At 38.5% G+C, this 465,851-nt stretch overlaps 8 protein-coding genes, 1 long non-coding RNA gene and 3 other non-coding genes across 24 annotated transcripts; 3 read left to right on the top strand and 9 right to left on the bottom strand.

The window, feature by feature from the left end:
- Nucleotides 1-517: 517 nt before the first annotated feature.
- drp2 (dystrophin related protein 2) lies at nucleotides 518-278,260 on the bottom strand. 2 transcript variants are annotated; one of them, XM_049484130.1, is made up of 23 exons: nucleotides 277,937-278,260; nucleotides 160,515-160,683; nucleotides 123,322-123,478; nucleotides 113,064-113,184; nucleotides 112,457-112,725; nucleotides 104,742-104,888; nucleotides 98,782-98,860; nucleotides 95,758-95,818; nucleotides 89,043-89,104; nucleotides 86,554-86,628; nucleotides 82,952-83,153; nucleotides 80,510-80,595; nucleotides 75,040-75,197; nucleotides 58,481-58,647; nucleotides 58,084-58,195; nucleotides 52,694-52,830; nucleotides 50,929-50,994; nucleotides 36,160-36,225; nucleotides 26,023-26,166; nucleotides 20,561-20,798; nucleotides 11,016-11,130; nucleotides 7,970-8,106; nucleotides 518-5,902 (listed from the first exon to the last, which is right to left on the bottom strand). In XM_049484130.1, the coding sequence occupies exons 2-22, from the start codon at nucleotides 160,559-160,561 to the stop codon at nucleotides 8,009-8,011; spliced, it is 2,607 nt and encodes an 868-aa protein (XP_049340087.1). In that variant the 5' UTR covers nucleotides 160,562-160,683; nucleotides 277,937-278,260; the 3' UTR covers nucleotides 518-5,902; nucleotides 7,970-8,008. The 2 variants fall into 2 exon arrangements, with proteins under 2 accessions (XP_049340087.1, XP_049340088.1); XM_049484131.1 differs by lacking the exons at nucleotides 518-5,902; nucleotides 7,970-8,106; nucleotides 11,016-11,130; nucleotides 20,561-20,798; nucleotides 26,023-26,166 and adding an exon at nucleotides 30,803-31,220.
- Nucleotides 278,261-280,404: 2,144 nt separating this feature from the next.
- Nucleotides 280,405-300,953, bottom strand: cenpi (centromere protein I). The gene is made up of 20 exons (XM_022683656.2): nucleotides 300,690-300,953; nucleotides 298,759-298,896; nucleotides 297,267-297,385; nucleotides 297,062-297,169; nucleotides 296,472-296,520; nucleotides 296,305-296,351; nucleotides 296,084-296,173; nucleotides 295,132-295,263; nucleotides 294,554-294,679; nucleotides 290,858-290,978; nucleotides 290,594-290,688; nucleotides 289,020-289,137; nucleotides 288,480-288,544; nucleotides 287,572-287,681; nucleotides 285,975-286,110; nucleotides 285,693-285,817; nucleotides 284,908-284,956; nucleotides 283,102-283,320; nucleotides 281,555-281,596; nucleotides 280,405-281,423 (listed from the first exon to the last, which is right to left on the bottom strand). The coding sequence occupies exons 1-20, from the start codon at nucleotides 300,844-300,846 to the stop codon at nucleotides 281,274-281,276; spliced, it is 2,196 nt and encodes a 731-aa protein (XP_022539377.1). The 5' UTR covers nucleotides 300,847-300,953; the 3' UTR covers nucleotides 280,405-281,273.
- A 1,292-nt stretch (nucleotides 300,954-302,245) lies between these two features.
- On the bottom strand, nucleotides 302,246-306,313 carry tmem35 (transmembrane protein 35). The gene is made up of 2 exons (XM_022683657.2): nucleotides 306,107-306,313; nucleotides 302,246-303,536 (listed from the first exon to the last, which is right to left on the bottom strand). The coding sequence occupies exons 1-2, from the start codon at nucleotides 306,224-306,226 to the stop codon at nucleotides 303,174-303,176; spliced, it is 483 nt and encodes a 160-aa protein (XP_022539378.1). The 5' UTR covers nucleotides 306,227-306,313; the 3' UTR covers nucleotides 302,246-303,173.
- Nucleotides 306,314-314,318: 8,005 nt separating this feature from the next.
- Nucleotides 314,319-331,354, bottom strand: arl13a (ADP-ribosylation factor-like 13A). 2 transcript variants are annotated; one of them, XR_007440909.1, is made up of 11 exons: nucleotides 331,248-331,354; nucleotides 328,684-328,797; nucleotides 327,547-327,617; nucleotides 327,038-327,287; nucleotides 321,245-321,350; nucleotides 320,033-320,238; nucleotides 318,719-318,821; nucleotides 318,328-318,610; nucleotides 317,528-317,644; nucleotides 315,802-317,373; nucleotides 314,319-315,103 (listed from the first exon to the last, which is right to left on the bottom strand). XR_007440909.1 is itself a non-coding variant. In XM_022683658.2 (10 exons), the coding sequence occupies exons 1-10, from the start codon at nucleotides 331,271-331,273 to the stop codon at nucleotides 317,306-317,308; spliced, it is 1,344 nt and encodes a 447-aa protein (XP_022539379.2). In that variant the 5' UTR covers nucleotides 331,274-331,354; the 3' UTR covers nucleotides 315,716-317,305. The 2 variants fall into 2 exon arrangements, 1 of the variants encoding a protein (XP_022539379.2); XM_022683658.2 differs by lacking the exon at nucleotides 314,319-315,103 and having other exon boundaries at nucleotides 315,716-317,373.
- Nucleotides 331,355-343,472: 12,118 nt separating this feature from the next.
- xkrx (XK related X-linked) lies at nucleotides 343,473-367,512 on the top strand. 3 transcript variants are annotated; one of them, XM_049484136.1, is made up of 4 exons: nucleotides 343,473-343,595; nucleotides 346,372-346,801; nucleotides 361,594-361,859; nucleotides 365,192-367,512. In XM_049484136.1, the coding sequence occupies exons 2-4, from the start codon at nucleotides 346,410-346,412 to the stop codon at nucleotides 366,010-366,012; spliced, it is 1,479 nt and encodes a 492-aa protein (XP_049340093.1). In that variant the 5' UTR covers nucleotides 343,473-343,595; nucleotides 346,372-346,409; the 3' UTR covers nucleotides 366,013-367,512. The 3 variants fall into 3 exon arrangements, with proteins under 3 accessions (XP_049340093.1, XP_022539381.2, XP_022539382.2); XM_022683660.2 differs by having other exon boundaries at nucleotides 343,495-343,595; nucleotides 346,375-346,801; XM_022683661.2 differs by lacking the exon at nucleotides 343,473-343,595 and adding an exon at nucleotides 343,620-343,746.
- Nucleotides 367,513-368,634: 1,122 nt separating this feature from the next.
- nox1 (NADPH oxidase 1) lies at nucleotides 368,635-389,605 on the top strand. Its single transcript, XM_007248761.4, has 13 exons — nucleotides 368,635-368,728; nucleotides 369,666-369,761; nucleotides 370,865-370,975; nucleotides 371,160-371,244; nucleotides 373,077-373,228; nucleotides 373,476-373,657; nucleotides 373,750-373,876; nucleotides 375,366-375,458; nucleotides 375,576-375,817; nucleotides 376,333-376,495; nucleotides 378,179-378,325; nucleotides 386,195-386,319; nucleotides 387,894-389,605. Exons 1-13 carry the CDS (start codon nucleotides 368,684-368,686, stop codon nucleotides 388,018-388,020), a joined length of 1,695 nt encoding a protein of 564 aa, XP_007248823.2. The 5' UTR covers nucleotides 368,635-368,683; the 3' UTR covers nucleotides 388,021-389,605.
- On the bottom strand, nucleotides 378,779-385,359 carry LOC111193244 (uncharacterized). 4 transcript variants are annotated; one of them, XR_007440904.1, is made up of 5 exons: nucleotides 384,998-385,359; nucleotides 384,348-384,381; nucleotides 383,781-383,845; nucleotides 382,479-382,831; nucleotides 378,779-379,982 (listed from the first exon to the last, which is right to left on the bottom strand). It is a non-coding gene; the product is annotated as an uncharacterized LOC111193244 (long non-coding RNA). The 4 variants fall into 4 exon arrangements; XR_007440906.1 differs by having other exon boundaries at nucleotides 382,479-382,828; XR_007440907.1 differs by lacking the exon at nucleotides 384,998-385,359 and adding an exon at nucleotides 384,467-384,537.
- cstf2 (cleavage stimulation factor, 3' pre-RNA, subunit 2) lies at nucleotides 389,530-408,964 on the bottom strand. 4 transcript variants are annotated; one of them, XM_049484119.1, is made up of 15 exons: nucleotides 408,841-408,964; nucleotides 404,324-404,402; nucleotides 402,972-403,141; nucleotides 401,615-401,751; nucleotides 401,052-401,171; nucleotides 400,587-400,712; nucleotides 399,378-399,606; nucleotides 399,220-399,282; nucleotides 397,144-397,203; nucleotides 394,180-394,324; nucleotides 392,524-392,681; nucleotides 391,511-391,650; nucleotides 391,363-391,401; nucleotides 391,055-391,193; nucleotides 389,530-389,754 (listed from the first exon to the last, which is right to left on the bottom strand). In XM_049484119.1, the coding sequence occupies exons 1-14, from the start codon at nucleotides 408,848-408,850 to the stop codon at nucleotides 391,071-391,073; spliced, it is 1,599 nt and encodes a 532-aa protein (XP_049340076.1). In that variant the 5' UTR covers nucleotides 408,851-408,964; the 3' UTR covers nucleotides 389,530-389,754; nucleotides 391,055-391,070. The 4 variants fall into 4 exon arrangements, with proteins under 4 accessions (XP_049340076.1, XP_022539383.1, XP_022539384.1 ...); XM_022683662.2 differs by lacking the exon at nucleotides 408,841-408,964 and adding an exon at nucleotides 406,469-406,650; XM_022683663.2 differs by lacking the exons at nucleotides 397,144-397,203; nucleotides 408,841-408,964 and adding an exon at nucleotides 406,469-406,650.
- On the bottom strand, nucleotides 408,189-408,261 carry trnav-uac (transfer RNA valine (anticodon UAC)). Its single transcript has one exon. It is a non-coding gene; the product is annotated as a tRNA-Val (tRNA).
- Nucleotides 408,965-409,265: 301 nt separating the features above from the next.
- trnav-uac (transfer RNA valine (anticodon UAC)) lies at nucleotides 409,266-409,338 on the bottom strand. Its single transcript has one exon. It is a non-coding gene; the product is annotated as a tRNA-Val (tRNA).
- Nucleotides 409,339-410,729: 1,391 nt separating this feature from the next.
- Nucleotides 410,730-410,802, bottom strand: trnav-uac (transfer RNA valine (anticodon UAC)). Its single transcript has one exon. It is a non-coding gene; the product is annotated as a tRNA-Val (tRNA).
- A 4,793-nt stretch (nucleotides 410,803-415,595) lies between these two features.
- Nucleotides 415,596-461,844, top strand: bcorl1 (BCL6 corepressor-like 1). 3 transcript variants are annotated; one of them, XM_049484117.1, is made up of 12 exons: nucleotides 415,596-415,791; nucleotides 442,347-442,435; nucleotides 442,539-445,259; nucleotides 446,111-446,462; nucleotides 447,132-447,605; nucleotides 449,070-449,278; nucleotides 449,876-450,139; nucleotides 451,779-451,945; nucleotides 454,360-454,505; nucleotides 455,671-455,748; nucleotides 458,425-458,599; nucleotides 459,598-461,844. In XM_049484117.1, the coding sequence occupies exons 2-12, from the start codon at nucleotides 442,430-442,432 to the stop codon at nucleotides 459,932-459,934; spliced, it is 4,929 nt and encodes a 1,642-aa protein (XP_049340074.1). In that variant the 5' UTR covers nucleotides 415,596-415,791; nucleotides 442,347-442,429; the 3' UTR covers nucleotides 459,935-461,844. The 3 variants fall into 3 exon arrangements, with proteins under 3 accessions (XP_049340074.1, XP_049340075.1, XP_049340073.1); XM_049484118.1 differs by lacking the exon at nucleotides 415,596-415,791 and adding an exon at nucleotides 430,735-430,951 and having other exon boundaries at nucleotides 446,114-446,462; XM_049484116.1 differs by lacking the exon at nucleotides 415,596-415,791 and adding an exon at nucleotides 430,736-430,951.
- The last annotated feature ends 4,007 nt before the right edge of the window (nucleotides 461,845-465,851 follow it).

Raw genomic sequence — 465,851 nt, 5'->3', positions numbered from 1 at the left:
TCATTTTAGGCTGTTTATAGTTTGCATCTCATAATACAGTATTATCACAATGCGTTGCCCAGAAAAACAGTTACCAACGCAGCCATGGCTATAGTTGTTAATCACTACGCATCTCACGATTTGGATATGATATTTAACGATTTTCTAGCCATGATAACAATGATTTCATGTGGGGAAAAACACCACAAAATTTTTTAATAAAGTTTTAAGAAACTTTTAAGGAGTTTCAGAAACCAATCGTTGCCACATGGAGAAAGAAATGAAGCAATAACTTTGGTAAGTCTAATATGGGACGGGTCTTAGGGAGTTCAGTGCACCTATGTTTCAATAACAATATCCATATTAGACGCCACATAAAGTAAAAAGATAAAGTACATTTTTCCAGAGGCACACTCCAAACAGAGGGCTGTGAGAATCACTGGCAAGATGGTGCGGCACGAGCGACCAAAGAAACTCACAAATTTGAATATGTTCTGTGTTTTATGACCATTTTTTCATAACAAGCATAAAAAAGTCGCTAGTATTCCATCCCAGTAGCTAGCTAGCTAACTAACTAACTTTATTATTCCGCCTTAAATGGTGCAACAGATTTAAGCATTTAAGGTGGAATAGAAAAATAAAAGCTTATAAAAGCTAATTTAAGCTTCCCATCACAGAGAAATAAAGAAATGGACAATGACAACAACAATTAATTGCTGCATCCTTTGCATTCCCTCTTTCTAAAGATATATGATGCAGCCAAAAAAGCTAAAGTTAACCAGTTAACCAGCAGCAGTTGGGTTGCTGAACTTTAGCGCTCCACTGCTTTAAAACAATACAGCTCTGGGGGAAAAAAAAATAAGAGAGCACTTAAAAATGATGAGTTTCCTTGATTTTACCAAATTAAAAACCTCTGGAATTTAATCAAGAGGAAGATGGATGATCACAAACCATCAAACCACCAAACTGAACTGCTTAAATTTTTGCACCAGGAGTAAAGGCATAAAGTTTAAATCCAAAAGCAGTGTGTAAGACTGGTGGAGGAGAACATGATGCCAAGATGCATGAAAAAAACTGTGCTAAAAAACAGGGTTATTCCACCAAATATTGATTTCTGAACTTGTTTTCTTTGCATTATTTGAGGTCTGAAAGCTTCTCTGCATCTTTTTTTCATTTTTTTGCAACTAAATGCTCTAAATGACTGTAATATTTGATTTGTAATTTGGGAGAAATGTTGTCTGTAGTTTATAGAATAAAACAACAATGTTCATTTTACTCAAACATAAACCTATAAATAGTAAAATCAGAGAAACTGATTCAGAAACTGAAGTGCTCTCTTTATTTTTTCCAGAGCTGTATCTGTATTGGGTGATTGAAGGTTTTCTCATATTATTATTATTTCAACTCTTTTTCTTGTAGTTAACTCTGTTCCAACGGGGAAAATAAGAGGTAGGGTACAAATTAGAAATGGGATCGGGCTCTGGATTCTCTCTCTTTCGCTGTTTCTGCTCTTTATTTCAGAAAATCCGACACCTACAGGGCTGCTACAGCCGAACCCTCCCGAGTGAATATTTACGCAGCCAATCTCTTACTCTGAACTGCCATCGCTCTTCCTCTCTCTCTCTCGCTCCCTCTCTCTCTTTTTTTTTCCTCTCTCTTTCAGGCGTTCCCATTTTTCTTCCCCCTTCCTTCCTCTCTCTCTCTCTCTGCTCTAGAGCTGCAGCCTCTTTTCATAGAAATCTGACAGCCCCCAATAAATCGCTCGACAAAAACTCTTTCCTCCTCTGTGTTTTCACAAAAGAGCGGGATCAGTCCGCTGTCCGCCTCCCGAACCATAATGTAAAATAATCCTGCATCACTCGCTCCTCAATTTCCTCCCTGACAACTGTGGAGCAGAGAAGACGGACGAGATGAAAGGGTGAAAGAGAGAGGGGGAGAGAGAGAGAGAGAGAGAGAGAGAGAGGTGATCTGAGGCTGTACTCACACCAGGCCTGGTTGATGGCTTTCCCCAGAGCATGCTTATGTCATCACGTTATGATGCTCAGTTCCTGCAGAGCGTCCAATAGCATCCTAGGGATTTTCAAGACTTTCTTCGTGAGATTGAATCAGAGACAGGACACAGCATCTTCTAGTCTTCTATCTCTTTAAGGTAAGTAAGGTAAGCTCTTGGGAAATGGCAGCAGCATGTGGACGAGCATTGTCCTGTTGGAATAGGCTGCAGGACCTTATTATTAACGTACTGTAAAGTTGAGCTGTAAGAACACCTATAATAAAGATCAAAGGTGATCCGGTATTGTACGAAATGTGAGGTATCACAGCACAGTGTCTCCACACACGGATTTGTTGGTCGTCTTCACTAAGACAAAGTCGGGACACGTTCCTGAAGATGATCTGCTGAAAGTCTGTCACGACTGCTCATCCCTCGTCATCCCAGTTTTATTTTTGTCGGTTGATTCCTTCTGGGTGCAGCTATTTTATTAACAGTAAGTGTATAAGTAAGTAATGTATTTTTCGCACTATAAGGCGCACTATGCAACACTAGTAAGGAAAACGGGTGTCGCCATGTTTTACTTCTAAATCACAGGGTGGTGAGACTTGTAAAGATAAGCTCTGATAAGTAAACCAAAATGTATTTCTTTTAAAATCAAACGAGCGATAAAAGCTATCTACACAGATTTCTCTCCTGAAAACTGTTTATTTGGGTGAGTAAAGCGCTTCCGTTTATTTACCGCAAGCTTAAATTTGCAGATTTCCACTAAGGCTAGCTTCAGTTAGTGGCTAATGCCGCCCAACAGTGCTACACTGAGGAAACTTGAGTGAGCCAGGGTGATATTAGCTAGCGGTTCATCCCATGTAACTTATTTTAACACGGAAAACGTGCAGATTACAGTCCAAAGTACTCACCTCTGAATGGCAAAGGAGCTAGCGCTTAGTGCGGTTAGCGGGTAATGCTAATGCTTCTCCAGAATGTGAATGTTGGTGTGTGCAAATCTTTGTCTGGTACTGAATATACAATGATTGATAGGAAGAAGAGTTTTATGGAGCGATGGTGAACATTGCTGAATGTTCGAGTTCTATCTTTGGGCATCCTTGGGTTAGTTTAGGTTAGATTTAGCTCTGCTTTATAAGTTTATAAGTGTCACTCTGTGTATCTTTGACAGGTAAAAAACGTAAAGAAAGCAAAGAACGCTGTGCTAAAGTGTCTAAAGTGCCTAAAGTGTGTCACCCCCAACTGTGGTTCAGAGGTTTGGTTTCTCAGGCAGTCCCGCAGACCCATTCCTCCACTGCTGCTGATGCTGCTGTAGCCCGGGGTTGCCCTCCTTCTGCGCGTGGCACAGCGGAGGCCTGTCATTTCTCCAGCAGAAGCTTTCACAACAAAGCTCGCGCTGCGCTGAGCTACAAATCTGCCTCGCCAGGAGACGCACACCAAGCACCCCCCCACCCCACCCACCCCCCGCCCCCCTGCGCCAGGAAAGCAGCGGCGCTGTAAACCGGGGCACTTATCTCATCGCAGAGTCTTTTGTACGTGAGCTGAACGTGATGCATCTGCGGGTGAGTGAGAGTAAGTGATTCGTAATAACAGAGGCATGAGGGGCAAATATATGACGAGAGAGGGAGCGAGAGGGAGCGAGAGAGAGAGAGAAAGATTGAGGCAGAGGGAGGACAGAGTTGCGACTGGGAGCCATCAAGAGCACAAATACAGCACTATGGCTGTATTGAATAAATGATGGCCTCTGCCGTTCATGTGTCACAACCCTACAGAGCAAATTTGCCTGTCCCGCTGGCTCCCAGCAATCTGTTCCTCTGCTTCTTCACAGAACAGAGGCCACGCGAGGCCTGGCCCGGCCTGCTGTATTCGCTATGAGTATGAGTGTGTGTGTGTGTGTGTGTTTGAGAGATGTGATGTACGCCAATGTTGCATAAGATGGCTGTAAACATTACAAAAAAAAAAAAAAAATCAACTGTTCCTAAACAGACTTTAAGTTGGCTTGGAAAATAAACCGCTTTAATTCAGTGCTACCTTAAATCCATTACTACCACCTTATATTCATTGCCACCTTAAATCTGTTAAGGCCTTTAAAGCACTGCAATGTTAGGCTGCAGCTAAGCAGTGTAAAAACTGCTGTTAAAGTTTAAATGTTGAACCCCAACAAAATGTTTTTTTTGTCTCATAGAGAAGTGCTGCTGGCTAATATGGTCGTGTCCAAAAAATAATTTTGTATGAAAGAGAACTGTCCAAACACTTTTGGCTAAATGGTGGATTGCCTGTACTTTAAGTTGATAGAGCATTATCCAAATATTTCTGGTTAAATGTTGGAAAGTGAATGCTGCTGACTAATATGGTCAAAAACGTTTGGTTAAATGATAAAGTCCAAATATTTTTGGCTAAATGGTGGAATGCCAATACGTTTGTCTGATATAGCAGTCTCCAAAAACGCTTGGATAAATGGTAGAATGCCAATACTCTGGCAGACAGAGGACTGTCCAAAACGTTTGGCTAAATTATGCAATGCCAGTACTTTTGTCTGATATAGCAGTGTCCAAAAACTTTTGGCTAAATGGTGGAATGACACTACTTTTGTCTGATAGAGAAGTGTCCAAAATTATTTGGTTAAATGTTGGAATGCGAAGGATGCTGACTAATATATTCAGATTCTTTTGGCTAAATGGTGGAATGCGACTGATGCAGGCAAATATAGTGGTGTCCAAAAAGTTTTGGACAATTGTGGACAGCCAATACTTCTGTCTGATAGAGAAGTGTCCAAAAACTTTTGTCTGAGAGAGAAGTGTCCAAAAACATTTGGCTAAATGGTGGAATGCCATTACATATGGCTACCAGTGTGCAAAAACTTGGGCCCACCATTCATGTCTATGGGGAGTAAATGTATGTTAATTGAAAAAAATAATAATAATCATAATTCGACCATTAAATGTTGGAATGCTTATACGTTTGTCTGACAGAGCTGGGTCGAAAAACGTTTGATTAAAAACTGGACATTTAAAAGCTGCTGGCTAATATGGCCATGTCCAAACACTTTTGTATAAATGATGTAATACCAATACTTTTGACAGCCAGTGTGCGAATACTTTGGCTGACCATTCATGTCTACGTGGAGTAAATATACGCTAATTTAACAAAAACCGTAAATTGTATCTGTTCGAGGAGCATATCTTCTAAAATGTTTCAAATTTATCGTCCAAGCAAATTGTGACCTGTAAAGCCTTTTGTCATTTTTGACAAAAGTTTATGGACAGTTTTGAATGGATTCCTATGGGGAAATGTCCAAGCCTAAAAAACATTGTATGTAAACTGCACGGGTATAGTAGTGATTAAATTCTTAACACAGAATAATAATAATAATAATAATAATAATAATGATAATAATAATGATAATAATAATAATAATAATAATAATAATAATAATAATAATAATAATAAAGAAGTAAGAAGAGTAAGTTAGATTTTTCCAAGCCAACTTAAATATGATTAAAAATAGAAAATGAACTGAACTGAAGCTGCTGGCACAGGATATACTGTCAGTACAGGTATTAAGTACAGGTATAAGTACAGGTACAGGTACAGGTAAGGGGCTTCTCTTCTCCTCTCTGTGCTGATTGGCTGAGAGGTGGTTGTGCTGTAGTGAAGAAGCCACACTCGCCTGCCGTTACTACAGGCAGCTGGTTAGCACAGTGGACGGACGGATCGAGCGCTGGCTGGCCTTTGGCACCAGGAGGACGTTGGTTAGTTATCAGTCAGGAACTCTTCACTGCAGTATAGCAGAATCAGTGAGGACAGGGAAGTGAACCCTCTGCCCTGCTGAGCCCATCTCTCTGTCTGTCTGCATTTCTGTCTGTCTGCATTTCTGTCCGTCTTGCATACTCCAGACTTGCAAAACCCATGATTAGATGAGCTTTATGGCACCTGAAAGAACAGAGAAAAATATTGCAATATATTATTACTCCCATAATTCACCTGCATCCACTATTATCAGCCCTCACTACAACTCCCATAATTCACCTGCACCCACTATTATCAGACCCTCACTACAACTCCCATAATTCACCCGCACCCACTATTATCAGCCCTCACTACAACTCCAATAATTCACCTGCACCCACTATTATCAGCCCTCACTACAACTCCCATAATTCACCTGCACCCACTATTATCAGCACTCACTACAACTCCCATAATTCACCTGCACTCACTATTATCAGCACTCACTACAACTCCCATAATTCACCTGCACCCACTATTATCACACCCTCACTACAACTCCCATAATTCACCTGCACCCACTATTATCACACCCTCACTACAACTCCCATAATTCACCTGCACCCAATATTATCAGACCCTCACTACAACTCCCATAATTCACCTGCACCCACTATTATCAGCCCTCACTACAACTCCAATAATTCACCTGCACCCACTATTATCAGCACTCACTACAACTCCAATAATTCACCTGCACCCACTATTATCAGCCCTCACTACAACTCCCATAATTCACCTGCACCCACTATTATCAGCACTCACTACAACTCCCATAATTCACCTGCACTCACTATTATCAGCACTCACTACAACTTCCATAATTCACCTGCACCCACTATTATCAGCCATCACTACAACTTCCATAATTCACCTGCACCCACTATTATCAGCCCTCACTACAACTCCCATAATTCACCTGCACCCACTATTATCAGCACTCACTACAACTCCCATAATTCACCTGCACCCACTATTATCAGCCCTCACAACAACTCCCATAATTCACCTGCACCCACTATTATCAGCACTCACTACAACTCCCATAATTCACCTGCACCCACTATTATCACACCCTCACTACAACTCCTATAATTCACCTGCACCCACTATTATCAGCCCTCACAACAACTCCCATAATTCACCTGCACCCACTATTATCAGCACTCACTACAACTCCCATAATTCACCTGCACCCACTATTATCAGCACTCACTACAACTCCAATAATTCACCTGCACCCACTATTATCAGCACTCACTACAACTCCCATAATTCACCTGCACCCACTATTATCAGCACTCACTACAACTCCCATAATTCACCTGCACCCACTATTATCACACCCTCACTACAACTCCTATAATTCACCTGCACCCACTATTATCAGCACTCACTACAACTCCCATAATTCACCTGCACCCACTATTATCAGCACTCACAACAACTCCCATAATTCACCTGCACCCACTATTATCAGCACTCACTACAACTCCCATAATTCACCTGCACCCACTATTATCACACCCTCACTACAACTCCTATAATTCACCTGCACCCACTATTATCAGCCCTCACAACAACTCCCATAATTCACCTGCACCCACTATTATCAGCACTCACTACAACTCCCATAATTCACCTGCACCCACTATTATCAGCACTCACTACAACTCCCATAATTCACCTGCACCCACTATTATCAGCCCTCACAACAACTCCCATAATTCACCTGCACCCACTATTATCAGCCCTCACTACAACTCCCATAATTCACCTGCACCCACTATTATCAGCCCTCACAACAACTCCCATAATTCACCTGCACCCACTATTATCAGCCCTCACAACAACTCCCATAATTCACCTGCACCCACTATTATCAGCCCCTCACTACAACTCCCATAATTCACCTGCACCCACTATTATTAGCCCTCACTACAACTCCAATAATTCACCTGTACCCACTATTATCAGCCCTCACTACAACTCCCATAATTCACCTGCACCCACTATTATCAGCCCTCACAACAACTCCCATAAATCACCTGCACTCTCTATTATCAGCCCTCACAACAACTCCCATAATTCACCTGCACCCACTATTATCAGCACTCACTACAACTCCCATAATTCATAAAACAAATATAAAAGTAGGTTTTTAAAGTTTAAAGTTTAATGGTGGATCATCCATGAGTTCTGTGCACCCACCTGTGAAACTACAGGCTCCTCTCTAGTGGTTGAGGGTCCTCACTGGACCGGTTCTGACGGGAAGACGTTCCTCAGCTGTTCAATCACCTCCTGCAGCTGCAGCACCGTGTCCTGCTCCACGTCCAGATCATCATCTCCTGTAAAGCAGTTACTTTCAGACCTCAGCTAAAAGGGCCATTCCAGCGAATGGGTGACATTTGCTTGTTGTAACTCTTCCAAATTAAACTTATATATTTATTTTTACCATTTTTTAAACTCTGAATCTAATAACACATATATTTAACTATTCAAAACATGTACTGGTCAATCTCAGGCAGTTTTACTTCATTTATTACAAGGTTTCTAATCTGAGGATGGTTACAAAATTCATGTGACATGTAAAAAGTGTGTTTAAAAGCAGGTTCTTTTTTTTTCTCTTAAGAAGGTCTTTATTTTAAAGAAATGTTTGACTGCATGTTCAAATAATTGATATTTATGACAAAAGAAATCACTCCTGTTATAGGAACTCACTCCTGTTACTTCTTATGTTTTGAGTAACAGGAATTAAAGTAACAGGACAGAGTTTTTAGCACAGAATTAGCAAAACCATGAAAAATAGCTAAATGACGGATATGCTAATAGCATGAGGACACTGAGCACATTCTAGTGATTTTCCTAAAATGTGTATTTTAAAAATAATTATTTTACAAATAAAAAAAGAGAATAATTTAGGTAACAGGACTAAGTGTTGAGACTGAGCTACCATAAGATCAAATATACAGAAAAAAAAATAATGAGGGAACTTTTAATTTTGTTCTCCCCATTATCTTCAGAACCAGAACCAGCTGATGTCACTTCCTGTTGTAGATGTGACTTCCTGTTGTAGAATGTTCCAGATGTTTCAGATGGGGTTACGGTTTTACAGTAACAGGACTGAGTGAAACCACAACACAGGGACACAACTAAAAGGTGTATTTTAACTTAAATATTATGTATTTATTATGGAAGAATATATGGGATTTGGAGTCACACAACAATGCAAATATATATATATATATATATATATTTCTAATAATCATATTTCATGGTATTAACTTGGTATCAAGTTTATAGTTAGAGAGTGGGGGGACAGGTAACAAATGCTGTTTTTTCAGTGTTCTAAGTAGTTTTTATTAAAGCTCACCTTCCGTCGTTTTTTCTTTCATTTTAAAATGTCTAGTTGTGGTCTCTAGTATGAATGAATGACATGTGAGCCGTTTTTGTAAAAAAAAAGTGCTCAGGTGTCTCTGTATAGCTCTTTTTTAATGGACTGTTTTAGGGGTGTGTCCAAAATGACCGGATTCCAGCTTTGCTCATGAATATTCATACATGCAAACAGCATGCAAATATCTCTCCTCTGATTGGCTAGGAGCACTGCGACGCCCCTCCACCGCTCTGCCGCTCACTGCCTCCCACCTCCTAACTGATGAGCGGTGATGTTGCGTCGCTTCAGCTCCGCCTCTGGGAGTTTCTCGAGCCAAGGTGGGCTGGTCTGTGAGTTTCTGCCTACGTAGGCAGAAAGATAATTCAAAATTCACCCGTTTTTCGGAGGGGGGGAGGGGGGATTTCTTTGCTTAGCTCCTGCAGACAATGGGGGCTGCAAAACAGTTTAATGTGCAGGTGTACACATTCAACTCGGAGAGACCTACTGTATTCCACAAAAAACAAGAAAAATCGGATTTTCGCGGAAGGTGACCTTTAATGTTTTTAATTACATATATATATATATTTTAAAGATATATGTGTTCACATTTATTTATACATGGCATCGATTCTGTGGAAGGCTCAAAAATGTTCTTACATTCTTACTCCTCCTTTATAAGTGTGATTATGCAGAGTCTTGCAGCTCAGCGTAATTATGTTCATGCCTAATTTACTCTGTTATGTGCAATAATCATTTGCACTTGGTAATTAAATGCTGAATACTGCATACTCTGTTTAAACTGCTAAGTAATTATTGTTTTAATGACACAAGAAACAATAATAAACACAATTGAAAGAATAAAAGAGATTTAAACTTTAGATCTGTCTATCTTCTGTCTCTTCTGTAAAATATAACACTAGTAATTATTTGACATCATAATTACATATTATAGAAAAGTTCAGCGACTTTTTTTTTTTGCTGTTTAATGTAATATTGTTGACGTGCTGCTTTATTTTGTGCTAAAACTAGAAATTGGCTGCTATTTAAATAAGTTCTACCTACAGTGTTAAAGTCTATCGTCTATCCATCATAATACTGTATACATGCTACAAGTTTCCTATTTAATGTATTTTCTTTCTTTATATGATTCAGTTTTATTTCACATTTTAAATGTAATACTGAAGACTATATTACAGCTACTATATATACAGGAACACATGCAAAATTATTTAGTAAAGAAAAAGTGTTAAACAAATACATAATATGTTTTATGTATTATTCATTTTACCACTTCTTATCACTTATTGTTTTATCATTCAATCATTTTTTTTTTTTACTTATTTTACTATATATATGTTTTTCTTTATTTTAAATTTGATCAATTCTTTTCTTTTTGTGTGTTAATTTTGTCATGGTCATTTTATTTGGATTTTTTTTATTTTTTATGGATAATATTTTATTCATCTATATTAAACATATTTATTTAAAGTGCGTATTTCTTTTTCTTTCTTTTTTTTATACTGTAAATGCTCGGCTGCATTGTAAACCAGTGTATTCCCGGGTTTATATTGATTTATATTTTAGATTCTTCTAAGTAACACTTTTATCTTTGAGGATAGATCTGCACACTCTTCATATTACCACAATAAAAGCTATTTTTAAAGGTAAGTAAATGTTTATACACATTTAAAGCAGGACTGCTATGTTTTATTACTTTAAAAGAACACAATTTACTAGTAAGGAAAAATATATGGTTTAGGGTTTAGTGGCTCTTTAAGTATTTAACCCTCCCATTTTTAGGCCTGCATGAATAAGAAAATGGTACAGAAACAGATGGACCAATAGTAAAATCAGCTGCCTGATTGATTACTGTGGAAGTCTAACCTGCAGCCTCCATGTCGGCGGTCTCTCTGCTGGATGGCCCCCTCAGGTGAATCACAGACACAGGTGAGGACAGAGAGGATGGCGCTGATCCGTTGGCCTCAGAATCATCTTTGGGCTTAAAGAAGGAACAGAATAAACGTAGAAAAAAATTAAAGTAGAAATGTTAACAAGGCAGTAATACAGAGACTAGGCAAAATGCATCGAAAAGGGGAAATATTATCATGTCCCATGACTATAGGATGCTCTTTTGACCTACAGCACTTCTGTGTGTGGGTGGGGTTTTGTTTGTTTGCATGGACAGTTCTAGCCAGATGTTGCCGGTCACCATCATAACCTGCTGCACTGTCCACTGTGGGTTGTAAGCACCATTCACAAGATAACACCTCATAACTTATGCAAGTTTGGTCGTTCCCAATAAAGCAACACTTCATGATATATATATATATATATATATATATATATATATATATATATATATATATATATATTTTAGATTATTAATTACTTACGAAACACTCCAGGTCACTTAGTCCTTGATTTGTTACTAATAAAGTTCAAGCTTAGCATCAGTTTACTAAAGACAGATATCACATTAATTAATAAGGAATAAATCTGAATACATGATTTATTATTTAACTGATTGATTAATTAATTAATTAAGACTAATCAAGTTATGAACAGTCCTTATAATAATAAAGTTAAGAAGTGTTTCCAACTACTGCCCTCACTGAAGACATTAAAATGTTGACTGTATAACCCACTCACAAGAAATATATATATATATATATATATATATATATATATATATATATATATATATATATATATATATATATATATAATTAATTAATGATGAATAAATCTGAATAATTAATTAATACTAATAGGTAGCTTTATGATAAATTGACATTGTACTGCTGTCCCCTGATATTAGGGCACATCAGTGAATAAAAAGAGGCTCTATTAATAATTCAGGCTTGTTAAAGTAGAACTATAATAAAGTATTTAACTGATGTTTTTGTTATTGCTTTGGAAAATTACCATTTTTATGATTTTATTTATCAGAAAGTTTGGCAGCAGTGAGCTGTGAGCGGTGAATACAGCCCGGGACTCTGGAGAGGCTCTGACTCTTGTTGTTGTTGCTTCTCTGTGATGAAAAAATAAAGAAACCGTTGCGCAAGTTTTTCAATTCTGCTGAAACTCAGAACTTTGCCATAGATTAACCAGGGATTTGGCACCAGTTCCATATCTCACAAAGGCGATGCATTTCCTTCAGAGATGAAACGGCGCGACAGCCACAGAGAAAAAAAAAGCCTCTACCCTCTTTCTGCCACATCACAGACAGAGGAAAAGAGTGAGCAGAATGGAAGCTGCTCTCTCTCTCTCTCTCTCTCTCTCTCTCTCTCTCTCTCTCTCTCTCAGAGAGAACTACATCTCAAACTTTTCCATCAACCTGCCAAAGCGTCCACTGAGGTAATTCCACACAATCCAAAAAGACGAGCAGGAACATGCTGCGCTCCATTTCAACTCGAAATGTCGAAATTCCAGAGTTTCAAGCAGGAAATTTCAACTGGAACGCCCAAAGAAGATCTTCTTCAAACTAAAGTAACCCAGGTCAATTCTAATTTTAAGGTTTAAATGCTTAAAAATGTCACTTAATTCTTTCTGAAAACAAGATCAATACCTTCAAATCAAACAAATTAAAATAAACCACAGTAAAGCGCAAAAAATGCTTTTGATGTTTCTATTTGAAGATTTCCTACTCGGAAACTCAAAAAAGCCTTTTAGAAAACCATCCTTTTCCTGTGTAACAGAAGGAACTCTTGTTCTTCCTTTCCTGGAGCGGTCCTGATGAGTGCCAGTTTCATCATTATGTTTTAGAAGGTCTTTGCAGTGACTGCATTTAAGGAAATTTCAACTGGACCGCCCAAAAAACTAAAGTAACCCAGGTCAATTCTAATTTTAAGGTTTTAATGCTTGAAAATGTTACTTAATTCTAAATAACATTCTGGAATGCTTTTAATGTTTCTATTTGAAGATTTCCTACTCGGAAATTAAAAAAAAGCCTTTTAGAAAACTGTACTTTTCCTGTGCAACAGAAGAACATCTTGGTCTTCGTTTCCTTAGGGCGGTCCTGATGAGTGCCAGTTTCATCATTATGTTTTGGATGGTCTTTGCGGTGACTGCACTTGAGGAAATTTCAACTGAAACGCCCAAAAAAATATCTCTTTCCAACTAAAGTAACCCAGGTCAATTCTAATTTTAAGGTTTTAATGCTTAAAACCAGATCAATACCTTCAGATCAAACAAATCAAAATAAAACACTGTAAAACAAAGCAAAAAACATTCTGTTATGCTTTTAATGTTTCTATTTGAAGATTTCCTACTCGGAAACTCAGAATAGCCTTTTAGAAAACTGTCCTTTTCCTGTGCAACAGAGGGACTTCTTGCTCTTTCTTTCCTGGGGCGGTCCTGATGAGTGCCAGTTTCATCATTATGTTTTGGATGGTCTTTGCAGTGACTGCATTTGAGGATACTTTTAAAGCTCTTGAAATTCTTCTTTTTTGGATAGACTGACCTTTCTTTTTTTTCTTTTTTTTCGCTGAAGTCATTTTATTATTTAATTAGTTGAGTTATTCTGGCCATAATTTGGATTACTCAAAAATTACTCAAATATTAAGAGGAAAGAAGATTTCCATACTTTTTTTCATGACTTTTCCATGCCTTAACGGCAAATTAACATGACCATACAATTGCAGACATGAACATTAAAACAAAAAATCAACTAATTGAATAATTGAAATTGATTATAGTAGGTCTAAAATTATTAATAAAATGTGAATCAGATTCTGAAAAGTCTGCTGTGTCTGGCTAAATTATTGAATTAACTCTGAGTTGATGTATTTGTAGCTCAAAATAGATTTTCTCCTTCTATAAACGAAAACACAAAGAGTTTTAGACCTAATTTCCATGACTTTTTATTTTTCCAAAATTTATCCAGGCCTGGAAATTGCTATTTTTAAACTCCATGGCTTTTCCAGGTTTTTCATGACCATACAAATCCTGAAACCTTTTCATTTAATGCTTGAATAGAAATCCTTAAGATTTAGATGTGTAATATCAGGCAGAAAATGAACAAAAATGCTGTCTTTACAGGTCAGCATTTTTGTGGTGGATCTATAGTGCCAATTATATAAAATCACCTTTTTTTTTTTTTTCCTAAATGTAATGCCGTCAAAACAAGTACGATTTCATTTTAGAACCACTTCTATATGGGTTTGAATTTCCCAGAACACCAGTGAATTTCACTGCAACCGATTTACATTTCCCACAACATCAATTAGCTCTCCTCGTCGAGTTCCTCGCCCTCTTCTTGTCTATCCCTCACTAATCCCTCCCCCTTCACCCGATACAGATACAGCTCCCGTTCCCCTCCTCTCACTCCGGCTCAATTTGCACGACCTGTCAATCATCCCACTTTAACCTGGAGCATCTGTCCTCTCTCCATATGTCCTCTGCTCTCTCGCTTCCTGGACTATCTCTCTGCCCCCCCTCGCCTCTTCCTCTTCTCCCAGCCGAACTGCAGGTTCTGTATCCTCTACTTTCACCTGCTCGCCTTCTCCTCGTTTCTTCCCCCGGGGCGACGGAATCCTCCGTTTATCCTCGGCTGCTCTTTCCATCTGCTCCTTTCTTTCACAGCCTCAGAAATCACGCACCTTCAATCCCTCCACAATCTGTCTTCACGCTGATGATTTCAATAAATTATCTCTCTCTCTTTCCTTCCTTCCATCGCTTCTCTCATATCCACCTTAATTTACCACTTTCTATACCTGCCTGCCCACCTTTAATTAGGTGCTCTGGACGTGTCTTGCAGAGTTCATTGCACAAACTCAAATACTGTTTGAAGCAAAATTCACAAGTTTGCAGTGCTAACGACAGAAGCACAGAAGAGCAGTGGAAGAATTCAGAAGGTAGAGTAGTCTGTAGCCTGGAAAGTGATGCTGTTGAGCAGCAATTCACAGTTTTGTCTTGTTTATGGTGGTTAGTGCTTGGTAGTAGACTGGTTTATTCAGTATACCGTGGGGTGAACTTGAACCGGTATGCTTTTCTCTCATACCACCACACCACTAGAGGGCGCTGCGGAGCGCCGTGTGGAACAGAATCGTCCATAGACTGTATATAGCTGGACAGAGCATCGTCTCTCAAAAGTGAAGCCACCACAGGTCGGGCGCCCCCTGCTGTTCGGTTTCAGAAAGCTGTGTAACTCCACCCACCCCCATAGGTTTCAATGGCAAAACAGAACAACTTTCAATCACGTTTTTTTCCCATATACTGTAATTCTACCTCCTTTATTTAAATGTATCAGCTAGTGTAACCTCTGCTTATATCGTCACATTTTTATATCCCCACAGAATTCGTTTTTAAGAAGGTTATTCAGCTCTATTCAAAAAAGGTGTGGTTATTGTAAAAGGGCTGGTTATGGGCGGGACCAATAACAGACCGTCAGCTCCGCTCCGCCCCACTCTGCAGTCTGTGACCGCGAGGCAGCTCTGAGGGGCGGGGTTATTTAAATGAGTAGGCTGTCTCTCCACAGTCTTTCTCTCTCCTCTGGTCTCTACTGCGCAGAATCGGGTTTCAGGATGGCCAACATGGCGGAAGATTTTGGCTTCATTTTCATTGAATGAATGGGAACGGAGACACGGCGTCCATCTTTTTTTACAGTCTCTGGAATCGTCAAAGAATAGAGTCAAACGCTGGTCTAGTTTCGCCCTGCAGAGAAATCAGAACAGCTCCTGCTGCTGTTTCTACTGTATGAGTGTTTTTATACCAGTAAAATACAGCAGTAACTACGGCCCTTTTAAATATATTAATACTGTAGCTTGAAGGATGATTTGAATATATTGGTTAACTGGAGAAATACTGTAATGCCTCTAATGGCTTCAGGAATAACATATAATAAATTGATATTACACTTGTATCCAACTTGTGCAATTGAACTTTTGAGAATTATCGTTTTAAATACTTAAACATTGAGTAATTTAGAGTTGTTTATAGTGTTTATGTAACTATTTATTAAAATATTTAAGTCTGTAAAGGGAGCCGTGTTAAATCTGTTAGCGTATCTATTTGTTAAGGTCTATTGTTCACATTCTTCAGCTATTTTTCTGATAATAAAGTCTGATTTCTTCATATATTGTGTATATATTTTGTGATACAAAGTAAACCCAATGCTAGTCAAAGCCTTAATTCAAAGCCTTAGTGTTTAACATTATATTATATTATAACAGAGTAATTCACAAACCTATATTATAGCCCAGTCATGAGAAAAAATAAATAAATAAATAAATAAAAATATATATATATATAAAATATATAGTGAGATTTTTGGCCATACCGCCCAGCACTAATGGTGGTCATGTTTTATATTCAGTTTCTGGCATCATATTAAAAGTGAAAAAGTCTGCAGTACCTACTGCTATAAGGTTAGCCATGCTAACCATAACTATGCTAACATTCCAACAGCTACTTACTCATTTATATCACAGCTTAATATCTCTCGGTAAAAAGTGACAAACTGTTTTACTTACAATTGAAATCCACAATCACCTTCCAATAGAGAGCACCTGCTTGGTTATGAAGCTCCGGTGAAGTGGAGGTGATGGATGCTGTGAGGCTGACAGGTGTGACGTTAGCCTAAGTGCTAACCTAAAAGCCTGAAAAACAGCAACACTCTCGCTTCACTGGAGCTTAATAAGCTTTTTCCAAGCCATTTCTCTGGGTTAGGATGCTCTGATGTTGGTTTCCCACCACAGAGAGGTAAAATGGAAGTTTTGGTGGATGTTTTATATTTAGCTCCTTCAACCACTTGAGTATATTATATTACTCAATCTGTACTTTTAACAGTTAACACTGTGGGTGTAGTTTAAACACTGTCATCGTCTTGTTGCAAGTATGCCTGAATCTAAGGTCTCCCATGGAGACCATTTTTGACCTTAACTGAGGCGAGTGGGACCTGCAGTTCTTTAAATGTTTGTTCTGGGTTCTTTTGTGTCCTCCTGGATGAGTTGTTCATGCCCCTTTGGAGTAAATTCATTAGGCTTGTCACTCCTGGGAAGGTTCACCAGTGTTCCAAGTTTTCTCTATTTGTAAATAATAGCTCTCACAGTGGTCTCCTTTAGAAATAACCTTTTCACATATGACCATATTGGACTGGAGTGTTTTTTCCATTAATAAATGAAACCATAATATGTCTGATATTAAGGTTTGTTTGATAATCTCAAAAAAAAAAAAAACATAACTTACACACATACAAAAAGGAGGGAATTCATTTTTGCGGCACTGTAAACTGAAACGACTGACGAGCTGTACAGGGATAGGATAGTACTGATAGCTGAGATCTATCTGAGGTCTATTTTTGTCTTTGAAAAGCAAGACAAACATACATATAGGGTAGGGCTGGGCGATTATGGCCTAATCTGATTTTCGATATTCAATATTTTTCCTCCCTACTAAAAATCAAACTACAGATACAAAATAATGGTTCAGAAATAGGTTTACCTGTATCTACACAACTGAGGAGAAACTCACACACAGATAGACACTGGATTATACTTCAGAATGTGGGTTTGTTACTGGAAATTGAGAAATAACAATATAAACGAGTCACAGAAGAAACTTTGAAAGAGAGATTATTACTTTTTTCCACAATGAATCACAGATCCTCATCGGAGAGCGACGATGCAGCAGTTTTTAGAAATGCTAGGATTCATTTCTAGATAAATATAGGTGTGGAGCAGTGCTGGAGCAGTCCTGGAACTTTTTTTTGGTACAAATGTTTAGCAAATATGGTCTATTTAGAAAATTGGTCTTTGGGAGGTGCAGGTAACCAAGGTAAGACGGATAAACACTTCAGAAATTAGTAGTGTTTTTGGATATTTTAGATTAAAAAGATTAAATGTCTGTATGTAAAGATGTAAAATCGTGATTACTTCATTTTGAAAATAGCATTTAAACTGTAATTCAAAGTAACAGAATTAATCATGAAAATCTCCCAGCACTAATATAAGGCGTCATTTATGAAAAAGTACAATAATGGCTAATATAATGAAAACCTGTGAAAAACCAAAACCATGTTCAGTTTTTGGTATTCAGCCTTCGCCCAGATGTTTTATTTTGTTCGGTTTCAGCCAAAAGTTTCCAGCCAAAACATGCCTTTGCAAATCACCTTGACTTGTGAGTCTGCCTTTTTTCTAGCCACTCTTTTAACCATCACCCGAGTTATTTCTTTCTTTCTCTCCATCTCTCCACCTCTACTAGACCCAAATCTGCCCACACATTACCCGAGACATTACCCTTCCATTCTGCTGCCCTGCGTGAGAAACATCAAGGCTGCCTCTAATGCCTCCCCTCCTTCCGCCATCCCTCCTCCATCCCCTCATCCTCCCACTCTCCGCCTGCAGCCTTAGAAACCCTCCCTCCCTCTTTTCCTCCCTCTCTCTGTCTTCAGAAAGGCTCTGTTTGTTCCCTAAGCTCCTTCATTTCCACGTACCTTCAGCCAGTCTGTCCTTCTCATCCTGCATTAGCATTTGCATATGCTCCCTATTCGCCCTGTTTAAGTTCTTTAATGTTTTAAATATTGCATTTATTCAAATGAGGGGGAAAATACACTCGCTGGCAAAAACATAGTGCACCAAAAATGAGCTGCTGGAATGGAATGAAGCTTCACATGTGTGTGATGTACGTAATATGAACGTGATTTCTTAATACAATACAATACAATAATACTATTACTCAGTATACTTTATTAAATATCCAAAGTTTTCCAGCTGAAAGAGACGAGCTAGCTGTACAGGGCTAGGATAGTAGGATAGTAACGATAGCTGAGCTAACTTAGCCTTAGCATCTGTTCAATAACTTTTAAAATTCTCTATTGTCTACTATTTCCTTTAAATAGCAAAACAAACACATTTAAGCTATAAAACTGATTAAATGGCACAAAAATTCCAAATACACTGAAAACTTGTGAAACCTGTAAAATATTTAGTATATGTGTGATGTAGAGTATGTAATAAATATGATATGTAAGTGATATCAATCATTTATAATTGGGGAAAAGTGTACTGTAATAGAAAAGAGGCTCTAGCTTAGACACTGCTGGTTCCTCTAGTCTGGATATGAGATGAGATTGAGAGAGCTGGGTATGGAGGTTCTACAGGTTCCTAGAGTTTGTACTGATAAAATCTGCTTTTAGCTACAGAACAGCAGTGAGCTAGAATTCACCCGAAATCGTTTTGTGAAGCGGAGTCAGATTCAGCAGGGAGTCGGATACGGCACAGCAGCGGCAGCGCGCGGCACCTCGTGGTCTGTGGCGTTTGTTCTCGTTTAAAGTGCTCACGCTAATCGCTAAATAACGACAGAAAACACTGCAGAACTATGTATGGGATTACAATATGAACGCGAGGAGATGAAAGAGAAACAGGAGATACAGTGTGTGAGAACCTTTACCTGTGAGTAGCTCATACACCAGAACACGCAAATCTCTCTCTCTCTCTCTCTCTCTTTCTCGCTCACGTTTCTTAGATTGATCTCTCTGATGAGATGTGTGAAAACTAATAAAAACTAGCAAGCCCACCCTAAAAACAAATTAAAACTTACTGTAGGAGAAAAAATAAAAACAAAATAAAATTATACTATAATAAAAATGAAAATCTTAAAAATCATTTTAATTAAATAATAGTTCTATGCTACAGTGTTAATTAACATAATTCTGATTATATTTCACTCATTCAAACAGCCCGAAAACAGCCAGTTTATGGCTCGGGCTGGGTCGGGTCGGATTTTTTGGGCCCGATCTAAGCTCTACTGTGAAACCCTAAAACTCTAAATCTCAGCTCACTGGTGTCACTAAATCATTTTAAACTTTTAATATTTAACCACCTTCAGACAGCCTGTAAGTGTTTTAGTTTAGCTTTTTCTTTTACTTTTTATTTATTTTAATTGTCTTGACTTTTATTTATCTAATTTTTATATATTTTTTTACCTTACCTTTTTTTTTTTTTTTTTACCTTTTAGCCCTTTTATTTATTTACTTATTTTTTTCATTTCACCCTTTTATTTGTTTTATTACTGGTTTTACTTTTGGCCTTTTAACTTTTTATTTTATTTAGTTGTTCCTTTTATTTTTTATACTTTTTAAACTTATTATTTTTTTAATTCCATCATTTATTTTTTTTTTATTTTAGTCCTTTACATCTTTGTGTTTATCTTTTATTATTCTACTAAATTATTTATTGATCTCTTTGTTTTATTGTTTTACATTGTAGCCTGTCTCATTATATTTTGAATTATTTAATTTCTTCTTAATTAAATCTTACATTCTTTGCTTGTTTTCATAATTTAAACTTATTTTTCAATCCCTTTAATTTTATATATGCTCGGCTGCATTGAAAATGAGGGTTACCCTCAATGTATTTATCGAGTGGAAATAAAGGTTGATTTATTGATTGATTGATTAAATATCGCAAACGAAAGCGATAAGCACCCACCTGCAGCAGCAGCTCCCGGAGCCGGCAGAGCTGCGACTCCAGCTGCTTGTTGTGGTCCTCCAGGATCTGCATGCGGGTCTCCAGGCGGGTCTTGTGCTGCCGCAGGACTCGAGCTTCGGCCAGGAGCTCCTCGTCCTGCTGACCCGCCGGCGATCCCGCGCCGCCCTCCACCAGCTGCGGAGCTGCCGCCGCCTCCTCGTGCTTCCACTTCAGCCGCCGGTACTCGCCCTGCAGCATCCTGCCAGACATAAAGACATCACCATCACTGTCTACAGCACCACCATCATCACCTCCACCCCCCATTACCATCACATCATCAATATCTGCACCGCACTTTATCCGTCATAAAGAAATTTACTGCCCTCTATAATCCTGCGACGGCAAAGTCAAAACTCTTAACCCCCTCAGACTCTAATTATACTCGAGTGAAGGAAGAAATATGAGAGCACTGCTTTCTAGGGATGTTCCGATTACATTTTTTTCACTTACAATACAGTTTCTTCAGTGCTGTTGAGTTAATAAAGTAATAGTCTCTTTTAATCTAAAAATATGTTTGTTAAATTAGGAAAAAAAAAAACCCACCTTTTTCTCTATTTAGGCTTAAAATATACATTGTATGATGTTAGATCTTTTAAAAGAGTACACGTCAAAGAGCATAAAAATTAACAAAAGTGAACATTCATCATTACAGCACATATACAGCTCTGAAATCTATTTATAGGTTTATGTTTGAGTAAAATAAACATTGTTTTATTCTATAAACTACAGACAACATTTCTCCCAAATTGCAAATAAAAATATTGTCATTTAGAGCATTTATTGGCAGAAAATAGGAAATGGCTGAAATAACAAAAAAGATGCAGAGCTTTCAGACCTCAAATAATGCAAAGAAAACAAGTTCATATTCATAAAGTTTTAAGAATTCAGAAATCAATATTTGGTGGAATAACCCTGGTTTTTAATCACAGTTTTTGTTCATGCATCTTGGCATCATGTTCTCCTCCACCAGTCTTACACACTGCTTTTGGATAACTTTATGCTGCTTTACTCCTGGCGCAAAAATTCAAGCAGTTCAGTTTGGTGGTTTGATGGTTTGTGATCATCCATCTTCCTCTTGATTATATTCCAGAGGTTTTCAATTTGGTAAAATCAAAGAAAGTCGTCTCTTATTGTATATATTGTATATACCAAAAATGCAAGGCAGTGTTGACAAAACAAAGCAGTCAAAACTTAAAATACACCTATTTTATGAAATATTTCTTTATTTTTTATTTTAGATTTAAAACCTTTTTTTTTTTTAATGTTTTATACAAATTCTTAACAATCAGTGATTTATACAGCACTTTTCTGTGTTCTGTCAGCACTCAATAAGTATATTTTGTACAATTTAATATAAAGTTGCAGAAAAACTCATCAGGGCTGTAAATCAATTCCCCCCCCCTCTCTCTCTCTCTCTCTCTCTCTCACTCTCTCTGTGGGTCTGATGTTCTGCGCTGCTGTGCCAGGGTTCTGCCCTCGCCAGTTTTAGCTGCTGTTTGTTTTTGAGCTCAAGTTTCCTCCTCAGTAAAGTGAATCGCATGCTTGATTGAGTTTTAATCCACAGATTGAGTTGGCCCGTCTAAGGTTTCCTCCTGACGGAGTGTGTGTTCTGTGTTTGTGTTGGCAGTGTGTGTGGGACATTGTCTTCCTGCGCCACAAAGCGTCAGATAATAAAAACGAGGGAATTTTCTGGTGAATCAGCAGGAGAGAGTTTTGAGATTTGGTAAAAACCATTTGGTAAAAAACTAATTCTTTCTTTATTTCTTTCTTTTTACAAAATATTCCAAATGATTAGGACTGTCTGTGATGTGGTGCTGCAGCATGATGGCTTAGGCTTCATTTATCTTCCAATGAGTTGAGCAAGGTGTACTTTTCCCGCCGTTACGATAGCAAAGACACGCCAACACACCCACATACATATGTTTTTTGTTAATGTACTTGTTTTTGGGGCAATTTCCAAGCCTAGTCTTGGATTACACAGCATTTAGAATGGGTTTAAATTCTGTTTGAGACACTGACTCGACTCTGAGGGCCCTATTCTAGTGATCTATAGGTGAGCCAACAACTGTGCACCATGCTGTTTGATTGTGGGTGTGTCAGTGTGTCTTTGCTATCGCAACAACGGGAAAAGTACAGCTTGCACAGCTAAAAATGCACAAAATGCATGTATCAATTCTCTTAATCAATCATAGGTGTGGTTCATTTTTGGTGGAATGTGAAATAAACCAATCAATCAGAGTGTCACTTGCTCATCATTCCCTTTAAGAGTCAGGTGAGCTCTGACTTTGGCGGATTGCTATTTTAATGGCGCAGCTATCTGGACATGTCCAACTCAAAAAAAAAGTTTAATTATTGTAAATTAAGAAGGTTTCTTTCACTTAAAAAAGTCAGTTAGTGTAACTTAAAATAACTTATTTAAACCTACATAATATAGAATGTTTAACTAAAAAAACTAAGACAACTAAAATTTAGTTACTTTGAATAAGTTTTAGTAATCAGTGTCACCTATTTTTGTTTAGTTAAATGAACTTATTGGGGTTTAGAGTGAACAGTTATTTGAATAACCTTCAGATGGCATTGGCTACTGTAAATAGGAGCAGCATTAAAACAAGCAGAATAGAGAAATGTGTCTAAGAATGTTCCAAATAAATGAGTTTATACCCAATACGGATTCTGGGCTTTTTTGAGGGAGGGGCTTATTATCACTGGTTTGTTTTCACACACAGAAACTCCATACGAATCATGGATTGATGTGCAATTTAATGCATAGCTTTTCTTTACAGAAATGTACACAACCCATACTGATTTTGCCTGGAAGTACTGATTAAATTAGCGCTTTCAAATAACTCATTTAGAATTAGTTTAAAGTTTTAAGAGCCATTTTAAGGGAAAACACTGCAATAAAATTTAATAATGTTAAAGAGAAAACAGTGTGATGTTCCATTTACAGAACAGGAAGTGTATCTGTACCCACAGCCCTGTACCCCCTCTTTACTCTTTATGATGAAAGTAACAGGGTTTAAATAGAGACGGCAATCACACACACAGGCCACCCACCACACACGGCAGCAGTAAATGTAGATTTATGAAGTGGGTTAAGGTTGCAGATGCCCCGAGGACATCGGTAATTAATCCTGCTTTATTAACCGATTATTTGCACGTAGCAAAGTGAGGCTGGAACCGACCCAGGGCTTAAAGATCAGAGTTTATAACAGGAAAACGAGGCGGGAAATGTAAATGAGTCTTATGGATGGCGATGGCCCGTGGTGAAGAATTAAGTGGTTGTGGAAAGGTTTCATTTTCCTGCTGTTCCAGGTTCAGATCTCTCTTTAAAGATTTAGAAAATTAGGCTTTTTATACAAGATGTTGAGAGAGCAGTGATACCAGCCGACCATTAAAAAAAACATTAGTCTTTTCTTAGATGTACATAACTGATAACAGATTGAAATTATATCCAGGAGTCTATCTAGGATTTTGTAGCTTCTTGAGTTATCTGATTTATATGCTCTTTTTTCATGGTCCTTTAGTAATATTTGTATCTTGAAATTTGTATGTTTTCTGTTTTAAATTATAAATAATAGTATGCTATTGTCTGCTTCCTCTTTCTCACCTCTTCACTAATGTTAAACATTTATAAAACAAATAAAAATATTTAATGTTTCTGTTGCTTAAAAGTTATAATAGATTCACTGGTGCAAAGTAAAACTTATATTTTAGAGATTAATTAAACAGAGAGAGAGTTTTTTTTAATTATATTTAAGTTGATGATGATTATGGCTTACAGCTAATAAAAAACCCAAAACTCAGTAACTCAGATAGTTTTACATATTTTAATATATATATTTTTTTTACTTTTTGATGGTATTTCAAATTTTTGGTAGATGCACCTCTCAACTCTCAGGGCCCTATTTTAGTGATCTATATGCAAGTTGTCAACCATGCACCGGGCAGCTTGATTTAGGGCATGTCAGTGTGTCTTTGCTATCATAATGACGGGAAAAGTTAAAGTCATGCCTAATTTTCTTAATTAATCATGGGTGTGTTTTGTGTGTTACATGACATAAACCAATTAGCTTGCCCTAGCTAACCCTTTAAGAGCCAGGTGATCTCTGACTTTGGCGGATTGCTATTTTAACGGTGCAGCTACCTGGATGTGTCCTGCTCGTTCATGCTGTTTATCGATTATGTAAAAGTTGGGTTTATGCACTGCTGCACATCTATGTGTGTGTAATGAGCGGGGGTCTATGTGCATTGGGTGTGCGCCAAGATAGCAATGAACGTCTGGCTGTTGACATCTGTCTAGGTTGTATTCAGTCAGTGGTGCACCTGTGTTTTCCGTTGCCAAGATAGTAATATGCCAGAAATTTAGCGGAACACACCTCATTTCCAGGCCACCATGCCAAACCTGCGTAGATATATTCACAAGCACTGTTGCTATTTAAATGACGCAAATGTTTATAATTGACAACAAATGGCACCCCGACATCACGATGAGACCACGAAGCGCCATCTGTTGGTTATATATGTAACTACACTACAAAGAAGCACACAACACTACACCTCAAACCCTGTGGAACCAAGAACCAGTAAATCGCCAGCCCCATCTTGTCAAAACGATTATTTACATGAAACCCTGCTACCATATACACCTTATACTCTCAATTCCACATTCAGGTAAATTTTTGGAGTATTGCTATCTTGGTAATGGAAAACACAGGTGCTAGCTCCTTTGGTCAGTTTCCTCTGCTGAAAAGCGTTGGACACGTCCAGGTAGCTGCAGCATTAAAATAGCAATCCGCCAAAGTCAAAGCACACCTGACTCTTAAAGGGAATTATAGGCAAGTGACACGCTGATTGGTTTATTGGTTTATTTGGATATGAGGTGTGTTCCGGTAAATTTTTGGCATATTGCTCTCTTGCTATCAGTAGAAAACACAGGTGCACCACTGCCTGAATACAACGTAGACATATGTTCATTGCTATCTTGGCGCACACCCAATGCACAAACCCCTGGTCATTATATACACACACAGACACTTCCCAGAGCTTTTACATCAACACTAAACAGAATGTATGAGAAGGTCAGTTTCTTCTGCTGAAAAGCGCCGTTGAAATAGCAATCCGTCACAGTGCAAAGTCAGAGCGCACCTGACTCTTCAAGGGAATTAAAGACAAGTGACACCCATGACAAATTAAGAGAATTAGTACCTGCCTTTTGTATGTTTTGAGATGTGCAAGGTGTACTTTTCCTGTCGTTATGACAGCAAAGACACACTGACGGCCTAAATCAAGCTGCACATTTTTTTGCATTACTTTAGTGAGTAGAAAAACATATTTCATTGTGCATACATTTCCAAAACATTAGGATGGAAAGGTGACTATTAAAGCCTAATAAACAAAATTAACATGATGTGCACCCTCACCTGTTCTCGTTCTCCAGCCGCGCCAGCGTTTGCTGCAGCTCCTCCTTGTTGTGGCAGTCGAGGTGGGCGAGGAGGTGTGGCCCGGGCGGAGAGTCCTGTTCCAGGGCGGGGCTGGAGTGACGCAGGAGGTACTGATCTTCATCCCTGAGTCCCGCCGCATAGGAGACAATGCACACTGAGCCGCCAGAGCCACAGCCACAGCGCATACACACCCCCGCTCCACAGGGCACGCCGCGCCCGCATGCGCCCGGTGCAGCCAGAGGGAAGCATGCGCCAGCCAACAGCAGCACAGCCACACGCGCTTCAGAGCGTAACCCATTATTCTGAACCTGAGGGACCCAGCTGTAGGAGCTGGGCTTCGGCCAACATGAAAGCGTTGGGTTTGGGATGAGTTGAGTACTGAACCCAAACCCAAGCTATAAACCCACTACAGTTCAAGTTCAGAACTGTGTTGGAGTTAAAGTTGGCTCTAATTGGACTCTATAGGCAGAATTCTACTTCTATCCAAAATCCCAGACCTCATTACAGTGCGTACAGGCATACATATGCATGTATGCCCAATAAAGCATATATACAGTGCTGCTAGAAAGTTTGTGAACACAAATTTCTATATACATTTAGGAATTAGGAACTATGCTTACAAAATACAGATAAGCAAATGAATCAAATACCACAAATATTTAGCTTTTTATATTTTGTACAGAGAAAAAATGATGCAATCTCAAATAATCAAATATCTCTGCCAGGAAAAATAGGTAAACTTTTACTTTTAATGAGAATGTGAGCCCCTTAGCATCAACAATATTTAACATTATCTTCTTTTCCGACAACTATAGTGCATAAATAATAGGATAAAAACTTTTACCATTCAATTACAGGTTCTTAAGAACACATATTACATTTTCTAAAGGTTTTCTAACAAATATTTTTAACAAATATATATCCATTTTTTTCCATCAACAAATACGTCTGTAAGTGCTAACCATAACCAAGAAAGCCATCTAAATGAACTAAAATTGACAAATAATGCAAAGAAAACAAGTTTATATTCATACAGTTTTAAGAGTTCAGAAATCAATATTTGGTGGAATAACCCTGTTTTTTAATCACAGTTTTCATGCATGTTCTCCTCCACCAGTCTTACACACTGCTTTTGGATAACTTTATGCTGCTTTACTCCTGGTGCAAAAAATCAAGCAGTTCAGTTTGGTGGTTTGATGGCTTTTGATCATCCATCTTCCTCTTGATTATTGAGGTTTTCAATTTGGTAAAATTGTCCAGAGCTGTATATACTACAGTATAGTCTGTATTTCCTCTAACAAAACATAGCCACATACATTTAAATAAACCTAGACAACACTTAAAGTAACATTGAGGAAGAATTAGTATCGCTTGCTCTTGGAGTGTAAAGGACACACATTTCTGGACAAGCTGAGAGATACAGACCCAGCACTAAAAGTGAGAGAAGCATGTGGACCGAGGTTGTGGCGTAATATTACAGGAATATACACCAATTGACACCAATATGGCTCAGATTTGTCCTCCCCTTAATGACTTAATGTTCACATACATATTCTTGACACTGTATATAAAAGTATATAATTAATGTTCACAAAACGTTCTGTTCCATCAGCACTGTACACAACCTTTACTCTGCACATACAAGAGTTACACACAAAGTCATGGACAGGTAGTACACACATACACAGTCTTGAGTAGGAAACACACAGACACACCCTCTTACAGCCAATCATACACAAGAACACACACACACACACAGAGCCCATAATAACATCCTAATTGCTGTTTTAACGTTGTATGAGCTTACATGATGAAGTATGCAAATTAGGGCTGAACAATATATCAAGTTTTTAAGACTTATCGATATATTTTCATACGATATATAAGATCACTTCAACAAATTGAGGAAAATACCAGCATTAAAATAAATTTAATCATGATTTTAATCATGAATAATCACAGAATATCAAGGTGATTAATAGTTATTTGTTTCACCACTAATTCATTAAACATTACCCTAAAATTACCCTGATGATTTAATGTTTTTGTAAAATAAATCTCGCCAATGATAACATCCTAATTGTTTCTTTAACGATGTGTGAGCTTACATTATCGAGTATGCTAATTAGGGCTGGACAATATACCAAGTTTTTAAAGACTTATGAGATATAAAATCCATCCAACAAATCCAGGGAAGGTGATTAATACAGTTATTGGTTTACTGACTCACACCACTAATATATATATATATATATATATATATATATATATATATATATATATATATATATATATTTATTTATTATATATATATATTATATATAATAATTATATAATTTTAATTTGCTGATTTAACACTGATTCTTTAATTTGCATTTAAATACGTACACACAGTACGTGCACTGTTTAATATGATTTTAATGTTTTTTGTGTAACGTAAATAAAAAAAAAATGCCTTTCAATTAATATGTTTGTTAAGCAAATAATAATTATATCCTTTAAGCAGGCTAGTACAATATAAGCATTTAATAGGGTAAAATATTGTTTATTAGCATTATCGTCAAAATTGCAGAAATTATAGTGATACACAAGAACACACACACAAACTTTACCTTCAATCAAACACAAGAACACACAAACCCCTAACACACACACACACACTTACACTCCATCATACACAAGAACACACACATACACAAAACTTTACATTCAATCAAACACAAGAACACACACATCACTAACACACACACAGAAATGCATGGAGTAGCATGAGCACAGGTTAGCATGAGCACAGGTTAGCATGAGCACAGGTTAGCATGAGCACAGGTTAGCATGAGCACACGTCAGCTCTGCATGCGCAGTGCTTTGATCCGGCTGAAACTCTGTGCTGCTGCTGCTGCTGATGAGGAAAATTACAGCTTAAAAATCTGCAGCTCTGTCTGAGCATCCTCCTGCCTCCACACCTCGTACCTCACGCAGCAGCGCAGCAGCGCAGCAGGGGGCATACCTGCAGCTTTGATGCTGTTTGACGCAAGCGCTTTAATGACAAAACTGTGAGCCAGATCAAAGCTATCGGCAGCATCTGGACCAGACCCAATGAGGAAATGCAAACAGACGTCTGGAGGCTTCACACTGAGCGGAGTGAGCCTCTGAATATCTGAATATAACACACAGGTACACGAGGGCTGCAGCGGCGTGAGATCCTCACAGTATAATAAACCACATCAGAAACACCACGGTTTCATTAAAGGACAATATTTCCCCTTTTAAAATTTACAGGATCACAATAATAATAGTAGTAACCTGAAAAGTGCATTCCCACCGGATGCTACGGTCATGGTACAATGCTCTAAGTGGTTGCAAGATGGTTGCTAAGGTGTTGCTAGGTGGTTGCCAAGGTCTTGCAACAGTATCCTTGGTGGTTGCTAGGTAGTTGCTGAGGTGTTGATAGGTGGTTGCTATGATGTTAGAAACTGTGTGTGTGTGGGGGGGGGTGCTATGTTGTTGATAAGGTCTTACTACAGTATCCTTGGTGGTTTCTCAGCGGTTGCTAGGTGGTTGCTAGGGTGTTGCTATATTATCCATGAGCGTTGCAAAAAGGTTGCTAAGGTCTTGCTACAGTATGCTTGGTGGCTGATCGTGGTTGCTCAAGTGTTGCTAGGTGGTTGCTATGATGTTAGAAACTATGAGTTTTAGGACCTTGCCAAATTTGGTCTTTGTATCCATGGGGGGGTTGCTACGTGGCTGCTAAGGTCTTACTACAGTATCCTTGATGGTCACTCAGTGGTTGCTAAGTGGTTGCTAGGGTGTTGCTATATTATCCATAAGGGGTTGCTAAGTGACTGCTAAGGTGTGGCAACAATATCCTTGGTGGTTGCTACGTAGTTGCTTAGGTGTTGCTATGATGTTAGAAACTGTAAAACTATGAGTTTTAGGACCTTGCCAAATTTGGTCTTTGTATCCATGGTAGGGTTGCTATGTGGTTGCTAAGGTCTTACTACAGTATCCTTGGTGGTTGCTCAGTGGTTGCTAGGGTGTTGCTATTTTATCTATAAGGGGTTGCTAAGTGGCTGCTAAGGTGTTGCAACAATGTCCTTGGGGTTGCTAGGTAGTTGCTCAGGTGCTGCTCTGCGGTTGCTATGATGTTAGAAACTGTGAAACTACGAGATTTAGAACCTTGCCAAATTTGGTCTTTGTATCCTTGGTGGGGTTGCTATGTGGTTGCTAAGGTCTTACTACAGTATCCTTGGTGGTTGCTCAGTGGTTGCTAGGTGGTTGCTAAGGTGTTGCTATATTATCCATAAGGGGTTGCTAAGTGGCTGCTAAGGTGTTGCAATAATATCCTTGGTGGTTGCTAGGTAGTTGCTCAGGTGCTGCTCTGTGGTTGCTTTGATGTAAGAAACTGTGAAACTGCGAGTTTTAGGACCTTGCCGAATTTGGTCTTGGTAGTTCGAACACTAAAAAAATAAAATAAATAATAATAATAATAATAATAAAGCATATATATATATGTATATATATATATATACATATATATATATAACTGTTTTTCTAAGCTGGATTACTCGCTAATACTTACTGACAGGCCAGGGGCACTGGAGTTTTCTATGGTACAGTGTATTATGTCTGTAGGTCATGCAGCTTTATTAAGCCTAAAATAGCAGGCTAGACACAATGCTAACAGACACAGGAGCTGGCCTTCGCAGTGTTGAAGCCTCAGCAGGCTTGGAGCTTGTCAGTTGCAATGCTAACTTTTAAAAAAAAGTTTTTCCAAAGCTGGATTACTCACTGATGGTTGGTGACAGGCTGAGGGCACTGTACTGGGTAGCACAGCAACTCTTGCTGTTAGCTATGCTATTGGTTACTCCACTGTGTGTGTTTAAGTGTGTTTCTCTACTGTGTGTTTAAATGTGGCGGTAATACCAAAAGTAATCAGCAAAAAATAACCGTGCATTTTCGTAACGTGGCATACCGTAAAACCAGTTATCGCTGCAACCCTAATACACACACACACACACACACACACACACACGCAGCTGCGTCGTATAGCCGCTACTGTAGTTCTGCGCTGAGAAAGCAGAGCTCAGGCACAGATCCACAGGTTTAACTGAGCAAAGCCGAGCTGAAGCTTGAATACAGAGCAGGGCGACGCATTCACACACCGCACAGACACTGAGCTGTAACAGCATGCTTGTGTAAACAGAGCAGGAGCACACACACAAACACACACACAGAAGCCAACTAAGCTAGTGAGAGACAAGGTCAGCACAGCATCACATTAACCCACAACGCGGGCAAGACTCCACTCGGAATTAAAGTCAACCAACACAGTTACCCTTTACAATTAAACAATGGACATATTGCACACTTATTTTCTGTGGATGTGCACTCAGTGTGAGGCTTTAAACATGTGACTAATTATGATACAGTATATGTAATCGATTCCAATATTAGAATCAGAGATGTATAGTAAGAAAGAAACTACTTCACTACTATACTTAAGTTCTAAAATGCTGTATCTATACTTTACTGGAGTATTATTTTTACTTAACTACTGTACTTAAGTACTTAAATACCGTATCTATATCTACTGGAGTATTATTTTTACTTCACTACTGTACTTAAGTACTTAAATACCGTATCTGTATCTACCAGAGTATTATTTTTTATATCACTACTGTACTTAAGTACTTAAATACCGTATCTGTATCTACTGGAGTATTATTTTTACTTCAATACTGTACTTAAGTACTAAAATAATGTATGTGTACTCTGCCGGAGTATTATTTTTAATACACTACTGTACTTAAGTACTAAAATGCTGTATCTGTATCTACTGGAGTATTATTTTTACTTCACTACTGTACTTAAGTACTAAAATGCTGTATCTGTATCTACTGGAGTACTATTTTTATTTCAGTACTGTACTTAAGTATTAAAATACTGTATATGTCTTTACTGGAGTATTATTTTTACTTCACTACTGTACTTAAGTATTAAAATGCTGTATCTGTATCTACTGGAGTATTATTTTTACTTCACTATTGTACTTAAGTATTAAAATACTGTATATGTCTTTACTGGAGTATTATTTTTACTTCACTACTGTACTTAGGTACTAAAATGCTGTATCTGTATCTACTGGAGTATTATTTTTACTTCACTACTGTACTTAAGTACTAAAATGCTGTATCGGTATCAACTGAAGTATTATTTTTACTTCTGTACTGTACTTAAGTACTAAAATGCTGTATCTGTATCTACTGGAGTATTATTTTTACTTCACTTCTGTACTTAAGTACTCAAATGCTGTATCTGTACTCTACTGGAATATTATTTATTTTTTCCTACTTCCACTTTTACTTCACTACATATTTTTGAACGAGTTTAATACTTTTACTCTGATATATTTATTGCATCGTTACTCGTTATAATCATAAAAATGTTAGAAATCATTTCAAACCCACATTATCACTAAAGTCAGAGCGGTAGATGTTCTGCACTGTCCCCTGGTTTGATGATGCTGCTCATTATTAAGGAGAATCAAGAGATAAAGCTGATCTTATAAGATGACGTCGCTGCTCCCGTTCTGCCTTTAGCACTGCTAACTTTCCTCTGCTTTCTGTAATAATTACACTAATAACACAGTACTGTACTTTTACTTTCTGTACTTTAGTACTACATTTTAAAATAAATTACTCGCAATACTAAACAACAAAAATGCTGAATAATTTAGTACTTCCACTTAAGTGCAAAGTGCTTAAAGAACATTTTAACTTCTACTCAAGTCACTTTTTTTGATAAAGTACTTTAAATAATTTTACTCAAATACATGTCTGATTAGAGTTAACGGATAGGTTAATATTGGGGAAAACTGCTAATTGGTACAGCTGAAAAGAGGCTCTTTGTAGTATGTACTGTACAGGATGGGATTGAGATGGTTGGGTTTAAAAGCATACAGGTTCCGTATGGCATCCTGCAGCACTTTACCAACAGATGCTGCAGCTAAATGCTCGACTGACGATAAATCTGGCAATTCGAAGGCCAAGGAAGTGCTGCAATCTGGTGAAGACATAACTGGGAAACCCTTGCAGTGTGTGGGCGAGCATTATCCTGCTGAAAAATGCCACCTGGAAGCTGCAGGACATTCTGCACATATCACTGAGCTGTTAGTGTCCCTCGTATTACTACTAGGAGTGACAGATTGTCGTTCGAGATGGTCCCCAGATTATTTATCTCACCAGCAGTTTGTTGGGGTAGTGTTCTGTTCTCACCAAAAGGTTTCCATACTCAAACCCAACAGTTGTAGATTCCCCAACAGAACTCAATAACTGTATTTTTTTGCTAAAGATGACAGTTCCAGTCTGTATTAGTTCAGGTTTCTTGTTTAAGACATCACTGCAAATAAAGGCGACAGTGGCTGACTGATTAATGGAGTAGATGGTGGGAAATTCACTGAAACAACCAGCCTTTTACTTTTAGTAAAATTTTATGCGCCCCCTCTTTAAGTCTGAGGCATCGTAGAGGCATGTCTTGCAGACAAGATCTCTCACCAGGAGGTACACTATCCAAAATAAAATCAGGGGTAGAAATGGGTTTGACAGTTCATCTGGAGTGTAGCAGTCCTTTCAGGAACCATAGCCATGTGGCAATTATTAAGGAAAATATCACTTTTACATTTTTGCAATTGAAATAACATCATAGGTTAAATATGCCAACATGCATTTGACCATTTAAAGATATTTTGATTTATTTACTCACTAAAACATGCCAGAAAGGGTTCATTTGGTAATAATAACAATAATAAAACAAGAATCGGGACATATTCCACATTGAGACAGTGGAAAATGGCATGACGTAACAGTCAGAGCCAGAGAAAGCGGATGAGTAGAAGGTGCCATTTAGGTCAAATGTGTAACGGACAATTATAAAATCGACTGGATGCAGCGCCAGGAGGAAATGGAAGCCCGCCGCTGAGAGAAGAGCAGGTTGGCCAAAAACGCTTACTGGGAACGACATGCACTAAGATGATCACTGCTGCATTAATAAAAGGGAAGTGGGCGGCTGTCCTGCTTTCGCTTTATCAAAAACTGGTGGAGTGCATTCTGCAACGCATTAATGCAGTTATTCAGGCCAAGCGTGGACCTGAAATTCTGCAATAAAAGCAGTTTTGCAGTGAAATCCTCATGTCCCAGAGCTTTAGCAGTGGTAGGAACATCAGAAAGATTAATGTGTACGTAACGTCAGAATTTCAGCAGCGAAACTTCAGTGGATAGGTTGTGTTTCCGCACAGAAGCTCTGTGCTCATGCTGCATTCTGTTTGAACTCAGAAAAGACGTCGGACTTTCGACGTTTCAAGTGGAAGTCGGATTTCCTGCTCTGAAAAGTTGGGAAAGTCTCACCAACAACAACAAGATCAGAATCTAGTAAGGCTGTCTTATATATTATAACTTCTGGCTGTGGAGTGGGCTTATTTCTATTGTTCCATTAGAATGTGGACAGAGTTATCATCTGGCATTGCTAACAATGCTAACCAGAGATAATGCTAAGAATGCTAACCAGAGATAATGCTAAGAATGCTAACCAGAGATAATACTAACAAATTCTAACCAGAGATAATGCTAACAATGCTAACTAGGCCTGCAACTATTGACAATTTTAGTATTTAGTCGACTAATCTGACGATTATTTGTTCGATTAGTTGATTAGTCACAATTATTTTTTGTCAGGCCCTTTATTTGTACTTCCTACTGGTGAGGAGAGCTAAACATTTAGGCCTCAAGGCATTATAATTTGCAGTAGATTTTGAAAGCTTGACGTACCTATATTAAACTAAAAATATTAAAAGTATATTACAGGAAACATTCTCACATGCTGGATGTTATTTTAAGGAGATTCTCAGATACATGTATGTATTTTGTACCTTTTTTCAAGGAGATACCTCCCTGAAATGACTGTCTAAGAATAAAGTCTGTTATAACTCTGTTATAACATATCACATTTAATTTAAGGAAGTGGACAGAGTACAGTACCTCTCTAACACTTAACTAATTGTTTAGCTTAAGGCTAGCTAATGTTAGTAATGTTAATGAAGGAGTGAAGCCTGTTTAAACTCCTCTCAGCTGCTCTCTGCAGTAATTTAACTCACCATGGGTAATATAGAACTGTAAGTGTCTAACTTTGAACCCCAGCTTATTTTGGTGTGTTTTTCCTCTGTTTTTTTTGTCAGTTTCTTTCCACTTGTTATAACAAAGTTATGCTAGGAGACAAGCTATTATTTTCTTTATACCAGAAGACATTGAGATGCTCAAAAATGTCATCATTTGAGATGTAAACACTTCCAGAACGTATAAATCTTTATGGAATTCATCATCTTTCATCAAAATTTATCCAGGGCCTGTTTTTTTTATTTATTTACGTCACACATATTTTTACATGTATAGACTTCAAATCAATTCATACAAGAGTTTTCTTTTCAGTAATAGTTAGATTAGAGTGTAGTTTTAGTTTAGTTTAAAATATAAGGATTTTGATGAAGTTTATTAAAGTATCAGCTGCCCCCCCCCCCCTCTCTCTCTCGGATAGAAAGGCTGACCTCTTTTATGGGCAATCCTTTATTTCCTAGCGAGGGCTCGACCTTATTTCACTTATGTATGCTCGCGAGGCAGCCACCTCACCCTCACCCTCACCCTCACCCTCACCCTCACCCTCACCCTTGCAGTTGGCCTGTAGCGGCACACATCCCCACAAACGCTGTGTTTCATGGCATTTCAATGCTGCCCCGGCTCACCCCCACCCTCCGCGAGTGTGCACGAGAGTGCGCGAGAGTCACGGGCACAGCCTGTTCTATTTATTCCCGGGATGACTCGCCTTAATCACAAAGACTTTATATGACGGAGGGAGGGGACTGCGGCGTGTTGCCACGGGTCATTTTCATTATCTTTCAGAATTTTTGTGGCAATGCCCGGTTGCCCCTTAAACAAACACACTGCTGTATACACACACGTGAGCTCAACACACTCACACACTCTCGCACACACACACTCTCGCACACACAGGACCCAGGCAGTCATGAAAGATCTCAGTGTGTGGGGGTGGCACAGGCTGCATACTCACAGACTTTCATCAGGAGAGAGGCTGTCAGTGAAGAAGGAGCAACTCTGGCTTTCCATTTCTGCCAGCCTGACAGAGCAGAGAGAAAGAAAGGGAGAGGGAGAGAGAGAGAGAGAGAGAGAGAGAGAGAGAGAGAGAGAGAGAGAAAAGAGACAGAATAAGAAGCAGAGACAATAGGAGAGAGGTGGAAATTATGGCAGCGTACACACATTTCTGTATATAGGTCAGTCACACAATAGTCAATACGGGGGTGTTAGACTACAGAATAAGACACAGCAGTAAACAGTAGGCCTCAGTGTGAAAAGTGAAGTGTGTGTGTGTGTGTGTGTGTGTGTGTGTTGGGGGGGTGGGTTATGCATTATATAATACACATGTAAAATACAGCATACAGAATATACACAATACCAACAACTGGCATCTCCATAGAGAAGTGTATCCAACCCAACTCTCAGTTTATCACCATTTATAACATCAACCAGCTACAGTGACACACACAGAGCTCAGAAATGTTCTGTACTGTAGATTAATACTAAAGTCTATACGCAAACTATATAGCAGAAAAACATATGAAATTATCTAGTATACAAAAAAAGTGTTAAACAGAATATGTTTTAGATTTTCTTGCTTAGATGACAGTTTAATGATTCAAGGATTTAGGGAGATTTTATTGTCATTTTAAATCACATGTGGTACATGAGGTGAAACAAACGATAGATATATGCACAAAAATATAGGAGTAGGGAAGTAACAGCAACTGAGTCCAAGTCCAAGTGCAAATTGCTATAGCAGCATGAATGATAATGATTGGAAATCAGTATTATTGTCCATAGTTGTTGTTTTACTGGCCAAAATGTCCTTAATTCTAAAAAGTTCATTCTGCAATAACTCACATGCGTGGGCGCATATTTTTTTTTATATAGTTTTGCACATCTTTGCTGGATTTTTTCCAGTCAGTTTTATGATGTAAACTCACCTGGAATTCAGGCTTTCAGTTAACAGCTGTGCTGAACTCATCAAGAGTTAATTACTTGAATTTCTTGTCTCCTAATAAAGTGTTTTAGAGCATCAGTTAAAGTAAAGTAGTGAAGAGGTAGAGTTACAGGTATACAGTGAATAGTGAATATTTAAATAATGTTCTAGTCCATATTACTAAGTAAAAAAAGAAGGACCATCAAAAACGTTATGATGAAACTGGCTCTCATCAGGTTAATGGTATAAAAAATTGCTATTTCTTTGCATGGTCAATGCTATGCCCCTATCATTAGTATTGTAAGCCTGTTGGGAGCATCAGCTAAAAGTGCTGTATTATAGAGCCGTATTTTATCTACAGAGGCAACAATGAATAACATGATTTTACCACATATTACTTATTACCAACCAAGCTTTGTTACCCCTCCACATCTGACAGACCACCATCACTGGTGCTGCCCTCACAGATGCTCTTCAGCAGTCAGAGAAGTGTGATTTCAGGAAATCAATAGATGGAGCTTCATGTCTCCAGCATGAGCAGATACACTAATGCACTCCTGATCCCACAGCCGGCACTGAAGGGTTAACCGGCAGGTCGTTCAGCACCGCGGAGAGCATCACCATTAGCAGAGCGAGAGCCTGAGAGTGTCGACAGGACACTCTGTGAACCGGCGGCAGAGCAGACTCCCACAGAGACGCTAATAAAACGTGCTAAGTGCTCTGCGTCGTTAGCCTATAGCAGCAGCAGAGAGCGCTGCAGGAGATCACTGTATATAATAGATAGAACTCGACACTAATATGGAATTACTGGGTTAATAATGATCAATTATAAATGTGATGATACCACGTTCACAGTATTAAACTCTATTTAAAAAATGCTGCATCCATCCACCAACATCTATCATAGTGGTAACACTACTAGGATCAATATTAAGTAACATAGAGCTGTCCCACTACTATATACAGCTCTGAAAAAAAACATGAAGATACCAATTCAGTTTCTGAATCAGTTTCTCTGATTTTGCTATTTATAGGTTTATGTTTGAGTAAAATGAACATTGTTGTTTTATTCTATAAACTGCAGACAACATTTCTCCCAAATTCTAAATAAAAATATTGTCATTAAGAGCATTTATTTGCAGAAAAAAGATGCAGAGCTTTCAGACCTCAAATAATGCAAAAAAAAAAAAAAAAAAACAAGTTCATATTCATAATGTTTTAAGAGTTCAGAAATCAATATTTGGTTGAATAACCCTGGTGTTTTTTAATCACAGTTTTCATGCATCTCGGCATCATGTTCTCCTCCACCAGTCTTACACACTGTTTTTGGATAACTTTATGCTGCTTTACTCCTGGTGCAAAACTTTAAGCAGTTCAGTTTGGTTTGATGGCTTGTGATCATCCATCTTCCTCTTGATTATGTTGCAGGGGATTTAAATTAGCTAAAATCAAAGAAACTAATTTTTAAGTGGTCACTTATTTTTTTCCAGAGCTGAATCACATTCTTTTGGAAATTTCAATTTCACTACTAACCACAACCAAGCCTGATTAATGCCAGACCTGCAGAACCAAGAAATAGTTTATATAGAACCTGTCTGATAACATGAAGCAGATAAAAGATCTCAAAATACAACACATTATCATTATCATTACTAAGCCTTTGGGACTCCAGCAAATCACAGTGAGAGCTATAAGTCACTAATGGAGAAAACATGGAACACTGGTAAACCTTCCCAGAAGTGGACAGTCGACCGGAATTATTCTAAAAAGGGCATGGACAACTCATCCAGGAGGTCACAAAAGAACCCAGAACAAACCAAAGACAAAAAAACCTGTTGAACAAAACGAATGATCCCCAGCATTTTGGGAAAATATTCTTTTGACTGACGAGACAAAAGTGGAACTTTGTAAAACATGTAATTTCATAAAAAGAACATCAAACTTGACGTAAAACATGGTGGTGGTGGTAGTGTGATGATATGCTGTTTGAAGTCCTGAAAAAAGAAAATACGGCCATCAGTTTGTGACCTTAAGCTCAGGCTTACTTGGGTTCTGTAGCAGGACAATGACCTGAAGCACACAAGTCCACCTCAGAATGGCTTTAAAAAAAAAAAAAAAAAAGGACTAAAAAAAAAAAACCTAAACCAAAGTTTTGGTGTGGCCTAGTTAAAGTCTGATTGAGATGCTGTGGATGATTTTAAACAGGCAGTTTATGCATGAAAATCCTCCAATGTGTCTGAATTAAAACAATTCTATAAAGAAGAGTGGAACAAAATTCCTCCACAGACTGAAAAGACTCAAAAAGTAAAAGACTCATTACCAGTTATCGGTAAAGCTTAGTTGCAGTTAATGACATCAGAAGTGGCAAAACCAAGTAGTTACATTTAGGTAGGTTTAAATACATTAATAAATGAAATCATCGGTTTAAAAACTGCTTTTTATATTTACTTTATATTTTTCTTTGTCTGATATTAAAATGTCTTTGATACTATGAAAAATGTAAGTATGATAATAGAAAATGCAAAAACAAAATAAATCTATAGGGGCCAAATGCTTTTTCACAGCGCTGTATCTATAAAGTGCGTTCTGTTCTCCATTCTTCTGCAGCTGTGGAGAGCTGTGGAGATGTGCTGGAATGGAAATGATGGAAAGCCTGTCAGAAAGTCAGTGTTGCATCATCCAGGTCCTCCTCTCAGGCAGACAGTGAGTGTGGTGCTGGCTGTCCTTTAACCTTTAATGCTGCAGCGACAGTGCTTAATTTCATCAGCTCTGGCATCTATCAGCCGCATCCAGTCACACCCCGGGGCTAAGTGACTGAGGGGACAGTCGAGTCAAGGAAACCCAAAACTGAGTTTACAAATCCCTGCGGCCGGAGACAAGAGATCAGAAACACTCAGTAAACAGACGTGTGTGTGAGAGTGAGAGAGAGAGAGAGAGAGAGAGAGTGAGGCAGAGGGAGAGAAGACTCCGAAGAGAAGGGAGGTGTACTTATAAGGTTTAATCCAAATTTCAAAATCCATCGTTCTAAAAGGTGCACAATCAATAAACGTCTATTTTTTGGTCTATTTTAATACATAAGTCGCACTGGATTATAAGGCACATTTTAAAATACACTATAAGGAACTTCTTATTCAGCAGGGTAGCTAAGCTACATAAACAAAACTGTAATGAAATCAAGACATTCTTTTAAAGTCAAACGAGTGGATGTTAATCTACACAGATTACTCTCCTAAAATCTGTTTATTTGGGTGAGCCGAATTTCTCCAGCACTAAGGCGGGGGAGCATTAGCATTAGCAGCTAACTGTTAGCGGTTAGTGGCTAATGTCAGTCAACAGCGCTACACTGAGGAACATTGAGTGTTCCGGTAAACCAGGACAATATTAGCTAGCGGTCGTCCCAAGTAGCTTGTTTTAACACAGTAAACACGCAGGCCGATATACTTAACTCTAACCAAAGAAAAGGCTAGCGCGGTTAGCAGCTAATGCTAATGCTGCTCCAGCAGTGATAGCCAAGGTTAGCAGCAGGCTACAGGCCAATAATACTCACCTCTAAACAGGGAAATAGCGGTTAATGCAGATAATGTTAATGCAACTCCAGACTCCAACCTACTTGGCTCTGATTGGCTAACAGCACTGCGATGCTTCCTGCACGACTCGCAAGCCGTGGTGGGCGTGGCCATGAATCCTAACTTATGTCAGTCTGGAGGCTTTTCCTAATTCGCTCATATTTCTGTAGATATATAGGGGTAGAAGCAAAGTTTTACACGCAGCATGCACATACACAACTCCTTTACCTGACTGTCCTACTGTATTTAAACCATAGATGTTTGTTCTAGGTCTTTTGTGACCTCCTGGATTAGTTGTCCATGCCCTTTTTGAGAAATTTTGGTAGTCCAAAATTAGTAGTCACTCCTGAGGAATGTTCCGCACTGTTTCATGCTTTCTCCATTTGTAAATATATAGCTCTACATGCTTTCTAGCTAAATCACACCACTAACTTAAATAAAATATTAAAGTTTAGAGAATAATCATGTGCGTTAAACATGACCGCATTAACATGTCTGCCCAAGTAACTCACACAATCTAAAAATCTAAAGTTCACTGTCATATCTGGGCCAAAGCTCTTTAAAAATGTAAAATTTGTTTAAAATTATGGCCCACAGAGAAGGTAGTGTTTCTGGATGATGTTGATGTATGGCTTCTTCTCTGCCTTTTCCAGCTTTAACCTGCATTAGAGTATTACAGCACAATAAACTGTGTCTATAGACAGCAACGATTCATGCAGTGATTTCCAGTACAGAATCATTAGAGCCTGTTTTTTAATGCAGTGCTGCCTGAGGGCCCGAAGATCACCAGCATAAGTTATAAATGACTTTATTTATATATTTTTTATGAAATAAATGGATTTAAGAAACTGAGACTGGGTTGTATCTCATACTAATCAACTGTTTGGAAACAGTTTCTCATTCAATATTTTTTTCCAACATAGTATATTGAATAGTGAAGTGATTCAGACTATGAAGGAACACACAAGGAATCATGTAGTAACTTAAAAACAGTGTTAAACAAACCAGAATACTCTTATCTGGGGAGCTGTTTGTTAACTTGTGGTTTCTGAAGCTGGGAACTCTGATGAACTCCTGTACAACAGAGGAAACTCTCACCCTTCATTTCCTGGGGTGATCCTAATGAGTGCCAGTTTCATCACAATCACAATATTTTTGATGATCTTTTGCGGTGACTGCATGTGAGGATACCTTCAAAGTTCTTGAAATGTTTTAAATAGACTGACCTTCACTTCTAAGGGTGCTTTCACACCCGCCTCGTTTGGTCCGGACTTTTCGGACTTTTCAGTTTGGTCTGAACTAAAGTAGCAGGAGTGAAAGGGGCTGCGAACCAAGGTCCGGACCAAAGGACCAGATTTTGGTCCAAACAAAAGAGGTGGTCTCGGTCCGGATCTTCTGAACCATGGTCCGGTTCTCCTGCAGTGTGAAAGCACTTTTCTGGATGGTTCGACTTTCGGACCAGTTACAGGAAGCTGAGCAGGCGTTCCTCAACAACGGCAGCAGAAGAAGAAAAATAATCGACTACTACTGGCTGCAGCCTGCGGGAAGGCGGAGTTGGACGTCCAGTGCGTCCAGTACCACCCACTTTGTCCATGCCACACCTTTTCAGTCTTGCAAGCTTGTAGTGTAACACAGTATTTAATCCAGGCGACGCGGCACATTATATTTAAAGTCCGCTACCTGCCCTGTACATTGTTTACTTCCATTCAGAGGCGGAGCTAAGATATGATGCTGACAAAGTGGGCGGGACTGGATGGCATGACGCTAACAAAGTGGGCGGAGCTGGACGCACTGGTTGTCCAACTCCGCCTTCCTGCAGGCTGCAAACAGTACCCTCTCAAAATAACCGGAAAAGCAGGAAAAATGAGCCGTGGATACAGCTGCTTCAGGACGAACACGTTCGTTTGGTGAATTTGAACTAACCTAGAGTACTGTACTGAAGTTCCTGCTGCTGGTATAAAAACCACTATGGCAGCACTACTATGGAGACGAAATGAATCTATTCATTAAGGCTTTCCACCGAATGAACCACCCGCTGAATTATCAACACGCCAACGTCAGACACATGTCCTTCTAAAACCAATCAGCGTCAGGTTAAGGAAAACGCATCGATACGTAAGTGATGATGAAAGGATGTAGGAGAATTACACAAAGGTATTTGGTGCGCTCCCTAAACTGCAGTGTGAAAACAAAAATAAGCAGACCAAATATACACAATGTAGCAGCACATGAACCTCGGTTCGGACCACGGTCCAGAGTTTCAGGTGTGAAAGCACCCAGTCATTTTTTTCTTTATCTAGTTAAGTAGTTATTGCCATAAAATACCTCTTCACTACTTTACTTTAACTGATGCTCTCAAACACATTAAGAGGCGAGAGATCCAAGTAATTAACTCTTGATGAGTTCAGCACAGCTGTTAACTGAAAGTCTGAACTCCAGGTGACTCTACCTCATAAAGCTGACTGAAAAAATCCAGTCAAGATGTTCAAAGCTTGAAAATCTTTGAACTAAGCAAATCTAAGCAAGAAAATATAAACCTATCTGGTTTGTTTAACAGTTATTTGCTTACTAAACAGTTACATATGTTTTTCCTTCATAGGTGTGACCAAACCTTTCACTGGTACTAAAATACGTAATTAAATAATTAAAGCAGCTAATGTATGGCCTTGTATTTGATGCATGCATTATAGGAGTGGGAGGGGTTTGGTTTATATCAGAATTTATGTGACGTACAAGATGCTCCAAAGAACTTTGGAGAATTTGGGCCTTATAAAACCCTTCCTCACTGAGATCTCTCTCTCTCTTTCTCTCTCCCTCCCTCCCTCTCTCTCTCTCTCTTTCTCTGATGTGCTTTTTTGATGATGAAAAAGCTTCCCTTTACACAGGCCCTTCACTCTCTATGACGCTCAGGCGAATGTTCTCCTTTAGTGTTGGCTCCAAGCGCCGCCCGCTAGCCCTTCCCCGCTGGGCCTCCTCCATTACTCCCCATTAACACGTACACCCAGCCGTTAGACTGTTACAGCGCTAAAATATCTCCTTCCATTGTTCTATCCCTCCTTCCCGCCCCCACGGAAAGATGCATTTCCCATACATTCGGAAATCAGAGCCATACTCTCTCGACTCTCGACCTTCTGATGTCGATTTAGTTTTTTATTCAAGCTCAAAGGAAATGGTGACAATGATAAAGAGAATAAATAAAGTAATGCAATATCTCGTTTAGCGTGCTTTTCTCCATAACGCCGTACGTGGGACGGGGAGTCGTGAGATAAAACTGAATTAAAAGGAGTTTTACATTTAGATGCTGAATGGAGACAGATCCTTCAGCTCCGCCGTTCTTCCCCCGGCCATAAAAGACCTGTCTTATTCTATTTAGCAGCACTCAGATCATACCGAAGTCTGCTGAAAGTATGCACAGGGAAAAAAAAAAAATCAAATAACAAATATCACTCTGCTAGAAGGATCTGAATTCACAGATGTGTAGAAAGTACAAATAACACGATACCACTGTTTTATGTACTGAAACCAATACTGTAACTTTAAGGTCTGCCTATAGTATCATAGTATCAATATCAATGAAATACCAGCTTTTCCCCTTTTTAAATTAAGGTGTTTATAATATTGTACATCTGCTTCTTGAAACCCTGTGTCCTCATATGTGGACATTACATATTTTCTTCACCTTGATACTTAATGAGTTAAAAAAAAAAAAAACATTGACCAGCACCTTTATCCTCATATGGAGACACTGACTGTACCATATGACAACATTACAGTCAACTAAAGAAGAGAGACAACAAGAAGGCGGGAATCCCAGTCGAATTTTCTACAGCCAGTCCAGTCAAAAACATGGGCAGGTAAAAATCATCATCCAATTTTATGTTTGTAACAAGTTTATTTATTTACTGTAGAAAGCTAAAATTTTGTTTTTGGACTAAGTGGATCCTTCTGATCTCAAATGGCAAAGATACTTATACTTTTTATATTAAATGTTAAAATAAACTACTGTCGCCATATGAGGACATTGTTTTTGTGCTAAAACGACTTCCTGTACAAAGACTAAGTTTAATTTTTATACTTAAGTTAAGTCCAGCTAATCCCAGAAATGAAAAAAAGAAAACATTTTTTTGTGAATTTACAAGACTACAGTGTTTATTATAAATCTGTTACGTGATTTTCTGGAAAGATTATGTGCAAATGGAAAACACAAATGATCTGTTTTATAACAGAGCTTCTAGATTGCAATAAAAAAAACTGCCTAAAATTATAAAGAAAACAAAAATGTATCTGTCTTTGTAATATTACTGCTGTATCGGTTATAAACTGTCATAAATCTAAATCTAAACGTCCATGTCTCGGGCTCAATCCCATTTCTAATTTGCACCCTGCTTTCACTTGTTTTCAAGTAACACTACTTTCCTTTGGAACAGAGGTACAAGATGAAGGAATAAAATTCTTAAGCTAAAAATTGGGAAACCCTTCAAGCTCCGGATACATATACAGCTGTAGGAGCGCTAAAATTCAGCAACCTAACTGCTGCTAATGAACTAGTTAACTTTAGCTTTATCATATATCTCAAGAAAGGGGGCAGGTGGTGCAGCAACTATTTATTATTGCACGTTTCTTAAATCCGTTGTGAGGGGGAGCTGAAATTAGCTTTATAGCTTTTTTTTTTTCAAACCAGCAATTTCCCGATCATCGTAGCTGTGCCTCAGTCAGCTACTACACTACTATTAAATTATGGTTATATAGTTACATAGTATAGTCATTTATAACAAGGAAAAAACTCCAATTTGTAGTTTTCTTTGGTCATTTGTGTCGCAATCTTGCCAATGATTCTTATAGCCCTCGAGTGTAGTTCTCTGTTTGAAGGGCCACGTAGCCCATCAACTTCCCTCTAACCCTCCAGCCTAACTAGAATTAGCACTTCCTACCCCTAGACGTGCACACACAACAACATAGGGGTAGGGCTAACTGGTAAAGCCAAGGGGTGAAACTGAATTGGGCCCAAGTCACTAGGGGTGCAGGAAAAAATCGATTCAAGCTCGAATCAAGTTTCTAACATTGAACGATTTAGAATTGATTCTCATTTTCAAAAATTTTTTTTTTTTTTGGCGGGTGCAGCTACTGTCGCATGGAGCTCATACAGTCTCGCAGAGCTCACCTACTCTCCTGCGGAGCTCTTTAACTGTCGCGAGGACGTCTTACAGTCTTGCGGAGCTCACCTACTGTCCTGCTGTTAAAGAGCTCCGCAGAACAGTAGTTAACCTCCGCGAGACAGTTAAAAAGCTCCTCGAGACAGTTAAAAAGCTCCTCGAGACAGTTAAAAAGCTCCGCGAGACAGTTAAAAAGCTCCGCGAGACAGTTAAAAAGCTCCGCGAGACAGAAGCTGAGTTCCGCGAGACAGTTAAAAAGCTCAGCGAGACAGAAGCTGAGTTCCGTGAGACAGTTAAAAAGCTCCAAGCGACAGTACCTAAGTTCCGCGGTACAGTTAAAAAGCTCGCGAGACAGTTAAAAAGCTCGGCGCGACAGTAGGTGAGCTCCATGGGACAGTAGGTGAGTGTCGCGAGACAGCAGCAACAGGAAAGGTAATGTTTTTGCTCTTACTGCCTCTCCCTCTTAGGTTACAGAGAGGCGTGTAGTGTGGTGTTACGGTGTTTGTTGTAAAGTATGGAGGATGAAGGAAAATAAATCCAAACTATTTGAAAGAACATGAAAAAAATCGAATCGTGACCCAAGAATCGATTCTGAATCCAAGTGTGAGATTCCCAAAGATTCACAGCCCTATAAGTCACCCAAGTCACCCACGCCATGCTTGTCTTTCATTTTAAGAGGCTGCAATCATTGCAGAAACGACCGTCATAAAGCAGCTTCAACACAAAATAACCCTCAGCACTTTTTTACACTCCGACACGTTGAGTTTAATTGTGCCGAAGCGGCCGGCACAGACAGACAGAGCTTCACATGGAGACACAATACTCAAATATTTCAATTAAACAACAGAGAGAGAGAGAAAGAAGACATATTTTGGGAAGAGATGAGTGTGGTACAGAGGGCCAGAGGAAAAGAAGAAAAAGAAGAAGAAGAAGAAGAAGAAGAAGAAGAAGAAGAAGAGGAAGAAGAGAGAGCAGAGCGATGGACAACAGCAGGAAAGTGAGAAAATGAATTGAACAGAGGGAAAGAGAAGAGGGTGATGGATATTGGTAGAGAAAAGGAGAAATGAAGTGAAAAATTGAGATGCAGGGGGAGGAATGGAGCATGTGACAGCCGGGAGAGACACAGACAGATGGAGAGAAAGAGAGAAAGAGATGGAGAGAAAGAAGGGGAGAAGGAAGGAATGAGGGAAAACAGATCAGATGGTGGAAACTGAATCTCAGTGTTTGCTGACATGGCTGGCAGAGGGCAACGGGGACGAAGCAGAAACAAACAAACGTGATTCTTTCAGTCAAACAGAAGGAAACCCTACTTTAATTATTTATATTCCTGAGTGTGTTTATGAGTCTACACTGTAAAAAAAAAACACCTGTAAAATACAGTCAGAATGTTTCTGATGGTTTTGAGACTGCACTTAAGGATACCTTCAAAAATCTTGAAATGTTTTTTCTTTACTTACTTGAGTAGTTATTACTGTAATATGGATTGCTTAAACTTGAGCTTCTGTTTGGAAATATTTTCCAGTTCTGGGTATTTAACATTTCTCCAGCCCCAGTGACGTGTGCGCACCGGGAATACACCTATTTAATACCTACTATTTAAAAACAGTTAAATATATTGCAGTGTATATAACGCAGTGTATATGCAGTGTGTGTGTATATATATATACACATATATATATATATATATATATATATATATATATATAGATACATAGAAAGATAGATAGATACTTTATTGATCCCCGAGGGGAAATTCTAGTTTTTTTTTTTTAGATAGATAGATAGATAGATAGATACTAATATATTATATAACGCAGTGTATTTACCGCAGTGTGTATAATGAGTGTCTATATATCGCAGTGTATATATAATGCAGTGTGTATATAACAGTGTCTATAACAGTGTATACATAACGCAGTATACATTTAATGCAGTATATAATGCAGTGTGTATATAACAGTGTGTACATAATGCAGTGTGTATGTAACAGTGTCTATAACACAGTGTATGCATAATGCAGTATATAAAACGCAGTGTATATAACGCAGTGTATGTAACGCAGTGTGTATATAGCAGTGTGTATATAGCAAGTGTGTATATATCGCAGTGTATATATAATGCAGTGTACATGACACAGTGCATATATAACAGTGTAAATATATATTGCAGTGTACATAACGCAGTGTGTATATAACAGTGTCTATAACATAGTGTATACATAACACAGTATATATGATGCAGTGTATAACACAGTGTGTATATAACAGTGTGTACATAATGCAGCATGTATATAACAGTGTCTAACACAGTGTATACATAATGCAGTATATATAATGCAGTATATAACGCAGTGTGTATATAACAGTGTGTACATAATGCAGTGTGTATATAACAGTGTCTATAACACAGTGTATACATAACGCAGTACATAAAACACAGTGTATTTAACAGTGTGTATATAATAGTGTCTATAACAGTGTATATAAAACGCAGTATATAAAACGCAGTGTATACAACGCAGTGTGTATATAACTGTGTATATAACAGTGTGTATATAACTCAGTGTGTATATAACAGTGTATACATAACACAGTATATAAAACACAGTTTGCATCTAACGCAGTGTGTATTTAACGCAGTGTGTATAACAGTGTCTATCACACAGTGTATACATAATGCAGTTAATAAAACGCAGTGTATATAACAGTGTGTATATAACAGTATGTATATAACGCAGTGTGTATATAAGTGTTTATAACACAGTGTATACATAACGCAGTATATACATAACACAGTATATAAAACACAGTGTGTATCTAAGGCAGTGTGTATTTAACGCAGTGTGTATAACAGTGTCTATCACACAGTGTATACATAACGCAGTTAATAAAACGCAGTGTATATAACAGTGTGTATATAACAGTGTGTATATAACGCAGTGTGTATATAAGTGTTTATAACACAGTGTATACATAACGCAGTATATAAAATGCAGTGTATATAACGCAGCGTGTATATAACAGTGTATATATAACGCAGTATATATAACGCGGTGTATATAAGGCAGTGTGTATATAACGCGGTGTATATAACAGGGAGCAGGAGTTTTATGGGAGTTAAGCTGTGCAGTGATGACAGCGCAGACACTAATCTGAGTTGGCGGCTCTGTAATGCCCTGAGACTCGCTGCACACTGCTCTCATTCTGGATACTGGAAAGCAGCTGACCTCGTCCACCCCGTCGCGCCTCTCTCTCACGCGCTCTCTTTTTCCTTTTCTCAATCTATCTCTCTAGCTTTCTCTCCCTCTTCCCCTCTTTCTCTTTCTCCCTCCTTCTCTTTCTTTTTCTCACTCGCTTTCTCTCTCTCCCGCTCCTATTCTCTGTCTTTCTTTCTCTCGCTTTCTCTTTCAGTCTCCCTGGCTTTCTCTCTCTCTTGAGTTTTCTGCCTCTATCTCTCTGGATTTCTGTCTTCTGCTCTCTCTCTTTCCCTTCCTCCCTCTCTCACTTTCTCTCTCTAACCCTCCTTCTCTTTCTCTTTTGCTGTCTTTCTCTCGCTTTCTCTTTTACACTCTTCATCGTTTTCCCGCTCTCTTTCTCTCGCACTCTCTCTCACTCTCCGCCTCTTTCTTTTTCTTTCTCTATTGTCGTCCCTCTCTTGCTTTTTTTTCCTCTTATTTTGTTTTTCACTCTCTCTCTGTTGCTATCTATCGCAATTTCTCTCTTTTGCTCTCATGCTCTCTCTTTCTCTAGCTTTCTCTCCCCCAGCTCTCTCTCTCCCTCCCTCTCGTGCTCTTTGCCACTTTCTCTCTTTTGCTCTCTCTCTAGCTTTCTTTCTAGCGCTCTCTGTCGCTCTCTCTCACTCTCTCTCTCTGTTGTTGTGTAGTGATTGTGTAGAGTAATTGGTTTTGCTGGTTTTAGTAGTGTGTCCATGCAGAGTGGATCAATAACCTAATCAGAGGGGGACGCAGAAGTGAGAGCGGGATGCGGGAGTGAGAGCGGGACGAGGGACGCGGGAGTAAAAGCGAGACGCAGGAGTGAGAGCGGGACGCTGAAGTGAGAGCGGGACGTGGGACGCAGGAGTGAGAGCGGGACGCAAGAGTGAGAGCGGGACGCAGGAGTAAAAGCGAGACGCAGGAGTAAAAGCGAGACGCAGGAGTGAGAGCGGGACGCTGAAGTGAGAGCGGGACGTGGGACGCAGGAGTGAGAGCGGGACGCAAGAGTGAGAGGGGGACGTGAGAGCGGTACGCATGGGTGAGAGGGGTACGTGAGAGCGGTACGCATGGGTGAGAGGGGGACGTGAGAGCGGGACGCAGGAGTGAGAGCGGGACGCAGGGGTGAGAGCGGGACGCAGGGGTGAGAGGGGGACATGAGAGCAGGACGCAGGAGTAAAAGGCGGGACGCAGGAGTGAGAGCGGGATGCAGGGGTGAGAGGGGGACGTGAGAGAGGACGCAGGAGTGAGAGCGTGACGCAGAAGTGAGAGCGGGACGCAAGGGTGAGAGGGGGACGCGAGAGCGGGACGCAGGAGTGAAAGGCGGGACGCAGGACTGAGAGCGGGATGCAGGGGTGAGAGGGGGACGTGAGAGAGGACGCAGGAGTGAGAGCGGGACGCAGGGGTGAGAGCGGGACGCAAGGGTGAGAGGGGGACGCGAGAGCGGGACGCAGGAGTGAAAGGCGGGACGCAGGAGTGAGAGCGGGATGCAGGGGTGAGAGGGGGACGTGAGAGAGGACGCAGGAGTGAGAGCAGGACGCAGAGGTGAGAGCGGGACGCAGGAGTGAGAGGGGGACGCAGGAGTGAGAGGGGGACGCAGGAGTGAGAGGGGGACATGAGAGCGGGATGCAGGAGTGAGAGCGGGACGCAGGGGTGAGAGCGAGACGTGAGAGCGGGATGCAGGGGTGAGAGCGGGATGCAGGGGTGAGAGCGGGACGCAGGAGTGAGAGCGGGACGTGAGAGCAGGACGCAGGAGTGAGAGCGGGACGCTGGAGTGAGAGCGGGACGTGAGAGCAGGACGCAGGAGTGAAAGCGGGACAAGTGCTGAGTGCAGTAGTGAGGCGTGGACGGCGTTTCCACGTGACATAATTCTTACCTGCTGGCAAAATGCTCAATCCGACTGTGTGTATCCGCATGCGGCAGCCTGGGAGAAGAACAAGGCCTGCAGAACACAAACACACATATATATAAATACATATATATATATACAATACACAACACACATTAATATTATTATATATGAACTTTCCTTTCCTGGGGGAATCCTGATGAGTGCCTTTTTCATCATAACTCATCATTACTTAGTTGAGTAGTTATAATCTGGATTAGAACATTACTCAAATATTCACTATTCACTGTATACCTGTAACTCTACCTCTTCACTACTTTACTTTAACTGATGCTCTCAAACACTTTATTAAGAGACAAGAAATTCAAGTAATTAACTCTTGATGAGTTTAGTACAGCTGTTAATTGAAACCCTGAATTTAGGGTGAATATGAATAATCCATTCCAAAAACTCACTGTTTTATTTTAAGTCATACTGCCGTGTTAAATTATACTGTAGTGTCAATTTATGCTTAAAAACGCTCTGCTGAAGTAAATATATGATTTGATATGATTAATATAGCACTGCTAAGGTAAATTCATGATTAAACTAGCTCTGCTGAGGTAAATTTGTCACTTTAATAGCTATGCTGAAGTAAATTTATGATTAAAATAGCTCTGCTGAGGTTCAAAATGTTCAGTGATCACAAAACAGGAATATGAATGAATGGTTATTCTGTATTTTGTCTCTCTCCAGGTGCTCATTAGATTTGTGCGAGTGTGAGTGTGTGTTCACAGTGAAACCACTACCCCCAGCACATTCAGACCAGTCTTCCCTCACTTTGCTTATGCTTAAATCCAAGGTAAATTTATGATTAAATTAGCTCTGCTGAGCTGATGTAAATATGTGACGTTACTAGCTATGCTGAAGTAACTTTATTATTAAATTAGCTCTGTTGAGGTAAATATATGTTACATTTGTGACTACTAGCTCTGCTCATTAACCAAGATAGCTATGCTAAAGTAAATTATAATTAAATTAGCACTGTTGAGGTAAATTTGTGTCTTTGTACTAGCTATGCTGAACTAAATTTGTATGATTAAATTGGCTTTGTTGAGGTAAATATGTGACTTTAATAGCTATGCTGAAGTAAATGTCTTAATAAATTAGCTCTGTTGAGGTAAATATATGTTACATTTGTGACTACTAGCTCTGCTCATTAACCAAGATAGCTATGCTAAAGTAAATTATGATTAAATTAGCACTGTTGAGGTAAATATGTGTCTTTACTAGCTATGCTGAAGTAATTTTTTATGATTAAATTGGCTCTGCTGAGGTAAATATGTGACTTTTATAGCTATGCTGAAGTAAATGTCTTAATAAATTAGCTCTGTTGAGGTAAATATATGTTAAATTTGTGACTGTTAGCTCTGCTCATTAACCAAGATAGCTATGCTAAAGTAAATTATGATTAAATTTGCACTGTTGAGGTAAATTTGTTTCTTTACTAGCTATGCTGAAGTACATTTTTATGATTAAATCGGCTCTGCTGAGGTAAATATGTGACTTTAATAGCTATGCTGAAGTAAATTTATGATTAAATTAGCTCTGCTAAAGTAAATGTATGTTAAATTTGTGATTTTATTAGCTCTGCTCATTAACCAAGAGCTTGTTTTTTATAAAACACACACTCGCTACTTACTCAGTCCACAATCACTCACTCATCATCAGGAGAGGTAAATGAGCAGCCCCTCGCTAACGGGGACACACTGCGTTTCACCAGTACCGGCGTAATAGTGCGACACACACTCACGTCTCGCCGCTCTCGGCTTCCAGGACCGTCTGCACCGGCAAGTAGCCTCTCTGAGGATGTTTGCTGAAGTACTGCTTTGATCGGAACTTGTTCTTAAGAGTCTTTGCAAAGTCCCGCATCTTCTCCCCCGAGGTGGTCTGCATGGTCATTACAGAGGCGATGAAAGGAGAGATGAGAGTGGAAGAGGACGAGAGAAAGAGAGATAAAGGGAAGATAGGGAGGGGGGTGAGGAGAAGGGTGAATTAGAGGAAAATGGAGCGAACAAATGAAAAGGAAGCAGAAAAACAAAAATCCATAGTTCATCTTCAGTAACCTTTAGATGCAGTATTCTCCTGCAGGCCTATCTCTCTCGTTCTCTCTCTCCATTTCTCTCTCTCTCTCTTTATCTACAGAATAATTGTGTGCCTCTAAGCTCATCAGTTCATCTCCAGCCGAGCAGCAGCTGCAGACCTAGGCAGTCCCTCTTACCGTGGGCTCACACTAGCAGGCGACAAGTCGTCTACGTTTTCCTGAGTTTGTCTCTTGAAGGAAAACGTATTTCAGATCAGTCAGAATTAGTGTTAATCTTGATTTAGTTTTAGTCTTAGAGCGCTTTAGTTTTAGCGATGCTCACTGCTATCTTACACCCTGTGAACAGTCTTTATTTTCACGTTTTCCACCTGCTTATTTTAAATAGCAGCAGTGCTTCTGAATATATCTACAATGATGGGCGTGGTGGTCTAAAAGTGAGGTGTTCAGGTACATTTCTGGTATATTGCTATCTCTATCTTGGCAATAGAAAACACAGGAGCTCCACTGACTGAATACAACAAAGACGGATGGCAACAGTCAGACGTTTATAACTATCTTGGCAGCTATGCAGGTTGGCTATTTTTACATCAACAATAAACAGAATACTGTTCCAGTAAACAAGCTGCTGGAGCTCCTTCACAGTGTGAACGAGCAGCTCAGTTTCCTCTGCTGAGAAGAGTTTGTTGGACACGTCCAGGTAGCTGCACCGTGTTAACCGGGCTAACCGCGTTCAGAGCCGATAGAAGCGTGGCTCTATCCGGGAAGACCCGCGGTGGAGGCGTGTGTGTTTACATCAACACGGAATGGTGTAACAACGCTGTGACTGTCGCCAAACACTGCTCTCCGTTGGTGGAGTTCCTGATAATCAAGTGCAGACCTTTTTATTTAGTACGGGAGTTCTCCGCCGTGCTAATAGCTGCTGTGTACATTCCACCCAGCACTAGCACTGGTGCTAATGCTAAAGAGGCTCTGTGTGAACTCTATCGGACTATCAGCGATCTGCAGAACAAACACCCAGACGGACTGTTTATTATCGCCGGAGATTTCAACCACGCAAATCTCAAGTCAGTGCTCCCTAAATTCCACCAACATGTGAACTTTGCAACGAGAGGAGCGAGCGCGTTGGATCTTGTTTACACAAACATCCCCAGCGCGTACCGGGCGGAGCCCCGCCCCCACCTCGCTTTCTCGGATCACATGTGTGTTTGGCTGACTCCAACATACACACCACTCATCAGACGCTCCAGACCAGTTCAGAAGCAGGTGAAAACCTGGCCGGCAGGCTCCATCTCTGCCCTTCAGGACTGTTTTGAGTGCACTGCATGGGACATGTTTAGGGAGGCTGCTACTGAAGGCGATTCTGTTGATTTGGAGGAGTATGCAGCATCAGTCACTGGCTACATCAGCAAGTGTATTGATGATGTCACTGTCTCCAAGACCATCACCACACGCCCAAACCAGAAGCCTTGGATGACTGCTGAGGTACGTGCGCTGCTGAGGACCCACGACTCCGCCTTCAGAGTGGGTGACAAGGTGGCCCTGAGGAAAGCGAGAGCCGACCTGTCAAGAGCTATCAGAGTGGCAAAGCGCGCACACGCCTAGAGAATCCACAGCCACTTCAAGGACACGGGTGACGCACGGCGCATGTGGCAGAGCATCCAGGCAATCACCAACTACAGGACAATGCCACCGTCCTGTGAACGTGATGCCTCCCTCCCTGATGCCCTAAACAACTTTTATGCACGGTTTGAGGCACAAAACAACACGACGGCGAGAAAGACCATGCCCAAGCCGGACGAGCAGGTGTTGTGCCTGACTGCAGTGGATGTGAGGAACACTCTGCGCAGAGTCAACCCACAAAAAGCTGCAGGACCAGACAACATCCCCGGCAGAGTGCTCAGGGAGTGCGCAGACCAGCTGACAGATGTTCTCACGGACATCTTCAACATCTCCCTGTGCAGCGCCACTGTCCCAACGTGCCTCAAGTCCACCACCATCGTCCCCGTGCCGAAGAAGTCCACAGTGTCCTGCCGCAATGACTACCGTCCCGTTGCACTTACACCCATCATCATGAAGTGCTTCGAGAGGCTAGTCATGAGGAACATCAAGACACAACTGCCCTCTTCACTGGACCCCCTGCAGTTTGCATATCGTCCCAATCGCTCCACGGACGATGCCATCACCACCACCCTTCATCTCTCCCTCACCCACCTGGAGAAGAAGGACACTTACGTCAGAATGCTGTTTATAGACTTCAGTTCAGCATTCAACACCATCATCCCACAGAACCACACCAGGAAGCTAAGCTCGCTCGGCCTCAACACCCCCCTCTGCAACTGGATCCTGGACTTTCTGACGGGGAGACCCCAGTCAGTCCGGTTCGGGGGCAGCACCTCCAGCACCATCACACTGAACACGGGGGCCCCCCAGGGCAGTGTCCTGAGTCCTCTGCTGTTCACCCTGCTGACTCACGACTGTGCTGCAAAACACAGTTCTAACAGCTTTATCAAGTTCGCCGATGATACAACCGTGCTGGGTCTCATCACCAAAGGCGACGAGTCAGCATACAGAGAGGAGGTGCAGCGGCTGACAGACTGGTGTACAGTCAACAACCTTCACCTGAATGTGGACAAGACAAAGGAAATGGTTGTTGACTTCAGGAGAGCACAACACACCCACTCTCCACTCAACATCGACGGGTCCTCTGTGGAGATTGTTAAGAGCACCAAGTTCCTTGGTGTCCACTTAGCAGATAACCTCACCTGGACCCTGAACACCAGCTCTACAGCCAAGAAAGCCCAGCAGCGTCTCTACTTCCTCCGGAAGCTGAGAAAGGCCCGTCTCCCTCCACCCATCCTCACACTCTTCTATAGAGGGACCATTGAGAGCATCCTGAGCAGCTGCATCACTGCCTGGTTTGGGACCTGCACCGTCTCTGACCGCAAGACCCTCCAGCGTATTGTGAGGACAGCTGAGAGGATCATCGGCGTCTCTCTCCCCTCCATCACGGACATTTACACCACCCGCAGCATCTGCAAAGCAACCAGCATTGTGAATGACCCCACTCATCCCTCACACGAACTGTTCTCCCTCCTGCCTTCGGGAAGAAGGTACCGCAGCATCCGGTCCAGCACGACCAGATTCTGCAACAGCTTCTACCCCCAAGCCATCAGACTCCTTAACTGCAGAGACTGAACTGATGGTTTTTCTGTACATGCACACACACTCTTACCCCACTTACCCCAGAAAATGGAAAGCACTAAAAACCCTACTACCTCACTGGACTCTATTGCACACTGTGTAATAGAGTAATTACTACCTCACCTGGTCTTTTTTGCACACTGCAAAATTTGCACATTGTCTTGTTATTTATTATTCTTTGTCTGTATTGTGTTGTATTGTCTGTCTGCACTTTTGTACTGTTGCACTATTGTTCTGTCTACACTGTGTTTATGTGCACCATGGTCCCTGGAGGAACGTTGTTTCGTTTCACTGTGTACTCTGTATATAGCTGAAATGACAAAAACCACTTTGACTTGACTTTGACTTTGACAATAGCAATCCGCCAAAGTCAAAGCTCACCTGGCTCTTAAAGGGAATGATGAGCAAGAGACACTCTGATTAGTTTATTTCACGTTACGCCCAAAACACATCCATTCTCTTACTTAAGATAATTGATAACATGTATTTTGCGTGTTTCAAAACACACAAGGTAGACTTTTCCTATTGTCACGATAGCAAAGGCACACTGACATGTCCTAAATGAAACTGCAAATTGCACAGCTGGCAGCATGCTTAAAGATTGGCACAATAGAGCCTCAGATTCGTTCCAAGACTATAAAACATGTACTAAGTTCTACTGAGAGAATTTCAATCACAAAATTAGAGTACCACAGTGATATCCTGTAAGATCATAAGTAAATTATTAAGCAAATGGATCCATTCTGCAATGTTTGTATGTTTGTGTCTACAGACTCATGTAGGGCTTATCACGATAAGACTTTTTTGTGGACAATATATCGTCCCAGAAATTATTGCGATAAGCAATATTATTGTCATTTTAAGAGCATTAAATTCCACTGATATAATGATAAAATAGAATAGCATAACGAAACAATAATACCTTTTTAAGGACAACAGATATGTTTCCTTTACCTACTGCAGTTCACACATTGGTCATTGGTGCACTGGTCATTTAGCATAACTGGGTAAAACACTGTTCAATGTTATATATGTGAACAAACATATAAATAAAGTAGTGGTGTCAATCGTTTAAAAGAATGTTATGCATTTAATCACACTTGTTCTACTTAAGACGTACGTTTTTATAGTGGATAGTTAAAGTTAAATAAAAGAATGAATGCAGAGAAATGTAAAATGCAATTCTATTTATATTAGTGGTGTTTATAAAATACTTGTATATTCTTGTATGTTTGAGGGGAGATGGAATAAAGAAGGAATGATAAATTGGATAAAGGAAACTAATTTGTTTTACTTTATTGTTATTTTATGTTACTTTAACATCTCAGCTTCGTTGTAAGGATTTCCGAATTAGAACTTAATTTGCTGAGAATAACATTTACAAATCTCAGGAATTGTTTCCTATTGTACACATGCTCACAATGGGGGAATGACCATTTAAATGGTCTGGGCGAAATGCAGTATGTAACGGTCAGTATTCAGTAATGTGTACACTGTCCCTTTAAGAGCACTTTAATGGAAACATCTGATACTATGAATTTTAGTTACTTAACTGGTAGATTTAATATGCTGCTGTGCTTTTAAACACAGTGTTTTTAATGTGACGTGCTGTGCAGATCACTGTGTAGTGAACAGAGTTGCGCAGCTACAAGCAGTAAATGCAGCACATACCGCACTTAGTGTGTAAACAGCATGGAGCAGCAGAGACAGTGTGTGTGTGTGTATTCATAGCAGTATATTATCTGGGTAATATATCAGATTAAACTGTTTATCAGCAGTTTAGCTCAATAGAAAAGAAGTATAAATATTTGTTGATTTATCCATTATTAAATAAAATTGAGGTAATGTTTATTTAATGCATGATAAGTTAAAGGCCTAGGTTAAGGATAATGACGTACCGGGGTGTAGTACTCCATTATGGGGTAGTGTAGCCTTTTGCCTTTGGTTGTTCGTCCGGTCAGGAAACACATCTGGCAGATGTCTACGTTAAACTGTTTCAGACTTCGGTACCTGCAGTACACCAACAGAACAGTGAGACAGTTAACACAGAGTGTGACTTTTCAAGCAGAACTGAAAATAACACAGAATTCTGTTATCGCTCTTATCTTTTCTGTTATCTACGATGAGCACATCATGCCCTGCAGTTGTTACAGCAGAGCACAGCAAGAGGAAGCAAGATGTGCCCCAGATAAGCCTGTGCCAAAAGGAAAACCTGGCAAGACTCTCACAAACGAGTGTGTAAAGTTTGTTGAGAATCACGTCGTGTGAAACAGGGCTTTGTGGAAGGATGCCCACCTGAAGCCCTTGATGGGGCATTGTTTACAGATGTAGCAGCGCGCCTGGTGCTTGGCAGATTCGGCCGCCGTCACGCGGTGCAGGACAGGCAACCACACCACCGACTGCGGCTCCAAACTCATCCACTCCAGAAAGTGAGAAACCTCGATAGCTGGCTTCCCCGGGGCCTGGCAGAGAAGAAAACAGAGAGAGGGGAAATGTCACATGCAATCAGATACAGCTCAAACAGCTGCAGGCCCACAAGCCCACGAGCTGGAAAATACATAACCTGAAAAATAACCATCAGAAAATCCATACACTCAAGTTACATGCATGTTTATTTATTTATTTGTTTTCCTGTATTTGTTGTATTTACTCTACTTGTGCATATCAAAAATATTAGAATATCATTGAAACGTTACTTACTTGTTTTAATAATTCAGTTCAAAATGTGAAACTCATATTATATATATTATTATATTACAAAGAGTGATCTATTTTAAGTTTTTATTTATTTTATTGTTGATGATTATGGCTAACAGCCAATAAAAACACAAAAATCAGTGTCTTAGAAAATTAAAATATTATATAAGACCTATTGGATATTTTTAGCAGTGTGGGCAGTGTGCCAAATCCTGCTGGAAAATGAAATCCACATCTCCATAAAAGTTGTCAGCAGAGGGAGGCATGAAGTGCTGTAAGATTTTGCGTGAAAACAAAACGGCACTGACTTTGGTATATGGCAGCAACCACCTGGCAACACCATAATAACCACTTAGCAATGCCACAGCAACTACTTAGCGACATCACAGCAACAACCTTGCAACACCACAGCAAAAACTTGAGATACGAAAGCAAAACAGAACTTAGCAGAACCACAGCAATCACCTGGCAACACATTAACAACCACTGAGCAACACCATTGAAAACACCTGGCAATACCATAGCAACCACTTGTAATATGGCAGCAACCACCTGGCAAATCCATTATAACCACTTAGCAACACCATACCAACCACTTTGCAACACCACAGCAACCACTTGAGATACCACAACAACCACCTAGCAACACCATAGCAAACACCTGGAATACGGCAGCAACACCCAATCAACACCATAAAAACCACTTAGCAGGACCATAGAAACCACCTGTCAATACCATAGAAACCACTTGAGATACCGCATCAACCACCTGGCAACACCATAACAACCACTTAGCAGAACCATAGCAACCACCTGGCAATACCATTGCAACCACTGGGGATATGGCAGCAAACACCTGGCAACAACATTAACACTTTGGATACGGAATCAACGCCCCAGAAAACTACAAAAACCACTTTGAAACACCATAGCATCCACTTGGGATACAATTGGGTCAGTGTCCTTTAAGCAGTGGTTGCATTCTTGATTTGCTCAAAACAGTATATTGTTGATACAATAGGGAAATGTGTCACATCACTTAATAAATACATATATATTTACAATAATTCTGTGTTTCTTTCAGTAAATACACTTTTCTCTTTTATAAAAGTGTGGATATCAGGAATCAAGAGGAAAATCAAGAATCCTGTCAAGAGAAAAAAAATGGACAAAATGTGCCCAAATTGGACACGTTCAAATTCCAGGAAGCCCAATCTTTCTGTGAATCTTCAACAGACAAGATAGAAAAGGGACACTTTAACTGCAGCCAGATCATTACAGCACAATCCCACATCTCAGCCCAGAACAGCAGGTGAATCTCTGAATCGTCCTTCCACCCAGACCCTGAAAGAGTGAGCTAAAAACAGACAGGACGCTCACTCCTCCAGCTAATGGTGTAAATCCTTATTTGACCGGATTGACGCTGCTTTTGAGGCAGGGGGACGCGAGCACAACAAAGCATTCGCAAACAAAGCGCGCACACGGCCCATTTTTTTTTGTTGGGTGAGCTTATTATAACATAAGAACTACAAAGCCCGGGGATTAGGAAGAAAGACACTGAGCACCAAGAATAAGCCATGACTAAAATAACACATTGTCAGAAAAAAAAAAAAACAGCGGAAGCGTTGCGTAAGGCGGTGCGAGTAAAACCTGACGCGTATTACAGGGTCACAGCGGGAGAGGATGACAGGAAGGAAGCTCAATAAAAGAGAGAGTCGTGAGGCGCCGAAAAAATCCGTAATGTGGTAAATTCTCATTAAATGCGCATCAAAGATGCATTAAAAGGTTTATTTCCCCAGGGCCCTCTTTGTAGCCCAGGCAAAGAGCCATAATTAACGTGAATGTATCCTGCATGGCCTGTAGCTGCCACTGAAGTGTGGCACCTTCTGAAAGTGTAAGTGTGTGTGTGTGTGTGTGTGTGTGTGTGTGTGTGCAAGCAATTACAGGTCTGACTCTACAGTGATGATTGGAATTACAGTTATATACATCCAATCAAAAACAGGAATGTCATACCAATGATTTGACAATTTCAAATTTAATACTAACTATTAATTATTTAAACTGTTTTTAAATAGGGGAAGAATGATGGTACAACTGTTGGACTTAATTAAAATTAAATAAGGTTAGAGAACATTTTCTTAAAGCCAAGGTCCAGAAAATCATAATGTCTGACTTCTAATGTCTGCATTAGGATTCAGTGCTGTACCTCAGTATTAAACCTGACTTTGACGGGCTCTATTTTAGTGATTTTAAGTGGATCGTTAACTGCACACTGCGTGCAGCTTGATTTAAGGCGTCAGGGTGTCTTTGCTATCGTAACGATGGGAAAAGTACACCCTGTGTGGCTCGAAACGAGCAAAAAAAGGAATAAACCAATCAGCGTGTAGCTTGCTCATCATTCCCTTTAAAAGCCAGGTAAGCTCTGGCTTTGGCAGATTGCTATTTTAACGGCGCAGCTACCTGGTCGTGTCCAATGCTTCTCTTAAAGCAGAGGACACTGACCTGCTCATTCACGCTCGTTCATTCTGTTTATTGTTGATGTAAAAGTTGGGTATGTGCACTGCTGCGTGTCCATTTGGGTAACAAGCGAGAGTGTACGCCAGTAATTTACCTGAACACACCTGAATCATTTCTATAGGTCACTCTCAGGAGGAGCTCAGTGAACTCCAGCACTGTGGTACCGTGATACTGTAGGATGCAGCACCTGTGCAACAAGTCCAGTCGTGAAATTTCCTCACTACTCACTTCTAAATATTCCACAGCCAACTGTCAGTGATATTATAACACAGCGGAAGAGCCTGGGAATGACAGCGACTCTGTGCAAGATACTTTTGGTATTATAGTGTATGTGTTAGTAAAATCTGATACATATCAGATTTATGGCAATGCAAAATGCTGCGAGAGAAAGTAAAAAGAATGACAGCAGCAAACAAACTCTGCGTTCACTCTAGAACATGATGAGTCGCTCATGTCGTGCCGCGTTGGTCGCTAGTGACAAGAAAAGAGGTATAAAAAATTTTATTGTTTTAACAGCCTTAAAAAATATTTATTAAATGTGTGTTTGTATTAAATATGTATTTATTAACTAAATTTAGATCACTAAAATGGTTAAATAAATAAAAATAAATTGATTTTAATAAGACATGGTGAACGGTGAACATGGAGAACACTCAAAAGTAACCAAACGTTCAGAGAGCAGAAGCTTGAGGACCTCGGTCCTTGTATACGATAGGTCCAAAGAAATTCTAGAAGCCAATCGGGTTAGAATGTCGCTTCTCCGCGTCATAATTCATTTGCATAAAGTTGAGAAAATTTCACTAGAAACACTATGTCGCTTGTTGCTCTGCCGCTTTGTCGCGTCACGGCGACAAGTCAAGCCCTGCTATAGGAAATGAATGGTCACCTGTTGCGTCGTCGCTTTCCAGTGTGAACGCAGGGTAAGGGTTTCAGTAATGCCCTCTCCATGGTGCTGAAACCTGCACATCCACCCATCTATCACACACATCCTTCTTCAACGTAGCCACCTTCATGCACCGTCATGCACAGTCACTTATCTGCTCAGTACCACAGTCAGAACCAGAGACTGCAAAAAAGATGGACGCCGTGTCGCCGTTCCGATTTATTTAATAAAAATGAAGCCAAAATCTTCCTCCATGTTGGCGATCCTGAAACCCGAGTCTGTAGAGCGCAGTAGAGACCAGAGGAGGGAGAAAGACTGTGCAGAGACCGCCCACTCATTTAAATAACCCCGCCCCTGAGGGCTGCCTCCACAGAGCTATACACAGTCTATGGTCCCACCCATTGAGTCATTGGTCCCACCCCGGCTATAGGTGTAACACCGCCCTTTTACACACCAATAACCACACCTTTTAGAATATAGAGCTGAATAACGTTTAAAAAAAACGAATTCTGTGGGGATATAAAAATTTAACAATATAAGCAGATGTTACACTAGCTGCTGCATTTAAATAATGGAGGTAGAATTACAGTATATTAGAAAAAAACGTGATTGAAAGTTGTTCTGTTTTGCCATTGAAACCTATGGGGATGGGTGGGGCTACACAGCTTTCTGAAACCGAACAGCAGGGGGCGCCCGACCTGTGGTGGATTCACTTTTAAAAGACGATGCTCTGTCCAGCTATACACAGTCTATGGTCAGTACAATATAGAAAACTACAGCACTGGGAAAGAGAAGGTGAGAAGAAGTGAGGTCACAGATAGCAAAGATACTTATTATTTAACAAAAAACACAATAAAAAAAAAAGGGAATAATAAAATATGATGCCTCTTGCTGCTCGGGACAAATCTGTCCCCGAACACATCACACAGCGTCTCCCTCCAGGCCTGACGTCTCTCTGTTCTCCTGATTTTCCATTCACTCTCTCTCTGCCCGACTCTGCCAACACACCGTATCCTCCGGAGGGCTTTCACTGCCAGCCTCCTGTTTTTGTGGGTCTCTGCGTTCTGTGCTCATTGTTGCAAATGTCACAACACGATTTAGATAATCAGGTCTTTCAACGATTCAGAACCTCAAATTATACCCATCACAATTGTATTATATCTATATTTTCTGGATAATATACAGTATCAGCCTGAGTTCGAACACACTTTCTCATTCTATGTTTTTATTAAGGTCATTCAGACTATGAAAAAGAACACATAATGCAGGGGTCGTAAAAAACTCCTAAAAACAGTGTGAATATTTAATTACTAACTCCATTACTAATTATTCTATCAATATTTAGTGCAAAGGTGTTCCTTATCTCTAAGAGGTAATGCTACAATTAGGATTATTCACAAATTTTTCATAAAAAAATACATGTTCATACATTTGTTAATGTTTCACTACTTTGTTTCTTTTGAAAGCCCAACATAAAAAAAAAAACATTAGTTCTACATAACATTGGAATTTAGTTTTAGTTTAAGCAAAGGCTGGTTGCAAATATGCGAGATGAACCACTTTCATATTACTTGTAGATTACACTAATTAAGGCAAGCAGAAGTTGTTTCATACTGATTTTTTTTTTTTTTAACTAGATCTTTCAACATTAAAACGGGTCAAAAAATTGTTAAAAAAAAAAAAACTGTTTTGGAAAGTGAAGTGTAATGGGATGGAGTGCTACAGACTAGAAGCTCTCCAGCCCAGAGGGTTGTTGAACCCAATTGCAGAACAGTTGATACCTAAACACACCGCTCGTCTAACGGGATCAAACCCGTGTCTTCAGGGTTGCGGTCCAATACACTACCGCTGCCCTGCCTTGTGTATTGAGACACGGCCAGGAAAAAAACGCCCTTATAAAGAGATAGGGAGCCCAAGAACGGGAGGAAAAAGAGAACGGGCAATAAATAAAGTCACGCCGAGCGTGATAGAGAGACAGGGGAGGGATGTAAACAAAAGCTCACCAGAGAAGCATTTTATTATTATTATTTTTTATTATCGCTCATTATAGGGGTCGGCAATAGGGGTCGCCTATTGCCGACCCCTGACATAAGGAATCATGTAGGTAACTCTTGCTCTTTCTTGTCTGGGGTAGTCCTGATGATTGCCAGTTTACTCATTATTAACATTTTTGATGTTTTTTCAAAGTTCTTTAAATATTTCAGATTGACTGACCATCATTTCTTAAACTATTGTTTTTCTTTATTTAGTTGATAATCTGGATTAGAACATTACTCAAATATTCACTATTCACTGTATACCTGTAACTCTACATCTTCACTACTTTACTTTAACTGATGCTCTCAAACACATTAAGAGAAACAAGAAATTCAAGCAGGGGTCATACACTTTTTAATTGATAAAATTTCAAGATTTTTTTTTTTTTTTTTTTACTTTTCCATGCCTTTAAGGCACATTTTCAAGACCATATGATATGAAAAAAAAAAATCTACTAAAACTATAATCAAAACTGATTACAGTAGGTCTGAAATAAATGTGATAAAAATGTTGACACACAATCTTCAATAATAAAATGTGTGTCAGATCCTGAGAGCTTTATGTGAAGTTAGGGCTATATTACTGAATTAACTCTGAGCTGACGTATTTGTTAGCGCAGAAAAGATTGTTTTCCATAAATAAACTGAAACAAAGATTTGTAGACCAAATTTCCTTGACTTTTCCAAAACTTTCTTTCTATTTTTATTTTACCAAAAATGTTCTAGTCCTGAAAATTGCAATTTTTAAATTCCAAGACTTTTCCATGTTTTTATGATCGTATGAACCCTGTTCAAGTAATTAACTCTTGACAGCAAGTTCAAGTTTAGCACAGCTGTTAACTGAAAGCCTGTATTCCATGAGGTGACTCCACCTCATAAAACTGACTAAGAAAATCCAGCCAAAATGTGGAAAACTGTTTAATCAAAGCAAGAGGTGCTACTTTGAAGAATCTAAAATATAAAACATTTGACTTTAGTATTAATCTTTAACACAGAAAATGTTTATTTTATGAAAAAACACTGAATCAAAACTTTTGACTGGTGCAACTCATTTGCATTAGTGAAACACAATAGGCAATACTGAGGTCAGCAAAATAAAACAATAGTATTATGAGGCCTCCTACTCAAATCTAACATAAATTTAGCCTTTACACACACACACACACACACTCACACTCTCTCACACACACACACACACACACACACACACACACACACACACACACATACACATACACACAAACACAAACACACACACACACAGTTAAGCACATAAAGACACTTGCAATTCCCTCTGCTGCTCTCAAGCTGAGCTCAGCTGCTCCCGTTATCAGCCCGGCTTTAATAATGCAGTAGGTGATAAACTGCCAATTTGGGAAGTTCTGATTGGCACTACAGCAATATTTCATCTGCTAATAAAAACCCTGAAATGGAACAAATGTGGAAAAGAATGGGATTTAATTACGAACGGCTGGTATCACCGCCGCGCTTCTGAATGGGGGAGGATTTCATTAAGGATCGACGAGAGAATCATGAATTATAAGTTTAAGGGCGCTCTCCAAACACCAGCGGACCCAGCACCCGGCCCATAATCACTTCACACATGCAGCTAAACGCATGATCAATCAGATTCCACAGAGCTGCAGAACTGCTGTGGTGGAGCGGGAATTATAGTGTTTTTTTAGGTAAAATCAGAGTATAAAGAGTGCAGAGGGGATTCGCAAAATTAAATTATAACCTATATCTGATTATAACTACAGTAAAAAGCACAAGTACTGTTGAAATCCTTTAGTGTATATGATTACTATTTGATTACGTCATTATCTCTTTGGTAAATCATGTCAGTCTGACGTGTCATATCAGTTTGAGCACAGGAAATGAGAGATTGGCAAAGATTTCAACATCAAAAAGACCAACATTTAAGGAGAAATCCAGTGTGAAATGGACTTGGATTCATTTGAGTAGAAGTATTCTTCATTCTTGAACGTATAGAAGTAAAATTTCATGGAAATGTATGAATATTATATGGATATTTAACTGACATTTACACAATAATTCCACATAATTAGTTTTGCAGTCTGTTTCCCTATCCTACCTATTCGTTTGTGCTCATCTGTCGACTTACTGTGATTTAATTTCAGGATGGCAGCACCTATAGAGCTAGCTGTGTGTATAAACAGTGTTTTTAGTAAAGTATCTGTGCACTTTTAAAGTTCTTAGAGCTTTGTTTTAAATGTCAGGGCCCTCAGAATTCTACAAATGAAGTGTGGTGATATTTTGAGCTTATTAATGCTATAAAAAGGTGATTTCTTTGCACAGGTATCACTATGTCCCCATCACTTGCATTGTAAGCCTGTTGGGAGCATCAGCTAAAAGCACTGTATTTCAGAATGCTGGGGTTAGACTGAAGTGGGCTATTCGCAAAAGGTTTGTACTCATTATCCTGTTTTACCTCAACAAAAAGTCCATTTTACACTGGAGTTCTCCTTTAAGGAAACATTATTTTTTGACATTGTTTTAATCTAAACAAATTTAGATTTCATATTGTTAGAAGTGTAAAGATCATAACACATAACAACAGGCAAATAAAAAAAAACACTTAATATTTGCTCGCAATTTATGTGCCCTAACTACTGCATAAATATATAACTATATATAACTAAAAATATAACTATTGAGTATCTTAAATCTGGACAGATACAGTCCTAGACTTTGCAAGGACTGTGAAAGGGAGAAAAAAACATCCATATTTAAAGAGCATTGTTTGTGTTTGAGAAAAAAAATGAATCTTGCATTCATTTATTCAGTTATATGCTGATTAGGCTGACATTTTCTCTCTCTCTCTCTCTCTCTCTCTCTCTCTCTCTCTCTCTCTCTCTTTCTCTCTCCTTTCTCACACTTGTCATGTGTTAATTTTTTGTTACTCTGCAAACAAAAAAGAGAAATATCTACCTAATTAGAGACAACACAGTTCATTTGATTTACTTAACAAGTGCATTGTTTGTACTCAGTCCAGTGTGTTATTTAGGCTCCAATGATTTTAGTTATTAAAAAAACTGTCTCTGGGGTTTTAATCCACATTATGGAGGAGGTAGGTCTTTAAAAACAGCTACGAGTTGAGAAAGCAGAAACACTCCAAAAGTGAACCGTATTTTTCAAACTATACTGTGCACCGTATTATAAGGCGCACTATCAATGAACGTCTATTTTCTGGCCTATTTTCATACACAAGGCGCGCTGGATTATAAGGCACATTTTAGGCGACAATAGTAAGGAACAGGGGTGTCACTATGTTTCCCTAGCAGGTCTCGCCACTGGGGGAAGCACCTAAATATATAAAATTGTAGTTTTATGTATATAAAAATGTAGTTTTAAAAAAACAACATTGTCTTAATTTGTAAAGTAGTAATTTGTACGATACCTTTTCAATAAACAAATAAAAAAAAAAGTAAGTCTACATTCTAAACTCCTGAACAGTAAGCGTTGCTGTGTTGTATAGCTAAATAAAACTGCATATAAAAATTAATAAATAAATAAATAATAACAAAAAGTCAAATGACCACTGGATGTTACTTTACACATTTTTTTCCCCTGAAAAATAAACGCTTAAGATTATTTACAGTTTTTTTAGCACAGTTAGTAGCAGCAGTGCTAGTCGAGGTTAACCGCACTTAGCGCTAGTAAAAACAATCCGATAGCGCTACACTGAGGAACCCTGAGTGTTCCAGTAAGCCAGGGGCTATTAGCTAGTGGTTCCTCCCACATAGCCTTTTGTAACACTGTAACCGTGCAGAATACAGTCCGATATACTCACCACCGCTAGTGCTAATGCTGCTCCAGCCTTAATGATGGAGAAACTTCACTGATAACTCACCCTTATAACTCTGTATTTCAGCAGAGTGGCTTTACTGCTCCTTAATACCTGACTGGTAGAATTCATACATAAGGAGCACTGGATTATAAGGCAATGTTTGGGAAAATTTAAGTATTTTAAGTGCGTTTATACTGAGAAAAAAAATAGTAATCTCCACACTGGAACTCGTTCACCTGTTCAGCTTACACTTATTAAAAACAGCACCATTTAAAAATCACATCGTACTCCACTACCTACATACCCCAGTTCTTTAAAAACAGATCAACAATCATTAAAAAACTGACTGTACAGAGAGTTTCTTTATGTCAGACAGATCCTGCACTGTTTTAGCTGAGCTGCTGCTGCTATTTTACAACCTACTGTTAAAAGCACACTAAATAGGGAAGAGGGAGTGATTTGAGTCAAGGCCTCACAGATTTTTTCAGAAGCGTAAAAAAGAAGTTAAAGTTCTTTCTCAAATTAAACTTTGGGAGATCTTTAGAACTGTTCTTTTAACAGATCGTGGAGACGCTGCTCCACAGTTGAGGAACACACACAGCGAGTTCCATTAAAAGCTCAGCAGTCACAGCTGGCTGTTACCATGCAAACACTGCAAACAGCAGAGAGAGATCTCTGATAGTAGGCGAGAGCATATGGTGCAGGAGAAAATAACGCAAAATTTCAAAAGCATGAGGTAAAATATATAGTATTTTTCCATATATTTAAAACAAAGAGTCCTATTTTATAGATCTACAGGTGAGACCTCAGCCGTGCACCGCGCAACTTGATTTAAAGTGCGTCAGTGTGTCTTTGCTATCGTAAAGACGGGAAAAGTACACCTTGAGAGACGACTCAAAACACGCAAAAGGTGTGCAGTACTAATAATCTTAATTAATCTTGGTCATAACGTAAAATAAAACCAATCAGCTTCTCACTTGCTCATCATTGCCTTTAAGAGTCAGGTGAGCTCTGACTTTGGCGGATTGCTATTTTAACCGTGCAGCTACCTAGACATGTCCAACACTCCTCAGCAGAGGAAATTGACGTAAACGTTGGGTTTGTGCACTGCTGTGTGTCCATGTGTGCGTAGCAAGCAACACTGCTAAGATTGTTGACGTTTTTCTGAGAGATTGAGATTTTCTCTGAAGAAATTACTATGTTTTAAGGTCTTGAAACATATCTGGGGCTCTATTTTATCAATCTATAAGCGAGACAAACGTGCAATGTGGTGCAGTGTGTCTTTGCTATCATAACGACAGGAAAAGTACACCTTGCGTGGCTTGAATTAGTCATGTCTTAATTATCTTAATTAATTATTGGTGTGGTCAATGTCGGACGTAATGTGAAATTAATCAATCAGAGTGTCTCTTGCTCATCATTCCCTTTAAGAGTCAGGTGAGCTCTGACTTTGGTGGATTGCTATTTTATTGGCGCAGCTACTTGGACATGTCCAACAAAGTCTTCTCAGCAGAAGATACTGACCTGCTGGTTCATTCTGTTTATTGTTGATGTAAAAGTTGGGTTTGTTCACTGCTATGTGCTGCTTTGATTCACCTGCATAGCTGCCAAGATAGCGATGAACGTCTGACTGTTGGCGTCTCTCTAGGTTGTATTCAGTCAGTTGAGCTCCTGTGTTTTTTTCTGTTACCAAGAAAAACAAGCAAAACTCCAGAAATGTACCTGAACACACCTCATTTCCAGAACACCACGCCCATCAGTGTAGATATATTCAGAAGCTCTGCTGCTGTTTAAACAATGCAGGAGGAAGACATGAAAATATGTGAAAAAATGTGACTGTTGGCAGAGTTAAAGTTAGCAATGAGCATCGCAATGCGCCTTGTGCAGAGTGTAAGATGGGTTCCTTAAACATTTTAGCTATAGTTTAAATGTTTTTTTTGTTGTATCCAGTTTCCAGAGCAAGGAACAGCACAATATGTACCAATACAGTACACACTTTCATCAAACACACAATGAGAAGCGCAGAGCTTTTAGGATATTTGGCACAGCATGTCTGCTACACTACTGCTCCAGAACTGAAGGTCAGTAACAGTTTTACGCTTTATACTATAAAATAGTGGATATACTGTAGTTACTGAACGCAGATCCGTCATATGGAGGCTTTAACAGTTTATCTCTGCACTTACTTATTTATGAGTAGTACACTTAAAGCAGCACTAGGTAGGATTTCCTTGATTTTTTTTATCTTTTTAAAGAAGTAAAATTACAGCTTGAAACTTACTGCAGCGCTGCATTGAGGTGTAATAGGAGGAATAGCGGTGCTCTCGTGTCTGTGCCGGAGCTCCTCTGAGCTCAAACCAGACTCTGTAAGTTTTCCGAGGCGGTCGCGACCAACGCTCGCAAGAACTGCGACCTGCTTTCCAACCTTTAGTTCTAACAGTTCTACAAGGACTACTGGTTCATTCTTTACAAACTAACATACAGACACTCTGGCAGAAGCTGGAAAGAGACCGAATATGTCTGTGAAAGCCAGAAAACAAGAAAGATAAACTAATCCGCCTGAAACATTTATTACACTCTACAACTGTAGGGGGAGCCCACAAGCACAACAGCTCAATCCTACCTAGTGGAGCTTTAAACATTTATTTTTTGGTAACACTTTATAACTTTTATTAATATATCATTAATTAATAATTAATAACTGTTATTTTTACATTTTAAGAAACAAAAAAGTTGCTATCACATTTGTAAATACTAACAAACGCATTGGCAAAGTGAACTGCAATTGATAAACATATGTGCGATTTAAAGTAAGTATTCATCGAACAGCATCCCATACATTATCAACCAGGGATTATAGGTCTGGATATTGCATACAGCAGTATATGGACAAGCATTGTCCTGTTGAAATAGCGGTTGTGTTTTCAGAAACGGTAGGGTCACTGGTTGCACAGCCTCAGGACCATTGCAGCTCCCTCATTCTGAGTTACATAAAGCAATGGAAGCACAAGTTGCATGTAATAAAAGCCAAGTTGTTGTGTTCCAATTAAAATGTTATGGCATTTTCTACTCAGGGGACAAACAGAGTACAAATCAGAGTGCTCTATCCAACACAATAACATAAGAACACATGAGAAGTTTGAAAAGAATTGGCCGGGCATTGGAAATCGCATTTGTGTCCTTATGCTGAATGTTTCAAACCTAATGCACTCTGTGTATCCAATATTGAAGTAAAATAAATTATATTGGGTAGATACAATCTGCCTCTGGTAGATACGACATGGAAAATGAGAGTATTGTAAATTGTCCTTTTTGTATCAAGCATCAAAAAACAAACAAAAAAAATAAATGAAATCATATAGAATTGCAAATTCTGCAATGTAACTACTTCGTACTGTATGCGCACCATGGTGCTGAAATGATATATTATGCAGCCCTATTCCAAAAGACCCAATCTGAACTAAACTCTATCTATATATTTTTTTTTTGTTTTAGTGGGAAAACTATTACTTTAAATCTCTAAATCAGTCCAGAACGAGAAGCGCAGAGCATTCCCACATTTTATTATTTTTATCTGCCCTCAGGGAAATCAAATCACAAAATAGCGGTAGCTGCCAGATTCCCTGCAATATCAAAAAGAAATTAATAGGAGAAAAAAGAGTGACCCTAAGTGCCCCGAAAGGAGGACTTTATTTAAAGCTTCAGAGCAGAAAAGGCTTTAAACTTGTAACCAAAAAACTTAAGGACAGAGAGACTTTTTTATTTTATTTTACTTTTTTTTTAAAACAACCTTTCATTTCTCTGCTTCTTTATTATTATTTTTTTTTTTTCATATTTTGACTTCTCCTCAACTTTCTCTCTCTGTCTGTCTCTCTTTCTTTCTTTTCCCAACTCCTACAGCTGAGCTTTCACTCATGAAAGCAGTGCCAGTCTAGTGAGATGAGACCCATGACAACAATCCAGCAGAGAGGACGAGCCAGAGGGAGAGTTCTGGAGGACGAGACTGAATTGAACTGAACACAGCAGAGAGAAAAGAGGAGGAGGAGGAGAGAGAGAGAGAGAGAGAGCAAGAGAGAGAGAGAGAGGGAAGAAAAAAGGAGGATGAATGAGAAATTCAGAGATTAAAAATAAAGACAGGGAAAGAGAGAGACAGGATTGGGATAGTGTAGTTTAGTTTAGAAAAGGGTAATACAGGGTAGCATAGGCTAGTATATGAAATATAATATACGGTAATATAATATAAAATATAAGGTACAATATAAATATAAATATAATAAGGTAATAAAGGGAGTACAGAGTAGAATAGGGTAGTATAGGGATATAGAGTGATATATGTTGTACAAAGTAGTATAGAGAATATGGAGCACATAGTGGTACAGGGGATACAGAATACAGGATAGTAGAAGGAGTACAGAGTGCAGGGTAGTATAGGGAGCATAGAGTAGAGATGGGACCGATCCGATACAATATCGGTATCGGGGCCGATATTGACGTAATTCGACATATCGGATATCGGGCGAGCGCGTCCGATCCACTTACCGATCCATATTCCAGTCCACAGCTTGAGCTGGACAGTAAACCCACCGTAACGTTAACACGAAACACATCACTGATCCGGATTCCAGTTCCACAGTTTACCCTGAACATCCAGCAGCTTCAGTCTGCAGCTGACTGAGTAAACATTAGCTATTTGTCTACAATAAAAATTCAATTATCTGGAGAGTTTTAACTTTGAAAACGCTGTACAGCAGAACGGTACACGTAAAGTCAGCGTCCAAATAAACAGATTAACACCAGCAGTCTGTTAGCCTAGCTAGCACTGAACTGACAGCAAATTATATTTATAATTCACATATCCTATAAAAACACAGGATCTACAAACACTAACCAGCACAAACACACCAGTTAGCCGTTAGCAAATGCATTCCGGCATTGTGAATGTAATAAATAACTATATTAAGTGAACTACAGCCATAATCCACATCTAATATCAAACCACAGATCCTACCAACCCTAACCAGCACTAAGAAATCAATCAGTTATTAAAAAACAGTGATTAATTCAGCTCGGAAATACAGTAAGCACCACCGGTTAGCCATTAGCTATTGCAGCTAATCCTCTATGCTACTTGTCAAAATAAAAGTCTCCTGCGCAACCGTAGCAAAACAATGCCCTGAATTTAATATTTAGCGTATTTAATATTTACCTTTTTTTTTATATTTAATAAAAATTAAATAATTTAACTTGAAAGGAAACTACTGTGTATTTGCATATAAAGTATGTCAAATAAATGACTTTGGAATGCATTTACATTAAATGCACTTGTGTATACTCTTCAAAGGGCTATGTGGTCTGTTTCAGCCTCATTATGAAACCTTAATCATAGTACTATTAATAAACTAAAAGTACCGGTATTTGTATCGGTATCTGCAATTTTATCAGTTTTGTATCGGTATCGGATCGGAGCTGAAAAAAGCGTATCGTCCCATCACTAGCATAGAGTATAGGGTAGTATGCGTAGTATAGAGTACAGAGTAGTATAGGCAGTATAGAGTACAGGGTAGTGCAGGGAATATAGAGTACAGGGGAGTATATGGTATTGGGTAGAGTACAGGGTATTGTAGGGAGTATAGAGTATAGGTAATATAAAGTACAGGGTAGTATAGGGAGTATATGGTATTGGGTGATATAGGGAATATAGAGTACAGGGTGGTACAGGGGATATAGAATACAGGATAGTATAAGGAGTACAGTGCAGGTTTGTATAGGGAGCATAGAGTATAGGGTAGTATAGGTAGTATAGAGTACAGGGTAGTATAGGGAATATGAAGTATAGGGTAGTATAGATAATATAGGGTACAGGATAGTAAAGAAAGTATAGAGTATAGGGTAGTACAGGGACTATAAAGTACAGGGTAGTATAGCTAGTATAGAGTACAGGGTAGTATAGGGAATATAGAGTATAGGTTAGTACAGTGAATATAAAGTACAGGGTAGTATAGGCAGTATAGAGTACAGGGTAGTTTAGAGAATATAGAGCACAGGATAGTATAGAAAGTATAGAGTATAGGGTAGTATAGGGAATATAGAGTATAGGGTAGTAGGGAATATAAAGTACAGGGTAGTATAGGTAGTATAGAGTACAGGGTAGTATAGGGAAGATAGAACAGAGGATATTATAGGGTATATAGAGTATGGGGTAGTACAGTGAATATAAAGTACAGGACAGTATAGGCAGTATAGAGTACAGGGTAGTATAGGGAACATAGAGTATAGGGTAGTACAGGGAACATAAAGTACAGGGTAGTATAGGTAGTATAGAGTACAGGGTAGTATAGGGAAGATAGAGCAGAGGATAGTATAGAAAGTATAGAGTATAGGGTGGTATAGGGAATATTAAGTATAGAGTAGTATAGGAAATATAGAATATAGGGTGGTATAGGGAGTATATGGTATTGGGTAGTATAGGGAATATAAAGTACAGAATAGTATAAGGAGTACAACGTAGTATAGGGCAGTATTAAAATTACAGGGTAGTTTAGGGTAGTATAGGCAGAACAGGTTATTATAAGGAGTATCTATAGTATAGAAAACTGTGACATAAATATAACAGTACATTTTGTATGGCCTGTATGTCAAGTAATAATATTTAAACTAATAAAAAAACAGGCATTCTATTACTGAAAGTTATTTTAAATTTTCCATTATTTTTTACAAATTTAGCTTCAGCCACATTGTCCTAGTGTGAATATTTTTCCATTCAGGTCTTTTCATGTGCATTTTCAAAACTCAGTGTGTAGTAACCCCACTACAGAAAAGAAAGAAAGAATGAAAGAACGTAAGAAAGAGTAATTCCTCTTTTTGGCAGAGTGAATCATCTTTTCTGAAGTCTGCTCTGCTGGAGGCTCACCATACGGAAGCAGCTCCGGACGCTGGGCTCCACGTTGCTCCCCCCGAAGGCTGCTACCTCACCCAGCTGGCGAGGGATCTGAATAACTTCATGGAGCAGCAGACTGAGGTGCTTCTGATCCGTCAGTCCGTTTGGACCACACACCTGTCTGAACAAATCTAAAACACACAAATATACAAACACATATATTTACTCTGTATACTGTGTGTGCATACATATACTTACACTGAGATACCAAACGTCATGAGACAGCAGTACGCAATTTGATACTATCATTAAGCATTACCTCAAGGAACAGCTTGGGAATGCATACACCTGTATATGTTGTGAGGTGTTATCTTGTGAGTGAGGCATGTACCAGTCAAACGTTTGGGCACATCTCCTTATTTAACTCATTTATTTTTCTTTATTTATTTATTAAATTTATTTTCTACAATTAAGGGACACATATGGAATTGCACAGTAAACAGTAAAAAAAGTATTATACTCCTCCACATTAATGCCCTGATCTAAACCTGATAAACTGAGATGGTGATTTAATTGGGATGAGCTGGAGCAGTAACTATTGTTCAGCACCTCCAGGAACTCATTCCCTTAAGATGCAGAAAACTATTCCAGGTGACTCTACCTCATGAAGACACTAAGATTAAAATAACAAGAGTCTGCAGATCTGTCCTCAAATCAGATCAGTGTGCTACTTAGAAGAATCTAAAGTATAAAACAGATTCTGGTTTCTTTAAAATAATTCTGCATGTGTTCTTGTATAGATTTAATATAGTCTTCAATATTAAGTATTAAATTTACAATGTAAAATATCATAAAATGAAGAAAAAACATGTTGAATAAAAAGAGGTGTGTCCAAACTTTTGACTGGTACTCTATAGAGCACGACTGTGCAAATGTTAAGTCATATTCCCTTATTGATACATCCTCCACTAACTCCACAGATCTTATGAAGGCTCACAGTGGGAGTTCAGGCTTAGACTGTTAGCCAATTCTTTTGATGTTACAGATGTAGGCGCTGGTATTTGCGCATGTACCTGCCGAGCGCACTGCTGTAACTTAATACCAGCTACTTCATTATATATATATACTTATCGTCAAAATTTGCTGCATCCGTGAGTGCTCTATTTCAAGAAGCCTTGCCTGAAAGATGACAGTCCTGTCATCTGCTGGTGTTGATCCACTGTGTTTTATTATCAAGTCTAAAGTAAGTGCAGTTTTGTTTTCCCACTAAATCTTACAGCACCTCATGCTTCCCTCTGTTGAACTTTTATGGAGATGGGGATTTCATTTTCCAGCAGGACTTGGCACACTGCCCACACTGCCAAAAGTACCAATTTGTCTTATATAATATTCTGAGATACTGATTTTTGGGTTTTAACTGGCTGAAAGCCTTAATCATCAACAATAAAAGAAATAAACGCTTAAAATAGATCAATCTGTGAAAACTACATCTATATAATCAATGAGTTTCGAATTTTGAACTTTTTCAATTCCAATTTTTTGAGGTATACTAAATATTAATGCACTAATATACTAAATTATGTATTTCCAGATCCATCTTTGTTTGAAAAGGTGTGGGATGCTATTGGACGCACAATCAACAATCTGAAACACCCCTACTGCACAATCTGCACGACTTGTGTGAGAATATTCAAGATGTATAGAATGGTTTGTCATTGAAATCCATTAGGAACCTCTATGCAGCGAGACATCCGATATCTCTGCCACGACTTCTGTATGTGCAAAGTTGTCAACAGTTTCTCCATTCACTACTGTAGGTAAAAGTATAGATACAAGGGTTTAAAATACTTCTGTAGAAGTTGAAGTATCAACTCAAGCTTTTTACTCTTTAAGTAAAATTGTTTAAAAAAGTACTGGTTTCAAAACAGCTTACATTATAAAAGTAAAAGTAATGTAAGGAGAAAAAATAAAGCCATTAAAACAAAAGCTTAGATGTGTGCAGGTGTGATGGATCACAGTATAAACCAATAGGGAGTCGGAATGGTATATGTTTATACTTCTCTACATCCAATCACAATCAGATTCACTCTATCTGGATGGAGAGATTTATCTGGATAGGGGTTTTATTGAATGACGAGAAGCCAGAATGAAAATGAGCTGAAATGATATAGGAGTATATAGGCTGTTTTTTTAAACATAAGGAGTAAAAGTTTTTTATTATTTAATAATAATAAATATATATATATATATATATATATATATATATATATATATATATATATATATATATATATATATATAATAATCTACAAATCTACAGCAATTATTTTAACAATTATTTCTTTAATTATCCTTGTAAATCCATAAATATCCAGATTTTCAATATTTTCTATTAACGTACAAGACATTCTCTAAACACTGCTCTTTAAAACTGCTCTATTTTGGCTCTATTCTCAGCTATTTCCAGGTGGATCTCCCGCCTGTACCGAGGGAAGTCTCCAGGGAGCCAGAGAGGCCGCTAATGCCAGTTTTGAATCCTTGCCACGGGGATTTTTGTACCCAGAGAGGCAGACTGCAGACTGTGTATATGGTGCACTTTGCAGATTGTAGTGGTTTACATCACTTCTGCTCCTCTGCAGTACCAGTGCGACTCCGGAAGCAGGGAGCACCCATCTTCTCCCCTGGCACTCAAGCAGACAAATCCCATTTAATACCCACATTTCACCTGGCACAGTACGCACGTCCCCAACGGGCACACACACACAAACACACACACACAAACACACACAGTGGAACAGACAGCAGGTCTGGTCGTACCTGCCCTTAACAAGATGCTACTGCCTGTAACATGCATGATCAATTACATGCACTGAATGCATGCCCAAGGACGTAAAGCTTCAGGAGGACTATTCTGCAATGAGAAAGGTATTGAATGTGGAATATGGAGCCGGTTGTCTGCTTGCAAGGACAATTCTAGCCAGACACCTTAAGTATAAATCTTGGTTATCTATACTTATCTATACTAGAGTTATTATTTTACATTTTCACACAATTTTCTGAACTTTCTACTCCTTACATTTTAAAAACAGCCTTGTTACTCCTATTTAATTTCATTCCGGCTTCTCATCGTTTAATAAAAACCCCTATCCAGATAAATCGCTCCATCCAGATAGAGTGAATCTGATTGTGATTGGATGTAGAGAAGTATAAACACATACCATTGTGACTCCCTATTGGTTTATACTGTGATCCATCAAACCTACACACGTCCGTGCAGAGACTCAAGAGAACTCCAGACAAACTCCAGTCCAACTAAGCTTCTTTAATATATTTACATTCTACTAAAATACATTCATTTACAATCAGCATATATGTAGCTGAAACAGGGAACAGCCTAGTGCATCTCAAATAATGTTATTAACATTTACATTTTAATATTTTAACATTTATAGCCATTATGGCTTTTAGAAAAATGTGTTTTGGAGAGGGGGGTAGTGCACTATAGTCGTGCATCCTAAGCTTTCTTTAGTGGCATTTTTTCCCTAACCAAGAAAACGTAAAATATATTTTTGGTTTACTAAACAATTGCATACGTTTTTCTTCATAGTTTGAATGATTTTAGTATTCATCTACAATACAGAATGTTTTTAAAGGATACTATATTTTTTATCACATATTACTCAACATGCTTCTTTAACTTTCAATTACGATTCTGTATCTCTCAGCCTGTCAAGAAATGCATGTGTAAAGCTTGTCCTATAGTGAAGGCTCAGGAAAAGGTACCGTCAATTATCATATACTGCTGATTTAAGCACGACAGCCTGATAGGGGTTTCAGTCCAAAAAGGGAAGAGTATCATGGCGTCTACAGCTTGAATGGACTGAAGTAGAAGAAGAGAAATCTCTGCCTACTCTTTCCCTCTCCTCAGCGGAATAAAACCCATCTGACCGGAGGAGCATCTGGGTTTAACGGCGGCTGACAGATGGTGTGCTAACAGTAAGTGGGCGTGCCTCCGACCCACCGGGCTAAATCCTGCTCCCGCAGTCCGACTCGCCCTTACAGCAGCCTCTCTCAACGTCAGGTGATTCTCATGCGTCGCCGTGTACACTTATTAACAAGGTCATATATGTAGAAGTTGCTGGACTGACCCCATTAAACTCCTGCAGCGCAGAGCTGCACATAAAATATAAGAGCCAAAACGTGAAAAGAGAAAAGGACAAAGGAGGAATCGAGGGAAAGAGTCGATGAGGCTCTGGCTTTGTGTTTTAGTGAAACAAACAGAAAAGCTTTCAGCATTATTGAAGTGTTGCCTCCATTAGCCTAAGTGGATGTGTGTGTGTGTGTGTGTGTGTGTGTGTGTGCGTGCGTTTGAACGTTTTACTCTTTATGTGGCAGAAAATGTTCACAGATAAAAAGAAGATACACACTAAAAATACTAAAACATATTAATTAGGCCCCTCATGATATTTATGTTATTACCTATTGTACATTATTTGGGTATAAAATCAAAAATGTTTCAATAATCAATACTGCACATATACTGCAAAACACCAGGAGGGTAAAGACGACTAGCACACACCTCCTCCGACACATGTGAAGTCAGACTCCGCCTCTTTTTGAACTGCTGCATTGCCGAGTAGCATCACAGTGCTAACACTCGGAGGAAAGCGACTCGGTTCTGATACATCAGCTCACAGACGCAGCCTTGTGCTGATCCACATCACCCTAGGAGTGATGAGGGGAAAGAGAGAGCACCATCTACTGTTCCTACCCAGAGAGAGCAAGACCAATTGTGCTCTCTCAAGGCTCCAGCAGCTGATGGCAAGCTGCATGAAAGGGATTCAAACCAGCGATTCCAATCATAGTGGCAGCATTTTAGACGACTGGACCGTGGAATATATGGAAACGCTAGGACCTCGCGTTTAATAAAATAGCTATTTGTCCACTGCTGCGCACCGTAATTACACTTTGGATGTACGTTTCTACGGAGATCCTTGTAAAACACAACAGCGAGTGGAAATGGAGGAGCTACTGAACGTGAGGGTCCTCCTGTTTTTTTCAGTTGCAGTCCGGATGCAGGAGTTTTATCACTGAGTAGAAGTGTGAAATATTTTTACACAGACGTCCCTCTAAGATACTTATCCCGTCCGGATAGAGCTTAAGAAACACCTTCAGATTTTTAAGTAGTTTTCAGTGTGTTTCAGTGTGTTTTTTGGTCTTATTTACTGTTAAGTTAACCATTGTAAACATTTTGGTATGTTTTAGGTTGTCTTTTTACCTTTCTTTTATCATTTCTCTTTATTTTTTCTTTTTTAGTTTTTACTATATGTGTTTTTTTTTTCCAAGGTGAAAACACTTTAATTAACATACTGCAGTCCCATGACTTTTGCTGTGTGTGTATGTGTAATTAATTGTGTGTGAGAGAATGAAAGACAGGCTTAGAATTTAAACACAGAATCTTCAGCTTTCTGAGCTGAACGCTTTATACTCGACTCCTACTCACATCTGTATTTCTCCTGCACATCTGCATTGCATAGGCTCACCACCCCCGTCTTGAAGGAGAGCACCCGCATCTTACCGTTCCGGCCGCTGTGAGGAACACAAAGCAACAGATGCATAAAGCTTTTAAACTGTGTAATCTTCCACACACAATAACACACTTTTAAGTTTCCACACTCCACAAACCGCAGGAAATGTAGTGTAACTGAGGCAGAAACTGAGACACTGGCACAAGAAAACAGAAAAGAGAAAATGAAAGAAAGAGGCAATGAATATAAGAAAAATAAAAGATCTGAATTCATTCTTTTTGTATGAAGCTGCAAAAAAAGCTGTAGCATGAAGTTTTTAATTTAATATGACTTTGAAGACTCTATGAAAAGACTTTTTTACAAGTGTAAATAGCCATGATGGCTCTTATAGTGCACATTTTAAATCAGAAAAGAGTTTATTTAGAATGTGTTATTTTATTGTGTTGTTTTTCTGTTTAAAAATATACTTACTAACGTTTACACACAGCTTCTTATTTAGTACTTTTATGTTTCTATTTTCTTCCGTGCATTATAAATACATAATGAAGTCATCCAGACCATGAAGGAAAACATAAGGAATCATAGTAGTAGTAAATAAACCAAAATACTCAGAGATAGCTCTCTCTCTTCCTTTCATGGAGCAGTCCTGATGAGTGCCAGTTTCATCATCATAACGTTTTGATGGTCTTTGAATTGACTGCACTTGAGGATACTTTCAAAGTTCTTAAAGTTCATCTTTTTGAATTGACTATTCTTCTTTTCTTCTCTTAATCTGGATTAGAAAATTACTCAAATATTCACTATTCACTGTATACCTGTAACTCTACCTCTTCACTACTTTACTTTAACTGATGCTATCAAACACTTTAAATTCAAGTAATTAACTCTTGATGAGTTCAGCACAGCTGTTAACTGAAAGCCTGAATTCAAGGTGACTCTACTTTTTTAAGCTTAGAAAATGCAAAAATGTAAGCGCTGTAATCTAAGCATATTCGGGTTTTAACAAACAATTCCATATGTTTTTCTTCATAATTTGGATGATTATTGTCTGGTACTGCTAAAGCTGAGCCACTGAGGGTGGCTCAGCTTTTCTTAGATACAGCAGATTAAAAAAAAAAAAACGTTAGGAACCACAGTACTGCTCTAGAGAAAGGACCTGGCTCCTGGACGAGGTCACTGTACCTTACTTTAAGGTGACTGAGCTCATGAGAGTGAGCAGACAGTGAGAGGACTATAGACTGAGGGGGTCATAACAGTCCAGTGCGTGAGCGACTGAGCCCTAGGCAATACCGAACCCTTTTATAGCCGAGACGCTGAATAGGTGCAGTGAGCCGTGAGCGCTGTGGGCGACGGAGCCCGGTGCAGAGCGAGCTGAATCCCCTTAACTGAATCACTCCAGTGATGGATCTGGTTTAAATAGTCCAAAATTACAGCATGTACCGAGGTGGCTTAGGGAAATGGGATATGTCTGAAACAGCTCATAGGGATGGGGGAGGGGGGGTGCAGTGGTGTGCTCTGGGGAAAGTTACCCCAACTACAATGAAATGAACACATTTAGAATTTCTGAGCAAGAGACAGAAACACTGAACTACTGAACTAATTCCCTCAAACTCTACAAAGTAGTCTTTTGCTCAATACAACAACAAAAAAAACAGTAAAAACCATCCCAGCAGGGCTGTTTTCCAAAAACGAACATTCCTCCAGCTTGTTCGAGTCTCTCGTCTGACTGAGAAACTGGTGATTATCGTTCCCTCGCACCCAGGCTCATTCTCATTCTCTCCCTGTGTTTATCGCCAAACAAAAAAAAGCAATTATTGCAATTTATGCGCGGGGTGAAAGCGGTAATTTTCAGCCATTAGCGGTAGATAGTTAAGAGCCGCTAAACAAATTTATGATGGATGGAAAAAATAAATAAATAAAATAATAAAACAAATACATTTTTAAAAAGCTGCAAGGTTGTTTCGCTTTTTTTTTTTTTTTCCTCGCTGGAACAAACCAAACTACACAACACTCTCAATCAAGAGCTTTTGGCAGGCAGATCAAGCAGGGGAGCTTTTAACTCTCTGTCCCACACGCTCTGATTGGCCGCCTGCCGGTCTCGATTTTCCTTCGTCTTTGTCATGATCTAATTCACTTCACAGGCGCGAGGAGAACACGCAGCCTTAATATGAAGGAGCGCCTTAAATCAAGCCACCAATCAGGAGCAGCGGGGGGAGGAGGGCAGGAGCCCTAACCTTGGCAGGAGGAGGCAAGGTGAAGCAGTGAAGTGGGCGTGATTGGATGATAAATGCGTGATTGGGTAAGTCAGCGGGAGCGGGAGGTCATGAGGTCAAAGCATGCCAAGCAGGAGCGAGGCGGTGAGGGTCCGGTAAGGGGGTGGGGGTCCGGTAGGGCGGTGGTGGGTAACGTGACGGCACCTGTCATAGACGTTGAGCAGCCAGTTGAGGCACATGTCCACACAGAGAGGGATGTTGATGAGTACAGATCTCTCCTCCTCCAGTCTTTCATACAGAGCGGTCAGGGCATGGATCACCTCCACCACGTCCATCACGTACTCGCCGTGCTGCAGCTCCTGCTCCCGGAACACGTCCGTCACACTGGTCAGCTTCAGCAGGTCCACTGTGTAAACACATTTATTTGCATGTCAACAGAAACCAATACTTTGGTACTATTGTTTTACAGTACTGTCAGAGACCAAAATTATCTCAACTGCCAATAGCAGTACTGAACCTTTTCGGTGGCTCTTCCACACGGACAAGGTTCAGCACAGAACATGGAAGAAAGGCTTAAAGAAGATTTAAAGACTGCCTATTAAAAGGGATCTGCCTATTGGCTAGATGGGCCATGCTAGCACAATAACGACATTGGATGAGCCCAGTTTCAGGCATTTGCGATTATGGACGATAGTTCGATAGTGTCAGGAGTAATGTGGGACTATACCAGAAGAAACATGCAAAGATGACAGTATTAACATGATACGATGCCGATAGTAATGTGGTGGGACAATATCAGTATAGCATGTTGAGACGATGCCAGTATGACGGGAAGGTGATGCCGGAAGCAACCAAAAATAACATGCAATGATGCCGGTAGACCTGTCACAATAACTACACTATCGACTTATCATTCAATAAATAGAAATAATAATCGTGATATCGACCTTTGTGTTCGCACTTACAAAATGCACTTATATATACATATATTGTGACTGTGAGCGTGGCTGCACCTTTATTCGAAAAAAAAAAGCTCTCTATCAACACCCAAAACAAACTTAAAGAAACATAGTAAAGGCCCAGTGCAGCTCTAGTCGCTTACTTAATATTAGTGTCTCTTAGGTTCATGTTGCCTAAGCTTTCCATTCATCATCAGCGTATCTGTCGAGTGAAGGCTGAGGCAGGGTCTGGTCTTTATGCCGGTTCAACACGTGCCAGCTGGGACAGACCGGGGCTGCACGTCATGGTGTGGGGCAGACACATGGTTCCCCTGCCTCTGCACTTTGCAATGTGTATGTATACAGTACACACTGAAGAACCTACTAAAACTTACTTTGATTCAAGCTGGAACTTTTTAGGTTCCAAAATTAGGTGCGTGAACAGGAGTGGAAAGTTTATTGTCTTTAAAAGGGTTAATTTATTTGTTACAATACTGTTTTAGTACTTTATTAGTGCCAAATTAATAGAATTAGCAGAGCGATGCCGGCAGTAACGTGGGACGATCCTCTGTTCCGTCCATTTTGGGGTTCTAATTTAGCACAGTATTACAATATAATGCGATATACTGAATCATGGACCCTGTATCGTGATACGTTTTGTATAAAGTTCATGTTAATTTAAAATCTCTGCAATGAGCAGGTGATCATGCAAAATTAACACAATTAAATGGATGGAACTGCCCTAAATGGAGGGTTCTGTGACCTTGTGTACTGTTTGTGATGCCAATAAAAAAGAAAAATGTTTGTCATTGTGTTTATTGTCCTATAAACAGTATACTCAGTAAGAATACTGCATCCTGTATTGTTTATTGTTTATTATACTGTATAAGCTATGTTAATAATGCATTATGAATACCAGTTTCATAGGAACGGTTAACGACACTGATTCTACCTATCACGTATCGTGAAATCTCTACACACACATAAAACTAGGCATTATTACGCTTACTTGCCTGTTACACCTTTTAAAAACTTCAGTGGGGTGTGGATTATGCGTGTGGAGTGCAATCTAATTGAATTTTCCTGCTCTAAAGTGATTTTCCCAGGCCATTCCGGACAGGCTATAGATTTAAAGCTGTCCACTGTCATGCCTAATTGGATAATAAGATAATGAGATGACATATAGAGGGATAGTGGCTGCGGTGCTTTCCGGGATGGTCTTGGAGACACTAAAAGGCCTTAGTGGATGCTCTCTCTACACGAGCTTCTTCAATCACGACCGGCCAGAACAGCACACTGCAGAGTTACTATACCAGCCCTGTAATTAATTCTCTTAATAACACAGAGCCAGCAGAGAGAGTGAGAGAGAGAGAGAGACAGAGAGAGAGAGAGAGAGAGAGAGACAGAGAGAGAGAGAGAGACAGAGAGAGAAAACACAGGAGAGTAAGGAAAAGAGAAAACAAAAGGAAAGAACAGACAGAAATAAAGAAGAGAGAAAATACAGGGAATAAAGAGAAAAAGATAAAGGTGAAAAAAGGAAGACAGTGAGAGAAAGGGAGTGTGCAAGAGAAAAAAACAACAGAAAAAGAGGAGAAAAACGAAAATAAGAGACAAAGGGAGAGTGAGGGAAAGAAAACGAGAGGAAAAACAGACAGAAAAAAGGAAAGAGAGAGGAAAAGCGAGAGGGATTAAAGGGATGAAAGAGAGAGAAAAGTGAAAGTGAGAACAAGAGGAGAAAGAGAATGAGGGGAATAAAAAGAGAAAAAGAGAGAAAAAGGGGAATAAAAAGAGAGAAAGGATAAAAAGAGAGCAAACAAGGTGACGAAAGTGACAAAGAGAGAGAAAGGGGAACAAAAAGAGAAAGGAGTAAAAGAGAGAGAAAAGAGAGAGAGCAAGAAAAAGAGGAGACAAAAGGAGAAAAAGAGAGAGATAGAAAAACTGAGAGCGAGAGAAATAAGAGCAGAGAAAGAGCAAAGAAAAGAGAACAAGGGAGAGTGAGAGAGAGAGAAAATGAGGGGAAAAACAGAGGAAAAGAGATGAGAGAAGAAGAGAGAGAATAAAGGCAAGAAAGAAAGAGCAAAGGAGAGAAAGAGAAAATTAGAAGTAGCACAAAAAGAGAAAAAAAGAATAAGGCGAAGAAGGAGAGAAAGAGAAAACAAGAGGAAAAAAGAGGAAGGACAAAGAGGGTGAACAAGGTAAAGAGAGAGAAAGAGAATGAGGGAAACAAAAAGAAAGAAAGAAGTAAAAGAAAGAGAGAAAGCAAGAGAAAAAAGAGGAAGAGAGAAAGAGAGAGAGAGGAAACAGATAATGGAAAACAGAGCCATCTCAGCAGTTGTGCAGAGTGTTAGCATGTAGCGTTAGCACTGTAGCATTAGCATTGTAACGTTTATTGAACTCCAGCAGGGAGTGGTGGACGGAGGGAGGAATGGAGGAGAGGAAGACAGGCGTGAAAGAGGCGACTGTGCCCGGCGCTGCGCAGGTGTGCGCTGCTGGATCGTGCCCATGTAGGGCAGACGGGTCGTGAGCAGTCAGACTGGCGCGTGCCCAGGAGAGCGGCTCCTGCCAGGGCAGCAGCAGATAAACCTCAGCCTGCCAGTCCAGACTCTGGAGGATCAGGAGTTCATCCAGTTCTTCATCCGGACTGTTTAATTACCCCCTATAAGAGGCGTAATCGCAGCAATTATTAGACTTAATTAGGCCGTACGGAAATCGCTGGGCCTTAATGAAACTGACGGAGCGGGCTATCGAAACTGTCTGCGGCTAATCGATGACTGATGCAGTGAGAGAGTGGTGGACGACGTTCGTCAGATGCAGGTGAGCGTGAGGGCACGGAGGAGTGAAGATCTATAAAACCAATCTCAGACGTACATCTCAGAGCTTTCTGCACTCGCCGCAGCTTCATCGCCGTCCGGTACGCAGAGAACTTGATATTGTTCAGGTCCGCTGTAAAAAACAAAAAAACAACAAAGAGAGAGAAAGAATTTAATACAGGATATCTACCAGATCAGGAGAATCTCTCGCTATCTTTAAGAAACTCCTGAAGACAGAGCTCTTCAAAGAGCACTTACTCTCCTAACACCTCTAACTAACTACCTTCCACTACCAGATCAGGAGAATCTCTCACTATCTTTAATAAACTCCTGAAGACAGAGCTCTTCAAAGAGCACTTACTCTCCTAACACCTCTAACACACTAACTACTTCTAACCTCATTTCCTTCTTCCCCTCCTTCACTCCTCTATCCTATTATTCCCCTTTGACCTCCTTTTATCCCTATCCAAAGATGTTTTTCCTTTAAACTTATTTTACATTGTACTTGACTATTGTAAGTCGCTTTGGACAAAAGCGTCTGCCAAATGTAATGTAATGTAATCTATTTCTAATTTTGTCCCTTTTAGGGTTTATACACTTTTTAACCAATACATTTTTTCATGATTTCTTCATGACTTTTCTGTGCCTTTAAGGCAATTTTTCATGACCATATGATTTTTAAAACATCAGCGCATACATGGACAATAAAACCAAAAATCAACTAAAACTATAATCGAAATTATTATTTTTTTATTATTTTTGATTATAATAGGCCTTAAATGAATAGTGTAAAGCTAATTTACGGATTACTGAGCTGACTTTTCCAAAACTTTGTGGGTATTTTTCTTTTTCCAAAGCTTAACTAGACCTAGAAATGGCTATTTTCACATTCCATGACTTTTCCAAGTTTTTCTTGACTGTACTGGAAGGCCAATTACCTCACCCACTCATCACTAATAACTCCCTCACCACAAGTAATACCCCACCCAGAGGTGTCTAGTAATGTAGTAGAAATACTTTGTACCCTTACTTTAGTATAAATGTAGGTTATCTATTCTTTACTGCAGTTATTATTTTTACATTTTCACACAATTATCTGAACTTTCTACTCCCTACATTTTTCCTTACAAATGGTCGTTACATTATAGTCATTATGGCTTTCAGAAAAATTAGTTTTGGGGAGGGGTAGGTGCACTATAGGACTCTATGGAGTGGTTTAAGCTTTTGTCCTTAATGGCTTTATTTTTCTCCTTACTTTTACTTTTATACTTTAAGTAGTTTTAAAACCAGTACTTTTACACTTTTACTTAAAGAGTAAAAAGCTTGAGTTCATACTTTTTCAACTTCTACTAAAGTATTTTAAACGCTAGTATCTACACTTCTACCTACAGAATAATGAATAGAGATACTTTTTACACCTTTGGCCCCAACACATGCCCCCATCACTTGCATTGTAAGTCTGTTGGGAGCATTGGTTAAAAGCGCTGAATTTCAGATTACTGGGGAGGAACGGAAGTGGACTACACCACAAATCCAATGGACACCGGATTTCTTCTTAAAGACTTTTAAAAATCACCCAGAGATAAAATGACTTGTGGTGGGTATGTAATCCCTGTTAGATTTGTTAAATTAAGAGATGGGCGTCTCTCAGAGCCAGAAATAACGTAAAAAAAAAAAAAATAACACCTAGTTCAGTCTTTCATTGCAACTGAACTAGCAACGATGCAGCGCTTACAAACCAAACAGCACAGCTACAAACAGAGCAGCAATGGAACTATTTTAACTGGCGGAGTGTTTATAACCAAACAGATCCTATTTTTTTCTCCTCTTTAACTCAAAATCTTTACACATACAGTGATAATGGAACTGTGGTATAATTGCAATGATACACTCGAGGTTCGTGCTATAATGTGTAATAATGGCACTGCTGTGCTGTGGTCGTAGGCATGAGGCCTAATTGACACTATTTAAGACATTGACATTAAATAATTTAAAAATATTAATTGGTGTTAATTGACGTACTCTTATTGTAAAGTGCAACAATAAGTCTGAAATGATTTAAGACATTTTAAAACAAATTACTTAAAGGACTTTTTTTTAGATAAATTCATTTTTTACAATCCATAGACACTATTGAAAAAGAGGTCTTTCAGAAGCATCTCCATCCATTTGACAAGACAATCCCCCCCCCTCCTCCTCCCCCCTCCTTCTGCACCCAAAGAAAGAGCCAGAAAGTGATGAGTCACTCGGGTGGGTTCATGCTTGTGGCACAGCGGCTCTGATGGCATCAGTGTTTGCGAGGGGGGGCGCCGTGTCAGTTCCAATTAACACACAAGAAAATGCCCTTTAATCACTTTTAATTAGAGCAGGCAAAGCAATCATATGGTCTGTAATGAGAGCAGAGTCTCGGTGGGGGGAGGGACTATAATGAGGGAAAAGGTGTTGAAGTGTGTGTATTATGTTAGTCTGTGTGCCATGTGTGCTTTGTGGGCAAAGGGTCTGGAGGAATGTAATGAAGATGGAAAACAGGAGGTTGAATTATCTTACCCAGAGCCTGGTACAATTCTGTCATCTTTGGATGATCCCAGCAGGTGGTCTGGGCCTGATGGCTGCAGAGAGTGATGATAGAGAGATGAGAAAAAAGCAATTAATGAAAATAATCTACACCAGAGTTCAAATCACTGTTTCAGAAACATATTACACATACAGGGGTTGGACAATAATACTGGAACACCTGTAATTTTAGTGTGGGATTTTAGGTTTCATGGCTAAATTGGAGCAGCCTGGTGATCAATCTTCATTAATTGCACATTGCACCAGTAAGAGCAGAGTGTGAAGGTTCAATTAGCAGAGTAAGAGCACAGTTCTGCTCTAAATATTGCAATGAACACAACATTATGGGAGACATACCAGAGTTCAAAAGAGGACAAATTGTTGGTGCACGTCTTGCTGGAGCATCTGTGACCAAGACAGCAAGTCTTTGTGATGCATCAAGAGCCACGGTATCCAGGGTAATGACAGCATACCACCAAGAAGGACCAACCACATCCAACAGGATTAACTGTGGACGCTGTAAGAGGAAGCTGTCTGAAAGGGATGTTCGGGTGCTAACCCGGATTGTATCCAAAAAACATAAAACCACGGCTGATCAAATCAAGCAGAATTCAATGTGCACCTCAACTCTCCTGTTTCCACCAGAACTGTCCGTCACCACAATCAATTATTGTGCTCTAAAACCAGGTGTTTCAGTTTCATTGTCCAACCCTTGTACATCACTGAGTGCACAACCATGCAGAGAAAACGCAATTTTTCCGGCTTGTTCTGGCTGCTGCGCCTGCGCAGATCTCCACATTAAGGTCCAATCCAGTTTCAACCCTTGGCCCTACCACTTGTTTTTAAGTGTACCCCTTCCTCTTGGAACAGAGTTAGAAGGGGAAGGGGTGAAATCATCTCCATAAAAATTGGGACACCTCTTCAAACACCTGATACTAACACTAACAAGTTCAGTTACCAAGCTGCTGCTGCTGCTGGTTAACTATAGGGGCAGATGGTGCAGAAATGAATTATTATTGTCCATTGTCCGTTAATTTCTCTGTAAAAGGGAGCTGAAATTAGCTTTTATTTTATTTTACTTTTACATTCTGCCTTAAATGCTGCAGCCCCTGTCATCTGTCGCACAATTTAAGGTGGAACGAGAAAAGTTAGCTAGCTAGCTACTCAGACAAACTACTAGCAATCTTGTTTATGCTTGTTATGAAGAATTTGGCCATAAAACATTGAAACTACACATTAAACTATGCTAATATAGCGTTGTCACATTGAACAAGGAAAATAGTTATATTTGTGGGTTTCTTACCAGTGGTTCTCATACCCCTCAATTCAGTGGTTGGTCTCGTCATTAATATCGTTTCTGGAGAATTGGCAGAGCATGCTGTACTGTGTGTAATAAAAATCTGGATCACTAACAGCATCACTAACACTACGTCCTTTAAATAGCAACATTGCTTGTGAATATGTCTATGCTAATGATCTGGAAATGAGGCAGCAGAAAACACAGGAGCTCCACTGACTGAATACAACCTGGATGGACATCAACAGTCAGACGTTTATTACCATCTTGGCAGTGAACTGTCAACACAGTCCACGTCCAGGTTGCTGCGCTGTTAACATAGCAATCCGCCAAAGTCACAGCTCACCTGGCTCTTAAAGGGAATGAAAAGCAAGTGACACTCTGATTGATTTATTTCACGTTACGCCCAAAACACAACCATGATTAAGAGAGATAGTACATGCCTTTTACACGCTTCGAGACGTGCAAGGAATGCTTTTCCCGTCGTTACGATAGCAAAAACACACTGGCACTCCTACAGATCTCTAAAATTGGACACAGAGTGCAATATGCCTAAACCACATGTGTCAAACACAAGGCCCGCGGGCCAAATGTGGCCCGCCACGTCTTTTTATGTGGCCCGCGAGAGCTTGTAAAATCTTAGTGTCTATAATAAATAGGTCAGAAGCGTTCTTTGACCAAAAAATACATTTCCCACAATGCTTGTCGATTGTATTACCCGCAAAGTTACGGCTTACTGCCACTACACGGCAGTGTAGTCATTGATGTGGAAACCCTGCCGGAGGGAAGGTGTAACTTCGCGGGTGGAATTGAGACATGTTTATCCCATAATATCCAGAAAAAGAAAAGTTGATGCAGACGGACGGCTGTGCTTCAAGGCGAAAGACCGGTATGCATTTTGTGTTACTGACCAAAATAAACGCTTTTTAGAAGAGATATAAATTATGTGTAAATATTTATAAGACAATAGCTGATAAAATCTGTTTTAATGAGGTTAATAAACATCACTGTGACAGCGCTAGTCGCAGTTTCACCTCAGCAAAGGACGAGGAGGTGAATCACTTATCTAACCAGCCTTTACTGATTTCTGCTCCAATAACCCTTTCAATAACCTCCAATAGCCTTTAATAGTCTCCAGTAGCCTTCAACAGTCTAACCTTGCAGCCGTGGTGTGTTCTAAACTCCGTAGTTATAAACATCCTGAGGTTAGCAGCGCGATAACTGACCTGTTTATAATGTAATCCGAGCAGTGACTCCGGGATGGCTGCTCTAAACTGCTGCTGTTAGCTGCTTGGGCTGAAATATGAACTGTAGAGAGCTGTATTATCCGGTTAGTGGGGTTATTTTATTTCATACACAGAAGAACTTAAAATTTTAAAAACGCTCCAGACTGAGTCCTGTAGCCCGTGGCTGGGCTGTAGCTCTGACTCAGTAAAGACTGTGGGCTTGTGCTGCTGCAGCTCCCACTAGTGGTTGGATGAGGAAATGCTAAATCTGTCACAGCTCACAATTTTTGATTTTATATTTATTAAGCCTCTTTTCAGTATCAAACGTTTTGATCAAAGTTAATATAACTTGTATTTTATGTCATTTCTATTCACTTGTATAGTTTGGTTCTTGATTGATGGAGTTTTTGGATTTCATAACAGGATTTATGTTAATAGAGCAACAAGCAAACATTTTTTCCATGCAACTGTAATATTTGATTGAATAAATAATATATTGAGAGTTATTTAACATTAAGGAGTAATTACATTCATTTACATATATTACATTTGGTTACATTTTCTTATATTTATAAGTTACATCTGGCCCTCGGAGGACAGCCAATATGCCAATGTGGCCCTCGGCCAAAATGAGTTTGACACCCCTGGCCTAAACAATTCGAAATTGTTAGGCATGGGAAAATGTCAGGGCTAGGTCTCTACAGGAAGGTGAGAGTAATGTAACTTTATCACAGGATGTGTGTAATGTTTTAAATATTTTAAACTGCTTATAAGTTATATAAACCGGAAAATGAGCCTGCTCAGTGAATAACATGGCAGATATGGACAGGGCTATTATCTGGTGAGCTACACTCAACACTAATACTGTCTAAACAGTCACACAAAATCAAAATATGTTTTAATGTGGATATGTGGACAGTTTTTTCCTGTCATGCAACACCAGTCTGCTATACGTTTGAATGAAGAAAGACCCAAATACTGTAAATCAACAGTCAAATGAACATTTCTGAAACATACTTTAACTCACTATTCAATATATAAAAGGAAAGATATCAAAATCAATATCAATAAGCCTGTATAAGTCTAGAAATATGCTAAATTATGAAGCTATATATACAATTTATTGCTCACTAATACTTCCTTATATATCATATTGTGTGGAAGTGTGGGGTTCTACGTAAATAACAGCAGCAAACGCTATAGTCCTCTTATAAAAATTCCATGTTATAAAATGATATGATTATATGGTTTACTATAAAATACTACAAATAATGTACAAAGCAAAAGTTAATTCACTGCCTGTGTGTACACACAGGCTTTCCTCAATACACTCTAGTCTAAATATTAATTGCAAGATTTTTGTAGATTTGTTGTCCAAAAAGCTAGAAAAGGAGGATTAAAAGGAGATGTATATCTATTGTTGGAGTAAAACTTTGCAATAATGCATTCCAGAAAATGTATTTACAAATGTGCAGTTCATTTTCGATTTTCAAAAAAATGGTGTGTATGTTTGAAGGTTACAAGTGTTAACTGTTTTTATTTTTTTCTCTTTTTTTATAATGTATGAATTCTGAAGGGTAGCTTAATTTGTTATATTTGACAGGAATAGTTATAAGCATTTTCCGCCTGTGCCTTTTCAGTCATTATTTTGCTGTTAATGTTTGTAGTGTTTTTATTATGTGTTGACAAACTGGCTAAATTAAGAATTATCATCATCATCATCATCATCATCATCACTGGTAGTTTTTCAAACTGTTCTGGCTTCTGCACTTGCGCAGATCTCCATATTAAAAGGGGGCTTCCCAATAGCATGCCGACCCTCCAACGCTCTTGGTACAACCAGCAAGTTGATTGGCCCTTTTTGTTAAGGCGGGATTTTATCTGTAAACAGTCACGGTGATTAGTGTTCAGTGTTTTTAATAACGTCTCTGAAGAAGTGATAGAGCATACCATATGTCACAAAAACTGCAAGCTATAAAAGAATTCTAGACCAGATAAATTGCCGACTTCTGCAACACTTTCCTGATTTGTAAGAGACCCTGATGTTTTAACAGCATCACTAACATTACGACTAGCCTGGCCAAACCTGCACTCTACTTTTATTGCTGCGTCCGCCAGCAGTAGCAATAAACCCATGCAAAAGACCCACGACAAGAGAGATATCAAATGAATTAATAACGAGAACAAATAAATAGCTGAGCCAGCCCAGAGCGGGCAGCTCGCCAGCAGCTGCAGGTCCATTCTCTCGCTCATAATTACCTGAGAAGAGCTTACATTGATCGTCCGGCGACAAACAATGTCCATCTGAAACTCTCTCCTGTGGGAGGTACAGATAAAAACCACCGCAGACATGAGGGCCATCGAAAACTGCAGCTAGAGGCAGTGCAGAGACACACCGCACTCACCAGAGAGAAGTATCCATACCTGGACATTCAGAAACCACATGAAATCTGATTTCGCTTAATCAGATCCACATAATAAATCAAGATTTGTGTCAGTCTGGATGATCTGGACTATGACAGTCACAAAATCCAATTGTTTACCACAGCAACCTATGCAAATACCACAGCAACATACGGAGACACCACAGCTACCAACACACACCACAGCTAACTACGCAGATACCAGAGCTAACTACACAGATAGCACAGCACCCCATGTAACATAACATTCTGTTTTTGCAAATGAACCACGCAGATACCACAGCAACCCATGCAGATACCACAGCTACCTACGCAGATACCACAGCAAGACACGCAGATACCACAGCTACCTACGCAGATACCACATCTACCTACACACACACCACAGCTACCTATGCAGATACCACAGCAACCTACACAGATACCAGAGCTAACTTCACAGATACCACAGCAACCTACGCAGATACCACAGCTACCTACGCAGATACCACAGCACCCCATGTAACAAAACGTTATCTGTTTTTGCAAATGAACCACGCAGATACCACAGCAACCCACGCAGAGAACACAGCTACCTTTGCAGTTACCATAGCAACTCAAGCACATACTACAGTAACCCATGCAGATACCACAGCAACCTATGCAGATACCACAGCAATCCCCTTGCATACTGTAGCAACACACGTAGATACCACAGAAACCTATGAAGATACCACAGCAACCCATTTAGATACTGTAGCAACCTACGCAGATACCACAGCAACCCACGTAACATAACTTTCTGTTTTCGCAAGGCATGGAGATACCACAGTGACCCATACAGATACCACAGAATACCATGGCGATCCCAAAGCAACCCATGTAGATACCACAGCAACCCACACAAATACCACATCAACCCATGTAACATAACTTTATCTGTTTTTGCAAATAAACCATGGAGACAGCACAGCAAGCCATGTAGATACCCCAATGACCCATACAGATACCACAGCAACCCATGCAGGCAGCACAGCGACCCAATGCAGATACCATCGCAACCCACGCAGACACCTCATCCACTAACACAGATACCACAGCAACCCATTCAGGTACCACAGCAACCCACGCAGATACCACAGCAAACCATGTACCATAATTTTATCTGTTTTTGCAAATGAACCATGGCGATATCCACCCACGCAGACACCATACTGCCCCACACAGATACCACAGCAACCCACCCCGTTAGTTTTGTGATATCCTGACAGGTATAATCGATCTGATCTCTTTCCAATAACAGTACAGACAGTCATCCCAACAGATCTGATTTAAGAAAAAACGTAATAAAACCCCCACAGACATGTAGGTGGATCAACGAAAGCCGCGGCTAGAGGCGGTGTAGACACACAGCGATAGATTCCAGTTCAGAAATCCAATACCACAGAAAAATATTGACGAGCCGAACAATGCAGAGAGACCGAGCCCGATTCCTCCCCTTAAAAGACAACAGTCTTTAATGTCCCTATTCATGGCCGGCTGGCCGATATCTATAGGAACAGAAACGGCTTGTGAAACACAGCCGAGCGCATGACAAAGGCTCGCCGCGGTCGCAATATTATTTGTATCACAGCGCAATAATCTTCTGCACCAGGGAACAGTAATTGTGTTTTCGGGAACCTTTCTGCTCTCTCTCTCGGCGAGATCCTCAGCCTGACATTCCTCACCGCTGCCGATGCACACAGACCGCACTCTGACTGCAGACGGCTCACAGCTGAACTTACTTGATGTAGTATGGCACTTTGTTGGGGGATATAGCACGCTCCCAAGGTATCTGCACGGAACCTAGATAGAGGAAAAGGAGAGAGAGAGAGAGATATCAGCCACAAACATGTCAGGCATGAAAAGCTATTTGCAATATCTCAAATGGCAGGGGTCAACTTCCTCCAGGCGCACTGCTGTCATGCAAAGAGACGACAAAACAGTGTTAAAAAGGTGAGGCGTTCAGGGTACCTGGACGCTACAGTTCTGCACTGGCAAGAACTTCACAATACTATACTAACACAATACTAACTTCACTATAAAGGAGTTAAGATTCTATACACAGGGTTCATACACTTTTTAAACAATACATTTTCATTATATTTTCATGACTTATCCATGCCTTCAAAGCACATTTTCATGGCCATATGATTTTTAAAAAAGTGCAGACATGGAAATCAAAACCAAAAATCAACTAAAACTATAATCGAAATTGATTATAGTAGACCTAAAATGAATCTGACAAAATTTTAATAATAAAACGTGTCAGATCATGTGTCAGATTACCATGACTTTTCCAAAACGTTTGGGGTATTTCTATTTTTCCAAAACTTATCAAGGCCTGGAAATTGCTATTTTCAAATTCCATGACTTTTCCAGGTTTTCCATGACCGTACGAACCCTGTATATATCACAATGTACAGTACCGTATTACACATAAGGAATCATGTAGTAAACATAAAACTGTTAAAGAAATCATTAAGGCGCTCTTAGCTGGGGTGCTGTTAACACGTTTAAGGCTCAACTTGGGGCAGTTATGATGAGTGCCAGTTTAATCATTATAATGTTTTTGATTTTCTTTGCAGTAACAGCACTTAAGGATACATTCAAACTTGTATTCTTTTTTACAGATTGACTGACTTTCATTTCTTCTTAAATATTTTTTTTCTTTACTTATTTGAGCAGTTCTTGCTTCTCATAATCTGGATTAGAACATTACTCAAATATTCACTATTCACTGTATACCTGTAACTCTACCTCTTCACTACTTTACTTTAACTGATGATCTCAAACTAACATTAATAGGCAAGAAATTTAAATAATAAACTCTTGATGAGTTCAGCACAGCTGTTAACTGAAAGTCTGAATTCCATGTGACTCTACTTTATAAAGCTGACTGAGAAAATTCAGCAAAACTGTCTAATCTAAGCAAGATATATTATTCTAATTTGTTTACATTACATTACATTACATTACATTTGGCAGACGCTTTTGTCCAAAGCGACTTACAATAGTCAAGTACAATGTAAAATAAGTTTAAAGGAAAAACATCTTTGGATAGGGATAAAAGGAGGATAAAGGGAAATAAAGGGATAGAGGAGTGAAGGAGAGGAAGAAGGAAATGAGGTTAGAAGTAGTTAGTGTGTTAGAGGTGTTAAGAGAGTAAGTGCTCTTTGAAGAGGAGTTTCTTAAAGATAGTGAGAGATTCTCCTGATCTGGTAGTAGAAGGTAGTTAGTTAGAGGTGTTAGGAGAGTAAGTGCTCTTTGAAGAGCTCTGTCTTCAGGAGTTTATTAAAGATAGTGAGAGATTCTCCTGATCTGGTAGTGGAGGGTAGTTTGTTCCACCATTGGGGAACTCTGTATGAGAACAGTCTGGATTGCTTTGTGTGAATGTTTGGCAAAGCGAGGCGACGTTCATTGGAGGAGCGCAGCGGCCGGGAGGTAGCGTAAGCCTTCAGGAGCGAGTGCAGGTAGGAAGGAGCCTGTTCTGACATCACCTTGTAGGCGATTGTAAGAGTTTTGAATTTGATGCGAGCATCAACTGGTAGCCAATGGAGCTCAATGAGCAGCGGGGTGACATGTGCCCGTTTTGGCTGGTTGAAGACCAGACGTGCTGCTGCGTTCTGGATCATCTGGAGTGGTTTTACTACACAGGCCGGGAGGCCAGTTAGCAGGGCATTGCAGTAGTCGAGGCGTGAGATGACGACTGCTTGCACCAGGAGTTGGGTGGCCTGTTGCGTCAGGAACGGTCTAATTTTTCGGATGTTATAGAGCGCAAAGCGTCAGGACCGAGCAACTGAGGCCACATGGTGCGTGAAGGAGAGCTGGTCATCAACCAGAACACCCAGGTTCCTAGCAACCTTTGTCGGTGAGAGAGAGAGAGAGTCGATGCTTATAGAGAATTTGTGTTGAAAAGATGGTTTTGCTGGTATAACCAGAAGTTCAGTCTTTGAGAGATTTAATTGAAGGTGATGCTCCCTCATCCATGAGGATATGTCAGAGAGACACTGCGATATCCGTGCAGAGATTGAGTGATCTTCAGGTGAGAACGACAGGTATAGCTGGGTGTCATCAGCAAAGCAATGGTAGGAAAATCCGTGTGAGCGGATAACCTGTTTAAAAGAATTTCATCTGTTTTTCTTCATATTTGTATGTGTTTCTCAAAAAAAAAAAACTTCAACGCAGAAACTGCAACATATTTGAAACACTAGGGGCCACTTTCATATACTTTTTTGTGAGATGAAGTAAAGGAGTGTAAAAACTTTAACACAAAGCTAAAACAGCTTGGAGCACCGAGCTCTGCTGTCAGTCCTGAATTATTGAGTTGTTTCACCCTATTTGAGCACTGATATCTGTGAAAAAAGCCATGCAAAGTCATGCACGTGTCATCTCCAGCTCCCAAAGAGTCACGGCTCATCAGCGGCAGCCGGCAGAGCCACCACAGCCACCCGGCAGGCTCGCGGAGTTTAGCGTGATCCGCTTTCTCAGCTAACCCTGCCTCCGCTGCCAGTGCAGAGGGGATCGCTTAGCATGCGCCATGGGATTCCCTCCGCACAGATCCGGAGCTGAGGAGTGACAGGGACCCGGGCGACGGCCCACACTGCTGACTGGCTCAAAAGCACTGCTTTATAATTCAGCAATTCCTACACAAACTCAGCAGCTCAGATCTTTATAACGGCCCAGGCTGACATCCCCGTCCCTGCACTGCCCCAACCCACGGCGCAGCGGGCGGCCCGGTGCAAGCCCGAGCGTGATAGCTCTCTTACTGGAGAGAAAGTGCTGTGATCCGGGGCCAAAATCTCTGTGGGCATCCTGCAGCTGCTTCAGGCGCTCTTCAATGGAACCCTGAGGAGGAGAGAAAAAGAGAGAGAAAGTGAGAGAGAGAAAGAGAGAGAGAGAGAGAGAGAGAGAGAGAGAAAGAGAGAGATCCTGGGGTGAATCACAAGAGACACTTCAACATTCTTGTCCTTAACCCCCCTCTGAGAGCAAACACACAAACACACACAGAATAAAACATGCTTATTTTGCTACTGTTGTGAGGACCATCCCATGCCATAATGTGCCACAATAACTGTAGCTAATTTTTAAAACTACAACTACACCTAGGGCTGGACGATACCGGAAAATTGATATCGCAAAATATTTCTTAATTTTGTTCAATGAGATATACAGGGGTTGGACAACGAAACTGAAAAACAATAATAGGAGAGTTGAGGTGCACATTGAATTCTGCCGTGATTTGATTTTCAGACAGCTTCCTCTTACAGCGTCCACAGTTAATCCTGTTGGATGTGGTTCTTCCTTCTTGGTGGTGTGCTGACATTACCCTGGATACTGTGGCTCTTGATGCATCACAAAGACTTGCTGTCTTGGTCACAGATGCTCCAGCAAGACGTGCACCAACAATTTGTCCTCTTTTGAACTCTGGTATGTCACCCATAATGTTGTATACATTGCAATATTTAGAGCAGAACTGTGCTCTTACCCTGCTAATTGAACCTTCACACTCTGCTCTTACTGGTGCAATGTGCAATTAATGAAGATTGGCCACCAGGCTGCTCCAATTTAGCCATGAACCTCCCACACTAAAATAACAGGTGTTTCAGTTTCATTGTCCAACCCCTGTAATTCTGAATGGATATGGACAGTATAAAAGTCACTGCCTGTGGTGTTTATCTTCACACACTGAAGTTTCTAGTCTATGGGAGAACATTTGATGTTCTGCCCTTTAAATGCAGTGAATTGAAGGCAATTAGCACTCTTTTGACTAGAGCTGGGTACCAAAATGTCTCGGTACTACAGAGTACCCCCCCCCCTCCTGAAATATTATAATACTCTAGTCTGCCTTACCTACCCTACATTTACCTAAACTACATTACTTCTTACTGCCCCCTTTTCAAAAATACAGGGAACTAGCAGCAATAAAGCTGAATCAATAATATAATTCATTTTTTACTCTTAAAACTTAAATGCATAAAGCAATATGTGTAGGAAAAATATTTATAGTTTAAGCACAACAGTGATTTTTGTTTTTAATAAAGCGGCACCAACAACATGCTCACTGTTTGTTCCAACAAAATCCAAAAAGATGTCTCTCATGGTAACACTACAAGAATGAGGATACTCATGCTGGAGTATCGAGGATACTCGATGTGTAAGAATAATGATCTTTTTTTTTTTTTTTGCATTTTTTGGTTACGGTTTACAGAAAAAGGTACTGAAAAAAGTATCGGTACCAAATTTAACGTATCTGTGCTCAAAATAGTCTTCACCCTCACTGTCTTGTGGTATCACCAGTGATAGAGGCAATATAGCTGAGTCACTACTGAGTAGGAGCTGAATGGGTGGGACAATTGGCCTAGCTAAATTCAGAGAAAATGGGAAAAAAAAATTGGAAATAAATGTAAAATATATAAAAACGTGCGTGCACAAATACACACACAGAGCAGCAGTCTCTCTCCTCTCCTGCAATTAGGTCGAGCTACAGACGCAGCGAGTCCCACTCTCGTCCCCTGGTCCCGTAACTCAGTCCTTTGAAAGAGGCAGGAATAAAAGGCTGAAGTGAAGACAATGGCTGTGCTGAAGTAAATGTTCCAGGACGGCTGAGCTACACTGGGGACCGAGCAGTAGCTGGAAGGGGAAAGCTCGACATGAGAGAGAGGGACAGCAATTTACTGCTCACAAAAGGTTTACCACAAATTATCCCTGGCTTTACTTTCTCTCCAGCTTCCACTCAACCCTCACCTGAGGAGATTCCTGAAGGTGTTTCTGCACCTGAACCTTTGGACCAAAATCTTAAAGCTGATGTCCGTAAGTTTTGGGATTTAAGGGACTGAGGGTCCTCTCTGGTGAGAATGGGTAATTGCACAAAGCATGTGGAAGAATCATTTTAAACTGGGCGGGTGTGATGCGGTCTCCTTTAGAGCGGATGAATCAGAGACCAGGTTATGTTCAGTCAGAGAGAGAGAGAGAGAGCTCAGTCAGGAACTTCACTCCTTTGGTTTTACTATTAGTGAATGAGCTACTGAGCTCTGAGTTTCCTCTTCTGAAGTCCCCGTTGCTCCACCAGCCACTCGCATTCAGTAAAACTGAGCCGGATCCTCTTTTAGAGGCTGTACGTATGGCGTAAGTACGTAAAGACGCGTGACATGGCCAGAAGAAGAACTTAGCTTAGGATTAGCAGGGATGGTCATTCCAGCACACCATTAAACACAATATTTAATCAATATTCTTCTCCACTCAGAAATGCTTCTGCTTTCAGCTTAGACGCAAAATAATACAGACTGCCATTTGAACTAATGTTATTGTGTTTGTTTTACACTGTATTCTGTACCGTATTTAGTCCGCTTAGTTTTGTTTAGTTTCATACTGCAGTTTAATGACTGAGCTGACTAAAGCACTTTACTACTACTTTACTACTATGTGCAACACATGTATGAGTCAGGGTTCATACACTTTTTAACCAATAAATTCCCATGATTTTTCCATGTCTTCAAGACACATTTTCATGACCATACAATTTTTAAAACATCAGTGCAGATGTCGACAATAAAAACAAATATCAACTAAAACTATAATTTAAATATATTATAGTAGGCTAAAATGAATCTGCTAAAAATGTTGACATACATTTTTTTATATAAATGTATGTCAGATTTGTAGAGCTAAATTACTGAATTAACTCTGAGGTGACGTATTTTTGTTAGCTCAAAATAGTTATTTTTCCATTGATAAACGAAAACACAAAGATTTGTAGACCAAATTCCCATGACTTTTCCAAAACTTTCTGGGTATTTTTATTTTTCCAAAACTTATCCAGGCCTGGAAATTGCTATTTTTAAGTTCCAGGACTTTTCCAGGTTTTTCATGACCGTTTGAACACTGATGAGTATAACAAATTCCCCTTGAATTCCTTATTTCTACAGTTACAGTAGATACAGAAAGACCAGCACCGTAATCTGTTGTACCCGTACTGCTCTGTAATTAATCTACAGTTACAGTAGATACAGAATCACCAGCACCGTAATCTGTTGTACCCATACTGCTCTGTAATTAATCTACAGTTACAGTAGATACAGAATCACCAGCACTGTAATCTGTTGTACCCATACTGCTCTGTAATTAATCTACAGTTACAGTAGATACAGAATCACCAGCATTGTAATCTGTTGTACCCGTACTGCTCTGTAATTAATCTACAGTTACAGTAGATACAGAATCACCAGCACTGTAATCTGTTGTACCCATACTGTTGCATGTTGTTTTTTGTTTAACGGTGATAATAGCCTAACTAACCTTCCTGTAAATGGTTGATCCTGTTGATTCTGTATCTATTGTAAATGTAGATAAAGCCTTATTAATAAACGAAAGCAAAATAAATAAGAAATCCGAGGGGACTCTATTACACTCGTACAGCTAAAATCCAGTAAATCCAGTCATGCAGGCGCAAAACTGTAGAGTACTTTCTTCTTTGTTTTTCACGCATTCAAGAACACTCAGCCCTGCTAGAACCTAATGGGAAGTTAATGTCACTCCACACACACTCTGCTTGCCCCTGCTGGTCAGTCTAAAACACCACTCGGCCTAATCTGTATGTTCATATTCAACCTGAACACACACTCCCGTTGTGCACTATGGGAATGGCTAATTAATGGAAATGTCTGCACCAGACTGAGGGCATTCGCCAACTAGAAGCACTGTGTGTGTGTGTAAGTGCCTGTTAGTCCTGCATGTGTGTGTGTGTGTGTGTGTGTATGTATGTGTGTTTGCATTCAGTGTAGCTGAGCTGAACTGATTGAGCAGACTCACCCGAAGCAGAGGTCATAAATTATTGAAGAGTAAAAATATTAGAGAATTAGAATTTAAAATGCGCTACATTTACGAGCCAGTCTCAAGCAGGAGGAGCAGATTGTTCTATTCAAATTAGTTAACATTTATCACAGTATTCACCCAGGAAAATGGCATGAGCACACACACACACACTCTTACATTTACACAAAACACTATGACACATGCTCACACACACTAACCTTCACCAGATACAGCAGATTTGTTCATTGTTCTCTGCGTTCTTTTCTCTCGTCATCATACAAAATATAATACAGTACATCTACATTCGCTCACACACATTCTCTCTCCATTACATTTTCCCTTTTATTCTGTTATCATGGTCTCACACCAATGGTTGTACAGTATATAAGCACAGACAGCACAGCAGAATCTCTTCTACAAGTGAAGCAACCACAGGTTTTATAGCGCTTCTGCTGGCTGGTTGCAGTATGATCAATGTATTTTTCTTTTAATAATAAACTTTCTAGTCTTTCAATTTCCAGTGTCTAATTCCAACAGCAGAAACCCGTTGAAGGCTGCAAAAGACTTGTGACTGGGAACAGGGTTCATAAACTTTATAATCAATAAATTTGTAATACTTTTTCATTAATTTTCCATGCCTTTGCAGCAAATTTTTATGACCATACGAACTTTTTTTATTTTAGCCTGCTTTTTTTCCCCAATTTAGCTAGGCCGATATCCCAACCACTCAGCTGTACTCCCCCTATCACTAGTAATGCCCCAACACCAGGGGAGTGCACTCGGAGGAAAGCGCAGCAACTCAGTTCCGATACATCAGCTCACAGACGCAGCCTTGTGCTGATCCACATCACCCTAGGAGTGATGAGGGGAAAGAGAGAGTGCCATCTGCTATACCCACCCAGAGAGAGCAAGGCCAATTGTGCTCTCTCTGGGTTCCAGCAGTTGACGGCAAGCTGCATGGCTGGGATTCGAACCAGCAAGCTCCTGATCATACAGCAACAGTATGGTTATGGGCTCTGGACCACTCAGAGCCCATGACCATACGGTCTTTGAAACATCAGTGAAGACATGCAGACATTGCATCTCTGCCTTCTATTTGTCTGAATGACATAAGAATAAAAATTAAATAAGAATTTCTGTCACTTAGCAAATTTGTAGTTATGGTTGAAGCTAAAACTCCAGTCAGAATAGGACCTCATGTAGCCAGCCAACCCTTTTTTTTTAAACCAATATAGCTTTCCTCAATCAATATAGCAAACACTAAAAATTGTAAAGCAAATTTCCATGACTTTTCCAGGTTTTTCATTACCATACAAACTTTGTGGGAAGAAGCTTCACCTTCCAGCAAGACGATGACCCTAAACATACAGCCAGAGCTACAGTGGAATTTTAGGTTTAGATCAGATAATATTCATGTGTTAGAATGATCCAGTCAAAATCCTAAAAGATTTAAATCCCATTGATCTTCTGTGGAAAAGCATGAACATTGCTGTTCACAGACGCTCTCCATCCAACCTGGCTGATCTTCAGCTGCTTTATAAAGAAGAATGGGCAAAAATCTCAGTCTCTAGATGATCAAACTGGTAGAGACAAACCCCAAAAGACTTATTTTCATTCCACTTCACATTTATGTGTGACTTTATGTTGGTCTATCACTTAAAATCTTAGTGATATACATTTTAAAGTTTGTGGTTCTAAGGCGACAAAATTAGAAAAGATTCAAGATGTATAAATACTTTTCAAGCCACTATATATACTGACATTGCTGTACACAAATCCATTCTCTGATCCAATAATAATGCCTTATAATAAGAACTCTTACTGCCTCGGGCGTAGTGCCCTGCATGCTTTATGACCTATTCTGAAATCCCCGTAAAGGTCAAAGCAAGGTTACGAGTGTGTGGGTGTGGTCTACCTGCAGCAGCTTCCATCTGCTGTTGAGATGCTCCAGGGCGCGGGCGTTCTCCATAGACAAGTGCACGTCGGAGATGGCTAGCTGGTGGGCGAGGTCATTGATGTGCTTCATGCCCTCCTTGACTTGAGACAACTCCTCCTTAAACAGCTGGATGGATAGAGGATATATAGAAAGAGGAAAGAGAAAGAGAGAGAAACAGACAGAAACACAGAGAAAAAGAAAAATCTGGTTACAGTCGAGTCCGAGTCTGTTCAGCCTCAGTGTGAACTCGGACAGCTGGAGGTCTGATGTGTCAGCGGGCTCACGCCGCTCTTGATGCCCATCCAGGCCAAATTAAGACCAACAACGCGCCCAGAGCCAGAGCAGCAAACCCTCACACTCAGTGCCTAATGGACTGCTGCCTCCTGACAGCAACATGAGGTCCACGACTGTGTTTAGACAGGGTCGCTGACACGGCCGCCCAGCCAAACCCATGAAACGCAGCCTCGTCTTTATGGCAGAGCAAATGTGGAGGCTGTTCCACTAAATTACCGCTTTCCAACATTACAGGAGCACCAACACAAAAGACGATGAATAGACAATGAGGGAAAAAAAAGTCAGGTCATGGTCACTCTGGAGGAGCTGCAGAGATCCACAGCACAGAATCTATAAGCAGAGAAATTATAAGTTGCGTACTCTAGATAAATCTGGTCTTTATGAAGGAGCGTAAAGAAGAAATCCATTGTTGAAAGAAAGACAGATGCTTCTTAATAATAACAGAACTTACCAGACTCACTCAAGTGATTGAAATACCCTTCAGGTACCAAAGGTTTTTGCTAAACTGAGAAAATCTGCTTTTAGCTACAATGCACCAGCGATGTATTTAATGTATTTTTTTTAAATATAATTTAGGTATGTTTTTTGGTTTATTTTAGCTGTCTTTTAGCCTTCTTTCCTTTATTTTTCTTTTATTTATTTCTCTTCTTTCTTATATTTCTGTTCTTCTTTAATTGTTTTTAGTTATTGCTTATACATGTTTTAATCACTTATTTATCTTTAGTTGCATTATCATTTTTCATTACCGTTGATATCTTACTTTAAAATATCGTTTATGTCTTATTTAAATGCTGGGTCTTTTTTATTTATTTAATCTTTTTCTTTCACAATCCCTTTTCTTGTGTTTTGGCTTGACTACATTCTAAACGAGGACCATCCTCAATGTACTCTGAGTTTAAATAAAGGTTAATTGGTTGATTGATCGTTTAATTGATTGAAAAAGTACCGTTTACCATTTGCCTTAAGCTATGTACAGGATACAGAGAACATGTGGTAGAAGATGCTCTGTGGTCAGATGAGAAAACACTAAACATTTTGGCCTCAATGCAAAGCACTACTACGTCTGGTGGAAAAGTAACACTGCACATCACCCTGAGCAAACCATTCCCACTGTGAAACATGGTGGTGGCAGCATCATACTGTTGGGATGCTTTTTTCTTCAGCAGGGACAGAGTTGGATGGAGATGGATGGAGCTAAATACTGGTCAATCCTGTAAGAAAACCTGTTGCGAGGATGCACAAGACTTGAGACTGGGAAGGAGATTCACCTTCCGACAAGACGATGACCCTAAACATATAGCCAGAACTACAGTAGAATGGATTAGATCAGAGAATATTAATGTGTTAGAATGGCCCAATCAAAGTCCTGATCTAAATTACATTGAGCAAAAAATCTGGTTACAGTCGGGTCCGAGTCTGTTCAGCCTCAGTGTGAACTCGGACAGCTGGAGGTCTGATGTGTCAGCGAGCTCACGCCGCTCTTGATGCCCATCCAGGCCAAATTAAGACCAACAACGCGCCCAGAGCCAGAGCAGCAAACCCTCACACTCAGTGCCTAATGGACTGCTGCCTCCTGACAGCAACATGAGGTCCACGACTGTGTTTAGACATGGTCGCTGACACGGCCGCCCAGCCAAACCCATGAAACGCAGCCTCGTCTTTATGGCAGAGCAAATGTGGAGGCTGTTCCACTAAATTACCGCTTTCCAACATTACAGGAGCACCAACACAAGAGACGATGAATAGACAATGAGGGGAAATAGCCTGGGCTCTAATGCAGTCACGTTTCAGGCACTGCCCATTTGCAACAAGGTCACAATCATCAGTTTTAATGAGACCAGGGAGCGTCCACTCATCTCTTTACCTAATATCTGTTTCTTTCTTTGTGCTCACCGACATCCTCAGTGTTAGATAGCTGTTGCCAACTCCCTCTTGCTAATATCTTATCTAATACTCCCTAAAAACACACCATGGTACTTGGTAATCCAGGCCTTGCATCTTTATTTTCCTCTTTTCAGGCAACTTTGTAGTAGGGCTCGGCAATCTATTGTAAATATTGTTAATTTACTTTACTATTCCTTAAGATTTTATTCAAGAAAAAGATATCATATTTATAGTATTACACCTAATACATATGTAATTAAAAAAATACATGTGCTTGGATCGTTTATGTGGAAATGGTTTGACAAAATTTGTGTGGACCAGCATTTTTCTGCTGAAAATAACACAGAATGACTGCAAACAAATAAATGTAGCTACCATAAGGGCTTGGCAATCTATTGCAAATATCAATATACCAGAGTTTCCCAACCTTTTACAACTCACGGTCCATTTAACCTACTGCAAACCTTTCCACAGCCCCCAGGAATATTTTATATGCCGTTTAAAACCTAGTACAGAACAACCATCAATTTCACAGAGTTTTGGTGCAAAAACCCAGGTTTAAACCATCTTTCCATGATGTGTAAAATGCCTACCACAGGACAACCGCTTCACTGGTACTCTCACTAATAATGTTATTAGCTTGTTAATTTACTAGCTTGCTCTATCTGTCGTGACTGTAGTATAAACCAAACAACAAGCTCGATCTAAACGTGTTCTGTTTTGCAAACTATCTATGTATTAAAGGAAGTTTTGCTTTGCAAAATTAAACAAAATCGAGGTCGACTGCACCCCACAGTTTGAAAACCACTGCAATATACTATAAACTACTTTACACAAGAAAAATATTTGTGATACTGAACTTGACACACACTTAGTTACCATATGGTACGCACTAAAAAAAAAAAAAAAAACTCCATATTGTGATATTTCACGCTATTCTTGAAAGCAAATTCAAATTTTGTGTTTGTTTTTATATACTGTATTTATTTTCAATTGTTTGTTTGCAGTTTACATGAGTATTCTTTGTTCTGATTTTTTGTTTGTTTAACTATTATCATTTTTTTTTCAAAATCTATAAGAAAAAACATTTAAAGATTTCTTTGTTTCTACTAAATGTATGAAACTCTTATGTTTATACTAAATAAAATGTCAAATTTTATTTTGTTAAAGTATTATATTCTTGTTCTATGTTTTGTCATATCGCCAAGAATATTGTTACGGCAAAAATACCCTGATATATTGTGATATTGTTTAAGGGGCATATCGTAAACAAAGCAACCAAAATACTCTGTGAAGCATTTAGATGCTCTTATCTAGGGTGCTGTTAACTCTGATGAACCTGGGGCAGTCCTGATGAGTGCCAGTTTCACCATTATAACGTTTTTTGATGGCCTTTGTGGAGACTGCATTTAAGGATACTTTCAGATTTTACAGATTTGTTTGTTTCTACTGAATGTATGGAAACATGTATCATGTTAATACTAAATAAAGTGTCATATTTTATTTTGTTACAGTATTTTATTATTGTTCTATGTTTGTCGTCATATCACCAATAATATTGTTATGGAAAAAATACCTAGAGATATCGTGGTATTGTTTTAGAGACATATTGACTACCTCTATCATACAGTTTATCGCCATTTCTCTTATTTTTATTTTTTGTTTTTATTTGTGATATCGCCCAGCCCTTCTTTATAACATCGCAGGTGAACGCACATTCTAACAGTACCCACAGTTCTGTGAATGTAAGCCAGCAGGCTCCCATTACTGACCAGCAACTGCTGGAGATCAATAGAGGAGAAGAACTGAGCCATCCATCCAGTCTGAGAGCACCAGGGCCAGATGTGGCTTGTTGCACTTACGGGCAAGGACGACTGGGGCATCATTAGGGTTTGAATTGGGGTCCCGGTGATAGGACACAACCCTCTTAGCCAGCTGCACCACCCGGGAGCCCATCGCTGATAAGATTAGAGCGGAAAGACAGGCGGACGACCCGCTGCTCTGCCGCGGCTTTAATTCAGCTGTGCTGGCCATTCTTCCCGAGCTGGCAGTCAGGCTCTAATGGAGGACTATTAGAGGGAAAGCAGGTAAATGCATCACAGAGAGTGGGCAGCCCGCCATGCTGCATAAAGGCTACGCAAAAGCAGCCAGCACTGCAACCTGCTTAACTACACTCACTTACCGTACACTCCTCACTTCAGAAATACTGATCATACAGCAGCTTTCAGGATCAAAACCTTATTTTATATTGTATATATTGTTATATTGTCATGATAAAACATTGCATGACTGTTCATATCGACATATTAAAGCCAGAAACCACCGGTCACAATCATAACCAGATCATTACCACACTAAATTATCAATTTATATACAGTACAAGTCGAACATTTGGACACACCTTCTCATTCTATGTCTACACTGTCAATAAATACTGAAGTGTAAAACTCTGTAAAGCATTTAGGTGCTCTTTTTATCCAGTTTTTGAGGCTGGTAACTTTGATAAACTTGCGGCAGTACTGATGAGTGCCAGTTTCACCATTTTATGTAGATGGTCTTTGAGTTGACTGCACATGAGGATACTTTCAAAATTCTTAAAATCCTTTTTTTCAGATTGACTGACATTTTCTTTTTTTAGTTGAGTAGTTCTTGCTTTTCATCATATGGAACATTATTCAAATATTCACTATTCACTGTATACCTGTAACTCTACCTCTTCACTACTTTACTTTAACTGATGCTCTCAAACACTTTATTAAGAGACAAGAAATTCAAGTAATTAACTCTTGATGAGTTCAGCACAGCTGTTAACTGAAAGCCTGAATTTCAGGTGACTCTACCTCATAAAGCTGACAGAAAAAAAAATTTGAAAAAGATGTGCAAAACTGTAATCTAAACAAGAGTTTCTTCTTTAAAGAACATAAAATACAGCTCTGAAAACATTTCTTCCAAATTCAAAATAAAAATACTGTCATTTAGAGCATTTGCAGAAAATGAGAAATGGCTGAAATAACAAAAAAGATGCAGAGCTTTCTGACTCAAATAATGCAAAGAAAACAAATCCATATTTCTCAAGTTTTAAGATATTTGGTGAAATAACCGTGCCTTTTTTAATCACAGTTTTCATGCATGTTAGCATGTTATCCTCCACCAGTCTGACACACTGCTTTTGAATAACTTTATGCCACTACTGGTGCAAAAAATGTGTTTTGTGGCTTCTGATTATCCATCTTACTCTTGATTATATTATATTATATATTATATTATATTATATTACTTGATTATATACAATCAAAGCAACTCAAAGTGGTCTCTTATTTTTTTCCAGTGCTGTATAAAGCATATTCTGGTTTGTTCCAACACTTTTTTGTTAACTAAATTATTCTATTTAGATTTAGATTTTTATAGTTTAAATGACTTTAGTATTAATCTTCAATGCAGAACATTTTAAAATAATGAAAAACCATATAAATGAAAGGTGTGAAGGTGTGGCCAAACTTTTTACTAGTACTATACATGGTTTATTAATTTAATTACAGTATCAGCCTATTACTAATACATTTAACATAAAAATAAACCCTCAGACAGCTGATTCTGCTGGGCAGCTGCATGCAACTCGTGTCCATGTAGGGGTGGAAGGTCTGATGTAGTCGGCCTTCGTATCATTATCATTACAAATTACGATCACTGCATGTTTCATTAGGGAGATTGAGACAGAGTGGCCATGTGGCTCAGCTGTCTATGGCTCCAGTCTGCTGATGGGAGGAATCTTCACGACTGATAATTAGTCCTGTTTAATTAGATAAATAGATAGTAATACAGAGAACACAAATTAAAATTAAAACTTGTCAAAGCACCAAAAATATTGAGATGTGCATCATTCATTAATTCATAACTGAATTATTGCAATTTCTGTTATTCTGAAGACTGTGTAGACATGTGGAATTGGCAAATTTATGATTTCTATCATTTTAATTTTAGCAGGTCTGTGTTGCAGATGCTTATTATTTTATTTTATGTATTTATTTATTATTTTAATTAAATAATTAGACTGACCAGCCATAACATTAACACCACCTTCGTTTGTCTTACTGCTCACTTACTGCTGATTATATCAGCTTCACTGATCATATAGGACACTTTGTAGTTCTATTCTAATCTAATTACATACTGTAGTCCTGTCTCTGTTTCTCTGTATACTATATTATCATCCTCCTTTCACCATGTTCTTTAAATGTGGGTGGTTATTCTCAGCACTGTAGTGATTAGCACTGATTATCATGGTGGAGGTGTATCAGGTCTTAGTGTCTGTTAGCTGATGTCAATCAATCAATCAATCAATCAATCAATCATTCAATCAACCTTCCGTTGAAACTTCATTAACAAAACAATAACAATTATTATTCAGATTAAAGTGATAAGTGAACAGGCTAAAACTTGAAGCAACAAAATAAAGAGATAAATACTTAAAATAATAAAATAAACACAAATTAATAAATAGAGGACTAAAATTTAAGTAGCTAAAATAACACCAATATTATGAAGAAATTAAGTGATGGAAATAAAATAAAAACTTAAAACAAAAGACAGAATAAATAAAAGGACCAAATAAATGAAAGAAACAAATCAAAAGTACAGGCTGTCTAAAGGTGTTAGGGTCTCACTTTATAATAAGTGTCCCTAAGTACTATGTAGTTACACGGTAACAATCCATGTAACTACAGTGTAACTACTGATGAAGTACACATTGTTACAGATTAACTACAGAGGTACAGGTTATGTAATTACATGTGTATTAAGGTTAATTTTGACTTGTGTAAGTACACATGTACTAGGGGGAGTGTACTTACACATGTAATAGAGCAAGTGTACTTACACATGTATAACAATGTGTGTGTACTCAATCAGCCCTAATTACATACTAGACAATAGCTGTTGGATAAGTTTATACTCAACTTATCACACACACTATTACACATGTGTAAGTACACACACATTGTTACACATGTGTAAGTGCACTTACTATATCATTTGTGTACGTACACTCACCCTGGTACACATGTGTACTTACACAAGTCAAAATTAACTTTAATAAACATGTGTAATTACATAACCTGTACCTCTGTAGTTAATCTGTAACAATGTGTACTTCATCAGAAGTTACACTGTAGTTACATGGATTGTTACCGTGTAAATGCATAGTACTTAGGGACACTTATTATAAAGTGAGACCGGTGTTAGAAACAAAGTTTAAAATTATTTAGTGACACCAGCATCTGAGTTTTAGAATTTCCTTATTTACAGAGAGTATGGGTGTTGCCTTCTCCCTTATCTGGTGTGTTTACATGTTTGGAGACGCAGAGAGTGAGCCACCTGTGTGAGCCCATTACTCCTCCTACAGGTAAAGTCCACTCCATCACACAATAATGATGCGTCAACACTTTTTTTTTAGCTGACGTTATCAATTATGTTGACTTATCTGTCGGCAAAGCACGAAACTTGCACACAACCTGTACCTTGGTGGCATCTATGTGGTCCTGCAGTGAGTCGATGAAGAGATCTCCCACAGGTTCCCAGGCATCCCTCACTCCTTCAGCCTGCTCCAGAGCTCCAGCCAGCTCCTCCATCGCTGCCTGGACCTGCAGCAGCCTCTCCAGTGTACGCTCCATGTGCCGGTGCCGGTCCACACAGCGTGCCGTCAGCTTCTCCCACAGATCGCTGGCCACGTTGGCCTGCTTCCACACCGAGCGGCTCACGTTCAACATTCGCCGCCTCGGCGACACCTCTGCAGCAGGAGGGGAGCGAGGGGTGGAGGAGGAAACAGGGCGGAGAACACCAGAGACAGAAGATAAGAGGATAGAAAGTAAAAGAGTAAAAACAACAGAGAGCTCTTCCAACTTCATTATTGATGTCGCCATATGTCGCATGCACAGCTGCACTGGGCTAATTGGGAATGACCCAGCTACTCCAGTTGTTGACCTATATAAACGGTGATGGGTTCTGGTAAAGCATGTTCACTAGAAGCACCTGTGCTGAGTCACCGCACTCTAAAGAGGTGGGTAAGTGGTTTGGAATTGGAGTGGATAGTGAGTTCTGGGAGAGCATTTAGAAAAGGTAGTAGACCTTTGCCATCTGGCAGCGTCTCCTCAGGCTCCTGGAAAGGATGCTGGGCCAGGAAGGCCTGGGCAGACTCCAACACCGAGTAGATGAATGGTCCCCTGGACTTTACATCCTCCATGAAGGCCTGCACACAAGCGAGCGAGAAATTCAACACGCTTTTATAAGCAAAACTCAAAAAAGGCACACCAAGAACAAAACATATATAGTAGAATGGGATAAAGCTATATATGTAAATGTAATGATGATATATTAGAGTGAAGAAATACGTTTTAAGTTAAAACGAGGCTTTAGTACCCTGTTGGACATCACTAGCCTCTAGTGTTTTAGTTAAACTAACACAGTCACATTTTATCACTCACAGTTCTAATTTAACACTGTGGTCCCTATTTTAGAGGTGTGTAGACAATCCGTCAATTGTACAGGTTCATATAGGTAAATATGTCTTTTCTATCATAACGACGGGAAAAGTAAGTGGTTTGAAACTCGCAAAAGGCATGTACAAATTCTCTTAAACAATCATGGATGTGGTTAATTTTGGGCACAACATGAAATAAACCAATCGTTGTGTTAATTGCCATTCCCTTTAAGAGCCAGAAGCGGTCTGACATTACTATTTTAGCTCCCTAAAGGTGAAAAGTTGGGTTTGTGCACTGCTGCATGTCCATGAGTGAAACAAGCAGGGGTGTACTTGTGTTGACTGTGTAGAGAGCCTGCATTGCCAAGATAACAATGAACGTCAGACTGTTGATATCCGTCTCCTGTGTTTTCTGTTGCCAAGATAGCAATACACCAAAAATTGACCTGAACACACCTCATTTCCAGACGACCACGTTAATCAGTGGGCACTGCTGCTATTTAAATGACGCAGGCGGAAGGTGAGAAAATAGACTGTTAACTGGGTGTAGGATAGCAATGAGCATGAATGTAAGATAGAGCCCAAAAGGCTTTTATTTAACACTGGCAAATGTGCTGTGTAGGTGTCATAGAAAGGGTTGCCATCCCAGGACACCTTGCTTCACTGTATATCAGTTAAAAGCCAAGCCAGTTAGAACACCATTACAAAAAGAAGGTGGCAGCCTAAATCTTGGGTAATTCGTTGAAATATCCATCCTGTTTCTCTCAGGCCAATAAAGTGCCCCCGGTCAAAGTCTGTTAACTGGGATTCAAGTGCATGTCTAGCAGTTATGGACCTCTCTACCCAAAATATGCCTCGAAGAGCCTTTTTTTTTAGGGCAGATGAAAATAAATAAATAAATAAAATCATACGGAATTATGATTAAAAAAAAGTGTTAAACAAACCAATATATGTTTTATATTTTTAATTATTCAAAGTAGCACCTCTTGCTTAGGTGACAGCAAATCTTGCACATCTCTGCTGGATTTACTCAGTCAGCTCTATGAGTCACCTGGAATTCAGGCTTTCAGTTAACAGCTGTGCTGAACTCATCAAGAGTTAATTGCTTGAATTTCTTGCCTCTTAATAAAGTGTTTGAGAGCATCAGTTAAAGTAAAGTAGTGAAGAGGTAGAGTTACAGGTATACAGTGAATAGTGAATAATTGAGTAATGTTCTAATCCAGATTATGAGAAGCAAAAACTACTCAACTAAATAAAGAAAAAAATGACTTTAACATATGAATGTCAGTCAACTCTAATCAGGACCACCGCAGGAAAGGAAGAGCAAGAGCTTCCTCTGTTGTACAGGATAAGTTCATCAGAGGTACCAGCCTCTGAAACCGTAAACCGCTCCCCAGATAAGAGCACCTAAAGGCTTCATAGTGTATATATGTTTTTAACACTTTTAAGTTACTACATGATTCCTAATAATGACACCCTTGAATGAAAAGGGGTGTGTCCAAACTTTTGGAACGCATCTCACTGTATATACTGTACCTGAGACATATCAGCATGCTGCATATACGCATAACTCATTCACTAAGACACACACGACTGTTCTTAACACACATAGACCACTAGCTTGCTGGCTACACAACAAAGCTGGCTAGAAAGTTATGTATATGGATAAGTAGAGCACTGGAGAGAACAGATGAGCTGGCTTCCAAACAAAGCACTAGAAAACAGCTCATGAGAAGACCTCCAGTTGCAGACACTTTTCCGGTTATCCTGATGCAAATGCAGCTCAAGTAGGGGGCACCAAATCAGACATGTTTTTCCATCTCCTGATTATCTGCTTTCTATAATGCAGCTTTAACCACTCTCCATTCAAGTCTACAGGCCCTAGTTTTGCAATATATTAGCGAGCCATCCATCTCTGCACAGCTTGGTTTAGGGCGTGACCGCGTGTTTTTGCTATCGTAACAACAGGAAAAGTATGCCTTGCACATTTGGGATTAATACCACCAGTTAAAACTAGTATCTTCTCCCACATTACATGAGCTATCAAAGCGATTCAGAGTGGCAGCAGCGCTCTTTAAACTGATTTTAAGCTTTTTATTTTCTTTTGTCACTGCAGCAGTGTCCTGTGACTATGTTCAGCCATTTCTTTAAAAAGTTGCCCCTACTTATTTAGTTGATCGTGACCAAGGCATCAACGCATATCTGTGAACTCTGGTTCATCGTCGTTCTACCTTTATTCACAGTGAATTTGAAATGTGACCCCGCCCACCTTGGCTTGGGACCGCCCACAGGCAGAGCTGAGGCCGGGCAGCTACGCCGTCTCGCCAGATAGGAGCTAACAGCGCTAGGAAAAGCATGCAGTTCATTCCTGTGTTATTTGTGCGAATATCACATCTGTGTTTATATGCTTTACCCAGTAATTCAGAGCTAAGAAACAAATGGTTAGAATTTATCTATTGAGGAAAAACACCAGCCAAGTACATATGAGATAGGTAGGTGTATGTATGGAATAGTTCTGTTTACACTAGTTAAAAAAAAACTTTCTGGACCTGGACTATCCACCTCTGTGGGTTTACATAGGATCTCCAGTGGATTTGGTGTTTTACAGAGACTCTAAGACTAGGTCAGTGGCTGAACTGCACTTAGCAGGGCATTATTACACATGTTGTAAAGTAACATATTACATTACAAAGACCTTAATTAGTGTAAAAATGAATTTATGATAAAACAAATCTGACTCGGTGCTGCAGATTTCTCCTGTACAACATCCGAAGAATTCGACCGTTTCTGTCTCAGGAAGCCACTCAGGTGCTTGTGCAGTCTCTTGTCATCTCAAGACTAGACTACTGCAACTCTCTACTGGCTGGTCTTCCACTGAGAGCCACCAAACCACTACAATTAATTCAGAATGCTGCAGCACGACACGTCTTCAATCTTCCGAAGTTCAGTCATGTGACTCCTTTGCTGCGTTCCCTCCCGCCCCCCCCAATCCGATTCAAAACCCTGACGCTGGCCTACAAGGCAAAAAACGGACCAGCTCCTTCATACTTGATGGCGATGGTCAAAACCAGATCTGCACCAAGAGCTCTTAGAGCTTCCAGTACGGCTCGGCTCGAACCTCAAAACACACAGAAAACAGACATCCAGACTCTTCTCTGTGCTGGCACCAAGGTGGTGGAATGAACTTCCACTGGATGTCAGAACAGCAGAGTCACTCGCCGTCTTCAAACGTCGACTGAAGACACATCTTTTTAAAGAGTTCCTAAACTTAAAAAAAAAAAATATTCATGAGCAAAATCCCCTACTCCACGGGACTAAAGCAGTGTTATACCGGATCATCAGAGCACTTTTTTCACAAAAAGCAGCTCGCATGACATTTATTCATAATAGAGACACAACCAGACATTTCAAAATTATTGAAAAAACGTTAGAATGAGACATTTTGATTCCAATACCAGATATGAACGTAGCCTAAATCAGAACTAATAATATAGGATTCAGTTTGGGCCACTTTTAACTGCGGTGCCTTAGAGCCTTTAATGAGCCCTAAAGCCAGATCATATTCTGCAGGAGGAAACTGCAGTACACTGGAATCATTATATATTATAAACTGGAATTACTCATACTGTGCAATATCTTACTGAGTCTATTAAACCAAAGAACCACAAAGGTCAGTCCTGACAACAGCTCCTCCCTGCAGCACCACCATCAGCACCACCACCCACCGAACTGAACTAAACTCAACACAGACCCAGGCAAAGTGGGAAATACAGCCTGAGGTAAACATACGGGAGCGTATCAGTGACCCGCTGACACTGATAAGATTCCTGGTGATGAGAAATGACCCCCTCTGTGCATAAACAGACACAGATGCTGACGCCTGCAGTGAGCACAGCTTTTACTCTCCCAGCCTAAAACTCTGATCCAGGCTCTATTGCACACTCAGTATATGTGCTGTGCGCTCACGTAACATGTAAAGGGAAGTTTTTAGATCATATTTATATAAATTATGCATATTTAGGATAAAACACAGCTCAAATGTTTCCTTCTGTAGAACAATTGTCTTGAATTGTGAAGGTTATTAAGTTCATTTCTATAAGTCTAGATGGGTATATACACTATATTGCAAAAGTTGCTCGGCTGATGTAGGGCAGCATTGGCTAAAACTCAGGAACTAGAGCTAGCAAAAAGGGGCGTAGGCAAATACAGTACCAGCGAAAAGTCACACAAAAGAACACAATTTCTCATTCAGTATTTTTATATTTAAATAAAAAAAAATACTATATAAATAATGATGTAGTAACTTAAGTGTTAAACAAACTACAGTCATATGAAAAAGTTTGGGCACCCCTATTAATCATTTTTAGTTCTAAATATTTGGGTGTTTGCAACAGACATTTTAGTTTGATATATCTAATAACTGATGGAGACAGTGATATTTCAGGATTGAAATGAGGTTTATTGTACTAACAGAAAATGTGCAATATGCATTAAACCAGAATTTGACCGGTGCAAAAGTATGGGCACCCTTATCATTTTATTGATTTGAATACTCCTAACTACTTTTTACTGACTTACTGAAGCACAAAATTGGTTTGGTAACCTCATTGAGCTTTGAACTTCATAGCCAGGTGTATCCAATCATGAGAAAAGGTATTTAAGGTGGCCAATTGCAAGTTGTTCTCCTAACTCTTTCTCCTCCTTTCCTGAGACGATCCTGATAAGTGCCAGTTTCACCATCATAGCATTTTGATGGTCTTTACAGTGACTGCACAAAGTTCTTAAAAATCTTCTTTTCGGAGTGTCTGACCTTCATTTCTTACTAAAGTATTTTTTTTCTTTATTTAGTTGAGTAGTTGTTGCTTCTCATAATGGATTAGAACATTACTCAAATATTCACTATTCACTGTATACCTGTAACTCTACCTCTTCACTACTTTACTTTAACTGATGCTCTTAAACGGACATTAAGAGACAAGAAATTCAAGTAATTAACTCTTGACGAGTTCAACACAGCTGTTAACTGATAGCTATTACTTTATCATCATAAAGCTGTTTTTAACATTGTGTCCAAACTTTTTCTGTTACTAGTATTGTACATCAGGGCTGATTGACGTACTATACTCAGTAATCGGGTTTCTGCAGGTGCAGCATTCAGCCTGGATGTGATTTGAGAATTTACACCACAACGCCAACATCAATAATCCTCTACAAATGCTTTAACCACTCAATCCTACCTTAAATACACATATATACACACACGTAATAAATAGGCAGCGACACACTCCAAAATAGGTACAGAACACCACATACAAAATTCACTTCAGATCAATAATTCACATTTCTTAAAACCCTGCAATCCTCTGCAGAACAAGCCATGCAATTTCCTTTCTGCCTTGTCAGAAAAGTTTTAGAGAAATGCGGAGCTCTGGGAACAAGACCATGCATAATTATAATGGAAACGGCAGCAGAAAAGAGGACACTGGGAAACTGTTAAAAGGATGGAACTGTAATGGCCGGGTTTGAGTGGGAGGATGGGGGTGTTAGTGGATGATGACTGGGTGATGTTTCGCAGTCTGTAAGTGTGGGAGTTCATGTGGAGTTTGGGGGCGGGATGTGGGGGGTGTGAACTGTGTAAATGTGAGGGAGGTGAGGGAGGAACTGGCCTTTTCTTAATTGGAAAGCGGCTGATTTTACAGTCAGTCTAACTGGAGTGAGAGACTTTTTTTTTTTTCTCTCTATGTCTCTTTCTATCTCTGTTTCTCCGTATATTTTATTATTATCCTCATATTACCCTGTTCTTTAATACTCAGAATCCAAAAGATAGAAAACCAACACAGAGCAATTATTATTATTATTATTATTATTATTATTATTTGGGTGTTGGGTGGTTATTCTCAGCACTGCAGTGATTAGCACTGATTAGCATGGTGGTGGTGTGTGAGGTAACAGTGTTGTGCTGACAGTATGAGTGGATCAGAGACAGCAGCAGTGCTGCTTGAGTTTTTAAACACCTCAGTGTCACTTCTGCACTAACAATAGTACACCAACAGAATCCAGAGCACTGATGAAGGACTAGAGGATGACCAACACTGTAAACTGGGCAGCAACAGATTCAGATCTTCTGTCTTTGACTTTATTTTATATTTAAGGTGGAGCAGCAACAGTAGGTAGGAGTGTGTAATAAATAGAGTGGAGTACAGTGAGTAAAAATAAAATATAAAAATAAAATAAAAAAACTGTCCATGAAATGTTCAATTGTATAATTTTAGGTGTTTTTAATTAATTATGTAAAGGCTTCTAAGTAATATTAATTCATAAATGTGCCTCTGAATTTAATATTAGAGAGAAAAGCCTTAAAATTTGAGTATGTAATTTCAGGCAGAAATTGGTAAAATTTAGGCTTGGAATTTAAGAGGTTAAACACAGTGTTTAAAAACTCCAGCAGCACTGCTACTCTATCTAATCCACTTATGGACGATACATTTTAGCCAATGTTTGTTGTGTTTCTCCTTTCTTGGTCCTTTCTCTACTGGTCTTCTGTTCTTGCTCAACTTCCCTAGTCTGCTTGTTTTGTCTCTGTATTGTCTCCGCCCTAGCCCCGCCCGGACATTAGTGTTCCCACCTGTGTCTCGTTTGTAACCCAGTCCCCTCGTTATCTACCCCAGGAGTTTCTTGTCTCCAGCATTAGGGCTGGGTATCAAATTCAATACCAAAAAGGTACAGAGCAAAATGTCTCAGTAATACAGAGTAATAGTAATATTAATATATGGCTCAAATATTTGGTGCCTATTTTCGATACTTTGCATGAAACTGAAACTAAACACAATAAATACAACCATGACGGCGCCCTGAGGCACAAAAACTGAGAGCACACGCAGACATGTGGTCGACACACCGTGGTTATGCTGAAATCTCTCAGGCTCGCTCTGTCTCTCTCGCACACTTGCTCTCTGTGTATCTCTTGCTCACTTTTTTATTTTTATTTTATTTTTTCCAGTCTAATATTGATATTTCTTAAAAAGAAATTAAATGTGTCCAGCAATACGCTTAGTGAAAATATTTGTAGTTTAGGCAGTGGTTAAAGTAACAGTGTTGTTTTTGTTCTTAATACAATGTCACAATCATGCTCATTGTTTGTTTGTTCCAACAAGACCCAACAAAAAAAAAAGTATGGTAGCTTCTTATGGTGACATTATGAGAATGAGATTACTCATGTCAGATGTTAAATAAATACGTTTTTGTATTTTTTGGTACTGAATTCGAAGTTTTGAACTGGTAGCAGTAACGAAATTTTGTAAAGGATACCCAGCCCTATCCATGTTACTGGTTTTTGTTTCATTACCTTTATTTATTTTGTGTTTGTTTGACTTCTGTTTATGTTAGTCTTTGCTTTTTAAGTTTGTCCTTTTTTTGTTTGTTTTATAGTCTTAGGTTTTTGTTTGGTTTCAATATGGCTGCTAATAATATCAATTTGCACTTGCATCCTGCCTCCAACTCTAAAGCGTTACAGTACCAGCACAACACACACTAACACCTCATACACCACCACCCTGTTAATCAGTGCTAATCACTGCAGTGCTGAGAATAACCACCCATCACCCAAATAATAATAATAATAATAATAATAATAATAATAATAATAATAATAATAATAATTATTATTATTATTATTATTATTATTATTATTATAGCTGCTCTGTGGTGGTTTTCTCTTCTGTCGGTATTGAGTATTAAATAACAGGGTGAAAATAAGGAAGACAATAATAAAGTATGCAGAGAAGCAGATACAGAACTACAGTCTGTAACTAGAATAGAGCTTCTATATATGTGTCTATATGATCAGTGGAGCCGGGAATATTAGATAATGGGTGTAGAAATGAGAAGGTGATCATAGTTATTAAATATACTTATGTGATTAGAAGAAAGACACATTTGCTAAACATAGCATCAACTCTATCTTTCTCTCTCTTTCCCTCTCTCTGTTCTTCTCTTTCTCTCTCTCTCTCGCCTCCCTCTCTCCCTCTAGCCCTCTGTGCAGGGCTCCACTTCCACACAGACTGAGTCCAGACTGACAGCAGTGAAAATTGGAACAAAGGTGGAAAAAGCTTTCCACAGTAGTACAGGACCAATTACATGGTGTGTGTGTGTGTGTGTGTGTGTGAGGGTGTGGGGTGTGTGTGTATACGCCTGTGAGTGTGTTCATGTAAAATGGAGAGTACAGAACTAGATTGCCCTGCTTGTTTTCTCCGCGTGTATATGATTGAGTGTATGCGTACCACTGCATTTATACACGCCTGTGATTCGCTAATACAAAGCGTATGGATTTCAAATCCATTGTAAAACCACTAAAGCAGAGCCCAGTCTTTACATGGGGCTGAAGCCAATGTGTATAATCATAGATACTGGGTCTATACTCTTTTGCTTTGTAGAAATTAATAATAAAATTAGTATAATATAAACAGTATTTTAATGCTTTCAGTCTGTGTGGTTAAAATAGCAACAGTGCTTGTGAATATATCTAGACCGATGGGTGTGTTCATTAATTTCTGGCGCATTGCTATCTTGTAAACGGAAAACACAGGAGCTCCACTGACTAAAAACAACCTAGAAAGACGCCAACAGTTAAATGTTCATTGTTATCTTTGCAACACAGGCCTAACCCAACTTTACATAAACAATAAATAGAATACTAAATAAAATAACATTGCTGTTCCCGTAAAAAATGACCGGCTGGAGCTCCTTCACAGCGTGAACAAGCAGGTCAGATTCCTCTGCTGAGAAGCGTTTGTTGGACACGTCCAGGTAGCTGCACTGTTAAAATAGCAATCCGCCAATGTCAGAGCACACCTGACTCTTAAAGGGAATGATGAGCAAGTGACACTCTGGTTTACAGTATTTCACGTTACGCCCAAGAAAGACACCTGTAATTAATTAAGAGAATTAGTATATTACTTTTGCACGTTTCAAGCTGTGCAAAATGTACTTTTCCCGTCGTTACGATAGCAAAGACACATTGACATGCCTTAAAAACACTGCATGGTGCATGCATGGTTGACGACTTACCTATAGATCGCTATAACAGGGTCCAATGTATTTTATTACCATTTAATTTACATTTCTACCAAATTACAGCAAATTACAGAAGTAGAGTTCAGCTCTGTTTATTATGTTTACCGTTGAGACAAACTGAAGCCACTACAATCCGGTTTAACCCTCAAGCTGCTGCACGAAAGAATGTATGGTAAAACAAATAACAGTACTTACAGTGATAAAACACTGTTGTATGGTTAAGTAATCTCAACTAATATTGACATTACTAAACATTACTAAATTGTATTGCTTAAGAATGTTGTATATAATTCATTTAAAGAGATAAAGGATAAATAGAAAATTCTGTAATGGTTAATTGTCTTAATTAGTGTAAATTAATAATCAATTGAGACATTCTATCAGAAATTCTGTTCACTAATGTACCAATAATGTAAAGTGTTGCCAAATTTACCAAATATCTTTGCCATAATTAGCCAAACAGATACAAAATAAACTGCTTTCAAGAAAAAATGCCACTATTACCACAGTAAGGGTTTTCTTTATCGTTAAAATAATTATATATATTATGTAAAATTTGTCATATCACACCCTTAATCTAAGGGTTAAAAATAATTAGTGAATACGATGCAATCCAGTCCAGCATGCCGCCTGCCAGCTAGTGATTTTATTGCTGGCGGTGTGCACGCATGGTCACAGCATGGTTCCTTCATTCATTCTGCAGGCTGCTTAACCGTTTAACTGAGCTCATTAATCTGTTAGATGTGTAGATTAACCGGTACAGACATTAAAGAGCAGGTCTAAATGAAAGGAATGTAAATCAGTGTGATAGAACTTGTAGATGTATGTTATTACCTGATGGAACTCCCGCTGGTGCTGCACCGCCCCCACGTCGCCCCCTATGGGCAGCTGCTCGGACAGCTCCTCGTCTTTGGCCGTCAGCCATTCGATGATTTCCTGCAGGGAGAGCTGCAGCTTGCCGCTGTTGTCTGAGAAGGCCTCCAGTCGCACCCTGCCAACACAGCACAACAGGTTCATCAGGTTCACCGCAGGGCAAAGAGCCGGGTCACAACTCCGCTCCACAGCTGCCAATCCCACACTTCTACTGACCCCCATGTCAGAAACCGGCCCAGGCATGTCAACAATCGAGAAAACCATACAGTGCATGAGCTGAGTGTGTGCTGCAGTGCTGGTTACAGTGTAAATCTATTAAAAAATATATATATCTGAACCACATGTTGACTACAGTTACGTAGAAATTGTGAAGTGCAGAATTTTAGTTGCACAGCGTAGAAGCAACCTGTGTAAAGCAACCATACAAAAAAATAGATATATATGTTGCATAGACTGATGTTTTTGCCTTTCTGAAGCCAAATCAGAAACATTCTTCTTATTATTACAATTATTTGTACTATTATTTTTTATATCTTTTTTAATTGTACTACATAAAAGTTAGTTTTAACTTAATTATAACTCTTTTTTGTTGTATTAATCTTATCTTCTTATGATCTAAATTTCCTCTCAATATTATTTTATTCTTATATTTATCTATTTTATCTATCTATTGTTATTTTTAAATGATTAAATGTAGTTATTTTCTTTGTCGTGTCAATCCTACATTGAAAATGAAGGTTGCCCTCAATGTACTTCTGAGTTGAAATAAAAGTTGGTTGATTAATTGATTCTCCAATATGAACAGGACAGATTATACTAAGCGGTTTGGTGGTGTTTTTTGGAGGCTAACTTTAATGACTGACTGAGGCTGGCATTGGTCATGTGGCACAAGCAGCTTGAGCCAATTCCTAAAGTATAGTCAGCAACTGGGGTGTTGACTCAAAGAGCTTGGGCCAATTCCTATAGTATAGTCAGCAACTGGGGTGTTGACTCAAAGAGCTTGGGCCAATTCCTATAGTATAGTCAGCAACTGGGGTGTTGACTCAAAGAGCTTGGGCCAATTCCTATAGTATAGTCAGCAACTGGGGTGTTGACTCAAAGAGCTTGGGCCAATTCCTATATTATAGTCAGCAACAGGGTGTTGACCCAAAGAGCTTGGGCCAATTCCTATATTATAGTCAGCAACAGGGTGTTGACTCAAAGAGCTTCGGCCAATTCCTATAGTATACTCGGCAACAGGGGTGTTGACTCAAAGAGCTTGGGCCAATTCCTATAGTATAGTCAGCAACAGGGGTGTTGACTCAAAGAGCTTGGGCCAATTCCTATAGTATAGTCAGCAACAGGGGTGTTGACTCAAAGAGCTTGGGCCAATTCCTATAGTATAGTCAGCAACAGGGGTGTTGACTCAAAGAGCTTGGGCCAATTCCTATAGTATAGTCAGCAACAGGGGTGTTGGCTCAAAGAGCTTGGGCCAATTCCTATATTATACTCGGCAACTGGGGTGTTGGCACAAACAGCTCGGCCCAATTCCTATATTATACTCTGCAACTGGGGTGTTGGCTCAAAGAGATTGGGCCAGTTTCTATAGTATAGTCAGCAACTGGGGTGTTGGCTCAAAGAGCTTGGGCCAATTCCTATATTATAGTCAGCAACAGGGTGTTGACCCAAAGAGCTTGGGCCAATTCCTATAGTATAGTCAGCAACAGGGTGTTGACTCAAAGAGCTTGGGCCAATTCCTATAGTATAGTCAGCAACAGGGGTGTTGACTCAAAGAGCTTGGGCCAATTCCTATAGTATAGTCAGCAACAGGGGTGTTGACTCAAAGAGCTTGGGCCAATTCCTATATTATACTCTGCAACTGGGGTGTTGGCTCAAAGAGATTGGGCCAGTTTCTATAGTATAGTCAGCAACTGGGGTGTTGGCTCAAAGAGCTTGGCCCAATTTTTATACTATACTCAGCAATTGTAAGTTAGCACATACAGTTCAGGCCAATTCCCGTATTATACATAGCAACCGCGGTATCTGTACATACATCTTGGGCTGAATACCATTTTATACTTTCTTTTTTAAATTAAATTAAAGCAATTGGGGTGTTGGCACATGAAGCACTTAATCTTGATTGGAGTCCAGCATTTGGGCCAGAATTGGGCCAAACTAGATTCAAATTAAAGACGGGCCAATGTACTTTAACTTAGGCTTCACATGTGATTATTGCTTTTCCCATTGATTTCCCATGATTTTTTAACAAGGCTGCTACAACTGTTAGCTCAGGTGTAACACCTAGGTTTTACTCATATCCTTTTCAAAATAGGCTAAAAGTAGCTTGATAAGTGCAACTGATTCCATTTTAGCAGCTCATAATCTCAAACACAGGGGTAATATGAGCAGCTGATGCGACTGGGTGTAGTTTAAATACGTCTGTGTGAACAGGGCATAGTAGAGCATTAGCGCTTCTCACTAATCTCCATTTACATGACGAGGACATGGGGAGGAATCCTGTCACATTTATAACAACATGATCGTATAATAAATAAAGCATAAAAGTCAGCCGTTCAGCCACCTGCAGGGCGCTGACTGTGATTGTCTCGGGGAGTCGGGCTAATTCCATCAGTATCACAGCTGGGGCTGAAAGGGGGAGGGAGGAAGGAGGGGTTTTGTGGGTAAAAGAGTGAAATCCTGCTTTTTCAATTATGCAGAAAGACCCAGCATGTGTTCACCACACCCACCTGCATAGCAGTCACTGTACCCTACATTAGTCACAGAGGCTCAAACAAACAGTACTGCGTTTTATACAGGATATTTTTAGCCACATTTGTTAGTTTACCAGAAACTGCATGTCTTTCTCTGTGTAAATTTTAACTGAAATGTTGTTTATTGTGGCTTTCTGAACTCTCAGTGTGGCACTACAGAAAAGCACATGTGAGTCCTGTATGGGTTTAGCTAGGGTTGGGACAAAACTGAGTCGATATTGTGATATATCACTTTCATTCGTGATATATTATCGATACCTTCCTAAACCTCGCCTCCCAATTAGACTTACTAAAGTCACTGCTCCATTACTCCACATGGTGGCTCTAAAATCAAATGAATAGGGTAAACCTGTGGTGAATAATATTGATTTTTAAATACTGTGAAACTGACACCAATTAATCCATAATTCCTGGTATTATTTGATTATTTAGGAGTATTTTATTCTCTTCAGTAACACAGATGAAATGAAGTAGGGGTGTGCGATATGCCCCTAAAATAAATATTATGATATTTCTGGCTGTTTCGTGATATTCGTTCGATATGACAAACGATTAAATGAATAAAATTAATTTAAAGAATGCACTACTGCAACTCAATGAATATTTAAAATTGTGTTTGGTGTCAATAAATATGGCACACCCCTAATTGAGATTTTCACCAGATTGTAACATAACTTAACGATCCAATATGTTGTCTTGATACTCAGAATTCACTCAATATATCAAGAATTGACTGTAAATAAATGATACTTGACAGATATAATCTGTCTTTAGTAGATTTAATATTATTTATTTAATGTGAAATAATACAGAGGGAATTTTCCTTTAGCTACAAACAGCAAAAAATATAAAAAATATCACAATATTTGGCGACATTATTGTGTACGATACAATATGACACCCGTTTCATGAAGTACCATAGAGAATAGATCTCGTGTCTTGTGATATATCGAGTACTGCAGAATCACAGTGCCGTGATATCATCACTGCTACCCAAGTTAAGCTGTGATGTTTTTCTGAGCTGGATTACTCACTGCACTGATAACAGACTCAAGTCTCTGTGTGAGCTCAGTCTTGAGAACAACACTGCTGTCTGATTTTAGCTGTTAAAAGCTGATTAAAAGCTGAACTCTGACATTTTTGGAATCCAGTTAAATGCTACTACTGCTGAAAGTTAGGCTGTGTGACCTTAAATAATCTAACAAAAACATGTTGCTGTCTGTCTGCCTGACTCCAGTGCTCTCAATAAAGACTCCACTTTCCAGGATGCACCTGCGCTCAAATCTCCGGGACATGCTGGATCATGTGATGCTTCAGAGTTCCAGCTCACCGTGCTTCTGAAATTGCTCACACCTGTGTTCTTGAGTATATATACCCCCTGCTTTCCTGTTTCTGCCCGGTAATGAATCTATTTCATAGCTTTTTACCTTGCGTTTCTTTTGTTTGTTTTCTGTTACCATCCCATTTTTGTATCTCCACCGACTTTTGTCTAGCCCTTGGTTGTTTTTGTTAGCCTTCTCAGCACAACCTGTTTTGTATTTTAGACTACCCTTTTGCCTAGCCCTACTGCTTATTTAAATTGGATATCCTGTGTATGACCTCCTTGCCTTCTCACTCTGGTATGGGGTTTGTTCACAGTGCCTTGGTTACAGATCCTGTCTGTCCCTGATTTTTCTTATAAGCTAAATCACCTATTTCACAAATTGTTTGTTTGGTAACTGCACTTGTCTGTCTTGTGTCTGGCTTTCATGACAGTCGGCATAAACTACACTAGGGCTGCAATTATTATTATTTTGGTAGTCGACTAATCTGCTGATTATTTTTTCAATTAGTTGATAGGTCATCGATTATTTCTGCCATGTCCTCCATCTCTAAAAACGATAGAAACAGCTCATTATGAGATTTATAAGCCATATAAATTTCTAGATGTTGTTTAAACAAATAGTACTGATTATTTAGTGATTAAATATTTAATTTGTTGTGGTTGGGCACTTTGAGACTTTTGGCTCATCTCCCACTGTACTTTTGTCCCCAGCACTTTGCGCAATGCAGGAATGTTGCAAATAACGTTTTTTTTAACGTAGTTGACAATGAAATGTGTAGTCGACAACTTCAAACAATCAACATTGTTTATTATATCGACTAATCGTTGCAGCCCTAAACTATACTGCCTTTAACTTATTTGTCTGAAATGTTTTTATTTGGTGTTTTGCTTAATGCAAGTAATGTTTAAAAAGTGTAAAATGTTCAGTGATGATAATCTAAAGCTTTTAATTATTAATCAAAAATAAAATTCTGAATGCTTTAGTTTCTTAGTGATATCTGAGTGCCGGCCTGCCTCTAAAATAAAACCAATAAAACCACGCTATATCAGTAACGATGGCTTGATCTGCTGTAAACATGCCTGCTGGCCTCCTACAGTGCTACAGAGCACTAGACGTCTCTAGAGTGAGATTTTCTGGTTTAAAGGCTCTTCTGATTATGTATTTTAAAGTATTTTGGGAGGATCTGTTGATGAGAAATGCTCTGAGGTGGATTTTGGGAGCAGGCTATTAGAAACATTTGAGATTGTTTGTTTGTTTGTTTGTTTGTTTGTTTGTTTGTTTTGCGCTTGCTAATGGATTACTGTTATGAAACTCAGTATCTCATAGCCACCATATCATTACTCTAATAGTCTTCAGATCATCATTACTGCAGAAAATGATGTGTTTAAAACAAACAACAAACATGACTCATCAGGTGGCTCTAGATCTATATAAACCACACTATAAATCCAAATGTTTGTAAAAAAAAAAAAAAAAAAAAAAAAAAAAAAAAAAACTCTTCTTCTCTTCTTCTTTTTTTTAACTGTACCTTTGCTGACACAGATGTGCAAATGCACATTAACACAGACCTGGTCTAGCTTGTCTAGAACTCTCTGGAGCATATAAATAACCATTAACCTGTTGTCTAATGCCAGGTATGGACTATAAAGGGGTATAAAACCCTCAGTAATGGGCTGTGGAGCAGTAGATCTGTGTTCTCTGGAATGATGGCGCTCCATCCAATACTTTTGGTCTATAAGGTGGAGTAGTGACCTTCCAATATCTTCATATCTTTAAAGTGCATTTGACAAAGAAAACTCCTTTTAGTACAAACCAGATTGAAAGAATAGGAAGAGGTTTGTCCTAAAGTACATTGTGTTATTTTCAATTAAATAAATAATCAGCATTTTATGTATCTTAATCAATATGTTATCCAGTTTTGCTGTATGATCTTTGGTAATTTTTATATATATTTAAACATGGGTAAAAATTGATCGGTGCTGTGTTTTTACTTTGGCCGAGATATGCTTCAAGGCCTCTTCTCAGAGTTGGTAGGAAAACTGTAAATTTATTCTGTGTTTTGTGGAACTATCTGAGATATCATGAGAGCTTCACAAGGTCTGACTATTAAATCTTACCAGACAGAAACCTGAGGCGCCTGTTTTAGAATTAGAAAAGGCTAATGGATAAGGAGTCATTTTAATGGAAGAAAGTCATTTTAAGAACAGTTTTTATAGTTTTTATTTTAGCTTGCTATTATTGCTAAACTTAACAAACGTAACAAATGTATGAAATATGAATCTATAGATGTTACTGTACATAAATCTAGCTTCAAACAAAGATTAGATTAACAGTTGTAACTGGCCCATGTTTCTGTCTGGACTGGCTGTAGAAACTTTTGATTGGGATTCCCATTGTCTTGTTTTCAATCAATTGAGTGTAATGTTGTCATGTGACCAGTAGATGGTACGGACAATTTTTCCATATAAGGATAAAGGGTCAATGTTTTAAAAAATTAAGTATAATCATGTTGCAGAGAAGTAGAAATGTAATATCTGCATATAAGAACGAAGAGTCTCAAAAGTGTGTGTCATATTGTGCTTTGTTGGTGTGTCTGCTGAAAATGTTCAGTGTTTAGTAGACAGTTCTTAAATTGCAGTTGGTAATTGCTTTTTCTTTGAAAACAAAGCACTAAAATAAATTCAGGCTATTATATAATGCAATGGTGAAAATTGTGGCAGACTGAACGAGAAATATGAAATTTTGTTGTTTTGTTTTGGGTGAAAAATGTTCATTTTGGTGCATCCCTGTCTGTAAGAGCTGCTGCTATTGTGCTGAACCGAATAAAAAACAAAACATGTCAGCTAGCACTTGTAAATGTGTAGAAATCTCATGGTGAGAGCAACAGCAGCCCGCAATCAGTAAGCGTAGACGATGTTTCATGAGAGCTCTGGGAGACTGCTGCTAGATCTGCCCTCTATATATTCTGATTAGTATAAACTCTAAAACTGGGCACTGCCGCTGCTCTGAGAGCTGCAATCTCCTCAAACAGAGCCCTGGATAAAAATTGACAGCGGCCAGAAAACCCTGCAGGGGCAGCAAACATGATTATCTTTTCTGTTTTTCACGATAGGCCGAACGTTTGTTCATGCCCGGCTCGTTTGAGTGGAAAACAGCCGCATCGCTGCATGGGACTGAGAAACAACAGCTGAGGAAGAAAGAAAGAAGACAGAAAACTCGACAGAAAGAAGGAAGAGACCAACAAAAACAGAGAAATAATGAAAATCTTGAAAGGCAATGGATCTAAATGTGCCCAAGCGAAGGAAAGACTAAGAACATGGATTGAATTTGGCAGCCAAACCAATAGAACGATCAACAGCATCAATGGTATCCCCTTCAAGACCACACACAGTCTAAATATCTTAGTTTGCTTCTGAGCAGCAGTTGCAACACTCTCCCAGACACCCATGCCTTATGTCAGCAGGACCTGGATTAATGTATCTGCTGGGCAAAAATCACAGAATCGAGATGTGAATGCCTGCGAGGACAGAGGCCCTGAGGAAGACCTCAAAACGATGGATTGACCGGATAAAGGAAGACATAATGCACACTATGGGCCCTATTTTAGAGATCTGTAGGCGAGCCATCGACCGCACAACTTGATTAAGTGCGTGTCAGTGTGTCTGTGCTATCGTAAAGACAGGAAAAGTATTCAGATTGAAACGCACAAATGGCATGTACTATTTTTATTAATTACTAATGTGTGTGTTTTGGGCGTAACATCAATATAAACGACACAGGTGGAAGGGGTGAAAAAAAATTGGCTGCTGGCAGGCTGCAACATAGCAATGTGCATCGCGACACACCTTGTGCAGGTGTAAGATAGGGCCCATTGTTTGCAGTGATGAGGACTCAGTGGCCAGCATGGTCCAGCACCTTACCCCACAAGGTAAGAGGCCACAAGGTAAGCCCCAAAAGTGATGTCTCGACTGAATGAAGGACATGCAGAAAGCTTATGTTACTTGTTTCAAACCACAGTTAACCCTTAATTACCAAGATTAACGTAGGAATACATTACACAAAATGAGCCACTGCCTGACATCAATCTTTACAGGTAAACTAATATTTTAAAACATAATAAAATAACCTAATATAGTAATAAATAATAAATAAACAATATTTTAAAATAGGGGTGTGACGAGATCTTGTGGCACGAGATCTCGCGAGATAAACGTGACAATATTTCTCGTCAGGCTTAAACCTGTCTCGCGGGAAGAAAAAACAGTTTAGTGTGGACTTTTTAGGAGGGATCTGGCAACACAGTAGCGATACAGCGAGTGTGGTCGCTGAGCAGAGAGTAGCTCTCAGCAGAAGAGGAAAATTTGCATAGAACAGAGGTCACTAATGGGAGGACCGCGGTCCGGGTCCGGACCCAAACATTGTCCAATGCGGACCCAAACCTACTGAGAAAGATTTAATTGTATAGGCACTTTGCAGCGCAGTAAATCACAGACCACCGAGCGCGCTGGCGTGACTAAAGCGTGATATATCACTCAATCATAACACAAGTTAACAATCGGTCCGGACCTTGGCGTGTCGAAATTTTCTCTAACTGGACCATACTGAATTCTATTTAAATACCCCTGGCATAGAAGATGCTTCTGCTACTTTTAAGTTGTATGTCTGGCTGCATTTTGGTTTTCCAGTGGAAACAATAAACGGTAACAGAGTGACCAACAAGACACAAACCATATATAAATACTGTAAATAAAAAACGTGACTGTTTCATAGGTTGTATTAGTAGTTGTACTAATCCCTTAGCTCTGTACTGTATTTAAAAAAATGTTCTGTCTCTGTTTCACTTCAAGCATAGTCTTAATATGACTGGTTGTGGTTTGCACTTATTGTTTGCACTATATAAGACCTAGAAAAGTTTTATTTTTATTTGTTATTCTTATTCTTATTTCTATTTCTTATAGAATCAATGTGTGACAGAAATCAGTCTGTTAAGTTTGCGTTATATGATTCTGTCAAATAAAACTCAAGGCATTTTTCATTTTTGACATTTTCTGTAAAAATTTATTTTTAAATCTCGTCTCGTTCTCGTGAACCCAGTATCGTGTCTCGTCTCGTGATATTAGTGTCTCGTCACACCCCTATTTTTAGACAGAGAGAATTGCAAAACAAAATATAGCGATTCTTCAATATATATATATATATATATATATATATATATATATATATATATATATATATATATATATATATATCAATATTTTCTTACACCCCGCTTGGGGATGCAAATACACAGACCCAGCACTAATGCAGGAACGATGCAAAGAAAAGAGAAAGGAAATTGATCAGTGGCAGAATGAGTAGAATGAGCTCTGGAACGAAGAGGAAGCCACCTCCACCTGGTGAGATGTGTAATCTCTGCCTTTATCGAGCCTAATAACAAATCAAGCAATCAGGCTGAAAGATTATTCCATTGGATCCAATGTGTTCCAGAGCGGCCAGTAGCCTCCATAATCTCCTTCTCACACAGGCGTATAACGAACCTAGGGCTGACTCACAGCACGATACGAGCTTCACAATCTACACAATTCATGTCAGTAACGTCATCTCACACACAGAGCCAGCGGGCACTATGGGTTCACGTGGCGCGTCTATTCAGCGATGATGGGCTCGTAGAAGCCAGTCGTGAAAGGGAAGAAGCCTCTTATGCGTCTTGTGTCACTACAGTCAAGGACATCATAATAAACCTAACAACCTGCCTGCCTAGCGTGAGGTGATACTTTAGGAGAGGGGTGTAGGATAAAAAAAAGCATGGAAGGAAAGAAAGAAATATATATATATATATATATATATATATATATATATATATATATATATATATATATATATATATATATATATATATATATTTTATCAGTAATAATTGAAGTGCTCCAAATGGTTCAGCAGACCAATACTTTGATTGCCACTATGTCCAGAGGATAGAGGTACGTTTGATTCTCCTTTCATGCTGCTTCTCAATCAGCAGCCGGAGTCTGAGAGAGTACAGTACTCTGTGGGTGGGCAGATGCTCTCTCACCTCATTAGTACCATTGGGATGCTGGCCGGCACAGGCGTCTTCTGGCTGATGCATCAGAGCTAGGGATCCAGCGCTTTCCTTAAAGTGCGTTGGCTTCCTTTATAAGTGTGTGGAAGGTATGTGCTCATTCCAATGCCAACTTCACACTACACAGTTTTAGTGGCCAAAATTTTTCGCTAATTACCAATAAAACATCAGCTTGAAGGCAAATTGGGGATCTCTGTGCGTTCGCTCAGTCGTGTGGTGTGAGCTACTGAAAAACGCTCACCTAGCAAATGTATAGCATGCTAAATATCTGATCCAGTTGGCCACTGGGAGTCAAGGGCAGAAGGCTACCTACAGCCAATGGGATCACACAGAAAGGCAAAGAGATCTACCGTTTAAAAAAGCATCTTCTGCATGGCCAGAGCTGTTTATAGAGAGTTTGTCCAATTACATTTCCCTTCCTTTTTAGGAATTTTTTGGTAAATACTAGAAGGAGCTTTCAAGTGAGTCCTTAATAAAACGGGTGAATTAAGCTAAAAGATTAAATCTTAGGGTCTTTATTTTTAAGTAGAATAACGTATTTTATTAAAAAATCTAAGAAAGCGTGCCTATATATTTCCATTTTTCTACAGTAAAAAGATTTTACATAGTAAAGACACTAGCATCATTGATGCTGTGAGCTAATGCTGGAAATACAGCTAGAGCACTAATCTAAGCTAATGAATGACATGTCTAGTTCTTGCATGTCTTTAGTTATGGAGTGTTTTTGTGACACAAAAAAGTTTTTGGGAAGCAGCCAGGTGAGTCTGTGATTTTCCACGATTAAAAAAAGAATAATTTAAAACTTGATTTCAGTATCGTTGTGTAGACGAAGAAAACTTGAAGAAAGTTATTGGCTTTTATTGGCATTTATTCCACTGGCAATGTTTCCAGTACCGGGTGATACCTAATCAGACCTCTAGCCAGTGGGATATCAATCTTTACAGTTAAATTATTTTAACTTTTAACTATAACTATTTTATTTGCTATATTTTAAAACATAATAATATAATATAATCATTATAAATAATAAATAAATAATATTTAAAAATGGAGAGTATTGCAAAACTTAATATACAATTTTTTTTTTAATATATCAATATTTTCTTACACTCCATATGGAATTGCAAATACACAGACCCAGCACTAAACTAGAAGAAAGTTATTGGCTCGTAGTACTCATTTATTCCTATTTTTTCAGTACTGGCGGGGACCTAATCGGACCTCTAGCCGGTGGGACAACTTTAATAATAAAGTATCTGTAACGGAACAACAGTGAGAGAAAACACATTGGTCAAGGGCATCGCTGCTGCTGTTGTTAAGTTAGCTGCTTTGCACATTGCACATTCAAGGGCAGACAGCTGTAATGTGAATGCATGTCAGTGATGGTTTGGAATGTTCTTGACAGCGCCTGACAGGGTATGTTGTATTTTCATGTGGACAAAGATATTTTAAAAACAGTGCTTTTGCCAAAAGGATTTGTGTTAAAAACAAAGGAGAGAAAAAAAAAACTTTTTTTTAACAAACACACTCGATCTGTACCTAAAGCGAACTGCCCCTGACAGTTCATTCATGGTGGTTCGGATGCATTGTCCCACAGTTGTAGAGTAAACGTATATCAAACACTATTTTGGTGATTTATTGGCAGTGTCAGTGATTCTTTGCTATCATAACGTCGGTATAAGTATGCTTTGCACATCTTGAAATACGCAAAAGGCATGTACTAATTCTCTTTGTTAATCATGGGTGTACTTTATTTTGGGTGTAACATAAAATAAACCAATAAGCATGTCTCTTGACATTCTCTTTAAGAGCCAGGTGCACTCTGACTTTGGCAGATTGCTATTTTAAATGGTGCAACAACTTGGACGTGTCCAACGCTTCTCAGCAGAGGAAAGTGACCATATCATTCACACTAGTCCATTCTGTTTATTGCTGATGTAAAAGTTTGACAGGCAGTGCTATGGGTTTGTGCACTGCTGCTACTGTACGTCCGTCTAGGTTTTATTCAGTCAGTAGTGCACCTGTGTTTTCCATTGCCAAGATAGCAATACACCAGAAATTTACCTGAACACACCTAATTTTCAGATTACCACATCCATCAGCATAGATATGTTCACAAACATTGTTGCTACTTAAACGATGCAGATGGAAGGCGTGGAAGCAGTGATCTGGCGGGGTTTAAGATAGCAATAGGCATCGTAACATGCCTTGCATAATTACACTAGACAGTAGGCAGAACAAACTGTACTTTCACTACTGTCTAATCAATATAAAATAAAAATGGCCTACAGTATATTAGTCTTGTGTGTTTTTAAGGGTTTGCTTTTTTCTTTTCTTTTCCCCCACTGTACCAAACTCGAACTGAACCATATGGTTCAAACCCCAGTGAGATGCGGTAGGTCTGGAGCCTATCTGAAATCACTGGGCACAAGGTAGGAATACCTCTTAGTCATGGTGCCAGTCCATTGCTCATCCACACCTAGGGGGTAAGTTAGCATGGCCAATTCACCTGCCATGTGTTCTTGGGAGTAGGGGGAAACCATGCAGACACAAGGAGAACACACCAATATCCTCACAGACAATCCCAGGCCACTGAAGATGTGCAAACACTGCCTGACATGGCGTTTTATAATAGCAATGAATACTAATAAATAGGTATGGTACGTTATTATAAATAGAAATAAAAAATAGACATTTTTACGAAACATGGCATGGCCATCAACTTCCAATGTTTGATTGATGATCTGGGGAGCATTGCATACAACAGTCAGTCAACCCTAGTAGTTATTTGAGGGACACTAACAGCTTAGTGATATGAGCAGAACATCTTGCAGACATGTGTGTTGCTCCTCCTTATGGCAGGACCTCCAATTGGCATTTTTCTGCAGGATAATGTTAACCCACACACAGCAAGACATTTTCAGGAACGTCTCCACCAGATTGCACCACTTCTTTGTCCTGCCTGGACTCCAGAATTTTCACCAAAATCCAGCATTTATAGATCAGCCGGTATGCAGCTTCAGCTTCAATCTACGAGTGTAGAGCTACAGGATCTACAGGCCCAAGCCTCCTTTCTATTATAGTAAAGCGTAGTTTTCGCACTATAAGGCGCACCAGATAAGGAGCACCATCAATACACGTCTATTTTCTGGTCTATTTTCATACATAAGGTGCACTGGATTATAAGGCGCATTTTATGCGACAATATTAACTAGTACCTAGTAGTTGGAACAGAGGTGTCATCATGTTTTCCTTCTAATTCAGCAGGTCTTGCCTCTGGGTAGCAAGAGTGTGTTCCAGTGAGCCAGGGCGATAATAGCCAGCGCTTTGTCCCATGTAGCTTGTTTTAACACTGTAAACATGCAGGCTATAGTCCGATATACTCGCCTCTGAACAGCAAAAGAGCTAGCGCTGTGGTTAATCACTAATGCTAATGCTGCCCCAGCAGTGCTAGCAGGGGCTTAGCAACAGGGTACAGGCCGATAATACTCACCGCTGAACGCCCAAAGAGCTAGCACTCGGCATGGTAGCGGCTAATGCTAATACTGCTTCAGCAGTGCTAGCCAGGGTTGCAGCAGGGTACAGACCGATCAGGATACTCGCCTTTGGACAGCCATAGAGCTAGTGCTTCGTGCAGTTAGTCGCTAATGGTGCTGGAGAACTAAACTGAAACTCCTGTATAACGCTGTACTTTAGCAATCAGAGCGGCTTTACTGCTCTTTAATACCTGACTGGTAGAATAAATACATAAGGCGCACCGAATTTTAAAGGTGCACTGATGTTTTTGGGGAAAATTTAAAGATTTAAGTGCGCCTTATAGTGCAAAAAATACAGTAGTTTTTTCCCTTCAATAAACATATCCATAAAAACTCCTTATCCAGAGGTATGCGATTTAAATTAAAAAGTTTTCTTTCTTTTGAGCAAGAGTGAGCACATGTCCTCGACTGACTGGCCATTTGTGTGTCTGTACATGCATAAAACCCCCGTCATCCTCCCTCTGCTACTTCCACCTCCTAACTGTGATGTGACCGCATTAGAGCAGTTCATGCACTCGTGGCTCTCAGACGACAGGACACATGTGTCCCCCAGAGAGAGAGAGAGAAAGCGCGAGAGTGCGTGCGAGAGAGTGAGACAGCGAGAGAGACAGACAGAGTGTAAATGAATGCCCACTACACAGCCTCGCCCCTCTGCTGCCCACTGATCCATAGCCAGAGTGAGAGGTCTGCATCACACCTGTGCTCACGCCAAAACTCAATACAGCGCCTAACAACTAGGGATGTTCAGTCATCTGATTCTGAGTATCTGCCGATACCGAGTCACGATTCAATACTTTAGCATTGCAGTTTTTTTATTACAGAAAAAATTATCATACATTATCATTTTAACACAAAACATTATATAAGTACTAAATAGCAACATAAATGATTTCCATTTAAATATGCATCTTTTTTCTTGTTAATTAAAAAAATAAAAATGCCACACAACAATTTTGAGATTAATCACAATTATACCACAGTTAGTTCTGACTCTGCAATGTGATTGGCTGAGAGGCATTCTATGTATGCCGTTACCAGGCGGTAATGCACTGTAATCGAAGCTCCCCATATATTATCACTCCGCAACATACAGGTAACCTAGCAACAATGCAGCGCTTACAAGCCAAACAGTGCAGCTACAAACAGAGTAGCTATGGAATTATTTTATAAGCAAACATTGGATTTTCTCCTCCTCTTTAATTCAAAACCTTTTGCTGGTAGTAATAATAAGTTATAATAGTGTAGAGTGGTTTAGGCCTGGCAGGCCTAAAAAAAAAAAAAAAAAAAAGGTTTAGGCCTTTTTGTTGTATTCTAATATGTATATAAGTTTTGATGCTTTTAACGGTGGAAGTAAATGCTAGCGTAGCGGTATACATTGCATTTTTTTTCATTTGTGTGTGTGAGAGAGTCTTTAACATAGTGACAGTTTGGAGGAAAATGAAGCATGGATGAAAGCAGTGGATGGCTCTATATGTAGCTTGTTGGATTAGCCTCCATGCTAAATAGCCATAAATCAGCGTTCATAAACAGCACGACAAAGCGAACGGCCACAAACACACTCATAACTCATAACTAGTCGCTGCCAGAGTCTAGTAAGTCCGTAGTGTCTATAGTGAACTTGAGGAGTAACGTAAAGTTACATTTTTGATAAATCAATAATCAAGATCTCTTCCACCTGATTTCAATCCTCTGATCCTTTGAGGCCCTGTCCAGACGATTCCAGATATTGTTAAAATCAGAGGTTTGTGTCTCTGTTTTGGTCTTCTGTCCACACAAAAACTGCATTTTCAGTCAACGAAAATGGATCTTTTCAAATGTGCCTTCCAAGATGGTATCAGTGTAGCCAAGTGGACTGGGAAATCGAAGCTTTTTGAAAATGTTGACGTCACATGAACAGCGACCGGACTGGTTCGGTTCTCTCTGCGATTTGCAGATTAATAACATGTTTACAGCTTAATTTAATGTTACTCTCACATTACCCTTAACTCAGCAAACAGAGATTTTGGACCAGGTCTGGACGAACATGCACCTGGTGTGACAAAGAAAATGAAGTAGTTTGAAGATGAAGGAGCGGCGAGAAAACTTCTAGAGAAAACTGTTTATTTCAGCGTTATTGTGCGGTATGGTGCTTACGTGTGAACAGGGATATTTGTTAAAACGCTGCTCGCGTGGACAAAGATGTTTTTGAAAATGGAGACAAAAACCTAAGTTTTTAAAAATATCTGGATTTGTGTGGACGGGGCCTGAACCTAGCACATCCTCATTCTCCACAATACCCCACACCATCAAAACTCCCATGAGGCAGCACTTTGCACCCATCCAGCCCAGCAAATGGCCCTGGCTCTCCCGAATCTCTCCGTTCAGGGTCATCCATCATCCCGGCTCTCTCTGAGGCTTTATTGGGACGCCTCCAAAAGCCACAAATCAAACAATGCCTCGGCCAGACAAGCATCAGAATCCCGGTGCTCCGCTGCACAGCGGAGGGGAAAACAAATAGGAGTCCGCTGCTCTGTAATGGAACCAGAGCCGTGGTGCAGGAGACGCCAGGACCGAAACCGGCGCAGGCTGCCAGGACAAAAACGCAGCCACCGAGCCGGCATGCGCTCACAGCGTTCCACTGTGCAAACAAGGATTAATTGGAGGCTTTTGCTGGCATGTTCTAGAGCCGCTGCCTTTGCAGATGCCAGAAGCTCTAGTAGGGGGCGATACTGATACCTACACTGGAGGGTAATGTTGGGGGTGCGCCCAGAAACCCGGAAAATTAATGCATTCTCCTACTGGTTCTGCTCCACTCCTCCCTGATTTAGAACCTTTTTTATTTCAGTGGGAGGATAAACAAGAGAACGCTATTTTTTTTAGTGATGTCACTGTGTGCATCACTGCCTAAAGAGTACGCCAGCATTGTTTCAGTGGTTTGGTTATGTAGATTACTGCATCTGCACTGGTACATGAACGTGAACAATAGGAGAGTGAAAAAATTGGCAAAACAGGCCAATATTGCGTTATACTGTAACGTTTCGACTGTATCAAATCGATATACGGTGCTTAAAAAACGAATATAGGGAATTGTGATACATAATTGTGTTACATTGAGTAGCATAGAATCACAGTATTGTGATATCATTGTGATCAAGGGCAACATGGGGGCATAGGGGTCTGGTAAGGTATGTTCAGGTAAATTATTGATGTATTGCTAGCTTGGCAATGGAAAACACAGGTGCACTACTGACTGATTTGAACCCTGACAACAGTCTACGGTCAAACATTCATTGCTATCTTGGCAACACAGGTTTGACCTCGGGTACATTCTCACTCGTTGCACACAGATAGATATACATCAACGAGCAGGTCAGTTTCCTCTGCTGAGAAGCAATCCAGGTAGCTGCAGCTTTAAATTAGCAATCTGCCAAAGTCAGAGCGCACCTGGCTATTAAAGCAAATGCGAGTGACATGCTGATTGGCTTATTTCACCTTACGCCCAAAATTACCAACACCCATGATAAATGAAAATAATTAGTACACACCTTTTGCACATTTCGAGCAGTACAAACTGTACTTTTCCCATCATTACGATAGCAAAGACACACAACACGCCCTAAATCAAGCTGCATGCTGCACGGTTGACGACTCGCCTATAAATCACTAAAATAGAGCCCCTGGTGAGAAAACGTACAGTATTATAATACACTGGTATTTTAAAACAAAGACATTAAAACACAAACAATTCATGAACTTCCAATTAACTATTAAATAGACAATATAATATAAGATTTTTACACACATTCTAACATCTTTAAGAATTGCTGTATAAGCGATGGCTCTGTGAAGCAGCTTTTTTAAATACAATTTTATTTCTAATTTTTATCCCATTTTCTCCCCAATTTACAAGGCCAATAACCCCACGTTTTGGAGTCATTAGGACTCCCCCTATCGCTAGTGATACCCCAACACCAGGAGGGTGATGACTAGCACACGCCTCCTCTGACACATGTGAAATCAGACTGATGCAGCATTGCTGAGTAGCATCACAGTGCTAATGCTCTGAGGAAAGTGCAGCGACTCGGTTCTGATACATCAGCTCACAGGCGCAGCCTTGTGCTGATCCACATTACCCTAGGAGTGATGAGAGGAAAGAGCGCCATCTACTGTACTGTACCCACCCAGCGAGAGCAAGACCAACTGTGCTCTCTCAGGGCTCCGGCAGCTGATGGCAAGCTGCACAAACAGGGATTCGCACCGGCGATATCTTGATCATAGTGGCAGCGCGTAGCCCGCTGGACCAATCAGAGCTGTTTGTGCAGCAGCTCTGATTGGATCAGTAGTATTTGGGGTGTACAGAAAGTAAGCGTTGTGATTGGATCAGCTCTGCCGTGTTCAGTATCATATTTAAAAGGGATTAACTGTCCAAATCGTAGCAAAGGTTTCTGGATCTACCCCTAAATGCAGGTGAACTAAGACAGTCACGTCTGGCAGCATTTACACAGGTAGCACGTCACCATGCCAGGAGCATCCCTGCAGAATGGTCCACCAGTCCTTCCGAGCTGCTGAATGTAAGGTTTCAGGTTCAGTGTTTACAGCAGGCAGCATAAAATCAATAAGAATAGCCTACAGGGAACAGATTCTACAGCACGCTTCCTAATGACGAGACTGAAGAAGCTCGTTTCTTTGACAAAGGACAAGAGAAACTGTTCCAGATCCCCCTGATCTTCTTCAACTCATCGATACATGACAGAGCCTAGACAGAAACACCAAAGGCATGCAGAATAATCTTCTTTTTCCTTGTTAAACCTCTTGTTACTTTCATTTGTCATGAACAGCAAAGGTGTTCCCGGGTCAGTTCCCAGGTGCACGTTTAATTATCCAAAATATGTCTGAAACCAAACAAATCCAGTTTAAATATTTGATTACTAAATACATATCTAATTATTCTATCAATATTTAGTACAATGATGTTCCTTACCTCTAACAGGTAATGCTTCAATTAGGATAATTCACTCGTTTTTCATAAAGAAATACATGCTCAAACTTGTGTAACATTTCAGTACTTTATTACTTTTAAAAGACCTAGAGACATATAAAATACAATAGTTTTACATAACATTAAAACATAATACTGCAATTTACGTAGTTTTAGCAAAGTTTGGTTGCTTATATGTGAGATGAACCATTTTCATATTATATGTTGAACACACTAACTAAGGCAAGCAGAAAAAGTTGCATACTGAAAAAAAATACTTTTTAAAAACTTTTTTTTCCTAGATCTTTAAACTTTAAAACGGGTCAATTTGACCCCTTACATAATAGGAGGGTTAAACTATGCGTACATGGCCAGAAATACATATTAATAGTCATATCAGAATATATAACCATCACCTTGTTTCTACACTACTATATTGACAGGGGTGATAGTGAAAAAAAATCCTGAGCCTGAACTTTTTTTCCTGTTCCAACGGGGTGAGGGGGGCACAACATACTGCATATGCGACGTAATGTAGGCATACATTTTGATACATTATTCAAACATTTAATAGTCTGTGTATGACCTTATTGTCAAGTGACACATTTTAGATGTTTTAATTTTTGCCTTATGTCTATAGTGTTATTCACGAAAACAGATAATTTCCATCTTGGTATAGGACTTACGATTGACTGAAAGAAACTGGCCACGTTCGATTCTACCTGTTAAAACGAATACCAGCGTATGCGTTAAAAATGCATTCAAGGCTTGTGATGTTGCAGTAAAGTTAGAAATTGAGGTGTGTATTGAACCACAATGCAACATTTCAACACCAGAATGCATTAACTCAAAGCTGCATATGCAGCAGCCATACCAAGACAGGTCAGTAGGGGGCAATACTACTCCAAAGTACAGTAACTACACTCTGTCTAAAATAGAGGAGGTGATTACCAATTAATTAAGCAATACTTTTTTAATGGAATAACATTAACTTTGTTTATAGACGACTATTTATCTGATCAATTCATATAAACCCAAGAGACACGATTAACGTACCAGCGCCAAGAGAACAGCTCTACACTGCTGTGCCTCTGTGTGCTAATTCTTCAAGCTACAACTCGGAGATTAGCTTTCAGCTTCAGTTTCTATCCAGTAAATGAAAAGGAAGCACTAAGAGTGCATATATTTTTTTTAATGCAGTGTTTTTTTAAACATGATTATGCACGTTCTGCCCCCTTATGCCCTGCACACTCATTAAACCAAAATAACAATAATTTACAATTACTTTTCTTCTTCTCTAATATGCTTAAAAATGTTTACGAACACACGATTTTTTAAGCATATAGATTAATTTAGCCTTTATTTTAAGCTTATAGCACTCTGTGCTTAACACACTCTACGAAGCCGACACACGTGCTGTTTCTATCAACAACTAACTTGAATTAGCTCCATACATCTGACTGTCCTTTGCATTGGACCAAATTTAGCTCACCTTATGTAATGTTCCTCCTCACTTCAGAAGGCTCCATTTTGCGGAGAGGAGGAGCGCATGTGTGAGTTCGGGTCGGAAATCGGGTCAGGCTCCGGCTGACAATCTAAACTCTACTGCTGTGGAAGCTTGAATGATGCGTTGAAAATCATTTATTTTTATTTTTGCAAATCCTGAAGACATCGCGAATAGAAAGCCTCCTGCTGACCGACGTCGGGAAGCGGAGATGCCTCTGTTTACCAGCCAAAAAATATTTTAAAATGTGCACAGTAACTATTAGTTACTAGCTATATATTTTTAACATTTATAAGGATTTATAGTTATGCTTACTACACGGACTTACTCCTAGATTAACAAAGGAGATTTGCCGTTTGCGAATTAGACAGATACACGTGATGCTTATTCTCACTCATTCTCTCTCACATCGTGAAAGCGCAGTTTTGGAAATAAAAAATGAGCAGAAAAAAGCTCTTTGACTGAAGATAAATCTATTTTATTTCACTTCGCTATTATTTAACTGAAATTCGCTTTTATATTTGAAACAATCGGCTGCTCGTTTGGGCAGTTAATCGGACATCCTGCCCCTCTCACACTACACGTCAAACGACGCATGATGAAGCTAAAATTCAGCCGATTATGAAATTCAGCAAAGCAATCGCAAGGAGCATCACACGCGGTGGCATTGACACTGTTGTATTGTTATAGTTAAATAATACAGTATTTAGATTTTGCGGGCCGTCTCTACCTGCAGCCTCGCCTGTATTGCGCTTCGGCTTCGGGACCCCCCGCCGCGCGATGCTGCGTCGTAAGAGCGCGCGATGCCGAGAGCGCGCATTGGTCCGCGGAGTTCGTCAGCTGCTTCACTTCAAGTTATTGCGATCAAAGGAACGTAAATACAATCAGTTCCAGTCATGAATAAATTAAATAAACCTTTTACTGATGCAGGAGGACTGTCTCTGTGTTATCAACTGTAAAGCATTATATGCGTGTTAACCTAGAGTTTTGTATATTGACTTAGTTCCAACTGTACGCTGTAAAAATGAGGAAAGAAAAAAAATAATAAAAAATATATGTATAATGGAATTAGGGACAGTTCTATAAATGGCTCACATGAGACCTGCTTTATGATGAATGATGACCTAAATCTGATTTAGATCTGTAACACTATATTAAATTATAATTGCTGGCCTAAAATAAAAATAATACAATGTTTTTAAAATGTTTATTTTAGAAGGGAATTTATATTGCAATTTTGATTAATCCGATAATTTATTCCAATATTAAATGTGTTTTAGATGTGACCAAATGTAATTGTAAGATGTAGGACAAATTATATCATCACATTACATTTAAAAACTATATTATCCTTTTTATTGAATTCATTTGTAAGCATAATATAAATTAATGGGAGACTAAAACGGGTGTTTTTGAAAGTAATTTCTTTAAAGCCAGTTATAAAGAAAATATAACTGCTGAGCACCGCGCGCTCTCCCGACTGGACGTGTCTCGATGCGCGTTAAGTCCTACGAGTTATTTAGTTCTGCAATACCCGTCTTTCTTTTGCTTTTTATACAACTAAACTAGCACTGTCTTACATGAGTCTTTGTTTGGCTTTATATCTTGCTGTATTCTGAGGGAAATATTATAAAAATATTAACGGACAGCGCGAGAGTAACTTTTAGCGCCCACTACCAGACGCGTGTGCACGCAAAAGAGAGTCGGATTCTGCCTGGGATTCAAAATTCGGCACACCTGTTATATATAATATGATTTAAATACATTTTAATTAAATTATATATCGCGCTTTTCATCAAACCCGTCCACTCAACTCAGAACTCCACACTGTAAGCCCGGATAAGTTGAGTTTACTTAAAAAATTTGAGGAAACCGGTTGTCTTAAAAAAGTTAAGTAATGGGCAATGAAAACTTAAGTTAACATAACTTAAAACATCAAGTTAATACAACTAAATGGTAAGTTGATTTAACTCTTTTGTTTTTGTTACACCAATTCATTTGCCCTACAATTCTACTTAGTATCTTGAGTTACAAGTAAACAAAAATTTTGATTTCTTCTTACTTTTCTTTTTTATTAAACGTTACTTAAATATTTTTATAAATATTCATGGAAAAAACAGAGAAAAACTCGCGGGGCCGACGGGCGTAGCTCGCGGAGCCGGCGGATGGAGCTCGCGGAGCTGGCGGGAGAAGCTCGCGGAGCCAGCGGATGGAGCTCGCGGAGCTGGCGGGAGAAGCTCGCGGAGCCGACGGGCTCGCGGAGCTTGCGAAGCCGACGGGCGAAGCTCGCAGAGCTCGCGGAGTCGATGGGAGATGGCAGAAAAAAAACTTTTTTTTTGCATTTAAACCTGCCCTTTTCCCAGCTTGCTGTTGGTGAGGCGGCGGGCGAAGCTTTGCGTCCTCCGTGCCTCTGCCGGAGCCGGCGGGCAGACTCGCAGGCTCAGCTACACGGACAGCGGCAGCTGTGACTAGTCCGCTGAGCTGCCCACATTTTCCCGCCTTGCAGTTTAGACTGCAGAGGCACGGAGGACGCAAAGCTTCGCCCGCCGCCTCACCAACAGCAAGCTGGGAAAAGGGCGGGTTTAAATGCAAAAAAAGTTTTTTTTTCTGTCAAATAACTTAAAAAGTCAATCAGTTCAAAAACTTAAAATGTTTAGTTTATGAAACTAAAAACTATTAACACGTTTACATACGTGCTGAAATGAGTACAATATACTTACATTTGACAGTAATGGACTAAAACTTAATAATTTATGTACATTGAATATACATTTTTAATTAGAAATAAAATCCGGGCTTACAGTGCACTTCAAATGCGCGATTCATGCTGGTACGCAGCTGCCCTGTACTAAGCTTTAAGTTTATTTGGGTGAGTAAAGCACGTGTGAAGCTCGTTAGCCCCTTAACAAAAATATATTAGACAAAAAGTTAACGTTAACTTTTACTTCAGTAGCATTTTAGCAAAGTAAATGTACTTTTACTTAATTACAATTTGTAGTACTTTTTCCGCCTCTGCTTATTACAGTTAGGAAGTCGTAATGCGCAGAATTTAAGCTGCCACTGATGTATCTGGGCCGTAACCAATTTTTTCAACTAACATGCCCGGAGGACTCGGAGCCCATGGGCGGCCAAGACAAGACCCGCCGGCGTCCTATTTCTGATTGGATGGAAGGCTTGCGTTGAGCTTTAAATGGTCTGCACACGTCAAACGTGGGGGGTGGGGGGGGGGGGGGGGGGTGGGGGCTTTTCATAGGGGATGGGGAAAGCTTTTTTTTTTTTTTTACAGAGCCACGCTACGCCGGATTTCCGGCGCGGCGCCTGAACGCTATCACCCCTGTATTGATCATATAGGACAATTTGTAGTTCATATGATGGTGCTCTTTCCCTGTGGTTGGTACAGACTTCTGTTAGCGGATGTAGAGTACCAGTCAAAAGTTTGGACACACCGTAAATTCAGCGTTCTTTTTTTCATTATTTTAAGTAGAACCTCTTGCTTAGACGACAACTTTGCACATTAGGAATGGCTTTCAGTTAACAACTGTGCCTCGTCAAGAACACAATGCATTTGAGAGCTTCAGTTGTAAAGCTGTGAAGAGGTAGAGTTGGTATACAGTGAATAGTGAATATTTGAGTAATGTTCTAATCCAGATTAAAAATAAAAAAAAAATAAGAAAAAATAAAGGTCAGTCAATCCTAAAAGAAGAATTTCAAAAACTTCATTGAAAGTATTCAAGATGGTATGATGATGAAACTAGCACTCATCAGGGAGTTAACAGCTCCCCAGATAAGAGCACCTAAATGCTTTACAGAGTATTTTGGTTTGTTTAACACTTTTAAGTTACTGCATGATTCCTTACATGTTCCTTCTGGATGACTTCTGTATTCATCTACAATAAAAAAATAAAAAAATGAATTGAATTGAATTTTGAATAATAGGGTGTGTCCAACCATTTGTCTTATATTTTATCAGAGCTGAGGATCTTGTACAAAAAGTCAACACTGTTCAGAGTGAATAAACTATACTTGGTTCATTGACTGCTCTATTTGAAGGCTTTTAAATGTAATCTTATGCATCTTGGGTCATAACCCAATTCGTCATAATAAACAATTCATTTTGCAAAAGAATAATTACCTGCTGAAAATACTCTCAGGTGCCGGAATCGATTTTAGATGTTCTAAAGCAGGTGAATAATAGATCTGCGAACAAGGCTAGAAGTTCCGTTATCCACAATTTCACCAGGCTGAAGCAATCAATGGACTAACCAATAGGAAGTGGATTTCCCACAGGCTCTTAATGACGCATCCATCATGAAGACAAATAAGAAATGGTTTATTTGTGTCTAAATCTTCTAATTTCACTACAAGTTTAACAACAACCCAGAAACATGTCCATGGTTGGGCATTTAGGATACAGAAAATTGGGATACAGAAATTTTTCTCCATGGGTTCAATTATGGCACCAGGGTATTTTTGCGATGACGATATCTTTGCTAATATGAAAAAACACAAAAACTTCTAAAATTGAATAATGCTACTATCCCCATACATACAGCTCTGGAAAAAAAATAAGAGAACACTTAAAAATTATGAGTTTCTTAGATTTTACCAAATTGAAAACCTCTGGAATATAATCAAGAGGAAGATGGATGATCACAAGCCATCAAACCACCAAACTGAACTGCTTAAATTTTTGCACCAGGAGTAAAGCAGCATAAAGTTATCCAAAAGCAGTGTGTAAGACTGGTGGAGGAGAACATGATGCCAAGATGCATGAAAACTGTGATTAAAATCCAGGATTATTCCACCAAATATTGATTTCTTGAACTCTTAAAACTTTATGAATATGAACTTGTTTTCTTTGCATTATTTGAGATCTTGTTATTTCAGCCATTTCTCATTTCTTGCAAACAAATGCTCTAAATGTTCTGCAAATAACTGCTCCAACAGGCTTATAATGCTAGTGATAGGGGTATAATGTTGCCCATGCAAAAAAAAAAATCACACCATTAACAAGCTCAAAGTAGCTCCACACTTCGTTGGTAGAATTTTGAGAGCCCTGACATTTAAAACGAGGCACTGAGAGCTTTGAAAGTGCACATAAAGTTTATTAAAAGGACTGTTTAATAGACTGCAAAATTAATTCTGTGGAAATGCATGAATTTCAGCTGAAAATATCTCTAATATTCATGCATTTCCAGAGAATTAGTTTTGCAGTCTATTAAACAGTCCTTTTAATAAACTTTATGTTCCCCTATCGTGCTTATTAATTTGTGGCCATCAGTCGACTTACCATGACTTAATTTAAAGATGGTGGCACCTTGAGAACTACCTAGAGGTACTGAGTGCATAAACAGTGTTTTTAATAAACTATCTGTGCACTTCTCAAGTTTTCAGTGCTTCATTTTAAATATCAGGACCCTCAGAATTCTACCAATAAAGTGTGGAGCTGCTTTGAGCTTGTTAATGGTTAAAAAACAGTGATTTCTTTGCATGTGTTATGCCATGATCACTAGCATTGTAAGCCTGTTATAAGAATCAGCTAAAAGTGCTGTATTTGGGGAATGCTGGTGGAAAACAGAGGTGGGCTATTCCACAAAAGTTTGTACTTGTTTGTACTTCAAGACCTTGTGTCTTAAGTACTGTTAATTAATGTAATCTTATGGTAAAATGTTACCTAATATTTTCTTGCACCCCTAATATTGAATCATAACTCCTGTACTAAAGGGCTGCAACGATTAATCAATAAAATCGAAACGTTAATTATAAAAAATTGTCGACTCCAAATGTTCATTGTCAACTAATCATTCTTTTTTTTTTTCTTTTTAGCACTACACAAAGCACTAAACTAGGGACAGAAATACAGTGAAATAATAGTAATGTCCTCACTCATTTTACATTTTACACTCAGTTTACTCTCAACTCAGCCTGCAACTCCAAAAGTGCCCAAACACTACAGCAACATTACTAATAGGGGTTGGACAATAAAACTGAAACACCTGGTTTTAGAGCACAATAATTGATTGTGGCGACGGACAGTTCTGGTGGAAACAGGAGAGTTGAGGTGCACATTGAATTCTGCGTGATTTGATCAGCCGTGGTTTTATGTTTTTTGGATACAATCCGGGTTAGCACCCGAACATCCCTTTCAGACAGCTTCCTCTTACAGCGTCCACAGTTAATCCTGTTGGATGTGGTTGGTCCTTCTTAGTGGTATGCTGACATTACCCTGGATACCGTGGCTCTTGATGCATCACAAAGACTTGCTGTCTTGGTCACAGATGCTCCAGCAAGACGTGCACCAACAATTTGTCCTCTTTTGAACTCTGGTATGTCACCCATAATGTTGTGTGCATTGCAATATTTAGAGCAGAACTGTGCTCTAACCCTGCTAATTGAACCTTCACACTCTGCTCTTACTGCTGCAATGTGCAATTAATGAAGATTAAACACCAGGCTGCTCCAATTTAGCCATGAAACCTCCAACACTAATATGACAGATGTTTCAGTTTCATTGTCCAACCCCTGTATTTCTTTACTAAAACGCAGCACTTTCCACATTTAAACAGCAATGTTTAAACAGTTGAGCATTTATTTTACATGTTCAGCTGTTTCTATTGTTTGAAAGCGATAGAGAAAGTTAGGATCAGGAGCTGATCCTAACTAGGGCAGCTAGGGCTGCAACTAATGATTATTTTGGTAGCCGACTAATCTGATTATTATTTTCTCGATTAGTCGATTAGTCACGATTATTTCTGCCATGTCCTCCATCTCTAAAAAGTATAGAAACAGCTGAACATGAGATTTAAAAGGCATTTAAATTTATGGATATTTAGTGATCTATTTAGCTGTTCATGTAATCTGTTGTGTTTGGGTACTTTTGGAGACAGATTAAGTTGAGTGTAAACTGTGTGAGTAAGACATTTACCCATCTTCTATTGTGGTTCTGTCTCCAAAACTTTGTGTAATGTGGTACTGTTACAAATTAACGATTAGCCGACAATGATATTTGTAGTCGACAAAAGTAAATTGTTGTAGCTCTAGTTGCAGCCCTAATGTATTGCGATACATACTGTATCGGCAAGTTCTAGCCAATACACAGCTCTAATTAGCACAAATTAGTATCAACGCTGTGTGTGTGTGAAAAAGCTGCTCCGTGCAAAAGGGAGGCACTTCGCTTCTGAAAGCACAACAAGCCATTCCAAACTGTCAACAAAATGCGTCTCGGCCAAACGCGGGCACTGCCAGCGGCGGGCTGTTGCCACCCCGGGGATCAGCTAGTGATGTATATTTGAATTTAGTGCAGCTGTGGAGCAATGACTGAACTGGGTCTAAGAGCCAGCAGGAAACGAGGCTTTCAATTTAGCTCTGGCTTTCCTCACAGCCCGCCTTACCCCCTTAACCTACATTCACTGCATCATCAAACGCTTCACAAACAAACCCTCCACACGCTGAAACTCACACAACTCAGACTTACCTCACACATCCCCGCATCCCACACAGACAGCGCACCTGTACGCATCACAAAGCCCTCGCCACACAGAGACGAGCATGTACACACAATAGACACCGCTAACAACACGCCGTCTGATATCAAAAACACACACACAGGCATACAAATGCTCAAATACACAGCAAATATACACAGCCAGGACTAATGAAGAGAGCTGCTGCATGCGGCTGACAGATAAACAAATGGAAGTTTCCAAGGGTAGGATCTGTACAGTACACCGGGTGGTGGTAAGGGATGGGAGGCGGCTGGTCTCAGGTGGGGGAATAAAAGGACAGGAAAGGCTAACCAGACCTGGCAGGGAGCAGAAGCCTGATTTTCTCTGTGGCAGGATAAAGGTAGCCGGGATAAGATTGGGTACAACTGCTTCCAGCTGGCTTTGTGTCCAGTTTTCAGACTATGAAATGAGCTGATCAAGAGGCAACCCGATAAATGTAGTCTAAGTCTGAGATCTATTGGTATCCCTATTTTTATTAGTATTTGTATTTTTGTAATTGCCAATTGCGATACAAGTTACAAATATATAGTGACTTTATAGAAACCCAACGCTTTACAATTACATTTTACACTCAATCACACACACTGATGAGAATAGAGCTTAGATCAAGCCCGACCCGCACTGAGCCCGCGCGCATTCTGCCTGAGCCAGACCCGATCCGACCCTGTTTTTATAAGCCCGAGTCTGATTTAAACAAGACATTTTTAGAAGGCAAGTAGAGACTTAAAACTGAGCTTTTTAAAAACATTTTCGGGCTGTTTGAATGAGTGAAATTCGTTCAGAATGTTGTTAATTAACACTCCAACACTGAAGAAGCATAGACCTATTATTTAAGAAATATGTTTATTAAGAACCGATCTCCCCGTCTACTATAATATAATTAACAATGTCCACCAATATAAAACACTTTCATAACAAAGGATTTTTTTTATTTCAAACTTATATAGCCTTAGTGTATACACATAAAACAACAATAAAGCGTACAAGCAGAAGAGCTGACGTGTGCGTAGTGCTCGCTGCACAGTTCCAAGCCTGCATAATTATAACATTCTATCCTGTGTTTATAAACACAGTTTGATTTGTTACTATAATGTGATTATCATGCCATAGCTTTATATGAAATAAAAACAGTATAAAAAAAAAAAAAAACAGAGCCTGACCCGACCCAGCCCAAGGAAAGTGTTGGGAAATCTCAGATCGGGCCTCGGGTCAGATAATCTAAGCTCTAGGTGAGAAGCAGCAGCGAATTGGGCAAAGCCTCAATACTAGTATCAGTATTCATGTATCTTACATTTGTATTTGTTTTACATATTAAAACTTTAAAGTAGCATTAAAGCCAATTAATCACAGGTTGTAACATCTTAAAATGATTAATTTATAAAAAATAAGCCTATAATACTGCACAATATATTAATTTAAGTTAAGAGTAACGGTTAGGACTCCCCATGAAACATTGAAAGGGACAATTCTGACATTTATTTGTCACAGCAAAGGGCAAACCTTGTACCCATTTATATATTGTGTGTCCAGAAGAGCTGAATGAATAAATAAATAAAAAGAACACAGATTGAGGTTCTGTTGTAGACCTCAAGAATGATTTTAGCCCTTTAGTCAGTTGGAGTTACCAGTTGAAAAGAAATGATCGGGTAGTGCGTGTAGAACACATACTCCACTTTTTGGCCTTTGGCGATCTCGTTTGAAACCGGTCCATAGTATATCAAACATGTCTGAGCTTTTCAACACGATTCTAAGCAAGCAGTGCAGCTAGAAGTTTATACTGATCAGCGAGTCAATCTGAATGAGTCTAATAAGTGAGAAGAAAGACTACGCAGTTCTCAGCCAGTTTTTTATTTTAGTTTTAGTTTCCACAGTAAATCATACATCCCTGTTTTAAAGGTCTACAGACAATCCTCTTAAACTCACTGACTGCATTTCACTATAATGTTTTTTTCAATATTTATCTACATACTTATCTATTTATTTTTATTGTGTGTTATCTGAGAGTGCTTATCTTATTTCTGCTGCTATGGATTCAATTTCCCTCAGGATTAATATCAATCTGTCTGTCCGACTGTATATAATATACACAAACTGTGAGACCTTACTCAATTAGGAACAACTAGACTATAGAGTATATCGTGTTTTAGATCCATATGAAACTAAATAAGTAGAATTCATTTGAAAGTGAATGATATTGTTTTATGAACAGTTTTCCACTATTTTTGGAGTCAATACTTCTATACTTGTATAAACTTTGCTTCACCTCTTGTTTTAAACACTAGAATTTGACACAAAGTCAGATTTATATAATCAAATTGCCTTTTTTTGTATTTCCACATCATTTCCTTCGCTAAATTTGACAAATTTCTAACTTGAACTTTCCTTGAGCATTCCTAAGCATTGATGTCGCCACGTCTCGCAGATTCTTTTCCAGTCTCAACACCTCCTCCACCTCCTCCTCAGACATTGTGTTAGACAGGCCGTTCTACATAAACACATGAGACAGGTCTTTTTATGTAGACGCCCGCCCTGAGCATCCCACGCCACCGAGCGGCGTGCTGGCACAACATGATTATCTCCTTTCAAAGAGAGATGCCAGCAGTCGGTGCGCCTCTATCGCCGGCATGGGGTCTCTCCGAGTGGCAGGGTTTGATCCACACCGCGGCAGCTGATGGATGTGGTTTAATTTCTCTCCGTGCCGCCGAGCAGACATTCGCTAAATAATTCATGCTCTTATAAATCCCCCTTGATTTGTTCCTTCATTAGAGTGTCTGCAAAGTTGGGTTTGTTTGCCAGCCCTGGCAAACACAACGCTCCGCCACTCGCTAGTGCAAGCATCCCTGAAGTCACGCAGATGCAGCCGGGCACCGTTAATAAGCCTTCATTTGTAGCTACCATGAACGACGCAAGTGTCACTCTCTAACGCAACAGAGCCAAACGACGGTGTGTGATTTTGCAGAGTTTGTGTTTTTAAGGTTCACGAGTGTTAAGCATATAGTGTTACATTGTTTTCCGTCGTTTTAACAACTTTAGAAGTTCAGACTCAGGTTTGCTTACAGCAAGGTGTCACTGTAATTACATTATTAAAGCTCTTCGAGGAACTGTGGAGGAACTCCTTCCTTTGAGGAACTTTCAATAAAATATTTTTAGATGAGCATGTTCCTTGTATCATCTCAAGTTTTCTTGAAGGTTTCTCAGAACACCTAAGGGGGTTCCAAATACCTTGTCCCTTACACAGGCTACAGGTGTAGGTGATACAAAAATGAAAATAGACGTAAAAACTAGACAAACATAAAACTAAACAAGGACATGAACTGTTTGATTTATATTCAGGAAAATATTGATTTTAACCCTTTCAGACCTGAACTCTAGTCACTCCAGTGACAGAAAATTATTTGAATGCTGTTTTCTGTATATAATGCACGCACAAAAACACTCTCTATATATAAAATCTATATAAAAACGAAATCCAATTAACTAAAATATTGAATTTATTTTTTATGTCCATTCCAGTGCATTCAGTTCAGTGGGCGGGGCTAATCTACTGTTTCAATGGCTTGCGAACATTTTATTGGCTGGTTCATATTCTGGTGGACAACAGGTATCAATTAGTGTTTTTGTGCAACGAAAAATAAGAGAAAAAAAAGGAATTACATGATGGACGCAGGGTCTGAAAGGGTCTGAAATAAAGTTCAGGAAAGAGCCAATTTTATGATTTTATTATTTTATATTTTGAAAATAGCATGATAAATATTTGATTTTATTTTCTTTTACAACTACAATTATGCTTTTCAGTAACGTTCCTTATCGAACATGAAAGCTTTTTATGTAGTGCTTGAATAGAAATGCTCAAGATTTAGTGGTGTAAAAAATTTGCCCTTTTAAGGGGTTAAGGAACAAAACTACCTATTAAGATGCTGATTATTTATTTGTATTGTATCTTCATTTTAGAAAACAATTTTTGTTTAGTAGTTCAGTAGCAGTGCTGCATAACTTAGACAAACTGCTTTTTTATTTTCTCATCTCATCAAAGACTTAATTACTGCACACACCTGTCAGACCTCTAACTCTCGTGTGTGTGTGTGTGTGTGTTTGATTGAGCTTCATAACACTGTCTAGTGAGCAGCATATATATGATAAACATATTATATATTAATTAAATATTTAAAAAACCCAACAGAGACCGTAAAATCTCTGCAGCTGTATTACACTGATTTACACTGACGAGTCCCTGTAAATCAGTAAGGATTTAACATAAAATAAAACTTCTCTTACATGCTTCTCTGGAACGACTGAAGGTGAAACTAAAATGACTGCAAATATAAGACAAACACCTGCTCTCTGATTGGACAGACGCATCGCGTTGGACAGATTCATTTGCATAAAGTTTACCTTGACTCAACTTTTCATCGCATTGCACCCCCCGGACTCATTGCACCTGCATCGGACCCATGATGCACCGCGCGACTGCGTCTGACGGAGCTGACGCTTCCCATTGAAAATGAATGGGATACGTCGCTGTGCATTGTCGAGACGGACAGTGTAAATGCAGCATTAGATCAATCATGCTAATCTGAGCTAAATGCTAATGCTGTTGCCATGTTTTTAAATCCTAATATATTTAAACCCTGATACTGTATCTATACTTCTACCTACAGAGTAATAAATGGGAACACTTTTCACACCTTTGTCAAAAACACGAATACATTAAAACTAACAAGAACGCATACTGAGAAAAGCCCGATGTGCTGATCCTCAACCTTGCTAATTAAAGCAACTATGATATGGTAATTGATCTCCTAGTAGCGGCTCACGGTATACTCAGCAGGCGTTCACTCGAAACATCCATTAAAAAAAAGCTCTGGCAGAAAGGTAAACGTACTCACAAACCAGAGAAACTCTATCAAAGCTCTTTTTTTTTTATCACTGACAAAAAGCCCCCTGCCTCAAACACCCCCACCGCGCTTCATTTCCTAATCATAATTGTTCAAAGGCCTCAGTTTGAAAACATCATAAAAGCTTTTCTTCTAAACTTCAAAACGAGTGACACTGACCCGCCGCAGCGTGCCTCTGCGCTTCACTGTAATCAGCAATATTTCACTTTCTCTCTCACACACACAGAAATATACACACACAACCCACATGACCACGCCCCCCAGAGAGCACCAGCGTCCTAATCGCTGACACCTGGATTAGTGCTGGATTAGATAATAGTAATTATCATACCATTAAAGCCCAATCACGCTGAGGAACCCAGTACAGCACGAGGCCCGAGCATGACATTACTGCAGACAGAGCAGACGGGGTTAAAGTGCTGAAAAGGTTACAGCGCTCAGAGATCATCTGCGCTATTATGGGCATTCAGAAGATAATGGGAGTGGGCGGAGCCAGAACGAATCAGCCTGACAAAGACTTTCAACTCCTAATGATTCTTCGGTTGTCATGATATGAGAATTACTGTACACTGACTGACAAGACAGAGAAAATATCAGGCTCTTATCTGGGGTGATGTTAATTTGCGGTTTATGAGGCTGGTAACTCTTGCTCTTCCTTTCATGGGGTCCTGATGAGTGCCAGTTTCATCATTGTAATATTTTTTATTCAGATTGTCTGACCTTCATTTGTTAAAGTGATTTTTTTAACTAATTATTAACTTGAGTAGTTGAGTAGTTCTTGCCATAATCTGGATTAGAACATTACTCAAATATTCACTATTCACTGTATACCTGTAACTCTACCTCTTCACTACTTTACTTTAACTGATGCTCTCAAACACTTTATTAAGAGACAAGAAATTCAAGTAATTAACTTTTGACTAGTTCAGCACAGCTGTTTACTGAAAACCTAAATTCCAGGTGATTAACTTATGAAGCTACCTGAGAAAATGCAGCAAAGATGTGCAAATAAGATGTCATCTAGGCAAGATGTGTTACTCTGAAGAATCTTAAATATAAAACATATTCTGGTTTGTTTTATAAACACATTTTATTTATATACTACTTATATTACTACTTTGAATATGTTTTAAATAACAGTTTCCAAAGTTTTAAGACAAGTAAAGAAAATTTACTTTTTAAATAATGAAGGTCAGTCAATCCAAAAAATTCAAGACATTTTAAAGTACCCTCAAGTGCAGTCGTAAAGACCATCAATAACATTATGATGAAACTGGCTCTCATCAAGATGATCCCAGGAAATGAAGAGTAAAAGTTTCCTCTGTTGTACAGGATAAGTTCATCAGAGTTACCAGCCTCAGAAACCACAAGTTAACAAACAGCTCCCCAGATAAGAGCACCTAAATGCTTCTTCACAGAGTATTTTGGTTTGTTTAACACTGTTTTTAAGTTAATACATGATTCCTTATGTGTTCCTTCATAGTCTGGATCTGTTCAGTGTTCATTTACTATGTAGGAAGTAAAAACACTAAATGAGAGGGTTCCAATCCATTTAAATGTGCATTAAAAAACATTGCTAAAGAAATACTCAGTGTTTTGTAACGCATACACTCTATTGGACGGAACAGCAGCCAGTGGGCGAGTGGAAAATGCTTCGTGCCATCATCACCGCCTCGCAGCTGTATCCTGTGGGATGCTCGCAAAGTCCTGAAACATCTCCAATATGGATCCCAACCACGACAACACATTCCCAGCAAGTCTGTGTCCTCCCATCTAACTCCCAGGACACACATTCCAGTCAGACCAGCGAACATCTCACCGCAGGGCCAGCAGACCCCAACAGTACGTGATTGTTTGCGTGACGATTGCGACAAAAAGACGCTCTGTTTCTCCCTGAAAGCCGCATCTGACTTTTTTCCACAGCACTGTCACACTGTCTGAGAAAAATGTTTTCGCTACCAAAAATGTAAGTCAATTATTCATGAAGAATCGCTCCAGAACAAAATACGAGATCAAGCTGCAGAAGGTTTTCAGACTGCACATCAAACAAATGAAACCTCGACTCCAGCTCAGTCAACACTGTGAAAAACAAGACTCAAAACAATCTTGGTATTTCATTAGAGCGCTGTGAGGGAAAGGAAATCCTCATTAGTTTCCTGCAGCAAATGAGCCACAAAATAATCAAAATGCGCCAACGAAGCAAAGAGAACCAGACAGAACCGGTCCACCGGGCCAACGCAGCTGTCCATCAAAAACCCTGGTCAGCCGAATCCCAGTGGACGGGGCACATGCTTGAGTTTTGCAGCAATCTGAAGTGCTTTGTTTACAAGAGTAACACTACTATATATAAAAAAAAAGAACAAAGCAATAGAGTAAATGCACTCGACATGATGTGGTGGTGATCAAAAGTATTTAAAGTTTGTACATTCATACTCAGGTAGAAGTACAGATACTAGGGTTTAAAATACTTCTATAAAAGTTAAAGTATCAACTCAAGCTTTTTACTCAAGTAAAAGTGCAAAAGTACTAGTTTCAAAAGTACCAAAAGCATACAGGTAAAAGTAATTTAAGTGGGAAAAATGCCATTAAAAACCAATAGGGTGTCGGAATGGTATATGTTTATACTTCTCTACATCCAATCACAATCAGATTCACTCTATCTGGATGGAGAGATTTATCTGGATGGGGGTTTTATTGAACGATGAGAAGCTGGAATGAAAACGAGCTGAAATGAAATAGAGGCTGTTTTTATTCAAATGTAAGGAGTAGAAAGTTCAGATAATTGTGTGAAAATGTAAAAATAATTTCTCCAGTAAAGTATAGATAACTGACATTTCTACTTAAGTAAGCCAATTAAGTATTTATGAAGCAGTATTAGCATTAGCCGCTAACTGCGATGAGCAATAGATTTTTGGCTGTTCAGAGGTGAGTATCATAGGCCCATAGTCTGCTGCTAACCACAGATAGCACTGCTGGAGCAGCATTAGCATTATTCGCTAACTACAGCACTAGCTTTTTGCTGTTCAGAGGCGAGTATTTCAAACTGTAGTCTGCGCGTTCACCGTGTTAAAACAAGCTATGTGGGACGAACTTCTAGCTGATATCGTCGTGGCTTACAGGAACACTCAGGGTTTCTCTCAGTGTAGCTCTATCAAGTGGCTTTAGCTGCTAACCGCTAATAAGCTCCTACTTAAATAGAAATCTGTAAATCCAAGACCAGAAAATAGACGTTTATTGATAGTGTGCCTTATAATCAGATGTGCCATATAGTGTGAAAAATACTGTAATTTCCTGCAGCAATTGAGCCACAATGCACATTTTTGAAATAATTAAAATGCACCACCAATGCAAATAGATCCCGACAGAGCCGGCCCACCAGGACCGATACAGCTGTCTGTCAAAAACCTGGTCAGCCGAAACAGATCAGTGTTTTCCCTAAAGAGGGGAAGCACTTAGCATTCTGTCCACGCCCATTAAACCTGATATTTCTATCCCATCCTGCTGCCCCTGGGGCAGAATGATGTCAGCATGCTGACTAGACACACACCACTGTATGGCATTTCACCATGATCCTATTATTACAAGCTGCAGCTGGGGGGAAGGAGGGGGTGGGAATGGTGGTGGTTGTGGTGGAGGGAGGGGAAGGGCAATCTGTTGTCTGGACCAATCACACGCTGTTTCATATATCCCCGGAGAAGCATTGGGGTCAAGACAGTAATTAAAGGGCTAAGCGCGTAAACAAACCAAACGCAGCGCAGCCATACAAATGACATGCTAAACAGCTGTGTCACGACTTCCTGACGAGACGCTCCGGGGAATATAATAGATTCCGCTAAAACCCGGGTAATAAACACACTCCATGATGAGCTTTGACGGTAAACGGATCAATTATAATGAGTGGCTATTATTATAATGAGATTGTCCATTGGACAAGTGTTTATAGGAGCCCCTTAAAACCCTTAAAAGGTTTGTATTTACAGTATTCAGGCCCTCCCTCGCATAATTACATTACAACCTATTGGGAGCACAGTGGTAACCAATTAAATCAATTAAAGTAGTTACAGAATATAAATTACGATAATTGACAAATTAACTACAACCCCAAATCAGTATGCAGTGTTTTACTATGTCTACTTCAACTTCTATTTAATTTCCCTATTTCGATTTATCGATTTATAAGCGAGCCAACTATGCTCCATGCATCTTTATCTAGGGACACGTCAGCCTGTCTTCTTTTCTATCATAACGACAGGAAAAGTATGAGATATTACAAAAAAAATCCACGTTCTGGCCATACCATATCCCTGCAGGACTTTCATCACTTGATATTTTTTTTGTAAATGTAATTGTAATAAGGCAGCCATAGGTAAGTTACAGACGGAAGGCGTGAAAATAATAAATTGTGCCCTGATGCACTAAAATAAAGGTTAAATTCAAGAAACCCTGTGCTGTACTGTACGTACAGCTTGTATGTATTTGAGATTTCCCCCAGATAATTACACAACAACCTATTAGGGTCACAATTAAACTATAAACCTAGTAAATCTTAGCGATTAGGGGAATAATTGTGAATGAACGGTACCTGATGTTGTGGGATTTGCGCTTGATCTCGTTCCAGCATAGGTTCATTTCGTAGTCGCAGTGCTTAGCGTTCTGCCCCCTGCACTCGGTGGGCACCTCCTGCCCCTCAGGATCCACCGCCGACTGGCAGGGCACACAGTGGCATCTCGGCCACGAGGGCCGCCCCGCAGCTGCAACACACACAAACACAAACAAAGGATTATTGAGGAGATTCCAAACACACAAACGTACTGTTGAACTCAATGTGAACACAAGCAGAAACGCACCCACATGCCAAAATTCATTTGGAAGATGAATATTTATTTAAAATATTATTGGTTATTATAGGCTTAGTTGCTAAATCTCTCAGAAATTAAACAAGTATCATGTGCCACAATTTTTGCCATGTCCCACTGAATGTGGATGTGGCTGATTCGTTCTACCAAAAAGCCCCGGGTCACCATCATTACCACCATGTTAAACTGTTAACTGTGGGTGGTAATATCAGCCTTTGATTAAGTATTTCCTGTACACAAATGACACTGTCGATTGCGGGATGGATTGTCTCTGTGGATGTCACTTACTTTTGAAAAAATCTGCTAAAATATACAACAGCAGCTAAAAGTTTGAACACACCTTAAATTCAGTGTTTTTTTCATTATTAAAATGTTCTGTAGATTGTAGATGAATACTAAAGTCATCTTTCTTCTATGAAGAAAAAATATATGGTATTATTTAGTGAACAAAAAAAAAGTTAAACCAGAATATGTTTAATACTTAAGATTCTTCAAAGCAGGACCTGATACTTAGATGACATATTTGCACATCTTGGCATTTTCTGTGAATTTTTGTTAACAGCTGTGCCGAACTTTTCAAGACTTAATTGAATAAAAATGTGAATTTCTTAATGTGTTTGAGAGCATCAGTTAAAGTAAAGTAGTGAAGAGGTAGAGTTACAGGTATACAGTGAATAGTGAATATTTGAGTAATGTTCTAATCCAGGTTATGAGAAGCAAGAACTACTCAACTAAATAAAGAAAAATAAAATACTTTAGGAAATAATTGTCAGTCATGACGAAAAATTGGAAAGAATCCTCGAGTGCAGTCGCAAAGACCATCAAAAACGCAATGATGAAACTGGCTCTCATCAGGAGCCCTGCAGAAAAGGAAGAACAAGAGTTTCCTCTGTTGTACAGGACAATTTCATCAGTTCAGAGTTTCCTGGACCAGAAACCACAAGTTAACAGCACCCTAGATAAGAGCATCTAAATGCATTCATTTTCAAAGTAGGAAAAATAATATATATATATATATATATATATATATATATATATATATATATATATATATATATATATATATATATATATATATTAAATAAGAAGGTGTGTTCAAACGTTTGACTGGTGCTTTATATTGCAAATGTGAAAAAATATAAATGTCAGTTATTATTGTGCAGACTTAATAAAATCTATTACAAAAATACACAGCTTTTGAGACAGACTACAGCTTTTTTATAGTTTTATAGTAGAAATTACAATACGATAATAAAGTTTGTATACGAAATATGATACGAGATATCAATCAACCAACCAACCAACCTTTATTTTGACTCGGAAGTACATTGAGGGCAACCCTCATTTTCAATGTAGTTGAGCATTTACAAAAACAAGGAATGACATTATAAAGAAAATAACTGCTTAATTTAATTATAAAATAACAGTAAATAAAATAAAAATGAAAAATAGAAAAAAAAATTGAATTAGAACAAAAATAATAACAATTATAATAAAATTTGGTTTAATTAAAATATCGCATACACTTCAAAATTCTTCTACTCACCTATAAAGCCCTGAATAACCTCACCCCTTCTTACCTGTCTGATCTTCTTTCTCCCTATACACCCTCTCGCTCTCTCAGGTCATCCTCAGCTGGACTTCTCACCATCCCTCCATCTACCCTACGAGGTTCTGGTGACCGAGCCTTCTCAAGATCTGCCCCTAGACTCTGGATCTCTTCTCACTTGCCTACAACCTCCCTCATGCTTTCAATGTCTGACTCTGCCATTGTTCACTTTTCACTATGTAAACCGCTCTGTCTCTTCTCAGTCTGTTTGCTCTCCTATTAGACCTGTTCGTGTACTTCCTTGTCTTCCTGTGTTATTGTTGCTCTTGTTGACTGTGTTAAGTGTGTTTTCTAAGTACTCTGTACTGTAAGCGTTTTTGGGTCCTTGATAAAGCGCTATATAAAAAAAGAATCATTATTATTATTATAATTTAAAAGAAATTAAAATCAAAAGAAGATAAGATTAATACAACAAAAATATATGGCACACCCCTCTCAGTAATGTCTTTAAGCGACAGGAAGTGCTCTCCGTCACAGCTAGTCTTTACTGGGAGAGGCAGGGACAGTGTGTGTAAGTGTGTGTTAGGGGAATTGGTTGCCTCTGCTATTACAGAGCGAGGATCCTGGATTCCGGTCACGTCCGCCGCACCAGGACACAGACACAATCAGCCGGGCGCAGGCCTGGTGATGAGGGAGCTTTCCCCGGGTTGTGACACTCTTTATGAGTGGTCACCGCCGCTGTCAAAGCGCCCGTGCTCTCGTCCCTTCATCCCCAATCAAATCCATCAGCCCGTCTGCAGGGTTACTTCATTTCCAGTAGCTGAAGCGCTCTCCAGAGAGCCTCCGCGAGCTCGCCCCAGTGCCCCCCGGTGCCCCCCGCCGCCCCCTCGCCCAGTAAGAACAGCATAATCTCAGCCCGACCTCTGCACACAGCGATAAACATATCCAGCACCCTCTCGCTCCGCCTGCACGCCTGCCGCCAAAACATACTGCAGCCGGTGACGCGTCTCTCGGCGAGGAACTTTACTACTGTAGTAGAACTGTAGTAGTAAAACATTGTAAATATTGATTTAGCTTATTGCTATCTTACACCCGAAGTCAAAGTCTACTTTTACACAATTTTATAATTTTTTTGACTATACATTACCTCATTTTTTAAATCCTTCAGAAGAGATAAGAATAAGACATTTCAAAAAACTGTAAGAATGTGTGTTGAGCTTTCACTGAACTCTTGTTAATACTTTTATATATATTTTTTTCCCTTTCTTCCTTTTCTTTTCTCCCTAATGTATATTCTTCTACTGTGGTTTCTTTTTATTAACTTGAAACTTTAAAGAATATAATAAAAAAGTATATTTTCACGTCTTGTGCCTGCATCATTTCAATAGCAAACAGTGCTTGTGAATATATCTGGTCTGGAAGTGTTTGGTTTGGTTTGGCAATGGAAAAAACAGGTGCACAACTGACTAAAATAAACCATGACAACAGTCGGACGTTCATTGCTATCTTGGCAACGCAGGCACGCCAGGAGTACAACCCCGCTTTTTTACGCACACATCAACATTTTTTAAATATTTTTATATGGCTGTTTTGTTGTAACTTTGAGAAGGAGAGTAACAATTTTAATATTCTGTTCTGTCCTGTAATATGCAGTATTGACAATAAAACTACTTGACTTGACTTGACGGGCAGCAGTGCACAAATCCAACTATTGCATCAACAATAAACAGAATACAAAAAAAATAATATTGCTGTTCGCATACAAAACAAAAAAGTTGGACACGTCCAGGTAGCTGCACTGTTAAAATTGCAATCTGCCAAAGTCAGAGCACACCTGACTCTTAAAGGTAATGATGTGCAAGAGACACTCTGATTGGTTTATTGCATGTTACGCCCCCAAAAAAACACACAAGAAGGTGCCCACAGGATGCTGTTGGTGGACTATTCTCAGTCCATATCTCAGTCATACCATATATCAGTTCTCTTTAGCATATCAAAATGAGTTTTTAATCATATTGCCCAGCCCAAAGCTGTAGCAATGGGGGGGTTCACTCTCAGGAGAAAAACTGAGCAACAAGCTGGCAGAACCCCTCACCTCTCCACGGAACCTCACGCTAAAACATTTCCATCCCTCACTCACCTACTGTTTATTCAGTGTGATTTTTCAATCTCCTATGAATCAGCAATCACTCTTGCTGCTATCTCTCTCTCTCCTTTACTCGCTCGCTCGCTCACTCACTCGCTCACGCTTCCTCCCAGCGTAATCCACCGTCTCCCTGATGAATCCCGGCTGTTCACGGTTCATCAGATAGCGGGATAGGCCTTGAGATAATGTTAATACTCAGAAAAACAAGGCGGGGTGTCTCTCGAATGCTGAGACTTATTAAAAAATACGGAGCAGAAATAGTGCAGCACCTCCAAAACAGATCTCATCTCTCCACGCCAGCCTGACCTGGCACTCGCCGACTCACGATTCGGCGACTCGCAGGGCTTGATAGAAATAGTGCTGAATCGACTCAAAACAAAAACAACAACAATAAGAGTGTCGGAAATGAGCCTCTGGCAACGACTTTGAGCAGGGCATCTTTCCAGCAATAAGATCAGAGAGCGCCAGAACTCTGCACCGCTTCCTCCTGCCTAGACGGCACACTGAACGGCATGGCAACAGCCAAAGCACGCCACCCACACCACACACACCAGTAACACGCCTGCTCTTTCACATCTCTCACGCCAAGGTCTGGTGAAAATAGGCTGGACGTTCGTTTGGAGGTTTGTAAATCTATGACCTCAGAACTCGTTTTTGTAAAATTAGCTTTTACAATAAACACATCAAAAGAGCTGTGAATAACACATAGGTAAGTATAGGTATAGTGAGGCAAAGTGAGTGAAAAGAGAGCCTGAGCCAGGAAAGGTGAGGCAGAGAGAAGCAGAATGAGGCAGATTGGGAACAGTGAGGTAGAGTGAGGCCGTACAAGGAGGAAGAGTGAAGAAGCGTAGACAGAAAGAAGTAGAGTGTGAACAAGTGAGGTAGACTGGGGTATAGTGAGGCAGAGTAAAGTAGAGTAAGGTAGACTTAGGTACAAAAAGGTATAGTGAGGCAGAGAGAGGAATAGTGAGGCAGAGTAAAGTAGAGTAAGGCAAACTTTGGTCCAAAGAGGTATAGTGAGGCAGAGTAAGGTAGAGTAAGTTAGAGTAAAGTAGAGTGAGGCAGACTTGGGTAGAACGAGGTATAGTGAGGCAGAGAAAGGTATAGTGAGGCAAAGTAAAGTAGAATGAGGTAGACTTGGGTACAAAGAAGTATAGTGAGGCAGAGTAAAGTAGAGTAAGTTAGAGTAAAGTAGAGTGAGGCAGACTTGGGTAGAACGAGGTATAGTGAGGCAGAGTGAGGTATAGTGAGGCACAGTAAATTAGAATGATGTAGACTTGGGTAGAACGAGGTATAGTGAGGCAGATAGAGGTATAGTGAGGCAGAGAAAATTAGAGTGAAATAGACTTTGATAAAGAGATGTATAGTGAGGCAGAGTGAAGTATAGTGAGGCAGAGTAGAGTGAGGTAGACTTGGAAAGAGTGAGAGAGAGGTAAAGTGAGGGAAAAAAAGTTTAAAGAGAGGTAGAGTAGAGTGAAGTAGACTTGAGGCAGAGTAAAGTAGAGTGAGGTAGACTGGGAAATAGTGAGGTAGAGCGATTTCATTATAATATAACTGATTCTAATAATCCAAAGCAGATTCAGCAGATTTGATACTTTTGAAATTTTACTCTTTTTGTCCCTTCTTGTATTCCTGCTGACTTCCCTCAGTTCAGTCTAAATACAAAAGACAGAGGCAGAGGTCATGTGAGGATAAGGGGACGAGCTCAATCAAATAAACACCTGAAATCTTAAATGTAGATCAGGTCAAAGCAGAGACGACTGTAAAAAAGAAAAAGAAATCTTCAAAGACTTCAACTCCTGTCATATTCCTCCTCCTGCTTCCTGCACGCTGACCACAGAGGAGCTCGGCAGCTTTTAAGTATTTAGCCTAGCTGTCAAAATTTCACCTCCGAGTTTTCATCTCTCTGAGATAAAACGCAGAGAGATGTCAACAGACGTATGACAGCAGACACATCCCACTGGCTCTAGAGATAAAAAAATATCAGGTGATGAAAGTCCTGCAGGGACGCGGACAGAACGTGGAAGTTGTAGTAACCTTAGAGCACCCTGAAGATAATCCTGTTACAACAACAGCGCAAATCTCCTGTGAAAAACGTCTTCTATAATCTCAGTGAATCCACAGAGCAAGACGAGCCTTACCTCAGCGTCGAGACCACACAGGACACTCCCCCAGTGTGACTTCACACCAACCTGACTGAAGCTTTTCACTCTTTATACACACAGATATTCCCTGATCTGCTCAGGATTGGCGAGTGATCCTGAGCTACACTGTGTGAGAGTTCTGCTCTGAGGGCAGAGCTGAAATACTGCACAGCTTTATTTCAAAGATGCCATTGTTCCTTTCTTTCCATATCACACCACCCTGGCCCATCCACCCACCAGGCCAGAAATGCCATGTACACACCCCAGCGGGCAGCTGCTGACCACCAGCCTGAATACGGAGTGCCTATACGGGCAGTGCCCGCCTCTGGGCAGAGCACAGCTACCCTACTGAGATGGATTAGCTCTAAGACACAGTTCAAGAGTTTCCCCATCTAATAATGTAGAGAGTGGTCACAACATAGGGAGATCAAACAACAGGTCTAGTGTAGGTGAGATGAGGTTAATGAAAGCCTTATATAACATTCATTTTATTATATATATATATAATAAATATATATATTATTTATTATATATCGTACACAATATATCGTGACACAGAAATATCATGACATTAAAAATCCATATTGTGATAATAGGGCTGTTCTGTCTTAAAAGTAGTCTATTATTTACTGTGAAGCTTTAGGTTTATTTATTGTAGAATTGTTTTAGTTGTTTGCAGTTTATATGCATGCACTAAATATTCTGCAATATTATTTGCTGCATTATATTAGTTTATGCTATATTATTTATTTTGCCACATTATGATTATACTGTTATACTCTTATACTATATTCCTGAAATTAATTAATTATTTTAGTTTTCCTATATCGCCAAGTATATAATTATCGCAAAAATACCCTGAAATATCGTGATATTATTTTAGAGCCTTATCGCCCACCCCTAAATTTATATATATATATATAATCCATATAATCTAATCCACTCACACCCGAACAACACACACGAACACTTAAATACACTACCACAATGCTAATAGTGCTATAGTGCTAATCACTGCAGTGCTGAGAAAAAACACCAATCAATAATAATATTTGCTCTGTGGTATTTTTTTTCTACTGTGGGGTCGTAAGTATTGAAGAACAGGGTGAAAGGAGAATAATAATAAAGTATACAGAGAAACCTGTATACTGTAACTACAAATTTTCCTATAAGAACAGGAGGTGGAACTGTGGAACTTGTAGGCTTATTATAAACTACTACACTTAGAGCAGGGTATTTTATTGGTCCCAATTAGAGCTGTCTATAATTGTAATCTTAAAACTCAAGCATTCATTCCTCAGTACACATTACTCTGTTTTTTTCTGCATCTCTATGCAGTAGGACTGAATAAAAACTCGATATGCTTAAGAGAAATGTTTGAGTAGTAATAACTCCAGGCTGTATCTCATACGGCTCTGTATTCCCTGTAGTGTGCAGAGTGAGTTATGAGAATTTGGCTGCTACATCAAAATACTACATTATACACCATGCTGGGAATTGTACACATATGTCAGAATCTCAGATGGCTTTTTGTTAAATATTACAGCACTCTATGGGTGCAGGATTAGTTTTATAAAGACCTGAGCAGTGCACTACATAGAATATAGGGCAAGATTTAACACCAAAACGGATGAACAACACAGTTAAATAAATTATAACAAAACTGAAGGTAAACTAAATTACAAAAAACTACTTATAAGATGAAACTTGTTAAATTTAATTATTGCAGCAAATAATTATTTTGATAATCCATTAATCTATATATATAATATATTATTCAAAATATTTGGATAAATCTTTTTATTAATCTGAATTTGGATAAGTACTGCCATACTTAAGGTGGAACAGAAAATTTACTAAATGTGAGTGAGATATACATTTATTCAAAACGACCTTCCTCTTGTTTAACTACTCTAGCAGCATCTAGTAACACTGAACAATAGAAACAATAGAACTTGCCACTAAGGTAGCTTCACTAAAACTACGGTCAACTGCTGGTCGAACTGCCACATTTAAGGTGGAATTTAAGTTAGAAGCGAAAACTTACGAGAAAAATGCTAAGGCTAACTTCTTCGCTAAACATGAGTTAGATAAATTTACTTAGAATAAGAGGCATCTTGTTTAACTACTCTCGCAGGCTCTAGTCAAACTAAGTGAGAGACAAAACAGAATTAAATTAAACTTACTACGAACTTGTTGCCAAATAATCAATTATTAAATGAGTTGCCAACAGTTTTAATTATTAATTTTATTCAATGTAATCAATTAGTTGTGCAGCCCTACATTTAATCCTATTTTGGTCAACATTTAATCAATAAGGGAATATTTTAACAAGCTATTTACAGTGCTGAACTTATTTGTAGTGCTATGCCTAATAGATTAGATTTACTACTTCTAAATTATTTAATCATTGTCATGTTTTCGTCCTGTTCCTGATCTATCTCTATATTTGTATCCAATCTCCTTATGTTTTCCTAGCCATGTGCTCCCTAGCACATGGCTCTGTGTTGTTCTCCTTTTCTCTGCCCTAGTCTTCAGTGCTACCACCTGTGTCATTTGTAACTCTGCCCTCATTACCTTCTCCAGGTGTGTTTTGTTTCCTGTTTCCGTGTGTATTTTAGTTCCTATGTTTCCATGTTCGAGTGTCTGTTCATGTGTGTGTTCCACAGCTGTTTAGTTGCTTGTGTTTCTTTGTTTCATGTCTTGGTATGTTTCATGTAACTGTAAAAATGGCCTTTGGCACACTTCCTATAAAGTTTATATCTCTAGCATTTACTTTTGTAAATTGCAAATTGAGTTCTGCATGTATCTCTGGATACATTTACAGGATTAACATATTGGTGGTGGCTTTTGATTGGGCCCAAAAATTAAATCACTGGCAGCACTCCTGGCTACCACTTTTATAACACCCCCACACAAAAAAAAAAACCTAATGTGTAAAATGAGGCGGAACATAACCAGACAGAACAGAAGGGCTGGCGTTATGATGGACCAGAGATAAGCGTCTAGCGAAGTCATTTCTCACTCACTCATCTGACAGAACAGATATGCTCAGATTTTAATTAGTGTTTCAGTTTACACGGATTAACACTGGGGCATGTCTTTCTCTTCTGTCAGACAAGACTTAAACACATCTAATGATACTTGAGAGTTTTCACATCTGTTGGATATAAATTGTACACTCACTATCAAAAATAAATATATATGCACCCAGATAAAAGAAACCAATCAATTGGATTACAATGCTATTTGGGAGGAAGATTAAAGTTACAAAGAACAATAAATGGTTAAAATTAAGATTGATATGGGCAAGCATCCCACACATTTTCAATCAGGGATATGTTGGAGATGTGGATGAGCATTATCCTGTTGGAATAGTGAGTGTTCAGAAAAGGTAGGGCGCTGGTTGCAGGATCTCATTACTATAACTTTGGGCTGGTCTATAATAGAGACCAAAGGTGACCTGGCATTGCACAAAAATAATCCCCACACCATGACTCCAGGTCTACTGGACAAGCCACAACAAAATACTAATCTTGGCACTGATCAAAATGCCTTTACACATGTAGTTTTGATGATGAGTGTATTTTACCTTGCAATTGCTTTGTGTAAATGTCTTGCATTGGAAATAAATACAGAATCATCCAAATCATGAAGAAACACATAAAGAATCATGTAGTAACTTTAGTGTTAAACCAAAATACTCTGTTGTAGGAGCTGTTAACTTGTGGTTTCTGAGGCTGGTAACTGCACTGATGCTCTATCTTACCTAGGACAGTCCTGATGAGTGCCAGTTTCATCATTACAAAGTTTGTGATGCTCTTTGCAACTACATTTGAGGATACTTCTAAATCTCCTTTTTGCATTGACTGACCTTTGTTTTTTTCCCTAAACTACTGTCCCAAATTAATTAGTTGAGTAGTTCTTGACATAATATGGATTAGAACATTACTAAAATAGAGCTATTCACTGTATACCAACTTCACCTATTTACAACTCTACCTCTTTACAACTCAAACACATTAAGAGGCAAGAAACTGAAGTAATTAACTCTTAAAGAGTTCAGCACAGCTGTTAACTAAAAGCCTGAATTCCCGGCGATTAAATAATTCTGATGTTTTTCTTTATAGTTTGGATAACTTTAATATTAATGAAAAAAAAAAAAAACATTGTGTACTAAGCTACTGCCAAAAAACAAAAGGCTGCTATAAGCCCAGAGGGCAAACGCCCTTCGCGAAGCCACTTCCAGCAGACCAGCTGACACTCAGACAACGCCACGCTGCCATCGTTCTGTTTACAAAGCGTGCAGGACGAGCAGGCACAGCTCCAAAAGACGCCACTTATACATTCCCATGACTCGCATCTCTTTAATCCAAAGGCGCACCCAAACAGCTTGCCCTCCACAGACATGCCGTTATCACTTCAATGACAAGCCATAATTTCCTGTACACAAACATGCCACACATGCTCTTATTTACAGAGGCAGTGCCCTTATTTCCACCCTGAAGAACGGCATTAAGAATTAGACCCCCATTAGTACTGCTAGTTATTATGTCTGACTCAGGCTACCTCGCTGCAATGATGGCCCATTATCCCGGCTCTCGCCCGGTTGGTGCTCCCGTCCCGCGCATCAGCTGAACAACTGCTGATGCATTATTCATATCTGTGTGTTGAGTGGGCCGTTAGTGCCGGTGGGCCAGCAGCAGAAGCATACCATGCTGCTTAGCGAGAAAAATGAGTAAAAAAACACACTCTAGAGATACTACACCTGCCTTAAAAGATACTACAGAAGGCTAAATAAAGCTCTACTCGCCCATTGTCTAAGTTTTGTATAAGTAACTATTATAAGCAGGTATCAAAAAAAAAAAAAAAATTATACGCTCACATGACCACAGTCTGAATGAAGCTTCACATTGTTGTTACATTGTATACTGTAGGGGTGGGCAATATGGCCCTGAAATGGTATCACAATATTTTATGGTATTCAGGGTTCATACACCTTTTACAAGGTAAAATTCAAGCACTTTCAAGGCCCATTTTCATGTTTTTCCAGCACCTTTCAGCTATGCTAAATTAATGATAATGGTGATATAACTGCAATTCAGTGCTTATCAATATATCGCAAAACTATTCTACACATTTCACAGCGACTATACTACTGTCGCACCACGTTTACCCTATTTTTCGCGATAATGATACTCTTGACGATATAACAAAACACTGAATTTAAAAAATATTTCAAGAATACACTACTGCAACAAAATGAAAATATATATATTTTTTTATTGCATACGATATATGATATAGCACATCCCTAACTGAAGTATAAAAAAAATACAAGAATTTTGTCAGATTTGTAACAGAAGTCAATGATCCAGAATGTCATGATACCCCTCGAATTTAAGTCCAAACTGTGGTTCATGACACCTTTGGCCCTTCTATTTTTGATCAAACCAAATTGAAAAGTCTGAAAGTCTGTAACATACAAGGTGTAAACAGGTAAAAAATCTGGTCTGCGGTAGCAAATGCCAAAAATGTCGGCTTCCAAATGATTTGGCAGAAGGAAACAAGGTTTGTCTATCATTTGAATTCGTTCTGAATTCATACTGACAGTCAGTCTCAAGCAGACCAATAAAGATGCAGAACAGCTCTGCACTTGACAGAATCCAATTCAATCATGAGTAAAGGATGACAATCCACGTCAAGAGCTTTTCAAAACAATCCAGGTGCACATTGCATAATAGCTCGCACAAACTGAATTTGCAATTATTTTTCATGGCCTGGGTGACAGTGATCACTCTCATTGTTCGCAGCACCAGCAGAACTAGCACTGTTAGAACATTCTCGTTCAGTCGATTTAACAGTATTATCTAAAGAACAAGGGCAGAAGTTGCACTCATGAATTCGGTGTGCACCATTTTTACATGAGTGAAATACACCCGCAACAAACGATGGCATGCTTGCAGTCAAATATATATATATATATATATTAATTTTAAGTTTATGCAGAGCAATTAAATGATTCTGAAGGACAAACATTATATTACTTGTGTCGCCTAATACAACTCTATTGTTCAAACACAAAAACACATACAAAAAGAAAATTACACCTACTCTGCACATACTCCAGCCCATTTATGCAAGGTACTGCTAGCCTAATTAGTAAACTATGAAACAACTGAATGTGTTATATTAGATCATGGGTAATACAATAACATTGTTATGTCCTAAAAGCAGTATACTTCATATTTGTTTTGCTATTGACAGTGAAACTTTGATTGGTTTTAGTATAACTGTTTATGTTTGCAGTTAATATGCAAAAACAAAATATATATTATTCCATAAAATAAATAAATATATAACTCTTTGGTATGTGGTATGTTGTTTAAATACATACATTAATTAATAAATCAAATTCTATTCATCCGATGACAATTTTTGACTTACTTAGCATTGTAAGAGTAACATTATTTTGCTTATTGGAGGAATAATGATATTAATCAATCATTCTTGCTTAAAATTTTCACCTTTTTCTTCGTAATTTAAACTCAAAATGAGCACAAAAAGTCATCAGTCAAGTTATTCTGGTTCTTGTGTCCTACGAACTTGAGCCAAAAAAAAAGTGATTGAAGTCTTACTTGATCAATTTTGAGACTTTGAGATTACTTATTTTAAGAAATCTTCCTTAAAAAATGCTTACCCAACTGGTATATATATTTTTTGCTTATTATAAGCAAATACATCTCAATTCAAATACATGTTGTCTATTTTTGCCAGTAGATTGTTTTAAAGTGTATCCCAAGTAATAATTATTCTTTATTACTAGAGGAAGAAAATGAGGTCTACAATGTATTTCAATCTAAGCAAAGAAAGCCAGACACGAGTTAAGCTGTTTAACGTAGCGCTATGTTTGTGTCATTGCTTTACAAGAAAGAAAAAAGAAAAAGCGCGAGAGACAGAAAGAGAGAGACAGCAGAAAATAGAAAGAGGAGTGTTTCTGACATTGCTAACAGATGAAAGCAGCAGAATATCTGTCAGAGGAGAGATTTCAGCATAAAGCGAGTGGCGAAAGGTCACGGCGTCCCTCAGATCAAGCACATATTGGACTAATGAACGGAGCAGCGTGGCCTTCTCTCAGTCAGCCTGCAGAGATCTGAGCTGTAGCAGCGACTAATAAGGTTAAACACAAGAGGCAATACATGAAGAATCCTCAGGAAATTAGTCCAAACTGCGCACAGCAGAAGCTCAGCAGACGACAGCAGGGGACGGCCTGAGACACATCCATCATCACGTCTTACACAAGGGGAATTCTAAATCTCAGTTAACACCTTAAATCACTGGAGATTTACTGAAGCGCCATGCTTTCCAAGCTGCTGATAGGAAATAAAGAGAGGGATTTTAATGCAGTGGAAGTTTTTAATGCAGAACCGCATAGTAAAAATGTGAATAAACTGGATTACACTCTGCCATTCAGTCAGCAGGCGGTTCGGGTTCAGTAAGAAGTGGTTAATCTGGTCTTCACTGAATGAGAAAGTAAAAGGTTACACAGCCGTCTCAATTTACAGTAGTCCCACCCACTCATAATGCAGTTCTGAAAAGTGTTATTTAAATAGCTGTAAGAGCTTCTTGAATAAGACACAATCCAGAACTTCAACAATCCAGGAAGCCTTTTTAGAACGAAATATTAGTATTGAAATATGAATTAAAACGTACAGAACCACACACATTTCATACGAAGACCTCAAAGAAAAATGTAGGATATAGCCAGTTTATTAATTATCTATTTTACTGATGATTAGAGGCTAAATCAATGACATAAGATAAATGATAAGATTTACAGTGGCTTGCAAATTCATTCAGATCACTTTTGACATTGTCAAAACCTTACAACTACAAACTTAAATGTATTTTATTGAGATTTTAAGTGACAGGCCAACACAAAGTAGCTCTCATTTTACCACAGCACCTTCTTCCACGTTAGCTGTGTTCCTACATGGCTTGTGGCTCAGCAATGCGTTTCTTCTTGTCATTTTTACATAAAGGCCAGATTTGTGGAGTGCACAACTTACAGTTTTCCTGTGGACAGATTCATTTGCCTGAGCTGTGGATCTCTGCAGCTCCTCCAGAGTGACCATGGGCCTTTTGGCTGCATCTCTGACCAGTGCTTTTCTTAATCGATCTGTCAGTTTGGGCGGACCATGGCTATGTCTTGGTAGGTTTGCAGTTGTAGAATACTTTTTCCTTTTTTTTGGATGATGGACTGAACAGAGCTCCTTGAGATGCTTAAAGATTGGGACCAGTCTGGTGAGTTTCTTGGTCTTCATGATGCTGTTTGTTTACTAGTTCTCTAACAAACCACTGAGGCCTTTACAGAACAGCTGTATTTATACTGAGAATAAATTACACACAGCTGTATTAGCTTTATTAACTGATTAAGTGACTTCTGAAGTCAATTGATTGCAATGAATTTTATTTACAGGGTGAATACCTTTGCACGCCACAACTGTCAGATTTGTATTTGATTGAAATTGTGGAAACCGTGTATAATTTTCTTTACAATTCACAATTACGTGTTACATTGTGTTGGTCTATCAAAAATCTTAATAAAATACCTTTAAATTTGTGGTTGTAAGGTGACAAAATGGCAAAAAAAAGTTCAAGGGGTATGAATACTTTTGCAAACCACTATATTATGAAATCATCAATGTATAATTTAAGGGTAGAGAAACCCAAAATACACTTTACAACTGTTTATTTGTGCAATCAAGTGCAAAAAACCACTGGAACAGGTGTGTTAAAGTATTTATATACAATTATATAAGCATGCATGAACAACAGGCTGTAACCTTACTGTGTTAAATCGCCCAATTATCATTTGATTTGTGCTTTAATATGCTTGCAGAGACAGCGTGCAACACTGTATGATACCAGAGCCTTTTATGTTTAGAATGAGAGGAGTTTTAATTGAGCCTCACTGGTTTCTTCTTGCCCACAAAGCACAGTTTGCTTTAATGGACGTCTTCTGGTTTTCGTTAGAGTTCTCTTTTTTGCTAATTTCATCAAAGCTAATTTGCGCATGATGTTTAAGTGTAATTAAAAGAGATTTATACATGGCCACTAAACACACTCCTCCACAGCTGCTGTGTGGAAAAAAATCTGATTAAAATGGTTCTCCTGCCGCCTGCTACTGATCTGTAAAGCGAAAACACTTGGTCCGGCAAATAGCTAATTTACCAACCATTAATTGAAAGCGAGGCTAATCAACACTATTGTGTGAAGCCCGGGTCGAGGCGTGGCGTCCTGTTCTCCGCGTCTACAAGTGAGGCAAAGCAAAACTCACTTGCCTGTGGAGCGGCAGAAACTGAGCGATACACCGCATAGTGTTTCACAGCAGTTGCGGCATTCAGACGAAAGGCCAGAGCCTTTGCAAATTCCTAGAGAGAGCTTGTGAGTGAGTCCTCAATGAATGAGAGTGAATGAAGCTAAACGCTTAACCTAAAAACTCAAATCTAAAATTGTCTAACTACTTGCTCAGGATACTCCTTTAATTTATGAAAGCAGAATAAAGTATTCGGCTCAAAAAGCAAAAAAAACAAAAAACTTCTGTACATTTATTTTTTCCTATAGCAAACAATTTTGCACAGCAGATTTGCTAGCATTGCTGCTACTATGTGCTAATTTACTGCTACACTATTTCAAACAGTGTTTTTAATTGGATGTTCGCAAAGTAAGCGGAATTGCCAGGGTGTGAGCTACTACTACACGTACAGTGTTTAGTGTGAAACAGCTTAGCATCAAATCAGAAATAGAGGTGCATTAGCTAATAGTTGTAATAGTAATTATATGGGTAATAAATCAAGTTAAACTGCACCTGAAAAGCTGTTTAGCTTAAAGAAAAGGAGAATATCTAAAAAAAAAAGGTATCTAAAAAGTAGTATTTGGGTACTGACATCCAATTGAAAGTATTTTCTTAAAGTATCGGATTACATTTTTTTTTTTTATCGATACCCAGCCTTAGCTACATATCTTTCCATTCATTTTGAACGGAGCACCTATGAGTGTTTGACAAACCCAGAGTGCATCCTCAAGTGGATATTCTCCTCTTTAGAATGGAGAAGCAGCCGAGACGAAGTTTGTTAATGTCTTTAGTAATTATCTGGGTAATAAATCAGGTTAAAGTGCACCTGAACAGCTGTTTAGCTTAAGTATGAGTAAGAAGTATGTTTGATCATTATCTCTTTATGTATTTCTTTTTTAACGGTTAAAAAAAGGTATGGAAAAAGCATCATTAGGGTCTCAGTATCGATAGCCAAATAGTTTAAAGTATAATATCAGTATCGACAATTTTAAAATGATACCCAGTTTTAGTTCTATATCAATCCATTCATTTTTGACTCATTTTGGATATTCTCCTCTTTAGAATGGAGAAGCAGCCGATATGAAGTTTGTTCATAGCTGTAGTAATTATCAAGGTAATAAATAAGGTTAAACTGCACCTGAAAAGCCATTTAGCTTAAATAAGGAGTAAAGGAGTATATTTGATAATTATGCCTTTTTGTATTTCTTTTTTAACGATAAAAAAGGTATGGAAAAATCATGGGGGTTTCAGTATCGATAGACAAATAGTTCCAAGTATTGTATCAGTATCAACAATTTTAAAATCGATACCCAGCTCTAGCTCTATATCAATCCAATCCCTTTTGGACTCACTCAGGAGCGTCCTCTAGTGTCTGACAAACCCAGACCACGTCTTCAAGTGGGTATTCTCCTCTCTAGAAGTTCTCTGAAAAGGGTCTCCGGGGAGCAGCACTTTTACAGGAGCGTTTGCGAGACTCATGGCTCATGGCTGTCGGCTCACGCACCGAGCGTTACTCTCGCTGGCGGGAATAATGGCGATAGGAGAGGTGCAACGGCTCTCACTCGTGACCTGGGCTCGTTTGAGAGCCGGGAATCTCATTAAAAGTGAGAGAAAAGCCTTCTGACAGGCTCCCGCGTGACATCTCGCTCTCCGGCGCCCTGTCCGCCCTGTCAGTCGTGTCACTTCCTGTTTGCCGAATGAGCCAGTGAGGTTCTGAGAGACGGGAGTCTGCTTGACAGCTTGTTGTTAAATAGAAAGCAAGTCATAAATTATTAAACCCCCCCACGGAATATCTGTACAGTCCACCCACCCACGCGGCCCTGCGGTGCCGGCTCCATCTGGGTCTAACTGTTTTCTTAAACCACCCTGACCCGGCTGAACCCAGGCTGGAGAAAAACTGATATTGATCACGCATGACAACACTCATTTCCAAGCGCAAACACACATAACCTGGGAAAGTCATTGGTTGCTGCTTTCCTCAGGCTTTGAGTGGCAGAGGCAGATCTTCTATCTGGAAACGTCTGGAAACAGACGAGAGCTGAAGAGATTAAGCTGAGCGAAGAGCTTTAGACTGAGAACATTAAGGAATCAAAAAAAGCTTTGGAGGAAACAGCTATTAACCTGTAATCCACAGGAGGCAACAATCTTTTAATGAGTTAAAAATTAAGAAAACATTGATTAAACTAGAAAAGTGCATTTAATGAATAGAAAACGAATGGTTGGAAAGCTAAAGTGGGTTCCGTTGGTTGCAAAGCTGTTGCTATGTGATGGTTAAGGTGTAAGGTGTAAACTACACTGTACAGTAGTTAATAAGGTATTGTTTAGTTTCAATGGTTATTAATTGGTTGCTAAGTTGGTGTTGCTGTTTCTAAGCAGTTGTTGTCAGGCTGCTGCTAAAGCTGTTACTGTGTTTTGTGATTGTATACAGTATCTGTTGGTTGCTAGGGTGTTGGTAGGATGTTGCTGAGCTGTTGCTAGATGTTGTGGTGGTATACAGTATTTGTTGGTTGCTAAGGTGTTGGTAGGCTGTTGTTAAGATATTGATAGGTGCTGTGATTGTATACAGTATCTGTTGGTTGCTATGGTGCTGGTAGGCTGTTGCTGAGCTGTTGCTAGTAGTTGTGATGGTATACAGTATCTGTTGGTTGCTAGGGTGTTGGTAGGATGTTGCTGAGCTGTTGCTAGGTGTTGTGGTGGTATACAGTATCTGTTGGTTGCTATGGTGCTGGTAGGCTGTTGAAAAGCTGTAGCTAGGTGTTGTGGTGGTATACAGTATCTGTTGGTTGCTAGGGTGTTGTTAGGCTGTTGCTGAGCTGTTGCTTGGTGTTGTAGTGGTATACAGTATCTGTTGGTCGCTAAGGTGTTGGTAGGCTGTTGGTGAGATGCTGATAAGTATTGAGGTTGTATACAGTATCTGTTGGTTGCTAAGATGTTGGTAGGCTATTGCTGAGCTGTTGCTAGATGTTGTGATGATATACAATATATGTTGGTTGATAAGGTGTTGGTAGGCTGATGTAAGGTGTTGTGGTGGTATACAGAGAGCTGGGGTTCCAGAACTTTCCTTTGTAATAAGACCTCACAAAATAGGTGCATATATTACTAAAATACATCTGAAGAAATTCAATATAAACACACACTGGTTGCTATGTAACGTTCTCTGATCAAATCATTTGATATCTGCATGTGTGGGTTGCATCAGTAATTGGGATGAGCTAAATTTAGCACTCATTTTTGGAATAAATAATATGAATCGCATGACAATAAAGTTGCTTTGCATTACACAACCTTAACAGGCAACACTCAGAAAATATTTGTTGCAATTTTTTTTTGTTCACAGATTAAGAAAAACTAATTCAGACAGCACAAGAAAGCAGAAGGATGAGGAAAAGAGAGAGGGAGTGATGCTCTATCATCTCCTGTCACTTCAGTAACACCATCTAAAGCTTGCTTCAGGCCTGAGGAGTCACGCCAGGACTCAGCCGATGACTGACGCATCACACCTCCTCAGATGACATTTGAAACAGCAGAAAACACATCAAACCGAGCTGGATCTCGTAAAAAGCCTGTTCCACAATCTCTCTTAAAAGCAGCCCTAATCTCTTAAAAGCAGTCATGCAATGCAGGACACTCACGGGAGGGAATCCCAACTCTGGCTCTGATTTAACCTCGTAAACCCCACGAGCAACTGTTTCTGCTTTAGCTCCCCACAGCTGTACAGAACCAGTCAAATATATTATACACACCTTCTCATTCAACGCTTTCCTTTATTTCTAGATAAATATTAAGACATGAAAACAATTAGGGACACATATGGAATTCCGTAGAATAAAGGGTACAGACTGCCATTTTAAAATAGAAAATACTCATTTTAATATTTATATTAAAGGGGACACATTATACATCTTTTTGCGCAAGTTAGAATAGGTCTATGGTTTATACTAAACATATTCATGAAGTTCTTGACATAAAGAGATCTCACCAGCTCTATTCTTGCCAGATTCAATCTCTTTTAGAATGAGGTGTTAAAAGGCTCTGTCACTTTTATGCAAATAAGCTGTTGCTGACCACATCCCATGATTATACTAAGCATTTATCCCATGTTAGCAAAGTTAGCTAGTTCATGCTTAACTGCAACAGAAGCTGAAAACTCATTATTATCGGCTGACCTGCCACAGACAGTAGGTACAGATCCTTCCTTCAGACGAAGTCTGCTGGCGAATTCTGCTGTGTACTGTCTGAGGTTCTTCACCAAAATTAATAAAATTGCGAATCTTCAACTGATCTAGTGTTTGGTTTGAGGCTCTGATGGGGGTTGACGGGCGCCAGGATGGTTCTATGCAGGTTTCCTTGTTGTGGTAATAGAGGAGCATTCAAACTATTTATAGAAGCAAATGATTCCTGACACCAAATTCTTTCAGCTAATTCCCAGAAAATGTATGGATTTTTTTGCCACGTGAAGAGTTTTCAGGAGCAGTCAAGGTGTACTCAAGTAGAAATACTAAAGGATACAAAAAATTAATTTTGCATAAACATAATATGTTTAGGTTTATATTGGTTACCTTAATTCTTGATTGCTTTATTATAGGCAATTGGGCACACAAACATACATGCCCCCCCCCCTCTTGAATAATTGATAAATCAGTCATTAGATGGATCTGAAAATAAAAATGTTTGTCGCAGCCCTATTTGCATAGACTTTACATGTAATTACAGATTAGTTAGCCTTAGGGTGCTAAAGATAAAACGTTATTTGAGCATAAAGGGTTAAACAAAAAGGCTTCAGGAGCTCCACATTATTCCTATGATTTTACAGATGGTACAAATCAGTAACAAAAACATCACAGCTGCGTAAAAGGAGGAAACAACAAAGATATAAAAAGGCCTTTGATGGATAATCCAAATCTTTTTTTCTTTTTTTCTTTTTCCATAGTGGTGGTCCTCACACTGGAAACACACAATTTAATTTGCTGTACTCCAGCCGAGCCCATAAATAAGTGATATACACCCATGCACAGGATTTCATCGGAATTCATTTAACTCATGCATCTTTTATAGGCAAAGCATATAGCTACCCACCAGGGTCATTGAGTCTATAGCAAAATCAATGCCCATCCTGAGAAAGATAGAACTGTACAGAACAATCAGAGTTCTGGCAAAAGAACAGGCAGAGAACTCTTGCGCAGATTACATAATCGCCCGTGCCGTGACCTTTTATCTCTCAGGTTAACAGTCCATCAGCACAGAGTGAGCTGAGCGATACGTTAACAGTAATATTACAGATTTAGACAGATCAGAGACGGGCCAGTTTCTTTGCAAAACCTCCATTATACTTTTGTTATGAGCTGCAGGACTGTGGTTAACAACAGCAGTTCTTCCATTTCTTTGTATCTTATAGACAGGATTCATACATGTTTTAACCAATACATTTCCTAGATTTTTTCATAACTTTTCCATGCTTTCAATGCAAATTATCATGGCCATATGATTATTAAAACATCACTGCAGACATGGACAATAAACCAAAAATTAACTAAAACTATAATCAAAATTAGAGTATTATAGAATTATATAGATTATAGTAGGTCTAATAAAATAAATAAAATTTGTGTCAGATTCTGAGAGCTCCATTGTGTAGTGCTAAATTACTGAATTAGTTCTGAGCTGAAGTATTTGTTAGCCTAAAACTGATTTTCTCCATCGATAAACTGAAACAAAGATTTGTAGACCAAATTTGAGACTTTTCCAAAAATTTCTGGGTGTTTTTAATTTTTCCAGAACTTACTCAACTTATTCAGATTCCATGTCTTTTCCAAGTTTTTCACCCTGTATGGAAATTAAGCTAAAAGCTTTGTCATTTTGTCAAATTTGCAACCAGAATCTGTGCAGTAGAGATCAGTGGCGGAGCCTTAGTCGACTACTCATTGGGAAGACCCATAAAAATTGCGGTATAGAGTTTGTATTTTAAAATAAATGTATAAAACCTCAATCATTTTTAGACGCCACTAATATTTTAATTATGTTTTCCTTAGCAAGAAGAGCCCAGTAACTAGAGCTGGGCGATATTGTAAAAAATCTTCGAATACATGAACAATTCTCAATTACGATGTTTAGTTCTTACTTAGCAACTTATTATTATTTTTTTTTAAACAAACAGCACCATTTATAGTGATGCGCAAGCTATTGTTTTCTTTACATTTAATTCTTTTTTTTTTTACTAATAAACTTTAAATCTTAGAGCAGCTTTTATATTAAAAATGGTGCAAAGATAACCTCCTTTATTACAGTTAAATACATTTTTAAATATTAAAATCACTGCCACATAAAAAAGGAAATATAATTTATTACATTATTGAAACTGTTTTTTGTATCCTTACTAAAAATCTTACTTTTCACTCCACTACTTTATTGGAAATCTAATATTGGCTTTAATACATTATTGGAAAAGTTATCATCCGCCCTTTGCTTATGCCCACTGGCTCTCCAGCCAGCACTAGTGGGATTGCAACCTCAGGGTTTAAACAATGCAAATGCATAACATAACTTTGCAATGCTTTGCAATGCTTTGTGCGACAATGCTTTGTAACACCCCTAGTTAAAAACTGCAAAAAAATCGTACAAAGTGTCTAGTAATGCAACCAACAGCAAAACCAACACTACATGATCAATAATAGTATGATTAACAAGCTACTTTCCAAGCTACTAACAGCTCAACTACAACTCATCCACTTCATTCCTAATAGAGTATTACAGATTTAGACATCCAGGTCAGGGCAGAACCTCTGCAGAACCTCCTTCATACAGTACATCAGTATAAACTGAATAAGCTGTAGGTCTGGGGAGTCGTGCATCAGTGTAGGCCGGATCACCGTATTGGGTGGAATGGTGCCCTTTATGATGAGGAACGTGGGTAGACAGGAAGACAGAGAAGCACAGCTGCTTTGACATTTCAGCACTGTAAGTCAATCCACATTTTCCTCCTGCAGCATCGGCGAAATGACGTATTGCTCACTATCTTTGTCAGGTCAACAATAGCAGTATTCTGGGCTCAGACAGAAGATTGCTGTATGAGATATTCCCGACTGGTGTTTACACTCTCAACGGTGTGCGCTGTGATGAGTTAATAATGTTCTAAATCTCAAATGTCTTAGAAGCAGCAGTCTATTCAAAGTGGTGATTAAATGAGTTACTGACTAATGAATCTATATTAAAGGTGTTCAGCCAGAAGAACAGATTAATATTATTGCTGAACACACTGTAATAAGAGAGATATGAAATAACTAAAGTGTGGGAGGAACACCGTGCCTGGAGGTCTTGGTTCTTTCAATAGTATGCCTAATAAATTTCAACCATTATCTTTGTCTCTCCTTTGAGAAAGGCTTTTACACTCCTCCACCAGCTGAACTGAACTCTGTTATACCTCTATATAAAAGAGATATCCTTCTATCTTAATCCATAACCCCAGCAACTTCAGCAAGTTCTCAGGGCCCAGAAAACGCAAACTAATGAGGATAAACCAATGACTGTATAAACTGTAAGCATGGATGCTGTGCATGCATTTCCCTCAATTCAGTAAGAAATGAAGCCAGAATTGTCTGCCTTAAGTCCAATTTATACTTGCTGTGTACTCTACTGCTGTAGCATGACACACACCTTCTTGGAAATTAACTATGTGGTGTGAATCAAGGACAGTTGCACTTGTGATTGGTCCACCGGACCTCACGTTCCCGCCCACACAATAGCGCTGACACGCGCACACAAGTATAAACACGCTACCCTGTGTAGCGCAGTCTTGCTGGATACACATAGACTGTGGCGTAGGTTCAACGCAAAAGTATACACTGGCCTTTCTTCTACCTCGCTCTACCTTACTTTACCTCAATCTGTCTCAATCTACTTTGCTCTACCTCAGTTGTCCTTTTATCTTGCTCTACTTTAGTATACCTGGCTCTGCGTCAATCTACCTATCAAACTCACTCTACCTTGCTCTACCTCGCTCTACCTTATTCTGCCTTTCAAACTCACTTTTTCATTTTACCATGCTCTACCTCACTTCCTCGCTCTGTCTCAATCTACTTTGCTGTACCTCATACTACCTCTCAACTTCGCTGTAACTCATTCTACCCCACCCTTACCCTCAACCTTACTCTACATCACTCTTCTGTGCTCTGGCTTTTTCAACCTTGCATTACCTCACTCTTCCACATGCTACCTTGCTCGCACCCAATTTTACTCCACAACACTCTACCTTACTCCAAATCACTCTTCCTTCCCTTACTCTCTACCTCACTCTACCTTACTCTACCTTTCTCTGCCTTGTTATAACTCCAGCCTCGTTATGACCCTTGATGAGCACAGTCTGCAACCTGAAGAGCTCCCTCTTGCTGCTGCACAATGAAGTGACGCAATTTGAGTTTGTCTTTATTCAAAAGGTTATTGCTGCTTGGTTAGGGTTAGTTGTATTTATCATAAAAAAAATAAAAAACATTTATCTTACAGCCCTACCGCTGTCACATAGCTTTCGGCATGTCATTGTATTGTACTAATGCAACCTCACAGTACTACCCCATGCATATGCAGCTGAGGTTAACTCTGAACGCGGCATAACCACATACTATTTCCAACAAATTCTTCAAACACCATTTCGGCAAGACGAAAACAGACTGAGACATCTAATAAACATGCATGGGAGCGCATTATGCGGCCCTAAACGACCCAGGCCTCGTTATAAAAAATGTGTCCCTTTTTTTTTTTTTTTTTAAGCTTTTTTCATAGGAAACATGTTTTCCACAAATGCCGACCTCAAGAATAAACGATTGCAGGAATTCAAAGGTGAGAACAGTCTAAACATTTCTCTGCGAGCCGTTGTGCAGACGAGCTCTGATGTTTACAGTGTGAAGCACTGTAATTATGGCGATGGATCGCTGTGCACTCTGTGCATGCTAGGCTGTTGAACATGTATGAGGGTATGGTTTTCCTGCGGTTGCTTTTGTGTCCCACCGCAGGCTTATTTAATGAGACATTCCAGCTTGTGATGTGCACGCTGATATGAATTTCAATTCATGTTTATGCTCGCTTGAAATTCATGCTCGCTCTTGGAAGAATGAGCTCTGTACATTCAGATCTGAATCTGATACAATCTGATCTTCCCCACAGCACATATGAGTCCAGACAACTTGATCAAGAGGCAGCAAGCTGTAATATACTTAGACTTCTATTTCTCTCATCCATCAAGAACAAAGTGAAAGCCTACAAATTAAACTTCTGAAAATATTATGTCAAATAAAAGTTAATTGTGTGAGGGGATGGAAATGAAAGATATAGACTCAAAAATCAAAAGAGGAGAGCAAAGGAAAGCAGACGTGGGTTTTACATCCATCGATTGAATTTGTTTGCACTTAAAACATTGGTTGGAAAAAGCTTCAAATAAGGGAATGAAAGAGCCAAATACCGCAAAGAGATTTTAGCACTAGTAAAACAGAAAAGTCAGATTTATATTATAGATTTATTGGTCTCAGTTTCACAGTAGTTCCAAGCAATAGCCTTTACCCAGTTTTACACTGTACATTTGATTATAGTGCCGCCACATGGAGTCAATCTGGGGGACCAGCATCTTTATTTCAATAAAAATCTTTATATTTGATGCCAGGAATCGATGCAATACAATCAAAACAATACAATATACTGCAAAATGGATCCTTCCACCCCTACTACTTAGAGTTCCCTACAATATTCTACATTACCCTATACTACCCTGTACTCCAAATATTACCTTATAATGTCCTAAACTCCTCTATACTCCAAATATTACCTTAAAAGAAACATACACTACATTATACTTCTCTATATCACCTATAAGAGCTGGAAGGTTAATCAAATTCATTTGATTAATGGAATTACTGTCTTAATAAGATTTTCAAAATGGAATGATCATTTTGACACTCAGTAGAGAGACATCTGCTTAACTGAAATACAAGAAGGTATGTTTGCACCGTGATTAATACAAATATATATAATAACAAATAAATAATTTTATAATAAACGCAAAGGAAACAATACTTTGCACATCAATTTAAATGGTGCTGTATATATTTTTAAAGAATATTGAGGAAAGGTTGTACTCCAAATATTACCTTATAATATTCCAAACTCCCCATTCTACTTCATAATAATACTTAATAATAATTCCCTATTTGACCATAAATGACACCTATAGTTGCAGAACCACTACACTGCTCTCCCAGAACTGTCTGGTGCATTTGTACTCCCAGATGTGTGGTGGACCTCACCAGGATGACACAGAAATTTCAGCTCTCATTAGGTGGACACCGTTCATCCTGCCCGGCTGTAAAGATTATTCTGCTAAAATCAGACCGGGGTAAATCTCTCCATTCAGCTGGTTTCAATGCCAAATCCAATAGACACAATAGACAATATCATCTAAAGTATATTCACATAACTGCAGTGCATGGAAACATGACTTATTTGCAATTGTGAAGAACATTTGCAAAACGTATGAATGGAAACCCAGCTATAAAAAAGAAAGAGAGGAAGAGAGAGAGGAAGAGAGAGAGAGAGAGAGAGAGAGAGAGAGAGAGAATGGCAGAGACGGAGAGAGAGAGAGAGAGAGAGAGCACCCTAAGCAGAAGCACTACCAAAATGTGACAGGGTGATAGATTGTGACTGCTGCAGTGGAACTTTTAATTACCCTTCGTAACCTTTTCAAAGGTGTCACCAAAACATATCCATTCCAGCCAGAAACAGAGCTGTGTTCAATCAAATGTTCCCTTTTTAGGCTAAAAACAAAGCAGTTTAAATACAGGAAAGGGGAGGAGGAGAGAACAAGAAATGACATGAAGAGAGAGAGAGAGAGAGAGAGAGAGAGAGAGAGAGTATGAATGAGAAATAAAGAAACTTTAGAAGAGGCAGAGCTCCAGCTGAAGGCAGTCAGCACACTACTCTTACTGAACAGAGCTGGGTGTCAGAGGCTCTGATGATGATGCTTCACCCTGGGGAGATGGCAGACAGTGACTCACAGAGTTCTCTCTCTTTCTTCTTCTCATTCCCTCTCTCTCATCTTTCCTTTGCCGAACCCAAAAGAAGCGTACAGCCATCCGGAGAATAAATCTATACAGGGATGGCGGGTGTACGATATGGAATGAAAATGGGATGTGCAATAACACTGTTGCATATCCTGATATCGATGTGAAAAACGATAAATAAAAATACTTTATGTACGCGTCGCACAGGTTATTCGGCTCTTGACTTGGCGACACACTGTTTATAGTGGATCTCTACCTCACTCTACCTTATTCTACCTCTCTACCTCGCTCCATCTCGCTCTACCTCACTCTTTATCACTTTGCTTCATTCTACTCAACTCTCCCTCACTCTACTTCATTTCTTTACACTTTATCTCATTCTGTCTCACTCTACCACACTGTACCTCATTCTTCTTCACTGTACTTCATTCTGTCTCACTCTACCTTACTCTTCATCACTCTAGTTTACTCAACCTCACCCACTTTTCATTGCTCTGCCTAAATCTCTCTAACTTTAATGCACTCTAAGTCGCTCTACCTCAATTTACCTCACTGTACTTTGTTCTATCTAAATTTGCCTGATTTTACTTCATTTTCACTCTACCACACTTCGTCTCCCTCTACCTAACTCTTCATCACTCTAGTTTACTCAACCTCACCCATTTTTCATTGCTTTAACTCAATCTCTAACTTTGATGCACTCTAAGTTGCGCTACCTCAATTTACCTCACTGTACTTCGATCTACATCATTTTGCCTGATTCTACTCCAATCTCACTCACTTTACCTCGCTCTACCACATCATATCTCACTCTTGCTCTACCCTTCTCTAAATCGCTCCACCTCACTTTGCCTCCAGCCTGGACTAAATCACATGAGCAGAGTATGCAGTATGAACAGCTCTTTCCATCCCCTCACACTCTTTAATACATATATATTGTGTTTTGTTTTGTGTCCCATGGGTTTTGCCAGGTCACAGCCGGTCACAATGCCTATAACTGTGTACACTGTCCACTGTGGGTGGTAATGCATTTTATGAGGTATTCCTGGCACATGTGTCATAATATAAATGCCCACAAAACTTCAGAAACAGAATATCCTATCAATTTGGCATTCAATTTGGCAAGTGTCTTACCTCACTCACAAGATAGCACCTCACAACTTCTATAGGGGTGGGTGTTTCTAAGCTGTTCCCATAAGAAACACTTCAGGTAACACACACAATCAATATCTGTTTACATACTGCTGTCCCAAAACTTTGGACTCAACCTGTCAGCATACTTCTTTTAAGTGCTCCACCATCACAGCCTCTCCACTGCTGTGCACGTGTTTAAACTCCACGTGAGGCACCTTCTCGATTTATTAACTTCCTCCAGAGCATCTGCGTGTTTATTCCTGTGTTTATTAAGTGCCACTGTGCTTTCATCTGAATCAATTAATGTAATTATTTGCTTGACTGAACTCCTTAATGATTTCTTGCCAAATTAGCCCTGCTCCAGCTGATTATTCTAAAGATGCTCACGCTCTTGACTCCCGAGAAGAGAGCAAAGTGTTTTGCGTGGCTCGAGAAGGCGATGGATTGGTGCGCTTTGACTGCAAATGTGCCGTGACGCAGCAAACGCACAGTACAGCAGTGCAGAACCAGAACTCGCCAAAGCATCACTAAAGTTGTAAAGGCTAGAGATGGTTTAAAAGCTAAATGCTGAAGCTACAAAACCAAGCTACTTCCAAAATATGACAGACTGCGGTAATAAATACACCCACCTAGGCCTGTCACGATAGCCTTTTTTGTGGACGATATATCATATCAGAAATTATTGCGATTAACAATATTATTGTCATTTTAAGACCATTTAAATGTCACTGACCTTTATACAAAGCATTTATACTATTTTAAATACAACAAAATTTTAAATAATAATAGTTTGGGAAATGTATACTCTTTTCTTTACCTATGCAGTATGGAGTTGCAATTATCGAAGACTTTTTCACAGCATGACTGGCTAAAATACTGTTCTCTGTTATGTATGTGAACAAACATTCTAATAAACACAATAGACAATATCAGGATTATCAAATATAATTGAGGTAGTGCCCATTTATTGTTTGATAAGCCGATAATGTAATGTACTGTGACCTGTGACTGTGCCTACATCTGCCATATTCAAACAAAGCTAAAAGCTGCTGCACTGAGCTGTAGGATAAGAGTGTTTCTCCTCTCCACTCTAACCTGAACTTAGGGCTGGCCAATCAGCTCCTTAGCATATTAGGGTTTGAGAATAGAACAACACAACCCAGATTTATAAAAAATAAAACTTAATTACTCTTGTTATTCTCGTTGTTATATTTACTATTTCTAAAGCACGTTTTATGTACTTTGTCCCAAAGCACACTGTATTTTATGTGTCCTTTGTTTTTAGGCTACTTTTGGTTGATGACATAAAATGCTGCTAGAACTAGAACTAGGCTACTCTAACTTACAGGATATGGCACTAAATGATAAGCACATGTGCAACATTTGAAACGCTTAGTTTTGTCTTAGAAATGTTGTTTTTTTTTATTTCCCTAAAGAATGAAAAAATATTGAGAAATATACTGTAAAATACTGGCCAGCCCTAATCCCTGTTACTCAATTATTAGTTTTTGTTAAGTTGAGCTGAGGAAGGGGTAGTGTGTTGGGGGTGAGAGCAAAATATCCAAACAAATAGTTGCACAGTAAAAAAAGGTAATGAACCAAGCAACGTGTTCGCATGCCTTGAGAAAGAGGTTGGTGATTGCAGATTGGTGCGTTTTGACTGCAAATGTGGCGCGACGCAGTAAGCGCATATTACAGTCGTGCTGAGCCGGAACTCTCCAATGCATCAGCAAGTAGTAAAAGTTAGAGAGGTGTAAAAGCTAAATGCTGAAGCTACAAAACCAAGCTGTATTTATCCTTTCAGAGGACCGGAATGTTCTCCGGCGTGCAGCTACTTACAGAAAACGACGAGCTGAGGTAATAAATAAATCCGCCACATTGAAGCCAAGCTGAATCACTCACTGAGACCGTTACAGACAAAGCACACACCCACTCGCGCACACACACATCTTCTCATGTAAGGCTCGTAAATAACGGCTAAATACCCTCGCCGATGTTCAGTTCGGTGCTGTGTGTGAGTAGGATATGGAACGGCGCCTCCGGGGCATATCTGAAAAAATCACATAGAAATGCAGTGAGTGTGCTGATATTAGGTAAATAGCCTCGGCGTATCCGACTTCACTCCATCAGCCGCAGGAAGGCGGCGGATTGCAGCGTCGGCGCTGAGGAATGATGTGCCACACCTGAATGGTGAAGTATAAATTAGACCTCGCTGCACCTGTTTTGTGCCGTGCGGAAACGGATGGCCGCGGCGCACTGATGGGTCGGAGGCTGCGGGGGGAAGAAGTTATGTGGTTCCCGGAAATTGAACAAACAAGTTAATACAGTTGCGTGGCGATCTTTTACCTAGCGGTCCGCCGGGTCTGACAGGCCCGGCTGAATTGTGGGCCGCTGTCTGTTATTTGTGGAGGGGCACGCTCGGCCCCAGGGGGGGTTTATCGGGGATCGGCAGCTTGCAGATGATTGTATTCAGCTCACATTATGGACCATGGGGGTCTGCAGGTCTCTCAAACAGTGGGAGAGGCTGAATTTCCGCTACAGTCACCCTCCTCATCAAAGCTCATAAATAATGGCAGTGGTGGAGGAGAAGGAGGAGGAGGCTTTCATAGTGCCACAGAGAGATGCTCAGAGCTTTTCAACCATACCTGCTTTAAAACACACATACACACATGATCAGCGAGATGAAAACGCCTTTTAACTCAGTCAACCAATAGCCAATAGCGATTGTTGGTGGGCTAGATGCCACATTAAACGTTCCAGGCAAAATTGGTAATATGAAAAAGTAGTACAAGTTGAAAGTGCCACTTTTGAAGCTCCACAGTTCACAGACATGGCAAAACACCAACCACGACTACTTTCAATATGGGCTTTACGCACTATTGCCATGCTAACCCTCCTCTCACAGTGTTTAAAGCAAGCTCACTGGCCCTTTGCTGGACATGTGAGATGTACTCTCGAAAGGGGAGTCCATAAAGTGTTAAGTGCTAGAGTCTTTACTTGTGCTTCCTCCACAAGGGCCGTTAGTTTTGCACATTCTACAAATACAAAGGTTTAAGCTTAGACTTAAAAGAATAAAAAAAAGTCTGTTTTTTAACCATAACCATTTTAAAACACATATGCACACATTATCAGCGAGATGAACCTAAATCTAAAGGCGTCTTTAAGCTCAATCAGACAACAGACAATACTGATTGACCACAAGCAACATTAGCCTTTCCAAGCAGAACTAGTAATGCGTCATCATTAGGGTTGCAGCGGTAACCGGTTTCACGGTATACCATGGTATTAAAATGCACGGTTATCATACCGTGTGTGTTTGCTTATTACCGGTAAAACGCAAGCCAGCGGAGAAACTCACCCGCGCATGCGCAACTCTGCTCCGCTTCAGCTACTCGGCACACAGCGGTGAGAACAACAGAAAGTGCATCAGACTAAACAAATCTCCGTCCGCCTAAAAAAAGGCTAAACTAAAATCAGCAGTGTGGGACTATTTCAGAGACCCGCCGAACGCACCCGAGGATGGGTATCCGATTTATAATCAATGTGGCCGTAAAGTCACAGCTAAAGGTGGACATACGTCAAACCTGTTCTCCCATCTCCGAGAACACCACCCCGCTGTGCAGCGCAAAGTATGTGTTTAGTTTATAATTTTAATCTGAACCTAAAAAAAAACTCTCAAAAAATATCTCAGTTTATCAGATATTAAATAATTTAAACTTAAATAATTGTACTGAATATTTTAAATACAGGATCTTTACTTCTTAGAGGACATGTAATGTGTGTAACGTGTGTGTATGTGTGTATATATGTTATATATATTTATATATTCTTTTTTTATATACACTCTTAATGCCCTTAAGAGTAGTGGAAAAAAATGGTTTCCTTCACCTGATGGTGTACAGCTTATTTTTTTTTTTAAGGAGACATTAAAATTATAATTGTTCCAGGTTTCTACAATAAATAGTTAATTGAACAAAAAAACCTTTGTTGTAATTTCTTTAAGGGTCAGTTTAATAATATATGTAACAAACTGTGATACCGTGATAACCGTGATACCGCGGTATTTTCTGAGACGGTTATCATACCGTGAAAATCTCATACCGTTGCAACCCTAGTCATCATGCAGGGCTTCTGTAACGTTCTGCATTCATTGCCACTTTTGGGCAAAACACCAACCACAACTATTTCCTATATGGGTTTTCCCCATTATCACCATGTTAATCTACTCTCGCAGCATTACCATCAAGCTGATTGGCTCCATGTTAAGGGCAAACTCTGTATTCTCTCTCAAGATTAAATGTATTTTATATTTTGGAATCAAACACATGATCATACAAAATTTTAGTTAGTTTTACACATTCTACAAATACATAAGTTTAAGCTAAGCTTTCAAAGAACAAAGTAAAATCTGAAAATGTGATCACATATCAGAATCTGATATATATCCCAATACTGATACATTGCAGATCAATTTTTTTTTATTTCTAATACACACACACACTCCACTAGTGCTGCCACCCACCTCTAACACTCCGACTTGCTCTGACTTGGTTGGAGTGATCTGGTCCCACTGCACGCCGCTGCTGCCTGGGGTCTGTGTACTGTGTATTCAGGCTGCGTTTAGATTAGCCTTCTTCATCCCCATTGAGAAGGATGATGTATTTTCTGTTCCCTTGAGAAAGCAGTTTCATCCCTGCTGTATTGGTTTTCTAGGAATTCTGGGTGTAACGCTCATGTTGAATATCTAAGCTTATGTCGCCCAGAGAAGCTTCCGCTTTCTAAGAGGCTTCAAAGAGGCCTGAAAGCATTTCTTCACGTTGTTATCACAAAGAACTCATGCAATCATCTCAGCCCTCCCAGTAGAAATTGTGGAAATCTTATGGTGGGTAAAAATAGCCCAGCAATAAGCAGGGCACTGCATCTCAGCATCTGCTGTTGGAAAGATCCTCGGCCTTGTTTCTCCGTTTTCTCACTTTTTCCACCCCCTAGAAGCGTAAAACCTTAATTGGTTCCTTCAGAGGCAACATGTTGCACAGTGACCTTGAAAAAAAAGTGCTACAGAGAGCCAAAAAAAGGCACGACAAAAGTCATATACTCTTATAAAGAAGGCATTACCATCCACAGTGGACACTGCCAAGTTGGGTAAAGGTCGAGACCAACTTTTTTTACAACTAGGGTTAGCTTCCCTGAATCGCCCCAATGCTTTCTGCATTCGTCCCAATACATAAATACATTACAAGTCAAAAGATTTATAACACCCCTGTTATATTGCAGTTATTTTTGCCATTTAAGCTCTTTAGGATATGTCATTAACCAAAAATGGTAAAAATTTCAATGTACAAAACTGCCAGGACCTAAATGTAAAACAAATAAGTCATTTTAATATTGGGAAAAAAAATCATATTGTTTAAAAAGAGAGGTGATTTTTATCAAACAATTAATTGGTTAACAGCTTACAGCTGGTAAGTAGCAATGGAAATAAACATTTTTTTGTCTGTAGTAAAGCAGTGCTGAAATAGATTGAGAAAAGTGGTACAGGAAGACATCTGGCTGATCCACATGGAAACAGCACCTTTAGCTCAGCTTGATTGTACTAAAACAAATCTCAGTCTCAGCAGTGAAGAAAAGAATTAGGTCTGACAGGTGAAATGATAAGTTTGGAGCCCTAAATATTTGTCTAGAATTGTCTGTGTGGACAGACGAGCAACGCTGGCCGAAATCACATCCACTAGGGCTTTAAAATATTTATTATTATTATTTTATTTTTAGAATTTTGGCCCAAAACCCATAACCCATAACATCCATAACAAATGCAGGAAACCCTACACACATATCCCACAGGTAGTGTAGAATTCTTTATCTTACATTAGATGTGGCAAAAGTCAAGGGACAGCATATTCGCTTCTGTAATATGACTTTTTGAAAGTCATGATACTATGGGGAAATGGGGAAGCAATCCCAAAGGCAGAAGCAAAGAAAATAAATATTGTTAAAATTGTCAATAAGACAACTATAACTGTAAAATATCAGTGTAAAAAAAAAAAAAGACACATTATCTTTGAGTCACACCATGTCAGTGTAAATAATAAAACTAAATAAAAAAAATCAACACACTGTGTTTGAGTGTTTGAGTCTAGAAGACCTTCTCCACGTCTGAGTGCTAATATAAAGGGATTAATTAAGTCTGGCATAATGAAGGGCAATTCAGTGGTGGTCTCTTGGGCCAAAGGTGCAGACTCTTACCCTACAGCACCTCCATCTGCAGAATGAGCAAGATGGGGGGAGGGGTCTACAGTATGGCTCAGGTGCTCAGCCTGGAGACGGCGGCGGGGGCTTATCATGCTTTTAGTGCAGTGTGTACACCTGTCTACTGATCATTCCACGCTAACAGCCAAAGTAAACTCTGGTAATAATTAAAATGGATTAACTCCTGCATAATGATGTTTAATTCAGTGGTGATCTCTAGGGCAAAAGGAGCAGACTTTATGTGCCCATGGTAATCTTATCATAACTAGCCAGGGTATATGCAGATATCACGTTTGCCGACATTTCACACAAAAATAAATTAACAGTTTTGCACACAGATAATTGGAACTGTTCATAGACTAATAAATAAGGCACAATGCAAACTAAGGTTATTCAACCCTATTCAACCCTATTCAAACCATCATCCACAAATGGATAATATATTCTACAGCCGCAAACCTACCAAGACATGGCCATGGTCCACCCAAACTGACAAATTGAGCAAGGAGAGGGCTGGTCAGAGAAGAGGCCCAGAGGCTCATGGTCACTCTGGAGGAGCTGCAGAGATCCACAACTAAGAGAGGGTGAACATGTCCACAGGGCGTGAAAGAGTGGCAAGAAGAAAACCATTGCTTAAAAAATAACATAAGAAGTGCTTGTTGCAATTTGTAGTCACAAGCGATATAGGAACACAGCAAACATGTGGAAGAAGGTTCTGTGGTCAGATGAGACCAAAGTTGAACTTTCTGGCTTAAATGTAAAGCGCTGTGTGTGGCAGAAAAGTAACACTGCTCATCATCCTGAACACACCATCCCCACTGTGAAACATGGTGGTGGCAGCATCATGCTGTGGGAGGCTTTTCTTCAGCAGGGACAGAGTTGGGAAGCTGGTCAGAGTTGATGGGAAGATGGATGGAGATAAATACTGGATAATCCTAGAAGAAAACCTGTTGGACTTGAGTCTGGGAAGGAGATTCACCTTCCATCAAGACAATGACCCTAAACATAAAACCAGAGCTACAGCAGAATGGTTTAGATCAAAAAATATTTGAGTGTTAGAATGTCCCAGTTAAAATCCTGAACTAAATCTGTAGAGAGACATGAAAACTGCTGTTCACAGACGATCTCCATTCAACCTGGCTGAGCTTGAGCTGTTTTGTAAAGAAGAATGGGCAAAAAAAATCTTCATTAAAATTCTGAAAACCATCTATAATTTTAGTTCTACTTCACAATTGTACTTCTGCTAGTTTGCGTTGGTCTATCACTTAAATGTACTTTATTGATTTTAAGTTGACACAGGGGTATGAATACTTTTACAAGCAACTATATCTGAAAAACCTCCCCCTCAGAGCCATAAATAAGGGCGTTAGTTCTGCTTTGTTTCACCTGCCATTAAATCAGTAAGCTAAGTTGCTTATTCAAGTTTGTAAATTGTGAAATGCAGTGTGTGAAAATCTAAGGCGTTTTAAAGATCTGAGAATATGTATTTAAGAAAAAGACAAATTAAGGCTATATATTTAGATAAACGAACATACAAGTCTACAACATCTAAGGATCTACAGATACCCTGCCAAGGTATTATAATCTGAGTAATCCAAGTGATCAGAGGCACATATGACTACATTATTACAAAAAAGCGAAGTCAAGTCCTCAACAGCATATACTGTATAACAGCGTCACTGTCCCCGCTGTAACATCCTGGAACGTGGCTCAGGTGCCGAGCCTGGAGACGGCGGCAGGACAGCGGAGCCTCAGAGCGTGACCCTCCACCGTTTCACACCCAGTCGTGCGCAAAACGCAAGGTACTGCGGGGTTACAGTGCGTTCAGTGCAGAGCGCTCACCTGTAAACTGGTCATTTTACGCTAAAAGCATCACTTGAATATGCGGTTCCGACAGCTGCAGCTCCGACAGACAGATGCGTCTCTGTGACGGCCCTGTTTACAGCTCCCAGATTCATTTTACACCATAGTTAAGCTTTTCTGGCTCAGTGCCAGCTGACTTCGTCTTCTGACTAAATTACCTGTTTCATTTGACACCGCGCTTTATTTACATAGCACCGCCGAGGCTGGAGGAGACATAGCACTGTGGATTATGACACTCCAGAGAGCCAAGTGCAGTTAATTAATGTGACAGACTAAAAGAGGTCTTTCAGTTCACTCCTTAAAATAAAAAAAGAAGAAGAAAAAACACAAGACGACGACACCTAAACAACAAGTTGTCCCAGTAAGCCGGCGATTGAAAGTGCCGCCATTTCAAATTGCAAACCTAATAAGCCTATTTACTTTTTAAGAGGCTGTAAAGCCACCTCCAGACTTCTTGCCACAGTGCGGGGGAACTCTCCTGAAAGCCAAATTAGGTCGGTATCATCATGACAATCATCAGGGCTAAAAAAATTGAGAAGGGAATTAGGTAAGGACACCGCTCGCTTACAGGGGTGTGAAATTGTGTTCAGCAAGCTCTTCTTTCTCAGTGGATAAGAACTGATCCTATCGTTTTATTAGGATCCCAATCAATCCTTAACTAAAGAATCATATGGTCATTTTCTGGTGACTGGAATCTGCAGTCTGGAAAATAAATCCCTCTTAACAGGAAATAATGGTAACCAGTGGTGTCTGGCGAGGATTGTCCACGCAAACAGACTCAAAGTGCAAAGACCCACCCCAGACACACACATATACACATCCCACAAGTCAATGCAGCCTTCTTTAGCTTCTGTAGAACAAGGCAAAAGTCATTCCACATGATACTAGTTCCGGTCCCAGAACTTTAGGCACATATCAATGTTTTTTATAGTTGCAAATAAACCACTAGGAGAAAAGTAGGTTTCTGTAGGAAGAAGTATAGATACTAAGGTTTGAATTACTCCTGTAGAACTCAAGCTTGTTACTCTTTAAGTAAAAGTGTAAAAGTACTGGTTTTAAAACTATTTAAAGGTTAAAATTAAAAGTAATGTAAGGGGAAAAAATACATTAAGGACAAAAGCTTAGGCCACACCCACAGAGTCCTATAGTGCACTGCCCCCCTTTGGAGTTCTCTTGAGTCTCGGCACGGATCATCTTCATACTAAGCTACATACATCTGCTATGTTCTTGTCGGAATGGTATATGTTTATAGTTTATACTTCTCTACATCCAACCACAATCAGATTCTCTGTATCTGGATGAAGAGATTGGTCTGGATAGGGGTTTTATTGAACGTTGAGAAGCCGGAATGAAAATAAGCAGATTTGTTAAATGTAAGGAGTATGACACCTTGACGTATAAGAGATTAATTCATTATTCCATAACTAAGGCTAACTTAGTGGAAATATTTGAGGCAAAAAGTACCATCTCTTAGTCTACAGTATCCATGCAAACTAACAAGTGAGAAGACTAGGTTAGTCAGGGTTAGTTTACGTTAGTCCACATTTAAGCGACTTACGGAACAAGGCAAAAAACATTTCATTCTCAACTTCTGAAAACTCTTCTAAAAGCCAAATTAGGCCGGTGTCATCATTCCAGTCTTCTGAGTAAAAAACAGAAAGGGGAAATTAGGTACAGACACCGCTTACAGGCGCGTGAAATTGTATTCACCCTTCTTTCTCTTCGGATAAGGATTGATTCCATCTCTTTATTAGGGCGCTATAATTAAATCCTGACCCAAGATCATATGGTCACTCTGGAAGTAGATCAAATTATGAGCAGAAAAGATTTGTTTTGAAGTCGTGACTCTTTAAGTGGGGAAGCAATCTGCAGGGCGGAAGATCGGAGAATGAGTCCCGTTAAACAGGGAAGACAGAGATGGGAAATGTGCAGAAGGAACTGGAGCAGGCAACTCTCTCCAACTCAGAGAACGTCATGTCCTGTTAATCTTATCTGAATGCCTGCCCGCCGAGGTAGATTTAATTTCACACTAACGTACCTAGACTGAGTCGCGCTCTTGCTTATTGAGACATGCAATTGTCATACACACACTCATATATACACACATACACACAGACACACACACACACACACACACACACACACACTCATATACACATACACATACACACACCGATGCACAGGCGAAAATGAAAATCTACTTTTCTAACATTTCTGGGATCAGCAAACACAATCCCATATTTATACACAGGTAATCATGCATGCACACACACACACACACACACCAACACTCAAAAACTTTTTTTTTTCACACACGTTGGATGACATGGCAAATACTTTTTATCCCAATATACAGTACCAATCAAAAGTTTTGACAAAACTTCTGATGAAAAACTGTTCTTTATTTTCTAAATTGTTGCGAAGAAAAAGCAGCAACTATTGTTCAGCACCTCCAGGAACTCCTTCCTTCAAGACACTGAGAAAACACCAAGATTAAAAAAATCAGTTTTTTATTTTATATTTTTAAAGTAGCACCTCTTGCATGTATGACAGTTTTGCACATTTCTAAGTTTTCAAAAGTTTTACTTTAATTTCTTGCAAAGAAAGAAATCTGATTATTGCCTGACTCATTTAAACTCTGAGTTTTCCCTTTATCTAACTATCCATATTCATGTAAATGTGTTAACTATCAGATTACTGGTAAACTGATGTTACTGATGTTCTGCAGTAATCAGATCACGAAGTGTATGTAAATGGACAACAGGACTGAAGCAGAGAGACACAAGAGAGAGGTGGAAACGAGATGACTAGGTCTTCTACGGGTTACCTTAAATGTCCGGCTGCATTATGGAAAGAGAGATAGAGAGACAGAGAGAGAGAGACAGAGAGAGACAGAAAGAGAGAGAGAGTATGTGTACTGGCAGGGACAATGCCACATTAACTCATCATCAGGCCCACTGCACTTCACTACACACACACACACAGCCACACACACCATAAGCTTCTCCAGGACAAGAGAAAACAAAGGGAAAAAGAAGTGTGAGGGAATGAGGTGTCCTCCTGATGACAGTTTAATGTGTGACAAACACACACAAACACACACACACACACACACACACAAACACACTGGCTGGGTTCATCCTTTGGTTACTGTAGGACTCCCTCCAGCCCACAGCATCCCACGTCTCTATCCATTTTAATGCACCCCGTGCTCCGCCGGTCCGAAAGGTCTTACTGCATCAAATAATGACTACAGACTTTCTGCAGGTACGCAACCACAGCCCGAGCTGCTGCAACACAGTAACACAGGCCTGCTGTCCACTTACTGTCCACCTAGAAGCCTACCTCCATGCTCATTATGGTGCTGAGAACAGCCCTAACCGCCCTAACTAAATCAGCTGATCAGAAATGCATTAGCTCAGGCTGAACTTCAACCCAAGCCCCGCGTCCTCTGAAGAACACTCCCACAGAAATGCTGGAGAAAAAAGAGAGAAGAAATAAAAATATATATCACAAGTGAGTGGGAAAGCATGGGAGAAACTGTGCAATAGAATGAGAATATTTTTAATACCTTCAGTATGTTTGCTCTAGTGTAATAACTTAAGTTTGTAAACTTGGAGCATTTCCTCTTGTTTTTGGTTTGGGTCTTCGGTAATGTTTGGGTTTTGCTTGTCTTGTCTTTATCTGTTCTGTTTGGGTTAGGTTTTGTTTTGTCTTGACTTTGTCTGTTCTGTTTTTGTCTTGTCTTGGTCTTGGGTTGGGTCTTGTCTTGGTCTGCCCTATTGGTTGGGTCTGGGTCTTGTCTTGGCTCTATTTGGTTGGTGTAGGGTTTGATCTTGTCTTGGTCTGCCCTGTTGTCTCTGGTCTGCTTGATTGGGGTTGGGTCTTGTCTTGGTCTTGTCTGCTTGATTGGGGTTAAATCTTGTCTTGGTCGGCTCTGTTTGGTTGGAGTTGGGTTTTGTCTTGGTCTTGTCTGTTTGGTTGGGGTTGGGTCTTGTCTTGTTCTTGTCTGTTTGGTTGGGGTTGGGTCTTGTCTTGGTCTTGTCTGTTTGGTTGAGTTGGGTCTTGCCATGGTCTCTTTGGTTGGGTTAGGCTTGGTTTTACACAAGGAAAAATATTCAAGTGCAACATAATTGGTCACAACAAACCATGTGAGAAAGTCGTCTCTGCTGACGTCTCTGTCAGACGTGTCTGGAGCGAACCAAGAAAGTAAATACAGGAAGAAGATCCTGTTTTCCCTAGTAGCACATATTTCAGTGCAATTGACCTTGGAGAAGTGGCAGATATGGCATTAGTTATGTATTAGTACTTCTCAACATCTGTTTAGCAAACATATATGGAGTACAGCTCAATTTCCTTTCCTTTTGTTTTTCTTTTCCTATAAATGTGTCATTAAAAATGTTTTGGCACATTTATTTTAAAGAGAGACATCAGTCCAAATATGTATCTGAACTTACTTATGTTAGCTCACTCACTCATCATTCCACCACTGAAACCTTCACTCACTGCTGTCACCCATTTTTATTTCTTTTTAACATACAATTTGCATGAATCTGTGAAGAAACTCAAAAAAAGGCAAAAGACAAGAGAAAGGCATATATCGCAAGTGAGTGGGAGAGTGTGAGCGAGAGATAGAATAAGAAATGGAATAGAAAGGAAGAAAGAAAGATATAGAAATGTGGCCAAGCCAGCCTGAGATATTCACAATTTTGCTGGGTGCCGTCTGGCCAGCATCAGCACTGAGCTGCTCTTTCAAACAGCTCATAGTGAACACACAGCCCCAGCTCCTCCAGCGTCCCCGGCGTCTCAGCATTAATGTGGAATATTCCCCCTCCTACTCCTAATGTCTTATACAACACACACACACACACACAGACCGCCTAGCCAGCCGGGCACCCAGCATGAATGTGCCAAACACAGCTCTGCTCGTGACCGCCCTGCCTGCCTGCAGTAAGAATAGCATCCCCGTAAACACACACACACACACACACGCACACACACACTCTGTACATCCCATGTGGCCCAAATCCTCTTATGCTTTTCCTCTCACCCCTGCGTCCAGTAAACTGGTCCAGAATCTCCCCGAGCAGACCAGAGCTTCCTGCTTTAAAAGGCACAAAAAAAGATTTGCAGGGGAGGACAGACATTGTAGGCGAACTCAAGGCCGGCTCACCTGAAAAACAGGTAGTTAATAGAGAAGTCTGGCTGTTTTTCTATCTCTGAGAATCTGTGCTGGTCTGTGGGTGTTTAAAGTGTGGGTGTCCAATCAGCATTAGAATGAGAAAAAAGAAAAATCCTTTAAGAGTTTTCTTATTCTCAAAATCGCACATAGGAAGGAAACACTGCAGTACGACCTGAATAAACTGAGTATTAAAGTCAAATAAATATAAATCAAATCAAATATATAGTATTTGTATAGTAGGGCTACACACAATATTATTTCACAAAGTGAAGCCTTTAGAGTGACATTATCTATAAGTTTTGGACAATAAACTGTGCCAGAGTTGACTAAACGATATCATATTGTAGTTATTTTAAAAGCATTATATATGTCACTGGTCCAAACTTCAACAAAGGGGAACAACGGCTACCACCACGCAACACCTGAACAACCAGCTGAGGCACCACAGCAACCACCTATAATTGCACAGTAGCATCCACCTATATATATATTTTATTTATTTTGGAGTACATACTGCAATATGTAAAAATACATGAATTATCACCAGTAAAATTTCTTCATACCTCACTAGAAGTCAATGATCAGAAAATGTGTGTGTGTGTAAGATTGTCAGATTTACTCTACATTTGGCAGAAAATTCATGGAACTTTTTTTTATGTCAATTTACATTTGCGATTAGGTTATATTTTAGTATAGATCTTAAATTTAAATATCAATCATTGTCTTTTGTAAGCAGTAAAAAGCTGTAACATGATCTGACTTATTTACTTTGACACTGCATGTGACTTTGCTACTTTGGCAACCATGCAGCAACACTGTAGCAATCACCTGGGATATCATAGCAACCACCCAGCAGACAGGTAGTAACACTACAGCAATCACCTGGGATACCATAGCAACCACCCAGCAGCCACATAGTAACATTTGAGCAATCCTCTGGGATACCATAGCAGCCACCCAGCAGCCACATAGTAACATTTGAGCAATCCTCTGGGATACCATAGCAGCCACCCAGCAGCCAGGTAGTAACACTACAGCAATCACCTGGAATACCATAGCAACCACCCTGCAAATGACTGACAGTGAAAACTGCACTTCCTTTAAGGTAAACACTCATCTAAGTCTATAAACGTAACAAAAAAGTCCCAAAAGATCTGATGCAACAACTGAGTTTTCAGAATCACCTTTGAAGATATTTTTTTAGATAGAAGAAAGAAAAAAGCCACAAGGAAAAGTCTTTGTTTTGCCGTTTTCTTCTTCTTGCTTTTGGCAGATTCTTAATTATGAGAACACAGGTCTTAGATAAGGGCTAAGGGCAGTCTGTGAGCATCAGACTGCTGGACTGCATCACACTTCTCCAAGTTTTAATATGCTACAAATACTGCAAATACAAATGCTACAATACTGTACCCACCCACAGAGAGTATAGCCAACAGCAGCAACCTCTAGAATAAACATAAACATGTCGGAATAGTATGTTTATCCTTCGTACCCACCCTAATCAGATTCACTCTATCCAGTCGGAGAGTTTTTCAATGATTAGATATATATATTGTACTTTATTACTTGACACTAGGGGTGGGCCATATGTTCCTTAAATAAGATCACGATATTCCATGGTATTTTCGCGATAACGATACTATTGGCGATATGACGAAATACTAAATAAATAAAAAAATATTTCAAAAAAACGAATATTAATGAATATTACATTTTCTTATTGCATACGGTATGATATGGCACACCCTTAACTGAGATTTTAAAAAATACAAGAAATTAAGCAGTAATATTAATTTGTAACAGAAGTCAAAGATCCAGAATGTCATGATACTAATAATGCACTCCAAATATCCATATATATATTAAAGTAAAAAAATGACACTGGACAGATAGAATCTCTAGAGCAGGGGTCTCAAACTCATTTTTGCCGAGGGCCACATTGGCATATTGGCTGTCCTCTGAGGGCCAGATGTAACTTATAAATATAAGAAAATGTAACCAGATGTAATATAAAATGAATGTAATTACTCCTTAATGTTAAATAACTCTCAATATATTATTTACTCAATCAAATATTACAGTTGCATGGAAAAATGGTTGCTTGTTGCTCTATTAACATAAATAATTTTAATTTATAAGTTATATTAACTTTGATCAAAACGTTTGATACTGAAATAAGGCTTAATAAATATAAAATCAAAAATTGTGAGCTGTGACAGATTTAGCATTTCCTCAGATTTAGCAGTTCCTCATCCAACCACTAGTCGGAGCTGCAGCTGCAGCACCACAAGCCCGCAGTCTTTGCTTAGTCAGAGCTGCAGCCCAGCCACGGGCTACAGGGCTCAGCTGAGCCAGTCTGGAGCGTTTTTAAAAATTTGTAAGTTCTTCTGTGTATGAAATAAAATAACCCCACTAACCGGATAATACAGCTCTCTACAGTTCATCTTTCAGCCCAAGCAGCTAACAGCAGCAGTTTAGAGCAGCGTCACGGAGGCACTGCTCGGATTACATTATAAACAGGTCAGTTATCGCGCTGCTAACCTCAGGATGTTTATAACTACGGAGTTTAGTGGACACACCACGGCTGCAAGGTTAGACTGTTGAAGGCTACTGAAGACTACTAAAGCAGGCAACGCAGCGTAAGCAAAACAAAAACCACACACACACACCAAAATACAAGTTAAGATAAAATATGAAAACGAACATAATAAAGCATAAATAATTAAATTGAATTGCGGGCCAGATGTATGTTTATTTTGTTAACCTGTGAGGGGCCGTATGAAACCGCGTCGCGGGCCGCATGTGGCCCGCGGGCCGCTACTTTGAGACCCCTGCTCTAGAGTCTCTAGTAGAAATATAATAGGAAATGAGAACAGTGTGAATTTTTCTTTTGATAAAAAACAGCAAAAAAGTAGTACCCTGAAGTGATAATTAGGGGTGGGTAATATGGCACAATATTTCAGGGTATAATATCGTAGACGATATTGAAACATTTTGGCGATATTATCGCGTACGATACGATATGGCACACCCCTACATGACACCTATGCGTATCAGTGAATCTTAAACTCAGGGCACATTAAACATGCTTAAAATTGCTACAACTTTATCATAATATCCAAAGAAAACCACTTTTACTTGCAACAGGCAGAAATAATACTGTTACCAACTGCAAAACATATGACTGAATTTCTACAAAATTCTAAATCTGTATTTGTTTTTCTGGCAGGTTTTGGTGCCATATGTCTCTTGCAAATAAATATGTGCTAGGAAACACAGGTACACAGATGATGTGAACATTTTAAAGTGAAGATATTCTTGCTTACTTATAAGCCCGTTTTCCCAATTATGCATAAATAAAATAAAATGTTCACAGAGAGCTGCCTCATCCTCTTTACATTCAGTACACAGATCGATTTTTACACGTCTACACTTCTACAATCCTTCTAAAATCATCTGAAAAAATTAAATTATCACAATAATTTAGGAAAAAACAACGGAATATCACAGGGCCCTGCGTTTCTTCACAAGGGACAAGGTACCATTTTATTGTACAGCAGCATCATCTACTTAGATTCATTAGTGTTTAACCAGAAGGCAATACAATCAGCCTGATTACACACTCAGCAAATATATACGCGCAGCAGCACCATGAAGCACCTTCATAACAATTATATTATCATTATAGAGGGATCTGCTGTATAGACATCCTGTATGTATATGTAATTAGTGTTGGACTGCACAGCACAGCTCATGAAGCTAAATCTATAGCATGCTTTTGCTCATTAGGCAGCAGAGCTACGTGAGATCGTATGTGACAGCCACCCTCTCCAAGGGCTTATGAGCATCATCGATGTGCTTGTGATGGGTGCCAGAAACAGTGGGAACAGAGCACAGTGAGGATGAGATAGGAAGCAGCGTGGTTTCCCAGCTGAGAGAGAGATAAGTGAATAAAACATTACTTTAAGCTTACCCGCTATTCATTACTATTCTTGTCAAACACAATTGGCGAGAGTTAGCTCTGAGAGAATGCGGATGGGGGCCGAGCTTTAGGCTACAGATTAGGGCTGTGTACTGGAGAGAACTTGGCGATACGATACGCATCATGATACAATACAAGGATTATGATTAGGGATGTCCCCGATCTGATCACGTAATTTTCAAAGGATCAGAATCGGGTGAAAAAAAAGATCCGGATTACTGATGCATCAGATTTCTGTAAGTGGGCGCATTGTTGAGGCAGCACACACACACACACACACACAGTATGTTATCGGGTATGCTAGCACAGATACCCGTCAAGCCATGCTCTACTTTCATCCACCACCATTAATTTTCCTCCAAACACACAGTCACTGTGCTGAAGACTTTCTTTCTCTTTGTCTCACACACACAATTTGCAGCTCTGCACAATTTACTGTATATTTTCTCATTAAAATACATTACAACATTTTCCTCATAAAAGCATCAAAACTAGCCTGTGATATCATAACCAATAAATCAATAATACAGGGAAATGACAGTATTTTAAAAATATGAATCAAGATCTTAATATTGTGTTGATTAATACAACACATTTTTAAGCGACTGACACCAGTAATATTAATATAATCTTATAATATAACATAATATAATAATAAAATTATAATAAAATACAGTTAGATCACTTTTATTCAATTAATCATGATGAAGCAGTGGTTCTAACTCGTCTCTTTTTTTGCTTTAACACACCTGATTCAAATGGTCAGCTTGTTATCAGAAGTCAAAATCTTCATTTATGTTTGCTAGATCCACAATGATTCCATTCTCCAATAAATGTAAAAGTTTTCTTTGGAAACATATAATTAATGCCACAGAGAGTTAAAACATTTTTTTTTACTAAAAAAACTTAAAATCTTTTAAGGCTTTTTAGGGCTTTACCAGTTTTGGGACAGGGATAGTCATGGACTTTTCAGCATTTCAATTGAGGATTTTTCATTAAAAGAAAAATAGTCTATGACTAGGCTTAATCCCTGTCTAGCAACCTTACTTAAGTATCCGCAGAAACCCTGCAAATCGAAGCCTCTAGTGTAAGCCTCCAGTAACACATACAGCACATTCGCAAGTAAACAATTACTTTTACTATTCACAGCCGGTTGTATACAAGAAAGCTTTGCCAACCACCAAACATAATATCTCTACCTTTACTCTAGAACAGGAGGTGACCCATCAGGACCCTGTAATTCACCCTGTCCAGCACTTCTCTGAGAGTTCTGGCCTCCCTCTGGTGTGTCAACTACAAAAGCAGCCTTTTTTTCTCGGCTGCTGGTTTATTCACAAAGGTCTGCTCTTTTCTCCTAAAGTGCAAGCTTTGAAGTCTCACAGGTGAGTTTGACACACAACCAAGCAGACACCTGCAAACCGAGTGCTAGTCTTTATAGTTCGCTAGACTCTGAATGCTACAGCAAAAACAGAAAAAACAAAAAAAGAAAAAGAAAAACTTTGATCACTTCCCGGGAGATTGTGAGCAGAATCTTCCTGGCTTGAGAAAGAATCTCTCTCTCTCAGCACACGCCGTCAGAGGCAGGACGGGGGATAAACAGGCACAAAAAAGTAAAGAAGTCTTCGGGGAGACTTCCTCACAGACACTGATCTCTTGTTCTCACTCTCTCTATTTCTCTTTTTTTCTCTCTCAGCTGAGAAAGAGCTACAAGCTTTCTGCCTGGATAAAGAAGGCTGAGTTTGGCATTAATTACCCAGCTGTGAAGACGTGATCGACGTGGCGGCAGGTTCCTGGTGTCCGAGGAAGCGCTGGGGCGGCAGCCGGAGGAACGCGTTGACCACGAGCGAGGCAGGGCTGAGGCAGGGAGCAGAGGACAGGAGGAAGTTGAGGAGAAGGAAGAGGAGGAGATAGGCCTGGCCAACGCTGCTTATCCCAGTCTGGGCAACCTAAGAAAAGGTGAGGAGGGTCAGAGAGTCACCTCTAAGCGAAGATTCGATATCCTGACCCTTTCTAAGGGTGTTTTTACACCTATTAGCAGGAGTGAAAGGTGCCGTGAACCAAAGTCCAGACTAAACGACTAAATCTGATCAAGCTAAAAGATCGACTTAACCATGGTTTGATTCGTTTGAAGTATGAAGGCGCTTTTCTTGATGGTTCAGACTTTTTTACACCAATTACAGAACCTTGAGAAATACTTCAATCAATTGTTAAACATTAGAAGAAGATAAAGAAGTGGTGTTGTGACAAAATTCAACGCCCCTTGGCATGTACATGAATTACGCTATAGTCTAGGTACAACAGATTACAGTGCTGGTGATTCTGTATCTACTGTAACTGTAGATTAATTACAGAGCAGTACGGGTACAACAGATTACGCTGCTGGTGATTCTTTGTCTACTGTAGATTAACCCTTATTCACAAACAGAAATTAAGAAGATGCATCTGCACCTAAAGGGAGTCATTTTAAAGGCAAATTCTGGTAGGGTCAGAAACAGAATTCTGGAAATCTGGAAAAACAAATAGCTGAACTGAAATATCCTGGTGGTGGTGGTGATGATAGGATGTAGTAAATGTACAGAATACAGTGTAACAAAGACATCAGCCTTAGTTCAGACTTTGGACTTTGGATCAAACACTTAAAATCCCACCAGCTTTAGGGGAGCATCATGTCAGCTTTTACAGGCCCCTCACACTTCACTCTAATGACACTGAGATTCGAGGTACAAGGCAAGGCAGTACTCCGCTCTGCTCATGCTAAGGGGGTGTCTTATCAAGGGACAGCATGTGCTTTCATCCACAGAATGAGCCAAGCGCACAAACACACACACACAAAAAGACACACAAAGCTGAAGGCAAAAGAGAGAGGGTCTGAAGAAGATGGACAGGGAATGCCAATGAGAGCTGGCAGCTGGGGCTAGGATGAGGTTTCATTACTCCCTGGATGCAAATTTTTGCCCTGACACCTGCTGAGTCCCGGTCAGCGTGCTCATAGCAGCGGCAACGTGAATGATTAAAGTTCAAGCAAGGCTTGATAAAGAGATATTGTATTTTTAAAGTTATACAGATATTTAACATTACTTGAGTAAGCGCATCATTAATGGTACAGTAGACAGCAAGTGCAGTGGGTGGTAATGATCGTGACCGGTAGTGTCTGGTTAGAACTGTCCGTGCCATACAGAAAAGTACATCAGAAATTACATCCCTATGCGATGCAGTAGACCCAACACACATATCTGGGCAGTGTGACGTGCAAAAGTATTCTGCCCTCCTAAATCAATACTAATAATCCCACCTTTCACTGCAATTACAAATGGAGATTGTCTCTACCAGCTTTGCTTATTGAGAGACTGAGATTTTTGGCCATTCTTCTTTGCAAATAGCTCAAGCCCAGCAAGTGTTACTTTTCCACAGCACCTCTTTCACATATTTGCTGTGTCCCTACATGGCTTGTGGATACAAACTGCAAACGACACTTCCATAAAGGCCAGATTTGGGGAGTGCATAACTTACAGTTGTCCGGTGGACAGATTCTCACACCAGAGCTGTGGATTTCGGCAATTCCTTCAGAGTGGCCATGGGCATCTTGGCTGTTTCTCTGCGCAGTGTTCTTCTTGCTCGATCTGCCAAAGTCTTGGTAGGTCTGCAGTTGTGGAATACTTTTCCATTTTTGTATGATGGATTGAACCGTGCTAATTGAAATGCTCAAAACTTGGAACCTTACTTTAAACTTCTCCACAACCTTATCTCTGTCTGGTCTGGTGAGTTCCTTGGTCTTTGAGATGCTGTTTTTTCACTAGTGTTCTCTAACAAGGACCTTACAGAACAGCTGTATTTATACTGAGACTAAATTACACAAAGCTGGATTAGCTCTATTATCTAATTAATTTAAAACTGGATTACAATTAGGGGTTTTAGAGTTTGGGGGCTGATTGTTTTTGGCATGTCGCATTTTTATGATTTGTATTTGATTAAAATCCTTAAAAAAATAATTTTCATTCCACTTTGTAATTCTTTGCTAATTTGTGTTGGTCTATCATTTAAAATCTTAAATTAACTGAAGTTTGTGGTTGTAAGTTGACTTTAAAAAAGTTAAAGGGGTATGAATACTTTTCCAAGCCACTTTACAGGCATTACCATGTACAGTGGACATTGTAGTGAGTTGTAATGATCATGAGCCAGAGGTATTTGGCTAGAATTGCAAAAAGCAAAACATTCAAAGCAAGAGGCTCCAAGCGTTTATACCACATTACATCGCAGTGCAAATTTATTTAGCTTCCATGGGAAGTGGCAAAAGTTAGGGGACACGATACTAGACACTACTTCCATTGCAATGACGTTTGGCATGTACTGTGCTTCCTAAGTCTCTCTTTAAGCTCCCCCCATCCTTTGCAATTCCCTGTCCCCTGACCTTTCAAGTGTTGATGGAAACCAATCCCATCTCAGGCCTGGTTTAGAGCACCACAGGGAGCATGGCCCTGGGTGGCAGCCATGACAGCGGCTCGTAAAAACGAGGCTCTGGCCAATAAATCAGTGTGGCAAAAGTGCGTAGGTGAGCAGAAAAAAAAAATGTAGTGCACTGCCAAAGTTCAAAACAGAGTCATAAAAGTTTAATGTGCAGCTGGCAGCTAGGGCTAGCAGGGAGGCAATGAGATGAGCTATTTTCAGAGCTGTAGTTGGCATTCATAATTCACGTTTCAGTTTAAGCCGAAGAAAAGCGGGGTCCTGTCTCTCTCCCTCTCTCTCTCTCCCTCGCTTCTTGTCTCGTTTTTCATCCAACATCTGATGTCCCTTGTCTATTATGTGGCAAGTAGGCAAGATACTGGTGTCACTTAGCTAAGTATTACAGAGAGCTGATGCTAGTGGAGCCCTCCAAGAGCGTCTGAACTGAACTCAGACGGCTGAGTCATGGTTTCTTTTGCATATGTGAACCCGTCAAACTAACTCATGAGACTCTATCTTACAACCCGCCAACAGTCTATTTTCACACCTTCCACCTGCACTGTTTAAATAGCAACAGTGCTTGTGAATATATCTATGCTGATGGGTATGTTGGTCTCAAAATGAGGTGTGTATGTCTTGGAAACAGAAAACAAGTGCACCATTGACTGAAAATAACCAAGACAACAGTCAGACATTCATTGCTATCTTGGCAGATAATTGTTAACACAGGTGCATCCTCAATGCACATACACATCAGTTTGTTACGCACACATGGACACGCAGCAGTGCACAAACCCATGGTGCAAGTCTGTTGGCAGCTATGCAAATATTTCAACAACAATGAACAGAATGGTCGATGAGCCTGAACAAGCAGGTCAGTTTCCTCCACTGAGAATTTCCTCTGAGTTGGGATATGTCCAGGTAGCTGCGCTGTTAAAATATCAATCCGCCAACTCAGAGCTCACCTGGCTCTTAAAGGTAATCATAAGTGACAAGCTGATTTGTTTATTGCACGTTACGCCTGATTCTGAGCTGTGCAAGGCATACTTTTCCCATCTTTCTGATAGCATTTTATTGCAATACAAATTCATACAAACAAAATCATACATACAAACATTCTCTCGATTTATTTCTCTCTCTACCCTTGTCTGCCTCCCACACAAAAACAACAGCTATTTATTTAAACATGAACTCAAACTAGTTTCCATGAGCTGTCACGATAAACATCTCAATCTGCACGATCCTACTGAACTCCCGAACGCCACTGTGGTGCTACTTATAGCGCAGGAGGGATAATAGAATGAGACTCTAACCACTGCACTGACACTGAACTCTCCAACATGTGCTTAAATCAGGAGAGGGGAGACTGGTGAAGGTCCCAATTATCCCTGCCCATCACCAGAGTGTCTCTCTGCGACACGTCCATACATCTGTCCCACTCACCCCACTCATCCACCGCTCCCCCAGCTCTCAGGGTTCGCCTGCTGAAACAGCAGCATTTTAAAACCCATCTGTGCCTTCTCAACGCGAAAGCAGGATGTCTAAGTAGGGGTCCTCAGAGAGAGGACAAGAACTAGAGAGAGAGAAATAGAGAGAGAGAGAAAGAGAGAGAGCGAGAGAGAGAGAGAGAGAGAGAGGGTGTTCTTATTCTATGTTATTCTCTAAGAAAATACTGAGACGATAACACTAGCAATGTCGCAACTCTAGTTCATTTATTTTATTTGTTTGCCTTCTGCACATAATATATGTACATACATTTCTATGTATGTATTTTTTGTTGTTGCCACTTTTAAAAATAAATAATCCTTCTGAAATTAAATTAAAATTGAGAGTGACTGAACAAGAAAAAGAGTGACGAAACGAGATAAAAAGAGAGAGAGAAACAGAGAGAGTGAACGAGAGAGAGAGAGACTGAACGAGAGAGTGTGATAAAGAAAATGAGAGTGAGAGAGAGAGAGAAAGAAAGAAACAGAAGAAAGAGAGAGAGAGGAAGAGAGAAAGAGAGAGAGGGGGAGTAAAATATAGAAACATACTCAGGCTTTCTGCGAGCCTAGCATTCAGTACAGCCACAATTCAACAGTTTGCACAGTGTTCTCATAAGCACGGTGCATTCACACTGCACCCTAATCCATCATCCTCCAGCCTAAATCATGCCTCTCTCCGTATGTCACTTCCTCTGCGTTCTGCCAATAAATCGGGGGCACTAATGCAGACGAGCCCTGACGTCACGTTAGCAGCGTGAAATGGTTTTTGGTGTGGGGCGATGTGTGGGCTGCCCTGACTGAAATGCAGAGTCTATTGAAGTGCTGCTCTATTAGCTCACAATTACGCCTCAAAATAAACAAACCATTAAGCAGTAAGGGCGTCCTGGAGAGAGGCCCAAACCCATTAAGAAAACATCATCCTCTGAGGAACTTACAACAGAGGGCATTTTCAATGGAGGATGAACTACACAAATCACACAATTAAGTTCAAGTGAAGATAGTGAAGGTAAAATACTACTCCAGTAAAAGTAGAAGTCCATCTTTAGACTTACACTTAAGAACTGCGCTACTGTCCACTACTGAGAGCTGTGTGTGTTTGTTCCATTGTATTCTGTACATTTATTTTGGTTACGTTTCGGTTTCACACTGTAGTTTAGCAAATTTACCTTATTTTGTTGTCATCACCTTACATGGGCAGAGTCTTCCTATACTTTTCATTACTGATTTATTTATAGAAGGATCTGCATCAAACATCAATTTGTAGATTTGTGTAGTTTTGAACATCTCGGCCGTATTTTCTCAGTCAGATTTATGATGTAGAGTCACCTGGAATTTAAGATTTCAGTTAACAGCTGTGCTGAACTCATCAAGAGTTAATTACTTGAATTTCTTGCCTCTTAATGTGTTTGAAAGCATCAGTTGAATACAGTGAATAGTGAATAGCTCTATTTGAGTAATGTTCTAATCCAGATTATGAGAAGCAAGAACTACTCAACTAGGTAGAGAGAAAAATGTGTTAAGAAATGAAGGTCAATCAATTTGAAAAATAACCTTTCAAGAGCTTTGAAAGTATCCTGAAGTGCAGCTGCAAAGACCATTAAAAACGTTATGATGATGAAACTGGCTCTCATCAGTATGCTCCCAGAAAAGGAGGAGCAAGAGTTACCCCATTGCACAGGATAAGTTCATCACCAACCAGAGTTACCAGCCTTAGAAACCGTAGAAAGTAAATGTTTCACAAAGTATTTTACATATTGTTCCACACTTAATATACTACATGATTCCTTGTTTTCAATTATAGTCTGAATTAATTTACTATTCATTTACAATGTAGGAAAAATAAATAAAAACTTTTGTCTTGTACTGTACATGAGATATTTCCACTTCATCACTCTTATTTTCCAATTTAGTCGGAATATTTTAGTTTCGGAATTCACAGTACATCCTTACATAAAATTTGATGTTTAGCGAAGCTATAACAATATAAGAAACAGTAAATAACTGGGTGTCTCTGGTGTGAATGCATATGCAGCAAATACGGTCCTTAATTATTTATTTATCTTCTTTTCTTTTCTTGTTGTGTAATTATGATTAAAATCTGCCCATTCTTAAGCAAATGTACCATTACAAAAGCCTAATTTGTTGCTGTGTGCAAATTTTAAATAATTAATTACTAATAGGTTTGTACTGTACATTGCAACTGCAAACAAACAAAAAATAGCAAACAGCTTTCCCCAAACAGCTTGTTGTATGTGGGCCTACAAAACGAACCCATGTATATTTTAATTCCTGTAACAGTGCTGCTGTTGTGATTGTTGTGACAGTAACCCTCACCCCTTTACACAGTTTACACGCAACTCTGGGAATGGAAATAAGCAAAGCGTTAATTCACTGTTGCTGTACCCTTAGGGAACCCCCCGCTAGGGAAGTACAGCATTGCTCTAATATTAGACATCTCCTAGTGCTTCATTTCCGCCAATCTGATTACTGTACCGCTGTGCACGCATAATCTATTGTGATCTTTCAGCTTTAACGATTTAATGATGGGTTTATTGTGGAAACTCACAACACGATAACGAGAAGAGGCACAAATAACTGTAGCAGGTGAATCGCCACTTCACACATTTCTTGTATAGAACTGCTGTCCTTCTCCATCTATCCTTGTTGCCATGTTTCTTTGCTCTGTAAAGATGGAAAATTACAGTACATACTCATACACTTGTGGACACAGATAATTCTAGCCAGAGACTGCAGGTCACGATCATTACAAGGGTTGGTAATCACAGGGTCTCATCATATAATATTATAATGATTTGTTTCCCCTGATAACGACGATATTACAAAACGGTGGTCCTGTGATACTCCATACATCACAAGACAATTCTCTATGATACTTCACAGCATATTTGTTACTGAAGAGGATCAAATATTTCTAAATAAACAAATACCAGGAATTATGGATTTATTTGGGTCATCTTCACAGAATTGTAAGGAACATTTAGTAATAAATGAGAGAGAGTGTGTGAAATGGTTAAAGGTTGCCAGATTGACACACAATGGCATAGTGGGAATGTTTCAATAACAATATCCATATTTGATGTCTCGGATTGATAAAATACAATGCAATCAAAAAATATAATATATACCAATATCGATATATTGTCCCACCCTAATCACCATTACCTACTGTGCTGATTTTTTAGCCATATTGGATTTCATGGTACAGCTTTGTTGCTGTTTAAAGCAAAAGGAAAATGCCATGTTCTCATTTTCCATTAAATAATATCTACTAGAGACAAACAATATCTGTCCAGTAACATTTATTTTACTCAAATCCTGGAAATATGGAGTGAATTATCATTATGACGACATGTTGGATCACTTCCGTTACAATCTGGTAAAAATCTCAATTATCGTATGCAATAATATCGTCACATAAATTTGAATATTTATTTTGTTGCAGTAGTGTATTCTTGAAATTATTTTTAATTAAATGTTTTGTTAAATAGCCAAGAAAATTATTACCACAAAAATACCCTGAAATATCATGATATTATATCACCACAACTTATGCAGTTTTTCTCATTTCCCAGCCATCCCCTTACTTTTGGCACACCAGCGTAATGGTTGTTAATAAAAGTTATAGCTTAAGGCAAATGGTAGAGGGCTGTTTACTGAGCAGTCTTATAACGTCAATACTATTTATGTGTTGGAAGAATGTGTGGGGAGACGTGGGTGTATGCAAATGGTGTGACCTGTTCATGTATGCACAGTTCAGTCACGTTTGAATGTAAATCACTATCACTATCACTAGTGTGAAATCTGTTTGCATAAGGAAGGTAGGCTGTATAACGTCTTCTGGTTGTTTCTGTCTTTACAGAAGAAGAAATAAAAAACGACTTATCTCCTAATATAGTTCAAGCAGATTCACATCATCATTCCTAAAAAAATGTTTGAGTTAATGGAGAAATTACATTCTCTCTAGATTTATTCAGAACTAGCATGAGCACGGTGTTCCTTTCAGGTAACAAACCAACAAACTAGTTTTCTTTTTAAATACATAGCGTGACAATCTGCACACTATTTTTTTTAACTTTAAGAAAAAATAATACCTATACATAAAAAGAGTTCATTTGCAAAAACAGATATTTGTAGTAAATTTGAAACCTTTAAAACTTAGTGTTTTTTCCTCTACATTGGAAAAATATTGCTCATTGCTATCTTACACCCCGCCAACAGTCCATTTTCACACCTTCTGTCTGCGTCGTTTAAATAGCATTGGTGCGTGTGAATATATCTACTCTGATGGGCGTGGTGGTCTTAAAATGAGTTGTTTTTCAGGTACATTTCTCAACAGCCAGACGTACATTGCTATCTTGGCAGTAAATTGTCAATACACCCCCACTCGTTATGCACACATTGACATGCAGCAGTACCCAACATTTACATCAATAATACACGAAATGAACAAGCAGGTCAGTTTCCTCTGCTAAGAAGCATTGGACACCTCATAGTAGTTGCGTCATTAAAATAGCAATCCTCCAGAGTCAGACCGCACCTGGCTCTTAAAAGGAATGAGTAGTGACATGCAAGGCGTACTTTTCCCAGCGTTACGATAGCCACATCCTAAACCAAGCTCCACAGTCTGTAGTTGGTGGCTTGCCCAAAGATCTCCACAATTGGGCCCAAAGCCTCAGCAGCATGGATGACCGTCTTCAAAGGCTGTTTGTAATATACACATACACACAGACTCTCCTGGGCCCCGTCTGTTGTGAAGCAATTCAATTTCGCCTGGCCTTTGAAACACCACATTCAATTAATCAGCTGATCATTAAAGTCCTGATGAATTAAATGCGATGTGTCATAGTCTGGGCAGAAACAGAGCATGTTGGGGGAAAGGAAGGCTCAGTAAGTGGATACTGAGTCCCGGTTCTAGATTAATCAGAAACATAGGTACTCGGTGTACCAGCTGCACACACAATACCCCCCATTCAGACTCCTCTACAGGGAGAAAGAGCCGGAAATTAGTGCTCGAGAGGGCTTGCGGTGGGTTATTATGGGCTGGCATGCAGCGTAGCACTCCACAGTGCGGCGGGCGGTTAACGTGGGGATGCTGATATTTCACACTTTTCCTTGTACCATGTTTAATATAAAAGCTGCATGTAAGGTTGAAGGGGTCTGCCTATTCGTTAAAAAGAATATATATGTTAAATTAAATGTAAATAGCTCATGCATTAATTTTGATGTCATAATTAAAAAAATATATATATATATTTTTTCAATCTTTCAAGTATATATTTTAAGAATATCAAGATTTTACAATATCGCTCAGCCCATATATAATGTAATGAAAATATGTACCTTAGTTTGGACACGGTTTTAATTGGTACCATTTATTATAGCAGCCATTTTTTTGCAAACATTTTTTTCGGATGTTTCTTCAAACTACCCAATCCTTAAGAGTCGATTTTGAGGAGGACACTGGAAGGAAAACACCCTGAGATTAAGGGAAAGAGAAACCTTAAGAGTAGCCAAGTTGAACTTCTTGTGCTCTGGGCAGTTTCTGATGTTAAGTAAGGTTAAGTCTCCATATATAAACCCTGAAGATTCATTATTTATACTGCAGCTTTGCCGGACGAAACCTTCACCAGAAAACCTCAGAAGTGACGTAAGACCTGAGGTAGAGCCTGAATCAGAGTCTGAATCACTTCAGTCACATCAAAAGAAAATAAATAAACCACTTCAACCACAACACTAAACTACACTATACTACACTACACTACACTATACTAGAGTGCATGTGGGGGAAACAGCATCCAGCTCTGATCTGAATTGAATGGCCCTGAAACGTCCTTTTGAAAAATGGAAGTCACGTAACCAATTCAGTCCTGTTCGTCTATACACACTGAAGTCTCTATAGGTGCCCGAAGACTAATGGTATGGTAGGTCATCAGCCTGATTAGCAGAAAGAGCTACATACAGGAGTTTAGATTGGATTAGACTGATGTTACGTCCACTGCAGTTAAAAAATTACTTCAATTTGTTCTTAAAGTATAAGATAAAGTACATTCACTATAAATTACAAGAATAATTGAAACATTGCAAAAAAAGAACAAATGTAAATGTGCAGCATATTCCAATTCGCCTAGTAGCTTTCTGCAAAGTGGTCTAACAAACAAGTTTTAAACAGAGAGGAGGGGTAAAGTAATTATTACCAGAGTTTCTTAATTATTTTAGTCCTGTCTCAATGTGCCATGTTAGTCATTTATTATAGACCTTAGCATTGGTTTTGTAATCCTCTCCAGACTGGTAATTTAAATTACTTTTCCACAGAACTGTGATGATGCTGCATAATTAAACTTTCATTTAAATGTTCCAAGAATAATGTTCCATAGAACCCCAGCTAACAGAGCAACGTTACCTTACTTTATAAATGGTGGTTATCTACATTTTTAAAAAAATAGCCTCGTTACTCCTGTTTCATTTCAGCTCATTTTCATTCCGGCTTCTCATTGTTCAATAAAACCCCTATCCAGATAAATCTCTCCATCCAGATAGAGTGACTCTGATCGTGATTGGATGTAGAGAAGTATAAACATATACCATTCTGACTCCCTATTGGTTTATACTGTGATCCATCACACCTGCACACGTCCTCCACCCCCCCCCACACACGCACACACACTCCAGCAAGAACATAGCAGATGTATGTAGCCTAATATGAAGATGATCTGTGCAGAGACTCAAGAGAACTCCAGACATACAATATATTTACATTCTACTGAAATAAATTCATCAGCATATATGCAGCTGAAACACTAGGGAACAGCCTAGTGCATCCCAAATTATATTATCAACATTAACATTTTAATATTTTAACATTATAGTCATTATGGCTTTTAGTAAAATGTGTTTTAGGGAGGTGGGGGTAGTGCACTATAGGACCCTGTGGCACATCCTAAGAATAAGATAAAGAAATAGCATTAAACATTATATTCTCAGATTAGTGCTTGAGCCAAAATGCTTCAAAGGTGTTTGTTGCTTTTTGCACAAGGTGAATTCTCAGTTTCACACAGAGAGGGCGTTAAATGTTGCATACAAACTACAAAACATAAAAGAGTGAAACCACTCATGCAAAATTCTCATTTACAGCTCAGTGTTAGCAATTCATGACAAGAATATGTTTCTGGGTGCTCATGAATAAGTGTGAAGGCACTCACGGCTGCAGAGATATGCCACCTTTACATCGACCTCACAAACATAAATCTTTAAACGATCTTTAAACGTTCAGAGCTGCCTCACTTCTGCCTTTAACTCCTCATATGCATGGAATTAATATTAAACTTTGGGACTAAGCCACTTAGTGTTATAAAATAAATACATTTTGTGAGGGACATAACTGAAGATCCTGCCCTTTCATATCTAACATCCTATAAATCCCCTGGACTTCTTTTACTTGCCATTAGGGCTGCCACGATTAGTCGACTAGTCACGATTATGTCGACTATTAAAATAGTCGACGACTAATTTAATAGTCGATTAGTCGTTTTTTTTTTTTTTCTTTGTTTTCCTCTCCAAACTGCTGCGACTGCCTTTCTGTCCTGGACGCACATGTGCAGTAGTGGAAACCGGGGTAGGTAGTGGACGACATCTCAGGACATTATACAGACAGGCTCACAGATCAGTCATGTGTGGTGTAAAATCACCAAACGCTCTCCTCTGCCAATCAGATCTGTGCAGACCGCTGCCCTGTGTACGGTAATGTACACAATATCTGGACAGAGAGGCATTTTTTATTAATATACTTTTTTTTCATAATAGTTCAAACAACCTCACGGTCAAGATGTTTCATAAATGCCAGTGCCTTATCCTTATTTTACACAGTTGTTTACACTTTATGCTAAACAGTAAAATAATTGTCTGTTACAACAAGCTGCATATTTCATTAAAGGTTTAATGAACTATGATTTTAATTGTTTTTATTTTTAGTTAGCATATAGCTGAAATCTAATGTTGGTTGTATAATAGCAGCTGCATTCTATTGTGATAAACTGTGTTTTATATTCAATTAACGTATGATCCGATTAGTCGACTAATCATAAAAAATAATCGGTGATTAGTCGACTATAAAAATAATCGTTTGTGGCAGCCCTACTTGCCATGACAAATTTTCACCTCCATCCACCGCCCCATCTCCTCCCTTCGACTGTGTGTATACTAAGCAGTACTAAGTGAAAGCACTTTTCTAGATAATTCAGACTTTTAGAAGGATTACAGGAAGTTAAGGCAGTTTATAAAATTCACCCATTAAATAATACAAGAAGAAAAAGAACAGGTGTTGAAATCAGACATGAACACATGAACATTAGTTCAGATTCTGATTCAGACTTTTACATGTGAAAACATTCATTTAGGTTTAAAAACATCACATTTTAACTCACAGTGCCCAATTAAATACCCTGTGTATGTTGCATCGCAATGTGCATTGCCTTCTTACACCCAGCCAACAGTCTACTTTCAGTCTACTTTCAGACTTTCATGTTCACATTCATTGCTATCTTGGCAGTGAATTGTCAACATGGCTGCATCCCCAACAAATGTAAACCCCTGCTTCTTACGCACACATGGAAACACAGCAGTGAACAAACCCATAATAGGTGCCTGTTGGTAGCAATGCAAACTTTTACATTAACAATAAACAGAATACAAAATAAAATAATATTATTTTACATCAACACAAACTATAGATTACTGTCTTTCCTGAAATAGCTATCCACCAAAGCCAGAGCGCACCAGAGCGCACCCAACACCCCACAGTGTTGATTGAACCCCCACAGTGTTAATTAAACACTGGATAATTTGCCATGTAGTATCATTCCCCTCATCAATGATGGCCTCTCTATTGAGTATATAAAGGAGGAGGGCTTTTAGCTCATGGGAAAATGTGCTGAGATGGTTTTTGAACGAATAGACCTCTCGACGTAATACTTCTTCCTGATAGCTAGTATATCCTGCAGAGACTGATGCGCTCCACTCCATCTATAGACCTTTTAGCAGGGCTCTAATCAAGCCACATTTTCTCTAATGGTTTTTTTCCGGCTCTGAAAGATTGTTCTCTCTTTCCAGGTCGATAGAACACAACATGCTACATTTTCAGAAGGGTATCGATCTCAGTCAACTCAGTGCGGCTGTTCAGGAGATAGTAAACAACAAATTGTAGAAACATATGGAGAGAACGGATAGGTTTGTTATGAGGTAAACTTAGAGGCCAAGTCAAAGCCTGCAATGAATCATGAAATATTTAGTTCTGACATTAAGATGGTGGGTTATGCAATAAAGGTTTTAAAGAGCATGGGCGGGATTAAGTGCCTGACGTATTGCACACTGTACTTTCTGATCTTAGTCTATATGGATGGATTTTAAGTGCGGGCAACAACGTTTCACATTTTGCATAGAAAAGCAGGTACAAAAATACACACTGCAGCCATAATGGCTTTACTGTACAAAGCATCTAAACAGGTCACGAGTGCAGAACCACATGGTTTATAAAGGAGTTCATACAGAATTCAAGGCACTCTATTATACGTTCTGATAAACTATTCTTTCATACATACATACAACTTACGTTCATACAGTCAACATAGTTTTAAGTAGGGATATGCAAATACTAGGCTCATATTATATTGAACACAATATATCGTGACACAGTAATATTATTAATATTCACTGTTGAGCCTTCTGGAGGTGTCGTGGGCCTAATTCAGCGAAACACTGACGAAGGAAGGTGCCTGCCTGATGACCCCCGAGAAGAGCTTGCACTGAAGTTTGTGTTAAAGTTTGGATGAAGGGGATTGGTGTGGTCCTGCTCTTGTAATAATTTGTCTCATGAGTTTTTGTAGACGTCTGAGTACTTGGCAGTTGAGGCACGGACCATGAACATAGTTCGCTATGCTTCTGGATTCTTGTCGAGCCAGTATCAGATGGTAGTGGTTGCTGTGTTCTGCTCACGCAACTTATAATGTGATTTATTGTGTGTGATTGTGCTTAGGTAAGTGTGTTGTTGCCATAGTTAAAGGAAGTGAGCTTAGATTAAGGAGGGATTCTATGTGTTCATAGGTTATTTTTTGGTAGGTCTGTTACTTGGCAGTTGAGGCAATGGACCATGAACATAGTGTTAGGCTGTGCTTCTGGATTCTTGTCGAGCCAGTATCAGATTGTGGTGGTTTTGCTATTGTTGTTAGTTGAGTGAGTAGTAGATCCTGGCTGAGCCCTATGCATAACCCCAGCTGTTAGGTGCAGGATTTGTCAATTTCCTGTATTATATTACTTGATATCTAGTTAAGCTAGTGACTGCTGTGAAGAGAACAGTTGACAACAGAGGAAAGACCCTGTGACAGCATGGAAAGACAGCTGACAAGAGGGAATAGACCCTAACGGTGCTGCCATGGGCTGGCAATCCATGGTAGCAGCCACCATGGTTAACCATGTGTGTGCAACCAAGCAAGCTACATTGAAAAAGAAAAAAGCAATACCCCAGGAGTCAGCGAGAGCAGGGGTGGAAGATGACTCACAGGCGGATAACATGGTTACGGACTCTGGAACGGACATGACTACGAGAAGTGGGTTAAGCATAGAGGCAGGTGGGATGGTAAGTGGAAAGGAGTTGCTGACCTGTGTGTGTGGGTGGAGCAAGGTCACATCAGTGAGAGGGCTGAGGATACACCAAGGAAAGATGAGGTGCTTGAGTGAAGGAGTGCAGGGGCCCCGCATTGAACAATACTTTGAACAGAATTGTTTGAGTCAGTCGGCTGAAGTCCAGCGGCAGGTTACGTGCCACAGTCCGCAGGATATCAATACCTTTGATACTAGGGAGGCTAACTTAAGCACAGAAGGAGTGGAGGATGAAGGAGGTGTTGATAGGTCAAAGGCTAAGGGAAAGCAGATGGGTAGGGAGAAAGGAATCGGTCAAAGATCCAAAGTTAAATGGCCAGGCACAGGAGACAAGATGGCATGGAGGAGTATTAATGATGATTTGAAAGGTATGCTTGAGGGTTTGAAGGGAACAGCAGAGAGTAAATTGAACAGGCTAGGTAAAGTCATTTATGATTATGGAATGGCAAGATTTGGTGTTGTGCAGAGGAACGTAAAGTGTCAAGATGTAGTTAAATCAAGGCGGCAGGTAGAAATAGAAAAACTGGTTAAGGAATCAAGGTTACTCAGAAAGAAGTGGAAGAAGGGGAATGAGGCAGAAAGAGAGGGCATTGAGTTATTGCAGGAAGAGTTGAGAAGTAAGTTGGTAAAATTGCGGAGAGCAGAGGCTATGAGGAAAAGGAGGAAGAAGAAGGAGCGTGCTAGGATAGAGTTCTTTAGAGATCCATTTAGGTTTCTTAAGAGTCTGTTTAGTAAGGAGAAATCAGGAAATCTAAAGGTCGGAAAGAGGGAGTTGGAGGAGCACTTTAAGAGTGTTTACACAGAGAAGGAAAGGTCTAGCGACCTGGACCTACCAGCAGACATGCCGCCGTTAGGTGATATAGAGTGGAAAATGGATGTTAACCCCCCTAGGTGGAGTGAGGTTCAGGAGGTGGTGAAGGCTGCAAAGGCAGGTTCTGCCCCAGGGCCAAATGGGGTTCCATATAGATTATATAAAAGTGCACCAGATGTTTTGAAGTTTCTATGGAAACTAATGGCTATAGTGTGGAAGAAGGGGATTATTCCAAAGGAGTGGCGCAGAGCAGGTGGTGTTCTTATCCCAAAAGAAAAGGATTCTGTGGCTATTGATCAGTTCCGTCCCATAAGCTTGTTGAATGTGGAGGGTAAGATCTTCTTTAGTGTGGTTGCACGTAGACTAGCAACGTACCTGAAAAGAAATAATTTAATTGATACGTCTGTACAAAAGGCAGGAATTGCAGGTTTTTCTGGTTGCATAGAGCATAATAGTATGATTTGGCATCAGATTCAAACAGCAAGAGCCGAGAAAAAGGATCTACATGTGGTGTTTTTAGATCTGGCTAATGCTTTTGGTTCGGTACCGCATGCATTGTTGTGGAAGGCATTCAATTTTTTTTGGGTTCCAGAAGAGATTTCAAGGTTAGTTAAAGCCTATTTTGAAGACATACAGTTTTGCTTTAGTGTAGGGGAGTGTGTCACATCTTGGCAACGACTGGAAATAGGTATAATGGCAGGTTGTACAATTTCACCGCTAGCGTTTACGATGGCAATGGAGGTGATTATTAGGGCTTCTAAGTGGGTCGTAGGCGGGGAGAGGCTGCATGATGGCACCCGGCTCCCACCAGTTAGGGCGTTTATGGACGATATGACAACATTAACGACCACGGTGCCATGTACCCGGCGACTGCTAGGGAAGTTAAATGATAATCTTAGGCTGGCTAGGATGAAAGTTAAACCGAGCAAGTCTAGGAGTGTATCAATCGTTAAAGGGAAATTGATACAAGAAAGGTTTATGATGGAGGGAGAAGTCATACCATCTATATTGGAAAAGCCAGTTAAGAGTTTAGGTAGGTGGTATACTGCAGCACTGAATGATAAAGAGCAGGTGGAAGGGTTGAGGACAGAAATGGTGGAGGCCATTAATAGAATTGATAAGTCTTTTCTGCCAGGTAAATTAAAATTGTGGTGTCTGCAGTTTGGTTTGTTGCCTCGTCTAAGGTGGCCACTTACAGTTTATGATATTCCGATTTCTGAAGTTGAGAGGTTAGAAAGGGTTATGAGCAAGGCTATAAGGACATGGTTGGGGGTGCCGCGTTGCCTTAGTAGTGTGGCGTGGTGTGGGAGAGGGATGCTGGAACTGCCGTTGACGAGCTTGGTTGAGGAGTTCAAATGTGCTAAGGTAGGACGTGAAATGCAGTTGTTAGGGTCAAAAGACGGGCTGGTTAAAGCAACAGCACCAGTGACTAGGTCTGGGAGGAAGTGGAATGCTCGAGAAGCTACTCAAGCCGCAAGGAGGGCACTGGAGCACAGGGATGTTGTGGGGCAGGTGCAAAATGGGAGGGCAGGATTAGGTTTAGGTGATTCTTGGAATGCATTCGGCAAGGCCACATCACCTGAGAAAAGGCGTATGGTTACAGGGTTTATTCGTGAGCAGGAGGAGGAAGCAAGGAGGGCAAAAGCAGCAGGGCAGAGTAAACAGGGGCAGTGGATGAGATGGGAAAGTGTAGAGAAGCGGAGAATCACCTGGCGAGAGTTATGGGGATTGGATACAGGCCGTATAAAGTTTCTTTTGGGAGCTACATATGATGTTCTGCCAACGCCACAAAACCTTGCTCAGTGGGTGGGTGAGGATCCAAGTTGTAAGCTATGTGCAGGAAGTGGCACGCTGAAGCACATTTTGTCGGCATGTAAGGTGAGTCTATCCCAGGGGCGCTACACATGGAGGCATAATCAGGTACTTAGATCTCTTGCAGGTGCACTTGATAAGAAACGGTTAGAAGTTAATAACATGCCCGTGGTAGGTTGCAGTAGGGTAATAACGTTTGTGCGTGAGGGGCAGCATAGTGGAGAAACAGCACAGTGCTTGAAAACTGCTGGTAAGTGGGCCAATGCACGAGATTGGAAGTTATTAGTGGATGTAGGTAGTAAACTGCAGATCCCACAGTGCATTCTGGTTACAACCTTGAGGCCGGATGTAGTGTTGTACTCTGAAAGTAAGCGGATAGTGTATTTTATAGAGCTGACTGTTCCGTTTGAAGACGAGGTAGATGGAGCTTATGAAAGGAAAAGGCTGAAGTATACAGACTTGGTGGCTGAGGTGAGAGAGCGTGGGTGGCAAGCGTATATTAGACCGGTAGAGGTAGGTACTAGAGGCTTTGTTGCGAAGTCTGCCACAAGACTGCTGTCTGAATTCGGAATTAGAGGTCGTGTGCTAAGGACTGTAGTGAAGGAGTTGTCAGATGTAGCTGAAAGATCTAGTCAGTGGTTGTGGTTCAGAAGGGCTGAGGCTGTGTGGGGAAGGGAGTGAGTTTGTGCTTCTACAGCAAGCTTGGAGGGGGGTGGGTCTGGGACGCCAGACTTCACTGTTGAGCCTTCTGGAGGTGTCGTGGGCCTAATTCAGCGAAACACTGACGAAGGAAGGTGCCTACCTGATGACCCCTGAGAAGAGCTTGCACTGAAGTTTGTGTTGGAGTTGTTAGATGTAGCTGAAAGATCTAGTCAGTGGTTGTGGTTCAGAAGGGCTGAGGCTACGTGGGGAAGGGAATGAGTTTGTGCTTCTACAGCAGGCTTGGAGGGGGGTGGGTCTGGGACGCCAGACTTCACTGTTGAGCCTTCTGGAGGTGTCGTGGGCCTAATTCAGCGAAACACTGACGAAGGAAGGTGCCTGCCTGATGACCCCCGAGAAGAGCTTGCACTGAAGTTTGTGTTAAAGTTTGGATGAAGGGGATTGGTGTGGTCCTGCTCTTGTAATAATTTGTCTCATGAGTTTTTGTAGACGTCTGAGTACTTGGCAGTTGAGGCACGGACCATGAACATAGTTCGCTATGCTTCTGGATTCTTGTCGAGCCAGTATCAGATGGTAGTGGTTGCTGTGTTCTGCTCACGCAACTTATAATGTGATTTATTGTGTGTGATTGTGCTTAGGTAAGTGTGTTGTTGCCATAGTTAAAGGAAGTGAGCTTAGATTAAGGAGGGATTCTATGTGTTCATAGGTTATTTTTTGGTAGGTCTGTTACTTGGCAGTTGAGGCAATGGACCATGAACATAGTGTTAGGCTGTGCTTCTGGATTCTTGTCGAGCCAGTATCAGATTGTGGTGGTTTTGCTATTGTTGTTAGTTGAGTGAGTAGTAGATCCTGGCTGAGCCCTATGCATAACCCCAGCTGTTAGGTGCAGGATTTGTCAATTTCCTGTATTATATTACTATCTAAAAACATGTAGATAATAGAAGAAGTGGAGCTTTAAGGGTATTATTTTTTACGTTTTTTACGCTATTATCAACTTATACCAAACAAGAGTCTAGAAAGGGCCCAAAGTAATGTTTTTTGTGAAAATATTAGAGCTGGAACGTTTCATGTTTTGGGGCCAATCACTGAATGTCCTTCGATTGCCGATTCCGCAATATTAATTTTTCCTGGCAAATGTGGTAATTTTATCTCATTTTGGCCACCTCTAAGGCCTGTAAGACCTCTACATACATACATAGAGACAAACATAAATAAATAAATACATATAGAGAGATTATATATTTACTTTAAACGTGCTGTTAGTGGTGGTTAGTGTTATTAGCGTTTTTTACTAAAAATTGTAAAAAATAGGAAACAGTTGACTGGTTAAAAGATTGCAAAGTAGCAACGGAAATAAACTGAGCTTTGTTGGAAATTGTTTTTTTTTTTATGTACAATTTCCAAAGCCTTTGTCTGTAGTAAAGCAGTGCTGGAACAGATGGTTTTACTGCTGTTACACTCTTCTGCAGCATTTACACACTTACAGCACATTCACACTTTCATCATAATAACTACAAAAAGACACAGAAACACAGAGAACTCTGTTAAAACTATTAAAAGTAGAAGTTTTTCTTTAGAGAAATTACAGATGAAGCCAGAGAGCAGTGAGTACTGTTTCCTACACCTTCAAAAAACTCTTGGAAACTGGAGAAAAAAACTGGAGGAAGACGTCTGGCTGACCCACATGGAAACAGCTTTGGCTTTTAGCTCAGATTAACATGATTAAGGACTGAGTCTCAGTTTCAGCAGAGAAGAGAAAAATAGTGGTCTACCAGGTGAAGTGCAGTAGCAGTTATTGACAAGATTAGATGTTAAAATTAAATATTTTTTATAATTTTATAAACACTGTGAATTTCCAGCTCAGAGAATCTGTAAATCCCCTGTAGCTACAACAATGTGGATCTTAAAGTAGAAACACAACCAGAAAGAGCTGCTTATCCAGCACTAAAACTTCATTCCTTTAAACATGTGCTGTTTGGTGTGGTTAGTGGTGTTTGTTAGCTCTGCTACTCACAGTTTGGGCTGGAACATGCAATGTTGAGAGCTGGATAACACAATTATGTGAGTTAAAACTCTGTAACCTCTTTTCTCCATGAGTATGAACTACACATTCTACCAAAACAAACAAACACCACCTCCAGACTGACCATGCTGAGTTTTCCTCCCTGTCACTGCTAATGAGGGAGTGGCAGCACCAGCTTCAGGTTTCCATCTAGCAGTTGAAAGTGGAACTGCAGCTTGTGTGCCTTGATAAAAAAATGCCTGACACAATCTTTAGTACTAAAATTCTGAGATCTCTATTGTGTGTAGGGCTAAATCACTTCATTCTGAGCTAATGACATAAGTTATTATGCATTTCTAATGTTTTAACCTGTAAACCGTGGTTCATACTTTCATTAAACAACATGATATAGGAACTTAAGTTTGAAACTTTGAACAGACTTTTGGCTGTCAGGGAGTATGTAGGTTGGGGTTTCTAAATTCTGTAAAAAAAAAAATGTACAGCTTTTAAATGCATGTGTTTAAATCCTGCTTTCTTGCCACCACTAATGCTCTAGTACTTAGCAGATACCAATGCATAGCTGATCAATCTTTCCATCTTAAAAATACTGTGATAGTATTTAAGGGCCACATCACCCAGTCCCCTCCAATACTGAAATATTTTCACTAAATAAGATATAATAAAACATTAAAAATAAAGAAAAAACACTAAATTAGAAGGGGCGTGTCCTGCACTACACTGAAATTATATTTTTATCTCATTTAACTCCTGAACCATGTGTTTATTAATTTATCAATAACATTTGCCTTATTTTTCATCATGGGAGTCTTCAAGTCTTCGGTACATTAATATGTATGAAACAAGCCAACAACAAGGAAAAAGCTATTTTCTCTCCTACCACATTAACATTGTTACTATAAATACTTGTCTCCATTATTTATTTTCTGAGGTATTTGTAGGCTGCGCATTGTTTACTGGTGGTGGTGGTTCTCATGTGGAAAACATTTGGGGATAGAATGATAGCTGCCTGGAATAAAAACATAATAATATATTTTTGAGAATTCTTCATGAATTCTCTCAGGATTCCAAGCTAAAATAGAACATGGTAGATGTTCATAGCTAGTAGACTTATCATGGAGAAAGACAGCTCTAATTCTACACTGCAGCATTCCCATGTAAACGGGAGGAAAAACACAGACAGAGCCTTTGTACAGACAGGTTGTAATGAGTCAGATAAAATTAAAAAGTCGGGGTGAAATACACTGCAAGATATGCGTGAAAACACTAGGAGTCAGAGATTACAATTCATTTAACAATCACCTTTAACAAAAAATTAAGCTACATATATTCCCTTCATTATTGTTATAGAAGTACTGTGGAAGTTAAATTAAGGTAAATCAAATGAAGTGGTTTTAGATGAAGATGTGAGGTATTATTATGAAACTATACAAAGCATAAAGCAAGGAATCAAAACAAACACAGATAAAAGGAAATACAGAACTTATCAGATAAACAAAATATAATAAACTTAATCAAACTAATATATATGGCTGTAACTAATGATTACTTTGGGAGTCGACTAATCGGATGATTATTTTTTTGATTAGTCGATTAGTCAGCGATTATTTCTGCCATGTCCTCCATCTCTAAAAACAACAGAAAAACAGCTAAACATGAGATTTAAAAGGCATTTAAATGTCCATGTGTTGTTAAAACGTAGAGAGTACTGATATTAAGTGAACTTAATTGCACTTTGTGTAATGCGGTACTGTTACAAATTAACGATTAGGCGACAATGAAATTTGTAGTTGACAAATTTAAATAATCAACATAATCGTTGCAGCCCTACTAAAATACAAACATAATTAAGGTACAGCATACAGAGATGGCTTACAGACATTAAATCCATACATAATGCACTATGCACTAATGACTCAACAAGTAACAAACTAAACACAGGGACTACTTATATACTAAGACACAACACACAAAACACCCAAAAACACAAACAAGGACGGCATGACTTTAAGTATATCGTGGAGGCAGGTCTAGCAGCCAACCTCCAAGAGGTACACTACCTAATCCTAGGCTGTTTCTCAATACAGAGTTTGGACTCCCATACTTGGCAAGAAGGACTTGGTAAGTTTGGCTCGCGAGTGCATACTCCTGAGGACAGAAAGTGACGGGACTTTTATTCTGTAATTAGAACAGCCGCATACTTAATTTGTAATTGCGAAATTTGTTGCTCTGAAAACGTTGCTCCGAAAATATAGGAGCACATTTTCACATAGTAAGGAAGAGCAAGAACACATCCAAGTATTTGTAGTGTACTCGGCTAACTGAGAACTTCTAAATGGAACAGTACTTGGGCTGTGACTGATGATGTTTCCTGAGACCACAAGAATACAAGTACAGACAATAACACAGATTGAGGAACAGCCGAAGCCTCTGAGAGCCATTTTTAGGGCAGAAGAGGAAGAACGTTTACTCCCTTATGCAGCAAGACCCAGTGTCCAATCAGACCACACCTAAAATAATTTACATATCCGCTTCAGACAGTATGATTGCTGCTGTCTGTCTACTATCTAACTGCATGTGTGTTCCTTCCTAGTATTTAAGTGGTAAAAAATGAGTAGTAAATAATACATTTAAAGAACAAATATTAATGAGAATGTGTATCTAAACCTTGGACTGCTACTATAAAATATATGAAATTTTAAGTATTCATTTCAGCGGAAGTTTTCTAAACAACAGCAATTTAGACTCTGATTCTGTGTAAAATAATAATAATGTATCAAAAGACATAATGCACCAAACCAAAAAACTTCCTCAGTACTAAAGTGCAGAATAATTAGAGCTGTATACGGACTGCAAACAAATAATTATACAAAAATACCCTCAAAGCTTCACAGTAAAAAGCAAACTGATTTCAAGACAGAACAACTTTTGTTTACTCATTTAAAGATAATTTCTAAATACCAGAATTTGCTGTTATTGTAATTACTGTTATACCGTCCAACTCTAGAGCTACTCCTTAAGAAGCGTTGTTTTTATCTTCTCCCATCAGCAAGTTTTGAACAAAAAAAAAAAAAAAAAGGATTTGGCAAAGATTCCCTCGCGGATCCTCTGCCATCTTTCAGAGCCAAACTCAAACAACCCGTGGGCGCCACTTCAGCAATAAAACAGAGCTACTTTAGAACAAGAAGACAACACAATATGAGCATGCATACTCTCAAGGTCAGAACGTTTCAACAATAGCGTGACAAAGCCAACAAATCCTGAACGTTCTGCTGTGCAGCTTTGGAACAATCACTCGAGAACAATACACTATATGTCTAAATGAATGCTGCATTCAGGAACTTTAGGTTACACCCACTGCTGACACAGATGGGGAGTTGCAGAGTGGAAGATTTACGAGGTAGGGTGATGACCATCCAACATCCTGACCTCTTAAAAGGTCTTGTCACCAAATGCAATCAATCAAATCCTCAAAGCAATGTTTCTAGTATAGTAAAAAGGCTAGTGGAAAGCCTTTCATCCTGGATGGTAGAGAGTTACTCCAACAAAAGCAGGATAACCTTTTTTTTAATAAGCTAGGTTACATAGGAAATTAGCATTGATATTAAATTGCATTGCGAAACTATATTAAAATAGTATACCGATTTTCAAAAAACACAGTATTAATGTTTAAGTATTATTGTACATGGATCATTTTGTGTACTGTACACTAATATGATCTGATAAAAAGTAAATTTTTCTTTTATTAAGATTGTAAAAATATGTGTTTTTATATGAGTTTTCCTAAGATTTTATTTAATCAACCGCAATATAAAGCCTTGCTTATAGCATCCCAATACAGTACCAGTACCAGTCAAAAGTTTTGACACACTTCCTAATTAAAATGTTTTTTTCCTACCTTGTAAATGCATTACGTAAAACAAATTAAGTGTTAAAAAATGTAAGTAATTTACTCTTGATGAGTTCAACACAGCTGTTAACTGAAAGCCTGAATTCCAGGTGACTTTACCTCATAAAACTGACTGAGAAAATGCCAAGATGTGCACAAATGTCATCTAAGCAAGACCTGCTACTTTGAATAATCTAAAATATAAAACATATTCTGGTTTGTTTAACACTTTTTTGTTTACTAAATAATTATATGTTTTTCTTTCTAGTTTGGGTGACTTTAGTATTAATCTGCAATGCAGAACATTTTAACTTAATGAGAAAAAAAAAACACTAAATTTAAGGTGTCCTCAAACTTTTGACTGCTACTGTATATGACAATATAGTGACTTGTAGCCCCTATATCATGATACATATCTTATTGCAAAGTCTATGCACATATTTACATATAATTCTGCCTATATAAAATAATGAATTATGAAAAGGAATGTGACATTTCTTGTGAGAATAAAGTTCATCAATATGTCCATTTTAACAGCACTTCAATCAGATTTCAACAGGTAAATGTGATGATAATTAGATACATCTTGGTTGACACATTAACCGCAAGTCATTTAAATACGATAATTTGCCCCCAGAAATTATGGGTTGTCACATCATGCAAATCTGAATGTCACTGTATGAATCACAGTGTTTATTTTAAGGCTTTGAGAGTGAGAAACTGGAGAGCAAAACAGTCGCAGCTTAACCAGGGGGATGATAGTCTAAACAGTGTATTTATAACAGCGTTCACTTTGATCACTCCTGTTTACTGTTTCCATGGTGAACACTGGGATTGCGATTTTGCAAATATGCTGATTACTGAATCACTTGTAGTGACAGTTTGTTTAGTTTGTGTGTTTAAAAAACACAGACATTGTCACCAATCACCTGCAGATATGGGCTGTTTCCCAATCTGCGCTCTTGTCTTTACTTGCATTCTTGAAGATTTGGGAATAGGGCTGCAACTAATGATTATTTTTGTAGTCGACTAATCTGACGATTATTTTTTAAATGGCATTAAAAAATCTGAATGTTATTTAAATGTGAAAAGTACTGATATTTAGTGATTAAATATGCAATCTGTTGTGTTTGGGCACTTCTGGAGACACAAAGTAAGTTGTTTGTAAACTTTGGAAGGAGACTTGCATGGACTTCTTGCAGCCCGATATCCCACAATGCACTTCACAGGAGGTGCGGCGGAGGAGAAAGTACATGCCTTTAGGTTATACATATTGAAAACAATACTGCTGTGTGATAAAATTAAGTTTTATTTTATTTTTAGGTGAGAACGTAGGGGTTTAGACTTCAGATATGTGGTTTAGAAATGCTTCTTTAAAAAAGCGACTATGTGCATCTGTACATGTACATCTACTGTTTCAGAACAACTCTTCCTGTAAACAGAAAGAGAGTGACATAATCAAATACACAGCTTTTCCAATTACAGAATAAAAACCCCGCATCCTTCTGTCCTCAATAATATACAATCGCGAGCCAAACTTACCAAGTCCGTTCTTGTCAAATACAGGAGTCCAAAGTTGTGTACTCTGTATTGAGAAACAGCCATGGTTTCATCCTACCATCCATCAACATTCACCTTAAGTTCTTCTCTTACACCTTATTGGGACAGGATTAAGTTTACCTGGGGAGGTGTGGTTAAGTAATTATTACCGGACATCCTCTATTACTTTAGTCCCGTCCAAATGCATCATTTTAGACATTTTTGTGATTGTGCATTGAGCAAGGAGGTTAATCTAATTAATTTGAATTATTGAGATACTTTTCTAGTGTCTACTCTGCAACACTACTTCACACTCCCTTACTCTACTTTGCTGTACCTCGCTCTGATTTGGTCCACCTCACTCTACATCTACCTCGCCCTGCCTCACTCTACCTCGCCCTGCCCTGCAGACAGTATTCAGTATACAGATCTGAAGAGCAAAATTCCAAATAACTGCTAAAGCTAACATTTCACGTCAGCTTTACGTCCACAAATAAGAAGATACAGATTCTGCTTTTTCCATTAATGCCTCCAGTGCCAAGGCAGCGTTACAGCAAGGTCCTTGAAATGCCACTGGGGAGCGTGATGCCGGCTGTGGCGATGCAGGGCTAAGTGTGTGCTGAGTTATTCTGACAGAAACTCTCTCTCTCTCTCAGAGAGCTCTCACTCGCCCTCCCCCACCTACATCAAGTGGCATTTCAGAAATGAATGATATTTGGAGTTGATGGAAGTTCATATGAGAAATCAAATTACTCAAGGTTAAAGAAAGAAAGCAAAATGCAATCATGGTATTGATTTAATTGATTTTTTTTCTCTCCAGACAAGAAAAACATACAGTACAGTCCTTGAGAAGAAGTAGAAAGAGCCTTACAATAAAATGTTATGGAACTGGTTGTGAAGTTTTAGAAATAAATTACAGGAAAATGTTCATAAACTGCAGGGAATCTGAGTCGGTTATTCATTACACTGAAATGGCTATATTAATGACTGGTTTAAATGATTTTGCTAGTATGTGGTTGCTGTGGTATTCCATGTAACCGCTATGATTTGCAGCTCTAGAAGGGCCTGCTAGAAGTGCTATGCTGCTGCAAGGTATTTGTGGTTTTGGGTACTGGATGCTAGGGTGTTGCTAGGTGGTTCCTAATATGTTGCTATGGTATTTTAGGTGGTTGCTGTTATTCAAAATGTTATCACAACTCACTCAATGTTTCTCATTATAGCCATTAAAATACATTATCCCACTTCCCTAGGTAAAATAATTTGGTCAGAATAGGGCTTTAGTTAGCCAAACTGAATGAAATACCAGTCAAGTACAAGTAAAGCTGTCATCTAAGCAAGAAGAAACAAAACTCTCAAGTTCAACAGACTTTCAGCCTCAGATAAAAATCACCAGAGCAAAAGTAAGTCGGAGTCAGAGAGAGAGAGAGAGAGAGAGAGAGAGAGAGAGAGAGAATTTCACTCAGACCTGATTGCGATAGCTGTAATCAGTCTGAAGCAGCTGATCAAAGAAAAGAGTGACGGAACTCTTACTACTTGAGTTATTCTGTCCTAAAGTTGTGGCGAGTCAGGTACTTCTAGACTTTCTCAAGTTTTGAGCCATCAGTCTTTCCGAGAGCACAGGACTGGCAATGTTCTCCCACCTGTCACCTTGTGAGATCTCGCCACCGCTTCCAATCGACGCTGTCTCCTCTATCGGCTTAAGGCCTGACAAGCTGTTCCTCCACCCCTAAGCAAATCCATCACAGACAAATGAGCCGTCCCACAAACTAACATTCCGGCAGCTTCACTACAAATGATGTACAACTACCAAGCACAACAAAATGTTGACAACTAGAATAGCACTAAAAATGTTTCTTAAAAAATAAACTGCTGTTAAACAATGTGGCTTTTGGCAAGCACCATCCACAGACCTCAATAAATCTGTATATTACTTGTTCTTTTTTTTTTTAACTACTTGTTTTTAATACATTGGATTTTGTATGACCAACTTTTTTTTAATTTAGCTTTTTAAAAGCTGTTTTTTTATTTCTATTGTAAAAGATGTAAGATAAATCTAAATTTTATTATTATTATGATGAGTTTGTGAACTATTTGTGAATAACAGCAAACTCAAATTGGATTACCCACATGCAGTAACAGAGCAAGAGCATGCTCTTCATGCTGCAGACTGTGATCACTTAAGATAGCTGGAGGCAAAGCGAGGTGGAGTTCGGTGGAGGGAGTTACAGTGAGGTAGAAGAATAGAGAATGAGCTAGAGAAAGGTACAGTGGAGTACAGTAAGGTTGAGTGAGGTAAAGTAAGGAAGAGAAAGGTAGAGAGAGTTAGAGCAGAGTGAAGTACGGTGATATACAGGGAGAAAAAGTGAGGTAGATCAGGGTAAAGCAAGGTAGAGTAAGGTAGAGCAAGGTAAAGAGAGTTAGGGTGTACTCACAGCAGGCACAGTTTGGTTGGATCGTGCTAGAGCACGGTTCTGCCCCCTCCCCACTCCCCCCGATGGCTTGCACTCACACTGCATTTAAACAATCCGTGCCCGAGCACTCTTACTTCATAACTCACTGTTAAGTGGGCTTGCTGGAGTTCAGTGCCGAAATCAGCACCCCCGCCATGCAAAGCACCCTTTCGGAAGCATGTCTTATTGATAAAAGCGGAGATAATCCACTTTAACTTACTTACACTCTAAGAAAAGTAAGTACAGATTTGTACTTAAAAGAGTACAAAGCTTGTCGCTGGGGCTGTACCTTATATTGAGGTACAAAAAAGTACCTTTCCATGAAAGTCCTTTTTTGTACCCATGGTTTTTGTGCCAGTTAAGATTATAAAGATTATAAACATTATCATCAACTAAATATGGCTCAAAAACTTGATGATGCAAAATTGACTGGCTTTCAAATAAAAAATGTGCAATTAAAATATATATTGTTAATTAGTACAGTGATACAGAATACTGAATGTACCTTTTGTTTGGTTAAATGGTACAAATTTGTACTTATTGCTGTTAAAAATTACTTTGTACTTCAGAGGGAACAAATCTGACCCTGTAAAGACCAATATTGTACCTTTGAGGGTACAATTATGAAGAGTGTACCTTTGAGTACAAAAAAGTACTCATATCGTACCTCTGTTTTTTAGAGTGTAGAAATGCTCGCTAAAAGTCAAAGTTATCTCAGTGACAGTTACATACCTAGCAACATAGAGAGCTCTCCTGATAGGGTTTTTTATTTAATGATAGCGGTGCTGAATTCAGCACAACACCGCCATGTTTTTTTTACAGGAATGTCTCATCACTGACATCATCTTGTGCCCAGGCACGGTTCGGCGTGATCACTCTAGTCAATCGAGCAGTGCTTAAGTAGAGTAAAGTAAAGCGAGGTAAAGCAGACTAGCATGTAGTAGAGTAAAGTACGGAGAGGTAAAGTGAAGATGACTGAAGTAGAGCAAGGTAGAGCGAGATAGAGAGAGGTAGAGCTCCAGAGAAAATGTATACACCAAACTACATCTTATCCTGGAAAAAATGAGTGCAGCCAACCCAGGTGCCAAAAACTTCAATCATCGATATCAGGATATTCATAAGCGTAATCGCACATCAAATGTTTTGTCCATATCGTATACCCATATCATGTACAGTATTGAAATGGCATTCTGCATACAGTATATATTGCAAAAGAGTACAGGAGTTTCCACCAGATTTCCCCAGATCTAAGTGACCCATTACCTCATAATATTTATAATACAATCTATGTATCCAAGGTTGTTTTAAGCTAAATGATAATCAGTGCAAATTTTATTTACAGCAAATAGAGATTGAAGAAAGGATTAAACCATCAACCCGACATCTGGAACTAGGCTGCACGGCACAGTAGCCTGCCACCCACTGCAAAAATGCAAAATACAACATTAAACATTCCTCACTTAATGTCCTTTATGTTGCCCGTTCAAGCATCAGTGAAATCTCTCTCGTATCAAAGTGACCTCTTATCAGCAGATATAAAACAGACAGTAAGCATAAAAAGCCTTCCAGGCCCAGAGCCCCAGGAGACTCACTTCAATGGTCTTTTTCATTTAAATAACATATACACTGCTTACAAGTACAGAAACTATCGGAAATCTGGACCCCAGAGCCACAACAGCTCTGAGAAGAATAGAATTTTCTACTGCCAATCCCATAAAGCCTGCGCAGCAAATTTCACACAGGCACTTTGCACAGTGCTGATGAAACACTTTAGGAGTCCAATGACACAGACAATGTACAGAGACAGGGAGGCATGATTGAGTTTCTTCTCTCCACTCCCAAAACCCAGTCTGAACAGCAGGTGAATGAACAATAGTACACTTACTGCAGTGGCCAAGACTCCTTTTCGAATGTGTAAGCCTGTCATGAAAATCTTACCACTAGTTATCGTGATAAAAGAAATTGGGTCCTTTCTTACACCCTGTGCAAGGCAAGTCACAGTGCTCATTCCTATCTAACACCCTATTAACAGTCTATTTTCATGCAGCAGAGTTTGGGAATGAATCTACACTGATGGGCGTGGTGGTGTTGAAGAGAGGTGTGTTCAGGTAATGTGCCAAACACAGGTGCTCTACTGACTGAAATGAACCTAGACAACCGTCAATCATCAGAAATCATTCCTATCTCAGCTATGCAGGTGGGCCATGGACTTAGCACATGTACACCCCCCTTGTTAAACACACAGAGATGAATAAAGAATAAAATAACATTGCTGTTCCTTTAAATTAGCTGCTGTTGCACCTTCACAGCGTGAACAAGTAGGTCAGTTTCCTGAGTTTGACTCAAATATGGTAAAAAAAAAAAAATGGAATGCATTGCGAAATTTAGAGATTGATTTATTCATGTTTTTAAGGTTGATTTCAATCACGACTGTCTTTTGGCTAGACTTTAGATGGGGCCAATCTTGTTACAGCTCCACCAAATTATGACCACCTCTAAGCAAACCCTGGGAATCTAAGCTGACTGTATATAACCAGAGTTATTTTCCTCAACGAAATAAACAGGGTTCAGGATATATATATATATATATATATATATATATATATATATATATATATATATATATATATATATATATATGTGTGTATGTGTGTGTGTGTGTGTGTGTGAATATATTAATTTTTAGAATCATATTTTTGTTTACCTATACGCCTTGCTGCCTGTCATCTTAATTCTTAAAATATACTCTATATACTGTTAAAATATATTACCAGTAGTCTGTGATTCCCCTTAAAGAACTGCACTGTGGAGCTTAGGGTGGAGAGAACAGACAACATAATTCTGTTAGCTTTTTCAATGCAGCTGCTGCTGCAGCTGTGTTAGCTAGCTCTGCTACTCACTGATTGGACTGAAAAAGACACTGTTGAGAGTGGTATTATCCAGTTAGTTGAGTTAAATCCTTTATTTTCCTTCCGCCACAAGACACGTTAGTCCTGTACATATGAACTGTAGAAACAGCTCCAGAATGAGTTGAATTCTGAGGCGGGGTTTTCAGAAACATGTTACGTCTCAAACCAATGTTTTGGTGTGTGGTGTTGGCTACAGCATCTGTAGACGCGAATCTGTCTCAGCATACACTGTACAATAAGGCAATAACATAATTATTGTGAGAGGCGTACTAATGTGTAACTCTAATGAAAATGAAATTAAAATGCAAAATCAAACACTGCTTTTAAAGTCCACTCTGACATTAAACAACAAAAAAATATATAAGAATTAATTATGAGAATGCAGAGTGCCAGCAAGCACCATGGAAACCAGACAAATTAAACAGTGAACCATGAACTGTCGACCAGAAAGTTACAATATGCTGCTGTCTTGTCCTTGCTTCATCTTTCTGTGCTTCTAAATTGCTAAATCTGCTATGCAGGGCCTTTATTGATGACTGAAAGGACACGGGTGTGAGCTCCAGAATCCATCCAGGGAGCCACACATGCGTTCATTTAACTACACCACTGATCAGTACACTCACCGGCTCATTTACACTAAAACCAATAAAAAAAAACAGAAGAGAATGATTGGTCTGAGGGTCTGCATTCTGCACTGCGGTTATTGCCAGTGCCATCTGTTACAACTACATGAAGAGATCAGTTGGCTATGTATCGGTATGTGATGACTTTCAACCAAAATATGTCAATATTTTATACAATTTACAAATACAAATATATATTTGTAAAATGTGTAAGATTAGCAATGCATCTTGTGAAGGAAACTGAATAAGCACTCCTAACCAGATTGCATCTTTTAGGCGGTACAGTGAGTAGTTTTTAGCACAGAAACTTGGCTTGGCTAACCAGATACCCCTCTCCAGAGTGTACCTTTCAGGTCATACAGTGAGCACAGCATTAGCACAGCAACACAGCACAGCTAACACTAACCACAGAAATCTACATAAAATATACTTATTTTGTTGCAGTAGTAAACCCTTGAAATTTAAATTATTATTTTAAATACTGTTTTTTTATATCGCCAAGAATTTAATTATCGCTAAAACACCTGGAAATATCATGACATTGTTTTAAGGCTAGCATGTATCATGTTCCAGCATGTTCTAAAACTTAAGATGCCTTAAAATATGAGGAATACTCAATGCTAGAAAAGTGCTGCAAATTGTTATTTAAAAAAAGCTAAAATGAAAAACAAAAACGTGAATGTAGAGGAACACTTTTGACCTGGTTTGTGCTAAAAGACCAGGCCCCAAGAAACTCCAGATGTTATCAGCAGCTGCTGATGAGCTTTTTGTGAAGTCCTGGATTTGCATTTTACATTTTATCAGTATGCTTGGTTATGTTTCACGAACTGAACAGTGTGATCTGGTAGTTCTGATGGGAGCTAAACTAATCTAACGAGTGCCTTGAAAATAAATGTGCTGGATGGATAGGAAATACTGCCTGTCCATTCTTAGCCCGCTCACATGGCGAGTGGAAATTATAACTTCCAGAGGGCAACAATAAATTATAAAATCCACAGGGCTGTAGAATATAAAAGAGCTGGAGAGCGATCAGGCCAGAAAGAGACAGAGAGAAAATAAGTGCCCACTATGACATCCACCAAAGGCAGCAAATGGAATCGTGACAGAAGTGTGCTTTTTATCCTTTTTTTAAGTTTAGAATGGAAAAAGCACATTTTTAACACCCAAAATATAATTAAAGCCAAATAAAAATAAAGAATTCTAGATCTAGAAAAACTAAAATTAGAGGCGCAACATTGCCAGTACATTTTATGATAGGCAGTGACCAATGTTATTGTTCATAGGCTGACAGTAAATAAATAGAAACAAATAGTAAATATGTGGTGGTATTGCACATATTTTGGGTAAACAGACAAAAAACAAAACATTAGAAAGTGAAATGATCAAATTATAAGACAATAAAGCTTATTTTTATCTCTGATAAGAATTTAAGTGTACAATTTTTTTGCTTATTTTAGGAACAATAATCTTTATCAGTCTTACTTAGAATTATCACCTTATTTTAAGTAATTTGAATAAAACTAAGCACAAAAAGTCACCGGTCAAGTTTTTCTTATTTTGTGTCCAAGTGTAAGCCAGAAAAAATAAAAAAGGAAACAAGAAAAATTTCCTTACCACATTGGCAATATTTTCTTGCTTAATATAACAAATACATCTTAGTTTAGGGCTGAACGATTAATTGCATTTGCGATAATCTCGCGATATTTTAAAACGCGATTCTCTAACCGCACTGGCTGCGATTTGACTGGTCACGTGACTTGGGAGCGAGCCAAGCCGAGGACGAGCGGAGCAAACCCGAGCAGAAGGCAGGGAGGTGGAGAAGTGAAGCCAACACAGCGCACTTTAGGGCGTTTTCACACCAGCACTATTTGGTCCGGTTAAAATGAACTCTGGTCCGTTTGTAACTTTAGTGCGGTTCGATTGAGCAGGTGTAAAAACAGTAATCGCACTGGGGTGCGGATCAAAAGAACCGGACCGAGACCAGCTAGAGGAGGTAGTCTCGGTCCAGTACCAAACGAACTCTGGAGCGGTTCGCTTGTGGTGAGAACGTGATCCGGTCTCGATCGGATCCAGCTATTAAATATAAGCCATTTATTTGAGCTAAACTGCTAAAAAAGCAAGCATAGTTTAAACTAATATATTAGCTAGATAACGCTAATTACCACAGCTGTGAACAAACACTGTGTCCATGCACGCGCTGCATTCACTGCTCTGTTTATTATGTATAAATCTGCGCTGCATTCACTGCTCACAGCCGCGTAACTCTGTTTATTATGTATAAATCTGCGCTGCGCGCAGAAACACTGTGTTTGAAAGTGCAGCATTTCAGCGTTCAGTGTTAAAGCACAGATATTTGCGCTGGAACACAAAATCTTCTCGCTGTAAATATTTGTATATTTATATTTAATGTACTCCCGTGTCAGACAGCTCTGACCAATCAGAGGACACAGGCTGCTCGCGTGGTTTATTGATGCGCATTTTGGTGCATTTACATTTATGCCTGTGGGAAACCAGACCGAACAGAGCGAGAAAACGCTAAGTAAACGAACTCATTAGAAACGAACTACAGGTGTGAACACGCCCTTGTTGCACAATGGCTTCAGGCTCGAAGGAACACGTCAGTTGTGTAGAATTACTTTGGCTTTAAAAAAGAACATGCTGCTCAACGTCAGGTACTGTGCTAAACGTGCCTTGCTACTGTTGCTACGACGCGAGGTAACACTACAAACCTTTTTCAGCATTTAAAAAAACACCACAAAGCCTTGTGTGGTATTTGCAAGGCTAAAATGCCAACGACCAGTGCTGCATCTTCAAATACAGAAAATAACGAGTTGGTTAAAGCAGATTCTCTTTATGTTTTTTGCACTTTAATTTTTCATGATGTTACTAGCTGGAGAGCAGTAAGTTAAATTTTGTATATCTATTGTTTTTCCTAATTAAAAACAATGGTGAAAAGGAAAGGCTATTTATCTATTTATTTTTCTATTAAAAAAAAAACAAATTATGAAAAGGAAAAGCATAGATTTTTTTGCTTTATTGTTATCTGTGCTTTAAATAAATCTGACATTGTTTATTATTAAACAGATTGATTTATTGCTTCTGTTGTTGAAAAATACTTGAGAAGACAAAAAAAAATCGCATTTTAAATCGCAATCGCAATTTATAGGTAAAATATTGCAATTAGATTATTTTCCAAAATCGTTCAGCCCTATCTTAGTTTACATATATTTTGTCCTGTTTTTGGCAATAGACTTTTTGCATTATGCTACACATGGTGAACTTAGCTATTGCACATAGTAGAGCAATACAGCAGCAATAAGGATAGTTGTATTGCACATAGTAAGAAATATTAGGAAACAGTAAGTCAGACTGGAAAATTTCTATATTGTTTTGCCTCATTGTCCTTTTGAGTGCACGTGAGCCCTGCAGCAGACTGAGTGTAACAGATTCCTTTCTGATTTTTCTTTTATTTGTGTTCATAAATAAGGATTAATCTACAGTTACAGTAGATACAGAATCACCAGCACTGTTATCTGTTGTACCCGTACTGCTGCGCGAGGAGCCTGAATTTTCTACTGTTTAATGGGTGACGAAAGATTGACTCAACTTTCTGCAATTGGTCTGAACGTCTGTATCACCTAGAAAAGCATTTTTACTGAGAATCTGGTACTAAGATTCATGTTGCTGCTACTTTTTTTTACTACTTGTTCTACGTTCCCTATTTATGTCTATTGATCTATTTCATTCTTTATTTTATATTTAATTTTATTTTTACATAATAATTACTTATTTGGGTAGAAGTGGTCATTGAGCACATAATTCTGTTCCACCTCATGTTTCACATGTGATGTGAATTACAATAAAGTCTCCTTGAAACTTTACACTGCAGACAAACCAAAAACCAAGTCTACCTCTTTTGGTCAGACTAAATGTTGGTACTTTGATGTAGACAGTGTTTTGCAGCACCTTTCACACCTTTCGCTATTGTGGTTCAAACTGAAAAGTCTGAAAGTCAGAACCAAACAAACCTAAGGCAAGCCAGTGCAAGAAATCTTTTAAGCTGAAGCCTGCCTCCTTAACCTTAGCTCAAGCAGAATCAGAGTAAAAGTACTCATACCTTCCAAAACCATCCATTTCATTTAAAAAGAGGGAATTACCTCTGACAGAACTGAACTTCTGCGCCCCGGGTGCATGCTTCTGTACGATGGGGAATGGAGGTTCCTCAGACCCAGATTTAGCACTGTAATTCTGCTCGATTTTTCACTAGACGAGAGTGACTTAGTATAGCCAATGACAATAATGACAGGTCATTAGCTGTGAGAGAGTTCCCCTAATGGATTTTGATGGAGTGGACAAGGCTCATGAATTTCCTGATTGAGCTGAGGTTGACTGGGTCAAGTGTAGTACTCTGCCTGACGGAGAGTCTCACGGCAGTAACACACAAACAAAGCCGCTCCCTGTCGCCAAGCCCCATGTTCTTGCCTCGCTTCCCAGAAAGCTCTCGGAAAAGCAAACACGCACATGATGCCAGGATAACAGGACAACACCAGGGAAATCGGGATGCTTGAGTACCCGTACAGCAAAAAGCAATCATTTCGAATTTTCAGTCCCACAAACCGGGAATAAACTCAAATTACTTTAAAATTGAACATTTTGGAACATGCAGACTGCTTCTTCACGACTGCAAACTACTCAAATATTTGCTTATTTATTTGTTTCAAGGGAATGTCCTTGAAGAAGTCCAAGCATTACACAACATTTGACATTTGCCCAAGCAGTCAATCAATCCATCAATACATAATACATAAAATACATAAAAAAAAAACAATAACAGGTAAGAAATCTCAGGCATGTCCCTATTCAACCTATTCAATCCCTAATTGAGTACTTAATGCTCACCGTCTATTTAATTTAATCCTATTTAATTCATTCAATGTTAAAAAAAAAGCGACAAAATGAATGAAAACCTGTGAAAAACTGAGTTCGGAATTCTGCCTTCGTTTTTTACCCAATTGTTCAGTTTGTATCCAATTTATCTGAGTCAATTAACTCATCCACTCTGCAGGACTCCCCCTATTACTTGCAATGCCTCAGAGAACAGGACGGTGAGGACAAGTACATGTGCTAGACTTCGCTTCTTTTCCAACTGGCACCTATGCAGCATCACTTTAATATCACTTATTATGTTTTTCTTAGCAGAAGACCACATTAACATGAATAGAAGAAATTTTATTTGAGCATTCACGGTGCATCCCAACCTAGCTATACCTAGCTATACCTCATTCCACCCCCTCAATCTACCCCATTTTACCCCACTTTATCTTACTTACTTTACACCAGAAATTCGGAAACTGGGATGCTTGACTACCCGTACAGCAAAAAGTATTAATATTGAAATTTCTGTTCCTCAAACCTGAGATACACTTTAATAACTTTAAAATTAAACATTTTGGAATATGCAGACTGTTTCTATGCATCTGCAAACAACTCAAATATTTGAAACACATAAAACACAAATATTTGCCCTTTCAAGGTAAAGTCATTGAAGAACCCCTAGCATTACACAACATTTGATATTTCCCAATGCAGTCAATCAATTAAAAATACCAAAAAAACATAAAAATACAAAAAAATAACAGGTAAAAATCTCAGGGGGTTTCTAATCCAGTTTTGCCTCCATATTCAACCTATTCAATCCCTAATTGAGAACTTAATGCTGAATGTCTATTTAATATATGGCTATTTAATTTATTCAATGGTGAAAAAAGCAACAAAATTAACCCAAATTACCCAATTTATTGGAACCAATCAACTCATCCACTCTGAAAGATTTTCCCTATTATTTCCAATGCCTCAGAGAAAAGGAGGGTAAGGACAAGCACACGTACCATATCTCAATTCTTTACCAAAAACCAACCATGCAGCGTAGCTAGGCAGCGTCACAGCACTCTCAGAGGAAAGTGCCGGATCTCCAGCTCTGATACATCAGCCAACAGACGCCTGTGCCAACAAGCATCAAATGGGAGTAATGAGGGAAGAGAAAGCCACTTACTGTACCCACCCAGACAGAAACATGCCTGAGAGTATAACCATCTGTAATCTCTCAGACTCTGGCTGCTGATGGTGAAGCTGCATGACCCAGGATTCAAACATGTGATTCTCGCAAGCTGAGAATCATGTGTGTTAATGGCACACAGAGGATGCCAGGAACAAAACCAAAGACTGGAATTGAATTGGCCTCAAGCTAATACTCAAGTCATTCAAAAGATGCTTGAATCGGCCACAATCCTGACTCAGTAGATCAGATCCTATCCTATTCTCAGTAACGTCTTTGTCAGCAAATGAGTGCCAAAAACAATTAAGATCAATAAAAGCACAGGAAGGCACTATACACATCAGATTAATGTAGCCTCCATATTTCAGATAAACTCGTATCACTTAACGATCATTGTTCCCTGAGAATTCTTCTGTTCTCATATTTATATGCCTTATTTAACTCAGTTTAACTTAATTATTTATTCAGACTGCACCAGTGTCCTTACTGCTGCACTCAGCACTTTACTGTAAATATACAACTCTGCACACGTAAAGTTAGGTTACAGGTATGTTTGTATGTGTGTGCGTGTGTTTATGTGAGTAAATGTTTTACTTCTGTAATGTTATTGTCAATTATTGTGCACTGTGAGCTACTGAAACCAAACACAAATTCCTTGTATGTGTGAGCATACTTGGCCAATAAAGCCCGATTCTGATTCTGATTCTGATTCTGATTCTGATAAACAGAAACATGATCTCTGTTAAAATGTGCTAAACGACACATTCCAGGATGACTGTGAAAGAATTTAACAATGGCAAATCCAATTCTGGAGCATTTACCATTGATGGGTAGCAATAACTCAACTCAAAGACCAATAAAGCAATGAACGCCGGCCATAATCCACCGACCATGTGGAGTGAATCACAGGAGTCTTTCGGTCGTCCATGACAGCCTCGCTTTAGCTTTAGGCTGTTTTTCATTCATATATCCGTGAAACGTCAGGCTTTTCAGCAGCTCACAAAAATTGAGCTGCATACTTGTCTTGACCTCGGGCAAGAGCGACAACAAAGTGCCCTGTCATTTTCACACTGCGGCGAGCAGCCGTAATCTGCGGCGTGCGAACGAGCGAGCGTAGGGCTGGCAGGGCCTACGGAGCACCCATTCTTATTAAAACTCCACCAATAACTCCACATACCCTCCCCATCACCACCAATACACACTACGTTTAATTCCTTTTTGCACTATCAGACACAGTTTGGGTGTTGAGGAAAAGAGGCGGCACAGGAACAAATTGCTTTCATGTCACAGAGAGCATCCCCCCTGGATAGAGACGAGCACACGGCACCTCCTCTAATTAAAATCCCTCCCTTGTGTTTAAAATGATAAGATGTAATTAAAATGTTTTAGTTCCCTTTAAAAATGCTCAATTCCTTGCCTTTTACAAGAAAAAGCATTAAAAAAGTTGCAGCTTGGGTCGATTTTAAGGAAGAAGAGTTGCTATAGAGATGACCATCATGGAAGTGTGAGCCAGATGATGGTTGCTTTCAGCACAGCAGCAGCACAAAGACGGCATGCACACACACACATAAACACACACACAGATATATGCACACAAGCCACCTCCACCATCCACTATCCCTCGCCTCCTCTCTCCACATAAAAGCAGGATATGGCCATTTCTATCTCAGTCTGTACTTATCACCCATAAGCAGAGAAAAGTGCCAACCTCACCCACAGCATCCACTCCCCCCACCCCAGAAATTCACTCTCACTCTAACGAAAAACAGCTCACAGAAGGCTTTACAGGTGTTATCCACATGGAAACAATAATATCTGCACACGATTCAAGGTGAAACAGCAGCAAACAACAAACAATCAAACAACTGGAGTGCATCATCTCTACCCATTTTTTTAATGTTATGTTCCATCAAACTCCTTGTAGGAAAGTGAGTTCACTCTGTGGCCATCTTTGCAATGCCAGCGGGCAGTTATCTAAGGTCATGCAAGACCAGCCTCCTATCTCTCTGGCCTGGAAGAGACCAAAATACCTGAAACTGAAGGTTTCACCTCAATAATAACTAAATAATGTCTGGTTCTATCTACCTCACAAGTCATCTGTCTGGGCTGAGAATGACTTCACACCTGAGTTGACGGCATTACAAAAATTGTACACTACATTAAAAAAACACATTATCGAAAAGCAGTTATCTAAACACTTTGGTGTAAACAATCATTTACTATCATTTACTAATGACAATCATTTCAATTGACAATCATTTACTAATGTTTTAATGATCTTAATATCGCCCATTGCGTTTTTCTAAGCAGAAGAGCGCATTAATGTGAATGTATTGCTATATCTCACTCTACTCTTATCTATTTAGTTCTACTTCACTCTTCTCACTTCACATCAGTGGGCAATTCAGAGGGTTGAGGGCACTCCAATAATTGTACACTATATCAAAACACATTGCCAAAAAACAGTTAGCTAAACACTTGAGTCATTTACTTCATTAAATCCAACCAATGCATGTCCCCATTTCTACATCGCAATATAGCACTGTAAGCAATACCTAGGCCTGTCAGGACAATTACCAAATTATCGTACGATATATGACCATGACGTTAATAATTTTGCTTAGCAAGGGGAACCCATTAATGTGGATGAGACAAAATGTCAACGTAACAAAACAGTGCTTTTATTTATTTTAATTTATTTCAGTTCTACATTACTCTAACATACTCGAGATACTCGAGCCTTTTAAGGTAGAGATTTCTGAACTCCTCTTCCAGTGGAGCCGTGTGGACAGAGATCTTACAATGTTTTATTACAATAATGATAAAAATAAAGTTTATCTTAAAGCCCCTTGACAGTACTGTGTTTACAACTGATTTAATGTGACACATATAGATGACATTGATAATAAATCTGGATTTTACTACTGTCGATGTGTGGTACAGCCAGTTCTTGAATTCTGGGCTCAGGGATTTTGAGGCTCTCCTGACATTCAGAGTAGGAAATAAGAACTGTGGGGCATCCATATCAAGATCCATTTTTTTTAGTCTTATAGTCTAGCCCTAATACTTTCTCTAACATAGTCAGCTATAAAGTGCTGAAAAAAGAGAGAACCAGTTATTTCACCCATCCTTGTACTCCTGTGGTACAAGCAGGATAATTTGTATGCATGCATGAGGGCAAAATGATTAATCATGCTTAAATTGAAATCACGAAAGAGCGGCTGTTTTAATTAAACATTATTAACAACAGTGTTTTAAAGGGGGAAATGTAGCCCAGTAACAACGTTCCCATGATGTAAATGGAGATGAGTTTATCACAGAGAGGCAAAAAGTAGACATGTGACTTAACGACGTAGCCACGACTGCGTTGCTGGGAGAGTGACGTTCTCTTTTTAACATATAAAACCATGCACCATGTCAGAATTATCTAAATTGCATAAATTTGTTACTTGGATTTCACATCAGCAACTCCAACCACAGTTACCACACACACTAACTATCATATCATGTTCCTGCATCAATTAAATAGTGCTTGTGCTTGTGAATATTTCTGGTGTGGCGTGGTGGTCTGGTGTTCAGGTACATTTCTGGTGTATTGCTAATCAGTGCACTGAATGATTAGTTCGCTCATTGCTATCTTGGCAACGCAGGTGCGCCACATGTACACCCCCGCTTGTTACACACACATGCGGACATGCACCAGCACAAACCCATCTTTTACATCAACAATATTTAACAGAAAACGAAATAATATAACAGTGCAGCTCGCATAAATTGCCTGCTCACACACCTTCACAGCGTAACGAGCAGGTTATTTGCTTTACCAAGAAGCACAGAATGGCTAAGAAGGCTAACTTTTCCTGTCGTTATGAAAGCAAAGACACACAGACACGACCTAAATCTGTGCAGTGTGCAGATGACAGTTCGCCTATAGACTGCAAAATACGGCCCTATGTGTTTGAATTTCTACTGTTTTAAACATGTGAAAAAAGAAAATGTTTGACTCATTTGATGATTGCTATTTACCACTGAACTCTAACAGGCTACAAACCCACACAACACAGCAGAATCAATTACAGTAAATTATAGGCTGTTACGTTGACAAAAGTTAAGAACAGGGTTTTTAATCTGTCAACCCCGCTTAAATCTGACACAGAAATCTGTTTTCTAAAAGTGAACATTCCAAACACCACTGCAGATTTCCAAACACACTCTACATAAAATCAGCTATGGCACATGAGTTTATGATGTTGAAATAAAAATAGAGGGTTGCATGTAAGAATAACAGAATCCTGAGGCAACATAAATAATGCACATTTAACAGGCATGGATGAAATGTAGCTACAAATTAGCTTTTATCCCAATTTAGAATCTGCCTTTGTGGATCCACTCATTGGACTATCAAAGAATTATCAAACAAATCCACTCTTATTACATTTCTCCTTTCCCTTTGATAACACAAAATGAACACAGCATTTTCAAGAGTGTACAATCTCATTAGATCAAATACAACATGGGTTTCAACATTATAATATTTAAGACAGATAAAACATATTTATGTATACATAAAACACATTTATGTACAACTGAGTTAATCTATAGTAATCTATAGTAATCTACACTAATGATCACATAGTTTGGTTTGTTTTAATTGTGGTCGGATTTCGGGTTTGGTTTTAGGGTTAGGTTTAGGTTTGTGTTTGGTTTGGTTTTGGAATTGGTAATGTACAATAAACTAACTACAAGAGACATTGAACTAGGGGTGGGCAATGTTATATCGTATACAATATATCGTGACACAGAAATATCATGTTATTAAAAATCCATATTGTGATAATAGGGATGTTTTTTCTTAAAAGTATTCTATTATTTCTGCAATATTTTTGTTGCATTATATTAATTTAAGCTATATTAATTATTTAGCCACATTGTGATTATACTGTTATACTATTATACTATATTCCTGAAATGAATGAATTATTTTTCTGTTTCCCTATATTGCCAAGTATATCGTTATTGCAAAAATACCCTGAAATATCGTGATATTATTTTAGAGCCATATCGCCCACCCCTACATTGAACCATTTAGCTCAAAAGCATGCTGAGTCTTTCTAATGATCAGATTGAGATCAGATGTTTCATTGTCAAAATAATCAAACATTATGGTTTTTGCCTCAACAATAAGGTGTATGAAACACACATACAGTTCATACAAAGCAATGAAGTCTGAATGGAAATATAGTCTACGACTACACTTAATCTCTGTTCGGGAATATGAACCCATAGGTATTAGCGATTTTTATTCATATATAAAGCAACGCTTCATTTTGATCTGGACCACAAAACTAGTGAAAAGAAATTAAGTTAAAAGAAGCTATGATCACATCTTGGGTCGAATTTATTTATGAAGAAACACAGAAAAGACCAAGCCCACTTCTGACACATATGCAAATATAGATACAGATCTGTATCACTAAACAGACACAGTCAGAGGTATTGTGTTTCCTGTCAAATCCTTATGTTGAGCAAATAACCTCCCCCAGCTTTCCCAGTTAAGGCCAACCTTGCAATGCCGCACTTATTCACAGGAAACGAGGGCGAATGTGACCTCCCGAGCGGTGTCGGACCCATTTAAAATTCACAGCACGCTACTGGGGAATAAATAAAATAAATAAATAAATAAAACCTCAGCAGCCATTTAATACAGCTTTTTTAAAACCACAAATGACTGCCTATAATGTCTGATCTGGTCATCAGTAAATGGGGAAAAGTCAAATGTTTGACCTGTAATGTAGCAGCTCGAACAATCTTACATTTGATCTATTATTCATAAATCTAAAAGCTCTGTTTGCAAAAGCTCAGAACTGTCTCCACATTTTAATTTGCTTTGTGAAACTGATGAAAAGGCAAACACAATTACGAGAGCTAGTGCTGTTAAATAGGTTTGGAAATGCCTGCTAATAGAAAGTATGTTAATAAAGTCACCCAAATGAAGAGATTAATGAGCTTGCCCTTATTCAAAGCAATGAATGTATATAAGCATGGACAGCTTGAGGACAAGGTCTCTCAAAAGTAAAGCCACCACAGGTCTAGCACCTCTGTTGGCTCGTTGCAGTATGGTGGTGTGTAGCTTCGCCCATTACCATACTGTATGTTTTAATGACAAAATGTCACACACACTTTCCATTTATTTTTTCCTGAGCTAGTATTGGTACTTTTTTTTCATTTTTAAAGGGGTTAAACCTAAACGTAGAAATTAAGTGATTGCCAACCTTGGCTAAAGTAGCAACTCGCCAATGCTTTTGGCTGCATTGACAGACACTTTTAGCATTTTGATGTTAGCTTGATGTTAGCCTAAAAAAGCCATTTTGATCTTAAAAGTTGTTAGCCAGCCAGCTAACATTAGTGTAGTTCTGTGGTCAGTCTTGGTTAGCGCTCTTCAATAGGCCTGCCATGATAACTGTATTTAACGGACGATTTATTGCAATAAATGAATTTATTGTGGGTGGGTGTGTGTATGAATGTATACATATACACATACATACAGTTTTTATATAAAGTTGACATATCAGCTTTGACATGTTAACAGGATCTCCTCGTATATTCAGTGTCCAGAACAGATCCTGGTTTTGGAGTCAGGAAACTGATTATTTTTATGATATAAACATCACCAGTCACCTGTGCTGATAGTGCTGTTTGCTGGTGATGGACCGGGAGGCTCATTTACACGTTCAGCAGCAGCTCTGGTTAAGTTTGAGTCAGATACTGTAAATAGCTGACTGACTGACAACATATTTTTTTATACATTTCCCCACGCTGCTGCAGAGCACACGCAAGTAAGTGAATGTGGTTTTGAGTTGCATTAAAACTGAAGTTACAGTTGTCTATATCCCTTTATTAAATGATGTGAAAGTCACCAACAACAGTAAATCTGTGCTGTGAACGTCATGTTAATTTATTGTACAATTAATTATTTAATTAATAAAGTAATTATCACGACAGACCTACTTGTCACATTAATTTTCTTGTCTGGATCCAGTCGAAACAGCGTTTAAAACATTATTTTTCCTTCCTTTAATTCCTTTAATGGTGCGTGCTGGCTCTCTGGGGGTTAAACTGGACCGTTGAAGCTTTGATTTGTCTCAGCGGTAAACAGAGCTGAGCTGAGGTTCTGTAATTTGATAGAAATGGAAATTAAAATAGTTTGGTATTAAAATACTTAACTGAACTGTCACTGTTGGGATGTTATAATTTCTGGACAAACTGGAGAAACAGTGGAAAAATCTGCTATGTTTCTGGTCCTTTAGGTTGTTCTGTGAACTTGTTAAATTAAAAAAGTAGTCTGGCGAATCTGGTCTCTACTGTACACTACTGCAGACTCTGCTCTGGGTGCAAATTAGACACCATGGCGGATGTTTTTGGCTAAATTTCTGTAGAACAGAGGATAGTGGAGCCATGCTGTCCATGCTTATACCCAGTCCTTGGCTCAGAGCTAATGTTTGCTTTGTCTGTGTGTCTGGATTGGCTGTGTGAAGTCTGAACAGAGAACTACAACACAGATGGTATACTTTCAGATTATAATGGGGGATATTACATAAATAAAACATGCTTCATAAAAGTTGATATTCAGCTCATTATGGCACGCCAGCGGACAGCTGTGTGTGTATGTGTGTGATTGTGTGCGCGCGTTTTAGTGTGTTTTCACATGCAAATGCATTTGCATCGGCAAGGAACATGCTGGTGCGAGTAGGCGTCCTGCTAGATACTGACTAGTTGCTGCTGCTTAAGTCCTCCTCTTTTCTGTTGGGCTGTCAGGACGTTCCTGGATTAAATTCAACTTGTCGCCAACATCCCGCCACCCAGGCAGGGGAAATAGCTCGTGTAGCTTTGACATAAGAACATCTCTCCTCTGGAGCAGAGACACGCAGCAGTAAGCAGAGCCTTGAGGCCGTCTCCCATCAGGGATGCCTGGAGCCCACCGATTCTCACTTAATAGAGGGGAAGAGACTGCTCACAGGCTTCGCTTTTTAAACGCAAACTACAAGCCATCACAGGTGAAGCAATCTGCTGGGGCTTTCTGCAGTCAACTGCAAAACACGCCCCTGGAGCCATCCCGCTCCAACCTCTGTCTGAATCACAACAATGGCGAAACGATTCTCATTACGTGCCTGGACAGAGGAGTATACAGACAGAGAAATGTAATACACCAACATTTAGGCTGCATTAACATTACCAGGCTGAAGGAGCTCAATAACGCTGCAACTATCTTTTTTTTTTTTTTTTTTGATTATTCAAACAATTATTTTTAGTTGACTAATTTACTGATATTTCTAAGGGAGGCTGAACGTCTTATAAAAATCTTGTTTAATGCACACTACTTTATTACCATTATTTTAATGTGATGCTCAACTAGGTCATTGTAATGAATGTAATGCTTGTGGTTTAAAAAACACTATCAACCATTAGTGCTGTCCACTGTGGGTGGTAATGTCTTCTATAATGTATTACAGGACACACAAGTGATTCTGTGGATTGAGTAATATTATCTTTTATTACTAGGCCTGCCATCTTTTAGCCAAATCAGAGGGTAGCAGAGCTAGCTTCTGTACAGATAATCACAGACTGTCAGCTGAAGCTAAGCTAAATTGTTAGATTATTGTTATTATTATTAAAATAATAACTTGGTTATATACTTTAACAGTAAGAATAGGCTATTTTAAGATGAATGAAGAAAACAGGCAGTGAGGAGGCCAATCTTGGGATAACTGCTCTTGCAGGGAATGCCTAACCAAAACACTTCTATAACACACTAGCCAGGTGCAGCGCAGCAGTCTTCATTCATTCAGTGTTTCACAAACGAAAGCCAAAAGGACACAGATGCTGAGAGCTACTCTGTTCTACTACAAGCTGCTCAACATACGCCTGCTGCTTTGGCCGCTCATTTTCCTCTTTCCTCTTTACTGCTGGGCAGAGTGCTCTAGGTATTACAGTGAGAGAGAGTGAGAGAGTAAGTACAGGCAACCTGGACCTGCCAATGGGTCCTCAGGGTTGAAGGGGTTATAATAATGTTCCGATTATGCTAGTCCTACGACAGGGCTGTGACGAGCTGCTGCTCCAGGATAAAAGAGGCATGAGACCGCAGCACGGGAGGCTGGGTCAGTGCGACTGGCAGGATGCAGGCAAGCTGTGCAGGTTGTGGGGTAATGTCGAGTTTAATCACTCAGCAGAGCCTGCAGCCTCATTACTCAGCGAGCAGGAGAAGCCATTCGCTCCACTCCGGTCCCAGAGTGCTGCAGCAAGACTTTGATAAGGGCACACTTCCCCCCTGGTGACCATCCCCCTTTTCTTTTTCTTTTTTTTACCCCTACTCATTCACTCACACGCTCACTCTCTCATTTGCTCACTCTTGTCCCCTCCAAATCCCCTTCCTCTTCCTTTAGCTACCTCACAGCCAGAGATCTGAGCGGCGATGATGATAAAGAAAGGCTTCTTGTTAGAGCTGACCCCCGTCCTCACACTTCCCTCAATCAATACAATTTCGCAGTGATCCCTCTGATCCACGGTGCAGCATTAAGAACCTGCTTCAGTGGTCCTGCGACAGACCTTCAGCATAACATCGCTCCTGGCTTTCATTAAACAGTGACATGGTCAAATCAGACCTATTAATAGCGTAAACCGCGGTGGCAGGTTAATGTAGTGTACATTTGTGATGGATGTCATTAAGCTAAAGCACTTAGCTTCTCGAAATCGTGTGCATTTCTGGTGTAGGTCTGTCACTATAACTAATATATATAGTTTTTTGGATGATACAGTGTGTTAAAAATACTGGCCATTTCCGCTACAAATATTATTATTATTATTATTATTAAAATGATCACCACTACTGCTTCTGAAACATCAGGGCTTTAAATCTGAATTACTGGCTTGGTGCACAGACACCAGCCACTGTTTGTTTCCACAGTGTGCCACAATGCACCATGCAGTATTTGGTTTGGGGGATGTAAAAAAAAAAACAACATTATGTATGTGGAACTAGAGATGGGAAAATCGATCAGCTATGTATCAGTATTGTCCAATGTTTTTCCAAAATACACAATCGGTACTGATACTCCTTTGATTTATCTGATCCAATTCAGGAGTTAAGCAGTTGTTGCTTAGTCACAGGGCGCTGCAGTTCCTTGTCCAACCTCTAGATAAAACTCCGGAGCTGAAGCACAGCTGAAATAATTCACTTAAGGAACCAGTCGCCAGAAAGCTAAAGGAATCACATCCAGATTGTTTTTAGAGCTGGATAAGCAGCAATTTCTGTTGTTTCCATTTTGAGCCCAACAGTGCAGTTCTGTATGGGTTTGCCTGCCATTATGTGGCATTAATGTGGTATTTGGCCCTCTCCAGAATCGGAAATCAAGCTGAAAGCCGCCCGGAGCTCGAAATCACCCCCCAAAAAACACAGATCGGTCCATCTCCATGTGGTACCCTGCAATGGACTGGCACATTATGCAGGGGGTGTTTGTGCCATGCACCCAGAGATTTTGGGTTGGTTCTGGACTCTGACAATCTCTGACAACCCTGACAAAAAGAAACAGATAAGAAGCTACATGGAGACATTTTTAATAATACTCAGGCACTGGAATTCAAATAAAAAATAAAAAATGTAAATATGTTTTAACAACACATAAATACATAAGTACAATACAAAAGTACAAAAAGCACAAAAGGCACTTGCGCTTTCCTCATTTTCTTCAAATACCAAAGTATTAAATACAAGTTTAAGCTGGCTTTTGTTGGAGTAAATGTTTCTACTGTACAAGGAAGGGCTACTCTTATTTTTCTGTTTTCTGTAAGCTTTGGTGTGAGGATCAGATTGCGTTTAAAAACATAAAGTGCAAACTGAAGTGAGGTCTCCAAAAGGTTTTAGATACCAATAGCTACTTCCAATCGATGATTCTGAACTGGCAACACTTTTTCTACAGGAACCATCTAAGCTGTGCATCTGTGTGCATTTGCACATCTGTGTCAGCAATTAGTACAACTTATGAACAGGGGCTTAATGTACTATATTCATTAGAATGGGTATCCACAAACTATTGTACATACAGTTGGTATAGTGTACCAGCTCATTTACGGTAGTGAAACACAATGGCCAGTATAGAGGTCGGCACAAAACACTAAGGTCATATCTATATATTGTGAAATAATTTGTTACATTATCACCATGACAGGCCTAGACATGAGTACCCTGCCAATAAAACTGTCAAGCATAAAACTACCAGTGACAAACAGTCAGTCAACTCAGCCAACTATTTTTAATGCTCTGAAGAAACGCATTACACCAGCCATAAAGACTCTATTGTTATCAGAGCAAGCTCTGCGGGAATCGTATCTCTCTAATGAGCAAACACTGGTACACAAATGAATCTTTGATTTACATGAAACAGTAGCAGAGCAGAATGACAAATGACCTGAGTAAATCAGTTGTTTGTCTTCCCATTGCCTGTTTACTTAGGTTCATCAGGTATGTGATTATATTATTATTAGAGAGCACCTACACATAAATCACGACCACGCAAAAGTAATTACAGAACAATGAATCACGTCCATTTACAGGAAGTGGATGTGACAGACTGAAAAGAGCCCCCTTTTTTGGTAATAATCACCGGGAGCATCAAAATATGATGAAAGAAAGGCAAAGAGGCATTAATACCCTGTTTGATTCACGCCTTCCAAGCCTTTGTTCTTCGGCCCAATTTTAGCATTCAGATTTCACTCACGGAATTATCTTTCAAGATTGTTTGAAGAGCAGCACTTACACCGACGTGAAACACCCAACCTAAAGAGGCTGGAAAGTCACCCGTTTTGAGCTGTTTGCTCCTAAACAGTCCGCCCCCACAACTGTGCTCCAGCAAAAGACACTCCATTATTCATCTTTTGTTTAGTGGCACCTATGAGCAGATCACATTAGTTAGAGTCCAAATACATCTAATTTATTTAGTTTTTTAGTAAATTACATTTCTTTAACTTTTTTTTTTTATTTTTTTATTTTTATTAGACTCAAAGATGAAACATGAACATTTCTCCCCTCAGGCTTCCCAAATGTTTGTTTTATCTGTGAGTCTAATCAATAAATTAGATACTATACAGATGCTGTCTGATTTTCTCACTTTGATTTGTTTTTGCAACATTCAGCACATGCATGAGAAGTATTTAGGAGAATAACGTATTTTCTTGCTTTTTCGAAAAGAAAAAAACAGTGTGATATTCTGATGTTCTGGAATATATATATTGATATATTTTGTGATATTTAAAATACAAACATGTTTACAACATTTCTACAGAAATTAATGACCAACATGTTGTATATATATTAGCACTGCACTCATGCTCTGTGTCTCAGAGACTGGAGTAAAATAAAATTAAAATTAAGCAGATACTTTTTGCCTCTGGTAGATATTTTGTGATTTTTTTTTTTAAAGTGTGTTATTTTAGTTTCATACCAAGCAAGATGTAGAATAATGTGTATGGTTTAATGCTCTATGGCATTAATTATATTTTGCAGGAGGAAAAATATTTTTTTCAAGCTGGGGAATCCCTGTGGATATAGCAAACTCACACTTAGATTTTGACTTCTGATAAGCTGATCAATCGAATCAGGTGTCTTAGAGCAAGCAAGCACCCAAAATATGCAAGGTCTCGAGCAGCAGAGATGAGAGAGAACCATTGCTTTATCATGATTATTCTTTTTTAAACAAAAGTGTTCTAAGGTACAAGACAACGAAAAAAAAAAAAAAAAAAACACTGTTTTCCTAAGTTTACAGCAAGCATGCAGTAAGAAACAAAGTATAAAAATAGTAAGAATATAAATAGCCAAATACACTTCTTTACATATTCTTGCAGATATACATATTTTTATTTATGACCCACCTGCTCGCCTCATTGTGTAAGACATAGAGATGCCATTATTTTAAACATAAGTAAGTAAATAAATTATTTAAGGATGTAATAAAGAGATATTTGGTTTGTTGCCTGAGGGCAACACTATGCCACAGAAGGATAATTTGCCTTATGTGACCCTGTTCTTCCTGCAAAGACAAAGCTGACATTTTAAACATACCTTTATCTGTTTTTTGCACATGAATCTTCACAAATGTTCATCTTTTACAATGCCAGCCCTCCTTTTCTTTTCATATTGCAGGTGCTGAGGATGCCTGCTCGCTCTGGCCAGCACTTAAAGAACATTGATGCGGCTCTAAACTCCAGCTCATACGAGAACATCCATGTTGAGCCAGCAAGCAGGCGGGCAAATGCAGTGAGACACACACACACATGCCTTCTGCCTTCTTTAAATCTATATCTGCTTCACATTAGAGTGCCACTGTGAAGCAACAACTGCTAAGGCTCTGAAGTGTATTATTGCATGAAAGGCAAAAGATAAGAGCTGACAGGCTGAATTTCAGAGATAAGTTTGATACACAGTCAGTGTCTAAGGGTGACACAATCAAAGCATGGGTGAAAATGCTGTTTAAAAACAACTGGGAGCAGTGGGAATAAACCAACATTCAGGTGTTACCAAGGCCAATACCTCCGTAGTGACACCTGCACCGCCACCTATGCTACTACATCTGGCGCTCTTATGAGTGCACTGCCACAGCTGTTCTACAAATGAAACACTAAAATGAAAGCGTGCTACCAGAGGTAGTAATTTGCATTCAAATTCAGGTTAAATGCTAAAGACAGCACACTGATATACTCTGATGCCTCTACAGGATAGACAGAATGTGAAACCTGAAACAAATCCGAAAAACAAGCAACTGCACCAGTTCCAACAATTGCTTTTGAAAGCATTTGGGGTTAACATGGGCAGTCTGACCAGTTTGCAGATACACTATGTTGTGTGCACTGCAGTTGGAGTAGCAAAGTGGGGTAACATCACCTCCTTCTTTTTTTTGTCTTTTACCCTGATACAAATTTAATTCACCTTGGACAAGAGCTTCAGCCAAATGCTTATGTACAGGGCTGTTTCATGGCATTTGAGGGACCCAAGCAAATTGAAATTCTGATTTTGATATTTAGAAGAAATACAGCTGTTTTCACAACTACCAATGCTGAGAAACACCCCAAGATAATGTGTATGTTTAGTACATAGACTTACTATTTGTAGCTTAACATAGTAGATACAGTCATTCTGGTGTTTGAGAATTAGACAGACATACCTGATGATTTAAAACAGTGAATAGATGGACATGAATGTCAGGTTATATTATGCACAGATTTATAGTAGGTTATTTCTACCCCCATTTGTTAGGTAGATTATCCAGATCCAGAATAGGTAGAAAAGCAGAGAACTTTTCATTAAATATTATGTATTTAATATGATAAACAGTGAAATTGGAACAGATCTGGTCATACTGGTCATATTTTGTCAGCTGCAGGAAAGCCGAACTAGGCTGGCTGGCTGCTGTCAGCATCTAGTGGGACGGGCCCTTGAGAGGGATTCCACTAACAGTGTTGTTGTTTTTTCCTGCATTGGCCGTCACAGAATTTAAAGGGCAGCTCACACAGTTGCATATAATTGAAAACCTGTCACTGTCTGGGGGCTCCCACGCAGCCCAGGGCCAAAGGCAATTGATTGGTTTGCTTGCCTTGTTGCAACAGGCCTGACTTTATGTGCAAATATAAATGTAAGCAACACATTCCTTCCATAACAATTGTTAATCATTTATTTTATTTGTACCACAAATAAAGGATCCATGTTGTCAGTTTGGCACAGATAAAATTGCTTTGTGTAAAAAAATGCCTTTGGCACTAAAAGGCCCTGTCCCTAGTTTATTTCTCCTCAGACCACAGGCAGTGAATATTCACCACTGTTGACTGGAAGCACCCCACAAGCTTGGCATTGTCCAAGTTACACCAACCAAATAGTCTTCTGATTTACAGTGCTTGAATGGGCTGGTCCCAAAATCCTAGTAAAGATCTGTTTACTAGTCTGCAGCCACTTTTGCAATGCCTTTGTACAGTTACTTCCACTCTCAAGTCCAGGCTCATAGTTTAAATCACTAATAAAATTAGAGTATGAGCCAATAACACAGAAAAAAATGATAATTTGGCTTGGTTTGGCTACTGCACTTGTGCAGTTCTCCACATCAAGGAGACTTGATGAGTATTGTTGTGTCCATGCCTCAATTTCAGTCTATTATATCAGCACAACATTGGTGGTTAGCACCAATGTTATGGCTGATCAATGTATTTTTATAAAGTATAAAGGGGTAGGAAATGTGTGTTTCAAGCACATTTACACAGGAGGCTGACAGCAGGAGTTTATTAGAACTAGTACTTGAATACCATTGCCCCAGTGAAAACATTTTTAACAGGGGAAAAACAGCAGTTCTGGTAAAAAAAACACTACAAGTTTGGTTTGTTATAATGGAAAAAACACACAAATCCCAAGGACATGATATTTACACACTGTACTTACTCTTCTGCCAGGTTCACAATACTTCACTTCCTGTGACTCACTGCTTCCTCATCGAAAGGAGAGAGACAAGGAGAGAGAGAGCAAGAGAGAGATAGAGAGACAGAACACTCTGAGGGGATCAGCTCTAAAAATAAAGTGGACGAGGCTCTATTAGCATACCCTCACATACTGTACTTCCTGCCCTCTCGCTGATGCCAACGTCTCAGCAGACAGAAGGTGGCAGATTGTCGAAAATCCCCACCCTATCTGAAGCTCTGCAGTCTGCAGAGAAATGTAGCAATGCCCTCCATGTCCTCCACATGATCAGACATACGACCTCGCCAACGTCACTCTAGATATTTGGACGAGAAATGAGAAACTTTGTGTAGCAGAGGGGAAAAAGGGTCTTTGTTCCACATTATCGAGGTTCTTTATTTTAAGCCAACTTCCATCATCCACAGGCATTTGAAAAGGTCAAAGTCATTCCAACAAAAAAAAGGTCAGCCTTTGACATAATCACACAGCTGAATCATTTGGATCAGGTCCAGCAAACAGCTCACGGGCTTCCTGAATCAAAACTGCAGGCGAGAAGAGGGAGAAGGTCAGAGCCCCGTGCCACAAGAGAAAACCAGGGTTTAACCAGAACACTATCTGCAAGTGGAAAGATTGCGCAGTCTAAAATTCTTTGTACGATTGAACTGGCCTGAATAATGATTAGTTGAACCCTTGTGCGCTCGCTGTTTCCATAGGAACAATATCTAACAAGGCGGAAATCATACTTCTCATGCAGCAGTGATGTGAAAGACAGGAACGTACAACAGGATATAATGAAAACACAATGTCCTGAATAAAGAAAACAAATGTTTTTCACTCAGGCAGGGTAACACACAGCAAATTCCCCACAAACGAGTATGTTCAGCGAGAGGCACACTGAAGCGAGATATATTGTACGTTTTACATTTAGAGTTCCTTACAGCAGGTGCCGAATACGTAATGGAAATATATATGAGAAAAGCAAGACAGGAAAATGATCAAAATGCAGGAAGCAAAATGCCTCCAAATGTCTTTAGGCAAGGCCATAGAGGTGTGCCAAAAAATCGATTCACATAAGAATCTTGATTCTCATTTACTACGATTCAGAATCGATTTAAAATGTCCCAAAATCGATTCTGAGGGGCGGGTTTTAGACTGATTTTGGGCTGGGTATTTTTGTTGGACCTGGCAACCCTGGGGATAGCGCTTGTCCTTTCAAACGGAGATCTTCCAGACACACACAGAGCGTAGGTGTTTGAGAATCACCGGTAAGATGGCAGAACAAGCACTATATTACATTAGATTAACGTGTAGTTTCAATGTTTTATGGCAGAATGCTTCATAACAAGCATAAAAAAGATCGCTAGTAGTTAGTTTCAGTAACTGTTAGCTAGCTAACTAGCTAACTTTCCAGTTCCACCTTAAATAACGCTACAGATGGCAGCGGGCTGCAGCATTTAAGGCGGAACGGAAAAATACAATAAGCTAATCAGAGCTAATTTCAGCTCCTCATCACAGAGGAATTAAGGAATGGACCATATGAATTAATTTCTCCACCTCCTGCCCCCTTTCTGAAGAAATACAACGACCTTAAAGTTAACTAGTTAATCAGCAGCTGCTCCTGAACTTTAGCGCTCCACTGCTATCATCACATCAGCCCAGCAGCGTCACCTACACACCACCGCTAGTAGCCTGGTAATAAAGCAGTGTTATTTATTATTTATTTATTGTTCATTAACGTCATTGTGATATCCCAGTGATTCCTCTGTCACTGAGGACCCACATTCCTGCACATTTTATTGTTTTTGTAACACATTACCTGCTCCAGGACCAGTGTATATTATGGAGGGTTTTTTTTCAATAAGATTCATAAGCCAGAAGCAGAAATTTTTATAATTCAAATCGTTTTGAATCAAAAATCGATTTTGAATCGAATCGTGGCCCCCAAAATCGGAATCGAATCGAATCGTGAGATAGTAAACGATTCCCACCCCTACAAGGCCATATATCTTATTCTTATATAAATACTTTATTTTAAATGTGTATTATTTGCTCTTTGCAAAGTAATAGATTTATTCTAATGTTTTGGCCTTAAACTGTGTGTAAAGTCAGATCATAGATACCACGTGATATGCCTGTAAGTTTCATAGTTGATGTTAAACAAGGGAGTCATAAGTTTTTCTGACCGCATCTTCGTGCCGTGGACTAAATTAGGATATTCAGATGGAGGAAAGTGGACATAAGATGCATGTATGTTAATTTGATTTGACTTCTTTGTTAATTCTTTGTTTTATTTCATCTACAGCAAATAAATGTCAAGATTTAAAATATGGATTTGTGTGGTTTCGGTGGACAGGCTACCAGCTGGAAACGTGTCAGTTACGCAAAAAAAGATTGGGTTTCACTTTAAGTTGCACTGAAAAATGCACCACCAGTGCATTCTGAGTATTGCTGCAAGGAGATATGCTTGAATACCGATCAGATTGAGCCCGATGCCATGCTGATATGATTATACTTGTACTCGCCAATTAGGCTCCGATACCAACATCCAATACATCTAATACTTAGTGCATATTTCTGCGTTCACAGGTGTAAACATCAAGAGTATATACAGCTATGTCCACAGGCAGTAAAGACTTTTTTTTTCCAATGCATCTTGCCCATAGATTTCATTAAGAAAACAGTGTGCCAGTAACGGAGAGGGCACTCCCATGCAGAGCCCAGAATAAAACAAGACAGAATTAATTACAGCAGGGCAGAGTGACCTTTTTAACTTGATAAATCATAAAGCAGGGGAGAGCGGCGTTAGGCCAGCGGATGTGGGATGTCTTGGTTTGATAAACGATCATTTCCCGGACTCTGACGGTACACCGACCCCTTGGGAGTGCGTGGCATACACATCAGCAAACAGAATTCTGTTTGAGAGCCGCTGTCTATCCTGACCCACTGACAGAATCTTTTCTTTAGGACAGTCTAACATTTCATCCCAGACAGAGGAGCGCTTCTCTGGACCGCTCAATGAAGCTATCGCTCTTTTCCCACATTGGTAATGAAGCGCTTAACTCTTCTCTCTTCGGCAAATATTCATTCCAGAGGAGGAGTACACGAAGGGGAAGTGCTATCAAAGAGAGTCCTCTTAACTCGACTTTTGCAAAGGCAGAATGTTCTGCATGTCTCCTCATTACAGTCAGCCTTTGAATAAAACATTTCAATCACCAACCTATTCAGTGAAGAGATGATAGACTAGAATGGAACAGAGTCTAGACACTTGACACTTGGCTGGGCAAGTTTTTAATAATACAATATTACAGAAGTTGCAAAATTGCCTTTACAATGGCATGAGGTACAAGCTTTGAATGGGGAAAATATATTGTTGTCGATAAGAAATGCATCCAGTGGAAATGTTTTAGAGCAGCATCATCTATTTATCTATTTATACTTATTTATCATATATTAACACTTATTTTGCATTGGTTAGGCATTGGTAAATTCAACATAATGTGTGTGTCCCTGAATGGGGGCATGTATGTTTAATTAATAGATAGAGAAGCAGGTAGGGAAAAGGTGATGACCAGATGAGTGACTTAGGGTGGGTGGGTGGGCTGTCAACAGTCAGAATATAATTAAGGTCATGCATGTAATTTGGTGGTAAGCTATAAGCGCTTTAATTTTTAGAATACTGTAACTGTTGTGATTATTATAATTTTGGGGGGATTTTACAGTTACTGCAATCTGGCCAGTCTGATTACTGTCTGGTACAAACAATACTATACTATAATGATAATATACTCTGCCAACAGTTGAATAATCGATTAGTTATTGAAACAAATAATCAACTATTTGGAATATTAATCTATCAACTGCCAAACAACTCTTACATAGCTTTTATCAGCTTTTAATTTAGATTGCAATTGTGTTATGAATTGCTACCAAACAATAATTACAATAAAGATTAACACATTTTTCAAGTTTACTATTTTAATGAACTTTTCTACTAATATATACAATTAAATATATAATACCTTTTCCAAAACAAACAAACAAAAAACAGACAAATAAAAATGTGTATAATAGAATGCCCTCCAAAAAATCCACTTTAGAGTGGATCCTCCCAAGTACTTACATAATCAAAAGAGCCTTTAAACCAGAAAATCTCACTCTAGAGACTTTTGTTGCTCTGTTGCACTGTAGGGGGCCAGTAGGCATGTTTACAGCAGATGACTCCATGGTTACTGTGTTAAATTTTGTGTTTTGCAAAAACCTGCTTATTTTGGGAGCATGTCAGCAGTCATGATTTGGTTTTATTTAACCTGAACGTATGCTTTAAAACTCTCTCACTCACTACTTGCCAGCTAACAAGGCATCAGGCATTTGATGAACTTATCAACCTGTATGCAGATATGCACCTTTCACATTAACATTAATGGGAATGGGCCCATTTTTGCACCACTAGTCATCTACGCAGCCTTAGACCACAGTCCTTCAGCAGTTTTCCCATCGCAATTAGAAAAAAATAAGCGTTTACCCTGAGAACAAAGCCAAAGGCGAGATAAATATTCATTTAGCGCAGCAATCTCCCACTCAGAGTGAACCCTGCATATTACTTAACTGTGCACTAAAATGCAGGGAGGGGCAATTACTAAACGCATTAAAATACGTGGAGGATGAAGAAAAAGCAGACGCAGCTGTACAACATTATACTGCAGTGTGTTGTGTAAGAGTGTTGAAAAATGACCCCTTCCAGACATGCCCTCCCCTCCCACCCCGCTTCTGCCACAAACACACTGGAGTAAAGTAAACATCCCAGCGGTTTCTTTAAATATTCATATGTGTTTATACACTAATAGGTTGAATAGATTATAAAATATAGAGAAACTCTGCATCCGAGGGACCATTAAGACAAATCAAAAGCAGGGAACATCAGGCTACACTAATGCATTAATCCCATTGATTCCGAGTCCAGTTGTACAAAGTAATGGGCCACACATACTCTAGTTAGTGGATTTACTGTAGCTCTGCTTTTAGTTTAATGTCTGCTTCAGGCGTAGTTTAAAAGCAGTGACGCTACTGACCTTCTCAGTTTATTTTACCACAACAACATTTTCTCTTAAGACTCATTTATACGCAATATTAAATAAAGACCAAAAAATCATGTAAAACAAGAGCACAGAAATATGATGAACATGATGAAAAAGAAGCTTTCAAAACTTATTTTAATATAAGACCTCAATTTACACTGATGCCTCTTTCATCTTTTTGGTAGAAAGTAAAATATCAAGACCTTCATGAATTGCATTACTGAGCCTTAGGTGACTGAAACTCTGTGTTACTCTAATGGTTTGGTTGCAATTTATATGTATGCACATTAGATTTGTGGTAGATTTTTGTTGGTACATTATTTGTATTATTATGTATTATTTTATTTTATACATAATCAAAAATGGTAATAATAGACAAATGTTTACAGATTAAGTTACTTCTGAATGTATATGTTATATTTATACTAAATAATACATATAAATAAAAATATATGTTTTGTCATATCACCAAGAATATAATTATCAGAAAATACCTGAAATATTGTGATATTATTTTATTGCCCATTCTTACAGCCTGTCTGAGGTCTAGGGTTGCAACGGTATGAGATTTTCACGGTATGATAACCGTCTCAGAAAATACCGCGGTATCACGGTTATCACGGTATCACAGTTTGTTACATATATTATTAAACTGACCCTTAAAGAAATTACAACAAAGGTTTTTTGTTCAATTAACTGTTTATTGTAGAAACCTGGAACAACTATATAGATAATGTCTCCTTAAAAAAAATAAACTGTACACCATTAGGTGAAGGAAACCAGGTTTTTCCACTACTCTTAAGGTCATTAAGGGTGTATATATATATATAAGTTTTATATACACACACACACACACACACACGTGTCACACATTACATGTCCTCTAAGAAGTAAAGATCCTGTGTTTAAACTATTCAGTACAATTATTTAAGTTTAAATTATTTAATATCTGATAAACTGAGCCTGGGTCAGTGTCTGATCAACAACTGTTGTAAACGTCCGTTTTACTGCCAAGTTGGTATATAACCAGATAGAGGGGATTTATTTCTGAGTCTGATTTTAACACATGAAAAACAGGCACGTCAGAATTTGAAAATGAACGCATGTAAATGAATGGCGTCTTTCACATCCAGTCCGGCGAGCACCTTTACACGGACACGTGAATCCGTCGTAGCACGCACTTCACGCCTGTACCTGCGTGCCCAAATTTCGGATAACTCAGCGCTTTTGCGGGCGCTTACCGCATGGGTTGTGCACGACTACAAAGAGGTTTTATTTATGTTCAGATTAAAATTATAAACTAAACACATACTTTGCGCTGCACGGCGGGGTGGTGTTCTTGGAGATGGGAGAACAGGTTTGACGTATGTCCACCTTTAGCTGTGACTTTACGGCAACATTGATTATAAATCGGATAACCATCCTCGGGTGCGTTCGGCGGGTATCTAAAATAGTCCCACACTGCTGATTTTAGTTTAGCCTTTTTGTAGGCGGACGGAGATTTGTTTATTCTGATGCACTTTCTGCTGTTCTCACCGCTGTGTGCTGAGCAGCTGAAGCGGAGCAGAGTTGCGCATGCGCGGGTGAGTTTCTCCGCTGGCTTGCGTTTTACCGGTAATAAGCAAACACACACGGTATGATAACCGTGCATTTTAATACCATGGTATACCGTGAAACCGGTTACCGCTGCAACCCTACTGAGGTCATTAGGCCATTACAGTCTGGCCCCTGTTAAAGTGGCTCACATACTTATAGTTGCCTATATTTCCTTCTTCAACACATCAATTTCTAACACTGACTGCTAATTTGTTGCCTAATACAATGCCAATCATACAGTGCAATCATTCATCAACAGCCATATGGGCAAGGGATTACTTTGGCAAACCTTTGCCAAGCACTACAATAAAGAGTTTAATTCACAAATGCCACTAAAACTGCCACTTTACCGTGCAAATAAAAAGCCATATGTTAACCATGTACAAGGGTGGCATCTGTTGGTTCATGGGACATATTTGAGATGGACACTGAACAGTGTAAATCTGTAACGTGGTCAGATAAACCTGTACTCCAGATCTTTTGAAACAAATGAATGCTAAGAGCTCCAGATCAAGAAAAATGTAAGTAGGGGTGGGAATCACAGGGCATGTCACGATAACAATATTATCATGATACTGTGATTCTCCAATACTAGATATATCACATAAGACAGCTCTCTACAATACTTTACAGCATCTGTGTTACTGAAGAGGATAAAATACTCTTAAATAAGCAAATATCAGGAATTACTGATTTATTGTCAGTTTCACAGACCAATATTAATTCAACAACCAATACTGTTTTCCACAGGTTTAACCTGTTCATTTAATTAGTGCCACAACATGGACTAATGGAGCAGTAACTTTAGTAAATCAATTTAGGGGGCGAGTCTTATCAATATGATATGATACGATCAAAACTACACAATATCATAATGTTGATATATTGTCCCACCCCTTGTCTTGAGTATTTAAGTTTTGAGTACTATAACTTTACAGGAACATTTTACAGACATGTATTTCTAAACAGTTCATCCTTAAACTGATTTTATTGTTTCTGATTTTCTGTGCAGTAAGTTACTATAATGGCTGCAGCAACCGATTCAAACAGATGCTTTTACATAAACTATGAGGACAGGAATGACATTAAAACATGCTCTGACATTTTTGGTGCATTAATCAAAGAATGCATTTGATTCACAAGCTAAAGATGATCAGCTTAACTAGCTCATTCAGCATCCAAACACAATAACAGCTGCATTTAGCATTCATGCTATTCAAGCACAATCAGGTCTCAGTTTAATATGTCTGTCTTTCCAATGGATTGTACTTACAATCATTCACTCAAGGATAAGAGACAACTCACATCCTCTACTGTGTTGTTCAGGTAATGTCTGACAAACCAGAAGACCAAGAGGCATGTGTGCATGGCTGTATCTCAGGATGACAGGGATGAGGAACTAGCTGCTCTTCAGTGAGACACAAAGACCTTCAGGCTGACAGACCGTTCTGGATGTGTGACCTCTTTTGGAGCACACACCCGTAATACAGAGAGACAGTGCTACCTTACTGCACAGACACAGAAGATAAAAAAGAAGAATTTACTGGTCTGTGGGCAGCGCCAGCCAATGGAACAAACCCTTTCTTTAAGTCAGCTTCATCCCTGAACTATTAACATTGACATGTGCTTCTTTTCTACACTGGGCAGAATTAACTGAGGCAGCAGTTTCTGTCTACAGCCTTGTGGACATTTCACAGATGACTCTGCCGTTTAAAGAAAAGTAGTGCGTAGTGACTTGACATAGCAGCTAAAGTTTCCAAAAGAACTGAACACCTACTGACTAGGGTTGTGCATTAAAATCACAAAAATTAATTTAAGCTCCTCACAGTCCCTTGGTTACTTGGCTTGGTTGCACTCATTTCTCAGGAAAATAAGTCATTTTGTGTGTTTTTGTCCCCGTAAAACTCTACCTCCCGCTACCTCACACTACCTAACTCTGTCTCACTCTGCCTCCAGTCTTGTTATGTCACATGAGCACATTCTACAGCATCACGAGTGTCCACTTTTGCAGCATGTGGGTAATACCCTTCGAGCTTGCTGTTATTTAGTGTTATTGCAGCTCTTTCAATGTGTTTATTGTAAACATTCATATCATGATAATGATACGAAATACAATTTACCTTACAACTTTATTGTTGCTTGATATTTATAAGCGTCATTACAAAAGTTCATCTTTATAACAGTCTCCTTTGCCAGGGTTCTTCGATTCTAGTCCTGGAGGGCTGACATCCAGAATGAACTTGCGTCTTTCCTGCTCAAACAATCCTAATTCGTCTCGTCTGTTATTTACCAGGTGTAGTAGATGTGTTTGATCAGAGATATCACCAAATCCCGAGGAGCAGAATGCAGCAATCATTGCTCCCTTTGAGTGGGGTGCTTTACTCTGCTTCAAATATACAATGATATATAATGTCTTGTGTATATATATACATATATATATATTAGGGGTGTCACGATTCTCTAAATCCTCGATTCGATTTTATTTCCGATTTGAGGGTCACGATTCGATTCAATTCTCGATTTTCTTTTTTATTATATATTTACATTTTATTATTTTATGCCTCATGAAATTTAAATAATATATTATTTATTATTATTATTATTATTATTATTATTATTATTATTTATTAATATATATATGGTAATGCCATCTAGTGACTTTTTTGGTAGCAACAGTGTGCACTATTAAAACTGCAACCTGCAAAATAAAATAAAAAAAATAAAAAAATAGGAATTAAAGCCTTAACAAACTGAACTCTATCCTACTATAACAGTTAAACATGAAAAATAAGACTCGGTCCCTGAGAATTACAAGTTTTTTTCTTTAAGAAAGATATATTATTAACTTTATCTGAGAGAAAGTTGTTTTTTTAATTCAATGGAAAGCAACAGGTGTAGTCAATCATAAGTTTAAGATTTTTAATCCACCTCACTGTGATCTATAGTCAGTGTTCTCAAGTCACACTGACACACGCATTTCAGCGAGTTCACACGCTCTCACCTGCGCGCACCCACCCCTCCGTCAGATACAGATACAAAACCTGCGCGCACCCCGACACCCCCCCCCCCACCCCTCCCCCGTTGCACAGATAAAAAAACAGTGATCACACTCCCGCCGACACTCAAAACTTGAGAGCCCTTTCTTTAATTCTATAAGTCCGTTTTCAGTTTCTCCTCCGTGGCTGAAAGGCAGCTGTTCTCTGCCTCTCACACAGCAGAACTGAGGGCGGGCTCTCTCTATTTACATGAATAGGATGCGCTGTGTTGGTGCTGCCCCATTTGCGTAGCGCGCTGCGCCATTTGCGTAGCGCGCGCGGGAGGGATCGTCGATTCTCGTTTTGACTTCGATACTCGAGACCATGACCTCATTTCGATCGATTTCGATAAAATATCGAGATCGTGACACCCCTAATATATATATATATATATATATATATATATATATATGTATGTATATATGTACACACAAGACATTGCAATAACAGGACAGCAGAGTGCAAATGAACTAATTATTAAGCGTTACCTCAGAACACGACTTGGGAACGCTCACACCTGTATATGTTGTAAGGTGTTGTTTTGAAAGTACGGTTTATTGAACACTAGCCAGCATGCTTATGGAAAAGCAGTGTTCAGTCCTCGTTCCATAGTGTCACATGTGTTAAAGGAATACCCCATAAAAGGCATTATCACCCACAGTGGACAGTGCAGTGGGTAGTAATGATGGTGGGGTGATGGCTAGAATTGTCTATCTGAACAGACAAAAATCACAAGCAATAGGTACAACATGCATATCCCGCAGGACAGTGCAGAGTTCTTCAGCTTACTTTAGACATGGTATAAATGGCATGTCAGTAAATATAGTTAGTTTTGAAAAAAATATTTGCAGAAAATACTATCTTCTAAGGCTACCCTTTGTCAGACAGTGTTAAAAGGGTGCTACAAAATAGCCTTGAAAGCTCTACTCTATAGGTGCACTACTTAGCGGTTCAATCACAATGAATGGATCTCGGAGATGAACCATAATGAACCATCTTGGAGTAGAACACTATGAAACATCACAATCACACCTCTGACCTTCAAAATATTTTCCTTCATATGAAACCAATCAACGTTATCTTTGTCCTCACGTTCTGAGCGAAGATAAGCAAGATTCAGGCTCAAGCTTGTGCAGGCTGTATAATTACACTCTAATTATGTAACTAAAGCTCCTGCAAGAAATAGGATTTATGATTCTTTACATTTCTGTTCATTAAAACTGATTAATGATGAGATAATGAGTCCATAATCTACTGACCTGAAAGCAGATAAACCAATCATTAGGGAATCACCCTTCAGCATATCCAGAATATACTGTAGCACACAGCATGAGTAAGAACACAAAGTAAACTTTTCAGGTGGTTACATCATATATACTATACTGTAAATTCATTTACTAAGCCAGATGCTATAGGACAGTAAGTGGTATTATGTCCCCCATGCAAGGTAAAGCAATGCACTCTCCTGTGGGATATGTGTGTGAGGCATCCTGCATGGAATGAAGTTTCTTGCGTGCTCACATGGACAATTTAAGCCAGACGCCGCTGGTCACCATCTATACCACTCACTGTGCTGTCAAATTTGCCTCGCTCAAAATTTAGCCATTAGCCGTTGTTCAATCAACTTCAATCACAAGATAACACCTCACAACTTATACACAGGTGGGCATTCCCAAGCCAGCCCCTATGGGAAGCTCTTCAGGATCAATTAAAATACTGATATTCATCTGTGTCTTCTGGCAATCAGTTCAATTAACCAAAGAAATTATAAGAAATGGAAATGTCATTAAAAATAAATTAAACTAGGCACAGAAGTTTTGTGTTTTGTCATTTGAAAAGCAGCTTAAGTAGGAGTGAAATGCTCAGCAAGGGATTCACCAGACCCAGCAATAATAGAGACAACAACCAAATGAACATCATTATAGGCTACTGGCAGCGACCAGAGGAAGCTTGAAAATGGAAAATGGAAAAAGTGCAAGAAAGTAAAAAAATAAATAAATAAACACACAAAGAACTATAAAAAGCACACTGAAAATCAGTTCAAATTAAACAAAATTCCTGGGGCGAAGTTGAATAAGTGAGTTCAAAACAAAAAGCAACAGCTGCAGCCTTTTTGTGAGCCTCTTCTCCTTGCAGCTCAAGCATCCAAATACTGAGTCACACAGGCACACCTTATCAATCCCCACAACAGCGAGGATATGTGTTAACGTGTCTGGGCTCAGCCTCATTCTAACCCAGCTTCACAGGCTCGGAGAGCAAGGCCCCGCTGTGTCACGCAGTAAATAAACCACATAAACGTGTCGCCATAGACAACCAACAGACGACGACCTATTCAGCGTTAATAGGAGAGCATCGGTTACGGGATTTTAAATAACAGTCCCCAGCCTCCATTTCTGAGGTCAGGGACCCCGTGTGGATGGATTTATAGAGTTAGCAAATTGCTTTTCCTTCCTAGTTCTTTTTTCCCTCTCTTTCTGTCAATCCTCTCCCTCTTTCAACACCGACAATGTAAGATGGAAGGGGCAGAGGGTGGCTGCCCCCGTTTTTTCCTAGACGTCGAGAGCAGCACCTATCTCTAGGCGAGTAAAAAGCCCAGGAGGACGCTCATCAAAGCCAGGAAGCTCCCAACACGTTCCATTAGTGAAGCGGCGCTTCCGTACGCTGCCTTGACACTGCATTATCACGCTTCATACTGCCCCGGCCAATCTGCAAGTCCGTCTGTGCCCGTGCTGTCAGTCAGACTGATTGCGATGACTAAGGAACGTGGCTCGGCCTCCTCTCCAGGGGCTCAGGGCCTGTTTGGCATTACCCTTGACTACTGCTTTACAAAGGCAGTGTGCACACAGGCTATGACAAACCTACAGGGGCGGAGGATTAAGGGGAGGGGATACAGAAAGACAGAGGGGGAAGAGATGGAGCGCTTCACTAGCTCATGATTGAGATTCATCACCAATGATACAGCCTCTGTCTAGAGTTCTGATCAAAAAGGACCATCTCAACGTATTAAGACACCATGATTTAATGAATTAATGAAATCAGCTGACTAATAACAATAATAATATTAATACAATTAATTTATATAAAACCTTATATATATTTAAAAAACAGTTTAAAGTGCTGTACATAAACATAAAAAATACATTAAATAAATACATATAATTATAGCTAATGTAAAAAAGATTTTACTTCCTTCCCTAACTTTTTCTTAAAACCAGTAACAGATGGAGCCTGACTAATATTTATTGGTAATGTGTTCAAAAATGTTTTCCACTCTTTTTAAGATCTGAAGGAGGTTAACAGTAGATGATGTTAAGGTACAACTTGGAACATATTCATTCAGCAGTTCAGAAATTAAACAATTTATTAAATAGATTCTAAAAGAAACAGGAAGCCAGTTCAGAAATGTCCACATAACTAGAGATGTTTATAGATCCGGCATGTTTTAATGGATTGGGATCAGCTATTTTGATCCCATCCCAGTCCGTGTCTTAACCACAACAAACAAAGCACCAGGCTGGTGCCATACATTAAAGCCCAGCCAGAATCACTGCGGAGAGTTCTCAGAAGGTAAAACAACAGTTTAGTTAGAGACTGCAGTTAAAATCTAATAATAAAATCTAACTATATAAAACTATCACCCAAATGCTCAATTTACTGCTGGGAGGACCGCATACATGTCTTTTTAACAAAGAATATGCGGTATGCTATAGAAACCAAAATCATAGCACATTCATAGCACAACACTAGAATACAGTAATTTAAAAAAAGAACACCTATTACCCTAAATAGATCAGTCCATAATGTATCATTTACTGTAATGTTTATCAGCAGTACATCTTATCTAAACTGTGAAGCTGTATTATTTATACAAACTCAAAACTCGGGATTGGACCCGGGGCAAAATAACCTGAACAAGACATCCCCACACATAACTATTTACTCCATGTTTGTAGCTGAACCAGACAAGCATACAAATGCTAACAAACCAGGAGGCAGAGGCAGTGAGCGCTGACATTTTTAGATCACTGCATTAAGTGGGAGAAGTGTGAGAAAACAAACAAGGTAAACTTTCCCAGACGCTTCCCCATGTGTACACACTGCCGACACGAAATGTGCTATAATAATACACAATTCAAGCTAATAAAAGAGGTGGGTGTATTTGAGATCAGCTGGATCAAAAGGGACAGGTTAGCTAGCTTACATCCAGAGGCAAAAAGAGTACACAATGTTTTAACATATCAGCTAAAACGCTCCTGTCACAACAGCACTGTGGCATCATTAGGAAACAGAGTCAGCGGGACACACACCACACGCTAAATTATATAGAGGGTATCTGTGTATGTGTGTGTGTGGGATCAAATTAGGCAAAATGAGAGGAAAATATTCAAAATATCCATCAAAATATTCAAGATGGTAACTGCAGGGACATGATCGTGGGGAAGAAATGGGGGAAGGGGGGCACAATGACAAAGTTTGAACACACACAGGTCTAGTGAATATTAATAAGGCAGAAGATAGAGGGGGAAGACTCTGAACGGAATAAAAATGAGGGGCTGGTGTGCAAAGTGTCGTACAGGCAGATTCATTTCTGTTGCTCCTCTTATTCTGCACACCATGTTTTATGACAGTTCTACACTGGTTAACAAGTACAGGCACTAGCTGAGGAGCCCTAAGGAGATATAAGACACACACCCCACCTCTTACTTGACTATCGTGACTTTCCCAAATAAGGTTAGTCGCTCCCTGATGCCCCCAATTCATACACAATATCCATAGAAATTGCATAGGCACTCAATCAAGCGAGAGAGAGCATGTGAGTGACAGAAGTAGAAAAGGTACAGTATGACACAGAGTGGTCTATCCTTGTGCTTAGTAACTGTACCAGTGTGGTCTGTGGATGTGATTTAAATTCTGCATGGTCTGAATCTGAGCTTAGTATATCTATTAGTGTTCTCTGTGTGTAGGATTTGCACTCAACCTCCCTTTTTCATAGTGCATCAGTTCAGTGCAGCTCTGCAGCTTCATGACGAAAAGTTCAAACACATGTAATATAAAGGTACTAACCCTGTCTGTATTGCCCATGGGGGGCAAATGACTGATATAGGTATAAAGAGATATAAAAAGATTAGCATCCTTTAGGAGACTGAACACAAGACTAAACTCTGTGAGCTTGCTTGAATTGATAAAAAAAAATCAATGTAAGTACTGCATTACTGCATTGTAGTCAGCAAAGTTAATAAAACTAGCTAGAATAACTCTTCAACTCTACACATCTACAGGTGTTCATTGTCTACTGTGTTCAACTGCCTCCTCTATTCTCCATTACATACACTAAAGACTGTACTTTTATACTTTATATTCTATTTTATTGTATTTTTGTATGTATTGTTATATTTTATCCTTCTTTTGTAACTTTGTGTTACCTGCTGCTGGTCTATCTATGTATCCAAATTGTGGCAGTTAAATTGTTAAAATAGTGTTTCTGGTAGGTTCTTCTGATCAACGGTATGATAAACTATACTATGCCGATAAAAACTGTTGTATATTTTCCTAAAAAACATGAATAAAATAGTTTATTATGATTATTTTAGGTGATAATAAGTTTTTTTTTTCATGTTAGTGACTAAGAAAGGCTGGGGTGGTTTGTTGATACCTCTGTGAAATAGGTTCTTGCAGGGTGGGATGTTTGTAAACAGCCATTAGTGTCCCTCAATGTTGCAGTTTTGCAGGAAAAAATAGCTAGTTAACAATCCTCAAACACAAAACAATTGGATTTAAAAACCACAACACAGCAATCACCACAGAGGTAGCCCTGCCCATTCTAGAACTGAGGATATGTTTGTCTAAAAGCACAACGAGCTCTGGCAAAATCTGTAGGAAGGCAGACTGAAGTAGCTAATTAGCTCTATAACTTTAGCCTCTTCCTGTCGCACTATAGCTGACAGTGCCAGACCCCAGTCACACCATCACAGTTTAAACAGCTCACAATTCACAAAGACATGAAGAAAGCCTTTAAATCCATTCACAGTGTCCATCACAGTCATGAAATTGGATTGGTATCTCTACACAGATGTGTATCTCTAGCTCTAACAAATCCCCCAAAGAAGCAGGTGTAGTATATGTATATATATATATATATATATATATATATATATATATATATATATATATATATATATATATATATATATCCATAAATCCATTCACAGTGGGGTGTACTATATATATATATATATATATATATATATATATATATATATATATATATATACATACTGTATTGCACTGAAACAACGTTGATTCAACACTGCGGCAACTATAAGGCTTTAGCAGTATGTCTTAGTTGTATTAAACTCTGCTCAAATGTGTAGCTAGCTTAATCTCAGTTGTATTGTATTTTTAACCTTGTACTTTGTAAGTGGAGATTCAGAGCTCCAACCATTTAAAAACATTCAAAAGTAAACATCAGTTTAATGTCAAACTTTCAACACTACCTGATCAATATTAGTCAGTGTTAAATACATGTTCTCTAAAGGTTGTTTTCCCATTAACAGCATTAAGAGATATAAGCTAATGACATTTTTAAAAAATCAACGTTTATCAGGGAAGACAGTCCCTTCAGAAAGAGCTAAATAAGCTAACCAACGAAGCTCCTCAATTTCCACAGAAAACTCGAGAATATTACCCTCACTAGCGTTAAAAGCATTATGAATTTATTGAGCTCCAACCATTCAAAACCTTTAAATGAACGTAAAACGCTAACGCTTAGCTAGTTAGGTAACGCTAACTAGCTAATAAAGCTCCTCAGTTTTCTCATAAAACGCGAGAATACACTAACAAGCGTTTATTAGCCAGCATGGTCCAGTGAACGACAAGATAACGACACCCTTGTCTCTAACAAATTATCCAAAGTAGCAGTAATATATGAAAAAATAAGAGATCACTTAAAAACGATGAGTTTCTTTGATTTTACCAACCTCCGAATTATAATCAAGAGGAAGATGGATGATCACAAGCCATCAAACCAAACTGAACTGCTTGATTTTTTTTTTTTGCACCAGGAGTAAAGCAGCATAAAGTTATCCAAAAACAGTGTGTAAAACTGGTGGAGGAGAACATGATGCCAAGATGCATGAAAACTGATTAAAAACCAGGGTTATTCCACCAAATATTGATTTCTGAACTCCTAAAACTTGTGTTCTTTGCATTACTTGAGGTCTGCATCTCTTTTATATTTAGCAATTTCTCATTTTCTGCAAATAAATGTTCTAAATTGGAAATGTTCTAAAATGTTGTCCGTAGTTATAGAATAAATCAACAATGTTCATTTTACTCAAACATAAACCTTTAAATAGCTAAATCAGAGTAACTGATGTGGTCTCCCATTTTTTTCCCAGAGCTGTTTATATACATTCATTACAATATTTACAAATATATCATTCGACCACTCACAATGTTAATTATACACAGTACAAACTTATAAGAATATAATACAACCAAGATATAGCTAACTACATATGTAATGTGAATAAAGTTTAATAAAAGCAAAACATATAACAAAAGCCATAACGTTGAATCAATGTTGAACCAACGCTGCTGTTTTAATGCACTAGAGTTTGAAGAATTGACGTTTATTCAACATGCCTTTAAAACCTTTAAATGAATGTTGATTCAATGTCAGAATTTCAATACTAACTGATGAATATTAAGCAATGTTCAGTGAAGGTTTCCATAACCAACATTAAATTATATCTAAGCCATCTAAATTAACGTTTATTCAATGTCCTTTGCTATCATGAGAGTCCCCTCTCAGCAGGAGCTAACCAAGCTAATGAAGCTCCTCAGTTTCCTCAGAAAACTCGAGAATATTAACGTTAACCCAACTAGCTTTAATTAGCCAGGATAACGACACACTTGTCAGTGATTTAGCGTGAACGTTAAAGTCTTACCTTTTTCTCCCAACGTGAGAAACGCAGAAAAGCCCGTTAAACCGTAAACCGTCCACAGAACTGAGAGAGTGACTGAGGCTCAGAGGAGCCGCCGTTCGGTCCGGGCGGAGAGGCGAGCGGGGAGAGCGGCGGAGAGAAGCGCAGACCCTCCGGGGAGCCTCTCACGCACTGCCGCTGCCATCCGCCGCTGGAGGAGGTGCCGGGCAGCCGAGTGCCAGCCTTCGCTGCTCCGCGGGTTTAGGTTAAAACGCTCCTGAGAGGAAACGAGAGCGAGCTGCCGAGCGGTGCTGATAGAGCGTGAGCGCGCGAGCCGGTCCGCTCCGCTCTGAGGTAAAAGGGCGCGAAAAGCGAACAGCGCGAGCAGCGCAAGCGGACAGTGAGGGGCGCGCGCTCCTGCTGCTCAAGCACTGAGGTAAAAAGAGCGCGAAAACACAAACTGCGCGAGCGGACCCCCACCCACATACACATATATATATATATTTATATAACTCTGGAAAAAAAAAATAGACCAGTTCAGTTTCTGAATCAGTTTCTCTGATTTTGCTATTTATAGGTTTATGTTTGAGTAAAATGAACATTGTATTTGGAATTTGGTAAGAATGTTTTCTGTAGGATATAGAATAAAACAACAAATATTGCCATTTAGAGCATTTGTTTACAGAAAATAAGAAACGGCTGAAATAACAAAAAAGATGCAGAGCTTTCAGACCTCAAATAATGCAAAGAAAAAGGTTTATATTCATAAAGTTTTAAGAGTTCAGAAATCAATATTTGGTGGTATAATATTCAATATACCTTGAATGTTTGGTGGACTAACCCTGGGTTTAATCACTGTTTTAATGCATCTTGGCATGTTCTCCTTCACCAGTCTTACACACTGCTTTTGGATAACTTTATGCCACTTCTACTGCAAAAAAATCAAGCAGTTCAGCTTGGTTTGATGGCTTGTGATCATCCATCTTCCTCTTGATTATATTCCAGAGATTTTCAATTCGGTAAAATCAAAGTTGTAAGTGGCCTCTTATTTTTTCCCCCAGAGCAGTATATAGATACAGGACATTAGACAATATCATTTATTTCAGTAATTAAATTCAAAATGTAAAACTCCCATATTATATAGATTAATTACGCACATGAATTATCTATTTCTAAGGTTGATTTCTTTGAATGGTGGCTAACACCCCACGATAGAGGAGAGCTCTCAGCAAGCTGCTGAACATCATGGACAATGTTCACCAACCTCTGCACAGCACCATCACCAGGCAGAGGAGCTCATTCAGCGGCAGACTGCTGTCCCAGTCCTGCTCCACAGACAGACTCCGAAAGTCTTTTGTCCCTCAGGCCATAAGACTTTTCAACTCATCTCAGCACAGCAAACTAAAGACTCTGTGACACTTTTTCACCCTGGCAACTCTGGCCACACCATGGACACACCCTCAGCTATGGAGACACTCTCAGACTTGCTGATGCCTATAACACTATTTTTATAGTTCTACCCTTTTTTGCAATAGTGGTTCATTCACTAGTTCATCCATCTACTGTTTACGTATCTTTTGCACTGCTGAATTTAAATCATTATATAACTGTTTATTTGCACTTTCTGTATGGCTGACATCAGTTATCCTCACTTTATGCACATCAACTGGTGTTCACTGTCTATTGTTCAACTGCACTACCTCCATTCTACATTACACACACACTAAAGGCTGCATTTTTACATTGTACATTCTATTTTTTTTATTTGATTGTATTTATATGTATCTTTATCTTTATATTTAATATATTTTATTTTGTAACCTTGTGTATTCGATTTGTAACTTTGTGTCTGCTGCTGGATGTCTAGAATTTCCCCTCGGGGCTCAATAAAGTATCTATCTATCTATCTCTCTATCACAACAATCTTAAAACAGCCTTTATTTAACATTGCCTAACAGGCATTACTACAGGCATTACTACAGGCGGTTAATGTTGAATTTCCGACTTTTCCCAAATCAAGGTTAATTTAAAGGGGACTCTATTTAGCTCTATTTAAACCAGTTAAAATCGGTCTATGTTGTATACAAAACTGAAGCTTGGAGTATCTATTTCAATGCTCTTTAAATGCCCAGAAGACATTTAAATGTAAAATGTAGTGAGATTACACCCATTGCTTATCCTTAATGTAATTTCAATTCATAATACAATTTCCACTTGTAAAAGCTCCAGTTACATGTGTCTGTAATTACTGTACACTAGTAGAAAAGACCATTCCTGATATCTCCACTGTACCTACAGGTCCCCATATCTGTAAATAAATTCTAAGTAGTACAAATGCTAATTTAGGGTTTCTAATATAGCTTTGACAAGTAGAAATGTGCATTTTGGATATGTACATTTTTAAAGCTCTGCAATTATATATATATATATATATATACACGCTATGAGGAGTCAACATTTTGACTTGGTTTTCTATAAAAAAAAAAAAGGAGGAAATGAACAGTTGTTTATTTTGGCCACAGTCTGGTAAGAACATGTACATTTTATACTTAAGCCAATGAAACAAACTGCAACGTATAATGCACATTACTGTGTGAATAACAATGCAATGGTGGATTAGGGTTGGATCCTGTTGAGAGAAAGTAGTTCTCCAGGAGAAATGAAGACCACTGCTGTAGATCTGTATTGATTAGATACCTAAAGTCTAGGTAAACTGAACAAATGAATGTTTCTCAAACAAAATACCTTTTATATCTATATAAGGTAACACAAACTTCTTTCCACTGAATTTTAATTGGAAATTAAGATAAAACATTGTGTTTGTTTGAGGGACATTAAAAGGAAAACCAGATAAAAAAAAAAAAACTGGATAAGCCCTTTTATACTTTTTCTGTACTAGTGTATTACTTTTGTAAGCATAAAAGATTCCACAGGCAAAAAAAAATATCTTAAGAAAGTGAAGATTACCATAATTATTTTGCAAGAACATGAGATAAAATAGTCGTCAATTAGTCTATACAGCTCTGGGTAGTTGTAGCGCTGTGTAATCATCAAACACACATCACTTGCCAGGGTCCAAAACATTGGCAGTGCTTAAAAGCAAAGACATTATGTAAAAAGAAAGGATATTAAATTAACTAAGGAACAGTTTAAAAAGGAGCATTATGAACAAATAAGAACAATCCAAGCAGAAAGTAATATACAGTTCTATTTACAAATTTACTGTGGTTTCCTCTATAAGTCCTGTTTAGAGGAGATAATAAAATATGTACATGACCACTGAAACCACGGAGCCACATGTGCAGTGCAGCCAATGGAGTTTCTTTGTAGCCTCTTCAGATATTACAACCTCTGCCATTCATCATCTCTCCTGGTTGGTTTGATGACCATCACCTTGGCTACTTGAGCCGGAGGAGCTGCTGTGGCCGGTGTTCACCTGGATGAAGTCACTGAGACCATCGAAGCCCTGGCTGAACAGGAATTCCACATACCAGTTCCAGTATTTCCCGACCTGCCGAGAAAAGATGCAGCATTACGTATTCACATGAGAATGAGCTTGCAGACTGTAATCCTTTGACATTAAGGTGATAAACACTTCAACAGGCATCAGTGCTCTTATTAATAAAACGGAAATTGTATTACCTTTATGGAGGCCAGGTCCACGCTGCTCCTCGCTGGCCAGCACTGATAAAGAGAAAGCATAAATATTCATCAATTCTCTTTTAAATCTCAGTAGAACAGAGCTGGTTGGAGGAGCTGGACCAAAAAAGGAACTTGTATTATTAAACATGATGAGAACTCTCATACGGCTCCTATGAATAATAAAATGCGATTCTGTATTAACGGACATTCCATAAAATATACATCTATATCATATTCATCCCCTTGTTCTTATAGGTACAATATAGGCTACAATATATTTAAAACATTTTAGACAATATGAAAAATTTCCGATATCGATATGTATGATTAAAAAGCCACAAAAAACAGCCAAGAGTGCTCATAATTAATATTTCACCCTACAAACGTCTGAAAAATAAATTTTCCAATTAATGTAATGCGTCCTAAAATGAATGTCATTCAGTGAAAGGTGCTGTAAACAATATCGCAAAATATCAGAAAATATGTTTCAATAACAGTTATATCGCAATATAGATAGATATTGAATTACTCTTCATCCCATGTGCATACTGGCACATATAGACATACAAATAGCCAGTCACAAAATAAAGGTTATGACTTATCATACAATATATGGACATGTATATGGACCTCAGTAATTTTTGCTGACCTCAATATTGGTGAAATACCATTTTTCATAGCAAGGCATATCCTTTTGCATGAATAAGCCATTATGTTGGCAGCTTAATTAAAAAGTGTGTTTTTTTTTTAGGATATTCAAAAATATTTATATCCTATTTTAATGAATAAATATTTTAATGAATAAATATTTTAATTTAACATGCAAAACTGCATTATTATGCAATCAACTTTATATTTATATCATTGCTGTGCAATTGTCTAAAATTACATTTGATTATTTTAATATATTTGTTATTTAACCCAAAAAAAGAAGATATAATATATAGAGATAGCATTAGTTGCCCAAGAAAACCTGTTTATAGACCAGACTGATTTTCTATCATTCTATTTATAAGACCCTCTTCAATACTCCCAGACTCCAACTGCGCCAACTAATTCACGTAAAAACATTAAGATGGTGAAGTCTTAACAAAATGTGCAGTCTGATTAAAGTAATGCAAAACGTTGAGCCTTGTCTTGGACTACAGAGCATTTTAACTGGAGATTTTCAATTGAAAGAAAAATATAGTCTACTTTTCTGTCTAGGAAATGGATCCATAATGTTTTTTCCATCCGTAATGCAGATCAATGAACTACATTCGTGTTTGCAAAGATTTCACCTTAGACGAATGGTTTCTTTAAAAGTAGAAAGATAGAATTACTCATTTGTTTTGTATCCAGTAGCAGGAGTGTACTGGGCTATTGGATTAAGTAAGGCCCAGTCGATGCTTGAATTAAATACTGTGGACTCAATATCTCCAGAGATAAAGACTTAAAAGTCACTGTAATTTAGGCGACTGACAGTTAAACCATGCTCCCTGAACCCCTGTGATGCAAATTCCAATGCAGTAATAACAAGTTCACTTAACTCATTATCTCTCACTCACCTTCTGGTGAAACTCAAAGGCGTACTTAAAGAAGGCTGGGTGGTGAACAAGGTCAAAATGGCTCCAGTGCTCTGACACTTTGGACTGGAGGAGCATCTGCTTGTCAATCTCGATGCCGGTGCCTGGCAAGAACGACTTGGAGTTCCACAGGCAGCTCACCATGGCCACAAGGTGCTGGTTAAACTCTTGGTACGTGTTCCTGCTTATGTGAAATGTTTGCTGCAATTGAGAGAGAGCAGATACATTAAAACTTATCTATGTGCTTTAAATTGCACAAAATAGCAAAATAAAACAGACACTATCCTAAATATTTATACATTTCTTAAGATATGGAAAATGTGCTTTTGTACTGTAATGTTGCACCTGTTTTGCAAAAGAACAAGGATCTTTGTTCCTTCTAGAAACACATTTCCATGAAAAGTGCAAAATATAATAAAAGAAACATTATATTTAAAGAAGCGGCATTAGCCGAGCCGGTTAGCTGTGATGCTAACAGTTTTTATAAGCAATAATGCACACTAGCGGTTAAGGACAGGTTAATGACACTGCACGTGTTAGAGAAGCTAGTATACGTTTTTTGTTCTGATGTGCATCAAGTATTTAGGTTAACCTGTATCTGCGTTATGAAGCCAACCTTAGCAGTGTTGGATTGGGTTATCCAAAATGCTAACAGCTGGCCCCAACAGTGTTGGATTGGGTTAACCATGATGCTTAAAGCTGACCGTGGCATTGATAGTATTGTGGGTAATCGAATCCAACAGCTGGCCCTGGCAGTGAAGGGTAGGATTAGCCACAATGCCAACAGCTGGCCCCATCACTGTTGTAATGGGTTAACAGTGTTGCAAACAGCTGGCCCCTGCAGCGTTGGATTGGGTTAGCCATGACGCCAACAGCTGGTCCCAGTACTGCTGGATTGGGTTAGCTGCAACGCTAACAGCTGGGTCTGGCAACATTGGTTATGATTAGCTGTGATGCTATAAGTCTTCTCCAGATGCTGGACTGGGTTAGCCGCAATGCAATAGCCGATATCAGCAGTGTGGGATTGGCTTAGCCACAATGCTAACAGCTGGCCAACAGCCTGGCACTGTTGGAAGGGGTTAAATAGGTATGCTCTTCAGTTATGAAGCTCAGAATACCAGCATCTAGCTACTACCTAGGCTTAATGCAGCTCTCAGACAAGTTCTAAGTGTTATATCGTAAAGCCGTATTCTGAACTTTTGCACCAAGAACAGACAGGACAGAGCAGGAATAAGGAAATTATCGATCATGTCAACATAACAAAAGATATCTACAGTTTTTTAGAAATTTTACAGATCCTACAGAGTGTAGGCATGACCTGACTTTGACCTGAATAATATAGTGACAGAAAAAGTGCTAGAAATGTTGTTTCTTTAACATTTGTAAGAGACTGCCGGGAAACAGGGTGCAATAATAAACTATTCTTAGCTTGACACAATTGAAATTGCATCAAAGCTACACAGGAACACGGATGATGTAAAACACTCTTCAGCAACACACAAATGACCTGGTGCCATTTAATTCACTGGCATGTACTCGCTGTGCCCTGAGGCCTCTCTGGGAAACTATCTGCTGCTGCTTTTTTCTCCTTTTATCATCAGCAGGAAAAATATCAGAGACTGTATCAACAGCCTAAAATACATTCATTATAAACTCTTTCAGCACAGCTCGAAGGTCCTTCTAATTCACCCATTATTAGTGAATTATTCAAAAACAAAACCCTCGCAGTCCCAGGGCTTGGTATTCATGGTATAACTTTGCAGTGCTAATAACACATCCTTTTATTACCTCACTCTGCTGCTCTTGCTTTTTAGCCAAGGTCAGATTTTTCCGGTATCTGAAAAAGAAAACAATGAGGTGAGTCAATGGACATAAAACATTTGTGCAAAACTCAACATACTCATTCAGTTTTTAGTTAATTTGTTTCCCTAAATGCCCTAACAGCTTACTGCAAAGTTTAGTGCAATGGACTTTGTTCCATTTCTGGTTCCAGACTGGACCTGAAGAACATTAACCACCAGTCTTGCCCAGCATCTCTATTGTTCTATTAGCATCACCACCACCACAAGCCCACCTAATCTAAGATTGCCTGATTTATTTTGTGTTTTGCACAATTAAATCTGTTGTTTGTATAATTAAAACTTAAGCTACAATTAAAACGAAAAAAGTATTGTCCATTGTGTGTTGTGTGCATTTGAAAAAGCTCTAAATGGATTAATATTGAATACTCAGTCCTACCAAAAAGACAGCAACACTGTGTGGTAAGACTCAAGAATTATTAAAGCTATGCTGTGTGGCTCCTGCGAAATGCTGTGGTCCCAAAAACCAGCCAGCAAAACTCAGTGGACTTAATCATTAAAGAATAATCAGTGTGCTTCTTTTTAAGACAAACTAACAAGTTGCTTTAAACCTATATGTACAACTGATTCTGTGAGTAACAAACATTTAATACATACATAAATGCATTCTTTCGCACATTTAAATAAAACAAACATTTGCCATAAATTATTTAAAACACCTAACAAATGCCAACATTAAAGCTCACAGTGCAAGCTTTTAATACAGCAGGCTACCTGTACATTATGTAGCCTAGCCGATCCACAGAGAGCGAGTCTGTAGCGAGGAGAGCGGGATAAAACACGCCAGCCGGGGGCATGATGACCAGAGGCAAGCCATATCTCACAAACATATCGCACACCTAGAAACAACACACACACACACACACACACACATATACACACAAATACATTCACATTTATAAAACAACAAACACAATCCAACTGAGAATTTCAACTGTAAAATATACATTTTAATCCATTAAAAAGTAAAATAGTATCCACAACAGCTTGGCCTACCGTCTCATAGAAAGCGAGTGTTTGGCTGAGGAGCAGAACATGGCAGTTCTCCAGCCGTAATCCCTCCGAAGCCAGACGTCCAACAAACCGCACCAGCTCTATGACTGTATCCATGAAGCCAGACAGGGTCATAGTACTGAAAAAAAAGAAAGTACAAAAATGTTCTCTCAACGCCCTTTGAAATAACTGAAATAATTGAAGGGAAAATAACACAGTTACTTTTACTGCAGATTGAATTATAAATCTACATCGCTCAAGCTCTCACACACAGGTCGTACATTGAATTCAGTTTACGCAAGCCCTCAGACCGACCACACAAGCTATAACAAGTATAACAGAAATAAGTAGATCTCCCTGATGCACGGCCAATTGAAGCAGTCAAATACGATTTTGCCCTTGATCTTAATTCCTCCTTCAGCAGTGCACCTCAGTAATGTAATAAAAAAAAATAACTGAATCAGCAGGCAGTGTGCAGCAATACACTGAGGCAAGGGAAACATCAACCACACTTCATTACACACAATTCCACACAGTAATTTGTAGATGTGAAAAGTTCAGACAGGCCTTGACCGTGACCCACACTGACTGACTTTAGTATTTTTCTGAATTAGCATCACCTCAGAAGTAAACGCTCCCATGACTAAAAGACTTATAAGCTGAGATGGACTGATCAGGATGTTTGGGGCCGATTCTGATTGTGGAGCGGTGCTACATGCTTGATATTCTTCAAATATATGAGCAATTCTAACATAACTTCAGTTTTTTATTTGTAAACAAGGAGCACCATTAAAAGTGATGCACAAGCTATTGTTTCCTTTACATTTATTATAAAATCTTTTTAAATATACATTTATTTTTTTCCAAATAGTAAGCAGCCCTCTTTAACCTCACATGCAGCTTTCATATTAAAAACACAGTGCGTCTTTGCTGGCGATTCACCATTCCTTGTTTGTTGGGAATCCCCATGCACTGAAATGCACTGTGGAAACAATTGAAAAGGACTACTAATACAGCGCTAAAACTCCATACACTTTAGCCTTCCGACTACTGCTGCTGTACTTTTGGTAGTGGTTAACTAAGTTCCACACTGGTGAACTCTTAAGAGGGATATCTAGTTAAGAGTGTTAGCCACCTTACAGAGCGGAGTACAATTTTTAATCCCAAATATGATCAGCCAATACCAAAACAATCAATATTCCCCCCCCCCCCCCCCCCCCCTCTATAGTTAAAAGAAGAATCATTGTTTTAAATCCAGTCACGACTAACTGTATAAGACTTAAAGCGGTTTTAAATAACAGTGAACAATTCATTTACATTTAATGATTTCAAGTTTGGCTCATCACCAAACCTGTTTGGAACCTGCAGTGACCCCAGCTTTCCGCACACAAAGCAGCTAATGGAAAACAACTGACAGAATGTTGATTTGTACAGAATGCACCTGAAGTCTAAACTTCATCAAACAGGAAATTGTAGTGCTAATAACATTTAATTCTTAAAATCTTGACAAAGGGGGCAATTGTTAAAGCAGTGCACTGTAAAAGAAAGCACAATCAGACTGAGCCAGACAGGAGAAGACAGCACTGTAAGGGATGCTCACACTGTGCCGTTGCTGTTGAGGCTGATGTCCAGACCTTCCTCCAGAGCGTTGACAGAATGCCAGGTCAGCCACTTCACCAGCATGTTATTGAGACACTCGATAACACTACACTGTGAAGGAGAACAGTGAAGCAGAGCACACAGTTAACAAATCCTATAGACAAAACTAGGACGGTCACAATACTTACATTACTGCCTTTTCATACAATATATAAACATATTCATAGCTGTTTGTAGCAAAAGGAAAATTCACACTGTTCTCATTACCTATTGAATATCTACTAGAGACTATCTACTAATATATCTGTCCAGCATCATTTATTTTACTTCAATTCTGGATATATGCAGTGCATTTTTAATACTATGACATTTTGGTGTGCCATATTATATCGTATGCAATAAAATCGCCAAATAAAATGTAATATTAATTTTGTTGCAGTAGTGTATTCTTTAAATATATATATTTTTATTAAATGTTGTCATATCGCCAACAATATTTTAATAAATCACACTCCATTTTTGTTTTATTTTTTTGATATGTACAGGATATTAAAACATATTTTATATTACAATACAGGTACCTAAATATTCTCTTTAAAAATATTTTGTTAAAAAGGGTGTAACTTCATTATTATGCTATTTACCAGTTTATGAGTATCATATATTGGTCATAAAATGCCAATAATCCAGTTCATCCCAATCATTTTTTTATAAATATATTGTCCATGAACCATAAAACAAATAAATAAATAAATAAATAAAAATGCTGCACCCTCTGTGACACCATCTTCATCACAAGTGTTGATATCAGAAGGAGGCATATATACAAGTGTTTGCATTAGGCCTGACAGCATAGATAGACAGTAGTAAGACAAAAAAAATGAATAGTTAAGAAACTGAAGAACATACCTTAAAGAACACGGTTGAGGTGAAGTAGAGTTGCATCAGTGGCTCAAAGACAAGAATCTTGATATCTGCAGCAGAAGACAGACAAAAGTTTCAGTTGTCCACTCAATATTTATCATACAGACAGTGAACCAGAACTGTATTAAACAGGTATTTTGAAGAAGTTAGACAGATCTACAGGAGTCCACACATTCATAAGGGACTCCACTTGGAAAGCAGCCCAGCTTTTGTTCTATCCCAGCCAAACACAATGATAATAAACCCCAGCAGCAGAAGAAAGGGCTCATATTGCAATACTCTGCCAATGCTTATCTCTCAAAGTCAAGCAGCCTAAAATTTGTTTTTATTGGTGATACTACAGAGATTCTGTAAACTCTAGTCTTATTAAGCCTGCATAAAAACGTGTTTAAGATAAAACACTGCTGAAATTATCTAAACCCTCCATCACAGTTACAGAATATGCCCCGCAGTAAAGAGCAAAAAGCCACATATTAAAAGCAGAGGAGAGTAAGAACAGTGAAAGAACAGTGCGGTTATTCTCACAATGGCTGGGCATCAAAGGAATGTGACTGAGCAGATCCAAGATGTGGGTCCGTAGCAGCGAGCCATCCCACACACTCAGGAACTTGTAGAGGAAGCTCTCTGTGCTGAAGAAACCCTCCTGAGAAACACACACACAGTACACAGACACCTGACAAGCCTGCACAACCTTTTTATTAATTAGTGAAAGGAGCAGAGCCATCTCTGCTAATAAGATGCGACAGATGCACTGGAATATAAAATAATAAGAGGCTGATTAACTAGAGAAAGTACACCATTTATAGAGGGGTTTGCAATATGGCTGTGTATAGGCAATAACTTGATATGCTATGCATATGATATGCAGTACAATACAAGAGTTTGGAATCAATATATTCCAATACAGTGGTGTTAAAAAGTATTTGCTCCCTTACAGATTTCTTTTGTTTTTTGTCAAACTTATATTTTTCAGATTAACTACATTATTTGGAAGCTGAGTTCAATTTCTCTAGTCATGATCACTGCCAGACCTGTAAAATCTGTGTCTAACAACACAAAGCAGGATAAAATATCTTCAAAAGCAGCACATTATACCCTAGTTTGAAGTTATTGACATCTATTAAAAAGGTTAAGTCATTTTTTAAAGCTTTGGGACTCCAGAGAACCACAGCATGTCACTATTTTTCACAAATGGAGAAAACATGGAACTCTGGTGAAGCTTCCCAGGAGTGGCCGGCTGACCAAATGTACTCCAAAAGGGCATGGACAACTCATCCAGGAGGTCACAAAAGAACCCAGAACAGTATCTAAAGAACTCACTTGCCTCTTTATTATCAGTGATCAAGATTTAATAAGAAGAAAGACAAGATGAAAATGGTCTTAATGGGACCAAATGAGTTCCCACACAAAAACAAGACCCATCTCACATTTACTAACAAACATCTTGACAATCCCCAGGACTTTGGGATGTGGACTGACAAGACGAAAGTGGAACTAATTACAAGGAGTATGTCCCGTGACATCTGGCGTAAATCTAGCTATCGCAAATGCTTGATTGCTGTTGTTCTTGTCATCAAGGGTAGCATAACTAAGCTATTGGGTTAAGGGAGCAAATACTTTTTTTTACATAAGGCTAGACTGGTTTGAATAGATTTTTTGAATGCAATCAGATCCTCACCGCAATGCTTCACAATCTAGTAGAATTCCTTCACAGACAGTTACTCCAATAATTGCCAGATTAACTCTTTAATTCCTTTGATTTCAAAAGAAACCAAACATTACTTTAGACCTGGGGCTATAGTCATTATTGTTGGACGATATCCTGTCTGAGAAATTATGCGCTAAACAATATAATCATTATTTTAAGCCATTTTATGCCAATAATATAATTATAATAGCATAACAACGCAATTACACCCTTTTAATAAGTACTAAACCTTCATTTATTAAGAAAAATGGACACTTTAATATATATTTCTGAATATCCAAAAAAACATGCCCATATTGTTATAATACATAAAAAACATGTCAATAATGGTGGGTCTATAAACACTTGTGTCCCATCACTTCATCCATTAAGTCTATCTGTGTCATCTTACCTGGAGGAACTGTTGTGAAGAGAGCACAGTATTTAGGAACCTCGCAACTTCATCCGGGCTGTCCGAGCCTCCATCCGCAGAACACAGCAGGAACTCTACCCCAAAAACGAGAAAACCACATCACTACAGCCAACTCATCTCAGGAATGATGGGTAAAAGTTTGGCAAGAGCACGACACAAAGGAAGCAGAGAACATGAAACTATTGAGTGTTATAAGATCTATTATCTGAACAAGCTGAGTGCAAAAGGTCTGGACGCATTTACCCTCCTGCAGCGAGTGTCCGAGCCAGAAGTTGAGGCGCAGGAAGGCAGACTCGTCTTGAACACAGTCCAGAAAGTGGAGAGCCAGAGAAGATCCCAGGAGAGAACCCATTTGGGCTGGCAGCTGAAACGAAAGGGATGTCCTGAACCATAAGAGAGTGGATCTATCTCCAGACACAATTCCACTGCAGTACGTACTCTCAACAACCATTGGTGTAAGAATTTGTAGATATCTTAAAGTTATGGGTGGGCAATATGGCCCTAAAATATCATGAAAAATATAATTTTAAAATATTTTTGCGATAATGATATTCTTGACGATATGACAAAACAATTTCTTTTTAATTATTTCAAAAATATACTACTGCAACTGATTAATTATTAAAGCTGCACTTTTCATAAATATAACATCATAAAACAAATTATAAACATTTGTCTATTTCCTAAACAGAAACTTATCAATACCCTTATTTTGTATAAAATAAGTTTAACAAAACAAATGTAATTAATAAAAAGTAATGTAACATCAAAACTAATAATGTAGCACACTTAACGCATATATCTAATATATATTTATATATCTTAGTGTGCATATATAAATATATACATTTATAGTTCAAATATACATGCACTAAATACTAAAGACCAAAAACTAAAGTGCAGCATATTTAGTGCATATATATTAAATATATAAACTGCTAACAAAAAAAAGTTACAACAGTAAAAAAAAAAAAAAATATCACAATATTACAATATCACATTATGCCGCATTTTTTTATCATCTCAAATATTTGTGCAAATATTACTGTGTACAATACGATATGGTACATCCCTAATCAAAGTATCAAAATGATTAGATTTGCAATACTGTACTGATTTATATTTAGTTGTTAACATGTAAAGATTGGTGACAGAGGTTCACTATAGCAGTGTAATGCTTTGACAGCATAAAAAAGGAACTTTTATTTAAAATTATTATTCTTTTTTTAATACAAAGACAGTTTTTCTAAAATTTTAGTTAAACAATCGCAATATATCTTGCGATCAATATAACCCGTGACATTGTGTCCAAACAGTTTCAGAGCTATGCAGAAACTAAAGAAGTTAAATAATGTTTATCTTCCAGCTGGTATTGATCAATTGATTTTGTCTCAATGTGTAAAAAGTCAGGATTAACAAATAATATCAGAATTATATTGGCATTGGGCTAATGCCTAGATTTGCCCGATATTTCAAACTGATACTTGCAGATGTATTTATTGTGTGTAATATTGGTCTCTGTCCAGAATTCCTAAAATTAGCACATCACTTGTTTAAAAAACTGCAGCGTAAAATTTGGGTTTTGTTCTGGTCACGTTCTGGAAGTTATCCGGTTGTAACACAAAAATCCATTTATTGCCAGACTCATATAAATTTTGAGTAGGTCTGTCACAATAACAATTTTTGTGGATGATATATTGATAATATATTAGTATAACATAGCAATAACACCCTTTTAAATACAACATATTTTACTTAATTATAGTTTGGGAAATATATACTTTTACTTGACCTACTGCATTCCACACTGAGTATATAGAGTCACAGTTATTGAAGCATTGGTAGACCATATCACCATTATGAAAAATTACTGAGGTCATGTTAATTTAATGCATGATATATTTATAGCTTCATTACTGTAACAGGCCTAAATCTGAGTTTTCCAAGGATCTCATTACCCTAGTTCATGTAAATGCATTGATAAGATGATTGGATTACTGACCAACTCTGTTGTTCCGATATAACCTGATTATAAGGTGCATTAAAACGTACTCAATGTTAAGAAAAAACTTTAATTTTTGCATATTCATGTTCTGTAATATTCAGATATTATTTCTAGCTTTATAATTTCTGTCCCTATGTGGACAGCTGCTTCTCAATATGGGGACTTAAGCTCATAAATAAATAATATGCAGTGACAGATTGTGAACGGACATGGCTGAGTCCCTCCATAATTAAGGAGCAAATGTATCATTAAATCAGAAAAACGACTAGTTTTAATGATGCAGGAGTTTTGGAAGGAAGAAATTAATTATCCTTTGCTGTAGAAAAGGCAGATTTGGATCTTTATTCAGCACAAAGGTTAGGCCTGTCACAATAATAATTAAGTTGTCAACTTATCGTACAATAAATGGACATGATCTTGGTAATATCGGCTGACATTGGTATTGCCCATTGTTTTCCTGTTTTGCATGTTTCTTAACAGAAGAATGCACATTAAAAATATATTTTGGTACATTTTGTAATGGATAATGTATCAGTAACAGCACTGAAATAAATGTTTTGGGAGAAACTATCATTTATATTGCCACTTTAATAATCATTGCACAAAATTTGATTGCCTCAATGTATTTTTGTTTTAAATTTCCATGTAAACATCACTGTTTGGTCTAATCTATTGATTTAATTTCCATAACACCAAAATACACACATTTTCAGCTGGCGTATATTTGGTGCATCCCTAATAGTGGAGCTTCCGGGGACACAGTGTGGACTGCAGCTGGCCATTGTGTTACTTGAGGCTATTATGTTAATTTTATTTATTCTTTTTTTTTTTTTTTATAATTTTATTTCTATTTTTTTCCCCATTTTCTCCCCAATTTACACAGCCAATTACCCAACCCACTCACTAGGACTCCCACTATCACTAGTGATGCCCCAACACACCAGGAGGGTGAAGACTAACACATGCTTCCTCCGATTCGTGAAGTCAGCCACCGCTTCTTTTCGAGCTGCTGCTGATGGAGCATTACCGAGCAGCCAGCGCGCTCAGAGAACAGCGCAGCGACTTGGTTCTGATGCATCAGCTCACAGATGCTCTGTGCTGTGGACATCACCCAAGGAGTGATGTGGGGAGAGAGCGCCATCTACCCACCCTCTGAGCGCCTCCCGCTCATAGTAGCAGGGCTTTAGACCGCTGGACTACTCGGTGCCCCATTTATTTTATTTTATAAGGAAAAAAAAGCAACTATTGTTCAGCACCTGCAAAAACTTCTTCTTTCATGACGCTGAGAAAACTATTCCAGGAGACTCTCCCTCATAAAAGACACTGAGATTAAAATACCAAAAGAGCATTGGGCAAAGCTCCCTTAAACTTGCTCCCTTAAACTCCAGCAACAACATAAGTAAAAAATGTCATGTCAGATCACCTTGTTGCACATGTTGGCTTGGCAACATCTACCATGATGTGTATCCATCCACAGCAGTATTGAGATATTTTACTAATAAAGGTTAAACATAAGTGGATTTGCTGAATAAACGCTATTTGTTAGCAGCTTGCTGTAAATGTGCTCTTTACAATATATTTAACATGATTATACAAACTGTAATACCGCAATGTAAATTTAAAAGAAGTAAAATAAGCCCAGAAAAGTCTGACCTCTAAAACAGGTCCCTTAAGAAAAACACTAAATGTTCCAACACAGTCAAATATACAGTTGTGCAGATATCTTTACACTACAGTGATAACAGAGCTCCACCATGAGGCCAAAGCGTAAAACTAGAGTATAATTATATCTGAGAAGGGTCTTGCGGTGGGTGCGGAATTCTTTTTTTTTTCCAATTTCTATCTTTACTTTAAAAAATAAACTCTTGACAGGGCACAGCTGTTAACTGAAAGTCACTGCAGGTGTGAAAATTGATGCACTTGTTTAGTATTACCTCTATATTGTGGATGTTCTGCAATAGCTCTTCAAAGGTGCGCATTTCCTGCAGACGGAAGACTTTCCTCTCAGCGCTGGTGTCAAACGCTGAGCTCAGAGCAGGCACCTCCAGATGATGCAGTTTCTGTAGTTAGTAACACAAAATGTTAGTTATTACACATTTGTCATGTGCAAAAATTTGAGAACCCTTAGTCAAATAAATGACATATTGTCCAATTTTTATTTAAATAAAACTGTACACATAATACAGAAAACAAACAAAAGTCTTCAACCATCTGTGAAAAAGACTTTCAGTACTTTCATACAATGAATACATGCACACAATATACTGTGGATTGATGGGACTGTGATGGTGTTTTGATTAATATTACAGATTTAGTGCAGACCTAGGAACAATTGAGCACAGTCCCCACTGAATCTATCATTAATTGGTTGGTTAAATGGTTTAGCACAATCCTACATTGCTAAATATCTATCATCTCGGACTGCTTTTCTTCACAAATAACTCCACACACTTTAAAACACCAGTTTAGAGGCATGAAAATGTGTCATCACACCGCACTGAGTATTTCTTACCCTTTTTCTAGAAGCAGGTTTTTCCTTTAACTCTGTAGTGAGGCTGAGGTCTGCAGTCACATCACCCCTGTTCTTCCGCTGTACAGCAGTGAGAGTCGCCTTCCAGGTGGAATTATAGTTCTTGAATCCAGCCTGAAATAAATAAGAAAGCCAAGTTGGCATATAAGGCATTATGACACACTATACTACACTCATTAGTCTAAATTAGGACTAATTTTAAATCTATCATTCAATCAAACAACCTTTTTTTGACTCAATTTAGCAGAGCATTTACAAAGACATTGATTGAGATGACAAAGAAAATAATAACTACATTTAATCAGGTTAAAATATATACAAAGATAAAATAAACATTATAAAACTTTGTTTAATTGACAGGAAATTAAGATTAAAAGAAGATAAGATTAATACAGACAGAAAAGTTAAAATTAAGCTAAAACTAACTTTTACATTGTACAATAAAAAAAATAAAGGTAATAATAATAATATTAATAATAATAATAATAATAATAATAATAATCTTATTAAAATAATTTTAAAAGCAAACCATAATCACAAAAAATTATAAGGTGCCTAGAGCAGTGGGCTGCTGCCTCCCAGTGGGACGCAGAGGTACTGCAAGAGGGACGCAGGCAATTTTTTTTTTTCAATATATATATCCTTCCAATATATATATAGTTTAGCAAATGTAATTTAAAGTATGACCGAAGTTTATTTAATTTATTTGGGTAAAAAACTGTCACACAAGCAGAATACTACAGAATGTACCAAAGTGCTGTAAAGTGGAATGAACTCTAATCACCTGTCTAGACCTCCTGGACTAGATATTTAATTATTAAGGTAAACCATAACCATAGGAAGCTGCTTGTATAACCATAACATAGTCCATAAATCAATGGTGTGTATTAATGTAGTATCCAAGATTTTAACATTAAACATTAAAGAGTCATACCCTCATTCTTGATGGTACTGAGAGAGACACCAGCTCAGGCCGGAAGACTTTGTACAGGGCAAGCAGCTGCATCAGGTAAGGCTGTCTACCCTGAAAGAGCACAAAGACACACAACATACTCAAAATAATACAGAGCACAAATCAATATAGAAAAAGGCACTTTAGAATATTCGCCCCATGGATAAATGCGACAAGATAATTTACAGGAGATGTTAATTTACCATTTTAGCCTGGATTTCCAACAGTTTTCTTACTCTGTATGGTTGAACTGTGGGGAGTAAAAGAAAAAAAAATCGAGAACATATATTAAATACAAAAATAAAATTACAGAAAAATACAAAAAAAAAAAAAAAAAACTTACGTCTATTTATGATATGAAAACACTTACCATGCTCCCTCATTGTTAAAAGGTACAACAGGTGGCAGATGAAGGGACACTGAAATATATATATATAAAAAAAGACATTAATGTATATTGTCTAATTTTAGAAATTTTCTATTGGTCTTTACTTGGAGTGTATTCCCTTGAACCTCGGGTTAATTATTCAGGTACTGTATTAATACTAATTCAGGAACTATTAAGAATTATAGAGTTTCTCATACGTCAAGTATAGAACTGTAGTAAAAGTGAAGAACTGAAATATGGGCTTACACACAGAGGGTCTAAAGAGTTACAAAATGAACACAAAAATCTAAAATAAAAAAAAAACAACAACATGAAAACTTTATACATTTAATACTTAGTTTAAATTAGTGCATGCAGCAAATTATCTTATGTAATCTGGCATACCACCCTGGGATGTTTTGGATTCCACCAGTGGCACATGTACCACAGTTTGAGACCCACTGCACCATTATATCAAAAAACATTTTACTGTTTACAGATATATGGTACAAATTGAAATATAAAAATTGCCGTACATGAAGGGTTGTAATGTGTGTAATGGTACAAGACAAATGACACAAAACTGTACATACCAGATTTTCTTCAGTCACAAAGCTGAAAATGAAGCCATAAATGGCTCTTAGGTGGTCTTTGAAGTCAATAAGGTCAAAAACAGTGAGAACCCAGCGAAGAAAAAGAACCTGGAAGAAAAATTTGGGAAATAAACATAATTTATGGAAAAAGCCTAGTAAACATATTCAAGAAAATATGACTTATGCATACTAAATCCCTCGGTACCTGAGAATTCATTGGCAATCTTCCCACACAAAGCCATGAGACTCCTCGTACAACGGCCTCCTGAGGCACTACTGAAGCAGGTATTAGAAACTTCAAAATTCGGCCACAGTTCACACTGCCTGTGGTGCAAAAAGGCAAAAAACCTTTTTTAGACAATACAGCAATCACCACATAACACATCTTTAAATCTTTAAATAAAATACAAACAGTCTCTCTAAAGCCTTAGATATACTACAGGACTTTTAATGTGGGAGCAGATTATAAATAGACTACACATAGCAACTGTTTTTGACAATTTTCATAGAATCTGAACCAACATAGAGCACACAATACACGACTGGGCACCATCATCATCTTACATTGAGGGGGGGGCAGGAAAAGTAAACGAAGGGGGAAAAAAACAAACAAACTGCAAATTATGATTTTTGAGAAAAAGATTCTAAAATGATAAGCAGCCATACAATTTATAAAATATGAAAACAATAAAAAGTAACAATACAATAATGAAAAGACAATAAAAAGAAAAGGCAAAACAATATATATACACTATAATACACTACACCACCAGATTCCTGTTCAAACGCTGCTGCAATCATGCTAATGCTATATAATGGAATGGTTAACTACAATAAAATTAGGATTGCCCAAATCTGATATTAAGTTTAGGCTGTTCACCAAATAATTTTTAATGTGACCAATATTTAATATCTGCCTGAACATTTTGCACTGTATAAGTGACGCACAACAGAGCAATGCTTCACATTAAGTTTCACTTTAATCCCAGCCAGAATCACAAGAGCTATAGAAGAGTTCATGCTGCAGCTGAACTTATAACAGAGCATTTATGGCGATGAAAAAGGGACATGTTTTCCGGCCATGGTTAGATTTTATTTATTTATTAATTTTTATTATTATTATTATTATTATTATTATTATTATTATTATTACATCGCAGCCACAATCTGTAAACGCATTTGGACATTTCATTAGGAACACTGTAAGGCTGTAACACAAGCCTGTTAATATTATTTAAACAGAAATATCAGTCCTAATATTTGTGATCTCTTAACTAATTAATCTAATCTAATCTAATCTAAAGTCCTCAAAAAACCTATACAGTCTATTTTCCCATCTACTCAAGCTGTACTTATGGTCTTTACCCTTCACGTAAAAGTCATATGAATTCAGACCAAATCAGTTATAAATCTGAATAGAAATGCCCCAGATCAGAACTGAAGATATCAGAGATGACGTAGCGCCTTCATAAGCCTGTTGTGCCACACTAAACATAGTCCATGCAAAATAACGTGCTTTCAGCTATTAAATAAAATAAATGAGGCAGAACAAATGTTCAGTAATTTTTTTTTTTGTAATCACGGAACTTGAATTACTCTAGGAATTACTTCACCCCTAATATATTAAATGTTTTTAAAAGTTTAGAAACAGGTTGCAGGTTCAAATACAAAACAAATGACAATGATGTTTACATTACCTGCACGGAGACTTAAGGCCAAGTCAAGAAGCAAGGAAACAGCTTCAGGAGGGAGACCCCGACCAAGAGCAACAGTCTCCACCACCACCAGACTCTTCTCCAGCTGGTCATTTCCTTTCACAATAGTGCCGTCTTGCACTAGAGAAGAGAAACAGAGGAGGCAACTGAGAATTCACAACCCCCAAACAATATAGTCCAAACACTCATTAATCAGCATGACCCAGTATTGATTTATTGGTTGTAATGATCTGTTCTGCTTTGTCTTCTTAAGAAAGAACGGTTTATACGTGATATTCCCTGTTTATATAACAGTATTCATCGCTGAATACCTAGAAGTTAAGCAATAATACAATAAGCTGCTACCCTCATGCACTGTTCTTTTTCTTTATATGATGTGATGCAGGTTATATAAACACCACGTCTGTATACGTCTTCATACTACAACCTGTGAAGCTACAAGCTATGATTAAATCTCCTCCAATAAGGGGTGTGACATATCGTATTGTAAGCAATTATATCGCACGCGTTTCTGAATATTGTGAATAATATTATATCCTGAAATATCGAGTCATATCACCCTGCTGTTTTTAGCAAAAGAAAAATTCACACTGTTCTCATTATTCCATTATATATCTACTAGAGAAAGATTATATCTGTCCAGTATCATTTATTTTACTTCAATACATTCTTGTATTTTTAAATATCTCAGTTAGGGATGTGCCACGTCTTATCATATGCAACAATACAATTTAATTTTCATTTTGCTGCAGTACTGTATTCTTGAAATACATATATTTTCTAATTTAGTGTTGTGTCATATCGCCAAGACAGTTGTTATCGTGAAAATACCATGAAATATCACTGAAGATACACCGAAAATTCATAACCCTCTACACTAGATAGTCTAAACACTTTGTCATTAATCAGCGTGACCCAGTATTGATTTATTGGTTGTAATGATCTGTTCTGCACTGTTTAAGAAAGAACAGCTTAGAATGTTACTTTGTATTCACTGCTTATTCAACTGTATTCATAGCTGAATACCTATAAGTTAAGCAACAATACAATAAGCTGCTATCCTCATACACTGTTCTCTTTGTTGTCTGAATTTAACTAAACTGATCACATATGGAGTCATCAGTGTCAGTCAAAAAATTTAATGTGAAAAAAATAAAATGCTCTTACTTAGATATACAGCAAATAAACAGCCTTAAACTCGGTATAATAATGCAGTGCATGATCTGTATTTACTGTTAGTGTCTAAATAGCAACAAAGATAACTTAACGTTATTTAACTATAACCAACCACGGAAAAGAACCAACACAGCGCTGAAAGAGGCTACCCATCCTAACTCTGTGTATTCTTTGTGAAAAAAAAAAAAAATGGATCCAGTAGCAAAGGATGTCAATATCCATGTCTATAAGTTTATTGAAAATATTGACAGGGTTGATAGTACTAAAGGCGGAGCTGAAATCAATGAACAATATCCGAGCATAGGTGTTTAAGGTATCCTGGTGTTGCATAATCCTGTGGAGAGTCACTTTAATCGTGTGTTAAACAGATCTGTTAGCCCGGTATGCACACTGATGACTGTTTATTAAAGGAGAAATTAGTTATTTCAGCAGTGAGAGTACAATTCGTTAAAACAATAGAATCAATAGACGTAAGATTTCATTACAACGGTTGTGAAAGCAACTGATTAGTCATTAAGATGGGATATTTTGTTAGTTTTGGGTACTGGAATGATAACATTGTACTTAAATCATTTAGGAACTAGTTTAATTTAGTAATTTAGTAGTTTATTTGGAAGTTTAGTTCGTTAAATAGATAGATAGGTAGATGTTTAGTTAGATAGTTAGTAATGTTAGCTAGTCTGCTATAGTGACGGGCCTGTGTGTAACAGTTAGCCCCGGTTAGCTAACTTACTTACCCTGAGAGAGAAAGCTCAGCGCGGACCGGACCGGGTCTCTCTCGCTTCTCCTCTTCTCATTCTCCGCCACCCGTAAGCTCCTGTTACCGGGAGCAGAACCGGAGGAGTCCCGGGAGGTGTCCGGAGCCGCCCCGGACAAAATAGATGAGTTATCCATAGCTAGCGCTGCATAACTCAGCGCTGTGTGTAGCTTAGCTTAGCTTAGCATAGCCGCTCCACTCCCACAGCAGATTCAAATCAAACTCGAATCATCCGCGCGACCGTTTGGACATGCGCACTAGCGCCCTATCGGGTTTTGCTGCGGCTCGCCACCGTGTGGCCAAGCCGCTTAATTACACAAGCGTTGATAGTAATAACGCAGTGCACTGTTTTAGGTTTCTGGGTTTATTTGTCATTATTTGCACAACATTTGTTTGTTGAAATGTGCTATTTGTGTGCTATGTTCCTGTACATTGCAATTATTTTGAAACATAAAACATTAGATAACAAAGAAAGGTAGTTCACTTTAAATGTGAACGTGCACAACACGGTGTTCAGGCATAACTTAAGTAGCTATTGTTTCAAAAACGTTGGGAGCACACCAAAGATAATAAGCACTAATATATTCTATTAAATAAATTAATAAATCAATACAGAAGTATAAGAAATGCTACATAACAATTAGATTTAGATATAGATATTTAATATTCTACTGCCTACATCTCCCTCATTTCATTGTAAAAAAAAAGACACTCGTTCCATCAAAACGTTTTTCAGTAACTCGTTTTTTCCAGTTATTCCATGAAGTTAAGTTCAGAGTTAAAAAACATTTTAATATAGTAACTCTGAAATATATACAGGTTATATATATATATATATATATATATATATATATATATATATATATATATATATATATATATATATATATATATATATATATATAGTTGTCTTTGCTATTTTAGCGAAATACACTGTTCTACTTTCGAAAATTAAAGGAATATTATGACCAAATGGTCTGTTACTATTTTTAATTTGTGTTTTTAGCAATTAGCTCTATTCACCCCTATTCATTTTGGATTTACTCGCGGGCTCCCTCCAGCGGCGTAAACCGGCTATAGCTTGGATCCTTTTTTAGTAATTTTATTTATTTTCTATATTTTTTGATTAATATTAAAACCATGAAAACAATTAAGGGACACCTATGGAATTATGTAGTAAACAGAAAAATAGTGTTAGTCCTCCACATTAATTTTTTGATCTAAACCTGATGAAATGAGATGGTGATTTGAGGTGATTTAATTGGGATGAGCTGGAGCTTCACAGCGTGAAGAAAGAACAGCAGCAACTATTGTTCAGCACCTCCAGGAACTCCTTCCTTCAAGACGCTGAGAAACCTATTCCAGGTGTCTCTCCCTCATGAAGACACTGAGATTAAAATACCAAGAGTCTGCAGATCTGTCCTCAAAGATAAATGTGATACTTAAAATAATCTAAAGTATAAAACATATTCTGTTTTTTTTTTTTCACTTTTTGTGTACAAAATAATGAATTAAATGAATGAATCAAACGCAACATTTAGGTTCAAGTCATCTTTTATTTGGACAATCCTTAACAAGTGACGACAAATAAATATGGTAAAACAAGCATGGAGGTAGCAGGGGTGGAACTGCCTGTTTAAAATACAAAAAATAACAGTAAAAAAAAACCTAATACCTGTACTAATAAAAAAAATCAATAGATCTTGCAGACAAAAAATACCACAGGGAAATGAACACACTAGATTACAGTTTCATTATTCAGTTGTTCGCCTTGTTTAGCGTCACCACTGGATTATCATGCACTGGAATAGTCGGGTGGACTACAATAAAGACAGCTTACTGTTTGATACTAGAAGAAAAACAGAAATCAAAGACAGAAGGATTTTTTTTTGCACTGTCAAAACATTTCCTAGGATGTGTAACGTGTTTATTAATGATATTTTGTTGAAATTATATTTGTGATGAAACCATTATGTACGTATTATGTGTGCATATGTATAAATGTCCATATGTATGTATAGATATAGAGATCTTCAATACAGTGTGCTGAAAACAAAAACCCAAATCATCAAGTCAGTAGGAATAAATCTGCATTTACAGCTGATATTAGTGTCACATTAATAATGGCATTTCACAGATTATTGTTAAATAATTTTAGGTTAAACAAAATGACAGCAGGGCTAACAAGGGCAATCAGAGTCAGATTTCTGCTGCTGAGCTGAGCTCAAAACAGCCATGATGGAGATAATTCGCTGATATGGTTTGTTTTTTAGTAGTTTTATTAACAGAGGGCCAAAAATCAAGAAAAACATATTTTAGGACGGACTGTTTTGTGAATAAAGGATGGGGGAAAAACCTTTTTGTGGCTACTGTCTTTTTTTTTGTATCACCATATCGTATCTGCTAATCAGAAAACAAACATTCACGCCTCTTCATGCAGCTACTGCAGTCAGAAACATGGTAGCTAAGATACTTTGACTTTATTCTTTTCCTGAGCATTGATCTGCTCCTCTCGTCTCTCCTCCCTCTCGGGTCGGTCCTCGCTCTGGCGTGCGATCAGCAGTCGGCAGGTCAGGAGAATTCCAAAAACCAGGGCATGGGCGTAGCGTTTCAGAGGATCTCCGACCAGTTGGTGGAAGAAGAGCACAGCCAGCATGACTAGCAGCAGCAGGAAGTTGGCTACATCCTTTGGTTTTCCTGGTACGAGTGTCAGAACCACTCCACATCCAACTTCAACGGTACCGATGATTTTGCGGAGGAGGACAGAGGTAATACCCATCTTTTTCAGACCTGGAAGGGCCTTAGCATAACTCTTATAGGCCCTTTTCTGAAAAGAGAGCAGAAACAGAGAATGTATTACATCATACAAGCAGCAGAGAATATATTAAAATAAATTAAAATAGAGCTTACAGATGAATGATGCTAATAATACAGCAAATTAAATGTGACTCGCAGGATTTTCACTTATACTGTTATTGGCTCCCTGAGATCAGATTATGTACAATCTCTGCTGGAAATCAGAGACTGGCTTAAACACTTTTTTTTGGGGGTGATCGAGCCAAATAGAGCGACAGCCCAAATATTAGGCTGTGTGTGTATATATGCACAGGATAAGTTAATCATTGTTACCAGTATCAGAAACCGCATGTTAACAGCACCCCAGATGAGAGCACCTAAATGCTTCACAGAGTATTTTGGTATGTTTAATACTTTTTTACTACATGATTCCTTATCTGTTCCTTTATAGTCTGGATCACTCCAGTATTCATTTACTATGTAAGAGAAAAATTAATGAGATGTGTCCAAACTTTTGACTGGTACTGAATATAAGCAAATGAGACATGGCCCAAACGACATACACTATGCTGATAAAGATATGGTTAAACAGACAGTTTTTGTCTGGATGATCATCTTTTTAAGCAAATAAGATGAAGCTTAAGATGGATTTTTCATATATTATATATTTAATTGCATCCATTTTCAAATAAAATAAACATTTAGTGGCTCCCAAAAGTCTGCAAATTCAAATATTTGGAATGAAACTGATATAAATGCCAGAATCTGAAGCTACATCTCATCATGCTCTAGACTAATATCAGCAGGTGCATCACACAATGTGCTTTATTTACCCCCCATCGCTCCAAAAGGGTCCCATAAACCACTTTTACATGAATATATACTGACTAAAAGGAGAAACACTGGATTATTTATGAGATTAATGGTAGAGGTAGAATAGCATACCTGTTTAGATCACAGTAATGATTAAGACTAGTACTGGAGGTCATGTTAGCTAGCATGCTAGTTAAAAAAGCAGCACCTGACTTGGACTGACCTAATAAGATTAATCTGCAGATTTATTATTATTATAGCAATATATGAAGCCCTTATACAGACAAAATCAATACCTATATCACAGCTATAGTATATCAGATATTATTATTGTAAAAAGGGTGTAACAGTTATCTTAGCCATCTTACCTAGCCAGTTATGCTAAGCTAAGCTAACCTACATCTCCCCTTACCATATTAGGGAACCTTGATAGGGAAGCTGAGCTACAGCTCCAGAAAGCATCTGATGCACAAAACCTTAAATAAAACCAAATATCCTTACCCACACACACAGAAAACAGCTAATATTTCATAAAATACTCTTATCTTTTATAACACTGGTATATTTGAAAAATTATATCCCTATCCCCCAAAACAGTCAAATTATATAATACAATATCTCCCTATCCCCCAAAACAGTCAAAATTACAGAAAAATATCCTTAAATCTTAAAAAACACATTCAAACTGACAGCTAGCTATATTATAGAAGAATACACAATTAAACCCCAAAACTCATTTTATATAACAAAGTATTTAATATTAAATGATATCCTTATAATCTAAAAACAAAACATTAAACCTAGCAATATAATATAACTTAGAGTCTCATTCTCCCCAAAATACAGTCAAATGACAGAAAATATATTAATATTCTGCAAAATGTCAAATTACAGAAAATGTGTCTTTATATCTGTCAAGCTAGGTATAGAATAATTATAAGAAAATATCCCATTTCACCCCAAAACAAACACGTTAAAACACAAACAAGTAAGTTAGTCAGTTACAATATATACTGATAAATTAGCTATATATATATATATATATAGCAATATTGTCCAAATATTCCCTTATCCCAAAAACACAAGGGATGTTATATTAAATAAAATCCCCTCATACCCTTAAACACAGGCACAATTTTAAAATCTCTTTACCCCCTAAAACATTGAATTCATATTGTGTAAAATATCTAATTTCCACACATTTAAGATATCATATACTAAAATACTCAATTGGCCCAAAATCTTTGCAAATTGTAGAAAAAAAAATCTCTTATCCCTTGAAATAACACATCAAAGCAAAACATATATAAAATATCTCCTTATCTACTAAATAGCCAAATTATAACATACATCCTTTTTCCCCAAAATAAAATTTTAGGAAAAAATAAAATTTCCCCCAGAAATTCAGGCAAATTATATAATATAAAATATCTCCATATTCCCCAAAACACGAGCACATTTTACAAAATATCTCCGTATGCCCCTAAACACATTTAAGCTAACCATAGCTATATTATAATTATAGAAAAATAACTAAATTTAACCAAAAGCACAGGCATAGTATAGAAAATCCCCCAAAACACAAAAACACATTAAAGCTAACTAACTTACTAACTATATTACATCAAATATCGCCTTATCCCCTAAAACAAAGCACTAATGCATCCGTTAATACAGAATACAATAGCTAGGCCAGCAGGACGTGTTAACTGAGCCGCATTGATGACCGAGAGACAAAGCCTCGTATCTCCAGCTGCGGGTTTGTTGGTTACCCCGCCGCAGACTCACCATCTCGCTGTAGGCGTCTTTACTGAGGCGCGGGGTGAGCTTAATCGTCCCCATAAACACGAAGAACAGGCCGAGCGCGAAGGAGAGCGCTACGATGGTGACGGTCCTCGGCGAGGCCATGCTGGGTCAGGACTGAGCCAAACTCCCGGTTCCGACCCTCCGCCGCCTCCGCGCCCCGCTGCTGCTGCTGCTGTCCTGCAGGAGATGCTGAGAGAGGGGGGGAGGGGAGCAGCGCTCAAATATGGCGACACGCCATCCCGTTACCGGCCCGCGGAGCCGCCGGCAGAGGGCGCTGCTGCACATACTGTATAATACACTGTATAAATATCCGCTTACCACAGTAATATCGGTGTGCCACCAGGAGGCGCTCCCGAGTGAAGCCAAAAAAAGAATTATTTTATTATATATATTTTTTTTTTCTTTCTTTCTTTCTTTTTTTATTAGTTATACAAATAGGTACAGTGATAAATTGAAACAGGAAACAAGAAGTAACAGCAACATATCAGCAATGTCAAAGATAAGTAAATAAAGAAAGGAAGAAAGAAAAGAAAAAAAAGAAAAAGAAAAAAGGCAGAGGAATTGCCAAAATTGATCTTTTCTTATTATTTATTTAATATTTAGTACTATTTAAATTAAATTGTTACGGAAACTCAGAGCTGCCAAGCCCTAATATATATTTGGCTCAGTATCATGTAATTACGTGAAAAGTTTTATGTTATAACGTGAAATTTACCATGTTATAATGTGATACTTATCACGTTATTTCATGATATGGAATTATCATGTTATTTCATTATGTGGTATTTTCACGTTATAACAAGAAATTATCGCGTTATTTCGTGATATGAAATTATCACGTTATTCCGAGATAAGGAACTATCATGTTATTTCATGATATGCAACTTTCACGTTATTCTGAGATATGCAACTATCACGTTATTCTGAGATAAGAAATTATCACGTTATTCTGAGATATGCAACTATCACGTTATTTAATGTTAAACATTTATCATGTTATTTCATGATATTAGGCCATTCAGCACTTCAACACTTACCAGGTTCAGTGAAGGAACATGGCTCGTCTGCATGACTTAATTCAGTTCTATTTCAAGCTTGGTTTAAGGCATGGTGGAATTCTACAGTTGTTGAGCACTGTAGCTGGAGGCGACGTGAAGTGAAATGGAAGCGCGCTGGCTTGGCCATGTATCAAAGTAAAACCATATTGATGTTTTCACGTTATAACGTTAAAATATCATGAAACAACTTGATAAATGTTTATCACAAAATAACATGATCATTTCATAATTCGAAATAACATGATAATTTCTTATCACGAAATAACATGATAATTTCACGATATAACGTAAAAATACCATATCATGAAATAACATAATAGTTTTGTATCACGAAATAACGTGATAGATATCACGTTATAACGTAATAAATATCACGTTATAATATGAAACCTTTTACGTTATTACATGTTACTGAGTCAAATTATATTTCTATGGCTGGCAGCTCTACGTTGCCGTAAATTGTAATGCTTTAAAACATTTAAGAAAAAATTGGTAGATCCTTAAATATTTTTTTGTTATTCAAACAGCTACAGTGATAAAACGAAACAGGAAACAAGCAGCAACGACAACATATAAACAATGTCAAAGACAAGTAAATAAAGAAACGAAGAAAAAAAAATTCCACAGTCATATCAACCTTTAAAAAGATTGCAAACATAATGATCCGCCACAAGAATTACATTTCATTACATTTCTATATTCTTTTCTATTTTTTTTTTATTTATTATTTAAATGAAATAGTAATTCTTCAAAACTTTTAGGGATCTATCATTTTTTTGGGGCCCATTGACTTAATGATTTGCAAATATATTTTAGGATCAGAGTTTCTAAAAGATATATAAGATGGCAGTTTTTTTTTAGTTTTTAGCTTTTTTTGTGTATGTAATATTTTGTTAATATTATAATGAGGTGGATAATAAATGATTCATTAAAATGAAATAGAGGGTTATTAAACTTATAAAGAATATAGTGACTTTCAAAAGGAATGTCTTTACCATGATTGGTACCATTTAATTTTTTTATTTATTTGTATTTTTTTGTTCTATATTGTAAATGAATACTGAAGTCATCCAGACTATAAAGGAACACATAATATAGAACAATATCATTTTAAAGCTTTTAAATTACAGTTGTAAACCTATTAAACTCAGTGTTCTGACTCTATCATCAGCATCAGCTCACCAGCTCACCTGCTTACCTGCAGGAATTTAGTGATTTCCTGCCTAAAACCAGTTTATTGTAGAAAATGGAAAAAAATACAGCTAAGTTATTTTTGCTTTTTTAGCCAAATACTTTATTCTACTTTTTAAAATTAAAGGAACATCTTGACCAAGTCTTTAGCTACTATATTTAGTTAACTTGAGTTTTTAACTGTTAGCTCCATTCACTCCCATTCATTTTAGTCTAACTCGCGGGCTCCCTCTAGCGGTCTGCAGTAATTTTCCACAGAGAGTTTCGGTAACACTTTATAATACATTTACATTTACATTTACATTTATGGTATTTAGCAGACGCCCTTATCCAGAGCGACTTACAACAGTGCTTCAGAGTTACTTAAGATATCCAAAGGTAGTTTGTAGACTAGGATCAAGAGATACATAGAGCTTAATCATGTTAAGAACCCTAGGAACCTTTTTTTTTTTTTTTTTTTTTTTTTTTTAGTTTAGGAACTCTTTGAAAAGATGTGTCTTCATTCGACGTTTGAAGACCGTGAGTGACTCTGCTGTTCTGACATCCAGTGGAAGTTCATTCCACCACCTTGGTGCCAGCACAGAGAAGAGTCTGGATGTCTGTTTTCTGTGTGTTTTGAGTGATGGAGGTTCGAGCCGAGCCGTACTGGAAGCTCTAAGAGCTCTTGGTGCAGATCTGGCTTTGACCATCGCCATCAGGTATGAAGGTGCTGGTCCGTTTTTTGCCTTGTAGGCCAGCGTCAGGGTTTTGAATCGGATGCGGGCGGCAACAGGAAGCCAGTGGAGGGAACGCAGCAAAGGAGTCACATGACTGAACTTCGGAAGATTGAAGACGAGTCGTGCTGCCGCGTTCTGAATTAACTGTAGTGGTTTGGTGGCTCGCAGTGGAAGACCAGCCAGTAGAGAGTTGCAGTAGTCAAGTCTTGAGATGACAAGAGACTGCACAAGCACCTGAGTGGCATCCTGAGACAGAAACGGTCGAATTCTTCGGATGTTGTACAGGAGAAATCTGCATGACCGAGTCAGATTTGCAATATGGCTCGAGAACGATAACTGGTCATCCATTACTACACCGAGGCTTCTTGCTTCTGCCGATGGAGTGACCAGTGAGTTCTCGAAAGAGATGGAGAGATTGTTGTGAGGGCTTGTAGTTCCTGGGATGAACAGAAGGTCAGTCTTGCTGGGGTTGAGTTTTAGGTGATGAGAACTCATCCACATCGAGACATCACTGAGACATGCTGAGATGCGGGATGAAACCTGAGTGTCGGAAGGAGGAAATGAAAGGATTAGTTGGGTGTCATCAGCATAGCAGTGGTATGAGAATCCATGAGAAGATATTATTTCACCCAGAGAGCGAGTATAGAGTGAGAAAAGAAGAGGACCAAGCACCGAGCCTTGTGGAACCCCAGTGGAGAGTCTGCATGGAGCAGATGTTGCCCCTTGCCAAGTTACCTGGTAGGAACGGTCCTTCAGGTACGATGCAAACCACTGCCATGCAGAGCCAGTGATTCCAAGGCTGGTGAGGATGGAAAGGAGAATGCTGTGGTTGACCGTGTCGAAAGCAGCAGAGAGATCAAGCAGAATCAGAACAGATGACAGGTTAGTAGCTTTTGCTGCATGAAGCTTCTCTGTAACTGCAATGAGGGCAGTTTCAGTAGAATGTGCAGGTTTGAAGCCAGACTGGTTTGGATCCTGAAGATTGTTCTGAGTGAGAAAGAGAGAAAGTTGGTTGTAGACAGCACGCTCAAGGACTTTGGAAAGGAAAGAGAGGAGAGAAACTGGCCTGTAGTTGCCAACGTCCAAGCTGTCTAGAGTTGGTTTCTTCAAGATAGGAACCACTCTGGCAGTCTTAAAAGTTGATGGAACATGACCAGATGATAGAGAGGTGTTAATGATGTGAGTGATGAACGGAAGGAGGTCAGGAGCAATTGTCTGAAAGAGGGAAGATGGTAAAGGGTCAAGTGGGCAAGTGGTTGGATTGTTAGAATGTAGAAGATGAAGGATTTCATCTGTGGAAAGCAGAGAGAATTGAGACAGAGAGGTAGAATGTGGAAGATAGAGCTTGGTGGGAAGGGTAGAGGCAGGGGGAAAGGATTGGCGGATATTTGCTACTTTCTCCTCAAAGGAGTTGACAAAATCATCCGGGGAGAGGGTTGTGGGAGGTTGAGGAGTGGGAGGGTTTAGAAGAGATGAGAAGATGGTGAAGAGTTTGCGAGGGTCAGATGCTGATTCTTCCAGTTTCCTTTTGTAGAAAGAGGATTTAGCAGCAGTTACCTCTGTTGAAAATCGGGATAGGAGAGATTGGTAAGAGCAGAGGTCTGAGTATTGTTGAGATTTTTTCCACTTCCTCTCGGCTAGCCTTAGCTCTCTACGGTTGTTGCGTAGAACATCCGACAGCCATGGGGTGGCTGGAGAGGATTTTGCTGGCCTTGAAGTAAGAGGAGAGAGAGTGTTGATGGAAGAGGTGATAGATGAGAGGAAGGTGTTGGTAGCTGTTTCCAGAGGGAGGGAAGAGAAGGAGTCAGGATTCGGAAGAGTGGTCAAGATAGTTGAGGCAAGAGAGGAGGGAGATATAGCACGAAGATTGCGATGAGTAGTGGAAGTTGAAGAGGTTGTGTTTGTAGGAAGAGCAGGAAGAGAGAGAGTGAAGGATAGGAAGTGATGGTCAGAGAAATCTAGAGGAGTCACAGTTAGATCCAGAGCTGGAGCAGGTCTGCTAAAGACAAGGTCAAGAGTGTTTCCTGCTCTGTGAGTTGGAGCAGACAGATTGAGGGAGAGAGAAAAAGAAGACAGAAGTGGAAGAAGACAGGATGACTGTAGTTTCTCTGAGGGGAGGTTGAAGTCACCAAGGAGGATAAGTGAGGATTCAACCGGTAACCCACTCAGGAGAGTGTCCAGTTCATCAATGAAGTTGCCCAGTGGGCCAGGAGGACGATAGAGAACAATGATATGGAGTTTAACAGGAAAAGAGATAGTGACAGCATGAAATTCAAAAGAAGAGAGTTAATACTGTTCCATAGTTAATAGGTAACTAAGCAGGAACTAAGCAGTAACTAATTAATAGTGCTGCATTAACACCTAAATATTTTCTATTAACTACCAGGGAGTACTAAATAATTACTCAGTAGATAGTACTGAACTAATGATTATAGTAGTTCACAATAATTACTGAGACTTACATATCTCCCAGAGAACTACTTACTAATGATGTCTCCTTTATAATAACTACTTATTAATTACTGCTCAAATCAACATTAACTACTGAAAACCCTTACATCCCACCTGGGGAACTATAGATCTAAATCAGTCTACACAAACAATTATTCTATCAGTGGTGATATTAAAGGCATATTTGAGTGACACCATTTGTAGTAGTAGTAACCTTAATTACCTTATTATCATCATTATCTTCCAAATATTAACAACAGTAAAATACGACAGTGTGTCGTAATCAGCTTAAACCCCATTTTTGAAAGAAAAAAAAAACTTATTAACTTTATTACATAGTAGACATTATTTATGTTCTCCAGAAGACTCTAAGACTGACTGTACTCAATTTTGTTTTAATGGTCACTGCTTTAATTTTCAGCACCAACCTTATAAACGTTCATCTTTAGCCTTGCAGTCTCACAGACTTTTAGTGCGCATTATTAGGGTAATTACGGTAACTCCACAGCGCCGGACCGCTAGCCTCTATCAGTGTGTTTATCTGCTGCTGCAGGTTATTGTATCAGTGGTGATATTAAAGTCAGTGACACCACTTATCATATATTAACCTTACTTACCTTAGTATGCTCAATATCTTCCAAATGTTAGACACACTGAAATGTGCAGTAGTCTGCTTAACCCCCATTTTTTGTAATGTTCTGTCAGTGTGTTACAGGTGTTTATTCTAAACCTGTGCTCTTCTTCAGTCCTCCTGGAGATGTGCTCAGTAGAAGTGATGGCTCACATACAGCTTTACTCTAGGCTGTGTCCTACATCCTTATTCTGGGGGAAATCATGTTTAAATGAATAAATATTTGTGTTAGATAACGAACTAGGCATCCCTGTGTTCTTCATAGATAATTAATAAGGGGTCCCTGTCTTCTTTTTTCGGGAGTTAACAGCAGCACATGGTAACCCATTACTAATGACTGAGGAGTTACTGTGTTCTTCTTTAGGAGTTACTGTAGATCATGTCACAGTATTGTGGCGGCTCTGGGTTGTGTGTGTGGCTGCCTGTAGGCATGGTTCTGTTCTCCTGTGTGCGAGGATGACAGGGGTGGGGCATCTCCCTTGGGAGGGGTTATGCAGAGAGGGTGGGCACCACTCTGGATCTGCCATCTGGGAGACACACAGCTGGGTTGGTGGCCTTTGGGCTGTTTGAGCTCTGTGGGGATGGTTTTAGCTCTCCTAGTCTTGTTAAAGACTGTAAGTGAGTGGCAAGCCGGTTCAATAAAGGAGCTGTTGAGCATTCAGCATGAGCCTCATGGGTCTTCCTTCCTCTTCCACGCCACAGTATTATAAAGTGAGAAACATGGTAACTAATTACTAATTATTGAGGAGTTACTGCAGATCATGTCACAGTATTATAAAGTGAGAAACATGTTAACTAATTACTAATTACTGAGGAGTTACTGTGTTCTTCTTTAGGAGTTACTGCAAATCATGTCACAGTATTATAAAGGGAAATAGACATTAATAATAATAATAATAATAACACACATTTAACCTAGTTAACTAACACACACATTTAAACTAGCTAACACAATTAACCTAGCTAACACACACACATTTCCCCTAGCTAACTTAGCTTGCTAACTAACACACATTTAAACTAGCTGACTAACACACACATAACCTAGTTAACTTAGCCAGTTAACTAACACACACATAACCTAGACTACACACACAACTTAGCTAGCTAACTTAGCTAGCTAACACACATCCTAAAGCTGGTTAACAACCCACAAAGAGTCCTCATCTGATCCGGTGGTAAAATAAGCTGGAAAAGATCTCAATATCTTGATTACTAGTTTATTTTCAATCAAATACAGAAATATGAAAGCAGCAGAGTTTCTCTTAATCCTCCTCCAGCAGCAGCAGCAGCAGCAGCAGCACAGCAGATAATTTACACGAAGGACCTGGAGAGCTGCGTCCGCTGTGAAATTACCGTAATTACCCTAATAGTGCGCAGTAAAATAAATCTCTGTGAGACTGCAAACGCTGAAGATGCACTTTTATAAGGCTGATACCTAGTATTAAAGCAATGATTGTTACATTATTACAGTCTTACAGTCATTCTTAGAGTCTTAGATGCCTTCTGGAGAACTTTCATCAATGTCTTCTATGCAATAATATTACGTTATAATGTTGTTTTTTTCTTCCAAAAATTGATGGTTAAGCAGAGTAATACACACTGTAGTATTTTACTATATGTTGCTAATATTTGGAAGGAACTGGGGATAATAAGGTAATTAAGGTTACCACTACTACAAATGGTGTCACTTGCTTAATTCAAATATGCCTTCAATTAATATGCATTTAACTCAAATATGCCTGATTTAGATCTATAGTTCCCAAGGTGGGATGTAAGGGTTTTCAGTAATTAATGTTGATTTGAGCAGTAATTAATGAATAGTTATTATAAAGGAGACATAATTAGTAAGTAGTTCTCTGGGAGATATGTAAGTCTCAGTAATTATTGTGGAGTTATTAGTGAACTACTATAATTATTAGTTCAGTACTATCTACTGATTAATTATTTAGTACTCCCTGGTAGTTAATAGAAAATATTTAGGTGTTAATGCAGCACTATTAATTAGTTACTGCTTAGTTCCTGCTTAGTTACCTATTAACTATGGAACAGTATTATAAAGTGTTACCAGAGTTGCTTATAAAGGAGAATACCCACTTTAGAATATTTTCTAAAGTGGGGTCATATGGAGCAATTGAGCAAAAAGAAAAACTGAAAAATATATATATTTTTTCTCAACACAGAACACTATCAAATGTTTCATCAATGCAGACATAATTTTAAAAGCGTTTAAACGTAAGTTATTAATTGTTTAATCTCTGTGCTCTGACTGTATCTCCAGGATCAGCCCACAGTAGCTGTAAAGCTGGTGCTTCTAATGCCTAAACCCGTGTACTGTATAGAAATGGAAATATACAGGTTCATTTTCTAAGCTTTTTTTATCTAAATTATTTATTCTACGTTCCAAAATCAAAGGAATATCATGGCCAAATTGAGTTTTTACACGATTAGCTCCATTCACCCCCATTTATTGAGGGGCACTCACTCGTGGGCTCTCTCTAGCGGTTAACAGTAATTTTCTGATAAAGGGACAGACAGATATGGGTAGTAAATAGCTCTCCATAAACCGACTCTGGGTCAGTTTTCAGTGATAAAGCCACAGAGACTCTAATGGAGGAGAATACCCACTCTTCAGCCAGAGGGCTCTCCCGAGTGAGTCCAAAATAAATGGTTCCATATGGAGCAACTGAGCAAAATCAGAATTTTCAAACGTTTAATTATTTTCATACTAAAAATATACTACTTACCTCAATACAGAATACTCACAAATGTTTCAGCACCAGAGACGCCATTTCAAAGCTTTTAAACTCCAGTTATAAATATTTTTAACCTTTAAAAGTGCTCAGTGCTCTCTTTGACTGTATCTCCAGCATCAGCTCACCGATCAGTCAGCGCCCAGTAGCAGTTATGCTAGCGCCTTTACTGCATAAAACTGTTTAGTGTAGAAAAACAGAAACATATAGTTGTGTTATTTTTCTATTTGTAGCGAAAAACTGTATTTTACTTTTTAAAAGTAAAAGAATATTCTAGTTAAGTGGTTAGCTACTATTTCTAACTTGAGTTTTTAGCCGATTAGCTCCATTCACCCCATTCATTTCGGACACACTCGCGGGCTCCGTCTAGCGGTTGCAGTGTTTACGTAATATTGTTCTTAAAAGTTAGAGTATTTTCTGAAAACGTAAAACATGAATTAATAAATAAATAAAAAAATAGGTTGTTAAAATATTACCATTTTATTTAATTCAATTTAATTTAATCATTTAATAATTTGAACAAATAAAACACAGCTAAGGCCAGCATATTATCGCTATCATACAATCTTTTTAAACTTTTTATGTTAGCTGTTGTTGAATGTTAAGAATATGTATTTCTCCTGTAAAGTTTTTGAATAATGATATGCTGTCATCTAGCACCAGACCATTAAAATCTTTAAATTTAAACCAGAAAACAGTGTAGAATTGTAGTAGCTTGTAAGTGCAAATCACATTAACAAACGAAGAGGATGACAGCACAGCAGGAAATTAAAAAACATACACAAAGAAGATTTAAATTTAGAATTACATTCTATTTTATTAAAAAATACTGTGGATAAAAGAAAATTATGTTAAATCAATTTATTTACATCCTTACATTTATGATGGAAAATATCAGATCAGGGGAGGCGTCTACCTGCAAATCCCATCAAGCAACATTTTCCTTTTTACTGAAACCTACCAGAAAATGAATAAAAAAATGAATGAAAAAGACATAAATGTATATAAAAACAAAGAAATGTACACTAAACTACGTTAGTTTAAAAACAACATTATATTTTTCACAAATAAACATCACACTTTCTACTCACGTTCTCATAGACCATGTTACAATACCTGTAACATGTACACATTTTATTCTAAATTATTAAAAATAAATAAATAAAAAACACTGCAACCAACACCAAATCTCATAAAAATATGAATTATGTATATAGAGCTGGACAATAATTTAATATTAATATATATCACAACAGAAAATGTGTAAATAACATTGATATCATTTTTAAATACATTTCCAATATATTTTTAAATACATTATTTACTGTATCCATTTCTGACTGACGTTCATTACAGGCTGCATTACATAAATGGGCAAAATACAGTTTGTTGGTGCAGACATTCATTGTGCGCACTTTGACAGTGTGTCAGGTGATAAATTGGACATATCTATATTGTAGTGACCAAAACTAGAAAATATACAGTACCAGTCAAAAGTTTGGACACATATTCTCATACAATGTTTTTATTTAATTTTTGTATTTTTTTCCTTACATTGTAAATGAATAGTGAAGTGATCCAGAAGCAACACATAAGGAATCATGTAGTAACTTAAAAGTGTTAAACAAACCAAAAAAGCATTTACTTTTAACGTTCTTGAAATTCTTCTTTTTATATTGACTGACCTTCATTTTTTCTTAAAGTATTTATTTTCGTTATTTAGTTGAGTAGTTTTTGCTTCTCATAATATAAATAAGAACATTACTCAAATATTGACTATTCACTGTATACCTGTAACTCTACCTCTTCACTACTTTACTTTAACTGATGCTCTCAAACACTTTATTAAGAGACAAGAAATTCAAGTAATTAACTCTTAATGAGTTCAGCACAGCTGTTAACTGAAAGCATGAATTCCAGGTGACTCTACCTCATAAAGCTGACTGAGAAAATCCAGCAGAGACGTGCAAAACTGTCTAATCTAAGCAAGAGGAGCTCAAATATAAAACATATTCTGGTTTGTTTAACACTTTTTTGTTTCCTAAATAATTCCATCAGTTTTTCTTCATAGTGTGGATGTCCAAACTTTTGACTGGTACTGTATTGTGATGTAAATTTTAACCATATCATCCAGCTCTAGTTGTAAAGATAATACTTGTTTTTTTTTGTTTTGTTTTGTTTTTTTGTTTTTTGAAAATGCTGCTCTTCTGTTCTTATCCAAACTATTGGCAATGAGTGTCAGTCTAGAACCATTTCAGTCATGCTAAAATCCATCACTCAGGAGGTGATAAAACAGCTGGGTGTGAAGCTGGGGTTGTGCAATATGTTTATAAGCTATCAGTGATTCTGCAGATTTATTATTTTCGCACAGTCCAGTCTCGTCATTGTTCCGGAACCAGCTCCTGATCCTGCCGGGCTTTCAGAGCCAAAATTGCTTTCCTGTACAGATCTGTCAGAAAACAGAAAACAAATGAACCAATTTAAACTTCTGAAGCTTCACATCAGAGCTGCTCATCTTATCCACAATATCACAGTTTCATTTTGAAGTTTATATAGAGTATAAATCTAGTTTAGACAGAGTTATGATTTAATCCCAGACTCACCGAAAGTGGCGGACAGGTCCGCCGGTTGTGTATAAGCTGCTGGTATTCTTTCTGTGTTTATTTTGTTCTTCTTTTTTCCTTTCACCACCTTTTTCTTCTTCTTCTTTTCCCCTTTCCCTGTAATAAAGTCTCACAATAAAGAGGTGCTATCATGCTAACCATGCTAATCTTGCTAATGTTGATTTTTAAAAAAAGGAGGAACAGGACAACGTATAAAAGTTACTATAATAAAATGTATTATCAAACCTGCACAAAATAAATAAGGCCACAAAATTAGATATTTAGTTTCTCTGCATATCTTAGAGAACATTAGTAAGAAATTCTCTTTTTTCCCCAATATAAAATATCAGTACAAAATCAGATGAGCATTAATTATTATTATTATTATTATTATTATTATATGTATTTATTTTTTTACAAAAAAAAAAGCCAGAAGAGAACCACCAGTTGAGAATCGCTGGTGTACTGTATATACACTGACATGCCAGAAGTCATGAGATAGCAGTATGTAAACTGATCATGACGTTTTGCCAAAAGGACAAGGCTTGGGAACACCCACAACTGTATAAATGCAAATTGGACAGTGTGCTCATGTCAAAGATAGGGTTGCCACCTGTTCAAGTTTCACCTGTTCCATCCTTTTTTTATTAGACAGTTGTTTTCTGTGAGTATGTTCATATTAGTTAACTAATTTTACGCTGGTGATATACAGCATATCTATAATAAACTTTAGATCTGAACAGATCTTAGATGTGATAATTATACAAAAACTAAATAATGAACATTTGTCGGACAGATACCTTTAGGTGTTTTAGAGTCTTCGTTTTCTGTAGACGGTATCTGGTCCAGCGTCTCCTCTTTAACTTTAGCTTTGCGTTTAAGTTTCCCGCGCTTCCTCGGTAACAGGGCACTGCTGGCCTTCTCCTTCTGCCCGTTGTGTTCTGCCTCGTTTCCTTCTGCTTCCTCTTCCTCCTGCCCTGCCTCGTCTTCCTCACTCTTCCCTTCTGTCTTCACTGTTCTCTTCTTCATCTTTACCTTCACCTTCTTCTTCTTCTTTTTCAGCTTCTTCGTAAAGGAGTTCTCCTACAATCAGATCACGCTGTTCAGTTTAGTGCAAATAATTAATTCAATAAAATCTGGTTTGAGATAATCTGCATCCAGATCCATGTTTTAAGTAACTTACACTTTTACCTTTTTCAGAATGTCTCTGATTGGCTGTAGAGAGCTGCCACTTCTTCTTTCTTTCTCCAGAGGGTCGTGCACCTGCCGGATATCCGTTTTACTGGCTATTATTCTGCAGATACAAAGCTGATGATTAGTCATATAATCATGTAATCAGTCATATTAGACATATTTATAGAACAGACCACACCCATCAGTGTAGATATATTCAGAAGCACTATTGCTATTTGAACGGCACAGGCAAAACGTGTGAAAATACACTATTGGTGTAGGGGGTGTAAGATAGCAATAAGCATTGCTACACACCTTGCACAGGGTGTAAAATAGGGCTCATAATGTTTATCTCTAGAGATTATCCAGTCTGTGTTTGTATGTATACATCTGTATGTGTGTAGTGAATGCGTGCATGTATTGGTTTGTTATTATTTAGGTATGTTATCATTATTTATAGTTACTATTGTAATTACTGTAAGTCCAAATTTATTTAAATAATATGACAATAATACTACCATACAAAATAAGAGCTTGCTAAAAAAGCAACTAGCTGTGTTAATTATTTGACTGTACTTTGTTGGACCAATCAAAGATTTTTATCTAAACGTTATATTTTTGCAATTAATTTACATTAAATCTATTATATCTTAAAACAGAAGATTACTGATTAATTAATTTTAGCCAATAGGCCCCTATCAGTACCAGATGTGGCAGAAGTACTTAAGTGAACTAGTAACTTGTGCTAAAAAAAAGATACAAATACTCCAGTTAGATTAGTATATGTTAGTATGATTTACATTTTTACTCGTTTAAAAGTAAGAAGTATCTAAAAACACACTTCAAAATCCCCTAAAGTAAAAAGTATTTTCTAACTTATTTTTTTATTTCATTTTTTTTGTTTTCTATAGTTTTTATTTTGTTAAAAATAAAACAGATAAACACAACCATGACAAAGAGAGTAAACAAAGGTTTAGAGTAAAACTGATTTACACGAACCGAAGCAAATTCACTAACAACAGCAGACCCCGATCAGCTGCCTGATTAGAAACGAATTTAGCGATTTACAAAAAGTTATTTTATGTTATATTAAAATGTTTTTAAAAAGTAACAAGCCTGTTTTAAAAAAAGATAGTGAACAAATGTAAAGATTTCTACAGTATTACGTGACAGAAATACTGAAGTAAAGCGCAGATACTTCAAAATGTGTCTTAAGTACGATAATAAAATACTTTTACTTCATTACTTGGCACCACTAAGCAGTACCACTGTGCCCCACAGGAGGTAAAGCACTGTGATAGATAATCTGTTTATACAAAAAGTAACCCCCACCTTTCATCTCTGTTCTTCTTCTGGCTCTTCTCCACTTTCCCCTTCCTCTCTCTCTCCTCTGGTCCCAGTGGTCTCCTGCCGTCTCTGATGATGCGGGTGCAGAGCTCTGGGTAATCCAGACACACCGCCCGCAGGAGCCAGCGCAGACCACGCAGTGTCTTCCTCTCCGACCAGCGCCGCAGGTCCATTAAGGCTGAGCATGGCTCCTTCACCATCAAACAGAAGCAAAAGGTGTTAAAAGTGTAGATAGTAGGGTTTAAAATACTTCTGTAGAAGTTGAAGTATCAACTTAAACTTTAAGTAAAAGTGTAACAGTACTGGTTTCAAAAGTATAAAAGTAAAAGTAATGTAAGGAGAAAAAATAAAGCCATTAAAATATTAAAATGTTAATGTTGATAATATAATTTGGGATGCACTATTTTCCTTCCTGTTTCAGCTGGATATATGCCCCATTGAAAATGAATGTGTTTTAGTAGAATGTAAATATTTTAAGGAAGCTTAGCTGGATGTTTGTCTGGAGTCAGGGGCAGATCTAGAAAATATTTCATTTATATTTATTTATTAGGGTGGCAAGAGGGGTGCAGAATTTTTTTGAGGGGTGGCATCAAACGACAGACATATATATACCACAGTTACTAAGTAACTGACATCATTGAACGTAGCAAACAATACATGTTATAGTTAGCAAAATAAGATTTTTCTGAGCTCAAAATTACCATTGCAACTATACTAGCACCAAGCTTTCATTAGAATTTATTTCATTAGAATTTACTGCAGTCTGACATCAGAGATTTTCTCTCTGAAATTGCGGGACGTGTGCAGGTGTGATGGATCACAGTATAAACCAATAGGGAGTCAGAATGGTATATGTTTGTACTTCTCTAAATCCAATCACAATCAGATTCAGATTATTGAACGATGAGAAGCCAGAATGAAAACAAGCTGAAATTAAATAGGAGTAACGAGGCTATTTTTAAATGTAAGGATTAGAAAGTTTAGATAATTGTGTGAAAATGTAAAATAATAATTACTACAGTAAAGTATAGATAACCAACATTTGTACATCAGTAACAAGTATTTGTACTCAGTTACTTCACATCTCTGACCAAGAATAATTAGATGTGGGGTCTCTATAGTCGACGCACAGCAGAGGAATATTAGAACATGTTCCCCAGGCAGTATTAATACTACTAATACTACTAATGTACTCACAATGTGGCACAGAGACTGGCTCTGATTGACGAGCTTCTCCAGGGACAGAACCTCAATCAGTTCACTTCCCAGCAAGGCATTCATTTTATCCTGTTTATTGGCCAGCCTGCAAACACAAACAAGTACGGCATTAAACACTGAGCCATGCTATTGTGCAATATGTGCAAATACATTATAATCTCACATATGCAACTACATTACTTAACTTCCATCTAGCAATCATTTAGCAACACCATAGCAACCACCACAGATACCATAGCAACACCTTAGCAACCACCTAGCAACCACCACAGATAATTTAGCAACACTATAGCAAAACCTCAGCCACCATCCAGCAACACGTTAGCAACTCCATAAGAAACACCAGTATACCATAGCTACCACTTAGCCATGTCACATACACCATACCAACAGCTTAGTATCCACATAGCAGCACTCTAGCAACCACCTAGCAACACCTTAGCAACCACCTAGCAACACCATAGAAACACCATATCAACCACCATGGATACGATAGCAACACCTTAGCAACCACATAGCAACATTTCAGCAACCACCTAGCAACACCTTAGCAGCACCATAGAACCACCACAGATACCATGGCAACACATCAGCAACTACCTTTCAACCACTTACACCATAGCAACCAAACACCATAGCAACCACTTTGCAAGTCATTAGCAAATCCATAGGAAACACCAGGATACCATAGAAACCACTTAGCAACCACTTAGCCAAACCACAGCAACCACCATAGCAACAACTTAGCATTCACGTAGCAACACCCTAGCAACCATCTCATCAACCACTTAGCAACACCGGAGCAACCCCAAACTACACCATGGTAAAACTTTAGCAGCATCCCAGCAAAACCTTAGCAACACCATAGCAACCACCATGGATACCGTAACAACAACCTGTAGCACTGTAAGCACACTTGCAGTTTCTGCATTGTGCATCCAAATATTATCCAGATGTAAAACCCATATAAATTCCAGGTGTAAAAGGGGTAATTGAGTGAATGCAGATCGGGTGAAGGTTAGGAGAGAACTTGTTAAGCATATTTGTTATTAGGGCAAAGCCATGTTTACCAGCATCCAATTAGACATGTATGACGTGATGACGTCAGTGCCCATGTATACGCCCATGCGTACCACCCTTATGCTGTGTGTTTTTTCGAATAAACGGCTGAGTCAGTTGAGGTTGTGCCAGCCAACAGAGAAGATGGTTGTCGTGTGTTTCTCTTAGCCAATCGAGTCGCTAAAGCTGTTTACTGTGTGCCCTAAGAAAAACGCGAGTGCTGCTGAACAGGGACGATGAGTATCCCCACAGGTTATGGGCCCAGTCACTTAGGCCACAGGTGGAGCAGACTTTTATTCGACGGTGAAGAGAAAAATTATGAACTTTGGGAAGCAAGGTTCCTCGCTCACATGGAACTCCGTAGTCTCAGGGAGACCATCACGGAGACGCCTGATATCGATGCGGGGGATGAAGGAGCTCTCGCCGAAGATGAGGCAAAGAATGGTGAGGCGTATGCGGAACTTGTGCAAGTGTTGGACAACAAAAGTTTATCGTTGGTAATGAGAGAAGCGGAACGAGACGGAAGAAAGGCATTGGCGATTCTGCGAAAGCATTACGTTGGCAAGGACAAGCCACGAGTCGTGAGTCTATACTGTGAACTGTCCTCACTCTGCAAAGCTAGCGATGAGACAGTTACCGACTACATAATTCGAGCAGAGACTATTTTCACGTCATTAAGGAGAGCAGACGAACAAATTAGTGATGGACTTATGATTGCAATGGTAGTGAAAGGGCTACCCGAGTCCTACAAACCGTTCGTTGTGCACGTTACACAGACAAATGAAGTCGTGATGTTTGGTGAGTTTAAAAGTAAACTGCGCAGCTATGAAAGTACAGAGAAATATGGGAGAGGAGACGTGACTGAGGACAACGTGATGAGAACAAGCGGGGCGACGAAAGCACGCGGGAGAGGCCGGGGGAAGAGAGTGGACTTGGCTGACATGGAGTGTTACGCGTGCGGGAAAAGAGGGCACATGGCCCGGGCATGCCCCAACGACGTGCAGCAGAGGAGAGATGATCGAACATGGGACACACCACAGCGAGGAAAAGGGCGCGGTCGTGGACGCGGCCGAGGTCGTGACCAAATCAAGAAAGCTGATGAACAGACAGATACGCAGTCGTCATTTTTCTTTAAGATGAGTGACTGTCACTTGCAAGAAGAAAATAAGAAAGGGCTCATGGTTGACTGCGGCGCCACATCGCATATGATCAATGATGCCACCAAGTTCAAAACGGTGGACAAGAACTTCAGACCCGAGGATCATATGATCGAGCTGGCCGACGGAACCAAGGTGAGCGGAATGGCGAAGATGAGGGGAGACGCCGAGGTCTACTTGCTGGACAGCGAGGGACGACGAGTGAAAACGAAACTCAAGCAGGCGCTCTACATTCCATCGTTCCCACAGAACATTTTTTCTGTCAAGGCAGCAACAGGCAACGGTGCAGAGGTCCATTTCAAAGACGGTGATGACTGGCTAGTCAACAGGGACGGTACAAAATTCAAAATGGATGTGTACGGTAGGCTGTATTACCTTAGCACAGTTGAGAGTGTTGAGAGTGATGAAGTGTATGGTTGTCATGATATACAAACATGGCACAGAATACTAGGCCATTGTAACTTTGATGACATTGTAAAGCTGGAGAATGTTGTTGAAGGGATGTCTATTAAGGGCAAAAATGATAAGTCAAAACAAAACTGTGAAATATGCACACAGGGCAAATTCACACAAAGCAGAAACAGACAGGCAGATGCAAAAGCTACATGCATACTTGAGCTAGTGCACACAGACTTATGCGGCCCCATAGAACCAGCAGATAAAAATGGGTACAAGTATGCAATAGCATTTACTGATGATTACAGCGGGATGATTTTTCCATATTTTCTAAAGGCAAAAAGCTATGCAGCGCAAGCTACAGAGAAATTCATAGCAGACGTAGCTCCCTATGGGAAAATTAAGTGTATAAGGTCTGACAACGGAACAGAATTTACCGGACAGGAGTTCCAGTCCTTACTTAGGAGTAATGGGATAAGGCACGAGACAAGTGCACCCTACTCACCTCATCAGAATGGAACTGCCGAAAGGGGATGGAGAACATTATTTGAGATGGCACGATGCATGCTGTTGGAGAGTAACCTCCCAAAGCAGTTGTGGACATATGCAGTGCAAACTGCAGCTCAGATTCGAAACAGGTGTTACAGTAAGCGTCTAGAGCAGACACCTTACCGTGTTTTCACAGGGAAAACACCCAACCTGTCTAACATGAAGGTATTCGGATCTGAATGTTACACATATAAGCAGGACAAAAAGAAGCTGGATGCTAGGTGTGACAAAGGGATCTTTGTCGGCTATGATAAGTATAGCCCAGCTTACAACATCTACTACCCGGAGACAGGAAAAGTCCTAAAACATAGGCTTGTGAAAACAATCACTAAAGGCAGCGCAGATAGCCAGACACAGACCAGTTATGATATGGAGGATGACTTAGAGAGCTATGGAGATGATACACCAAAGGTAGTGAGCCAGGGTCAGGAACAGTCTGAAGGGACTAGAGAGCCTTGTACGGAGACGACTGAAGTAGGTCCAACCCAGGCAGATGGTACAGAGAAAGAGCAGGTAGAAAGGAGGTATCCTGTGAGGGAGAGAAAGGCCCCAGAATACCTGAAAGATTACCAGTGCAAAGCTGACTGTGATGATGAAACAGAAAATGTAGATTATTTCTACAGAGTGACCTATGGTGTTCCTAAAACGTTTAGTGAGGCAATGAGTTCAGAAAAATCTAAATTATGGGGTGATGCGATGAAAGAAGAGATGCAGTCTTTAACTGAGAATGAAACTTTCACTCTGACACCACTGCCACAGGGTAAACAAGCAGTGGGAGGTCGCTGGGTATATGCAATGAAAGAAAGCCCAAATGGATCTGAGACTTGTAAAGCCAGATATGTAGCAAAGGGGTACGGTCAGGTAGAAGGGATTGACTATAAAGAGACATTTTCACCCACTGCCAACATGACCTCTGTCCGAGCATTGATGCAGGTAGCTGTGCAGGAGGATCTTATCCTTCACCAAATGGATGTAAAGACTGCTTACTTACATGCTCCCATGGACTGTGAGGTATACATGGAGCAACCGGAAGGTTTTGAGGTTATGTCAAAAACAGGTGAACATCTTGTGTGTAAACTCAACAAGTCATTGTATGGGTTAAAACAGTCCGGTCGCAACTGGAATATGTTACTGCATGATCACCTTACAGGGAATGGTTTTGTGCAAAATGATGCTGACCACTGTGTCTACACCAGAGAATCTGGGAATGAGAAAGTCATACTGTTAGTGTGGGTTGATGATTTAATCATAGCAGCTAGTGAAAACACCATACTGAGAGATGTGAAAGAAATACTGAAGAAAAGGTTTAAGATGAAGGATATGGGTCCACTTAAACACTTTCTAGGTATTGATTTTAACTACAGTGATGGAGAAATCAAAATGACACAAAAGAGACACATTGAGAAAATGTTAGCCAGATTTGGAATGCCTGAATGCAAACCGAGATCTACCCCATCTGAGCAGAAATTACATTTTGGCAATGATGGAGATGTAATTGATCCAACAGGGTACAGAGAAATAGTGGGTAGCTTGATATACATCATGACATGCACTAGACCCGACTTGAGTTGGATAGTTAGTAAGCTATCACAACACTTGGCAGAACCAAACCAACAGCATTGGACTGCTGCAAAACACTTACTGAGGTACTTAAAAGGTACTCTGGATCAGAAATTAAACTACCGAAAATGTGAGAAAAGCTTACAGCTTGAGGGGTATAGTGATGCTGATTGGGCAGCTGACAAAAATGACAGGAGAAGCACCACTGGATATTGTTTCAGCTTAACTGAGACTGGTGCAGTAATATCATGGAAGAGCAGGAAGCAGCCAACAGTGGCGCTATCTAGCTGTGAAGCAGAATACATGGCTCTAGCAGCCGCTACTCAGGAGAGCATGTATCTTGTTCAGCTACTAAAAGGGATGGATGGTAGTAACCAGCATTTACCAGTCAATATCTATGAGGACAACCAGGGGGCGATAGCGTTATCCAAGAACCCAGTATGTAGACAGAGAAGCAAGCATGTGGATATAAAATATCACTTTGTACGGTCTGCACACACAGAGGGGAAGATTAATGTTGTTTACTGTCCTACTGCAGACATGGTAGCTGATGTACTTACCAAACCAGTGTCAAAAGTCAAATTTGAGAAGTTCATGGGTTATTTGTTTGGAGAGTAATGAAAACTGCCAGTATGTCAAATGTTTTTGTTTTATGAGTTTTACTGTAACTGAGTACAGTACAAAATGGGTTATGTATCTTTTTGGTTTCGTTTTCCACTATACAGTTGAGAGAGAGCTGCAAACATGTCTTTGAGTGGGAGTGTTAAGCATATTTGTTATTAGGGCAAAGCCATGTTTACCAGCATCCAATTAGACATGTATGACGTGATGACGTCAGTGCCCATGTATACGCCCATGCGTACCACCCTTATGCTGTGTGTTTTTTCGAATAAACGTCTGAGTCAGTTGAGGTTGTGCCAGCCAACAGAGAAGATGGTTGTCGTGTGTTTCTCTTAGCCAATCGAGTCGCTAAAGCTGTTTACTGTGTGCCCTAAGAAAAACGCGAGTGCTGCTGAACAGGGACGATGAGTATCCCCACAGAACTGCTTACACTAATAGAGGTTTTCCTGCGACTCTGGGCTGCTTCAGCATCTCCGTCAGCAGCTCCTTCACCTCCTTCATCCTCTGTCTGTCGCTGGAGTCCACCACGAAGACGATCCCGTGGACCTCGCCATAATACCCCCTCCACAAACCTCGAACCTCAGGACCTCCACCCATATCCAACAGGTTCACCAGGAAGTTCTCCACCCTCACCTCACTGCGAACACAGCCGTGGGTAGAGCCCACCTCTCCTATCGGTGCTGAAGAAACATGGATACAGAGAAACCTTTTACCCAGGATACAGAGTACAGAGTGACTGTACTACAGATAAAATTGTCATTTTAAAATTGGTCATTTTATGTAAAGTTTTTATTTGTAAAGAAATTGCAATGTTTATTATAAATAAATAAATACAGTAAATACGTTCATTTGGGCATTGCTGTACGACATTTTGCATTCATCATGAAAATATTTAACAAATAAAAAAATTAAGAAAGAAATTTAGGCCAAAATGCTCACCTCTAAGCATCCCTCTAACACATGACGTTTTTCCAGCTTTGTCAAGACCAACCACGAGCACTGTAACTTTCCTGAAGGAAATATGAGAAATGTATATTAGCAAATAAAACCTCTCTGCTCATTTGTGTTGCTTTATATTAATTCACATACTTAATGACCCACCTAATGAACCTAGAAATAAAATACAAAATTAAAAAAGGACATTGGTTTGCACTGTATATACAGCTCTGGAAAAAAAAAGAGACCACTTCAGTTTCTGAATCAGTTTCTGAATCAGTTTCTTTGATTTTGCTATTTTTAGGTATATGTTTGAATAAAATAAACAACAAGACAACATTTCCCCCAAATTCCAAATAGTAGCTAACTAACTAACAGGAATTAAACTAGTAGCTGATAAAGGAAAAAGTCCAGCTTACTTTGTGTCACAGACTCAAACTGCAAATCACCAAAGTCCACACTCAAACAACTCAGGAACTGTAAGGCTTCTTAGGAGGAATGGAGGAACATGTCTGCCTAGTTCCTTTCTCCACTGCACATTGTTGCATGACCTACTTTCAGCCAACGCCCTGATTGGCTGAAGGGCTTAATTACTGGACCAATCAGAAGACTCATCAAATGATGGGGTGATTCAGGACCTTTTATACATTGTCATTTAGAATATTTATCTACAGAAAATGAGAAATGGCTGAAATAACAAAAAAAAAAGACGCAGAGCTTTCAGACCTCAAATAATGCAAAGAAAACAAGTTCATATTCATAAAGTTTTAAGAGTTCAGAAATAATCAATATTTGGTGGAATAACCCTGTTTTTTAATCACTGTTTTCATGCATCGTGGCATCATGTTCTCCTTCACCAGTCTTACACACTGCTTTTGGATAACTTTATGCTGCTTTACTCCTGGTGCAAAAATCAGTTCAGTTTGGTTTGATGGCTTGTGATCATCCATCTTCCTCTTGATTATATTCCAGAGGTTTTCAATTTGGTAAAATCAAAGAAACTCATCAATTTTAAGTGGTCTCTTATTTTTCCTAGAGCTGTATGTGTGTGTCGCATATAAACCACACACTGTTCACTTTTTTAATTAATTGGCTTGTGAATTTTCTCATATCAGAAGTCAGAACTCAGAATTTTGGTACCTCAGAGGCTGCTGGAGTTTGGAGACCCAGTTGCAGCAGTTGCTCATCAGGTTGAACATGTTGAGCTGGGGAGGAGAGCACCATGGAGAGCACCATCTTCTCCTTATATCAAACCTGCAGATCACATGACCCACTGTATATCAGATCGATAGATAGATAGATCGATCGATAGTTTATTGATCCCAGAGGAAAAGTTTGGACATCCAATAGCAGGTATACACAATACACAGAAATTACAAAAGAAGGATAGACAAAAGATATAATACAATATACATAATAAAATACAATAAAATGTAAAGTTTAAAAGTAGAGTCTTTTTTTAATGTGTGTCTAATGGAGGCAAAGCAGTTAAACACAATAAAACAACGATGAACCCCAGTTGTTGTGCATAATGTGAGCATAATATCAGCCATACAGACAGTGCAAATACACAGTTATATAATAATCTAAATTAGCAGTGCATATTTGTAGAGATATAAACGGTGGACACTAAATGAAATAGCACTGCAGAATAGACAAAAATAAAATAATGTTAACTGTCACGTCACATTAACATTAATAAACATAATAATTTAATATAAACATTAAACACTCTCTGCTTTGCATCCTGAACAGTAATACTATACGGTATAAAATGTAATGATCTTAATAGTGCAGGTTTGGCAGGTTAGTACAGCAAGTATTAATGTATTAATATATTTTCTCCATGTGTTTCACATTGGCTCAACTTATGGAGGTCAGTGATGGGATCAGGAAGTGTTAAAAAGGGGCTGTTTGATTAATAGAATTACTGTTTTAATGTCTATCAGCAGCTTTTTCACCTCCTTCGCCTTCTGTCTGACGCTGGAATCCACAATAAAGACGATCCCAAAATGTCTGTATATTGCGATTCCATATATCATGTGTACATGTACTTTTTTTGGCAAGTCACCACATAACCTGGATCCTAGCTTTGTTTTGGTCATGGTGCCAGCTGTACCAGCTATAGAACCCATCACAACACCAGGTACGTGTGTTATGTAGGGTACGGCTGAGTTAAGTAAAGCATGGCTGGCTCTCTGTGTCTCAGGATACATCTGTTCAGTCTCAGTAAGCTCCTAAACACCAGTCTGAGACCATTACAGCCTCCAGCTTCTCCTCAGACTGACCCCTTAACACCACCCACGTGCCCTCAGACTGAGAAACAGCTCACCTTAAACTCTACAGTAAACAAGGGCTCGATATAATACTGAAAAACACCTTTTTAAACTTGTTTATTTCAAGTTAACTAGTTTTGTGCTTCCAGTCAAAAATGACCAGACTACTATAGCTGATCATAGATCCACAGTACTGCAAATATTATCACCTAAAGTTGTAGGCCCTGAGGTCACACTTTATTTTTTAAGTTAAAAAAGTTTTATTATTATTTTGATAAAAACAAAAATTATTTGTTTCGAGGTTAGTTTTTAAGCCATATAATTTATTTTTGTGGTTTATCAGTGAAGTGGTTAGTGGTTATTATTAGTGAAAAATCTACAAAATTCATGTTTAAACACATTAATAAACAAAAGCAGCATGTACAAAAGAGTATATTTTGAAAGAAAAGCTAAATTATGCATGGAGAAGGTAATGGCAGTTTCTTCTAGAGGTGCCTTTTGGTTGCTAGGCAGTTTTTATGGTGTTCCTGGTGGTTGGTATGGTGTAAGCCGTTTCTGTGGTACAGTCACTATTGTTGGCAATATTTGCCACGTAATGAACCAGATCTAAATATTTTAAATGACCTGAGCTCAACCTATATTTGAGCTAAGAGTATAATTTTGATCATTTTGACAAAAACAAGCACTCAGATTAAACACATTGTGCTGTTTATCACTCTGTGTCTACTTTGAGTCTAGGTTTAACAAGAATACTTGTTTTTTTAGGGGTGTTTATTAGTGAACAAATTACAGAATCCAAGTTTAAACAAATTAATGAGTAATATCACCAACTACAAAAGATAATACTCTTGCAAGGAGCAGGTAATGGCCATTTTTTTTACATATTGTAACATATTGGTTGCTAGGCAGTTACTATGGTGTTCCAGGTGGTTACTATGTTGTTCCTGTGGTACTTCATGTGGTTGTTTAAGTGTTACTATTTATATCTTTTGCACAAACATATATATCTTAATTGTTGAAATTAAGATATTAACCACATAATAAACCAGATCTAAAGATTTTAAATGACTCTCACAATGGAAGCCCAGTGATCATATTACATATTACTGATATGAGTGTGCGTGTGTATAATGAGCCAATCCTTCACACGTGTGTACACAAACAACAAGCTGAGAAAATAACACTGCACCACAAACTGTAACACCATGTTGGGATTTTAAACATTAAATTAATTCATAAACTACAAATAATTCACAAACAGAAGCTGAGGAATACGTTTTAACACCAGAATATTAATAAATACTACAGAGTATAGAGTATTAAATATTCTGGAGAGACAGAATGTACTATGTAGTGAGCTACAAACTAACACATGACAGATGAGATCAAATAAAATGAAATAAAAGAAAAATAAAGAAGTGTACTTACAGCAGTAGGTCTGAATCTACCTGCATGTTTGTGTTTTCCTCTGCTGTGACATTTTGCACAGTCCAGCGAAATACTAATCAGGCTCAAATTATTCCACTAATCCTGTCACCTCATGTGGGAGGAGCCTAGCAGGAATCACAGGCTTATTACCCTCCTCACCAATCACATCAGCTCCTGTGACGACATCTGCTCCCCTTATTATCTGCTAGAGGTCTGTTTGTTTAGAGCTGCACTGCTCTCTATAAATAACAAGTCTGGACCATCACTGTAATTTTTATTTGAGGGCATACGTCTCATTCAGTGGGTTTTCGTTCTTTTTATGGTATTTTACATTTTAAATTTAATATAAAAGACTATATTAAGCTCTACAAGAACACATGCTGAATTATTTATTAAACAAAAAAGTGTTAAACAAACCAGAATCTGTTTTATATTTTAGATTCTTCTAAGTATCACATTTATCTTTGAGGACAATCTTGGTCCATCTTGGTATTTTAACAATATTTCACAATAAATTTGATCATTTATTTGCTGCCCCTCATCATATTAAACAGAACTAATGGCACTCTCTGCAATTAAAAGTACTGTTTGGTCAGTGTTGACATTTGTTTTATAAATTATGCAAAACCAAAAAAAAATAATAATGCTTGTAGACAGGTTTGAGACCAACAAATCAACCAATCAATCAATCAATCGATCAATCGATCAATCAATCAATCAAATAATCTACAAAAGTATACAACTAGGAGATCAATAATATAAATATAATATAAAAAATACAAATATAAAAGGGAAAAAATATTAAATGGAAAATTAAAATGAAAAGATTATAAAAATTCATAAGTAGATTATTAATGATATAAAAAACAAATGAAAATAAATAAATCCTAGATTCTTAAAAATAAGAATAAATCCTAATAAGTGATCTAAAACAGGTGCAGCTGAGGAGAGGTTTATAGAAATTAAGAATAGACCATTAGACAATTCTCATTTTTATTTATTTTAATATTTTAGAACCATAAACATTATGCTGTACATGATATTAATGTATTACATAAATACCTCTCACTGCTAATGTGGATTATATCACAGGTGTAATCATCCTCTATTACAGTGCTGTCGTATGGATGTGTCAGATAACGTGACGTAATATTGAGACATAAAGCCTCAGTGGAAAAGCCTGGCACCTGCTGGCACCTGACACGTGCACTATTATACAGCACACTGGCACATGCACCGACTGTGTGCATAACTTACTGTACTGTTCCTGCATTATTATTAAAAATAATTGATCCAAATAATTTAATTTAATATTTTTTTTATCTTTTGATAAAAAAGTAGCCTCTAAATAAATATTGCACTTTCATTTTTCCTATGAAACAAGATGAGAAGCTAAAATTTATATAGGAGCATACACACACCTTTAAGACTCTAATACTGTATAATATTAGATTTCCATATTCCCATATTTCCCCTTTAAGACAGATAGATTTTATAGAAATTCTAGACATTCAGTAGCAGATATACATATATAGTAAACAGAAGTTAAAAAAGAAGGATAAGACAGAATAATACAGATAAATACAAAGATACAATATAAAGTATAACAGTATAAAAGTAGAATCCTTTAATGTCTGTGTAACACAGTACAACACATTAAATGCATATTGAGAAGATGACTGATGTTAGCCAAACAGACAGTGCAAATAAGCAGTTATATAATAATTTAGCTGTGCAAATTTCACAATAAAAAAAGAGAAAAATTAGTAGTACAGTATGGGGCCCTAGTGAAAAAAGTAGATTAAAGTATACTGAGCATTATTATGCTATAGTGCACTAAAGTGTTCTTGTAGCCACATTATTATTAATCAGTATATTTAAAGAGTGCTAAAATAGAACAGCTTTTTTGCACTTATTATACTTTAATTGTATAAAAATAGTACAAAATCTTACTTAAATTGTCATAGTGTACTTAACTGTACTAAAATGGAACTATTTTAAATATACTTAAGTAACATTTAAACATACTAGTTCAGTACATGCTTACAGTAAAATTATAATACATTTAATGAGTAATACAATATCACTGTATCACTATTATACACCAGGTATATTAGAAATGTACTAAGAAATTGATGTTAAATATATGTGCAGTACAAATATGCTTCTTGTTCCTGTCTTTTGTAAGTAGCACACTTTTAGTATACTTCGTTGGGTATAAAAATATATTTTAATATACTAAACTACAATTTTTGCAATTATTTAACAAATGTACCCTTTATTTTTAAATAAGGAGTAGTAATTTAATTTATTTTCTAAAAAAGTATATTGATTTACATTAAACTAAAAGTGTACTTCATAGTAGTCTATTTTTTAAAATAAACTATATATTTTTTAAGTATGATCGAAGTTTACTTTCAAACATTTGATGAAAGCATAATAGTATTGTATTTTAATATATTTTAAGTACATAAATCTGTTCGTATATTTTACAGTGTACTTAGACATTTCTCAATATGTTTAAAGTACAATTAAGTATATATATATATTTTTTTTTCACCAGGGGGTATACAAATAATAATACAAATGTAAACAAATAGGGCATCTAGAAGAGTGTGTCTGCAGAGATGGGGATATGTCCCTTTGAGTGACTGGAATAAAAGAGGTTTTCTCAGATCAGTGGTTACTAATAGGGACTTTTTTCTCAGTGGCTGCAGCTTCTGTCCTTCTGGGAAACGATTTATAATAAATGTTGGAACGCTGCTGTGAGGATTTAACTGCATTCAGCCACGAGAGCATTAGTGAGGTCAGGTCCTGATGTTAGATGATTAGATTGGATCACTAACACCACTCTGTTTAATGCCAAAGCTTTTGTATAGGCCATTAATCCAGAAACACAGTTCCACTGCTCCACAGAACAACACTGAGGCGCTTTATTCCACACAAACCAATATTTAGCATTGTGTACAGCAGTGTTTCTAAACCTTGGTCCTGGTTTTAAACCTGTAACTTCTGTTTAACCGTTTGGTAGGATGTGAAACTGAAAACAGCCTGATTGTGCCTTATCTGTCAACCAAAAAACATATGTTAATCTAATAAAAAGCCACTAGAGGATGCTGTTTAATTGAAATGACACACGTGGATTGTTTTTGACAGAATTTTCAGGGACAAAAATTAATCAGCTCTGAATCAGTTTTTTATTTTGCTATTTATAGGTTTATGTTTGAGTGAACAAACATAAACAGTGTTGTTTCATTCTATAAACTACAGACAACATTTCTCCCAAATTCCAAATAAAAATATTGTCATTTAGAGCATTTATTTACAGAAAATGAGAAATGGCTGAAATAACAAAAGTATGCAGAGCTTTCAGACCTCAAATAATGCAAAGAAAACAAGTTCATACTCATAAAGTTTTAAGAGTTCAGAAATCAATACTTGGTGGAATAACCCTGGTTTTTATTCACAGTTTTCATGCATCTTGGCATCATGTTCTCCTCCACCAGTCTTACACACTGCTTTTGAATAACTTTATGCTGCTTTACTCCTGGTGCAAAAATTCAAGCAGAGCTGTATATAAGCACATTATAGTTTCAGAGATTTTAATGAATAAAGATTCTAATTGAAGGTTGGAGGTGTGTAGTGATGAACTCTGAAGCTACATGAAGTTTGGAGGTGTGTAGTGAGTGATGAACTCTGAAGCTACATGAAGTTTGGAGGTGTGTAGTAGTGATGATGAACTCTGAAGCTACATGAAGTTTGGAGGTGTGTAGTGATGATAAACTCTGAAGCTACATGAAGTTTGGAGGTGTGTAGTGATGATGAACTCTGAAGCTACATGAAGTTTGGAGGTGTGTAGTGATGATGAACTCTGAAGCTACATGAAGTTTGGAGGTGTGTAGTGATGATGAACTCTGAAGCTACATGAAGTTTGGAGGTGTGTAGTGATGATGATCTCTGAAGCTACATGAAGTTTGGAGGTGTGTAGTGATGAACTCTGAAGCTACATGAAGTTTGGAGGTGTGTAGTGATTGGTGTACTGACTGCAGAAAGTTGGTGAACTCTAGTCAAGTCAAGTCAAGTAGTTTTATTGTCAATACTGCATATGTACAGGACATACAGAGAATTGAAATTACGTTACTCTCCTTCCCAATTTTACAGCAAGTACAGATAATAGATATAAAGGAGAATGGGAGACACTATGAGTACAATACAGCAGGGACACAATAGACATAGATGAGACGAAAACAAGGTGCAGTAGTGTGGGGAGAAATAGATATATAAATATAAGTAAAAAAAAAAAAAAAAGAAATATATATATATATATAATATAAAAAAGTGGGAGACTCTATATGTACAAATCAACAAGACACAATAAACATACGTAAGACAATAGTGCAATATTGATGGTGATTGAGATGGAATGACAGTATAAATAGTATATATCAGTAGTGCAAATATGGTATATGGTATATAGCTTAAGGTTGGTAAAGTGAATGAGTGCGTAAAGTTCTTAAAGTTCACAGTTTATGGGGAATTAAAGTGCGAATTGACAGTGCAAGTATAGCAGTAGTGCAGATATTGGGTGTGTAGTCCAAGTCCGTTTGGAAGGGACCAGTACTTTGTGTATTGTAGTACAGAGTTTCATTACTGTATTGGTGGGGGGGGGGGGGGGGGGGAGCAGGAAGAGAGTTCAGCATCCTCACAGCCTGATGGATGGGGCTGTCTCGCAGTCTGCTGGTCCTCGCCCCGAGACTCCTCAGTCTCCTCCCTGATGGCAGCAGGCTGAAGAAGCTTTGTAGTGGGTGGGAGGGATCTCCCGCAAGACGGAGGGCTTTCCGTGTGAGGCGGGAGCTGTACAAGTCCTGAAGGGAGGGGAGAGATGTGCCAACAATCTTCTCAGCTGCTCTCACGATGCGCTGGAGGGTCCTGCGGCAGGATGCTGTGCAGGCCCCGTACCACACGGTGAAACAGCTGGTCAGGATGCTCTCGATGGCCCCTCTGTAGAAGGTGGTCATGATGGGGGTGGGGGCTCCAGCTTTTCTCAGCTTGCGGAGAAAGTAGAGACGCTGATTTGCTGATGAGACCCACCACCGTTGTGTCATCCGCAAACTTGACGAAGAGGTTGGAGGTGTGTGCTGGTGTGCAGTCATGGGTCAGCAGAGTGAACAGAAGGGGGCTCAGAACTCTACTATGCTCCTCGGCATCTGCTCTGTTATTTTACACTGACAGAGCACAGAGTCGCTGTCGTTCCCAGTCTCTTCCACTGTGTTATAATATCACTGACAGTTGGCTGTGGAATATTTAGTAGTGAGTAGTGAAATTTCACGAATGGACTTGTTGCACAGGTGCTGCATCCTATCACAGTACAACAGTGCTGGAGTTCACTGAGCTCCTGAGAGCCTGAGACCTATTCTTTCAGTAATGTTTGTAAAAGCAGTCCCAGCATGCCTAGCTGCTGCTTTTATTATATACCTGTGGATCCATGGAAGAGATTCAGGAACACCTCAAGTCAATGATTTGGATGGGTGAGCGAATATTTGGCTATATAGTGTATTTTACTGTGGAATGATATCTATAGCTGTTTGAGCTGCTTTGGCACTGCATCTTTGTCGTCAGTGTGTAAAATATTACTATTCTATTAGTATAAGTCATAAAATATGTTTTTTATCTGTTTTTTCAGTCTTACATCACCAGGCAAACATGTACAAGATAATGACAAACACAAAAACGCTCTGCATCCAACTGTGTCTCTCAGCTCGGGCTGTAATCATATAATGACTGGAAATAACACAGGACTGCTACTGGCTTTCAGGACTAAGATTCAATTACAGATGATCCATTTCCCATCTTGCACACACACACACACACACATACACACATCCTACAGCTTCTGCCTCTCAGTGTGCAGTTTCATCACATTAGGTTATTATCTGAGGACCCAATCCCAGCCCTGCTTTACCCGCTGACTACAGTCATTCAGAGCTCTGAGCTCAGCCCTAAAAATAACATACTGTATAAACAACAAATTAGCCATGTTTCCACTTTTCACACACTCACACTACTCTGCATCATATCTGTTTCCCTGTGTCACCTGCGCACAGATACCCCACACCTTTAACCCTCGTATTTCAGGTGGAGTTCTCCAGAAAAATCGATTTAATTCACTTAACCAATTAGTGTAGTCTCAGATTACCTGGATGAGGATTTATTGTTGGAGGAGGCTTTAATTAGTGGGACTGTAATCCCGGGAAGTGCCTCTAAGCCCTTTTGTTTGGAGACCATGCTGCCTGTGCAGACTAGAAGCTACAGACAGTCTGGCTAAAGGCTACTATAGAGAATATTAGGGCACAATCAAACATGAATAGTACTTATAAACTAAACTGTACATTTGAGCTGTTCCTTCCATGCACTTTACCCCAGCTGCCATTTGCCATTCTTTTGAAAAAAAAAAAATCAATTTCCAAAGCCTTTGTCTGTAGTAAAACAGTTAAGCTGGAACAGATGGTGTTACTGCTGTTACTCTCTACTGCAGCATTTACACACTTACACACTTACAGCACATTCACACTTTTATCATCATAATAACTAGAAAACGACACAGAAACACAGAAAACTCTGTAACTATTAAAACTAGAAGTTTCTTACACCTTCAAACTCAGACTCTTGGAAACTGGGGAAAAAAACTGCTACAGTTAGACGTCTGGCTGACCCACATGGAAACAGCAGCTTTAGCATTTAGCTCAGATTAACAAAATTAAGGACTGAGTCTCAGTTTCAGCAGAGAAGAGAATAATTAGAGTTAGTCTGACAGGTGATGTACATGTATATATAAATGACCAGGACCAATAAGTTAATAAAAATTTGGTCATAATTATTGAGCTACACTATGCATTAGCATTAGTAGTGTGTAATGCATGTGTAACGCTGAAAAATGCCAGGTCTCAGCATGTAGAGAGTTTATTCATGTAAAGTTGGGCAGTCAGAGTGCCTGTAATGAAGACCAAAGAAGATCTGACACTCTGAAACTCTATCCTAATCAATGACACCAGGCCTTCTGAATGTGTTTCACATGACAGGAAACTGAAATATATAAATATTAGCTCATACTGTGAGTCCTATAGCCCTTAGCAATGGTATTAATCCTTTTTAAACCTGTATTTTTTTAAACTATTAGTTTTCTCCACACTGCCACACAGGTTCTATTTAAATGATGTTTTTGTAGAACAGGTCTGGCAGTAATCATGACTGGGTGTGGCTGCTGCCGAAACTGAAACTACAAGTCATTTGAATTTGGTTAACTGGTTTGTTTAGTAGCAAAAGAGTCTTTCGCCATTGAGGGAAGTTTCCTAGACAGGGATTAGGCTTAAAATACACTTCTTTTTTACAGGACTGTAAATATGTTCTGGTCACATCAATGAAAATGTTTAAAATACAAATGAACCTTATTAAAAAGTCCCATGTTCCCTTATATATTGTCCCATTATAAAAGTATCCACATTATATACTGCATAAATATGCTGTATACCTTTCAAACAAACATTTGGTCATTTTTTTAATTTATTAAATTATTAAATCTTTTTCAGCGTTAAAAGAAAACTCATTTTAAATGCTGCATATCACAGCTTGACGTGACTCAGCCTTGAACATCTCTTTTAAATCTAATCACTTTTAGAGAGCTGACATGAACACAAATGCTCTTGTTTGCAGTTTGATTTAATACGTTGGGAAACTGAACAGATGCCAGGCTGAAGTGTTTTTTCATGCGACACATCAAGAGAAACATAAGCGATACTTATGCTTCACAAAGAGGGGTTTTCACAACATGTCCTATAGTTTAGAATTGATTATTGAAATATCTTTGTAAATATCTGTCAGCAAATCAAATGTTAACCTATATTTGAGGTCATATCTGTGTAGTGTATGCTGCTGTTGCTGAAGAAGAAAACTGCCTTTGTGATTGTTTTCCTGCCATGGTTAAAGGAACTTCTTCAGGCTGTGTGTTGACCTTTTATTTTAGTTAAATGTGTCATATATAAGCAAGATATTGGGAAGTAGATATACAGTACCAGTCGAAAGTTTGGATACACCTTAAATGTAGTGCTTTTTTATTATTTAAAAATGTTCTATATGGTAGATTAATACTAAAGTCATCCAAACTATGAAAAAACTATTTAATTATTTAGTAAAAATGTTAAACAAACCAGAATATGTTTTATATTTTAGATTCTTCAAAGTAGCACCTCTTGCTTATATGACAGCTTTGCACATCCTGAGATTTACCAGCCTCAGAAACCACAAGTTAACAGCTTCCCAGATAAGAGCACCTAAATACTTCACAATGATTTTCACATGTTTGTTTAACACTTTTGTTACTACATGAGTCCTGCTATGTTCCTTCATAGTCTGAATCACTTCACTATTCATTTACAATCATGAATAAGAAGGTTTGTCCACAAAAAATTCCGGTACTGTATTAAAAATATAAAAATGTACAGAAGCTTAGTGCACTCTAAGCATGATTGAGTTAATAAACGTATTCACAGTGAACAGCCCACATTAAACTGCACTCATTGCAGTCATCCCTAAAATACTTTCCCTTATATAGAGAACGGGCTGGAAGTCACAGCAGGTGGCGCTGATCCAAATCTGAAGCTGGATTCTTATTCCTGTGGCACTGAATCTACCAGTACACCGTGCATTATTAGAAAATCTATCATAAAAATGATTAAAAATAACAGTTGTGTGCTTTACACAGGAACTAGTATTGGGTCCCATGACTTCTGTCATGTTCCAAAGAAGCTAGATAATGCTATACTGACATAAAAAACTCATGGCACTTTTCAAGAATCATGTCCCATGACTTTTGTCATGTACCATATAAGCTAAAAGATGCTGCACTGACTTGGCAAAAGTTATAGGACATGGAAAAGAACGAGTATTGTGTCCCTTGACTTTTGCCACGTTCAAAAAAAGCTAGAGAATGCTTAACTGACACTCCAAAAGTCATGGGACATGTGACAGGAACTAGAATCTTGTCCCACGACTTTTGGCATGTCCCATATAAGCTAAAGGACGCTGCACTGACATGCCAAACCTAATAGGACATGGGACTGGAACTGGTATTGTGTCCCATCACTTTTGCCATGTCCAATTGAAAAAAAAGAATGGTGCACTGACACACTAAAAGTCATGGAACAGGCCAGTAACTAGTGTCCCATAACTTTTGTCATGTCCAAAAAAAGCTAGAGAATGCTAAACTGACATGCCAAAAATCATGGGATATATGACAGGAACTAGAATCTTGTCCCATGACTTTTGGCATGTGCCATATAAGCTAAAGGATGCTGCACTGTCATGCCAAATCTAATTGGACATGGGACTGGAACTGGGATAGTGTCCCATGACTTTTGCCATGTCCAATAGAAGAAAAAGAAAGGGGCACTGACACGCTAAAAGTCATGGAAGAGGCCAGTAACTAGTGTCCCATAACTTTTGTCATGTCCAAAAAAGCTAGAGAATGCTAAACTGACAGGCCAAAAGTCATGGGACAAGTCACAGGAACTACAATCTTGTCCCACGACTTTTGGCATGTCCCATATAAGCTAAAGGATGCTTCACTGACATGCCAAATGTAATAGGACATGGGACTGGATAAGGTATTTTGTCCCATGACTTTTGCCATGTCCCATAGAAGAAACAGAATGGTGCACTGACATGCCAAAAGTCATGGGACATGACTTTGGACATGTGTCAGAAACTAGCATGTGTCCCTTGACTTTTGTCATGGGATATATGTGGAATATAATACAGGACCTAGTATTGTGTCCCTTTACTTTGGACATGTGTCAGGAACTAGAATCCTGTCCAATGAATTTTGCCATGTGCCATGAAAGATAAAGAATGCTGCACTGACCTGCCAAATGTCATGGGACATGGTACAGGAAGTAGTATTGTGTCCCTTGACTTTTGTCATATTCCAAAAAAACTAGAGAATGCTGCACTGACCTGCCAAAAGCCGTGGGACAGGAACTAGTTTCTTGTCCCATGAATTTTATATGTCAAGATATGTAAAATAGTGATATTATAATATGTACATCATTTTTAAACAGTCAGTTCTATCTTCACTGCAGTAAGTATTTTATTCAGTTACACTGGTGATGGCACAAGATCAGAGAGTGATGACACCACTTCCTCCTAGTGACGCCCAGATATGGAGTCACTGTTTTTAATATCATCAGACTTGAGAAATATTATTTCAAAAGATTGAACAAAAAGCTAATGAACAGTTAACATCTATTATAACAGTAAAGCCAAACAGTTTGTAAACATTTATATATTGAACAGTTTTATCTCTGTGAGATAAATAAAATATGCACATCAGATGCATTGATCAGAAGCCACCTGTGAAACTTCCCAAAATACAACATGAAGAAAGACAGTCACCACCATCATCACTGTTCTATTTCAACATGGCACTGCATGTGACCTATTAAAAAAAGGAAGTTTAAATAATACTCCTCCACAGGACAGACTAGGGTTTAAGCTGGTGAAGCACATCACAACACATCACAACACATCACACCAATAAGAGTCCCTGGGTAAGACTGACACCACACCCCTCACGCTGAATTGCCAACCTGTGTAACACTATTATCATTCAAATGTAAGTTTCACTCTAAATCAAATACTCAAATAAAGCTGTACTATCCAGTATAATTAGTATTACTGTTACCATTATGCCTGCTGTTCTGTAGCAGTCTGACTTGTGTTATTAGCCTAAAGCAATGCTTGTGTACCTAAACAACTAATTCTGACCTTACACCAAATGTTTTTTAAGCAATTTCACAGTCGCAGACAAATTTCAGAATATGTCAGAATAAAATCATGAGAGTCTTGCTAGAGTGAAGTTGCAATGACATAATTTCGATGGTTCAGTGTCATAACCAATGTGGGCTGTACCCGAAATTGGTGAAACAGTTCAGATTAAATTGCATTTACATTGTTAGAAGAAGTAAAATAAAGTAATGTAACTAAATTCAATCATGATTTGTGTTTTGTTTTGTGGAGGACAGTGTGTTTTTTTTATTAAATGGTTTTATGACTTCATCAATTTCAATCAATATTGAATCCACTAAAAAAATAATTTGTAATCAGTTTTACTGCATTTAAATTTAGATTGAAAAAGAGATGATTTTGTTTTGGCCTCGGATGTTTACTCAACATTTATTTAATGTCAGACATAGCGAACAGTTTCAACATCAGAAATCAATGTTGATTCAATAATTACTCCTGATGGTAACTCAATGTTAAATTAATGTTATTTTGCTAGCTGTGGTAGCTGTGGTCAAAAGGCCATACATGCTTTTCTTGCATACCCACACACCTCTGTGCAGCTACAGAGTTTGGGCAACGACGTAATGGTGCGTTGCATGCTGGGTAGCGCCCGCCACTTTTTAGGACACACAATCAGTGACTAGCTAACCTAGTTTTAATTTATAAGTTATAACTAGCCAACCTAGCTTTAATTTATAAGTTATGAGAGAAATTTCAGCACTTGATAACACATCAAGCATTCACCATGTCATTTAATTTGTACATTAAATTAAGTAAAATAAAAAATAAAAAAAACGAACCTTGCCGCCAGCCTGTCTCTGCCGTAGAATCCGTGTCCTAAAATTTCACAATGCACTGCGTTGTTCATGTCTGCTGACGTCACTGTCCTATTCTCTATAGTTGCAAAAACAGCAAAAGCAAGCCACCTGGCCTTTTTTCACAGACCTGCTGTTTACTCTTCACCCCAGCAAAAGATGCTCCACATATGTGCACATGTGTGGCATTTCGGGGGACAGATTAGTTTACATTAAACACAGATACAGCTCACTTACATTTTTGTGAATGTGAACCGTCAAGACAGCCAAATCCGACCTGAGCAAAAAATCGGATTTGAGCAACCTGGCTTGTAATGTGAATGTAGATATAACACAGAGGCATCCAGAAACACTGGCATCCACCCATTTTTTTAGATCCACCCAGCCATCTAAAAAAAAACATTAATTACCAAAAGCTAAACTAAACAAGTAAGTTTTTAGTCTAGACTAAACGTTTGAGACTGTGTCTGAGTTCCAAACACATCCCTAGTGTTAGTGTGTAGTGTAGAATTGGGACACAGCCTAGGGCTCTGCGTCTGTAGTTGGTACCGGGCGGGCGCTAGGACCCGGGGTAGGCAGGGCAGAGCGGCGGCGCTGTCAGTAACAGCACGCAGCCTGTGGGGACACACCTGGCAGCGCTGATCACAGAGCGCGAGCTCCGGCGGGCAGCACTGCGCAGCTGCAGGAGGAATGCAGGGTGAGAAGCTCTTACAGCAGCACGCTGTTTACTAACTAACCCACCCAGTGTCTCTGCTTTAACTCCGCTTTAACTCATCTTTAACTCTCAAACCGCTCACTGAACCGGGTTATTCCAGCGATTCGGGCCAGTTTAGCACAGTCTGGACCGGGTCAGTGCTTGGGAGCCGCCAGCTGGCTCTGAACTGGGGTTTAACTGCTTTACAGGGGGGTTCTTTATTGTCAGCTGCTGCTGCTGCTTCTGTTGGGTGGTGTGGTGTGGTGTGAATGGGGGTGGATAGGGTTTATGGTGGTGGGGGTTTTGGGTTTGGAGCACACATGCCAGCTCAGCACTCTCGCACTGTTAAGTTAACGTGCGAGAAATCAAAAAATAATATTATTAACATGTATATTATCTAATAGACTGATCATGTGAATGGGCTTGGACTGATATCAGCAGTGATTACTGCAGTTAAGGTGTGCAGTTGGTTATATTATGGTGTGATAGTGGTCTAATCTAGACATGGTGGTCAACATGCTTGGTTAAGCTTAAATGTTTACTAGTTTAAGATATTGATCAGTAACGTTATTTTGGTACGTATGTTTTGGTTTGAATTTGGACTGTTTGTTTATCTGGTCCACAAACATGACAACCCCAACCTGACCTAGCTAAACATTCAATGTTATCTATGTTATTGATATATGTGTCATCAAATATCAACGTTTTTTATTGAAACACTCTAAACTGCCTTAGATTTACCACCAATTTGACTTAATAAAGTTACTGGGGGTTTGGGTTTAGAGCACATGTTAGGTATGTTTTTGTTTGAATTTGACTGTTTGTTCATCTGGTCCACAAATCCAACAAGACCAAGCTAAATAACCAAGCACTAGACCAACATTATGAACAACAAGACCATGATGGTCCACAACAGAGATAAGAATATATATCAATAATTTGATATATCATATCATATTATTTTTGTTTACAATGTTATTTTTATGTGGCATCAAATGTCAACATTTTGTATTGAAACATAGGCACTCTAACTTGCCTTAGATTCACCCCCCAATTTGATTTAATGAAGTTGCTAGGGGTCTGGGTTTAAGGCACCCATACCAGCTCAACACTGGTAATGTGTGAGAAATCGTGAAATATGTTTTTAACAAGTGCTTTCATGAGAAAAGTGATCATATGAATGGGCTTAGACTGATACCAGCTGTGGTTACTGCAGTTAATGTTGTTTATATTACCACAACAGGAATAAGACTATATATCAATAATTTGATATATGCAGGTGAAATGATTAAACCACATATAAACCAATAGGTTGTTTATAACGTTACTTCTCATCCAATCACAATCAGATTCACTCTAATCTGGATGAAGAGATTTATCTGGATAGGGGTTTTATTGAACGACGAGAAGCCGGAATGAAAACAAGCTTACTGCTTAATGTCTTGTGATATTTTGAGTATCGCAGAATTGCAGTATTGTGATATAATTTTTATAGTGAGCAACATACTATAATGATATATTATAGTATCGTGATACATGCCCTGTGATTCCCACCCATAATTTTACCTGCAAGATAAATATTGTGTATCATGAAAATGTTTTTAACTATCAATTAAATGAAGGTGCTTAGTTGGTTATATTATGGTGTAAAGGTGGTCTAGTCTAGCCTGGTCTGGCTGGTCATGGTGGTCAACATGTTTGGTTAAGCTTTTGGTTAAGATTTTTACCAGTTTAGATATTGACCAGTATTTTGGTAGGTGTGTTTTTATTTAAATTGTTATCTGTTATCTGTTAATATGACCATTATAATCAGCAACACCATGCTGGTCCACAACAGGAGGGACTATAGATCAATAATTTAATATATTGTATTTAATATATTTTCGTTTACGATATGTTATTGATTATTGGCATCAAGTATCAACATTTTGTTTATTGAAACGCACTGCCTTAGAGCCACCCTCTAATTTGACTTAGTAAAGTTATTGGGGGTATGCCTTTAGAGCACCCAGGTAAGCTCAGCCCTCTGTTAACATGTTAAAAAATAAAAATAATAATATTAACTTGTAGATTAGCTAAAAGACTGATCATGTGAATGAGATTGGACTGAGACCAGCAGTGATTACTGCAGTTTAGAAGGTGAGCAGTTGGTTATATTATGGTGTTATTGTGGTCTGGTCTAGCCCGGCCTGTCTGCAAGGTGAAATACCCAACCAGACCAAGCAAGATAACAATATGACCAAGCGCTAGACCATACTGCTCTACAACAGGAGTGGGACACAATATTAATAATTTGATTTATCTGACCATTTTTGTTTGTGATTTATTACAGTATGTGGAGTGAAATATCAATATTTATCAAAGGTGTCAAAAGAATTTTCTTTCATTACTATAGATACTAGGGTTTAAAATACTTCTGTATATTCAAGCTTTTTACTCAGAGGTGTAAAAAATACTGGTTTCAAAACTACTTAAAATATAAAAGTAGTATAATTAATGTATAAAATTGGATGCATCCTAATTTTGACTGCAAGATAAATACTGTATATCTTGAATTTTTTCCATAACTCCCAGGCCTAGGTATAAAGAATGGATTAGCTGCTACTCAAATATCAATCTTACCAATACAATCAGTGTACGCTATTTGGATCCAGAGCTGGTTTACGAGCAAGTTTATCATTATAGAGTAAGTTTTTGACTGGTTGATCAGCTTTCCAACCACCTTAAACATCAAAGACCAGCTTAGACCATCTGTTTGAAATAACTGTGCTGTTTCCAGCAGGGGCAGAAGACCGCCTGCCATGAAGACGAGCCCAGATGACCATCAGGTCGACGCTGTGGGGCCGTGGGGGTGAGATGGAGGAGGCAGTGGTGGTGGAGAGTGGCATCACGGAGATTCCACAGAGCACTGTGGGGTGCGGAGAGAATGGTACCAGCGTGGTGCTGGTCAGCAACCACAGCAGAGCCACACCCCCCCTCAGCGTGGTGTTGGCCACCGTCCTCTACTGTGCTGAGTTCATCTGCGCTGCCGTACTCTGCGCCAGTTATCACAACAACGGCGACAAGATATGGATGGGCTTGACCATCACCTTCGTGCTGGTGCCATCCGTGCTCACCCAGCTCACCCTTACCTTCATCCACCGGGACCTGGGGAGGGACCGGCCGCTGGTGCTGTTCATGCATCTGCTTCAGATGGGACCGATTATCAGGTTGGTGGTGGTGATGGGCAGTTTGTTTTCTAAGTGAGATGCTGATAAGGGATTTTCCAGGTGGCTTAAAGGAGCATTGTGTACGATATTTTATGTACTAGCTGATAAAATGATTTGGATGTGTGATCAGATATTGAGGAAACTATTGCAGTTTAAGAAGTTTAAGTTCTGGAGCACCTTCACTTGGGAGTCTTTGGGAGTTTAAAGCTTCTGTGGTTTGATGACACTTATCAAATATTACTGTGATTATACCACAGTTCCATTATCGCTGTTTATTGAAAGATTTTGAGTTAAAGAGGATGAGAAAATAAAGAGTAGGATCTGTTTGGTTATAAAAACTTCTCCAGTTAAAATAGTTCCATTGCTGCTCTGTTTGTAGTTGCGCTGTTTGGTTTGTAAGCGCTGCATCGTTGCTAGGTTACCTGTATGTGGCAGAGTAAGACATGGAGAACTTTGGTTACAGTGCATTACCAGCTGATAACGGCACTCATAGAACGTGACTCAGAGAATCACATTGCAGGGTTGCAACTAACTGTGGTGTAATATATCGCAATATCAATATTTTGATCCAACCCTATTTTTGACGGCAGAGCTTCAGCCAGCGTGCTCTTCTGTAATTTTTTTCTTTTTACAGAGCAGAAATTTGTTGCATTTTAGCCTCTAATCCCAACAATTTCCCCTCCCCCAATCCTGTTTCCTATTTCCACACCCCAGTTTGCCAGGTATGGAACGCAATAGCATGCAAACACAGCGTGCTGCAGCCTCTGAATCCGTCTAAAGAGCTCAATGATTTTTAGCAATAGCTAAATATTGGCAATGCATTTTGTAGAGGAAGACAGTTTAAAGCTCAGGCTGAACAGGTTAATTTTAGCTCTGAGCTTCAGCTATGATTAGCATACTAGCAACCTCTTTCTAGCAGCGATAGACATTTAATATTTTTGTAATTTTAACATTCAAATCCTGTTTTCCTAGTTAGTTATCCTTGTACAGCCGGGTTATGAAGACAGTGAGAGAAATTGAAGAAAAGTAAAGTGATCCAGACTAGTGCTGGCTAATGGATTATGCTACAACATGCTTACATGAACTGAACTGCTATCAGTCACAGTGGAGGAGCAGACAGGCCACAGCTGTTTACCACTTCAGTAGCAACCATTGCAACAGAAATATTCATCAGAATCCGAAAGTTTGACTCTATATTGACTCATATACAGTGTGTTCAATGGAAATGCCCATTAAACCACCTAATATTCAGTAGAAATGCTCTTTATACTATGCTACAGCTAATAGAAATGGCCCTTGTTCCATTCTGTGGGCCTGGTCTGTTTTATCTGACTGTATTATGCGTCTGAGTGATCTTCCTTTGTGAAGTACATTTCTGGTAACACCTCTTTAGCTGTCAACCACAGTGCTTAATTACAGTTGCATTTGCCAAAACATGCCCACACATGAATGTGGACTATAAAAAGCCTGTGTTACAGTTGCAGTTACAGTTACAGTTGCAGTAGGAATCTGGATTTCTACCAGAGTGGCTTATTGGTCTGCATGGACAGTTTTAGCCATATATTACTGGTCATGATCTTTAATGCTCATTAAGCTGTGTAACATTGTGGATTAGGTAATGTTATTGTCTACACAACTTAAGAAATGGAGGTGCAAACAAAAACACAAGATTTAGAACCAAAACCATTTGAATTAAATAGATAAACTTTTTATTTTACTTTAATATTTAAATATTATTTGCACAAGATAGTAGTCAATATGAGTATTTATCATATCAACCAAGTACTTTCCCTCAGTGTACAGTTTTCATGCATCTTGGCATGTTTTCCTCCACCAGTCTTACACACTGCTTTTGTATAACTTTATGCCATTCCTGGCACAACAACACACACACACAGCTACATATTTATTTTAGTGGGTTAGTTTTAATGAGAGTAGATTAGTTTTAAGCTGTATTTTAAAGCTAATAATGCTAGAACAGATATGTAGGTGATGTGATAGGCAGTTTTAAATTGAAGGTCCTTGTTGAGAGCGTGTAAATTGTGTAATAGACGTTCTTAAGAAAGCAGGAGGTTATTACAGGATCTTGTAAAGTAGTGTTGAAATTTATAGTTGTATTGTAAACAATTTAATATCAATCAGGGAGAAATGAGTGAAATGTTCTTTCCAGCATCAGTAAGTATACTATGATATTTAGTACAGTGAATCTAAGTAACATTGTAAACAGCTATAGATATATAGGTAGAAGACCCGGAGTTATACAGAGTAGAATTGTGTACTTGTATAAAGTACTGTGGTTGATGAGTTTCCATGTACATTTCCTTTGGGATGGGATCCTTTTCTAAAGAGGAAGTTAAACGTGTTCTTAAGAAAACACTGTCCACACACAGCTGCTCTGTTCTGTTCAATAGCATAACGTAGCATAGCATGCTAAGAAAAACAGAGGCAGCCTTAAGGACAATATGCAGCACAATGTCTGTTTATGTAGTGTGTGTATCCAGCTAAATTAAATTCTTTGTGGTGCTTTAATCCACTTATAAACCTACTCAGTATTTTAGTATCAGTTTGTGCTGCTACTCAGAATATTATGAATGTTAAAAGGGTTTATGGTTGGCTGCTCTGCTCATGGGCCATTTTTCTGGTTATAATATACAGTTATAACTGTCAGGAAATATCTATTTAGAATAATTCTATCACAATGCACTATTTTTTATTTTGCAAAACTGTATAGATTTTCAAAACACAATATAAGTTTTCCATTTGGTGGCAGACAGTGGTTCAGTTTATTTAGTGTTGTATTTCAAAATCATGTAGTAACTTAAAAAATCATGTTGAATCATGTATTAACTTAAAAGTGTTAAACAAACCAAAATACTCTGAAGTATTTAGGTGATCTTATCTGGTGAGCTCTTAACTTATGGTTTCTGAGTCTGGTAGCGCTGATGAACTTATCTTGTACAACAGATGAAACTCTTGCTCTTCCTTTTCTGGGGTGGTCCTGATGAGTGCCAGTTTCACCATCATCAAAAGATGTTATTGTCTTTTTTGCGACTGACATTGAGGATACTTTCAAAGTTCTTGAAATTCTTCTTTTCGGATTAAATGATTTTTTATTTTTCCTTGAAGTATTTTTTCTTTGCTTGGTTGAGTAGTTGTTGCTTCTCATAATCTGGATTAGAACATTACTCAAATAGAGCTATTCACTATATAGCCGTAACTCTACCTCTTCACTACTTTACAACTGATGCTCTCAAACTAACATTATTAAGAGGCAAGAAATTCAAGTGATGAACTCTTGACGAGTTCAGCACAGCTGTTAACTGAAAGCAACGATCGGATGACTTCAGTATTAATCTACAATGCAGAACATTTTAAAATAATGAAACACCTCTGAATTTAAGGTGTGTCCAGAATGAAGGAGAGAGGAAGGAGGGACTGGGAACTATCTGATGCAGCTTTTCTGGTAGACAATGACATCTCCAGGCAGATTTATGGGATATATATTTATAGAGCTCTCGTCTGTGACCTCTTCACCTTTCCAACTCAGCACACTCAGACCACTGACGAGCCACTCAGTGAGTCAGTAGCAGTACAGTACACACAGGAGCAGCCCGGTCTACATATCTCTACACACCAGGCTTCCACATTCCTCACAAACAGCTGAGACCCTCTAAAGACCCCCCTCCCGTACCAAGCACGAGGAGAAACTACACCGTGCCACGCCTTTTTGTAATCTGGTCAAAACGTCTAAAAGAACCAGCTAAGGCAATATTTAAAAAAAATCAAACAGCACCATTTAGAACTATGAAAAGCCCTATTCAGACTGGATTCATTTCTCAGGGGGGGTTCTGGGGTAATTTCCTCTTTTATGGGGATTTTTATCCTCTGTGATTTTATTCCCATCCAGAACGACCATGTATGTGTCTTTCTCAGACATCCTCTGAGAAATTTACAGGCTGAATTATCTACTGTTTTTCTCGGAACTTTACGTGATCCTCCGGTAATTTTAGTCCCATCCAGATGCACATCACTTGTGTTTCGTCTCCTTGTGTTTAATAAAATAGCTATTTGTTCGCTGCCAGGCACCGTAGTTACACTTTGGGCATGCGTTTCCACGGAGATCCACCTTAAAAACACAACAGCGAGTGGAAATGGACAAGCTACTGAACGTGATGTCGTGATTTAGGAAAAAAAAAACTCACTGGTTCTCCTGTTTTTTCAATTGCAGTCCGGATGCAGGAGTTTTTTTTTTCACTGAGTAGAAGTGTGAAATATTTTTTACAGACGTCCCACCGAGAAAACGAATCTTGTCCGGATAGGGATTTCTCCTGCATTTGGACTGCAATTAACAAAAAACAGGAGGACCAGTAAGTTTTTAGGTTTTCTCAGTCACATGATATCGGGTTCAGTAGCTCCTCCATTTTCACTCGCTGTTGTGTTTTTATGTAGATCTCCATGGAAACGCCCAATCGCCCAAAGTGTAATTATGGTGCGCGGCAGTGGACAAATAGCTATTTTAATAAAGGCGAGGAGACTCAGAGATGTGCGTCCGGACGGGACGGAGTTCAGAGAAAAACAGTAGATAATTCAGCCTGTAATTTTCTCAGAGGACGTCTGAGAAAAACATACAAATGGTCATTTCAGATGGGAATAAAATCACAGAGGATAAAAGCCCCCCATAAAAGAGAAAATTACCCCAGAACCCCCTGAGAAACTAATCCCATCCAGATAGGGCTATAGGTTTGATTTATATTTATTTTCAAGGGAGTAAAATTTATGAAACCTAAAAATCTAAAAATAAAACTTTTATTAAGCTATTTTTAGTTTAAGAATACCAAGCAGTGTCTTTAACCTTACAAGCAACTTTTATAATGAACACAGAGCAAAATTTACCCCCTTACATTTAAATATAAAAATCACTGCCACATAAAATAGCACTTTAAAGGTTTTTGGCACCAGTACAAGCCTATATATTGCACTGCAAATGATCCATTGACACAAACAAGACCAAGTATATACAAAAATGTATATCTTTATGTTAATCAAAAAAATCTGCCAGTAAGGTGTGCAAATTGTTCTTAGTAAGATTTCTCCAAATGAGCAGTCTCAAAATTTTAAAGAATCTTGAAGTAAGACTTGAATCAAGTAAAAATCCCTGATTTTGATATCTTAAATTTTGATACAAGATTCACAATAACTTAACTAGTTGCTTATATTGCCTTTCTTGAGTTTAAATACTTGAAATTAGATTATTTCATTTTGTAAAAGTAAGAATAATTAAGGTTGTTGTTGTTCCTAAAATAAGCAAAATAATCTTACACTTACATTGCTTAGTAAGACAAAACTGCTTATCAAAGAAAAATATCACATTCATTTTATTAAAATACGACAATTCCTCTGTCTAATATTTAGTTTTTTTTATGCAGAATGAAATTCACTCTGGCAGCCTTTATAGGTAAATGTGTTTCATCTTCATTATCCCAGTTATATGAGTATTAAATCATATTAATTTGATGAATTGGCCAAAAACAGACCCAGTGTATGCTTGAAAACGTTACAGAAAACATTAGTTATTCCTTATTTGTTATTAATTAAGTCAGTTCATTGAGAAAAGTAGCTGCCTTATGTCAACAGGGGCTCTTTGTTCCTGAAGCTGAGCTGCTTCACTGGATTTCACACACAGCCAGTAAAACTCCCCGAGGAAATGTTTACAGGAGCTCTGAACGTCTACCTGGACTACGCCTCGTAACCGAGCTCTCAGCCTCACACTGAGTCACGACTGTTTGTTCAACAAGGCTGTGCACATTCTGGGGTTTTGAAACACGTTAGGAAAAGTTCATGTTTCAAAATAGATACAGAACCAAAAAAAAGCTTTGGACACACCTTCTTATTTAGTGTTTTACTTTATTTCTTTATTTAATTTATTTTCTATATTGTAGATTAATATTAAAGATATAAAAAAATGATTAAGGGACACATATAGAATTACGTAGTAAACAGTAAAAAAAAAAGTGTTAATCCTCCACATTAATCCCCTGATCTAAACCTGATGAACTGAGATGGTGATTTAATTGGGATGAGCTGGAGCTCTACATTTATTTTACTGTTTTTACCAAAATTTTACCAAAAAAATCACACTGTTCTCATTTCCCATTATATATCTACTAGAGACAGATTATATCTGTCCAGTATCATTTATTTTACTTTAATCCTGAATATATGGAGATATATGGAGTGCATTATTATTAGTAACATGACTATTTGCATCATTCACTTCTGTTGCAAATCTGATAAAATTATTGCATTTTGTTTTTTAAATATTTCGGTTAGGGGTGTGCCGTATCATATTGTATGCAATAATAAAATGTAATTTTCATTTTGTTGCAGTAGTGTATTCTTGAAATATTTTTTTTTAATTCATTGTTTTGTCATATCGCCAAGAGTATCGTTATCGCAAAAAAAATAAAATATCATGGTCTTATTTTAGCGCAATATCGCCCATCCCTAGTGTGCAGATCTGTCATCAAAGTATAAAACATATTCTGGTTTGTTTAACATTCGTTTTTATTAACTACATAATTCTGCATGGATTCCTGCACAGCTTTAATATAGTCTTCAATATTAAATTTACAATATTAAAAAATCATAAAAAGAAAGAAAACACATTAAATGAAAAGAAGTGTGTCCAAACCTTTGACTGATACTGTGTATTGGAGTTCATAAAAATAAGTAAAATAATATTTCTATGGTCCAGAATTCAGAATTCACAGTAGTTTAGTTTGTGTTGCACTGAAATAGACATAAACTGTAAACTAGGTTTGTGTCCAAATGAAATGAAACAGAAACAAAGGCTAAGAACATTCCAGAAGAGTGATGAGAGTGATTAGGTACACTGACATTACAAAAGTCATGGGAATGCCATGCATACACCCGTATAAGTTGTGAGGTGTTGTGTTGTAAGTTGTAATGTTTTGAGTGAAGCTGATTGGACACTGGCTGGCATGCAGTGTGCTCATGGCAAGGCAATGTGAGTTATCATTATATGAGTTGGAGCTGAAATTCCATTTCTAAATAGTCCCTGCAAACAGTTGCACAAATGACCTCTCAAAAATAACTAGATTTGATGGTATTTTGTCCCAGAAGTAATTATGATTAACTATGTTATTCTCTTTATTTTAGGACTGTTTTAAGCCTCCAATATGAAGAGCTTAATTCAACAAACCAGCTCATTCAGGTTAATGGGCTGTTCTCATTAACTAAACACACCATTGGTAATATTAAGGTCAGCAAAAATGATTAATATGGGGTATGGGATAACAATAGTTCTCTTATTAACTTGACATGATATATGGATATGACCTGAATGCAACATATTCTTGGTTTTCATGGGATATGGGCTGCAATTGATAATTAAATGATTACTTTATTGCTGAATACTTTTAGGTTAGTCAGTAATGATTAGTAATGGTTAGTAATGACCCCCATTAAATGTCATCCTTGAGTTTCTAGGGTGAATTAACATATTAATCTATGAAACACAAATATAAAACCTAAGCTTGATTGCTTAATCAAGTGTACACTGCTGGTTTTAGAACACCCACAGTCTCTTTTTCTGTTTATTTTTGCTATTTAAGCTCTTCATGTTCTGTGAATAACTGAAATGGTACAAAATCCAGTGAACTTGAAGGCTACAAAGGGACAGCTGGTAAGAAGCAATGGGAAAAAAAACTGTGCTTTGAAAATAGAAAAATGTGAATTTACTTAGTCTCTGATAAATCAGAGCTGGAACAGATGGTGTTACTGCTGTTACTCTCTACTGCAGCATTTACACACTTACACACTTACAGCACATTCACACTCTCATCATCATAATAACTAGAAAAAGACACAGATAAAACACAGAGAACTCTGTAACTATTAAAAGATGAAGCCAGAGAGCGGTGAGTTCTGTTTCTTACACCTTCAAAAACTCTTGGAAACTGGAGAAAAAAAACTGCTGCAGGAAGACGTCTGGCTGACCCACATGGAAACAGCAGCTTTAGCTCAAATTAATATGATTAAGGACTGAGTCTCAGTTTCAGCAGAGAAGAGAAGAACTAGAGTTAATCTGACAGGAGAAGAACTGCAGCAATAAAGTCATTGATAAGATAAAGATTAAGATACAATTAAAAAGAAGCTTGTCTGAGTCATACAGCACTGCAGCTACTGCGCTACTGAACTTTTGACCGGTATAGTGTATTTGATTACATTAATACATGTAGCACAAATGAAAAAGAGTGATTGTTGCAGCTCTATATATACTACTAGAGCAGGGGTGTCTAAACTTTTTTTGTTGGGGGCCAGAATGAGAAATATATTTGAAGTCACGGGCCACAGACTCTGTAATAAAACAAATAATAAAATATACCACTTTAAATAATACATTTCCTGATTATTTTTATGTAAACACCATTTTACTTGACTTACTATCTTTATTTTTGACAGTGTTGTGTAAACTAAGATTTTTTAAATTGATGTTTCATTTCATGATGTCTCTTAATGTTAAACTCCTTAATTACGGCAACTTTTAGACTCTTTGGCCCGTTTTTCTGCGCTACAAATGCGCACCCTCTCCGCTTTTAGACTCTTTGGCCCGTTTCTGAGTCTGTGTTCAAACTTTTAATCTCATATTATAAAAACCTGTTTAACAGCGGGCCAACTTTCATTCTATTTCTAAAATACCTCGAGGGCCGCTCCAAAAAAGGAAACGGGCCACAAATGGTCTGCGGGCCGTAGTTTGGACACCCCTGTACTAAAGACATAATGCTAGTTCTTGTCCTATTGAGTGTGTGTGTGTGAGTGTTTGTTTGCCAGTTTTGTATGAAACCTGATTTTCTGGTACTCTGCAGTTTCAGCTTTTTTAGTTCCTGGAATTTGATAAGTTCACATTATTTCCCACCACCCCTCTGCAGTTTAAACACCTTTCACCATTTCTCGAATTACAGCTTGTGCATAACATGTTGTTTAGTGGAGAATCCTGCCGCTCTGTTATTGTGTCTGTTTTGTCCGTTAGCTTTGTTCAGTCTCTGCGTATTTGTGTTTCCATTTCCACTGAAATTTGATTATAGAGAATCAGAACTGATCTGAGCACTGCTGCTGTCTGCTCTCATAGCCGTGTCCCATCAATCCCCCGGTTTATAATCACAGAGCTGGTGATCAGGCCTGTGTTTATGCTCTGCACGTGATTGCACACGCTCTCGGCCGGCTAAATACGACACCGCTGCTGGCAGCTCGTGCCCTGCGGAGATTACAGCTCACCATAACTGTCATCTGACACCATTCTCACTATTGTGATTCACAACTATCCCTTATCTCTGCTTTACTCAGGAAACTCCTGAAGGTCGTATAACTGACAGACTGATGTTATCAGATTTCCTCTTTACTCAGAATACTTTTGATCAGCTTTCTTAGAAGTTTGTTCAACTGTAAACATTATATATGCTGTAGGGCTGAGCGATATGGCTCTCAATTAATATCACAATATTTAATTTTCTTTTTTTTTTTTTACATAGATATTCTTGGCAATGTGAAAAAAAACAGAAATATTTTTGTAATTTAATTGATTAGTAATGAACAGCTGGTAAGTAGCAATTGTAAAGTGGAAGTGGCTTTGTAAATGAATTTTAAAAATGTGAATTTCCACTAACATACGGAACATTCATACTTTCTTTATAATAACTAGAAAAAGAGACAAACACAGAGAACTCTGTAACTATTAAAAGTATTGATATTAATAGGTATCTTTTCTTTAGAGAAATTACAGATGTAGTTGTTTTACATAATGATATTCTTGGCAATATGAAAAAAATACATTTTTTTAATTTCATCTATAACATTATCTGTTTTGTAGACTATTTTAAAAACACAGCTTACCAGGAATCTGGTAAAATAAATGATAATTATTATATTAGAATATATTGTAATGTAACATGTAGCATAACAATAATGTAATGCAAAAAAATGCAATGACAAATACAATAATTATAACAATGTTATTGTGTACAGTACAATATGGCACCACCGTAGTATGTTATATAATCCATTATTTTGTTGTTATACATTATTGTTATTGTTGTTGTTATAAACTCTAAAGGCCGGTTTGTTGAATAATTATTAAAAACATTGATTGCTGTTGTAGCTTCTGTAGTTGTTGTATCTGCAGAAAAACAGGATCCCTGCTTTCAACTCCCATAAGAATTTATGGCCTTTTTTTGGAATGAGCATTCCTGATTCCCCTGCCAAACTGTCTCTTCCCTATTAAGGCACAAGTGTGTGTGTGTGTGTGTGTGTTTGTGTGTGTCTGTCTCTGCACTGTGTGTACAATACTGTGCAAGAGTTTTAAGCACATACAAATACCATTCTTACAGAAAGTAGAGCTTTTTTTCTGTATGTTACTGTTTTCATCAAATCATCTCCAGATCTCGTCTCGTCTGTGTCTGGTATAGTTTATAGTCCTTTCAGATCAGCAGCTGGTTTGGCAAATCAGATATAAATGATGGTAAATCAGGTGAGCTGCTGAAGGAACGGATCCCTGTACCGACTAAAGGCATCCTGAAGTGTGTGTCTGTCTCTGTCTTACTGAATATCTTTTGCGCACTTCTCCTGTGTGTGTGCATCTTGTGTGCGTGTGTGTGTGTGTTCTGTGTGCATTGCCTTGGGTCCTGTGCGCGTGTGTCCTAAGTGTGCATGTCCTGTGTGCGCAGGTGTGTCCTGTACATGTGTGTTCTGTATTCTCATGCCCTGTGTGCATTGACTTAGGTCCTGTGTGCACATGTGTGTTCTGTGTGCGCATGTGTGTCCAGTTTACGCACATGTGTCCTGCGCGCGTGTGTCTTGTGTGCGCACGTGTGTCTTGTGTGCGCACGTGTGTCCTGTGTGCGCACGTGTGTCCTGTGTGCGCATGTGAGTCCTGTGTGCGCACGTGTATCCTAAGTGTGCATGTCCTGTGTGCACAGGTGTGTCCTGTGTGCGTTGCCTTGAGTCCTGTACATGTGTGTTCTGTATGCACACGCCCTGTGTGCGTTGCCTTAGGTCCTGTGTGCATGTGTGTCCTAATTGTGCGTGTCCTGTGTGTGCACGTGTGTCCTGTGTGCATTGCCTTGAGTCCTGTACATGTGTGTTCTGTATGCACACGCCCTGTGTGCGTTGCCTTAGGTCCTGTGTGCATGTGTGTCCTAATTGTGCGTGTCCTGTGTGTGCACGTGTGTCCTGTGTGCATTGCCTTGAGTCCTGTACATGTGTGTTCTGTGAGCACATGTCCTGTGCTCTTGTCCTGTCTGTGCATGTGTGTCCTGTGTGCCAATGTCCTGTGTGTGTTGCTTTGGATTCTGTGTCCACATGTCCTGTGGTCTTGTCCTGTTCTTTGCCTGTGTCCTATCTGTGTGTGTGTCCTGTGTGCACTTGTTCTGTGTGTGTGTCCTGTTAAGTTCAGCCTGATTTAAATATCACGTTCTCGTTATTTTAATGGACTAGAAGGAATGAATAGTTAATGGATGTGGGTTGTGGTGATGATAATTACCAACACTGTTACCACGGTGATCTCCATCATCTCTTAGATCAGCATATTAGACCTTAATGCTTCTCAGTAGAGACGCACAGCGGTTATGGAGATACATTCTGTCTGTTAGTGTAGATAAACAGAATAATGGCACTTCACTGTGCACATCCCTAACAATGTGTCCAAATAAAATAAAACAGAAATAAAGACGGGAACATTCCAAAAGACTCACGAGGGTAACTCACATTGTAATACTCCAGGGAAGGTTACTGCTTGGGAATGCAGTGCACACACCTGTATAAGTTGTGAGGTGTTCTCTTGTGAATGAGGTTGATAAAACCCTGTCATGCTACGTGTTAATAACAAAGCCACGTAAATTATTTTTAAGGTATGATAGTAGGTTCAGATGCTTGGGACATTTCTAAAGCTGTGAGGGAATTCAGCACTGCTTGGTCCACTGTGCATATTTGTAATAATAATCATGACCGGCTGCTTCTGGCCGAAATTGTCCTTGCAAACAGTTTACAATCACTTACATTCACATAATATCTATTCTAGCAGTTAATGGAATCATTTACATTTGACTAATTATGTGCAATTTTTGTTCAGTTTTGTGCATTGTCTGCTAAAGCACTTCTGATTTAACATAAAGGTTAGGCAGGTTTATTGAGTCTGTTAAAGCAGGGAAATCAGCACACTCTGCTGGACTCTGGCCCGCAGGTGCCCACCCTGTTGTAAGTGATAAAAAGGGGCTGGACAATAATCCTGCAAAAATTAATTATGACTGTTTTTAGTTGGTTACGCCTCGTATCCAAGCTCTCAACCTGTAACCGAGTCAAGGGTGTTTGTTTAACGAGGCTATAAAGATTCTGAAATGCTTCAAAAATAATATTTATATGGTCCACAAAACTCCAGATTTCACTATAATTCAGTTCAGTGCACATAAACAGTCACTTATAGGATATTTCTTAAATAAATGAACTGATATGCCAAATGTGATGGGACAGCAGTGTATAATCTGTTCATAAAGTGTTTAAACCTGCATTATAATTCATAGTGCAGCCAGTGGTTGTTCTCCTTTTTAAAAACACTGCTATCTAGTTGTCTGGGTCTAACATCCTTTCGACAGCCTGTGACCTGTTTTAGTTGAGTTTGTCTTTTACCCGTTTATTTGTTTTGTCTTTTTAATTAATTTATTTTATATTTTACCTTTTCATGTTCTGCTGTTTCTATCGTTTTAAGAGATGGAGGACATGGCAGAAATAATCGTTGACTAATCGACTAATTGGAAAAATGAATTGTCAGATTAGTTGATTACCAAAATAATCATTAGTTGCAACCCTACTGCAAAACAATATGATACGATATTTTTATTTTACACCCTTAATCTGTATAAATGCATCAAATGCAGGATATGGGCCTTTAAAACTTTAAATTTACCAGTCAAATTTCTAGACTATTTGTTTCTGTTCAGGCCGTACCTTTGCTGATCTTTACACTGGACCGCCTCCAGCTGCATTCTCAGCAGATTAGACTGCAGAAGAGTCTGAAACACACTCTCTGCATTTACTCTCTGACCAGGACCCTCCCTTCTGAAAGTATTTGGCCGTGAGGCAGAGCGATCCTTCATGTTCAGAGATAAGAACCTTCTGGAGAGGGTGGCCCTGCCCTCGGCCTCCTCACTGCAGTTACAGCACAAGCCGAGAGAACCCCAGATCAGTGTCTGAGTGCTGGTTGTGTCGGCGGTGCAGCAGAGTGAGGTCACTCACCCCGGCGCGGCTGCAGACTGATCCCAGAACACACTGGAATGTTTTGTTCTTTCAGTCTGTAAACTCACTGTGGTTTAACTGCAGACTCACACTGAGCCGAGTAGCATCAAACGCGCTCTGTGTTTAATTATTATAATAATAATAATAATAATGTGCTGTTAGTGTGGCCCTGCCCTGCTGGGGACAATGCAGAGCTCCAGCAGGCCGAAACACACCCTGCTCACATTACACTTAAAAGGATTTGCAAAAAAAATTTAAGCTGGAATATTTCTTGCATGATAGCGCCCTCCTGTGGAAGTAAAGAACAAACGAAACATCAATCAACCTTTATTTTGACTCAAGAGTACATTGACCCTCATTTACAGTATGCTGTCGAGCAATTACAGTTAAAAAAGGGATTTAAATCATTAATAAATTAGAAATAATAAGGAACAAAATATATAAAAAAAACTAAGAAAGAAAAATTCGAGAAGAAAAAAAATGAAATTCTAAAAAGATTATAAAGAATTGACAAAAATGTAGAGAATTTATAAAATATAAAGTCAAGAAAAAGATAAAAATATTAAAAGTAAAGTAAAATGATAATAATAAGAAATAAAAAAAATGAATAACAATGAACTAAGAACAAACATACAAACATAAACATAACAATAGAAAAACTAACTAGATAAATAAATAAAAATAAATAAAACTAATTAGAAATTAAAATAGGAGAAGATTTGGGACTTTTTTTATGCTTGTAACCCACATACTGCTGCTCCTCCCGCAAATGCATGTTTCTTACAAATGTGGTTCCATGTAAAAGGGAAATGAACAGGCTTTTTTAATGTCTTTCTGCTGTATAACTTTAGAAACTAATGTAACATTTAATCACCTTATTTTTTTATTTATATTTACTTATTTTCACATTTATTTAGCTAACTGGTTATTACATAGACTGTTCACAGCTTAAAACCCTCTATCGATATAATTCTTTCGATATAATTAACTTTGATTTTATCTCTCTGAGTACATTGAGGATGCCCTTCATTAACAGTGTAGGGAATGGATTGTCAAAGCAAAAGAATAAATATATAAATAAAATACCCAACATTTTAATAAGATATATAAGATATTTTATAATAAGATGAGATAAAGATAAGAATTTAGTAGGAATCATAAAATCATACGTAATAGAAATTATAATGCAATAACATATAATTAAGGATAAAGCACATAAGGGAGTAAAATTGTTTTAATAAGCAATGACTTAAAACAATAAAAGAAGAAAAGGGAAAAAACTATGAAAGAGTAAAAGGACAGCAAAAACAAACTAAAGACCAAAACAACCTAAAAAACATAAAAGAAAAAAAAATAATCATTGTGCATCTTTACTATAAATTATTCAGTGTTGGAAAAATGGTCAAATTATTGATGTAAATGTTTGATACACAGTATTCAGTTTGAGCTAAATGTTTTTGTTTGTTTGTGTGTTTGGTCTCCTGCAGATGTGTGGAAGCGCTGATCATTTACTGTAAAGCTGGAAAAAACGAGGAGCCTTATGTTACAATCACACGGAAGCGCAAGCTGAAGAACGGTAAAGCCGTCGGCTCTCCTATGGAATGGGAGATCGGACACTCGGAGCGAAAGCTGGCTGTTCACCGCAACGCTTTCAAACGCACAGCTGTGATCCAGGCTTTTCTGGGCTCGGCCCCTCAGTTAACACTACAGCTGTACGCCACCATTCTGGAGAAATATCCACTGCCACCCAGAGGTGAGATCACTTCATCAAAACTATGAAGAAAAACATATGAAAGAATATGTTTTATATCTATAGCCCTATACAGATAATATTAGTTTTTTTGTGGATTCTGGGGAAATTTTCTCTTTTATTTGGGGTGTGTGATTTCGTCTGTGATTTTACGACGAAAATATCCATGTATGTGTTTTTCTCAGACGTCCTCTCAGAAAATTACTGGCTGAATTATCTACTGTTTTCCTCTGAACTCTGTGCTCCTCCAGTAATTTTAGTCCCGTCCGGACGCATATCTTTGTCCATTGCCGCGCACTGTAATTACACTTTGGGTAAAAACATCCACAAAAAAAACAACAGTGAGTGGAAATGGAGGAGCTACTGAACACTACTGATTTCATGTGACTGAGAAAGCCTAAAAACTCACTGGTCCTCCTGTTTTTGCAGTACAGATGCCAGAGTTTTATCACTGAGTAGAAGTGTGAAATATTTTTAAGAAACTTATCCCATCTGGACAGGGCTTTAGATTCTTAGATGACGTCTCTGCTGGATTTTCTCAGTCAGCTTTATGAGGTAGAGTCATCTGGAATTCAGGCTTTCAGTTAACAGCTGTGCTGAACTCATCAAGAGTTAATTACTTGAATTTCTTGTCTCTTAATAAAGTGTTTGAGAGCATCAGTTAAAGTAAAGTAGTGAAGAGGTAGAGTTACAGGTATACAGTGAATAGTGAATATTTGAGTAATGTTCTAATCCAGGTTATGAGAAACATCGACTACTCAACTAAGTTAAGAAAAGTAGGAACAAAACCTTAAGAAAAATGAAGGTCAGTCAGTTGGAAAGTCAATTTCAAGAAGTTTAAAAGTATCCTCAAGTGCAGTCACAAAAATGACCATTAAAATAGCTAAAACTGGCTCTCATCAGGACCACCCCAGGAAAGAAAGAGCAAATAAGAGTTTTCTCTGTTGTACAGGATAAGTTCATCAGAGTTACCAGCCTCAGAAACCACAAGTTAACAGCATCTAAATGCTTCTTCACAGAGTATCTTGGTTTGTTTAACACTTTTAAGTTACTACATGACTCCTTATGTGTTCCTTCATAGTCTGGATTCATTTAAACATTGTTGGTAATATTTATTAGGTACATCTACACCAGGGATGGGCAACTGGCGGCCCGGGGGCCGCACACGGCCCTCGTCATCACTCAGTGCGGCCCGCGAATAGATCAAAAATAATTTCATAATTTCATAATTAAAAAAAAAAAAAAACGTAATTCTACTTTTGACCGCTAGAGGGCGCTGCCAAACAACCACGAAAATTGACATTGACATCCAGTCCATTGTGAGCCAGCAGGCCAAACCACAGCTCTCTCATTAGCTTCAATAAATGTTGGGCCTCTGTGGTCTAGTTTTCTGCTATTATTGAATGAGCTATTTGCAATCAGTTTTTAAGTCTTTTTTGTTCTTTGTTATAAATGAGTTCAAATGCCTTTTGCACTTTTATAAGCAAATGTTTTGTCCTTGTTGCTTATGAAGGACTTGTTATAATGAACTTATTTTACACAGAGGAACTACTGTATTTGCAATCAGTTTTTTAAGCAAACTTTTTGTTCTTTGATATGAAGGACTTCCTTTTTGCACTTTTTTTAAGCAAACGGTTTGTCTTTTGCCGTATTAAAATGCATTAATATGCAGAAAATAGTTGTTGATAAATGTTGGTGCTGTAAACATACAGATATAAATTCATATAAAATTTGTTCTTATTGAAAATCATTTGTAGCGTTTTTCATATTCAATTATTTGAAGTGCGAGGTCATGTGGCCCTCCAATGGTCACGCTGAAAAAAATGTGGCCCTCTCCATCATGGAAGTTGCCCACCCCTGATCTACACACTGGAGGTCTGCATGGGATTGCAGTACCACTGCAGCCCACTGTGGGGCCTCAGCCTACAGGTTGAAACCACTGATCTAAGCCTGTATCAGTGTTATGCAGCGTAATTCTGTAAAAAGATAAAATCACACACAGATTAATTGGGGTACCATAGGGCCCCTCCCAATTCATCTTTTGTACTATATATTGTTCTCCCCACCCAACCGCATTTAACCTCATCCCCGTATTGTGTACTCTTCCAATCACTTACAAGCACCAGTATAGTATAGATATCCATTGGGTGTATTTGGGGTGTAACCAATAATGATGGAGAATTTTTTAAGCCCTTCCAACAGAAAAAAAACATACATTTATTAATGAACGCACTTATTATGAAGGCATTCACACATTAATTATTATGAGCGACATTGAATTATTAAGCATATTGGAATTGGCTTTAAAATAAAAGCTCATTCACATTAATAGCCTCTAATTGCTAGGTAAAATAAGAGCTGGCCAATATATTAATACAATTTATTGGATCGACAATATGCTTTAATAAGCATATTGAGGAAACAGTCAGTGCTTAAAGGATACTGACCTTACTGCACATTTCATTGAGTGTATAAAATTGTGTTTAATTGGATGGAGTGCAGAAGAAATGGGATTAAAATCACTGTACTCTGCTGTACTGTGTATTTAAATTGCAGAATCTGATGTTGTTGATGCATTTTGATTTTGATTTTTAATATTTACATTTTATTTGGGAAAGAAAAATATTACAAACATTCTACATTTTCACATCCCATTAGAGAAAAACCTCTGGTACATTAATACAAAGCATTTCCCTATACTTCAAGGATTATAAGACTTATATACATAAATGAAAAGAAATACAAACACACACACACACACACACACACACAAACAAACAAAAAACACCCTACACACATCCAAGGAGGTTTTGTTATGCATGCGTACTCCACTTAAGTATTGCATCATTAAATATGGTGGTATTATTACTAAGACCAATAATAATTTGCTCTTATTGGTTCAATGTACTCAGTGAATCGTTTCCATATCCTATTAAATTTACCTTTTTTTATATTAAGAGAAGAAGATAAGCTTTCCATTACATATATCTCATGAATTATATCAAACCTTTCATCTATAGTGGGGGGCACAGAGTTTAACCATCTTCTTGTTATCGCTTTCTTGATTGCATGTCTAAATATGATACTTGCTGGGTATTGGAAAAATGTCTTTAAATATCATGATTATGTTGATGTTGAAATTATGGCTATATCATAATTATAGTATAAAGTATAGCAGTAGGTAAAACAATAGGCTATATCGAGGTCACCAACAAATATTAAGGCTATGTTCATATATTATACCATAAATATATAATGTACTGATCGTGTAGTTATTGTGACAGAGATAACTCTGTATATTTAATTTTTGATATATCTATGTTTTGTTGTTTCAGTGGCTTTGATGGTCATCTCCCTGATCTCAATCACATACGGAGCGCTGGTCTGCAGCGTTCTGGCCATTCAGATCCGGTACGACGACTACAAGGTGCGGATGAAGTCCGGCGCCTACCTCTGCATGGTAATGTGGCGCGGCCTGGAGATCACCGTCCGCATCGCCTCCCTGGTGCTCTTCAGCACCACCCTCACCTTCTGGGTGATCCCGGTGGGCCTCGGCAACCTGCTGATCTTCTTCTTCCAGCCGTGGGTGGAGTTCTGGGCGAGGAGGGCCTCGCTGCCCGAGAACGTGGAGAAGAACTTCAGCAAGCTGGGCACCACCGTGGTGCTGTGCATGGTCACGCTGCTCTACGCCTGCATCAACATCTTCTGCTGGTCGGCCGTCCAGCTCAACCTGGCCGACCACGACCTCATCGAGAAGCAGCCGCGCTGGAGCCGGCTGGCCGTGTACTACACGCTGCGCTTCGTGGAGAACGTGGTGCTGATGATGATGTGGTATGTGTTCCAGTCGGACTTCTACACGTACATATGCGTGCCGCTGCTGGTGGTGCAGCTGATCGTGTGCTACGGGCTGGCGGTGGTCTTCATGCTGCTGTTCCATCAGTTCTGCCACCCGGCCAGAAAGCTCTTCAAACATAATGTGGAGGACTGTCTGCGCTGCGCATGCTGCTGCAGGAAAGACCGGTCGCTGTCGCAGTCTCAGTCGCAGTCTCAGGAAGATGGAGTTCTAGTTACGGAGGATGCACCACCCCCGGACCTCACCTCTCAGCTGGGGGATCGAGAAACGGATATTCTAGAGGACACTATGGAGGCGGCGTGATCCATTTGTTTCGGGCCAGACCTTGCATATTTGCACTGAACTGATGCGTGCTCAGGACCTTCAGGTTTCATTAAGGCAATGCCTACGTTCACACAGCAGGTTAAAGTGGCCCAAATCCTGTTTATTTTAGAGAATATCTATTTTTCATTCTAAACACCATTCAGCGAAATCTGATTCCACTTATTTAATCTGTCGATCAGTTCCTTCTTCTTGTGTGCTTTAGTGCTGGAGTGCTTGAGACCTGCAGCCGTGCCGGTCCTGATTTGTCTGGTTAGACTGTTTACACTATTAAATCATTTTACAGTGATCTATATCTGACATATTGAACAGATCTGAATAGTTCACACTCCTAAACTGAAGCTTATTTGCTAAAGAGCAGCAGCGCTTCACGTGAAGTTTCGGTTTCATCTTCTCCAGCATCACAGGAGCTGTCTAGGAGTTCCAGTGTCTGCAGCTGGGTTGGCATCCATTTTCACTTCTCCTCGTGTTGTGAAATGTAAAAATTTTAAATGTAGAAGAAGTCGCATAAATTCTGATCTCATGATCATATACTGCGACTGGTTTGTGTTACAAAACGATTTTTACTTGTTTACAAAGTTTACATTACAGTAGCAGAGCAAAAATCTGATTTCTCAAGTTCATATAAACGTGTTGATTGGGTTTAGCCACTTTTACCTGCCGTGTGAACTTAGCCGAGGTGAGGAGCTACACTGCTAAACTGAAATTGCAGTTTATTACATGAACAATTTCTGTGATTTCAGTATTATTTTATTTTTACAGCATGAGGATCTGGAATGACACTGTGGTAAAGTTACAGGACTTACTGGTGTGGAAATGAGCGGAGTTCGTTGATTGATTGACTGATTTTCTGCTGGATACCAAAGAATGTCCTTTTGTTCACTGATCAGTTTTGAGAGATGCTTCGATGCTTCACAAAGGTGTCTTTGAGAACAGGGCGGTCCACCTGTCTGTTGCCCAGGTGTGCTGGCAGCATGCCAAATATCTGACTCGTAGAAATCTGATTATTTTGGGCGCCTCTACTGCCTTACTGCCCTGTGGGTGAAATATAACAGACTAGACCAAAAGTAAAAAAAAATTAAATAAAATAAATATATAATAAACAGGTTATTCAGTCCTTTGTTGCCCTTAAGTGCTCTTTAAAACTCCAGTGTTCACAGCTAGGACTCATTTCCTGTAAAACCGAGATGGAGGAAGTGGTTTAAGGACACTGGAGCTCTTTGTGGAGTAAGACACACCTCTTCAGTTTTAATACGTGACTCTGGATTTTCCTTATGACTCATAATCAGAAAAAAATCTGTTGTGTTGAAATGAATGGCCTTGATTTTAACAGCCAAAAATGTCTTAATTTGCTACAGAATTGTTTTTTTGTTTGTTTGTTTCAACGGATGGCTATTTCTGGATGGTTTGTGCCTAAAAGATGTGCCTCCAATCTACTGTACCTTGAATATAATATTAATAAAATATTTTGAATGTTTGAGACATGAAGTTTGTTGTTTCCAGAACAGTATGTATGACAGATCTTAATAGAAACCGTACTCAAATAAAAGGCACTGAAGATCATTATACATCAGCAGAATAATACATTATAATAAGGGTTGGAAGATAAGACCCTAAAAACATCGCAGTATTGCAGGCTATGTTTGAAATGGTATTGTTGTATTGTTGGAGAAAAAACATTTTAGTATTTTAAAAGAATAACTACTAACTAATAGGAACACAACATTTTAAAGTTTTATGTAATATACATTAATAACGGATGAATCCGATTCCAGGTTATGTTCAGTAAAAGAGAGAGAGAGAGCGTTCAGTCAGAAACTTCACTCCTTCATTTCTTTGGTTTTACTATGAGTGAATGGAGGAGCTACTGAGCTCTGAGTTTCCTCTTCTGAAGTCCCCATTGCTCCACCAGCCGCTTGCGTTTAGTAAAACTGAGTCGGATCATCTTTTAGAGGCTGTACGTATGACGTAAGTACATAAAGACGTGTGATGTGGCCAGAAGAAGAACTCCCGCGAAAAGCGACACGACACCCCAGTTTTTAGAATGAATATATTAGGCTTAGCAGGGATGGTGGTTCCAGCACACTAATACTATTAAACACAATATTTTATCCTTTCTTCACTCAGAAATGCTTTTGCTTTCAGTTTAGAAACAAAACAATACGGACAGCCACTTTAACTCTTGACGAGTTCAGCACAGCTGTTAACTGAAAGCCTGAATTCCAGGTGACTCTACCTCATAAAACGTCATAGTTTTGACTCATACCTTGTGTTCTATTCTGGGTTTTTTTTGTTTTGTAGTGCTATCCAGTACTCGTGTACAGTGTTGTTCAAGTTGTAAACTGGAATTAAGCTGGGTTGTGATTGGCCAGTCCTGCTGCTGAGCTCAGAATAAAGAATAAAGACGTGCTTTTCTCAGTTTGTCAGTATATAGAGGTTATCTGACACTCTGCACGTTTCTATAGTGTTTATGACACGACTGCAGTTTCCACTTCAGCATTTTTCCTCCTCTATTTCCTGCACCTCATTATTTTTGGACTGGTTTCCTTGTGGCTCTCTAAGAAGGGGGCGGAGTCTCACCTGAGGAGCTGAGTATAAAAACCTGAGCTGGAAACATTCCACCAGAGCTGAACACCTGAGAGAGGAGAAGAAGATGGGCAACTGGATAGTCAACCATGGACTGGACACCTTTATATTGGTAAGAACGGATGGATGGAAAAGCTTAGTTATTTTTTACCTATATGTGCTTATTATGCATATATTTAAATTTATATTTATAATTTATAAGTCAGTCGATTGATTAAAAAAATTAAGTAATCCCACAATTTGTGATATTTGCAATTAAGCACGATTAATCACATTTTTCCTCTGTAAAACTTTTAACAATGGATATGTAAATGCAGAACAAAAGAATTAATGTGAAATAAACAGTGCTTTTTTATATGCAAATCTTTGTTTCATAAAAAAATATAAACTTTTTTTACTTTGAGCACTGAGAGCTCAGTTCATTTTGTGAGCTTTAAGTATCAGTTGCAAATATTAATGTAAAATATGAAAAAATTGAAGATTAAGAAAATAAATGTGTTAACGTCACTAAATATCAGAAACATGTTGTAAATACCATAAACTACAGCATAACGATTTTTATATATTTTTTTATATATAATAATAATAATAAAGTTTAGTTTAGAAGGTAGATTACTTTAAATTTATGCTGATATACTTGCACACACATAAATACACACAGCCGCTGGCATGCTTCCTTCTCAAGTTGTAGAATGTGGAATATGGAGCTAGTGTTTTTTTTCTTTATTAACGCTCACTTATTTCATTTACTTTTTGATCACGATTTTAACCATGAATAATAACTGAATATTGTTGTGATTAAGTGCAATTAATTTTGCAATAATTTAAGCGATTGACGCCACTAATATAAATCTCATTTTATTTTGCCAATCCAATGCTAATTATTTTATTTACACTTAAATTTATGTTATAAAATGCTTATTGACTTACTGACCACACTAATGCTTTAAATTAATGTGATTATTACAGCTATAATTGTAAACATTACCTAATATTTTTCTCATTTCTATGTGCATTAAACGAATATTAACAAAATATTTTGTTTGTAGGTGGTCTGGATGGGCATCAATATATTTCTGTTTGTTCACTTCTATTTGTTCTACGATCTCGGCCCTCAGTTCTTCTACACTCGTCAGCTGCTGGGGGTGAGCATCTCATTTCCTGTGAATCAACTGAAAGAGTTTGGTGTCAAAAAATAATATTCTTCTATAAGCCATCACAATAAGGAAACCTGCATAGATCCACCCTGCTCCACCCCTCAACTGTCAACTCCCAACAGTGCCACACCTACTAGATAAGTTGCAGAAATGCCGTTTCACTTCAGCAACTCACAGTGCACAGCAGGATTAGCCAGCAGACTTTGTCTGAGGGAGGGATCTGTAACTACTGTCCGTGGCAAGTCTTTCAAATAAAGAGTTTTGGGTACCACTTCAAAATAAGACTACCTTTATAAAGGTTTTATAAATGGTTTATAAAGGAGATTATTATTTTGTATTATTAGGCTGCAAATACTTTAAAACATTAATAAGTAGTTAATAAATAAATACATTTATATTAATAAAAAATGACAACAGTGAGTTAAAAATGGCAAAGTAGTGATTCTACACTCATTTATACTGTCAAACCTCAGATCTTTCTAGATACTGATCTTACTTTGTGTTTTCCATCAATCAGCATTAAACATGTCATATTAATATATTTGTAAGTATGTTTAACTCTTTACTATAAATTAAATGACTCAAGTTGAATTAAATGACTATGCAAACAACCAATCACTGTTGCCTTTTTAATTGATGTGTTGTAATTGCTTACCAATAGTTGTTAGGCATTTACAACCTAATCAATAATACTTAATAATCTAATTTATAAACCATTTATAAGGGTAGTCTTATTTTAAAGTGGTACCGAGTTTTGTGCTCCTATCGCAGTTAAGGAATAACTAGCTTGTTTGTGTTTTGCCGTTTAGCACAACATTTACTAACACTAATGTGTGGTAAATGCTCAGCATGAACATGAGGCTTGGCCAGCAACAGCTTCTTTGCATAAAAGAAGACAGAGCCCTTAAAAGGCTCATTTTAAAAGGGATTGAAGCTGGTTCATATACCTGTCCCTATACTCCTATCTTGTGTAAAAGAGGTATAATATGTCCTACTTTATGTTTATGGATGTAACATGAAAAAATGAGTTTGAAATGCACTTTTATTAATGTAAAACCAGTATTAAATTAAATTAATCTGTTGTTTTTTAGTCTGCGCTGGCCTGGGCTCGAGCTCCTGCTGCCGTCCTCAACTTTAACTGCATGCTCATCCTTCTGCCCGTCTGCCGAAACCTGCTGTCTCTGATCCGCGGATCATTTGTGGTGAGCTGATAAAATAATACACAATCAGATGTGTGTGTGTGTGTATGGGCCTCTGTGGGTGGGTAGGTAGGTGTGTGTGATTGTGAGCACAAGTGCATGTTGCTCTGTTTGACCTATGAGAAGGAATGCAGTCTGATAACATTTCTTTTTTAAAGTAAAACTCCGTCTTCTGTTGGTATTTCAGTGCTGTGGACGAACTATGCGGAAACAGCTGGACAAAAACCTCTCTTTCCACAAGCTGGTGGCCTACATGATCGCCTTAATGACCGGTAAACACTGTAAACCTGTCCCAGATAGATATATGAGCGGAAACAGCGGCTTAGTCACGCTTTTATAGAGTTCAGAGCATTTACCTGAACACCTGACTCACACATCATACAGTAATTACCATCACAGGTGTCAGAAGTACACACGGCCATTACATTTACATTACATTACATTTACATTACATTACATTTGGCAGACGCTTTTGTCCAAAGCGACTTACAATAGTGAAGTACAAAGGTAATGGAAGTTAAAGGTAAAAACATCTTTAGACAGGGTTTAAAAGAGGTCAAAGGGGAATAATAGGATAGAGGAGTGAAGGAGGGGAAGAAGGAAATGAGGTTAGAAGTAGTTAGTGTGTTAGAGAGTAAGTACCTATACTTCAATTAGAAAAAACTGCTGGTGCAGTATGATTTATATATTTACTCAGGTGTATAAGTGTAAAAGTATACACTCTAAAATGTACTTAAAGTAAAAGTAATTTTTTTTTTTACAGAATTACATTTATTAGATAAATGCACAATTACAATGAACTTTTCCACTCTTGTTTAACTGTGTGGGTTTTCATTCCAGGTATTTACTTTAGTTTTAAGAGACTAGTATTTACCAGAAACTGTTTATCAGAAAATATATATAAATATAATATAATAAACTATTTATTTACTTATTATAACCTTATTAATGAGTTATCTGTTCAGTTAAAATCATATAGTTACGAATCTGTTACTTAATACCTCAAAAATACAGTAACACAGTACTTCTGATTTCTACAGTAAAGACATTTCCTCCTCCGCTGTGATTTATAGTGTAGTTATCAGTTACAGACAGTGTGTAAATAGTGTCAGGATCTTTCTGGGTCGCAGTAGCGGGAAGCAGAGGATAAAACATTTTCCCGTATTTTGCTAAATATTTACTCAGGGTGGACTTTATCAGTTCTTGTGGATATTCTGTCCTCTGTGTTAAATTTCTGAAGGAGTTTATTTAATAGCAGGGTTATTTCCTCAAACAATCATGTCACCTTTAATGTGAAGCATACTTACACACATACACACATACACATTTATATTAAATATAGATATGTTAAGTATATATTAAGCATTGTCCCAGGGTATGCACCTGAATTTCATTGACTATAATACAAATTGACAAAAATAGAATTTCTTGTTCTAGATGATTCTGCCAGTGAAAGTTTATTACACATGCTTTATTGCTTTAGTGCAGGAACAATTATACAAAGCTGCTGGTTTCTACTGGTCTAGTAAAGGCCAAACAAAAGCCAACCCTGGTCTTACAGTGGTTAAGTGATTAAGTGATTGATTTTAGGGCAGTACTATAAACCATTGTGATTTTTGTGAGTTTTTATGGTGAAAAGAGCATCACACATTATTACATATTGCATGGTTGCACCCTTTGCCCTCATTGTGCACCCCTTTATTAAGGTTTTATGAAAGTGCACAATTGTTGCACAAAGCCAACGACTCGGTTCTAATACATCAGCTCACAGACGCAGCTTTGTGCTGATCCACATCACCCTAGGAGTGATGAGGGGAAAGAGCGCCATCTACTGTACCCACTGTACCCAAGGCCAATTGTGCTCTCTCAGGGCTCTGGCAGCTGATGGCAAGCTAAATGACTGGGATTTGAACCAGTAGTTTATTGATTTTTATTAATTTGTATTCAAAAAAACATTTGTAAGGCAGTTCCTATCAGTCATTGTCACTATAGACTGACACTCTGTGTCATATAGTATAGAAAACCCTGCTCTGTGTGTGTTAAATTTCTAATTGTTTAAAAAGGTAATATTAAAGTTTAATTCTCCTTGTTTTTAATCTTTTAGCGGTTCACACTGTGGCCCATTTGCTGAATGTGGAGTGGTTCATTAACAGCCGACACGGGCGATACGGTTTCCTCGCCGGTAACCTCTCTGCGCTCGAAGATGACGAGGATGATCATGAAACGTTTCTAAACCCGGTCCAGTCTGACAGCACAGTGAGTTCCACCTCTTTAAACGTTCCAAGCATCTCAAAGTTATTTAAAATATATACTACATAGTGTAAATGTGCCAGTGTTAAAACATAATATAGTATACTTTCATAGCCCTTGCTGATGTTTGCAGTTCTATCCATTAAAACCCAGTGTGCTATCTACAGTATAATACCTGTATTTTTAATATAACTATTGTAATTATTCTGATTATTGAATTGGCAACACTTCTGCCTTCTTTTTTTTTCACCAGACCCCAACCATATTTGCGTTCACCACCATCGCTGGCCTCACAGGAGTTGTGATCACTCTGGCTCTCATCCTCATCATCACGTCATCGATGGAAGTCATCCGGAGAAGTTATTTTGAGGTCTTCTGGTACACCCATCACCTCTTCATCGTTTTCTTCGCAGGCCTGGTCTTCCATGGTTATGGGTGAGTCACTGATAACACTGGCACTGTTTAAATTGACCTGCTGTAAAAGTTCTGCCAAAAACATTATTACAACGTTATTACCTCTGAAACAGGCGCATTGTGCGAAGCCAGGTGACCACTGACCCACCTCACAACACCACCTTCTGCAAAGATCAGCCAGAGAACTGGGGGAAGATTCCTGAGTGTCCTATTCCTCAGTTTGCTGGAGGCTTTCCTCAGGTAAGAATTCCTCAAGCACACAATCATTAACAAAATGATAACATCCAAAATTTGATAGTTGAAATGTAGAGCTCTAAGGCTTTTAAATATACTGTATCTGCAAAAATAGCAAAAATCCCTACACCTAAACCCTAAACACATCTGTTTACCTGTGCTTTCCATACTGTGTAACTTTCTCTGCTTTGCACATTGTTAATATTGCTTTTTGTTCTTTTTGTTCTTGCTTTTTTATTACATGAATATTACTTTAATTATAATGTCTTGTATTTTCTTTTCTTTTTTCATTTTCTTTTAACACTGTTCTTAAACTATTTTCTTGAATTTTTAATTTGACTTCTCTTTGTTTTAATCATGTTTAAATCATGATTTATTCTTATCTTTTTCTTTTATTTCCATTTTTATTGTTACATGTTTTTGTAATTTGACTTCTCTGTGTATTTTCTAATTTGGAATGCACTTTGAATGATCATTGCGTATTAAAGGTGCTATATAAATTAACTTGCCTTGCCTTACACTTGCATACACCTTTTCTTTCTCTTCCTTTCTCTTCTTTATTTTCTTGCTTCACAATTGCTCAAGTTTCATATTTTGCCGGCTGCAGGAATTACAAACTTGGCTGGCTGGTTGGCTAATTTAAAGGGGTGCTTACACAGTTTGTTGTTGCATTTAATTCATAATCAGTCGTTGTCTGGGGGCCCCGGGGTCAGCTCGGGGGCCCTAGGCAATTGATTGGTTTGCTTGCCGTGTTGCAACTGACCTGGATGCACCCTCTCTCAAAGTCTGTAAACTGGGAAAAATGTCTTTAAGTACATCATAAAGAATTATACAGCACTCTACGATCTCTCACCAAGAGGGACACTACCCAAAGCCCTTTCTTAAGCCCTATCCAGATGGGATTATTTTTTCAGGGGGTTCTGGGGTAATTTTCTCTTTTATGGTGGTTTTTATCCTCTGTGATTTTATTCTCATCCGGAACGATCATGAACGTGTTTTTCTCAGACATCCTCTGAGAAAATTACAGGCTAAATTATTTACTGTGTTTCTCTGAACTCCGTGCTCCTCTGGTCATTTTAGTCTCGGACGCACATCTCTGAATTTCGTCTCATTGCGTTTAATAACATTTTCCATGGAGATCCATGTTAAAAACACAACAGAGAGTGGAAATGGAGGAGCTACTGAACGTGATGATGTCATGTGACCGAGAAAGCTGAGAACAAACTCACTGGTCCTCTTGTTTTTTCAATTGCAGTCCGAATGAAGGAGTTTTATCACTAAAAAATTTTCACAGACGTCCGCCTGGGAAATTAATTTTATCCTAATACAGCTTTACACCCTCTGTGGTAAAAAAGAAAAAGTTATTTATTTGCACACATTTGCCTGAGACCAATTTAACAGCAATCTGGGGTCATTTAGTGTATTTGTGTGCCTAATTAACTGATTTTTTGTAAAATTGTATTTTTTGTTGCATAATCCTTGTTATCTTTCACAGACCTGGATGTGGGTGATTGGCCCCATGGTGATCTATCTGTGTGAAAGGTTGCTTCGCTTCGTCCGCTACCTGCAGACTGTGAGATATAAAAAGGTAGGGCCTCGTTTATGATTCAGCCTGATAATGTGAACGTAGTTTTAACAAAAGGAAATACAGTATTTCTCACAGTTATCTTATATAGAGTAACAGCTCACTTATCTTCACGTTTAGATTGTGATGCACCCGTCCAAAGTCCTGGAGCTGCAGCTGCTGAAGTCTGGTTTTAAAATGGATGTTGGACAGTATGTGTTTCTAAACTGTCCTGAAATCTCCCAACTGGAGTGGCACCCGTTTACAATGACGTCAGCGCCCGAGGAGGACTTCTTCACTGTTCACATCCGCAGTGCCGGAGACTGGACAGACAGACTCATCAAGATGGTGGAAAACTTACCGGAAGGGAGCCAAGGACCCAAGTAAGATTTTAAAAATTTTAAATATATTGAACATACAGTATGATTTGAGGATCTCAAGTTTTAATATCGTGTCATGCTGCTTTGGCATCAGCAGCCGGAGTCAGAGAGACACAATTGGCCGTTCTATTTCTTTCTGGGTGGGTACAGTAGGTGGTGCTCTCTTGCAACATGACTTCTATTGTGATGATGATGATGTTCAGCATAGGCGTCTGTTAGCTTTAATCTGTCAGAGCTGGGAATCTGTCGCTTTCCTCAGAGTTACGACTGTGAAAAGGTAAAAAGAGGCGGAGTCTAACTTCACATGTATCAGAGGAGGCATGTGTTGGTCATGTCCTCACCCTCAGAGTGTTGGGGGCCTTACTATGGAATAGAGAAGTTCATATGAATGAGGATTGCATAATTGGCCTTCCAAATTGAGGAAAAATTGCGTAAAAATTGAGAAATAATGTATTTTAAAAAGTATACTGAATACAGTTCCATTTATAAAATCCTACAATTTCTTTTTTCTCTTTTAGAATGGGCGTAGACGGTCCATTTGGCACTGCCAGCGAGGACGTGTTTGATTATGAGGTCAGCATGCTGGTGGGCGCTGGGATTGGAGTGACCCCCTTCGCCTCCATCTTGAAGTCAATCTGGTACAAGTTCAAAGATTCCAACCCCAAACTGCGCACCAGAAAGGTAAGGATGTTAAAGATTGCCAAAAGCAACCAAAAAAAATTTTATAACCTATTTTATATCTAAAAAACTTTACTTTCTGGGCTGTTACAAAAGAAATTAGATCTTGAGATTGTTATACACTCATCCTTAAAGACGTAGTTGGACCTACAAGCAAGTGTCAGATTGTAGTGCTATTCAGATAGAAGATAAATGTTACCAGAGACAATAAATGATTGAAATTTTACACTCATATGGCAACTATTGGTCATATTTATTGAGCTACATATACAGTAATAGTGTGTAATGCATATGCAAAATATGCATTAATAACACCATTTTTCTCTAGATTGTGCAGTAGGGGTATAGGAGTGTTAAAAGAGCATCCAATAGAATAGCATCCAACACATTTTCTATAATAAGGGATAGATCTGGAGATACAGCAGCTGAACATGGTATAATATCTGTAGTATCTTCAAGACTAGTAGGGCCACTGGTTGTAGGACCTCATTAAAGGAGAACTCTAGTGTAAAATTGACTTTTGCTGCAGTAAAACATGATAAAGAGTACTAACTTTTGTTGAATAGCACACCTCCGCTCTTCTATAGCTTTCTGAAATGTTGTGCTTTTTGCCCAGCACATATTTTGTTGTTGTTGTTTTTTCCACCGTTATCCAGCTAGAAGTAGCTCCACAATTCCTTGCTAGTATCTGGAGAATGGTGACATTTAAAACGAGGCATTCATAACTTAAAAAGTGCACAAGAAGCTCATTAAAAAACACTGTTTACATCCTATAACACTACTAGCTTCAGCTCCGAGCGCCGCCATCACTGTACTGATAATGACAGACATATATACATAGACTCCGCATAGCCTGCCGCCTGCTGTAGCAGCCAGTGCTCAGTGCATTTATTTACTCTGAGGAAGGTGTTTAATACACCTATAATAATCACAACTCGACCAATTTTCACACGGTTTGGTTTTTTACAATTATTATTTGTTATAATAATTAATATTCCATACCATATGTCTGTCTTTGTTAAAGAACATAATACAAAGTATTTCAACATTTTGTTAATTACTACATCTCTGCTGCATATAACAAACCAAAACGTGTGAAAATCAGGTAAAATTGGTAGAGTTGCTACGCTAGGAGGCTAGGAGGCTATTTGGAGTCTATGTATATATGTCTGTCATTATTAGTACAGTGATGAAGGCTCCCGGAGCTGAAAGCTAGCGGAAAGGGATATAAACAGTGTTTTTAATAAACTTCTTCTGCAGTTTTTAAGTTATTAATGTCTCGTTTTAAATGTCAGAGCTCTCCGGATTCTTGCAAGGAAGTTTGGAGCTACTTTGAGCCTGAATAAGGATGTAAAAAGCGAATTATCAGGGCAAATTATGCCCAGATGTGCCCATTGTACAGAGTGCTGGACAAAAAGCATAAAATGACTGTATCTCAGAAAGCTGCAGGAGAACAGAGGTGTGCAATTCAATAAATGTATGTACTTTTTTATCTTGTTTTAGTCCATTTTAGACCAGTTCTCCTTAACATAACATAATGTTGGTCTTTCAAAGCCCCTGTAATGAATACCAAAGGTAAGGCATTGCATGAATTTGCACCACACACCATGAGACACTGTGCCTTCTGGATGGTTAAAAAAAAATCATTGTCCTTGGTGCTGACCTTGCTTATTTATTTATATACAGATTTACTTCTACTGGTTGTGCCGGGAGACGCACGCCTTCGAGTGGTTTGCGGATCTGCTGCAGGTACTTGAGAAGGAAATGGAGGAGAGAGGCATGAGGGACTTCCTGATATACAAACTCTACCTCACTGGGTGGGATCATACTCATGTAAGTTCACTGTACATTCTGAGCCTGTTTACACCTGGCATTAACATGTGGTTTATATCTGGATAGTATCTGGATCTACTTTTCACTGGATTCTGTTCACACTTGTCACCCGGTTTCTATAAGCAACGGTTTCACATTAGATATGTCCTGATCTGGGAGACTGAAAACTGTGGGCTCGAAAAACTAAATTAAGGTGCTAGAGTTAAACCAATTTATAACTTAGTTACAAGTTCAAGTTTAATAAAAACTTGTTTTACACTCATTAATGAGTTTTCCTTTTTAATAATGCATCTACACTACCAGTCAAAAGTTCGGGGACCTTTTTTATTATTTTTAACTGTTCTGCATTGTACTATACTAAAGCCTATGAAGAATATGGATGAATATATGGAATTATTTGGATAGAAAATGGTTAAACAAACCTAAATATGTTTCATATTTTGGATTCTTCAAAGCACCCAGATAGCAAAAAGCATTCTGGCCGGATCCGGGCCGAGTCTATCACAAGTTCCGCGCCGGATCCGTAAAACGGTTCTGGGCCGGGGTCCAGATGCACAACGGGCCAAAACCGTCACGGATCCGTTTTACGGAGTCAAAAAGATACTAGGCCAGCACCAGTCCAGACCAAGCGTTTCAGGTGTTCCTTTAGACCGAATATGGGCCGGATCCGCGCCGGATCCGCTTACCGTTACACTCGCTGGAACAGGTCCGTTACAGATCTGGATCAGCCCCGGATTAGTTCCGTATTAGCTACGGCCAAGCCACGGCCTTTTCACGTTCCCCAGCCTACTTATTAATGATTATAATGACATATTTCAAAATAAAAGTAGTAAAGAAAGAGCACTAAGCTATTTTACTTCTTTTTTACATTGATAAATTAAAAGAGTTTAATACAGTACATTAAATTACAAATGCAATATTTAAATAATATAATAAAAAAACATTAGTTGTAAATGCAATCCTTAATTAGGTTAGCTAAATGAAATACAATAATTATAAATGCAATACTTAATTAAGCTAATTAAATAAAATACCATAACTTATATATGCAATACTTAATTAAGCTAATTAATGAAAGTACCATCAGTTATAAATGCAATACTTAATTAAGCTAATTAAATAAAATACCATCACTTATAAATGCAATACTTAATTAAGCTAATTATATAAAATATCATCACTTATAAATGCAATATTAATTAAGCTAATTCAATAAAATACCATCACTTATAAATGCAATACTTAAGCTAATTAAAATAAAATACCATCAGTTATAAATGCAATACTTAAGCTAATTAAAATAAAATACCATCACTTATAAATGCAATACTTAAGCTAATTAAAATAAAATACCATCACTTATAAATGCAATACTTAAGCTAATTAAAATAAAATACCATCACTTATAAATGCAATACTTAAGCTAATTAAATAAAATACCATCAGTTATAAATGCAATACTTAATTAAGCTACTTAAATAAAATTTGATTTCAATTAAACAATTTATAAATCAACAGGCATTAATACAATTATTTTAATAATAAAACCATTTTTAATTCACATAATATAAACATGCAGACACAGACGTTTTTTGCAGCCAGCTGTGCCTCCACTGATGAGAGCATTCTTGGACACTTAACACCACTACAGTGCAGCCTATAAAAAGACAAAATAAGAAAATATTTTATTTCAGAAACAGCAGAAAAGAAGTGGCTAGAAATGAATATAGCGTACTAAAATGACAAGTGTTTTTCATTTGACCAAATTTCTAAAAGATATATAAATGTCACAGCTGTATTTAATAGGGGCCAGCTAATTTTCATTTATACCATTTCACATAATAAATAATTACCATTTTACTGGAATTATGCACCCAAAATTAAAAGAAAGATAAATAAAAAGTGCACTTATAGCTTTGGGGTGCATTTCCCAAAGGCTAAGAACTTTGTTAACTCGTACTTAAAATTATATTGTATTTTATTTACAATAGAATATAAGGATTCAAGGAGATTTTATTGTCATTCGCATCACATGTGGTACATGAGGTGGAACGAAATTGTGATCTCACGATCCAGTTTTACACCCAAAGAGCTGTTATTAATAGATATATAGATAAAAAAAGAATACAATAAAAGAAATAGAATATACAAAATAGATAGATAAATATCCCAAGAATAAAAAAAATAAATAGAGAGTAGAAGGTTCAGCAACATGAAGTCCAGAGTGCAAGTGTGCTATAGCAGCATGATAATGTGAATTAGAGCAGTGGAGATAAAGTGTCTCAGTGCAAGTAAAGTGACCATGTTGGTAAACAGTAAACAGTAATTTGTCCTTGGTGTCAGTGCAGTGTGTTTGTTAAGTGGAGTTTAAGAGTCTTACAGCTTCCGGAATGAATAAGTCAGCGGTTTTTGATAAATGCATTTGTTGTTGCAGTTGTAATTGTGTTTTTGCTAATAAAGCGGCCAGGTGATAAATGTTCAGGTTAACCCTCAAGCCCCCTTCAAATTTTGCACCCTCTGGACACGTTTGTGGTAAAAATGTACAAGCACCTAAAAAATGCTCTTAAATCATTATACATCAATATTTTTTTTTTTTACATAAATAAACTTTTTTTTTTCATAAAATCACTTAATCAACTTCCGTTCTACCCAAAACTACCAAACATTAAATAATTTTCAGGATTTTAACCCTTTAAATGACAGTTTAAATTGTTGTATTTTGGCAATGTCTTGGACATGTAAAAGATTAGCAACAAAATTGATTTGATTGCATTATTATTTTTTTACGTAGTGCCAGATTTAAATTTTGCACCCTCTGGACACCTTTGTTGCCAAAAATGTACATGCACAAAATCAGCAATAAAATACTCATATACATTTTTTTTTGCTATTTTTTCATAAATCACTTAATCAAATCCAGCCCTGATCAAAATGATCAAATATTTAATATATTCCAGGATTTTAACCCTTTAATTGACAGTTTAATTACATTCATGATTAATTATTCATTAAAAACCCCCACAAAAGTTGTACTATTTCTCATATAATAAATATTAGATGTATGGGGCATTGGTAGAATTTTTTTATGTAGTGTCAAATACTCCCTCTGAACACCTTCGTGGCCAAAAATGCCCCATTGACTTCCATTGAAAACACATTTTTTTATCTCACTGTAATTACTGTATAAAATTATTAAACAGTTATTTAAATGGTTAAAATCCTGATTTATGAAAAAAAGCAAAACAATATTGATGTATAATGATTTAAGAGCAGTTTGTAGTTGTGTGTACATTTTTGCCATGAACATGTCCAGAGAGTGCAAAATGCGTCCAGAGAGTATGAATGACTTGAGAGTAAAAGTCATTAGATTTCAAAAATTTAATGAAAAAGCAGGTTTTCTGCAAAAATGCATTCCCCTGGCTGCAACATAGCCAAAAAGATCACCAAATGAAAAAAAAGTTGAGTCAGTACATCAGTAGGTGGGCCCATTACATTCTCATTGAAGGCTAATGCATCCAAAATTGATTTAAATGCTATTCTCAGTGGGCCCTGTTTCTTTTCAAAATAGATATTAAAGTCACCAACAATGATAACTCTGTCAGAGTTGAGAGCTACTGCAGCTAAAAAATATACTGAATTTCTTAGTGAATTTTGCATATGGTCCTGGAGGACGATAGTTATCAGCAGGAATGAATGTTGGGTTTTGGTGGCAGTAGATGGGCCTGCGACTATAAGGTTAAACAGTTCAAATGACTTAGCTTCAAACTCTGTATTTTGATTTATTCCTATAACTGACGACTACACCACCACCCTGACCAGTCCTGCATGGGTGGATGAAATAGCTAGAACCTGGGGGGAGTGGACTCATTTAGAGCTAAATATCCATCAGTTTTAACCCATGTCTCATAGAGAGTGCATTGTCAATGATAATTTAACCTACAGTAACTGATTTAGGTGCCAGCGATCTTATATTTAACAGCCCCGATTTAATGTGGTTGTTGCTGTAACTCAGAAGGACAGACGAGTTTGTATTAATTCTAATGGAGTTGTTAAAACAGATTTTCCAGCTATTTTGATAACGTGTTTTATTTACACTATTATGAAGAATTGACATACAAATAGTACAAGCAGAAATACCAGCAAACAAACCTACTTGGCTGGTGTGACTGGGTAGAGACAGTCAGTCTCAGCGTAGCACCGCCTCGATGTTCACAGAGAGAAGCCTGTCTCTGTGGAACGGGGCCGGTCGCTCCCGAAAGCTCATCCCCACGTGGAGGGCGATGGTGCCGGGGTTCCTGCTTTGGCAATGCGCCCCAGGGAGCCGCTTGCCGACTACCAGCATGCAAGCATCTGGAAGACATGAAATTGTGCCATTACTCTTAGATACTTTTAAATGTCTAACAATTGAATCTCCTATAATGAGAGTACCGCCCTTGGTAGTTTTCCTCTGTGCTGGGGGAGGCAAGGGCTGAGGACCTCTAACCATTTTGCGGATACCAAATCCTGCTGAGAAAGTTGTAAATTAAATAAATTATTTAAAAAAAATCATAAATTGTGATTTCCGGATTTTTATTATGTCTCTCACGGTGGACATGCACCAAAGATGAAAATTTCAGACCCCTCAATGATTTATAAGTGAGAGAACTTGCAAAGTCGCAGGGTGTTCATTTTCCTCACTGTATATATGTGTGCCTCTAGGTCAACTCAGTTCCACAGAGTTCCACCATGTACCACCTAACTGCCCACTGATTTTATGCTACAGGTGGTTTCCTGCAGACAACTGGTGATGGTCACGGTCTTAGCAAGTGTGCAGACTCCAAGTCTGTGCATTCTGTAACCCAGTTGTTACTGCACCATACACACACTTATATGGAATTCCCAAGGAAATACAGGATTTACAGGAATTGCAAAGGGGAGGAGTCAACAAAGACGCTCTTTGAACTTTTTGCAAAGCTCTATGGGAAACACTTGAAGAACTGGCTCGTTCTTTTCTCACGTCATGCGTTAGTTTGTTTGTTATTCGCTAAGATTGATCACTTTCAGGAAAAACACCCCTGTCCTATTTAGTGTGTCATGGTGACCATGTGTAATTACAGTGAGTCTGGAGAAATCCTGCAGTAGTTCTCTCCAGCTTAAAAAAAAGCAAAACATTTAAAACTGTTATTTTTAGTTTTCTAGTCAGGAATAGACAACTGATTAGGAATTATTTTAGTTCAAAAGGTGGCAATCATTTAAGATAAAGCAAAGGGATGAAAAGTAATGAAGTATTAGTACTTGGTTACTTTACTCAAGGGTATAGAGTTAGCACGGACACCAATATCCAGTGATTTTTTAAATGGTCCCCGCCAACAATTTGATTTGATAATTTGAACCTCGATCTGATAACGCCTGATGTAATTGTTATTATACGTAACAACACAAATGTTTTAAAAGGAAAGAAATGTATATTTCTTACCTTAACTACTCTATGTATAATGTCACTGCTCAGTGCATCAAGTACTGTTAGGATCCAGGCTGATCCTGCGAGGGGGAGATGCAGCAAGCGCAGACAGAAAACAAAACACAAACTTAAAAGCTATTCTGAACTTCAAAATCACTGTTTCACTCCATTGAGGTGTAATACACTGAATAATATTCCTCTCATGTCTGATCTGACCTCCACGGTGTTGAAACGAGGCTGAGAAAGTTCTGATAGCAGGGCACGCAAATACTTACATAGCCTTGTTTTAACACAGTGGAGCCCAGATCAGACATGAGAGGACTTTTATTCTGTATATTACAGCTCAATGGAGTGTAACACTAATTTTTATGGTTGTAAATTTACTTCTTTAAAAATGTATATAAATTAATCAAGAAAATCTTACAGTGTCCCTTAAAGTTTTTAGTGCAGTGGCACAACAAACAATTAAAATAAGAAAGTGGATAAATGCTACATTAAGAGCAAACATATCAAATCAAACGTGTATCAACAGACTTAAAGTCAAAATTAATTACAGAACTGCTGGAAAATAGAATTAATTACCTTGTTAGGTGATTTGATGGGTAAATGATTACACCTAAAAAACAAACAAAACAAAATTACATTCAGTATTGTAAGTTAAGCATTTTCTTTTTTAAAATAAAGGCTGAACTTTAACTTACCATACATCAGATTTGCATCAGACTTTATGTATCCAGATTGAGTTATCCAAAAACTTATTTGCAAATAATGAACAAACTAAACTAAATGAGGCAATACGTTTTGTAAACCTAACTATTAATCACTGTTGCAGCAACCTATACAAGGTGGAGCAGGAAAACGTCTGACGAGCTTTATTATAATTAAGCCCAAACACAACTATTTAAGGTTCTAAGAATAACTAAAGTTGTTTATTTTAATAAAAAAAAAGGTGTGTTACTCGAGCAAAATGAGTTAACAGCGTTTATTTCAGCTAGTTAGCCTGGTTAGCTTAGCTAGTTATACTAGCTAATACTAGCATAACTAACTGGTATCGTTAACTGAAGCTTTTTGTCAATTTTGCCTACAAATTGACAACAATTAACATTAAATACACAAAAAAACAATTGATATTATCCAACATACACGTGATAAATCAACTTTAGCATATACAAGATTAAAAATGAGCAATAAATGTAATTAAATGACGCTAGCTAGTTAGCTAGTTAACTCACCTGAAGCGCAGATTCAGAAGATGTCAGTTGGTCCTCGCGCTGAGTTTGAATTTCTCCCGCTCCTGTGCCGCTCCGCCGATGCGGCCCGGATCCGCAAAACGACACTGAACTGACACTGAACTCACATCTGGTATCTGACTCCGTGCCGAAGTCATATGGAAGGCGTGAAATGAGACGGACTGTTATGCGGATTTACCGTCAGTAAAACGGATCTGAACGTGAGTCACAATCATAACCCGAACCCGGAGTGAAGCCGGACCAGATCCACTAAACAGACCTGACTGTAGCGCGGATCTGCCGGAGGTAAAACGGATCCGGATCGGAGTAGTCTGCTATCAGGGCAGACACCTCCATATTACTAATCCATATTATGGCAATAACTACTCAACTAAATAAAGAAAAAAAGACTTTAAGAAATAAAGGTCAGTCAATCCTCAAGTGCAGTTGCAAAGATCATCAAAAATGTTATGGTGAAACTGGTACTCATCAGGACCGCCCCAGGAAAGTAAGAGCAAGAGATACCAGCATCCTAGATAAAGGGCACAGAGTATTTTGGTTTGTTTGACACTTTTTTTAAAAGTTACTTATTGATTCCTTATGTGTTCCTTTTTAGTCTTGATCAATTCACTATTCATTTACAATGTAGAAAAAAATATATAAATTGAAACATTAAATGTTGAATAAAAGGTGTGTTCAAACTTTTGACTGGTACCACATATATTCCATATTTTTGCTGTCCATTAAAAAACATATATACCCAAAACAGCAACTTTACAGGAGAGAGATAAAACCTTCTTAACAATCAATGAAAGTCAATGTAAAAAAAAAATAAGGTCATTTTGTAACATTTCTATTGGTCAATTCATTAGTAAATTTTGACACAGTGTAAGAGACATTTAGTCTGCTCAAATTATGTAGTACTAAAAATCAACAAAAAATAAGTTATTTGTTTTTCATTGGACACAAAATGTTATACAATTACATGTATTCTAAACTGTACACTGCACTGAGTAGCTACAGTAATGTATGTCCAAAACAATTCAAATCGACTGAAATCTGAAGGTGATCTGATCCAACAATATTACATGTTAACGTCGGGTGTAAACAGGCTCTTGGTTATACACTGTAAAGGCTGTTGGGAGGGGAGGGTGTGTAGACGGCGGTACGTTACGGTCTCTGCTGGTGTTGTGATTGCAGGCGGCTCAGGTGATGGTGAACTTTGATAAAGACACTGATGTCATCACCGGACTAAAGCAGAAGACTCACTATGGAAGACCCAACTGGGACAAAGAGTTCGAGCAAGTTCGCCATGAGAATCCCTCGTAAGTTCAGTTTAATAATCTGAAAAAATATGCATCTCCAAAAGCCTGAATTTAGAGGAAAAGGCAAAAAAAAAAATCATTTTTTTTTATTAAGGAGTTTCTTACATAAGAAAGACATAAATAGTATAATACACGCGTTGCCATAAAACACAATGCAAATGAGAAATTATTCATCGCTGAACAGAAACAACCTCAATTTTTTCCCCTCTACTCTTCTTTTTTTACCCATTTCCACCTACTCGCAACCATTTCCCTCCCTCTCATATTCTCAATTTACTCAATTCACACTAACCCACACCAACAAACATGCAAACACAACAAGACAAAAAAAGAGGGAGGGAGGTACTGTTTTGTACTGTTTTGTTCTGTTATTTGTTTGTTGTTTGTTTGTACTGAGCGGGTCAACCCGAGTAGGATGGGTTCCTCGGACTGAGTCTTGGTTCCTTCCAAGGTTTCTTCCTCTTAAAGGGAGTTTTTCCTTGCCACTGTGTCACCATAAAATCAGCATCTCTGTGGTGCTGCTCATAAGAGGCGTGGACCTGTTTTTCCTGTAAAGCGGCTTTGTGACAACCTTTGTTGTAAAAAGCGCTATATAAATAAAATTGAATTGAATTGAATTGAAGGTAGTTATTCTGATGGCAAAGATTTCAGAGATTTAAAGTAGGTGAAAAAGGAATCAGACATCATAAAATGTAGAAGTGTTACCTCTCAGAGTAAGTCTAACTTTCTCCAATTTAAGAAAATGAATCATACCACGAAGCCACATTGAAATTGAGGGAGGTTTTGAAGACCTCCAAAGCAAAAGAATGCAGCGTCGTGCTATTAATGATAAAAAACCTAGCATAAAATATTCTTAACTTTAAATGTAAATCAGTGAGTCTGTTTAAATGCACATTTATAATCCGATTACCGCAGGTTTCTAATTATGTATATGTAACATCCTGATTAGAAGAGCTGGATTTGAGCTCAGTAATCAGATTTCTGCATTACTAAGAACATGTATACTCTTAATCTGAGTTTTCTAGGAATTTCTGAGTCTGTGCATGAGTAAAAACAGACCATGGTAACAAAAAAAGCAAACAGCATTTTATCAGCACAGCACCTGTGAGATGCCATCCAAACACTTTTGGAGTGATACTGAAACTGAAATTAGTTAAATAAATGTATGAACGTACTGCAGCTTGATGTTGTTACGTCTTATTCTGAGAGTTTATTGTATGGTTGCAAAGCAAAAATCTGGTTATTCCTTTTCTGTGATTTAAGTAAACTCTATTTATTTTATTTAGTTCATGTAAATGCATTAATTATATTACTGACAAACTACAGCATTCTGCAGTAATCAGATTATGAGATGCATGTAAACACGCTCACTGTGAAATTATAGTTTATTCCAAGTCATGTTAGAGCATTTTTATTGGTTTATTAATTCAAAATAATTTACGCAGCAGCTACAATGTTTAAACAATAAAGTTTAAACAATAGAGACAAAAATAGAGATAAAGTACATGTTTTTCAGTGTTTTACAGCAATAATATACAGAAATGTTAACCTCGCCTCTTTATCCACACCTACAGGTCAGTGGTTGGTACGTTCCTCTGTGGCCCGCCCGCATTAGCAACAGATTTGGAAAGGAGATGTGTGAAATATTCGGATGTGGATCCTCGCAAGACCAAGTTTTATTTCAACAAGGAGAACTTCTGAGCAGAACTGTCTATATCAGCTATCCAGCTTAAATGGTTGGTCTTCATGCACTTTAGGACAGGATGAAGGAACTCATTATCGTATCGCTGCCTGTATTTTATGAAGAAACCTGAAGTAAACTGCAGGGAAATGAAGGGTATTTTAGCTCTGCATAGAGTTGATAGTGATGTCACAGGACATTAAGGGTATTAGATCTGAATATTTAGAGTTTATAATACCCCTCTTTGCTGCAATATGCAGAAGAAATGACTTTATTCTGAACATTACTGAACCACTTTGTAATTATTAATGTTAATCAGTTATTAACTCAGTCAATTAATGCTGTAGAAAGACATACTAAATCAGTATCTGGGTTGCCTTAAAATATACGGTATCAGTCAAAAGTTTGGATACCCATTCTCATTAATATTATTTATTACATAGTAGATTAATATTAAAGACTTAAAAAAATATGAGGGAACACACATGTGCAGTTTTGTATTAGACAAAAGGATATAAAAACCTAAATCACGTGTTTTTGTATGCGTTAAAAACCAAAGTGAAGAAAAAGAAGTTAAAGAGTTCGTTACCTCTAGAATTTGTTTAATACAGCTGGAAAACCATTCCAGCTTCTACCTCATGAAGCTACTGAGAAAATCAGCCAACAGTGGGCAATATAAAACATACTTTGGCTTATTTAACACTCAGTATTTATCTACAGTGTAGAAAATAATACAAATAAACCAAAAATTAAATGAGAAGGGGTGGGTTATACAGACTTTTGACTGGTACTGTATTTAAAAACATTAAGTAAACAGAATAATCTGTTATATATGTTGTTTATTTATATTTAAATGCAACCAGGGCTATAGTATAAAGCATAAAAACCAAACATACAGACCAAGCATTTCTCTCTTTTGGGAGATTTGCTTGGCATTATCACTACTCAACCACTACTTGGACAGACAGATGTTTTTTTGAGTTCTATAATGTAAAATACAATAGAAACATAACCAGTTCTGTTGGTATATCAATATGTGTATTCAGTACTGTGTACTGAATGACTCATTTAAGGTGTTTGCAAATTGCAGCATGTATATACTGTACTCTATAAATCAGGATTTAATGTCTATTCTTGTGAAAGAATCTGATATATTGTGGGCGTGACTTCGTTTTGTCCAGCTTTTGTTACTGATGAATCATCTGGCAATAAGGAAATAACTGATGATCCAACTTCAGCACTGTTATTCCTTTTCTGTGAAACTGAAGGGGTGTGTGTGTGTGTGTGTGTGTGTGTGTCATTGTGAATGCCTTTACTCTTAGACCTTTTTTATTTTAATAAGAACATACCAGGATATTTGATTGTACCCAGACTAATCACACCAGATAAACCACTTGTTGAAGGTTGGTTTCACACTCGCTTCCAGGAAAGGTGATTAGGTTGTGTGTGTGTGTGTGTGTGTGTGTGTGTGTGTGTGTGTGTGTGTGTGTGTGTGTGTGTGTGTATACATATGTAAAAAATGTTCTGACTTCTTTTATTCATTTATTTTCTTCTTTTTATTGAAAAGTCTTCAAAACAGACAATAAAGCACAAACAATAATGAAATGAACTGCTGTTGTCTTCTTTTTTTCCTTTTGCTATAAACATATCAACAACAAGAAACGACCATAAACTGAATAATAACTGGATGATTTTAGGTTTCTTCAAGGACCAAAAAATGACCAACAGGGTGTGGGTGTGGGCGTGGCTCAATCCTGAAAAGAAAAGACAAAACAAAAAACAAAAATTGTATTAATAAACCAGTCAATTTTCCACTTTAGTGCAGATATGCCCTTAAATATAAACTGTAATATACACTGGGTGTGTAACAGTTTGTATATATTAGTACTGCACTGAACCACAACAGTATAGAAACACACTAATAGAATATTAAGTACCTTAATTTCACTATGATGCACATCTTACCTGGAAACCATGAGCTGTTATACTGCATTCACATGGCCTCTGAATTACAGTAAACACAACTTCCTGACTAGAAAGCTTGTAAAGAACACTCCCTTAAAACACTGCCTTAATTCCTTACAGGAAATGTTGAGAGGGGACTAAACAGTAAAAAAAGTGTTATTCCTCCACCTTAATCTCCTATTCTAAACCTGATGAACTGAGATTGAGGTGATTTGAGGTGATTTAATTGGGATGAGCTGGAGCTTCACAGTGTGAAGGAAAAGCAGCAGCTATTGTTCAGCACCTCCAGGAACTCCTTCCTTCAAGACGCTGAGAAAACTGTTCCAGGTGACTCTCCCTCATGAAGACACTGAGATTAAAATCTCACTAAGAGTCTGCAGATCTGTACACAAAGGATTATGAGCACCTGTTGCATGAAGTCTAGTCATGTAATTTCACTACTCACTACTAAATATTCCACAGCCAACTGTCAGTGATATTATAACAGTGAAAGAGACTGGGAACTGCAGCGACTCTGTGCTCTGTCAGTGTAAAATAACAGAGCAGATGCTGAGGAGCATAGTGCACAGAGTTCACCAACATTCTGCAGAGTCACTACATCACTACACACCTCCAAACTTCATGTAGCTTCAGAGTTCATCATCACTACACACCTCCAAACTTCATGTAGCTTCAGAGTTCATCACTCACTACACACCTCCAAACTTCATGTAGCTTCAGAGTTCATCACTCACTACACACCTCCAAACTTCATGTAGCTTCAGAGTTCATCACTCACTACACACCTCCAAACTTCATGTAGCTTCAGAGTTCATCACTACACACCTCCAACCTTCATGTAGCTTCAGAGTTCATCACTTCACACCTCCAAACTTCATGTAGCTTCAGAGTTCATCATCACTACACACCTCCAAACTTCATGCAGCTTCAGAGTTCATCACTTCACACCTCCAAAAAAGTATTTTGGTATTTCATTGCATTCCTTCTCACGCCACAATAAACAATAAACAATGTTTCTTTGTTTAACTCCTACTTACAACAGCTACTTTCTAAGAAAAGTAAAATTTCCCTGAAATTCGAGACACTCACGGCACGTGTGGGATCCTCAGGGCGCGCCGGCCGTCTTCTGGATCTGCTCTTTCAGGATGAGGATACTCTGCCTCTGCTCTGGGGGCAGCATGGCGATCTGCTCTGGGGTCAGCTGAAGAACCTGCATAATTAGAGCAGCCTGGGCAAAACAAAGACACACAGTGTTGCCAAATCAGTTAAACGAATACCGAAAACCTCGTACAAAAATCCAGATTTTAAGATACAGAGCAGCATTCATCTTTTTTTGCAGAGATGTGAGAGATTGTGTAACATGAAAAATGTGCTACATGCTCAGAGAAAGAATTTACCTTTTCGTGATCCTGAGAGGTCACATCTGTCGCAGGGCCCTGGGGAAAAAAACACAATTCATTTATGTTTTTGTTTAATTAGTAATAGTTCTTCACACAAAAAAAAATGAAATTATATTTAAAATGTACAGAAAGGTTCAGCACGTACAGGTCGAGCAGGAGGGGGCGCACTTGCTCCCATGGCGTGAGGAGGAGGACCCGGCATTCCACCCGCCACTGGAACCCTCTGACCTGCCACAGGACCCCGAGCGTCTACAGCCCGAGGATCACGACCTTGAGGAATGGGAGCTTTTAAAAAGAAAAGGGAAAAAAGGTTTACAATAAAAGTCTTTTTTTAAGACAACAGGACTGTCACCACAACTATTCTTAATAATTATCGTTTTCTTAATAAACAGTTTTCCTAAATAACAGGTCTATGCTTCTTCCATGCTGCGCTGTTCATCAACATCATTCTGAACAGATTTCACTCAATTAAACAGCTTTGAATGGTCCAGCGCACTAAGGTGCTGTTACTATGATCGGTGGTTCGAATCCTGGTCATGCAGAGTGCCATTAGCTACCAGAGCCCTGAGAGAGCACAATTGGCTGTGCTCTCTCTGGGTGGGTACAGTAGATGGCGCTCTTTCCCCTCATCACTCCTAGGGTGATGATCAGCTAGGGGAGCTGATGTATCAGAACCAAGTCGCTGCACTTTCCTCCGAGCGTTAGCGCTGTGATGCTACTCGGCAATGCTACAGCCATCAGCAGCAGCAGTTCAAAAAGAGGCGGAGTCTGACTTCACATGTATCGGAGGAGGCATGTGCTAGTCTTCACCCTCCTGGATTTGGGGGTATCACTAATGATAGGGGGAGCCCTAATGAATGAGTAATTGGCCTTGTAAAATGGGGATAAAATTGGATTTTTCAAATAAATAAATAAATAAAATAAAATAAAATAAAATAATGAGGTAATGTATTACTAGGAAACATTTGTCATATCAGTGCAATGTAAAATGGCTAGGGTCCAATCTGGTTATACAAACTGTATAAAAAATAAAATCCTAAAAAAAAAAAAAGTCCTAAAACCTCTACTCAAGATTATAAACAAAATATTAAAAAACAAATTTAATTAGATGTAGTGAATGTAGGCCAAATCACATACTTCCACATGTTTAAAAAATACCTCTGGAGTCCATAGATGGGCCACGCTGCTCCATCATTGGTCCTCTGGGCTCGGCCATCATTGGAGCTCCTCTCATGTCGTGGGGTCCACGCATGTCTGGAGGGGCCATGTGTATGGGGGGCCCCTGGTGTGGTGGAGGGCCTCCGATGTAACCCCGGCTGAACAAGACACACATGCACGCACACGCAATGAAAAACAGACAGTCTAAGAATGTGTTCATACTATAAATCTCACTAAACAATATTTTACTCAAACTGAATTTGGCTTTAGTGATGATTTTGACAAGATTCATAAATGTAACTGACTTGTATCTGTCTGTATTCTGGATAAATTAGAGAGGAAATGTGCTGAATATATTACAAATAATGATATTTAAAGATTTTTCATACTACCCAAATTTTTTTTTTTACATTACATCACATTTAGTGGACGCTTTTATACAAAGCGTCTTGAAAACAGCAGAAAATTCTTTAAAACTGCTTATAAAATAAGTATGAGAGATTATCAGTATTTTTATAATTGCTCCAGAGTACAATCTTTATTATCTCTAGCAAACCTATAGGCATTTTGGCCAGTTAGCTTTTGTAAGAAGGGCTTTTCTTAAAGTTACACAGCTGTTTAGTCCCAATTGCTTAAGTTTCCTTCACCGCATTGTGTGTGTGGGAAAGCTCTTACTTTCACTATTAAACATCATATCTCTGAGTTCTAGTTTTGTTTTTCTACCTTTAGATTTATTTAACCAAATATTTTAGTGATCGCTGATCACAAACATTCAAGATTTTTTTTTTTAGACTACATTCCTTTCTGGAAGATGATGTTCCCCCACTGTCCTTCCATTGTTTAATAATGCATTTGGACAGTTCTTATCATGATTTTAGTGGTTTCAGCTATAATCTTTTTAGGTGTTTTTATGCTGGATGCATGCTAAGAATTGTGACCCTTGTAAAGCAGATGAACATGTTTTCCACGACCACAGGATGAGTCTTTCCACGTGGTTGTTTAACAAACGAGAAGCTACTCCCTGCATCAATTAGAGTTAAATAACTTGTAGCCAGCTCTCCAAACCATCACTGATCATCAGAAAATTTTACATTTTATTTGTAAATGAAGGAAGCAGAGTCTGGAGGAAGAGTGGAGAGACACACAGTCCAAAGTGCTTGAGGTCTAGTGTGAAGTTTCCACCAATCAGTGATGGTTTGGAGAGTCATGTCTGTCATCTGCTGGTGTTGATCCACTGTGTTTTATTATCAAGTCTAAAGTCAGTGCAGTTTTGTTTTCCCACAAAATCTTACAGCACTTCATATCTTACAGCTTCCCTCTGCTACTGACAACTTTTATGGAGATGCGGATTTCATTTTCCAGCAGGACTTGGCACACTGCCCACACTGACAAAACCAATTGGTCTTATTATAATATTCAAATTTTCTAAAACTTTTCTGAGATTTTGGGGTTTTCATCAACAATAAAATAAATAAATGCTTAAAATAGACCACTCTGTGTGTAATACATCTATATAATATATGAGTTTCACATTTTCAACTGAACTACTAAAATAAAGTAACTTTTCAAAACTATTAAATTTTTTTTAGATGCACTAGTATACATACGTATACATTTCCATGCTAAATAATCAAAAAGTGAAAAAGCAGTCCTCACCCTGGTTCCACAACATCCCCAGTGACATTAACCAGCGAACCTCCCCGCGGGTCATTAGGCCCGTCACCCAGTAAGCCTCTTGGGGGAATTCCTTGTGGTCCTGGTGGCACCCCTCGCATAGGAGCCCGTGGGTCTACCATGGGTACTATTTAAAAAAAAAAAAAAAAAACTCATTCAAGTTATAGAAATAGTCTTAAGAAATTACAACCAGAAATGTTCCAGCTAACTGAGCAAAACAAATAAAAGAATAAAAAGTAAAAGTTACACAGAAGAGGGGAACAGATAAAGATCATTTATGGCATCCAGGATTGAGCAACTCTTCTTTAGAAACAATCCAAGCGAGTCAGACAAGAGTGTCACGGAATCTTGAACCTAAACTGAGTTCATGTTGAAATGTTCCTGTTTCTGCTGCTGCTTTGTTATCACAGATTAGTTACACCATTGTGTTGTGACGTAAATTTGCATTGTCGAAGACGTGAGGGGGAAAAAAATATTTTAAAACAAAAAAAGGTCACAGACGATTTTTCCACAGACTGAAACAACAGATTAATGGGCAAATTTAAACTGGGTCTTAGTTCAGAGGACAACACTGTCAACCCTTTTGGACACACCTTCTCATTCAATGTTTTTATTTTTTTCCCTACATAGAAAATGAATAGTAAAGTGATCCATACTATGAAGGAACACTAGGGCTGGCCCGAATAGCGTTTTTTGAGCTCCGGATATTCGGCACTGATTCGAAGCGAATATTCGAATATTCGTTTTTAAAAAAAGAGGTAAAAAAAAAAAAAGCAAATCACGGCCCCTTTAATCCACTGAAAAATGTTCAATTTGCTCTGACCGACGAGACATATTCACCCCGGATTTTTGGTGTTTTTATCCCCCATATTTTTTCTGTGTTTTTAGCCCAGATTTCTTTGTGTTTTCATCCCGGAATTTCTGCTGCCCCACACCGCGGCTTATCCGCTGCGTAAGCAGGCTAGGAGGCTGCTGCTGCACGGTTTCTCCGCTGCGCAAGCCAGCCCAGTAAATTGCTGTTTGTGTTTTCACACTTAGGCTATTTGCTTAAAAAAACAAACAAAAAAAAACGTTTGTTCAGGAAGTATTTTATATTCTTAAACATTGTTAATTATATTAGAGGACAGTCATTGTAAACTGTACTTGGTCTATTTCGGTTTAAGGATTGTGCAGGGCATAGCCGTATTACTGATTTTGTATTTTTGCACTTGGGCTATAAGCTCAATATTAAATATTTCGTTTGCTTAGAAATTATTTTATATTTTTAAACCATTTTAAATTATATTAGATAAGAGGAAATTCGTTCAGACATCATTTTTGTAGGCCAGGCTTTTGTAACCGATTTAGCCCCTACTGTTGCCACATTACCCCTTACGTTTTATTATATAAATCAGTTTCGAAGAGCCTGCATTTTTTTTTATCATGTATAATAGAGGTCTGCGCGAGACTGATTTTTAAACCCACTCTTCCACGCTCCCGCGTTTCTGTCTCGTTACCGCTCCGCAAAAAAATTGCTTCTTTTAATCCCGCGCCCGCCCGCCACATACACATTTCTGCCGCTCCCGCCCCACGTTCCTAATATAAATTAAATAAACTACATTTAATGCTTCAAATTTACTTATATATTTATTAAAACAGCAGCGCTGAATAGTGCGGTCCCGTTCCTTACCCCAGTCCAAACACCATCGGTGTGTGCGTGTGTGTGTCGGTCCATCCTGCGCGTTGAGAGTTTTCTTTAGGTTTTTTTTTTTTTTACAATTACAGTTTTCTTAACTATTTATTAATTTGCTCCCGCATCGTCTGGATTAAACTCCCGCTCCAGCCAATAACAGTTCAGTTCTGTCCCGCGCGCAAGATATTCTGACGGGACCCGCGAGAACAGAAGTGGTTAGAGTGAGGTGGAACTCTGGAAAGGAGAAAAAAAAAACGAATATCCGAATACCAAAATTAAAAACCGAATACCTACTCAACGAACGAATATCCGAATACCCGAATATTCGGGTCCAGCCCTAAGGAACACATAAGGAATCATGCAGTAACTTAAAAAAGTGTTAAACAAACCAAAACACTCTGAAGCATTTAGGTGCTCTAATCTGGGGAGCTGTTAACTTGCAGTTTCTGAGGATGGTAACTCTGATGAACTCTTGCTCTTCCTTTCCTTTATGACGTTTATGATTTGTCTTTGCGCTGACTGCACTTGAGGATACTTTCAAAGTTCTTGAAATGCTTCTTTTTGGATTAACTGAACTTCATTTTTTACTTTACTTAGTTGAGTAGTTGTTGCTTCTCATAACCTGGATTCGAACATTACTCAAATATTCACTATTCACTGTATACCTGTAACTCTACCTCTTCACTACTTTACTTTAACTGATGCTCTCAAACACTTTATTAAGAGACAAGAAATTCAAGTAATTAACTCTTGATGAGTTCAGCACAGCTGTTAACTGAAAGCCTGAATTCCAGGTGACTCTACCTCATAAAACTGACTGAGAAAATCCAGCAGAGATGTTCAAAACTGATTATCTGAGCAAGAGGTGCTACTTTAAGGTTTCCATAATAGTTTAAGTGACTTTAGTATTAACTTACTATGTAGAACTTTTGAAATAAGGAAAAAAACACAGAATTTAAAATGTCTACATTTTTGACTGGTATTCTATATACCAATAAAATATTTGTTTGGTCCTGTTTTTTGTTTACATTATTTATAATCACTGGTTTGTCCTCTGTGGACCTTCGACCCAGTGGAAATTTGGTAGGTGGATCTGTGAGATGGATATTTGAGTACCTCTTCTGTAGAAACTCAGAATTTAATGAGGATGAAACAGCAATATGGAAAAAAAAACATTACAATATGAAATGATCTCATGCAATAGAGCTTCTCCGGACATTTCAAACGCAATATCTCAGAACCAGATCTCTCATCTCTGAGCACATCACCGATACCTTGCGGCCGCTCGATAGCAGCCTGCCCAGACGATCCTACAGGAGAGTCCTGAAGGTTTCCTGGGTCAGCATTAAATAAAGGGAACAGGAAAGAGAACTCAGACAGTAAACAGCACCACCTGCAGGTTCTACTCAGGAGCACATCTACTCTACAGTGCCCTACAGGTTACACTGGTAATGATCACATTTTAAAATATGTGATATGATAATTATCAAAAAGATTAAGCATTCTTTTTATGAATATTAAACACAATTAAGACTGTCATTTGCTGGATGAGCCACATCACAAATTACAGTGTGATACAGGTCAATAATAAAAAGTGATTTGTCTATATTATAAACATAAAATCACTTATTTTATTTTATTTTTTTTGTTCTGTTCACAAAGTGAAGATACAGGGGTTGGACAATGAAACTGAAACACCTGTCATCATTTTAGTGTGGGATTTTAGGTTTCATGGCTAAATTGGAGCAGCCTGGTGTTCAATCTTCATTAATTGCACATTGCACCAGTAAGAGCAGAGTGTGAAGGTTCAATTAGCAGGGTAAGAGCACAGTTCTGCTCTAAATATTACAATGCACACAACATTATGGGTGACATACCAGAGTTCAAAAGAGGACAAATTGTTGGTGCACGTCTTGCTGGAGCATCTGTGACCAAGACAGCAAGTCTTTGTGATGCGTCAAGAGCCACAGTATCTAGGGTAATGTCAGCATACCACCAAGAAGGACCAACCACATCCAACAGGATTAACTGTGGACGCTGTAAGAGGAAGCTGTCTGAAAGGGATGTTCAGGTGCTAACCCGGATTGTATCCAAAAAACATAAAACCACGGCTGATCAAATCACGGCAGAATTCAATGTGCACCTCAACTCTCCTGTTGAGGTGTGGCCTACAGGAGTGAGGTGACCAGGCTGGTGTTATGGTGCGAAGACAACAATCTCGCTCTCAACACGGTCAAGACAAAGGAGCTGATAGTGGACATGAGAAAGGGGAGGAGACCTCATCAGCCACTGTTCATCCGGGAACTTGAAGTGGAGGGAGTGAGCAGCTTCAAATACCTGGGCGTCCACATCAGTCAGGACCTCACATGGACAATAAACACAACGCAGCTGGTCAAAAAGGCTCAACAGCGGCTGTACTTTCTGAGGAGACTGAGGAAGTTTGGGATGTCTCCCAAGATCCTCAACAACTTCTACAGCTGTGTGATCGAGAGCCTCCTGACCAGCTGCATCACCGTGTGGTACGGCAGCACGACTGTGGCAGAGCGCAAACGTCTGCAGAGAGTGGTGAAGACTGCCGAGAAGATCATCAGGACTCCACTGCCCTCCCTGCAGAGCATCTACCACCACAGAGTCCACAGGAGAGCTGCATCCATCCTCAAAGACTCCACCCATCCCCAGCATGGACTGTTCACACTTCTGCCCTCAGGCCGGAGGTACAGAAGTGTAAAATGCAAGACCACCAGGTTAAAGAACAGTTTCTTCCCCACGGCCATCAGACTCTTGAACACACCTAAGGAATGACCCTGCCTTCAAACTCTAAACACACCTCAGGTATAACCCTGCGATCAGACTCTTGAACACAACTCAGGAATAACCCTGCACTTTACTTCAACATGTTTACATTGCAGCCGTCACTTTACTGTTAATCTTTTTTTTAATATATATAGTTAATGTCCATAACTGCATTATTTCGCACTTGCACTTTTTTTTATACATTTCTTTGCTTAAGTAAGTTTTTTTTTTTTATGTCTTTGACAATTAGTTTAATATTTATAACCTTATTGTATTTTTTTGCACTTTTTCTATCTTCTATTTGGCATTCTTGGCAAAGAGCAAAGAAAGAATTTCATTGTACACTGAAACCCTTTTCTGTACTGTACATATGACAATAAACTCTTTGAATCTCTTGTTTCCACCAGAACTGTCCGTCACCCCAATCAATTATTGTGCTCTAAAACCAGGTGTTTCAGTTTCATTGTCCAACCCCTGTATATATCTAGGCTATAAACACACAGAGGTTATATGTTGTATGTTATACTGTTTCACTATTTTCTGCCTAATTTCAGTACCTGGTCCCCTATCCATGGGAACAGGGCCTCCCTGTGGCATCCCTATCTGAGGCTGCATCCCACCTGCAGGTAAGGGACCAGAGGAAAACAGCTCTGATCACGCAAAATTCATGCACACGGCCACGCCCACCACCAAACACAACGCTCCCTCAATTTACCTCCGGCCCCCAGAGGGCCCTGTCCAGGCATAGGCCCCTGTCCTGGCATTGGTCCTTGTCCAGGCATGGGCCCCTGTCCCGGCATAGGCCCTTGCCCCTGCATGGGACCCTGTCCTTGCATCGGCCCTTGTCCCGGCATAGGGCCCTGTCCCGGCATCGGCACCGGCACGCCCCCTCCCATCTGCGCAGGCTGCATCATCTGAGGGGCTCCGTTCACGTGCATTCCCGGCTGTGAGACATGCAATAAATTAAAAGAGCTTATTAAAACATTATTGGAGAGTTTTGTGAAAAATTTACAAACAAAAACAATTAATACAGAATTCAAAATGTGGTGTAAGGCTGCACAATTTGTCTGAGGCTGATTTCAGTAATAACCTCTTTTAAGAAAAAAATGAAAAGATATCTGTTTTTATCTGCACTTTCCACACTGTGTAACTTGCTCTTCTTTGTACATTGTTAATACTTTATTTCTTGTATTGTTTTTGTACTTAGTTTACATTACTTGTATATTCTTTTAATTATAATGTAACTTGTATAATGAAATTATTTTATATTGAGTCCTAAATCGTTTAATAACATTTTGAATTGCCTCTCTGCATAGAAGGTGTTTTACAAATTAACAAAAACTTGCCTTGTCTATTGCACACTGGTAAACGATATCACAGGATGTTTAATGTTATGTAAGGAAAAGTAAGTGATACACGTCATAACCTATAATATTAATAAGGTAACATGCATACATGCAACAAATATTGACAAATGGAAATATTTTATTATATTACTTTATTAATATTATTTATTATTGTTATCTGTTAATTATTTTGTGGTTTTTGTGCGTGCATGTTATATATCTATATATATATATCATATATCTATATATATATATAGATATATATATCTTCACAATATAATAAAATAAAATACAATAAAACTCTATCTTCAGTTCATTAGGTGCATTGTTAATATCATTACAATATAAAATCTGGTGAAAAATATAACATTATATATATATATTTTTATCATTAGTGTGCCATGCTGCACAGTGAATAACTTAAGTAAATAATTTAAGTGAATAATTTAAGATAATTGAAGCTTAACAGATGTATAAGTCAAACAAACTTGATTTAAAGTTAGTTTCTATCTATTTCTATTTGTCCTGGATGTGTAAATTCTGAATCGGAAACAGGCAACGAAGAGGGAATTATTTACCATAGGTTGAGGTTGGGACACAGGAGCATTGGGCTGAGGAAGAGGCTGGTTGGATACAGGCACCGGGCCTGGACCCGGCTGACTGGGGTTTATGGGCTGCACTGCAGCTTGCCGATGAAGCATTTTCTGAAAACAAGAGTAATTTAAGAATTTTAAAGTGGACATATTATGTAAAACTTACTTTTTTGTGTGTTTAAATGGGCAGTTGAGGCCCAAGTGGAAATAAAAACACTTAAACCACAAAAATCATATGCTTCTGCCATCATATGCCATTTTGGTCTACCGTTTTTTTTCCAGCACTGTGCGTCGTCTGAGGGAGGGATCTATATCTACTGGCTGGTGGCAAGTCAGCAAATGAAGGAGATAGCATTAAATCTATTTTCTCTATCACATCTAGACCTGTAACTATTATTGTTTATTGTTTGAGTGTCCGTTTACAAAGGAGCCCCAACAAAACTCTCTTACCAAGGCTATCTCAGGGTCTACGATCCTCATGACGACCTGGGCCTGTAGTAAAGCGTAGGCGAGCTGGGGGTTCTGTAGGAGCATGTTCCTCGCTTCCTGAGGGCTGTTCTGAACACACAGCTGTAAAATAAAGAGGAGAGAGAGAGAGAAGTAGAGAAATAGAGCAGTTAAACGCAATAAAATCCAGTATTTAGGAAAACAAAAGACAAAAAAAAAACAATAGAGATTATTTCCTGGAAAACTCAGAATTTTGAATAAAGACTCTCTGAAACAAAAAATTGTAGACCAAATTTCCATGACTTTTCCCAAACTTTCTGGCTATTTCTATTTTTCCAAAACTTATCCAGGCCTGGAAAATGTAAATTTTCAAATTCCATGACTTTCAGGTTTTTCATGATCATACAAACCCTGACAAAACCACATTATCAAAACATGGGTCAAAAGTCTGGACACAATCTGAACTGATAGTGGATCAAATAGTATGTTGCTATAAGGAGGTAAATATTAAAAATGAGGAAAGCCACGTGCAGGTCAGAATTTCACACTATTTCCCCCCTACTCACTTTCATTTGCTTCATGAGCTCAAACATCTGCTCTGGCGGCAGGCTGGCCACAGCTCTGCTGATGGACTCTGGAGCTTCCTCTGTTGGACAGTTGTCTCCATATGGGGACTCGATGATTGGAGCCCCTGTGCCCAAACCTTAGGAAAAAAGCAAACACACAACATACACATTATACTCACAGGCAGTGATGAGTGGCAAAATATCAGTGGAAAACAAATACATCTTTCTAATATATATGCAATTGTTTTCTGTATTTTAACTATTCAGCATTTGGGTACGCCCACCAATAGAACAAGACATTAAGACCTTCCCAGGGCTCTTGCACTCTCTATGGTTTTGAAATGTTTAATATGTGATTACTGTATATTGAGTGATAGTCAGGACTGTATAGGACCTGGGGGATGTGTTTTCTATCAGGGTTCATACACGTTTCAACCAATACATTTCCATGATTTTTTCATGACTTTTCTATGCCTTCAAGGCAAATTTTCATGACCATGCGATTTTTTAAACATCAGATCAGACAATGGATAATAAAGCCAAAAATTAACTAAAACTATAATTAAAATTGATCATAGTGATAAAGTGTTGACACAATCTTTAATAATAAAAAGTCAGATCATGAAAGCTCCATTTTTATAGGGCTAAATTACTGAAATAACTATGAGCTGATGTATTTGTTAGCTAAAAATAGATTTTTTCCAGTGATAAACAGAAATACAAAGATTTGTAGGCCAAATTTCCATGTCTTTTCCCAAACTTTCTGGGTGTTTTTATTTTTCTAAAACATATCCAGGCCTGGAAATTACTATTTTCAAATTCCATGACTTTTCCAGGTTTTTCATGACTGTACAAACCCTGTTCTGTGTAGTTGTGCTCAGTCTCTCCATAAGCATGCAACAACCAATCAGACGTTTCCTGAACTTCCCAGGAGCCAATCAGCTACACTAAACTACACAAAGATTTCCCAGTTGCAATATCCTGGCAAGTGAATGCAAAACTTTAAAAAATGAAATTTGGAGAGGCTTCATCATTTTAAAAAAAATTATTAGTTTACTTTATACTGCACTTTATTTAATTTTGAATGTTTTTTTTTACAGAGGGCAAAAATAAGTGTTCCTTTTTAATAATAAAATGTTGTGATTTGAGCTCATCTGTGCCTTTTCTCTACATTTAATATTGTCTCTGAAAGTGTGAGCAGTAGCACCTTGTTTGAAACAGAAAGAACAAATAATCTACTGCATGTTAGAGCTGAGATAATATTGATTTATTGTAGAAACCGAATCATTACCGTGAACCAATAACTGTGGGCACACTGTACCGCATCACTACTTTCTACCAGATCTGAGTTACTCACTCTTCAGCTCCTCCTTGTTCTTCTCACTGGCGGCGTTGTCCACACGCAGAGCTCTGCCACTGAACTCTCTGCCGTTCAGGTTCCGCATGGCACTGAGGGCCGTCTCCTGATCCTGATACTCACAGAACCCATAGCCTTTCGGTTTCCCCGTCTCTCTGTCATACACCAACCTGCAAAACATTAGATTGGGGTTTCATTTCTGAAATTTTGATCCAATACACAAATTTGTTTTTCAGGGGAAACAAAAAAAAAAAGCAAATATAAATAAATAAATAAATAAATAAATAAAACAGAGAAAGAAAGGGGAAGGGTTTACAGATGGATAATACGGTGAAAAAATAATATCTAACTGTATTTCCGCAATAACAATACTCTTGCTGAAAAACATTAAGAAACAATAATAATTATAATAATAACAATAATTTCAAAAACAAGAGAAAAAAGGATGTAATATAGCAAAATACTAAGGGTGTGCCATATCATATTGTACAAAATAATATTTGCAAAAATACACAAGAAAATACACAATTAAAAAATATATTGTGACTAGCTATATTTTTGAAAGCAGTCAATTTTACTGTATTTACTTTTAATAGTCTAACAGCATTTTTACGCACACATATGATGCACTGTAGTTTTGTGCCATATATTTGTTGTTGCGTTACATTATTTCTGTGATATTTTTTATTTTGCTATACTATTATTGTTTTATACAGATTTAGGGTATTGGTACTGAACATAAAAATTAATTTTAACATTTAGTTTTTTACTTCTACTGAACATATGAAACTCTTTTTACTATTTATACTAAATACTTTTATTTTTATTAGTTTTCTGTCGTAATAGTATATTCTTGAAATATTTTTTTAACCATTTGTCATATTGCCAAGATATGATATTATTGTTATATTATTTTAGGCTCATTATCACCCAGCCATACAAATTATTACAAGAGAAATAAAGTGAAAAATATTTAGTGCATGCATATAAATTGAGGACAAAAAAAACAGCATTAAGACTTCATAGTAATTTTAAAAAACAAATAATATTTAAAGAAAGAATATCAACATTTTCACTATTTGGATTATCTTTGGATTTGCTTTAAAAATATATATAAAAAATATAAAATATGGTACAGCTCTAATGGAGTATTGGTCTATTTCCTGCATTAAGACATGAGTCATTTTATCCATTTGTTAATTTTCTGTACAATATCAATCCACTATCTTTCTTTAAGTGGATCAATCCTGAGTCAGTTTCTTCTTATGAAAAAATAGTATTTGTACTGGGTATTTAACTTCCTTTTACACAACACACACTGTAATACGATATGAATGACTGGAGGCTCATACCTGAAGCTGACGACGAGCCCAACCTCTGAAAAGATGTCCTTCAGCTGCTCCTCTGTTGCTTCATACGGGATGTTTCCCACTGTTACACAAACGCAGGTGAATCAGGATTTTACACAATGAAGAGTTACAGTTACATAACATACAGATAAATATATCTTGCCTTAAACAAGCTGGCTTTTCTGTGAGCTAAATTATTCAGCTCCTCAATAATTTACAATGCATTTTCAACCAGCTCCTCAAAACACACACAGTGGTGGACGACAACAAAGTATTTACATTTTGAGAATTTTTGATGTATTTCTACAGAACATTTTAAACATACTTTTTTTTTTACTTCACTACATTATACAGAAGATTTAAGTTTAATAAAATTTAAGTAAAGGTTGTTACTTATGAGTCAATTAGCATAAAAATATATATAACACATCAAACCAAAAGAAGAACAAAAGCAAACACACCAATCAGGATGCAGCATTCTCTATAGGTGGGCGATATGGCCCTAAAATAATATTGTGATTTTTCATAGTATTTTTGCAATAACGATACTCTTGCTGATATGACAAAACAATGAGTTAAAAAAATATTTTAAGAATACACTACTGCAAGAAAATGAAAATTGATACTAATAATTCACTCCAAATATCTCTATATATCCAGGATTAAAGTAAAATAAATTATACTGGACAGATATAATCTGTCTCTAGTAGATATATAATGGGAAACAAGAACAGCGTAAATTTTTACTTGCTAAAAACAGTAAAAAAAAACCCAAAAAAAAACAAGTAGTACCCTGATGCGATAATTAGGGGTTGATGATATGGCATGATATTTCAGGGTATAATATTGTTGACGATATTGACAAATGTTATGTCAAAATGTTTTTTGACATACAGTACCAGTTAGACATTGATACACAGCTTAAATTTAGTTGTAGGGTGCTCAGCGTTGCTTAGTCCTTTTTCAGCATAAAATAAATACATTAGCAAGTATCGGTTTGAACTATCTAGACATCGGCTGATGTGATGAATCTTAACAAAAACAATGAAAACAGTTAAGATACACATATGGAATTCTGTAGTAAAAAAGTGTTATTCCTCCACATTAATCCCCTGATCTAAACCTGATGAACTGAGATGGTGATTTGAGGTGATTTAATTGGGATGAGCTGGAGCTTCACAGCGTGAAGAAAAAGCAGCACCTATTGTTCAGCACCTCCAGGAACTCCTTCCTTCAAGACGCTGAGAAAACTATTCCAGGTGACTCTCCCTCATGAAGACATTGAGATTAAAATACCAAGAGTGTGCAGATTTGTGCAATAGTGTATTCATAGATAAAGCAGTTTAAATAATGTAGCAGGTATGTACCAGTCAAAAAATTAGAGACACACTTATTCAATGCTTTTTTTCTTTGTTTTTTTTTAATGCAAATTTAATATTGAAGACTATATTAAAGCTATAAAGGAACACGTGAAAACTTTCAGCAAAACAAAAAGTGTTATAGTAACCAAAATATGTTTTGTACTTTAGATTCTTCTAAGAAGCACATGCATCTTTAAGGACAGATCTGCAGACTCTTGGTGTGATTTTAATCTCAGTGTCTTCATGAGGGAGAGTCACCTGCAATAGTTTTCTCAGCGTCTTGAAGGAAGGAGTTCCTGGAGGTGCTGAACAATAGTTGCTGCTTTTCCATCAAGCTGTGAAGCTCCAGCTCATCCCAATTAAATCACCTCAAATCACCATCTCAGTTCATCAGGTTTAGATCAGGGGATTAATGTGGAGGAAAAACACTTTTTAACTGTTTACTACGTAATTCTAAATGTGAGTTAACTGTCTTTAATCAAAATTAATCTACAATGTAGAAATGAATAAAAGAAATAAAGAACAACATTGAATGAGAAGGTGTGTCCAAACTTTTGAATGGTACTGTATATCAGGATAAACACGTGATAATATTTAATAAAGTATATTTAAGACAAAAGTAACGATTATCGACGGATAACAAAATTAGACAGAACACCGGCTAATGTTGACTCCCCAATGAAGCTAGCTAACTCAGCTAACTAGCTAAAGCTAACACGGTGCAGCAGCAGCAACAGCAGCAGGTACTAACAACACTGCTGAACCCAGAGAATAACAGATTTGTTACCGAAGACGGAGCGCAGAGAGCGGTCAACCGCCGGGTCCCTCCCCGCCGCCGCGGCCACAGCAGCAGCCAGATTAGCCATGTTTAAATTAAAAAGCGGATTATTTTATTTACATCAGCAGCAGCAGCAGTTCGCTAACTAACATGTAGCAGCAGCGCGCTCACTCCAAATCAACAATGGCTTCCTAGCGACTGCATGCCAAAATAAAAGTCCTTAAGCTGGTTCTTCTTGACCGACACCGAGGGGGCACAAATGTACGGACTTTAAAACATAATAAAAGTATCTTAATTTGAACGTTGTATATTTTTAATTAAATATTTTAATAAATTATTATATGACAATAATTCAGATTCATAAATATATTTAGATCTAAAAAATCGGATCCATACATTTTTATATCTAAAAAAAAAGGTTAATACATTTTGAGATCTAAAGAAATCAGATCCATACATGTATTAGATCTAAAAATCAGATCCATACATTTTCAGATCTAAAAAAAATAGGTATAGATTTAACTACAGCACTGTATTCTTTATAGTAATCATCCATGCTGCTGCAATTTTCATACTCTCCTTTATATGTTGTGTGTTTATTTTATTTTATTTTATATTATATTTATCTTATTTTAATTTATTTAAATTGCTCTTTTGGGTGTAACTGGACTGTACCACATTTGAATTAAATGACAATAAAGTATACTTAAATCCATCAACATAATTCACCAGATTTGTTTAACTAATCAACCTCAAAGTAAAATGCCTTATCTTTTAGGGTTTGTAGCAATAAAGAGCTCTTATTTACTGTGATATTTCAACCATATCCTTCCAAAACTCAATCATGTGAAGAGAAGGTAAGGATATAATACAACAACCAGTTCAGTTGTAGGTTTTATTTATTTGGTTTTTCTCTAACTCTGTTCTCACTTGCAGCTTGGCTTCATTTGTTGTTATTATTAATATTTTGAGCTAACTTCAGCTATGTTCTGAGCTGTTTATATGGATAATGGAGATTTGCTAGCACTGTTTATTGTTTATATGTTTAGTGAGTGATTTTAATAATTCTCTAAAACTCCTGGTTCCACTGGGGCTTTCTGCGTGTAAAGCAGACGTGATAACCACTACACTATGGAACCATAATATATAAACTTGTATAGAGAAACACCATACCCAACCAGATCTCACCATACCTCACTGTTCACTTAAACACTAATTATTACATTTTCAGTAAACTTTGCTGCTGTTCCTTTTTAATCAGTTTAATTTTCAGTAACGTATTGTGTTTATAGTTATAAGTATGTGTATAAAGTATAGAAAGAGTGTTTATGTTAATTATTGATATTTTATTGATATATGTTGATAGATTTTTGATTATGTTATATTTTATTATAACACTTTGACATTATTATTATTATTATTATTATTATTATTATTATTATTATTATTTTTATTATTATTATTCTGCTTGAATGTTGAATCACATGAATATGAGATAAGTGATATATACCCAATCAGGCATGTCTCTTAAGATTAATTTATTAATTGAATTAACCTCACCAATTGTATATCTTAAGTATAGAACGGAACAATTCATGTGCATATATTTATATTGTTATTACTTTTAGATATATTTTCTGAGCTGTTAATCTGTATAATGGGGATTTGCTGGCACTGTTTATTGTTTTATATGTTTAATCAGTGACTTTTAATAATTCTCTAAAACTCCTGGTTCCACTGGGGCTCGAACCCAGGACCTTCTGCGTGTAAAGCAGACGTGATAACCACTACACTATGGAACCATGATCTGCTAACTAATCAGCCTGTAACAGTCAGATCTCAGTTCAGGTGATACATATGTTCCAAACAGTCAGACACAACCTCAATTAATAGCTGCCTTCTCATATTGAGCAGATGTCAAACATAAAAATGAACAAAATATATACAGAGATAATACATTAATAAATAATAAAAATGTTTAAAGAGTAGTGATATATTTAAATACATATATAATATGTAACTAAACTAATATACATCTATACCACTAAGATGTATACGATAACTAGACTTAAATTTACAACTTAAATGGACTAATAAATACAATACCTTTTTATTACAGGTTAAACTAAAATGAGAAACTACTTAAAAGAGAAACCATTCAAATAAACCGAGTAAATTATTATAATAATAATAATAATAATAATAATAATAATAATAAAAACAGATTACACTAGAGGGACTGACACAGATTGACCAGTAGATGTCGCTATAACATCACTACACTACGCTCATTTATAATTCACAGATATTATGTCTTCAGTGCTGTTTAGAATCAGCTGTGAACATGAAAATACTGCTGTTTTAAACCGTCCGCATTTCACCTGAGCTCATCTGCAGATCCTGAGGCTGAGGATTTACTGTAGACCGGTGTTCAGCCCTCAGCTCTAATCACCGGTACCGTAACTCTATACCTGTAACAGGATTAGGCCTACGCCAATAAACCAGGGGCCACTAGAGCAGGGGACTAAATCTGTTTTACATTTAAAACAAAACAAAATCAGTAAAATTAAACTCTAACTGATTAAAGCTAGTCATGTATGTAGAGAATTTGTTTAGAAAGAAAATCAGCATGTTTGAGCAATCAAGCCTTTGAGACATAGAGAGAAATAAGCCCCATGTATATTTTTGTAATGTTTATTATTTTCACAGATATGTTCTGAGCTGTTTATATGGATAATGTTTTATATATTTTTAGATGTTTTATATTTTTAATTAGTGATTTTTTTTAATAATTCCCTAAAACTCCTGGTTCCACTGGGGCTCGAACCCAGGACCTTCTGCGTGTAAAGCAGACGTGATAACCACTACACTATGGAACCATGTAACAGCATTAGAGTGTCATCCCAATTGTCCCATCTAGGTCACCATAACTGAGGTGATACAGGTGTTTCACACAGTCAGACCCAAACTCAGCTACAACTGTGCACAAAAAGATTTTGCCGGATAAAAAAATATTTGTATATATAATAATAATAATAATAATAATAATAATAAAAAATAAATAAATTAATTAATTAACAACTGCCTTCTTACACAGAACAAATATACAACAAAAATACCAAATATATATTATATAAAACATAAAGTAATAAGTCTAATATAATAAAAGTAGTAAGTTAATATTTTAAAATATTAATTCAAACATTTAATACATTAATATTTCATGATTCAGTGTCAGAATTCCAATGTTAACTGAAGATGCTGCAGTAATTAAACGTTGTTTAAAGTTGTTTGTTTCCATCATCAACCTTAAAAGATGTAATCCAACCTAAAAATGAACTTTTATTTAATGTTCATTGATATATGTCGTGATCTGTTCTCACTGCTGTTCCTGGGTCAGTGTAACGTTTAGCAGTTTAATTTTCTGACTGTATCCAGCTAAATTAGAAAACTTTAAATATTTTGAAAAAAATATTTGAAAACCTAAGTTCTTCTTTAATATATCAAATGGAAAACATTGAATAATGAAGTTTTACACTCAATTTTTTATTTTTACATTTAGCCTCAAACGGTCGGAAAATTCAACTGATAAACGTTACACTGACCAAAACTTAATCTTTTTTTTCATTAGGTAGAACGAAGAAAAAAAGGCGAATCTTCTCTCGATTTTCAGATTTGTCAATTTTTTTATGTTGTAACACGGATTTAATCTGATTCTATAATCCTTGCAAAATAGAAAAAACAGAAAATAACGATTTTTTTTTTCATTTCTCCTGAAAATCCAGTTGTGAGGTGCAGACATGAAAAAGAGCAAAATATGAAAACTTATTTCTTGTAAAGTGCACTACATTAAAAAAAAAACAAATAATGAGTTTTTACATACATTTTTCTTTTTTTTTTTTTGCATTTAGCCTCAAACAGGGACAAATAATATACTGTAATAATAATTACACTGACCATTTAGTGTCAGAATTCCAGTGTTAGCTGATGATGCCTTTCAAACAAGGTACAGTCGTTTAAAAGTTTTTTTCATTTCATTTTTCATCAAACTTAAAAGATGTAATACAGTCTAAAAGTGAACTTTTATTAAGTGTTGATTGATATCAGGAATGGTCTGTTCATATTACTGCTCCTGCTTTTAGGAACTGATTTATTTAATTTTAGATGTTTGAACTGCTAAACAGCTGAAACGGAGAATGGTAATATTCTGGCGCTGCTGAAGTTCGTTTTTATAAGATCTACGCGATTTTTAATAATTCTCAAAAACTCTTGGTTCCACTGGGGCTCGAACCCAGGACCTTCTGCGTGTAAAGCAGACGTGATAACCACTACACTATGGAACCACATGGTCCAATTCAGTCTCTGGTTGGGTCTTTAACACGGTGTCTTCGAAGTGTGTATACTGTATATTATCTTTGTCTGTATTTGATTCGGTTTAAATGTGAACGTAATTTGCAGTAAACCGAATAATTCGCTTGGATTGGGACAAAAACACCCGCGCTGGAGCTGCACGAGGCACGGCAGGGATCCACAGTGAGGCAGTGTTCAGTTCCTGATGGTATTTGTTAGGTCTGAACTGATCCTGTATCCTGTAGTTGAACACACTGGCTTTAAATCCGAACTGTTTAAGGCCTGGATAATTCGGAGTGTCCGAGTTGGCCGGACTGATTGGGATTAGAGTTATTCTGTGATCATTATTATCAGTTTAAATGAGGCAGAAACAAAATCTGCATGATTAATTATAATAATGACTGAAAGTATAGGCAAATACTGTAGAAGCATTTTAATAAAAACATGTTTAATGACACCTACAAAAGTGACTTAATTCAATGTCCATTTAGAGTATGGCTGATCACAGCTCCCTAATCAGCAGCTCTCGCTTTATGCACCTCATTTGGCTCTCCAGAATCACTATTGCATACTGCCTGTCACCACCAAAAAAAGTTCACACACGCTAATATTTGGTTGGATCACCTTAAGCTTTGATTGCTGCATGGTGCACTCATGTGTGGCATTGTTTCGATAAACTTCTGCAATATCACAAGATTTATTTCAATCCCACGTTGCACTAATTTTTCACCAAGATTGATAATGGTAGAGTCTGACCGCTGCACAAAGTCTTCTCCAGCACATCCCAAGATTCTCAATGAGGTTAAGATCTGGACTCTGTGGTGAACTCTCTCTCAATCCATGTGTAAAAATGATGATCTAATGCTTCCTGAATCCTGAACTCTTTCACAATTCCAGCCCCATGAATCTTGGCATTGTCATCTAGGAATATGCCCGTGGCGTGCCATGAGGGAAGAAAAAATGAATCCATTGATGGAATAACCTGGTCTATATTCAGTATATTCAGGTAGTCAGCTGACCCCATTCTTTCAGCACATACTGTTGCTGAACCTAAACCAGCAGACCAACTGCGGCATCAACCAACCCCACATCATTTACTTACTTAAATCAGGGTGGAGACTTTTTTTGGCCAGGCAGTGTATTTGCTCGATAATATATATACCTCATTAAAGATGCTTAAACCAACTCAACAGAAATTAGTGAAACACAAATAGATTTTGTACGCATAAAAATTAATGTTAATAAAAATTTCCACAAAAAAACTCATTTATATAACAGGGGAATTCAACAGGGCTACATAATATTTTATGTTAAATGTGTGTTAAAAGGGGTCCAAACGAATTACTATTAAATGTAAAGGGAACACAACCTCGAGTTTAATGGTGGTGGCACCCATGGATAACAGAACTGGAGGGCTCAAGCACCCTCAGCACCACTAAAAGTGAAAACAAAAAGTCATGTTTGTTGTTTTTTTTAAACAGAAATTTGTCTCTAATAAGCTAAAAAAAATCTACCCTTACCCTTCGCAGTCTTTATGCTGTTATTATCTAACGCCTTTATAATGTAGTATGTTATTGCTGTAGACTGCAGTCACTGTCCTCTGTTTAAACTTGAGTAAGAGAGGCTAGCCCTGCTGCCATTAGTCGGTCAGTGTGTTTAGATTAAAGCAGAGGTGCTAGACTAGTACTGTCTGTATGTGTATTAGATGTGTATTAGATAGTGCACACAATTTAATGCAAAAAATTCTAAAGCCATCCCTGCTGGCCACCAACCTCAACAGACGTTAATTTCAGGTTGAACGTTGGTCATGGCATCAGATGACAAAAACATTACATCAGAATGATGTCTGATACTGTTACGTGTCTGCAGTGATAACTTTAAATCAATGCCAAATCAATGTAATATCAATGTCCACAAATAAATCAATTATGACGTTGAAGATCAACATTGTTTCAATGCATTAGAGATGGAAAAATGAACGTGGATTCAATGTCCTTTTGCTTTTGTAATCATTGCAGTGCTGAGAGTAATAACTCACCACCCAAATAATAATAATAGCTGCTCTGTGGCTTTCTATCCTGTGTGTTCTAAGTATTAAAGTATAGGGTAAAAAGAGGGTAATAAAAGTAAAGTATACAGAGAAACAGATACAGGGCAACAATCAAAATAGAATAGTTTACATTTCCATTAGAATTATATATGCAGTCTATTATATATAATTAGTCATTGAAATTTAAGTTTGTTATTTAAGTTTGTTTTTGGAGTGTGTTTCCATGTTTCCATGACTGAAATGAAGAGAGTTTGTTTGAGGGACTTTAGGTTTGATGTAAAGGGAAGATCTGGTGTTATATTTAGCAGAAACTGGCTGTATTTGGGTTAGTAAGCAGGATGGTGTCTGTCCTAGAAGAGAGTAATAAATGAATGTAAACCAGTATATACTGGGACGAGCGTGTAAAGAGAGCCAATTAACCAGAGAGCAGTGATGTGTCTTAAAGAGACAAAAGGAATAACACCTGTACACATCCCGGTCTGTATGTAAATAATTAAAGGTGCGGTTGGATTAGACACTGGTCTTGCCCAAAAGGAAATAAAAGTGCTTCCCCTACGGACCTACAGTATATATGTCAGAAGATAGTTTTGAGTAGTGCACCTCTTGGTGAGAGACCTTTGACTGCTAGACATGCCTCTATAATGCACTTTAACACATTTTGTCCAGTTGGTTTTGAGACTTGGAGAGGGGACATCATTAGATTAAAAGAAGCAGGATATCATTTCTACAATTTCCCTTCATCTATAGCAGTCCATCAGCCAGCCACAAAGGCCTTTGTGTGTAGTGGTGTCATGAAGGAAAAACCTGAACTGCTCAGGACTGGAATCGTATTGTTTTAAAGAGCTACTAAACCCTAAACCCTATTTTTTCATTAATTGCTGAAATGTGTTCCTTTCAAGTTGTCTTCAATGGTTGAAGCTTCCTCAATGGTTACATTTTATAAACCTTTGCTAATCTTTATAAAACGCTTTTATTACAATAATTTCTGTTTCTGCAGCACCCTCTCAGGTTTAACTGTGCTACAGGTGAGACACTTACAATATGCAGCTCAGTTAATCAATATGACCGCACCCCTGCTGACGTTCAACCATCTCCCTGCTATCAGAGGCACAATGCACAGCCCTATTAGCTCTCCCTCCTGCCCCACCCCTAAACCCATACATCACCCAGTGCCCCTCCCAAACTACTCCTACCACTTTTTATTTTTAGCAATTTTCAAATTTGAGTTGAGGGTGGAGTCTGCAAAAATCAGGGGGTTTAGTTACATAATTTCCGGAGGCTTTTCGTGATTTACTAGTTTTTCTATCAATTTCCTTTAATTGTCTAATGCAGGTAATGAGGGTAAAAGAACAGTTTCACGTGCGGCATGCGTATGCAACTCGATGTGACCTATTGGATTAAATGCTTTCTGGCAAAACTTTATTTTTTCTGTTGCATTATATATTTTAAGATTGATGATTTAATCAAAGTCCATTTAGGTTTTGAATGGCTCATAACATTTTTAGGAGAAAGACGTTCCTTAGAGATAACAATAATTTTTATAATCATTATGTTAACATCACTGTAAGAACACCGTACAGAATACTTATTGAACCATAATGTTAAATCAACAAAAAAAATCAATGTTAATAGGCCTTTTATGATAATTACAATAAAAGGAAATAACCTCGGTAATATATGATCATCATGATATTGTTTATTGTGTTTATTTGTATGTTTTTCACATATGTAACAGTGAACAGTATTTTAGCCAGCCATGCTAAATGACCAATCAGTGCATCTGTGACTCAGTGTTCACACAGTGTAGACAGACTGCAGTAGGTGGAGAAAAAAGGTATTTATTTCCCAAACTATGATTGATTGCAAATTTAGTTTCATTAAAAGTTTTTTTAAATTGTATGAATGTTTGTTAAGCTATTCTATGATCATTATGTCAGTGTCATTTAATGATCTTAAAATGGCAATATTATTGTTTATATCGTTTAATTTCTGCAAATATACAGCTCTGGAATAATTAAGAGACCACTTCAGTTTCTAAATCAGTTTCTCTGATTTAACAATTTATAGGTATACGTTTGAGTAAATTGAGCATTGTTTTAAACTACAGACAACATTTCTCCCAAATTCCAAACAAAAATATTGTCATTTAGAGAAATGAGAAAATGGCTGGAATAACAAAAAAAGATGCAGAGCGTTTAGACCTCAAATATTGCAAAGAAAACAAGATCATATTCATGAAATTTGATTTCAGAAACCAGTTTTTATGCACCTTGGCATGTTTCTTCCACCAGTCTTACATACTGATTTTGGATAACTTTATGCCACTCTTGGTGCAAAAAAATCGAGCAGTTCAGCTTGGTTTAATGGCTTGTGATCATCCACCTTCCTATTGATTATATTCCAGAGTTTTTCAATTTGGTAAAATCAAAGAAAATCATCATTTTAAGTGGTCTCCATATTTTTTCATTGCTGTATAACGTCCACATAACGTTTTTATTGCGATAGGCCTAGACGTGAACAAAACGTTTTTGATCAACGTTGTTTCAATGCATTAGAGAATTCCTGCGTTAGATGATTCGGTCTTGTCAGTTAATCAGTCGAATAATCAGGCTTGCCGAATATTCGCTGCGTCCTTTGATCAGTCGACCCCGCCAAGAACGACTCCGCTCACCTGTTCGCGGGAAGCGCGCGGGCTTTAGGACCCTGGGTGCGCGAGTGTTTTCTCCAGCTGCTGCGGGTGAACGCTGGCGCTGAGGGAAGCTCGCGCGGAGAATCTGCCCGAAATCCTCCTGCCTTCAATCCTGCGCGCGATCGCGGAGCTGAACCGAGCGAGATCCACAGGCACGCGCACGGTCGGTCGAGCGGGAGGTCTCCTTCTGCATGCACGCTGCCCAGTGCTGGACGGCGCGCGGGGTCGGCTCGCGGCGGTGAGGTAGGTAATGCAAGGCGGCGGCAGCACGCGATTAAACCCAGCTCAACAAAGGCGAGCCGGAGCGCGAGCGAGGGGGCATTAAAGGGGACATTGCAACAATGTAAACTTTGCTGCTGCTGCTGCGCGTGCGAGTGAGTGAGTGAGTGAGCGCGTGCGAGCGGCGGTGGGTGGACCGCAGCAGCAGCAGTAACAGCCTCGTGAGCTCCGGGACTAACGTTACCGTTAGCCTAGGAGGTCTCGTGCTATAGTGGAGGGAGTGAGTGAGTGGCTAACGATAAGGGCAAGGCGACCGCAGTCTCGAGCCATCGGGACAGGCTGTGACGTGTTTTTAGGCCTACGAAAGTGATGGGACAGCGGGCGCGCGGGCAGTGCGGTGGTCAGCGCTGCTCTAATTCCTGTAGCGAGGGTTCACGTGCCTGCGCGAGAGGGTTCGCATCCTTCTTGTACGCGGATAACGTGTCCGCGTGGGGCCTGTATACTGGTGACCCAACTGAGAGAAAACAAGAAAGTTTTGCCAGAGGGCTCCATGTTGACCCCAGCGTAGGGTATGGATGCCCACCAGGGTCAGTGATGGGACCAAAACATGGGCACTGGACACGGGGGCCTAGATGGGACCCTAATGAGATATCAGAGCCCACCATGGCCATCTGGGCTGATTGGGATTTTGGTTTTACCTAGGGCTGTGTATGGACAAGAACGTGATAATATAACGTGTATCACAATTAAGGGTGAGAGGTTAATCAAACTAATTTGATAAAATCAGTCAAATTACTGTTTTATTACGATGTTTAAAATATTTTCTAAACCCTCCTGTTATGTTCATTTGTCAAAAACAGCAATGGTGTTCCCAGGTCCATTTGACCCGGTGCACGTTTAATTATCCAAAAGATGCATGAAACAAACCAAAAATACTAACAAGCAGTGTTATTATTATTCCATCAATATATAGTGCAGTGGTGTTCCTTACGGCTGACAGGTGATGGTTCAATTAGGATAATAAAGAAATTACATGTTAACGTTTTTTAAAATGTTTTTCTACTTTACTACTTTATAAAACAATAGTTTCACATAACACTGAAACATAACATTTGCAATTTTTAGTTTTTGTTTTAGTATTAGTTTTTGCAGGGTTTGGTTGCAAATATGTGAGATGAACCATTTTCATATTATATGTTGATTACAGTAATTAAGACAAACAGAACAAGTTTCATTCTGAAAAAATACTATTTTTCCTAGATCTTCAAACTTTAAAACCTGTAACATAACAGGAGGGTTAAATGAAATACAAGGAGATTATGTTTATACTGTGTTTAATATAAACCTGTCTAAAAATACATATATCATAATTAAAGAATATATTTTTTTATTTTTAATATACTATGTCCAACGGCCCTAACCACAATACATAGGTTATAATTAAAATATTATATCATATTGCGATACTGTAAATCCAGTTTGATCACATTCCCAAAATCTAAGTAAGCATTAACGTGCTTTCGCAAAATGTGTGACGCGAGAGGGTTTGCATCCTTCTTGTGCCAAGATAATATGCCCATGTGGGGCCTGTAATGGTGGACCAACTGAAAAAAAACAAGAGCTCCATGTCGACCCACCAGGGTTAGTGATGGGTCCAGTTTGGGTTGGACACTGTATATGGGGGCCTAAATGTGTGGGGTCAAGTTTTTCCTCAGGGTGTAAACGGAAACCAGTCCAGTAAGAGCAGCTCCAAACCTCCTCTTTCTGACCTGCATTCATTTTCTTATTACAGTTAAATGTAAAACTCACTATTATCAGCACACAGTGGTGGACAATTAGGCTGCAACTTTTCTCTTGCTCATGCTGACTGTGTGTAAACCAGAGTTTCACAGTGTATGGCTGTTAAGTCACTGTAAAAATATAAAACACCTGAAGCCATTACGTTTAAACGTTTAAAATGACCACAGCAGCATTTAAGGTGGAATGATAATTTTGAACAATCTAACATCTTGATGTAAGTGATTTGCTAAAGGTAATAAAGTATATTTAAGAGCAGGAAACTGACTAAATAGCAGCAAATTATAGGTAGTGCCATTGCTTGTGCAGGTGCTATCTTAATTAAGACACAAGTCACATGAACAAAATAATAAGTTAGGCAGGCAGACTAGAGGAATGGTTATTAAAATTGAATGGTATTGTCCACTTTAGGGGTGTTGGAAATCATATTACAAGATTCATTCAAGCATGGATATTGTAAATTTATTGTAATATTTTTGTGTCCTGGCTGTTTATTGTCAAAAACTTGGTGATATATGATATGTATCACAATAAAGGGCTGATGATTCAAATATCACTGATTATTGCGATACTGTAAACCCAATTTGATCATATTTATAAAATCTATAGTAAAAGAAAAGTTTATTCAATCACAACAGCAGGATTTATCACAGGTAATTTCACAGGAACACATGTGCCACACACACTTATGTACACGCATTGTTACCAGTGGTTCTTTGCCAGTTGTGTGAATGGTACCATGGTGCCATGGTACAATGTTTGATTTATTGTTTATGGTAAATGCAGCATTCCAACTGACACTTGTGGAATCAAAGGGTGCGGGGGGGCAACCAAGTGATCGAGTGCCAACTAGGATGACCCTTCTTACAATGAAACATATCGATGTGCCCTCTAGATAAAAATATATAATGTGTTTTAATTGAGTGCCTATCTATAAGTGCCCCGCTGTCCTTTCAGTCGTAAAGGGTGCCGTTATGTAGTGCCTTCTCTGTTGCCCTCTACTAGAGAGTGTCTCAAAGGGTGATCTTTGCTAAGTATCGTATTGTAGAGAATTAATCTCGTGATATATCGAGTATCGCAGAATCACAGTATCATGATGTTTCGGAATCCTATGCAGCATATTGCAATAATATGGTATTAAAAGATGCCCTGTGGTTACTGCTGCAACCCATTTAGCATTAATGTCCTGAATTAAGGTTGGTTTATACTTCTGCTTCAAGTCAATGCATTGTCTAAGTAAGTAAGTGTAAGTGTTGCACTGACCCTGGTGAGCATTTATTCATATGTTGGGAGGTAATTACTATTGTTCATTGCTTCCCAGCGCTAGGCTTCCACAGTTGTGGAATATGGAATATTTAATACATGTATATTAGCCTTAGCTCAGATTTTGAAGTTGCTGTTGAGGTTATATTGAAACTGTGGAAACTCATGTTGCTAAGCTATTTTTTTTTTTTAGAGATTTTTTACGTAAGGTGAGCCTACCACAGGCATTACTATAATGCCATCATTGGCTGGCACCAAAAAATGTTGGGGGCTTTGTGAGGTCAAAGGAGCTGCCATTATGATCTGAGGGTTGCCTGAAGTAAGATAATACGGTTTCTCTCTGTGTGGCTACAGTAGGGGGCGCTCTCTTCTCTCATTCCTATTGTGATGTTGTTTGGTCATTACAGCGTCTGGTAGCTGATGTATTAGAGCTGGGAATCGAATTCAGCACCCCCACCATGAAAAGCACCCCCTCTTGACAGTGCGTATACACCATCCTCTTGATAAAAGCACTTTAACTTTACTTAGAAATGTGCCCCGAGAGGGGGTGCTTTTCCTGGTGGGGGTGCTAAATTTGGCACAACACCGGCACTTTCCTCTAGATAGTGTGCTGTGATGCTGCCTAGTAATGCTGCTTTGATTGGTGGTATTTAGAAAGGAGGCATCATGTATCAGAAGATGAATGCTCATTAAGGAGTGGGTGAGGTAATTGGCTTTCCAAATTGGAAAAAAGTAGATAAAATTAGAAAAAAATGGATTGTTTGATAGCAAAAAGTTTGCTTTTCTTAAATAGGGTGTGTAACTAAAAGTGTTGTTATTGGTATTTTGCTTTAGGGGGCCCGGAGTCTTTATCTCCTTCTCATTCTCTCTATTTTGCTACTCTTGTTTTCTCTATTTCTATCTTTCGCTTTTTCTCCCCTGTCTATTTCTCTTTTGTCTCTCTCATTCTCTCTATCTATTTATCTCTCTCATTCTCTCTATTTATCTCTCTCATTCTCTCTTTCTTTTTTTCTATCTCTCTCGTTCTGTGTTCTCTCTCTATTATTATTTTTCTTTCTTTCTTGCCCTCCTATCTATCTATCTATCTATCTATCTATCTATCTATCTATCTATCTATCTATCTATCTATCTATCTATCTATCTATACACCCCTGCTCTCTTTTTACTTCCTCTCTCTTCCTTTCCCTCTCTCTCGTTCCCTCCCTCCCTCTCTGCCCCCCCCCCCCCCTCTCTCTCTCTCTCTCTCCTCTCTCTCTCTTCCTGTCTCGCGCGCGCACTGATCTGGATAGATGCTCTCGGAGGAGGCGGTACGGTCGCGCGCTGTTATCTGTTTTAGTGTAGCGTTACTATATACTTTGTCTAAATTTTAGAACATCAAAGTCGTCGCGAGACGCAGCGCAGCGTGCTGTTCGGTTTGGCGCGAGAGCAGACAAACATTAGCAAGTACGGGAGCTCTGGCTCGGACAGTCCGCGAGCTCGCCGTAAAGCCCGCAGTGGAGCCCGCGCTTCACTCCGGGTAACCGGGGGAAAGCTCCGAGTGTCTGAGCGCGAGGGGGGCGTGTGGTTATTCAGTAATTCAGTGAAAGGGGTGGGGTGGTCCTGGCAGCGCGTGACTCCCCCCAGTCCTTATCAGAAAGCCCACAGTAGACTGGTAGCAGGTCTGTCTGTCTGTCAACGACTTTCTTACTGCTGTTTTGACGAAATTCTCTCAAACTATAGCAAACCCGGTGGAGGTAGTAATGTTGCAAAATTTTATTTTAACCTAACCTAAAATGCTGTATTATAGCTTTGAGTTGAGAATTATAAGCGAAGATTTGTACTTGTATTTTTAATGAACTTGTATAATAAAATCTGTACTTGTAGCTTTGACTTGAGCACTTGTCAACTAAAATGTGTACATGTAGCTTTGACTTGAGAACTTGTGGCTTTGACATGAGAACTTGTAAGCTACAATTTGTACATGTAGCTTTGAGAACTTGTCAACTGTAATTTGCACTTGTAGTTTTACTTCAAGCTTTGTACTTCAAATTTGTACATGTAGCTTTGACTTGAGAACTTGTAGCTTCGGCTTAAGAACTTGAAAGCTACAATTTGTACATGTAGCCTTCTAACTTTGACTTGAGAACTTGTAGCTTTGGCTTGAGAACTTGCAGTCTTGACATGGGACCTTGTAAGCTAAAATTTGTACTTGTAGCTTTGACTCAAAAACCTGTAAGCTACAAAAATTGCACTAGTAGTCTTGACTTGAGAACTTATTGTAACAAATTTACCTTATACTAACATTACAGCATATTACAGCATAAAAAAAAAACTAAAACCAGCTGTGCACGTTTTAACTCAGGTTTTACTGCTACTTTTAATTTATAATAAATAATAATATAATAAAATTCTAGATCTCCCCTAATTCTGATTAGCACAAATTATAATTTCTTTAACAGAGTATTACTAGTAATTAGATTTATGTAATAGAGTTTTGACTAGAAGTACAAAATATTAATGATATCTAAATGGAAAGTTTTACTAGTCTTTTATAGATTTTATAGAAATTCCTTGTAAATCAATGGTTACATATGACTTCTCACATTTACATTAAATATATATGGTTCTGGTCATGAGACTAGTCAGAATAGATATAAAGATCTATAGATCTGATTTACAGATATCTGTGATTTTGAGTTTTACTGGTAAATTGAGTTAGGACTAGGCTAAAACAGCTTGTCGTACTGGTATATAAGGTGTATGTAAGTTCAGCGCACAAGCTAGCCAAATAGCCACGGGCAGACTGCACCCCCCCCCCCCCCCCACACACACACACACTGAAGCTGTGTCTTTGGTCTTTATACGTGTGGATGAGTTGCTGTGGCTGTGTTGCTGTGGCTGTGGTCCCGACTATCTGTGTGTGTGTCTGTGTGTGAGCTTAATAAAGAGAAATAGGTCATCATCTAGAAGAAACACCACTCATCACATTTCTCAGGCTGCGCTAGAGCGACTGGACAGAGCTTGTCTTACTTAACAACAGCAAACTCCCCCATTCCTGCTTTATTTACAGGTAGCCTAGAACAGCCTGTCAAATGAGGTACAGAGCATTCAGATAGGCTGGGCTATTTCAACCATGATGATCCTCTTTTCTGGTAGCAGCACAGTTTTAAAGGCGTTTCTTCTGGACGCCCCTCTGGTCGATGTATCCATGTCAACTAAAGGCTGACAGAAAGAAAATCTGTGTCTATTTATATATAATCAAGAGATGGTCATAATGTTATGCCTGATAATCCTAAAAATAATAATTCCCAGTATAAGACTGTTCTCTCTTTACTGTTATCCCACTAGAAACACATAAGCAAGCCGTGTACTTTCTTTTTAGAAATTAAATCTCAGATGGTAACTTGTGCAGCAGGTGCAACATTATGATATGGTCATTTTTTTATTTTGTATAAATTAGATTTGAATATATCAATATGTTGTATTAAAGTGTAAAATAAACCAGAATATGTTTTATATTTAACATTTTTTTCAAAGTAGCTTCTTTTGCTTAGATGATCAGTTTTACACATCTCTGCTGGATTGCCTCAGTCAGTTTTATGAGGTAGAGTCACCTGGACTTTAGTTAACATTTAGTTAACAGCTGTGCTGAACTCATCAATGAACTCGTCAGTTAATTACTTTGAATTTCTTGCCTCTTAATAAAGTGTTTGAGAGCATCAGTTAAAGTAAAGTAGTGAAGAGGTAGAGTTACAGGTATACAGTGAATAGTGAATATTTGAGTAATGTTCTAATCCAGATTATGAGAAACAAGAACTACTCAATTAAATAAAGAAACAAAGAACTTAAATAAATGATGGTCTGTCAATTTGAAAAATTGAATAACTTTTTTTGTCAACTGCAGTCACCACAAATACCATCAAAAAATCTATAATGGGTGGGGCTCTAAGTCACATTTTTACTTTACTGTGAAAATGTTATAATTGCACTACTGAACATTTTGCACTTTTTTTTCATATTTCACTGCTGTAGATAATCACTGTTATCATGCACATATTTCTAGCCTGGATGTAAATTTGACACCAATTTAGCATTTATATTAAGTTAGTTTAATTAACAGTTTCATTGTACAAGGAAACTTGTTTCTTACTGTTACATGACAATAAACTCTTTGAATCTTCAAGTGCTCCATGGGTCTAAAGCACTGCCACTTTGATCAGGAGATTGCTGGTTCGAATCCTGGTTATGCAGCTTCATATCAGCTGCCAGAGTCCTGAGAGAGCACAATTGCCCTTGCTCTCTCTGGTTGGGTAGATGGCGCTCTTTCCCCTCATCACTCCTAGGGTGATATCGATCAGCACAAGGTGTCTGTGAGCTGATGTGTTGGAACCGAGTTGCTGCAGTTGGAAAAGAGGCGGAGTCCGAATGTGTCGGAGGAGGCATGTGCTTCACCGTCCTGGTATTGGGGGGCATCACTAGTGATAGGGAGAGTCTTAATGAGTGGGTTGGGTAATTGGCCTTATGAATTCGAAAGACAATGGATAAAAATGAGAAAAAAAAGTTAAGATGAAACTGGATGAGATGGTGTATCCAAACTTTTGTCTGGTACTGTATGAACAGTATATATTGCCCAGACATGCTCTTTTAGTCTTATGAAGGCTGCTAGTTTTGGGTTGTTGTGGGTTTTGAGTGGTTAAGAATGTGGTGTTTTTGGGCTCAGAGGGGCTTTACAGGTCAGTTCGAATCCCAGTTTATGGAGCATGTGGGATTTAAATGTTATGTAAATGCCCAGAAGATGTTTAAATGGGAAATCTCCTAATATTTAGTGATTAAATATCTGATCTGTTGTGTTTGGGCACTTTTGGTGACCAAGCCGAGTTTAAACTGAATGACTGAGCATTCCTTAACTCCTTCCACATTTGTGTTTCTGTCCTTAACTCGTTGTTCAGTGCAATACAGTTGCAAATTAACGATTGGTTTGAAATATTAGCTTCTGGTAAAGCCTCTAAACTTAATAATGATAATGTGTGTTTTTTGCCATTTCATTATCTTAAAAGTGGTCTCAATTTCATCTGATTGGTATTAAAAAGTCTTTAAAAGTCTTATATTTCATTTGCCCATACCTGCAGATACCCTGCGGGAAAAATCATCGGTAAAATAGTAATAATGATAAACAAATTGGCATGTTTAAAGCTTTTTAAAATAATTGGAGAATATTATATTTTATAGGAAATGAACTGTTGGCCATGTTGTGAGCTCTGGGCCTGAGTGTCAGTTCTCTAAACAGTGTTTTTCCTCCTCTCTAAGAGAACAGTTAGAGTTGTGGTTGTGGGCTCACACTGTGTCTGGCCAAAGCCCAGAACCTGCAGACTGTGTGAAAAGAAAAATAACGGACCTATATGATCCATAGCAAGATGATGTGTAATTACGGGAGCTTGGCTGGCAGAGACTGTACACTATACACAGGACAAGAAATATTAAGTATTAAAAATAGCTTCTTTTCTTTTTTTTTATCATCTGGAGAAATCAGAAGAAACCTTTAATTGTATTATATTGTTTTGTTTGTATACAGCTAAAGTGAAGAGTATATAAATGTTACATTTATTTCTAGAGTTATACTGAGATGTAGTCTCTGTCTGTAAGTTCTTAATGTGTATATCGACATTGGCATATTTAATATACATGTTATTGGATATTGGATATTGGATTGGAATATTGGATATCGACATCGGCCCAGAATTTCTGAACAAAATGGCCAAATTATTTAAATCATAATTAGTTTCTTATTTTTTGTTCATACAGTAAAATATAAAAACCTGCATGTACATACAAAAGTCTGAAACATTAATTTGAAAATCACCTCACATTTACTAGCTATATCATTTTCTATCATTACATACAGTACCAGTCAATAGTTTGAGCACACTTTTAATTTTCTGGTTTCTCATTATTTGAAAAGTTCTGCATTGTAGATTAATGCTAAAATTATTCAAACTATGAAGAAAAAACAAAAATGTTTTAAACAAACCAGAATAGGTTTAATATTCTATATTCTTCAAAGTAGCACCTCTTGCTGAGATTATCAGTTTTGCACATCTCTGCTGGATTTTCTCAGTCAGTTTTATGAGGTAGAGTAACCTGGAGTTCAGGCTTTCAGTTAACAGCTGTGCTGAACTCGTCAAGAGTTAATTACTTGAATTTCTTGTCTCTTAATAAAGTGTTTGAGAGCATCAGTTGGGTTGAAACCACAAGTTAACAGCATCTCAGATAAGAGTAGTTTGGTTTGTTTAACACTTTTAAGTTACTAAATGATTTCCTATGTGTTCCTTCATAGCCTGGATGAATTCACTATTCATTTACTATGTAGGAAAATGAGAGGGTGTGTCCTAACATTTGACTGGTACTGTATATTGAGTTATTGTATAGTCCTACCTTTGCACTAGGAAATGCAATGGAACTTTATGGCTGGACTTTAAGAACCATGTTGATGCTCATCTGTAGTCACTACAAAAGGAAGATTCCTGCTGTTCTCATTTTCCATGACATTTCTACCAGATGCAGGTTATATCTCCCCAGTATCATTCTTTTGCAATATTGGATACACAGAGTGCATTATTAATGTCATAACATTTTGTATTATTGACCTCTTTTGAAAACTCTGTATTTTTAATATTGCAATATGTATTGCAGAAATATGTATTGCAATATCATTTTGATGCAGTGTTATGCAGCCCTACCACAGCTTTCTTTTTTTACAACTGCATATTAAAATGTTGAATGTTTTTAAAAATTCATATTACCCTTATTGAAACATTCTCTATTGTGACATACTAGTTAATCTCAAAAAAGTACTTGATATAACACAGTGGACCAACCCCAGCAGATGACAGACGTGTCTCTCCAAACCATCAGCAGAGTCTGGAGGAAGAGTGGAGAGACACATAGTCCAAACTGCTTGAGGTCTAGTGTGAAGTTTCCACCTATCAGTGATGGTTTGGAGAGACATGTCTGTCATCTGCTGGTGTTGATCCACTGTTTTTTATTATCAAGTCTAAAATCAGTGCAGTTTTGCTTTCCCACAAAATCTTACAGCACTTCATGCTTCTCTCTGCTACTGACAACTTTTATGGAGATGCGGATTTCATTTTCCAGCAGGACTTGGTCATATATAATATTAACATTTTCGAAGACTTAGATTTTTGGGTTTCCATTGGCTGTAAGTCATAATCATCAACAATAAAATAAATAAAAACGCTTAAAATAGATCACTCTGTGTGTAATACATCTATATAATGAGTTTCACATTTTGAACTAAATTTATCAAATAAAGTAACTCTTTAATGATATTCTTATTTTTTGAGATGCAATAGTATATTTATATATATTTATCCTTTTTAAATTATGGGTTAAATTAAGGATTAAGTAGATCCATTGAGGGTAGAGAAAGGGAGAGAGAGGGTAGACAAAAATGGGGTACCTGTCCAACACCCTTTTATTATTGACAGTGAAGCACCAAAAAGGATTCCACTATGGTTACGAGTGGAAAAAAACTTGCATAGAGGTGAAAAACAAAAACATGCAGAGGAATGACTTTACGAATCCAGATCTGAAGGTTATCTGTTCTGATTATTGACAGGCAACCAAAAACTCAAACGCAGCTTCTTCTCTACTTAACAATCATCAGTGAACAAATAAACATGTATAGAGATAAGCATATCTGAGAAATAGGCAACTTTAGGAGACACTGGTGTGAAAATTGGCCTAAATTGATCTAGACTGTACTCTTAAACCATTTCCACACACACTGTCAATGCATGTACTTTTCTGGAATTAAATTGTACACACATAGTAACATGTGTAGAAGGTGCAAAACTAGGATATAGTATTTTTCTTGTAGAAAATGTTTTCAAGTATAACAGTATTTTGGATATATGGCCTGGCCCTCTAATGACCTGCTTGTAATGGTAATTTTCTTTAGTAACTTTTTGTATATTGCTTATTTACCCCATGCTGCAGATCATCATGCACCTCATCTGGGATATTCAGGAACTAGAGGTGTACAATATGGACATATATAATCAGATGTGCAGTAATGCTGTTGGGTATCCTGATATTGAGATAAAATTTAATCGATAAAGATCCTAAAATTTAAGCTTTAAGGTTTTTTGGCCCTTGGTTTGACTGCAGTCATTTTTATTAGGATAAGAAGGTGTGTGTTTTCACAGTGTACCTTAGTTTACCTCACCCTGCCTCACACTACCTCAATCTGTCTCGCTCAACCTTCGTCTGCCTCACTCTGTCTCCATCTACTTCACCCTGCCTCACTCTACCTCTGTGTGCTTCACTCTACGTTATTCTACCGCACCCTGCCTCACTCTACTTGTGTGCTTCACTCTATATTATTCTACAGCACTCTTTCTCACTCTACCTTGCTCTACCTCAGTTTGCCTCACTCTACCTTATTTTTCCTCACCCTGCCACACTCTACCTTTTTCTACCTCACCCTACCTTATTCTACCTTAGTCTACCTTGCGCTACCTCACGTTGCCTTGCTCTATTTCACTCTACCCTCACTCTTCTTCACTACATTTCTCTGCCTCTCACTGCCTCGCTCAACCTTTATCTGCCTCACTCTGTCTCCATCTACTTCACCCTGCCTCACTCTACCTCTGTGTGCTTCACTCTACCTTATTCTACCGCACCCTGCCTCACTCTACAGAATCTCTTTTATTCTATCTTGTTCTACCTCAGTTTGGCTCGCTCTACCTCACTCTACCCTCACTACATTGCTCTGCCTGTCTCTATTTTACTCGGCCTCGCTCGATCTCCGTCTGCCTCACTCTGTCTCCATCTACTTCACCCTTCCTCAATGTACCTTATTTTACCTCACTTTACCTTACTCGTGATTATTCCCTTATCTTATTCACTCATCCTGCCTCACTCTACCTCTGTGTGCTTCTATACTGCCTGCTTCACTCTACCTTATTTTACAGCACCCTGCCTCTATCTACCTCACTACATATCTCTACCTCTCTCTGCCTCGCTCAACCCCTGTCTGCCTCAACCTGTCTCCATCTACTTCACCCTGCCTCACTCTACCTTATTCTATGTCAACTTATTCACCCTTTCTACCTTATTTACTAATTCTGCCTCACTCCACCTCTGTGTGCTTTACTCTAACTTATTCTTCCACACCCTGCCTCACTCTACAGAATCTCTGTTCCTCACTGTACCTCGCTCCACCTCACTCTACCCACATTGCTCTGCCTTTCTCTATTTTACTCTACCTCTCTCTGCCTCTCTCAACCTCTGTCTGCCTCACTCTGTCTCCATCTACTTTACCCTTCCTCAGTCTACCTTTTTCGTGATTATTCCCTTATCTTATTCACTCATCCTGCCTCACTCTACCTCACCCTGCTTTACTCTACCTTATTCTACAGCATTCTGCCTCACTCTGCAGTATCTCTCTTTCTCACTCTACCTTGCTCTACCTCAGTTTGCCTCACTTTACCTTATTCTTCCTCACCCTGCCACACTCTACCTTTTTCTACCTCACCCTACCTTATTCTTCCTCACCCTGCCACACTCTGCCTCTGTGCCTCACTCTACCTTGCTCTCCCCCACTCTGCCTCGCTCTATTTCTAAACTCACCCTTCACTACATTGCTCTACCTCTTTGCTTGTCTTTACCTTACTCTACCTCTCTCTGCCTCTCTTAACCTCCGTCTGCCTCACCCTGTCTCCATCTACTGCACTCTTCCTCAATCTACCTTATTCTAGGTCACTTTACCTTATTCACCCTTTCTACCTTATTCACTCATTCTGCCTCACTCCACCTCTGTGTGCCTTACTCTAACTTATTCTTCCACACCCTGCCTCACTCTACAGAATCTCTGTTCCTCACTCTGCCTCGCTCTACCTCACTCTACCCTCACTACATTGCTCTTCCTTTCTCTATTTTACTCTGCCTCTCTCTGCCTCGCTCAACCTCTGTCTGCCTCACTCTGTCTCCATCTACTTTACCCTTCCTCAATCACTTTACCTTATTCAACTTTTCTACCTAATTCACTCATCCTGCTTCACTCCACCTCACCATGCCTCAGTCTACCTTATTCTACCTCTCTTAACCTTATTCACTCATCCTGCATTACTCTACCTCACTCATCCTCACCCTGCCTCTCATTCTACTTTACTTTACCTCTTTCTGCCTTGCACTTCACTCTACCTTATGCTACCTTATTCCACTTTACACCTACCACAATTTTAGAACCCCTGGTTTAAGCAAGCAAGCAAACAAATGTAGACACAAACAAATGTAATGCTATAAAACCTACAAAAATAGAAAATGTAGATATAGATTAGAAATAGATTAAAATCATTAATATTGTAGTAAACGCTGCACACGTACTGAGGTCAACTTTAGGATGTTTAATGTACCACAGTTTGAGGACCACTGGGTTAAGCAAACAAAAATAAAAAAGCTAGAAAACAAATACAGAGTGAAACATTACAGATTACAATTTTAAATATTGTGCAAGTGCATGCAACATATTACACCAGAGGTCATCTGGTTTACCACTTTTATTGAGGATATTTAATGTACCACCGTTTAAGGACCACAGAGTTATGCAACTAAACAAAGAATTATATATACACAAATAAAAGGCTTTATAAATTACAGATAATTGTTTTATATAGATTTTTATCCTGCATATTTTAGTAAAGGCAGAAATGTTTTGGTGTGCCACCTTGATGTTTTGTGTACCACAAGGTACCACAGCTTGTGAAACACTGGGTTTCTTTTAATACAGGTAAAACGTCAGTACTTAATATTGTAGTATACGCATCACACCTTTTGAGATTATCTGTTGTACCATTTTGGGATGTTTTGCAAACCAGCAGTGGTACAAGTACCACAGTTTATGAGGCCAATGGGATAAGCAAACAGACAAAAAAATATTAAACAAATGTAATACAATTAAAAAATACTATTGAAAATTATATAGATTTCAATCTTTAAGATTTTTAATTACTCTCAGAAAATTGTATTGTCTGATGTACCACACCACACACAAACCACAGTTTGAGAACCACTTAATAGTTAATATAAACTATAAAAATAACCCCAAACAAATAAAATTCTAGAAAGAAGGAAAACATTTTACATTGCAACCCTTGGTATTTCAGTTTAATATTAATATTTGAGGTCCACCTTAAGAAGTTTTGTGTACCACCAGTGGTATGAACCACAGTTTGAGAACCATTGGGTTTAGCAAACAAACAAATGTACAGCTATAAAACAAAGAGGTATATTTTTATTTATGTTTTAATTCTTAATGTTTCGGCACACAGCTAATTTTCTGAGGTCATCTGATTTACTGATCACCCCTACAGTTAGGGGATGTATGTGGTCTGTGGATGCACAGTATTGGTGATTTGTGGGTGAAAGCAGGTGAAAACAGGTGAAAGTATGCTGCTGACCCTCGCGGAATAAGTCTATAAAAAAGTAACTATTTTGTAGTTTTTTTTTCTTTGTTTCTTTTTAGTGTATGTGTGTATGCGTCCTCGAGTATAATATATACACAACGCTACGCTATAAACAAACCGCGATCTATCAATCAATCCCCGGAGAAACGCTCCCGGACCGCCCGTGTAACTTATTTATATTTGCAGTTATTTTACTTTTTACGTGCACTCGAACGGGCTGTGCGTTAACGGACAGCGCTCGTGCGTGTTTTCACTTTGTTAGTTGGGTTAGGTTTTTTTTTCTTCTTCAGTTTAGCGCACCGTTGCGATCCCCTTCCCACCCACCCCCCCACTCGAGCGGCTGGACTCCCGCGTTGCATGCCGGTACCTGCAGTCCCCGCTCCTCCCTGCTCGGGTTGAGTCGGGGAGGGCGTGGGTTTAGAAACACTACAACTCCCAGCGCCGCGCGCCTCCATCTGCCCCTCTCTCCCACCGGAGCCGTGGCTGAGCTACGCTACGCTACGGGCTTGTCTTGCCGAACCCCCCGGACTTTCGGAACCGACAAAAAAAATAATCGAGATCAGCGAGCCGAGCTGCGACGCGACCGACGGACGTCGCGACGACGGGACGGAGATCCTAGCCGCCGATGCGCCAACATCCCGCAGATGTCGGTCAGACGGGTCGGTGAATGTTTGTAACGTTACCTCCTGCCATCTCTTACGCTGTGTCGCTCTCGCGCTCGCCTAAATTAATGGTCCTTTTTTGTCGGAACGATTCAGGGCTGTGGACGGAGGCTCGGATCGGTTCGGTTTCAGAACCGTTTCAGAACCGTTCCCGAACCATTTCGGTTCCGGAGCGGCCCGAGGACAACACTGTTTTAGGAACATGCTCTCCCTCCGGTCCGCTGCGCGGTCAGACGGCTAGTCGTTAGTTACCGTGCTCGCGGGCTCGCGGGCGGCGGCGGCGGTAAAACACACAGATAGTTGCTCCGTTGTCTCGAGGACACTTCGCTTCAAATTTGGAACACCTCGCGCCGAGTGCGAAACATGGCTCGCGCTCCGCTCCGCTCTGCTCCGTCGTGGTCGTGCAGCAGCAGCAGCAGTCCGAGGAGCACGCGGAGGGTAGCGAGACCTAGACCTGCTGGCTGCCCGTAAACCCTCAGCTGCTCGTGCACGGGGGAATGTGCACGGGGACTGCCAGCGCGAGCGCGGAGAAGTAACAATGTATTGAAGTAACAATGTAGCAATGTTTGATTACACTGATGTTACAGTGTGTTACAGTGTTCGCTGGCGTTACAGGGTGTTTGCTCGTGTAGGTGATATCACCCTCTAACTGTTGTTGTTCTCTCTCTCTCTCTCTCTCTCTCTCTCTCTCTCTTTCTCTTTCTCTCCCTCTCCCTCAATGTGTCTATCTCTCTCTGTCTGTCTGTCTGTGTGGGCTGTCTCTCTCTATTTGTGTCTAGCCTATATGTGTGTGTCACTACGTATCTATCTATCTATCTATCTATCTATCTATCTATCTATCTATCTATCTATCTATCTATCTATCTATCTATCTATCTATGACCATCTCTCCCTTTATCTGTCTGTCTATCTCTTTTTTGGGGGGAAAGACGTCATGCTCGTGCTACTTAGTCGTGGTCAGTGCATGGCGAGCGCGGCCAGTTGTTGTTTTTGTTGTTGTTTTGTTATAAACTATCCGTAGGTTCGTGAGTGTGGTATACCGGGCTATAAGGGGACGGACCGTGTCGTTAGTTCGGGGGCCGCGTGCGTTGGGGCCGCGCGAGCGAGCGAGAGTGTGCATGCATGCATCAACAGTGTGCTCTGGCTCTCGCAGCAAATTCTCTCTCGGATAATCCCCGCGCGGGAGACCTACATTGTGCTGCTCGTGAGCTCGTGCACCTCGCCCTTTCTGGCGAGTTGCTATGTTGTTGCTGTGGTGTTTATGTGGTGTAGTCTTGTTGTTGCTGTTGGGTTGGTGTGATTTAATCCTGTTGTTGCTGTGGTGTAGTTCTGTTGTTTCTATGGTGTTTCTGGTGTTGCTCCGGTTTAGGCATGATGTTGCTCTGGTGTAGGCCTGGTGTTGCTGTGGAGTTGGTGTGGTGTAGTCCTTGTAGTTGCTGTAGTGTATTATGTAATTGCTGTGGGGTTGGTGTGATTTAGTCCTGATGTTGCTGTGGTGTAGTCCTGGTGTTGCTCTGGTGTGGGCTTGGAGTTGCTGTGGTGTAATCCTGGTGTTACTCTGGGGTTTGTGAGGTGTAATTCTGGTGTTGTTGTGGTGTAATTCTGGTGTTGCTGTGGTGTAATCATGGTGTTGCTCTTGGGTTGCTGTGGTGAATTCATGGTGTTACTCTGGGGTTTATGTAGTGTAATTCTGGTGTTGCTGTGTTGTTGCTGTGGTGTAATCATGGTGTTGCTCTTGGGTTGCTGTGGTGTAATAATGGTGTTGCTGTGGTGTAATCCTGCTTTTGCTGTGGTGTAATCATGGTGTTGCTCTGGGGTTGCTGGGGTTTAGTCCTTGTGTTTTCTTTGGTCTATTATATCAGGCAGAACATTTCGGACACCACCCTCTCCTGTGTGTGTGTGTGTGTGTGTGTGTGTGTGTGTATGTGTGTGAGAGAGAGTCTGCGATTGTTCACTAGCTCGACCGAAACACCGGCCTGGTCTCAGTTAGAGTTGGAGCCTTATTTATTTATTAATTTGCGGAGAAGCTGTGTGTGTGTGTGTGTGTGTTTATAGCCCGGTAAAGGTATAATCACCTGTCCTCACCGTCACCCTGCACGCGGTAACGGTCATCGGGATTGTCTGTCTCCTTTGTGAGTCTCGCGCGGGGCTGCGCGGCTCGCGGACCGGGAGCGGCGGGCTGCCGGTGTCGTGCGGTGCCTCCCGCTCTATCTATCCCCGCACAGTAATACAGCCATCCCGCGAGACCGGGGCTCCGTGTCCTCCGGTTTATCGTTCGCATCGCTCGAGCTTGTGCATATACATACCTGCCATCGTTAAACAAATAAAAAAACCGACGTCCGCACGAGCTCGCGGGGCTAACGGCAGAGCCTGAACTTTATATATAATATCCCTGCTGAAAAAACTGGCCTGGCCAGCTCAGAGTGGTTAAGCTGGTATAGGACATGATTTTGTTTAAATTTGGTGGTTTAGCTGGTTTACAGCCTTGTCATTCTGACCAGACTGTTTATTTACTAGATTACCTTTTACGCTGCACATTTCAGCTGTTGAAGGCTGAAAGTAAGGCTGGACAATGTGGCCTACGCTTCCATCATATGTTTATTAATATATTTCTTCATTTAGGCCAATAATTTAGACAGATTTTGATCTGAAATAAAAAAGGGCCTAAAATTCCCAAATTGAAAAATTAACATTAAAAGTATATGTTCATTGAGAGTGAAACACGCATTTAGGGGTTTCTCTTCCACAACTTAAAGAACACCCAAAAAAGTACAAATAATATATTGAAATAATGTAAATTTGTTTTTGGAACATATTCTATTGTAATATATATTGTTATTAAATTATTGTACAGCCCCAGTTAAAGGCAGTTTGTTTAGGGCAGAAAACTCCTGATATCTGCAGAACAGGGGGGTCATCCAGGGCTGGTCTACACACATGATCAACCTGACCAGACTAATTAGTTTACCAGTATGACAAAGCTTCACCATGGTAGGCAGTGCTTGCCAATGTTGTATCACTATATATTTATTCCTTTCATTCAATATTATGTAATTCTATTTTCAATACAATCAATTTGCCCTCAGACTTCTGTATCTCATTGTTAAGCGTATACGTTTCTGTAGTTTGAAATTGTGGTAGAACCCCTTAAAGGGAGAATTATGCCCCATGTCACCCAGTCTGAAGGGTGTGAAAAACCTTAAAGAAAAGGCTCTTAGAAGAAAAGTGTTTTGTAAAGGTTCCTCAGCACACATTAATCCTCTTCCACAATTTAATTTCCACAAATTAAAGAACATAACAGTGTGAATGCATGAGAAGTAAATGAAAAACGGTAATGTAAAAATGTCAGTCAGTGACAAATACTGTAACTAATATATTGCAATATTGGGAAATGGTTATTGGATTCATATTATCATGATTGGCCAAGCATGACCAGAATCAAATGCACCATAAGCTATGCTGGCCGATATGTTAATAACCCTACCTAGCTAGGGTAGGTTTTTGCTTGAATGAACCACCTTGACCATCAAAAACCAGCTTAGATTGTCTGAAACCAGCAAAAGCAGGTCCTGAGCTGGATGTTTCAGCAGGGATGGCACCGATGCCACATAAAGCTCTGAAAAAAATAAGAGCGCACTTAAAAATGATGAGTTTCTTTGATTTTACCTAATTGAAATTCTCTGGAATATAATCAAGAGGAAGATGGATGATCACAAACCATCAAACCAAACTGAACTGCTTGAATATTTGCACCAGTATAAAGTTATCCAAAAGCAGCGTGTAAGACTGATGGAGGAGAACATGCCAAGATGCATGAAAACTGGTTTGGTTTGGTTATTTCACCAAATATTGATTTCTGAACTCTTAAAACTTTATGAATATGAACTTGTTTTCTTTGCATTATTTGAGGTCTGAAAGCTCTGCATCTTTTTTTTGTTATTTCAGCCATTTCTCATTTTCTGCAAATAAATGCTCTAAATGACAATATTTTTATTTGGAATTTGGAAGAATGTTGTCTGTAGTTTATATAATAAAACAACAATATTCATTTTTACTCAAATATATGCCTATAAATAGCAAAATCAGAGAAACTGATTCAGAAACTGAAGTGATCTCTTCTTTCCAGAGCTGTATATCCAGACATAACTAGACTGGGGAAGAATAATGTCAGAGTACCTGAAGTGAATGGCTACTAGGTTTTATTTGCTTATTTTTGGTGGACTACAAAAGCTGTCTGATTGATTGATTGATTGATTCATTGATTCATTCATTCATTCATTCATTCATTCATTCATTCATTTATTAGACATAGTGGAATAACAGACTGTTTGGTAGGGCTGCCCAATGTTGTAAGAAACTGACTGATTGAGATATTTTGTTTTTCGGCTATATACACTACCAGTCAAAAGTTTTAAAACTCTCCTATATATTTTTCATTTTTAATTTTATCTTTATCTTATCAATGACTATATTATTGCACTTCTTCACCTGTCAGACTATCTCTAATTCTAATTCTCTTCTCTGCTGAAACTGAGACTCAGTCCTTAATCATGTTAATCTGAGCTAAAGGCTAAAGCTGCTGTTTCCATGTGGGTCAGCCAGACGTCTTTCTGTAGCAGTTTTCTCTCCAGTTTCCAAGAGTCTTTTGAAGGTGTAGGAAAGAGTACTCACCGCTTTCTGGCTTAATCTGTAATCTCTCTAAAGAAAATAATTTAGGGAATAGATTGCAAAATGAATTTAGTGGAAGTGCATATATATTGTACATATATTTCTAGCAACAGCTGGAATGCTAATTCCATTTCCATGGCATTCATTTTGATTTTGATTATTGTCACTTAATTTAAGGCTAATTTAAGCTTGTTAATGGTGTAGAAATAACCATTTCTTTGCATGGGCAGCAATGGAGTGAATGGAGGTGGGCTATTAAATTTGTAGTCGTTATTTTGTTTCACTACATTTCTCATTGAATTTCTCCTTTAACAGAGACTTTCTTTCACCATCTCAAACGCTACAATTGTTACAAATAAAAAATGACCTATAGATATTTATTATTATTTTTGGTGTTGTAATTTAATACTTTAATGTACATGATCATATACAACCTTTCACATCTGTATAAATATCAAGTTGTTTTTTGCTTTTGTAATGAAAGCTCATTTTCTGATTGTTTTAAGCTCTTAAAGCTTTACTCTTTCTCTAAGAGTAGACTGGCTTATTTTTGAGATGCTTCTTTGAGGCTGTGTTGCATCATCTACTACTGTTACAGGTACTGGTGTAAAGAAAGATATAGAAAGTATCGTGCTATTCCGCTCAGTAAAACACTCGCGTTCCATCCCCTCATTGGGTTAATACTGCTATGTGCTTCCTAATACTGTAAATGTAGAGAGAGATTAGCTTAAGATTTGTTATGCAGTTCAAACAAGTGCTTTGCTTTAATTACAGTTTAAGATGAAGATCTGTTTATGAACTCGGATTGGGTGATGTTTTGACCATTAAATATAATTTGTATTTGGTATTTTTTCGTAAATTGGTCATTTTCTGTTTGTCTCATTTAATAACCAAACATGTAAATTGCCGTATTTACTTGTAAGAGTCAAGAACACAGCAAGTTTTTTTACTGGACATGAGAGAAAAGGCAAAAATAATTGTTTTAATCAAATTATTATGATATAAAACTTTGAGCTCCAGATTTTTAGGTTTGTCACTATAATCCCATAATCCCATTATCCACTTATTTACAAATACAAGTACAATATATGGACAAGCATATCATATTTTTTGCTGATCCCTGTATTGCCCATTGTGTTTATTTAGTGAGAAGAGCGCATTAATGTGAATGAGTCACTGTGTCAGCTTAGATCAGAAACAGTGTTTTTATTTTAAGTGTTTTATTTATTATATAAACACAAAATATTTGAACAGTTTTATATTCCAATTCCAGTGTCTGAATATTTTCAGTAATTAAACAGTAACTCTCTTTAAACTTAAATTTTTTTTATAATATTATGTTATCGTGTTTCATTATATTAGTGGTATAAAATGTATGCTTTTCTAGGATATTGCAACTGTTTGCGGGCCAATATACAACTTTGGAAAAAATAAGAGAGCACTTAAAACTGATGAGTTTCTTTGATTTTACCAAATTGAAAACCTCTGGAATATAATCAAGAGGAAGATGGATGATCACAAGCCATCAAACCACCAAACTGAACTGCTTGAATTTTTGCACCAGGAGTAAAGCAGCATAAAGTTATCCAAAAGCAGTGTGTAAGACTGGTGGAGGAGAACATGATGCCAAGATCCATGAAAACTGTGATTAAAAACCAGGATTATTCCACCAAATATTGATTTCTGAACTCTTAAAACTTTATGAATATGACCTTTTTTTGCATTATTTGAGGTATGAAAGCTCTTTTTGGTATTTCAGCCATTTCTCATTTTCTGCATCTGAATTTGGGAGAAATTATGTCTGTAGTTTATAGAATAAAACAGCAATGTTCATTTTACTCAAACATAAACCTATAAATAGCAAAATCATTTTTTTGTTTCTATAATTATTATCTATTTTCAGCTCAACTGATCCTGTAGAACAGTTTGTAGTTCTGTAATTACAGACTTTGGTGGTGGTGTTTAAGATGTTAGTGTGTGTTGTGCTGAAGGTGCGTGTGGATCAGATACCGCAGCAGTGCTGCTGGAGTTCTTAAACACCTCAGTGTCTCAGGGTCCTGTGTGTCTGACTTTACATCTAAAACAGAACTAAAAGTACAAAAAAAATTGTATGTGGTATATTTGGTATTTCTTTATTATATCAATGCTTCTTGGCAAGAAATCTTATAATTTTGGAAAGCGTGTTAATTGTGTGTAATTTCTATTTTAAACTGAGACACATTTGTAAGGAACATGCATTTTTGGGATGCTTATTCTGCTGTTGCTATTGACACCTGTTTTGAGCCTGATTGGCAGCACCTGTGAGTATGGGCTTTGCTACAGTGGCCAGTAGAAGTGGGCGATATGGCTCTAAAATAATATCACGATATTTCAGGGTATTTTTGTGATAACGATATACTTGGCGATATAGGAAAACTAAAATAATTCATTAATTTCAGGAATATAGTATAATAGTATAACAGTATAATCATAATGTGGCAAAATAAATAATATAGCATAAAATAATATAATGCAGCAAAAAATATTGCAGAATATTTAGTGCATCCAAATAAACTGCAAACTAAAACAATTATACAATAAATACACCTAAAGCTTCACAGTAAATAATAGACTACTTTTAAGACAGAACAGCCCTATTATCACAATATGGATTTTTAATATCATGATATTTCTGTGTCACGATATATTGTATACGATATAATATTGCCCACCCCTGGTGGTCAGTAGGTTTTGCTGCTCCAAGAATCTTCATCATTATGCCTCGTTTAGCAAATCTGGATAGGAATTGTATGATGGGGCAACTTCTTCAAGCTGGTCTTCCACAAAAAACGAGTTACAGCACGATTTAGAGTGAGCCCTAGTACCAGTATCTCCATACTGAAGGCCAAGTTCCATATAGCTTGAATGGAGACAGGAGGTGAAGTGAGCGTCGCAAGAAGATCCTCAAACACCAAACAAGTCAATGGTAGAGTAAGATGTTTGGTATTAGCAGAAGAAGATTTGGTACATTTTTCATGGGCGCCACCTCAGCACATACCAACTTTAGCTTTGCTAAACATCCCATAAATGGATTTTCCTTACAAATGTGGCTCCATTTAAAAGAGAAATTAACAGGCTTTCTAACAGTATAACATCCATCGCCAGGAAGCATTGTTACAACAAAGAAATACAGAAATCTTCCAATCACAAATTTCCTTACTTTATTTACAAAATGGAGCAGTTAATAGAGTTAAGGGCTGTGAGTGGATACAGTGTTTAAAAACCCCAGCAGCACTGCTGCATCTCAGGACGTGTGATGTAATTTAAGGCAATTAAATCAAACATGTCATGGTTACAATGTTTTTGATTATTGACACAAGTAGTAGATACACAGCGCTGTCTCTGTGTCTGTGTGAGTGACAGGCTGCTGCCGCCTGAGAAGCGTGAGGGGGAGCTGTTAAAAGCTGTGCAACTCAGTCCAGCACAGTTTTGCAGCGCAGATATTTCCAGTTACAGCTCTTATTTTCCTTTTTTTAAAGCCATTTAAATGCTTAAATGATTAAAGGGCCGATTACTGTAGTTTTGCTGTTTTCCTCGGGTTTTGAGAGCTCAGCGCTTTGAGACTCAGCTCTTGATTGGTCTGGACACCAGACAGCACGCAGATGTGGGTGGGGCTGGTGACGTCATGGGCCGTGCATTGTTTAATATCACGAAATATATCGTCGAACAAATAATATTTTCAATGTAAATTTTTCCAATATCGTGCAGCCCCAGAGATTGTTCTATATGATCAGTGGAGCTGAACAACAAGGAGGTGGTCATAATGTTATGCTTGATCTGTGTATTTTATTAAAGGAATTTGTGACAAAATTGGGACAGGCCTAGAGAAACGTAGGACACTTTTTTGAAGGAGTATAAAGTGTAATATAGTGAGTAGAAGCAGCAGCACTGAGTCACTGCTGTGTGTTGTGAGGCTGAGCGTCGGGTTTTAAGCTAGGTCACTGGTGATGGTGTCTCTGTGAGGAGAGTGGTGCTCGCTCTTGTGCAGATGCACAGTTGTGCAGTTCAGGTTATGGCTCCACTGGAATACTGACTCTTCTGTTACTCACAGATAATACATTTCAGTTTACCATACAGATGTTTTTCTGGTTTTTTTTTGTGCAGATTCAGCCTCTGTGGGTCTGGTTTTTATCTCGTTAGGGCCTCTCTGAGAAGAAATGGGACAATATATCGATATTGCGATAAATTGTATAGTTTTTGTTTGCGATACGATACATTGTGTCATCAGATATGTATATTTTGATTCAAACACAGGATTTCTAATCTCCTTAAGTGTGCATTCACACCTGCCTTTCTTGATCTGGACTTTCGGACTTTTCAGTTTGGGTCAGAACCAAAGTATCTGGTGTGGACCTTTTCTAGATTGTTTGGATTTTCAGTCCAGTTACTCTAAATTTAGTCCTCGGATGCAATGAAACATACTGTTTCTGCATATTATTTTTTTAAAAACATTTCCTGACTTTTAAATAGTGGACACTTACAATATGCAAACAGTCAATCAATACCCCCCCCAGTGACATTCAATCATCTGAGACTCACAGCTATCGGAGGCACACTGCTCAGCTCACATAGCTCTCCCTCCTGCCCCGCCCCTAAACCCATACATCATCCAGTGCCCCTCCCGAACAAACAAAAAGTGATGTGCAAGTTATTGTTTTTATTCAGTTTTATTTATTTATTTATTTATAGAGCTCCTTTCAACCTTACATGCTACAACCTTACAACTTTTATTATTATATTTGATATATTTTATTATTATATATTATTAAACTGTGTAAAATATGAAAATCATGGCCACAAAAAAATGTGTTTCTTTAAAGGTTTCTGACAATATATATACTGGAATATACTGTACATTTAAAAGTGTTCCTTCTTCAATAATTCCACACATGTAAAGTAACGATTAGTAGTGTTTTATAGAATATAGTTTGATTCTTTATGAACAGGGTGTTCATTTCGTCAGTGCAGAACTCTGAATTCCTGCAGAAGTCTGAAGTTAAAGGAAATTGTGACATGTTCTGAAAGGAACCGCTCTTACAGGAAGTTTCCGGCGAGCCCGTTAGTCTGACTCTGTACACACGCAGCAGCCAATCAGTGAATACACTAACTACACTGCTCTGTTTATAAGTTTATAAAGGACATACTATGTAATAGTCTTTAATACTTTAATGAACTGTTGTCATTATACACTGATTAATAAATTATGTATTATTTTAAGTTTGTGAGCTGATTAAATAGTGTTTATAGTGAAGAGTAGATAAATATTCTATAGAAATGCATCGAAATGTGTCTGTAAACCTTTAACCAAAAAATCAAACTTCTCCACAGGCCACTTTTCTGAGCTAGAAATCAAATATGGCAAAATCATAAAACTAAAAACTATTTCATGCATTATTCTTTATGAGCTGATTTAACTTAAGTTTTTTGTTTTTTGGACTCCAACAAACTTATTTCACCATTTAGCCAAAGTTTTTTGGGTTCTAATATTTAGCCAGATGTGTTTGGGCTCCAATATTTGGACAAATGTTGTTGGGCTTAAATATTTAGCCAAATGTTTTTCAACTCCGCTCAAAACATATGTGTTTCTCACCATTTAGCCAAATGTTTTTGGGCTCCAACATTTAGCCAGATGTTTTTGGGCTCCAACATTTAGCCTGATGTTTTTGGGCTCCAACATTTAGCCTGATGTTTTTGGGCTCCAATATTTAGCTTGATGTTTTTGGGCGCCAACATTTAGCCACATGTTTTGGGGTTCAGCATTTAGCCTCATGTTTTTGGGTTTCAACATTTAGCCACATGTATTTGGGCTCCAACATTTAGCCACATGTTTTTGGGCTCCAACATTTAGCCACATGTTTTTGGGCTCCAACATTTAGCCACATGTTTTTGGGCGCCAACATTTAGCCTGATGTTTTTGGGCTCCAACATTTAGCCTGATGTTTTTGGGCTCCAACATTTAGCCACATGTTTTGGGCTCCAATATTTAGCCTGATGTTTTTGTGCCCCAACATTTAGCCTCATGTTTTTGGGCTCCAACATTTAGCCACATGTTTTTGGGCTCCAACATTTAGCCACATGTTTTTGGGCTCCAACATTTAGCCACATGTTTTTGGGCTCCAACATTTAGCCACATGTTTTTGGGCTCCAACATTTAGCCACATGTTTTTGGGCTCCAACATTTAGCCACATGTTTTGGGCTCCAACATTTAGCCTCATGTTTTTGGGCTCAAACCTTCTGAGTTTTTAACCATGGGCTGGCAATGTTCTTAAGTTTTGTTTCCACTCTATTTTTTATATAAAAAAATGAAAACCCTACTATTTAGTTAAATTATTGTGAAAAACTGTTCTCTGCAGGTTCAGAATGACTTCAGTTATACTTGTTTTGGGTTTGTTTATTTTATTTCTGTAGATTAGCTGATAAAAACCTATAACCAACGAAATATTCCATAAACTTTTAGTTTAAATTCTGTTAATACTTTTTCAGCTGTGTGTGTTTATGGACTTCTGGATAAACGTACTAATGCATGTGTGGTCAAGTGACTCAACCTTGTGCATGCTACAACATGAAAAGATATTTTTTTCAAAAATGAGTTTTATATTAATTACCTACAGTTTATGGAGTAATGATTAATACTGTACGTTGTTTCTTATGCCTGGTGTTTTTCTCTTCTTTTTTGCTCTGCAGCTCTGTGCCGTATCCAGACGCAAACCTAGTAAACACTGACCTGTCGACACGCCCTGAGGAATGCTGTGTTGAAACAAACGCCTATGCAGGTGAAAGGCCTATGAAATTTGCTGCATAATTAGATTAGAGCACCTTGAGCTGCTGAATTTGTCTGGTAACTTTGCATATCTGTTCCGCTCCCTGCTCGTCCAGGTGGACCCCTCGCCAATGAATGTGGGGGATGGAGGCCCAGTGAGCAGAGAGAGCAGTGCCCCTGCCCAGGCCTCCGAGAGCATGGTGGGGAATCCACAGCAGACACTGCCTCCTGAACTCCGAGGAGACGTGCCTCACAGTCAGCAGAACAAGCTGAGGACATCCACTGACTGCAAAGCGCCTGGCGTCTGCTCGGAGGCCGGCAAGGCCAGCAAGGCCAGCAATTCAAACCATTGTCCTGAAGTCCCTCCCTCCCAACCTCACAACAATGCTCCTGTGTTCAGCACTGATCCTTTGAGCACGCCGTTGCCCGACAGGACAGAGGTCCCTAAAGCCAAGGCTGATGGTGGTGGTATTTACTCGACCCACCATTGGCCTTGCGGTAAAAAAGTTGGCGTGGAGGACTCTGTGAACTCTGTGCACGGTGGGATCACAGCGAATAAGAAAACGCCCCAAAGCCCAAGCCACACCCCACCTGTGATTAGCCTTCCCCCGGGATTTCAGTGTTCAACGCTCTTCAAAACAGGCCAACCTGTTGCTTTCCTGCCCTCTCCTAACTTTTCCTCTTCGCCTCTCTGTAAGATTACGCTGCCCCCAGGGTTGGGCCAAATTGCTGCCCTGAGGGAAGCAACAGCTAGTCAGTTTCAAAAAGACTGTGCAGCGCCTAGTTCTGGCTCGAGTATGCCTCCAAGGCTCAAAACGTATCCTTCTTACCACTTCTCGGTGGGTAGAAGCCTCGCTTCTGACAAGAAACCACTCTCGCCGGCATCTAAAGGACGAAGTGACTCTTTGTCCAATGCTGCTAAGGGCTGCAAAAGTGTCGGAGAGCACAAATCCACAGTGCCCTCCGCCTCCAACCCAGCAATCGTTCCGCCTGTGCAACAGTCCTCACAGAGCACAGCCCCACCGACTCGCTACACCATCTCTCCCACCGCTGCCATCTGCTGTAGCTCGGCACTAGCCAACATTAGCACTCAGAGCAGGTTGCTTAGCCTTGTGGAGAAATGCCCGTCATACAGAGGGGTTGAAAAGACTATGGCGTTTCTGAAGCCCAAGACTTCTACTTCTTCTGCCGAGGAGCACAACACGCCTTGTTCCCCAGAGGAACGGGATGTACCCCTTGATCTCTCTTCAAAATCGAAGCGCCAGAAAAGCATCAGGGACGCTCAGAACGCCTCAACTGCATCTGAGCATCATCCCGCCGAGCCTCATCATCATCAGAAGAACATGCACACCTCCAAAAGACCTCAGACTGCCACTTTCGGTACTGCCAATGCATACTCGCTTCTACCAGACACCCAACGAAACGGTGCCGCCCCACAGAGATCGTCCTCAAAACTCAGCAATCACCACAGTTTAGAACCCAGTGCGTCGTGGGGCAAAGGCTCCTCGCCGTGTTCGTTAAACAGCCTCCCTGGCACATATGTAGGAGTGGCTAGTCCCATACTTGCCTCGACGTTGCGTAGCAAAGATGGAAAGAGTGCTGCTTTTGTTGATGATCTCCAGACTTTTGCGAAGCAGGAGACAATTTCCATTATTGATCAAGGAGAGCAGTTGGTATCGAGGGGTAAGAAGGCAGCACCATCGAGTGCAGGTAAAGGTAACCAATTAAATAAGGGCACCAAACATTCTGCACACTCTGCAAGTGCTTCGTCACTTGGATCGCCAGAGCATTTGTCCACAGCTTTATTTGTTACAGCAAACTCGGAGCTCAGATCTTCTCGGAAGTCTTCGTTGGGAGGAAAAGCAGGGATTCCTTATACACCTCCGGTTATCAAACCATCGTGGCAGCAGCAACCTAACGTCCATACTCAAGAGACGTCCACACAAAAGCAGCTGAGTCAAACGCAACCCCCGTCTAAAGCGGTCAGAAGCAGCATGGCTTGTGAGACTCCCCTGTTCCATAGCTCTGATCTAAGCCCTACTAAATTGGTGGATGACAAATGGGAGAAAGCCAAGTCCCCGTTGTCCAATCTGGAGTCGATCGTGAAGCAGAAAGCTCTGGAAACCACTGCACTGACTGCAGAGAACTACTGTAACTTGACTTCTGCGGGCTCCAGGAAGCCTGAGGTCCTGAACCTGCTCAACAGATGTCAGAACCCTCCACTACTTCCGAATGTGACGACAAGCTTCACACCGTCCAGAGTCTCCGAACCACAGGACTCCAGATCGGACCGAATCTCCCCACCCAAAGAGGTCATTCCACCAGTCAACAGACCGGAGGCTACGACGACCAGTATAGTTCCCAAAGAGAAGAAACGCGACAAACCGACAAAGCAGACTGAACATGTAACCGGCGACAGCAGTAGTCAAAAGTCAAAGCCCAGCACCCCCAAGAAAAAGTGTGCTTCCGGTATTAAAGCTGGCAAGAAAGACAATAAACTGGTCCAAAGTCTTGATCAAGACTTAATAAAAAAAGAACCGACAGCACAGACTGAGTCCTCAACTCCTTCTAAACTGGAGGGGATCGCTCTATCGGATCTTCACCCTCAGACTGAGACTGTAACAGAGGCAGAAGACGAGAATAAAACAAACAGTGCCAAAGAGGAAAGCCCTTCCAAAGGAAAAGTACCCGTCACCAAACAGAAAAGAGCTAAAAAGCTGGCTAAGGAGAAAATGTCTCCTGCTAATGAGAAGACGCCGAAGAAGACTGCAACACTAATGAAAAAACAGCAGGAGAAGGAGAGTGCCACAGTAGCACAAGGCTCTACCTCGAAAAAAGTGAGTTTTATTAATTACCTTGGTTTTTAATGGGTGTTTTTACACCCATTATCCAAGTTTTCAGCTCATACTTCACTAGGGGTGTCCCGAGATCTCATGCCATGAGATCTCACGAGATTAAAACAGAACAATATATTTAGTCAGGTGCTAAATATGCACAGGTAACCAAAACTAATGTTTGCTCATTTTGGGTGGCAATCAACAGCACTGCTCTGCTCGAGTGAGTTGCACACCTTGTTTCCACCTTTACAGTTTAAACAGCAGAGCGACACAGAATCGCAGACGCACGAGGAGGCAACGCGTTGACATGACACAGAAGATTCAGTCATAGGTTGCCAGGTCTATGAAGAACTCTCAGACGGGTCGCCAGTTGAATTCAGAACCCTTACTGTTTGTGACAGTGGTTGTAAGAGACTCATAAAATCATAGAAATCATTAAAATTGTAAAAAAAAAAAAAAGATTGACATCCATTACAAGATGATTTACTTACAAAATATTTAAAAGTTCACATGCAGTTTTGCATCTTGTTAGTTTCAGTCATTACAGATGTTTCGAAATTAGAAATATATATTGTTTAACTATTATCTCGTTCTCATCACGTGAACCCAGTATCTTGCCCCATCTTGTATCATTTTATAAGAGTCTCGACACACCTCTTAATAATTACAGACTCTGGTCTCTTTGGTTCTCTGCATACTCTGTGTGTTGTGTCTGCTGGAGTTCTTAAACACCTCAGTGTGGAGTATGTACATTAATTTACTCGTAGGTTGATTAATTATACATTTTTTAACAGATATTTTACTCATATTGACCTTTTTTGGTTTGTTTTTATTGTTTTGTTTTTTAACAGCAGAAGAAAGATGTCTCTTCTCCAGAGGAAAAGAGTCCACAAAAGGTGGAGAAGAGTCCAATAAAGGTGGAGAAGAGTCCACAAAAAGTGGAAAAGTGTCCAAACAAGGTGGAGAAGAGTCCAAAAAAAGTGGAGAAGAGTCCAATAAAGGTGGAGAAGAGTCAAATCAAGGCAGAGAAGAGTCAACAAAAATTGGAGAAGATTCCACTGAAAGTGGAGAAAAGTCCAGTAAAGGTGGAGAACAGTCCACAGAAGGAGGAGAGCACATGTTCGTCCCCTGAACCAGTGAGAAAGATTCGCAAAGGGAAGAGCAGTGCCGTTAAAAAGGAGCGTCCCGTCCCAAACAAATCTGGTAATGTTTATATTTGCCAAACTCAGTCATTTTAATTTTCCCTAAAAGTCTATTTGTGTGGTAAAATATAGAACGTTTTTGCTGTTATAAGAAAAGGTATATTTAGAGAACAAAAAAAAATCCCTTTCCAACTGTTCTTACTTTGGGCTTGTGTTACAGCCAGTGACACAGGGAAGATTTTACAAAATGTTTTTGTCAGTTAATTACGATAAAATGGGGTGGCTTGGGAATGCCTATACCTGTATAAGCTGTGAGGTATTATCTTGTGAGCAAAGTTGTGTAGAGTCTCAAAAGAACTGGAGCCAAATGTCCTATCTCAGCTTCTTTAATATTACATTATACTAAAATACATTCATTTTCAATGGGCATATATGCAGCTGAAACAGGGAACAGACTTTGCTTTATTTTGCTTTATTTTTTGGCTTTATTTTCTCACCTTACATTACTTTTACTTTTATACTTTAAGTAGTTTTAAATCCAGTACTTTTACATTTTTACTTAAAGAGTAAAAAGCTTGAGTTGATTCTTCAACTTCTATACAAGTATTTTAAACACTATCAGCTTTAACTCTTATGTCTACTGAGAGTAACACATTCTGACCAGGTGTACCCAAACTTTTGCATGCTCTGAACATGTTGATTAAATGCCTTTTCCTGATCTTTGCTCCAGGTTTTGAGAGCAGCCCAGTCGACAGTACCCAGTGTGACCAGCGTGAGGAGGACCCCAGCACCCTCAGCAGCCCTGTCCGCCCCAGCAAAGACTCGCAGGAGTCCCAGGTGGAGGCGTCTCCCCGGCTGAGACGGGGACGCCGGCGCACCGACGAAGCTCTGCTGAAAGACTGGAGCTTCGCTTCTCCACCCACTCCCCCTCCTCCTGATCCCCCCGCCTCCCCAACCTCGCCCAGTCACACCGCGACGGTCACCCCCCTGCGCCGGCCGCGGGGACGCCCTCGCCTCAACCGCCGGCGCGACGAGAGCGACGCCAGCAAGGGCAGAGCTGCAGACGGAGGAGACTCGGCGTCGGCGAAGAAGAGGAAGCGCTGCAGGAACCGCAAGTACCAGAACGGAGAGTACATCACAGAGAAGGACAAGCCGGCAGAGGGAGAGAAAGAGGAGAGGCTCGGGGAAGACGAGGAAAGTACAGGTAAATAAATACAAATTTAAAGGTGAATTAGTTGTGGTGGTAATTCCATTATAAAGCCCCTTTACACACACAAACAATGGATGTGATTAATAATAAGGATTATATTAGATGTACAGCCCTGAAACAAAAAATAAGAGTCCACTTCAGTTTCTGAATCAGTTTTTCTGATTTTGCTATTTATAGGTTTATGTTTGAGTAAAATGAACATTGTTGTTTAATTCTATAAACTAGATGTTGATAAAAAAGATGCAAAGCTTTCAGACCTCAAGTAATGCAAAGAAAACAAGTTCATATACATAAAGTTAAAAAAATCAATATTTGGTGGAATAACCCTGGTTTTTAATCACTGTTTTTATTCATGCATTTTGGCATCATGTTCTCCTCCACCAGTCTTACACACTGCTTTTGGATAACTTTATGCTGCTTTACTCCTGGTGCAAAAATTCAAACAGTTCAGCTTGGTTTGATGGCTTGTGATCATCCATTTTTTTTCCAAAGCTGTTTATGGACATTTATGGAAATTAACAAATTACATTACATTACAAATTGCCTCGCATATTGGTTCAATACGGGACGCAATATTACAGGACGGGTGGCAACTCTACTTAAAATCATTTATTGTGCTATTTAGTCATTTTTGACTAATTTGAATTATTTGATTTGTGTACAATTTCAGTCACTGAAAAGTTGATGCAAACCTGACTTTTACAATAGAAGTACCGTCACACCAAATCTGATCTGGTTCAGCCTGTTTTTAACATATCTTGCAGTCCAAACAAAACATGGTGAAAAAGCATGGATGATGTTATGCTGTGGGTAACTGGAACAGAGTACCAATATCAATACATTTACCTTGCCTTACATCTGACAAAACAGTCTTTTAGACTGGACTGCCTGAATTACATTATTAATATACAGCTCTGGAAAAAAAAAAAGAGAGCACTTATAAATTATAAGTTTCTTTGATTTTACCAAATCGAAAACCTCTGGAATATAATCAAGAGGAAGATGGATGATCACAAACCATCAAACCACCAAACTGAACTGCTTGAATTGAAAAGTTATCCAAAAGCAGTGTGTAAGACTGGTGGAGGAGAACATGATGCCAAGATGCATGAAAAAAAAACTGTGATTAAAAATCACCAGGATTATTTCACCAAATATTGATTTCTGAACTCTTAAAACTTTATGAATATGAACTTGTTTTCTTTGCATTATTTGAGGTCTGAAAGCTCTGCATCTTTTTTGTTATTTCAGACATTTCTCATTTTCTGTAAATAAATGCTCTAAATGAGAATATTTTTATTTGGAATTTGGGAGAAATGTTGTCCGTAGTTTATGCTTTCTTAATTTTTTTCAGAGCTGTATGTCTGTTCATTTTAAAACTTGAACTTTTTCTTTCCTCTTTCCTCTTTAATTTGATATAAATGTTGTATTAAGTTTTTTTTGTTGGCATTGTTGCAGATGAGAAGTCGGATCTGTACCCGAGTCTGAGCGCCACGTTGACATGTGAAACACCCAGTTCCGACCTAAGCCCCAGGAGGTCCCTGTACACCCGCTCCGGGACCACCCGCCGGCAGGAGAGCCCCCCCACCCCAGAGTTTAATGACAAACCTCCAGGAAAGAGGAAATTTAAGAGCAAGCACTTGTGCGACACGGAGGAGCAGAAAAAGGTGGGTTTAATATACGTCCACTTATATCGTCCGCTTTATCGTGACGAGCGAACTGTGAGAAGTGTGATTAATGACGGGTGGGTGTGTGTGATGTTCTCAGAGGAGAGTTTTCTCTGTAAATAGTTGGTCTTATGGTTCCCCCTACTGGCAGACAGAGTTACTGCACATCCCCGCCATTCGTTCACCAGCGGTGGCTGAGCTTCTCCCTCCACTGAGCTCCAGCAGCTGCTGTCCTCTCAATGTCACGTTCACCTTCCCCTCAATTTCCCCTCAATCTCTCCTTTATTAACTTTGATCACAAACCATCAAACCAAGCTGAACTGCTTGAATTTTTGCACCAGGAGTAAAGCAGCATAAAGTTATCCAAAAGCAGTGTGTAAGACTGGTGGAGGAGAACATGATGCCAAGATGCATGTAATTAATCCATGATCTGAAACCAGGGTTATTCCACCAAATATTGAATATTTCTGAACTCTTAAAACTTTATGAATATGAACTTGTATTTTTTGCATTATTTTTATTTGGAATTTGAAAGAAATGTTGTCTGTAGTTTATAGAATAAAACAACAATGTTTATTTTACTCAACTTTGTTCCAGCTGAAGACTAAACGCAGTTATCTTGGGAAGCGCTGCTCCTCGCTCTCGGCGGATGAAGAAAGCCCCGTCGCCAAAAAACCCCCTGCACCTTTCGCCGTACCCAAGGGCCCCTCGTCTCCCGTGCTGAAGAGGAAAGGGCCCGGGAGAAGTGGGACGCCGGAGTCGACCCCGAGCCGCCCGGTTCCGCCGGAGGTCCGCCGGTTAATCGTGAATAAAAACGCTGGAGAGACTCTGTTACAGAGAGCTGCTCGACTCGGATACCAGGTACAGTGCTTATTGGCTTATTTTATTTATATAATGAACAGTAGCAATCCAAAGTTTGGACACACCTTAAATCCAGTGCACAACAAGGTTATAATAGTTTTCGATAACATTCAATAACACTTTACGATAAGGGTACATTCATTAACAGTACTTACTGCTGAATGTCTCAAAGACTTATTCATTGACATTTGTAAAGACTTTATTATCCATTACCAAATAATGTGTCTAATGTCATAATTTATTGTTATTTATAGGGTTATGAAGCATTCAGATATATTAATGTTTAAAAATGTCTGAACTAGAATTACTTTATAATTAAATCAGACATTACTAAACTATTTAACAGTGTTTATTATGGTCATAAGTACTGTTATTTGTGACTTTTATTGTAAAGTGTTACCAATTTTTCATTCTAGTTTAATTTTATTTAGTTTTGACCTTTTCTCCTTTAACTCAGTTAGTTTGAATTAATACATAGAGCGGGTTGCTAGTTTTTGTAAGATTTAATTTTTTGAATAATGCTTAGTTTTAGTTTAGTTTTCATTAGTTTTAGTTTTAGGTTCATATTTTGCGTTATTTGTGAGGTGCAGGATTCAGAAAGATATTGTGTAATAAAAACTCAACAAAATAAACCATTAAAAAAAATATTCAGTTACTATTAAACAACCAACTCTCCACAGAAGCTGTAACAGTCCACAGGATAGCAGCCTTAAGCACAAACTTCATGTAGAACTGTTGCTTAATCACCATTTTTATTAGTTTTAGTTAACGAAAATGTTTTTTCACTTTCAGTTTTCGTTATTTCTTTCCTTTTCGCTAACAATAATAACCTCGTTGCACACCTTAAATTTAGAGCACAAGTTTACATGCGCTTCATATAATCTGACTACAACAGAACTTGTAGAATTTTAAAAATTCCAGTCTTCTAGGATGGGTTCCACTTAGAATTTAATCAACATGTTTATTGTAATATCTGCCAGCAATTGAGCACCTCTGGGGCATCCTCAGACTGTTTTTCCATTAAAATGTCCTGCGTTGAAGATTAACACTAAAGTCATCCAAACTATGACGAAAAAACATGAAATTATTAAATACATTTTTAAAAAAGTGTTAAACAAACCAAATCTTTCAAAATAGCACCTCTTACTTAGATGATCAGTTTTTGCACATCACTGCTGGATTTTCTCAGTCAGATTTATGAGGTAGAGTCACCTGGAATCCAGGCTTTCAGTTAACAGCTGTGCTGAACTCATCAAGAGTTAATTACTTGAATTTCTTGTCTCTTAATAAAGTGTTTGAGAGCATCAGTTAAAGTAAAGTAGTGAAGAGGTAGAGTTACAGGTATACAGTGAATAGTGAATATTTGAGTATGGCAAGAACTACTCAAAGACAAAAAAATACTTAATTCAATTGAATTTGTCAATCCGAAACATTTTAAGAACATTAAAAGTACCCAAAAACTATTACAATGAAGAAACTGGCAATCATCAGGACCGCTACAAGAAAGGAAGAGCAAGATTTTCAGCTTTTAGTTAACAGCTGTGCCTGGTCAAGAGTTAATAACTTTAATATATTTCTGGCCCTTTTAATTTTGGGGATTTTTGAATGAGATGTTTCTCTGTTCTTTCTCTATCTGAAGGAAGTGGTTCTGTACTGCCTGGAGAAAGACGTGCGAGAGGTGAACCGGCGGGACAATGCCGGCTACACGGCGCTGCACGAGGCTTGCGCTCGCGGCTGGACGCATATTGTGCAGGTTTTACTGAAGCACGGGGCCGACGTCAACTGCAGCGCACAGGACGGGACCCGGTGAGATAATCACATATACTAGTGATTCAGAGCAACACTACACACACACTTTACATTTATCTAGCATTGGGCTTTTAGTGGTACAACCTTTTAAAATTGCTCTTTTTTGGGGAGAGATTGAGCGTACAACATACGTCTTTAATTAGGAGAAAAATAGTTTTAATAAACAAGTATAATTTTTTAGGGGGTTGAAATATATACTAGTTATACTAGTAAACCAGCTCCCACTTTGTGAGAGTAAACCTACCTGGTATAAAACATAATTTTTTTTCTTTCATTTCTTTGCTGTAGTCTTGTGAACATCATAATAAATGCCTATATATATATATATATATATATATATATATATATATATATATTATTATAGGTTGTATTTTTATTATTAATTAGTATAAATTAAGTAGCATTTATATATCAGCCAAGCTACTCTGAGAATATACTCCTAAATACATTTAAATGTACATTTATGTACTTTAAAATGTGTAATTTTCTGTTTGTAATTATATATTTTGCATTAGACTTCAATCAAACACAGATTAAACACAAATTAGCCACAACATTAAAACCAGCTCCACGTGTTCCACAGTTCTGTGAAACAAAAAATGCCTCCTTACAGATTTCTTTTGTAAGGTACCATGAATATAATATAAAATATATATAATATAATGAATTTAATATAAAAATACACTTTTAAATGATGATTTCATTTATTTGCCAACAAACATCTTGATGACCAACAAGACCAAACAAAAGTAGAACTTTTTCAAAGTGTGTGTGCCGTTATATCAGGCGTAAAATTAGCACAGAAAAAGAACATCACACCGAATGTAAAACATGGTGGTGGTAGTGTGATGGTCTGGGGCTGCTTTGCTGCTTCTGGACCTGGAAAACTTGCTGTAATAAATGGAACCATAAATTTTGCTGTTTATCAGACAATCCTGAAGAGGAATGTCCGACCATCTGTTTGTGACCTCAAGCTCAGGCGTTCTTGGGTTCTGCAGCAGGACAATGACCCAAAGCCCACCAGCAGGTCCACATGGAGGGTCTGGTAAAAGTCTGATTAAGATGCTGTGGATGATCTTAAACAGGACGTTCATGTTGGAAAATCCTCCAATGTCTGAATTAAAACAATTCTGTAAAGAAGAGTGGAACTAAATTCCTCCACAGAGATTTGAAAGACTCGTTACCAGTTATCAGTAAAGCTTGACTGTAGGGGTGGGAATCTTTTACTATCTCACGATTCGATTCGATTCCGATTTTGGGGGCCACGATTCGATTCAAAATCGATTTTTGATTCAAAACGATTTGATTTATAAAAATTTATTGAAAACTTATTGAAAAAAAAGCCTCCAAAATATACACTGGTCCTGGAGAAGGTAATGTGTTACAAAAACAATAAAATGTGCAGGAATGTGGGTCTTCAGTGACAGAGGAATCACTGGGATATCACAATGACGTTAATGAACAATAAATAAATAATAAATAACACTGCTTTATTATAAGGCTACTAGCGGTGGTGTGTAGGTGACGCTGCTGGGCTGATGTGATGATAGCAGTGGAGCGCTAAAGTTCAGGAGCAGCTGCTGATTAACTAGTTAATTTTAGGCCGTTGTATTTCTTCAGAAAGGGGGCAGGAGGTGGAGAAATTAATTCATATTGTCCATTCCTTAATTCCTCTGTGATGAGGAGCTGAAATTAGCTCTGATTAGCTTATTGTTATTTTTCCGTTCCGCCTTAAATGCTGCAGCCCGCTGCCACCTGTAGCGTTATTTAAGGTGGAACTGGAAAGTTAGCTAGTTAGCTAGCTAACAGTTACTGAAACTAACTACTAGCGATCTTTTTTATGCTTGTTATGAAGCATTCTGCCATAAAACATTAAAACTACACGTTAATCTAAGGTAATATAGTGCTTGTTCTGCCATCTTACCGGTGATTCTCATACACCTACGCTCTGTGTGGGTCTGACGGTAAGTTCAAACTGCAGCGGCCACGGTCGCTTTGGGCAGTGGGAGGCGGAGCGAAAAACGCTTCGTGCCGCTGCAGTGTGAACTTACCGTGAGGGGTAGGGCCAAGGGAAGAAATGGGATTGGACCTTAGAATCGATTTTGGGACATTTTAAATCGATTCTGAATCGTAGTAAATGAGAATCAAGATTCTTATGTGAATCGATTTTTTGGCACACCTCTACTTGACTGCAGTTTTTGCTGCCAAGAATGACACAACCGAGTTATTAGATTTAGTGGCAAATATTTTTTACACAGGGCTAAATTATATATATATTTTTTTTCTGCCCCTGAACCATCCAAAGACATCATTAAAAGCCCAATATTGCTATACACCTTCATGTCATTGATCAGTGTGTCTCTGTATGTATGCAGTGTATTACCTGATGTTAAATGATTAAATCCCTGCAGCCCTATTCATGATGCAGTAGCAGCTGATAACCTGGCCTCAGTATGGATGCTCCTGAACCACGGAGCAGATCCGACCCTGGCCACCTACTCCGGCCAGACCGCTGTTAAACTGGCCCAAAGCCCCAGCATGAAAACCTTCCTTAAAGGTAACTTTCTTACCAGGACATCACAGCACAATTATACACACACAAAAGTATATAATTATTTAAAATATATTTCATTCAATTCCTTACTTAACATTATTATTATTATTATTATTATTATTATTATTATTATTATTATTATTAACATTCCTTACTTTTCTAGTAATTTTTTTGCATCTTAGAAACAATATGGTGTTAGTGGCAGTTCATAACTTCGTTCATAAAGATGGATTTATTTTAATACTAAAAGACTTAAACAAACATGAATATATTATCACTGTCATTAAAAAAAAAAATCTACAAATTAGCAGCTTCATAGGAGAAGGGGAGAAAATGTTCAGTGGTACTCAAAAAGATTAAGAGTAAAAAGAGTCGTTTCTAGTGTTTTTATTGGTCCATTAATCATTAAATTCTGATAACAAATAAAGAGCAACTGCAAGATTCACATTATAATGAAGAATGTAATATATCTATAAATAATAGGCCACTTAAAAAAATATATACTTTTTTATTTTACCAAATTGAAAACCTCTGGAATATAATCAAGAGGAAGATGGATGATCACAAACCATCAAACCACCAAACTGAACTGCTTGAATTTTTGCACCAGGAGTAAAGCAGCATAAAGTTATCCAAAAGCAGTGTGTAAGACTGGTGGAGGAGAACATGATGCCAAGATGCATGGAAACTATGATTAAAAACCACCACATTTATTTAATCAAATATTGATTTCTAAACTCTTAAAACTTTATGAATATGAACTTGTTTTCTTTGCATTATTTGAGGTCTGAAAGCTCTGCATCTTTTTTTTGTTCTTTCAGCCATTTCTTATTTTCTGCAAATAAATGCTCTAAATGCCAATATTTGTATTTGGAATTTGGGAATTTTGAGTTTGTTCGTAGTTTCTAAAATAAAACAACAATGTTCATTTTACTCAAACATAAACCTATAAATAGCAAAATCACAGAAACTGATTCAAACACTGAATATCAATTTAAATATTGGTCAGATGCAAACAAATATGTGCCATCTTATTTTTTTATAAAAAAAAAAAACATTAATTTATTGAGACCTGACTGAATCTGATATTATTGTATTTCCTGTACTTACAACAGTTATATATGTAATGCTGTAATGCAGTATAATGTAATGCTTGCTCTTTTTTCAGAGTATTTCACTGATCTGGAGGGACGCACTGATCAGGATCCGAGTTTACAGTGGGATTTTTATAGCAGCTCTGTGTTTGGTAAGAGTCATCCAAGAAAAAAATATTTTTTTGCTGACAGTTTTCTACCTTTTTACCTAAAAACCTGACTGGTGCAGGGGTGATAGCGTTCCGGCGCCGCGCCGGAAATCCGGCGTAGCGTGGCTCTATAAAAATAAATATATATATAAATAAAATAAATAAATAGAGCCGGTTCAGGTATTAAGTCCCGCCTCTCAGTAGAAACAGCCAATCAGCTTGCTGTTTTTTTTTTTTTTTTTTGCGGAGGAGCGGGGGAAGCCCCTCCCTTGCTGTGAGATTTAGCAGCGGGATCGGACGCAGCAGCTTCAGCTGATTTAAAAACAGATCTGGATATACGGAGATTTTTCTCAAAAAAAGATAACGGTAGGCTAAACACGTAAACTGTGATGATATGTTTCTGATAGCTGGTTAAAAATACACTTCTTGTATCAGCACACAGATTAAACCCACTGTGATTAATAAACTGCAGCTGTGTTAGTGAGTTAGCTTGATAGGGAGTCAAGGTTTTAGAAAATAAATAAACTATATATGTAATGTTCAACTTGCCCTGTACCTGATCAGCTAATCACTATTTCACATATTTCACTGTCGTTATTAGTTTAGGATTACAGGAGAAAATGAATATAGCTAATTAGCTAGAAGCCAGATGTAGTGGATAGTCAGAATTTAGTACAGTACTTTATGTTTGTAGTTTAAAGCAGTTTCTTAACCCTGATCACTGAACTAAAATTGAGTTTTCCACAATTCCACAATCATTTCACCTAGATTTTCACCTGATCTTGATTTTCACCTAGAGTGACAGCTGTCACAGTGAAAATGAAGCGGAGTTATGAAAGTGGTTGTGCTAAACGAAAGAAACGGACAGAGAGCAAAAGAATCGCAGATGCACTGCCAAAATTCACCTCCTTTTTTACACCTCCTGAACCGATCAGTGTTTTTGGGGCCGATTCCGATCGCCGGTCGTCTTTCACCACGATGGGCCGATCGCCGATACCGATCTTGGGCGGGGCCAAATGCCACATTAATGCCACACAGGTGCCTGGCAAACCTGGCTGGTACAGATTCCCCTAATTACATCCACACCAAAGCAAACACTGGTAATTTACGCTGCTAATAAATAAACATGAATGTTAGTGACCAAAATAAACGCTTTTTAGGAGAGATATAAGTTATGTGTAAATATTTATAAGACAATACCTGACAAAATCAGTTTTAATGACGTTAAATAAACATCACTGTGACAGCGCTAGTCGCAGTTTCACCGCAGTAAAGGACGAGGAGGTGAATCACTTATCTAACCAGCCTTTACTGATTTCTGCTCCAATAACCCTTTCAATAACCTCCAATAGCCTTTAATAGTCTTCAGTAGCCTTCAACAGTCTAACCTTGCAGCCGTGGTGTGTCCACTAAACTCCGTAGTTATAAACATCATGAGGTTAGCAGCGCGCTAACTGACCTGTTTATAATGTAATCCGAGCAGTGCCTCCGTGACAACTGCTGCTGTTAGCTGCTTTGGCTGAAAGGTGAACTGTAGAGAGCTGTATTATCCGTTTTTAAAACCTTTTCCTACACAGATGAACTTAAAAAAAACGTGTAAAAAAAACGCTCCAGACTGGCTGAGCTGAGCTCTGTAGCCCGTGGCTGGGCTGTAGCTGTGACTGAGTAAAGACAGCGGGGGCTTGTGCTGCTGCAGCTCCCACTAGTGGTTGGATGAGGAACTGCAGCTTCCTGTAAGTGAGCAGTTTCACCGGTTTCACCAGTTTCATCCACACACAGCTCTGATAAACTGCTTAACCCTAAACTCCTGAATCAGATCGGCTAAAATCATAAGAATATCTGCAGAACAGTGTTAATATGCAGTAGAATATACAGAACAGTGTTAATATGCAGAAGAATATACAGAACAGTGTTAATATGCAGTAGAATATGCAGGATCAGGGTTGAGAAACACTGCTGTAATGTGACTTCTGTTCATTTGTAGTTCACAGTAAGACCACATGTCCTGACGTTTATAAAAATCTCTATGAAACATAAAGTTACATTATTTTACACAAGGACACCATCTTAAGAAGAGCTCTCAGTAGAAAAATAAAAAATAAAAGTGCACTTTTTTTTACAAGAGTGGAGAAAATGTAAATATGAAAATGAAAACGTTATCTAAAATGTGTCACTTGACAATAAGGTTATACACAGACTATTAAATGTTTGAATAATGTGTCAACATTTATGCCTATGTTACGTCACATATGCAGTCTGTTGTCCCTCCCCAACAACCCCCCCCCCCCTCCTCACCCTGTTGGAACAGGAAAAAAAAGTTCAGGCTCAGGATTTTTTTTCACTATCACCCCTGCTGGTGTATACTGACTTTACAGTTAACCTCACTGCCCTGCAGTTTTTAGTCTTTCTCTTACCCTCAGCTCACCTGATCAGCTGATTAACAGCTCATTATTAATTTAAAGTGGGTGTATTAAAGCAGGAAAAGCACTAAATGTGCAGGACCTTGTGTTTAGTAACAGTGACCCTGGCCGTCTTTCATTTTCAGAGATCCTGTCTCTAATTAGTGTATGAAGTGCTCGAGTCTATTAGTTCAACAACTTTCCACTAGAGGGAAGCAGGAGCGTATTAAAATCAGGGGTCAGTGTCCTTCAGTGCTCATCTTCACATTCTCTTTCTCAGAGACGGAGCAGGAGGCATGCTGGGACTTCCTGCTGTCTCAGCCGGAGGAGCAGGACGGGGAGGAGAGCCGGGAGCAGGGGAAGGAGCGAGACTCGGATTCGGACTGTCTCATGTTCGAATTCTCCTCAGAACCGCTCTTACCGTGCTACCACGTTCAAGTATCACTAACACAGGGGTGAGTAACCACAGTTAACCATAATTACCCACAGTTACCTACAGTCACCTACAGTTATCCATAGTTAACCACTGTATGTCCAAATACTTGTGGACACCCATTATAATACATTCTTTGTGGTACTTTAAGTGGCACACACTGCTGACATAGATGTGCAAATGCATACATTCTCCCAGACATAATTGTGTTAAACAATATTATTGTAATTTTATCATAATTTTATGCCACATTTTATGCTATTTATAATATAATTGACATAAATAACATTAAATTAAAGTCAACATACAGCTTGGGCGTGAGCTAGATGGGGTATAAACCCACAGCATTGATCTGTGGAGCGGTGTAATTTACCTTAAAGGTGTAATTTTGCTAGAAAGCCTACTTGTACTTAGGAATTGGTCTTTTTGAAATACAGTAGGTCTCTCTGAGTTGTATATGCCTGCTGCATGTGAAACTGTTCTCCCTCATCGCTTACATTAGACAATAAAAGCGTAGCCAAAAAATTAGACAGAAAAATGAATAAATCAGGAAAAGCCCCCTGACTGGCTTCAACCTGTAAATTAGGATTCATAGCCACGCCCACCGCAGAGCCTTTGGGGGGAGCGTCACAGTTCTTTAATCCAATCGGAAGCGAGATATTTGCAGTTTGTAAATATTCAGTATTCAATATTCATGAGCAAGAGTGTAAATCCTGTCGTTCTTCCTCGCCCACTAATCCTCCATCAACTAAACATTCTGAAACAGGAGCACAAAAAACGTCTCACAGCATTCATTTATACTAGAGACCACCGCAAAATTAACGACAAAAACGATGAAATTAAAACTTTAATCGATTTTTTAATGGTATTTTGTAAATGTGACACTACTGTCCATGGAAATGTCTTGGCAGTAAAAAAAAACAATACATTTTAGAAAAAAAACTGTATATCATAATAAAGTTTTGTTTTTATTTTATCTGAACTCTTTCTAACTTTCTCTCTTTATTTACCGTTTTACAGTTTTTGTAACTGGTTCTTGCTGGCAGACGTGCTGAAGCGGCTGAAGGTCTCGGCTCGGATATTCCGTGCGAGGTATCCTCAGTTTGAAGTAGCGAGCATCGCGAAGGCGGAGCTGTGGAAGCAGATGACTGTCAGTCAGACGTGCCTCGCCCCCGAAGATCTCCGGCCGGCCGAGGAAGAGGAGGAGGAAGAGGAGGAGGCGGTGGAGCTGGTGCGCTGTGTGCCGGAGCTGCAGGGACTGCTGGGCTCGTCGATACAGCTCTTACGGGAGGACGAGGACGAGAGGACTGAGACAACGGAGACGACGGAGACGCCAGCCAGGCTCTGCAGCCGATAGCAAAAGCTCCGCTCCTGTGGACGAGACCACGCCCCTTTCTGCACTGCACCTGTCTGCACTGCACCCTCCACCCATGCCACATCCGGGGATGGGTTGGGAGGAGCTGTCTGTCCGTCCGTGCGTCTATCTGCCCACCTGTCCACCTGTCCACAGGCGCAGAGGACTTACTCTTACTCTCGGCGACTGGGCGATGCCCACGATGCCCGTGATGCCCAGATGCCCGGATGCCCTCTCACCAGTACCAGCACTTTGTACATTCAGCGTCCGCCAGAAAGGCTTAGTTATTTAACGAAGATTCCCGTCTCACTGATCTCCGATCTCGCTCGTATGTTCCTTCACAATAAGCGAAGAAGGGGACCTATCAGACTGGCCTGCTTTGGAATAGCCCCGCCCCCTGTCGGGTGATTGGCTGGGGAATGCTAGCAAAGCAGCTTTCAGGTCCCGACCTGTAGGTATTTTTTTCACTATCCAATAATATTTTTTTTATATTATATATATATTAACCTATAAGTATGTGTAAATATATATGTATATCTTGACATCAGGGTGAACATGTTTGGTTGTAATTTTCATGTGAATAGCTTTTGAGAGAGAGAGAGTTTCAGTCCAAGGCATTTTCTTTTGGCGTTTATCTCGGCGAACTGTTTTGAGCGTAGAAGCTAAGAGGCTTATTACGCTCCGGCTTATTGTGGCAGGAAGGCCTGTGGGCCAGATGGTTCCTCCGTTCCTCCGTAAACCTGCGAGAGGCTCGCCGCTCTCTCTCCGCGAGGACCCCTAACCTGGAGCATATGTCCCTCGGCCTTCCCCTTCTTACCTCACCTTACCTCAGCTCACCTCCACACCTGAACACCCACCACCTACAGCAGCTCCACCGCAAGCACCTCATTTACCTGCATGTCTTTCCTGGGTTTTCCTTTTTTTTCGGTTATTTTGCAGTGTATTAAAAAAAGAGCAAGGGGTTGATCTCTTGAGTTTTGAGTTTATTAAATCCATTAAATTCATTAAATCCATTTACTCACCAGACATATACAAGTCAGCAGTGAATCATCAGATTTATTTATTATTTAGATGTTTTTGATTCATCCAAAAATCATGAAGATGTTTACAAAAAGTAATTCATTATTTGAAGAGATTGTTGGTTGTTTGGTATCATGACCCGCGTGATGATGAAGGTTCTCAAATAGTTTATATAATAAATAAGGCTTGCAAAAAAAAAAAAAAACGAATAATGCAAAGCTTTGGAACAGTTTTTGTTCTTCTTCTTTTTTTTTATCACACTATTTTTTTTTCTTCTGTGATTTACATAAAAAAAAGACTTTGTACTATTGGATCCTGTCCAGCATCAGCATCATTCTCATCATCCTCATCCTCCGGTGTATCCGATTCCAGCTAACTTTGTTGTGGTGTGTGAGTGTGTTTTATTTACACATTTGATTGTTGTTTGTGTTTAATTTAATTAGTCATTAATATATTTGACTTTTCTGTGTGTCCGACAAATGACCTATGGACATTTTCTTTGTATGGTTGGTGCTTTATTTGAAAAAAAAAAATGTACAATTTAATGATCCCTTTACCCCACGGATTCTGTTCTCCCTCACTGCAGACAGTATTTTAACGAGCAAAAGTACAGTTTTATTGTACTGGTGCTAAGCTAGATTTTGTGTTGACAATCAATGACGTTTTTTTGAATTGAAACCAATAAACGCTATTTAACTGAAGAGAGAGAAATGTAAAGAGAGAGTTTAGTTTCATTACTTATGGAAATACACCAAGCCATGAAGAGAGAGCGAAAGAGAGAGAGAGAATACCTGGATTTGAAGGATTACTGCTTGTGTGATCTCTGTTAAAGAGGATACATTGATTTGATTCCTTTTTAAAAGAAATCGACCAGAATAAAGCATGATTGTCAAGTCTCGTCTGTGATCTTAGTGCTTTTGCCTTAGTGAGATTCAATGGGATGGATCAGTCCTGGAGTCTTCTGAAGAATACAGGTAGGTTCCCAGTCATCTAAACAATACCTGAACACCTACCACAGATATTTATTTACCTGTATGTCTTTCTTTAGTTTTTGGGGGAATTTATGATATCTTAAATTTTATTGTTTGTTTGCTAAAGTAATTAAGGAATCAGTAGTTTTGTTTGCTTTATTAAAAATTATGATCGTGTTACAAGAAATAATCAAGAGATGGTAGAATAGCATAACCCAGAATACAGGTAAGTTCCAGGTCATGTAAAGCAGGTGTTCCCATCCTCACCTGTGTATAACAAGACACTAAACCAAGTATACTTTTTTATGTATAATTGTTTGTCTTATATTTCTCTGGAAGGGATGGGTGATATGGCTCTAAAATAATATCACGATATTTCAGGGTAATTTTGCGATAACGATATACTTGGCGATATAGGAAAACTAAAATAATTCATTCATTTCAGGAATATAGTATAATAGTATAACAGTATAATCATAATGTGGCAAAATAAATAATATAGCATAAATAATATAATGCAGCAAATAATATTGCAGAATATTTAGTGCATGCATATAAACTGCAAACTAAAACAATAAATACACCTAAAGCTTCACAGTAAATAATAGACTACTTTTAAGACAGAACAGCCCTATTATCACGATATGGATTTTAAATATCATGATATTTCTGTGTCACGATATATTGTATACGATATAGTATTGCCCACCCCTATTCTCTGGTGCTGACACTAAAAATCTGAGTTATTATTGCCCGAACAATAGTGATTATTTTGCTTGATTTGCTCTGTTTGATGTCTTTGTTTAAAATGACTTCTCTATTTCTGGTTTATCTAATTATCTGCATCTGAAACCAGCGACTGCTTTGTGTGAAACTTATGACATTTAATTTGCCCTGAGATAATTCTGCTATGTGTTATCAGTTATTAATTTTTATTAATGCTGCTTATATAATCTAAATATTTGGAACATGATTGATCTCAGTTTTTATTCAATTAGATTTTATTCACTTATACTTTATTGCAGGGCACGGATTATGAGGGGGGTTGGGGGGGGGCTCTGACCCCCTAATTAAGATGTGACCCGCCCCCTTTTAATAAGGTATGCTTTTATGGATGCAGCCAATTTCTTCACTTTCCACCACTTCTGGAATTATAATGAAGAATATTTCAGTATGTTGGATTCTGGTTTATGCAAAACCAAATGGACCAATTTTTTTTATATAAGTTTGACTTTCCATTACTCTAAACTGCTACAGTAATATCACTTATAACCTTTATGATTAATTATAAGGAATATACTCTTTGTGGATTTGTGTTATATGAAAACAGTTTGATTTGCTGGCGTTATTGGACTCCAAATTCTGGTTTATACAAAACTGAATGACTCACTTTTCTCATTTGACTTTCGACATCTCCAAATTACTTCAGTAATATCACTTGAAACATACACCTTAAATACATGAGAATGCGCTATTTACAAATTTAGTGGTGTGATATGATGAACCTTTGATTTCTATGTTTTATAGGCATTTTTTTCTACATGTGCCATTACATTAATTTACAAATCTTGTAATAGTATTCATTATGTATGTTTCAAGTTTTCAAGACATCATTGGTTTAATTCGATAATCTTTGTTTTTTCATCCTTTATTTCTGCAATAATATCATTGGAAATGAAACATGATTAATATTATGGAACATGTTTGTCAAGACATCAGTGGTTTCATTTGATAGCACCTTGATTTTCTTCTTTAATAATACTTAAATAAGAAAAGTATTATAGAAGCATGCAGTAAATTGTGGTCTATACAACCACAATGTTTAAAATATATATGATTTAACCTGAAAACCTTTTAAACCTATTTTAAAGAAGAGAAGATCTGTATTTCCAGAATGTTACACTGTTCATACAGTAGTTGTAGCACAGCTTTCTCCCCCAGCTCCGCTGTGCACGCGGCTACCGTAATACACGGTTTAGGGGCGCGCTTTTAGGAACACAGCCCACAAAACACAGGTGATAAACGCCACGGACAAAATGACACAACAGAGAGAAAGTTCTTGGCTTTGGTCTTCGTTAAAGTAGCACCTGCACAAGTCATGGCACAGCGTGTAAGTAGCTCTTATCTAGACTTTCTTATACACACCATACAATCCCTTCAGTAATTCACTCAAAACGATTTTGAATTGTTTGAATCAACCGTGCCACCTTAAATTCTGAAAGCACAGGCTGAAGATACGTTTTTAAGGTCGTTAAAACTGAAAGAATTTAGTTTTTAAGGTGGACCAGAAAGTTCGCATATTAGTCCAGGTGTTTTTTTTTTTTTTTTGTAAAAATTATAATTTCTGCACAAATGTAGCTTAAAAACTGCTAAAATAACGTGTGCGCTTTGTTAAGGTGGAATTGAAAGCTGGTCGTTTTCAATTAAACTCAAATCAGGGTATCTGCAGATATGGGAAATTAAATTTAATACATTTGAATACCACTCAGAGAAAACAATTAGTAATATATTCCTATTTCCATATACAGAACATTCAGGCACTGAATCATAAATCAAGTGTACTTTTACAGTAGCCTACCAGTCAAAAGATTTAATATTAAAGTCTATATGAGGTAGAGTCACCTGGAATTCAGGCCTTTAAGTTAACAGCTGTGCTGTTAATTACTTGAATTTCTTGCATCTTAATGTGTTTGAGAGCATCAGTTGTAAAGTAGTGAAGAGGTAGAGTTACAGGTATACAGTGAATAGTGAATATTTGATATTTAATCCATAATATGAAAAGCAAGAACTACTCAATTAATTTAAGAAAAAAAAAATACTTTAATAAAAGTTCATTGCAGTGGCATAGACCATCAAAAACGTTATGATGAAACTGGCACTCATCAGGACCACCACAATAAAGGAACAGCAAAAATGTACTGTTTAGGAAAAAAAATCTTGTCATCATGATCATTGTATTACTGTAGATATAAGAGTGAAGAACTGATGTGTGGACTTTTTTGGATATACAGTCTCTAACAGGTTAAACACCAAAACTAAATAAACTAATTTAATGCTATTATAATTAACATTGAAACCTTTATAGACCTTTAATCTTTAATGTTTTAATGCATGCAGCTCATTTTCTGACGTCATCTTGTTTACCACCATTGGGATGCTTCACTGCAGTTTAAAGAAGAACTCTGGTGTAAAATGGACTTTTGTTGTAGTAAAACATGATAAAAAGTACTTAACTTTGATGAATAGCACACCTCCACTCTCTCACAGAGTTCAGAGATCCAGAAATTTTAACAGTTTGCATGTCTATGATATTATCAATACAAATATGGCGATGCATGGAGCTGAAGCTAGCATTATAGGATGTAAACAGAGGTTTTTAATAAGGTTCTTGTGCACTTTTTAAAAAAGTTATTAATGCCTCGTTTTAAATGTCAGGGCTCTCCGGATTCTAGCAAAGAGGTGTGGAGCTACTTTGAGCTGGATAACAGTGTAAAAAGTGATTTATCAGGGTAAATTATGCCCCGTGTCTCCCAGTCTGAAGGGTGTTTGGACAAAATGTTAAAATTTCTGGATCTCAGAACGCTGTGGGTGCTATACATCAAAGATAAGAACTTTTTATCATGTTTTACTACAACAAAAGTCAATTTTACACCAGAGTTCTCCTTTAAGTTTTAGTTTAATTTAGTTTAAAACTTTGGACCAGAAGGTGGCAGTACTCCCTCACAGTGTTGTGTAGTTGAACTCTGGTGAAAGTGCAGTGTGTATGGGTCAGTTAAAGTTATGGTCTACGTAAGAAAGTACAGTTTCTTCACAGTCTGACGCACAAAAGGCTGCAGAAATTGCCCAGTAGGCCGAGACAGCGGGTCACTCAGATAGCCTGGTGCCCTGTCAGAGAGGCGGGCAACCGGGCATTGGGAAAGCAGGCGGTG

This window comes from Astyanax mexicanus, chromosome 10, assembly GCF_023375975.1.
Source record: "Astyanax mexicanus isolate ESR-SI-001 chromosome 10, AstMex3_surface, whole genome shotgun sequence".
NCBI lineage: Eukaryota > Metazoa > Chordata > Actinopteri > Characiformes > Acestrorhamphidae > Astyanax > Astyanax mexicanus.
The sequence above is the reverse complement of the archived record's forward strand: the minus strand, read 5'-3'. Positions and strand labels throughout refer to the sequence as shown.

Bases quoted from the DNA above. Each gene is read 5' to 3' on its own strand.
- drp2 (XM_049484130.1), bottom strand. From the start codon at position 160,561: ATGAACCTATGCTGGAACGAGATCAAGCGCAAATCCCACAACATCAG. The intron at 98,861-104,741 runs GTAGACCACACC...TCTCCTCCTCAG, and splicing joins GCAGATGGAAGCTGCTGCAG to GGTTCCATTGAAGAGCGCCT. The intron at 58,196-58,480 runs GTGGGCATCCTT...GGTGTACTGCAG, and splicing joins TGCCCCATCAAGGGCTTCAG to GTACCGAAGTCTGAAACAGT.
- cenpi (XM_022683656.2), bottom strand. From the start codon at position 300,846: ATGGATAACTCATCTATTTTGTCCGGGGCGGCTCCGGACACCTCCCGG. The intron at 286,111-287,571 runs GTGAGCATCCCT...CTTTTTTTTCAG, and splicing joins CTCAACAGCAACGGCACAGT to TACTATGACCCTGTCTGGCT. The intron at 285,818-285,974 runs GTAGGCCAAGCT...TGTTGTTTCTAG, and splicing joins CACTCGCTTTCTATGAGACG to GTGTGCGATATGTTTGTGAG.
- tmem35 (XM_022683657.2), bottom strand. From the start codon at position 306,226: ATGGCCTCGCCGAGGACCGTCACCATCGTAGCGCTCTCCTTCGCGCTC. The intron at 303,537-306,106 runs GTGAGTCTGCGG...CTCTCTTTTCAG, and splicing joins AAGACGCCTACAGCGAGATG to AAAAGGGCCTATAAGAGTTA.
- arl13a (XM_022683658.2), bottom strand. From the start codon at position 331,273: ATGCAGGTAGATTCAGACCTACTGCT. The intron at 327,618-328,683 runs GTACCAAAATTC...TATTTCCTTCAG, and splicing joins AAACTCCAGCAGCCTCTGAG to GAAAGTTACAGTGCTCGTGG. The intron at 318,611-318,718 runs GTAAAAGTGTAA...ATCTGATTGTAG, and splicing joins TCAGAGACATTCTGAAAAAG to GAGAACTCCTTTACGAAGAA.
- xkrx (XM_049484136.1), top strand. From the start codon at position 346,410: ATGACCATCAGGTCGACGCTGTGGGGCCGTGGGGGTGAGATGGAGGAG. The intron at 346,802-361,593 runs GTTGGTGGTGGT...GGTCTCCTGCAG, and splicing joins CAGATGGGACCGATTATCAG to ATGTGTGGAAGCGCTGATCA. The intron at 361,860-365,191 runs GTGAGATCACTT...TTGTTGTTTCAG, and splicing joins ATATCCACTGCCACCCAGAG to TGGCTTTGATGGTCATCTCC.
- nox1 (XM_007248761.4), top strand. From the start codon at position 368,684: ATGGGCAACTGGATAGTCAACCATGGACTGGACACCTTTATATTG. The intron at 371,245-373,076 runs GTAAACACTGTA...TTAATCTTTTAG, and splicing joins CATGATCGCCTTAATGACCG to CGGTTCACACTGTGGCCCAT. The intron at 378,326-386,194 runs GTAAGTTCACTG...TTGTGATTGCAG, and splicing joins CTGGGTGGGATCATACTCAT to GCGGCTCAGGTGATGGTGAA.
- cstf2 (XM_022683662.2), bottom strand. From the start codon at position 406,547: ATGGCTAATCTGGCTGCTGCTGTGGCCGCGGCGGCGGGGAGGGACCCG. The intron at 401,752-402,971 runs GTGAGTAACTCA...TTTTTTCCTAAG, and splicing joins GAACAAGGAGGAGCTGAAGA to GTTTGGGCACAGGGGCTCCA. The intron at 399,283-399,377 runs GTAAATTGAGGG...CCTTACCTGCAG, and splicing joins GGGCCCTCTGGGGGCCGGAG to GTGGGATGCAGCCTCAGATA.
- bcorl1 (XM_049484117.1), top strand. The intron at 445,260-446,110 runs GTGAGTTTTATT...GTTTTTTAACAG, and splicing joins AAGGCTCTACCTCGAAAAAA to CAGAAGAAAGATGTCTCTTC. The intron at 455,749-458,424 runs GTAAGAGTCATC...TCTCTTTCTCAG, and splicing joins TTATAGCAGCTCTGTGTTTG to AGACGGAGCAGGAGGCATGC.